We start from the raw sequence: 573,248 nt of genomic DNA on the forward strand, positions 1-573,248 counted from the left end.
CAGACAGAGAGGGTGCCAGGCAGGCACAGACAGGTCATTTCCTGTACATGCAGGCAGGCAAAGCGATGGACTCAGCAGTCCTGGATTCTAATGATAACAGTAGCTACAGATGCACGTGGCCTCTTCCTCTACAAGGCCTTTCCTTCTCATCAACCTCTCGCAAGGAGGATGTAGCTGAGTCAGCACAATGCAGATAAAAATGTCACAGTGTGACCTGTGCTGTAGGTTGATACTTTATTCTTCACTGTAGAGCAAAAGACATGGCTTCTGTCTCACAGAAACCAAATTCATGCTTTCTTCCTCTTAGCAAAAAAGTAGTATACTTGAAGTTCATTTTATTAAGTATGCTTGAGTTTAAGTATAAGTATAAGTATAGCAAGTATACTACGGACCATGTACTTGTAGTGTACTAGAAAGTATGCTAATTTAATACTTCATCGAACTAAATTGGAACATTTTTAAGTTTATAAAAGTATACTTTAAGTACACTTAATAAGGTCACTTTAAGTCTACAAAAGTACACTTTCAAGTATACCACAAGTACACTCATCTATATACAACTAGTGTACTACTTATATACTTCTAGTCCACATTTTAGTCTATTGAAAACTTAAAGTATACCACAAGTACACTCTTCTATATACTGCCATTGTACAAGGTTAAAAAAACTGAAACTGTTAACGCTGTCTGGACTAGAACTTGATCATTAAGGTCAAGTCAAATGTTTCTCTGGTTTTGTGTTTGTTTTTAAGGTACATAAAGACAATGCAATTGAGCACACATACTATTTACTGTAAACTTTTAAACTCCAGCAATATGATCTTGAACATGCAAATTTATAACAGAAAGAAGTTAAAAGTATACTACAGTACAAGTATAAGCTTTAGTATTAAAGTATAAGTGTAAGTGTAAGTATTAATGTACTTAATCTTAGACTTTTCTTTAAGTCAAGTATACTTCACTATACTATTCTTAAGCATATAAAATATAGTATACAGAAAGGAAACTTCAAGTATGCTGCTTCAGTTTTAGTATGAAATAAGTATACTCGTAGTGCACTTGAATAAACTGCTTTTTGCTAAGGGTCCTCTTTCTCCTTTCACTGAAAAAAGAAGTGCTTTGTAAAAGTACAAGACTATCTGTATCTGGGAGTCTCTCTGCAATTATATTGTGTGAACTCACAGAACAAAACCTCAGTGTGATACTGTCTCACACAGTAAGTATACTGCTAAGCATAATATGTTTTTCTGGCTCAAATGTTTCTTTGAAATACTGTTGACAAAAGAGCAGCGAATGTCGAGTTTTGTGGCTCCTGATTAATTGTGTGCACACAGAAACTATGCCTGTAGAGGAACTGTTTGGTCTACTTTGTTTGGCCAAGGCCTGAAAAAGTGCATTGGTCTAGGGTTTCTCTCCCTCCTCCTTCCATCCTCTAACCCTCTCCAAATAAGACAGATCTAATATCTGCAGATTAGATTATTCATTTCTTTTTTATTAAGGGGATATGGGCTCATTTTATGAATGACAAGAATGATAGAGGTCTGACATGATTGTTTGAGCTGAAGACAAATCTGGCCATAACACAATATTAAATGGATGAGGAACCCAGATTCAGTGCCCTGATTTGACATTTGATATGAATGAGGAGTTGATTAGCTGTCAGTGCATGAGGCTGCTGCTTCTGTGTCCTGGATCTGACTAATGAGAGGAAATTAACCATGAGGACATCAGAGGCCTCTCTTATTTCGTGATCTTAACCAACTCTTGCTCTTCTCTTTTATTCTCTTCTCTTCCCTTCTTGTCCATTTCCTTCCCATCTTCCCTCATCTCTCCACTCCTCTCCACCCCAAGGTGTTGCTCACACTCCTGGACAGACTTGCATTACACAGGAGAGTGATGAAGCAAGACACGTCTGTATTTGATCCAGCCTGATTGCCAGATTACTGCCACAGAACAGGGCATCCAGAGTGATGTTGGCTCAGTATTGACTGCACCTGTCACACAGTCTAATAACTCATGTTAAAGCACTTTCTGACTTACAGGATCTATCAAAGATATGCCACTTCAAGCGCTTTTTCATTTCTCCAGCCCTAATCGTTGGTCTCTGAATGAAAATAGTCAAACCACTATCTCCTCAAGCTTGATTTACTGGAAAGTCAACTAAAAGTTTGTGCATCAGAATTTTGCATACAACTTGAAGACAGTTTGTCAGGGAGTCTTCACGAAAGAGCTGGTCCGGGATTTGAATTGACACAGTCTCTGCAACCACATCAAGAACCACAGCCACTCGGGACTGGACACATCCCTCAGTTCAAAGGTAGATACCTGTTTGTCCACACCTGAATCACCAGTGTTGTTGAAGGGGGAAGAGGCATCACAAATGAGGTGATCCCAGCCTTTGGACTGTGGTATTTTTGGAAATATAGAGATAGTCCACCAAAGTCTAAAATGCAAAGGCATAATTTCACAATTTGCTGAATTTACAAAAGGCCCAAATAATTAAGAATTTGTCATAGATAGGGTTTTTCACAAAGTTTACAAAATTTCTCTTAACTCAATAGCTCATGATGTTTTAAGGCAGTGTGGGAAGTTTCACCATGGGCGACAAGTCATCAATATTGGTCACTCTTTATTGCATTTGTAAAATTTGACATATCAATAATATGTTGTCTTCTTTCATAAACTTGGTGCAAAGGGTGAAATTAGTTGAAACACTGTGTTAAAACAGCTGCAAAATGTTGCTAGGGAAGATGCACTTTACACACAGAACAGACAGGCTGCTGCAGTGATGCTCTTTGCAAGAAAAGAACCAACTTAATTTATTGCATTTAAGGCAGAATTTTGCAGATTTTGCAGAATTTACAACAGTGCACAGACAGAATTTACTACAGCCTTTTTATCAAAGTTTGGGCAGTTTTTCCTGATTCAACAGCTCTCAAAATTGCACAACTTTTTAAAGGAATCTGGGGGTATTACGCATGTCATTAGATCATTCAGGATGTATGTTAATACCAGGTCTAAACAGGACCACAAGGATTACATGGTGGAGGGAAAAGGGCTCTGTTTTCTGTTCTGTCAGTTTTGGTCCCAAGGTATGATCTGTATAAAAGTATAAAAAATGTCACCGATATGATTAAAAGATTTGGGGCATTTTTGTAGCTGCCAATGATCAAACAGCTATTGAATGGATGGCTAAACACTTTTGTGATCACCTGAAATTTCTTTCAGCATCCCCATGAAGTTGATATTTGTGGTTCAAAGTGAAATATCTGACAAATATTGAACTGCAGATATTGATTTCCTGCAGATATTCCACCAGGGCTATTGGCACGTTGATTGTTGGGCATAAAATGTTCAGTATGAACATTTTTGCATTGGCAATGAACACTTTGCAGATATCTTGATTATAAACTTTTCCCTTTTATGTCAAAAAGGTAATACAGGTGATTACTTCCAAAAAAAAAAAAAAAACAACTTAGCTGCTAAGACAGAGGTGTACAGTAAATGTATTTATTTTTAGGTGACAGGGTTGATACCAAGATAAGATACCAAGAAAAAGATTGAAAGTATAATGCAGGGACACAAGGTAAGAACTTGTCTTTGTAGTGTCTTAATAATCATGTTTACTCAGACAGTATAATATATGCAGTACTAAGGCAGAATCTTACAATATCTTACATCTTTATACTACACCATGTAAGGAGAGAAAACAAGCAGATGTTTTGGTATGGTCACAGGATTTTTATTTATGCATTCATTAACATGAAAAGCCCTCCAACCTTGGTTGCCATTTTGCCTAAACAGCAGGCTAATGTGCTGGAAGAGAAAGAGAATCTTGCCTACAGCTTATACGCACGTCGAGTTATTTTAAACATCTGTGTTGACCATAGATGTATAAGAGTTAATATTAGGCCAACAAGACTTGATGCCCTCTAAATGCTGCTTTTAAGCTTAAGATGAGTTTATGTGATGATGGGAGCGGGGGCTGGTGGCAATGGAATATTGCTGGTAATACAAAACAATAAATTAGTCTTTAATTGCCAGTGAGAGTACATTTACAGCCCAACTTTACATTACCTCTCTTAACATCTCTTATGGCGCTACATGAAGCACTGTGAATTTAGGTGAGTTAACAGAGATAATAAACGTGATTTGTTTTGCCCCTTTCATGTCTACAGTGCACTTCTTTAAGTGGCAGAGTAAGAGGAATGACCTCTCATAAAATCGTAATTAAGGTAATGTGTGAATGAGCAGTGAAGCCTTGTGGATGCTGAGGGTGATAAATGTCCATCCCTTCAAAGCCACGCTGAAGGTGAAAGTTACTCTCAAGTTCAGCTAGCCCACTGTTCCCTATTATTCCACAGACAATGAGAGAGACACTCAGCCGATGCTTCTCTTGTGGAAAAAAAACTGCAGTGAGCTATCCAAAATGGTTTGCTTTGCAGCCAATCTTCTTCTGCAGAGAAAGAGAATGGTCTCAAGCATTTGATGATATTCGGAGGAACACACTCCTGCAGTCACTTTGACAATTCATCCCTGTAAAGCCAAAAGTAATGTTTCCATTTGTGTCGAAGAAAGACTATCAGGTTTGACATTTAAGCTGCAATTCCCATGGAACAGCTTGTCTCCTTGCATCAAGTGCATGAAAAGGAGTGACTTTCAAAGAATGTTGCGCTTTAATTTGACAATTCCAAACATGTTTCAATGGATAAACCAAAAGTGGGACAGCATGGGGATCTGTCAGGCTTATTTCCTCTCTTCACACGTCCTGGAAAGGACTGAGTATGTGTCTTTTTCATCATGTTGAATCTGGGATTCAGCAATTTATCACTGAGTTGATATTTCAGGATGGCCTGTTTAGTACTGTCCAGATTTCAGAACATCCAGATTCATCAATATCCACATTCACACACCACTGGTGATTTAGGAATATACTCACTCATCCATGTTATCTGTGTCATTATCTTTTTCAAGATTTTAATCTTTTGATGGATTTGAGCTTGCTCATTGCCTGAATGGTCTCCATGCCGAGCAGCTTGATGGGCACGAATTTTCACTCAAAATGCTATCAAAACTCTCATTAATTATTTCTGCTGGAGCTGCAATAATTCTGGCTCCAGAAGAGGAAGAAGAGAAGGACAGAAATCTAAGACATCCTTATGACTATGAAAAAAGGAAAACAAACTCGGAGCTCATACTGTCAGAGGCCATGTGTGATTGAGGAAATGATAAAAGAAGTTGAATTTGAATCAGAGATTGCAAATATGAAGGCCAAATAACAAAATCAAGAAAATGATGAATGGCTGTCTTTGAAATAACTCTTCAAAATTGAATTGAATATGCAATAACAAATATCAAATACTATACTTCCGCTGCTGAAGTTTACTGATATATCTGTGTCCATTTCCATTAATATTCTATAAATGTCACTGCGGAACATCACATCATGCACCTTTCTATCACTTTGTGTCATCATTCGTTTTTTTTTTTTTTTTTTTCAGAACCAGCACCCACACCAGATCATTGTTTCTTCCAGGGCAAGAAAACTGCTGTCACAACGTCAGCATTCTTCCCTCACTCCCTCCTCTTTGTTCACTTCTAATTAACAGAGATTTTGCTTGGCTGAACTTCAAAAGGCCATTGGTGAAAACAGCTCTGCTTGGCTGTGAGTCACTCAATCTTTCATCTGAATTATAGCTTTTTAAAAGTCAAGGCATTATGAGATTGCCAAATGGCGAGGATAAAATACAACAATGTACCAATTATGTGAAAAATTGGAAGTTATGTGATGTGAGTTCATGGTTGTAAAGACCATTCAAGTGCAACTCAGGAGTTTAAAACCTGCTGTGATCTTAAATATGCTTTTGCATATCAGAGAAAGACAGAATAAATAAATAAATAAAATATATCTTTGTTCATTTCATTTGTTGCAACGTAAAAAAAAAAAGTAAAAACAAACTCATGTATGTTAAATTGACTTGAAAATGAATTAAAGTAAGATGGTAATATATTATTATATATTTTTTTAAAAGTAAAAAAAAAATACAAGAAATCATTCTCTTTGTATAATGTGAAAAACATCTGTCATATTATAACAACATTTTTTTCATCCTATTATGACTTATGACTACTATTTCTGGTTAATACTGTAGCCACTTTATCTGATTTTTACTTGAAACTTTTCCTGTTATATCATAAAACCAATCTGTCTTGTTAAAACAAACCTTTCTCATTATAAGATGATTAAATTGGTATGTTCTGACAACCATATGTTTTTAAAACAAGGACACTAAGAGATTATATCCTGCATTAGAGACAAAAATAGAATGACTAGCTTAATTATTATTATTATGGAACAGCTTGGGACGCAACTGATTAAAATGCCATTCATTCATTACTGTATCTATACTGCTTGTCCCATGCAGGGCAGCAGCGGGGCTGGAGCCTGTCCCAAAATGACAAGCCACTTATTTGTCACAGTGCTGACACAGACAGGCAACTAACATACTAACATTCACATCCACATGCAATGTGTGCAGAATAACTTAAAAACTCAAGCAACTTTCAGTGTCTTCTCCAAACAGAGGTGGTGTGGTAAGAGTGGATTCATATGGCCTCACGAGGCACAGTATGTGGACAGAAGTAGGGACACTGTTCTCTCTGAGAGAGGGGGGGTTGCTGAACTGAAAGCACATCTGAGTGCACCATCATCCCGAATCTCTGTTACAGTATCTGGCCTTGTGCTTAATACTCGTGCCGCTGGCACGTGGCGGTGGACAGGAGAGGTTCATACTTGTCAGATACTTTAACATTTGCAGTTCATTGAGCTAAAACTGCACAAAATGGTGGATAATCATAGCCTGGTCATAGAATCTTGATGAACCAATGAACAATGAAAATGACTCATAACAATAATGCATAAAAACACCCTGACATATATCATCATGTTAAATGTTTTTTAATCAGTTTACATGATGGATCAAGCTAATGACATGTTCCTTGTAAAAACTGGAAAATTTGATAATAAAAAAAAAGTCATAGAAACATAAAACATTTATTTTTATGAAGTGAAAAGGATTTTGTAAAAAGGACAAGAAACTGAACAAGTATTTTATTTTGTCACGAAGGTACTTCCATAGAGTAGTGGAGCTGTTAGTACTGACTAAGTTTCTGTAGAGGCTCAAATACTAAAATACAAACTATTAACTAAACCGGTAGCACAATCGAGCTGTTAACACCCAACTACTCTTACTAACAAAACTACCATGTGTTATGTTATGGTGAAAACTGTTCTTGTCACTTTTTGTTTGTATTTATTTCTCACATCAGAAGACAAGGCTAGATCACTTGTGAAATCAGCTTATCATTCACTTTATGTAATGTTTATTCAGTAAAACCAAAAATACCACACTTAACCCATCTCATTTTATTTCTTAGCCAATGCATTGCTGTTCTGCTCATTTCCAAACTGCCGTAAAGTCTTGCCGCTCCTAATTCTGTTGCATTTACGTCAAATAAGGAAACTCTCTGCCTTCCAGCACTTCAGCAGTGAGATGTTACATGCTATGTTACCTCTTTGCAGTGTAGCAAAATATGAAGTTTGTCTCAAAAGAAAGAGGGGAAGTGCAAATGCTCTACTGGCAGAGGTTGCAAAATGTGTCAGACTGGTGTTTGTTTCATAGGATAGGTAAGTACAGGTGGAGCTTGTTAAGTTTAACGATGGCTTTGTTCCATTCATAGTGAAGTAGTGCGTAAGAAGTGGACTAATAGAAGGCAAACTAGCAATGTGGAGCCTTATTTTTTTGTTTAACATAGAGGTAAGGTGGGTTTTAACAGCTATGCCTCACTGTATAGTGTTTTTGTTTGTGTTTTATGTTTTAGTGAAGCTACATAACTACAATTTTGGCTGAATGGCATTTGTGTTAACCTGCCTTAGCTTGCTCATGTAGTTCAGTCACATTTGTTCTCTCAAATTCTACCTGTTATTGTTGGAATATAAGTAGCTAATGCATTCTGAGTGTGTGTGGCTCCTCCTCCTGTCTTTTTCGGTTTGTTTGATTTTCTTTTTCTTTTTATTTACAACTGGGGCTGGCAATGAGTTTTGAATCAGAGCAGGTGGGATGATGGATGCAGCATGGACAGAGCATGTAAATGTGCCACAGTTGGCCAAAATGTTATCTTTTGCCTTTAGTTCCTGGAAACATGTTACAGAACCATGTTTCATGTTCACAGGTTGCAACAATGGAAGTCCCTGCTTCACAAGGTAGGCTATTTGCTGTTTGTGCTGTGTATATACATATATATTGCTGATAAAGCTACAAGGCTACCTATTCTGCTGGCTTTTTAAAGAGTGCAGGGACTGCTGATTGCTTATTTCTGCTCTGTAGTTTATGTGCAATGAAATGAAATTGTGAGACCACTACTTGTTATGCAGCTGAAGCAATTGTTTTTGTTTTGCACATACGATATGATGCTCTGATTGTGCTGTTTGTGGATATAGTGTTACATGTGAATACTTACATCAGTATTTAGAGTAACATGAAGGAATTTGTTTTCTGGCACATCAGGGTGGATGGTTGGATTTGAATGACTGTGTGTATATAATCATCTCATTTCACTAAATGGCATATTCTCTGAGTGGAGGTGCTTTGTTGGGGAGTGACCAGATGGTGGGTGGTACCCACACAGATTTCAGCAGTGGCTGGGCTCAGTACGTATTTGTGTTTTTATCAACACTCTTCGCTGCCCGCTGTGCTGAGCTTTGTGTTGTGCTTGTGGGAACTGATAAGGTCAGAGTCTAGGCACCAAATATCAACTGTGCATACTCTGTATTCACATAAATAAATCAGTTCCACATGGTTTGGTCGAACCAACGCGTTTTTTGACAATTAAGTGTCAGTCTGAAACTATTCAAGTGGTGCTCCCTTCTGATTTCCTGAAAGTAGAACAAAAAATTCCTATATTTTTCTATATGTATACATTTTGACTATTTTGAATTGGACTGGAGTATTTGGTGCTGATTAGGCAAAGTTATTTGACTTAATACAGGTCAGTGTCAGTTGCCTTATTTATGCCGTGGATCGCAACTTAAAGTTTTGGTATTGAAAACGAACTGAAACAGAGAACACTGGCAATAAAATATTTGTATGTCACAAAGTTTTATTGACTGTAACCAATAACTTACTGTGAATTATTAGATGTTGACACAGTGTTTCTATTTTAATTGAGAAAACATGGTGCCTGTGCATTAGTTACCATAGCTGCTGCTACTGCCATACACTTCTTGTAGCTGAAGTGGATATAGATGATGACTGATGACACATTATTCCTAATTAAGTAACACAAGCATTTCTTGTATTACTTTGTCTGTTCTTTCTTATTATAAGCTTTGTGATTTGTTGTCACTTTATTATCTTGTTTGTCTTTTGTCTCTGAGATATTTTAAAGAGAAAAGAGTGAATCCCTCAATACTGTGGGCTGGAGCCAATCATGGTTGACAGGGGGCAAGAAGAAGAGTACATATTGGACAGTTTGCCAGTCAATTACAGGTCTGATGCATAGAGAGGAACAACCATTCACACATCAAATTACTGCTACATTTTACAAACCCCACTTCCTTGCAGCTCTTAAATTAATAGTGCAGAGTGAACAATTATATTGCAGAGCAGAGATACACGGTTAAACTGTACACTGTGTGATTTCTCTTTGTCACATATATGAAGACAGTAAAAATGTCTGGATATATGGATACTATATGTGCATATAGCTGTTTACTTAGCTGTCGGAAAGAGCGAGGGGCTTGATCATAGACTTTAACTTCGGTTCTTCAAACAAAATGCTATAGATGACAACAGCAGTCCCCAGAAAGTGTTGTACACATTATTTGGCTAATATATGGCATGAGGTTAAAAGTCCTTGAAGTATCCCTTCGAATGCCTCTCTCAGCAGTTTTTGTTGACCAAGCGTTAACTGTTCACACTTCTCTGGTGTTTCGAGGATTTGAGCTGCTGACCTTCCAATCGGAACTGTGCTCTTTCAGCCTTGAGGCTACCACTGCCTGAAAATTGTATAACAAGCTGTAATTTCTCCTCCTTAGCTACAGGCATGTCCATATCCCACAGCAAGTGCTTCATCCTGCCACCACAGCTCTCTCGTCTTGCCTACAGGGCTAAATCAATGAATCAAGTGAAAGAACGACAGGCGGAGAGGTTGAGTGTGTGAGATAGACATCAGGATGAAAGCAGAGAATGAGAGGTTAATCCCCACAGCTCAGTATTATTTCATATCTGCTGCAGAGCATGGTCAAGGAAACCCAGTCGCCCTTTCTCTTAGAGCCATCTCCAGGACCATGTTGCAGCCTTAGCGGCAGCCTGTCACTGAGGGTTAAGCAGCTAATGCCTTTACACACATTTGTCCCCTGCTGTCACTGCTTCTTGCATGGTGCCATTTATCTTAAAACTCAACAGATCGCTCTCCATTCTACCGTCACCACTACCCAGAAAAACAAACCCCATGCATAAAAACGCGGATATATAGGCAAATGTGCCTGTGACTGATGTGTAAAGGCAATATTTCTTATTAATAACTAATATTTCTAGGCCTGATCAGCACATAATCATTGTAATACTGGGACTGCATTAATGTATGCTCATTTTGTAATGTATAATCAAGAATGTAAGCTGTGTATTCAGTAAAGCTGAAGATAATGTGAGTTTCCTAATTTGCTCATTTCTGCTCCTTCTATCAATTTGCACATACTGAGAAACAATTATCATGCCAGCTATTTCCACACTTCTAGATAAGTGTATATATATAAGTAAGTATAACTTTTTTTGTTTTAAACTGGTTGTTAATCACCTTGCACTGAGGCAGATTCAGCTTTATAGTGTTCTCTCTTGACTGAATAATCAACACTGTAATAATCTGCTGGCTGTGACTTACACAGTGGCCAAAGAAAAAGTGCAGAGGAACACTTTTCTACCCGTTTATTCAAAACAGGAGGAATGCATTGTGCAAAACTGGTATTACAATCTACAATCTATTTGGAGATTTCTTGACATTTTCTTGAAGTTGCAACACACCTGCTGAATGCAATTCCTTCTTTGTGAAATATGTTAAGCTGATTTTGTGCAAAATTATGACACCTCATTGCTTACATCCACATTTTAATGCTGTGTTAATGTCTGTAACAATACCAGTCCCAGTGGATCACATTTTTTCCAAGCTTTGAAAGAAAGAAAGAAAGAAAACACATAAATGACGTAGCCATACTCATAAATGAAATATAAAATATTTCCCAGGGCTGCAGTTCAGCTTCATCTAAGGAAATTGTTTGCATCTATTACCCAAATTAAATTAGTAGTGTTTATTAATAGAGAGAACTGTAAAAGCTATGTAGTGTGAGTCACTGCACAAAGTTTTGTGGAAATAAAAGAGTTGAAATAAAATGAAGACACAAGAAAATTGAAGACCTTTACAGGAAATAGACAGAGAAACCGGTTCAGCACACCTCAAATATAAATACATCCAGTTATATTGTGTTCTTTTTTCTTCTGTCTTCAATTATTTTGCCTCTTCTTCAGAAAAAAGTGAGGCCAATTTAGAGCGCACATACTTACACCTCCACCTGCTTTCTGAACAAAGCTGTCCAAACATGCGCTGCCATATGAGGTAACACGCTGTCTTGGTTTAGGTTGTGGTTAAGGTCAGGGTTACGCTGTTTGTACAGACGCAACACGCCTGTTGTTGAACACCTTTTATAAATCCAACAACTCCTTGACAGCAAAGTGAGTGCTGATTTCAACAGGTCTGTCATTCTGCGTCCAGTGAATTGCTCACCACAGGCTGAATGAAAACATTTCTTTACGCTTTAGAAACAATTTTTAGCAAAACACAAACTCCTTCATAAAAGAAAAAACTTTGCCAATCCAAGGTCTGATGACAATTGTGCTGTGTGTAGGAACAAAGCTGTTTTTTTTCTCTCTCTCTCTCTCTTGCGTGTACGTTTGGTGACATTATTGGTCCACTCCTACACACTGCGGCAGATAAACACCCTGATAAGCAACTTCACTGACTGTGGTGCAGTTCTACCTCATACTGATTCATTCAAATGATAGTATTGATTTACTGAGTGCCCACTTGTCAAAACTGACTTCTACAAGATGAGAGGAAACATTGTTGAAAAGATGTTCTGTCATCTTATTTCACTGAAGGCTCTATCTATGAAATTTTGAACAATAAAATCTCAGCAAACAACTACTTTCAATGTAAAAACATAGTGGATCATGAGAGAATGGAGTCCCTTTGTTGGGTCTGTATGTGAGGCAGTCCCTCCAAACCTTTCTAAAGACATGAATTGGGTGTTCAGTTAGAAAGTGAAGCTCATTATCACCTTGCCAAACTCATGGGAGAGTTTGTGTTTGTTTTTGATGTTTGTTTGTTTTTTTAAATATTATCAGTGATCCATTTCCATTGAGCACATCTTTTGCCTGGTTCATAGAAATGTGGATGTGGAGTTGGGGGTTTTGTGTGTCACTTTTTGTAATTGTGTAACCTGCGTAAGCAATTGAGGAAAAAAAACACTTAAAGAATAAAATGTTTATAAAGTGACCTCGTATTGTTTAGTTAAGAGGGAGTTCATTGTGACCTTGGTGTTCTCCAGCAAACCACGGCCATGTGACAAAAATCACAGCTTTGGTTTATGTACAGCAGTTAAATAACTAGCCATCACATTGATTACATAAATTGGCACTCTGCTATGCTAGAATATCCTTACCAATTTGTTCATAATGTTAGGGTTCACAGTGCATCTCTCAAAGTTGTTAGCAGCCTGGTGAAAGTGATTCCACCTGCTGCGGTGAAGATGTTTTAAAGTGTGAAATTTCCAGGCGGTGTGCTAATTTGCCCTTGTATCCTGCCCACATGAGGCAGAAAACAGTCCCCCTCTGTAATGAGTGTTCAGTTCTGTAAACAACCAGGTAGAAACATTCAAACACAAGAGAAAAACGTAAGCGAACAGAGAGGATTACTAGAAACTATCAAAAAAATCTTTTCGTTTCCACACTAACCGCACAGTATCATGACCATCTGATGTTTGTTATTTTTCTTTTTTCTTGTCAACATATTTTTTTTGTTTAGTTTTGTTTTTTGTCACTTTTCACATTTGTTTTTGGCAGGCTGTAGAGGAGCAAAAGGTGACTGATGTTTTATTGAGTCTGTTTGGCTTTTAGATTTGTCTGACTCCATCTGATGTTTCCTGTTCATCATTTCTATTTGTCCTCATACATGACACCCCCCCTCCACACACACACACACACACACACACACACACACACACACACACACACACTCCATCACTTCAGATCTGGCTGCCAGTCAGCCCTTCTGATTTTCAAAGGCTCCAGTGCATGAAACAGAGACTCTGAACATAGGCCAGATTTTCATTCTCTGATCTTCCCTTCACACTTCTAACCCTCTATTTCAGTAAGCCGCTCTGTTTTTTGTCTCTTTCTCATTTCCTGATAGAGAGGCAGACAGGCATGCAACAGGCAACTATTGAATCATGGCCCCACTGAAAACATGAAATCATCTTTAAAGGTGTATTATTCAGAAAAAAAAAGACTTATACAAAAGTAATTTCTCCCAGTCAGTCATTCTGAATAATTGTGATGGCTAACCATACGAAAACGCTTGATCTTCAACGGATGTTGTATTTCTAGTTATGATGTAGTAGGGTAAAAAGATTTGTGTGTGAAGTACTATAAATACTAAAAAAGTGCATCACATTGCACTTAAGTACACCACTTGAGTAAATGTAATCGCTTTCCACCAACTGTCTCACTCACAGTCGTAATGAAACTTTTGAGAGACAGATGAAGAAGCTCTTCACAGCGTTTTACTCGTACAACAGGTTGTCACATACTGATGCTTTATAATGCACCTTGTGTGTCTCATCCAGGTGTGCAAAACACCCTTCGTGTCTATCGCGTACACACAACACCTTCTTACCACAGAGCCTTTCTAAGCCTTGCAACATGAAATGGCACTTGAAGTGGACACAAAAAATGGGGCTATGTTGAGGAAAAGACTGGCGTTGTGTTTATTTTCAAACTCCAGCATGCTTGGTGAAAATCGTGTCTGGTAGTATATTGTTCAACTTTGTGCACAGTCATATTCAGCTGTGACAGCCTTTATGCTAGGCTGTAGTTTAAATATGCCTCTGCCTCCAGCTCTGTATTTAATGTACAAAGCACATAGATGGATAAGTGCATTTTCCAAAATGATGAACTGATCCTTTAATCTTTACACCTCCCATATTCACATGCTAAAATATTGGTTTCATACTTGCACTTTTTGCACTGTATATTCACACCACTGAGGAATTTTTCAAAATGGGTTACTACTTTAGAATATTTTTTCACAGTACAGTGTAAAAAAAAAATGAAAAGAATAAAGTTCCTGAGTGTCATGTAATATATTGAGAAGTACACCAGGCTATCACAGCAATAGTTTTATTTATATTTATATCATTAAACATTCTGTCAGAGGGGAAAGTTGATAACAGAACACTGAGAAAGAAGTTTTTAACATGAGTTATGTTGTGCATTATTAGTCAAGGTTAACTGCATGCCAATAAAGTAATCTGCTTCATTGAAAAGTCCTGGCAAGTCCTTCATGACACCTCTTTCTTTCAAAATGGATTTCCATCTTAAAACTCTTCTGCCAATCATCAGGCATTTCTCTGGGGAGCATGAAAACAGGGGTCGAAGCAGACATCAAACAGCCGGAGAGACTGCAGGCCCTATCTTCCTGTATGTTCTGCAATGAAAAAAGGCTCATACTATCATGGCAAGGCCTATCTTTGAGTGTACTGAGTGAGCTAACCTGCAGAAGGAAGATAAAGAAAAATGGGTTCAATTTCTTCCATCTGAGAAAGTGTGCTTGTTAGAGCGAAGAATCCATTCCCGTTTCCTTGGGACCTTTGATCTGGGATTACACAGGAAGCTCTAAGATGAGAGCTCTACGTTTGGCCTGGAAGAGCTCATGATAGAGCAGCCCGAGGTGGTCATGGCCTCTGAAGTGAAAACTGCTGCTGAGTCTGCTGTGAAGCAAGCTTGCATGCTCCTAAGTGGATTATTATATGATTGCCAATTTTCATCAGTCGAGAACAAGAATAGAAGAAAAAGGGCCTCATCCAAATTGCTTGTAGCAACAACCAATCCGAGACTCTGTTATCAGTTTTACCTGAAATCAACTTGATGAGACATTGTTTCTTTGGTTCTTTAGACCAGAATATACTGTATTTCTCTTATCATTTCCAGGACTTTCTCCATATTGTTGCCCTCTGCGGCAGTGTGTTGTGAATGGTTACATACCAGTCCACTGTTAATTCGAACAAACTGTTGTGTGTGTCAAAAAGTGTGGTGAGTGTCTCCTTTGTGACATTTCAACAAACCAAATTAAATATGAATAGAAATGTCAAGAGTTAATTCAAAGAATCAGGATTTCACCCAATCTGGGCACTTTCTTAGGCATTGATATTAGTCATTTAAAGCCAGAATAAAAAGAAAAGAGAGGGCAGAGCTATCTGTTGTCCTTGGACATTACAAGTAACGTGAAAATCCATCAAAAGGAAGATTAAAGAGAACATGTCACATTATGTTTGATATTTTTTTTCCCCAAAACTAATGCAAATGTTATGTTGTCATACTGGACAGAAGACCTAAGAAGGTGGGCAGGCTTCAAGCTGAGCATACAAAGTGCAGGATTATGATTATGACACTGTTTAGACTACTAAAACCACCTGGACAGGAAAAGATTGAGGCTTTGACAAATATTGCCAAAATTAACCAAGTGTTTGAGTATTTTACATAACCATAAAAATATCGGTTATGACATGTTTGCTACAGTGAAAGCACTCTGGGGAAAGCACAGCAAATACTGTACCATGTCAACGTCTAAATGTATCGACATTTTTAGTATTATTATTATTATTATTATTTTGGGGCACTGCACATACATTGGGAGAACCATTTTCTCATTGCGCTGTCAGCATTTCTGTCAAATGCATTTCAGTTATGAGATGAGAGATGAATTCAAGTCCCATCTACCGCTTGACTTCCATTCCATTTTCAAAGTTTTGGTTGTGTGGATCAGTCAGCAGACAGGACTGTCAAAGACCAACCTGCTGTGGAAGACAGAGAATGCTGCCATTGCTCGATACGAAGCAGCCTTACCTAAGAGAGAGCTGTTGTCTGCAAACAAGGTGGTGCAGAGGATGTGAGGCTGCGTTTTATAAATGGGCCAAAACCATTAGGAAATTGTAACTTCTCTGACAGCAACCCGTTAATACAAAAATGACTCTTTTTCAAAGTCCTTTTCCTCATTGCTTAACAATAGGCCAACAGAATAATGCCCCAAACGACTACATTCCAACCACAAAGTTTATACATTCATTTATTCCGTTGGTACCCTTCTACCTCTGCCGTTGTATATATCTCTCTCTTTCCTTCCCCCTTACACTCCTCTCTGTGGATTCATGCTGTGATCTTAACATTATAAATGGGTTCTCTGGCAGAGCTTAGATTAGATTTGTTTCCATGAGATTCATTCTAGCCCTAACTCTGGTCTCTGTGCTCATGTGGCTTGTTTTCTTGATGAATGCCCCCTGCCCTGTCAACAGTCATTTGCAAGATCTCTTCTCATAAACTCCTCCACAGGGGGAGGGCCAAATCCTCACTACTGAATCCATACTGCATTCGCTTTGTAAGCCTCTAGCCTTTACTAAGGTCACCCAAGCATCTACAAGCAAAATGTGCAGTACATGTCTGAATTCTAAATAATTCTAATAATACAATTAAGATTTAAAAAAATAAAAACGGTTATATCTCATGGGACAGATGGCACAGAGCCTCGAGATTAGTGTGTGTGGAGTGGGCGTGGATGATTGGGTTTTGATTGATATGTTTGCTCTTTTCTTAAGGGAGCAGAAAGAGGGGTATTTAATGCCTATTGCTTCATACAGACTGAAGTATTGATCGTCTGGGCCTCCATCTTGCCTTTGTCACACACCCTTAGGCCTGACGGCTCCCAGTGATCGAATAAGATGTCATTATTTCTCTGCCAGTGAGGGGCATTTTTAAATTTGGTGGGAGTATTTGGTCTGTGTTGTTCAGAGCTGTATAATTACCCTTAAAGGATAAAACTGGCATTATCTTGTTTCTTTTTTTCAGTGTTATCAACAAATCCCCTGAAGAGACCTAAACCAACAGTGAATTTATCCTGCTAACAAGTACGGCCTGTGTAACCACAGCTTGATGTAGCTTCTGTGCCACAGATCTCCACTACTATCCAAAAGCTATTAAAAAGACATTAAAGAGCCATACAGTTGCATTGGGTGACACAGGCTTTTATTACAATGAACACAGCCAAAGTAGTTTATTCTGAAACAACTGTGATTGCAGTTTCGGTGTCTCTAGCACAGCCCCACTGAGCATGCTCAGGGACACAGCTACTTGTTTACAAAACTGAGTGAATGTAATTGTTTGTATGTATGGAGCATTTAAGAGCACAAAGGAGTGATCTATTCCTAGGCTATCTTAAGCGGTGTAATTTGCAATGCATTTTTGGTAAATTAACTAGTTTTACACTGGGAACATGACCAACTGAGCTACCGCTTCAAGCAGTTAAGCTGTTCACTGCTGCAGAACTCTTGTGCCTGGTATAAGATTTAGTTACAAGGATGTTTTCCAGGGGAAAAAAATAAATAAATAAAAATCGAATGGCTAATGCAGTATTTCTAAGTGCCTCTTGTTTTTTTTTAGACACACATCTTTGTTCAGTGGACAGTTTTATGTACTACAGTGAAACTATCTCTCATTGCAGAAAAGCAAAACCAAAACTGGCATAAATATAGACTTTGACAATGTTTAAATAAGGCCTGTGCATACATTTTCTCCCATCGTAGCAGGAAAAGCACTGGTGTAACTAATAACATTAAACTGTTCTATTCAAGTGTCCCAGTCAGCCATGCCAGTGTGACAAGGAGCCAACATGCACAATACCAGGACCATGAAAGCAAAGCAGCAGGAACTCAGTCATTCTCAGTTTTATTATTTATGCCTGCGCTTTTTGTACTGGCAAGCCAGAATTATCAGGCGTAAAAATCACAAAATCAAAATACTTTTTCAAGAAGTCACCAAGACAGTTTAAAAACCGACTCACAACAGTGGCCCTATTCCAACCCAGATCCATTTCATATGTTGCTCTGATTTGAAAAAAAACTTTCTTCAGTATGATCTGTCTTGCGTACTGTATCCCACAATACAAAGCACTGGAACCAGCGCAAAGAGATCATCGATACTCAGTTAAATATTGCCAGTTCCACACAGGACCAGTAACAGTGACAGATGAAACCCAGACCTGCAACTGTGATATGTTAATTTTCTTACCACTTTTGTTCATTTTCATCTTGTTCAGGGTCATTAAATTATTTTTTATTGAACTTATGCAGCTGTTGCCGAGAAGAAATGTTCACAATATGACCAAACAAATATGGGAATTAACACACAAAAACCCTCCCTTGTATGAAAAGGCACCAAGGTTAATTCAAATCAGAATAACAAAATACAAGATTAGATAAGGATAAGGTTACACTTCTTAAGCAAACAGAAATACTGGGAAAACTCAATCAATCCACTCAGGTTACATTTGCCATTTGCCTCTTCTTCTTTTTTCTTTTTGTTAATAAGAAATAATGGGATGTTACCCAGTATCGGTAGTTTGCCACATTGCTGTTGTTCTCTTCCACTTTAGAAAACCATAACTGACTAAGCCTGGCCTTACATACTGCAAAATAAATCAAATCCACAGTTTCATACTGCATACTACAATGAAAATTTGTTGGTATGTGGTAGCCAGTTCCAAACACAGCCAGGGAGAGCAAATCACAAACTGAGCAAACTGTTTTCCTCTTTTTTGACAGTTGTGAGCAGGTGGGATTGATTGTCACTTGTCAGCAAGTGACATTGATTGTTCCAACAGAAACACAGCTCCTGGCTCTGAGAGGGGCAGTGTGGGAAACTTTATTAGGCCAACTTCTTATTCTTGTCTGATAGCTGAACTATGACTGGTTTAAGGTTAAATCCTTTCCTTTGTTATTGTGGCTGGTCTTTGTCCTGTCTCTGTACCTTGCTCTGTATTAAGGTCATCTTAATAGCTGATATCATCTGCTCTCTTTTCATGCCTTCAGAAAAGTATCAAGAAAGCTTTGAGATTACTGCTGTAAGAAACATATGACAGCTACAAGTAAAGGCAAAGACAGGAAAGTGGGGAATGAAGGACGAAAAGAATAGACTAGAACTACAAAAGGCTCTCAGACAGTTACACCATGGCAACTAGTAGACAATATTATTACATCTTGCTCAAACACAAATCCATTGCAAACAACAAACAGGCAATTCTATGGTCTGCCTGCTTTAATGTTCCCCCAGGACCGATAAAGAATTCAAACCTTAAGGTGAGGAATGGCATCTTTGATGAACCACATGCAGGTAAAATGATATCCCATTTCAGCAGGCTGAAAAACAGATAAGCATGTGTTTGTGGCCACGGGGGTGTGATTCAATCAAACTCACAGAGCATAACACATCTTAAAGATGACAATGTGTTTTAATTTTACAGACAATCCCATTCCAGTGTGATTCAGTGCAACATAACCTGATGTGAGGCCGTTCTGGTGAGGGGCAAGCATTCACGCATGAGCGAGACATTCCTGCACTGATTGACACTGAAAAAATTGAATTGAATTGCTGTCACAGTGGTCAACAATTGTGCAATTGTGTGACACTCTTGCAGTAGTCATGAGATCATTTTCATTACATCATTTTTTCTCAACTCATAACAGTTTTTTTTCTACTCCACTGTGCTAATGAGTTGATTACTGCCATGTGTTGGACCAGGGTCATGTGATCCTAAACATTTACTCATATTGCTTTTTGTTTGTAATAGTTTTTTTAAACTGCATGGCGTTGAGCACCAAAAAGAGATAAGTTGATTCTTTAAAAGAAGTTCACTTGCCTCATACTCCTGGTGGTATGGAAACCTGGACCTTCTCCACCTGATCAATGCTATCACCCTTGCGAGACTTGAGAAATGCCAGCTTCTTTTTTATTTTATTTTTTAGACCTTTCATGGTGTCAGATTTTTTCTTCTTTCTTGTTTTTTTTTTCTTTTTTTTTTAGCAGTTGGTTTCTTATTCTCTGTATTAGGGGAAATAGCAACGTCACCAAAATAATTCATTCTTCATTAGTAAAATAGTCACATTCAGGACATCATATGAGTAACGACTTAACCTGGAAACCGTCGGATCCGTCAATGTGAGATTATGTTCTTACCTACTGCGATGTTGCCTTTTATCTGAAAAATATGTAGTGCGTGTGTACAATATGTTTGGAATATCATTTGATCTTCCTTTCCGCTTTTGATCATTTTGAAAGACATCCAATTGATGAAAAAACTGTGTGGAATTCACATAAGAGGACACAAAAGCTGGATGTGGAAGGTGTAAAAGGATGAAACAAGAATCACTGCTTCAAGTAAGATAACATTTTGTGAATTTCTTGTAATATCTTGTAAGGAGGAACAGGATCAGATATTTTGAATACTGAGTCCAACTTAAGTTAACATGAGGCTAAACAGGGGCATTTTCAGTGCCTCTAATGATGGAGCTTGTTTAACAACAGGAACCAAACAGTCACCATTACATTCATTTTTATAGACACCCTATAGGGCTTTTGAACATCGTATAGTTACGAAAACATGAATACCATGAGGAAAATCTTTTTTATGGTCTCTCTGCCATTTGTTGCCATAATACATTGATTTCAATCCAGAAAAATTAACAAGCCATGTTAGAATTTGCATCTGGAAGGCAAAACTTTAATCATTAGTGGAAGTGTTCTTCCTCTTTTTCATAATCCTCTTGAGATGTTGATTTAAAACAGAAAAGTACAGAACACAGTGTTCCATTTAGACAATTTAGTTTCTAATCAATGCAATTTCAACAGCATGTAATTCGTCCCATGGCAAGTTAAAAGGCACTAAGGTTTTCTTTCCAAACAATCAAGAGATTTATAAAATAAAAAAAAAAGAAAGAAAGAAAGAAGGTACTATCGAGATAATCTGAGTAATTGTTCACAAACTATTGATAACGTTGCCATGACATGAGAGTGTTGCTTATAAATGAATGAAACGTGTGATTAGTGGAAGCTACATGCATATGTAGGACCATCTGTCATCATAAAGCACCAATGAGGAAGCTACTAATTCATTAAACCTGGGCATGTATTGATGTGCTGTTCAAACTGTTGGTTCTTCTGGCCATGTCTGGAAGAAAATGCATCACATGTGTGTTATCTTTTATCTTTTTTTTTGTTGTCGTTGTTTGTTTTGTTTTGTTTTTTTACCATGAAAATCATGCTCCTGCTAGGAAATTTCAGTTGTCAAATATTGCTCAGGTTTTATTACATTTCAGTGCAGAGATAATCTGAAATTGACTGTTTTGGCCAGTCACACACGTAAATTTAAACTCCATTACCTCATATTGTGAACAGTGCAGCAACGTGCTAATTGTAATGTTTACCTTGAAGTTGTGGGGACAGAGAAGAATAATGCTTCCTAGATAAGTAAAATCCAAATATCCTATACAGTATACTGTAATACCATAGACCACTGGAAAGCATTATTCATGTCTGACAAAGCTTTAAACTTCCGGATGTTTTATTCACACTGTCCATCCTGGATTGTATATCATTTTCTCACCAGTGTCTGTACCAATATGCAGTGCAGCATCTGCCCAACCCCCTGCGGCCTGAACGCAGCCTAAGATATTTGAACAAAGGTCATTTTCTCCACTCCAACCAGTCCCAGCTCTTCTCTGCTTCTCCCTTAAGTCATGATTGTATTCCAGTCACTTTGCCGCTGTTTGCCACTGCTGGTGAAGAATTGCCATTAACTACAGAACAGGACAGGATTGTGCTGGTGCCTCTAAGTGCCTTTATTAGTTTGCTCAAATAAGGAGGCCACGGAGGTCACCCATCAACACAGGGAAAGCAGACCAGACCAAGACAGTGATACTGAGGTGAAACCCTTAGAGAGTGTAGAAATCAAGGTCTAATATGGTTGCAGTGTCCCTAGGCCAAAGCCATCTGGCAGCCTGAGAGTGATAGGTTTGCTAAGGCAATCATACATCACTTTTCACCTGTATCAAACCAATTGGCTGGCCTTCTATGGACAGCTGCTCCCTAGCACAGTGTTTGACACATTGATGGATAATGGATAGACATAGTCTCCATATGGCAGATACAGAGCCGATTTAGACCATATAATCCTAAATCCTTTTTCAACACTATCCAAATGACTTGGAGAGCATGCCATGTACACAGGGTAATCCAGGAACAGACTAGTGAGGAAAAAAGTAGCTATCATAATCCTTCAAATCCAGTCTGGTACAAATTTTCTGCAACTATAAAGATGCCAACTGCCAAGTGGGCTATTATTGTCATTACCACCTGATTGCGTAGTAATGACCGCTAGTTTATGGTCATAGCACAGTTCTCAGGTGACACACGCATGGCTATAATGTTGCACTTGAGTTGTATCAGGCTTTCTCTGCCAGCTGATGATTGTGTATGGTATCAGGGAGAGTAAAAGAGTGAAAAGGGCAATTGAGCTGATTTTAAGAATCCATATGTGCTACTCCTGTGCAGCTTTGTGCATTTAAGTTAATGTTTGTTGACATGCATTTTGATTATTTTCTTGGTTAGAAATCTTTAAATTTTAATATTACTGGAATCTTCTTCAAACTGGAATTTTGACATCCTTTTGTCCTTCAGAGACCTTACAAACCAACATAGTCACTACTATTTTTCAACGTTAATGCCAGGCTTTGATATTGAAGGCATGACATCACCTAGTAGTTTTTAGTTGTATAGTTTTTTGCTAGATTGTTTGTTAGTATACAAGTCCAACAGACACAGTACGACATTGTTATCCATTGTAGTTGTTTTGTTTTTTTTTGTGGGGGGGGGGCTTCTGTTTTCATCTCTGCCAACTTCTAAGAAATATATCTGCTTCTATAGCTGCTACAACCTTCTTCGCAAGCTGATGCTAACTTTTCTAACTGTCTTTCTGAAATTTGGTGATGAACAGGCAGCACGCAGAGTCACCGTCAGATCTTTTTTCATCAGTGGTCTACTGCTACTGGAAATTAGATTGGTGAGAGAACTGAGATTGAACCATACATCAAACCAAAATCTCTGAAGCTCCACAGTTGAATGATAATTCTTTTTTTTCTTCTTAACTCTGTATGCATTTTTTAGTTTAGTCAAGCTGCGAACAGAAGAGAAACATACAGCATTGGAAGCTGTGAGCTTGGTGGGCTCTCTTAACCTCTGCCTTTTTCATACATTATAAAGTAAAGAGAGCCAGTGTAATATGTAATCACTTCTGGGAGTTGAGCTCTTGATGATCATCCTGCTCTTTCTGAAGAACCTTTGATTAGCGGGACATAAGTTGATATAATTTGTCTGATAAGCAAAATCCTCCCCCGAACTGGTACCACATTCATTATGTCATTACACATGTACACAGAAACAAATGGCTGTAATTGTTTGCCCTTTCAGAGAAGCGTTTTCCTGTTTGGTGTAGATGATGCAAAGTGAATGTTCTAAATGAAAATGAATTATTACAGAATGCTTACTGTGGTGTGTGTGCTATGGGTGTTGTGTCACTAAGGTGGGCTGTTTCTATTAACCCTTACCTGTGCCATAAACAGGTCAACTCTCTGGGGAGGTGATTATTCTCTAGCCTGGTTAATGGTCCTTACTGACAGCACTTAATGAAAATTAATGACCAACTTTAGGATGCCGTGCACAAAAAGAGAAAGGCTACTCCTTTCATCAATGTGCATTTATTTCCATCGTCTAACTGGCATTCTTTGTGAAAACGATGATGCATACTGTAATGCAAAAATGAATCACAAGGATTGGGTTGCAGCTCTGTAATGCTTTTCTGTTTTGTATGTGTTCTGTCTATAGTGATGAACATTGCTCTACCTCTGTGCAGGAGCAGCTTCTGTTTAATGTGCGGGAATCTAATATAAGGACATTTAAGACACTTCATTAGGTTTCCATTATATTTTGCTTTGGGTGATCGGCTGAAATGAACGCTCAGATTTGCCTGTTTCTGTCAGTGATATACAGACAGCAAGATGACATGATTAAGGGGTCATTTGGTTAATTGCACAATACTGCCAGTATGTTGCAGTCTTGGAAATGAAATAGGTGCCAGGGGCACAATAATCCATGCGAGTCACATCACGAAAAACAGGCTGAGCAAGTTATGATTGCTTTTACCCTGTTGTCTTTCTCCATCAGTCCCCTCTGTATGCAAATTATTATTAATGTACATGAAGAGATGTGCATTAGTTTGCATGCTATCTACTGTGTATCACACAGTGAATGAGGGGGTGGCACTGGGGAGAAAGAAAGAGGGAGAGGGTGAGGGCGTGAGATAAGGCATACACTGTAAGAATTTATCACACATTTTCAGTGACTGGTTTCGTTTTGGTAAACAATCAAGCGCACCACCTGAGCAAAGGGCACAGAGGTGGCGGGTGCACAATTGTGGACATTTGCAATGTAATCAAAAGGCATTAATAATGCAATTAAATTGAATTCCCATGTAAGCCCTTGGATAAAGTGGTCCAAGGCAGGACACACAAATATGCCCACCCACCTCTCACCTCTTCATCGTCTGTATGAAACCATCCCCGTGCCGCTATCCCCTCTGTCCCACGTGTTCCAGCCCCTTTAATCTCTGTCATTCACACACTCTGCCCTTCTGTCCGACCTCCAACCCTTATTCCCATTTCATCCCTCTAACGCCCCGTTCCATGCCTCTCATTCCACCCAATACAAGCCAGCACTGTGGCAAGACTGCCATCTCTGGTCATGAGATAATTTTGCTGTTGCCATCGTCCTTCCATATGTGTGTGTATGGAGCCCTCCGTATCCTCCGGGGTGTCTTCAGAATCAGCCATCTGAGAGTATAATGAAACTAGGCTGCCATCTACTGCCTGCTGGGATTTTACCCCTCTTTTACTGTCATGCTCAGTTGCAGGAATGGCAGAGCAACATTGCCATCTGCTGTGGATGCAGATTCAATTAACCAATTAATTTCTGTTTAGTACCAGCTTCTCTTAGTGTCACTTTTTAATGTCCTTTTCCCTCTCCGATTGACCGGAGGCTAAAATCCTGATCTTGATCTGCTCTTGTGGATATACATGATTAGGTTTGTCACTGACTATTTCTGAAGATGAGGATAAAGCACTACTTCAGACCATTCTTCTTTAGTCATATTTGTCTATAACTTTCTTCTGTTCTTTCTTCTATTAATAATTTTATGCCGTCACCAAAAAAAATGTGCCAGCCAGAGTAAAATAGATGGAGTAAATGCTGCCTCTGGCTCAGCATGGCACAGTGATGATGAAGAATACACTGCCATCAAACCACGAGGCATCAATCAATATGTTTATTGTTTATTGCAAATAAATTAGGTTTTACATGCATAATCAATTAGTCAGTCTTGCTGTTTGAGCTACAAGGTTATTTCGCTGTGCATGCCAGTCAATACTGCAATAAATCCTCCAAAATAGTGGGCACCATAACAGACTGTGAAATTCTCAGATATCCTCTGTCTCGAAGCATATCAGCTGGAATTTTTAGACATTTCTTCTCTGAACAGTTAGCCAAAGAAACTTATTGCAGCAGAACGTCTGATGCATTGCTGTGATACAAGTTTTCACTGAGTTATTTGTCTTCCGTCACAATGATAAAGTGCAGTTTTTATTGTTGTAGTTCAAAGCTCTGAGGTCAATCAACACAATACATGGGCACAACAACAACAACACAACAACCTCTTTTATTAAAAATATTTTCTTGTCTTCAGCCAGCACACGTGTCCACAACACCGCACAGCCACGCACAAACAAACACATGCTTCAGCCATTTAATGGAGGTGGCTCTCGTGACTTGAGACTGACTTTTCATTCAGGGGAGACTTCTTTCTGAGTGAGCAAATACTGAGACATATCACTCGATACATTATATTTTAAGGCAATCATATGATTAGACTGTGGACGGTCATATGTAGATCATTATGATCATACGTAGTATAGGAAAGCCAATGATGAAGAGAACGGCTAGTCGTGAGGTGTGAATTCAGATGAGCTCAACCTGAGCACTGGATACGATGAACTGGAGGTGAGTGGGGTGGAGGAGATTGTGCAGTGAAAGGACAGCTCACGGAAGCAAAGGGATAAACAGATTTATAGTTTGACATTGGTGATACGACTGACTGATTAAAATCAAAGCAGAACTTGGTCAGAATAAATGTCCATTAAGAAGAAACAGAAGAGACAGAATTGTGAATGAATGAGTATTAAAGTAGTCTTCTTGACTGAACTTAGCTGAGCTTCATTCACAACATGTCTACAGATATTTAAATGCACCACATATGTATTGTGATGTTATGATTTAGATTTTATGGTTCATACCTGGCATTAAAATGGCCCTGTCACTTGTGTCGGGCAATGACAACACCACAGGTAGCAGTGGAGGAAAAGGCAGATTTAATCAACGATTGTCAATTTTATTACAACTTCCATCAGCTCAAAATGTCAGCTTCCCCCTGGTGGGTGTGAAATAGTCTTGTGACACTTTTCTGTTTAAATGATACGTTTCATTCTGATAGCACACTACATATTTTGCACCCGCCTTTTTATACGGTTGCTGCCATTTAATGGGTGCATTTCAGTAATGACACATATTAAAACCACAGTTTTCCAAGCAGTAATCAGTTCATCGTTATGGCTGGCTGGTTGGCTTTTGCAATGTTGAACAAATCTTAAGACCTTCATTTTTTTGTTCCCATAGAATTGTTAGAAGAGGGCAGATGGCAATCCCAGTGCCCTGACATGTATATAATATCATAATAATAATAATAATAATAATAATAATACCAGCACAAGCAGACACAGATCAACATTATCTTTTTTTTTACTTACTTCACTGGGCAGTTGCCAACTTTATCTGCCATTTGTTGCTGGGTAGGTGGTGTGCCTTTTCAATATAATTTTGGTCACCCAATCATCCTCTCCAACCCCCCTCCTGATGCTTTGTTGTTCCATAACATCATCATCTCTTGTCCTCTTTTGCTCTCGGCGTGATTCCTACAGCCATTGAACTGCTTTGTCATTTGAAGAAGTCATTTTGGGGCTAATGCCATCCTTGTTGGGGGGCATAATCTCTTGATGAGAGTGGGACTGAATCATGCACTAAATGTGCCATAAACCAAAACAATGAGTTTAAACAGGATATTAAAAAAAAAAAAAAATGTTGTCAGATGGAACAAAAACACTCTTGGCCGGATCACTGCTGTGAGTGACCTTTCACAACACATGTGGTCATTTGATTCACTGTTAACAAAAAAAGATTGATACACATTCACTATTAGCCTAGATGTTATATTTTTCCAATACAACACTCCTGTATTATGATAGATTTGATTTATTACCTGCTTTGAGCAAGCATTACCTGTGCATTCATTTTGCACTTTGTCCAAAATGAGACCCAAAGCATCTCTGATCACCTCAGGAGTGTATCAGGGGACGCTAGTACAGATTGTTATGCAGTTAAGCACTGCATAACCTTACCCGATAACCCATCTGGTATTTCACAGTAATATCAGATATGCCTGGGGTTCCTTTTGTTATTTCCTCGCAAACATTATGATGCCAGCAGTGTGTGGTTACAGTATCACTTTGTATTCATGAGTGTTCAGGAAAGAATCTACATTATTATGTACAGTATGTGTTCCTATGAATGCTTTAGAATAATTATGAGCACTTCTAATGTTTGAAAAACAGATAATGAATATTTGTTTGTATTGCTTCTCTAATTATCCTTTTGAGTTTCATGATTGAAGTAATTATTTCTCTTGCCACACAACAGATTATCTTTTATGTGATGTACATGCCTTCCTTCCATTATTTCCATATCAGTTTTCTGCCCTGTGTTTAGTATCCTTCTTGCTTAATGTTTATTTCAGCCATTACAGAATTTAATGTTTATGACCCTCTTTGGATTATGATTTTTATTTCACAGGAAGAACATGATTGCATTTAGTACATTTTAGAATTGTGTACGTGAGTGTCATGCATGTAAATGGCCTGCAGGATTGCTGAATGTTCAGTGCTTCAGCTGCAGATATCCCAGACATCATCCCATATGCCATGACTGTTATTACAGCTGGGTCCCCTAATGGTACATACACAGCATTTATACTTGAGTGGTTTATTGCTGCTGGTCACAGTTAAAAAAATGAATAGATGATGGTAGTAAAATGGCAAATGGCAAAATATTTAAGGAATATATATAATAACGTTTAATAGTAACCGTTAAGATAAGATAAGATGAACTTTATTGATCCCGCAGTGGGGAAATTCACTTGTTGTGGCAGCTCACAAGGACAGAAGAGGAGTGCAAAAACAGTTACAAAAGAATGTAGAGGTTAACGTAGAAAAGTTAGTATAAGCGTAAATTATGTTTTTTTTTTTCTTTAATCATTCAAATATTTATTGTATCTACCTGCACTGTAAACAGACTTTTTTTCAGATCAGTAATTTGGATTAAAGCGATACATGGCGGTTTGGGAGTGTAGAGCCCACGCACTTATGGCTGTAGCTGGTACACAGGCTGGCAGGAAATGCTGAGTAGGCAAAGTGAAGGCAAGTGAAACCTGAGCAGTGAGGTGGCTGAACGCTACCTAGAAAACGCTCTGACAACTGACTCTGAGTTGAAAAAATGGTGAGAATAATAAACTAGATGGGGCGGATTGCATAAGTCCATAGTTTAAATTGCAAATAATGTGAGATGCCTTACAGCTCCAGCAGACCTGCAGACTGCATGTATTCCACAGCCAGATAAAAATGTAATCATGTAATAATCCTGTTTTTTGTACTGTATATGGTTTCTTGTAGCCCAGTGACATCACACACGTCTCCCACAGTTAGAGACAATAAAAAGCCACAAAGAACACACACACAGTAGAACATCATGCAACAACACGTTACTCTTCAATACATGTTTGCATGCTAATAAATATTTTTTTTAAATCCGTGTTTAAGTATAAGATGGTTCAACTTTTCCCTCAGCCTGGACATCCACTCTGCTGTACAAATCTTCCACCTGCTCAGACTGCTCAGTCTGTGTTGCTTATGTGTAGCATCCACACATCGTAGGCCTGTACACATCTTAAGACTTTTGAGCTTGTTACACTTCATAAAATACACTTCAGAATCAGAATTCCTTTATTTATCCCCGAGGGGAAATTCTTTTTCGTACAGACACTGCACTTGCAATTTCCCCGACCATGAAAGAAAGTGGAAAATAACGAACAAGCTCCTGTAGTTGATCAGCACATTGTGGAGAGGGTGAGAGGGAAAGTCCAGTACAGTCCTTATTTTGGACATGACGTACTTTATTTTACTTTATTTTCTTATTCTGAATATATGCAGTTCATTTTCTCATACTTCTGTCCATTCACGCAGGTGTTGTATGTTGAATAAACGGTAAACCTTTTACTTGATCACATTTTACCATTTTGGCACAGCCAACTCTGTTGTGTTTCCCCTTCTAATACGAATAAAACTAATGCAATGCAGACTTTGCTCACAAGAGGGTGCAAGTGTATCAGATGTTAGACCCTCAGTCCCTCTCATTGACACCTGAAGGCTTTAATGTGGAGCTCAACCCCGAGGCCTTATAACTTGGTCCAAATAAAGATGACTATTTCATGTCAAGCTGATCTTTGTGATACATATTGTCTGGGTAAACATGTCTTAATGTCCCCTGGATTCAGCTCTTAGAGAAGAGGATTGATGCAACTACAAATTAGTGATACTTGAGCTTTACTATAGTGTCTTTTCTTTTCATGCCACTTTGTACTTCCACTTCCTCCATTGTACTTTTTTTCAAAGACTTAATGGTTCCAGCTTCATTAATTTGATCATTTGTTTCTTTTAGTTTGAGGAATTTTACTTAATAATTGTTTATTGAATTCAGTTTTTTCATTAGTTAAACAAGCCTTGCAAAAGTGTCACTTTGGGCTCTTCTCACTGTTTTCGGAATGTTTACAACCAGTTGATTAATCGAGAAAATGATCAGAAAACTTTAGCATGATTACAATAACCATCAGTACTCAAAGAGCTCAACCCAATTATAACAATAATGTATTCAATGTATTTATAGGTAATTATAACCCAATGATATTATATGCAATAGTGTCACAGGGACCACAGGGGAAGAATTATTTTGCTTTTCAGACATTTTCCTGATTTTACGCTCATACTCTGTTTCCAGCATCAAATATACAGTATAGCCACTTGCAGCATCATATAAGTTTCTCACATTCTGGAGAAAAGTGTCCTTTGGTTCAAACCATGTGCTTTATGAACGTGCCCACAAGGTGGCTGTCTTTACCAATTTGACAAAAAAAAAACAACAAAAAAAAAACCAAAACTTGTAAATGAATTTAGAATATAATATAGAGTTAAAACATTTATGCCTACTAACCAGAAAACAGAGCACTAATTGCCTATGTTCAAATGTCTAAAATGACAAATTAAGGTTTACACCTTGTTGAACCTCTTATTGTCTTGAAAATTGTGACTCCTGTTTGTCACAAGCAGTGACTAAAGTGGCACAGCATGGGTATAGTCAGTGATGCCTAAATGAAGGTGCAACTTAACAACTTACTCTGGCATTTAGTTTGGAATTTTTGACAATTTCTGCCATTCTGTTCTTGGTATTTTGAATAGTGCGGAAATGTGTTATTCAGTATTCTATATATGATGTCATTTATTACCATGACAGATAAGATATAATGTGTAAATGAGTAATAGAAACCCCCTGTTCTTCCAGAGTCAGAACAGAACTGCCCTATTTTGCCTTCGAGCTCCTGCCCCGAAATGAACCTTTCATGAAACTGACGTGTGAACTCATGGCTACCAGTTGGTGGCTGTTTTCTGCACCCTGCATCGGTGATGACCTGGTGATCGTCTTCACAAATCCATTAGTCACTGCTTTCAGCTGATCAACACCACAGAAGATAACAGGGAGCTGGGGGGGGGGGCTGCTACAAGAGTGTGAGTGAGAGAAAATTTAGGAGAAAGAAGACAAAAGAAAGGAGGATCATGTTTTTTTCTTTATTTATGCAAGAGGCAAAGAGGAGTAAATTGATAGGCTGGAACTCCTCTGCCAGCTGAGAAAGTACAGAGGATTTTGGGAGACTTGCAACAGTATTATAAATCTCATGTGGGACATGTGGGAAAAGTATCAATTGAAAAGAGTGCTGTAAAAATTATGACTGACTTATTGTAAAATGTTCATGTTTCCATTCCCAGGGAGGCATAATGTGAACAGCACCATAGACTTACTGTAACACACTCACCCACAGTCTCACCACCGCCGCCCACCCCATTTCCCTCCCCTGCCCCACATTTTGGAGCCCGACTGTGTGTCTGTGGCGCCACACTTAAAACTGACAGCTTAATACTGCTGCAGAAATTGGTTTCATGAAGTGGGCAAAAAAATGAGAAATGAGATGAGATTTTAAAAGGCTTCATTTTGGGCGGGCTTTGCCGTGCTGTCTTCCTCATCATATGTCATATTTGCCTGTCTAATGATGTTTAATAACAGAGTGCTCTCAGAGCAAAACACACTGCCAACCATTGTGCTGTCGTCCTCCAGATGATGACTTGAGGTAAATATGATGACGCAGAAGAGCGTTTCCATTCACAGGCATTCACATTCTCTCCAGCCAAGTTAACTGTCTGTCAAATGGGACTCCGGCAAAAGTATAGATTTTATAGGTCACAGTTATATTTCTGTATCTGTGTGTGCGAAACTACAGGCTACCCCATAAATGCCATGTTAATATAAAAACCTTCCAGTCTGGTTAAACTCTAAAATGCAAAGTTTTCAAGCTAAAAACAGAGTTGGTTTTCTTCGAGGTTTCCCCTCCTAAGAGATTGAAACTGTTTCTATTGTAAACATGTGTGTGAGCATGCTTACGGACATGTGCATACATGTGTGATTTACAGTGGGATCTCACTGTGCGCGGGCCTGCATATATGATATTTGGATGTGTGTCAAAGAGAGAGAGAGAGAGAGAGAGAGAGAGAGAGAGTGCACATGTGAATTCATGCCGCTCAACACTCTCACAGTTGGCTCTCTCATTGTACATGGCTTGCCTTACAAAGCCTTCACTTTCCTCTCCATAATATAGCCAGCAGCCAGAGCCTTTTAATTAAAGCGAGTCACTCTGTGCTCATCCTGGATGAGGCCTGTGGGTGCATTAATCATATTACCCACATATAATTCAAGACCAGTCCTATCTTGTAAATTAAAAAAAAAAAAAAAAAACAGCTTCACGCAAGTCAGGAAATGTGCAGACAGGTAGAGCTTCGTATTCCACCATAATGTTTTTGGCAGCAGGGTAGTTCCCAACACAAATCCCTCTTTGTCTCACTCACAGAAATGTTACTTGAGTGGAAAGCGGTGTTCTCTGAGAGGTACTAATGATGCAGTATCTGTGTTTCCCATCAATGTGAGCTAATCCTGAAAGGAAGCTTGCTGCTGATTGTGAGCTTTATCATTTAACATACACTTTGTACTTTTTTGAGTTCATGTGGTGCCACAAGTCTAATTTCTTCATTTCACAATTGTTGTTTTGTGTATGTTGCACGCTGTAGGTCTGGAGGCTTTTTGACAGCAAAGGCTCTTGTGGCTGTCTCTGTTATCACATGGCTCCTCGGTCAATTGTGTCAGCATGTTTTTACAATATCTTTGCATACATACAATGCTTGTACAATAATAAGAATGAGTAATTTAGACTCAAGAGCTACTTCAAGAGCTGCTTAATTACTTTGCAGGTTACATCAAATTGAGTGACTCTATCCATCAGTGCCCACTAATTTTTATAGTTGTGAGTATCAAAAAGGAGAGACACAGAGGAGAGCCAGTTAAAAAAAAGAGTAAACACAATGTCAATTCATCCAAGTAAATTCTGGATGCTAGAGGTTTTTAAACCTTTGTGCTGATGACCCTGTACAGTGCAGCCTGTCTGTACTTCCAGTTACAGGCTGCAGGAAGACGAACAATTCAGCCAATCAATCTCTTTTCGTCTTTTATCATTGATTATGTGAGGGTCCAGAAAAGAACAAAACCTGACCATGTATTCAGTTCTTGCACACAACCTTCATTCATTGTTCATTCCCTTCTAAAAGCAGCCCAATAACTGCTTCCTTGTGATTAAATTCTAATAATTCTCTCTGTAATTTATTCCCATAACTGTCCCTGTCTGGTTGTTGTTAATGTTAATACTAATGTTAATACTGTGTTTTGACTGCTTAAAAGGCACCATTTGCCGCAATGAGGAGCAAAAATCAACGATGAGTTAAGAAAACTAATCTATGTATAATAATGCAGCTCGGTGGCCCCTTTTAGGTTTGAGATCAAAGAGAAGAATGAAAACCTAAAAAAAAAATGTACAAAAAAAAAAAAACCAACTGAAGCTTAGAAAAACAATTTCTTCTTCTCTGTTCAACTGCACAAAAGCACAACATAAGTCTGCTCTCAATTCCAGTATAATAAAACCTACTGTCAGCAGCAGGGTGTCTGGGCTCTGCGGGAGGCAGTGTGCTCTGATCATCCACATCCACATGAGTGCCAGAACCCAAGGTTTCCCTGCAGAACACTGCATTGTAAACATAGGATTAATCTTATTCACTTCATCTGTCAGTGGTGTTAATGTTGTGGCTGATAAGTGTATGTAGTTATTAGCGCCTGCATTGTTACTGTAGCAACCCATACTGATAGGCCGGTGATGCCTGAGCACGCAAATCCAATCTGATCATTTGCAAATAACAGTGTAGGCATCCTGTCTCATTTGAGAAACACATCTCATTTGCCTGTCGTCTGAACAAAGCCTTTTCTATTTGTTTTAATTATTATTTCTAAACTTCGTGCCTCTATAGAGGATGGGGGGGTTTCACAGGGGATTTTTTTTTTTTTTTTACTGACATTTGATGACTGGGGATGTACTGTCAGTGTCTGTGATGCTGTGTCATTTGAGAGGACCCATAATGTAAAGGATGCTATCACGGCAGAAAAAAAATAACTTACTTTTCTATTAACTTGGACCAGATAAAGAGGCCTGCAGAAGTCAAAACAAACCCCAAGGACATGCTGCAAAAAATCATTTTCATTTCATTTGAACTATAAATTTGAATTTAACTTAAGTTTAAATCAGAGTAGTTTCATTAAAACCACAGCTGGATTATATTGTAAGTTTTGATTTAAGCCACCATTAGCCCACTTCAGCTAAAATAATTTTTGTTTTAATTTAAATGAATCACACATCAAAATCACACACTGTCACACTGTTTTATGAATTTATATTACTCTACATTATACTGAGGGTTTTATTCCTCAGCCTTGCTTGTTCTCTGTAGATACCTTCTGAATGAAAATCCTGTTTATCTTTTAGAATAATTAAAACTGATGCAATGTCCCAGGCATTTAAAGATTGTCCTCCATCTGGTAATTTTGTTCATTTTTAGGCTACTTGAGCAGAAATCCATGTGAATCCATGTGCCCTCTAGAGAAAGAAGCCAGGAGGAGATAGAGATCGTCAAAGAGATCTGTAACCAAGGTAACTAGCTGTGGTTTCCTTGGTACCAACCTAGATCAACAGGCTTAAAGTGTTTTGTACTGTTTGTAATTTCAAGGATGGGTTCTAACTGCATTCTTGTTCACTGGCTGAGAGATATTGTAAAGAGTTTGCAATATTCCCTAAATATTTTGAAATTTTACAAATAATCCAGTGTGTTTGTCGGTAGTTTCCCATCATTAGCATTTAGCCTTTTTAGTTTGTACTAAGACCTGTGGATGGCATTTGAAGAAAAACAAAGACAAGAAGGGAGACTGGAAGGAAGCTGAATGCAACAACTATCCAGTGGGAGGACTTATCTCAGCAGTCCACGTCCGCTGAGTTAGACTGACAGGCCTGTAAGTCTTGTGGCAGGCTGCTGGCTGTGGGGTTATCCTGAGGTGGCAACTAGCCAATTCCTCTGGAGTAGATGGGTTCAAGTTTGGGCCCAGTGACCTTAAAATGATAAGGTGAGGGGTCGTGGAGAAGTCAGGAAACCATTGTTTTTAGAAATTCCAATTATTTGGTTATTTAAGTCGACTGGGGCTTGGGACCCCCCCCCCCCAAAAAAACCTACCCCACCCCGCTGCACTTACTGCACCGAGAGGTCTGCACACCATCATCCCATTAACCACATGTGTGCTGGCCAGAACTTTACACTGAGAGAGAACGTGGAATGCATTGGAGTGGTACATGTAGAGAGCAGAGAAGGTAATGAAAGGGTGTTTGAGATTTAACTTCAGCCTGGAACATAAGTTATCAATTACACAATACAACATGGAAACTGTAGGAGTAATTGAGTCACTGTTTGTGAAAGAAGTGCTGAAGTGATTTTGTCAAAATGTCATCCATGCAGGACAAAAATCTACATTTTTGTGAGGCCGTGATGTAATTTGATATTGGAGGATTTAAATTTTACAGCCTTCTACAGTCATTTTGTGTTTGGTTGGCTGAGTTGAAAGTGCGTGGTGTAAACAGACCTTGGCAAGTCCTACCACAGGCTCTGTGTTTATTCCAGTTCAGGTTATTCTACTTTTCTCTTACAGAAGACATGGTCAAGGCTAGCTTTTTTATCTAAGCATAATGTACTCTCCTATGAATCAATTATCTTCCCACATGAGCAGTTTAAGATGCTAGCCTGTGTCTGACCTCCTCCCATCCTGAGTTCCATACATACATCAGGCACACAAACAGTGAGCACTTTCAGGATCTGCAAGTTTGAAACAGGCAGTTCACCAAACAGACAAAAACAGCGAGTTTGCAGTCAAATGCCTCCATTAACATCTGACTTTTGATTGACTTCACTGACTCACATGAACACAGTCAGGCTTAGTTCATTGTGTTTCTATACTTGGCTCTCATCTGAGCAAGGATCCATTACTTTGTGTGCAGGGTGCCAATAATAGGGGGACACCGGAGCGCTACTGTCTGTGTAATCAAAAGATTTGTCTGTGTTTATGTACCTGTTGCTGCTCATCCTGTGTTTATATTAGGAGAGGCAAGGACTCATTAGCACTATAAAGAATCGAAAATCAAAAACTCAGAAGAACATCACAAATGAACAGAGGGAGGCAGTAAAGCAGAGAAAATAAAAGGTGGCACACATAAAGGGAGTCTGATGATGGGCATAAGAGTAACAGAACAAACAGCAACACAAGTCTACAGATCTACAAACAGCTGTGCTCTTCAGAGAGGCTGACCTTTCCAGAGGTTTCAGCAGTTGGCCCCATGGATGCACTGCCAATCTTGGCTTCATTATTTGCCTCCACGCCTCTTTTTCTATGTGAGTCTGGACCAAAAGCTGTCACACAGAGAGCTCAGCGCCAGGGGCTCATTTACACATAAGTCTCAAACAAAAAAGCATTAATGCAAGAGGGATGCTTTCTCATCCAAAGAACTATTTTATCTGTCCCGTATAGTGCAGCCATAATTCAAGCACTTGGTGTGTACCTTTCTTTCCTTCTTTCTTTTCACTACAACTTTTCATGTTTCACTTTACATTCCTAGGGCCACATTATGAAGTGGGCCTCTTGTTGGAAACACATGCTTTTCAGTGTCTTTTACCCCTGGCTTCTGGACAGCCAGTTCCCTTATATACTCCTTTCTTCACTGTGCCAATACCACAGAAACCTTTTCCTTCCATTTAGATGCCTGAAGTCAATACAAACCAAAGAGTAAGAAGCCAAGTGTGAGGGTTTACGAAGCAGCGTAGCATTTGACACTAGAGGAAACTATAAAAGCATGAATATTTTGATCATAGGAACGATGAACGCAGCATGACTTTATCCTCATAAATCTCTTTCTATAGCACACATTTCACTGTCATATCCCATAACGATTAAGCACATTAGTCCCATTCTTATTGTTTAATTTATCCATAAAGTCATCTATCACATTAGAACGACTGAGCAGGGGATGTGTGGCACTCTTGAGAGGTGCTTTGCCATGCTTTTTTCTCCACTGCCAGTGTGATCAATTGTGGTGTATGTGGCATTTCTCTTATCCACACCCGTGATGAATAGAAAAGTGATTCTGCCGCATATGTCATTTCAGTCAAATCAATACTGGATGAGAAGGAATAAGGGAGAAGGTGTCTTTCCTCACACTCTCCCACTTTTTCCACTCTCCTCTCACAATTACGCTTGTGGATAAGAAATGATATTAGTCAGATCAATAATAAAGGTGTCACAAATAAAACAACTCTTATGAGTTGTCACTGAACACTTCAGTGATTTAAAAAAAAAAATTAATTGATCTGCATGGTGGCATCATGACCATGGTCAGGTTAAAAACTTCATGTTGCTTCCTGTTGGGTAAGGTCAGAAGTGTGCTCTGGTGCACCTGTAATCACACCCAGCTGTGCTGTGATGTCACAGTCAAAAAAAAACATTGTTTTGATTTTTGCCTTGTTATTCTTTGGGCCATATAATTAGCTAATTTGTTGTTGATTCATTTTTGATCAGACAAAAGATTACATTTGATATAAACACACATATAAACAAGATCCAAGATTGAGCTTTAGCATTATTTATGTGTCTTACCTTAATGTTGCACAGATGAATTATACAGAATAGTAGCTTATTTACGTAAACTAGTGCGCAGAAATGAAAAATTTGAAAAATCTGAATCATATACCACACATAAAATATAAGATGGAGGAACATTTCCAGTCCCCAGAACGATTTAAAAGATATGCAGCTGTCACAATCTTTATTTGCAGAATCCTTTCTGTTTTCTGTTGAACACAGCACCATGTACAGACGATCCTGATGTTGATCTTGGTAAAGAAGCATGTTGGTCATCATCTGAGCATGCACGGGCCCTGCACTGTGGAAAAATGAAGCATTTTATCTATGTCTTTCAAGATGATGGAACCTTTAATAAAAGTAAACACAAAAATGGAAAGCGTTTCGGCAGACCTAAGCTGAACTCAAAGCCACATCCCATTTGTTTGCACAGGTTGTTTACACTGGAATAATGGACCTTTGGTCACAGCTCCCTGCACAGCTGTATGTGGCACCGCCAAACACAGACAGCTGTACATGATACGTGTATATGAGCAGAGCTTTGTACAGTACACTCAGTATTTAATGCACTTTTCTTTCACTGTGCGTGAGAGTTAATACTTACCTTCCTTCTCAATATGCTGATGTGTCATTATTAAGTAGTTTCTGACCGTAAAATTGTGTTTGATGGAAAAAAAAAATGTATGATTAGGTTTAGACAACAAAAATATTGTGTTTTGTGCAAACATTTCTTACACTTAGATTCAGAACTTTGGCACCACGCAGTTGCTTAAATGTTTCATTACAGCTTGTAGTTGCCTAAACTTGAAAGAAAGATAAATACTGAGAAGAGTCCAAACAATACAGAATGTTTCCCTTACAGAAATTGATGATACAGCTTGCTATGGGTGTGACTTCACCATACCTTGCCTCAAGCAAATCTCATATCATCTATAGACAGCAGTTCACGCCTTCTCATTTCACAAGACTAGATGGAAAGGCTAGAAAAGTTGATATTTCTGTTTACAGGTTAGTGTCTCTTGCCTGTAGTTTTTTGTGGTGGTTTGATTTCCACAGTGGAAACAAACAAGATTAAAGAAAGATTTAAATGCAACAACAATCCCAGATAACTTTTTAATGACGTGGAGGATGTGACAGTAATATGATTGGCCAACTCGTTCTCACGCCCAATGACTGCAGCCTTGTCATGACTTTTTTTTTTTAACCAAGTAGTATTTGAACCTAAAGGTAACCAAACTGCCACCTTATCACAATGTTAATAACAGTCCAAAAGTCATGTCATAATATGTTAAATGTTTGCTGCTAAGTTTTATTTTTTCCCGTCTAACTTGATATTGCGTATTCAACTTTATCTAACTTTATCTTGACAGCGAAGCTTCATAGTTGATAGTTTGTCTGGCAGTCCATTATTCAATTGTGTTCATGCTGGACAAATCTACATGTCTTGATGATCTTTCTGTGACCTCAGTCATACCATATTTGTCATGTGTGCATTGGCTTCCTGGCTGTTCTGAATTATCCTGTATTGTTCTTATTCTTGTTCTTATAAGACCAGACAAAAGTACAACAATGTACACGAGAAGTAGAAGAGATGAATTCATTCATGCAAAAAGAGAAACACACGACATCTGGGAAGCATCAGCGGCTCTTGGTGTGAGCTTTATGCTTTTCAGTATCTCAGCATCTTGATGGACACATGCACCAATTTTTTTTTTCTGCTAAAACTTCAGAAATTCACTTCAAACTTCTAACAAAATTTGAATAATTCACTCACACACAGAGCACAGTCCAGGGTTACAAGACACACATCGCAGTGCCAGACACACTCTGCATTTCTATGAATGCTAATTATCCATGCTCCTCCTTAAGAGCCTTAGCAGAATGCATACAGACACCGACCCAACCGCACCCTCCCACCTCAATAATGTTTCATGTATTTGATTTCTAGTGCTTGTAAATGCAACTCCTTAGGGGGGCGTTTGGCACCCCAGGTGGGCAGATGTCGTGTCCCCAACACTCTGCCCTACATTTGTTGAGAAAACAAATATTTACTATAGGGAGACGGGGGATGTCTGGGGTTTATTGAAGGGCGGGAGGGAAGAAGGAGAATGATGACAGCTTCATCAGCATCTAGCGGGTGGTGTGTCTGTAAGGGGATGGATGGGGGTTAAATAAAATGAAATTGTATTGTGAGGATAACAGACAGCAACAGAAATAAGAAGAAACAAAGAAGATGGGGAAGACATAGGGTTTTTAAAAAGAAAGGAAACCGCAGCAGGACATGATTAGGAAATTCCGGCATAGAACAGAAAAAAACATCATACATGTGTTTATTTTGGTAGTTATCACTTAATAACTGAATGCGCTGATCAACAGAATTTTATGTCAAATCAAGTTACTGTCTAGTAACTAGTCAAACTAGTAACTGATCCTTCATTTCAATCATTTATCAAGACAAAAGACAGAAATATCAATCAATAACAATCTGCCTAATTAGTGGTTGCAGCTTAAATTGGTTACAGATTGTCTTTGTCGCTCCCCTCATGCTTTTTTTTTTTCTACGAAATAAAAATTTTGTAGATGTCTTTGATCTGCTCTGCTCTTCTCTTTTGCTCCAATTGTTTTTGCTTCCTGCTGTGAGAAAGTGTTTCACTGATGGCTAACTCTGAAAATGTTCAAATTAAAACCATTCTGGACAAGATCGCAATTAATCTCTATTTAAAATAAAACTGCCAACTGGGGAACAATAAATACTCTGTGGTAGGGAAAAGAGCCCAAAGGTTTGTGAAAACTGATTTGTAAGATTCTACACAGATGAGAAATTTAATCAGCTCACTCCCCAGTTGCTCTTTAAGGTGGACATTCTCTCACACAGTTGTCTTTGTTATGTTAATATACTTTACGGTTCCAATATCATAGAGGAAGACAAAGAATATATATATATATATATACACACACACATATATATTATATATAAATAGTAGGGGTTTGTGTCATGTTTTGGGGATTTGTGTGTTTCTGACTTTGCATTCTTTCTGTATTTGCAGCATGTCTGCTGTTAATGTATTTGTTTTGGCTTTCTGCAGCACGTTTTTTCATTTTCAGCACGTTTCCTGTACTGTTTGGATTTCCACAAATCTTTTTGAATTGGCATCATATCCGCAGCATAGCTGCATAAAGGATGCAAAGTTTTCCCTTCCATATTTTTCTTTGTTTTATGTTTGCATGTTTTTCCAGTCTGTCTTTCTTACATTCTGCATGCTACCCTGCACCTCACCTTACAGCATTCTCCTCCTGCCTTGTAAATTTAAAGTTGAATGTTTCCCTGTGCACCTTTAGTCTTAATTGCGTGCAGCACATTTAATTAATGCCTTTTTAGCAGAAACTTAAAAAAACTGCAACAACCTTACTGTAAACTCTTTATAGTGACATGTTTCAGCAAGTCAAGTGTACTGATGGAACAGACAGTACAAAACAAGTTCGGTTGCTGTGTAACAGCAAATGAATCAATTATGTTTGCACTGAAAGCTTCACAGCAGCGTGTTGCCAGTTATTTCTTGCTGTACTTGTATAAGAAACCATTTTTGCCATTATCAGTATAGCTGAATAAAGAAGTACATGGTGCATCATTAAACTGACAAATTCAGATGAAAAATTCCACAAATGTATTATTTTCACCTTTTAAATGTGCCTGAACATCATGTTCTTATAGATTAAGCAAAGATGACAAATCAAGACAGGGATTGTTCAAGGCAGCATAAGAAGGAAGACTTCACTGTTTAATGTTTATTTTCTTAACAGAATATGAAACACCTCAACCCACCTGCATGTGATGTTCTCTTGATGGCACTTTATCAAAACTATCAACCAGAAACTGCACTGTAGAAAGAGATGCAGTAATGGTACAGTGGATGGTAGGCTGCAGGCATCAGTCCTTTGTCATCCTGGCAGATTCAGATCTGTTTTCAGGTAAGATCCTGTACAAAGGAGGTGGAGCATGAAAGGCAGAGGCGGAGAGATTTTGCACCCAAGTGAGTTAGTTCTTTATCCACATTTGCACCTCACCTCCTCAACTCCCTTTTGAATGTATTTTTTTTTTCAATCACTTGAAGGTAGTCCGTCTGTCACAGCAACAGCATGGCAGGAATGAAATTTTTCTTAGCAGCTTTTCTCATCCCTCTCATCACATCAGTCTCACCCTGCCATCACCTTCTCCAGCTTGTTGGACTTCTTTATGTCTGCCTGCCTGCCTGCCTGTCTGTCTGTCTGTCTTTCTGTCTGTTTGTCAGAGCGTCTGTCCTCTTTGTATATAAGTCAGTTTAAATCATCTCTTTTCAACGTCACACACATTTTATATCATACACTTCCAGAAGCACAGGCTGTAATACGGTTACATTAGCTCAGAGCAATATCCAGAACAGAACACTTTAAAATAAATTTACTACTTTGATCCAATGACCCGTCCATCTTCTTACTGCATTTGGCTCACTGGTTCACCACCTGTAATGTCTTGTCTCCTTCTTCATTGTTACCTCTCTCTTCATCGAATATAATACTCTCTCATTATCTATTCCATTTATTTTTCTTGACCTGTGATTGACCAACCATGCCAAAATTACAGGATGCCAAAATAATCCTATCACACTCTTGTCATCAAGAAAGGAAAATGATACTGTTACTAATATGAATGGCAATAAACACAACTAAAGGTTCACAGCCACGCTAGGAGCCATACTGAAACACAACAGCACTCACACTGATAATGCTGATCTCTTAGTTTAGTGTTATAGCATGCTAGCATTTGCACAAGCTCAGTCTGATCAGAATGTCAGTACTTTTGCAGATAGTTGGTCATAAATTACAATGTTTACCTAATTGTGGCACTAGATGATAAGACATGTGGGAATCATCCATGATGTATGAGGATCCATCCTGTGACTGTCAGGACACGGGTGATGGTGGTAGAGGAAAAGTGATTCAGATAAGGTTTAACTCTCTGGGAACCACTCCATGTTGAGGTGAAAACTTTGTCCTGCTGATGGCACTAGAAGAAAAGTGAGGGGAGCCAAGAACGTAAACCTTTTCATGGTTATAGATATTTCAATAATGAGGAGGATTTATGGAATACTAATAAAAATGAGTTAATGCAGTATACTAACTGAGAGTGATATGCTGTATCATTCATAAAGGTGATTGCCCCAATTCTACAGTCAGGTATCATTAAACCATCGCAGGCCATAAGGAGCAGAGAGGGCCAAACGTCACAAGTTTTATTCAATGGTTCTACTGTTTTTTCAACTTTCTAGTATTTCCACTTTTATTTGTAAATTGAAAATGTGTGAATTATGAGAATGGAAACACAGTTATTAAGATTAACTGGACCATTACTGATATCACAGATAAGATAGATACAGCTGGGACATATGGGCTGTGTGAGGAATTCGAGATGACTGCAGCTTGACTGCGTGTGTGTGTGTGTGTGTGTGTGTGTGTGTGTCCATGTGTTGCTGCTGCCAGCCCTATTTTTCCACGTGGAGTATGTCATTGATAATGATCAATAGTGATGATGACTTTATTATTTTTTTTTTTTGCTGTTGTGAAACACTGGTGTGATGTCAGTATGTTGAATCCCTCATCCATTACCACACTGACTGGTAACAAATCGGTCCCAAGCATTCGACACACCAACTGGGAGACTTGGATCGAGGCACATCACACTTTCTGCTTACGTCTAGCAAAGATTTGTTTGTGAGCTGTCTTCAGACATGGCAGCTAGGTGCTTGTTCCTAATGAGGTAAAGCATAGTGCTATACCACTACTAAACTGAAGACTAGCATCACACAGTTTACATTTGACTAAAACATTTATGAAAAACATCAGCTACTCATCCAAAACACATAGACTCAGCATTTAGTCACTGTTTTCTTATTAATACAACAGACAAAGAATCTAACTAGAAGTTTAAAGGAGAGACCAGATGAATTATAGCATGACGATTACCTCTTTCCTTCTGTCCTACATTTGTATTTTGCCGTCTCTCTGTCATTTTCTCCCTCTGGCCGGATCTGGAGAGAGTCCAAACCCTTTTAGAAAGCCGCCCTCCTCATATGCAGGGATGACTGTTGGAGTGTTTGGAAAACAGCTAACTGGTGACGGATTAAGAGATTTTAGAGGTAATCTTCCAAAGAGGAAGTGCCTCTAGTCATGGATATGCTGTCATCACTGTTATTAATAAAGACATAAGGGATTAAATCAGCAAAAGTATGACTGCATTTTACTGTACAAAGCAAGCAATTGTTCAGTATCCTCACCCTGAGCACAGTGTGCCATGCTTTAATTCTTTAAAAGAGAGACAGCAAAATATGGCTTATAATTTTTTGGACTTATATTTTAGTCAAAGCAGTGTGTTTGGTACCAAATTAATAATGTGTCACATATCCTGAGTATTTTTTCCATATATTTGTACCAGTGACTGGTGTGTTTTTGTTTTTTACATATCACTCTTTGGTTACAAACTAATAATGTTTAATTGTTTTGTTGAGGTTTTGTTTCCTATTTGGGATGACTGTAAGGACACAGGAAGCAGTGCAAGGATCAGACCATTTGGAGAGCTATTTGTAGCTCATTATATGTTCATTAGTGTTCACTAGACTCATCATGGTGTGCCCAGGAGGAAAATGAAAGATTCACAGAACTTTGGCAGATGTTAAATTTTAATGAGAGAGGTCTAGACGTACAACACGCAAAAGTGCCGAGCCTGAAGAGGAAGAACTTGGTCCATATGGTTTCAGTGTACAGTATGAGCATAGCAGAGACAGACCCATGGGAAATAGAGTCCCTGCACAGTTATTTTGAATGTGTATACATTATATAACACACATTTTTGCTAGATTACATCAATACCATGCTGAAGGTCATAGTTGTGTTTGGGTTTTTAAAAATAAACTGTTGCATTTGAAGCAATAGTGTTACGAGTTCACAAAGGTTGCATTGTTTGCAAAGGAAAAAAAAAGAAAGATTCAGATCAAAACAAAATAATTCAGTTATAGCACAAATAGTGTTTCAAAAACACTATTAGAAATACAATGCAGTGTCATCTATATTAAGTTGTCTAGCTACACATGCACCAGACATAGAGCAGTATAGACAGCTGATTCCTTTCTCTGGCTACCTGATGAGCCCAACATTCACTTGCTGAGCCCTGAACAATTTTTAGTGCCAGAACTCCTTCAGTGCAAGTACGGTACTCCTTGCTTCTTGGTTGCTAGATTGCTCATGTGAGCAGTGCAACCCCCTTAGTTCAGTGAATTCTTGTGTTTGAAGTAATTAACCATTAATAATGTAATGAAATAGATTGAAAGATTGAAAAAATGAGCAGCCCATTTGCATTAGAGGAATACATATGTTTAAATATTAATATAGAAATATTACAAACTTTTTAAAAATAAATTTGTTGTTTAGGTATTGTTTAATAAGGATCTGAGCAGATCAAGAAGATGAGTGAGATGCTACTGGCTCAGAAACTTTCAGAATAATATACTGTACTCTTTCAATATACTGTCTAAATATCGGAGCTATATAGTGCACATCCAGTTCCCTAATAGAAGTCCCCTACTTCCTCTTCCTTTTTGTATCTGTTCTGGCTTGTAGCATACAGTACGCACAATGAGAAAGATCTCCATCTTGAAGTCAGGATGAAGGCCATTACCCAGCTGTCCTTGGGTAGGAGACATCCATCTCCCATAAGAGGCGTGACATGGCCAAGTGAAGGTGATGATGTTATGTATGAGGCTGGCTGGCAGCACAAGGTAAGGCTGACCACTCTGTCACTCAGGGCAGGAGTTGACAGGGTCTTTGCGCAGACAAGGAGTCAGGCCTTGGGAATGCAAGCAAGGTTAGCCTGAGTGATATCTGGAACTGATAGTAAGGTGACCATACTCATAGATAAATGAGTAGAATAAAGGTGCTGCAGTATGTCCTGTATGAAGAAACTGTGTGGAATTCCTGCAGTATGTAAATATATGCAATAAATGTGCACCTGTATGACAGAGTGTCTCAGTGACAGACCAATGCTTGTTTCACATTTCATCCCCTGGCTATTAACTATTACAGATATTGTGGGAGAGACAGTAAGCAGGGAGATATCCCCTAGCAGAAAATCCTATTTTGCTTTGATGCTTCACAGGAAAGTAGATTTAGTCACAGCCAAGCTGCGTTTGATCTGCTATGTCCATTCGTTTCATTGCTTCTTCTGCCAGGGGAGCTTAGATGAGCTAAACTGGTGATGATGCCACAGCAGGCGAATGTTTTTCACCAGCCTGTCCTGCCCAACGATGGAAGCCATCTGGACAATAACAGGGTCATTCACTGCAGCAGCAGTTTAGATTTAAAACTGTATATTTAGGTCATATGGCACAAAGAATGAGATGTCAAGAGTATGTGCTGCCAAACACTCAGAAGACATGCTTTTCGATCTTTCCCATTCCCATCAGATGTTCACCAATGGGGTCCTTTGAGGTTGTGTTGCAACAACTGAATGGCTGTCACGTGGTGGGTTTGGTGGATGGAGGCTCATCTGAAGCAAAATAGGCAGACGGTGCCTGATTCTCTTTTCAGAGAGCCTGTGGCTGATGTAATTGAAGTAGGCAGAGTGAGGACGGCATGAAACCCCCCACCCCCCACCCCCACAGAGACATACTCATCTCCTTAGCTCTTCTCCCCTCCGCTGGCTTGCCAGGCAATAGAGCTGTCGAGTAGTGAGTATACTAATGGAACACCCAGCTGGCTAGAGACTTCATCATGCTGCAGTGAATTATTCAGCTTCCAGAGGGCTCTCCCCAAATTATTTAAAAGCTTACTTTGGCATTCCAAGGAACAAGGCAGGACCCATAGAAGTACTTTAAGTTTGTCTTTTAGGTTTCCATGAGTTTTATCCATCTCCTTTAGGGCCCCGAGCCTTGAAAATGCATGACTCTGCAGGTCTGCCCTCAGCGAAAAATGATCTTATTATTCATGTCTGTTTAATGAAGCTGCTTTGACTTCAGAATGCTGAGTAAACCGCCAATATGTATATTACTAGAGTGTTTACTTATGCACATGAGATTGTGTGATTGGCACTGTCTGAAAAGTTTAGCACTTAACAATTCAACAAGCACAGTTACAGAAAACAGGCAGGACATGGCAGTTAAAACCCTAATTACAGACTCACTGCTGTCTTAGCCATCATGTCATTGGATTTGAACGACATAAGACACTTTGGGTAAGGACAGAAACCAATCTGCAATTGCAAGCTTTCATGGTGAAATCACTTTCCTGAAGGATGTGCAGCATAGTTTCTGTCTGTTGCAGAACACAGCCTAGATTCATCAGTCCTTCTGGGTAGGTGTCCCTGGCAAGGATGACTGATTGGAATTCCATGTCCTTATACATCACACTCGATCCTCGTCCACTCAGCAAAGAGTGGATAAATCACTCCGTCTGGGCCGTCCCTCAGCAGGCCCCAGAAAGCCTTTAATAACAGGCTCAGGCTGCCTGCAGTGCTGGCCCCTGATTGTTTTGAGTGAAAACAGATGTGGTTTCTTGCTTCACAGTGCAGCCTGCTTGATGGAGGTTCTGAGCAGACCCTGTCACAAGACCCTCTCCGCCATATTGTCCTACTAAAACATCCGGCACCAATGGGAGGCCACCTGAATTCCCTCTCTGCTCCTTATGGCTTCCGTTATTCCAGCACCTCCCCATTGCCACACCCCATTGCAAGAAAAAAAAAACAGTATTTCAAACAAGGTGGAAACAGGCTTCCCCAGAACCCTCGTAAAGCCCACTTCAGAGCCTGGGTGAACACATTCAAGCCTGGAGGCCCTAATGAAATAAAACACCAGCACCGTGCCCTTTATGTGAGCCAAAAACACTGGCTATGTTTATTACATCTGACCATCTGGGTTTTACACGTGCATGTCTGCTGGACATAGTTCCACACAGCCGTGCACTCACACATAGGTCAGGGGTCCTGCAGACAGCCAATAGCTTATTAGTTGCACAAAACTCAAACGCCAGCGACGTGATTGCCATAATTTGCCACAATGCTTTTATGTTTGGAGCAAATGTGCAGGTACTTTGCCTTCTTCTTGCATTTAGAATCTCTCTTTCTTCCTGTCTTCCCACCGATAATAAAATGGTCTCTCGAGGGGAGACAAATGCCTCTGCAGCAGGGGAACAAACCAACAGCATCTCCCACAGGGTCCTCTGTGACTGATTTTCTTCACTGATTTGTTTAAACAGTCTCAAATGTCCCCCCAGCAGTCCCCATCCCACCCTAGTCTCCTACCTCCACCCTCCCCCAGTTGCACATGTGGTGTATGTCCCTGAGTGTTGGTTGAGTTCCCCTTCAGGCCAGAAGTTTTAAGAAGCCTGACTAACCCCAATTGCCCCTCCCCCTGGCACACATAAACCCACCAGCCAGCCAGTATTTTCCCTTTATTCTCTCCTTGTCTAATTTGTTTCTCACACCACGTCTTTCTTTCTGACTCAGCCACTGCCAGTCTGTCCCACCCACCTCAGTTTGTTCGGTTGAATCAGGAAGGAAATATTTACCCACTGCTGGTGTGATGGGGTTGTAACCTCTGGGTCAAATTGGAGGTCAGGATGTGGGCGGCATAGGTATGGAAACATTGAAACACGTCACTCGTGGCATGGCATAATGTAAGCAACAGGTTAGTGTGCGTATTTACATTCTTTGTGGTATTTGGAATCACTATACTTGTACATTTATTGATGGCAATGGTAATTTTATGGTAATTTACTTCACAGATAGATGAATAAAAACTTTATTCATCCCCATAGGCGAAATTCAATAACTTCATGGGGTGAATGGAGAACTAGCTCTTCTTAAATAAAGATTTTGTACCAGAATAAGCCAATACAATCATACAATCTATAAAACCTAAACTGGTAAGCCATGTGATGATGAGAAGAGCACAGTCCTCAAACTCCCAGGACGTGAGCTTGAGGAAGACACACACCGCGCCAGACTGGGTGAAAGGGGGATTATTTATTATTATTTATTTATGTAGATTTTTTTGTTTATTTTGTCTGATTTCTTTTTTAGCTAATTTCTGTATTCATATTTCATATGTCATATTTGAACTTGTTTCATGTTTTTAGGTTTCAAGTTTTTTCTCCCTCTGTTAAAAAGGCAGATCTTATCTGAAGTTGACTCGTACAACAGGATTGCACCACTCCTTAATTTTGGTAATACCTAAGGCTAAATGTAGGGCATAAGAAAACATTAAATGTCTCAGGTTCTGTTAAATCAATCGTACATGTTGTTTAAGAACAAAGAGACCAAGATTTTCAGTATCCATTTGCATTCACCTCTGAGCTAATCATTTCCTCTTTTCTTATGAGTACTAGGCATCTGACCAGGGACATAGGAGTTCATTTTAGCCACCCCGGGAAAACTTTTTTGCCATGGAAGATCTTGTACCACTTCAAGCTATATTTTTCCTCCACTATGTGCATTTTCACAGGCCTTTTGAATTTGTTTGGATGTCATAGATTCTAGAAGGGATATCACTGTATAAAGTATTTTGAGGCCTGTGCCATATATTTTCTGCAAATATAGATAGAAAGATACTTTATATATATAGCAAGGATTGACCTACTTCAGTGTAAGCTGAAGAAATTGTAAAAAAAGAAAAAAACAATAATTTTTAGATGTGGAGATTTGATCTCAGTATGTTTTAAAATACATTTTTTTCAGCAAATCATGTTTATGTTGTACAAAATGTTGCAGCTCATGGCTAACATAGCATGAACTTTGCAATTACAAATAAGTCACAAAACAGTCCAGGGGTGAAATTATTGCGCTCGTCCCATGTGCAGAAGGTTGAAATCCCTTCATAGCAGCAATTCTTGTTCAAGTGCGGCCAGCAGTACATGGCTGCATATCCTCTCTCTCTCTCGCTCTCTCTCAATCCCTATTTCCTGTCACTCTCTTACCGTCCTATCCATTAAAGGCATAAATGCTTAAAAAATATAGTTGAAAAAAACCAAAAAAACATTCCATGACATAGATAATTGGTCAGCAGGAAATGGTTATGACCAGGTTAGCCTGACTGAGTCAAGCTTTTTAAACCCCCACCACCGCCTCTTTGCTTAAATGAGTTGGAAACAAATTTCTGCCCCAGTAGAGAGGGAAAAAAAATTATTATAATAATTATTATAATAATATAATTACTTACATCATCATCATCAACAACAAACCGCAGCTCCAAAAGATACAGTGAACTCACTAAATTGGCCTTTTACCTTAGAAAGACTTAACTATTAACCCTGAGATGTCAAAATATCAAATAGATTCATATATGTCCATGGCCTCACGTCACAGTGTACATGATGGAATGATGTCATAGATGTCCTCCAACCTGCAAATGTACCTGACAAATGTCCTTCCCAGAGGCTCAGTGCACAGACAGCTGACTTGGTCTGTATTAACTGTGACACTTCAGGTCAGGAGAACAATAAAAAGTAGCAGAACAATATGTGAGAAGTTATATAAAAACCACAAAAACCACCACGGTGTTCATTGTTCCCTGATTCCTGCACTGCACAGTATGTGAGATTCACTGGGTCACCAATCACATTACGCATACTTATACAGTAGAGGTCATTTCATGGAAACAAATATGTCATTCTGTCCCTATCACGTGCATGAGTGAATGTCTGTGTATGTGGCTCCATAGGATACTATTCAAAAGAGAGACTGTGATGGTTCACTGATGTGTTAGGATGTGGTTGGTTGGTTTGAGTTTGTATCATATGTACGGTATGTGTTAAAATCAGTTTTGCTTTAAATTATATAAAATCTTGATTAGTTGTGTTCAATCAATAAAAAACAAAACATAAACATCGTTTGCCACACAGATTTTATTCTGTGGTCAAGCTAATTTTGTATGTGCTACCTGCATACATGCAAAACCCTGATAATATTCATGTTCCTGCTGTTGAATGGTACCCTGCAAATCCCCAGCCATGAAACAAAGTAGTGTTGAAGCCCTCAATATAAGAAAAACAGCCAGAAAACAAATGTCTACCAGCAGTGGTATTGTCTGCGAAGGTACCACTGGCATGAGAAAGTTCTGTTTAAGAGTTCAGCCGTGCACTGTTCTCTTTCGATTGCCTTAGAGCTAAAGAAAGCCAGGATTTCCTAATGCCCAGAATGGGGAGCTCTCAACAGATTGATCTCCAACAGGGGACTGTCTATTCTTTGCAAGTGAGCTGGCCAGAAAGAAGAAAAAGTGTTTGAGTTTGCTGGGAGAACAGTCTGAAATAGACCTCGACTGATGTGAGGGGCAAGTTGCACCTGACAGGGGAAGACATAAATCTGTAGATCTGTCTGTCTGCCAGAGGTAGCTCAGGATGGACCCCTTCTGCCTGGACTTTAGCATTGGTGAGTGTAAAATATATTTTTATTATGAAGTGGTATTTCATTGTATTTTGGACAGCTCTGCTGCTCTGTGTTGATGAGCCTTTTTCTTTAATTTATAATCTTTGACTTGAAGAATAAGTTTGTTATTAAAATTATCTTCACTGAATTAATGGATGGCAGCCTTCCAACACTTTACGATAAAGTGCTGCAGTATAGAGTACAAATGTATTGTTTGGAAGCTAAATTGTGATGTGAATCTGGCAATAATTCCAATACAACTAAAGGTGTCTATAATCATGCTCAGTTCAAAATACTTCATCTGTTACCAAAAATCACTCACATATTTGATTCTTGCTATAAATGAGGGAATACATTTGTTTTGGCACTCTACCATGTTTATATAGCTGAAATGTAATAGTCTGGTCATTTGCAGCCACTACAGTAACCCTCCGTCCTCCAATATTCATGTTTGTTTGAGATGGCTGAGGTTTGGTATCAGAAGGAGGCCCTGTAAGCAAGCTCTTACAATGGAACATTCTAAAAACGCATTCAGTTTTGTACCCAAGTTTCAGGCTGAGCAGGATGGAAAACCCTTGTACCACAGAGAAGCTCTGGTGTGTTTGTTTGTCCAGAAGGACCAAAGATTATTGATTTTGCAAGTGTGTGTTATCTAACTGTGTGTGTGTGTGTGTGTGTTTGAGTGGGGAGCTGGCACATACCCCTGGAATGCAAGCAGTTGCTGTTGCAACAGCAGTAGTGATTTAGAAGGCAGGCTAGACTTCACCCACAATCTTTCATGATGTACTTTAGATTTCTTCATACATATGAAGTCGCTGGAGACATTTTGTACTGTTGGTCAAAGGTCTCTTTTTTCTCACTTTTCTGCAATAGCCACCATCCAAATATGTATTGTTATAGCTGGCTCCACACAGCTGCAGTAAAAGTCAATATCTTATTTGCCATTAATTTCCATTTTTCATAAACACTAACAGCTTTAGTGTCATGATCTTACATAGTCAGAAGAAGTTTAGATTTATCCATTCAGGTTTGCACAGTTTACAACCTCTTGTTAAAAGAATCAGCAGGATGGTGAGTGTTCAGCTCTGCTCCTACGGTCCCTCCCAACAAAATAAAATGGAGGGTTGCCCTGGTAGTTCACCTGGTTGCACACATACCATATATTAAGGCTAAGTCCCTACTACAGAAACTCAGGCCACAGCATAGACTCTTTGCTGTATATCGTTGTTCTTGCCTTTCCTGTATCTCTTTCACTACCTAATTAAACAGAAATGCTTGATTGGTTGTGATAATGATTTGGTGAACTGATCCCAGATGTCACACTGCAGCTTTGTTTGGTTCTTTTCAAAGAGTGACAGAAATTTGTAACTCATGTAGACGGTTAGAGGACGGATATATTTATTGCTTTCAATACAGCTAAGTCATCATCATGGTCACATAACTGTAAAAATTCACAAAAGCACTGTCTAGTGTGTGTAGCATTATTGTATACACTTTGTGCCAGTGTTTCCTAAGTTGAGCTGTATTTCAAAACTGTTGTGAAAGCCTTAAGCTTTCAAGTTCCAAGTTATAAATCACAAACTGTGCAAGAATTGCTGCAAGAGCTTGTTACATGAAAAATATCCCTTTGAGAGAAAATGTTCCATCTATGTAGCCTCACAGCAGAAGGGCATTTTGGAAATGTGAATAGTGGGAATTTGTGAGTACTGTCGAAAATTTGTCAACCAAAAAGAAATATATAGAAATATGTATATTATCACTAAAGACACACATTTTTGCTCTTTGCTTTCTCTCTCTCTCTTTTTGGTTGAAGCTAAGAACAAAACAGGAGTGTGTTGCACTAACACACTTTGTCAGGAGGCTGTAAGGTATTGATTGCAGGAGTGTATGACGATGATGGGCTTTGACAGCCCGCTGTGTAGACCTGAGCTGAGTCAGACAGGAGCCTGCTCAGTCTTCCGTCTGTAAGGGCCCAGGGTCACGTTGGCGAAAGCCTGCATCCCTCCACGCGCATGAATGCCCTCAAACACGGGCCACGATGCTGCTAGGAAAGAATAGCAGAGGAGAAATATGCCTCCAATCTTTGAGATTTAGATAAGAGCATCAGTTAAATGTCGACCTTGCAGAGTGACTTTAAGCAAAGATAATTTATCCTCAAATACTCTTACTCTCTTAGATAAATCACTTTTTTAGTTTTGTTAATGGTGGAGTGCTGTTTACTTCCCATGTCTAATCGACTAGGTTTTGTTTCTGATTGTTTTGTTTTTTTTTGTTTGTTTGTTTTTTGTGATACGTGCTGATGAAGACTGGTTTCAAAAATAGGAAATAGGAACAAAAATGCACATCACAGTTTCCAAAATCCTTCAAATTGTGTCCTGCTTGTGTCCAATCAACAGTTTGAAACTTTAAGCTATTGCCCATGCAGTGATGTAAAACAGGCATTGGAGATGAAGAAACATTTGTTTTTCTGCTTTGGAAATTCATTGTTGCTTCTCTGGAAACATCTCAACCTGATGATTTATGGTTGTGTCTTGTTTGTTCAGTTTTTATGGGAACAAGGAGAGTGCACCGCTGAATAATGAGTGCATCTAGACTTGCCTCTGTAAATAGTTTTGATGGATTTTCAGAAAAATCAAGAGCCATCATTTTCCGGGAAATTATGAGAAACCTGGTGCTGAGTGGACGATAATGGCTTCTGACTGCATTAAATGCATTTGGTTTTAGGGTTTTCTTTATGGAATGCCATTAAGTCGGTATAAAATAAATAAATATGCTTATGAAATAAATTCTGAAATAAATAAATGAGATGATAAATACCTAGATAAATGAACATTTAAATATATAAATGAGTCAATATGGTTCAATAAATGCTTTTCAAATCACTAATTTTATTTATTTCAACACAGAGGGAGCATAAAACTGGAAAGTGGCAGCTTTTCATTATCATCAGTACCATCTATCATAAAACTTCAAAGATGGAAAATTTCTGGCGGGTGGAGAGACAGTAGGTGAAATGGTCATTGTGCATCATTCATCTGTGTTTGACATGTTCTCTCAGCGAGGCTGGCAATCACCTCAATGGGATGGTGATGTGACAGGCAACACCGGACCCTGCCAAAGTGGGAACCCACAATGGCACTATATTGTTTATCCCTTCAGGGATAAATAAAGGAATTTCTGATTCTGATTCTGGTTAAAAAAATGAGATAAAAACAACACAATCAGTTTTTTTCAACTACACTGACATTTTTATATATTATACATTTATATGTTTATTTGATATGTCATTCTACTGTTATTCATTAAGTCACCATCCCTACACTGACCATGTGTAGGCAGCAGTGGACCGTCAGGACAAAGACTCTCTTTGAGCATCTGTGTTGGCAAACATCTGCCCTGATGAGGTGTCTTTGAGCAGGACATGCAGTCTAATCTCCTGACACTCTTGGAAAGTTAAAATAAATATTCCTAGCAGGGTTTGGGTATTACTGTCACAATAATACCATCACTGTGATAAAAGGGCCAGTAGATGAAGCAGTAAACGGAATGATCTATTCTCTTGTAGCAAGAAGGCAATCATTGATGCTGGATTAGACTGTGAGTTTGAATAGAATAATATTGTAGTTTGTGAGTAAGCTCTTGTTCCTACTTTTCTGTATTTGCAGTCATTAGGATTAATTCCAGTTCTTTTAAGATCCCCATTTGGGTCCACAATGGACCACAGAGCTTTTGGAAAAAAAAACAAAGAAATATACAGCAAACAGTTTAAAGTGCTTTGAAAGTATACCACACTGTGCTTTGCCTTCAGAGCAAATTTTTTAAATTGTGTCAGTGAATTATTTTTCAAATAGAAGGCAAATGTTGTGGGCATGTGAGCTGCTTTATGGACATTATTATTATTAGCTCTCCTTTGTACTTCTACTGAGTGATTTCTGCAGAAAGAAATGGAAAGCAAAACTGCTGCCCAGCACAGGCCCACAGTGAGTAATCTCAGAATGTGTACTATCCAAGGCTCAAACTAATGAGCTGGACTGAATGAAAGCTTTCATCAAATCCACTTTAAACACTGTAAGCAGTGTTTCAGCCTGTAGGAGTCACTCAGCATGACTGGCTCTGTAATGACCTCCAAATGTGTTTTGTGTGATTGCTGCCTTGCAGCTTCAGTCCCCCTCTCGCACTCCCCCTCGTTCTCTCACACCAACCTGAGCTCATAGGAAATTTGTACTTATTTGTTTTAAGACAAGTGTTGTTGGATTTTCTGACTGATAGGTTTAAACAGAAGTGGACTCAGCCGGCGCATACTTTCCACATGTGTCCAAAACCTTACTTTAACTCTAACTAAAACAATTTAGTCCAACTTAACCTCCAAGAAATCCTGAGTTTAAACTATTAGAAAACTTAAACTATAAAGAGCAAATAGGAAAATGTAAATCTTCATAGACTATGCTAACTTTACAGAGTAGGTGTAATGTTCACAATTTTTATTTAAGCTTGGTGTCATGCTAGCTAATCAGCAATAAATACAAACTACAGCTGAGGTTAATGGGAATGCCATTGGTTTTGCAGGTATTTAGTCATGAACTTCCATCCAGTAGACGCTGATGTATTTTTCTAAAGTAAAATTTTGATCCACTGAAGCCACTAGATGAAAAGGAAGGATATTGCTAAAGTCAGTATGGATCATCCTTCACAGATCACACCTAGTTGCACAAAACTTCATGACAAGCCACCCAATTGTTGTTGAAATTAAAAAAATAATAAAAATGCACAAATATGAGTGGGTCACCAAAGTCAGTAGGATTCATCATGAATATGTGTACAAAATTTCATGGCAATTAACGGTTGTTGAGATATCTCAGTGACTAAGAATTTACTTTTCGTCTCTCTTTTAGCCCCACACCTGACTGAGGTTTATTCTTATTTAAATAACATATTACAGGTTAAACTAATGTAATAATTATCCAGAGCTGCATGCAGTTCAGCTTCATCTAATCAGGGGATTTTTTTTTCTTTTTTTTTGAGGAACACATGCTTACTTCACTGTACATGATGAGAAAAAATTAGGTTTATGAAGGACGAAATAGTAAAGGAAGTAGCAACCACGGATTAATGATTAATGGCCGCATCATCAAGGCCAGTAACATTTTTTATTCGTCAGCACTATTAAGTGGAAAACTCTTGCTCTCATCCTTTTACATACAATATCAAATAAGTAATATTATTCATGTTTCTTCTGGTTGTTTTTTTTTGTTGTTTGTTTGTTTGTTTGTTCATTTTAATTATTTCATCTGTATGTTTGTAATAATAGAAGAAGAAGAAGAAGAATCAGCTTTATTGGCAGTATATATATTTTTACATACACTCACTGAATTTGTCCTCTGCATTTAACCCATCCTTAGATGAACACACATTCACTCATTCATTCATTCAAAATATTATTTTAACATATCTGCAGTTCCACTTCAATGATCAGTTATTCAAAGTACATACAAGTACTTCAGAAAGCAGGCTTTTGAATATATCAAAGTGAAAGTCAAAGAATAAACAAAACACTACTTTCAATAAAGATGCCCACTCCAGCAAAGTGTTGTTGATAAGGCTATTGATCCATGTGAGGCCATCATAGCTGAGACGAAACATACAGTATCTAGCTCTGCTGAAACTACCACCTCAAGGCTAGAAGGCTCCTGCTCGTGCTGGAAGTGATTATACGCAGCTGTAGCAAGTCGAGCAGAGAAAAAAAACATCACTCCATACTGACAGCAATCAATAGCAATAATGACTGTGAGGGGATGTGAAGGACAGGCAGTAAATCCTCTCTATCAGCTTGATGAGGGGGATGTTTATTAGCAATTTTACAGCCTCTGACTTTTTGTCTTTTGGTATTTTTATTGGAATAGTGATAAATAATGCATTTTAGAAAATTAGACTGTGTCCTTGGTTTCTTGAATGCCACTTTTTGCCAGCTGGCAACCATGGCGACTCTTTACAACAAAGGCGAAAACAAATTCTATGTCCCTGTGCAACTACAGATAGTGACAGGGTCATTAACATAGACTTTGTCCTGGCAGTCACTGTATGTATGTTACGTATTGTTTGTTTAAATAGATTTTCTGCAGAGCCAGTGGCTTTGTGTGGAAATGTAATATTACACACCTAACCAGGGATGATACATATCTGTTAATGATAAAATCCAGAGGGTGGGCAACAGGTCTTCCTAATTTATCTCACTTCCTCATCTGCTGTGTGCTGTAAAGGTGGAGAGCTTTAAACCTTGATTAGAGAGCGAAAGAGAGAGGCACGAGAGCTGTTTGAAGAGGGAAACTTTGCATTGAGCAAGTCCCATAGAAATTCACCATATTCCCACCGAACCGTTGAGCAATTAGTCACTGCTCATTAATGACTACAAGTCCCACACGGCACACTCCAGCTGCTAAACCACCGATTCAGTCTTTATTTGGTTTAATATCCTGACACTAGAGGAACATTGAAAACAGAACTCAACAAGGTGGAGAATTTCCTATAAGAGAATAACATATGGCAGCAAGAGAAAGGAAGGGGGACATTTTTATTTATTTATTTTTTTTTTTTGTTTCTCTTCATATCAGTATATATACTGTATATTCATTATTATTTTATTATACATTTGCATTAAAGGCACAATCCATGAGACAAGTGTAAAGCATTGTGCAGCTCAAGTGAGTTTCAAGTAGGTCTTTACATGTACATGTCATATTGTATTTATGTTGAGGTCACTGTAATTACTCCTTATATCCATTAGTGATCCTTTAAGTACATTAAGAAAAATAGCCAATAAATTCACAAAATATATCAAGGTCAAAATTTACTACATTCAACGCTTGAAATGTTTATTACCTTATTTCAATTAATTCAAAAATTAAAAAATAATAATAATAATCAAGTACAGTACAAATGCAGAGTTCAGTGATCTTTATTGCGTTCTGTTCATGGTTCCAGTATCTACCAGTCTGTTCTTGAAACAGCCTACACACTGCCACTGCCAAAAACAAACAATCTTGGCTGCTTTTATCCTTTTTCCAAGTTCAGTGTGTTTTAGTTGCTTAATGCTAACCTCCTTAACCGTAGTTACATTGCTATAACCATGATCTTCTCTTGCCATATAACACAGCTGTTTTAGAAATGTTTATTTGTATCAGCAAAGGAATAAAACGGCCCTACATTTCTAACTATGCTCATTTCAGAAAGATAAAATCAGTGTGACCTGTTGTCGAGATATTATCTTTCTTCTTCCTTTTTTTTTTGTCCTTGATGATTGAGACCCTTTGACAGAGAACAACAAAAGGGAAAAATGATTAACAAAATACATGAAACAAACATCCACAGATTTTAGATCTCCTCCAACCTCTTGTTAATGAGGAGATCTCAACCAGATTCAACAAAACAGAGACACAAATTTGACGTGGCCTGATGCATAAAATCAATTCGACTAGTTTGCGAGAATACAGCATGTAGGACCACTTCTGTTAAGTAGCAGCAGTCCAAGCACTCTTAATAAATGGGTCACCTTGAAAGTTTCTCATTTTGTTACTTTTCATTAACTGCTCAGTCTCATGGGTCCTCACAACCTTTACGTTTGTGATCCTCTGTGAATGAAGCAGACACACGAGCAGCTCTCCAGGGATCTACCACCAGCACTCTTAGGTGATCTGCCTGCATGGATCCATTTACCAGCTGAACAGCTGCTGCAGGAGGTTTGAGCCCTGTTAAAAGTCTATGTGAGGCTATGGTTACAGTGCGCAAAGTCTGAGGCAGTGACGGAGAGAAGGGACAGCTTAGGGCCCGGGGGTGCTGCAGACCTCCTGCCGTGAGTTCAAAGAGAGGTCCCCGACAGCTGTGGCTCTTAGGGGAGGTTCAGAGGGCTGTCCGAGTCACACTGCAACTCAATCATACCTCAAAAAACAAGTCACTGTGTTTGTCTTGATTTCCATGTCTTTGAGAGAAATGTACACGTCTTAGATTTCATCGCAGGAGGACTACAGTTAGGCCTTTTCTCCTTTCTTCTCTCTGCATTTTTCCCCAGGATGCAGTTACTTCACAAAGGTGTGTGTGAGGTTCTATAGGGTACACATATTGCATACAACAAGTCCAACAACAAGTCCATGACAAAGTGGCTCATTGCCACCTCAATTCACTTTGGAAGGAGCTGTCATAACAATCGTGCTTGAATGCAAAGAAAACCTTGTAGATTAAGTTGAATCGAAGCCAGACTGCACAATACCTCATACTGAATTATAAATGTGTACTATTTCTTGAATCCTTTTTACAGTCTAAGGTCTGAGCAGTTATGGATTATTTGACTACTGCCCATCCTCACCAGAGAAACAGCTCTATAGAAAATTCCTCCAAGCAGAGTATTATGACCCATGTTTATGTTTTTTGGTCTGTAGTGACTTCAATTAGTCACAGTGATTATAATGGGAGCGAAGGAGGAAGTCAGGTGACACAGTATGAAGTTCAACAAAGTCTGCAAACAGAGTAGGCAGAGTGGATTAGACTTTTATGTATTTAGTGTCCCATACCAAAAGTCATCATTGACTTATTTTAACTCTGTATCATATCGTAGCTGACTTACATCACATATGTAACTTAAATTACCTGGTTAGGTTAGTTACCTATGTACATACAACTAACACACACATTTTAGCAAAAAGAATGATCTTATCCTAAAACTAACCAAGTAGTTTTGGTACCTAAACAATGACCAAACTGCAACCATCAACCATGACACAGTGTAGGCGCTGTATGATGAAGGTCCAGTACTCTTGTTTCTGGTACTAATTATCACATGTGTTGATTTAGGAGTTACTGGCAATTAACCTATTCATTATTTTAGTTATGAGAACATGTTGATGTTAAGTGTGTTAAGTGTGAGGACACTCTTTGGCATTTTTTCCAACTGATGATAGCGGAGTAAAAACATAAGGTTGTAAATGGTATACAGTGATGCAAACTTGTAGGATTCAAGGTTAGCTTAGCAGAAACAGGGACTACTATAACTATAGATGTGGTAATGTCAGCGGACCAGCGGTTGTACGAAAAACATTAATCAGAAACTGGGAACAAGACAGAGTTTAAACAGCCCAGTCATGAAGTGAAAGTTTTGCAAAATAGAAACTCACACTTCTGTATGTCATGGTGGCATTTCTGTAGCACCCACAATACTCACTCTTCTTAGTATTACTACATCAAACTGTATCAAGACCAATTTATTTCATCCTCCGATGAAAGTTGAACAGTTCTCACTTGTCTGTAACGTCCAGTTAAACTGGATTTGTATAAGACTGATAGATAGATAAGACTGGTATTCCGGGCTGTAGGAACAGAGCTTTGTCGACTACAACTGCCAACTAAACTTCAGTCACTATTCTGCAGTTTGTTTTACTGCACACTGTTTTTGTTGGATTCTAGTGTCAGCTGCAGAGACTGCCAGTGAATGTAACAAAGAGCAGCTTAAAACCTTCTTCAGTGGTAAAAGGAAAATAAATTATATTGATGCCAACCTGAATGAGACGCCTACTGCTGTGTAGAGAAGTGACAAATAAAAGGGAAAATTTGTGTTAAAAAAAAAAAACCTGTGGAAACATGACACATTCAGAAGCTTCCACGGATCAAATAAAGGCTCATTTATTGGCTTAATAAGCATATTTGCCATGAAGCACTGAAATTGTTTTTGATGTTCAACACCTTCCTAAGACTCTGTTGAACCTCCCTTTAATTTGTCCATCTTTATTTAGATATGGATGTAACAATGTCATTTTCTTAACACTTAAATTTAGCGAGTAATATTAATTAATATGTTTCACTTTCAAACAAGCCATTGTTCAGTTATTGGCAGACCTGATCATGAGCTTACATCTAGTTAAACACACCCATCCTAAGTGGGGGTTTGCTGCTGTAAACTAATGTAATGTGTACTGGTACATGCAGCGACCGTAGGACAGGCTGTCGAAACAAAAGACTGGCAACTTCTATCATTCTGAACGTGGTTTCACTTTCACCAGATTATCGTTTGGCTGAAGTTTGCACGGGTTGCTTTTGTGTCTCTCGCATCAGCGGAAAGATGCAATGTATGATGATCAAACAAAGATGGGGTGACAGGATAAAATTTACTGAATGGCAAGGTAGATGATAGTAGCTTACATTCCTAAGAAAACTGTGACATTGAAAGTCAAGAAAAAGTGGAAGGAGAGAGATCCAAAATCCAATCCAAGCCAATAAATATCCATACTTGGATACACTTTAGTCTGATTTTTCTTCAAAAAATATTCCTAAAACGTATGGTAGCCTTCCAGAATCACATTTCTCACAGCACCTGAAAAAAATAAATGCTTTTAACTTTAAGGAGCCTCTGTCAATGTTGTTCTTGAGCTTTGATCAGTGAATGATCCTACAGTTGATCCTCAGATAAAGTAGAAATGTAGTACATGTGTATCTGACTTTTCAATCACCCTACCTATTCTTGTCTCCCCTAGTTTAAATGTTCCAGTAACATGATACTGTATAAATATTTGTCTGACATAACTGCAGGCCCATTCAGCTGATCCTGTGGCTTCAGCTCCGGCACAATGGCCCCTTATCCCAACCTAGTAACTCTACACTTGCCTCCCTGGTCATTATTGATGGCCTAGTAAGTGTTACAGTTACAAACCAATTACTCTACCATTAATGTTAGATGAGCTGCCCTACAAGTACAGCTTGATGCTTATCAGCTTTCCTCTGTTACGTGCCTTTTTACTTTCACTAAATTGCACACCTTCTACTGCTCTTGGTTTCAGTGTTTAATAAGTGGGAGGTGGGACTGACAGCTGGCAGTCATAACCCTATATCAGGGGAAATTTCTTTCAGTTCAAGAGGTAAAGGAGTCAAAAGGTGAGCAACATGTCCCCTTAGTGACTCTGGGAAATCTGGTGACCCGGTAAAGTGATATCACGCCACCAAAGAGGAGAAATGGGGAGTGGAAAAGGAGCAGTGCTGAGATCAAATGATTTGTAATGCCACCTCCACTTGTGGTTCCACCGACACTCAGAAACTGTGTGACACATACACACACTCACACACATGCAGAAACAACACTTTTCCCCCCAGGTGTGCAATCGAAATGTGGCAGACAGGTTTGTGCAGAGGAGGGAGAGAAGAGACAGTTCACAGATCAAGTCAACACCTTTCACATCTCTCAGACATCTATTAACACATCTTCTCAGTAACAGTCATCCTTCTTAGAAAGAGACTGTGAATGAATGCAAGAAAACAAAGAAGAAAAAAATGTTAATTGCTTACTACTACATAATGATTGTAATTTTAAATCTTTAACATATTGTAAGCTAAAGAATTTCATTTTCTGTGCAGAAGTACAGCTTTTAAGTTAAACAAAAGGTCATCTTTGCCAACAACTTATTTTATTTATTTGGATGAGTTTTTTTCCAAACTGCATTGATTGGTTTAGGAATAACTGACACTAAAATTATCAAATTTGATAATCCATGGTTTTGATTGGACAAGAAGATTTGCTAACAAGCACTAAACGCAATAGTTGACATTAATGGGAATGTAATTATTGCACAAGTTAAAATTGTTAACAAATCAAAGTTATTACATCATCATTTTATCCTGGTGTAGAAAAGCAACTATATTTGGAAATAAAATAAATTACCAAACTTGTACTAATTGCAGAGCTAGAAACCCTCTATTGTCCCAATCTGGACAGCATCTCTTCCTCTCTTTTTCTCTGTCTTTAAAACAAATAAATGGACTAAACACACACACACACACCTATCTCTCTGTAGGTGGTGGTGCTGATGCCATACATCAGCAGCTTTGCAGAGGACTATGTCCTTAAGAATATGATAAAAAGGAAGCAGGCATTTCCTCCTCAAGAGGGATGCTTTCCGTTGCACGTCCTGTCTGATTAGTGAGACCAGTGTCTCTTCCCCTGTACTGCACCGCTTGATACCTTCACAGAGAAAAGGTTTCATGTCATACAGCATGTTGTGAAAATGTTCTCTTTTGCAGTGAGACAGAAAGCGTCTCCATAATTCATAGCTCTGCTTTAGTATTCACTCTATCATGAAACTGTCATGAGACAAATCTTTGTGGCTTTGTGTTGTTTCTCTCTCTTGCTTAAACACATTTAAGCCATTATATGCCTGTTTTTTTTAAAAAATTTGGTTTACAAAATTCCAATAGCAAATGTCTATTTCAGCACTATAAATTGGAAATGTTTCCTAAAGCACAAATACAAGGCCAGTAACCCTACCTGTCTGCATTATCAAAAATTGTTGCACCATGGAACATGACTTTGACTGCTGAAGAACTTTGAGAAAGAGCTGCTCAGTTGTGGGAAATCAGGAGACGGATTCATCTGCTCTGGAGTCCGTCTGGGGGCTGTTGAGGAGGAGATGCATTATCTGAGTGTCCAGCGAAAGTGGGGGGAGAGTGGCTAGCTGAAGTTTATGGAGATTTATGGCTTCTTCCCCAGGCCTTAATTGCCTCCTCCTCTGTGGGTAGTCCTGGGAGGCCCGTGGTGAGCTGTGACCAGCACCAGGGCTCCTGCAGGTGGGCCCACCAAAACGCTGTTTACTGAGACTTGTTATGGAGACAAATGGTGTCACAGAGCACTCCAAGACCAGACGACAAACAAAGAGAAGGAGCACAAAAGCAGAGGGATGGACAGCTGGGCACTGAAAGGGTTTAAGACTTCAACTTGGCCTTCAGAGACACAGAAAAGAGTTATGGGAGCCTTGACTTTACTGATATCCATTAAATATCTATCACTGAAGACCACTGAGATAAAATAGTGACAGAAAGAAACATTTGAACTTGATCTTAGGACATTAATTTTGTGATGACAAGTCCAAAACGAGAAATGGATCTTTATCTTTGAAGAGTAAATCTTGTCTTTCCCTTTTTTCAGTGAGGGGGCAACAGCCTGCTTTCTCTCTCGAGAGAAACCTAGCAGCACAGAAGCACTGTTAGGGCAAAAAAAAAAAATCTGATAACATAAACAGGTTAAGAAAATATTCAACTAAACCAAGTAGGTTTTGTGCCTAAACCTAACCAAAGTGTTGTCTTTTCACAGCATTAGTAACAGTCCAGGAGCCATAATATGCAAAAATGTGTTAAAAAATTTTGAAAGTAACTGGATGCTGCTTATTAATTATTGTTAGTTTGACAGTGAAGCCCTGCGTCATAGTTTGAAGCTTAGGGACACTGACCAAGCTGCTGTATATGATAACTTAGGAGTGAGAACGTGTTGGTATTTTAATAATTTTAAGGTACTGGGCTGCACAAATGGAGAACTGAAACATCATCAAGTGATATCAAAACTAGACCAGATTTGTTAACCTTGCCTGTCTTTCACAAAAAATAACTATACTACTGTGGAACAAAAATACACACATTTGTATTCATGCAGCAGCAAACTGTTTACCAAGGACAACAGCATCGCTGCCTTGCTGTTTGGCAGTTCTTCTTCAGCAGACTTGTTTATTGACATCCAGAAATATTTTATAGGCTAACTCAATAAAATGATGACATTTACCTGATTCCATTTGGTGAGTCAGTGTAAAACACAGAGTTGTACAGAGCATGTTGCTGTTGATAGATTTTCCTTTTCCTGAGAACCCATATGTTACCTCAGTCAAAATGTTCACAGGTTGTAAAATGTGAAGGTTGTCATAGCACTGTTCTCTGTTTTAAGGAACTCATGCAGAAAAGGTGATGGGTTACATGGGATGTTTTTTTGAAATAATGATCTCAACTTTTCGGTCCCATTTCACTCACAGGTTTAGGCACCAAAAATACATGATTACCTTTACGTAACAGAATTACTTGGCTACATTTTGGCGCCAAAATTATTTTAGTTAAGTTTAGGCAACAAGAAATCCTTCTAACTTCTCTCATGTACATGACAGGCTCATATTTATTGAATGGGAACACGTCTTGAGTGACTCATTCTGTGATGAGCTACACAGTGAAGGGCAGGGAAGCAGTAAGTGCACTAATGACGGCAAACAGTCTGGCCACTCAAACCATGAATATTGGATATATGTGAGCACATTTACACCCCGACACGCCACCGCCTTCCTTTTTCCTGTTGAGCTGGGGCTGTTGCTCATTGACCCGAGCTTACCTACAGAACACAGGGGACATACGTTGTCATGAGGAGGGCGTGAAGGATGGGGGAAAACTTTCATAAGTGTGACTGTGACTCTTTAAATGCTTAAACTTAAATAAATGCTTTGATTTCACCTTCTAATAGCTGATTAGGTAAATGCGCTGTGCAAATACACCATGATTTACCTTCACTTAAATATTAACAGCTGAGGCTTTTTTTCCACGATTACCATCATTAACATCATTACTTTCAGTCAGTTTTGTTCCACCGCCCACCTGTTCATTAAAGCTTTGGCTCTGCAGGAACATGAAGTTATTTTGTGTTCGGTAGTCATTAGAAGATTAACCTCTGCCATATTGTCATCATCATGCATAAAAACTCAGATGAAGTACCAAGGCAACAGACCACAATTAATATATAAAACAGGTTCTGTGAGCCATCTGGATACTGTTTTCCATGTACTCTCATCCTGAGAGAGGACTGATGCTTCTCCATTATTATTTGGCTGACTTAGATCATCATCTCTGGTCCATTTTGTCAGTTACTCTCCAGCTGAAGTCACTGTTATGCGCTTATGAGGAAAAATGCATAAACTTTAGATCTAAAATAATGGAACTCTTCATTTTCCCAAAATACCTGGTTCAGTTTCACAAATATGAAAGGACATGTGCTACTAATTTAGTATACTTTAAGACTATTTTCATGATCAGTTAAAGCTAAGAACCTCACTTTTAAATGGAAATTATAACCAAAGTGAGCAAATGCTGTGAAACACTCCTCAGTGTGATATTGATTTGACTTTAGCCAGAGTTTTTTCCAGTTGTCACTTCCAATGTGTTAACACCACATGCACTGGAATATTCTGGCAAAGCATGAAACACCAGACACACCTACATTTTTGCCAGTGTTTGTAAATGTCAAACCACTTCCGTCTTTGGTTCAGCTTGGAGCCGGACCAATGCCTCCATTGAATTGTTTAGGTACAGTTTGATTGTTGATCAGGAATATTTCCATTGTCATACCTTTCAGTCAAGTCCAGAGTCAATTCTGGGATCAGTGATAAGCAGGAAAAAAAAATAGATGATTGTGTGGTTTGGAAGGTTTGTCTTGCTTCAGAGCTAGGTGGGCTAGGTGGGCTAAGATTACATAACATTCTAAATGTGGTCACGTGCATCCCTTAACAAACCTCTCTCAATACTACCTTAATGTATTTCAAGAGTTATCACACCATAATCAGAGTTTTTCCTATTTGTGTTTATAGTAGCAAATTTGAATTCAAGACATGCCAGATAGATAACATATATATTGACTAATTGACTGATGTTGGGCTCAAATCCAAATTTGGAAAAAGTGAAGCACAAAAACGACTTTAGCAGCCGTAGGAATCATGACTTCGATCTGTCTGATCTGAGAAAATCAGGCAACGTTGTTATAACTTACAGTCAACAAAGGAGGTCGGGATGGGTGGTCAACAGAATGTAGTCAGACTACTGTTCATTTACATTTTCCCACCATCAGCCAGTACTTTTTTTGTTTTTAACTATGGCCACAGTTGTTCCCTCAAATTTGACGAATGTCTGTAATGAAGTGGTTGTTTTAACCAAAACCACAATGTTTCCTGAACCCCGACCAATTATTTATTGTAACCCAAACCAGGAGCTTTTCCTACACCTGTGTGTATATGTGGTTTTTGCTTTTTTGGCCTTCATCATTTCAGCTAAATTACTACCTGAATGTTTTGTTATATTGTTCATTTGCTACAAATCCAGATGTTTCTCCAACTCGAAAAAATGGACTTCACCACCCAAGTGTAAAGCGAGGTGTGTTGTATTTCACAAGATAAATGAAAAGCTGTAACTTTCTCAGACATTCAAACTTAAAAACACAGCAAACAGCAGTAAACTACTATGAATCAGGGGCTCTTAATATTTCAGTAATGTACACAACAGTGATGAGTAAATGCAGAGGCTGCACTCTGCCCGACCTGGTCGCTGTGAACTGGAGCTCCAAATGCTGCAGTCCCCTTGGTGAGAAACCCCCCTGCCTTCCCCCCATTCCTCCGTCTAATGAAGACCAGAGGAGAGGATATCGGGCCCTCAGTCAGCCACAGGTCCACTTCACATATGTTTTGATGAATCTCCGCTCATGTGTTGAGCCCTGCAAGCTCAGGGGATCGCGCTGCCGAGCCTTATCAGCATTCCTCTGAGGACACAGTCAACTAAACCACATGGTCTATCACTGACAGGTGACGCTTTTTGACACAGACAGGCAACACCTCAGTGTCTGATCGTGTGATATTGTGAGGAGGATTGTTTGTGCGATCATGATCACAGTCTGAAATTTGTCATGAAGCCTGTTGAACTCTGAGATGCTGCAGTGGAGTTAACTTAAGGCTTTTTGAATTGGGGTTTTTGCATGAGAAAGGCAGGAGGGGTTTATGGAGTAAAGAGTGCAGTGCGCAGGGCCTTTTATCTATCATTTCTGCTTTTGGGCATTATGTTCCTCATGATGTGATCACCCTTTGTTGTGCATATCATTATATGCTTTTGTATTTAGTTCTAGTGTGTGTATATACAAGCAGGACTGATGCTTTTCTCTGTTTTATATAATTGAATAGGAAATATCTTTGGGTTTATGACTGCTGGTCATAATAATGAAGGCTGGACAAAACAAGCAGTTTTGAAGACGTCACTTTGGGCTCTGCTGTGTGTGATGCATACATACAGTACTATATATGCATCAATAATACACTGGAAGAAGTTAACTAATAGTATATAGCCAAATATTTTAGGAAGGGAGTGAGAGAGTAGGTGTATATGTTGAGGTGGTTGTAGGGAGTATTTCTTGACTCATTGGAACATTTTTGAAGAAATATTTATAATTGAATCATCATCATTTCTCTGCAGCTTAGAAGTGCTGAAAGGTAAATATATATATATTTCATGCTATGTGAACTATTTGATCCACTGTTTCATAGCTTATAGAGAGTATCCATGTTTTAAACTTTTTAACCTTGTAAACTCATTTTTGCTTTGAAATCATGTTCCCCCACACTGCATGCCTTCACATATATATTCTGTATCGGCTCATTCAAATCCTCCACTAAAGCCAAATGGTGTTTATACATCACTGACTGAGCACTGCACCATTACATCAAATAGACACATTTTATATATCGAGGACACTCATACATATGTCCCTGTAACTGTAGTTTGTTCTCCTCTAAAAGATGAAAAGTTTTAAATTTAAAGCTAAGTAATGTATATGTAAAGTATAATATTATGGTATTAGTATTAGTGTAGAGACACACCCATCCCAGTACTGGACACTTACATGGAGCAAGAATGGAATTGCTGAAAAATGCTGAAATGATCCTTAATTTTCAGGTACTGTGTTGAAAAAGAGAAGGGGACCATCAAGCTAGAAAGAGACATGCATAATGGAAACATCAGGCAGATAACGGGAAAGACATGAAAAGGTAAAAGGGTGTGTGTGCACCCATTGCTGCTGCACTGTCAGAAAATAGGAGACAATGTGTAACTTTGGCAGAATGTGTTGTTGTTTCATCTTACTACAACACGACCTGAACTAAACCCACAAGCTTTCACATTTCCGCTGTGATTTATTCATTTCATCAGCAGCGTAGTGTAATGGAGGAGTAATGAATAGGAGAAAAGAGCTATTAAGAAAATGATTGAGGCAAAATTGGAAGGATGAGAGGAACATGTAGAAAGAGTACATCCTTGTACAGCTGCTTTCAAACTCTCCTGGAAACCAGGGCATTTTCTTTCTCGTGAAATACTCCATTTATTTTCCAGCCATGTGAAAACACAGTAACTATGAAAGCTTTTAAAGGGTCTCTGAGGTGCAATCTGCTGAAGTATTGACAGTGCAGCAGCAGTTGCCTGTATACCTTTACTGGGCAGGAATGAGACAGAAGTGGGGGTGCAGGGGAAATATACATGCTTTCACTGTTCCAAATAGCTCCAGATCTACCTGGCAAAAGTGTAATTTTCTGTCTTGTGAAATGCTCAGCTTATTTTCTAGCAATGTAATGATACACATAATAGCTTAAAAACCTCTTCTGTGGGCATTTTGTTAAATCACCCATGAAACACCAGCCAAAACAGAACATACATACTGTTTGCCTGTACTCTATAGAAGCAGACACCATGTGAGAAAACAGGAAGTTAGCCAGCTGAGTGGTTTCTTTCTTTTGTCTGCACTGCACTTTAACCCATACACGGAAATAGTGTTATGGAAAGTGTGACTTCTGCCACAGAAAAACAAAATGTTCAGGCTGAGCAAAATGAGAAAAAGGTGATAACCAGCAAGCAAGCTGAATGTCTGGTTTGTGTGACCAGTGAAAAATTAACCAGGCAGCTTTCATTTAATAAGACATATTGACAGAAAATAACAAGATTCAAAATGTTCTTCTTCATCTTTGAGCACACGGATGAGATTTTTGGACAGCCTTGCTGGATTTCCACCGAAAGAGGAGAGCTGAAGCGAAACCACTGTATCCAGCACTCTGCATGACTGCGTGATGTTGTGCAACAGACCTATACACTGTTTACTTGAGTTTCCTCTGCCAGCTTGTTGTTTTACACTTTCGGCATCCTGCTCACGGGGTGCCACGAGTGGCTGACACTGCTGTTTGACTACTGCTTCAGTTTGCAGCTTACATGCTCGTGATCAAAAAAAGTGATCAGAGGAAGTAAAACATGCTTTAATATTAGTTTTATTTTTAGAAACATATCGTGTTTTCGCTGCCACATGCAATTATTGAATGTAAGAACACTGAAAGGGCAATTTGATGACTAGGTAGCGCCGTCGTACAAATCCACCGCACACACACACACACACACACACACACACACAATGACAGATAATAGGGGTGAGAGCTTAGCAGAGCTTGAGGGTCCAGAGAAAGGTCAGAGTCCTCAGTAAACAAATGGCTATTTAACCATAAACAAATCATTGTGCCTTATAGCCACAGCACTGAGCAATGTCACCTCAGGAGATGCGACTCTTTAAGCTGTGTTTATGTTTCCTTACATAAACAAGGCATCTATTATTATCTGTAATAGAGACCCCAATTATGGACTCAGTCTTCTGTTGTGCAACTGTTCCTCTCATTTTTGAGGTTTTACACTACTTTTTTTTGTTTCTATTTGAAGTTTTTTGGCTTCTCTTACCAGATTGATCTTTCACCCACTGAGATTAGCACAATGCTGCAAATCTGTGTTCAGTCTGTGCTCTTTGGATTGTATTTTATTCGTTTATTTTGCACAAAAATCAAAAGTGAGAGAACAGAGTTATAGAGCTTCCTGTTAAGCTTTCAGAAACATTTGTGAGTCAAAAATTGTCATGATCTGAAAATATTGTACAGCAATATCTCGTGTCTGTGGGGGTCGTGGCAAACATGCATGAGTATATGCGTTCTGCTAATGATCCTGTCTCCTGGCATGATTTTTAAGCGTGTGTCTGTGGTTGGTTGTGCATGAGTGTGCTTGTGGGGGGTGGAGCGTGCATTGGACTGAGGCAGCGCTGGTGGTTTTGTGTGAATGGAGCAGTGAAAGGTTGACACTCTAAGCTGTGGTCACAGTGTATGTGTGCTGTTTATTTTGTTCTGCTTGACTTGGTGGACTCCTGGGCATTAGGGAAGCAGGGAGGGCAAGGGGTTAGGAGGTTAAACAGAAAAGCAACACCCACAAAATGTAATCCAATCCCCTCTTTGATTGTGAGGATATACAACCTAAACAAGAGCCAAACTGCATAGCCAAATGCAGTGAGCTATAAAAGTTTGTCTTACTCCTCTACACATCACATACTTGTCCTGTGTTTGTGTGTACCTGTGTGTGTCCTCATGTCATTGTCCAGTAAGTCACAGGGGCTTCACTGATTTCAGAACAGTTAATGATGCTTTGTTTAGCCTAACAGACTTACTGAAACAACAGTGGTGCAGCATTCAATTCTCAGAATGCTGATTTGCATATTGCTAGCGAACTTGCTAAAAATATGTGACATTTTCTCACTTCAGTAACTAGTATATTCCGCCATAAGAATATAATGCTGGACTTTAGGCTCTTGACAGGAAAGTCTTTTGCTAAATTTACATTTGAGGCATTTTTTTTCTAAAGTCATTTCTCATACAGATTTTCACAGAGCACAGTTAAAACAGTACAATGACACTAACGACGTGGATCTAGCAATGACAATGTCAGTCAACCAGCTGGACTGTGAAATATCTCCACAGCTCGACTGTTCTGAAATTTACTAGCGATATTAAAGATCCCCAGATCCCCGGTTAAAGTATATGGTGAACATTATGTCTGCTAAAGTTAAACATGCTAGTATTATCATTTTGAGCGTGCTAATCAATATCAGCATGCTAATATTGTTATAAGCTCTGCTGTTCCTAAGGCCTCACGGTGCTGTAGCATGGCTCCACACTGCCTTCTTTAAACATGTGTGTTTCTGGTTTTATTGTTTATTATAATTATGCATGAACAGAATAATGAATCCTTTAAAGTCTCACTGATGTGATATGAAATACATTTTATAGGTTAAAATACCGTTGATGCTATTTTTATTGTCAATTACAATCAGTTTTTTGTTTCCCAAATCACTCAGTGAATTCAAAAATTAAAAACATAATATTTGCATTATTTCAAATTTATGTTGCTTAAAGGAATGGTTCAGAGTTTCAAGTTTGTCTCAAAGCATCAGTTGGGTATAATAAGATATTCCTTCCTAAAACTCTACATTTCTTATTCTGTGCAACAAAATATAAAAACATTTAAAGCTGTGAACACATTTTGCATGTTATCACCCAATCCCAAGCACCACTTCTGTGCCATTCATATTGACGTAATCTGAACAGGAGAAGTGATTACAGCAAACCAAAACCCTTTTAATGTTCCTTGAAGCACCTGACAATCATCTTTTAACTGAAATGATACACATGTCAAAGCCTTTTTTAAATAAATTACAGGGCAAGGTAGATGCAAGAGAACGTCTAATAACATATATCTGCTCTGACTGTGTTGTGTACTCTAGCCTGCATGAGCTTGACACACTGAACCCATTATTTTGACTTTGCAGAGTACATATGCACATTGTAATGGGAAGTAGAATCTGTCAAAAAAGGAACTGCGGGTATATGCAAACTTTATTCATGGTTAAGTTTTAGGCTGGTGATGGGAGCAAACTTTTTCTCTTTTCTGAACCTTGCTTGAAGGGCAATCTGCTCATACATAACAGTCATATAATATTTATGTTCCAAAACAAAAACCAAAAAATGTAAAACAAACTCCTAGATTCCACCCCTGAGGTGTGGAATTATACAATAAACAATGAAAATACAATTACCATGCTTCCCAGTGATTTTCCTTCAGGCATTTTGCTTGGCCTGTGTCCCACATTGTCAGATGAAATGAGTGGGAAGACACCAGCGCTGATATGACCATGCATGAAGGTTTTAGACTCACACAACAACAAAATAAATCAACCACAAGAACATTGAACAGTCAGACTTGTTGTCTAAGAATCCCACTCAGCTGCAGTTGGCGTCCGTTATGTGTGAAAGCATGTGATACTCGAGTGAGTAGGAGAGGCGAATCAGTGCGACCACTGTCCAGTCCGGGGGATGGCTGTCTGTGAGGGGGTCTGTACTGCAGAGTTGTTGCCACAGCAGAGACACTTGAATTGGAATGGTAGAAAAAGTATTTTCCAATGGGCATAGAGAATTAGGTCAGAAAGATCTACACGAGCAATGAGAGAAAAATGAGAGAGAAAAATTTTTGTTACTGATAATTCAACCCACCAGAGATGTAAACTGCCAAATTGCCATATTTGCTGCTCCTGGTTCACATCATACCTGAGGTGAGGTGCTCAGATTGTACAAACAATGCAATCCACTGCACAGATAAACTCTCCATGTCAGATTTTTCCAGATCTATGACGACATCCTTTTCTATCTTAAATCAGTCTTTGTTGCCATAGCGTTGTCAAGTCAGTTTTTTTCAGCACCTATAATCGCCAGTGCATTTAACTTCCTGGCGAGGCACTCTGATTGTTGTTTGAGGCAGCAGTACCACGTGTCAGAATGAGTTTGAATCATTAAAATAGCAAAGAAGATGAATGGAGGTCAAACAAACAGGTCACTGCCTCTTAATCATTCCCTCAGAACGTAAATCTTTCCAGGAAAAGGAAGAAAATTAAAAACAAGAAGAAGAGTTTTTTACAAATGTCCAAGTGACTTTTCAGCTAGAAAATGACTTTCCCAGCTTTAAAGATGAATGAAGATGAAAACATGAATCTTTATTCATTCATGTGTGCACTTTTGTTAAATACAGCTGTTTTTCATTCTGTCTTTAGTCGTACTCGCTGCAGGAAAAACCCTTTGAGATAAGTCACAATTGCATAACCAGAGCTGGCTTAAAATCTGCTCAAACAACACTACGTATAAAGAGTTGTTTTCATAGTACCACGCTCATTTCTGGGGGAAGTGAGCTTCACATGAAGGTAATAAATGGAGTTTCCTTTTTGAAATCCACTTGGCGCTGAACTGAGAGGATGACAACCCCTGATAAGGTTAAACAAACTCCATAGCCTATCCGCTTCAACCCACAGAGCTACTGGGACATACATACAGTACACACACATACATGCATACTATACACACACACATCAAATCCAGTCTGCTCTGGGCCACCATGTGCCCTCATCTGTAACTGGTTGTATTCCCCACTACCTTCTATAAACTGCTCCAGTGCTGATAGTCATCACCGTTGCTGTAGATCTCTGTTTACATCTGCAGGTATCGTACAAATTGTGTGTAGAATAAAACAAGCAGAACCTAATACTGTGATACCCATGTGGAGAGCAGTTTAGATAAAGACTTTCTGGACGGAATCTTGTGGAATATCTTTTCAATATTAAACAAGCGAAAAAATCAGATTTGAAAAAAACAAATACAATATAGGAATTACATCTGGAAAAATACAAAGTCACAGAAGTACTTTCCCATTGGAACAGCTTGTAATGGATCATCTGTTGTTATAGAGTATCGCTGGATAGGTTTAGGCATGAGGAAGGAAACTGGTTGGTTAGGTGAGAAATATCAAGGTCGTGCATTTGCCATGCTGGGAAAAACAGTGATTTGGTTATCAACCAAAATGGCAATCCATCCAGAAGCTGTCAAGAAATGTCCTAAAAAACCCTCCTGGAGGTACTGGAGTGTAAGTTAGAGGGACATTCTGTAGGTTTCATACTCTGGCGTATGTGGATAACTGTAGAATATGACATGTCATGACAATCCATCAACTTATTATAAGATCAGCCAAGACCATAATAAATGATTTTTTTCAATTCATTTTTATGTACAGTGGCAGTAAAAAAGCAACCATTTCCTTCAAGGCAAAATGTTGCAAAGAGATTTGGCAAATTGAGGTAAATGATTAACACAGTGGCACTAGCTAGGACGGCAAGCATGAAAACGTGAGGGCTTGGCAGCTGGCAGTCCCACCTTCTTTGGTGCTGCAGGCTCATTATAGCCTATCACACCTTGTTAGGAACCACTTTGATCTGGCAAAGAGAAAGAGCCCGTTCAGACCTGGTATTACCATCTGTCCTGAGTGATCCGATCACAAGGGGACAGCTCTAAGCACAGGTGTGAATACAATCAAGAACCACTGTGGATGCATTTTGAGATCACATTCAGAAATGGTCTGGGACGCATATGACTACATTCTTTTAGCATTGTGTATATTGTGTCCTGGGCTACAATGAAGGACTACGTACTCAATTGTCTTCCTCAACAACAAGCATAATGGATTACATGCTGTCCGATATTCTTTTGGTTTACTGTAAATTAGGTGTTACGTGTTAAGATAAGCAGCAGATGTAAAATGAGTGAATTCACTGTCTCTTTTAGCTGGTTTCATTGCTGAACTCAACAACCCAATGTCCCCAGACTTCTTGAAAAATCGCTCGGTTTTGTGAGTTGATCTAGGAAACACTGTTTAATTTTGTAGAATACATTCTTAATTATTTGGGTCTTCATGTAAATTCGTTAAATCTATGTTTTCAGTTATTTCTTTCATTGTGTAAGAAATAACTGAAATTGCCTCAGTGATACACATGCTGATTTGCATATAGAGCGGGGAAATTAGATGCTATCACAAGTGGTCACACCAGACGTATGTTGAGATGTTTTATAAATGTGAATTGATGGAGTCATAGCTGCCCACTTTTGATCAGAACACCCGGGACTGATGTTAAAACCAGATCTGAACAGGCTCACTGTTAGAAAGAGGAAGGGAGGGAGGGGAAAGTGAGAGAGGGGAAGGGAGGATGGGCAGAGGCTTCCTCACAGGGCCTGGAGCTGTGACTGTGAGAAAAGACTGTTACGCTATCTTCACAGAACCCCCTAGACCAAGGAGGGATTTTATCTCTCAGTCCTCTGGGAGTGGAAAAGGCAACAGAAGGTTCCTGAGAAGTGAAGCAAAGAAGGAATGAGTGGCTAGAAAGAAATAAAAGAAGTGGGTGGGTGAGGAGACTTGCTGAGTTTTGTGGGATTCAGGGTGGGAAATGAACTGGAGGGAAGGAACAAGCGAAAGCGACGAAAACACAAAGCAACAACAAAACACAAACACAGCCCATTGCGATAACCCTCCTTCCCACCTTTTCACACTGCGATTTCCACAACAAAAACATTCGCGCAGCTTCTGAAGTACCTCTGGGTCACAGTCAGAGATACACAGAGCAAGTCTCAGTGAAAAGAAGTACAGTACATAAAACATTTCGACACTTCGATGTCCTGCCTCCTTCGTGATGCTTTTTCTTAGTCAAAGACACACAGAACAAACAGCTATCAAAGGGGAGTTGGGAGGCAAAAGCACAATTCACAATTGAATAGGAGACCACGAAGAAAGAAAAAAAACCTTCAAAGAGACCTGTGTGAGGGGACCCTGCTCTGGTTCTCAATCAGGTTCGGGTTTTCTCCTTAATCCCTCGAGTGCTCGTTTCATGGAGACACTGGATTCAAAGTATCATTCTATAAATAAAAAGAATCTGTGTAATTATTTATGATGCAGCTCAGATTAGAAGACATGTCCCAACTGTAAGCCTGACCACTGGAATGTTTTTATTGTTTGTGGTTTCTACTTCTCACAACACACACACACTGTATATAAATTACATAGACAAAAGTATTTGGACACCTACCCATGAGACCAACAGGGACTTGAATAACATCCCATTCTAAATACATAGACAACTTTGCAGCTATAACAGCTTCCACTCTTCTGGGAAGGCTTTCTACAAGATTTTGAGGTGTTTCTCTGGGAGTTTTCACCCATTCATGCAGTAGAGCATTTGTGAGATCAGCACTGATGTTGGACAGAAAGGCCTGGTTCACAATTTCCCATCACTAGAAGTAAGGGGCCAAGCTCAACCCCTAATGAGTTCCAATCCAATGCTTTTGTCTACATAGCATATGTTAGCTGCAGCATTTTAGCTAGTGGCATATGCACCAAGAGATAGGATTCAGAAACTCAAGTTCTTTGTTATTTTTCTTCTTTTTCCAGAATATTCATTTGAAAAAAGTCACTCAACTTCTGGATAAGCACAAATTATTCCAACATGTTGTCATCTCAAGTTATCAGATACCGCCACTTTGTCACCCCTCACATCTTATCCAGTTGCACAAGGTCCCTTTGAGCATCTGAGTGCAACATGCAAAGCCTTCCTGCAAGAAAGCTGGAAGAAACTCACTTTTAGGCATTTTAAGGAGAAAAACTACTTGGTTAGATTTAGGGGGAAAAAAAACCTGCCGATACTTGGTTTTGCACAAGATGCAAACTTTGGTCTCCTGGCTGAGACCACAACCCCAACCCCAACCTTTTTTGTGACTTTCTCTCTTTGCAAACTGTGCTACCATGTGCAGTTGATCAGTTCATACTGATGATATGTTAGCCATAGAATTACACTGAAGCTCAGTACATTTCATTCAGCCGCTAAAGGATGAGATCTGGAAAGTAAAAGCAATTCATCAGCTTTCTTTAACCCATTGTAAGAAGGTCAGTGTACTTCCTCCAGGGATTTATAATAGCTGAAATGCTATTACCTATTTCTAGCAGGTTAATTCCAGGACAAACATGAACAAGAAACCCTATTTTGCAAATCATCATCTATGCAAACATTTTTAAACTGTTGGCAGTTTAAAAATGTTTCTCTCACCTTTAAGAATGATGTTGAAGTGCAAAAAAAAAAAAGGCAACATCAGTTTTTCACGTCAGTTGCAATTTTCTCATTCTTTAACAACTTTATTATGAAGTGCTTTCTCCGTGTCCCAGGCCAAAACATCACAAATTCCTTTTAAATGCAGAAAAAAATAACAATAAGCTAATTCAAAGATAACTGGATTTAAAGTTCTTGCAAGTGATTGTCTCTTGAACTTAAACTGTGCCCACTTTGTGAAACACAGTGGCTTATGCTGAATGGGAAACAATTAAATACAGCCACTGAAAAGAGAACTTCAAGACATTGCCAAGAAATTTATTTTATAGCCATAGGCAACATATAATGGTGACGACATTCTCTCTCAGAGGACTTATACATCCTCTGGGGCGGTTTTGAGCCAAATTGAGCTGTTAATGCCTGCTATAACTGTCATATCTGATTCTGAGATGCTTGAAAAGTAAGAACCCAGACGTCTTTTACACCACCATCTCAATTATTCACTCAAAAACACAAGTAGCCCTGAAACACTCCACAGTGCTGTATATTCTGGTATGGTAGAATCTACAGCAGTGTAGGTTATGTGTCTATGTGTTTTTGGAGGGGCAGAGGTCATCTATCCAGTTCACAACAATCTCACTGCACACCTCCCCTTGCCATCTTGAGGAAAAGGAGGTGACTTTGAACTGGAGATTTACTGTTGCCGCCAGTAGCGACGCAGCAGATGACAGGGCGCCGTCTCTCCTCATTCATCAGGAAGAAAAATGGACGTTAGCAGTTGGGCGCAGACAGGACTGAGCCATCCATCTCAGCTGTAATAATGCACAAAGCCACTGACATTTCTTGTTGAACTTCCTACTGTGGTGGGGCCAGGCCTTGTGAGGACGAAGTTATGCCTCGCCTCTTTTCAAACAGACATGTGAAGTCCTTCCCTCTGAGTGATCAGTCTTTAATTACAAATAGAGGTGGAAAATGGACATGATGCATCTCTGTTTAAAGTACCTGTCCTCCCCTGTCTATTACAGAGTGAGTGCCGTGTCTCGTGTAGTGCATCTAGCGTTTTTTGTTTTTGTTAGAAACTGAATATTTGTTTAGTACATGAAATGTGAGAAACAGTGAATATATGCCCTACAAAATTTGCCTGAGCCCTAGAAAGAAAAGCAGCAACCCAAACATTTGAAGAGCAGGAGCAAACTTGAAGAGTTGGAGCTGGAGATGTCTTTGACATCTTTTGTTTGATAAATGACTTGAACTCACAACTGCAATTAATATAAAAAACCCCCAGAAGCAGTTAAATAATCAGTTAATTTAGAATCCATATTTCCCTACTTGGCTTTGCATTTTCTTGAAAACAAATTAGTCGAGAAAGACAATCCTAGAATGTATCTCTCTTTTTCTCCTGTGATATCTTCCTGTCTCTGTCCTTGAAAGATGATGTTTTTTCAGGAGGAGATGTATGGGGTGGCACCTTTCGCTGAACCTCCTCCCTTATGTATACTGTACTATATGTGACAAGAGGCTCTAAAGACTCCCAGACGAGCAGTTTTTACAAGGCTGAGACACTGGATTGCTTCACAAGGTCTCCACCTCTGCACACACTGTCTCATCTGTATCCTATTCATTGGTGCAGGCTTGCTGCCCGTTTATATGTCTTCTGTCACACTTTAGAGGAATTTTCCATATGTTCGATGTGTGATTTCAGTGTTGTCAGATTGCAGGAAAAAAAAAAAAAAACAGGCCGAAAGGGTCTCTCTGAGCAGCTGCTCTTCTTCTCACAAACTCAGCCTATAGGATGTTGCATGTGAACAATGAGCAGACACTGTGCACTGGCAGACAAAGGCCCAAGTCAAACTGTATAGGAATTTAAATAGAGCAATCCCATAGGGTCACACACTGAGGAACAGTGTTTGGAAGGAGTAGAGCAGGAGAAAGAAAATGAGGTAAAATTCTGTCATGTGGTTCTCTCCATCCCACTGTGGAAAACATGATTAGTTTTTGTGCAGAAGTCCTTGTCCGTACGTTATTGTTCCTCTGTATTATGGCTAAGCTCGCTTTTGCATTTCCCACCATTCTTTCAAGACATAAGAACAAAGGGAGTGTAATGTAAAAACTGCAGCTTTTTTTTCTTTCTGCACGTTGCATTTTGTGTTAGAGGAATCTTTTGATATGGGATGAAAAATATTAAAATGGCAAGGGGCCACAAAATAGGTAAAAGCAAGTGCCAGATTTAATACAGCTCATTTTCCAACTGAACGATGTGGCTAACTACTGCTCTATACCATATGTGTTGGAGGAAATGGGCAGAGATGGAGATGTAAAGGCCTCCAAAGCTTTGAGTCATCATCCATCCACAGGAAATAAATAATTTTTCCAACCAGTAAAGTGTAAATTACATGCAAAGAGTGCTGTAAATTATCCATAAATCCGACATACATTTTGCAGCACATACAGGCTACATGTGCATGCATGAGTCTCTTGGTGGCTGATTAATGTCTAGTATGCAGTTAGCCTAACAAGAAAAATGGGAAAAAATTACGCAAGCAAATACATTTGTTGGTATAGCAAAAAAGACCCCCTTCGAATATCACTAATTTCATTGTTTGCAGACAAACAAAACAAAATAAAAGAATAAGTCCGGCTCCCTCCCGTGCGCGCACAGCGGGCGAGCGCTGGAGAAACAGCAGCAAGCTGTGGCCTCCCTGACACTTTTTTTTTTTTTTCATCTTTTAAAATTAAATATTCTCTCTCATCCTTGGTGTGGAGCTATAAGCGCTTCAGGTTGGAAAGGGGGAGGAGGGGAGGGAGGGAGAAAGACTGTGCTTGTTTTATCTTACCCTCTTTAGGAAACCAGATATATTTAGAAATAGGCACATTAAAGAATAAAACCCCCAACACTAAAGACAAGAAGAGAGAGGAAAAAAAAAAACATTAAGACCGAAATCCCACCCCTGATAAATCACATTATGAGAAAAGAATAAGATGGAAGAAAACTAGGGAGGGATACTTTTACACAGATGGAACGGTTAGCCCATAACAGTTGAAATATTTACAGCAAAGTCTGTGCAGATGGTTCAATTATGACTTGTTCTGTGAGAGCCTCTGACAGACCGTTTGTCATTTATATCACCTTCCTACAGAATGAATCTGCAGATAAATATTCAACGTTTGTACTGAAATCATTTTAAGGTCACGATGCAGTTGTGTGTAATGGATACCTCTTTTTCTGCCGTCTTAAAATGACTGTTGACGATTTAAGATATTTATTTGTCTCATGCACATGCGGTTGGCTGGAAGAGTAACAACTCCATAAATACAAAACACCACAAACCCCTGAACTACCTGTAAGGGTGCAACCAGAAACCAAGGAGACAGATTACGTTTTGGCTTTAAAATTATTTTAGAGTTGACATATATTTTTACTCCACTGTGACTTTGTCCTCTGGCAGCCCTTGTTTGCTTTCTATTAAAACTGCTGCATCTGAAGTGTTGGGAATGACCTATCACATTACATAATTCATGCATGGAGCTTGTGAATAATGAATGTTTCTGGCCCAGTTGACGTGATGCCAGAGGTGGAACAGCAATGCGCTGCATCCAGCTTACCAAACACCAGTGCCACAGGTTGTCTTCATCTTCATCATCATTTTTTTCTTTTTTTTGCCCTGTCCATGCATGGGTTACCCAGTGGAAACAATAAATACTGAGACACCATCATGACAGCGTGTTGTTTTTCATTAATGTCTTCTTGTTTTTTAAAGCTCCGTTTCTCCCCATGAAGACTTTCCCCCCTTGTACTGGAAATTGTGAGAATAAAATTTGCCTAGCAAAAACTGACTCATCTGTGCTGCTCCTCCCGACTGACCAACTGTCCATGTTAATGTTTTATCAGGCCTTTAAGGCCCATTCATCACCCTCCTTTGTGTGGATGCCAATGAGGCATCATGGCCATGGGAACCCAGTGTTTCTAAAGAGCCAGCAGCGACTTGCTGCTGGTGACTGCATGAACCTGTGCTTTATTAATAAACAAAAGCTGACATGTATGTAGCCTGAAACAATACAAGTGATGAGACCCACATTAGAAACATGCCAAGGCAGGAGTTTGAGAGAACCACAGTTGGTGTCATTAGCAGTGGACCAACAGACCCCAAACCTGCCTGGGGCTGCTCATCAGTACTTGTCACCAGGCTAGCTTCATTAGTCACTGTCCAAATGACAGGGGCTGTTGTAAAGGATATCTCACCCCCTGTGGAGAGCCAAGTGTCCTCGCAAATAGGCTGCTGACCTCCAGTCCTGAGGGGGCAGAGTGAGGGGGAAGCCAAAGACGAAGACAGGCCAAAAGTGGGATGAGGGCGTGCAAACCGCAGGGCATAGCCAGGCCAGGGCCTCTCCTTTCTGGAGAATCCTGGGAGCTGACCTGCCCCTGACCCCATCCGTACAATGAAGTTAGCCGACTGGTGACTCCAGCACACTCTGACGAAATGGCAGATTCCCCATATGAAGAAAGAAAAAGAGGAGAAAAAAGGTCTGGGGCCCCTCTGAACAAGAATGGGATACCCAGCAGTGACATGCTAATCTGCTCGGTTGATGATTAGGAGTTTGAGGGGGGGTGGATCACTTGAAAAGCCAGAAATGAAATGATGAGAAAAAAATTCTTGGCAGCTTTTTGATGTCTCTGCCTTTTGATAGCGTCTCTCTGCTGTACTATGTAAATGACAGGAGCTCTGTCAGAGTGGAGGTATCTGTCCAACATGTGGACGTGTGATGGGTGATTATGCTTTGATGTTGAGCTTCTGCCTGGATCTTCAGTGAGACACGATACACAGATGCTTTTTGATATTCATTTAATGCCCTTGTTTATAAGCAAATTCATTGACATTGAAAAAGAAAAACTTTGATGATTAGATAGAATCAACAGCAGTTGAAGTCTGTTTAAGAATGTGTACTTGTGAATTATAAATCCAGCGCCAGTTCACAACATGGTCCATTTGATTTTCTTTTGCTGTGCTTTTTTAATACATTGCATTTTGACCTGTGCTGGGGGGTTTAAATATTGTGGGACCTGTTTTGTATTAGAGTTTAAATAACAATTCAGTGAAAGGAGGAACAGTAATATTAGAAAGGGCTGCATATTAAACCTCAGTTTCTTTTTGAGTACTGATCACAGCGTTTCCCCACACCCTGACCACCTCTTGACACATACTTTTTTATTTGCTCTTAGCACTACTATGCTAGATGTCCACCTCCGCAAATGACACTAGACAGATACTTACAGTGCTATAGTTTTATGCCACTGATCGAGTTGCCATATCTGATGCACCTTTTATATGACTAGATTAAAAAAGTATTCTTCAAAGGAAGGTATGTGGAATAAAGTACCATTTGTTACCAGAACTGACAACAATACAGGTCCCTGTACTCGTACAGATATTGAACAGTGATGCCCAGATCTAATGGGAAATACTAAATTGGTTGACTTTACACACAAAGAGGGAAAAAATGAAGAGGAAAATTAGTTAAACCATTCAGGAAAAAGAGGAAGTATGTGGGAGGTTGTGATTGTGGTGACTCAACAAGAATCTTGTCTTTCAGACAGTTCAGAGCTTTTTAACTGTTTGCAATGTTCAGCTTTCTCCCTGCATGCTTGGTTTATTGTACATCACAGTGTCTGTACTCATCAAAAACAAGATCAGTGTGAAGCAAACAATAGAAAATGAGAACCAGAGTGACATAACATATACAATAAATACCATGTGCTGACAGCAGTCCATTACATACACTCATACATCACTGCAGTACAAAAAGAACACCCACTGAAGACTTCCATATGGTGTGTGATGCATCCATCCACAACCCCCCGCACACACAGCAGACTGTATCCTGCCAATGGAGTAAAACATGCCTTAATGTATCTGCATGAGCCTGGAGGAGAAGAAGGCCAGCCCAGAAAGTCCTCCTGATCGTTCGCACTTTAACTGCAAACCTTCTCTTATTCATGTGCTCCTTTGTGCATGCCACAAACAGTGTGCTCAATCGCATTATCATTACAGAGGAAATCAGTCATATTAAGCCTCTGCGCTGTCACTTGCCCCGCAATCTCAGCTGTGCGCTGCCAAGGAAGCGTGGCAGGACATAAGATGCATGTGAAATGAGATTTGCATAAACAGTGTTGCTCCGTCACTTATTTATTTTCTCCCCTCAGCCAAAATAAAATAAATAAATTAAAGATGCCGACTTGCTGAGTATGTCCCTGAGGATGCGTCAAACAGGTGTTGTTACTGCGCTTGGGACTTCATTGATGACATTATTATGATATTGACATAATGACCTCATCATGCTATGAGACGTAGGTGTGAAGGAGGGGAACTGGGGGCTCCTGCACAGGGCTTTCTAGTGTACATCATTATATAGCTAATGAGCTCATGACACTGGTGTTTTTCTATTAGCAAATGGAAAGTGTTAAAGACGAGGGGAGATGAGTCTCAGCTTAATGTTTTTGGGTTTGTTTGTTTTTTTCTTAATCAAACCATGATCCTGCAGAGAAGCGTGTCTCTGTCACCCACAACACACAAACCGAGACCTGTTTACAAAGAAAACAGGACGTGAGGATTAGTCATCAGGATGTCTGTGACACTACAGGCTTTCACCTACTGTGTGGTTGTTTACGTTCTACTTTGGAATGCTATTTTTATCTTTTTTAAAACCTGGAAATTTGGATTTGCTGAAATACAGACTTGAGGGCTCTGCAGCATCTGATGCTGAAGTGCCAGCACAGACAATAGAAACACACTAGAGTCTTTATTGTATTATTTATAACGTTGTTCTGACATCAGTACATGTAACACCTATAGTACAGTATAAATATAGAGGTATAGACCTCATTGCTTGTGTGTTTTGTTTTGTTTGGAACCTTTTTGTTTTACATACAGTTTTCTATAAACCTTTCACTATAGCAACAAAACTATAAATACACTAAAGTGTTGATTCCCCGTGGGACTGGGAGCAATTCACTCACATTGTGTCTATGTATTATTGTTCAACTCTATAGTCATATGGTGAATGGTTGTGTTGTATTTGACTGCCTTATATAAAATACTGTTCCTGTCCATCCCCTCTGTAAGAATAGCAAATGCTGTGAGAGTGTTGTGTATGTACTGTATACACCCCTATGCTATCTCAAAGCATATACAGGATTTCCCTGTTGATACAGGCTGCAGATACATCATCATTTCAGCAGACATGAATACACAACTGCCATAAAAGTTGCAGTTATTTCACAGTTAGAGATTTGCAGTCCCTCGTGTTGTAGTAGTTCGATATATTTTAAGATCTTGCATTACTGTGATGTCACAGTTTATTTTGGTGCACCATCTTTGAAGATTATTTACTGACCTAGAAGTAAGCCATTACTTGAAGCCAGTATATACAGGAAACATTACCAACAATGCATCACTTATGCTCTGTTATGAAATAAAACATTTCTAGTTATTAATTTTACTCTAAACTTAACTATTAAATCTATTAACAATATCAGAACTTACGTTTTTAATAAAATAAAATATTAGAAATGATTTCTATGAAAAGTAAATGTTTCAGCAGTCTATGTTATGTTAAAGCAACTACACTATTTAAGTGCTATTTGGTAAATGAAGAAATGATGAACTGATGAGAACGGCTTGAAATAATTTATGAAAAGTCAGTGTCTTTTTTTGCTACATCACCACTCAAATTTTGACTGACTCAGCTTGATTGGGTATGTAAAAATTTTTCAAAAAATGTTACATCACTGTCCTCAAGTGGAACCCAGAATAAGAGCCTGTCTGACAAGCAAGGAGATCAAGCATCTGTGTGTGTTACTTCATGCATAATGAGTGTGTGTGTGTGTGTGCAGGCTTTTCTGTGCCCATGCATGTGTGTGCAAACATGTATTTAAATGTGCATGCTTATGCTTGTCTGACACAAGCGTGTGTGTGTGTGCGCGTGTGTGCGCATCTCTTAGTGTTCTTACGATTGATTATGCGTGCGTGTTTATGTGTGTCATGTGTGTATGTGTGTGTTTCCTCTGGGCAGGAGCAGACTATAGGCTTCAGTTCAAGGCTCATGTTATAGTCTGTGGCCACAGTTCAGTGAAGGACCCGCTCTCCACTGACAGCACACTTCCCTCCCTCCTTTTTCATCTGAAATTTCATCGATGCATTCGGGCAGCTCAATGACAACACGTCTCTATTCCTGCTCTAAACCTCCCAGCACCAAGCAAACATCTTGCTAGGCTGCAAATTGGCATGCTGGGACTATCGTTTCACTCATCTTGAACAAGTCTTTTGTGGTTTGAAAGCCTTTTGAAAACTTTTTTCTTACTTTGTCATTGGGAGGAGAGAGGCACTTTCATGAAAACTGAAAGAAAAAAAAGCATATACTTAGCATATTGTGGGGGAGGAATAGCTACTGTAACTCCTTGCATGAACTGTTTTGTTTACTTTTACACCATTTTTAATTTTTTATTCATGTACAGTCTTTATGGACCCAATATGAAGTCTACTTTATTACTTATTTCCTGTGTAGGGAAGGGATGGTAAATCTGGAACGTGTCTTGCCTCTGAGGTGTGAAGGAGGCCCTGTTTTTACCCTGCAGCACGGCCTCTTGATGGGGGGGAAGGGAGGATGAAGGTTGGAGGGTGTGCACAGGGGCTGTGGACGGAGAGGAAGAGGGTTAATCATGTTTGCAACAGCACAGGCTTCCCCTTGAAGTGGGAGACAGTGGTAGGAAGTGTCCAGATTTATGGTGCTGCATAGCCGGCCATTGTGGCCTCCTTCACCGTGGTAGTTGACCAGCAGACAGAAGGGGAGAGTGCGAGAGGAGCTGTAAATCACAGTGAGAGTGTGGCTCAGACACACACACCCACGTACACAAACACATCCAGCCCTATGTTCACAGGCAGATAATGTGTGAAGGCACTCCAGTAATCTGCTGGCAAGATAGAGCCATACGCAAAGTTTTTTGCTTGCTTGACCTTTGAAACATTACATTAGCATAAAGGCCTACAAAATCCTTCAAAAAAACATTCTTTGATTATGAAATGAATAAATAAATAAATCATGGTCACCCATTAAAATAAAAACAAACCTTACCCACAATGTGCTTACCCCTGCCAAAGCTTCCAATAGTGAGGGTTAGGAAAAGTTTAGCTTTGTTTTAGCTTAAAATATCCAGTTTTGTCGCCACAAATATGGTTGGAAAATGTCTTGATATCTTATTGAATAAACACGGTCTTGTTGTGGCAAATATATAGCTGCAAAATGTTCTGACAGCCACTAAAGTAACCCAGTTTTTTCAGGTGAAATGGGAGACAAAGTGGTCTGGAACAGACACTCATACCTGTGGGAAGAATATGAAGTTTCTGCAAGCAGCCAGACCAGTTGGCTCTGCTTAGCATAAAGACAGCTAAGCCCTGTCCAGTGATTACAGCCGCCATCTCACTACCACCATTCCAGATAAGACATGTAATCTAAATGTAATATTATATGTGTTGTAGAAATGTTGATATGATACATATGACGCGTGCCAATTTAAGCTATCTGTGGTTTGCAGAAACGCCAACAATTTATGTCAGTGTTGTGACAGAATAATTTATCAACGGTGATGTATAACAGTTTTGGAAGGTTCAATTTACTCCTCCAATGTCATTCCAGATGACAAACAAACAGTATATTTTATAGCATAACATGGAAATGTGCTTTATATACTAAATCTGGAAAAACTGAAAACATTGCCTTGAGCCAAAGACATTTTGTGTCTATGCCTTACATATTAGGAGCCATAAGTCACAAAAAAAGTGCTTTATGAACATTCACATGCACCGAAATCTCTTTTCTCTTGGCCAATGGACTAAGATTCCACCAAATTTAACTGAGATGATTATTTTTTTTATATTATTCTTTGTTATTTTTTGATGTCCTCCTAACTGAGAGATAAACCAAAGTCTAAATACTATCAAAGATGGTGTTGAATGTAGGACATCTTAACTGGCGGCAGCAGCATGAGCTCCTGTGAGGAGGGTTAATGCAGACAAATAGCGTTGCTGTTACTCCCTGGGCTAACTGGGCCTCACACACACACACACACACACACACACACACTCACGAATATCAAGTCCTGATATCTCCACAGGCCTCCTTTCAAGTACAGGAAAAATGACTTTGATTTTGGCTAAGGAAAATGTATTATCTCTATCCCATCCACCATGTCTGACTCACAGGGGTTTATTATTAGCCACGGTTTGTCACCGCTGATCTGTAGGTGTCCTGTGGGTGTCCTGTTACTCCACTTCACTCTAATGTTCCTCTCAGTGAGATGACTCTGTGTGTCTCTTCCAAACACCGTTGAGTCTATTACCTTCACAGGCGGTCTGAGGATTGCATAGCATATGAGCGTATGTGCATCTTTGCCAGCGCATGTGCATACAAGGAGGCGAGAGGTGTGGAAGTGCTACGTCCACAGCCAAAGCCAAGCTGGTATCTGTTCATCAGGACGTAATAGTTTCAGCAGATGGGGTGGTCTCTTGTCATAGTCTGACTGCTGTGCCCACATGGACTCTGGCCTGGTTAGACCATCCATCCTTGTGGCGGCTGTGAGGGCCCCTCGCTGAACGTGCGCTGTGCCCTGTGTGTACACAAGATCTCTGGCCTCAGTGGGGAATGTTTACCCAGCTGAAGTCCAACAGTGCTGCACTCTCTCCCAGCTGTACTGAACACACTGGAGAGGAAGTCACTTACAACACATAATTGACCAATATCAGATAAGTCCAGGCTTATCTGAGGTTTATAGTTGTATTAACATCATAATGTGTCATCTGAAAAGGGAATGTCTAGTTATAAAATTCAATACTTTGGAATATTCTACCTTTATTTGATTGCCATGCCTCTTGTAAAAGTTTAAATGGACAGCGTTTCCAAATCTTGGTGCACCCATTTACCCCACATGCACACATTTGAAGCTTATTAAAACACATAAGAAAATGCAACAAATACAAAAAATAGACACTTTATCCATCCTGCCACTTATCAAGCCTCCAGCCTATGGGACTCAAATAAGACTGCCGTCTTGGTTGGAGAAGCCACTTGTGACTTGTGTGTTCAACCAAGGATGGGTTAAATGCAGAGGAAAAATTCAGTGTATGTAAAAAACATATATATACTGCCAATAAAGCTGATTCTTCTTCTTCTCTTGATGCCAGTTGTGCTCTGGATTGGAAGTCACCTCGCTGCAAAGCAAAGCAGGATTAGGAACCAGGATCAGCAACAATGCAACACAAAAGCAGCTGAGCTTTGGAAGATGAAACTGCAGTGACTCAAGTGAATCAACTCACCGATGTAGGATTTCCCGCACAGTCTGGCCTCAAACGTCTACACAGAAACCAAATGTCTACACAGAAATGTGTAACATTCAGCACACACCAGACAAAACTACAAAACTGGCACTGTCATTTCAAAACAGACAGATAGCTATCCGAATGCAGGTTTGGAATAAGACAGATCTTATGTAACGTGCTGTAGACCTGCTTAAACTTAAGCCTATGGAGTGGCAGATTGCATGTAATGGCACTGCAGGAATTTGTCAATAATAATAACACGCAAACATTTTTCTTGTTCTTTCAACAGAAATTCAATGTCCATTTTTAAGATCATCTCTGTCCTCTCTCAACTCCAGACCAGAGAAAAAAAAAGAGAAAAGTGTTTGACTACACCTTCAACCCTTTGCACAGTCATAACTCACCCACTCTATCTGTCGGCTCCAGCAGCGCGGTACCTTCATCATTGTGCAATAACGCTGGACTCAATCGTAGGTAAGAAGATGATGCTCTGCAGGGACGGTGATTCTCCCATCCACGATAAAACCAGTTTCTGCCAAGTGCCGACGAGATTTATTGCCACGTCTGTTTAAATGTAGCCAATTTCACTTTAATATGATATTAAAGAATGATGCATGTCTGAGGTTCAGACGCTCCCGTTGAGGGAGTCTCATCTGCCCGTGGCAGCAGCATTCAAAACCCAGCATGGCAAGTCGGTGATACAGCTGATGTAATGTTCAATATTGATAACAGCCCTGAGCAGAATGGGCTCTGATCATTTAGGAAAATATTGTGCGTTTTTTTTTTTTTTTTTTTTCATTTCTTGGCCCTGTGCCTGGATTCATGCCACCCATCAGCTGGATGTGATGGGCAGATATCCACAAAGCTCTTATCACCTCAGATGAAATGAACTCTGTCTGTGAAAACAGTTCAGAGCAGAGTGGTGCTGTGCATATGCGGTGAAATGTGCTTCGTAGGCACATAATTCCAAACCAGAAAGTGTTTCTGATATCTTTTTTAAGAGGATGTTTTGTTTTTTTTTGTACTCCTTTATGGAATAAAAACATTCCAGAAACCATAGAGAAAGTTAAAATGTGGCTGCTGTCATTGAATTGTGCAGGACAAACCAGAGATTTTGCATGTGTTAGCCCTTTTAATAGAAATCACTTTTAAATACGTATGCATTTTTGCAATCTTCCCATAAATGAATTGGATTTGATTTATAGCAAAACAGAACAAACTCAACTTGCAGACTCTTGAGATATAAGTTACATATTCCAACATAGTGATCATCAAGTCTACATTCACTTTTGTCAAAGTTATTTGTAGATCAACTTGATCCACAAGAATCTTTTATAGCTTTTGTCTCATTTTCCTAAATTTGGTCATCATTCCTATCAGTCATAATAACATTGTACTCACCAAGCTTATTGCTGGGCTTTTGGGGTCTGGCGCAGACACTGAAAAGAAGTATTAAGAAAGTGTGATTCTATAGAAAGTTTTTGCAAAGTTATTGCAACTATCCATTGCATACAAACCTCACAGTTTCCAGACCACACATACTTGCAGTAGTCACGTCCCACAGTTTTCCTGTATAATTTCAGATCCACTCAGTTTCAGTTTTACCACTAAATAAAGTGGTTTAGATAATCAGGCTATAATCTGGGCTAAAACTGCGCAGCATGTATTTGAAAGTCGTCAGCAGAAATGTAAAGAATGAGTATGTGATTTATCCTTGGCCCGCTAAAAACATATGTTGGCACGGTGCTTTTACAGTTTTCTTGGATTTTAGACGCAATACCAGTGTTTATGACTGTGTATGTGCTCCTGCCTGTGCGGTGGTCCCTCTTCCTGCCTCTGTGTGTGTCTCCAGCGTTCAGTGTGTCAGCTCTTGCTGATTTCCGCAGGGGAAGTTGCCTCGGTGCTATCCTCAGACAAAGTCCTGACCCAGGGGTTAAGGAATGTGAACCCGGGGCTGTGACGATCAAGACCTTCCCTCGGGGTGGACAATGCTGAACACCTCAGCAAACGCCCATAATGATCTCACATGCTTTTGTGTTCCTTGTAGCACACCTTTTTCCTCAGCCCTCAATCATGCACACGTTCAAGTGAAATAACCCCCCCCCCCCCCCAAAAAAAAAACAAAAAAACAAAAAACTGAGAAATGTCAGGCATTTCCTCTTGACAAAAATCAAATCAGATATGTGCCTGACTACTTTTATTGAAGTGCTTTCCTCTCTTGCATTAAGAGGTTTGGCTTAATTTAAAATTAAGGAAAAAACTGATTCCAGTAGTGCTGAAATGGTTGATAGATTTAAGCCATTTGTCAAGCATTTTTCTATCATCTTAACACTCTGCAAAACTGTAATGAGCACTGTTCATCATTTTCTTGTTTTTTAACAATTAATTTTTAAAAAATTACTGTGTATATTTACATATGCATTCCTTAAGACTGGAAACCATTGTCATTGCCACTGAAAAAGGCCATAATCACTTTTACGGATGAACTCCCTGTGAATGGTCAAAGTACAAAGGAAACCAAAAGGCCCTTGTCTCATTTATCACCCACTTTAAGAGAGGGAGAAAGAAGACGAGCTTGGCCGCCAAAGCAACGATCTCGTAGCGTATAGTAACGCAGCTCCCCCATCCCCGGAGGCCCTAACACATTGCTTAAAGAGGAAAAAACAAGCCAAAACAGAAAGAAATTACTGAGTCAAAAGGTGTTACCATTAAATGTTAAGTATTGACTCAAGAACCTCCATGATCAGAAGTGTGAAGAGCTGAGGGCAGCCAAAATAACCGAGTGAGAATTTATAAGGATGGAGGTGAAGGGTCACACTGCTATTAATCATGGCCCAAGTTGAGGACTAAATAACTCATTCTAGCGGGCAGACGAGAGAACCCGTCCTGATCGAGGCGTTTAAAAAGACTGTGTGGTGTCTGTCTTTTATTACAGAGTGAAGGCCCCAGGCAAGACAAGCCCCCCCCCCCTGCTCCCGACGAGTGCGATGTCCAATCGCTGCTCTTCCCTCCTTCCCTCCTCCCCTCTGATGAGCATTTACCCAGCCACTTAAGTCACTTAACATCGCAGTGCTAACATGACACCATCTTATGATTGATAGTGGTTAAATAGAAAGATAGATCGAGGAGATTTTCGCACACAAAGGGAAGCGGAATAATCAGTCACTCGGCAGGACGTTCTTCTCTCTGCACACACATTTGCTCTTACGCACATGCACACAAACACACCTTGAATCAGTGCCCAGTCAGACTTAACTTTCTCTCACTCGCTCTCTCTCATTTTTTGCACAACTGGCTTTGATCTTTGATGTGCCATGCATTGCATTAATTATGTATCTCGCCTCAGTACAAACGTGGTGAACACCTTCAAGTGCTTAATAGGAGCAGGCTCATCGCAGAGGGCCTAGAGGCTGGTTGCGGGAGGTGCCTGTATATCCTACATCGCTTCTATATGCACTGCGTAAGGGATTTTACAGTATGGGGGGGACAATAAAGTCCGCATCTGCGGTAGTTTCCTTCAGTCTAGGCCAAAGACAGGACATTTTTCATATGTGTCTCCCATATGTGTGCAGGATAGAGTGTTGAAGGAGAGGAGGTGCACATGAGATGGATGTGTCTTGAATTAAGCATAAACTGTCATGGCCAGAACAGACACAGCAGCAAGAACAATGACAGAGGCCTGGATCCAGCACTGCTCTGATCCACTGAGAGTTATGCAAATTGAGCGTGGTGCCGCTTGCTGTAAAGCTGGCCGGGGGGGCTTATTTGATTCAACCCCAAACTTTAATGCATCTGCAATAAATTCATAACATTGTCTTTTTTTGTGCCATGTTGGCAGACCGCTGTATGAATTGGGTAAACATTAGCAGATGTAGAGTGGGGAGTTTTGAAAAAAATATTGATTTTTAAATTTTTTTTTAGCTTGCACAGTTTTCTTTTTGGTTAGGATTTGCTTTTTCTTGTTGCTGTTGTTTTTCCCAGTATAAACACAATATATGACCGTTAAGCATGAGTAATAATGTCCAGTTTCATTTTGGTTACCAGTTGGCAAAATATCTGGATTTGTTAAAAGACAGATTTGCATCACTTTGTGACGGGCAGAGTCTCAATTTGAATGCACAAAACATTCAGCCAGTCATTTAACTGAGTCGCAAAATATGCTGTCTGGAGGCAGAAGTTCGGTTTCAGTTCTTTGAATGTCAGTCTGGGATTTTTAGTTCTACTTCAAAAGTTTTAAATAATTTAACAGTCATCAAAGCCATTCTACTAGTTTCAGACTGAATCAAATGCTATCAAACAATGCGCTTTTACTTTATTTATTTATGTTACAGCAGCTTCTGCAGAGGGAGACAGGTTAATTGTAGATGCAGTTGAAACATCTATCTGCTGAGCCAACAGCCCTGGTTCAACAGATGTGACCAGGTTAAAATAACAGCAGATAAGCAGTGAAAAGAATAAGTAGCTGCAACTCAGCTGACAGGGGCTCCACGTGATTTAAAAAAAAAAAAAATGTGTAGACTGTTCATATACGGGATGAAATGCACCGTGCCTGTTTTTCTTTCCTTATGTGCGGTTAATTTCAAAGTTCACGATAAGTCTTCTGTTTGCATGTGTGGCGTCGCTGCAGCTCGGTGCTCGTTGGTGGGAGTACCCCCTGCTCAGGTCCCTTTTGCAGTGCAGATCCAGTAGTTGGAGTTGTTGTACACCGAGCACGAGAGGGAGAGAGAGGAGAGAGAGGAGAGAGAGCGCAGCAGCTGAGTGAGCAAACAGAGCCAGAAACATTAGGTTATCTGTCGAGACTATCGAGACGTCGACCTGTCACTTTTAACCGCTTCGACCCGAGTCTATACTTGAAGAGGACAGCAGCAGCAGCAGCGGCGGCGGCGGCGGCAGCAGCAGCAGCGACCTGGTCTGCTCTGCTTCGAGCCCGTGAAAAACTCCCAAACGCGGTCGTGTCAGCTGGCATGAGCTAACCTACCAGACAGACATGGAAACCAAACCATTCTTGTCATTGGGTAAGTTTTTGTTTCTGTCACGACAAAAAAAAAAGCCCTGCTCTGTAATAAATGTGGAAGTTTTGATAGGACTTTTATCTGCAGATTAGTGTGGGAAAAAAAAAACGTGCCCTCGCGCTGCGTGTGTGTGTGTGTGTGTGTGTGTGTGTGTTTTTGCTCCTTTTTCTTTTTTGACAGCGCGTGCAAGTTGCCAAACGCACCAACGTGTTCAGAGCTGTTCAGTCAGCGGACTCCCTCAACTGCGATTCTACCACCACGAACTGATCGTTTCTGCAGCAGTAAAACCGCACATCCTCTCTGTGTGCTTGTGTACCTAATGTTGCTGATGGCATTTCGCCTCGGTAGCTTCGGAGTGACACCTCGCTTTGGGATAAGCTTTGCGCGTACGTCGCTTGCGCTGCAGTTAAATGTAACGCTGTGCGTGTTAACTTAGCTTAAAACTTTACTTTCATTTAGCTTGAAGAAAAGTGAAAAGAAGCGAGACTTTGTACTTCGACGTTCGCCACGCGCTGGAACGAGGAGGACTGAACAAACAGAAACATACTGCAGAAACACTTTTATCTCGGATAAGCAGTTTCTTTATGACTCTTTTATAGTGTTGTCTGTCTTAAGATAGCTAGCCCGTGTGCCTTGCGTCACTTGTGTCTGTTCTCTGGTAACTCTTTGATTTCTTTATTTCTTTATTTTTTTTAAAAAAACCTTTATGTTATTTTTCACGTGACTTGGTTTAACTTGCGGCTTAATCTGCTTCCGCTTGACTTTGAATGTGTGGTTTTGCACAGGAACCAAAGCAGCGTACAAATCGGGATTTTAAACTTGGTGCCGTGCTTAGAAAACTTACTTGACTTATTAAAGTCACACACAGTCACAATTAGTGCACAAGTTAGTGATTCCTGCCAGCCACATGTCAGCTCCAAACAGGTGAAACAAGTGTGGGATGACTGCCCTTGTATCTCTGTACATTTCTGACTTTTGAACAGGATCGTAAGGCTATAGAGGACAGTTAAAGTTATACAGTTATATGGAGGGAGAGTGGCAACATTCACATTTCGTTTTTCGTGGGTTTGAATTTCCAGGAAATGTTCAGCAACAATTTTCTTTATGAATCACTCCGTTTTGAACGTCTAATATAGATTCCTTTTAATACTTGGTTTAAAAACACACGCAGTGACACACACACACACACACGCACACACACAAGCGCACTGTAAATGATTAATGCTGAACGCTACTGTAAGTTTGTCAAAGTGAACAGAGCAGACCCTTGTCCCCTGTAGCAGAGATCCAGCTTGGAGCTGTAGGCGAGCCCCCTTATTGTGTCTGCTGCTCTTTCATGAGGGGGTCATGTTTCACCTCGACACGTATCATCAGCGGCCTGGATGCACCGGGGAGATTCAGGAGGACTTCTGAGTTGCCGGGCGGCTTTCTTCTGTTACAGGCCTTGCTCGCTGACAATGTCGCCACTGCCCTTTATGTGGGTTCCCAAAAAATACATTAAATCACCAGTGTTATGCACACGCACACACACACTCTGACAGCCTGTTATTACAGGTGCACTGTATTGTGTGTCCATGCTGAAAGAGGTTCGAATTTCAGGCTGCCTAAATGTACACCAGAGTAGCCCATTCAGACACTTGACAGCGTATTCAGGCAGCCTCTCTGGTTGGCGTAAGGCTCAACGCTCAGTTGTTTAAACGAGGAGGAGCACTTTCCCTCTGCAGCGTTGGATCTTATCTTTTCCTCATGCTGTATCAGCATCTTTTTCATCGCCTGTAGTCCCGATTTGTCTGTCCTGAAATCGCCATTTCTATTTCAACTTTATCAAAGGTCCACTTGAGCGCTGATTGTTAATTGGTCACTTCAAGGACGCCGCTGTCTATGGAATCCTTGAACGTATCGATTAGCCACTTACTCAGGGCAATTATCTGTCATGGCGCGTTAGAAATTCTGACATGCAACTGTTTGAAATGACAGCTGGCACATTTCACAATTATAGATTGGTTGCTGACTGAGATGACGACACCCCCCCCCCCCAACCCGCCCTTGGCACACTTTTCTCAGTACTGCATGCTGATGTGCTCTGTGATCCCACTGTCAACCCCTCAAATGTGACATTAAGCCGCGAAGACCGAAGGGATGACATTGAAAGGAGAATGTGTGTTTTCGTCAGAGCAGTACAAGGCTGGTCATGACGATGTGTCAGTGAATTAAACAACATGGCTTTGAAAGAAAAGAGTTTTTCAAAAGTGCTGAGATGGAAAGCTTTTTTTCCCTTGTAAGTCAGGTGATCTGTAGGTATTGATTTTCTGTTTGGTTGATTGTTTCCTGGCAAGTATGTCAGCACCTGAGTAGTTCACCTTAATGTAGTTTCACCTCTTGAATGCTTCACATGTCTGGTTTTATTGAGAGTTTTTCCTTATCCATATTGGGGGTCAGGGGATAGATTATGTTGTCCACCCTAACTCTTTAAAGCAAAACTCCCTCTTTTGATAGATAGATAATTTAACACTCATTGAAAAAGCACATGTGGTTTTTCCTTAATCTGGTGGAACTAAGCTTTGCTTTTTTTTTTTTACCTGAGCGATATAAGGTAACCCCAGCACACACACATACAGACACTCACTTCCAAAATCAATGAAGTTCATGGTCTTTGATGAGAAAGCGAGATTCATGTTGGTGTGTGTATGTGGGAGAGACTGACATTCCTTTTCTGGCAATGACTTGGGAACAAAGGTAATGCAGGGAGAGAGTTTGTGTCTGCTGGGAGGTGTGTGTGTGTGTGTGTGTGGTGGGAGTGGGCTAGTGGAATTGCACAGCCAAAAGCATTTGGCCAAGTTTGTCTTTTACGGCCGTCCAGTTTTGTGTTCCTGATGTGATGCTTTTGCTCCCCTTTTGAGAAAAGGGGCTGCAGCTGTCATTTTTATTGGAGGAGTTTTATAGCGAGACTTAATGGCTTAAAGTGACAGCTCTCTCTCCCCTCTCCTCTCCTTTTTCTTTTTTCTCCCTCAATCTCACCCACGAGGCCTTTAACTCAAGCAAATCAAAGAAAATTTGCCTGCCTTGTATGTGCCCACCCTCCACTTTCCCACCCCTCACTGCTGCTGAACTGCGTCCAGTTCACGTTTTAAGAAGAGACTTACATTGCAGTTATGAACACAGCAAGAGTGTGCTTTTTTTAATTATAGCAACCCGCAATGAAGTGTAGACTATTGTTTTCTTTGTGGAATACCTCTGTTGATCAGTATAAAGCATTAAGAATTGGCTCTGGATAAAACAGTGCACATTACTGCCATCCTCTCTGCAGCCCACACTTGTTTATGCTCTAAACATAGTATGAATCAGAAACTACTGGAAGGCTTTTTGATGCACAAATCACGGAATGACGCACAGGCTTGTTAATTATTTGTGGAAGGAGCTCCTCGCTCGCAGGAGGTCTTTATTGATAAAGGCAGCGCTGAGCTTTGCGCCTCAAACCTTGACCTTTGCTCCTCAAACGCTCGATCATCTCAGGAATTTGCCTTTGGCGTTCAGTCTGTCGTTAAAAAGTGTTTAAAGACAGTAGCTTGTAAGTCTTTCATTTTTCTTTCTGTTTGTCTTTTTGTTTCTGTTTGTTTCTTTCCTTTCTTCTATCCTCTGTCAATCTTTCCTGCCTGTGATTGCACAATTTGTGATTTGTGGTGAGTAGCACTGGTGATGCTCAGTGTTGGAATCGTCCAAGCACCATTAGTGTCGGGGTTTATTGCAGGTCCTCCGAGTGTCTGAATGGCTCCTCTGCAGGCTGGCAGTATTCAGGGTGCGTACAGCCACTCTTTTGAAGTGGAAACGTAGTCTCTGTGGGGAATTGACCAGATCACACTCATAATTCGCATTGAGAGGAAGGTCAGTTTGCACTGCTCTAGCCAGAACCCCCCCTTCTCTGTGTTCTGGAGAGAGGGGCCGACAAAGACGGACGACGCTGAGATGGAAAGAAACTGCTTGAGTAAGAAAGAACTAGAAAGGAGGAACACAGTAGCAGAAGCCGTAGCCCATAAAGGCAAAAGACCCTCTCCACTCCAAGTCAGTCCTCAAGTTTGCATCTTTTCTATAATAAAAAGAAGTGTTGACTCGTCTTCTGTGATTGCTGCAATGCAAGGAAATATCCCGCCTGTTTGGCGATTATGATGTGTTTTGTAATTAAGTTATGAGGACGCAGGCTTTGATGGGTATTCGCTAGGGAGGGATGATGAATCGAGTGAATCCTAGATATGCTATGCTCCTTCATGTCATTATATTTCCTTATGCCTACATTTTTTCCACACTAATTATAATTGGCCCCAATGAGAGCCAAAGATAAAAAAAAAAAAAAGAAAGAAAATGATGTAGATTTATTTCGCTTAAATTAGCCGTGTAGAACAATGCAGCGCGAGTGAATGGAATTTTATTTTCAGACAATAGGTCACAGAAGTAAAATTAAACCACAGCGGCTCATTGCTTTACACATTGTAATAATATGTATCTGTTACACTGGTTGCGATATCATCAGTGTGTAACATGATCAAAAGCTGGAGTGGTGTGTTTGATGTTTCTGCTGTCCTCCGACTAAAGAAAGGGAAAAAGATTGTGGACTTCCAACTGTGAGCCTGTTTTTCTAAAACTGTATATTCAGGTGTATACACAGCTCTATCCATGCTTTTTCACACACATACTCAAAACACCCAGCGTGTGTCAGTGTGTATGTACATGTAAACACTCGCTGCCACAGCAGAAACAGAGCAAGGTAATTAAGACTGTGTCTCGCTGCTCCATTACAGTTTCTTTTTGAGGGCACAGGGAGCGAGAGGAGGTGTTCCAGTGCTCCTCATGCCTCCCTCCCTCCCTCCCTCCTCACCACTACCAGCAAACAGCCGCCGCCACCGTTATGTTTGTCTGTCACCTTGCCAGATGCCAAAGGGGTGGGGCTTCCATGCACTGCTGGGCACAGGGCCACGGAAATCCCACAGCATGCAAAACACCTCGGTTATGTTCTGTGTGTGCATGTGTGACTGTGGGTGAGTGGGTGGGTGTTTGGGTGTGAGCAGAGTGCAGCGTTTTGGAGAGGAAAAGGTGAAGGTCGTACATTTACACTTGCATGTCAAAAAACGCACATCTTGACTGTGATCATGTAGCTGCAGTATTCATATTTTAGCATATTAGCTATCATTTTTTTTAATACCAATATGATAAGAACACTTTTTTAAGATTAGGACCCCCCCCCTACACACACACACACACACACACACACTCACACAATTTTCCTTCACCCAGTCAGGTAGAAGAGGAAGGGAAATGAGTTCTGAGCCCAGCTCTTGCTGCCAAATTTGTTTAAATTTAATTATTTTGTCAAAGGGAAAGACCCAGCCTTTCTTGGAACACGTAGAAAGAGTTTCAAAGCTTGAAAATTAACTTAGTTGGGAATAGCAATAATTCAGACTAGATTTAGACAGAATAAGGCACAGCATCCTGTGGGCACAAAGAACTTTGTAATAGCCAGTGTTTTAGTTCTTGAAGGTTATGTTTTTACACTAACCACTTTCAAGGCTACCTACAGATATGATATGATTAAATATTAGTAAGTTCACAGTATCTTTGTGCATTTTCAAAAGCTCCATCTTAACATGCAGATGCAAGGCAATATGTGCATACTGAAAAATAAGTCTGAGGCCACCAAAATAGTATTCACAAGATTATGGTGTTGATTCATTGAATGAGTAGTGGAATTGCAGCTGTGCCGGATATCACTATCAGCTACGAATATCAATTCTGTAGCTGTACCTTCTGAAGCTGTTTTCTCCCCTGCTTAAGAAACTCCTAAGCTCCACTAATCTTAAATTTAGGGAAAACATTTGAAGAAAATGGCATTGCTCTAAAAATTTGTCAGCGTTTCCTTTAAGGACCAATCAAAGCGCCTTTAAGACTTATTAGTAGTGCTCCTCACCTCTGCAGTATGAGGCTGCACAGCAACATGCCACTGCTAATGGGGCATGGAATAATGGCTACTTTTTGTGAGAATTAATTACCCACGTATTTACGCTAGCCTCAGTTTAAAGTGACTGTACCTGCAGAAAATTTTCACATTGCTGGTAAGACTAATACAACAGCCACCTTTTTCATCGTGTTGTTGTTTCTATAGTGACTGTTGTGTTCAGTACACTTTGCACAGCTTTGAAGCCCCCCTTTTTCACAGACACCAGCTGATCATGTTTTCATTAGTTTCTATTCTATTGTTCAGTGTCCCTGAATATCTAATTAGATTAGATATTATGCTTTATATGAAAGTAAATCTTGGCATATCGTTCAGTTTTTCCTGTCTCAAAGTCAGCCCCAGTGACTGAGGACAGTTGGACCTGTTGTTCAACCAGATGTCAGCTAGTGTTTTCAGATCCTATAAGAGGAAGTTTTTGAGACGCAGTGCATTAGAAAGTTTTCTTTGACTTTCATTCGATAGGATTCGGGTCCGACTTTGGGAAAGTGGCCCTTTAAACCGGACTGTATGATTAGAGGCTGTGACTGCAATTATGATAAACAGATCCATTACAGGAGCTACCAAACCGCCTGGATTACTGATGAGATGGAGCATACCGAGGGACATTAGCAGACACAATAGTATTGACACACATCATCTCTGAAACGGATAGGAAGCATGAATATGTATGTGCGTCATGAGTTGTAACATTCACATTATTTTCACAAATTACCGTGCATGTGAAAGAGCGATGATATGTGAGATAACAGGGTTCCTGTGTGGGTTTTTTTTTCCCTCTCCCTGCTGTAAAGAAAGAGTGATTAACTCTTTGTTGACGCCTGCAGGTCTAACATGTTCATACATCCGCCTGGACTGTGGTCCCGAGGCCTCAACACATACACACCTGTACGCACGTGCGCGCGTGCACACATACACACACAGACACACACACAGGCATGCACACAAATACAGTCTTCACAGAAGTCTGAAGGGCTTTGTCACCTATGGTTAGATACCTTGCTGCAGCCGTCTGGTTTCAGGAATGTTCTCAGCAGCAGGAAGGTGGAAGTGTGTTAAGGATAAAGAAGGAGGGGCTGTCTATCTGGAAAAACAACAGTGGCAACACAGATCCTTTTGCATCATGATGTTGATAGTTGAACATGTAGATCATTCCACCATGCAGAACCCTGTTTACAGCTAAAATGAAAAGTTACATTTCAACTGCTGTTTTTAACTGAGTGATGTTTAGTTATGTGGCTGTTCCCTCCCTCGTTCTGGTCAAAACAAATCAGCCTATTCGAGTGCAACATTTTATTGGCCCAAAAGGGAAATTTGCTTTGCAGACAGGGTTTGCCGTAAAATTAAACCATGAACCATGTGATTAAAATAAACAGATAAATAAATAAACAGTGGGGCCATGTAATATTGGATAATGATGAAACACAATAAATTGCTCCAATATAAACCTATCTTGACCGTGGTAATAGCAGAGAGCAGGGTATCTTTTTTTAACTAAGCACCACTGCTTAGTCACTGACAGTAAGAAGGCCGAATGAATGCGGAAAGAGAATTAAGTGGTGACTGAGTTGAATGCTCTTTCATATTGGCTATAGAATTTGTTAACCTGCTTAATAGACTGAGAACACCCTCGCATTGTGCCACCAAGGAAAACGTTCTCAGAGTCATGTAAATGGATTACGTACATGGCTTTGTATCTCTGTTCCATGACAATGTTTGCTCTTGAACGTAAATATTGTAGAATTCAGTATAGATGTAGCCTTACCTTCTATATAAATCTGTGGTTTGTGCTTAAGAGGAGAAAGCAGTTGAGCAACCAGGTTTACTTGACAGACAGACAGGCGCTGGCCGTGTCTTTGTCATCAGCGTTCTACATACCAAAGAGCTGACAGTTGCCTGCACAAACGGCTCTGACAAGTTCAAGTGTCACATTTAGGATGCTTTCTTCTGTTTCAGTGCAGAATGGGAAACAGGAGAAGGCTGCAGATTAAACAGGACAGATCTGAGTGCTGACTTGTTTGGCGGAACAGGGCTGTTATTGGCAGAACTGTGTGCAGCTGTGTAGATTTATATTTTTGTGTGTGTGTGTGTGTGTGTGTGTGTGTGTGTGTGTGTGTGTGTGTGTGTGTGTGTGTGTAGGCCCGCACCAGCAGTTAGTTTTGTCAATATGTTTTGCGTCATATTCAGTTTCAGCATATTCCCACATTTGAGAAGCTATAACCAAACTGTGTTTGTTTTCGCATGATAAATGACTTCAACAGTTTTTCTCTCAATCAACTGAGTGATTTATAGTTTCCACACAAGTTGGCACATTTGCAGGTATTTAAGCATCCAAAGAGGTACGTACGCATGTATGAATGCTTGGGCATGCATATGTGTCAGTGTTTAGAAACCTGCAGACATATGCTTTCAATGTGCCCTGTGCGTGATTAGCAGATGCAGCGACATGTATGCTCTGAACTTGTGGTGGGGTTGGTGAGGGAAGAGTCCCAGACACACTGATTCATGAAGTGGTGTATGTGGAGCAGTGCTGCAGAGTTGAGCAGCTGAGAATCGGTGCGCTGTCTGGGAGAATGAGGGTCAGGGGTTGTGGCTGGGTCACGCTCTGTGGGAGAGGAGCAGCCTCAGCAGACATGATGCCATTTGAATGGAGGTGAGGAGAAGGAAGAAGTGATGGGGAAACAAATAGAGATTGGTGCGGAAGCTCGCAAAAGGAAGCAGGAAGCGTGTTGTTTTTATTTAGGTCTTGCCTTGTTCAGCTCATGACTTTTTTCTTTCTCCTGTCACATCAGTACAGCTATTGTTAGTAACAGAGTTAATTGTTAATTGATCCAAAGAGCGATAAAACAAGGCACCTAATCTCCCTCTCTATGACACACACACACACACACACACACACACACACACACACTCTCTTTCTCTCTCTCACGCACACGTGCTGTGGAGAATGAGAGTGGATGTTTATTACAGGATCCTAGTGGATGCTAAGGTGCCCTGGGGGCTATTAAAGCCCTCACTTAAAAGGCACTATCAGAGACCACTGATGTGGGCTGCTCAAAGGAGGGAGGGGTAGAGGGGTTGTAGAAAGAGAAAGAAAGGGTAAAAGAGAAGAAAGGGAATAAAGAGAAGTCCTTGGAACAGCGAGCCGAAGGAGAGAATAAAGAGTGAGCACATCTGGATTGCCTCAGCAGAATATTTGTGCAACATCTGGAAAAATGCCCTGGAATTTAAGGGTCCCCTCCTTTCTTTTCAGTTACTTTTCTCTGTCTTTTCACTTCTTCTTCTACGTCCTATTTTCTGCATCTTCAAAGTCTCTTACCCTGGTGCGGCAGGCACGTAAATACTCCCGTAGTAATGCATGTTGAGCCCTTGCAGACTTTATAGCGGGCCAAATTGGGCCCATGTGACCAACCCCCCTTTGTGCAGGGCTGGGCTAATTAAGCGGCACAGAAATGAGGGGGCACCCGGCTGTGGACCCAGACCTAGGCCAGTCCAAGACCAAACACAACTCCTCATAAAAAATACAGCAAAAAAAGAAAAGGAAAAAAAAAGAGTTTTATTACTTAGAGACAGTAAATTTTAAATCAAAGCATGAAAAATAATCTCTTTGTTTTGTTTTCACAAGAACCAACACAGACCTTTGTGGTATAGCATGAAAGACCAACTACATTTTATGATTATAAACAAACAGGCTGCCTTTGTGTTATTACAAAAACAAATTTTGCTTTTTCATGTATTAGTTTGCTGGCACTGAAAAGACCTACACAAAGTGTGTTCATGAGCCTCCCTTTGAGGTACGAAGTCCCAGGAGGGACAAGAAAGCCTCAGTATTGAATCAACACCTTCAGTCGATTTGTATTGCTCAACTTTCACAGAGTGCACGGTGTTGCGTTCAGCTACGGGGCCTTACAGCACATAAGAGATGCACGCTGAGGCTTTTTGTCCGTCTCTGCTGTGAGATCACATGCGTGGTTCTCTCTCCTCTCATCAGTAGTGGAGCAAGCCTGTGTTCATTAGCGATTAGGATTCAGACGAGCTCCGTGCGCCTTCTGTCTTACCTGGGCGAGGCGCCTCGTGGGTCGGCGGTGCTGACAGGCAGGTAGCTTACTCAGAGTGGAGGGGAAAGCAGGAGAGCGCTGAGGTACATGCTAATGTGGCGACTGCGCTGATCAAAAGAGATGTACCACGGCCTCCCTCTGATGGGCTCACTGATACCCCCCCTCCCGAGAGCTACAGTACGCACAGGCAGGAGTAGGGCACTGATCAGAGGGAGAAATTGAGAGGTGTGAGAGAAAGAAAGGAGGACGAGTAGAGAGAGATGGGAGGTGGGAGACATACTTAGATGACAGTGAAGGAGTGAATCAGTGAAGGATAGAGAGAGATCCAAGGAAGACAGTTTTGTTCAAGGAAAATCACAAAATGCCCAACATTCACAAGTTTCCAGTCTGTTTTCCTTCATGACATGGTTATCTGACAGAGAAGGCAAACATTTCGTTCGAGCTGGTCCGTCGTTTCTCTTTCTGTAAATACACAGAGCTGATTTTTCCTTTTTCCTCGTGTTGCTCTGCAGTTGGCCTACATCTTTCTGCATGACTGAACTGACAAGTTGCACTCCTTTCTAGGAATGCTGATGCTGATGATGCAGTCTGCTGTATGTGCATATGGTGTTAGATTTTCTATATGCAGAGTCTGGTCATCTGTATGAGGTCAGTTGACTCTGTATGGCACGTGAAAATTGGTCATTATTTGTTTTTATTCAGGCACAGATAAAACCAAATCAAAATCAGTTAAAAAAAAAAGAGAATAATAGAAAAGTTCTATTGACTTCTGAAATTTACTGCAGTTTAATCATTATCTTTTGTTGTACAACTTTTGGTGTGCCTCTAGAACTTGTGTTTTCTCCACATTTTCATTTTCTCAACAATATATGCTCTTTTATCTTTTATTTTAAGTTATTGTGTGAATGTTATTTTTTCTTGATAAATGATGCAAATGATTTGATGATTTTATTTGACGATTGAAATTGTTGATAATTAGTTGTTTGTCAACCAGTTGAATAATTGCTTTAAGCCTGTACATATCAACATAACGGGCACCATGACAGCATCCTCTTTGCATGTTAATCGGAGATGCTGACGGCCTGAACCTAAACTATCCTGGGCTGCGATGGGACGCATTTTCCCTGTGCCTTTAGGCTATTGTGAATGCAGACATGACCTTGCTCTGGATTGTCCACTTGCCTGTCCCTTGATCCAAATTAACTTTGCCGTTTAGGACCCTACAATTTGAGAGGGTGCGCCATTGTTCAGCTCTAAGCTGATCTGACGGTCTGTCTCTCTTGGTCAGTATTTGTTATATGAGATAAGAGTTTTTACCCTGGAGGCAGATTTTTGGGAGCAGGCTTATGCTTCACTGGCTCATCGCATCTTGCGGCATCTGCAGGTAGATGTGCAGTGATGTCATTGATGACATTTCAGTATGCTACAAGCCCTCAGAAAATGCTTCACCTCTTGACCTGGACCTCGCTGCGGTCTCAAAACACACCTGATTGTTATTGCTGTAGTTATTTGATTTTTATGCACCTGAAGTCTTGCGCTTTCATTCGTGGTCTGCACAGTAAAAGCTCAAATAAGCCTGTTTAGGTTAACCAAGGAGTTTCATATTCAACCTCATAAATGCCTTTCAAAAATACCACGTCTAGTTACTGTTTACATTCGAGGCAAGAAAAAGGTCATAAATCTTAAATTCAGGCTGTGCACACAGCAACATGCAGACCTGTGTAAACATAAGCAGCATCAGCCATTAAGAAAATTCCCTAAAATACTTCTTCAGTGTTGCACAGCTCTGTAGTTCTGATCTTCATTTCAGCAGCTGCTTTCTTTATCTAAATGCACTGTGATGGGCCCCGTGACCCTGAAAGCCTGGGGGTCAAACTGACTGGAGAGAAGAGCCACGTGTTGGTCTGGGTCGTCAGTGTCATTACATCACATTGATTGGCTCAATCGGGTTCACTTAGTGAAATTATGTGTAGCCAGCGACAGATTTCAATCCAATGCACATACACACACAGACACGTGTATTTTCTGTGTGTGTCTGCTGGTCTCAGCTGACCACAGATGTGAATGAATGATTGCTGTTCCTGAGGCTGGCCTCCAGAGGATTGACTGAGCTTATAACCGGCTTAGCCTGTAGTCCTGTGCTTGATTGGCAGCTATAGATTCCTTTTTCAGTAGAGCAGGCTGGGTGACAGGGAAGTGACTTTTTTTTTTTCAGGATCTCATGATATGTCATCCAGCCTTTGTAATGTATGTGCATCTCAGTCATTCATTTGATAGCCTGTTCCACTCAGACAATCCTTAAGTCACAATTTGTCACTTTTGCCTGAAGTGGGAAAGGCTACAGTCGGCATTCATTCCGAGATCAGATGACTCTGCAGTAGTCACAGGTATTTATCAGCTCTGGCCCTGATCATCAGTGATGGAAACCCGACACCTGGAGGGACAAGCTAATTTTCACTGCTTTTCTGGTGCGATGCTATGTTCTGGATGTTCTTGCTGTGTAAATACTTTAATGGTCTCTGGCCGAACAGCACTCAAAACAACATTTAGTCAGTGTTGAGTTTAAAAGAGAGACATAAAGAGAATATAAAGCAGTCAAATAAATAAATAATAAAATAAAGTAAAAAAGACAAACCTTTCTACTGGCAAGGGGAAAGAAATCATTTGGCCTTTGTATAGCAGGATTACCTGCTTAAGAAAACCTTCTTGTACAAACTAATTTTGATCTTTCAGAAAGAAAAGATATCAGCATTGGACCAGCCAGTTATTACCATTAAAAGCCTTTATAGTAAAATATAAATTTATGCCATCAACTCCTATAGCTTAAAAACACAAGACAAGAATTGCATCTGTGTCGATGGAGAGTACACTGATGCAGATTTGAGAAATGCAGTGACCTTTGTGCATGTGCTTCTTGATCCACTGTAATGTGCAATTGCAAGGCAGCCAACCTATTTATTGTCTAATGTCATCCAAAGTGCACCAGACTGCTGGTGCGACTTGTGACCTTCTGTCCCGAGTGGCAATATCATGTCAGATGAAGTTTAGCTTTAACTACAAAGCGCTTTGAGGTTTTGAAAGCCATTTAGCAAATCTGAAGACAAACTGCTGCACTGTCTGAAGCTCATTGCATTTTACATTAATTTATGAATTGTATTTTGCATACATTAGACAGTTTGTTTTATGTGCATCTCAAGACATGCAGCCCTACTTTTGAGATATTACACTTAAGCACACTTTTGCTGTCAGGTTGTAAGAAATCATGAAATGTGACATCTTTGTTCTCTAACATTTTCACTGTCTTTTGCTTTTCCTCTGGATAATGGACAGTGCTTGATAGAGCCATTACCCTGTCACAAAAGAGCTATCACATACTGGAACCATGTTCCCTCCTGTTATGATCATTTTAATGCTATCTAAGGCTCTCGCTTTGTTTCCTGTCACTGAGGGAACGGCTCGCTCGAGTTTTTAATGCTCTGTTTTTGTGTTCAAGGAAAAGCCTCGCTACCAACCAGAATACAGTGCAGCATCCACACTCGCTGCGCTGAGCCTCATCCCCCATGGAAGAGAAATAATTTATAAAATGAAAACTACATTTGTTGTGTAAATGACCACATGCTGTAGGATATTTAATCCTGCCTGCAGTCGATCCCAGTCATGTGACTTGACCTAGTTTTGTCCGCCTCCCTCTGCCTTTCTCTCTTCTGTTTCTTTCATTCTTGTTCTCACTCTCTTTTTCTCCCTCATTCTCTAAGCATTGCTCTGTTCTTCCCCTTTTCCTCTTTCACTCCTGTTTCTCCCTCTCTTTTCTCTCTCCACTCTTCCCTCTTTTGTTTGCCCCGATGCTGTCTGATGTCTTTATTTCTGTTTGCTTTTTTATGACTGATCCAAGGATTTGTCTGTCTTTTCTTGATATGTTCATATCTGTCATAACTGTCCTTGATTATGTTGTGAATACTAGCCAGTTTTATAAATGAGTGTGTCTGTCAAATGAAGGCAGTGACACTTACAGAATGACTGCAGGGTTATTACTAAAGTGAGTCATGAGTCGTTTTGTCATCCTTGACATCCTTCCTTGAGATTTTTTTCCCCACAAAACATCATTTCTGCCCAACTGAAACATCAACTGATAAATACTCAGAAAGTCAGGTTTTACTTTTGCACCACACCTTTTATTCTTATTTTCATTAAGGAGCATTGCGAAGAACCTCATAGAGATTTTCCTCTTTGGTTGATTTTGTTTGTGTGCCTTACAGTGGCCCTGACCTGTTTTTAATTATTTTTATGCAGTAAAAGATGGATACTGTTGATTTTTTTTTTTTTTTTTTTTGACATGAGGGTCAGAAATTCACAAAGTGTTTCACATTTCTTATTTACACTTCTTATTGCCCCTTTTACTTACATTGTTTGGTCTCATCAGAAACAGTAGGTCAGACAGACCTAGTGCATCCCATTCTCATCCTATTCTCTAACTGTGTTATCCAGAGACCCCAGTTGCATAGTCATAACTGCCAAAAGTGTTCTAATCTGAAAAGGGTATTTTAGGGTACTTTCTCACCCCTGTGCACTTAGGTTTCACAACTGACTTTGATATACCGTGCAGTAAGATTAGAAAAGCCATGGGGGTGTAAAATATGTAAAATTCTTTTCAAAATATCGCCTTTGGATTCGAGAAGAGGGATGATGGTAAAGTACATGGTAAAATAGTTAGTTAAATAGCTAGATAGCAGCTGCGCCCTGCTTGGCACAGACTAGAGTGTAACGATTTGGTCGCCTCTTGGAATGCATGGCATGTATCCATTCCTGAAGAGCACAACAGATCACTGAGCTTTTGGAGCAATACTGTAACCCAAAACAAGCCTCAGCCTCAACTGCTTCACTCTCCCTGTTAGCGGTGTACACTCATAAAATCTTGGTGGTTTTTACACGTTTTATATTTGTATCCGTACAAGCTATTTTCTTTGCCATCATAACAAGTGGTTTATAGGCTATTACAGGCTATTATCTTTCTGCAAATACAAATTATTAATGTAGACTGAGTGTTCAAGCTTCCCATGTCAAGGCTTTGTGGAAAAGAACCCTTTGATTTTGTTCACTGTGCAGTTGCTATTTCAGAACAAATTACAGAGAAAATGTCACTTCTTTTTTTCCTCTCCTCTTAATCCAGAATAATGAACTGTGCCACCAGTTCTGAAGCACAGAACACACAACCTGAATAGCATGGTGCTGTATGCAAGGTATTACATTCAGATCCCATGGACGATTACATTAGAGAAGTATTTTTGCACCTTGAACAGGATTCAGAGGGCAAAAAAATTATTATACAAGAGTGATAATTCTTGGTAAGACTCATTAAATTTAATGAAAGTCTTTTCTCATGAACTTTTTGCAGGAGCAATTTTTTAATGCTGTCTTTAAAGGCTCAGGAAAGCCCGGCCCCTTGCCATATTTCATAATTTTTACTTAACATGCAAAAAGAGCTAAAGAGCAAGTTGAGATCCTTTGCCAGAGCTCTTCTGGACCTTCTCAAGGCTTTGTCAGCTTTTCTAAAACTAACTCAGAATATTAGGTTTGGGAAAAATCACTGTCATCAACTAGCTTATTTTTTGAAACAACATGTTTACAGTCTAAAGTGGATTTCTTCTCACTCTGGCTAAATAAAGACAATGTGTGGTTCAAAAATGTTTACACTGAAGACAAAATGTGGCTTGCCTGCCTTCAATCTCACACAAATAGTGTAAGTGATGTCTTGCCTTGCTGAATTTCCTTCGGGAATGACTTGCTTGGACCTTAAATGCCAGGTCAAAATTGTGTTTATTTTCAAGAGTCAAGAGTAAGAATGAAAAACGGCTCATTCTGAAGATACAGTGGTCCTTAGCAGTGTCATGAATACGGCGGCTGAAACGTTGATACTTGGGGGCTCATTCAGTGAGAGAACCTTGTTTTCTCCATTTATTATTTTGGCTTAAACTCTCTATTGCAAAACTCGACTTTGCTCTGTAAGCACCGTTTTCCTGTCCAAGTCTTTCCCAGTCCAGACAGTCTCAATGTGATATAGCGATACTAGATCGTAGGTGTGCACTTAACAACCAATTTACTGTGGATTTGAAATCCTGGGCAGGATTATTTCAATATTTTTCCCTGCTGGAGTTCGCTTCCTAATGGAGCTTTACCGTCAACAGTCTGGAGTCAACACTACTTGTTTTAAAATCTGCCATTCATATTTAATGCTTCCAACTAGAGACATTTTAGCCAAAGAGTGCACTTAATCCCTGATTTTAAAACTGTCCTTCAAGTGGTGTGTCTTGTGTAATTCTTACTTGACTGTATTATGAATTTCACTGTTTTTATTGTCTGATTTTGAGCGCACACCCATGCAGGGCAGCTGTGGGTCCAGATGTTTTTGTCTCAGGTTTTAAATTATGCACCACTTCATATGAATATGTTTTACCTAACAGGCTAAACCTCACTGTTTCATATGATAAGTTTCTTTTAATATATTTTTTTAAATGCATATAATTCCGCAAAGATCATAAAGAAATGTTTCTTGAAAGTTCAGGAAAGTTACTTTTCATTTGTAGAACACTTTTTCATAATTGATGCTGAACAGCCGTCTCCATGTTCCACTATAAATTGATTGCTTCACAATTTTCTTAAAATTGAACATTTTGAAGGTATGGGTTAAGAAAAAAAAAAGCTCTGCATTTCTTCCATAAAAGGAAAAACCTAAAAAACAGTTGTGTAGTTGAGTGGATCAGGATTTGGGTGCATGCTGGCTTGAATGAGACAGTGGATGCAGAAGGCCTTATGCTGTTAATGTTAAAACTTAACTTAAGCATTCATCGACCTTGATTGGTAAATCTGGGTCAGAGTTTTAGAACAAATTGTTCCGAAGAGAAAAACAGCGGACGTGGGTGGCAGTACAAGTCCTTCCTTCTGTTGTGTCCTTGGGTGTTTGTGCATGTTTACATCCTCAGCGCGTGGATTCAAGATGTTCTAGGCTGAGGTGGCAGGAGGAGGTTAATGTGAGTCTTTGTGCTCCTGTAGAGATGGGAGTGTGGGCGTGTGGTGTCAATTTAGCAGCCTAACAGGAAGCGTGCTCTGGGACCTTCCACCAGAACTCAGGCAGGCAGTGAATGGGGCACAGGTCGCTGCACTGTACCACACCCCGCTTTGTGCCTCGGAGGGACCTCTGGACTGCTTTTGATACACTAGATTTTCCCCCACAGAATATTCATCTCCATACTGTATTCCAGGGTTTATTTTAACATCAGTTGCTGGAGGTGATTCTCTTTGATCAGTGCAAAATGTCAGCTACAATCAAGGAAAATGGAGGCCATGAACCAAAGCCAGAACTGTGTCCAATTGCATACATTAATGAAGGCTAAAATAGCAGTTTTGATGCTAGATTGAAGCAGTGCAATCTGGGGTGAATCCTACAAAATGCTGTACGAACTTCCACCCGTGATCCATTAGAGGACGCACATAAAACAAAGCTTTATCTCCAACTTTCTTCTGGTGATGTTTCACAGATGAGAAAGAGCCCGTGTGTACTGCGCCAAGGACTGCTGGTGTGGACAGATCCGTCATGTGAGCGGCTACTGTAAAGATCAGCAGAGGGATAGTAGATGTTTAAATGCTTCCTTGTGTCCTTTCCAAAGTGAAAGGAGTCTCTTAACTCCGTGGCTTTAGAATTTGATTAGAGTCATTTGCCCAAGGAGCTGCTCTGGCTGCTGGGCTGCAGTGAGGCCCTTTTTCCTGTATTTGCCCTGAAGAAACATTCTGACGTGCACAAGCAGTCTTTGAACCGGCCCCTTCTTTTCTTCCCCTCTAACCTCATTTACCACACTCTTTTAGTTTCTCCCATTATAAATTATCAGGAGCTCCTGCTTTGGTGTCATCTAAGCTTAACCCTGGAGCTGTGTAATGTTTTATACAGTGCTTAAAGAGAAGGGAGTGTGTGTGTTTCAATCAGTGATGAGTTAAATGTAGAGAAGTAATTTCCCAGCTTGGGATTAATAAAGTAACTTAAAAAAAGAAAAAAAATACTGCAAGGGAATTATGGACCTGAGAAACTGAGCCAGAGCCATTGCTTTTCAGAATAATCCAAGAGCACTTTTAATAATTCTGCTTTACAGTTATAAATGCAGATGTACTGAGTGCCCATAAGTAATTGAGTTTGGTTTTGGCGTAAAAGTGTGTCGGTGGGGGGGGGCAATCAAACCAAGATTACACGTTTCTACACCAACCAATCCAGTGACTTGTTGAGGTGGTGGGGTTGGTTACTCACACCAGAAGTTACAATAGAATTGGAAGGAAGCCTGTGGGCGGAGCTTTGTTAGTGGCGGATTTTGCCACAACCACAACCACACTTTCAGCTAGTTGTCTTCAGACGTGTTGTTTTCATAATGTGACAGAATTATGTCTGGCTCTGCGAGAGTAGTCAGTATTTCACTGCAGTGTTGCTCTGTTTGTCTCTTTTGCTGCTTCGAACAAACAAAAAAAAAAAATCTGTTTTTTCTTTTTGGTTTTAGTCAATAATTAATTTAAAAATAAATTAACGGAATCACACTGTTATTTTAAGCCCGTTGAGGTATTAATCATCATTAATCATCCATTCAGTGTTCCTCAGAGGTCTAAAAAGAGCTCCGAGAACTGCCCAAAGTAAAAGCCTGTGGTTGTAGATAGACATATGCTGCTCGATAATAAAAGTCATAAAGTTACGGTTTTTCAAAGGTCATCTTTGTCAGTTCTACCTTTTCTACAGATGCCTTGCAGCTTCAAATGCCACACCAGGGCAACTGCCACTTTCATTATTCTGAGACTGTGTGAAAGTGCAGACTCAATTTCAGACAAAGTAGGAAGGCATGTTTTTTTTTTTTTTTAAAGTGCCGTTACAGAAAGGTGCTCTTGTTCATTTCAAAAGCGCCTCAGTTTAGGTCTCGCAAAACACAGTGGCTTAATAAGTCATTCAATAAAGCTGTCCAGTTAACTTTTTATTGCCAGTCCAGACCTCAACAGCAGTTGGTTTTGTGACTCATGACTCAAGAAACAAATGCAAGTTGCCGAATTTAGTCACTTCTGTTTTCCAGTTTAGCGAGGACTACTCATTGCATCAACCTCATCATTTTGTGTGAGGAAGTTTTGCCGCAAGTGATTTGGTTTGTTGTGGCTGAATCTGAGAATTATGTCTTCCATTCAAGGTCTTCATGGGTATCTGTTTCTAGAGATTTTGTCTAACCTTCCATTAGGACCAAAAGAAGCCCTCAGGTGGCTAATGTTGCCTTAATTTGTCCAAGGCAGAGTAAATTATGGCTCCAAAGAATCTGTAGCCTCAGTGAAGAAGAGCAGATTAGCATTCAGTTTCCCTACACACAAGCCACTTGAAGCTTGGCTCAAGGGGCATCCTGTAGTGTGTTTGACACAATATACTAAATAAAATATGCAACATACTGCAGGGGCCTACAAATCCATTCAAAGGTAAAGACCTTGTTCATCTGAGGGATCACCTTATGTCCTTGGATTCAGTTCACCTGCTCCCGATGACCTGTCATGTATGCTGTTTGGCCACTCAGGGACCCTCAAGGTCTTAGTAAAGAGATCTAACTTCGAGTGGAATTTCAACCCAAAAGGCAGTGTTTCTGAAACTGAAAGATGTGTAATCAATCCAGATAGGCAGAGAAATGCATAGAAATGACAACAAAGGGATTAACACGCATGTAAAATAAGTCAAAACCTATTTTTTATCAAGTATATTAGGACGATCAGCATCTAAGTATTGCCTCCAGTAATCTTTATGAGGTTTGCTTTGTTGTCATGAAAGATCCACTCAGGCTTTGTTCTGGTTGTGATAAATAAAAGCTTAGGGGCAAATTTAAATGTTTTTTTTTCTGCAAAATGGATATCATCTTGGGGGAGGGAAGTCAGTTTGCTGATAGAGCAGATATGCTCATGAGCAGGTTGGATGTTTTCCATGCTGATGATTGGGATCAGAGAGGGATGCAGCACTCGGATTGATTATCAGCTGATGGGTCCTGAAGTGTGTTTTAGTTCCTCACAGCAAGCTCACTGAAATGAAGGAAAAATTGTTTCTACACATAAGCTTTGTCAGAATGGTAACTGTGAATGTAATAAGACAGTACTGCATGAGATTAGCTCTCTTTAGGGGAAAGCAAACATCAGAGGATAATTAAGTGTTGTTCTTAATTTCATTTCATTTATAGCAAAACAGTAAGAAGCACAAACACGGATTGTGTTACAAAGACTTGCAAAAATAACATTGTGGTGAGTTGGCCTGCAGCTAACAGTTACTTTAGTTATACACTAATCTCTCAGTGATTTTTGCAATGAATCATTTTGTCTTTAAAATGTTCAGGTTTCTGAGGGTTATGAAATTCCTGGAAAAGTTGCGAGATCAGAATTGTGTCCAGGCCTGGAAATGGTCTGGACAGAAAATTTTGGAAAAGCTTTGAATAGACATTGTTTTAGCTGTTGTTAAAAAAATACATAAAAATCCCAAAACGTGTCTAATGATATGCAAAATACTTTTGTCGTATTCCAAAAATCCAGTGTTGCACTACATGACCGTTGAAATGTTACCAGTATTATGTGATACTCATTGGTCTATGCGGTGGGTAAAGCCAACAAACACTAGCGGTTTTGTTTATTCACAAAAATAATTTTGGATAATACATGGCTCACAAGAAAGGGAAATCCTTCCGTATTGGACGTAGGCTCTGTACCTTGGAACAACAAATGGAAGACATTGTTGCTTGATAAATGGTTTTAATTGTTCATTATTTATTTAAATTGCTGATAGATGTTCTCAAATTTTAATGGACTAATAGCATCAACACATGCTGGACACAGACATAATACTGCTACAGTCTCTGAATATAAAAATTATTACACGTTCTCAGCTGTAATATTACAGTTCACAGATCATTTAAATCGCAGTCTTCTGTCCTATGAAATATCATGAGTAAATAGAAAATCCAGCAAAGCTGATATGTCAAGGCAAGCACTTGATAAAAAGAAGTCTTCAAGGCTATTGTGGAGGACAGGCGGGAGGATAGAAGGCTGTGTAGGACATCTTCACATAGGTTTTCTTTCACTCACGTGGAGCTTTGAGGCATGCTGTAGAGCGCTGCTGAAGGTGAATGGCATTCATAGTGGTAACTGTGGCGATTGATGGCTCGTCCTCCTGCACGCTTGACCAGGACCTTATCCCCTGGAGTCCCACGTGGGAAAGACTTTTTTTTTTATTGCACCTGGGAGATGCATTAAGAGCCCAATGAACTGTGACCTTGGTCTTGATCACCCCGGCAACGCAGGACATGAACAATAGCTATGCTTTAAGAGAGCTCAGCTGCAATCCGTCAGACTCTCATAAATGCTTGAATGTATTTCATTCAAAAGACTTGAGTTTGTGGAATCTTGTAAAATCTGGAAGCACTCTGACTGATGTATCTGTGATAAATGAGAATTATCTGTGAATGAAAATGCTTCAGCTGTGCCCTTATCAGTGAGCTTTGTTGCAATGGCAAATTTACACACCTTTGTTTCATTAGAACCTTGTCATTAAGCCTTTTTTTATTAGCCTTATATCAATAAAAAAGCCTGCTTTCATTAGTGGACCATCTCAAAGGCTTGCCTTCATTAGCACAAGGCTGTAAATTCTGGATGCGATTTCATTAGCAGCCTATCTTTAATGAGGAAACCCCAAGCGTGTTTACTTCGCTCTGATGCTCCATGTTGGGCAGTAAGTATAAAGCTGATTTGCTGTCAGTGGGGGGAACGTTTGAGCATGTCCCACGAAGATTGGATCATACAGTTATTAAAGCCAATGAGATTCTTGAAGCTTATAAGTCAAGAGCAAGATCAAACATTTCTGTAATAAAGATCCTGCTAAAGTATATGGGACGAGGCATATTGATGCAGTGTGATGGAGATGATTTAATGACAAGACATGCACCAACCTTACCGCTCATGACAGCAGATCCTGAACCTGCATTTACACGTCGAGGCTTATGCAGTACTTTCATCATATACTTCAAGGCCTGGAAAGTAAAGCCCTTCACTGAAAATGATTTATGATGCCAGCAGGAAAGGGACATGTACATGCCTCTCAAATGCATAGTTTTTCACAATTCCCGCAAACTGACTGTTTGAGGAGCCATCTTTGCTTAATTCAATTTTTCTGACAATGACCAAAGTTTTGTGTAATTTATAGATCTGTGTACTTACACTGAAAATATCAAAAGGGTAGTGTTTCTTTTCTGAGATGATGAGATCATGTTCAGGGTCAAACTAATTTGTTCCATTTTCTAGCTCTGTCTTCAAGCTTTAGGTGAAATTCCACATGTTTGAACACCATACTTTAACAGTACTCTGTCCCGTGGGAACCTTGCCCTGGTAGATGGCTTGCAGTGTTGGACTCATTTTGTGGGGGAGCTCCTGTCTGCTTAGTTTACTCTTGATTTTGGAAAAGCCCAACTTGACTGGGAGCCTGGCCTCATATGTTAATGACTTAATGTTCAGTGACATTGCTTAGAGCTCTATACCATGTGTCATTGTTTGCCCTTCAACCCCTTTGTACAGACAGGAGTGTACTGAATTATAGCGGATGGAGTGTGACTTTTTTGAATCAAAATTTTTCAATTCTTGCATGTTTTTTTGTTTTCTCCTCTCACCAAGAGTGCATGCACCTCATCCATGAGTACTGAAAAAAGTCCTTCTATATTGACATACACAAGTAGGAGGAGTACATTGGTAGAAAACTGTACAAGTCTTTAGTTGCTGATGAGTTTTTACGTAAAGGTTTAGTGTACTTTTATTAGCTCATCTTGTCTCAAAAGCTAGGAAAAATAAGCAGTGTGGACTGTTTGATTAGTCTCTCTTTATGTTGTATAAACTTCTGTTGTGACAGATTTTTATTTTTAAACAGTTTTTTTTGCATAATTTGAAATGTGTGCACTGCATTCTGGATCATTTTAGATTATTTGCACGCACGGCATAATATCAAACAGTGTCATCATTGCCATCTTCATCGTTGAATTCTTTTTTGGGGTGATGGCAGACAAATATTTCCAGATTTTCTATTATTTTTATCCAGATTTTTTTTATTATTACAGCGATGCTAAGTTGCAAAAACATGTTTGATTGTATTTTGGGGTGAACAAATCCCCAATCTAATAAAACTTACTCAGAACTGAATCAGACACAGTCTTGACTCAAGTCCAGTCTTCTTTTAAGCTGTTATAATGTAGTCACCAACAAATATTATCAGTTCTTTTTTACTAATGCGCTTCCAACATGCCTTAACTCTCAATGATATCCATGAAGTTGTGTTTTAGAGTCACTGTTCTCTTTCTTTTCAGTTGACATCTTCCACCTTCTGATAACAACAATAGAATTGTTGTGCTCAGCAAACAACAAGATGAAGCATTTTTACGCCTGGTTAAATGAGACAGTGAAAATGCACTCCTCCTCTGTTTTACTGAATTCGTGATCTTCAGGATGATCTTTGTCTGTCTGTTTTTGCTCTTGCTGGTCCAGACTTGCTTTGCCTTGTCAGTCCCTGCTTCATCTGTAATACTAATCAAAGCTTTGAAGAATGCATTGGACATGAATGCCCCCCTGCCACATCCACATGCACATGTAGTTGCACATGCACATGGAACACAATCATGTACACCCTTATAAGCAGAAAGTATCAGCATCCCAGACAGCTTATCATGGGGAACTAATTTAATATCCCTTTGCCTGTTTTAAATGTCATTCTGTGAGCTCATCCGGAGTGACATGTTTTTCATGGTGGCAATAAAGGGGCTTTATTTGGTTCAGAACACAGTGACGGGGGGGGTCCTTGGGCTCCTGCGCTTGAGGTTTGCTGGAAATCTAAAGGTCTTCATGAGGAATGAATAAAGTTTGGATTAGTATTGATCTGCGGACGCCAATGAGATCTGCATGAGCTAGCCAGTCAGAAAAGACCAATTGTATCCTCCCTTGAGTGAGAGAAGTAAAGTTCACAGAAGTTTCCGTGTTTGCTACTGGTTACATTGTCAAGCATGGAGTTAGCTTCCACTTGTGTGCGACTTTAAGTCTTTAGTATTCAAGAACTACTCAGGATTTTGAAAAGGTTATTGTTCGAGTTAGACTAATTTTTTGGAATTTTGCGTGTATTTGCAAGTTATTGTTTGATCTATGGTGGATTTGGTTCGAGCTTCCTCTTGTATTTAATTAATTTTTACATTATCTTCTATTTTTCAATATTAGACTGCTGAAATTCCAAAAAGCAAAAAAATCTACTGTAGATTTTACTGCTTACTTACTTCTTACTGCTTGCTGCACATTGTCAATGATCGTTGGATTCTGGTTCTGGTGGGGTATAGCCTACTCAGTTGCTTCATTGTGCCAGATAATGACTTCCCTATTGAAAATGACCTCCTTGACCCAGAGACAGACAGTAAAACGGCCTCATCCCGCCCCTCGAGGCACCTCGTCCTAATCTGGCATTTTGCCGACACAGAGCTGCTCCGTGCCCTTCTCCAGGCCAGCCTCACCCGGTATTGTGCAGGCTCTGTCCACTTTGTGAAGCCCTTGTCCTGGGTATCACCACATTGCTGACATGAGCACTTAGCTGGTGTGGTACCACCGGTGAGGAGGTGAGGGTGAGGGCCAGTCAGCCACAGTGCTGTAAATGTGAGAGGTTGGCTGGGTCTGATGGCAGCACAGTGCTGATGGGAATATATATATATATATATTTTTTTTTTTAAACTCATTCACTCCTCACCCCGTGACCATCAAACAAGGCCCTTAGAGGCAAATTTTCAACTTTGGCATTCGCCTGTATTGTATGCTCTGAAGCGTCTTCTTTCTGTTCTGTTTCTTTATTTTTTCTTTCTGTCTCTTATATTTTGTCATCTCTTTAATTACAGGGTTCCTGAAGCCCCAGTGCTCCTTGGCTCCTCCCATGCAGCGAGGTCGCTCAAGCGAGGCTTGTACCTGTTTCAGTGGCATGTGTCCTCTCCATCAGCGTCGTCTGTCCTCAGGTAACACTGGTTACATATACAGACCTGTTGCTATTTGCATATTTGTCAGTTCTAGGGTAAAATGTAGGGGAAAGCATTTGTCCTCAGTGAACTGTCAGGTAAGGAATGCATTCGGTGTTACTGTGTATTCCTGTCGAAGTTGCAGGAGTTTCGAATGGATAATCAGGCGCAGCTTGGCAAACAGCGTATTTGTTTTAGAGCTTTAGAGGAGCCTCTTATTGTTAAAGTACAGCTTGTGACCTGATGCACCTTTTGAGACTAATCATCAAAGTAATGTCTCCCCCTCATTGAATTTAATCTGTTTTTAAGACATCAAAGGGAGATCAATATGATATTCCTCAGGGACCATGATGTGGTTTTATTTTTAGTTTCATTGGATTCAACTGAGATAACAAAATTAACAATATTAACTTTAAAGAAAACCCTTTTCTAAATGCATAGACAGGCTTTTGTTTTGTATGTTGGAAAGTATTGCTTGTTTCTACTGCACACACACGCACACACACATGCTCACACCACGGCTTCGGGTCAGGAGGGGCCCTTTTGGAAGCAGCATAATGCTGTGTTTGCATGTGGAGCCCCAGTGATGGACAAGTTAACAGAAATGTTCTGAGATCCTCCACCTTCCCCCACCCCCCCATCGGCAAGCAGGGTCTGACATCAGGGGATATTCTGAACTGACTTGTTTGTGTGTATTTGGCCAATGAATAGGGGACAGAGCAGTGCAGAACATGTGGTTGTGCTGATACATTTATCACTCCATCCCCAGGGCTTGCTCCCTCTGCAGTGTCAGTGCTGTGACCAGCTGAGCTGCCTGTCATGTGAGGAGAGCATGACTCGTTTGGCAAGACAGTCACATAAACATATAAACATCTCAACGAGAGGAACAGTTTGTTATGAGAGATTTTAAGCTACTTTTAAATTTTTTTTACCTTTGAACTTGAACCTCACAGTACATGGAAGAAGAGAAAGTAGGCTTATTCAGTGTTAGTTTGGAACAGATGTTCACAAGAAAAGCTTTATTTCAAAAGCACATTTTCTGTTATGCCATTTCAGGACAAATCAGGGGATATTCTTACTGACCAAATGAAAATACTTTTGAGTTCATGCTGTATTGTATTGTAAACTCTATTTCACAGTGAAAATTACAAGATCTGTTCATTCTGTGAAATGATTGAAATTTGAATTGGACAAACAAAGAAAGAATCTATGCATGTTTGTTTCTTTCTTGGCCGCAGCTGCCTTGAGGTCTTTCTGTAATTGAAGTCATTCCATTATATCTGCAAATTGGTCATTTACATAAATAGATATAATCAAATTCACTCATGTGATCTCACTGATCAAATCCGTTACTTTTCATTTCCTTGCATTCCTTGTATTTTCTTAGCGTCTTATCATAGAGAAAGTTTTATCCCTAGGAAACAGATGCACGGTTCACTTTACTGACCTTTAAAGATTTCATTCTTTAAAAAGGAATTGAGATGGGAACAGATAGTATACTGGTAAATCATATTTGATATCCTTACAGCGTGAACAGATTTGGTTAAAGTTTCCTGGTTGTTACACACTCTAACAGGAAAGTGAAAGTTCAAAACAGGACCCTGATCCTTAGCCTGCAGCGAGGACATAATTCTCATTTATTCTAGCGCTCTGACATCTCTCGAGAAACAACAACATGTATGTCTGTCTGGCATTTATAAAGAAACATTGCTTGTTTAGTGTATTTTGTGTCCTCTTAAAAGCAAAAATGTAAGTCCAGATTTCATATTATTATCTTTGAAATAATAAGGATTTTTTTTCTCAGTGGAAGCAAGATGAGAACCCACTACCCTGTCTTTCATAGGCAAATACTTGTTCATGGACAAGTTTCAGCATGAGCGGTGAGATACACAGTTTCTTCACCAACCTCACCCCCATCTGTGTATTTTACAGAGCTAACTTGATTGATTGCAACATTTTTTTACTGCCACAGCACAGCCTCCAGTAAGGGTGGATGTGTTTCCTGAACAATTAGGAGCATCTGGATTAGAAGTGTAGTCTTGCTGAAGTATGTCAAAGGTTTTCCTTCTTTGTGTTGTGGCTATTTTAAGACCTGTAGCACACTGGGATTAGGTTATTTTGTCTACCTCAGATTCAGGGGCAAATGGAGAGAAGAGGAGGAGTGAAAGGTAAATTTTAATAACTTGCCATTTCACTCCAGGAGATGTTAAATCCATCCAGCGGAGTGTTAAATGCTCCCTGAGCAGCCAAGTGCGGAGTGAACTTCTAGAAAAAGTGAAGTAACTGTTAAGTCATAGCGGCAGAGGTTGGGCAGCCGCTCTGGAGTCTAAAGTTTATAGACCCTGTAATAATCATGGGTCTAATTATGGAACGTGTTACTATAAATCCACCAGTGTCCCCAGATCGTGTGACTGTCCTCCAATCTTGACGTTCCAGCTGCCCGACTATGGCCACAATGACAAGCTGCTGTGGGAGGTGCGAGGCGTGTAGCGGTGACCAAGCAGGAGGTTTCTGGGAAGGTTAGCGAGCCTCGCCCGGGGAGCTGTATTCAGCAGCAATCTGCTGAACTCCAGGCCGCACACTGATGTGGCCGGGCTCTGGTTTCAGCGGTTTTACATTGTTTGGGCTTCTCAAAAACAAACTCTTACTGGAAAGGGACTGTGAGAACGTAGTGTTTTCTGCAGGATCATTTCAAAAAAGCAGTCATTAGTGTTTCTTTTATGAGAAAAAGAAGTCATGATGGGAAAAAAGTTTTTTTTTTTCTTTTTTGGAATTGTGGTGTATGAGGTGAGAGAGAGGGAACGCATAAAAGAGAGACGGCATTGAAAACAGGGCTTTTTGAAAAGGCCCTCACAATGCAGGCCTTGTGCTGTGATTTGGTCTGTCCTCACCGAGCTGAGCAGAGGAATGGAAAAGATTATCCACAGGAATGTCTGGGGTGCCCTCAAACGGAGCGGGCCGCGTGACTGGCCAATGGGAGCGAGGCCTGCAGAGCGGCGGGCTAATTTTTTCCTGATGAACTCAGCCGCCTGCTCCACAATGCAGTCTGATTGCCAGGGCTGAACCCACATATGGTCTGTGTTTGGAGGCTCCAAATGACAGGACCAATTCTTCCTGCAGAGAAAAGGGGGCGGGGGTGTTGGACGTAGACGATTTTTCCTTTTTTTTTTTTTTATTTCACTAGTGTTGGATGTGGCTGAGTGGTGTTGTGCCGGAAATGCACCAACATGATGACTGCCCTGTGCTTAATTTCTCAGTACCTGCTTGGATTAACCCATGAGGCGGACTGTTATTGTTTTCTGCAAGTACCCAGTAATTATGGCCAAAGCCAAGCCACATTAACGTTCTCAGCAGTCCCCCTTCTTTACAGTTCCTACGAATTATCTCACTGCCTCACAAACCCTGCCAATTAATTTGGAACCAATTTACCATTCAGAATACTTGGAAAGAGGATCCATTGCTTCTCCACCTAGAGTGGAGTGACACAGCTCCGTGCAAGGAATGTGTGTGTGTGTGCGCTCATTGTTTTTCTGTGCGGTGCCTTTTAGCATCAGCGCGGCAGTAAAAAGCCATGTGGTGGGCCTCTGTAGAGAGGCAGCATGTGTTTGTAGACCTTGTGGTCACACAGCAGGGTTTGAGACTTGAGGTTGGTTTGGGGAGACGAAGGAGGCTAAAGAGAGAGGTTAGGGGGTGGTTGGCTTAGAGTTAAAGTGGCTCCCGGCTCCTCATATTTCCCATCGCGGGGTCCTGCAGAGGTGAGGAGGGTCACAGAGAGGGAGCTCGTTAGCCTCAGTATACTTCATGCTCCCCACGCTCTAATTGGCTGGCTGGAGTCAGTGCTCTTCTTGGCTGCTTCCTGTTAGGTCAGTAGCCAGAGGGGCCGGAGGACGCCAAGCTGCAGATTATGGGTCCCATTCATTCGGAACACACACTACAGTTTATTTTTAATACATAAACAAGACAACTATCCAGAAACATCTTAAGCATTAACCAGCAAATCTCTGCATTTTTTTGATAGGGTGTTTAGTTGAGACCGGAGGACTGGAGTTTGTCATAACTGGGATAAGAACTGCCAAACTGTTCAGTTAATTGGCTGTTTTAATTTATATTAAACTGATCTGATACTTTGAGATATATTGGCTGTGGTTCCAAAGATATACAAACTCTGCATACTGCTTTTTAAGATGATTTAGAAGTCCCTGAAATTTGAAGAAGGCTTACTGTAAAAAATTATTTACAACAAATGTCTAAAGCCTTCTTCAAATTTTCATTTTCATTTTTCATTTTCACAGTAACACAGGTTGGGAAGTGGAAATGAAGTATAGAAATTGACTTTATCAGAAGATTTTAATGCCTGTCCTGGCCCCTTGTGCTTAACATGAGAACAAATCCACCCTGATTTGTCCCTATTAAATCACACAATAGGGAGGCTCCCTGTTGAGAAATCTGACATCTAATTCAAAACAACTTTGTTGCTGCGTATTTACAAAACTTCAGGCTTGGTGTTAGATGGCAGATGCTTTAAATAAAAACAAAAAAGAAGAAAATTAATGCTTTTGTCTAATTTAAAAATAAGATAAACTCTCACAGGTCTTGATATAACATTTTAATTTAACGCAAACTAAAAGGTCACAGCAGTTTAATGTACCGTACATGTTGAAGTAATATATTTTGCATAATGTTGACTTAGTGAACTATTGAACAAAACCCAAGTATAATACAAGGTCAAAAACTAAGCCTGTGTTAATCTTAACTTTGGAGTAGCACAACACACTGTAAACATAACATCTGAAATTCTCATGCACCGTTACGTTGATATAGTGAATGCGTTGCCAGCCAGTTGCTTATTTATACATCCAGCAGACCTGCAACAACATTAGCATTCATTTGTAGGTGTATCTCTAACTAGCCATGTGATAAACTGAGGTCCCTTTAGCTCTATATTTGGTTGGGACCTACCCATGAGGGAGATATCTGGCTCTTCAGCTGCTGTCATATTCAGAAGGAAGAAGTTAAGTTAGACTGTTTTCCAATAGGGGCTGGAAGGGCTTAACAAAGCTTTTGTGCTGAAAACTTAGAAACGAGGTTCATGAAAAGCAGTGAGACTGATCTATGGGTGTAAAGTTACGGGGTGTAAAACCAGAACAATGAACTGAAAGATAAAGCTAAAGCTAAAACTAAGGTGTGATTATTGTGAACATATCAGAATACCTTTGATAGACTTAAGTGTCAGTGAGTATTAATTTCTTGATTTGTCTAACAGTAGAAGTTCTGTATCTGTATCTTTACAATTATCTTCTTTTTGTGTCTGCTTGTACTGTTTGTACCGCTTTCTGAGTACTGTTATGCCAGCCCTTTTATCTTATCACAGATTAACTGAATACCCATAATGCCTGTCCATCATGTCTGCCAATGGGATTCCCCAAAGTGACATGGCTCCTGGTGGCCAACTGCCATGCCAGCATCAGCTGGGATGCATCTGCAGAGATGGAAGTCTCCATGCTGGCACAGAGGGACAGCAGCCATCCACAGCGGGTCACTAGAAATCAGAGCGACTAAGCCTTTGATAACTCGCTGAGCCTATAATCCCCCAGCAGCAGCATCAGAGTGAAATGCTATCTCATTGTTACAGCTCAAACTCAGCAGAGAGCAGGGTGAGAAGGCAGCCAGGGACACAGGGGACAGACAGGAAGTGGTCGAATCCCTGCTGTCATGTAGTCATTGTCGTCTCCACATGGTAATTCATTGTGGTAGAGTTGAGGGTTGAGAGTTGAACTTGAATTTTTAACCAAGCTCAAATCCTCAAAGGCTATCATTATGAGTTTAAACTTGAATCGTGATAGTGCAAAGGAAACAACATTTAATTTTAAATTATCAGGAGTACAGCATAATTTAATGCCTAATGAATTTTTGAGCTGAATACAAATTTATCCATTGTTCCTTAGCCTTTTAAAATCAGAGAGAGCCCTTTGTATTATTTCAAGTCGTTTTTGTTTTAAATTCATGTTTTGTCGCATGCTTAGTTATATTTAGCTTGCAGATAATGTATTCTCTCAGAGGCAGTTTACGCAGATGAGGTGAAATTTCCCTTTGCCACAGATTCCAGCTCTCCTCGGAGTTGATCCTGACCCATCGAGTGAGATTTACAGTACAGTTTTTAAGGCTTCGCAACTGGAAAGGGGAAAAAACAGGGAAAAAATGAATTTTTTATTAACATCAATTAAACATGAATAAGCAAGTTCTCATTCTTCAGGCCCCTTGTTGCCTAACACAGAACAGTATGTTAATCACAGTGAAACACACTGGGTATGCTAAAATATATGGGGAAATTAGTGAATTGCATGAATAAAAATGAATATGTACATCTTAACCCAGATATCTCAGTCCTGATTTTATCTCTTCAACGGCCAGATGATGGACACATCAGAGACTGTTGTGGTGCTCTGGCTTTCATGATTGCTTAAGCCCCATCCTGAGTGCCATGTTTATGTCAGTGAAGCTGACTAAGTGTTGAGGGGCACTGGCCTCCTCCGACCGCAGATAAACATCAGGGGATTGGGATTTCAATGAATTGCATGTGTGTCACATTTGCAAAAGAACAGTTTGACTGGATCATGACACACTGCAGTCCACTGTACAAACAAACAGTGGGAAAATGTGTTCTTTGTGTGTGGGGAAAAGTACACAGCCGGCGGGGATAAATCATGACAATGAAATGGATAAAAAACAATTTAATCTCAATAAAACAAAAAAAAACTGCAATATGTGTTGTGATGGATGAATATGACAGAAGAACAAGAATTCACAGTAACTGACTGAGAAATGCATCAGTTATGATGTGTCTTTTGTTTTTCCTCTTTTCACTAAAATGATGGAGAATCCAAAAAATTTGTGCTGAACATCTGGATTAGCTAACAGCACCAGGGCCAGATATTTGGACAAGGGCAGACCAAAGGAAGAGGCCAATTTCTGTGGTTTATTTATCAGGTTTTATTCTCTCTTAGAACCGTGTGTTTTCTCGTTGTTATGCTTTGCTTACAACATCCGACGCTGCTTTGGTAACTATGAAGAACAACATCACAGGAATGCAGGAACATTTTGTTTGGCCGTAGTAACTTTTAATCTCACTTTTGCAGTTTGGACATGGGGTCACAATGTTTTATTACATGCCATTAGGCTTTTTTCTCCTTTTGTTATGTTATCACCCTCTGTAATGAGATATCTAAAATGTTATAGTGTAGTCTCTACGTGTCCATGCCAGCCCACTTCGTGTTTGTTCACTGGCCTGTGCGTTAAGTAGCCTTTGAGGGAGCTCAGGTGTCCTTTTAGAGTGGACTGGGAGCCTGATGCTGTTAGCGTTGGTTCTGGCTGTTCCTCTTCTCACTATGGTCAGTTGCCTCTTCAGTGGGAATTTGAAGGGCAATGGCATCATCAGTCTGTGCCCCACCCCCCCCCCCCCCCCCCCCCCCCCCCCCCACCCCCGGACACCCACCGCCTCTCGTGACTCTAGTGGAGGAGAAATGGGGGTGAGTGAGAGAGAGAGTGAAGAAATGTTTAGGGATGGAGAGGCAGGGATGAGGAGGCTGTCTGTATTTTGATGCTAAAGTGATTTGACACGCTTGGCATTATATCCAGCCTGGTGATGGGGGGGGGGGGGGCGGTAGCGTATCTGAATGTGACCAAAGCCGATCTCATGAAGTGGAAGGTCAGAAATGTAGCACCTGCCTCCCCAGCTCGCATAGGCTCCACCCTTGTGCTCCTGCAAAGGGCAAACTAAGAATTAAGGGGTACAGGGTAGAGGATGAAGGCTCAAAGAGGTCTGCAGAAGATGTGTGTGCATGGTATGGTAGGGGGAGGCAGGACAGCAAAGCCCTGACCTCACAATGTCACATGTCTGTGCTGTGCAGCAACAGGCCCACCCGAGTGTGCTAATGCAGGCCAGTACATGCTGGGATGTGAGAGGTGGAAGTGGGGGAGAAGTGTTTGCAACTCCCACATGTCTTATCCTCAGGGAGTTGCTCCTTGAGGTGCATGAAGAAAGACAGGGGGAGTGATGGTAATGTGGGGGCTAATGGAAATATCTTGTCAGGACTCGGTGTTGGTTTGAGGACCTGTCGGTCCTGGAGGAGGAAACTGTGGTCGCTGTGGCTGCACTAAAGCTTTAGTCCCTGTTTTACCAAACAAACAGGACAATGATTGAGAAGCAAGAAGTCTTGAAGTCTACATGTGGTCCAAAGTGGTGATTTTATGTAGGAGAAAAATCAGGTTGATGACAGTGTTTTGGTCATCATTTCTAGCAGTAGCAGGAGTAATTGCTGAACTCATTCTGTGATATTAGTGTGACACTACAACAAAAATCAAATCATTTTAGCTGAATTATCCAAACTATTATATTTAGGGGTGAAGCTTAATGTGAACACACCCTAAACGTCAGTAATAATCCCTGATTGCATGACAAAACTGTATGCACAACACAGGCACAGTTATGGCACATACTGTTAACTGTTATTGACTTTTATGAGGGATAGTTTGGGTAATAATTTTAGTTATTAATTTTTTCTTGCCAATAACACCTGGGATTTTTTTTTTTAAAGCCTGACCATCTGTCTGCTCAACAATAACAGTGAGGACGATATGATTTCAGAAATTATGGCAAAATCTGTCAAAAATAAGACATTGTAAGAAACTGGACTCATCCTTTATCCCAGTCATACTCTCGGGTGCAGTGAGACCTGGGGTATTGACAGGGGAACTGTTGCAGAAAGCTGACCTTTAGTGTCTGCCCATGCAGACGGCACAGTCAATGGGGCTGTGTGATAGAGTAGAGCCTGTGTGAAAGAGCGCTCCAAACGCCACAGGGGCAACATGTCCACAAGTCCATTACAGTCACTGTCATTGAGCTAATTGACTAACATGGTTGTGCCGCTGTGGTGCCATGACTTTGAAATGAGGATGGGGAAAGAGATAGAACTATGCAGAGAGGGCAGTGGAGGCAGCAGTGATTGAAGAGGGGTGTGTGTGGGTGTGTGTGTGGGGGGGGGGGTCAAAGTCGAAACCCCCGTAGCTCAACACTGACGTAGCTCTGGTTGTTATTTATCAGACTGTTTTGGTTGTGTGGTTCAGTTAGCCAGACCTTTATGAATCATGCTGATAAGATTTCCTGCTTCACAACCCTTTGAGGTGAGGACCAGCTGTGACCATCATGTGAAATAAACTAAAAACAGCATAAAAAGCTAAATAGATATATTGCTAAATTGCTTTTCTCATTGAATCATTGTAAGTTTTTACCGCTGGTCAAACAAAGACAAAACCAGCTATTTGTAGACATCACCCTGAGCTTAGCCCTGTAGCTTATATTTTGATATTTTATGTATGCCAGGCATGTGTCTTACTCACTCCACACTCTCACCTGCTTTGCCCCCCCCCCCCCGCCAATCCCACGCAAGGCCAGGAAAGAGTTAATCATTGACGTGACAGTTTTGCACTAAATATTATGAAACCACGTAGAGACCCTGGAACATTTAGTCCTTAACTGTTAATGCTTGTCAAGTAAAGATCACCTCTCCCACAGAGACAACGGCATCAGGATGAGAGCTTAATGCTAGAAAGAAAAGCTTCTGTTGCTTTTTGCAGGAGCAATCTGTCTACGCTGATGTGTGTGTGGACATGTGTTCCTGAAGTTGTGGGGACAAAAATATGTTTACACTGTTGCATTGTGACGGACCCACCTTACTAATGAAAGTCCCCACAACGTACATCATGAAATATTAGGGTGAAGACTTGCTTTAAGGTTATCTTAAGGTAACGGTTAAGATTAGCCAAGTAATGTTTATTGTTATGGTTAGGTGGTGGTTAAGCCTCCAGGAAGTGATGGGAAGTCTATGTAATGTCCCCAAAAGTGATGGAAACATGACTGTGTGTGTGTGTGTGTGTGAGAGAGAGAGAGAGCGTAGGTGGTTTAGTGTTCATGCTCAAAAATACACGTGTGCGTGCATCTTTTTATGTATCATTTTTATGTACCGTATTCAAGAGGCTGCGTGCTCTACATCTTTGTTGTGTCAGCTGTACTTTATAGCTTTTAGATTCAACATGTACCACCTAGGTGAATGATTAGTAAGAGCTGAGCCTCTGCATTGTTAAACCCCCATGATGCGTTTGGGGGTGATTTGTTTTCCACCCTTTTACGTAAAGAGTTAGTCAGGGTGTGATTTTATAGAACATCTATGTCAAAGGCAAAACGGGCAACAGCAGCTGCCTGTAACCCAAGCTGATTATGAACATGTTTTTGTGTTTATTTAACACACTCCCGCCATCTGCTCCATGTATTGTGATACACACAGGCAAGGCACGTGTGCATGAGCCTGATGATTACACAACAGCCGGGCTAGTTATGTGGTGGCAGCGTCTCACCCGACACCAATGCATCGCCAATTCCATTATTCAGTCTTTGCTCAGTGGCCGGGAGCGCAAATTGTAACACGACAAACAGACAGACAGTATCAAGTGCCAAATACACATGTATAAACACAGTCATGAATGTTGTTGATGTGTGTACAGGTGCACACCCGGCACTTAGACGGACATGATTAACACGCTAACTGCAGAGGACAGTGTCTGTTGGCATCATTAATACAACAAGAGAGTGCTGTGTTTGTCTGCACTCTTGCCAGCTGCCTGCCAAAGGTCACACAGGTTAAAAGAACATTTAGAGCTTATGGAAAAACAAACAAGTCCATTATCACTGATTGTACCTTGGTGTTGTGTGATAATTAAACATTTGTTGATTTCTTGCTCAGCCTATTAGCATAATCATCATTTGTGAACCTGACACATTTAGGGATGTGGGAGTGCAAAAATTAATACCCAAGTGGGGTAACGCTGTAGGTTACATAATGATCGTAACACTATTCTCCAAACAATTTGCTGAAAAATAGTAATAACACAGCTTTACAGTTCTTCTTTATCTGTTTGCAGGAGTTATCACTGAACATATTGATACAGTATGATCTGAAGAGGAGCGATGAGTGGTTGACTTTGGCCTGCTTTAATGGCTGGGAAGATGTCTGATCTTTTATCTCTCTGAATGTTAGCTAATGTCTAACCATGGCACTGGCGAGAACTGTTTGTATGTCAGCATAATTCAAAACAGAGATATAGATTTTCACAAAACATTGCACAACCTGTACGTGCACAGAACAAAAGATATCTTCTGTCTCTTGCATCTCTATAAATGCACATCTCAGCATTAACACAGTAGCCTAATTTTCAGCCGCAAGATACTGTATACTGGGCCTCATCTTCGTGTGTCCCATACCTTTTATATTTAAAATTAATATACTGTGAATGCTTAAGTAGATTTAGAACAAAATGCTTTGAAAAAATACACGTTTTATCTACAAAACAAACTAAATGCAATAGAGCTCATGCCTGTTGTCTATAGATCCATTCAAAGCTCCAGTTTCCTTAAAATGGTTCCCCTAAAAGTTCATTTTGTGCCTGCATGAGTTCAGCGACCCCCGAAAGACAGATTAAAAAAGAAATTGGAAAATCAACCTTGATTGATTTACACGGGAGAGATCAAATTGAGTACTTTAATTTTGTCTCCAAGTGGTTGTGGGGGGGACCACATCAAGGCGGTACCGGAGTAATGTTATCATACTCAGCATTGCCTCTGGCTTATTCTCAGATCTGATATTCAGCATTTTTCAGTTACTTGGAATCCGTTTAAAAAAAGGAAAAAAAAAAAGAATTGATTTAAAAAGGTGTTACTTTGGCTCTGATGCAGCTGCCTCTCTGTCTGTCGTCACCACTCTGTGGTCTGTCTCAGTGTCCCGTCCACAACACTGTCTGGTGATTGATTACATGTCACAAGTAATAGCCTATCAATACTGTGCCACAGGCGGGCAATGCTGAATGTATTTTTCAGGCTTGACCTTACTGCTGGATAGCTTAATCTATAATAATACATCATAGTGGCTAACATTACACAAATAAATGTAGTGGAGTAAAAAGTTTGTCTCCAAAATGTAGTGGAGTGGAAGTACGGAATAGCAGAAAACTGTAATACTATACTATGTACTGTATGTGCAGTACTTGAGTAAAGTGTGCAGACAGTCTGTCACTGGTTAATCCAAATTTTGACACCCACGTTCACAACAAAAGTATGTGTGTACCACGCATCCGTTATGGATCATGAAAAACAACATAGTGCTTGTTTTGAAGTCACAAAGATATGCACTGTATGTAAGTGAAATCTCTTGTTGTCATTAAAGGCAAGTAAAGTTAAAGTTTTTGGACATGAAAAAAACATGAAAAAAAAAAAATAATAAACCCTTGAAATGAGTGATTGACATGCAAAATGTTTCACAGGATGAATTGATCTGTTCTGTGATATGCTGAAAGCAAAAAAAAAAATAAATACACAAATTAAAAAAGTGTGTTTAATATCATTCTCCTGATACAGCCTCCTGTGATAAGCCATCTAGGCCTGCACCCTCTATCTGCTCGGGTAACGTCCCCAAGTCCCCGTGAGAAAACTCAGAACAGTAGCGTGGCTGTCAGATCTGAAACATGCTCCCACTGGCCATCAAACATCCAAAACCAAAATTTGACAGATGTCAGGACAGACACAGCATTAGCAGCATATCAGGGTTAGCAGGACCACATCATGTCTACATGACCGTCTGTCCTCAAAGTTGTTTTGCAGTGAACTGTCAATGGAGTGAGTGACATGAAAGCAGGACCTGAAACATCTCAACGTGCCGAGAAATGTACAGAATGTCCAATGGTTTTCTGGTCTGGATGACATTAACAACAGCAGGGGAGTTTTCACAGACCAGGAAGAAATTCACATACAAAAGCATGTAGGGAGGCCAAAAAAAAAAAAAAAAAACGTGGTGCAGCAAGAAACGAGACTTGTCTTTATGTAGGAACTGGAGCAGTGGCTTCATGAGGAGGTCTACATGAAAGTGACTGTAAACAACATCTCTCATGTTCTTTCTTCACCAGAGGCGTGCGCCGACGCTAATAAATCCTTCAAGATGTTTTATGTACCACTTCATACTTCATACATCAGACTGCACTTAGAGTTGAAAGGGAGGAAGCTGCTTGCATCACTCAAAATATGTCAGAGAAGGAGGCATGTGTGGCTGACTTATGTCTGGTCTCATTATTTAATGTGGATGCCAGTTTGTTCTGCAAGATGTTCCAAGGAAGTGCTCTCTGTGTCTTACAACAAGCCCTTCAATTTTTCATCTCTTGATTTACATGCGCTTACAAGATCTATTCTCCTATGTCAATTCTGTTTTATTTTTATTTTTCTATATTTTTTTTATTTTTTTTTTTTGGAGGTGAGCCTTAGTTACATGTACACTATATAGACAAAAGTATGTGGACACCAACAGGTGACGAAAAGGCCTGGCTCACAATCTCCGTTCCAGTTCATCCCAAAAGTGTTCAGTGGGGTTGAGGTAAGGGCTCTGTGCGGGCCAGTCATGCTGGAAGAGAAAAGGGCCTTCCCCAAACTGATTGTTGCCATAAAGTTGGAAGCACAGCATTGTCCAAAATGTGAGGCATGGTGAAGCATTGAGATTTTCCCTCACTGGAAGAAAAGGGCCCAGCTCAACCCCTGAAAAGCCCCATTTTGCGAAGTGAAAGACAACATTAATCTAGTTTAATAACTTGGAAAAATACTTTTTTGACAGATTGACTTTTACTGTTGCTCCCATCATATATGTGTTTGTTAGGGCACATAATTCTGCATCAAACCTTACCTGTGTACAGGATAAGACAGGGCAAGTTCCTTTGCATGTTTACTTCAATGTCCTATATTACAAGTCCCTTAGCGCAACAAACCAGGAAGACAAAGGGCCCTGCCTTCCTGTTTGTGTGCTGCCGGGAAGTCGAGGGGAAGGCATGCCTAAGAAATGAGGGGAAATTATAATCACACACAATCAGTGTGAACGTATAAACCTGCAGTCGTACATGACAAGAAACTTATTGACACAAAATGCTCAAATAGAGTGTTCACTTGCCCCCAGTGGAGCATATAGGGTTTTTGCATCTCAAAATGTCACTTTGAAGTCTGGAGTGTTTGATATTCCTTACTGGTTTTCCCTCGTTACACTGTGAATTGCAAAGCAATTTCTCAGTTGAACTAAGAGGCTGGTCAGCTGCTAATGATGCATCAATCAGACCACTTGCTACTCCTTTTTTTTTTTTTTTTTTTTTCTCTACACGTAGTTATGTTTTCATGAAAATGTTGAATACATGCAAGTAATGCTGATACTGGCTTTTTATTGTGGCTTTATACCAAATTTCTGGCATTTCCACTTTTCTTGAGCTGAAATTGTGCATGAAAAGAGGTGGATCCAACCATACTTTATGTCGCAACTCACTGCCCATCCTCCTTTTCCCTTTCCTCTCACTCCTTGACTTTTCTCCCTGTCTACCCCCCCGCCCCTCGCATCTCTTCCTCTTTTTCTCCATGCGATTAGTCCTGAATCATGTTCCAGCGGATGTAGTCCTCGGCCAACTAAGCCAATAAATACAGTCTACGTGATTGATCCTTCTGCCTGTCTTGTTTACACAGTGTGCACTCGCCTGCGCCCAAAGGAGACGTTGACCTTTCACACATGGGGCAGCCCACCCTCTTTATCTCGCATCATTGTGCAGCTGAAAAGTCAATCGGTGCCCATCATGTGGGAAGGTTTGGCTGAGGATAGCGGGGAAAAATGCTCAGGTCTGTGTGAGTGGGGATGATGAGTGGGAAAAGGGATGTTTTCCTCTGATGTTCACGTTCATATAGTTTCATTGCCCCTGGCGGAGGGCTTATTTATTGAAGGAGCTGTGTGGGGGAGACAGAGGCTGCGTTGTGCAGTCACCGTCTCATGAATCAACTGCTCTGGTGATCTTGTGACCCACCACTCCTCCCCTCCCCACCCGGCCAACTTTGGAGTTCAAAGGTTGTCACTGAAGCTTGTCTCTAATCTGTACTTCAGCGTCATCTGTGGAAAGGTGTAAATTGGCCCTCTGTAGGCAGTAGACTGGAAATGCAGGTCTAGGAAGACTGAGGATTTGCTGTTTTTATCTGCTTTTAGTCATTCACCTTTATCACTCTGGGCTCTGGCAATTTCAATAACCAGTGAAAATATTTGTTAGCTGGTGTTTCTAACTGTAAATAGTACTTGAAGTCCTATTTTTTCCCCCCTCCACTCAAGAGTGTAATCTGTGAACAGATTCATTGTATAAATTGATGGATAGTTGCAGCTCCTGCTAACATGCTGCTCACTGCATGGCCAGTGTAGAAAAATGCTTAATATCTTCTGTCATGTGATGCCTCCTGCAATGTTCTGTCCACCCTCTGCAAATGATTAATTTCATGAGTCACTTGACCTGGAGACCCCTGGCAACTTTTACCATTAACTTCCAAGCACTAATCTCACACGTTATAATGCAGTATTGTGCTTGACTTATATGAGCACAAAGATGACTTTGGATCTTGTTTGCTGCTTTGCTGTCAAATGACAGAATTGTGAAAGGGGCTGACCTCCCGCCCATGGCCTGTCCATTAGCTTGCTTGTTCAACTATATTTTCTTCCTTTTCTACCATGCTCCATCATTCTCTTCCTCTTCTCTTTTTTTTCTCCCAGCACTATCCCTGAGGTATGGGGGAAATGGAAAGAGGGAGTGGAGCAGGAAAAAAAAGGAGAGAGAGCCAAGATATTCTACAGGGGATTGTGGGAACCCACTGATAAAGGCTTGCATCTTAATCCATCCTAAGGCCTGTCTTACGGTGTACTATGAGCTTTTATGTGATCATTAAGAGTGTGTGCTCGTATTCACATCTACGTGCACACTTGAGGTATGAGTGTGTATACGTGGGTTTGCACATTTGATATGTTAATGTTTTTGTGCAATCACTGATGCAGTTCTTTGAATCGTGTGTTTCAAGGCTTCGAGAAATCTTCAGTTATTTTCAGCGGAAATGCTCCACTTTGACAACAAGGCAACTCTACTACACATAATGACTTGTTTTATGGCTCATAAGTGTATTAAAAGCACTAATTAATGCTCCACAATTCTCCCTCTAATGCAGTGCAGTAGGTAGGGATCTCTCCCTCTCTCTCTGAGCTTATGCTTTCAGCTCCCTCGCTCCTCCTTGAGCTTTAGTGGAATTTGGTTGATGTGCGCCAAGGGGAGGAGAGGAGGGAGGCGCTCATCTTGTTTCAGTGCTTTATGAGTCTGACGTGTACGTCTGTAATTGCGGTTATGGGTGATTAAACTCCCAGTGCCCCTCAGGATCCACAGCCAGCTATCAGTCAGCGTCAGGCTGAATGGCACAGTGCTGCTTTCAGAGCTCAGATTGGTTCATCGGAGTGTCTGTCCCTCATATGATGCGGCTGCAAGTGACTCTGTACCACTTTCATAATCTGCGAGTCTGCTGAATATTTTATATTTAATTGATTGATGTGTAAAATGAACAAATGCCTGTTGCCATTTGTCAGTGCCCGAGGTCTCATTTTGTCATCTGAACTGCAGTCGTAATTATGCTGAAACAGTTGATTGGTCAATACTTGATTTTTATAATCAGGTAATTGTTTAAGTCACTTAGTATGTCAAAAATGCCAAGCTTTCACTGGTTTTAGCACCTTTGATGTGGGAAGTTGCTATTTTCTGTTATTTTCTATTGTGTTCCTGTCAGTCGCCTAATTCAGCACTTTATAGCATAAGAGGCAAATCATGTTTATTATTTTAATCTAAACATGTATATTGCGTGTGGGTGGGTGGGAGTGGGTAATGGAATGAAGACTCCATTGATCATTTCATGGTATCTGTATGTTTATGCATTCATGCCTGTGTGCAATGTGCTTTCATGCATGGCATATTTGTATGATGTATTTGCATTTGTGCTCTATTTATGGCTTAAAAGGGGGGGTGGGGGGCTGGAGGCCTGCTGCTTCCTGGTCTAATTGGCATGTTAATCACGTCTCTGTGGGTAGGATATCAGTTTGTGTTTGTGAAAGATCCATGACTTATCTCCAGAGGCAACTTGTGACCGCGGGAGCCCTGTCCTCCTCACTGTCCTGCTCCAACACTCCCTGGGTGTGAAGATGGAATTTCTCTCAGCTGAAGATAGGCAGCCAGGAATCAGAGCCTCAGAACTATCACATGGGGTCGAGTCCAAATAAAACACTTCAGCATGTGTGTGGTAATGAGGAGCTGTGTTTTTGTGTGAGAGTTATCTGTCAGTGGCCTCCTCCCACTAGTTTGCTGACTTGGCTGAGCCTTTCTCCTCTGTTGATGTTTGGATGTTTTCTCTTGTTCCTGTCGCCCCCACGCAGTACCCTTGAAGGCAATACGGAAAAGAAGAGGAATCCCACACCCTCTTTACCCTGTTAGTCATGGCAGGCTGACCTCATAGAGGAGGATGCAGGGTCACAAGGGCAGCAAAAATAAGTTGTGTCAAACCACAGAAGAACAGACATGTCAGAAAAGTGGGTGAAGAGTAGAAGAGAAAAGAAGAAAAATGTGACGAAATAAGTCCCGTTGCTCCATGTTTAAAGCCCTTGCCTAGACTTGACTGAGGCCGACTGTCTGGGTCAGCTCAGGTCGACCTCACTCTGTAATGTAAAAGGCTCAGTCGGGAGGCAGGGGATGACAGAAGCTAGTGGCTGATTAATGTGTGACAGCCCACGTGGTCCATGAACAGCATGAACACATTCTGAACTCTTTCACACTGCCGCTCTTCTTTACGTGCTTTTACAAACAAACTCTGTATTGTCCCATGAGTTTTTGCTTGCTTGTTTTTTGTACTGTGAGGAGCTCCTTGCCAAGTCATCCTGATTTGTAAAACCTCTGATTTTTAGGACTCATTTTTAAACAGAAATTATGTAGGTGAAGTATGTTTTTTTCCCCAATAAAATTTAGGTTTGTAACCCCAATTGCTGTAAAAGCCCTAAAAGAACATGTTTCTATTCTTTATTTATTTTGAGCCTTCTAATGTGGGAAAAGGAGACATCCCCTTTAATTAAAAAAATATATTTTGAAAGTTTTCTGCACTATTAGGTGAGACTGATCATCGTCCACCTGCTGTTCAATCACAGAAACGTGATTTAAGAATGTATTAATAAAAGGTTCTAAATGGTGTATTTTCTCCTTGAAGTCCAGCACTGAAATCTGTTGTTGTTTTTCAGTTGTTTCAGGAGTAACTAACTACTAATATCTTTTTATAACTACAGCATTGTAGTTGTTCAAGATTAGAGTTTATTTTTTGAGTGCATCCCAGTGTTTACCTTTTGATCACACCATTTATCCTCTTACACTTAATCATGATTCTCAACTATTCTTGGTGTTTTCTCTTTTGATCTGCTTTCTCTTTTCACTGGAAGGAGTAAAAAAAAAAAAAAGCCTTAACTTTGTGGAAAAACCCGAGCTGAAGCTCCTTTTGAAAGTTTTGCTGGACGGCGTGTGTGTGTTGGAAGGCTGCCAGTGAAAATGCAAGAGAGGGGAAGTCAGCAGACTGGCTGTCTTCTGTTCACTGTTGTTCAGATTGCCTCTGTCAGGCCAGCCTTTGAGGCCCGTAATCCAGGTGGCCTGTTCTCCGCAGTGCCCTCTCCCCCCTTCAACCTCCGCTCCCTCCCCCTCGGCCATCCCCGTGCCCACAAACATGCCCGGCATCAGCAGTGTCCTCCCAGAGTGGTGGCGTCTTCCCTCCACCAATCGCGAGCCTCTGCAGCTATGGGCACATCGGTGTGAGCCAATGAACAACACCTGTTTCTCTCAAACGTGGCTGCCCATGCCAATCATAACAGCCACTTTATTTGGCCTCTGTCATGTAGCCAATCCCAACATGTAATTCACGGGCATACAGGCAATGAGAGGCTTTGGCAAAAAGAAATATGGATTTTATCGCTGGGGAATGGACCTTCCAGAAAAAGACTTTTCTCAACACAAATGTCACAGCAAATGTGCACTGCATCATTGCATCATTGGAAAAAAAAGTATCTCGCAGTAAAGCAGCCTTTGATAGGACTGAGGATCATTGTTCAGCGGTGAGACTCTGGAAAAATGACTCACTTTGTTGCCTTTTAAAAGTGTGAAAGCTTTGCTTGTGTTTGTATGTGCAGATCAGACTTGTGGACAGGATAGCATATGTTAAACTTAAATGTGCAATTATTGTACTTATCCAAGTATAATGCAGTTTATCAATCATATGAGTTTATGCAGTGTCTGCTTCTATTTGCTAATTTGGTGTTTTCCGCAAAGACAGCAAAAAAAAAAGTCCATGACATTCTCAGATATGCTTCTGAAGGTGTAATGTCATTAAGCTGCTAAGAAAATGGGAAGATAATGTTTTATAAATGATGACATATTTTTCCAGTTGGAAAGTGTGTGATTGAGCAGTGATAAAAGCCAGATGAACAGTTCTGGGTACGAATCTTTTGTATTTGGTTAGGGTTAGAAGTCGGACTGTTGCTCAGGTCAAATTTCACAATTGGTTTAGAAATTTGGTTTAGAGGCAAGCTGCTAAGCTTCATTACACAAACTTGAAAATTAAAAATGTCCTTTACTAGAACTCTTGAGTCAAAAGATTGTGGCCGCAGTGCAACTATTATGTGTGGTGATCCTCAGCACACTCCTCTGAAGCAACTTTCCTCCCGGGGCTCTACTTTACATGCATGCAGAGCATCCACAAGACAGGAGCAGCAGTTCATGCTGTTGTTTAGCTCTAAGATCTGGAGATGGATTGACTCTCAGGTGTTTGTGTTGTTGTGTTGTGTTTGTGCTGTCTAAACACAACAACACGAATTGCATCCCCTGCAGAACCGATGGGCTCCATAATGAAGGAAAACATAAACATAGGTGATATCACAAACACAGAAAGAAGAAGACAGGGGAAGGAGATGGGGGACGGGGGGTGAGAGACAGCTAGGCTGGTGAGCTGATGCAGGTATCCGTGGAGAGGAAAGGGAGCTGGCAGGACTCTCACCAGCGTGTCTTCCCAGGACATGAAAGACTCACTGCTCCGAACTGGGATTATCGTCTACCTCTGGGGAGTCCCTCTAATGAGCAGTGAAGGCAGAAAGAAAGATGTGGAGAGAAATTGAAGGAAACAGGTACAGAGGAGAGGGAGGATAGGGAAAAATTAAACGTGAGAGCACAAGCACCAGGGTGATATAAAGAGACATACATCCATAGACTCTCATCCACATTGATGCCAACTCCACTTAAGGGCCCACCAATGCTCACAATGCTTCAGATGACCACCTTTTGTGCTATGTTTTTCTTTTTTTATCAAAACGTGCCTCCAACCCCCTAAAGAACGGCCCGTGCTGGTTATTCACCAGAGACCATGTCCTTGTTTGATCTGACTCCATCCTGAAAATCATCTGTGCAGGCTCAGAGAGTTTGACTCAGTTGTGATCGTTTCCTCTCTGTAGCAGAGACCTGCTTTGCAAAAATCTTCATCTTACTGAGCACAAATCAGTGTTTTTCAAGAATTTCCTGGAAACTAGTGAGATATATTAATATTCTTCTTATTATTATTATATTTTTATTTTTTAATTTTTTTCTGCCCTGTCTTGTCTTGCTTGAATATACTGACGCTTCTTCTATGCTTCCATGCACTCATAGATTTGCCTTCTACAAGTCATTTGTATTGCAAATAATGGAAACTTTGCATATATTCAAGACATAAAAATGACCATTGTGTCCATTATCTGTGTCCAGCTTTTCAAGTGTGATGATTTTACCTTTTGTCTGTTATGGTAGAGTGAATGTCTTTCATATTTTTGACCATTGTTTGGACAAACAAGCGGACCAAAGATGTCACTTTATGCTCTGGGAACTTGTGATGGCATTTTTTCAGTATTTGGTGAAATGTTTTAGACACAAAGTTTAGTTTATTCTTTGCTTTTGTTCATTTACTTTTGATTCAAGATGTAGACACTTGATAGAGAAATGTTTATTTTTTTAATTTTTTTTTTTTTAATTTAAGAAACATATGGCTTTTCGATAACCAACCAAAACTTCATCATTATGATTTGGTTGCAGTGTGTTAGTAGGAGCTTGAAACTTGCCAGCTGAATGAAATATGTATTTGAACCAAAGCATGCAGTGGAATAAGGTTATGCTGTTGACATAAGTTGTTTGAGTTGTCCATGTGACTTATTTTGATGATAATGGGCCAACAGAGAACTGATTTTGTGTGTACTGGACAGACAGTCTATGCGCGGTCGAGCAAGAGAAGGGGCGGATGAGAGTTGGGGTGGAAGGTTGGGTTCGGGCCTCATCAGTCAATACAACTATATTTTCCTGATTTTTGTTTATTTACCTTGGCTACGGCGTTCCTCCAATCCTCCGCCTCCGCCCTACAGGATTTTGTGTTATTTGTTTGCTGTAAGTCGATGCGCTGATCCAAAGTACTCTCTTCCAGTGACAATCACACACAGAACACACACACGCACTCTCAGGACATACAACCTCCCTCCTACAAGGCGTGTGCGCCCCCCCCCTCGGCTCGCAAGGCCTCTTCCTGCAGCACGTACACACATAGTTTCCCATCACCGCCGACTCCCCCCCCACCGGACCAATCTCATCCCCCCCGACTGGCCCCCCGGGGCCTTGAGCTTTCTCTGAGACTTTGTCGCACTTTCTCTTCCTCTTTCTCTGCATTTGAATCTCTCTTATCCATCTATGATTCTCTCTATCTCTCTTTTTGTATGTCCATCTATTGATCAATCTCTCTCTCTGCCCATCCTCCTCTTTCTCTTTATCCCAGGCTGGTTCCCCAAGGGAGAAAGAGAAGGAGGGGTTGTTGGGGGGGGCTCAGGGCCAAGAGCCAGAACCTTCTCTATTTTGATTTCATTACAAACAGACCAGCACATCACACAAGAATAATAATCACAGGGAAAAAAAATGAAAGAAAGATGGGGCTCAAAGGCTTACAATATAGTCTATAAATTCTAACTTTCTGCTGAAATTTATATTATTTCTGTGTCCCAAAGCCTAAATGTGAACCAGCTTGTTTTTTTTTCTTTTTTTTTTTAAACCGACTCTAATCAAAATGATCTGTTATCCTAAATCATATGTAAACATGTTCAGCTTTGTGTAAGACGACAGTAACCATTTTTATGGGCCATGACACAACTTCTCCAAACCCAGCCAGGGTCGAGGGGTGGAGATGGGGAGCCGTGCTTACCCACATCTGCCTAGGGCCCAGTCCAGGTGTTTCACAGGGTCAAACCCCCTCCTCAAATACATTAACTTTATAAGTATTACAGCGTTTCTTTGACACAAATGGAAGCTGTCCATCACCCACTGCCTCTAAACAAGTTGTCAGATGGAAGATTCCTCATTCTGATGTTACCAGAGGGAAGGTACAGTTTGTTTTTCCTCCTTTAGTAATTGGCATAATTATTCTCTACAGAGTGATGGCTTTATGACTACTGAGTCATACCAACATACTTAGAAAGTGAGCAGATGCACCTTGTAAATCAGTTTTTCTTCCACTCCTCCACATCAGTGGCCATTTTCCCTCTTCCTCTTTTCCCTGTAAGTGTGATTGTTCCATGTTTTAAGGCCAGGCTTTACCGTGGGTTTCACTAACAGGCTAACCATGTTCTTTCTAGGCTGTGGGCAAGCAGGGGCAGGGACTGGTCTGACCTCTAAGTACAACTAAAAACTGTTCCGGGGCAATAGGACCTTAAAGCTATACCACAACAAGAAGTCACATTCAAAATGATAATATTTCATATTTCCTTACCTGTGATGCCTGACTTACAATGTTTATCTGAAATAACGAGTAATCAGTGACCAGTTTAAAATTTTGAACTTGGAATTCACTCACCTGAAATTTGCATTATGAGTAAATGTACGTTGACAATCTTGTCGAATTGGAAACTTTTTGAAATAATTTCTCCAAAATTTGTCCTCACTGTTAAGTTGCCCAGTTTCAGGACACATTGACATGACATGTTAGTTGTGTTTTCAGAAAGACAGAAAACTTTTTTTTCTTTTTTGTTACATGTCTAATGCCATTAGTATACACACTGTTTTTGACTAGTGTTTGGCACTTTGAAAATGTTTCCTTTTAATTTCCTTACATAAAGGTGATCTTGAAACTTAACGGTTGCTGTAGCTGATGCCTGGATAAGGGCTTATTAAAAATGAGAAATTAATCAGAAGTGATGATCAGATTCCTCATAGCTGCTGTTGTTTAATTACTTAGAGACTTAGATAACTTACTCAACCTTGCACTTTGAATCAGGTTATTATCTGTTTCTGTGCATATGTATATGCTTGACCATGTTCCTTCAAGTGTTTTTGGCAGTGAGCAAACTATATAAAGATGTGTGTTTTTGTTTTTTTGTTGTTTTTTTTCCTCTCTGGGTGCAGCAAAAGAGGAAGCTCTATGAATCATGACTTCCTGACTGCCTTGCGGTTTACGTGGATTCACAGAGCAGTCTCAGATCTAGGCCTTGACAGCACTGATATCCATTTATTTTATTTAGCTGAATGTGTTATCATGAAAAACGCCAACCCTTTTACTAAATGGCAGGGGTTCCACAAAGATAAGGGGACAAGCCAAGTTGAAGTTCTCAGGTGATCATCAGTCTGAGGACTTGAGGCTGTCATTCTTTGACATCTTGGAGTGTATTAACTTGGTGTTCTCTTGCTGCTTGCCAAGCTGCCATGTGGCTATAAAGGTGGCTAGTTCTCAAAAAGAGCTGTAGAGTATCAGTCACAAATATAATCTCTCTTTCCTGAAAGCAGCTCCACAGGCTGCAGTTGTAATTATCACGCCATGCCATGTCTTTGATCAATATGCTATTGTTAGTTGCTGTTCCTGTTGTAAGCTGCTGGCCAAAGGACAGTCAGCATGATGCATTCACCATGCTGGCTGTCATTCATACATCTTCATCCCAGTAATCTTTTTACTTTCTTTGTACAATAGATGCATTGAAGAAAAGATGTATATTTATAGAGCAAATAAAACAGACTAGGAAATATGTATAGTGGAGGCCACTACAGCATGCAATTTGGCCATTAAGTTTGGCCCAACTGTTCACAGCTAAATAATACTGGTGTTGTTGTAAATACCTTGTGCATACACTGTGTTAACAATGTTAACACTGACTCTTGCAAAACTGCTGCAAAGCTGCATATCAAAATCATCCATTCTTTCCATAAGAAAAAAACAAAACTATATTCCCATAATGAAAACTCTCTTGTCCATGATATATAGTAGCATTATCCATGCTAGAAGGAGCTCTTGACCCTAAAAAGATTATAAAAAGGCTGTAAAACACTGTACAGTGTTTTTCATATTTTTGCAGATGTGGTCACCAAATGATTCCTGTGTTAACTGTTTTATCTTACATGGCAGGGAAAAAAAAGTATCACAACATTCGCAGAAATAAGCAGTTTGTACTTCCCCTCTGAATGGCTGGCATGTTCCATGCCCTCATAGATTTCCCTAAACCTGATTAAATACTTCTGTCAGAGATTTCAAGCATAGAGGAGGGCAATAGCACTAGTTTTCCAAAACAGACTTTTTTGCAGGCTGCAATTATGATATCACAGTGAAGAAAATTGATGACATTAACTAGAAATGTATAAATTGATCCCTTACAGCATTGTTTTATTTTATATATAGTCCTTTCACAAGTCTTTGGTTTCCTTTAGATCTGCCCTGCCAGAAAGTTTGACTAGAACATGACAAGCACTATATCAGACACTTTAAACTGAAGTGTTTCCTGCAGCAGTTGCACAGCCTTGCGCAGCTCTGCTCGCAAGCTGGCTGGCAGCGATGGTATATCACCTCTGAGCTAAAGAGAACAATTAGACCATATCAGCAGATCAAGTGTTGGCAGTCAGGGCACAGTTAGCAATAGCGCCAGTAATCTGTGGCTTAGCTGGCACCTAGCCACAGTCAGCCGTGGCTCTGTGGCCTCTGCAGACACTTAAGAGTCACCAAGGGCACCAGCATGCCCCAGGAGCTGGCTCTTTCATCCACACGCTATCAAGGCAATGAATTGAAATAGAAGGAAAATAAAGTGAGCCTACAAAAGACAGAAAAGGCTAAAAGGGAGGCGGGAGGGAAAGAATTAAGTTTTTAATGAGGGCAGTTGTTTCAGCAGGCAAAAAGAATCAGGTTATATCAACACTGTATCAAATGATGGTTGTTAGTAGCCCACCTACTGTGAAATTATGGGTGGCCTGTTTTGGGTTTTTCTGCCTCTTATCTCACTATCTTCTCTTTTGCTCTTACATTCTCTTTTTTTAGTTAGTTTGTTCATGGCAGCAGATACGGGCCTTGACAGACGGTGAAAAAAGGGCTTAGATACTCTTGATCTGAGCTGTCACAAAGGCACAGCTACAGTTGCAGCTGCTCTGTCTGATCATATCTCGTCTTTTCCGAAATCGTTGTTGGAGCAAATACTCTCATCAATGTGTGGTTCTTGCACACAAGCACCATTTAGTGTAATGAGGTTGTAGGATTAAAAGTAATAAGTGTGTGGAAAAACCTTGTCAACAAAGTGTATTGCTTTCTCCTGTAGTTCAGCAGCACAGAGAACAAATGACTAAGAATGAAAATTCTGTGGTGTCCTTTACTTTGTTTAAAGTCTCAGAGGTGATGAATGAAAATGCTACTTTCTGCAGCTACTCAAGAATAATAATTTGTTTTCATCATTTTTTCTGATCAATTCCAGGTTTGCACAATCATTTTGAAAAGTATACTTCCATTTTGCAGTCATAAATTCTGACAAAATAAGATGAAAAAAAAAACCATCATCAAGTGCATCCCTTCAACCCACAACAACCACACAAAAACTTTAAACCGTTAAAAAACAAAAGGGGATGTGCCTATGAATTGAAGTAGATTCATGGGAATGTGCTAGAAGCCATCATCAGTGTGATCCAAAACACCAAAAATGACTTTTGAAAACGACAGGTGAGGTTTAAAGATCAATTGGCAAAGACAGTACATATTTGCATGATAGAATCCCTCTGTGTGATGTTAATAAGCAGAGCTGAAAGGAAGATATATAAAGCTGAATGCCTGAGACTTGAAACATATAGCAAGAGATTATATATAAAGAGCTGTGCAATCCAGATTAATCAGTGACGATGCACATGAATAGAAATCAGTTGTTGCAAAACATGACATGAATTTTATAATGCAAAGATTTTTCCCTTTTCTCTGTTTTACATTATTTACAAGCAAACAAAAAAATAACTTAATGTTCTGCCCCCCAAAACACACATGCGCGCACACACACATACACACTCTCCTACTGCCTCTCCCTCTCTCCTGTCTGCAGAGTAAACACATCAGACTGGGATATTTACTCTTTGGACTTTAACTGAAGGCATGAGATTAGTCTGTTTATATAGTGGAAAACACTAGTCTGACATCACCTGATTAATGAACACACATGAATACACACACACACACATGCGGCAGTCAAGACACATTGACATTGGTATTTAAATCACAGGTATACACTGTGATGCATAAAACGAAAGGCTAATGAATAAGACCCATAGAGCCTAGTGGAAGACTGAGTAAAATATCAGCCTGCTGTCGTCATGGTGATATAGACATCAGCAGCAAAAACTCTGAAAATGAAGCTGTTATACAGACTCCTGTGTTATTTTGGGCTTTGGGTGTTTTTTACACAACCGACTGATTCTCTTGGGGTTTTTTTGTTGAATCTTTTCCCTCCCTCTTCTCTCTCCATCCTCTGAATACATCCGGAGAAATGCTAATGACTAGTGTTTCATCCTGGCTGTGCTCTGGCGCTCCGTGCACTTCAAAAATGACTCACCTGCCTCTCCTAAAACGTCCCTGTGAATAATAATAAAAAAAAAAATCTGCTTGTCGCCTCAAATCAACAGAAGATGGAAAAAAAAAAAAACAGAAAAAAACACCAAAAACACGGGCTCTGTGTGTGTGTTATTGTTGACAGGCCGCAGCTTCATCCAGTTTTCTCTCTCTGAGGAACCGCAGTTTGCTAATGTGCTGTGGTGTGCTGTAGGAGCAAGTGACTCCTGACTGCTTCAAACTTAATTCATGAAATGATCTTTTTTTTTTTCCCGGCTTCTGTCTCTCCAGTGCCACCATCCCTCAGCTCATCCGTTGCCAGCTGGGTGGTATAGAAAACCCATTGTTCATCCAGTGATCTGCGTAGAGCCACTCTGTATATTTTGTTTGTACATCTGTGTGTTTGTGCAAGTCTCAGGAGAATGTGGGATTGGGCAGAAGCTATATGGTTATTAGCCTAAAACTGGCACTGCTGTATGCATCCTTCTGTATCCAAAGCATTATGATTTTAGCATATTGACCAGTCAGTTCCTCTGATTGTGAGTGACGACATTTAAAAACAAAACAGCAATTGTATATAAAATATGTGATTTACTAATATTTATGAGCTCTCCCTTCGTGTTTTTGCTGCATCCCACGCCCTCATGTTTCACTAAATCTCCACTGTGGCACTGCTAGATGAATAATAGAGGAGAGTTAGCCGCTGAGTGAGAAATGAGCATCTGTCTGCCTGTTCATAGGCACGTGCTGATGACTGGGAATGGGACGGTGAAACAGATTGGCATCCAGAAGTCAGGTGAAAGACTTGAAGAAGAGAAAAACATGATGCTACAGGAGTAAAACAGAAGAAAGAAAGAAACAGACAGACTTCGAGGTTTCATCTACTCTGGGTGGTTTAGACGATTGTCGGGGGTGTAGGGGGTGTACTTTTCATCTATAATGCATCATCCCTTGCTGGTGGCAGAGGCAACATGACCTCGTGGTCTCGTCAGGGTACGCAACCACTGGTCTTATCTCTGCAGCTTACTTGTATTCAGTCAGCGGTTCTTATTCTTTTCAGGTTGCATGTGTCTGTGAGCTGTTCGTAAGAGGACAGTGATTCTCCCTTCTAGATAGTTACATTTCAGTCCTGGACATGGTAAGTTGATCCAATATAATTCAAGAAAAGTTGCGTTTTAAAAACAAACAAAAACTACATTGAAAACTAGATTATGCTTGTAATGTTATAAAAAAGGGAAAACTTAGTTAGTTTTAAGCTAAGGAATAAAAGGTTTTCTTAACATTTTGTCACATAGAAGTCTGTATCTTCTTCTCTGTTGCATCTATCGTTGCCTGTCTTGTAATTAGCCTCCACCCCAAGTTAGAAATCACTGCTATGGGAGGAACTAGAAACCATCTTGGTTTCAGTGTTATAGCTCTACAACAATCTTCAGTCAGCAGAAATCAATTTTCAAATGATGCCATAAAGAGTTAAGCAGTATAGGTTCAGGTAGTCGGGCAGGTTTTTGTTACAGAGTGCCTCTCAACCTCCAGTCTGTCACCTTCACCAGAATGTGTTTTTCACTGACAAGTAGTGCACCGTCTGACTCTTATCTTTCTGGATAAACTCCCCCTGACCACAGTTAGAGTATCTGTCATCTGTGTAACTATAGAGACCACAGAACGTCCTCCTTTTCTACTCCACTACCTTTTCATTTAACAAGACCTACGTTTTGAAATGGATTGTTTGTCAGTGCCTCTCAAAATGACTCGCACAACTGTTTTTGGAAATAAAACCTTTTGATTAAAGTTGAGGAATGGTCATGTTCATGAGTGATATAAAACAGGTCTTTGTGTGCTCGACCACCCACACAGATTTTTTTTTTTTTTCGCAGTGGTGTGGATTTAAACCAAACTAGTGGAAGTGGATTTTTGCCTCTTATTTTATTTTATTTTATTTATTTTTTTTGTTAAACCATTTTCAGCAAGCCATAGACAGTGCCGCCTGACCAAGCTTGCACCCTCATCCATCTTTCCATTTCAATCATGACACCTCTAAAATCCCCTTCACTTTCATACCGAATAAACCTGAGTTACTTTTTGGGACCGAACAAATGGCATGTTTTTCCAGAAAAGGTGGTCATTAATCACAACGTCAAGCGAACATCTGTCAAAGAAATGTAAACACAAGTTGTTTCAAGCGTTACAAGATATTTTTCTGTTGAGAACTGTCCCTTTTCATCTCATCATTCAACCTCATCTCAATCAACCTAAAAGCCAGCACTAGCCAGAACACATTTCCTCTGTGCAATCACACCCAACAGCAGAATATAAGAGCGAGAAAGGCAAAAGCGAGGGAGGAAAGCATTGTTGAGATGCTTGCATGGAGTACAGAAGTGATAAGTGGGGAACTTTGTCTGCGCCTGCCGGTACGATGGGTCCTAATTTGCTTATTTGTAGCTGTCAGTTGTGCTTTTGTGTTCCCAGCAATCCGGGCCAATTGACAGACAGAGGCTGCAAATGACAAGGCTCAGAAGCACTTTCCATCCCCTATCTAAACAGGAGTTTGTTTGTCTGTTTGCGTATTGGCACGTAGGGAACCTCTGCAACTCATTTCTTGAACGTTTCAGTAATTTGTTCTCTACTCCCCTGGCCTGCCCTCACTTACTCGTGCTTTATACACACTGTTATCTGCAGTAATCTTGCAAGCATGTTTATCTTATGCTTTTTGTAAATAGTGCGAACTGCTGCTGGAGCTCAGCATGTTTTCTCAAGACTCCTGGTGAAACATGTTTCATTTTCCAGTTGACATAAAAGGGATATATGAAGAAACACAGGGTGTCCTTTTCCTTAACTTTCCAGTTTTGTCCAGTGTTTTCATTTCTATTCCTGTCTCCTCCTCTCCTCTCCTCTCCTCTCACCTTATTTTCCTCTTCTGTCCTTGTCTCCCCCTTTCCTTCCTCTCCTTTCATTTACTCTTACTTTCCTAGTACTTCTTTTGGGTTGGGTTTTGGATTATCTTCTTGTTTCCTATTCTCTCATTGTCTCCTCCTCTCCCCTTTTGTCCTTCTTTAATGTTTCCTGTCCTTATTCCTCTTTTCAGTTCCTTCTTCACTCTCCTATTTTCTCTTCTTTTATTGTTTCTTTTCCTCTTATATCCTTTTACATATTTTACTCCATTACACTCCTCTCCTCTCCTCTCTGGGGAGGATTAGGACAGAGTCGTTTTCATCCTGCTGTAATCCTACACTGGCAACCCAACTCCAGCAAGAACAAACATACACGCACATGCATGCAAATACGCACACAAGCACCTTTTGCTGACATCTGTATATTCACGTATAATGTGTGCTACGTATTTTGTTCAAGAAAAGGGCAAAATCAAACCGATGAACAAGAGTAGAGTAGAGACATAAACACTCTGATCTACCTCCCGGTCTGTCTCTGTCATCCCCCTTGAGGTTGGGCCTTGTTGGGACTCTGTCAGCTGAGCTCCCCCCGCTGAGACCTACAGTAGCAGATTGGCAACCCTAACACCACGGCTCACCTTATCTGCCTGAATTAGAACCCAATTGGCAAAGGGTTATGGGAATTGTTGGCTCAGGGAGAGCTTTTTATTTATTTATTTTGTTTTTCAGGAATTATGTGTGTGGGCGCATTTTAGGGAAAAAAATGTAATCAGAGGGATAGAAGCTCAGGGGGTATCAGTCAGAGGATTAAACACTGAACTAATACAGCTTGATGCAGAGCTGTTGTTAGCCCTTTATTAAGAAGGATGTGTGTTTGTTTTCAAAAGGACAGGTCCCGTGTGTGTGTATGCGTGTGTGCTTGCAGGAAGTGCTCGTGAGGCAAGCAGGATGTGCAGGAAGTGTTTGGCTTGGCTGTGCTGCCAGCTAGGTTGCCGTCCTGAGGATTGCTGATGCAGGGGATGAAGATGCAGAGATATCCCCCTCTTTTTTTCATGCATTCACAAGACATTTTACAGCAGAAAGACACCACAAAGATGAACACACGCACGTGAAATCCTGTAAAGTCAGCAGGAACAGAGACAAAGCTCTCCAGGAAATTTGCTGTGAACTGGACTCGTTACTCTCAGCTGTCAGCTAATTGAGCCATCCATCAATTTTATTCCACTGTGCGGAAACAGGGAAACCTGGTCACTTATGAAACAGGAGGGGACTGTGTTAGAAAGGCCTAATCATTACATAACTAGTCTATGTCCCCACTGCAGAGAGAGCAAAGTTTTAATGTCAAAATATAAGAGGGTATGTTAGGACAAAGGACTCATAGGAGATGAACCTAAGCTGCCTCATGTCAACTGTAGCGGTGGGCGATGTGGATACAGTATTATTAGCATAGTGTAAGTATAATTTTATGAAGTTAACTAAACATTTCTTTAAATTGAATTGGGAAACAGTTAAAAAATAAAAAAATGGGAATGGGAAATGGAAATAGCTACTTCACGTTGATACATAATATCTGTAATTTCACTGTTGCATGAGAATGTTATAGCATATATCATCCTACACAGGTCGGCTGTGGGGACTTGTGTATGATGATAAATTTAGAGCTGCAACTAAAGCGGATTTATTTTATTGATTAATCTGCAGATTATTTTTTTCAGTTAATCTTAGAATCCAAAATGACATATTTTGTTCTTGTTTTGGAAAAGCAGCGAGTTTGAAAAGCTAAAACCATCAAATGCTTAACTTAATTTTAAAATAGATTCATTTTTGTTGCATCTTTAGCAAGCAAACGTAATGAAAAAAAAGTCATGCTCAAAACACAGAAATGTAATTTGCTTTGTTTAAGAGTCAAAATAAGTTGACATGCGTCCTAAATTCACAAATTAGAAAAAGAGGAAGGACCTCACTTCCTTGACTTGTGTGGCAGAAGAGGAGAGAGAAGGGAGGGAGTTATCGGTGACATACCGCAGTACCCTCCTCCTCTGCTCGCACTCCTGCCTGTCCCATATCTTCTGTGTTGACAGCTGACAGGAAGATGGCCTGCTCAGTCAAGGTAAAGAGCGAGACTAAATCTATGAAGGAGAAGAAAGACAGAAGAGCATATGAACTCTTCTGTGTACAGTACACATGACCTTATCCTTTACACCCCCTCCGAATTCAATCTTGCTGCAGATTTCCCTTCAACTCTGGTACAAGGTTGTATATTCAGTCCTCCTGGGCCCTGTACTCTTCAACCACATACATTATAGATATACATCCTGCCCTCACAGATCCCTTCAGGAAGCAATTGTGAAGAACCTCTTCATTGAGGGGCAGAATGAGTGCACAAGAGAGTAAGAGAAGTACTGTGTGGACATTATAGGTGGCCTTCATCAACTTTGTTTTCATCAAGTTTGGTTGTTTTTTTTGTTTGTTTTTTTTTATCCTAGTTCCAGATTAATTGTCTCAAATGTTTTTGCTGAATTGTTCATTTTTCCTGGACTGCGCTCAGATTCAACAACTGTTTTCACACTTCACCAGATGTGCTGGCTCTTACTGCCTCCAACTTTGGTCAGGGAAAAACTTGAATAAGCCCAAGTGTCAGAATGTCCTTTGAAAAACAAATGTATGTGAAAAACATGGTTTTTAAAAGATTTATGTTATAAGTGCAAAGTCTTAATTTGCATCAGGTGTCCAAGTGTATGGTTTTTTTTTCTTAAAAATAATAAATGAAAGTAAAATAAAACTGCATTCAAATTTCCCTGTTTTTGTGTTTTGTTCAACCAGACTCTTCGGGCCAGGTGACCTCCTCTCCCCTGGGCTCACCCACATCCCACCGGGGAATGCACCCATCTCTGCTCAGCCCAACATCCATGGGACCCTCGGGCTCGCTTCACTCTCCTATCAGCACACTGAGTTCGCCCATGAACGGCCTGGCCTCGCCTTTCTCTGTAATCAGCTCGCCCATGGGCCCCCACTCCATGAACTCTCCCGGCATGGGATACGGCGCCAGTGTCAGCCCCCAGGTGAGGCCCGTGACAGACTCACAAGTCTGCAAATGCTTACTTATAGCATTTACATATAGCATTGCTGCATGTTCAGGCATTGGGTCTTCAAGGTTCTAGATTCTTGCAGGATTATTATGAGCAATATTTATTTCTCGAAAATAGCTACAGTCTGATGACTAATATGCGTTTTCCTTGCTTCATAAGATGTTATTTATTGTCTCATTTAACTCTTGGCCATAAAGTGAATAAACACATATCCCAAAACATTGAACTATTCTTTTAAATAACCAAGAGAATTGGGGAAAATCTTCAAGATTGTAGTGTGTTAGCTCTTATAGCCACTGATTTGTCACATTCGGAAACCATGTACTCTGCATCCGGTCCCAAATCCACACAGAAATACAGCTGCCCTATCAGCTAACCAGACAAACTGTCTCATATCATGCCTTTCAGATCGTATTCCCATGTTTCATGAGCGCAAATTACAGTCACTTACACTCACCCACCCACACACACACACACACACATATATATAATGCTCCTAAGCCAGACCCTAGTAGACAAAGGCCCTGCTTTGACCCCATGCCACAGTTAATCAAGGCCTATTCAACTGGGATTCCACAGTACTTCAGCTCTGTCACTCTGTCTTCTGTATCAAAGGCATACTAGTCACTCTCTCCCACCATATCTTGCTTTCCTCTCTTCTGAATGTCCTCTTTCCTCCTTTTTTGCTTCCTTGTTTTTTAATTTTATTCCTTGTCTCTCTCGTGTCATCTCCATTTCTTCTCTTTTCCTCTGTCTCTGTTGCTTTTGTTCCATCAATAAGCCTCAGTTTTATCGGTATTGGAAAAAAAAGTGAAACACACACACACACACACAAAATGAAGACATGAAAGCCTGCAGTGGCCCAGTTTCTGTCTGGAACCATATCTAAAATTGAAATTGTTTCCTCCCCAAAATGCAGCAGCTGCCCTTTTTTGAGTTGTGTTAAAGTGCATCGGCAATGTGACGCTATTTGGAATGGGCTCTCCTCGTTATTGTTGGGCTTATCGCAGAAGTGTCCCACATGTAATGGAGTTAAGAGTGGATTAGGGGCAGCTTCTGAGAGCGGCCAGAGCCTTTCATTGCTAGAAAGCCCCCTTTCTCCCTCCCCACCCCCCTCTTTCTGATTCTTCTACACTTTTTAATTCCAGTGCTTTCATCTGTGCTGCAGTTTCTGTCCCGGAGCGGCACACTTTGTATGCAGGTTGGATGTTGAGGTAGCAAACTTTGTCTGTCTCAGTATGTCTCATTTGAATGAATCGATTTACTTATCCTTACTGCCTTTTGGCCAATCCTGCCATTTTGAACAGGAGTATAAAGAGCAGGTATAGCAGTGGTTTCTGTTGACAGTTTTAGTACTGTATGTGTTGCATTTACAGCATGTAACTTGTGTTATCTGTCATGGCTGGTTTCCAGCATTTGTCACTGTTAACGCATTGTTTTGAATTTGTTGAAACACCTGGTACCTCAGTAAGTGGCTCCAAAACATGGTCACCACTCTGTCTTTGCTAGTTTACTTACCACATTTTATTTTTTGACTTGTCAAATACAGACACATGGATGTGACTGATGCATTACTGTAAGTGGTCAGTGGCAGCCTATGATCCTAAGGTTTTCCAAAAAAACAGTTATAGTTCTAATGCTATACCTGAATTTCAATATCAATACAGAAGCAAAATCTTCCCTCGAGACATAAAAATGTGGTTTTCTGTAAAGCCTTGTTTTCGTTGAGGTTAGAAGGTGGACTGGTGATCTTCTTTAAGATTTCCCACCCATTTGAAGATGTCAGTTTGTGGTAAACACATACAAATACAGAATCCCTCAGGGTTCAAAATCAGACTGAGGATGTAAGAAACCGTTAAACTTCCCTTATCCTGATTCCACATTCACCATGAACTTTAATGGTTTTTCAGGAATTCCTCAGTTGTGTGTCAAAATGTAAATTTATTTGGTCTGAATTTTTATATTATTTGATTTTTACGACATATATTGCCTGATTTTTATTATAAATGAAATTTTAGATACTTTTGTTTCACTGCTTGCGTTAAAACAGCAGCAACACATCTTCTTGTCTGTAGAAACAAGAATTTCCCTCCAGGGATTAATAAAGGAATTCTGATTCTGAATTCTGATTCTGATTCTGATTCTATTACTACAGCTGTGTCTATACTTATATTGTATGAATTATCTAAATGTGTATAAACTACTAAAGACAGGCACTCCAACATCCAGAATTATTAATAGTTTTGTTTAGAGTATTCTTTCAAAATTCTATTTTATAATATTTTATGGGTGGTGGTGTTGAAACGTTTCAGATGCTGCCTAGTTCTGAAGCTGACAAGAAATCAAATTTGAGAATTTGCGCTGTTAACTGTGAACGTTGCATACGTTAGACATGTGGAGGATGCTGACTGTTGCTCATTGAGGGTGGAGAACAGCAGTTTGACATGAGAGGGTAAAGACGGTGGCAGCGCCCTGTGGTTGTGGGGCGCGGCACTTCTGATGAGACGTGATTTGAGTCAGACGGCGTATGCCACTTGCTCTTAACACTCAGCTGATTCGCTGTTTTCATGAGCAGTTGACTGGAACGAGGTCACAGCTCAGCCTCTCCCCTACCCAGAGGCCAGTCCAAGACCCCCCCCGCCCCACCGCCTTTGCTAATCATGCACACACCTAAACGCGTGGGCACAGAACCAACTCACTTCACAATCACATATCATGGACCCTGAAGAGTTTGCATATACTGTAAGATATGTTCTTCCTAAAGCTCTTTCATCCATGTAGTATTTGATTAAAGAACGCAGTGCAAACACTGTTGTCCCTTTTTTTCTGTTTACTTGCTTTCTTTCTTTTGTCTGTAAAATCCAGGTGGAAATCTGATTAAAGCGCCCTGGTTCCTATTTAAATCTGTCTGATTTCCAGTGAGAATTGGTAAAAACCGATCACAATGAGCCTCGACTGTCCTGCATCAAAGACATAATTGGCAACATCATGAACAAAACCCCCTTTCTTACTGGAATCGTACATCCTCCAAAAGCCAAACCACATGTAAAGAGAGAGACAGTCCTTTATCATCAGCCAGTTCTTACATCTCAAACAATGGTTCTTCCCCTTGAGCTCTGTCCCAAACATTCAGACACTGTGACATGCTGTGGTTTTTTTTTTTTTTTTTTTTATTTCGTTCAGCAAGAGACTTTTTAGTTTGTCGCATTTGTTCTATGTTTCATATCTACTGTTGAAGATCTGAAAAGTATCTGCATTGTTCTGAGAAAGGCCACACACACTGTCAACAGACACGTCTTGACACAAAGACTTTGTCTGAAATGCATTCTTTGTCTTTCACTGAGTGGTTTTTGCAGTTATAAGGTATGTCATCCTTTTTTTTTTTCCTTCTCAAGCTGTGCAAAGGGAAAGATGGCGAGACATCTCCCTGGGTATCTGTCAGGGGTTGATGCCAGGCCACAGCCATGCCCATTAGGATCAGACCCATCAGTGGTCTTGTATGTGGGCTTGAATTCACTGACAGCACAGACCATCTCAGGATCTCACACACACCACAGCTCTCCAAGCAGCTGGAATGGATTATACGCAGGATTGGAACATATTATACACTTGCAATGACAATGGCGAGAGTTGTCTGGCTGTTGTTTTTATGCAAAAAAAAAGGGGGTTCTTTATCATCAGACCACTACCAACTCCCATTTTCAAATTTGCTGCTTGGTCTGTATCCCTTTGGCTTCCGTGTTCTCCCGCTGAAACCTCCCTGAGAATTCTAAACCAACAACAGGCCTCCAGTGTATCTTAGTGCGCCTTAAAAATGCATATAAAGCTTGAATGTTTCTGGAGTCGAACACTGGAGAAACGCTAATGTGAAAAAGGTGTGAATGCTTTACAAGAAATGGAACACAGGCTTAATAAGTTATAAATGAGCAACAGTGGTGATGTCATTCGCCAGTTTTGGGTACGTTGTGTTTAGGCGAGGGTCACTAGGAGACTGAAGCACAACATACTCTGGAGAAGAAAGAGAGTGAGAGAGAGAGTGTAGTGGACCTCAGCCCCTTCCTGTGTGGGAGTAATAAAGGTCCATTCCGCTGCTCTGGTCTTTGATGGACCTTGCTGTAGTCACTCTGCATGACATCATGGCAGCATGGCTCTAATGGCTGCACAAAGGGTCTGTGTGTAGCATCCCAGGAGAACAGTTAAGGCTCTCTAATGTCAATCAACCCTCAAATGGAGGGGGGGAAGAATTTTTTTTTTTTTTTTCGCCTGAGCTGTCTCCAGGTAGCAATTAGAAGCACTTTTAGAGAGCTCTTTTTTCTCCCAGCATTGGTAGTTCAAGAAAGTGTAACTAATGTGTAGAATTAATTTAGCCATGCTTCACTAGAAGTTTAGTACACAGTTCTTGAGTTCTAAATTTATTTGTAGACAAAACCTTGCATTACTTAGAAAAGTGCTTTTATGTCAAAGTTTTCCTGTCTCAGTAAGTAAACTAAAGCATATTTTCCCATGTCAATTTGCTGTTGCTGCTGTTAATGCTAATTTCCTGCATCTGTTTTGTATTGAAACTGTTCCAGCAGTTCAGGGAGCAAATTCCCCCTCATTCCATGGAAAGCTTTTATTGTGAAACATATGCAGGAAGCGTTGTTTTGTTAAAAGAAGCCGAAAATCACAAAAGCACAGAAAGCAGAATCAGTGAATAAGAACTTTACCATGCAGCTTTTGTGTACCCACTGGCCTTTATTTGGGACTGTCAACATTTGTTCTGACAGATTATAGACCATCTTTTGAGAACCAACATTATGTAGCATGATAGCTCTTTCGTTCCTGTTTGTGTGTGTTCTGACTTGTGTGGGGCCACACAGGAGACTAGCCATTCACGAGGTGACAGCTATAAGGACTAAAACTGTAGCTTTAGGTTTAAGTTTCAGAGAGCAGCCTCCGAATGGTGGCTCTAGACGTTGAGGTTTAAATGCCTGTGGTGCTCGCATTTATTTTAAAGCTTCAAATAATCCCTTTAGGGCTTTAATTGCACATGATGGTATGATCTTACAGCAACTTGACACTGTCTGTGGACAGACATGTACTCTGTGGCATGTCTGTGAAGCGTAATGACACTTAGTGTGTGACTCATTCCTGTACACGGGGGGGGGGGGGCATGCGCCCCCCTTGATAACCTGTCACCCCTCTCCATTCCTGCTCAGGTGAGATGTGGACCGCGGTCTGGGTCTGAACCCGGAAGACATCACATATGGACCTGCATCTATAAGTTATAAATTAGTGATTATTAAATCTTGATGGAGCATTTTTGTTTTAAGCAGCACAGCATTTCCGGCCCTTTTCCGGCACTAGCAGCTCAGAAAGCTGAGACACCAGTTTCATACATATTAAATCATCTCTTGTGAGGCTTGTCTACCAATCAACTGCATTCTGTTATGTATATCCACTCGACCTATTAGAAATGAAAGACTGCACTCTATGAAATACGAAAAGTAGTCTCACAAGGCTCTAAATAGAAGGTGTGATACAGTGGAGTGCAGACAGTGAGAACAAGAATGATCAAGAACGGACACGCTTACAGTTTCATTATGTGTTAAAACAGCATTAAAAAAATACAAGAGCAATATTGAAAGTAGCAATGTAAAGCGCCCCAACTAGACCAAGCACAGAGCATCTTTTGAGCAAAACATACGTTATGTAGACAAAAGTTTTGGGTCGCCTGACCAATACACCAGCAGGGACTTTAAAGACATTGCATTCTAAATACATGGACAGCTTCGCAGCTATAACAGCTTCCACTCTTCTGGTGAGGCTTTTCATGAGATTCTGGAGTGTTTCTGTGGGAATTTTAGCACATTCATGTAGTGGAGCATTTGTGAGGTCAGCTACTGATATTGGTGGACAAAAAAGGCCTGGCTCACAGTCACTGTTCCACTTCATCCCAAAGGTGTTGGATGTGGTTGAGTTCAGGACTCTGTGTGGACCAGTTAAGTTCTTCCACACCAAACTCATCCAGCCATGTCTTTATGGATTTTGCTTTGTGCACTGGGGCACAGTCATGCTGGAATAACACTTATTAGATCTATAAGTGAAAAAAGAGCTCTATAAAGACAGGATAAGACAGCAATGAGGTGCCAGATAATTTGAGTTTATTTTATCATATTAATTTAATCCATTTTAACCTGGTTAGTCTGTTAGTCCTGGTTAATCAACAATCTCTTTTTTAAGAGAAACCTGCCCAAGAAAGCAGCATAAAAAGGTTACAGAAAACACAACAATAATCAACAAGGAAACACAGACATAGAAGATATAAACTAAACTATAGTATAACTTAACATGCAAATGGACAAGTACCAACTTATTTATTCACCACTGTGCTTATGAGAGAGACTAGATCAATTGGTTTCGTTGTTTTTGAAGGCTATTCCAAGTGATGCAAGCACTTAAAAACTTTCTTGCCAAACCTGCACTTTGAACAGGCAGTAAAACCATATCTTGTGATCTCAGACTGTAACTACAGTCAGATCTCTGTGTCAGCAAAGTGCATTGAATTTATGGTTTTCTAAATAAACAAGTACCAATAACTGAGCCTGCAAATGAGATGTTCAGCCAGCTCTGGTCATCTAGTATCTGATGTTTGGAAATTGTTATATTGAAATTGTGTTTGGGGTCTCCTAAACGTTAAATAAATAAATAAAAGGTAAATAACAGCTAAAATAATTTCAGTGATTTTCTAAAGAAGAAGAAGAAAAAGAAGGTGCACAAGTCCAAAACTACAGAGCACTAACGACAAAGTGTTCAAATAATTGCACACCAGGCCATTATTATTGGTCTGATATTTGCATGAAAAATCCTACAAAAGACCCCAGCACCACAAGCATGTCCTTAAGGTCATGTTCAGGGACTTGAATGATGATGACATCTAGCATACAGCTAGCTGTTACTTAGTAAGTATTACTTACGCCCTTAATTATGCATAACGTTAAGCCTGAATGTAAATGAGACTGAGTTATAGAAAACTCTACCCTCTTTACTGTTGTTTTGAACAGAGATATTAGCTGTGTAGACCAAATCATTTTTTATGTCAGGCTCTTATCATATTTATTTCTGCTGTAGAGTTGTGCCATTTTGTCATGGAGTCATATGGAGATGTCTTGCTTTGGGGCAGGCCTCATGTGGCCGTTCGAGGAACTGCAATATTTAGTGGGAGGCATCACTGTTCTACCTCGGAGACTGTCGCTTGTTATACACAGGCATGCAGATAAAGTGCTCAAGAAAGGTATACATGTAGGCACACATACTCCTGATGCAAAAATTAAAAAAATATATGAATGCATGCCACAAACTCACCCCTATGTGCGCACACACACACACTATCATGGATGCTATAAACACACATGCATAATTACTGCCATACTGATTTGAAGCAGCAGCTGAAAGTCACTCTTCGTATTCCCACCTCACTGCTGTAAGGCTCACAGCTTTTCATGCTGCTGATAGTGTTAATATCTGTTTTTCACTGTAACAAAAGTTTCTGTCAAAACACACACAAACAAACACACACACACACACACAAGTGCCAGCAGTGCTTGCGATGATTCATTTTATCACAGCATGGGGTGAGTGTTGGAAACCTCTGAGCTGTCTAGAATAATGTCTGCTTCTGTGGAATTCTGTCTGCTGGGACAGAGCAGAGAAAGTGTTTTATTAGAGCTGAGTGACAACAGTCATGGAGCTGTTTTACAATAAGGAGGACTTGGAAGGACTTACGTGTCATCACTAAAGACTTATTAACAATTAACAAATTTATTTATTCACTAGATCACTAATAAGCAATTAAAATAAATGCATAATTGTGGGTTGCCAGGTTGTGAGTCCATATGTAAGAGAGGGATTCCTGTCATTTCATTATATCCTCTGCAAACAATCCTCTGTTTTCCTCCACTGTCCTGAAAGTTTGAACAAAAATGTACACAAAAGAAACAACATCTAAAACGCTATGGAATGCACACAGTCCACTTGAGTGTGACTTTAAAGTTCCAGTGACATGACAAACTTACAGAGGACCCTTAGATTCATCCGCAAACAACTGAACTGCAGTTTGAACAAATTTGTGTATTGTGTGTGTATTGTGTGCGTGCTCACACCCACGTGTCTGTTGATTTGTGTCTGTTTGCGAACCATGTGCGTTCAGACAGGTGCTGTTCAAACTTGCATCTGTGGCGTAATTGATCCCTAAGGGCGTCTTACTGTGAATATACCCCGAAGGCCCCTTGAAGGGCTGACCCATGTGTGAAACCAGATCACCCCTCTCTTGCTGATAAGTGTCCAGATAAGACTCTCACACACGCAGGGATGAGAAGAAATTTCCGACTCATTCCTCCCATTCTTTGTGGGAGTGCTGAGATACGTTTGCTTTTGGAAGGAAGTGATTGCCATGAGGTGCCAGAGGTGAAAGGTGATACCTTTCGAGTTATCATGAGGTTACATCATGACCTGATCCCTGTCCTCACCTCAGCTCAGGCAGCTGGTTAGGTGTTGTCTCTTGTCAACACAACATTTGTATCCTGTCCGCTCATCCTTTGAGCCTTTTGGCCATTTTTTGGTGTCTTGCTTTGAGGCAAAAGTGAATTAAAGATAGAAAAATTAGTTGTTCAGGGCAGGATTGTAAAGTAGAACGTTCTATTCCTGGCCTTGTTGCGCCACTGCATAATGACAAATCCTATGGAGAAATTCTTTAAGGGCATTTTGAAAGCATACTGTGAAGATAAGTTTCTGTGTCAGAAAAGGTGCCCTTGAACTGGAAAGCAACTGAAGTTCCACATGAGGGTTGTGCATTGAGGAGTGGTGCACTAGGATTTGATGTCTCCTTTTGAAGTGTCTTTATGAGCAAAGTCTGTGCTCTGACTCGCTGAATCGAGCTAAGCCTGTCTTAAGGAGAGGCCTCCACCGTCTCTTCCCTTTTCACTCCGCTCACTCGAGGGACGGCTCTTTTCATATTATTTCACCACCATGTGTGTTGTCATAGCATACTAATAGTTTATAGGACCTGTTCTGCTGCCAAGATGATTCTTTCTATTAAAGTGCGCTTAGATTGAACAGTGCACCAAAGACGAACCAACTTGGTGATTTTTATCCTATTTTTTGTGTATCGTTACAATGAGGCTGATTGCTGATTGTTGCTCTTTATCTGATGTTCCCATTGTATTCTGTTTGTTATGAGATTTGCTGATTGGCCTCTGTTTATTCATTTTAGACTAAATAACCACTTTTCAGTGGTTGTTCTAGCCTACAGGTTTAGTATAAAGTACAGATGAAATTATTTATCAGTTAGTTGATGGACAGGAAATCAAAAGACAGCACAGCTGAAAAACAGTTATTCTGATATGAGCAAATGTCACCCTGTGCTCAGGGGTCTTGGATTTTTTTGTGCCTTTTTTTTTTAGGACTTTCCGGATTAAAAGGTTAATGAAAATAGTAGTTAGATGGGCTATAATAATTAGCCGCAGCTCTTGCTCACAGTAAATGTGTGTTTTATTGTGCTGTGTGTTTTTGTGAAAGCAAAGCGACACTCCTGTACCCTCTCAGGGCACAATTTGTGTATAATTATTCCTAAATTCGTATTCTTCATATTTGCAAGCATGAATATATTCATGTAATACCGTGTCTGAAAGCTTAGAAAAAACAAGGCTTTGTTTTACATCACTACATCGTTAACTATAGACTTGCTGGCTTGCAACGGTCATGTCTCACCATAATAATAGGCAATTTTTATTGATTTATTGTACTGTGTGTTTTTATGAAATCAGACCAGAGTACCACCTCTGTCATAAATTTAAACCTGTCCATTGCCTTTAATCCCCACTATCTTTTACCTTACACCCCTCAGAGGAAATAATATTTCATCACCTTTTACATGTTTGAATATTGTGACATTATGTTGAAGCCAGCTGGTTGCACAGGACAGATAATCACATATATCAATTCTGTGCAGAATCTGACACCCACAAGCAGACAGAGACCCCCGTCTGTACTGGATGTACCAATCGAATGTCCTCCACAACATGTTATGTAACACCTGCAGCACATGAAATAGTGTTATCCAGCCGCAGCATTTCAGGCGCTCGTGTTGTACATTATACTGCAGGGAATCTTACGTCCCACATTTCCAGTCCTTGTTGTTAAATTCTACTCATTTGTTTCTCTCTGTTTGAGGCCCAAGAAATAAAATAAAAAAAAATAGAAACAGCCTGTAAAAGAGGAGATTGTCAAGGGATTTCCCATGAGGATTCAACCATACACACAGCTGCCATACCTCTCTGTGAAGGGTCACATATATGTGTTGTAGGGGAGGGCACATGTATTCTATTTCTAGAACCAGTCCTGAGCCACGTTAATCCCCTTGCCTTGCCTCCACTGCCATGGGTTGAAGAGAAAGAAAGGCCCCCCCAAGCTTGCCCACCCAACCGTGGGGAGCAATGTTGTTGAGATTGAGTTGCAGCCTTACTGAAAATAGATTGTGAGTAGAAGAGTCTTTTCTGTCCGGCAGACAGAGGGTTTGATAGAGACGATTTCAGCAAAGGAGACAGGTCTGTTAGTGCTGCGCTGCACGAAAGAGACTAGACTCAGGCATTTAACTGAGGTAAGACCTCATGTTGTGTACGTGTTTGCATGTGAGTGAACGTGCAGAGATGTGGGTGTGTCCACATGCTGCTGAAGCTGGTTCCAAGCAAAAATGATGGAGCTGTGTTGGTGCTTTTGTGTTTTGGAGGCATTCTCAAAATTACTCTTTTGTGTGTGCTGCTGATTTAAGAAGAATAATAATAAGAAGAAGAATAAATAAGTATTTATTTTGATGACGGCTTTATTATTACATCAGTATAAAATATGGTAAATTAGTTGAAAGACTTTCTTGTTTCTTTCGATATTATTAATGAAATACTGTATAAAATACCAAAAGGAAAGTTCTGTGGGATTATAACCTGAAAACAATCTTAATATTTTTTTTTTTTCCTGCACAACTTAAGCTTTGTGCGTGTTGCATTCAGTGTAAATTTGTGTAAACATGGTGTGAAAAGCAGGCCAGACGTATGGTACAGATTAAACATTATCATGTGGTGGTGTGTTATGACCTTTTCAGCCTGCTGAACCTGCCATTGGATCCATCATTCAAAAGCTCCCATACATTCGAACCCACATAAACTTTACGTTTGATATTCAAGTCATGTTCCCAAGTCAAGTTCCCGTGACACCACGTGTCACGCTGAATTAGGATGCAGAATACTTGTAGAATTTTCTGTTTGATGTGATGTTAAAACCTTGTGGTTTGGACTATTTCACTGCGTGTAAGCATACTGTAGCTTCAGGCAAAAATGTATATATGACATTTCTGACATATTTGTAACTTTGAAACTCTTTAGGAGGAATAAAATATTAGAATGGAGGGGGAATTGAGATGCCAGGAGCCACAGTGTGTATAGTGCACACAGTATGTGTGCACGACTGTGTGTGCTGTATCGCATGTTCATGTGGTATATCTGTGGTGATGTATGTTTATACTTCTGTTCTGGTGAACTTGTGCATATATTTTGTACATTTTTTAGTGTGTGTGTGCTGCATCCTCATGTCGTCGTAATAGATGTTAAACGTTAGTACTTTGGCGTCTCTGGGCAGCTTCAGAGAACTCGTACGTCTTACCTGTACGTGTTTCAGTGACAATGCTGCTGATGAGTGAAGATTTGGTTTGTTTGTGCGCAGCCCTCTATTGATCACACCACTTTAAAGTTTAGTGAAGAGAAATGGGGAAGAGTGAGAGGAAGAGATGTGCTGTGCATTATTTAAACAAAACAAGAAAGTGTTCTCATTTTGGACACATTTCATCTCCTTTTAACATTTTAACGCTTCTTTTAACATTCACAACTACACACATAGTATATATATATATATATATATTATACCAGACTGTACCAAATACAACTCTTGTATGATATGAATTGACTGTGGAATACTAATTCCTGAAAATATAAAATATCCATAGTTGAAGCCCTAGAGTTAATAGATAAATATGCGTAAATAAATATGTAAAATATGTGTTTTGGAGCAACATGCCCACTTCCATATGTCCCCTGTGGCTGTTTGATTTCTATACCGCGTGTTTGTGACAGGACACTGTTTGTCGCGGATACATCTCACTGTTCATCCAGTGCGAAGCTAATGTACTCTGTCAGAGCACTGTAAACACAACTGAGAGGCGACAAACTCTCTTAAATCGTCATGCACATCTTGTAATTATAAAAACAAAATGGTTCTTCTGTCTTGCAGACATAGACAGGGTTTCCTTTCTACATCATAAGCTAAATTTAGAGTCAACGCTGAAGGTTTGTGCTATCAATCATGTCTCATATGTGGCAACTTAATGAAACACGTCTGGCTATACCAGCCTGTGTGGCTGCTCTGCCAACTCTTTTGAACTCTGTCAACTTCTGTCTCTCACCCACACTGTAATGTTAGTGTCAGAACTAAACAAACAGACTGGAGCTTTTTTCCATTCTTTTCCCTTTTTTTAAAACAAATTATTTATATATTATTTTACACAAGGTGGTGCTAATGGTTAGTGAGCCTCTGTTCCATCGAATAATTTATATCCTGCTCCCTACTTTTTTATCTCTGCAGGAAACAGCATAACAGTTATAATAATTAATCTCCATTGGTAACTGCTTTAAGGAAGAGGCAAAGAGAGGTTGCTTGGATGTGAAATTTTTCAAAGCTCTTTTTCAGTTAGGGAACCAGCAATTGAAGTAAAACTTAAGGCTGCAGCTGCACTGCTGCTAAAACAAATGCTGTCTCTTTAGTCCCCTGTACTGTTAAATTTTGCAGCGGCGTTATGCTAGCACTGAACATTCTGGAGCCAGCGGGGCTTGTTGAGAACATGAATAAAAGAGTTCCTGGGGTGGAGTGGTGCAGGATCCTGCTGTGCCAGATTTAGATCTGAAATAGGAGGGAGGAGAAATACAGAGGGAGCAATGGGAGAGTCCGAAAAAGAGCTGCTGCCCGGAGTTCTGACCATCTGTATTGACTATCAGCAGTCATAACATCCTTTGTCACTTTCTGCATTTAGCAAATTGTTCAGGACATCTGCATGACATAACTCCGCTCAGAGTTATTTCCCCTGTTTGTATGTGTTACCAAACCCTCTCCCCTTAGCAGACCTGGCCCTCTTTCAATACTTAAAGTCATCAGCTAACTCTGCTGCACCGGTAAGATCTGTGATGGCTTGTTGAATGGAGTGTATCATATCGCCTTTTTGAGTTCATGTGGGCTGATTTTTGACCTGTTGGTGTGTATTTCTATGTGCTGATGTTTCAGCTGAACTCTCCAATGAACTCAGTCAGCAGCACGGAGGACATCAAGCCCCCGCTGGGCCTCAACGGTGTGATGAAAGTGCCTGCCCAGCCCTCAGGCACTGCCCTGTCGCTCACCAAACACATCTGCGCCATCTGTGGTGACCGCTCCTCAGGTTAGTGGCATCAGACTGTGATGAACACCCACTGAACAACCATGTGTACTGTTCTTTGCACAAAAGAATGGCACTGAAGTTAGAATCATTGAATTAAATTAAATTAAAATGAAATGACATGGCCTTACTCCAGATAAATGTCATAGGAAAGGAATCAGAGAGTTATAAGTGTACAGTACTTTCAGGAAGTTTTTCAAACTGGTTGCCTTTTTTACACTCTTTGTGGTCTTACAGCTTTTGTACAGATGAGTCACAGACATTTTACTATGTTGGTTTAAGGTCCTTACAAATAAATTCAAATTATGTGAAATGACTCAACTTAAAGTCACTGGAGACTGTTTAAAAAAATGCACATGAGTCAAGGCCTAACTAAGAAGTGTAGAGAATTGTATGTATAATTTACGCAAGATTTGTGGGGGGGTACAAAAATAATTTCTCAACAGCTGGGATTACACAAGACTCCATTATTACCAAATGAAAATAAAGTGGGACTACTCAGCATCTTACTAAAGCTAGTGTTCTGACCACACTAAGAAACCTCCAAAGAAGATCCAAAGATGAACTTTGCTCAGGGAACAGCCCCATGGACTGCTCTGGCAGATCTACATACTGCGGCTTGTTGCAGTGGGACATCTCCCTGGAAGGACAACAGTCAGTAGATTTCTTCACAAATCTGGGCTAAATGGACAGAAAGAAGCCACTCTTGACAAAAGGCATCTGAGCGCAGCGCCGTGAAGGCGCATGAAAGAAATTGAAATCATGAGGCAAAAGATTGTATGGCCTGATGAAACTAAAATTCTATTCAGCTTTGAATGAAACAGAGATCTCTGTTTCTGAGGGGAAACTAGGCACAAACTATCACTCATCCCACAACAATTCTGCTCTTTCATTTCGTTTTTTTTTTTGCTGCTTTGGGCACTGCTCATAAAAAAATGAAGACAAAAAAGCAAATAGTGGCAGATGTTGAGGGGAGCATGTTTTAGAACATTTTGACACTGAATTTTGTGTAGTGCAAGTATAAATACTGCTACATCTCTTCTGGAACAGTTTCAGATGGAGATGAAAAGATACTGGGTTTGGCTTGGAACATGATCACAGCATCACATGTCAGTATTTTTGTGAGGACTGAAAATTACATAAATTATAGGGGAAATACAATATAATAATTGTTGATGTTCAGTTCAAATTTCAGCCACTTTCTTGTCCTAAGGAGCCTCATGAGGGATGCAGACAGTAGAAATGAGCAGGATATGAAATCTTCAGAAAGCCACCACATCCGCCTGCTCTCACTACTCATTTTAGCATCACTGCACATGTTAGCTATGTGTTGTTGTTTGTTGTCACTTAGTTGTTTTCTTCCTCTGTTCTCTTTTTGGATATCCAAAGTGAGGTCTCTTACCATACTTAAAACTTTTAGTTCTCTTTGCCACTTTGAAGTGAGACCGCTTTTGTCTACACAGATTAGTGTAACCAAAATTTAAGCGGTGTACCATTACCAGTGTTAATTCTTGAGTATTTTTGGCCTTGTACACAGCACATACTCATGGCAGGGTTCTCTTGGCTACCATTTGGTCAGGAGTTAGCTTAATTACTTTAACCACAGGAGCATTTAACTCATACCAAACTGTTAGCTCAAGGCTAATGACATCAACAGCAGCCCTCTTTGCAATCATGTTGAATTCTTTATTTTAACACAGTCAACAAATAACCCTTTGTTTAAATGTTTTTTCTGGGGGATAACCATGAAAAATGTCCAGCCTCCAGATGAAGATGGATATCTAATTCATTTGAAAGTTTTAGCATCATCCTGCGTCATCGGTGCTATGTGGGCCCAATCGGGAAAATCAAACAACGTTTAATAGCAAGTCATGCTTCATGTAACTGTGCTTGTAGGCTTTATTTATCTTCTCTGGTGGTCTGACTAACAAAGAGCTAACAAAGAAACAGTTTGAGCAACACTGGAGAATGCAAATGGACTTTATCCATCATAAATAACAAAAAGAAAGAGCTGTTGGAACTGGGATGTAAGAACAGCAGCTAACCTTCAGTAGGCCCCTCTTTTCTTTCCCAGCCACCTCAGCATAAATCCCAAACTCAAAGTTTGGGATTTTTAATAGGTCTTTGATCATAATTGCTCTTTTGCTATCTCAGATGCTGGTTCCTGTGTGCTGTTTGTGTGGCTTTAACTCAGACTGTAAAGGTTTCTGTTTTCTGCTCTCCTGAAAAACCTGCAATGAAAGCTGTAGTGCTCTTCATGATTATGTTGCTGTTCTGGCAGTCACTGGTTTGCAAATGAGTTACTAAACAGAAGAATGGATGGCAATGACAGCAACTAATATGTGTATTGATCTCAGGCTGTTGTGATAAAGTGACGGCTGTGTATCAATTATACAATAACACACTTAGACCAAGGAAAAATGTGGCTCAAGAAAGATTAAACTCGATATGTGTCATCTCCGTTTCTATCTATCCTCAGGTAAACACTATGGGGTATACAGCTGCGAGGGCTGCAAAGGTTTCTTCAAAAGGACGGTGCGCAAAGACCTGACCTACACCTGTCGCGACAACAAGGACTGTGTCATTGATAAGCGCCAGAGGAACCGCTGCCAGTACTGCCGTTACCAGAAGTGTTTAGCCATGGGCATGAAGAGAGAAGGTACAGCACATACCGTAGAGGATTAAGTCCCGCTTACCTGTTCCCTCAAGTCTGCTTTAATCCACACATTCAGACGCAGATAAGGGCACTATTTTAGGAAATCAAAGAGCAGTATAGTGCTTATGATGAATATATATTTTATCAATGTGTCCAGAAACACACAGAATATCTATATAATATTTGGTAGTTGCTTTGGTTTATCAGGCCATTTCTTTTCTGTGTACTGAAAGTTTTATAAAGGACAGGAGAATCCAGACTGACTTTGCTTTTGGTGGTTGAATGTGACGTTCAGATAAAATATATAGAATATAGAAACCTTTATTATCTTCATACTACTGCACAATGAAATTTGGTTGGCTCTACCTAGTGTAATCACAACTATTACACGGGCACCATTCATCACAACATTCATATTCACACATGAAGCATGGAGTAAAAGATTAAACAGTAAATATATATTGCACTGTTAAAATTAATACATTGCACTGTCCCATGGATATAGCACATTCGGCGTGGATTTGACCTGATCAATGTTTGTGTGTATGTATTTGTGCCTGCATGTGTGAGCTGTCCTACACAATGTTTTTGTTCTGCTGAGGTAGCGGAAGGTGTAGATGTCCCTCAGGGAGGGTAGAGGGCAACCGCAGATCTTCTGTGCAGTGCTGGTGACCTTCCTGATCCCCTTCCTGTCTTCTTCAGTGCAGTTGACATACCACACTGTGATGCAGTATGTTAGCACGCTCTCAATGGAAGATCTGTAGAAGGTCACAAGCATCTTCCTGTCCAAGTGGGTCTTCCTGAGAACCTTCAGGAAGTGGAGTCGCTGCTGTGCTTTCTTGATGACTGCTGTGGTGTTTGGGGTCCAGGAGAGTTTAGTTGATTCGAAGGTGCTGAGGAATTTGAAAATGTGACTCTCTCTACACAGACTGTGCTGATGTATAGGGGGCGGGGACTGCTCTGTTTTTCCTGAAATCGATGATGATTTCCTTAGTCTTTGTCGTGTTCAGTGTCAGGTTGTTTTTTGATCATGTTGTTGGTCTCGTCTTGGATCTCGTCTCTGTAGGAGAACTAGGCTAGACTCATCTCCCCCTGAAATGAGTCCCACCATGGTTGTGTCATCAGTGAATTTGATGATGGTGTTGCTTGAGTGGGACAGACTGCAGTGTGTGTGTAGAGAGAGTACAGGAGTGGGCTTAGCACTGAGTGTGCAAATAGGGGCCAAGCTCACAGTCTGGGGTCACTGGTCAGGAAGTCTTTGACCCAGGCACGAGTGAGTGAGGGCAGGCCTAAGGCTAACAGTTTGTTAACTAGGATGTCCAGGATGATGGTGTTGAAAGAAGAGCTTTAATCGAACAGCATTCTCACATAGCTCTCCTGATGGTGCAGGTGGCTCAAGGCACTATGGAGAGCTATGGCGATGGCGTCCTCTGTGGATCTGCTTGCCTGATAGACAAATTGATGCGGGTCGAATACAAAAAAGACACTAAAGCTTCTGAGTTGCCGTAGAAATGCGCACAACTCATAAGCAGACATGGACAAAGCGCAGCACAGTTACAAAGGACACATGTATAATGCCCTAGAATGAGAATGTTGGAAGATGTCCCTTTTTACGTTCTTCCTACAGTTTAAGCAATTTTTCTTCATCTTGCCTCAGTCCAGTTTTACAGTAGCACTTGGAACTGTAATTTTGCTCTGCTACATCACACTGTGCAGCCATAGGCTCTACTGTGCTTGAAACTGCTTCAAGTGCCACTTTTGGGGAAATAATGCATTCAGCTGTTGCAGTACTGCTGGTTGTGGTAACAGTGAGGCTTTGTGAGAACAGGCAGTCCTCAGGGAGCTCACTGAGGTAGGCTTGAGGAATAAAAGAATAAAACAGTGAAGCTGCTTGAACTTCTGCCTTTTTTGCATCCTCTGGATGTCACCGTTCGTACTCTTGTGCTCCTAATTATTTGTATAAACTTGGAAGTTGTGTGGGACAGCCTGCTAAGTTATTGGGAACTATAACTTTCACAAACTTTTGTCATTATTTTACGTGGTATTCAATGCACCAGACTTGGCTAAAATACTCTAAAATAAATAATGTCTTGTAATTGCACAGCAGGGTGAAATTGTGCACCCTATTTATGGATATTGATGAAATGCACATGCTGTTTCTGCTATTTTCAAATGGATGCAGATTTAATACCTCTCACAGGGCAGAAGACGTAGTTGCAGATGACAGGCTGGTAATCACACTTAAACTCCCTTCAAAATCATATTGTCATTGTCCATGTCAGAGTGGTTAAACACTTAAATTTAAATTGAATCAGGCTGTAAACCAGTTTCATAACAGCAAACATGGCTTGTTTGGTGATTATATGTTTAGTGTTTATCGTTTAAAGTTTAAACTATCAGATAACATATCCCACTGTGGACAGGAAGGGCTTCATTTCACCATTTAAGGATTTATTCAGGACCTCTCTCAGCAGACATTGTGGCTTATAGAATAATCCACTATACCATTTGCATGGTTAAGGTTTGACTAACATGATTGTCATGGGGTTTTGAGGCCAGTGGATCAGATTTTGAATCACCTGTTTAACTATTGACCTGGACTGAGAGCGTCTAAGTGCAAATCCCAAATGCTAAAAGGCATAGATAAAGAAACTATTTTGCTTATAAAGCAATAAGCAATAATCAATAAATTGGCATGAAAACAGGGAACAATGTATTTAGAAAGACTGACACGTTTTTACACAGGCATCTCCATTTTATGGACTGCATGTTTGCTTGGATCCACTTTATTATTCTCCCAAAAAAATGTGACTGGCTCATGAAAACTGACATTGTTGAAAAAGGTGCTAGTTCTTCTTCTGAGGTTGTAATTGCTCAATATAGAATTTCATTCTTCAGTCTTTTAGAATGACTCTGACTTGTAAACACTGAGTTGGTCTGTGATTATGGTGCAGTACAGTGAAGCACCTTCGAGGACAGATAGCAGAGTCAATAAAGAAGCATTGGCTTGTCTGAGGGGGAGGGCAGTTAGGTGTGAATTTTAACACTCTATGAGAGTGTTAAGAATTAGCATCCTCAGCAATGCTGTTAAGCACTCTCACATTGAACAAATCAATCACTGCCTCTCACTGTTATGATCACCACGGTTACAGAATACAGATACAAACTACATAGATTATACTGAGCAATGTACTGTATAATCAGGGGAGCTGAAGAGCGAAGACGTCAGCAGGTGTTAATCAGGTATGCATTTGCAGTTGCGTGTGTGTTGGATGTAACTTCACTGTTTAAAGCTAAGTGAACAAAGAGAGTATGCATTTTCTTAAATGCATTTTGGCCAGTTTGTTTTGACCTTTTCTTGGCCTCCCCTCCCTCTTTCTTTTATTTCTATCATTGTTGGGCTCTTTACTCCTTTCATGGATATTATCATTTACTGCCTCTCGCCTCACTCACAGTACTGTCTAAGCCTCCCCCTACACCCTGAGGGCTGTGGTTAGAGAACAAGGCAGCAGTAGCCCAAAAGGCTAAGCGAATCCACAGAAAAACAGGATTAAATGAATTTATGCTCTCCCAGTCAGGAGAGGAGAGGAGGAGGGTCGAGGGGGGGGTGGGGGGATAAAGCTAACATGATTTCAGCCCTCCTCACCTCTCCCTGACTCCAACACAAGTATTCTACCCTTGGGCTGACCTCTACTGCCAGACAGCAGTTCCTCTAAAATGGGGCCCCTTTCCCTCTCCTCCTGTAACTACCCCCCACCCCACCTCACCAACAACACCACACTCTCTCTGATTCAGAACTTGGAAAAGAAACCAAAGTAGGGGAACCATAAGAAGACAGATCATCCTCCAAACCCTGTGTGTGTGTGTGTGTGAGAGAGAGAGAGACAGGCAGGCAGGATGATTCTCCAGGTGTGTATGTAAGCTTACATGCTGACATTGAATCTCCAAAAGTCCTTTATTTTTCAATACATTATGTCCAAAACTTTTCATTAAGGGATAAACTTGTAAAAAGCCGCAGCACTTTTTCTGTGGTGTCTTGAATTAAGTAAATTATAGCCTTTTGAAAAGACAAAGCACACACACATGTGCATCTTTTCCATTCTACTTGAGGGTGGTGGTGCGGTTTCTCTTGCCTTGGCCACAGTGAGTCTCTGTGTCTGCTCAGCACACAAACTGTTTCCTGTGTCTCCTCGCCAAGCCAATCGGATGACAGAACCAATGCAGTTTCATTTCAGCCACTTTTTTTTTTTAATACATGACGTAGAAAACTACACAAAGTCTTCATTGAGTTTTGTTCAGTGCGACCACGCGTGGGCTGAAGGAGTGACAGGTGATACATTATGTATGTGTCTATAAATGATTTGTGTATTAAAGCCGGCTGTTTGTCATTGAGCAATGCATGAAAAGCACATCTCTTTAATAAGGAAGCTAAAAGAAGTCCTTGAACATTTCTTCACTGCACTGTGCATAATGTAGGTCTAAGGTCCTAAATAAATTCCATCCGCACTGCCGAAGCAATTATTGATGATTGAACTCTCTTGGATGTGTTTACTGGCATAATACATACAGGGTCATGCACTATTTACTGGCTTACTGAGACACACTGACTGAAGCAGGCAATCACACATGCAGACACTCGACATGGGTAAGCAAATGCACACACATTGTATACACAAGTGTGTGCAGATACAAACAGGGACCAACTATGGAGTTTTCCACTGATGTGTATCAGGGTATGGAGTGTTTGTTTTCTCAAAATGCGCAAGAATGTAGAATTTAATCAAAGGGAAGATTCAGTGTTGGAAGCTGTACCATCTGCTTCTACATGTGTTGCGAAACAAAAAGAGACATCCGCCTTTCATCTCAGATTCATACAGCTTCGTTTCGTTTTGGTTTTTTTTTCTAGAGCAGAAAATATAAGAATCTATCAATGCGGTTCCCAGTGCCAGTCCCCTTATTAGAGACTGCTTCTGGAAAAGAGTTCAGTGTCTTGAACAATATTTCAATCAGTTTGTTGCACTAGAGGCAAGAACACTTGAATATAGAAAAATTTGTAAAAAAGAAAAAAGCTGATTTGGAAACAGTTGGAATATCTTCATCACATTGGCAGATTGGCATGTGTTTAGAGTTAATAGACAATTAACTCTGTCTATTATTACAAGCTAACTCTGTTATTTGATGCTGGGCTGGTAGCACTTGATCTATCAGCACTTGTTTGGCGAAAACAGCTGCCTGCTGCTGCTTGAAATGGGGCTGATAATGAAAGTGGTGAGAGTGAATCAAAATAGTTAACGTAGACTAAAAGAATCCTGAGATTGGGTGATGATTATCTGAGAGTACATTACTAATTTTCAGTTGATTTATTGTCAGTATAAAAACTATTGATTAATGCAGTTTTAATATCTTATGACTACTGGCACAGTATTGAGTCATTTTCTAAGAAACAAGCTTTTGAAACCTTAATTAGAGTCTTGCTTAAATCCTGAATCTTTTGACATAAGTGTGCTGCTGAAGACATTGTTAAAAAACAAGACAAAAAAACAGCAGTAGTGACCGGAACCAGTTTTGTTACATGCAGCTGTTCAGGAGGAGCGCCAGAGAGCCAAGGACAAAAATGAGAACGAGGTGGAGTCCACCAGCTGCGCCAATGAGGACATGCCCGTGGAGAAGATTCTGGAGGCAGAGCAGGCGGTGGAACCCAAAACCGAGACCTACATTGAGACCAACCTTAGTGTGCCATCCAGTTCGGTGAGTTGGCATTTTTTTTTTGACATTCTTTGGCACTCACATACCGTATCATTGTGCAGTAAGTCACCGCTTTATGTACTTGTTCATGCCCGCTGCCACATAATACACACATTAGCATGAATGAATGACTTGACTTGTTTAGATTAACCTGACTGCAAATAAACAATGAAAATGGACGAGAGTTTGAATATAGCTTCTCTTCTTGACTCTGATAAATGATGGACCAACATTTGTCACGTCCCTTATTTTCATATATCATTTATTCATATACTTTGCCATATATTGTTCTGCACATACCCTGCTCTTTTTCTCACTTCTGTCATTTGCTCATAGATGTGGGAACAGTTTTCCTATGTGTTCAAAACTCTGAAATATGTCATTGATCAACATTTAATGGCCGGCACATTTCAAGTAGGCTTTAAGTGTGTCCATATACAGTATATTATGTACTAGAATGATGTTGTTGTACTCGTATAAAGAACAGGGTGTAATGTGATGTCATCAGACTGTCAAAATGTGTCCAAGGCTACTGCCATTAAGAAAGCAAAATGTGTGTGTGATTTATGGCTTATGGCATATATGTTATTTGCTTTGTTTTCCAACATTGTCTACATTTTATTCTATTTTTTTTTTCAAGCTAAGCAGCTCCTACATCATTTTTTTCATAAACCACACATTACAAAAGCATTTTATTTGCTCTTTTTCCAGTAATAAAGCTTCAGTAAAACTTTCAGTTTGTTTTTATTGTGGAGTCTAAGGCTTTCTGGAAGCGTATCAACACCCTGCTGGTAAAGATGTTAACATTCTGGGAGTGATTACCGCTTGTCCTCCCTATTTTAGTCCCTTTGGAGGTGAATGCTTGTGGTGTAGAGCGCTGGTTTACCTGTTCACCTTTTATCAGCTACTACACTCAGCTGTGAGTTTCCTCATCCAGCCCCTCAGTATCAGCTGGGCACTGCGGGTTGTCTTTGACACAGAGGAGACTAAGAGTGATGAATAATGCAACAGGCAGACTGTTCCTGAAAGCATCCCACAAAGCCTCAGCTTTCTCAGGAATTCTGCTGGAACATGAGAAACAGTGGAGTTGTGCAGCAGCCTACCAAAGAGAGTGGATGAGGATTGGGGGGGGGGACTGAAGGATGGAAGGAGAGAGGGAGGGCTTCTTCTGGGATTCATCTGCTTCAGGGGAGGGAAATGTCCTGTGAAGTAAAGGTGGAAATGTGAAGGCTGTTATGTGAGTAAATGGGAGCTATTTTGGGGGCCAGATGGAAACATAGGAGATGAGCGTTGACATTAGGGAGAGGGAGAAAGAGTGGGGAGTCACAGGGGAGTGGCTAGCAGCTCAGACACACTAATGCACTGAGTGTGTTTGGGTTTAGCCATGTTGAGTCCCTCGATGCACACAGCCTGCAGAAAAGAGATGAAAACAAGACTGATATATGGATGTATGGGGACTGAGAATTTTATAGTTGATCAACTTTAAGTGGAATCATCATGTTCATTCATGTTATCCATCTCCCAAATTCCTGACCCTGTGCAAGTTGTAATACAGTGGTGTTTGTTCGTATCCATTTGTTCATGTTTTTCAAATATAGAATGAAATAAAAATGATCAAATTAAAGGTCTGTCCATGACATGGCAAAGAGGCCTGGTTTGATTCCCAGTACTGGTAAGTAAGTGTTCTAAGACGCACAGGAGGTTATGCCAAAGTCAGTGGACAGCAGTGCATAAGGGATCGGGCCTTTCAGAATTGAGGAAAAAAAAAAAGAGTAAATTAATTGAAAAAATAAAAAGACTTAAAGCTGTAGGTATCTACTAAGAGTAAGCAGGAAAATATCAAACTAGAGCCCAGAATAGAGTATCTGCATACAGAGTGCAATCCCCTCCCCGTCCCTCCACCACCACCACCACACACACACACACACACACACACACACACACACACACACACACACACACACACACACACCATCACCACTCTCACCCACACCTTGTGAGGTCTCCTTTCAGAGGCGCTGCCCCATGTTATAATTGATCACAGGGCCCAGGCCATGAGCGTACATCATGAATAGGCCACCACCACTGTCTAATGGCTGGGGTCTGGCCAACCTGAATAATGTGTGTTTATCTCATGGTGACCTAGAACAGGAGTTAAATAGGCGTTAGTAATTTGCTTTCAGTCGGGCAAGGAGAGGACCTCTCTTAAGGGGGGCTATCATCCACTAATCCTGGGAGTGTCTCTTTAAATCTATTCTATGTATTCCTCTCCTTCTCAGACTTCCTGTCTTTTGTATTATTTCTGGTTGACTGTCCTATCTACTATCTTTGCATTTAAAATATGTCTCCCTGTAGTTATGGTAGGGGGTGTTGCTGTTATTTAGGTGATAATTAGCTGATGATTTATCCCTGTTTCAACATATCAGGGAAGTTTCCTCTTTCAGTCTAAAAATGTGGGACACTTAAGTGATTCATTTTCATACGATCTTTATGAATACCCAATTTTCCCTCGGTTGTCACGCTAGTATAGTCTGGTTCAAGCAGAATAATGAAAAATTGAAAGGCAAATCTTTGACTCCCCTTCGCAAGTGATGAAAATTTCATAGGACAGTATGCAAGCCTGGCATTTCTCTAAGTTGCTAGGATGATCAACCATGGCTGTGGAGTGTTTGTGGCTCTAAATCCTTTGATTTACTGAGATCGAAGATGGTGTTGCTTGTGACAGCCTTTTAAAAAGTCTGCTAAAGGGGCTAAAACCTGTTAATTTAAAAATTCTGTTTTCGTCCAAGCATCCTCCTGCTTGTTTGTTGCTGTTTTTCGGTTGTAATCTTTGCAGTAGAAGAAGAGGAAGTGGCTTTTACAGTTGAGTGACAAGATATTCCTAGGTGGGCTTCTGTGCTTTTACACATAAAGGTTAATGTTATTCCCTACCAGGTCACAGTGGGCTTCTTCGTTTTGGCCCGATAACATCCTAAATGCTGTTCTGTGAGTGAAACAGTAAGCACAGTAATGCGATGCCTGAGGATTGTTGCAGGAGAGTGTAAGCTGCTCTCCCTTGTCACCTTTGCAGACAGAGGCAAAGAAACGAGGTCAGTGTAAACACGGCTAAGATAGCCATACAACATTCATGAGGCTTGCCATGTTTAACGAGAACCCTGGGATTTGTATTCTTATGAATGGCTCGACCGTGGCACACACTGAAGCCCCTTTTTTGTTTTTCTTTGTTTTGGCTGGGGTTGCCCTTTGGAATGAATTAGCCAAATCTGTTTATGCGTTTTTTAGAGGAAGTGCAGCTCACGAAAACTGTCGCACTGAGCTGCGCCGTCCACGTCTCCCACGGAGATCAGATGCTGAAATATTCATAGGCTGGCTGTTTTCTTTCTCCTGCTGAAGAATAAAAAGAAGACTTGCAGTTTTCAAAACAGACTAGGCTTTGTGTCTGGTTTAAGTTTTTCATATCTGTGATGCTCTGCAGTCAGTGTGAGTTTCACACCGTGGGGAGGGAACGTGGAGGAGAAGAAGGGATAGTCTTTGGCCTGCGTATTATAAGAGGAGAATGTCAGTGGAGGGATGTTTTCTCCTTCATCTTGAACTAATCTTCTCTTGAGAGCTGCAGTTGATGTTGGGATCCTCCAAGGTTTTAGCATCGATCCGTGGGATTTGGAGGAGGAAGTTTGGGGAGAAGTTTCTGACGATTATTGTTGGAGTGCGAGTTCACACAAAGATACTTAGGATTTAAGGATGTTTACTTGATTTAAAATTATGCAAAGCATGTGCACAAAGTCTTTGTTTACACACATACATATCCAGGGTATGTACTCCTGGGATAATGGTAAATTACTTGTCAGTAGTTGACAGTATTGTTTGAGACCCCCACCCAACTGGATTTACATTTGAGGGACTTAGTCGTAGTGTATTTGTGTTGCATTAGTATTCCACCATTGCTCACATACTCCCAGTTGGTAAAAGAATGATTTTTCCCAATCTGATGCATCAAGACAGTTAAGGACGAGCAGTCCTTGTCTTTGCAGTGGAGCTTTGATTGCAGACAGAAATGATCATGCTCATGTTCAGCTGTGTAGCTAGCAGTGAGGAAACAGAGATAACTATCTTGGTAACTATCTTTCTGGGGATGTGGGGATTCTGGCCACCTCAACTGCAGTTTACATCTTTCAATGTACACATCCCTACTTCTACCTTCTTTAGGATGGTACCAGTATTTCGTTAACTACTGTGCTTTGTATAGTTGACTTTTTAGGACAGAAGATACACTACATGAATAAATAAATTCAATAACTTAAGGCGTCTAAATGTAAAGTAAACTTAAACCTGCATTCTTTCTAATGGCTGGCAGGGAATGACTGGTTACAAGAAGTCCAGTCGTTTGTGAAAAGAAAATGACCAGTCAGTGAACAGTTTTTTAATCGATTTATAGTCTCAGTAGCTCAAGTCTTTCAAGTCTTCTGCAATACAGTGTGATGTTCATTTTGTAAATTATGGTCTCATTTAGAGCAAAATAGGCATTAAAGCAGGGTATGGTTTAGGGCATGGCTGCTTTGTGCTTACGTCACTACCAAACTCACGTTCTCAGTCAGATCCAGTCAGGATATCTCCAATTGCACATTTTTGTCCAAATATTGACACTTCTGGCTCCAAAATATTCAACTCTAGGCTTCAGAATGGTGGTTCACTAGAGAGATTATTTTGAAGAGGTTGCTTATTCTGCAGTTCAAGACGGTTGATACAGTACATTTGATGGAGCAGGCTTTTGCGTCAGCAGTATACTGTATGTACTATATTCACTGCAGCACTTAAGCCATTTAAATACCTAGACTGAAGAGAGGCTTTTTTAAAGCATATGATACATACGTTAGAATAATAGATATGGCCATACCTCACAGCCGTAAGATCCTTCCTCCAACATTCTTGTAGCTTTTATGTTCTTATTCTCCTCTAGGCTTAAGTAGATCTAATGAGGGGAAATTGAGAAAAGATTGCGGCGTTCATCTGGACAACCAGCCAGTTTTCCTGTTTTGGGCACTTGATGGACAATGTACAGTAGAATCCCAGTCCATTAGCAATTATCTTTTATCAATATGTTTTTTGTTTTTTTTGTTTTTCTGAGAAATTAAGATTTTAAATGGTGACAATTAATCTTTTCAAAACATGTTACTTGAAAGGTTGTTCAAGATATGAAAATAGATTAACTATGACTGGCTATGGATTTATCTTAGCTTTTGATAGATAATGAAACAAAAGTTATTTGCTTTGTCAAATTTAAGTTGTTTTAACTTTTGTCTCAGTTACATGATTGGAGAATAGGAGAATAGTCACACGGTCTTCATTATTCACTTTACTTATGATCATTCCTACTTTATGAGTAAATGAAAATAATAATACACAATCATTTGCATTTGCTGTGTGTTTAAAAGCCCTACCCAGTGTGGTAATATTGTCCCATTTGAGCTCCTAAGTGCTTATTATGTTGTGAAGTGTCAGTAAAGCACCAGAAGGGGCCTCTGGAGCTCCACTGGCTGTCCAAAAAGCTGATTTGTTTGCCGGCTGAAAGGTCCCCAAAGAAAGAGTCTGCTTGGTGAAAGTTGTTTCTTCTCCGGCAGCTCTCTGCAAGCTGGGACAGAATCACTGTTTGTTTTGTCTTCCTGTTAGCTCCTCTTTAAAGGATACTGTAGTCATGTAAGTGTGAATGTCCATGCAGTGATAGGTGGCTAGATGTGTCACAAGGATCTCGAGCAAAAGGGACACACGGACTATTAAATAAAAACATGACACCTTTCATGCATTACCTGAATTTTTAACTTCAAGATTTGTGTCTACTTGCATCTGATTCCCTGCAGCCCAACGACCCAGTGACAAACATCTGTCAGGCAGCTGACAAACAGCTCTTTACCCTGGTGGAATGGGCCAAGAGGATCCCCCACTTCTCTGAGCTGCCCCTGGACGACCAGGTCATCCTTCTACGAGCAGGTATGTCAACATTTGCATCAACAAGCAGCATCAAAATAAGCAGGCAGACTTTTTTTGTGCAAAAAACCAGACAACCAACTAATAACTAATGAAGATAATTTTATTCCATAATGTCCATAATGTCCCCTCTGTGAGACATCCGGATTTAGCTGTCACTCAGAAGTTGAGATCAAATAATGTACAAATAAGCCCGCAAATTCTGACAAATACCCACTCTAGACTTTATTATTAGAACAAACATGGCTAGATTAGTTTGATCCTTGGTTTTTAATCCTGAGCAGTTTTTTTAAGGGGTTTGCACACCTACACGCACACACAGATGTTTTCAGTTAGTCTGACTGATTAGATCACTGATAAGGTGCAAGTTTTGCAGAGCTACTGCACACGCTGTAGGTACTGTACTGTTAGAGAGTGAAGGAAAAGTCTGTCCTGCACAGACAATTGTGACAAGAGGTCCAAACTGGAGTGAATAAATGAGAATCTACTACTTTCCTAAGTAGTAAATATGAACATGTTTTCTTTACTTTTACTTTTGTTAGCATTCACTGTCCGCAGTTTCCACGAGCCTGCTAATGGCTAACTAACTAGCCTTTGTTTTATGTTGGTTAAAATGGCAAGAAAATGAAGCAAGAAACAACCCAACCCAAAAAACCCAAGCACATGTTTTAACTGTTAAAAGAAACCCTCTTGACTGAAGTAGAGCTGCTTGTGCTAGCTCTCTATTTGTGTCTGGGTAGAAAAATCTATACAAAACAGCTTGAGTAGTATAATGTGGCCATAACCCTGAATAAATCTCTTGGTTATGTGACTGAGACTGGAGTCGACCTACCAAGGTCATAACAGCTCATTGTGTGTATCTGCTCTATGTGGAAAAGAAAACCAAACACTCAGGAACACAGAAATGGCAACATGAAAACACACAGTGAATCATCTGTTACTTCTCTTACATTCACTAACATCACATGCATGAAGGTCTTTTAGGTTCTCCCAACACGTTGCCCTTGTAGCCTGCCTGTCGCACCAAATTACACCATTATATTATAAATCCACCTTGAGGGGAAAAAAAGCTATTACACACCCATGCCATACTTTAAAAAAAAAAAAATCCTCCCATCTCTCCTTATCCTGCACACATGCATTGATGGAGAGACTTCAGCAAAGCAGGGAGACATTATTCTGGAGAGTTTGTCTCTTCTTGGCTCTCAGGTTTTCTATAAATAACCGCTTTAGTTCTGCTGTATCACAGATAAAAGCATCCCAGCTTCTCTCATACCCAACTCAACTCTGGGGAGAAGAGGCGAGTGTTGCCAGGCAGAACAGTTAAAGGAGCCCTGTCACTCAGAAGGCGGCGTCTTGTGTCTTTGGTGCTCTCTGTGTCAAGCCCCAGCTTTGGCACATCAAGCCTGTTGTCTTTATTGTAATGGCAGCCGCAGTTCATCCCTTTTACACGCTTGTCTCTTCCGAAAGCATGATTCAAATGTCTTCGTAATAACCTGATGCCTGTGCTTGAGAAAGCTGCTCGCTTTTACCGCGAAGCTTAATTGATTCATTGGAATTCCCCCTTTGTTGTCACTTTCATTTTGCTTGAATGCTGTGTGAACTTTTGTCCAGGGATTTGCTCATACTTTTCCTCGATCCCTCTCCCCATCTCTGCTGCAGGTTGGAATGAACTCCTCATTGCATCATTTTCGCACCGTTCGATAGCGATTAAAGACGGGATCTTGTTGGCGACCGGGCTGCACGTCCACCGCAACAGTGCCCATAGTGCCGGAGTGGGTGCCATCTTTGACAGGTCATTATGATTCTACTGTACATTGTCCATCATATTCATTTGTAGTCATGTTTAAACTAAGTGCAGCGTGCAGCTACTGCTTTTAACATTTTACCTACCTTTTCACTAATAAAACAAACAAACATACTGGATTTTAAAGCATAATCGAGGTACTAAAAATGTTTATTATTAAATCTGATCATTGGTGCATTCTTGTGTAAATTACTGTGTCTACTATTAATCAATCAATATTGCATCTGGCAAATGTGGTGCTATTATTTACTTATTAATATATATTTTAAATATATATTTGTATCCTGTGGGGTAATTTGTGGATTTCTCTCTGGTGATCATTAAAGTCTAATTGATATTATAATGCCATCATTAATTTGTTGATTAGGTTTTGGCTTGTATCTATCTGAATCTGGAAAATAACAAGTAATTAAAGTTTTCAAGTATATGTAATTGAGTAAAAAGTATAATATTTCCAAATGGTAGCAGAGCAGAAGTATGAAGTATCATTAAGTGGTAATACTCCAATAAAGTAGAAGTTCCTCAAAATTATACTTAAGTAAGATACTTGAGTAAATGTACTTAGTTATTTTGCACTGCTGTAAGTCAGTAATAATCCATAAATAAAGATAACTTGGTTTACCAGTTTATAAAAAAATCTTGCTGACTACAAAACTTTCTTTGGGTTACATGTTTATTAATGGCTTGTTTTTGCTCTGTTGATCATTAATAAACGATTATTTTCAACTACTATATAAATGTGTACACATTTAGTAAGAAAATATTATTAAATTACTCATTACTGATCTATTAAGATTAATAAATAATTATTAACTATTAATAAAGCATTAGTTGCAACACCCATTGATAAAGATATTCTATTCGAAAGTGGGTTCATGATTTGCAGAATATGACACTGACGTTTTGAGGTTGAAATATTGACACCGGCAGTGTGTCCCAAGTGTGTTTCATGAAAACAGTGCAGGAACTATTGATTGACTCCAGTATATTAAATATGTACAGCTGTGTGCACCAGTGGTCACACAGAAACTCTGAACTGCTCAGAAAATGTCAAAAAAGAAATAGAAGAATAAAAAAAAAAAGAAAGAGAATCCATGCAAGTCACTGGCTGTGAAGTAAGGTTTGTGCAGGGACCACCTTGGTCACTGTTATTGACTTTCCAGCTGTCTGACAGAGTGAAATCTCACATGAGTCTGCGGTGTCAGTTCAGCAGCATCGCACCTTGAGTTGAACTTAGCTACATGAGTCGAAAAGTTACAAACCTTACAAGAAAAAATGTATTTTAGGTCTTTGTTGACCAGTGTTAGTCAGCCATTCCCCCGTTCAATGAATTGCTTAGATAGTTTGTCAGGTGCTTATTGAACCCAAATGAGCAGCAGTCTGTCTCTGGACATATGTCTATTCTTCTTCTCATTTCCTCGTGTCTCTGTCCTCCACACCTCCTCTGATCTCCAGCCTCTGTGCTCAGTCATCAGCGTTCACAGCCACAGGACTTATTCCATCTCTGGTCATTAACTGTGGCAAGTATTAAGATACAGACAACTGATAGTTTCTTGATCTACTCCTTTTTCTCCTCACCGTACGAATGGAGAGACTGATTGACTTGAGCACTTTTTATTTTCCCCTTTTTTTCTTTCTTTTCTGGCTCTGTTGTTCTTCCTCGGAGCAAATTGAATTAGAATGAGCTAAGAACCACAATTGACTTTACTACCCGAGTGCGAGCAGGGGGGTGGGGGCGGCGAGAGGGAAATAAAGAGCAGCTGAAGAGAGGGTGTGACCGAGTCAAAGAGGGGTGAGGAGTTCGAGTGACTCCACGCGCTGACACTCCCACCAGTGATGTCACACACAGACAGTGGGAGTGCTGGTTTTAGGTTACAACTTGTGTTTACTCTGTGGCTTTCCTTTTCTGAAAACCATGTACTAAATATAATTACTTTGCAGTATTGTAAACTTTTCCACTCATCTAACTGTGCCAATGAGGGCTGAGAGTATGCCTGTATGTATTTGTCTTTAAATAGATTTGAGCTGGATAGAGGTTAAACCATATTTTTAATGTCCCACTCTGGATTCTGGATAATTCACATGAGTGTGTCATTTACTAAAATGTTCCAATTAGACCCAAATGGTTTCCTGTGATCTTAACTTGTATGGCACTCGTTAGTTTGTCTGATATAACACAAACCAGCCAAGAAGGCTTAAACAAACTGAATTTGAATGAGCCACATGTCTGATTTATTTTTTTTTTTTTTTTTTTTGTCTCTTTTGTGCAGAGTGCTCACAGAATTGGTGTCAAAGATGAGGGACATGCAGATGGATAAGACAGAACTGGGGTGTCTTCGAGCCATAGTCCTTTTCAACCCAGGTAACTATCACTATATATACTATATATATATATGTAGAAGCTTTTATTTGTTGTGGCAGTTTAAAGAAGCAGTAAAATTACTTCTCTCAAGGATGTATAGTTTTATAAGAGCATGTACTGTTGAACACCTTGACAGACTCAATTTGACTGTGGAGCAACACAGTCAGGGAAAAAGTAATACAACTGGCTCTGATTTGAGTTTATCAGTTGTTGTTTTGAGGTTTCATACATAAAATAATAGTGCAAAGTCATTGTTGTTGACATATTTCCTGCGTGTGAATGCGCTGAGAGAACAGTCACAGCTCTTAGTCAAGTTCAAAGATGTGCTGTAGGCCTGCGAGCAACCTTAATATCGACAGAATAAAATATGACTCATTTGGAGCTTAGCGATACTCTAAGATCTCTGTTTGAGTATCAAACTCTCCCCTCCAGTATGCTTGGCAGCTGGCTGTAAAACTTATGTAGTTTCTTTGTTGACGCAGTCTAAAATTGGTTACAATCCATTTCAATGGCAACAGTTTTTCACAGCAGAAGAGGAAAGTACCAAAACATCCAAAAGAACCTCTCAAAGCACCCCTGCAGTATAATCCCCTTCTCCACCACCCAGAAGAATTCAAAGTATCTTGCAAATATTGATATTTTCACCAAAATATGGGTAAATACACCACTTCAGAGAGGTGCAGAATCAGTGTATTCAACCATATGTTTTCTACTGCGGATGGAGAAGAAGATTATGCAGAAAAAAAAATCACAATTGGGATCCACCAATCGTCAGTCATATTCATCAGTCACAAATGCAATCACAAATGCAGTACAAGGATGTTTTGTTGTTTGTTTTTGTAATATGACATCCTTTTGTGATTTTCTTGTTATTCTGTAAAAATCTGAGAGAGAAAGACTATGGCACCAGGTTTTCTTTAACCCCTGCCCATGCTCTGCCAAGACATGTGTCCCTCCTGCTATCAGTACTTTGTTCTGTATTTGAACCTGATCCACATGACACCCAAGCCTACAAAACCAACCTGTGAGTGTGACCCAGGTTTTTAATGACTCACTGTGGGAGCCCCTTTCTGTCCCTCTTGGGGCCACTGTGGATCTGTTCAGCCCAGACACACTGATCTTCTGTGTTTCACATTTTGTTCGGGCCACAGCCAGGTCCAATGGTCCCAGTTCACTTCTCAGCCTGATTCCATGTTAATTTGGGCTTCACCGGCCTGACTGAGAAAGCAGAACGCGGAGGGGGCAGGGGGGTTCAGTCCTTCCTTTCCCACACTGTGTGATTGAGTCCAGCAATTAACAACAAATGTTCATTCATTGTTGATCAATCGTGCAATGCTTTGTTCCTCAGAAATGTTAATCAATGACGTGTTTGTGTTAATCAAAGACGAGTCCTCCAGTGAGGCTTAAATTAGCGCAGCTTGGAAATTACAGTCTTAATTGGACTAACCCAGAATGTGGTGACACATGTACACGGCGAGCATGCGGGGTTAAAACTCAACTTGTAAGTTAGTAAGTCTCTGCTCTCCATCACAAACTGCTGCGAGGAGCCCATGTGGCAGCACATACAGGACTCTTAATTAGAAAAAGGCACAGGTTTGCCGCTGTTAATTTTTTTTTTTAATATTATTTTTGTGTGCATCTCCACAGACTCTAAAGGACTGTCCAACCCCGGTGAGGTAGAGGCTCTGAGAGAGAAAGTGTATGCGTCTTTAGAGGCCTACTGCAAACAGAAGTACCCTGAGCAGCCTGGCAGGTATAGATACAAACAGAAATGACTGTGCACATCCCCAGACTCTGGTGCTGAGATAAACTGTGCAATCCACAGCCAGAGAAATACAAAAAGAGTATGGCTTACACGTGTATTTATTTTAAGCTCCAATCCACACAAGCCTTTATAAGGTAAATATTACAGCTGTCACATACAACATCCACATTTTTCATCATTTTCACGCTATTATCAGACGCATTTGATTCATTGCACAGATGTATTGCGGATCTCAAAATAAGTAAAGAAATGGGGCTTCATGCAAGAACATTTTTTGCATTCTTATCCTAATTGTGTCTTCCTTATTTGGTTTGCTCTTATGAGGGTTTCACACTGGGGGGGAAAAAAAAAAGAAGAAGAAAACAAAAACAAAGTTAGTTGTGTCAGTGGTCACTTTACAGACCTGAAGCGATTAGAAAATATGAATAGAGCTGCCAAAGACATGTCATCACAGGATTAGCATACTGTGACGGTGTTATAGTTGAATGCTTACCCCTTAAAAAAAAAAAAAACTCTTAAAAAAGCAAAGCAGCTGCAAAGCACTGCTTTACTCCAAGGCAGTGGGGCAAAGGGGCAGTCTTGGGATGAGAGAAGTGACAGCTGGACAGTGAAATGTAACTGATCACCTCTTGCATGAGCCAGACATAAATTATGCCTGTGTAGTTTGTTGTGAGATTGTTTTTCTCCACATCCCTCCTTCTTGTTGTCAACTGTATAATATCTTTATGTCTAATTTTTGTTATGTTGTGACAGATTTGCCAAGTTGTTGCTGCGGTTACCGGCGCTGCGCTCCATCGGCCTTAAGTGTCTGGAGCACTTGTTCTTTTTCAAGCTCATCGGCGACACGCCCATTGACACCTTCCTTATGGAGATGCTAGAAGCCCCACATCAAATGACATAATAGCAGAGAGGGTGGAGCTCCCCTCCTCCCACCTCCCTCCTCCACCCCAATACCTCCCACTCAACCCTGGATCAGGAGCGGGACCCTTTTTAAAATCCCATCTCCAGCAAGGGACAGATCACTTTTAATGGAGAACCTCTTCTTCCCTCCTTCCCTCCCTTTTTCCTCTCCTCAGCTCCAATTGATGTGTTTCAAATTATCATGTCTATGGGTCTGTTTTATACCTTGTAAGATAAATATAAATAAGAAAAATATATATATATATGTATACAGTAAATGAAAATCACACGGCAACTCGAGTGACAACAGTGGACTGAAACAAGGTCGGACAGAGGACAAAAGAAACGTATTGAGCCATCGTTTTCATCCTTGCTGTTTGTGCACCTTGACAAGACAAAGTAGAGACGATCAGGTTTTTAACACCCACAGTTATGCTTGCAGGTATACAGTATATATGTATAAAAAAAAAAGAAAACAAAAACAGCGGTGATGTCATATTTGGACACTCAGCGTTGTGATCAGGACAATCGTGGACTGGGAGAACCTCAGGCTGAGCTCTCCCTCTCTCTTTCAGGACTGAACTTACTTCGGGGTGGGGACGGCGGGGGGAGAGCACATCTGCTCAAAAGAACTCCTGCCTGACTCGACTGAAGGCGTCAGGTCTTGCACTAGCTGTTTGTGATGTGTGAGCTTTCCTGAGTAGAACTCAGAGCTGGGTTGTCAAGACTGCAAGTGCTCAGAAAACCTCAGGTCTCTGGCCAATTCCAACAAATACAAACATGTCTTACTATATTAGCACTGTGTGACATCAGGGAGGATGTTCACTGATCGTTCACTGATCAGTCCTTCAGTTATTGTTAATCGATCGAACAAGAGTTGGGAGAACTCGTCGTGTACAATCTGTGCTGTCCTGCGAACACGGGAAGATGCAGGCTGCTGTAAATTAGCCACACGTTAGCTTTGTGCTACATGATGCTCTGAAAGGCTTCCACAGCAGGCACCAGGAACAACTTTTTGTCATCCTGTTTCAAACAATTGGGCCTCTGTTGCAACCTCACAACATAAACTTGGATGGCTGGAAAGTGAGCACACAGTCTCATCCGTGTGGTAAAACTCGCTGGCCTCTGGGCTCCTTGTCCGTCCCTTCTCCGACCTCTCTGCTTCTCCTTTCATGTGAATTTCAGCACACCTTTACACCTCCATGCTCAGAAATCCCTCTGCTCGGTGCAGCGGGTGTTAGCTTTTCTTCAGTACGCCTCATATCTACCTGTACAGAAAGTTGCAACCGTACACAGTATTGACGTTATGACGTTATGTTTTGATTTTTAACAGCAGCAGCAATGCACAATTACCTCAGTTTCCATCCCTCCGACCTTCAGTTCTTGATACTCGTTTAACCATTTTCAGGATGTGGGAGAAGTGCTTGGCGTTGCAGCAGAGCCATTATTTGTTTGTTTGTTTGTTACTTGGCACTTAACCTCATGACAGTGGAGTCGGGTTCCTAAACGGAGAGATGATGTTGATGTAATCGACCTCCGAAGTGGAATTTGGCCCAGGCCCAATCCAGAACACGCACATACACACACACGCACACACACATACACACACATTCGCTCTCTCTGCACTTCTTTGGACAACCAAGTGTCACTCAAGTTGAACTGAAATGTTAAATATCTCCATGTTGTGTATAAATATGCTTTATGCCCATGATCTGCTTTTTTTCCCTCCTCTTTTCTTTCTCTATAAGTGCTGCAGCTGCTGCAAAACTATGCATCAAGTGCATTTCCAAAGATTGTCCACAGAGCGAGTGCTTGTTAGCATGGCTTAAACAGGTCTGACTCCTTATAAAAACAAGTGTTTGTGAGGTGTGGGTCTGCTGTAATATTTTCCTGGAATGGAGTACTGTTCAGTTATTAGATTCAGTCATTCTGTCTTGGTTTATCCACCGCTGACTGACTGACTGAAAACAAGCAGCTCTCGGCCCTCGTTTGAAAGTGTTTTATGGAAGAGTGAAGCATAGCAGATTTAAAGGTCATGTTAAATAATAGCTGTTGCTGACTATGATCTGAGAACAGGACTAAAAGAAAATTAGATTAAGGATTTCCTTCTTATATCTGCATACTCACCACTGTTTCATAAGCACCTTGACACTATCTGGTCTTGAAAGAAAAAGCCCTGAGCACCATGTTTTCATTATAAACTGAGATGGTTAATCACCGAATATGGAGGCTTGAGTGTGCCACTAATCTTAATATTCTTCAATCTTAATATATAACATTAATTAGAACTGCATTGCAATGCACCAGGAAATGGGAAAATCAGATGATAAAATCTATTTAGTAATTCCATCAATATTCTTTTTAAATTACAGATTTTTGAATTAAATTGAGGGTTTTAATCTAATCTAAATTTGAATCTTTTTTGTGCCTACCATGTGCCTAGCATAATCTATCTCATAATTAATTATTCTCCTGCTTTGATATTTACAGATTTCATTTTTGTGATTTTGATTTAAAGGCAGACTGAGTGGGGTTTTTCTCAGAAACAGTGTTTAGACTCAAACAGATGACTTTTGACTGATGACCCGTTAGAAGTGTGTAGTGGTGTCTGAATCTGTGGAGACCCTGCTTCTTGCGTAAAATTTCTTATGTTGCTGTTTCTGGGTCATTTCTGGGCGTCAGCCTTTTGGTAATGGGTGTGTAGCTCTCAGCCAGTAATGATGCACAGGGTGGGAGGGTTGCAGGTGGTACGCTGGGCTGTGTTCTGGCAGTCGCGGTCAGAGGGTGTGCACTTTGGGTGTCCTTAAGATGGGGGAGGAGGGGACAATCTTGAATGTTGTGTTCACAAACCACAACTGAAAAATCCTACTCATACTGACTTTAAAGTGCTCAGCATGTCTTTTAAAGATTAAATGAATCCACAGAGCGGAAGCGGGAACTTTTATTGGCTGGGTGTTGGCTCCTGTTCCACCTTCAGCTTATTTTATTTTTGTTTTTTTTTCTGTTTTTTTTTTTTGGTGAATATATTAACTGAGAATAATTGAGCTTGAAAGTTATTCTGATGGCACCATCAGGTCTCCATAAAAACGTTGACACCAACCTAGACACAAGTGCTACATTGACCATGTGTCAGTTTTTCCATCATGATTTGGGTGTAAGTTTCACTGAAGGGCCTCCATTGAGGGGTTTTGCTCTGCAGGTTTTGTTCTACATCTGTAAAACTGATCTCCATACACCCAGTAATCTCCTTTTTTTTTTTCTTATGAAGAAAGGGCATAGAGTTGGTTCCATAGAGCTCTGAAATGTCACATACTGTACACGTGAAGCAGGACTAGAACATTTACTTTGAGTCAGAGAGCAGTTTGGCAAAGACAAGAGAGAGGGATGTGGCAGCTGTTTGAGAGATGTGAGCTCCCTCTAGTGAAAGAGAAGCAGCGCTGCAACATTACTTGAATCTTTTCTACAAGTATTTAATCAGACAAAAAGATGGCACTTTCTCGCAGCGTTATCATCATCATTTTTTCCTCTTGATCAGAAAAAACCTCAGTGTCTGTGCTTGTTAAAACTGTAAAAAGTAGCAATAACTACAGTATGGCCTATTGGCTTGTTGTATATGACTCAAAAGTTTTATTGAGGTGGCCTGTATTATTATGAACTATCCAGGTGACAGTATTGACTGCCAGTTCAAGCTCAGTTTACAGTATTTATATCCTGGAAAAATTATGGACATTTTTCATTTTCGTTTTTTTCAGCTTCAGCATTATGGCAAACTTCTCTTGTTGTAAGAGCAGGCTTGTTTTATGATTATTTCTCATTTTAATCAAGAAAAGCGGTTATTAAGCAATGAAATGTTTGTTTGATTGGGTGAAAAACAAACTACTTTAAACTGAGTATCGTCCTGTTCCCTCAAGTTTGATGTCTCCTCCTCTTAGTTTACTGATTGGTGATTGCAGGTAACTTAAGCCATAATGTAGATGATGTGCGCGCTCGCTCCCCTGCAGGAAAATAAACAGACAAGGATTTCCTTGACCAGATAAAGAAATGATCACCCATAGAATGATCACCAACATGAATGCTTTATAACATAAAGCTATATTTTGTTAATATGTACATGTGTATATATTTATAAATATATATCGACAGCTCTGTTCCTTGAGTATTTCCAACATTGAAAGAGGGAGACAAGTCTTTTAGACCAAACTGTACCACACCAGGTGTTCTTCAACTCAGAGTTTGATGGTTGTATTTTTTTCCTAAATTTGAGGGGTTTTTGCATTTTTGACTTTGACTTTATAAAAATCAATCCTGATCAACCAGCAGAAACGCAGCAGCTCTAAACCCTGCAAAAACCAGCTTCTTCTCAACAATTTATGGGACCTCAAAATAAAAAAAAAAAAATATATGAAAGAGAAAAAAAAAAAAACAAAAGGTTAAGACTTTAAACCCTCGAAAATGTATGTGTTGCTTGGCAATTGTATGTTCAAAAAGTGTAATCAGGAAAAGCTGAGCTTGTGACACAATCACTGCTTTCTTTGTTGCATAGACAGTAAAATGTTCAAGTGGAAAAAAAAGAGAAAAAAAACACTTGGAAAAAAGATATATTTTTGTACAAAGGTAATTTTATCCCTTGCTTGTGTACTCTGTTCTCTCCCTTTTCTTCTGTGGGCTGTCGTATACGTTGTGGAAAAGCTTATTCAATGAGGCAAGAGACAATTTTCAGATTGAAAATTTAAGCTGAGAGGATTAGTTGGCTTTGGCATCTTGCTAACTGTGTCGCCTTTATTTTGCCATTTTCAACCTGTCGCTGCAAGACAGGGATGTCTTCTTTCATTATATTTTTGCCTATTTTTAAGGAGATGGAATTTTGTCATCTGTTCTTTGTGGGTTGTTCTCTGATGTTCTATCTTTCATGAACAGAAAAAAAAAAAGTTATTAAAAAAACTTAAAGCAAGCTTGACTGATGCCAGCTGATTCTGTGCAATGTTTCTGATGCAGGACTCACGACCATGAAACATACAAAAACTGGTTTTATTATTAAGACGCTGGTTATAGCTGTCAAATGCAAACATATAATCCACAAAATCCAGGCTGACTACAGAGAACAGACGCTGCTGGCTTTGTGTGCAGAACTACACAAGCTAATTAAGCAAAAGAGAATTTTTTTTTTTTAAAAAAAAAAAAAAAAAAAGGCCAGCTAAAATAATCAAATCACAATAAGTGTCAATGTAGTATGTACAGAATCCTAGAACACAAAACTGCATTTGGTCACTGTTAAACTGTAAAATCACTTTTTTTTTTAATAGAATGGGGGCTTAAATTCAAAGCACCAATAGGACTATAAAGATTTTTTCCAACACTTTAAAATGTGCTTTGCTATTGTAATAATCTGCACAGAATATACAGTATTGGAAAATGCATCTCATTATGGCACAGCACTTACTCAAGATCCGGCATTTGATCGTAAGAAAACACTGACAGCGGTGCCACTTGAATAAATAAGACAAACTGATCTTTATATGTCCTTTTTTTTCTTTAACCTAAAGCCTGATGTCAGTTAGACAATGCTACACAATTACACAGACAAATTAAAAGGCAAAAGAAATTATAGAAAGGCCAATTAACCATTAGATTTATTGTAAAAGACGAGAAATGCATGAGTGTGAGTCGGTCTTGAGCAGTGATGTCAGAGCTAACGCAGTGTCACAAATACTGAAGCACCAGAACAAGAGGCGAGTAACAAAAGTCACCAACAAAACCCAGCACGTGTTAACAGACAGATGGAACATCTCAGATGGGGAACAGGTCCGCTGTAGGACCGACTCAGCTCGTACTGTGTGTAGTTGATGTGTCTCATTTGGTTCCCCTTGCTGATTTTCATTACCTGAAAGCCCTCTGCGTCCTGCAGGAGCTCTCTGTTACAAAACGAGTCCTCTTTTCTTACAACAAAAAGTAGAAAAAAAAAAATTAGATGTAAAAAAAGAACCAAGGAAAAGCCCAAAAGATCAGAAAGGGCTTAGCAGTCGCTTTTCCATAGCTTGATGGTTTTGTCATTTTCTAAAGCCGCAGATGCAATGATGTTCTCTGTCGGGTGGCAGGCAGTCGATATGACGACATCTGAAAGGAAGAAATGAGACGGGAAAATTGAAATTGAAACTTATATCGAAATAAGCCTTAAAAACACAGCATTTTCTCTAACCACTGCTCACTGAAGGACAGCTGACACTGCCTCAGAGCAAAGTGTCAGCCTGTTAAGACAAACTCTGCCCTTTCAAAACTAAAGTGAGATCCGGTGTGTCTTTACCCGTGTGGCCCTGCAGTTTCTGCACAATCTCCTTCGTCTGCAGGTTCCAGATATAAACCATGTTGTCCTCAGAGCCCGACACAATCCACTGCAAGAGAACAGTCGCCCAGTTATACTTGGCTGCACACGTCAATCATTTCGAGAGCGTAAAACAAACATAAGTACGCAAACCGTGCAAGTGAGGCATTCAGTACTGAGAAGAGGTTTAGTAAGAACATGTCTCACATGTTAACGAGTGAATCAACTGCTAAGTTCTTACCTTTCCACCCGTGACAGAGAAATTGGCGAATATGCAGTACTTCTCATTTTTATGGCCGGTGTATGTTTTCAAGCACTGAAATGAAAATGAAAAGTTTTATATCTGCAACACGTGGTAAAAAATATAACCATCAGCAATAGAAAGTATTCACCAGTAAACAAGTACCATTTTGTAATGCTCTGATGCAACTTGGCTTAAAAAAAATAGCATTACAAAAATTAGTTAACAGTAAACAGCACTCAGCAAATGTCAGCAATTTACAATCTTCCAATGAAACAAAACTGGAAACAAACAACCTGCAAGATGAATGTTGTATTTTAGAATAAAAGAAAAATTATTTAGTGTGTCAAAGTAGCTTACCTTTCCTTTGCTGTAGTCCCACAGCTTGAGCGTGCTGACAAGTGAACACAAACACAACTGTTTAACAACCAACATTAAAACAATGTGAAACTGAATCATATTCAGTCCATTAATCCATCTGTTTATATAAACCTGCAGCTGAGGAAAGCTAAGTGTAGTGTCATACTGCCATCTGCTGGTGGAAACCATGTAAAAACAGAGCTGATAAAAAGCATAACTGACTTCACTGTGCTGCAGGTGCATTACTCACTTATCCAGCGTAGCAGCCAGGATGTACTTCCCGTTAGGAGAGAACTTGACAAATGACACAGGAGGGTTGTCATCATCTAACGTGAAGACAAGAACAGGAGCACCGTCAGCACACTAAAAGGGTCAAATCATATTTAAATCCCTAATATGTAGTGGACATTTTCACAAAATTAAAACAGAGTAATCTTACCTATGAGCGTCTTTAAACACTGCCCCGATGCTGTGTCCCAGATTCGGCTGGAAATGAAATAAATAATAATAAATACATTGGCAAATAAACAAAAATCATGCAAACACAGAAGTTGCAAGTAATCCCCATCAACTACACATTTCAGATACTCTTTTGACTTCCACGTGCACTTCAAAGTATTCATCTTTAGTCTCAAAACACTGTTTGCCAGGATTTAAAATGATGGAGCGCGACAGCTCAGTGAAGAATGCTGCCAGGAAAACCAGACGAGCTTGTTTTTTTTTTTTGAAAAGCGATAACTAAATCGTGTCTGCAGAGACACAACAGCTGTTACAGGCACTGACAGCAGCGAGCTTTACTACATTTGCGCTGCAACTTGAATGGACTTAGTCGAGCTGTAGTTTGTTTTAATGTAGTGTTAATACATGAAACATATGGAAATGTGTGTCCTACATAAACCCTCACAAGCAGCATGTTTGTGCTACACTCGGTCTACTCAAATGGCCAACGTTTCCACAAACTGAGCATCCATTTATCCAACAGTCCAAGTATCAACCCCTAATGGTCAGCGCAGGACAACAAAACAGCCAATCACAGATTCCAAAACACTACAGCTAACACACAATGAAGTACTCTCAAATACAAAGCAAACATAGTGTCATGATTATAGAATGTTAACAACACCAGTGCTAATAAGCAATAGTACAATGAGAATATGGCTAATTAAATTACATCTGCTGAAATATCTCTCCACTGTGCAGGATCACTATTTGTTAAAATATGCTAATCAAACAAAACTACACACTCATTTCTATTAAGCACCCATTCGTTTTTATTCAAGCAGCTATGAGACCTCGAATTATTTTCTTTATTAAATGAAACAAAACTTCTGAGACCAGCAAAACCAATAGCACGTAATTGCATGCTGTAATATTGCAGAGAAGTTACAAGCTTCATTAGGTCTCAAAGTGACTGAGTAGTAATTTGCTAATGAGGAACACAGCTTGACATTCTCCCCTGGCATGTCCTATTACTGTGGGCAAGGATGCAACATAAGTGAAGTGGGGTGGGGGGGTGGGGATTAGTTATAATAATAAAGCTATATGTTCTCACCAAAGGCCATCATAGCTACTGGACACAATCAGGGAGCCGTCTCTGTTGAAATGAACCTGCGAGCAGAGACACACCATCACTATTGGCGCCATGTTGATGTTAAATCAACAAGATTCCTCTTATGCTGAGGGTAAAAATGAACTTACAGCGGAGACAGGGTCAGAATGAGCTGGCAACGTTTTCAAACATTTCCCGGTCTTCACGTCCCATATTCGTACACTCTCGTCAAACTGGAAGCAAAAAAACACAAAAATCATTAATTAACTCCTAATCCCTCCCCCCGTTTCACCCCAAAAGCTCCGTACTCACCGATCCTGACACGATAAGGTTGGACTGGGGGTTGAAGTTGCAGCAGAAGACGTAGTTGCTGTGACCTTTTAGGGTTTTTAGGCATTTTCCCTAGATTAAAAGAAAATGAGTTGAAGTGTCACACGCTGACCATTGACAAAAAAAACAACTAGCCAAAAGTCATTTGACAGCGAAAAGATAAAGTTAACAGTCCAAGTGACTGCAGCTTTAAAGGCTGATGTGAATTTAACACCAACACAAACCACAGGTGTGGATCTGAAGCATGTGAATGCATTCCATTTTTCTATTTGTTGAATGTGAAATGCGTGAGCCGCTGCTGCAGCCTGCGTGTCTGCACGGTCCTACAAATCTTATTCTAACCTTTATTCACAGTCGGCGCATGTTTGATTCAGCAGCATTGTGTAGTTCCTTAGAAGGCAGCATTGTCATAAAGCAGTGATCTGAATATAGTGCCAGTGATTCAAGCCCTTGAGGTAGTTGATGTGATGGTGAGAAAAAGTTCCCTTTTTACAACCAGACAACCAGATCCTTTAAAGTCACACAAACACGAGAGTAGTGCAATCGTTGGGATTCATCTGCTTTCTTACCGAGCTGACATCCCAGATCTTCAGGGTTTTGTCATCAGATGCAGACACCAGAAGGTTAGAGTCAGAGGACCACGCCACGTCAGATATACCCTGCAGATGCATGAGAATAATTAGATTTCATAGTAGTCAAGGTTCTGGTTAGGACGGCAAAGATGGATGTAGGAAAATAGATAATAAAGCTGTGGCTGACTGCAAAGTGATTTATGGCAATGACTGATGCTCGTCTAAAGACTGAACCTACATGGTACATATGCTCTGCGTTTCAACTGGCCTCTTTTTTTGGTAATCTTTCTCAAAGAGAAAATTGCAACTACTCCATATGAGTATCCCACCTTTCCAAACAAACAACAAAACAAACACTGTAGCAGTAAATAATTTGTTGCACTCACAAGTTTGTGTCCAGATATGGTTTTCTCAAACTTGCCGTCATATGCTCCCCAAATTTTGATGAGCTTATCAGCAGCTGGAAAGACAAATTAAATATGCATTCAGCGTTGCTAAAGGCTCACTATTTTAAAATAACACGGCATAATACTGATGAAGGCAAATAACAAAATATCTTGCAATATAATTTTCATACATGGATTAATCAAGAAAATAATTGGCAGATAAATGGAAAATGAAAATAATCGGTGGTAGCATCCCAATTAACTGTGGCCTAAATGCGGTTTTAATGAAATATGAAAAAGGAAATGGAGAAAAAACTCACACGAGCTGGCGAGCCATTCTCCGCTCGGGCTGAATTTGACGGAGGAGACGGCTTTAGTGTGGCCCGCTAATGTGAATTTCAGGCTGTAGTTTGGCTTGGCTGGTGCAGACTGCAAATAAAAAAACATGATATTCAAAAATCTCCCCATGATGTGCGACAAATGGGCAAACATCTATTCATCAAAATTAAATCAAAACCTCTGCATGCTCCCTCACCCAGTTCATCTTTACTATAAATAAACCCACAACAGAATGGGAGGTTGCGGCAAATACTGTAAATATTTTTAAAAATTCAAACCTTGTTTTGACTGGCAGATGCTGATGGTACGACTGGAGGTTTTGTGTCAGTCTCTGGTTTCTTATCTTCTGTTGCCATAGTGAGGAAATGAGCACGATCCTGACACGGAGAAGAAACAACAATTAAATATCTTTTTATGTTCACAGATGACCAGAAAAAAAATAAGGCTGAGGATTTGACAAGACACAGCAATGTGCAGGCTTCAAATGTTGACTAGTATTAAAAGGTGAGATGGTAAAGCATATTTATAAGGTCTGCAGGGCATCATGATAAGACAACTACAACTCTGTGTCACAATACATCTAATATAGAGTGTGTGTGTGTGTGTGTGTGTCTGTGTGAGTAAACAAGTGATTACAATAAGCATTTGCACGGTTGATCTTGATTGACATTGATTTGAAACATCATATAATCTAAGAGGTTTATTTTGTTTTGATTGGACTACATAGTATATGCCTGGTTTAACTGACCAAACTGATATTTATGCTAGTCTTGTAAGCTATGACAGCTATTTCAGACGATGCATAGCTATGCGACCATTATTTAAATCTATGACAGAAAACGATTTTTATTTTCCTGACGTCGAGTTGTTAAAGGGTGTTAAATGCGTTGCTGCTTTCTCCTAAAAATATAAACTTAGCTATTTCGGCTAGCATTTAGCTAGCTAACATTCGTTGGGCTCGTTACAGTTAAAAGAACCAAGTTACATAGAAACGTTTCATAGTCAGTCAGCTGCAGTTAGGAAACTAGCTAGTTGGTAGTAAGTACGAATACGGTAATTTGTGTTCAAATGTAATAAATATGAAACGAGGAAATATCGAACAAAGGGCCTTGGTTGAGAAATCCTTTCTGATAGAAACTGTCAAAATACTGTAGATTATTACTACATTACGAATTTGAAGCCCAATGGAACGAGATAAAAACACAACCTGGAATCCAACAGATTTGAACGCAACTGATAGAAGTGTGATCATGTAACCGTCTGATTTCAATGCACTGATGCTGTTGACAAATTGGCTGAGCTGCCACGGAGGGGCCCTCCATTCAAACAATGAGGAACCAATCAAAAAACGATACTTACAGGGATTTAATGCAGCTTCACGGTCAAGCTTGTAGTCCTCGTAAAAACTAGAATGAGAAATACACGTATTTTGATCAGACGATCATGGAAAACATATAAACCAAACGACTCGCTCATGGATGTTTGCCTTCGAGGAGAAGCGGGGAATGTGGTGCGGTGGTGCTTCTGTGCGCATGCGTATTACCCTCAGAAGCAACGGAAACTAATGAGGGACAAGAAGAGTCAAAGGCAAATTACTTATTTTGTCATCTACATTACCAAACGGTTTAAATGTAGGTCCCCATTCAGTCCTGTCATCCTTGGCTAACTGTGGAACACCCAGGAACCTATGTTAATATAATGAAAAATAACCGACAATACAAAAACATCCCTTTAAAGTGTGACTTTATGGGATATACAAACCTTTTTTCAGTTGATTATTATTGATTATTCCTTTGTTGCCACGGTCACTACTGACTATTTTATGTTATATTATTAGACGAATAAGGGGCCTAGGTTATTACACATTATGGAATGCTAATGCATAAAATCTCTCTGAGTCTCTGAAATTTAAAACCGCAATGGTGTGAACACACTGTGATAAACCGAAAAAAAACAAACAAACAAACAAAATTTAATGATTCGATGCAGCAGTTACGATGGAAAAAGAATGGAATTAATTTCGGTGTAGTTCTTAGTTCATCCCAATTAAAATGGTGAGTAGTGAGAATAATGCAAAGAATTCAATGTTGGTTTTTTTGCTGCAAATTTAGAGCAAAAGTAGCAGTAGTAGCAGAAGAAGAAGAAGGAGGAGAAGAAGAAAAGAAGGGATGAGAAGAAGCTCCAACACAGTAGGTGGCAGAGTCGAGCTTGGTTTACTAGCCAAACAGGAGGCTAATGGGGCTCCCCTAGCTGAGATTCAGCATAAGGTTTGTTTTCACAAGAGTGCTCTCACTTTCGAAGTTTGTGTTGACCGTTCATTACGGGCTGTAACCCCCTTTGAAGTTGAATAGCGTCTGAACTGTCGTCCCAGGGTGTCTTTTGTAGAAACAGAGTATACAAACGTCAGTAGTTTACCCTGTATGTTATTTTAGCAGCGACTCCCCCCGTCGTTCCCTACGAAAACAAACATATTATGCTGCCGCGACACGAACACGGCTAAAGTTAGCTGTACGGAAACATATCTCCGACAAGGCTCTGTGTGAAAACTTTGTTTGGAACCTCCTAGAAACAAAGCGAGACTATCCATGCTAAACTTTGTGTGCAAAATTCCAAAGTAACGTTAGACCTGGCTGTATGAAATTCAGCTAAAGCAGATCTGGTTCGTCATATGTCCAGCATGTTAACGTATTGCACGTATGATGGTGAAATTATTTAAGTCTAGTCAGTTTAATTTATGTTATTGCTTGTAAACTGTAATTCAGGGGACATGAGAGGCTCCGCTTAAAATGACAGTAAACCGCCCCACAGTTAACTGTATTTTACACAAACGTTAGCCTACCTCCCTACACCACCACCACCATGTACTGAGACATTTTTAATGCACGATTAATCGACCATAAAGTTTCCACAAGATAGGGAAAGCCGCAACATTTTTGTCATTTAAATGACAGTAAACAATTCATTTCATTCACCACTCACAGTCACTCTTCAACTTGTCCAAAACGTAAACATAAGTGCCTGCATCGGTCACAGCAGTTGTAAAACATGCATGCATCACTCGTTATCATGTAGCCTTAAAGGTAGACAGATCAATTCCTGTGAGCATCTTTTCAGTTAAAATGTTTTGTGTTACCAAGGTAAACTCTCAATGTCTGTGCACATTGTCTGGAGTTACATTTGTAAGCAAGCTTGTGTATTCTGCTGTGACCTTTTGCTGTCGAGAGTCCATCCAGGCTGCTTATTTTGTATGTCTTTGACTTCTGGAGCACAGGTAATGTCAGTAATGTCTGACCCATCACACTTTCATCACTCTGCTGTCTCTATGTCGACAGATCACATTGTCTGGTATGAAACTTAGAAATGAAGTGGGATGGTGTTCCCTCCGTGGCTTTGATGAGCTGTCAGACAAAAGTTACAGAAGATAACAGAGGCCAGCTGAGGTTTTGTTAATCTGTGCAAGACCAGCTATCGTCATCATGTCAGCAGACGCAGAAACAGATCCTCCACAGCTTGTAAATCCTCCACCTCCTGAGGTGACCAACCCTAACAAACCAGGCCGAAGGACCAACCAACTGCAGTACATGCAGAATGTAGTGGTCAGATCCCTGTGGCGACACCAGTTCGCCTGGCCTTTTTACCAACCTGTTGATGCAGTCGGTCTTGGATTAACAGTGAGTAGATCTCAGATGTTTTTAATTTTGACTTTTAAAGATTCTTCTAATCCAGTATCACAGCGGGTTTCTGTATATGGTTTTTATTATTTCTATTTTTATGTATGCAGTCAGAAACATATGTATATTTTTAAAGAATTTTAATGACAAGTAGGGGGAATATTCAATTCTTGTTAGCAGTTTCTGAAGTAGCAAACCACCTGCTTTGGTTTGGCAAGTCAAACACATAAGAAAATAAATCTCGAAGTAAACAGACATCTGCATCCGCAGTGGCTTCAGAAAGATGTAGATGTGTGTTACAGTGAACTTGTGAAAAATTATTCATGTTAAAGGATTATGTGTATTTGCGAACAAATATGTTTTGCCAATTGTTGTTTTTTTTGTTTGTTTGTTTTGTTTTTTTGTTTTTTGGTTTTTTTTTGTTAAATAAACCAATTGGCATATAGACTTTGAATACCTGAACTAGGTGAATCTTTCACACACCAGCATCCACTGTGTAATTGTCTGATCATTCTGAAATGTCATGATTGTGCCTTTCTAGGTGGAAAAGTGTCTGCTTTTCTCTTTTCTTTCACTGAAGTAAAACTGCTTCTAAACCCTTAAATTTCCTCTTGTTTTTTTGTTATTCTTTCGCTGCAGCTGTTGCTGTTGATGTTGTTGTCTAAGTTGTGCTCACCACTGTTTCTTGTTTCTTGCTTTGTCTTGGTTGCCCCCTAATCCTCATGCACACCCAATTTAAACAACACAGCAGAGTGAGGATATAGACACTGGAAAGTGGCATTACACTCCATCTCAATCTCATCTGGTATTTAAAGCTTTTACCCAGACAAGAATCATAATTAATAACCTTAAAATGTGTTGAAGTAGCCTTGATTCCATGTTGCTACACTTTTAATGCCTCTTTACATACTACATCAGTATTCAATTAATGACTTAATCATTTAAAGTCACTTCAAATTAGAAGCTTTAATTTCTGGAATTGAACTAAACGATTAACTAATTTAATACGGATTATTTCTCAAGTAGTCCCTTCTGTAGTTCTTAGTTCATCCCAATTAAAATGGTGGATTGTCCAGAGTAAGTGTGTGTGTGTGTTTTGAAATGAGATGTTGGTGTTGGACTGAAGTAGATTTTGAAACAAATTTTCATTCGCCACCTCTCTGAGCAAGGTATGTCAGAATCTGGATTAATTGAGACCAAAACTATGCATGCCAATGAAAAAAATAATTCCACTTTATTACAGCTTGGGTGTTATTTACATATCATTTCTATTGGTTATGATCACATCCCTGATCATACTCCCTGAAATAATTGCAGACATCTGGGAACATGGCGACATAGCCACAGCAAAATCAGACGAGGTACGAAACAACTGGTCAGACGTTCAGGTTGTAAGGTATCCTTCTAAAATACTTTTTAAGGTGCTTTAACTGAACGCTGGCACACCTAACATGTTGAAAACATTCCCACTTTGTACAGGAAAACCAGTGTGAACTGAAAACAGTAAAAATAGAAAAACAGATGGGTAATTTAACCGTTAGCTTGTGTTTTCAGTTCCTGTTCAAAATAAGTTTGGCTAACCCGAGTGCTTGGGTTTCTGGCCTCATCTGATATCATCTTAGTAATGTGGCTGTGTTCCCAGATCTCAGCATACCAACATGGTGAGTATCATGTTTTTATAACAATAGGAATTATGGACAAAATGATTATATGATCCAAACTGTAATAAACTGCGATAATCCTGGCTGCATGAAACCTTTAAAGTGCTGAAATGCAGAAATTGTGCAAATCTTTTCTTCATAAGTCAAACTCAGCATATCATTTTGAAAATGTGGGAGAGAAACAAAAAACGAGTCTACAATCATCTGACATGATGACTCTTTCTTAATCAGGATTACCATACAATAATAACCTCTCCCATGGACTTGGGAACCATTAAGAAACGACTGGAGAACAACTACTACTGGAGTGCAAGTGAATGTATGCAAGATTTCAACACAATGTTCACCAACTGCTACATCTATAACAAGGTGAGGAGCTGAAGTGCACTGTGCTGCTTTCCCTCTCAGAAAACTAAACCCTGATTAATTTCCATCTGTGCTCTAGCCCACAGATGACATAGTGCTGATGGCCCTGGCCTTGGAAAAGATTTTCTTGCAAAAAGTTGCCCAGATGCCACAGAAGGAAGTGGAGGTTTTTCCTAACGCAGGCAAAGGGAAGAGCAAAAAAAGTAGCACTTCAGGTGACAAATCAGTTCACATACACATGAACATGTGCACCCTGATTTCAGTTTCAGTGATGTGTGAGCCCGTATTCTGTTTAATGGGCAAAAGGTTACTTTTACCACATTGATTCTCATATTATTCTTGTGCTTTTTCTTTTTTTTTTTCCTCCCTCTTAATTCCTGTATACAGGGGGGCAGAATGGAGCTGTGACCGCAGGTGCTTTGGCGACAACGCCCACATCTCATTCCAGCCTCAGCAATACACCCTACAGCTCATCCTCTGTGCCCAAACAGCCATCGCAGACCTCCCTAAAAGTGAGTCATCAGTCATATTTTAAAATGGCAGACCACAAAGAGGTTTTAACCTTATTGTGATGTTTTTTTGTGTGCAAATGAAGAAGACAGGGCTGAAACGGAAGGAAGGCGCCGCTACTGATTTGTCCTTAGGAGACACAACCAATTTGAGTGACTTGTCAGAAAGCAAGAAGAGACGAAACTCGGGCCGAGCCGTCAATCACTTCGGGAAGGAAATTGGAGAGCAGGTGTTTCCACAACAAGAATGTGGGCAGGACAGACTGAGCAAACAGCTCAGGTATTGCAACGATATCCTGAAGGAAATGTGGTCGAAGAAACACGCAGCGTACGCCTGGCCTTTCTACAAGCCCGTCGACGCTGAAGCTCTGCAGCTACATGATTACCATGACATCATCAAATACCCCATGGCTCTCAGCACTGTCAAAGTATAAAGTGTATATTTACACGTTCAGTTACATTTTCTCTGTGGCTGATTTCATTTCTTTGACAGATGTTGTCCTTAATAACTTTCCTCTTTATTTTCCTTTAATTCCCAGAAAAAGATGGATCGTGCAGAGTACCAGGATGCACAAGGCTTTGCTTCAGACGTTAGGTTAATTTTTTCCAACTGCTACAAATACAACCCTCCACATCACGAAGTCGTCGCTCAGGCCAAAAAACTTCAGGTGTGTTTTGAATTCCTACACTTTAAAATCAAAGAATTTAAAATAGTTTTTTAGGCTCAGTTTTCTGTTTCACTCTATTCTCTTTTGCCTGTGTGTTTGCTTTAGGCTGTATTTGAGAAGATGTTTGCAAAGATGCCAGATGAGCCAGTGGACTTGAATTTGCCAGAGGATGCGGCGTTGGCCAAAAGTGCAGGTTTTGGTGAGATGAATGCCAGCAGCTCCTCCAGCTTTGACAAATCGGACTTAGCAGAGGAGCGCGCCACGCGGCTTGCTGAGCTGCAAGTGCAGGTGGGTTTCTAAACAGATCTGTAGCTCTTTAGAGTTCTGTTGCATGACATCACTACCTGTTTCTCAGAAAGACAGCAACACACACTCCCTGTAATAACCTTCTGCATGCTGAAAACACAATGGAAAATAAGGATTTTGTAAATGTTCAAATCTCACAACACACCCATTCAGACGATTTATTCATTTTCACATTAAAGTGTTCTCCGGGTTTGCCCATTAATTTGCTAACATGTAGCTGCCACCGTGCTGCGTACTGGATAAACATAGTGGGATCACGTGGCCGACAAACTATGCACAATTAAGAACTGGCATGTGATGACATTCGTCCTACACTCTGCCGGGACCTTATGATAACATTTGCGCAAATGTTTCTGTCGCCCTGTTTTCTGGCTTTCAAATATACAGTACAATGCTGAGAAACAGATACATGAAGTGTTTCAGATAACATGTTTTTCCCCTTTTCTGATTCCTCTGTTTGGAGAGGCCTAACATCTTGTGAATCACTTAATGAGAGTTCCTCGGGTTTATTTTTACACTTTATGTTGCATCTCCTCCAACCTGCCAACACAGAAAATATTCTCCGGCTCCCACCTCCTCTTTGATTTTTTAGCGTTGCTGTTTTTATCTTAGCACTTATTGTTTTAATACTACTGTGAGACATTTCTGTTGACACTCTACCCAGCTTAAAGCTGTCCATGAGCAGCTCACTGCCCTCTCTGAAGTCCCCGTGATTAAACCAAAGAAGAAAAAAGAGAAAGACAAGAAAGAGGACAGCAGGCAGAATAAAGACGGTGCAAATTCCAGTTCTAGGTGCGACGTTTGACATAAATTAAGATCTTTATTTTCACAGTACATTTGCCGCTCTCATACAGGGATTTTTGATTGCTCTGCCTTGAATTCCAGGCAGCAAAGCAAAGACTGGGATTCCGATGATGAATGCCTACCGATGACGTACGACGAGAAGCACCAGCTGAGCCTGGACATTAACAGGTTACCCGGCATGAAGCTGGGCCGCGTGGTGCACATCATTCAAACATTAGAGCCCTCGGTGTGTGACACCAACCCAGATGAGATCGAGATCGACTTTGAGAAACTGAAGCCGTCCACTCTGCGCAAGCTCGAGCAATACGTGAAGTCTTGTCTCTATAAGAAGTTTAAGAACTTTGGAAGTAAGTCGGAAGCCTTGCTTGCATCTTCTTTGAATCACTTGATATTAAGGTGGTGATTACCACATCAATTTAAACACCATCAGCGTATGTTGAACTCGGTGACAGTGCTTCCTTTTCCTTCCTTCATCCAGAGAAAAGCAGTCATGCTGCGTCTCATCACGCTGACTGCAGCAGTTCTTCAGGTTCTGTCACCAGCTGCTCCAGTGAATCCAGTTCTGAAAACAGTGACTTGTGACAACTGTATTCTTTTTGTTTGTTTGTTTTATTTTATTTTATTTATTTGTTTTATTTTGTGACCAAAAGAGAGTTTTCAAAACAATTAAACATGTTTTTTTTTTAATTTTGATTTGTTATGTTTCCTGTGGGGAAAATTGAAATTCCCACACATTGCCTTTGTATTCACTGTGGCTTTTCTCACTCTCACTGTTTCTTTATTAATATCTGCAATATCTGTCACTGGTGTTTCTTATCTGACACTCTGGATTGCATGCTACTGGAGCGAGGGCACAATATCCTGTGTCTGTCATTCAGTTTGTCAATATTATTTAATCGCAACGTAGGCCTTTTTTCAAATACTTCATAGAAATGCAATAGTAGAGAAAAGAAGAAGCGTACTCAGAATTGGTTTCAGGTGAGCACAGCTCCACATCCATTGCACTTCAATTCTTACCTGTGCGTAAATTATATGTGTTAATTTGTGGGAAAAAAAATACAGTTTTTCTACTCCCTAAATTTTGAAAAGTTGGAATGTGAGATTTATGAAATTACCCAAATAGTATCATATGTCTGAAAGACTGATAAAAACGTTATGGCCAAAGGTTCTATCTGCAGAGATGAACTCACACACACACACACACACACACACACAGAGTAGTCCTGGTTGGACCAGGTCTGAAAATCTGCCTTAGTGATATGACGAACTGTGTCCAGACAGTGGAAAGTGGTCCAGCTTTTGAGATCTCAGTCATAAAGCATAAATCAGGTTACCGAACATCAACATCATCACCAGAATGGTGTTTGGAATTCTTACTGTGAAGTAATTTGTATTTCTTTCATTATTGTATTTAAGATAATTATGTAACCTATATTATTAAAGTGTATTTTTGCATCACAAAACACTAGTGGATTGTTTGTGATTGTTTCATTTCAGTTGTCTTTAACTTTTGTTTAACAGTATATGATTTTGTTTGCTTGTGTTTTTTTTTTTGCCTTTACTTAAATGATGATCAATATCAAACTTCAGAAACGCTTTCCACACTCACCATTTATGAGTACGTAAACATTAGTATATAGTGCTAAATATAGTATATAGACATTTTACAAATGGTTTGACACACTGTGCTGTCTGCTGTGGGCTGGTCATGTTGGTTGTATTTCCTGTTACTTATCACAGTCACTGTGGTTTAGGACAAATGTATGTATGGTGAAGGTTTTCCGGGCTGCCTTACTCTCACAGTTGGTGTTTTGCTTAAAAGATTTGTTTTACTGCAACATAAGTTATTAAGGGGACACATTCTAAAGTGTATTTTCCTTTCAAATGTGTCTTATGGATGCAACATTCACACAGACAGGGGCTTCCATTAAGAAGTTTGCTGATCAGTTGTCGTACTTTGCAGGCTATCACGCTACCTCCCATGGACATGATATGCTGCAAATGTGTATGATTGGTTATTTCAGTGATGGAAGTTGAATGACTTTCTTTTGTGTATGGACTGTTCAACAATTAAGGCTCAAAATAGTTCAAGCTTTTATTTTTAAATTTAAAATGTTTTGTTGTACTTACCTCTGCGACCACTGTTTCCTGTGATTACAGCATACAAACTGTTTAATAATCCTCCTGAATAAACTTTGCAATGGGCCTCTCTGGTGTTTTACATGTTGGAGTCCATTAATTTTAAATTACTTACACTGAATATTTCCAGCATGATGTCGTGTCTTAATTCTCTTTTCCTTCTATCCAGGCTTCACAGCGTTGTGGAATGAACATCAGCTTGCAGAGACTCAAGGTGAGTAATTCAGCATCATGTCGTCAGTTATTTTTGTCAGCCGTAGTTTCGTTGCATGGTAACGCACAGATCTTCCAAATCTTTTTGGTCTTCCAAGTGTTACTTGACAGGGCTCCTTTATGTTATGTAGGTTTTTGTTTCCAGCTATCTTAACTGTGTGGTTGCTTTTAGTATAAAATGACTCTGTTTTCTGAAATAGTTGCATTTATCATTTTCAAGTTCCACCCATGCAGGTCTTTCTTTCTTGATTCTTTCTTTCCTTTCCTTTTGTGGTGGACAACAGGTGTGTGTAAGTAATATACAGTATAAAAATTAGTCCATCTTGCTGAGGCTTCAAGAAAAGCCATGGTCTTTTTAAAATTTTGCTTTACTTTGTCTGCATTTAATCAGTCTGCTAACCCTCCAGTTCTTTCTTTCTTTCTTTCTCTTTTATTGCATTAGCAAATTTGCAAAGAAGAATGGAGTAAATATATATATATATATATATATATATATATATATATACATATATATATATATATATATATATATATATATATATATATATACATATATATATATATATATATATATACATATATATATACATATACATTGCCTTGTGACATTAAATTGTTTGCAGTACATTTTTTGTTAAAACAAGCCTAATTATATTGACTATGATTCCTTCTAAAAAAGCATTAAAATGGGAAGCATCCAAGGGGGTGAATAGGTTTTATAGGCACTGTAATTAAAAGCTCAGAGGTGGACTGCTGGAAAAAAAAAAGAGGGTGTAAAATTACTATAATATTGCGCACTTCAATCTGAAAGAAAGTCCTCTTGCTTGAAACATTTACTACACTTTCAAGTGGCCTGCCAGCTCCTCTGCAGAAACTGGCACCCACACAAAGCCAACCAGTTCAAACAGCTGGTGCCTCCACAAGCTTAGGCCCCATCAGATCTCAGTGCTTCCCTCAGCCAAGGGGCTGGAAGTGCTGGAGATGTGTAGTCACGGTGGGCTGTATGAGAAGACTGTGGCACTAAAATACTGACTTGTGCACGGAGGGAAGATTAAACAATTTGGATATCTGTGGCTCAGGACTTTTTGCAGTTCATTAATCAACCAGGAGATGGCCATCATGTCCTACTTTCAGCCTTACTAAGACTACTTTTCATGATTTCACTTTTATAGTAAAGAGAATACTGCAGTTGCTGTGAGTATATCCTTTACTCTCTATTATTATTTGTCACTTACCTTATCAGAGAAAAAGTAAATGAAAATGATTTTTATTAAGATAGCAACTGCAACTTTCTTATACAATGTAAAGGATACATAAGCTTCAGCGTCAGTGCTGGGGGACTAAAAAGAGGAAGCCACAACTGCATGGGCATGTGGGGCCATTCATCATCATCATCATTCATCATCTTTCCCCCCTCCCAGCCCAGCTTGCTGTCCTTGTGCTGTGCATGTTGATGGGGAGACGTGATCTTTGTGACTCGCATTCCCATCATGCCACATTGAACATGCCACTCGGGGCTGACCATCAACCTCGGGGGCATGACTGATCAATGGCTCAACTTCAACGACAACTAGTCATTTCTGCCACTTCTGGCCATCACTCACGCTGACTGAATCCAACGTTAAAAAGGCCACATAGACCCAACTCTCCAGATGCATCATGGAGGACTGTGTTTGATTCATGGATCTCTGGTTTTCATTTTCTCCTCACCACCTTGTAGAAGTACACAATGTCAGTTTGAATCCAGGTATGTCGAATGAACTGCAGATATATGCACTTCTGTTCAGTGAACGATTTATGCTAATGTAACATATCAAGAATCTTAATTGCAAATTAGCTGACACTGTACTATTCAGAAAGTGAGAGCCTCTTTTTTTGATGTGCTCAATTTGGAACAAAAGATATGACACTTATTCATCTATTTTAAAACCATTCAACAAGAGAGGTTGCTGAGTATGTTCATTTACAGCACTGCAGCAGAATATACATATAGCTTATACATATGCAGAGTATACATATCACTAGGGCTGCCTGAACCCCCCAGCTTTTTATGTTTTCCTTGAATGTTATTTCTTGGTTTTCAGTAAAGTGCATGAAAGAATTACTATTGTAAAGTAAAAATCTTTAAAGAGAAAGCCATAACAGCATGTGCCAGCAGCATCAAGTTGAAAGGTTTGACCTTCAGTTATCTGTCTAGGCAGGATTTAACAAGTACATCATGGTCTTTTCTCTTCCAATCTGAGGTTAGAAACAAGCAACTCTCTTTCTCCAAGCTCTCTGCTGGTGTTCTATGCTATGCCTATGCGCTGGAAGTGCTGTGAGCATGGCAACATAGGAAAAAAAAGAAAGAAAAAAACCTGCTTAAGGATTTATAAGGCATATTTTAGGCTGATGGGGCTGTTCAAAAGGTCTTTAAAGGTTAAGTGCTCCCTTGACTCCATCAGCTATACTCAAAGATCATTTGTACATCACAGAATGTATTGTGCAAGGAACATTATCAACATCCATCCACCCAGCTTGCTCATTTATATATGCCCCAAGATTACAGAGCCAAGTCAGAGTCAGGTAATACTTCAGTTAACCATTAAGAGCCCAGACCTGGTATCATGTTAAACAAACACAGCTTCCACTCACAACGACTGCTTGTCTTCAGTTTGTGTGCTTACACACTTGGGAAGTTTGGAACAAATCAAAGAATTGGGACTGTTTTAAGATGGCAGTAACCACAAGGGATGAAACCCCTAAAATGCCCATTACATCCATGCCTGTATGTATATGTGCTGTAGATAAGGATTGTAGATTTTGAGGGGCCTCATCGTGATGTCAAACAGAATCTGTGGACACTAATCTCCAGGAGATTCTGTGATGAATTTTGCTGGTAAAGTGATGCCCAGTAGCCTGAGGTGAATTGGGTGATATACAACCAGTACTCAGAAGCTGTAGCGCAGGTGCTGCTGAAAAACTGACCACATCCACAGTCGCTGTTAACATTAGTAAAACTGCCTCAGGCTCCCTGGTGGTCTTGTCCGCTATAGTTAGTAGATGTGTGAAACTGCAGGAGATGGCAAGGAGACCCATTAGGTCCAAAGCTAAATGCAAAAACCACTGTTCAGGTATCTTGAATGGGTCTTACTGAGGCTTGAAGGGCAAAACTGTTTGGCTGTTGTATCTTTGTGCCTCTTGACAACCACTGGACTTGTGACACTTTTGTATGAGAGGGCATTTTTTGCTGACAGGTTCCCAACCGAGCAACAAAGAAGGCTGAGGAAGAGCATGCCCCGATATTCATGTCTTCCTGAGACAAATGATCCCTTAAACCACGGTATTGGTGATTTCAATCCATTTATGTAAAAATAGCTTTCTTGTACATAGTTTTCAAGTATAAAAATAGCTTTGCAATCATTACAAAAAACCTCGTTCAGACAAAACATCAGACATTGTGGTGCAGCTCTATTTTATGCCTGGTTATAAATTAGCCAAATGTATTAACGCCCCTGTGGAAATCTGAAGGTGGGAAGGGACAATGATGACTGAGTTGAGAAAGTAATGAGACATGACAAAGAGGGTTTAACAAGAAACAGGTGGCATATTTATGTCAATGACAATTAAGTGTTTAATTGACCGAGTGTGATTATTTTATTAACAAGGAGTGACATTGGGGAATCTCAGGAAGAGGAGAGAGAGATTGAGAAAGGGATATGGGAAATGCAAGATTAAATGAACAAAATAAAACCCAAAGTATCTACACTGTAAAAAAAGAAGACGAAAATGATGTTAGACAAGATGGTTGCCGGGGATTAGACTAGTATTCATGGACAACATGAAGAAGTCATAGAGGGCATAGGTGATGATTGCATCTCGAAAGAACACAGAGTGGAAAAATATCTTTAATTCCATTAGAGAAGATGAATCCCTGATGTGCTAGCTTAAAGCTGAAATGTTATCTAGATTTCATAACACTATGTGACACTTGGGAGCAACACTGACATAAACTTTTAATGTAATATGAGGAAAAAAAAGTTTATTTACCAATCAAGCAGATATGAAGCTACATTAGCATTCATTTTCTGCATTTGCATTTCCAGCCACTTGGTGATTTAAAGTCAACATTCACTTTTCTTTCAGCTCTGTTTTGGCCTCCACCAACTCCTCAGGAAAATATCTGGTTCTGTAGCTGCTAAATGCACCACTATGTTTATCAGCTACTTTGTCTCTCTGCCAAGACAGTTTGCAGAGAGTTTCTCTCACTGGGTGTCTGAATAGAACAGTGGCAGTAAACAAAACATTAAAGCGGCTGACAATGAAACCAAAACCGAAAGACACTGAAACACTCCTCAGAGCTGGGAGGAACAGCAGAGTTACTGATAATTGTGTCATTGTAAGCAACCCTATTCACATAGTCATTTGACCCATTGTTAATATAAACATACTGATTATAGTCATTTTAAATGCAACTGAGAGATTAGGGTTATTGAAGGTTGTGTGAAGGCCTTTTGCTAACTTAAACCAGCCTTTGTAGAACTTGGAAAACTGTGTGTATCAGCCGACAAAGTGTGATGGGACATTTGAAGTTGCGATAGTAGGAGACTCACAGTTGTTTGTAAGGATGGCTCTGTTCTGTTAAGTGTCCCAGTGAGCCGTGACAGCATAAAGATGAAGCAGCAGGCCCAGTACACAGAACCCGACAACAAAGCAGCTAAATGGAATTCTGCCATCATTAATTTGTTATTTACGTTATTTACGTCTGGCTCAGACATAAACACCACAGGTGACAGGTATGATGGAACAATCCATGACAGGCTAGACACAATTTCAGTAGAGGAGTATGTGTTGTGCGTATGATGTTTTTTATGATGTTTAATCATTGTGAGTGAGACGTTCAAGGGGCACTCTAATGATTCTGTATTGTAGACTTTTAATCTCCAGCAAGGAGCAAGCTCAAACAACAGTGGGGAATACATTTCAAGCAACTTTAAGGTGTCTTTTAGTTACTCTGCGTATGAAATTGTGGACTGCACTTTTAACAAAGACCCAAAATCAACAAATCATTATTTTATATGAACATATGATTGCTCGCACTCCAGTTCATTGTAAGCAGATTCACTTTTTTGAACTGCCCCTTTAGTCCCATGTGTCAGAAGTCTCTGCAGTGTGCGCCTCGTCCGTCAGAGGGCGCAGTCACAATTCCCAGTTCAAGAAATATTCCCTGAAGCTCACTTTCTTCAAGTCTGGGGCCACTTTAACAAAGTAGGGACACATTATCCAACTCTTAGCTTTGCGTCCGATAATCGGCACATGAGAGCTCGTTCAACGCCGAGCGAAAAACCCGGACGCGTCCTCCCCGGGATCTGTGCAGCTGGGCTCGGGAATTGGGACTGTAAAACATCTCCGTTCGAAAGGGAAACGAGGAGAAGGAGACACAAGCGAGGACATGAACGGAAGGGAGGCAGAAATCACTGAAACGCAAAGCTGTATGCACGCGTAACGCTGTTTCTGGCGTGCGCAAAGGCGCCAAACAAAGTAACGTTAACCGGATAAATTACACCGATATGTTTTTTTCCCTGGACATGTTTCCGCTGCCGGACAGCGTTGTTTAGGCTCTGTGGAAAGAGGCTGATCCTGTCGCTGTGTGGAGAGACTGTGTATTATGTCTTTTTTTCCCTTTATTCTTTACTCTGGAAATTACGGGAAGTTGTTTTTGGACGTTTAACTTCTGAGGTGACGCTAAATGCAAATGCGGTAGGTGACTCCGGCCAGCGACTCAGCTACTAAACAGACCTGAAACGCTGTTTTTCCTCCCACATTGTATACGAGGCTGTGCTGTTTGGTTCACTGAAACGTGAGACCCCAGTGAACTAACAACAAATAACAAACCGCTGCATCCAGCTGTTTTATCAGCCGCTACTGTAAACCTTCATTCACGCCTTTTTGGATTGGATATGCTAAGAAAAGTTTGTAAGAATGAAGAGAAGAAAATTCCCGTAGCACGCCTCTGTTTTCTGTTCACATCGCCGCCGCCTGCTGAAGTGGATCTGTTGAAACGCTGTTATTTTACTCTTTTTTTTCTCAAGCCTTCATCGTTTCCATGTTGTGGCGACAGCAGAGCTGACATGCGTCTGGAATGGGCATATAGTGCGGTGACCTACTGCTTTTAACATACAGTTGCGAAACTGACTGATTGTTTTCGAGTTGACAGTGAATGAGTAAGACATCCGGGCGCAGGTAGGGAACCGGGTAGTGCGTGCTTGTGCGCTGTGAGTAGCCGCTTTTAGCCCACCCTGAACCAGTTCGTGCTCTCGGTTACTTCGTGAGGAGAGTCTCTGCAGCCGATATGGAGGAGTGGAGACAGTGCGGGCGGTGGTTGATAGACTGCAAGGTCCTGCCCCCGAACCACCGGGTCGTGTGGCCCTCGGCGGCCGTGTTCGACTTGGCACAGGCCCTGAGAGACGGGGTGCTCTTGTGCCAGATGTTGCACAACCTCTCGCCGGGATCAGTGGACCTGAAGGAAATCAATTTCAGACCCCAGATGTCACAGGTGAGTCGGTCTCTGTGTAAACCCGCAGATGATGGGTTGATTTACACCCTCAGGATATGTCTTGTGGCTGTGTGCACGCTCTTATTCATGCATTTGCTCTGCTCGCTCTTTCACACCTTGGGGAGTGCCAGGGCAGCCACCGGCCTCATGCTTTGCTTTGTTTTTGTTTTTGTTTTTAGTTTTTCTTTTCTTTTTAGAAACCTCAGTGACATTTTACAGCATCACATTTCTAGATTTTCCCACTTGGTCCACAGATTTCAACAGTAAACCTTCCTTTCACAACAAGTCCAGTGCAGGGCGCCCATCAGAATACCTGTGATAACACATCAGTTTAACAGATGTTCACAGCACATAGTGCTTCAGCGCATGCAGGGTCCATTCAGGTTTGTGCAGGTGAAGGAACACGGCCCCCCCCCTACACCCCCACCCATCCCTGCACGTAAGCTGTGGGTGCCTGCTGCAAGACATCAAGCTGATCATATTCCCGACGCTGTGTTTTGTCTGCTTGTTGTTGCACTTTCTACAAACAAGTGTTGAAAAGTGTTGAAAGTCTGAATTCTTTATTTACTTCTGCATATTTACAGTGCACCCTTTGTAAGACTGGTCATTGTGTGGTTGTATGAAATGAGTCAGTGAAATGACTTTGTGGATGTTCTCCAATGGCAGCTGTAACAACTTCATTTGCTCTTGATTAAGGGCTGTCCAGTTTGTGTTATCCTGTCAGTTTAGCTCTGAGTGGAAGAGACCAAAGAGAAATAATCTGCTGAAAGAGAAGAAAGTAAAACATTTAACAATCCTATATGAGAAAATTTGAAACAGTTTTCTTTTGCTTTTGTTGCTCTTTGGAGTAGCAGGTGGGTGTGGCTGTTGATTTGGGCAAATACTTGAAAGTAGTCGTGTTTGTTGGAAGGTTTAGCTGCCACATAAGTCTACATAGTGGTCCGATTAGAGGTTTGGATCGTCACACCAGTCAGTTTCTATAAAGCTCACTCGCCACCTCAGCTCAATCATGTGTGAAAGTCATCATGCTTGTTGGAAAGTTTATCTGCCAACCTTCTTGTTTTAGTGAACACAGCATTTATAATGGTAGCAGTTCAAAATTCAGAGCTGAGGATTATTTGCTTTGATCTGCCTGAGGACTTAAATCTTATAGATGAATAACCATTTTGATCTGCAGTTATGCTCAAAATGAGACATAAGTCTAGATGGCGGTACGATTAGAGGTTTGGATCACCACACAAATCAGATTATATGAAGCTCACTCACCACCTCAGCTCATTCATGTTCCCAAAGCCAGTATGAGGAAGTGCCACAGGAAGTTTACATGACCACAGCAGAGTAAAAGTGGAGTGCTGTGGCAGACATTCCAATTGACTTCTATTCTCTCTTTAGTCAGGTCTTAAGTACCACTGAGCCTCCATTACTGTGTGGCGAGAAGTCTGTGGACAGGTGCTGTGAGTGCATCACGGTTTCCTGCATGCATGATGTGTGCCGATATTCTCATTGTCATGCCCACAGAGGCCGAAATAGCTATCATCCCAGAGCGATTGCCCTCTGACAGTACATTTGTCTGATATTCTTGGCACACCTTCCGTGACCTGTTTCTGTCATAATAATGTCTGACAGTGAGTGTGTGTATTGGATCTGTCTGGCTTTCAGTCTGTTGTTAGTTTCCTCCTTCCTGTAAAGACTCTTTTGCTTTTACTTCATGTAGTTATAAATGCAGTGGTCGATGAAGATAACGTGATTGGCAGCAATTTTGATTAAAGATTAGCCCTGAACGAGCAGCAGAATGCATGTTCAGAGAGGGAGTTTGTAACATTGAAATGGCATCCGTACTCACACAATCCTGAGAAATTATACATTGTTTAAAGTCTTAAAGCTTCAGGATTGTATCTCCATAAAGCACAAGACTAAAATAAAAATATGTGCTTATTAAAACATGTTGTTTGTGCTTCTGGACTTGTGCTTCTGTCTCATTTGGACTATCTGTGACTTTCTGATATTAAACTTGAGAGGTAACCTTTAAACTTTTAACCTTTAACCAGGATTAAAAAGGATCAAAAACCAGAAACATTTACCAAGCAAAACTGCAAAAATTCTCTAGTTCCTGGCTGTTTTACTCAGTTTTGTTTAGTTATATATGTTACATTTTGATTATGATAATATGTTGGATATTTTTATTATGATATATTGGACATTTTTTGGTTTTTGCATGGTTTGTCAGACAAAATATGCAAGTTAATTTTAGGCTCTGCTTGTGATGGACATTTCTTTCCTGTTTTTATAGACTAAATGCTTAAAAATTATAGATGAATCACTGAATATAAATGTTATTTGCAGCTCTGGTCTCAAGCCTTTCTCTCTTTTTGCCTAGTAACCTCCAGTTACCTCCACTTATCAGCTCCAGAAGCTACTGACTTTCATGATTACAAGGCGAGAGAGAGAGAGGTCTGGATGGCATGCTTTGATCCGCCCACTAATCCCATGCTCCCAGTCCCACTGTGTGAATCTGCAGTGAGGATGGAAGAGGGGTGTCCTCAGTGACAAATTGGGTTAAACAAAATCCTGGCAGCAGAACAGTAGTATGTGATTTATGATAAGGAAAAGGTCAGGGCGCGTGTGCTTTAACACTCAGAACACACCAAGTCAGTGGCTTAGCTAAATGAGGAGGAGGTGAAACCGAACGATTACGTTACTTGCTTAGAACGACGTTTCACTTCGAAATTAATAGTTTTCGGAATTGAGTTTTGCCTCTGATTGACTCGCAGTCAAACAGTCGACCCTCATTTGTGTTTTACGCAGGGAGTAAATGTTAACAGAGGTCTTAATGTTTTTGGTGAAAGAGTCCCATTCAGCCAAAAGTGATGTGCTTCTCCTTTTTTTCTGGCGACCTGCTAATTGCATTCAGTTGCTGCTGTTAACAGGTTCCAGTCACAGTGAGACTTTTAGCTTTGGCCTTCATCCCAGTTTGTGCGCCAGTGCAATGCCATTGTTCATGTCTTTGTGCATTTTGAGTTCCAAGGGTAAGTCATTGTGGCAACACTGAGGTCATACTCTATTGTTACATTATTTCTGAAGAGCGAGAGTGCGTCCATAAAGTGGCATCTGTGATTATAATGTCACCAACCATAGCGTGAGACTTTTCTGCTCTAAATTATTTGTGTCTGTGGTTGGTGAGCACAGGAGGCTCAAGGAGGTCATGGCTTCAAACCCAGCCACCTAGCCATTTCTGTTTTGAGTTTGCATGTTCTCCTTTTGGGTCCAACTGCTTAACAGCTGAGTGAATAAATCAATTAGTCAGCAGAAAGTTAAGTGAACCTTAGTTTTGATAACTAGTTAAGTGTTTAAATTATTTATTAAGTAAAAATGGCAAACATCTGGTAGTTCCTGCTTCTGAAATTTGAGGATCTGCTGTTTGTCTCTCTTTTATATCCTTTGTTATTGAATATTTTTGTGTTTCATACTTTTAATGGACCAAAACAAGTAATTTGAAGGCATAATCCCCAGTGTACTGTGGGAACTTAATATAGAAAATAATCAATTGAAAATGATCATTTACCTGATTGGCTTTGCTCCAGTGGTTCAAGGTTCCCAATGCATCAAAAGGCATGTAGATAAGGTGAACTAGCCCGCGAAGTGCTGATAAATGCGTGTTTGTCTATCTAAATGAATCTGCTGTGATATGTTAAACAGTGAATACACCACAGGTTCACAACTGGCAATATAAATAAATTCATAAGCATTTAACATTATTAACAAGTGACTACTGGGCTGCTTATTGTCATCGTACCCTTGAACATGAAGCAAACTTAATTAGCACCTCCTTAATGCAAGCTGAAAGGTGACTTACTGAAGTCTGTGCCTGACTTGCAGGTGTGACTCTGTCTACCGGCATAAAAATGAGGAAGGGCACTGCAAAATCAACACTCAGCAGAGTGTGACGGAATAAATAACCGTTAAAAATGTGCACACAAGTGGCTGAAAAGGGAAATGTCCATTCATGCATCTTTTCAGTTCACATTGAGGAAGTCACACAGTTTATTGTGATATTCATGAAGTAAATTATAAAGCAGTGAACTGTACATACATGTGAATAAGTAAACCAAACGTGTCTGACATCTGAATTAACCGCAGGGCTGTGTTGTGCAAAAACGGTTTCAGTAGTGAGATTGTTGAAACAAATAGTAACACGTTTGCTGGGGTGAGTTTCACACCAAGCAGGCTAAATTTAAAAATATTTGTCTGAGCTTTTTGAAACCAAACATCTTAACACATGTAGCCAGGTACATATGAATGTAATGTATTTATGCTGCTGGAATCCTTAGCAAGCATATCATTTCTGACCAACATAGGGAGAAGATGAGGATATTTAGCCATTTTCAGATTTCAGTGGATGTTTTGAAATTTGTTGATCTCTTGTAAACTGTTTGGATTTTTTGCCTTACTGTGGGAGAGAGGAGGCAACGTCCTTCTTGCCGAAAAACTGTCAATATAACCTTCATTTAGGTGGTCAAATAACTCATATTTTTAAAAGACAGCAAGGCTCTCCTCTATATCTCAAGGTCTTAAATGGATGCTTAATGAGCACTGGTGTTTGGAAATGCTCACAGTGTACATATCAAGAATCCAGCACCTCAGGCTGTGTCTGAAAGACAAGACTGTGCTGTGCTCTCTGAAGCCTTTTGTGTGTTCTGCATTTGTTTTTTTTTTCCACAGCCTTTCTTATTCTTTTTTCCTGTTAGTGAGGTAGTTGTGAATGCCTTTGGGATGACTCAGGCAGATATGTGTGTGTGTGTATGTGTGCGCTGCTGTGCTTTGTGTATGCACTTGCTTGTAATGGTGTATGTGTGTAAGTGTGTGTGTGAGATGTTACAGTAGCATACCTGTGTTCAGACTGAATCACTGTTGGCTGAGCCTGAAGCTCTCCTTGAGCTCCTCAGTGCTCCGCAGGGCTCCTGATCTCACACAGAGCCTGCCGCTTCCACTCACAGTAATTGAGGTTCTTCCTCTTTGTCCAGCTCCCTCCTGAAATATTGGCTGCTGCTGACAGGTAACAGGAGCTGATATATACATGGTTCTTCTTTTTTTGGTTTGTTTTTTAATTCTACTATTTTTACTTAGAGAATGGCTATACACACATATACATGACAATACATAGTGCTTATTGATATTGCAGTACTTGTTCTTCAAAGCTTGACCACAGTCTCATTCAAAGATGTTGGGTCCAAGTCTTGCATGATGTCCGTGGAATAACCATCCCTGCTTATATGTGACACTGAAAGCCCCGTCTCAAAGAGCGCCACAGGGTTAGAAATGAGATCACAGAGAGTGTAGGAACTAGAAAATGACATGGTAAATGCCCACCCACCTACTATTCTGAAATCTCTCTTTGTGACCAGTGTAGGTTCGGGGGTGGTGACTACTGTAGATAACTGCCCACCCATGCCTCCCTCATGGGTAATTTAATTTCAGCGTTTGGTCTACTTTTTGACTCTGTAACCCCAGCAGTGCCGGATGCAGGTAATACTGCTAATGGAGCTCGTTAGGGACACATCCTGGGTTGCACAGCTGGGATGGTGCCACTGGAAGCTAATTGGATTGACATGGAGGGAATGGGTCGAGACAAAGGTTTTCTGTCCTTTTGTGTGAACTAATCTCAGTCCTAAGGTCATGAAAACCATTTTAACTGTATTTTGTGATATTTATGTGGCTTGGGTGTTGACATTTCCACAACTGGCATAAAAACAGTGTGTCATTTCTTGAGGAAATGGCAGTAGCCTTTGCCTCATCATAGTTATAGTAATTTTTCTTGACAGTATACTTCACCTCCAAATATGTGGTTTTGAAAATATAACTAAATCGGAGGTTTGTTGACAACCTGTGTGGCTATATGTCCTTGTTTTTCTAGTGATGTTGCCCCATATGCAGATGAGCAATAATTAACCCGGTGAGCAAAATTATATCATAATCAACAGGAATACTGAATAAAGCTATGAAATTATGACCCAGGTTGTAAAGAAAAACAATAATCAATGCACAATATTTGAATCCCAGGAAGTAGCTGTCTATCTATCTGTCTGTCTGTCTTTCTGTCTGTATCTAATATATATGATGTGTATGTATCTTTGTGGGTATATGCTATGCTAATTCTTTTTACTGCGTCTTTAGTTGTGTCTTTTCCTCATGTCTTAGTTCCTCCCACTGAAAACGCAAGAAGACAGGAATTAAGCAAACTGTTTTTTTTCCTGTGAACTGTATTCCGAGACTGTTTGTGATGATGGAGGCATGGCTGGATCAGGTGATAGTCAGTTGTTTTTGAGAAACCTCCCTCGATACTCACTTCTCTGACCAGAAGTGAGAGTACTAGAATGGCTTTCATAATGGCAAACTGGAATGATTATTTAACCTGAGGAATGATCAACTCAGGGAAGTGGCATGTACCCCCATGTGTGAGCTAGCTGTACAAGAACATCTGAGTGCGTTAATGTCACAAAGGAACTTCTCTAGAGCTCTCCTGAACGCTGCTGGGACAGCTGAGAGGTGCTAAAGGGTTGTTTATACTTCCCTTTCTCCAGCACTGCTTTCACAGTGTACTGGTTGTATGACATTCAGCCTATGGAAGGATCTGAACTTTGACAGCCAGAAAAGTTTGAAAAGACACTTTCAAAGAAATGCCATCGAATCCCGTTAGAAAAACAGAAAGATGTGTTAAAAAGCGAATGAGAATTTGAGATGAGTGCTTGTATAAAAGTGCTCTCCAAAAAAGAGTTAATTTACTTGCCTAGAGATGACAGGTCAAGATATGGTTTACAAAATTCAGCCTTCTTACTTCACAGTCCCTGATAATTTTCTTTTGTTTGTTCCTTTCTGCAAAGAGTCAAGGAAATGTAACTTGAGTAAATGTCTGAGCATGCACAATGTGTGCTATAACACTTTTCATTTCAAATTTAGCAAAAAGAGACACGATGTAAAAGAAATATCTCATTTAGATTAACAGGTTTGCTCCGAATGCAGCAGAAGGTTGCAAGTTTCAGCTTTTCTACACATTCAATAGTGGGATAACACTTCACAGTCTGCCATGGGCTCTCGTAGAGTAAAGAAGTACAAGGGCGTACAGGTCGTGTTATTATGTGAGAGGAAGAATGCATAGCACAGATGTAAATTGGAAAACAGCTAAATACTTGTTGTATAATGCAGCAGTTGAATGAATCACATAGTTCAGGTTGATATTCATTAAGTAGAAATGAATGGTCTCTCTCTCACACACGCACACACATTACTGCAGTTCGCAGGCCTGCTCCCTGTGCAGAGGGATAGAAAAAATAAAATAAAAACAGGAAGTGAATTTGGAATTCAAATAAACCCTTTAATTTTTGACTTTCTGCATACTGTAAATCACTGGCACATCTGCACAAGCTGCATGTAATTCAAACCACAGCTATTATAAGATGTGGTGCTGAAGCAAATTTTAGACACAGGACACACACTTAATTTCCCTTTAAGCGTTTGTGTTGTGAATGACCCAACGTTCAAGGAAAGAATTTTAATTTAGTTTTAAGTGTGGATTATTAAACACCTAATACAATAAATGATTAAATAATAAGTAATGATGAATTTTATGCAATATTGTTTTTACAATTTATAGTGAATTCTGTTATACTCAGTCCTGTCCCTACTTGATTGGTGCACGGTTTACCCAAGTCCAAATGGTCTCCATCCAAAAGCCAGCAGTGAGCACTCAGCCACATGGACCCCAGTCTGGATGTGGTCCATGTGGGTGATGATGTGACAATTTATGGAAAAGCTGCTGTAGAACAGTGAACATATTTCAAGGATGTGACCATATTGTATTCATACTTGACTTGACTCACAAGAGGATGGGAAACTTCAGCATTGTGTTTGGGCGTGTGGCAAAATTTTATTTCAGTTCCATATTATAATCTGGTATTCTTGTAGTATGCCTTAGCACGATGCTGTGATGCCCAACAAAACTCAAGGAAGCCAGTAATACAAAGGCCTGTCTGTTTATTTGGACTTTTGTCTTTTTTAATTTGATCAGTTTACTGTTAGAAATAGTTGCCTTGCCTTTTATTTACTCTGTTAGAGACAATGGCAAGGACATTTTGAAGTTATCTTGTTTGCTTTCTGTCTTGTAAGCTCATCCTAGCGTGCACCAAAGGCCAAGCCTCAAAGAATTGTAGAAAATTGTGTGTCTTACTTTCTTTCTAATAAAGATGTTTGTGGACAATATGAGCCGTGCAAACAAAAAGAAAGACTAATTAGCTTGTTCAATGGGTAGGTACATCAAAAAAAGGTGATTTTGTGTCAGTTTCCTGTAAATCATCTAACATATTGGCCAGTATTTGATATATTTGTATTTTGGGTCAGATATATTGGTGCCAGCATACATGTTGGCTGATAATTGACAAGAATTTACAAATGTTGTGCCCTGACATTTTTTTTATGAATAATTAGATAAATAGATAAGTGAACTAAATTAAAACTGTTTATTTCTGTGACTGATTATAGAAAGAAAATGAATTAATTAACTTGGCCTATACTGTATATCATTATCAGATTTTGTAACCTCTCAAATATCAATACTGATATCGTCCTTTATATCGTCCTTTTACTGAGACAGGACTGGTCTTGGTAAATGACAAAATTTACCACAGCAGCATGCAAGTTGAAGGAATTAATTTGGGAGTAGACAAGGAAAATGTCACTCCTGTGTTACTGGCAGTGATGAGTTTTGATTTATTTAGCATTAAAAAGCTTTGGTAACAGTACCATCAGACGTCTCATCCAGAGTAATTACAGCTACAGTGGATATAGAAAAGTGTTTCTGCCCAGTGATGCAAGCTTTTAAACCATCATATCATTATATATCATCTCACCAGCTTTTTTTATTTGTTATTTTGCAGTAGTTTGAACATGACTCAGACAATTTGTGCAGAATACCAGAGCCATGCAGTTTCTCATGTGTGTTTAAAACAATCCCCCACCTAAAGACTGTGGAACATGCATCTGCCTCTTCCTTCTTTCTCTTCTCTGCATTCCTCAGGGAACACTGTTAGTCTGAAATGAGAGCACAGTGTTTATGCGGGGAACTCCAAGTTGACCTAATCTTGCAGACTGAGAGGGAGAATTTAGGTGATGTCATGTTAAGGCAGTTTACAGTGAATCTGGTAAAGAGGATTTCATTGTCAAAGGGAAGAGCTTTCTTTTAGAACTGTACTAGAACTGGAACTGTACTTTTAGAACTGTTGAACAGTAGAATCAACTCAAACTGTTGCATGTGTGAGACCATCCAGCGGAGACTAAGTTCATTCTGTTAGTATGCTCTCATAATTATCTTACCTAACTAACCTCTGGGGACACGTTACACTTCGAGGAAACCGATCCACCATGACAATGAGCTTCCAGTTTTGCCATTCCACTACAGATGGACCAAGAGATCACTGAGCCTTATGGACACCGTCTGATTTCTAAAGAGGCTCCATCTGCATGGTGGTTGTTGGGGGTGATTTGCATGGGCATGCAGTGGAATGGCGCCTGAATTCTCCCAAAGCCAGCTATGCTCTGCTGGGCGCCATCGCTCCAGAGAGAAATGAAAAAAAGAGGACTTCACAATTCCATCCCTGTAGTGGTGAGCCAGATGGCTGAATCTCTTCACTGTTGTTCTTCTCAAACCAGACCACACATCTTTTTCTCTTCCTTTTTAATTAATTTTGACTGTTTAGTCGTTAATCAGTAGTCAGTTTTCCTTTCCAGGGCTTGACTGGCATCTGTCTTCATCCATGACTGTCAGCGATGACACTGTCATTGTCAGAACTGTACTGTTGCCTGGAGTCTAATTCAAGTTATGCTGGCGCTAGACTCATTGTGGCTGTTTCCTGCGCAAAAGAGCAGATTAGGATCTGGATTGTGCTCCGGGGAGAGGCAAAACAGTTTTCCAACCCTTCCCCCCATAGGCAACTCCAACCCCAGCTACACACACACACACACACACACACAAACACACACTGTAATACATTAACAGCCTCTTTCTGGGGGGAAGATAAACAGCTTTATATTTTCTCTATCTCTTTGCCAAATGAAACAGATAATATGCATCCCTGTGACGCACTGCCTGGTGGCAGGAAGAGTGTTTATATGTTGCACAGGCCATGGATTTTTTTTAGGCCTTTGCCACAAGAAGCCCTGATATCCAATTACTGATGTGTATTGATCATATCACGTAATTGGCTGTGGAAGAGGAAGGGCACAAAGGTAGGGTTACAACGTTAAACTCAGTCCCATAAAAGGCCGGTACCTATTGATTTTCACCACAGCTCGGCCTCTTGTTAATCATGCAAACAAAGTGGAACAGTGTGTTGCGGGTTATAAAGAGGGGAAGAGATCATTTCCTCATGCTCCACCTTTAGCTCAGGGTCCTCTGCATTGTGATTTGTAATTTAAAAAGTATAGGCTTTATGTATTGTGGTAGTATCTTTCTAACATATTGTTTTTTCAACAGATATGTCATAAAATGCGTTAACTATTTCAATTATGAAAGAATTTGTTGTTATACAATGTAAGGCTTAATTCATCAGTCAGTCAGTTTTTTTTGTATTTAAGTATTTTCTTTTAGTATCTCATTTAACACATGATGATAAATGAAATGAAAGCAACCTAATGACAGTATTTCTAAAGCTCTAACCAGCAGGCTATTTCCATGTGACTGTTAACTGAAACAGTTGATCAGCATCACAGTCAATCAGTTTTCCTTTAAACCACCCTAACAAACTGTACAGTATGAACTTGGGCCTGTGGTTTCTGTTGTTGTGTATAATCCAGGTTCCTACAAACCAAATGAGATCACTGATTATAGGCTCAGAGAAATAATCTCATCGCAGTGTGATGCATTACTTGTTGCCCAACCACCAGCAACAAGAGCAGCAGCCCCAGTGTCTCGCTCAAGGACACTTTGGCAGGGACAAAAACCCAAGTTGCTCAGTTGAAGGTCGACCTCTTTAACTGCCGGACTATCCTGATACAGAGAAAACAAAGCCGCCCTGTCAGTCTTCAGCAGACATTGATTAGTATTCTGTGGTTTTCAGACCCTCCAAGTCCTTAAAATTCTACATTGTATTTTTTCCCTCTTTCCCCATTAATGTTTCTGAAATAAGCTGCCATCTTGCATACTAACAAAGTCGTAATTGTCTTCATTCTATTATCTGCTTTCGATTTTATCTTGCAGAATTTTCATAGCAATTTAAGAAATCCTTTCTGGTCAACAGGAAAGATGAGACAGAAAGAAAGAATAATAATAAAAAAAAAACCCGCGGGAAACAGAAATCAGACAATAGACAGCTGTGAGACTGTATCTCTTATATTGTGACTCTGAAGGGTGTTGCAACACTGAAGCAAATTCCTCAGGACTGTGTAGTTTTGTTTATATTTAGTCTAGTGTAATACAGCACTGTGTGAGGATCTGTTGTCTTCATCATACTGTCTCCCTTTTGTACGATGTGAGCTTTTGTGATAATCTTGATTGGATTCCTTCAATGGAGTCAATAAGATATATGATATATTTTAACACATTTGATGAATGTTGTTTCAGTGTTAGCAGTTTCTTTTGGACTATTGGAATTGCAGCTTGGTTGTGTTATCAGTTTATGTGCAAGATTATCAGCTGATCTGTTGCTGATCAGTCTTTTAATTCAGTGTCCATCTCATTTAGCGTCCGTACAAAACTTCAATTGTACTTGAATTGTACTGTACAGATATATGATTCAGCTGGTGAGAAAAGGAAAGTGAGGTTTTTTTTTCCTTTAAGACAAAATTGACTATCTCTATGGTTTTGCTGTCATGCAGACAAGTTGTCCTGCCCGTCTGTGATTGATGACGTTTCTAAAAAACCAATTTCTCATAAGTGCCAGCTAGATGAAGGCAGGTGAGCTTCCTCAATCCCATTTCCCGTCTAAAAAGGTGAAGAAAAACATTAAACCTGCCACCAGTTTGGTGTTAGCATAATGAAAGCAACAGAGTGTGAAGACGGGAAAAGCTAAACAATTTAGAATTAATGGCGGAAGCTCCTGGGGAAAACAAAGAGAGAGGAAAAAATCCACAGAAGGTGGAGTCACAGACGATCTGATTGAGAGGAAGCTTTGAGTGGCTTTTTCCTGTGAAATTGAGCATGTCCCTCACACCGACGTTCACTGCTCATCTGGTTCTCTGCAACTAACGCTCCATTAGCAGATGGAGATTTGCATTAACTGCAAAAGACGAAGACATAAAGCAGGATTTTCAGATGTGGTGGTGGTCCTTAGGCCGGCAAACATGTCCACAAACTGGTGCAAACAAAAGTAGAAAGTGGACATCTGGTTGGATTTTCTTTTTGCTAACAAAAACATTCTTTCTTGGAGAAAGGGCCTGACGTTCCGTTTGGGGAAAAAAGAAGAAAACCCAAAAAACAGACTTTGATCAGGTTGGAAGTGAGAGTTAATAATTAATACATGTTAATGCACTATTTTCCTTCTTACTTTTGCGTGGTTTCCAGAAATTCTTCCCACATTAACTTCGCTCTGTAGATTATTAAAATGATCTCATTCTTTCCTTTGGAATTTAAATCAAAGCACTATTACAAAACTTAAAGTGAACCTAGGCAGCCTCTCAGTGTATATTCATCTGCATTCACATGAATAGGTGAAATTCAAAATACCAAAACTTCTTTTTCCCGATCTGATGCTTGCTTTCATTATGCAAAGCCAGTAAGTACACGCCAGTCAGGGCAACAAGAAACATTACTTTTCTCCTGTTTTTGATTCATACAGTATGTTTGAAAATGGTGGATAGCCAGGAAGTTGCTTATCCAGCACATCACTGCCAAAAAGTTATTTCTCTTCCTTGTTGATCTCTGCCTACACATCCCGGTTAGTGTCTTTTTCCATGGTCCTGCGTACCACAGAGTTCACACATAGAGGTAGCTTTTATTTTTCTCGAAATGTTTTACAAATGTTGACTCATTATACTTTAATAATTAACAATATAAAGAGAAATAATTGACATGCGGTTCAAAGCATACTGTGAATAGTTTTATGTTATGAAAGCAGCCAATGGGTAAAATTGCTCAGTTGCCAGTTTATTAGGTACGCCTAGCTTAAACCAATGCACTCTAACACAACAAGCCTGAACTAAATTCAGCCTTCATCAATGTTAGAATGTTTTAGAAAAATGTTGATTTTATAACTGTGTCATGATAAAACAGAACTGAAAAGAATGTCCCTTGTTAGGCAACTGTAAAATGGAAATGACAGCTTGATTCATCTCTCTGTGTCTGTTTATCTGAGTTTTCCTTTTCCTTTTCTGAGGATATTCACAGCTTCCCACTTCCTTCTTAGCATAAGCACTTGGTGGGTTAGCGAATGAATGACTGAAAGAGAGTTGTGTAACCCCCCCCCCCACTCCTTTCCCCTCAGCCAGACAACAAGAAACATCTGGACGGAGAACAGAGAGTTCAGAACGCACCCATCCCCACCTTGGATGAGTCCAACAATGGTTGGCTCTAATTTTGCATTTGAACACTGGACACCCTACTGTTATCCTACCAAACCCTGTGCAAGTGTTGCATTCTTATCGTGACTTTGCTGATTTCTGAGAAGAATGTGTGGGTGTATTCTGTTGCTGAGTACTTGCTGTGTTGTGCAAAGTGTGTAATTTTCTTACTCTGAGTGGGGTAAAAGGTGTTATTTTCCTCTCTACATTTCGATCCTGACAAGCAGAAACTATTTTTTCCAGTGGTTTTAATGTTGTGTGTCTTCAAGTTGTCAGGTCTGTTTTCTCACTGATTTTTACATCTCAAGCAGCATTTCACTTTAGTCCTCTATCATTTAAAGGATAAATTCCCTTTTTTTTGTCCTTGGATCAGTGTAAAAGTGCAGTCCCCATCAGATTCTGCACTGCTCTTATTTTATGAATCTGAGCTCTAATTGTCAGAGAGTAAGCTCCCAATAGTTATGTCACACACGCATTTTTCTACATCTTTGATCCCATGTGAGTGTGCAGTGCAGGTGCTGTGGCCAGAATTAGAATTGTGGAAATTAGCGGGCAAACTTCTGCTTTTACAAGACTTTTATATTTGCCTTTTCACTCAGCTGTGTCTGTTTCAGTTTCCCTTCGTTCATGCTTGTGTTTGTGCTGTACACTGGAACAGACGAAGCCCATCTGCCGTGTTTAAGAACCACTGGTTAATGCTGAGGGTACGTTAACCCCAAACTCATGCAAAATTATTTAACATTTCTGCTTTACTGGAGAAATGAAGCAGTAAATAGTGGTAATGTTGGTACTTGTGGCTGAGACTGGTATTTATAGAAACACACTTTATTTACATAGTTATATGAAGGATATCCTCTTTCTGTTACATAACTGAAAGATTATGTCGAGAGGGCAGATTTCAAATTGCAAGAGACAGTTTTAATTATGATGTACATTATTGAGAGTAAAAGATTGTTTGGTTGAAGAAGACTATATAAAATATATTAGAACTTTGATGTGTGAACAACCTGTCTGGTGAATATTTGGCTCAGCTTACTTTCAGACCTTAATATGTCCACCTTTTTAGGTAGTGTTAGCCAATGCAAGCTGAGAAGCTGTTGATTGAAGGTTATCAGAATCTCCCAGTTAAACATTTAAAGCAACTTTTTCAATATTTTTATAACAATGTTTAAAAAGTTTATATTGAAACAAAATAAGTTTGTGATAATGCTTGGAACATATCCTGTTTACTCTGTAAACCACACAGGCCAGTGGTTTAATCCAATGAATAACTGCAATTCATGAATCACAATTCATTATTTCTTTTCAAATATTTAATCCCCAGCTCAACGGATGGCAGAACCTGCAAATTGTAGAATCTGGGTGTCACTCAATGTTTTTTTATCAGGAATTTACAAGGTTGACCAATATTTCTAGACACTGTTTTAACTCTCTGTATTGAGATTGTCTCACAGTGAAACTGGGTCGTTACCTCCCTTGTGCTTTTAACTGTGTATTCATTAACTCATTGACAATAGCTTTCTCTCACAAGAGAAATGTCCTTTTAATTTATGAAACTCTCTCCTGTCTCCACGGCCAAGGCTTTCCCTGCTAAGGTTGTAACTTTCCATAACCAGCAAATGGAGGCTTGTGACTGACCACTTTACTGGCTAACATTTAGCTGAGTGGCTGACTGTTTGGTGAGTTTGACCTGCTCGTCTTTGCCCCTGGCAGTGCTGTTTCATTTCTCTCACCCTTACCTTGTTTTTCCAATATGACTTGACCTTGACAGAGGAGTATAGGGGGAATACGGGATTGCATTTTCTCTGACCGCCACCCTCAGATGATCTGAGATGATGAACTGCAGGGCCTGGTGACATCAATCTTTGCCACATGCACCTCCTCTTCTCTTACTAGCTCGCCACTCTCCCCCTTTCTCTTGGTCATCTTTGTTCCAGTTAAGATGGGCAGGAAATGAAAACCTTAGTCGGTAAATAATGGAATTCTTAAGAGATAGAGAGATTATTGGTCAAATGTATTATATTGTTCCAAATCCCTTAAAGTACTTGTAAGCAAGTTTTCCACAAAGAAACTAGATCTTCTTCAAACAGTGCAGTAGCGCTTGATAACAAATGATGATATACCCTATTAGACATATGATTAATCCAGACATTGTATTGGTTTAGAGGCAGAGCACAGACATATTGCATCTCTTAGGTATTTAATTGTCTTTAAATGTCAGCACCAGTGATGATCCTACTGGGAGATCATTACAGGCCTCACTAACTGAAGAAACTTACTTCTAACCAGACAGCTGAATGGCACCAGTGATTGGCTGTTTGACTGGCAAGAACTGATGTGTTTTCTCCTGCTGGAGTTTAATTTGGCTAATCATGGAAGCAACCTTTTAGAAATTCGCACCGTCGTTGAATACTGAGTGATAACTGCAAACCTGCTTTGGCCTTTGGTCTGTCAGTCATGCTCCTGTCTTATATGTGGGAAACAAAACATTTGATAATGACACCTTATTTTCTTTCACTATTGCAATTCATGATCTTTATTAAAAATGATAAAGTTGATTATTACTTAATTATGGCAGTTAGAACATCAGAACATCTCAGTGCTCTGGTACATCTTAATCTCATTTATTTAAGCGTCTGTTAATTTACATGTCTGGACCACTTGGCCATGTAAATAATGATATTATCACATACTGGAAATCCTTTCGTGCATGTGGTTTTATCAGCCTTGTATGGTTTTCTCCTCACCACATACAGGGTGCTATGGTGTTCTTGAGACACAATAGATTGTTTGAAACATTTGAAATGTTTGAAATGTCAGCTACTGCTTTCCGGTGGAAACCTTTGAATTCCAGGTTTTTGATCAAGTACCTGCAAATCTAATAATATTCTTTTCAGCACAGCTGTGGCAAATTTTCCCATGCTAACTCACTATAAGCTAAGATAGTGAGCACTGAGTGCTCTGCACCTACAAGATTCACTCTACAAGATTCAGCTAATTTGTTGTTCTTATTTGATGGATTAAACAAAACAACAACAGCAACAAAACAGATGAATGAGTGATTTAATAACATGAAAATTATATGTTTCTTGTTATTCATTTTTACTTCACCCTGCAATCATTTTCATCTGTAAAAGGAGTTACTTGTTTTACTTTGATACAAGTGTCAGTGTCATTGACTGTTTAGTCACCATTAATACAATTTTAATACGTGGCAGCAGTGGAAGTGGTTCTAGTGCAACAAACAACTTGTCTCTTTGTGACAGGTGTACTTTTATCAGGGTTGTAAGACAGCAGAATATATTGCTTGCCCTACTTTGCACATTATTGATGTACAGAGGATAAAACACACTGAGAAAAGTGTGAGAACACAAACACTTTTAAGCCTCCGCAACCTTGAAGTGCTTACTGCTAATTAAAACCTCACTCGGTGAGGTTTTGCGAACAAACGAGATCCTGCACGCAACTTTGTCTTCAGAAGCACAATCAAACCAGCGGAACAAACAGAAGACATTTCCATTTTCTCTTCTACTTAATGACAGTTTCCTAACGCCTCAGGACAAACAAGAGCACGGTAATGAGAAAAACAATGGGATGGCTTGCTAGACAACTAAATTTGATGGGAACACAGGATTTCCTGCCATTTGTTTTATACCGACTTTAACGATGCACTTGATGTATTGGCTATTTTGTTTTAATGCAGCACCTCTACTGCAATGCCCTGTGGCAAAGCAGCTTAAAACTTTAAGCCAACATCTTTGGGATAGCTATAAAGGCATGTTTTTCGACAGTCGTATCCCCAAATAGTTGATTGAGCCGGAATGGATTGGAAAATTGTCTTCTGCATGACTTCATTCCTGCCTACAGTATCTGCTTCTTGAATTATTTAACTGCCTGAGATCATTAGGCCCGTTTCTTGTTTGCACAGCAGCAATCACAACTGTCATTACAGCTGTATAAGACTCACTGAATGTGCTGAGGAAAACGTATCTTTAAGACAGCCAAGATTGTACCTTTATTCATGACTACACACAAACACATCACTCCTGGTTTACGGGACAGTTGTGTTATGGGCATGGAGTATAGTGGCAATAAAATGTCGATAAAATTAAGCTATTTATTGTCGAATATATCATGGCAACAGAAAATACTCTTTCTGATTTCCTGACAGTTTTACCATTACAATTAATTTTTATTGACTGCAAATAAATTCATAGGTTTCAGAGGTGATGTTGAATGTTTTGTCAACTTTTCGAACTGAGGAATGAGTGGTGATTTTAGAAACAAATATAAAATAAAAAAAAAAACAAAATTCTGATGTGGTCACACAGCCAAGCTCGCCCAAGGCTTCAAAACGAGCTACACAGTGCGACTCTGACCCCATCAAACAGCCATGTTGTTTTACCTTGTTAAAAAGGCTCCACTCAGAGGTGGGGAGAGATGCGGTTTGTCAGTCAGAACAGTGGAATTTCAAATAGAAGTTGGCACAGGCATGCGTCATGGAGGAGAAAAAAGACATTTTTTGTACAAAGTGCATTACTGTCATTGATTGACTACTCTCTGACAGGTAATGATTAATGTTTAGTTAATGGTCTGTGCTGATGTGATATCATTTGCTCTGTCTTAAGAAACCTGATTGTTGGCAGGATGCAAGATTTATTTTGAATCACTGTTAGAGTTTGAACTCTGTCATCTCTAATGAAACCTCCAAGTTATTTACTTATATTTGGAAAGATATGCTTTATAAACATTGAGAATTCCATAAGGTGAGTGAATCCACTGGTAAGACATGCTTCTTGAAAAGGAAGTTGGAGATAAATATGCACACTGTCAGACTGTGTGGTTGAGCAGTCAGAAGACACTGTCGTGGAAGTAGTTGTGGAAAGAACACGCTTGAAACTCAGCCTTTTTTCACACCTGAACTTATCTGTCATGAAGGCACAGAGTGATGGATTGTCCGAGTAGGAAACTTCCTAAAACTGCATCCTCTTCCCTTCTTCATGATGTCCACCTCTGTACTTTGTTAAATGTGGCCTTTAGCAAATCAAAGAGCGTGGGGTGTTTGTCTAGTTTGCATTTCTATCTCATTTGGCTCATCTGGAGTGCCTGTGTGAAAGACCTGACTGTTCATTTGCTGAATATTAAAGCCATCTGTTGCCGTTTGCTTCCTCCTCAGGACATCCCCCTGATGTGTTGTGTGTTTGCCATTCGTTACAAGCCACGTAAAAGCACCCCAACAGTCCAATTAGATTAGCGCTGCAGACTGATAGGACAATGAGCTCACACACGTTCCACAGATCCACAAAGGAGGGTGGGAGGCCAGGCCTTTGACGTGCTCAGCCATGCACAGAGAGTTGTGCACTTATGCAAATTCACATGCACGTGCCATCTGTAAATCTCCAGTTAACAAGTTCACAGTTTTTAACCCCTCACTTACCAATTTTTGTGCGGTTTATCTTACTTTTGTAAACGCAGCTGCAGCAACTTTAAAAATAGCTGTAATGCAAGCTACACCCCGACATTCTTTAACATAAGCCTTTTTCAACAGTATGTCATATTTACTGACTATTCTTCTCACAACCATCTGCGCACGTTGCCAGGTTGTGATGGATAGTTTCCAAGTCGAAAGCAAACACGATGATTGGTTGCTGCTTGTGGAAGGAGTGAAAGCGTGAGCAGGCTCATCGCTGCACTGCTGCCCAGAGTAATTGATCAGGAAGCTTGAGCAGGCAGGTCTGGCTCAAGATTTAATGAATAATTTAAATGTAATGTAGATGTAGATGATGACTCAGCATTTGTGTTTGCCCGCCTGGAAACGTATACAACAGAATCTTGTATAGTGTGTTTTGTTTAAGGGGTGAAATGTCAAAAAGGAAGGGAGAGCAGTGTTGATTCCATTGATTTTCTTGTGTCATACTTCTGCAAAATGTATACTAACTTCCAGTAAGCATAGAAGCAAGGAAGTTAAATTGCAAATATGTTGTGCAACTTCCCCAGATTGTCCCTCGACTGATATGAGTTTTCTGACCACAGCAAACATTTGGCAGAGAGAGCTGTTTTATCACCGTTCATTCGGACAACCGGATGTTTTCTCCAGCCTACAAAAGTGTTATTTATCTTCCCTGGGCCAGACGCCTTAGGAATGTCCGTATGTCAAAATATAACCATTGGACTTGCTGTGTCACATCCAGAAATAAATCACCAGCTTTCATCATGTCTCCTGATGGTCATCAGCCAAAGCAACTTGCCCAATACTATCAGAAATGTCCAAAGTAGAACGAAAACTCATTAACAACTAAAAATATCATTCTGGCAGCTTTTTGGCCTGCAACGATGCCTTTTAATGATTGCGTCTGTGTGCAAGTGAGTACTGAATACAAGAAAGGGCTGAAATGTTAAGATGATTGGTAGAAACTGAATCGGCGACAATTTTGATAATGTATTAATTTTCTCTGTTTTATGTCACTGTAAATATCTAGCTGATGGAAATTTTAGCAACTCAGCAGTTATTCAGTTAATCAAAAACAATCAACTGATCAATAGCTAATGGAAATAATCATTAGTTGCAGTCCTTTAAAGCATCATTCTGTTGTTGATGTGCACAGGCCTAAAAACATATCTGAGTAATTAGAGAGGGAACTTTAACCATCCATTAGTGCTGCTTGTCCCAAGTGTAACCTCACTCGACGTCTGATACGACTCACATCCTCACAGTCAAATGCGTCGCCCCAGATCCCTTCATTTCTATTTAGAAGCCCCTTTATTCTATTATGAGCTATAAATTATGGAGTTCCCACTGTGCGTCTCTCTCCGTGTGGCAGAGTGGCTGCTCTGATTTTAATGCTTGGAGCTGTTAGTCCCTCATTGCCCACCCTGTCCACCACTGCAGGCCCTTAATGGATGTGGAGGGGAAACAAGTTCGTCTATCTAATGGCCAGCCTTCTAATGTAATGCTAAAATAATCAAGAACAGGGGAGGCGGGGTGGGAGGTTTCCGGATTGTGGGGTTGAAGGGGTTGACGTGCGGGACCAGGGGCTTGGAATCTGGGAGGGACGGCCTCCTGAGTGACCAAAGGGACTGTTGACCCCACTGGGAGGAAGTTGTGATGTAACTCCTCTGGGATGAGTGCTAACAGATTGGAAGTAACATTTATATGAACAAGCACTTGATGTTTTATCTGGGGACAAAAGAGGGTGGGAAGTTTTCAGCTACAAAGGGAAGATGAACAGATTAAAACAGACAAAAGGATGAAAAACAAGATTTTAGATTACTGCTATTTGTAGATACATGAAAATATAACACATAGTTTCAAACATTTTTTTGAAAGTATGTCTCTTGTTTTTTCTTGCTGTTTCTATCGTTAGCTGTAAAAGAGCTGAAACAATTAGCTGATCAACCAGCAGCTATTCATAATTTGAGTCATTTCACTGAGTCAAAAATTCTCCAAAAATGTGCTTGTTTTTGCTTTTCTGTCTTCTTGCTTGTATATCAGAAGAAACTGAATTAAGATTTTGGACTGTTGATCAAACAAAATAAGACATTTAAAGACATCACCCTGTGGTCTGGGAAACCATAATGGACATTTTTTTGACATTATTTAGACCAAAAAATGCATTGATTATTCGAGAAAATGATTGGAAAGCTAATCAAGAGTTGCAGCCCCGAACTGTGATGTCTTTTGGCATTAGGAAAAAAAACATTTGAGATATCAGGTTCAAACAAACTCTGTTCCTTTTAAAAATGTTTGCATTTTGAACAGCGGCGCAAGCCCATCTTAAGGAAGTGTTTAAGGAAAAAGTCAACCCTGACTTTTTAATTTTTTTGACCTCATAATTAGTGCAATAGCACCTGGGCCATGTTTCTTTACAGCCTCTTTTTGAGGGGTTGAGGACATATTAGCCCTATTACTCATTATCAACAGTACATCATGTGCTGTGCTTTGCTCCTAAATCTTAACTTTCAGACATGATTAACCAAGCTTGTCCCCAACGTTATGTAAGTTTATTGGTTAGCTGTGAGTTTCAGTGGTGCAGACAGCTCTTTGTAATGCTCCTGTTGCATGTGTGCAGAGGAAGTCGGGACAGAGCGCTGTTTATTTATAGGGCAGAGAGGTCTTTCCCTTCTCTGTGTAACTCAACCAAGCAGCCAGAGGAAGCCTCAAGAATGATTTCATGTCTAGGCCTGTGACTCATTTTATAGATTCTAATGTAGCTAGTCTTCTTGAATCATGACTGTAAAAGTTTACATTGCTTCCTTGCTTTGGGAAAACCCCTTCAGCAGCTGAGGTCATCAGCACGGGCTGGACTTTCATTTGTGTTTTGTGATGACACTGCTACTAGCTGCCCCGGAACTGCTCCCGTGTTTTCATGTTTTTAATGATGATGAACTTTGCTCGGTGTTTGCCATCACACATAATGAAGGTATTCAGGATTGAAAACGTCATGTAATTCTTATTAAAATATGTCCGTCTGCAGTAATGTGTCCCGACTTGGATGGAAAATTCTGAAAGAGCTTCACGGCAAGCGAGTGGACTCTATTCTCTTGTGTGTGTGTGTGTGTGTTATGAGATCAGGGAGTTCTTTCTGGCAGGTCTTTATGTTTAAACTGAGGTTAACACATAGGCTGCCCAGGCTCCTGCGACCATCACCGTGACAACATCACACACTGTGTTTACAATTAGCATTCAGCCTGTCGTTGATTAGCAACATGGTGGGCAGTGGACTGCAGAGACCCCTCAAAAAAAGACGGACAGACAAACAGAAACAAACACTGAAAAGGTTTTTCGGTTGTGATTTATTTCCCTCCAGGACATTCCAGATGATGTGAGCTTCACTGTATATTAACGATAATGCAGGTGTGTATCATCTGAGCCTATAAACCAAATCAGGTGGAAACGATTTGAACCACGGTGGCCTTTATGAAACCATTTGCTGCGCTTTAATGCTCTGCTTTATTGTGCAAACAGAGAGACAAATACTGTGATAGTAACACACATATAGATTCATGCGCACACCAAGATACACACACTTTGTTGGCGCTCCTTGCCTATGGGCTATAACGAATGATATTTACATAGCAGTTTGGATAAGAGAGTGGTACCATTAGCAAGATGGATCGTCACAAAGTGGATGGGGATTTATCACAAAGCCAAAGCCCTGTGTGAAAAATGAGGGATGTCTCTTTTCCCGTCTTCTCGTTTCCATTCATCCCCTTTCAGTTTTGCATATGCTCGCTCTTCCTGGGCGTGGCCCGTGCCGCTCTGTCACGCCTCGGCTCTGCGCCCTTCCTCCAGCACATGGAAAAGCTCTTCTATTATCACAGCTCTCCACCGCACCTCTGAGACTTCATCATCCTCATATCTCCGGCTCTCACTGAGGCCTCGCATGGCCCCGTGTTGTGCCGCTGCCAGGCTCTTTGCATCTCTAAGACCCTGCGTGTGTGTGTGTGTGTGTGTGGGTGTGAGAGAGTGAGTGAGTGAGTGAGGTTATCACTCTAATGCTTATCTGGTCTTTTGCATTATCTGGGCACAGTGACTGTATTGTGTTGGATTTGCTGATTGCTGGTAGTGAGATGTTACCGTTGTTATTCCACATGGATGAGTACAGTGCAAAGGCACACGGGGGAGGAGGAGGAGGAGGTGGAGGTGGAGGCACAGGGAAAGGGCAAACTATTGTCATGGATCAAAGATCAAAGATTGTCTATGCGATGATGGAGAAGCAGTTAAAGCAAAGAGGCGCATGAAATCTCACTGGGCAGTTTTGCCTTGCCTCAGGCTTTGAGACAATTTGTGTTTGGCTGAGTGTGTGTGTGTGTGTGTGTGAGTGTGAGATTATTGTTTCCTTTTTTTTTTTAAATGTTGCTGTATCTGACATTTGGTTTATTCATTGTCCAAATCCTATTTACAAGCAGTGAATGGTTGATTTGAGAATGAGCAGTATAAAAATGGCACATTCATACCCATTAAACTTGAATCAATTTATGCAGTTACTTTTTATTTAGCCTCTTCAACATCTTCACAGAAAAAAGGGGAAAAAAAACCTACATGTGCATTATCCTTAGCCATTTAATGATGTTGACTCTTAGGCCTGAATTGGCTGCTGACGCTGATCCACCATCTTGTCAATATGTGCACTGATAACAGTGAAAGCAGCTCTAGGGTTAGATCTATTGCTATTGATCAGTGGGTTGAATAGAGACACAGCTGTTTCGGCCAGCGGGAGCAATGATAATATGGAAGTGTTGAATATCTCTGTTGTCCTCAAGATCCTGTATTACCCAGCCAAAAACAACAGGTGAGGTTTGTCTCACAGCTTCCCACTAACTGGCCAAGTTTTGATCAGGGTAGGAGGTATTTCTTTAATAATGAGTCATTAAATGATTTGTTCATCTTGCAGGAAAAAATTACAGTCATTCACTGGCTCCAGTTTTCATATTTAAATGTTTGCGGTTTTTCTCTATCATATGTAGTTTACAGCATGTTTTGACTGTTTCTCTGAAAAAAAAACCAAATCATGTTGTGTGTTTTTTTTTAAACAAAAATAACTAATTGATCAATTAAGGAAATTGTCATCAGATTAAAGTTAGCAGTGAGGGATTCTGGAGAAAGATAGTTGATTATTTAATCTCTTTCTCAGGTCATCAAATACAGATGGTTTGGATTAGTGGCTCAAACCGAGCACAGCACCAATACTAACCCAAAATGTCTGTATTTGATGAGCTGGGAATGTTTGCTGGTTTCTTTTTTCTGTTGGTTTTGGTAGTTTGGACTGAGAGCAAAGCAAGTTGAGGACATGGTTTTGAGTTGTTGCAACACAGGCGTGGGCAGATGTCATTAATTCTGGCCTTCTCAGACCAAATGATTCATTTAAAAAGATAATTACAAACATCAGTCCCAACAAGACATGCTGATTTTATTTATAAAGCTGAACAACAGAAAATGATTAGAGGGTTTTTTCCATCCTGCAGAACTTATGACATTGTATCCCTAGCTCTAGTGCTGTCATGTGGGTCTCCTTTCTTCCTTGGCTCAGACTGTCATCTTTACTCCCGTCCCCTTTTCTAGGAGCATATTTGGGATTGACTTGTCCTATCATTTACACACCACTAAGGAGCACTTGTCACATGGGGCTCCTTTCCAAGTTATTAAAGACTTCCCACCTTCACCCTCCTCTTGTCTGCTGGTCACCTCTCCAATCATGTGGTGTAGTCTGACACATCAGAGGGGAAAGGTATTGCACCGATGTTACTCAAGGTGCTGAATTACCCTACATGTGATTGCTGTTTTCACCCTTCTACTCCTGTGAGTGTTTCTGAAGAGAAACGAGAACTGGCTGCCGGCCTATGTGGGGAAACTACTCCATTAGGTTGTCTGAAGAGTCTCGTAGGAATTCTTTGTAAAAGTTGTCTGGGGTGAATTGTACAAACTCCCCTCGCCTCCAGAGCATCTTTGATCAAAAAATTTGTTATACGAAAGGGTTGATATTGGAAAAAGAGAAACCAAGGACCTACTAGACCAGCTGTCCAAGTTCCAAAGGTATTCAGTTTACAAACCTATACAGAAAAGCAGCAGATTCTCACATTTGAGCCAATTTGACATTTTGCTTGATTAATGACTGAAGTGATTAATGATTTATCAAATTATTGTCAGTTATTGATATCAGATATACTAATAATTTCAGCACTGACTCAAGAAACATTTCCACTTAGTTAGTTTTGGGTTCCTTGTTCTTGGATATTTTGGCTGTATTTATTGCATGCAGCTCATTAACTTTCCCCAGCCATAAAAATCTCATCTTATCGACAGATTCAGTTTGATAACCTTCTCATCATACTGCCACTGATGGAAAAAAAAAACCATACAGAGACAATTAGGTGAGATGCACAAGAACTTAAACCACTGGTAGAGCAGATGTAATGCCAACAGAAGTCATGCTCGGGTATGTATCTGTGTTTGACAAGGATGTTTTCCATCCCAGCATGCCTTTCTTTTCTCCTGACATAGGACTTGAAGCAGTCCAGTCAGGTGCCAGAGAGAGATATGTGGAGACACACGGAAAGAGGGAAGTCACGGCAGTGCACACGGCAATTTAAATTTTAATTGCCTAGATTTATCTTCCCCATACACTGTGACGGGCTGATAAGTAGGGCTGATAGCACATAGAGCCTGTTTGTTAAAGCTTGGCAACTTCCAGATCTCCGGGCAGGAGCCTCCAGAAAAAGTAGTATGGATTTACTGCAACATTTCCGACAAACTCCGACAAACACCCCCATTCACAGCACAATGCACAGTTCAGCCAAGGCTTAAGTGCTGGGTTTACCCTGAAAGCCTAGCAAATTGGCTGATTTCTGTCTGTCTGTAACACTACATCACCTACACTCAGGAACACAGTATACACACAGCATCAACACTGAACCGCTGCAGTGTGCTAAGGTAATATTTCCTCAGGTTGTCCAGTTGAAATTTTGATTTAGCTGGGGTCAGCAAGAGTAAAAATTGTTCTGTTGGTTTGTTGGTCTTTCCCATACCTTTTCAGTGTTGTTGAAGTTGATGTATTACAAACTGCAGTTATTGCCTGAATTTGGCTGTCATAGTGGTGGATGACTGCGCAGCTTCTCATGCAGTCGTGCAGGGACATAAGTCAGGGACAAGATCATTTTTATTTAAATTAACGCTATCTATATGTAAGGCAGCTGTACTCATAATTTATAAGCATAAGCTTGCTGGTCATTTTATGACATTAATAATGTATTAGAATAAAGTTAACTGTGTCTGTGCTGAAAGGATACTGTCTCTGTTTTGCTTGTGTAAGTTATCAGTTATTAATTGGCTGTTGGCTTTTCCTTCTCTAAGCTATTGTGATGATATCAGCCATACAAAAATCCACTATTGGCTGATGTGTAATCTTAACAATTGGCCGAGTTGCCTAAACGTTGTCCCTGCCATTTATAACTCTTATCTCAGTCTGTTAGATTTTTGAGTTTTTCAGCTAATTTTTAACCTGCAATCCAACAGTGGGATACCTTCAAAGATATTTTGTGAGGCAGTTAACATCTGGTATCTGCCCAGTATGATAAATCATTTGCCTGGGGGAAACCAATTTTTAAATAAATACATTTTCATGATGAAATGTTCATGATGAAATATTTCTCAATTAGTGTTTTTGTGGTGAAATCACACAGTGCTCTCAGCCATAACCTTCATGTTTCACTCGTGTCTGTCACATTGATGTTCAAAACAGCTACTTTTTTTAAAATCTACATCGCCTACATCTTCTCAGATGAAGTCTGATTAAACATTAAAACTTTAAAAGTTCTGAGAGTTCTCCAAGTGCATACTGGCTCCACTGGCCTACTTAAATGCATGAAGCTAATAATTCAGTGATTCTTTCCCAAAGCCCTGAAAGCTGGTGAAGATGCTGATGCCAGTGCAGATGCAGTTCATATTTAAGAGGATGTTGCAATGAAATACTGAGAACAGGAGGTCCATGTCTTGTCACACAGAGCAAACTTCATCGTTTAGACCTAACCCCCCCCCCCTCCAATTTCCCTGCCTCTTTCACAGCTGTCTCCCTCTGACATCTCATCCATCCATCTTTCCATATCATCCTCTCACCCCTTCTGCAAGTGTATGCTTGAGTTATTTTTCCACATCCTTCACCATACAGTGAATTTCTATGCCGTCCACATTTTATAATTTTGCATCAAAATAAAGATGCTTGACCTCCATCTGTTGTTTTTTTTCTTTCTTCTTTCTTTCCATCTGTTAATGCTCTATTCCCAATAGCCATTAAGATTCATTTTCAGACAAACTCACATCAACAAATGCAATGAAAGTGTAATTGAAATATTTTCTTATGGGACACAGCGCCATAATGTGTAATTTCCTCAGTAAACACTGTGCCACCATGCTGTTTTGTAATATGCTTACACTCAATAGTCATCGTGCCCTGGAGTTGGATCTCAAATTGCTCTGTATGAAATAACATCCCAAGTGGGCGATGGTGAGGAATATGAACAATCACATCTTTGTTTTCGTCGTGTTTCTTTTCCTCTTGCCAGAATCCCACCAATTAAAACCATACAAATGTACTTAATTAACTACAATAACATGCATTTAACTGTCTGTTATTGGATGTGTAACAAACCTTATCTCTGGCCCCAAGCAGATTCATGTTTAAAGTTTCAGTTGTGTCCACTTTTTGGTCCTGGGCAGCTGAGGAAAAGTGGGGCAGGAGGAGGGAAAGGAGTGAGGGATTGTGGTTCATTTAGATGACAGCTGCATGAGCTCGTCGGGTGATTGAAGATTCATCAGGTAGTTAATTTGGTAGTGAACATCGGTCGGGACTTCTATGAGCGATGCCTTTTGGATGACAGCACAATCCTGAGTGGAATAACGACTGTGGCTTCTGCGGGAAAATGTATAAATAGATTAATAATAAAAGTTATCTTTCACTACATAGATAGACCCAATTTGTAATTAGCATCAGGATAGGAATTTACAAGACTTATTAAAAAAAATATGAGCTCAAAGTGCTAGTTGTTGTATGTTAATGAATTCAGCTTGCTCATTTGTTGGAAGGAGTTTTACTTGCAGAGAAGGAGAGAGGTCGACAGGATTGACTTTATGAGTTCAGCACAAATCTATGGAAAACATTAAATCTCAGTCATCAAAGGATGTTAACTGGCTGCGTGTGTCTTTATAGTACACATCAGCAGCAGAGTCCCAGGATCGCTGTAGGAGTGTAATCATCAAAATTTGTTGCTTTGATCCAAGCATAATCCTCCTCCTGCTCTCCCTCAGCACAGACTCTACAACCATTTAAATCACTTTATGAGATTTTGTGTTTGTGTGTATATTAAAGAAGGAGAGCAGACTCATACAGCAATAGGCTCTGTGTGTCACACTCCCTGCCGTGTGATGGATGGCAGGACAGTAGTAGGTTTCTAATTATCATTACCCCCCTGGAGAGAAAAGCTTGTTGTAATGGAGGATCTTAATACTGTAATACCTTTATCAACCTTTATCAAGCAGCTGTTCTCCTGGTGTGGAGATGACCAACCGTCGTTCACGGAAGTCCCGATATGAACTTGGCAATGCCGTCATTGCAGTGGCACTTCACCTGTAACTAGAGGTGTAAAATACACTTGGGTATTACATCATTTTTTTAAGTTTTGGGATACAGTACTGAATTTCAAACGCACTGCATCATTTTTTAATTAATAGTTCACATGCAAAAATATGCAGCAGCAGTTCATTTAGTGTTTAAACCCCTGACAGCTAGATAGCGGTGTTGTAATCTGTCTTCAGCCTTTTGACTTTTCCGCTCCAATGTGGCCCATGAAGCACTTTATTGCTTTGTTTACGATACTGCATTATAATGAACTGTATTGAATCGGAACCCCTGTATTGCATCACTAGATTCTTGCCAATACACAGCCCTGCTAGCAACACTACAAGGTTTACTTCAGTGCTTTTGTCATAAAATCATGTAGACCCTTTTACATTTGGAAACTCTAGTAATCAAATGCTGTTAAAATAAAAGGTTAAACTCTATCAACCAAATTACCCACAAACTCTGTTATGTGATGTCGTTTAACTACACAAAACATATTTACCACAGCCTCAGGCCACATGTACAAAAGTTATTATGGATTGAGGACGGACGTAAGGACGAGAACATAAATATCCATGTCCTCTAGTCTAACAGTCATAGTCAAAGTCATAGCCTCTAGTGATAGTGATAATAGGATGGGTTCAAAGCAATCAAAACCCGGCCGTAAAAAGACAGAAAGCACTTTCTTTGCCAGTATTGAGCATGTTGGAAAGTGTAGTGCAGAGAATGCTTGGAGGTATGCACGTTCTCATGGCATATTCTTTATAAATAGCTTTCTTTCTCCAGCGTGGTGCATGCAGTCTTTTTATGTAGACACGTAGGCTACATCTGGCCTGTGGCTGGTCTGTGTTGCTTTGTACCAAAAGGATTTCAAAGGCAGGAGAAACAAAAGATCCTGCTCTGGATGCAGCTCCTACGTTCTGCTGTTAAAAAGTCTGTTTATTTTTCTGCAGTTTTATACTCTTTGTCAGAGATGCGCCGATGCCTGGTGCTGTACTCTCATTTGGGAAAACATACAGAATGTAAAACACTCTTCACTGTCACTGCCTCACTTTCGGTTGTGTATTTGCATTAAACAGTTCAACTCTTAAAATTTGCTGATTTAAACATGGCCTGATAATATGTAGAGTCAGAGTTTGCACTTCAGTTCTGAATGATAAAGAACTTTTTTGCAGTATTTTGCCTCAGGTTTCGCCCCATTAACTATCGCAGTGAGAGCTATAAACCAAGCTCTGTGTTCAGCATGCCAGCTCAGCTCACCTGAGTGTACATGTGCCTGCTATATCGACCATCCTATTGAGTGATTAAAGAGTGGAGTCGCCTCGAGGGCTGTGCCTGCACTGTGAGTGTAGAGGGGATAAAAGTTTGTGTAGCTATATTGCGATAGTATCTGGGGTTTATTTGCCTTTATATGTTTTCTCTTAGTCAGCGCGATAACTTCTTCGATAAGGCTAAATGGACTGTTTGTCTCTCATGTTATCTCAGTCACATCAGAGGGGACACACATAACTGTGCACACATGTGCAGATGGGCACGCGTATACGCACTTGCAACAAAGGCAGACAAAACACAGACGCTCACATACACACATTCAAAGCATTGATTCCAGATAGTGAATATTTGGGCAGCCAGCCCAGGGAAATAATCTGCTACACAAGTCAAATTTGAGTTTGATTAGACCAAGATACTGTAATGCATGAAGCCAAGCCATTCTCGTCAAATTAATTGAGTAATACATGTACAAGATGTTGACAGTTTGTTATTTTGGAAAGGATGCCTGTTTGTTTTACCCTGTCTTCTGAACATTACCATCTTTTTTGTCTAATCTGTGATCATCTCTGCAATGTGCAGCTTGTTTTTAGCCTGCATTGTATTTTCAAAAAAAGATGCCTTGGGTAAAGATTGATAAAGTTAGTGCTAAAGTTAGTGTTGAAGCATGACATCGGACACAATGACCTTTTCAGAACTAAACCAGAACCATGATATTTCCTTGACTTCAAAAAAGAAAAGTGTTTTAGTAGCATTGCATCCTATGGGACGCAGGATGCACTTGCCACTCTCCAGTGTTACAGTCCTGCCTGGTTACTCATCCGTTTACCTCTCCTCCTGTCCCGTACAATACCTCAATAACTCAGTCTCTTACACAGCTTCCAGGTGTGATGCAGCCAACCATCTCCAGTCTTGTGTAAATCACTGCACACTTGCAGAAAATACACAGAGTAATGCTTTTTGTCGGGAAGTTCAGCTGTGTTTTCACATGAGGGCTGAACGGATAGGACGATGTTGGAAAGAAGAAACATTTCAGATGGAATCAGACACCCTTTTTATTCTGAGTAACCCCACTTAAGGGTGAGATTGCTCTTTTGATTAGCCCAGTGACTTCATCTGGATGGCCCTCGTGTTACATATGTCAGTGTGTCGGTCTGTGTGTGTGGTCTGTGAACCATTGTGCCAGAATTAATGCTAGATGGTAAAACACCCCCATTCTTCAAGTGAATGATTCTGCGCAATTAAAAACTAAAAATGAGTCTATGAAGACAGAGTGGTGACAGTGGAACATAAATGTAACTATTTTACAGGTCCCTTTTAGCATTCATTTATCACCTTTTGTGTGTTGGAATCGGAAATTGGGATTTCAGAGCTGTTCATGCACTCCAAGTTGCAATGGGTGGATCTCAGACAATATAAGTGTAATTGAAGCCAACATCTTAGGAGCCAAGAGCACAGTTCAGATGTTTTTGGACTGATGTTATTCTGTCACATATCTGCAAGCAAAAATCAGAAACAACTTAACTAGCTTTTTTCCAGTCTGCTGTTCAAAAGAGTCCCATGGGTCTTGAAGAGGCTCCCAGCAGTTGTAGTTGTAGCAGTTGACATTATTCAAAACTTGCTTGTTATTTGGCCTGTGCTGTGAATCTGACCTGGGGAAAGGTGTTATTTTTCTCTGTGCCAGGATAATAAAAAAAATGACAGTTGACTTGTCGGACATCCAGATATAAGCCCGGCAGTGTTTGAGCTGCGTCTGCGCTGATCAAATATTCCATTACTCTGACAGCTCCCCTCTGCATGTAATAGAGTGGACCAGATCCATGTCCAAATAGTATTAGACTCTCAACACTCCCACTCTCTCACAACAGTATCCAAATAATTACCTCTCCCCACATCTGCTCGCAGCAGCCAGCCACAGTCTCGGCCGGTCTTCTGACACCTAATGTGTACACAACGCTGATAGAAATGATTATTCCACTGCGGTACATTCATCCATCAGTCAGAGCTTCAATAACAATGTTGCTTTGCGTCGGTTGTTGATCGTGTGTTGATATTGTGCAGCTTTGTTTCGAGGTAGACAAGACAGATTTCATGGGAAGCTGTTGTTTCTTGCCAGAACAAACCTGATGTGCATTTGTTGTGTGCTTGGATGCAAGGAGGGTGATGTAAATAGCGGTGTTTCATGGCAGTGTTTTCCCAGAAGTCTCCATCTCCTCATTGATGATTTGCTAGTCGAACTCTGGTATCAGTATTTAAAGATGTGAAGAATGAGAAGAAAAAAGAAAGCAGAACACAATACACACATTTTGTAGGATGAAAGAGAAAGAAATTGTAAGGTGTCTTTTTGTGGCCTTTCCTGTTTATTTCGTTAACAATGGCCCTCATGACAAGTACAATAATTCAACCGTGGACAGCAGGTTGGTTTCTGTAAACAGCATATAAAGTGAGCTTTGTTCTGAGAATAAAACGATTGTTGCTGTGACAACATTCCAGAACTCCTGTCTCATGATGTTAAAAACTGCTCTGTGTTTTGGCTTCTGATTGCCCTTTAAAGTTATGATTGCATTACTAAGAAGAATAAGTGGACTTCCTGGATCATGTTTCATTTTTTCATTGGCTCCTGCAGTCAGATGCTCTCTTTGGTTACACTGCTAAGGTGAGTTGGGGAGGATTTTCTTTGTTGCACTTTGGATCCTGATGTCTTTCCCCCTAATTATAATCATAATTAATAATTCAAATTATTTTAATTAGAACTGAGAGACAGTGTGGCCCTGAAAGGCAACATGTCACAGCTGTCAATCATTTATAACAAGTTACACAAACCTGTCAACAGCAGCTACATTCAGGCACTATAAAACACAGTACTGATACACAAACAAAAAATGCACCTTAAAAACTAGACACTCCACAAGTGTTCCTCTATGAAGCTGATGTGTTTGAGGGTCTTCTTCAGTCAGGAAACATAAAAACTTTTGTGTGAGATGGGGCCTAAAATCTGCTCACAAATCTGTTTGAGCTGATTTTCTTCCACATAGGGTGCTTGAACGTGGGTCTTCTAATCTCAGTGTTACCCTGTCGACTGTACTGGCCTGCAGGTTTACACGAGTGCACATGACAATATATTTTTGGCACTCCAGTTGTCAAAGATGGTTTCATTTACTGCCTGTTGGCCTCCTGCCTCATTCAGCCGGGTTTCTCCCATTTAATGAGGATGACTGGTGTCCTGGCGTGTTAGCTTGTGGCATCATTTCACAGGCGTGTTTGATTAATTCAGGGGTGGGGTGGGGGGACTCTGTCGGTTGTCCGTTGGTCTTTTGTTTGGCTCCGTTGGTCTTCCTAAAGACAAATGGATAGATTCCCCCTCCCCTCCTACTCTTCTTCCCTTGCAAGAGCTTTTCATCCATCCATCTCCTCCCCTCTCTCCTTACTCTTCCCTCTTAGCCAGACACATCATCTCTCCGCAGTGTCTGACAGTGCAACCGACATGCTTTAGTGGTTTTCAAAAATGAATACATGAGGAAATCCCCATATGGGTGTTGGTGTTGATACCACCACATGGAAACCTTCAGAGCAGCTAGTAAGCCTGTAATTCTTGGCTTACAAAAACGCCTCAAGGACGCTTGTCATGATGGCTGATCTCGTGATTAATGGTTGTCCTTGAGGATGTCTTGTTTGTGATATGATTTACCAAACTTACTGTGCATTAAGTGAACTCGCACTGGGCTTAGATGTTAATTAATTACAGATAGACTGATTGCAGTTGAGTTGATTGCTTCACCTTGCTCCTTGTGTGCAGCTTTATCAGCGCTATGTGGGGTTGTAAGGTCTTTATGGCATTGTTGTTTACAGCCGGCAATTCCTTCTATTCTGCAGGGAATGTTTACATCATGGTATAGAGATGTAGGCGCCCTCAGGCCTATTTCTCCATCTCTGCCTCCTTTTATTTCATTTCAGAAAATATCTTTGATTTATACTTTCCACCTCTCACCTCGTAAATCCCCCAGACAGGCTTAGATGATAAGTGCCTACAAGGGAAGTGTGGATACACAGATCGATAAAAGTTTGTGCAGAGTAACACTTCCCAGAGAGTACCTTGCTTCACGTGATATCAACCTTTGATGCTGCTGACCTGGGCTGCATGTACCAACATCTAATAGTAGTAAATACAAAATGATGAGGCTCTAATTTTCTTTGAAATAACTGCTAAATGCTCCCAGTGTTCTTGGGTCACCACACTCTCCGCTTCCTCTTCCATCTGAAGCTCTCCACTGTTATTCAGCAGCTTTAGTAGATGCCCCTCCTTCCAACCTGCTCTCCTCTTCTTTTTTTTTGCCATCTGCTTTGAAATTAATGGGCATGTTGGAAAGTAGGCTAAATCCAGAGTGACAGCTTTTTCTCCCTCCTATTTTTAAAGAGGTGCTGCAGGCAGTGTCCAACTGCGTGGGAGATGGAGAAGGGAGAGCTGGTTTATCAAGCTGCTTCTGCCTCTTAGATTTTCTCACCTCTGCCTTCTGGGATCCTCCTGAAACCATAGCTCATAGCATCACCTAGCTGTTGGTGATGGACTCTGTTACTCTTTGGCTGATCCTTCAAGTTCTCGGCCATGTCGCTCTCATGGCTCGGTCATTATATGAGAATAAACTGTTCCGCTTTCTTTCCCACCCACCAGGTTCTTGTATTAGTACTATTTTTTGTTGTTGTTGTTGTTGCTGTTGTTGTTGTGTATGTGTGTGTGGTTTATAAATTTGCTGAACATTTTCTTGGAAATTGCTCTCGCATTTGCACCCATTTGCTGTTTTGCAGTAAATCGTGGAGGGTATGTCAAAATGGTAAGTTAGCCATAAACACTTCATCTCAATATTAAATCACAATATGTAATGAGTTCCAGGAGGAGGAAATTTTTAGTATCTTGATAATTCCCTGTTGGCAGACTGTTGTGTGTGTAGATTCAAGCCTGTGTTTGCTGGCCAGGAAGTTGAATGTGCTCTTATATTTTTTCTTTCCTCTCCCTGAATTGGGTCTGTAGGGTAACCAGGTTAGACTTGGCTGGTTAGACCGATACCTCAGAGGATTGCCTGAGAAGACAAATTCATGGTGAAAGACACACCCAATTCCTCTGTAGTCTCTTAATGTGCAGTAATAATGACTTGGCTGGAAAAAACTGATATATTTTTAGAAATAATGTTGAATTTTTAATGCTGTTTCACAAGGAGCCCTGATGATACACTATGTGACATATCTGTTGAGTTTCTAAATACAGTACACATGTTCTTGGTCTTATCTTTGAGGCATAAAAAGGGATAACCCTGTGCTTTTGTGGGTTTCTGTGCACTGCTGCCATGTTGTGGATTTCAGACATCGTATGTGGGCTAAAACCTCCAATTATAGAACAGACACAGTGTTAAGGCATAAACAGCTACATATGGAGCACGCACACACACACACACGCGCACATACTCTCTCTCACACAGAATACACACATACTCTTTCCATGCTTGAGGCTGGGGGCTCTGATCTTTCCAAAGGTTTCCTCCTGTGGCCCGTGTGCCAGACTGTCTGGAGAGCTGTGGAGGGGCTGGCGTCACCTCGCCTGCTGCATGAAAAAGCCAGTAACATGCACTTTCTGTGGCACAGCAACCAGCCTCTCCTCTCCTCCACTCAACGACTCCCCCTGCCTCCACATCCCACGTCCCCCTCCTTCTCCTCTCAAGGAGGATTACCGGCAGAAACTGGACGTTTGATCCTGCCTTGCTCTCCACTGCTGCTATATCCGTCTGACAAGGCTCTTTGTATCTCTTTCTCTTGCTGACTTCTCTCACTGTCTTAAAAAAAAAAAAAAAAAAAAAAAAAGTTAAGCCCTTTTTTTCTTTTGCTGTCTGCTATTTGGTGTCTCATATTTAGCTCTAGCTACCTGGGAGCAGGCAGGACAGCTGGGTCACAGATATGTGAGAAGTTAATTCAATTTTACCACAAGTGGTGCAGGGAAGATCATAGAGACAGGTGTGGATAATTTATGAGCGTTTTCTCGGATAATATAGGAGAATAGATAATTAACTGTCATGGTGATGAGAGGTTTTCACAACCAATACTCCCCCGACATCTTTGTATAATGCTCATAAATACACAAACACACAAAAAATGTACTGTGCCTCCTCCACTTAAGCTTTTCCTCTTTCCACTGTGACAATGCTTTTATCTCAGCAGTGATTAATTACCAGAGACAGTGCCAACAAGCTTTCCAATGTAATTTACACGGGAAGCATAAACAGGAAGTATGCTCCCAGTGCATAATATTGTTGAACATGTCTACGGAGGGTGACAAGGGCCAAAAAGAAAAAAAAAAAGTTGTGACATTATGATGCAATGTGACAGAGGACAGTGTTCACTGACCTTAAGCTGTCATGCTAAATAGTAAACATAGTTGCTTTATTTAGTTGACGTGTTCAAGTTGAGGAAAGCCACCCAAAAAATTCCGCCCCCTCAGTATAAGACCTAATTACACAGGCAGTGGACGGCTGTGGAAAGACCATTTGTGTGTGTGTGTGTGAAATGTGATTCATTTGTAATGACACAGGTCTCGTCACTTTGTAGTACGTCTAACGGTTGCTCTGTTAAAATAACCAGCTGTTAATTGCTCTCTTTAGATCACAGAATACCATGCTGTATGTTGTGCTGTTTAGATTTCAGAAAATGATTAAAACAAAAACAGGGGGACTGTGGGTATTTTATGGAATTGGAATATGCAGGTGCAAGTTGACCATTCTCAAGCACTGTCTGTCATACAAGAACTGCCTAAATGAAATCAAGTTTAAAATTGGCAAAACTTTTGACTGAAATCAGTAACTGTTTGATCAAAGAATAAGCACTGCAAATTTGGCCAGACAGCTCATAGTACCGGTAGTCATTTCTATAGTTTTCCATTATCTTAATATATGGGTGGGAGCAATATTTTATTTGTCAGCCTTGTCTTGTTGTCTAATTTGTTATATTAGTTTTCTACCAGGCCTGTTGTGCTATGTGTAGTGTGAGGGACCTCTGTGGGACGTGAAGGTGTGCTCCAAGCTACAGGAAATTGCTTTGGAGTGACACACTAATATGACACAAGAATATTGAACTTTGGCGTAGTTTGGCGTACAACATAATCATCCTTTAACATGTCTATCATTTTGTAATGCAGCGTTTAAACAAAATATTTGCATGGTTTTAGTGAATCCATTTATATTTTTGTTGGGACACTGAAGATCCAGTTTATTGCAAAAGATGACTAAGAAGAATTCACAAACAAATTTCTGTCGTTTTCTTCTCAGTCCCATGCGGACCACAGCTTTCATTATGTTTACAGTGCCAAGCATAAAACATGTTGCTAGTCTTCCATTTATCTTCCATTTATCAAAATTCCCCAGTCCAACAGTTTAAAGGGTATAAAATGACCAGTGGAATACTTTGAACAGATTGTGCAATCTGAACACAGGAGAATGTGCAGCTTTCTTTCATGTAATAAGAGATGGAGACACACTATATGTTTTAGCAGGAAGACTCTTGCACGCCACAGTTAATCAATCCACCGCACGAACTGCACACCTCCTGCGGTTTATAGCCTCTGTTCACCAAGAAGCTCTTCGTCGTGTCGAGTCAAGGCTCAGATGTGCCTCCAACTAAAACGGTGTAACATTCACAAAATTAAAGTCCTCATGAAAAGAGGGTGGAGTGCTATTTGCTTTCACATATTTACATGTTTCCTGTAAAAACAGTCAGGTAGGGAGGAAATTCTTGCAGATAATAATTGGAATTTATAGGAGCCAATAGCGTTAGTTCTGATTGCGTCATGTCCAACCAGCTAACTCTGTCCCACTGGGAGCTCCCAGTGAACACAGCTGATAAAATGTCAAAGTGGCTTGCCAAACATGGCTGAGTCACTTAATAGGATTGCTAACGTTGGCTGCATGGCTAACAGCAGCTACAGCAAGTAAAATTAAAGCTACGTGTCCATTAGGTGGTACTGGAGCGTAGCAGATACTGGCACACCAGCCTAGAGCGCCCCCTCGCGACTGTCAGCGTGAACATGTGAAATTACCGTATATTTTATTATATAAGTCGCACCTGAGTATAAGTCGCAGGACCAGCCAAACCATGAAAAAAAGTGCGACTTATAGTCCGGAAAATACGGTATTTATTTTTGGAATTTGTGTGAACTTCAAAGCCAATGACAAATCAGAACACATCAAAGCCACATGATGTCATAACTCACCTTTTGTGCACACTATGCTTGCGATATTACCATTCTAGTTTAGTTCAGCTACGACACACAGTGTTCAGTACACATTGCAAGCATCTAAGAAGCCAGCTTTTAACCCAGCTAAATTTTCAGGAAGGTGAAATACTTTGTTCAGGATAGGAGAAAAATGCCTAGAAAACGATCTGACAAATTTTCATCCCTGAAGTCCTTGGACTCTCAAATTCGCAATCTCATCGGCATGGACGACGATGAGATGATTGTCGAGGAAATCATAGAGAAAGTAGAGGTGAACAAGAATAAGAAAATGAAGCAGTCTGAGAAACGCTCTGAAAAAGTTAGAGAGGGCAAGGATCGTACACTGTCACCTGAGGGTCACATGTTACCAGAGCCTGAGGAACACTTTGTGGAGTACAGTGAGAGTTTTTCATACGAGGAGTACGACGATCGGTCCTCTGCCGACATCAAAGAATACGACGACAGTTTCTTTGAAGAGGTAAGAAATTAGTTACTATATTTACACACACACACACACACACCAACAACAGTAAGAAATTAAAATGATGCAACTTATACTGTTGGAAACAAGGTTTTGTTTATCCCTGTCCTCATCTTAACAACTTTCGATTTTAAAATAACATTACTTTATTCATGATGAAAGATCTAAGCAAACATAACGAATATCTTTATACTACGCACATACTGGTTAAATGATTATTTTTTATCAGTGATAAAAGCATAAAAAAAGCATAAAAAGAATTAAAACTGGTGAAGTTAAATAAATATAATCATTTAATTTATTTTTTCATTTTACATTTTTTTTCTTTCCGTGATGACAGGTGAGGCATGGCCTCCCCTGACTGCACGTCACTGTTTTTTATGATTAATGAAAAAACCTGCATGTGGACACAAACTTAATGCCCTTACTTTATGTTTCACAGCATGGAGAAGACAGTCTTTCGGAGGCTGTAGAGGAACAAGAAGACAACACTTCTCTTGAAGAGGACTTGAAGGAGGAAAGAAGAAAAAAATCTGTCATATTTACACCCCTGATATCCACGAACTCTCAAATTATTAATCTCATCGAGACTGTGGAAGATGAGATGATTGACGAGGAAATCATAGAGGAAGTAGAGGTGATCGAAAATGAGAATGAGAAAATGGAGCAGTCTGAGGAACGCTCTGAAAAAGTTAGAGAGGGCAAGGATCGTACACTGTCACGTGAGGGTCACATGTTACCAGAGCCTGAGGAACACATTGTGGAGTACAGTCAGTGGTTTTCATACGATGAGTACGACGATCGGGCCTCTGTCTACATCAAAGAATACAACTACAGTTCCTTTGAAGAGGTAAGAAATTAGTTACTATATTTACACACACACACACACACACCAAAAACAGTAAGAAATTAAAATGATGCAACTTATACTGTTGGAAACAAGGTTTTGTTTATCCCTGTCCTCATCTTAACAACTTTCGATTTTAAAATAACATTACTTTATTCATGATGAAAGATCTAAGCAAACATAACGAATATCTTTATACTACGCACATACTGGTTAAATGATTACTTTTTATCAGTGATAAAAGCATAAAAAAGCATAAAAAGAATTAAAACTGGTGAAGTTAAATAAATATAATCATTTAATTTATTTTTTTCATTTTACATTTTTTTTCTTTCCGTGATGACAGGTGAGGCATGGCCTCCCCTGACTGCACGTCACTGTTTTTTATGATTAATTAAAAAACCTGCATGTGGACACAAACTTAATGCCCTTACTTTATGTTTCACAGCATGGAGAACACGGTCTTTCAGAGGCTGTAGAGGAACGAAAAGACAACACTGCTCTTGAAGAGGACTTGAAGGAGGAAAGAAGAAAAAAATCTGTCAAAGTTACACCCCTGCTATCCATGAACTCTCAAATTATTAATCTCATCGAGACTGAGGAAGATGAGATGATTGTCGAGGAAATCATAGAGGAAGTAGAGGTGATCGAAAATGAGAATGAGAAAATGGAGCAGTCTGAGGAACGCTCTGAAAAAGTTAGAGAGGGCAAGGATCGTACACTGTCACGTGAGGGTCACATGTTACCAGAGCCTGAGGAACACATTGTGGAGTACAGTCAGTGGTTTTCAGACGATGAGTACGACGATCGGGCCTCTGTCGACATCAAAGAATACAACTACAGTTCCTTTGAAGAGGTAAGAAATTAGTTATTATATTTACACACACACACATACACACACACCAAAAACAGTAAGAAATTAAAATGATGCAACTTATACTGTTGGAAACAAGGTTTTGTTTATCCCTGTCCTCATCTTAACAACTTTTGATTTTAAAATAACATTACTTTATTCATGATGAAAGATCTAAGCAAACATAACGAATATCTTTATACTACGCACATACTGGTTAAATGATTATTTTTTATTATTATTATTTATTATATTTTTATCAGTGATAAAAGCATAAAAAAGCATAAAAAGAATTAAAACTGGTGAAGTTAAATAAATATAATCATTTAATTTATTTTTTCATTTTACATTTTTTTTCTTTCCGTGATGACAGGTGAGGCATGGCCTCCCCTGACTGCACGTCACTGTTTTTTATGATTAATGAAAAAACCTGCATGTGGACACAAACTTAATGCCCTTACTTTATGTTTTACAGCATGAAGAACACGGTCTTTCGGAGGTTGTAGAGGAACGAAAAGACAACACTGCTCTTGAAGAGGACTTGAAGGAGGAAAGAAGAAACAAAACTGCTCTAGAAGAGGCCTTGGAGGAGGAAAGAAGAGCCAAAACTGCTCTAGAAGAGGTCTTGGAGGAGGAAAGAAGAAACAAAACTGCTCTTGAAGAGGCCTTGGAGGAGGAAAGAAGAGCTAAAACTGCTCTAGAAGAGGCCTTGGAGGAGGAAAGAAGAAACAAAACTGCTCTTGAAGAGGCCTTGGAGGAGGAAAGAAGAAACAAAACTGCTCTAGAAGAGGTCGTGGAAGAGGGAAGAAGAACCAAAACTGCTCTTGAAAAGTCCCTGAAGGACAAAAGAAAAGCTGAAGTTGCTCTGAAAGAGACCCTGGAGAAGGAAGTACGGGCTAAAGCTGCTTTGGAAGAAGCTTTGGCGAATGCAGAAAAAGCTACAGCTGAACAGAAAAAATTTTGGGAGCAGGAGCGAAAATTAAAAGACAGTCTCTGTGTTGAAATGGAGTTTATGAAGGCACAGGTGGCTGATCTTCAGGAGTCACAGAAAGAGTATCAGCAGCAAAAAGCAAAACTGAAGAACACCATCACTAAAAGGACAGTGGATCTTGAAGAGGGCAAGAAGGTGATTGAGAAGCTAAAGAATGACCTGGAGGAGTCCTCTAACCGACACAAGAAAGAAGCAGCACAGCGTGAGGAGGTGCTTTATGTCAAAATCAAGGAACTAGAGGAATGCCTCCATGAGAAGCAGGAGGAAAGTCAGGAGAAAGAAAATAAAATTCAGTCTCTCTACTCGAATATTCAGACTCTTCAAAGTGACAGTAAAGCCAAGGATGACACTATTTCCTCACTGCAGGAGACAGCTGACCAGAGGGCTTTAGACCTAAAAGAAGAGAAAACCAAAAACTGTCTACTCCAGAGGGACTATGAGGCTGCTGTCTCCCAGCAGAATAAGGATGCAGGACAACTGAACCATCTGACTCAGGAAAACCAACAACTGATATCTGAGAACAAAAGGCAGCAAGATCTTCACGACTCATCCCTGAAAAAGAGGGAATTTGATCAAAAACAGGTCCAGGAAGAAAAAAATGTTTGTACCCAACTTGAGAATGACCTTACAAAGGAGAAGGATCGGATGTTGAGAGCACATAAAAAGATACAGATGCAAAAGGAGGAGCTCTTTGAGAAGACACTGGCTTTAGAAAAGAGTCTGCTCACGGAAAAATATTTAAGGTCTACCCTCAAAAAAGAGAGGCGTCGCTATGAGGAGGTGGTTTTACAAAAGCAGACTGCAGTCGATCCTCTGACAATCCTCAGCAACCAACTGAAAGAAGCATCTGCATCCTCAGAGCGTCTGATGTATGACCTACAGACATTAAAGATGGAGAACGCAGATATCAGAGCTAAATTTAACGCCACCCAAACAGACTATGAGAGAATAAAAGCAAAATACCGTGCTCTCTCTGAGAGCCATGAAGAGATGATGTCAAGGAAGAGTGGAACCATCAGTAAGCTCCAGTGTGTTGTAGATGAACTCAAAGCACGACAGTCAGAGAACAAGACAAGACAGACAGAACTTGAAGCTGCTCTAAAACATGAAAAGACAAGAAACTCCGACGTGCAGCAGAGAGTTAAGGAAATTTCCTCTGCTCTTGACAGAGAAAAGGCTGCATCTGAGAAACACCGTGTTGAACTCAAGGAAGCTCAGCACAACTGCTCTCTGCTTCAGGAACAGCAGCTGGCGGGGTCAAACTCTCAGCTTAGACGCATCAATGGCACTGAGTTCAACCACCAGCAAACTGCCCTGGATGAGACCTCCAAGGCTCTATACCACCTACAAAAGGAGTACACTGAACTAGGGAGAAGGCACAGTGACGTTTATTCTAACTATTGTGAGCTGCTTAAAAGTTACGCTGACCTCCAAATCAGATATGAGAGGCACAGCAAAGCATAAGAAACCCAACTGGAGCGGGGCTTGGGGCCTGCTTTGGGCCTTAGTTCCTGCACCAGTTGAGATTTGAAATCAAGTGGGCCTTGCTGGGGGAGGCCAACTTGATCTGGGGCTCCCCCAGCAAGGCCCAGATCAAGTGGATCTGGGCCTTGCTGGGGGAAGTTTGAATGTTCTCCCCATGCAAGTACAGGTTTTCTCCGGGTGCTCCGGTTAGCCAATTCATAAAACATGTACGTTAGGTTAATTCTGCGGCCATGTTTTTGAATAAAAAAAAATTAAAAAAAAAAAAATCTGCATCCTCAGAGCGTCTGATGTATGACCTACAGACATTAAAGATGGAGAACGCAGATATCAGAGCTAAATAGACAGACTATGAGAGAATAAAAGCTAAATACCGTGCTCTCTCTGAGAGCCATGAAGAGATGATGTCAAGGAAGAGTGAAACCATCACTAAACTCCAGTGTGTTGTAGATGAACTCAAAGCACGACAGTCAGAGAACAAGACAAGACAGACAGAACTTGAAGACGTCCTAAAACATGAAAAGACAAGAAACTCTGACGTGCAGCAGAGAGTTGAGGAAATTTCCTCTGCTCTTGACAGAGAAAAGGCTGCACCTCAGAAACACCGTGTCGAACTCAAGGAAGCTTTGACCAAATTGATCGAAACCTTGGAAGAAAAGCAGAAACTTGCCGTGGATCTCCAGAGAGCTCAGGACAACTGCTCTCTGCTTCAGGAACAGCAACTGGCGGGGTCAAACTCTCAGCTTAGACGCATCAATGGCACTTGGGAAATGAAACCCAACTGGAGCGGGGCCTGGGGCCTGGTTTGGGCCTTAGTCCCTGCACCAGTTGGATCAAGTGGATCTGGGCCTTGCTGTGTAAGTACGGGTTTCCTCCGGGTGCCCGGGTTAGCCCATTCATAAACCATGTATGTTAAATTAATTCTGCAGCGACTTTTTTGAATTAAAAAAAATCTATAAATTAAAAAAAATAGGTCTCTTCTTTTATTGGACAGTAGTTACAATAAGAAGAAAAGAGTTCCAGTAGTGTAGCCACATAATTGTGAAAACAATGTATGGTTGATTGAGTAAATGTACGTTGATGTTGATTGTAAGTTTGGTTGAATAAATAAACATACCACACTGTACCTTTGATAGCTCGTGTGGAGCTAGTTTTATGTCTTCTTCAATGCAGCATAAAGCTGGGAATCCTTTGGGCGGGGTTTGTCGCTACCCCAGCCATGTGCTTATGTGGGTTCTCAGTCAGATCCAGTTAGGATAGAAGTGTAGCAATACTGGTTTTAAGACACTTAACTGTCCCCTCTATCCGACAGGCTACAGCCTGACCGTGTCTATAGGTTGTGGCTCATTTGAAGGTTATAAAACCACTAAACAAACACGTAGCTATGATCTATTAAGCTATCTCGTGTAGTGAAGTGAAACATCCATTGTGACGAAGAGTTGTAGTGCAGGCCGAAGTCAAACTCATGTAATATTCCAGACCACGAAACTTTAGCTACGCTAATTTTGACCTGGCCAAGTTTAACAGGCTGTCTTCAAATGTGTCACAAGTGAAGAAACCATCAGAGGAGTAAATGATGAATGAAGGGATGCTGCCTTTTCACCAAAATGTTGGCTAACTACACATTGGAAAAAAAAAAAAAACATTTCTCAAATGCAGCTTCAACTTTTAAGGAGGCAGGATTACTTGCATGTTACTGAATGCATAAGTTGATGTCATGAATCAATCAACACATCTTAAATGTTAAAAAGAACTTTGACCATTTCCAGAATCAGAATCAGAATCAGAATTCTTTATTTGTCACATGTGGATGTGCATCCACAGTGAAATGAAAAAACAACACTCCTTTTAACAACTGTGCAAAAATACAATTGACATTTACAAATATACACAAATAATAAGATAAAAGTTAAAAAAAAAATAGAATAGAATAGAATAGAATAAAAAATTAAAAAATAAAGATAGAGATCTAACCTCAGTGGCAGAGGGAATGTAAATATACATAAATATACATATCGTATACATAGTATACAAGTATGCATGTGTGTGTATGGGGGGGTGAGTTAAGTGGGGGAAAGAGAGTTCAGTGTCCTGATGGCCTGGGGGAAGAAACTCTTCCTCAGTCTTTCAGTTTTGGCCATGCAGGACCGGAGACGTTTCCCCGATGGCAGCCACTGAAAGAGTCTATTGTGCGGGTGGTTTGTGTCTTTTAAAATCCTCTGTGCACTGGATGTACACCTGCTGGCATACACCTCTTGCATGGAGGGCAATGCTGTCCTGGTGGTCCGTTCAGCACAGCGGATCACTCTGTGCAGAGCTTTCCTGTCCTGTACCGTACAGTTGCCATACCAGGCAGTGATGCTCCCAGTGAGCACAGACTGTATGGCTGCAGTGAAGAAGGTTCTCTGCAGCGCTGTGGAGACCCTGAATTTCCTCAGTCGCCTGAGGTAATACAGCCGCTGCCTCGCCTTCTTCACCAGGGTGGAAATGTGGGTGGTCCATGTCAGGTCCTCGGAGATGTGGACGCCGAGGTACCTGTAGCTCCTGACTCTCTCCACCAGTGTCCCATAAATCCTGAGAGGGGTATGATGGCTCCTCTGCTTCTCCCTCCTGAAGTCCACAATCAACTCCTTGGTTTTGTGGACGTTCATGTCTAGATTGTTCGTGCGACACCATGATGCCAGAGCATCCACCTCCTCCGTGTAGGCCGTTATCCTGTTATTGGAGATCAGACCTACCACCACTGTATCGTCGGCGAACTTTACAATGATGTTGGAGGGGTACATGGCTTTACAGTCATGGGTGTAGAGGACGCAGCCTTGGGGGGCGCCGATGTTGAGGGTGCGTGGGCTGGAGGTGTGTTTACCAATCCTCACTACCTGTGTCAGTCAAAAAGCTCTGGACCCAGGAGCAGAGTGAGGAGTTCAGCCCCAGGTCCCTGAGCTTAGAGACCAGTCTGTCTTTGGCTGTCTTGCATGACAGATGATTTAGTGACGACTGGATTGGAACCTGAATATTATGATTCCTTCATTGCTCCAGCAGCACTACACCCATACTAATTACAGTCCAGAGGCTTCAGTGCTGAAATATGTTCTGCACTTCATTCATTATCAGGAGCTCAGAGTAGCAGACTTAATGATTCCATTAGCCGTTACTTACCATTGTTACTATAAATTTAGTCAGACCCAGAAGTATCTGGGTTAGATGCCTAACCCTAATGCTATGTATGATTATACTGATCCAGACTGATTGTTGATCAATTGAAGTGATCTTTGATCGTTGTTCTTTCAGACAGGTTTAACAGATGCCCGCCTGCCAATCGGCAGCTAGTATTTTCTTTCTGAGCGTGTCTGTTGGCACATGTACAGATCTGCAGCTGTTGTATTTATTATCAGAATGTGCACAGTGTGCACTCGTGTTGTTGACTACCCCCAGTGTGTTTATCATTCACACAGTTTCACATGAAATCAAACTGTACAGCACATTTACAAGTATTGCTGAGGTTTCATATTGCATTCGCTCTGGTTGAGTGACCATTGGAAAGCTCTCCGCTGTCCATTGTGCCACTGTGGGGATGTAAACTGTATCTCACAGTATCCACCCGTTCACTCATTTAATCTGTAAATTGGCTGATTGCTGTATTGTGTGTCGCTGGCAAAGCTGTGTGATGATTGAATGATTGTTTATCCAAGCTGTGGGTATGATGATTAAAGCGGGCTGAGCTCGGCTCCAGGGCCACTTGGGTAATTAACAGGCTGTTCTCCATGTTAATGGCATTAGTCACCTTGGAGATAATCGCAGCCATCAAGAGCCCAGAGCTGCAGCCCCCTGCGTACCTGATAGCCTCCTTAAACAAAGGACCGACAGACATCCGGCACTAACAATGCTTTCAGGTTTTGGCCTTTTGAATTTCTGCTGCAATAATTTCAGAGAACCTTTAGAAAGGTAATTTCTTGCCTGCTGCTGTGAATACAAGGTAGCAGTGGTGGAACATATAATCAGATCTTACTGGGAGCAATTAAGGCTGTGACTAAAGTGTATTTATTTATAATCAATTAACCTTGCAATTATCTCTTCAATTGTTTCTTTGTCCTGTGAAATGTCAGAAAATAGCAAAAAATGTTTCCCAGACCCGATGTGACATCTTCAGATTTCTTGTTTTGTCTGACCAACAGTCCAAAACCAAAAGACACTCAATTATTTATAGTAGCAGAGTATGTAAAGCAGCATGTATTCACACTAACAATCCAAGTACTCCTACATACATAAATCTGTGGGAGCATTAGCAACAATATGTACTTAAGCAGCAGTAGCCGTATGGAGGATACTCTTTTCAGTATGTCAAATTATTGATCAGCATGTGTTAATCTTGTAGCTGCCTTGTATGCACTGTTGGGTAGTTTAATTTTTATAAATATATATATAATAAAAACATTTCCCTCTGATTCACTGTGAAGTGGAAATACAGTTGCACAACATAATTTAATAATTCATAATTCATTATTTCTTCGACCGTGCATCTATCAGTCCCTAACACCACTCCGCCACAGGTTATTTAAAACCGTGAGACTTAATGTGCTGTAAATGCAGCCCTGCTCCCTACAGGTAGGATCTTTACTTAAATAATGCTCAACTTACTTGTATCTAACTAGCATTTGTTTTGACTGGGGAGGAAAAATAGTGAAGGGTAACGAATCTTATGGGGCATTTAGATCACCACAGTAAGCCTTATGTTGTGAGGGAAACTCACTGGGGAAAAAGATAAATGTAGTCTTCCTCTCCCTAGTCTGATGTCATAAATTACCTGGCCATTGATCCATGGGTGTCTGGGATTCTCTCCGGGCCTCCTCCTCACATTCATCAAGCCTAGAGTCTGTAGCTAAACCAGGGAGAAAACACACACTTAGCAGCATGGCCTGTTGCTTAGATACAACACAGATTCGTATTTACATGAAGAGTGGATTGAACCTGGAGCGACCGCATTATGCTGATTTTTGTATTGTCCGAATGCTTTTTTGGACCTGACGTGTTTGCAGTAAGAACAAAATTTTCAAATTTTCTCTGTCTGGCTGATAAGGTTTGAGACTGCCCCAGCAACTGCCTGGGAAAGAAACACAGGACAGGCACGAGGGCATCCAGGCAGATGGTGATGATATTTATTATAGGCTGCTGTGAAATCCAGTGCAAACAGAGATGGAGGCGGTCATACAAAGGTGAAGCCTCTCTTGCACAAAACAAAAACAAAAGTAGAATTTCTTTTCTTTTTTTTTTTTGCATGTTTTACACATCAGAAGAAAAAAAGCTTTATGAATTATTACTGGTCCACAGAGAAAGGAGAGAAAAAAAAAACATTAAGGGTCAGAGGAAATAGAAAAATCAGGTCAGGCAGAATTAAGGTGTTGATAGTGAAAGCTTTTATTTTGTTTTATTTTTTGTTGTTTGTTTCATGTTTCTCCGTGCTACCCTCTCTTTCTCCTTAATGTCTGAAGGTAACATGTACACAAACCCTTCTCCAGACAGGTTTCACATGACTGATGCACTCAGCAGCAAAGTAGTGTCATAAATGAGTGGAACGGTCAAATAACAGATGAAAAATTGTAAGTAGGAATTCTTCTTAGAACTGCTGACCTCCTGCATCTTAAAGCAACCCCACATGTTGAAGAAGTAGCCCCTTCTCCACTGACTCTCTATTATCCAGGAGAACAGATTCTTTGTTCCTAGCTGTGGTCTTTTCCGCTTCACTAAAGAGAGGAAAGAACAGTACCTTGAAGACATATTGCCTCTCTTTCTTTTCACCATTCTGTTGCACTCTCTCTTATACAAAAAGCTTTTCTCTCCATGGAGGGGAGGAGGGGCGGGGGTCCTCCTCCTTTTTAGTTGGCTTCAGGTTCATTGCTTCTTTATTCTCACGAATGACCTAATATGTGTCCATGTGGGGAGCATGTTACTGATGGCATGTTGCAACTCATGCTTTCCTCCTCATGCCCTGTGTTTCTTATCTCAAGACCTACATGCCCTATGTGCAATTAAGAGTGCGTGTTTTTGTGAGTAGCCAGTGTAAAGGTGAAGGTGGACTCGATTTAATTATGTAGTCATGCTCTTGAAACGTGGTGGCGTTCTCCCTTCAGAGTCTATGCACTGAGCTGAATTATCTTCTTTTGTAATGGAGATTAACCTCACTAAAAACCGTACTTAGCCTATTTAGCTTCCATATTTTAACATGAGGCCACGTGGGCCGCACTAACTAAGCAGTTCTGCCTCGTCTGCTGAGGGTTGTACAGGATTTAAAACTGTGGTCAATCCATGCCTTCTTACAGGCTTTTCAGGGTAATAGGATAAGATTATCACATTTGCATACTATGGCAATGCATTATTCATGCGGTGTTCCTCATCTCTAATTTGCAGGAGCGGGGCCTTTCTCCTCACTGACTTTAACATCTGGGTGACCTGGAAGTGGGGCAGGAGAGCCCCAGCACTCATTAATCCCCTGAGGGTGTCACCCGGCACATGCCACCTAAACATTGGGAAACTTCATACATGAGGGGTGTGCATGCGCCTACGCTTTCATTTTTCATTTTAAGCTCTTAAACTCCAAGTTATATTCAAGACAACAAATTGTGCAGCCTTGTTCTGACTTTTCTTTTTCCAACCCTTGTAAGTTTGTAGCTGCGGAAATTTCGAGGAATCATTTGCTGGTTTAAAGTATTAATCAAAGCAGATATTGATTTCAAATAAGGGATTTCACAAATCTGTGCTCTTGAAACCCTATTTAAAATCAGGCTTCCTTGATAGAAAATGATGGGTGATGTATGTGCATCTTTACGTGGAGCCGCAGATTAAATTATATTTTAAGCTGCATACAGCCTGCATACAACCTCCAGGGCACGGCAGCCCGTACGTTGCCTGAGAAGGGAAACTCAGGGCAAAAAACGGCAGAAAAGCACTTGCTGCATCACTCTCAGCTGGTGATTAAAGACGATTGATGAGTGTATCTACTTTTTTCTAAAGGTTCCAGGTGGATACACTGCATTGCATTGCATCTGGATTATCTTCACAGGCCATTCTTTTTGGAATAGAACCCCTATGACCAAAAGAGGAGAGTTTAATATATGGATGCTTATACTACATGTGTACATGTGATTTAACTTTTTATAGTGACAGACTTCTGTGAAAACAGAGTGCTAACATCTTGCAGGCAGCAGATGTTGTTCAAGAGTGGATTTTAATTTTCTTTGCCATTTGTAGCTGTTTAACAAATGTAAGCATTCCCCTCTGAATGAGATATTACTGGGCTAGTATAATGGACATTTTGTGCGCTGTAGAGCCAAGCCATTTGGATGAGGTTTACTTGGAAAGGTTGAGTTCTGGTCACTGCCAGGCATAAATCTCTCTTCACTAGAAAGCAATCAACACCCTGGCTGTGGGATCATTAACCATACCCAAAGTTTACGGGATCCATCATCGCCTTTACCTGGCATTTGTATGTGTGTGTGTGCATGTACCTTTGCCAAGGCGTGTGTGTGTGTAGATTGTCGGAAACAACTCAGCCAGCCTTTTTCTTGTGGTCCTGTGAGCTCGTTGTTGCTCCTCTCTCACCTGCTGAGCACTCCCTTCCTGTTGTTCTGAGGCTGGCGAGTGATTCACTGCCCTAGACACAACATGAGGAGATTTTATATGCGTGTGTGTGTGTCTGTGTGTGAATGAGTATTTGGCTGCCACACAGTTCCCAGACAGGCATCAGTCTCTTCCACTGACTACAATTCCCTGACTGGCTGTCTGAGTATCTGATCATCCGTCTGACTCACCTCAGTCTGTCGGTTACAAATCTCTTTCCTTTCCTTTCCTTTCCTTTCCTTTCCTTTCCTTTCCTTTCCTTTCCTTTCCTTTCCTTTCCTTTCCTTTCCTCTCCTTTCCTCTTCTATCCTATCCTCTAGGGGGATAGAGTGTTGAGAGCAACTTTTTAGCTCACAATTTCTTCCACTTTGGCTTATAAATCTGAAATTATGAGGTATTTTGACCTGTTCTGTATAATAATTTATATATATATAAAATTCTGTATAATGAGATTTACTTTGGTCATGGAGAGGAATGTCAGATTACTGTACACTTGTTTCAGTAGCTTGATACCAGCAGGCATCGGAAGCAAGCAGTAATTACTCTTCTTGCTAATTATTTCTCCACTTCCAAAAGCACCTGTAAGAGTGGCCTTATGTTTCTTCAGGGACTGATAGAATGACTCTGAAACTCTGAACTCTTCTTTTGATGATTTAGTAAATTTGATTAAATCAACAGCTTATTTCCCAAGATAATGAAAGTATATCTCTACCATGGGAAATAAGATGAGCTGGAACCAAGCTGATGTGTATCTGCAACTTTATTTACAAGCCACGCATTATTATCTGTGTTCGTGTTTGGACTTGAGGAATTGTTTTGTTTGATCAGCTTTCTGCGTGTGTTTGTTTGTCATGTGATTGAATTAGTGGTGGCAGAGGTAGACATAGCTGAAATAGTTTTCCTGTACTGTCCTTATCTGTCTGGCTTCTAAAAACATTTTCATACTATCCCTTACGACTCAACCTGCTCTTTTCTCTGTGTTTGCTTTGTGTGCCCTTCTTGTTTTATCATTGTTAAAATAACTTTAAACGAAATGTCGCTCATTTTATGTATTCTTATACTTTTGTACTTTTGAATCATAAATTGTGATTTTAGTTACCCTCACACAAACTCAACATGCATTGTTATCGTTTTTATTGTTTTCAAAAATGCATCCTGTCTATGAATCGATAACAGGTAGTTGCTGTCTCTCCCCCCGATAGGTTGTTTTTCTCTCTTTGTTTACCCCTCCTCATTCTCTCTCTTCCCTGACACCAAAGAGCTTCAGTTTTTGGCAAAACAACCCACCTTTTCCTCCCCCTTCTCCTTCTCCGATCACCCATATCCTCGCACTTTTCCTGCATCCCAGTTCTTCAATGTGCTGTTCTTTTGTTTTTTTTGTTTTTTTTTTATGAGGAAGCTCTAATTTGTACCTGCTCAGATATGAGCATGTAGGATGTGTGTGCAGATAAGGGCCACCCTTCCAAAGGATCAATGCATTATTCTCTGTGTGATGTAGCGTAGTGATATGGTAGAAGGGCTTGTCAGGGAAGTGACGGGTCTTTGTTACCTGACTCTTTCCTCGTTGCTGCTCTTCTGCCTCCTGTTTCCTTCCCCCTCTGCACTATCTCCTCTTCCCCGCCCTCCTGACAACAAGTCTGCCTCTTTCAGGAGTTGTTTGCTCTTGAGTGAGAAGTCAAAATCAGAGCTGTCGCTTCAGTGGAGCACACAAGCCACCTGGTAAAGTGTCTTCTGCTGCACTACAGCTGAGACAACCAGCAAGAATTCTTTCTTCTCTTCAGTATTTTTTTTCCCCTTTAACTCTTTCATACCTTCCACTCCTTTTTCTCATTCACTTTCAATCTATCCCTGACCATCTCTTTATTAATTTCTAAAGAGCTACATTTGGTGCAGATACTTGCAAAGAGGGTTGGATCTGATGAATACTGGACTTGAAGGATGATTTTAGCAGCCAGTCGAAGCACTAAGTGAGCCATGAGTAGCACAGTTGGTGCAATGGTAGCTTTAAATGGCAGATGTTGAAACAAGGAGTAAATTCTCAGTTGCTTGCTCAGATATGTGCACAAAGACTTGTTTACTGAATGTGTCCACATACATGTTGTTTATATTTATACACATGTTATATTTTCTATAGAAAATATAAAAGCCCTTCTTTCGTATCATTGTCTGGTTTGTCTGTTCTGGGTTACTGTAGAAACATGCCAATGCCTCATGAACTCTGTGCATATAAAAGGCTCATTCCAAGGTAACCAAAACACAACAATTCTCAGTTTCAGGTTATTATCCACTGATGAAAACATAAATATGAATGTTAGATTGCTTTTCGGAAATTAATCAATCCTACAGACTGAACCTTGAAGAGTCTTAGTCGACAGGTGCGCAAACAAAGAACCGATAATTTAATTGCCAAAAGGGAACAAACAGCTGCACTCTGTCTTCACTTGCAGTCAACTTTAATTGCAGCATTTTTTGCCGTAAAACCATATGTGGGAGTAATTTCTTTTTGTTGCTTGAAGCAGCAGTCGCAGGATTCTGAAGTAATGAAATAGATTAAAACAGTATTGCAGTAATGATCCAATCTGCAATCCAGAAGAAGAAAGGTTTAAATTGTTGAAGTTACTGAATTAAATTTAATGAATCATTGGAGTTCCTGGAGAACAAGGTGACATCTGATATGAAAAGTTCAAAATTCACAAGCTGAAGCCAGGCATTCTCACTTCCTTGCTTAATTGTTAAAACTGTTGTCAAATGATTTTTTTTTTGGTCGGTTTTTTTGTCAGTTGACAACTTAATCATGTGATTGTTTAAAGTTAAAAATATGTTTTCATGTTTTGTGTATCCATGCAAATATGAGAATTCTATCAGCATTGTAGCCACCTTTTTGCAGTTTGTGCGTCTGAGAGTGTGTACATGATGCACTCAGAACACAGTGAAAAATGGAGGAATATTGCAGACCACAGTGAGGTAATTCCAGATGGATTGTGCTAAGGCCAACCTCAGCCTAAGGAGGTGACTGTAGCCTGTTTATTCCCAGGTGCACTCACACTCTCCACTCCACAAGAAATGGTGTATTTTTCATCAAGCTCTTAGCAATTCTTCTTGCCCATACCCTGGCTCTCTTATCACCGAACATACATTAGAATGTCTGACACATCTTCCCAGTCCTGATCCATATCTGTGGAGTCTCTCTCTCTCTCTCTCTCTCTCTCTTCTCCAAACCACTCCAGCAAATGTTACCATTTCATATCTGTGCTTGGAAAATAAGCTTTTTTTCCCCCCACACTGCACGTGAGGATCAGCACACACGATAACCTTAGCTGCTGAACTGCAAATGTCACCTCGGCTATAGCCAACCAATCACATTTCTTTTCTCTGGCCGGTGTACCTCTGTTATGGGGTTCACACCCATGACACTGGGACTGAGACAGATGTGCACACATGAATGAGAATGAGTCAGCAAGGCTCTCAGGTGTGGCCAAGAGAGGCAGACTGAAATGCCACAGAATACCAGGAAACCATATCAGATGAAACTGTAATTTTTATCAGAAAGAAATTACTGGGATGGTAACAGTGAGTTGATTTTTGTAGTGCTCTTTCTAACTGTGAAAACTAATGCGTACAGGTTGATACAGATGGTGTTCTAATGTGGAAATAGGAAACACTGTGGCTCTTCAAGCTGCAGCAAGTTTTAAAAAAGAGCATTGTGCTCTTGTCTCGGGGCGGGGGCTGTGCTCTGCAACATATTACTGTACCTAAAAACTCACTGCTGCTGTCATGGCTGCCTTAAAGGCCTGCTAACATTAACCAAACGTGAATTGTGACTTGCAACGGTGATGATTGCTTTACTAGTTTTTTTTCATCAGCCATTACAAGGCTGATGGATGTTGTCAAAGCTTTCAGTAGAATAGGCAATCAAGCATTTTGTTCCACGCAGGCTCTCTCGCTCAAATCTCTTTGAGTGTACATTCTGCTTTCACGGCCATCGGTTCCTATCGCTCACACTCAGAGAAATGAAAGTGCATATCTGAGCAGCATCTGGATTTACATGCTAGGTAATGTGTTCTTCACACACACACAAAGATGGGAGATGGGGAAGCAGTTAGGCTTATCATTAATATTTCAATACTCCTGGGCTGTTATTGGCCTGTTCCCCAGCCCTCAAGGTTTATCTGTGTAATGGCATATTTTAAGTTCTGGGACCATCAATATTCGTGACCAGAGAGTATTTATTATGCAGTTTATTATGAGTATTCTTGGCTGCTGCAGGGTCCCTATGAAGCCCTCTCATATTAGCTATCAGTCCCAGTTATGCTTTGTTTACATAACTGGGTAGTTGCTGTTATTGAAAAATAACATACCAATTTGCAGTAAGCTAATAATGTCCAGTATATTAGCCTGCCCATTTTATCTGCAAAGCTCTAGTTAATAGATTCTCTCCATCAGGTCTGGTTTGCAAACACTGCAGATTAGATATATTTGTTTTAATCTTTGTAATGTGCAAATATAACATTTTTTTTCTCAGAATAGTAAATAGAGACTTCAAAGTTGAGATTAATAGAGGAAATGCTGCACACTTTGTGGATTTCATGAGTTGTTAAAACAGATATGTATCTCTACATACTTGAAATCTCTAAATAGTGATGGTCTTTGTTCCCCTTCTTGAATATCTGACTGTGAGTATAAACCCAGTTTTACTTATTTAAGTAAAATTTCCATGGGACACAGGGTTTTTGTTCTTGTTTGTCAGATTTTTGGCCTGTGACCTTTCACTGTGAGGCCAGTGTCTCGGTCCAACAGGCCACCTTTAACCTGTAGAAGCATCTTGCCGGTGGGCTTGTCTGTGCTCTGATGTCAGGAGACAGGCTCCTCTGTGGCTCTCCTTATCTGGATCAGAGAAGCAGCCCATCAGCCTCAGGAGCAGCAATCAGTAGACTCACCTTCTGGTGCTGAATAATCACACATTCGCCAGGAGAGGATGAAATGGAGAGCCTGCCAATCATCAACCAGGAAATTAAATATTTGCAAAATTGCTGCTGGATTGACGGTGGATATTAAACAGATCAGTGGAATGTGTTTTCTGAGGTCAAATATTCTTCTTGGTTAATAATGCTGTAACAACATGGGTATGGATGCAATATGCTGTAAACTGTCGCTGGTATCATCTCTGCAAGATTCAGCTTGAGCATGCATTTATGTCTTTTTTGTATTGTCTTTCTTACAGTTCCTGTGTCTGAAGAACATCCGGACATTTCTCAAGGTTTGCCACGACAAGTTCGGCCTGCGCAACAGTGAACTGTTTGACCCTTTTGACCTCTTTGATGTCAGGGACTTCGGCAAGGTGAGTTAAACATTAAACAATGGCTGCTTTACTTCATGGCCTCCAAAACGCTCTGCATTTGAACTGTCACGACTAAAATGTGCTGCCCATAGGCTATATTCTAACTACAGCAGACACTTAAATACGTGATGCTGCTTGTGTCACTGATAATATCATTTATAGCAAGAGTTGTGTCCTTCTGTGGTCAGGTGAAAACCTGCAGTGTGCTGTGTGGTAGTTTTATGATTAGTTTGTTTCAAATCGGCTGATGCACTGTGGTTTTATGACTTGCCAGTGAAATACATGGTAACATAGTCTTTAGTCTTTACTGCACCGTGTCTGTGGTGGAAGAGTCCAGGCATGTGTCAGTGTGAACTTGTGTGAGAGACTATGTTTTGCGTGTGCAAGTTATTTGCGTTTGAAGGTAGTTCAAAGTCAAATCTGTCAGTTATATTAAGCTCAATGTAGAGCAGGGAGCTTAGGGTGAGCATTTGGTGCAACACTTGAGGGTCAGCAATCTCATCTTATGTCACTGAGTGACTGAAGATGAACTCGACTCTGTTGCCTTACCAGGCTGCTGTTGGAATGCAGTGTGAATGTGTGTGTTGGCTCAGATGTAAAGGTGGCTGACTCACTCGCGCATTATATTCGCTTTATGGGCAACTTCTATAAGGGTATTCAAGTGGATTTCTGTGTTCATTAAATGAGAAGTCATAAGGCCACTATACGTGCAAGGTCCTCCCCCCCCCCCCCCCTTGTGCTCAGGGGGGTTAGGGACATGGAATCTGACTGAGTGTTTTTGGAGCACAGGTATCAGAATCAGAAATACTTTATTGATCCCTGGGGGAAACTGGGTAACATTCAGAGGGAGATAGCTAAATTGAAAGGTGGTTTAGCATTTGACCCAGATGCCTTTCTCTGGAAATGGTCTGGACATGTTTTTGCTCTGCCCAACACAGACCCAGAAAACTCAGGAAAGACCCATCCCTCCTGTCTTGGGAATATCTCAAGGGGGTTTGCCTTGTAGTCCAAGATCAATGTACCCTGTTGGCCTCAGCATTTGAAAGTGAATTGTTTCTCTCTACTTTTTAATCCTTTTGACTGTGGTGTGTGTTTGTGTGGGGTTGCAGACAGAGGAGGGTGGAGCTGAGAGGGGTAGTAGCTTCTGTCTAGGTTCGTAGGCTGTTAAAACAAGCAGCACTGATAGTATGAAGTCATTAACTTGATGATGGCAGCTGATGCCATTGTGTCAGGGCTGCTGCAGTGGTATTATTAATACTGTAGCTTTTTAGTTGATTGAAGGAACATGTAGAATTTGTACTCTGCAGAGCTGAGATCTGAATAAACAATATTACACCTCACCTCACATCTCATCGTAATCGATTACAGAGAGGATTTATAGTATTTGCGGAAAGTCATCTGCACATTAGCCCAACATATCTAATTCAATATCTACTCTCCCTGCTTTGGGATGAGAAGAAGGGCAGAAGAAAGACAGAGAGGGACGAGATGAGAGGAAAGAAAAAGGAGACAAGGACTCATTTGGCAGTTTGCAGATAAACCACAAGACGATGTCTGTGAGTCAATGAGCTCACAGCGAACGGTATTAAAATCCAACAGCAGTCACAATCAATCACACAGGCCCTCCATATGTCAATTTGGAAATTGCTTTTGTATGGTCTCAGCAGTGGCGGGCTTGTCTCATCATTGATTTTCCATTAAGGCCAAACATCACATTATAATATATTGAATTGACTATATCCCTACTAATGTGGCATACATTTAAATGGTTAGAATGCCTCATAAATGGACGGCAGAAGGGGGCTGTTTTATCCCCTTCTTTTTTTCGTCACTGGATGTGTACTTTCTTCTTTTGCTACCTTGACACAAAAGTTTCTTTCTGTACATCCGAAAGCAAAGAAGTGCGTACGCTTGGTGAAAGACATTTGACAGTTATGTTTTGTCGATCCCCTTTGCTGCTTATGCACATTATGACAAAATGATCCACCCTTTCAGACCAAGAGCCAAAACCTTTCAAATACATTCATTTTGTTTCTATGAACTGCTAAAGCAAATTTATTGATAGATCTTTTCACTTCAATATCTACATGTTAATATTCTCAGTTCTGGTTGGATGTTCTGTTGAATGATGCTAGAATATTTCCATTAAGCTTCCTGAGTCTATGTAAATTGTGGAGACTGGTGCAGTCATACAGTAGATGACAGTCACACTGGATACCACTCGCCCAACCTATCGCTTCCAAAGATACACCAGCTGACAGTTTTTGCTTGAGTGCGTCTCAAGTTTCTCTTCTCCTGCACTGTGATTGGAATACCAAATTTCCTGCCACAGCAATTTTTTTTTTAAACGATGTGAAATTGAAATAGCACAGCAATCATACACAATGTGTGTGTGTTTTATCCAATTTCTCGCTCTTTTCAGGTGTATGAACATCACAATATACTGTATGGTCTCTCAGCCATGGCTGTTCCTTCAGCTTTACCTCTTGTGAAACAGATGAAGACAAAGACAGTTAAAAAAAAGTAGAAGGAGGAGATTTTTTTTTTAGTCAAAGAAAAACAAGTGGGATGTTTTCAGAGATAGACCCTAAACCGTATATTTCTAATCTCCTCTGGAAGGCTAGAATTAAAACAGAGGACATTGGGGAGAGGAGGGAAGAGAGAAGGTTTTTCTAGCTGCTGCCTCCATAAACATTAATCAGCCCCTGTTCACCTTTCATACCTCCACAGTGGCTGCCAGGAGGCCCAGAGTTCATCTCCCCTGGCCTCTGATCGCCATCTCTCCCTCTAATGATGCCTTTTCCCGGATCACATGCAAATGGAGACTTGGGGCCAACGGTGCCCAATGCTGGAAAAAAAGTAATTGCCCCTTAAAAAACCTTCCCTTGCCCTTTCCAGTGGGACTAGTATTTGAACAGATGGAGCACACACCCTGCTGGATGTCCTTCACTGATTTTCATTGCTTAATTCATTTCAACCGGGAAAACCCTCTGCTACACACAACATGAGCTAGGGCTCCCTTGTTGCATTCTCTTTGCGTAGGGAGACAAAGTAGCTGCATTGGTTCGTGCACATATCACCACGCTTCTCTTCTTTGGACCCTAACCCATCCCCCATCATTAGAAATTCATTATGACATCATTAAACCAATGAAATACAGCTTATTACAGTAGACCCCAGAGAACGCTTTTATTTAAACACCTCTCTCTATCCAAACCCAACCGCCTCGTTTCCCTTCTCTAAACCTATTTTAATTAGCCACCGAAGGAACATTGCTGTCATTTAAATGAACATGGCAATCAGTTTATTTGGCTGTTGCCATGATTAGCATAATTAGCTTGCACCTGTTAACCATCGATCAACAGTTTGGTAATTTTCCGTCTGTGACTGGAGAGCAGTGAAGAAAGGCAGCTTTCTGACAGATTTGCCATCTTCATTAAAGGGAACAGCATCATTTATTTGAAATGCAGTGTTGCTTGCATCAATTTCGATCTCATTTAAATAGCCTTGGAGGCATGACTGACTGACTTGTCAGAGCCATCCAAGGTCTCTTCATCACCTTGATAGTATAGTGTCAAGATATTCTGACTCACTCGATGCAGACTTTTGGTATACTGTCAGCCTGCGTTGCTATGGGAAACAACAACAGCGACCTCTGAGCTAGCAGGAAGCCCACTTTAAAAGGCAAGTTACCTAACTCTAACCTAGTCACTAAAAAACTAGCAGCTGTTACCTTTTCTTTTGCAGGGATTAAACCATTTTAAAGCCAGGGCTCCCCTCCCCTGCATGTTGGGCTTGGTGACACTCAAGATGATTATGATTTAAAGAAATACAGAATAGCTAGAGCATTTTTTTCCCCCTCATGTCTGAAGGATAATGAGAATAGTCAGACCCTTTATCCAGCTCTGTGGAGATACTTCTGGCTATGCAAGACTATGGTGTCAAGGTAGTTGGATTTTATTTTTGTGCTGCGTAAAATTTGAAATGAGCTTCAGTGTGAGCTCGTTCTCTTCATATGTGGTTCACATGACAATGGGCAGATTTTCCTGCAACCTCACAGTCATAATTGGTATTTGTGAACTTTTCGACTCTGCAGCTGAGTCATCCACCTTACAACAGAGAAATCACACTGACCATTTTTGCTTTTGCTACCTTAAGTGAGTAAATGCTTTTTTTTTTTCTTTGGATGAAATAAAGACATTTGATTGAAGGATATTTTAGAAATGTGTTGTAGCGTGTTGTGTTGTCATAGCCCAGGCATGTCAAACTGGTCCACAGGAGGGCCGGTGTGGCTGCAGGTTTTCTTTCCAACCACCAACTTTCACTAAGTAGCAGCACACCAGACTTGACTCATTTAATCAACTGATCTCCGTCTTCAGACAGTTGATTGGTCAAATTGTGTGCTCTTGGTTGGTTGGCACAAAAACTTGCAGCCACACCGGCCCTCCTGTGGACCAGTTTGACATGCCTGTCATAGCCTATAATCAGTTTACAATGACATTCAATAAACAAAACACACAATAACAGTTGTAATGTGCAAGAAACGCACCGATCCAATGATTTAATTTGTACCAACTGCTCTCATTTCTCTTCCTCTCACTTCCCCCATCCATCTCTTCCTTTCCCTCACTGCCCTCCTCTCCCCACCCATTCATCTCACACCCACTCTCAGTGGCGAGTATGTTGTGATAAGACTAAGCCAGCGGCAGGCGAACCACCATTGTGTCAGGACGGCGTGATTGCCATTGGTCGGCGGTGTTTGATTACCCTCTCTGCTGCTCTGAATCCTGCGCACACTGAACTCTGCTCCTTTCATTTCCTTCCTGTGTGCTGTGGCTAAAAATAGCTAGTTGCTTAGCATCCACACCCAGTAGTAACATCTGGAACGTGCCTCAGCCACTGTTGGCCCGCTTGCCTGAATACTATTTACTGAAGTAGCTTTTAACCTCAGTCACAAGCCCTCAGCCCAGCCCTGTTGCTCATTTGTTCTTACTACAAGAACAGTTTCAAACATGCAAAGTTCATTGAACCTTTGAAATCTTTGTTTTCTTCACTTGTTTTTTTGGGGTATTTATAGGGTTATGGATCATCAGCTGTGTGTTTTAGTCCAGCTTGCCTTTCAGGGTAAGTTAGGTTCCTGAAAAATACCATCTATTTCACATTTGAATACTCAAATGAAAGTGGCTAGAACACGTGACACAGGAACAATTCACTGGAACAAGTCCTGTTAGACATGTATTGATGAGGGTCTCTTTATTATTGATATTATAGTATTTGGACTAAAATTTCCATCTTGCTTTGTAATTTCACCTTGGAGTCATTGAGTTGGCTGTGAGATACACCTGAGGCCTATTTTGTTGTGCAAAGTTGCTGTAACATTTTCAGTGTAGAACATCATACTGTAACCATTCAGGCAACAGTCAACTGGATTATTTTTTTTTTCCATATAGCAGAAAAAAGCCTTGTTTAGATTACTGGGAGGCAAGATCTGATGTTGTAATGAACTGATAGACGTTCATTCTCAGTGGACTTTGAGGAAGGTGTGTTCCTGTTTGAAAAGACAAATTATGTAAGGGGACTGAACAATGTCCGTGCACTGGTCGGGGGGTTAAGTGCATTTTATGTTTTCTGTTGTTATTGATTCACACTGTGATTTTTGGAATGGAAAAGAATAGCTGCAGAATAGGTAGTGATTCATGCCTGATGGGCTCAGCCTGGAGAAGCTACAGTAAATGATAGAGGGAGATGTAAGGGTCAAGTAGCCAGGGTCACTGACTCAGCTGGCACCTCCTCATTGACAGTTCTTTACTTTCAAGGCCCAAGTAGATTTTTTAAGTTATGGTTACCTTGCCCTTCTGGAGAGGATGAATGGTTTGAAGTCATTTATTTCAAAATGATTGCAGAGCTTTTATTTTAGTTTAATTTGAAGAACATGAAGTTCAGTGTGGATCTCCGTGTTCTTCATTATGACTAGAGGTGGAAAATAAGTGATTACATTAACTGAAAAACTGTATTTTTGTACAGTGGTCGACAAAGAAGGAACGCCTTCGCTATAAGAAACTGTCGCATTTTATCTGACATAACATAACAACTTTCACTGAAAATGAGTACCGCACACACTTACAGCACGTTATTTTCCTAACCTCACTCTATTTAATTGGGGAATATTGCACTTTCCATACACAACATCTTTTTATACATATTGTATGAGCATTGTTGAGGGGAGTCTGAGAACAAGGATTTCATTGCTGACTGCTTCAGTGTCATTGTTGTGCACATGACAAATACAGAACATCTCGGAACATTTGACACCTCCTCAATTGTGTATAATTATTTCATAAACTGTAAAGCATCGCAGATTAATTTGGCAAGCAGTATACTGTATGAAGTTGTTAAAAATTGTTCCATCCTAGTCAGCTGCAACTTTAAAATGCTGCTTACATGTAATGCATCAATAATGTAATGCAGGAACTTTATTAGGAGTCTTATTACATTGTGGTAGTGTTATTTTTGCTTACATAAATGATCTGAATACCTCCACTACCGTATATCCCCCAACACCAATTCCCTTGATCCAAGATTACACCCACTTCTCCCCTCAGAGAGAATTTATCTCTATTACTTTCTCTGAAAACATATTCTCCTGCCTCAACAGACGGTTTTGTGGCTGCTTCTTCCTTCCCTGTGCCCTCTTGCTTCATGCCCTGTCCATCAGGACCCCCCCAACTGCAAGTTTTTATATAAAGCTTCCAAGACATGATCAATAATTCATTCCAAATGCCACGGTGCTGATGATAATTCTCCTGACATGAATTATAAATGGGAACTTCCTCTCCTTTCCTGTGTTTAGACCCCCTTCCATCTCTCCCTTGCATGCTTCACTCCCACGACCTCATTACTCCTGCAGCCCACTGCCGTGATACCCACACAAACAGGTGGTTGCTGAGCGATCGGCTGTTGTCCGGCATAGTATGCGTTGGTGCTCGGCTCGGGGATAGTTACTGTTTGAGGGCATTCAGCGAGACTACCAGGTGTTTGAGTTCACACTTACAGTAACAGTACTGACAAGATGTGATAGATTGATGATGGTGTCTACTCTCATTCATCCAAAACAGTCCACAGCATAGTACACAGTGTGCGTGACAAATAAAGAAAAAGCTTGAGGGCAGATGACCCAAAATGTGTCATTTGAATGAAATGTTAGTGCCATCTGGATTCCCTCCAGCTGTTCCTTACCCACCTGCTCCTTAGTTAGGCTTTGATATTGCACACGAATATCCCGTCGTGTGGAAGCACGTTACAGTCAAAAAGAGGAAAACAAACTGTGTTCTGTAACTTTGACTTTGCATCACATAATTACAGGAGAACCATCTCATATTTACTATATCATTGTAACATTACCATAAGATCTGTGCCTCCTCATTACAAAATCAGTACAATGTTCTCAAATGGCAATGATAGTTAACCTTTTTTATACTTGCAAGGTAAAGTTGTTGAGGATATGGTATAGTTTTATTAGATGCTAAATCATGATTACTCAATACTGAAATCAGATTTTGTGCGAAATTCTTGGTGATATGGTTCTGTTCTTTACTGTACTAAAACTGTACCTTCCAACACCAGCAGAGACGTTTTACTCCCAATAACCACTCTGGCTTCATGTCTTTTTTTCCCTCTCCACTTTATTTTGGTTCTGTTTTCCCTTGATAGCATTGCACAACCATGTCATTTATATCACCAGAATTGAGAGAAGAGAAGTGAATAGCTGTATAAAAATCATTCATTGAACTTGCATGCTGCACTCTCAGTCCTACTGTGGAAATAATTGGCCTCTTTTGTTTAGAGTGTCAGTGAATATTACTATGTGCTACAAGACTGATAGTCAGAGACAATGTGATTTGGCCCAAGCTTAGTGCTCAGCTTGGCTCTTTGAAGTTGCTCGGCTCACTGTTATGCTGTGCCGAGTATCCAAAAGGCTGCCAAGGTGCAATCACAACCGTCTCTTGCCTTGTGGGACAGTGGTCACTGGAGGGCGTGTCCCTGTTGTTAGGGTGGTGTCTTTGGAACGCTGCAGGACTAAACGTATGTGTGGGGGTACAGAGAAAGAGCCCCCACAGAGTTGGAGTCTCTGAATTCCTTGCAGCCGGTGTGAGCTCTCATTATTTCTCCTCCTCTGATTCCTCCCTCCAAGGCCCCACAGGCACGACTATGATAGACAGGTACATTCTCTGAGGGATCACTGGCATGAAAAAGGAAGAAAATCACCAAAGAGGGAGTCCATCCTCAATCATCTTTTCATTGCACACGGATTTCCCTCATATGGAGCTGAAAGGCAAATCTACTTGGCTCATAAATCACACACTCAGTGTGCATAAATTTGATTGTGCATTTCGGTGTACACTTTGGGTTATGCAGTGACACCCTCTTTGCCCCCAAATCGGAGATAATATCCCTGTAAACAGTGGCAGAAGATTTTCTTTTAGGAGACAGTTGGGACACAGAGCACATGATGTCAAGGTAGCTTTGCGAGATCATGAGAATAAGCTGCTTTTCAAAAAACATGATTAAATCATGAGAGTTACCAAATGCCAGACTGTGTCACATTTAAAAAAAAAAAAAAAAGAATTCTCTGTGTTCACTGACAATGATGCTTTGCTGGCAAAATATTTTGGAACAAACCAAAACAGACAGATTGCAGACACTGCTCTCCGAATTAAATCAGGCTTTTGTCTTCATATTTTAGATTTGTATTATTGTGTTTATCATTAATGTCATTAGTGGTGCGCAGTCAACATTGGTATTAAGTGGGAAGAGCAGATAGATTTGTAGCATTAGACAGCATGGACGTGAAGTAATGCTGTGCCAGGTAGTCGGGCTAATCGACCATGTGTTCACTGAATGTCGTTAAGGTTTGGCTTGGATCTGAAGAGAAACCTCCCAGAATGACACACAGAGGTGTTTCCTGATATGACAGTACTATCAGCAGCACATCATCATGTATCGGTGCGTTCTCAAAACCATTTCAAATCTCTGTTGGAAAAATTAATCAGTTTAATGACATCACTGTGGTTACGATTTGGTTCTGTTCAGGCACAAACATTCTCTGCCTGCGTTATTGAATACTACACAGCTCAGTTTCCATTTTCATCACCAGATGTTTACTTTGTTGAAGTGTCCTTGAGCAATAAATTGAAACTCTACCAGCTGCGGGGAAGCTGTGCTGAGACGGACCCTGACCTCTGATCTCTGGGGACAAAAGTGTAAATGTACCCCTCAGAGATCCCTAGAGAATCAAAACAGAAAGAAAATGAGACTGAGAACCTAAGTCCTCTGCGAGATTTAAACTGCAGATGAGTACAAAGACCCTGACCAACCTTTTTCCATATCCGCCCAGCAGATTCAGTCGGGGACATAAACGCAGGATTATCACATGCTCTGACCAAAAATTACTGTGTCAGATAAGCATGACTGTAGAAGTGGAAATAACCACTTTCCTCTATTGGAACATTGACTGTCTATGGCAGCCATTAAATTTGTCATTGCTTTTTATATGGTCCAGTTCATCAACAGGAGCACATTGGAGTGCTAGATGACACACTCAAGCACAGGCAGACACGGACACACACATACAGTGAAGCACAGGGCCATAAAGTCTCTGTAGGAGCCAGGGCTCTCTGATTTCTCCTATCAAAGGGCTATGAAATGGAAATGAGACTAAATGAATGACATGGTAACTCATTATCCACAGCATGTATTATAGAAAGTTGTAGCCACACATTCAAATTTGATCGCAATAAACTGATATTGGCAAGATGCTCTGGCCCACTTACCCTTTTACAGGTTTCATTAATCCATCCTCTTCCTCCTGCTGCACCACGTTTCTCTGCCAGATTCTGCGTCATATGGTTCCCCACTGCTTCATTTTCTCACCCTTTCCTGCCATCGTGCTCTCATTATTTATCTCTTCCTCCACCACATTTCATGTTCTCACTTCTCTTTTAAACCTCTGGTCCTTTTCTGTTGCTATTGTTGTGTTTTTACTCGTGGCTGTGGCTTGTGTTCAGCATGACACATGGTAATTTGATACGGCCGATAAAAATTTAGCAGCCAGGCTCCTTATTGTGCGGTGTTGGGGAGCTTGCCAGGTGTTATAAATGTCCCCTACAGCGGCCACTAAACCAATGCCCTCCTCTGTGCTGCTATTCATTTATTTCCCTGCAGGTGCCTCATAGCAGGTAGTAATGATGCACAGACTTGTGTGGCCAATAGGGAAGGCTGCCTGATCTGTAGGTAAAGGGAAAACTTTGCCCACATAAATTGAGTTTATTGTCTCAAAATTCAATAAGTAGAACAAAAAGATATACGAGAAAGAAAATGGAAGATGGACGAATTTAGATGAGTAGTCCAAAAATAAACAAAAATATGCATAGAATAGTTTTTGATTAATAAGTATCTTTATTTTAGATTTTTTTAAAAAATCAGTTTTCAACATAGATAGATAGATAGATATAGATTTTTATTAAGAGAAGAGCTTGTCCAGGGCAGCACATTGGTGCAGTGGTTAGCGCTTTCGCCTCACAGCAAGAAGTCTGGGCCCTTCTGTACAGAGTTTGCATGTTCTTTTTGTGTCTGTGTGGGTTTTCGGTGGCTTCCTCCCACAATCGCAAAAACATGCACATTAGGTTAACTGGTTACTCTACATTGCCCCTAGGTGTGAGTGTGTGAGCGTGTGTGGTTGTCTGTCTTTGTGTGTCAGCCCTGTGATTAACTGACGACCAGTCCAGGGTGAACCCCGCCTCTCGCCCGTAGTCAGCTGGGATAGGCTCCAGCTCCCCTGCAACCCTCATGGATAAGTTGTATAGAAAATGGATGGATGAATGGAACTTGTCCAGTACTGGACTTCTTTAGGTCACCTCTTATTGAGAAGTTTAATAGTAATCAGTGGTAAAACATCATGAAATATGAGAGTAATGGAAGGCCTCTATATAAAAGCAAGTGTTACAGGAAATGTCACTGAAAAAAAAAAAGACTAATTAAATGAAAGCTGCTTTGCTGGAGTTTTCAGCTAAACAAACAGGTTGTCTACTTAATTGCCGCATTGCCTGTTTTGTTGCCGCGTTACCACCACCAACTATCGATCAGTGCAATAGTGTGAAACCAAAGGCAGGATGTGACTTCACCCCTGCCTGCTTGCGTGTGTGTGTGTGTGTGAGATACAAACACAATGCTCCTCCCTAGTGCTAATAGTGGTCAAAAACCACAGGGTGTCTTTAAAGTTAAATATACATAGGAACGGTGCCAGTAATCCATTTATTGCTTCAGTTTACTGCTCTCTCGATCATCTGTACTTTTTGCAAATGTGCCCTGCACACACACTGACGAAATATATTTGTGACAGCCTGACATTGGCCTCTTATTTTACCAAGCCCGTGCTCTACTAATTAATATTCTGCTACATCCGAAAAGCTGTTCAGTAACTTGCTGCATGAGTTCACAACAGTTTACAGTAAACGTGGTCAGAATATGCTTTCAGTACCAGAAAGTACCGGATAACAAAATGGTGAGAATACAGAACCAGAGTTATGACAATTGTAAAATAAACAAATAAATGAACAAACAAAGAATGAAAGGGCAGATTATCTGTGCTGCAAACATTCCCTTACGATTCCCAAACACTCCGCCCCTTTCTGACCGTTGACCGCTATCTCAGGGCTTGTTTCAAGATTGGGTGTGTGTATGCAAATAAAGAACCATTTTCTCTTACATCTGACTGGAGACAGTCTCCTGAATACAACACTTGTGCTGTGCTACCTGCATGTCTCTGTGAATATGTGTGTGTGTGTGTGTGTGTGTGTATGTGCATGCACATGCATGTCTTGCCCCCATGCTGTGCCCAGTCTGCCTCAACTGCAATTACCAGTAGAGAGACTGCCCGCAGCTACCTGCTCATCATCCTGGAGCCGGAGCCCAGTGCTGGACAAAGCACATACAGCTCACTCCTGCCAGAGACTGCATTATGGAGATAGGGTGAAAGATTGACAAAGAGGTGGAGGGAGGAGGAGGAGGAGGAGGAGGAGGAGGGTGGGCAGGCTCGGTGAGAGCAGCGAGGCTTTGGGGAAAGGAAATTAGTTTGCTTCTGGATGATCCCCCGAAGGCTCAAGGAGAAGAGGAGAGAAAGAGAGAGGGATTAGAAGAGGGAACGATAGAGGAAGAAGGACGGGGAGACAGAAACAGACTAATCTTGCTAAGTCAGAGTCGTCCAGAGGGGTACTGAAACGATTAGAAAACTAATCAGGAACAATTCTGATAATCAATTCAGTACTTCAGACATTTATTAAGCAAATAAGCCAAACATGTTTCATCTTCTTGGAAGAGAAGATTTCCTGCTCTTTTTTAATCACTGCAAATTGAATATAGTTCACATTTGAAGATGTCACATCATGAAGATGTCTCGACATTTTCCTCAATAATTTGGGTAAGATCATAGGTGGATTAATTGTAAAATCAAATGAGAATGACTGATGAATAATTATAATGATTTTCTACAGTCAATTCTGATGAATTCTACTCTTTGAAGTTGTCTGTATCTCTTTCTTTCTATCTTGATTGTTCGAGATAGAAAGAAAGAGATGCAGACAGCGATAGACAAGTTAATTGCAGAAGATTTAAATAAGAGCACGAGAAAGACGGATGAAAAGATGCTTGAGGACATAATGGAGACGAAGAAGAGACGGAGAGAATGAAGAGTGACATTGCTGTCACTCCTGTCTTAGTGGGAGCCTTTTCACGCAGCCGGCCACCTTAGTGCCCTTTGTGATGAAGGAGAGTGGTTTCACTGCAGACAATGGCTGAGAGGATAGCAAGCTTATGGCCAGACTGGGCCTGTGTCAGCCTAAATGGCAACAATCAATAATCCCCTCAGTCAGTTTCATCCTGAGAGGGCTGGAGCCTGAGCTGCAGTGATGCGCATGATGCTGTGATGTATGTGTCTGTATGTGGCAGTGGTCTGCTGTTTGTTCAGATTTCCTTTGTGCACACCATAAATATATCCTCAAGTTTCAGGGCAGTGCTTCCCAGCATGAGGGTCAGGGTCCCCCCTCTCAGGTCACAAGAAGGTTCGGAAAGAAAAAAAGAGATTTTCTGCTACATAAAATGTGGTTTATTTAACAGTTTCTTAGAGCCTACAGTTGCATCGTTAAATTATTTGTATTGTCCAGCCAACAGTTTCAATCCCAACTATATTCAACTATGAAACACAATAGCAGCTAAATCTCAAATTTGATAAGTTGTAAGAAATAAATATTTGTAATGTAATTAATAGGTTTACTTTCAAACTTACCAACTTATTGTCTCAGAGTTTGAGCCCTGGAAAACATTGCTTTGCTTTAAAGGATCACTGGGCCAAAAGACTCCTCCAAAGATAGCTGCCAGTGCAGTTTTAGCTCTGCAGTCTGACCTTCACTGGTGTAGAAATATTTCTTGCCCGGGTTGTTTATGCAATCCAATTTCCTCTCTGAAAGAGAAGCATTTGTTGTTAAGTTCAGCTCAGTGGGATTTGCACTATGCAGCAAAAGGTGCCAAGCTGTGCACAACATTAAAGGCCAAAGTAAAATCGCCGTCTGCCCACACCTGCAACTCGGCTCCAGCGTGGACTGGAGTGTTTTTAGACGTCCATCACACTCATAGACTCAAACACACACACACACACACACACAGTGGAGACTTTGTTAGACTGCTGGCACAGTCATCCTTCCCGGTACGGCATGTTTCCACCCTGACTAGAACAGTGTAGCCGTTGTGTGTGTGGTTGCAGCATTGTGTGGACACATGCATGCAGCCAGTAGTCACACTGGATTGTATTCATTACACATGGATGGTTGTAGACCATCACTGTGCATAGTTCATTTCAATAGAGAAGTTATGTTCTCTGCCATTGGACTAAAGTCACAGTTTCATTCAAATAAATGACAAATTAAATTATTGGTTGCTTTACTGATTCACATGGATCAGGATATTATTTGAATCAACACGAATAGTTAATTGAAGCTGTAAAAAGAGAAAAGAATCAGTTGTTGTGACCGGTGAATATTTTTGTTGTTTCTAATGCTTGGCAAGCCACATTTCCTTCAGGAAAATAACGAAGTTAAACAAGGCTAATCCATAATGCCTTTGAAGTCGTGCAAGAAAGGAGAAGAAATCGGGAACACCACCCAAACCCTGAACATTTAGTGTGATGTGGAAACAAAGGAAACTTTGCTCCACTGAATCTTGCAGCAGTAGTGAGCACATTATAAAGCAACTGAAAGAACTATGGAGCTTCCCTAAAGCCAAGTTTCTGCCACGCACACACACACACACACACACACTTTTTATTTTTATTTTTTTCCAGAAAGAGAACAGGCGGCTGTGCTACACTCTTATGCTGGCAGTCTAATATATCACCTCCTCCTTCTGGCTTTTCCAATATCATTTGGCTCTCTTGTTTTCAAAAAGGGTTCCGGAGCTCATTCTGTACTGCACTCGGCATCTGCAATGCCTGGATATTTCTTTTTTTTTTTTTTTTTTTTTTCAGTCTGTTGTGTGTTGAGCCTCACTCCCAGAAATGGAAAATCATTCTAGTGCAGAAAGTCTTGTGGACCATAGAGAGTTGTTTCCTCTTTCTCCCAGTGTGAAAGCTCCGGCATTGATCTTGCTCCCCGGGTGTCCGCACTGCACAAGTTGTATCCAGAGCTGAGGCAGGGGGTGATGCTATGGCTCATGAACACACGGCTGACACAGACACATACGCACACATATGGACAGCACAGTGACGCACACACACACACAGAGAAACATATTGCATACACATATTTGGTTGGTCTCATTTAATTGCATTCATATGTTCCCAGAGAAACACACACAGGCATGAACTCACACATTCACATTCTTACATGACTTTATTTGATTGAATTCAAGTGACTCAGCTAAAGAGAACATGATGTCTTTAGCTTGAAGTGTGTGTGTATATATGTATCTTCGAAGCCCGGGAAAGGACTCTTTTTCTGGTGTATAGTGAGCGTGTGGACACAGTAACAGAATGATTTGTAATTTGACTCCATGTGGCAGTTTGTACGAGGAAGCTGAAACAAAAGATGAAGAATGAGTTGACAGTGATGTTATCTACTGACTGAAATAATCTGAAAGAGACATTTGATTACTGATAGCAAACGGGGCAGTAACACTTCTTTTGTTTCTGTTTTTACAAATTATAATGTAACAAAGCCTTCAATCTCCACACACAACTGTCCCCTTTTTGAGGGTTATTATTGATAATATAAGTTGAATTCAGCTTTAGGTGCCAAACTGAGCCCAAACTTCCCACCATTCTCAAAATTATAGTAAGAAAACAAAACAGGTAAAAAAAGGAAACAGACTCTGTGGAGTTCTGTGTAGTCTTGGTGTTTATAAGCCCTTTAAAATAGCTCACATATCATTCTGCTCGACTAAACATTTTAATTTGCCCCAAACAACTTCTTGGATACCTTTGTATTGCTCAGCACTTTGATATAAAATGCACTGATATTCACCTTAAATGCTGAGGTAGTGCTGGGAAAAGTAATGATATTTGTGTAGTCCTGGGAAATGAATTGCTTTCAGCTTTTTCTTATCATCTTGTTTTTGAGTGTATTGCTGTTCTCCCTTCTCTGTGTTTCCTGTATGTTCTCCATAGCTCCCCACTGTGCTCTTCCATAATGTCTCCACCTCTACTAAAAAACAGTCGAGTGAGGATTTATTCATGAAGGGTCTTTGAGGCAGGATGAGACTCTTTGTCCTTGACAGATGGTTTATTATATTTCTATTTAACAACTTCAGCAGTTGAGTATAGATTCTTCCTTGTTTTTCTCTTGATCTCGAAATTGTGACAGTGTTTGTCAGTGTTGATGATGGAGATGGATCAATCATATCAGATGTCTATTACAGCTGTTTCAGTATACTGTAGCCTGCGAATCATCAGATGTTGCTGCAAAGTCTTTATGCATATGGATGGACAGGGAGCTGACCAGTGTCAGCTAAGCCAAGATAATCTGTGTGCATGTTGAGGCAGGAGAGGAGGTAGGGCTTTATAAGGAGGTCAGGACCCACTGCAGCTCCACCCATGTGGGGTGATGTGTGTTTGAAGAAGCCCAGACGGGTGTCTCTGTGCCCCACATGTGACTTTGACACACTTTCTGACTCACCTTCATATCAAAGTTGCTGCTTTGGTCTCAACATAACAGGCCAGCTGTCTGATACTGATGCATGCTGAAATACACACTACATGTACAAAAATATTGGGACACTCCTTTTTATGATTGAATTCAGGTGTGGTATGTGGCTGTTTTTCAGGGGTGGAGCTTGGTCCCTTACCTCCAGTGAAGGGAAATCTTAATGCCTCAGCATACCAAGACATTTTGGAGCATTTGATCAATGCTATGCTTCCAACTTTGTGGCAACAGTTTGTTGAAGGCCCTTTTCTATTCCAGCATGACTGTGCACCAGTGCACAAAGCAAAGTCCATAAAGACATGGTTGGATGAGTTTGGTGTGGAAGAACTTGTGACTGGCCCACACAGAGCCCTGACCTCAACCCTATCGAACACCTTTGGGATGAATTGGAACAGAGATTAGGAGCCAGGCCTTTTCGTCCAACATCAGTGTCTAACCTTACAAATGCTCTACTGCGTGAATGAGCAATGAAATCTTGTAGAAAGCCTTCCAAGAACAGTGGAAGCTGTTACAGCTGCAAAGCTGACTATGTATTAAGAATGGGATGTCTTTAAAGTCCGTCTTGTTGACATGGTCATGTGTCCCAATACTTTTTCTATATAGTGTATGTGGAGTGGTTCTTCACATTGAAAATGACACAGTCAGTATTTCACCCTGGTGACCAAAGTCTCTTAATTTAGCTGTAATGATTTTAAAATGGATGTTGTGCATAAAACACACGATGTTTACCGATGCAGGATAGAAAAAAATAAACAAATTGTCATTCATTGTAGGAAGGAGCGCGACTGTAGGTCCTTCATTCCCACTGCTGTTAGACTACATAATTCAGTGTTCTAGTCTTCTTTTCCTCCCTTATGAGAACTTGTATATAGCTGTATATTGTACTGTGTTTACTGTACTTGTAAATTGTTAATTTGTTAATTTAATTTATTTATTTATTTATTTTTTTGTAACTGTTTTTGCACACTTTTTGCACTCTTTTTCTGTTCTTGTGAGCTGCCACGACAAGTAAATTTCCCCACTGCAGGATCAATAAAGTTCATCTTATCTTATCTTATGTTATTATTTTAAAAGGGCAGTTCAGACCAGTAGCACTGAGATGTATTTTCTCGCTACTCTCAGTACTCTCAGTATAGTCATGCAGATAGTTTTTATGTTGCATTGTGCAATTCTGTCTGCCACCGGGGATGGAATCTCCCACGAAAATGAAGACAGCTGGCAGTCCAGTCATTCTGGCAACCTGGCACCATTTCTGTCTGCATTCATACCCCCCGGTTCATTTTTATCCTGTGTTATTGGTAGTTGCTACTCTGACGAAAACGGGAAGCTGAATATCCATATTCTCCATAATCATCAGGAAGAACGCTCTAATGGCCAATCACGGAAAAGGCATACGCAAACTCAGGAGCACTCTTGATTAAATCTCAACCGTCTGGGTGTTAAAACAATTTGAATACTGTTACCTGAAACTCACAGGTCAGATCACAAGAAGACTCTGACTGTGATGTGAAGTATCACTCACATGTTTCTCCTTATGAAGCGTTCTGCAGTGCGATTATAGTTTCTAAAGAACTGAAAACCGTCTGGAAATGAAAAGCTGTTTGGTATTGATATGAGACAGGAGAAAAATGGAAATTGCACCTCTCTGGCCTGTGTTATTCACTGTATGTTGTGATGTGAGGAAGGAGTCACAATGTAGTGATCATTTTTCACTTTGTGGAGTTTCTATACTGAACAACTCAGTTGATCATTGAACATCAGTTGAACATTTTTTATGTGTGAAATGCAGAGATAAAAAAGAGAGAGTATATTCAGCCCAACTTTAATGTAATGTTTGAAATTTCTGTAATGTTATGAAGCATTTTTCTTTTCATCCCAGCTAATATGCTCTTACAGTAGCTTGACATTTTCCCTTTCCTCCCAAAAAATGTATCAAACACTCAGAATGAGGCACATATTAAGCTGAGAATTATGTTAACCTCAAACACCCCCATCACTCAGTCCGAGTGTTTTCTAATTATGACAGCACTTTAACATTGGGAAATGGATTGGTTACATTTGCATGCTGATATGCTGTAGAGTCATGATGTTAATAATGTCAGTTGCTATCAGCTGTTGCAGGGTGAGGACGCTGGGTGCTGCGGCTACTGTGACGAGAGACAAAGAGACAGCACATGTCTCAGACATCAACAGATTTACAGTGCAGTTCCCTCTTCTTCTCCTTCTTTTAACCTCTCCATCTTCTCTACCCCAGGCTCCTGACCTTAATAGCAGCCTCTTCCGTTTATGACTGGGAGATATATAATCTAATAAGCCCGCCAACACCACCACCATGCACAGACACATATACATAAACACATGCTCAAACACAATCCGGAGTGGGTGCGCAGCCACTTTTTTAGCCGTGTGTGCATGTCTTCTCATGTGAAAAACTCTGCAAGGAGATGTTTTGGGGCCGCTTAATTGCAAATCTTTGGACATTTTAACTCGTGCGAGGAGCTGAACAGGATGTTACTTCCTGCCTAGGAAGGAGGGCTTGCTATTTATACAACCTCTGGCCTCTGCTGGTGTGTATTTGCCTTCTTCTTGGTCAAGGAAATTCTTAACATTGCACAGCCCATGACCATCTCTATACTTTCAGGCCCACCATTTCTCACAGCTTGTCAGACCCTTTTGGCATCATCTGGGGATGGATAAGGCTCCATCCTCTGCAGCAGATAGATAATAAGTCTTCTCTTTTTTCATTTCTCTTTTCCCTTATGAAAATGTCACGTGTGAAATTTGCTTCATCACATGTGAAAATCATAGTTTCACAATGTGTTTCAGTGAGAGGATTTTGAATATTTTCACATACGCATGGAAATTTCCACATGTGAAAATTTACATTTTCAAATGCGAATTATCGATATTTAGATGTGATTGGCGTTTTTTTTCACATGTGGATTAGAATTTCCACATGTGGATTAGAATTTCCACATGTGGAAACACTGAAATTCGACATATGAGACATTTTCACATACAAAAAAAGCAATTCATAAGCAATTTGAGTAATATAAGTAATTTATGTTTTCACATGTGAATTACACACATTCATGCTTTTTTCACATGGTTTTCTGAAAACAAATTAAAAGGAAGATTAAAAGTTTTTAAGCACATATGCACAGGTCACAGTGGATCATCTCACCAGGTGCGAAAGCTTCTTCTCTTTCTGACCTGCCAGAACTGTAGTAATGTCAGATGTCATGCACCCTCTGCTTAATGTCAGTTGTGTGAATGAGAATATACCTTCAGAGCCGGAGAGGAGCGGGAGCAGAGGAAAGTGTAGACAAGACCAGACGAGGCTAAAAGAGAGCAGAAGAAACAAGAAGAAGAACCCACATGTTCTCAGTCTGTCTCACACTCGTACATGTGTTTTGTCCCAGATGCACAAAGCTCGCACACTGATAAAATCTCCACTGGGTTTTTCTTGACACAAATGAATTCAAAATCAACAAAAGCTGTGGATTGTTTTCTAAGGATGCTGGTTGTGGAGGTGGTGTGTGTGCTCTTTTCTTCTTCTTTCTGACAACATCTTTCCTTTAGTGAACAGGAGGCAGCAGACGCAAACACCTCGTCAAAAGACAGGCTTGACTGATATTTATTTTTTTTTTTTCCACCAAGCTGAAAAACAAGATTGAGGTTTTTAGGCTTTTTGGAACAAATTGCTGAGCCCATTTCAACAATGTTAGCCTTGGGTTCTTATTGAAAGCGTTTCTGTAAGGGTAATTTTCTCTATCTACAATGCTGACATAACAGGATCAGTAGGAGCTGAGAGCTTTAAATCTGTTGTGCCCTGCAAACAGCACAAACAATAAAAGAAAAGAAAATGCACAGTGGGACATGGGTTTACAAGCTACAAGAAAGGTGTGTGAAATGAGGTGCAAGCCAAAGATATCTCAAAGCTGCAGTAATCATCAGACGCATTATTAAAACCTTCCCTGCCTAATTTCAGCTAATCTGGCCTGAATTGGCCAAGTGCACTTGGGAATTGGTTTGTTGAGCCTGAGAGATGTCCCATAAATTGCAATGCTAATGGCGGGGCTGAATGGGCTTCTTCCCCTGATAAAGGCAGATTTAATGGAGATATTTCACATGGAATCATTTATCAGGGACTGACAGGCAGGCAGGAGACTCCCAACCCCCCAAATAAGCTACACAGACATGCACACAAGCACCTTGATAGGCCACATCCTCTCTGTCGGTGCTTGATCCGTGACGATACAACTTTGTCTGGCCATAGCAGATTAACTTGATTCGGTTTGTTGTGAAATTAGATCAAGAAGGAAAAGAAAATAAAAAACACTGTAGCGCATTTTCATATCAGGGTGGATCGGAACTCATTTTTAGCACTAGTGGTCCGTGACTTTGGACAGATAGCGAGGAAAACAGGCTGTGAGATTTTTGAAATGCTAGAGAGGATGCATCTGAAGTAAGCCATAGATCACCGATAAAATCTGACAATACAATACAAATATGACTGGAGCTGAACACAGAAAGGCATCGTCATGCAGGGAGCACACATGTGCACGTCCCCAGCTCAGCAATACAGCTTCTAATGATGTTGAATGTTCTAATTTTATTTATTTATTTATTTTTTAATATTCATGTTGGCTTGTACAAGATAGCAGTTTAACTTTTACAGGCGCTACAATAAACATGTAATACGACAAAGCATACACAGAAGCGCTGGTCACATATTATAACTCCGGTTCCGTGATTACATTCTGTAATCTCAGCCGTTCATATTCATGTAACCACACACTAACATTTTGCTCACATGTATGCTCAGTTCATCATCCAAAGTTCACCTTGGCATCTGATTCGCATTAGGTGATTTATTCCTATCCTAGTCTTTTTATCATAAATTTTAGTCATTTGATTTTTGTCATTTTTAAACAATTTATTCAATGAAACTTTAAAATAATTGTCATCATATGTTTTATTTTTTTATGTCTTCTCTGCACTACTTGTTTAATGTGAGGATGGTCTAGAAGGCACTTGGAATATTTGAAGAGATTACCTGTTTCTCCTTCATTCCTCGAACTGAATTACCAGAGATACCTTCTCTCCCCTCTGCAGATCAGTGAATAATTCAGAAGACAGATTCACTCACTTCTTCACTAAAATCCTGCTTCCTTAAGTGAATATTGACAAGAAAATTTAGATGTTTGACCACCAACGTTAACCCTGATCTTATAGTTTTCCTTCCTATAGCAAACCAAAAGATCTCATTAGCTGGCTGAAAGTAGTGTGAACGTGTTCTGTGTACTGGATGTAGGTTTTTACAGTTTGTTGCAAAGGTTTGGTTTGTTTCTTGTCTAACTCTCAGTTGGCAGCAGACGCTGCTTTACAAATCTACAGTGTACGATTCCACAGATCCAGGCAGTCCATGTGTTGGTATTGCACATTACTGGTTTTTATTCGCTGATGAAAAAAATGTACTGTGTGACAGTATAGATGTTGTTATCAAGGATTATTTCCATAGAGTTTAAATCTTGTTTTTGTCACGGGGAAGAAATTTGTGGTGTCCATCGTTCGTCAAAGCAGAGCCGTCTGAACATGCCTTACACTTCTGCATTACAAGGGTAGATATAATAGTCTAAGAGGAGGACAAGGGACTAAAGAATAATACAAATGCATACAACAACTCCTGGGATGACAGCTGAGACTCACTGCACGGAGCTGTCAGGGTTTGGATTTTTAAATTTCCCAATGTGCAGTAACTAATAACCACATTTCAACTATTACACACTGACTGCCAATAAAGTATAAATAGCTTTACTTGCTTAGATAGCTTAGGGTTAGAATTTAAATCTCTCAAATAATAATAATGTGCCAAAGCTAAATAAGTTTTACCACTAACTTTGACTCAACTGCTGTAAGATGTGCTTCCAAGGAAAAAAAAATAAAAAAATGAGTGAAGTGTTCTATAACATCTGGCTGAGAAAGAGACAATAGAATGTTTTTTTCACAACTTACTATACTTAATGAATTAAAAACATATATTTAAAAAATTAAAAAGAAAACAAAAATTGACCTGAATAAAATTATGGGTTTAAGAACAACGATTTAAAAGCTTGAAGGCAAAACCAAACTGAGTGAAAGCCAAAATGACATGTAACCTCCCTTTAACTCATCACGTGGGCTGTTCCAGGCTTTGGGGTACATGGGGCAAAGGTTAGATTACAGTCAGCCTTGAAGATAGACTTTGAAATGGGCAGCAGTGTCACGCCTGAGGATGTCTTTGTTATCCTCATCATGACCTCACCTGACCAGAGCTGCCATGTTCTTCTTTGTTCATCTCATCTGTCTGTTAATACCGCTCCCAGGGGACATGACTACTCTATGTCTCTCCGTCTCCTCTCTGCCTCGACCTCCCCTCTTTGTTCACCCCCCACACACTTCCTCTGTTCCTGGAACTAGTGATTTAATGCAGAGCTTTGTCACTATGAATGACCTCTCTCATCATTTGTATCCTCTCTTTTCTTCTGTGTGTTTGTGTGTTCACCTATGGCCAGATTTTAATTCAGTAAGCTGCAAAACGTGTTTGCTTGCTTTTGTAGTTACTCTTGCTGCAGTCAAGCATGGTTTTTGTCTGTGAAGCCCCAGCACTACTGGAAGCAAACACGAGGCTCATTAGAAGAATGCATCCTAGGCTTGTTTCTCTCCCTCTCTTCCCCATCAAAGGGAACTACTGTTAAGATATCAATAGCTGTCATATTGCAGGAGAGCTAATTTACCGAGCCCACAAATAGTCCTTCCATCAGTTAAAACATTCGACAATGTAACTGCGTGCTTAACAATTCTAATGGGTTAGGGCAATCTAACTAATACCATCTATCTACTCTCCTTTGTGTGTACTTTGAAGCTGTCTGGGTGGTAGTTTTATGTGTAATCTAACAGTAGAGGGGATTTGGCTATCCTAGTGTCAAGGTAATGCCCTGTAATTGGCCTTCTAATTCTGTGGGATAATGAGACTAGAAGCAGATGGCAAAGGCTACGCTGCTGTATCTACCTGCACCACCAGACAATTAGTAGCCTACACACAATACTAATCACAGGCTGGAAGGTGGTGGGCCCAATAAGGATTTGTTCTCTCTGTCTACTTTCACATTGTTAGTTGTGTTGTTATGATGACTATTATAGTTAGTTAGACATTTTTGAAAGGAGTTATTTCAGGTAATTCCTTATATATATATATATATATATATATATATATATATATATATATATATATATATATATATATATATATATATATATATATATATATATATATTAGATAAGTATACTTCTGTATTTAAGCATGACCTTGCACTAAAACACCATTAAGCTTGTGTTTATTTGTACAAACAGAATCAAAGTCTAGCCAATGCAATTTTATCTATATAGCCTAATATTACAAAACAGCTTGAAGGGGCTTTGCAATCAGTACAACATATGACACCCTCTGTCCTCAGGCCCTCCACTGAGATAAGGAAAAAAAAAAAAAGACTCCTTTGATGAGAGAAAAAAGAAACCTCAGGAAGTGCTACAGAGGAGAGATCTCTCTCCCAGGATGGCAAGATGTGCAATAGCAAAGAAAGACATGCAATAGCTGACAAGTGTACAGGATAAATTGTAAACATATAGGAAAAATATTAATTTGAGAGGACATCAAGCAACTCCCTGGTGTCGGCAAACAGAAAGAAACTGAGCAAAGTGACCTCATCTCCACCATGGAGAGGAAAGAGGACAGACGACACAAACACGCAATAGGGAGAGACAGATGAAGACGACATGCACAGATGAGAGAGAGAAGAAGAAACAAAAACGAGATCTTCTTCCCCCCAAAAGATGTTGACTGAGGCATAGTTGTGCTAAAAATGAAACTTATAGTACACAAAAGAAAAGGTTTTTGACATCAGTACATGTGTTGGTGCTGATTTCCATAATCCTTGGCTTCAAATCCTGTATACGTTTAAGACACCAGAAATAGGCGCCCCCCACACACAGCCTGTCAGTCTTCCTTGAGCAGGCCGCACATGATAAACCTTTAGGGATTCTCAGAGCCACCCACCCTCCGCGGGTGCAAGTCTCCGAGGTCGTTCAGCACAAGGATAGACGGGTGCTGATTAAAGCAAGGCCTTCTCAGGCTGACGGTGAGCTGTCAGATATGTCAGCTAGCACCAGCCCCTGTAAATTGCCAGTTACAGATCCTAATTTAGCTGTCTTTAACATTTCCAACAATTCATCAGCTGGGACCTTTGTCTCTCTCTCTCTCGGGTTCTCTGCTCTGAGGAAGGTCAAAGCAGGGTGGCGGGGTTTGGAAGAGTTCTGACCGTAGCCTAAAGCCGAGAGACACATATTTTGAGAGGTGAAGACAATAGTGGGAAGTTGTGCATCTGTCGGGCTCATTCTCACAGCAGAAGCAAAGAGGACAGAGTGGAGTGACCTGTGTCTCGGTGGTGTCCCGCCCTCTGGAGAGCATGTGCTCCGTCTGATGGGACTCTCCATGCAGGCTCACGGTTTTACATAAAGACATGCACATGTGCTGCACACATGTGTACAGTGAAGTACAGATGTGTACATTTGCATATTGAAGACAAAAGACGTGTACACACTTGTTTGCACATGTTCATTCTGGTTCACTCACACAAAATATTCATGTAAACAAGCATGCACATCCTCTTGCCTGTGTGCTCTCTCCCCTCTCTCTTCTTATGTGTGTGTGTGTGTGTGTGTGTGTGTGTGTGTGTGTGTGTCTCTCTCTCTCTCTCTCTCACTCACTCATCACATATGTGCAGCTGTGCATTTGTCTAGTGATTCCAGACAGATAATCAGAGATCAGGATGCAGTCACAGTCTCACGAAAAGGAAAATGAAATGAAATGAGTTGCCAGACTATCATGTTATTCTTGCTTATATTTTCTAAACGTGAAGCCACTGAAAGGTCATGCCTGATTTTTATTTATTTATTTATTTTTTTACATATCCACATCGTAACTTTTTTTTTTTCTAATTGTGAAATGTTGCAGAAAAATAACAACAAAAACAAACTAAAACAAAAAAATCAACACATCTAAGAAGCAGTAGCAGTAGGTATTTATCCTTATTTTCTGACATTTAATAGAGAAGTTTTTTTTGATTATTCAAAAGAACTCAGTAGAGAAAACAATAATGGAAATACTTGTAAGTTGCCTAAAATGTGACTTTGCTCTAGCTCTTTGTATAAAAACATATCTTAAAAACTGTTGTTAACAGTGGCATACTTTTGGTTTCCTCAGTAATAGCTCTGCTCAGACTCTGAGGTTTGAAATGGGAAGCCTTTTGTGAATGGAGTCGTTTTGGTTCAGTCTCCTATAACCCCAAATGTCTTTTGAGCAAAACCCTTAATCCCTCACCTTTTCTGCGACTGCACTCTCGCTGAGATGTGTGATTTACTTCAAAATGTCACATCAAACAGTGCTGGGCTCAGACAGCTTTGGTTTTCACTGCTCTGTTCCAGACGCCTTAGTCTTTCATGGAATCGTCAGCTCTGGTGGGCTTCAGAGCCATGTTTATTAAGTCCATCACTTAAATACTGATTAGATTGGACACCCTGGGATCTTGGTGATTATGAGGACATGGAGCAGGTCTCCTATCTGTGAGCGTGTGTATGAATGAATTTGTGTTGGCCCTTTATTAGATAGCATGTGTGAGATTGTGATTTGTGATGCTCTTCTCGGGTGAGGATGAATAGAAATATCTCGCTGTGAAGTAATAACCTCAGGCTTAAATGCAACACAGTGGCAGCATTTGTTTTCGTTTATCATATATATATATATTTCGTTTGTCCCTGAGAAAGGAGGACATTGTCTGCACAGGACCATAGAGTGGAAATCAATGACAGGCTATAATCCACCAAGAAAAGACCTGCTGGATTAATCTTCTCTGTTGCCATCAGGACATTATTCAAAGACTTTATCACTGGTTTGATGTTTTTTTCTTTATTTTTATGTACTGTTTTACTTTCTTCTCACAGCTACTGATTGTTTAACACGTTTCTTAAAAAGTGTTAAAATTCATTAACAATGCACGAAACGTGCTTCTTGTTACAGTTGCTAGACAAAACGAACGCAAGAGAAAACTAAATTTCTCAGGCTTTCTTGGAACGGTGGTTTTAACTCCTCCTTCCTACGTTACATGTTCATCTTCTCCATCCTTTGTGTGTCACATTTTCCCCCATTGAATTCCTATACATCCATAGCCATTCTTTTGCATCTTTTCCAGGTGTTACTATGAACACACAGTACATGCCCTAGTTGTGTCTGAGAAAATGGCCCCCCAGGCATATTGAAGGTTATTACCCCACTTGGGGCATGTCCTTGTCAGGGAGCAAGTACTGAGGTCAACTGCACTTAGTCTGTTATCTCCAGGGGAGCAAGCTGGCACGTTTGGGCTGTAGGAACCAACGTGCACTTGTCGCCCCTGTTGGCCCCATCACAGTGACGGTCATCTCTCATCTTGCCTTTTCCCAGAAGCCCTAATGTGCCATCATCATGCCAAGTGCAGTGATGGCTGTTTGTTGACAGCTGGTTTCTAATGGTTGTGCTCACATGGGAGCCAAAATTGTGTTTTCTCCTCAGGACGCCCTCTTTCTAACGAAGCTGACAGTACCATGATTGCAGACTGGGTGATTCACAATGGGCCTCGGGCCTCATCAGTTCTTAACCTACTTGCTGGAAGACTAAATGGGCCTCCTTCGTCACACATGGGGAATGCATTTAAACCTGACGGTTATCTGCTGTGGCGCTAGTTTCTAAGCTGCTCCGAAGAAGGCGTGTATTCCTGCTGAGAGCCATGAGAGCTTGTTATTCACAGGGATCTCATTTTTCAGAAGTTGTCACATCTGTGATCTTAAAGGAAATGCTCTTAGAAAACTGGCTCTGAAAAGTTTGCGTCTCACTCCTTAAAGCCGGCTGCTGCTTAAACCTGTGGTCACAGTGAACTCCACGTGCAATCCAAACACACAGCCACATCGTAGAGATGATTCTTGACCCACTCTTGTGACAGACTCCTCTACTATGCTGTCCATCTACAAGACACATAGCCAGAACTGTCAGCTACTGCACACGTTTGTCCACATTGAACATAAATAACAAATATTAAGAGACGTCCATGTAAGTGGGAAACATAGCCTGTGGGTGTACATCTATATGGGGTGAAAATGTGATCGTGCTGCTCATCCAGATGGACAGCAAAGGAGTGCAGTGTGATGCAGAGCAGCAAGGTAGAGACAAAGTACAAGCAACATACAAACTTTCCAAAGCTAAACATCAATTTTCTATGGCAATAATCCTTTAAACTGTTGACACAAAGCTAATTCTTTGTCATGGCTTGTTCAAAAATCAGACTATAGTCTATCTAAAAGCTAAGCTTCCCCACTGTGTGTTAGTAGAGTAACAAACGCTTGCAGCATTTCTATCTGCAGCCTCTGTGAAACTAGCCAGCCACTGCATTCATCCTCCACTGCCTCCTGCCCACAGACTGCCTCTCTACTCTCGTGTTGACTCAGGATTAACACATAAATGACCACCTAAATGAGCTGTAATAGCGGAATAATCTCCGTGACCTATTAGAGTAACACAACAGTAAAACAAACATGTACAACCAAACACTCACACACACACACACACACACAAACACACACACACAGTTACATACTTGGAACACTTTAATTGATTTTCTGGGGTTATTTGCTTTGTTGCACGCTTATTTCTAAGGGGAGGATGTTTTGTTTGCATGCAATGTTGATAACAGACCATTCAGCTTGTTAGTGTGTCAGTGAATGTCTCGATAACTGTGTAATGACATGGTGTGTTTCTGTATATGACCAAGAGAGTAAAAAACAAACAAACGAAAAAAATAAAAACCCACAAAAACTAAAGATTAAACTGTGAGCCATGAAAGTGTCACATAGTAACACTAATGGCCTTAGCCAATAGCTTGTTTTGTGAGACGATGCTGAATGCATTCAGGGCTTAATCTCTACAGCACGAAGCCATTGCTTCCAAGATTAGCGGAACAGCACAACAGTAAGTCACAAATAACCAAAGACAATCACATCAGAGTTTTGAATAGAAAAGCAATGTAATGTTGCATTTGCCATGAGACAAAAGAAATCAACATTTGAGTGTTTTTACGGCCCTGTGAAAGTACATGTTTTTATTTTGGAATCTTGAAAGGAATCCATAAAGTGTTGCAGCCTACTGTGAGCCACATAACATTCGGTATTCTGCAAAATGTTTTTGTACTAATGGAAACAGATGATCGCAGCGTCAGATCGATTTGAAGGGGAAGTCAGAGGTAAAAACAAGATGTTTGAAGGTAAAAAAAACAAACAACAAAAACAAAAAACAAAGAAACTGTGAGCTGCACCTCTTCCTGTCTTTCTTGTTTGTAAAGGAGGTTTGACTTGGTGTTTAGTGGAGGCAATAAGCATAATGTGACTTGTTTTTTTGGTTTTTTTTTTGGTTTTTATTGGAGGGCTGGATTGTCTATCATTAACCATAAAGAAAAGCTAACCAGCCATTATAAAGCAGATTATGTCAAACTAAGAGGCTCTCTGCTGGACCCACTCAGCTCTGGCATGGATTTTGACTGTTTATGTTGTCCTGATAATCAGGAAGATTCAATCAGCCGCTGTGCAAACTCCAAATCACATGGCTTTCCTAGAATTTCTTTCTTATTTCTCTTTGGCTCTTATCCTTTCTCCAATTTCACCCCAGACAAATCACCACAAGTTTCCTTTCCTAACAAATCCATAATAGTGAGTGACTGGACTCTGTTGAACACAGCCAGTAAGTACAATTCGATCGGTGATATAAACCTGATCCTGATTGAATGACGAGTCTTTTCAGTGTAGTAAGATGAGTAAGTGCAGTTAGCAGGAAACTTTGAGCGAAGCCAAGTTGTCCCTAGCTCTGATTTTTGTGACAGGCTGGGGATTCACTTTTTTCGTTGTTTCCTGACCTGAGATTTAATACCATATCAGAAATGGCAACCACAAATCCCTTCTATGACTGACACATGACCTATGAGTAAAAAAAAAAAAAAAAAAAAAAAGGAAAAAAGATACTCTGTATGCCTCAGACGCACACGCACAGACACACCTGCAAGGCTCTTCCGAAAACAAATAGCCCATTGGTGCATTTTTCAGCTTTTTAGTCATGCACCACCGTGGTTTAAAGCAAATTTATTTTAAAATGCATCATTTAAATTGGCTGTCTGGGGAATGCATTTATGCAAAATAATGGGTGTAGTAGGACACTCTTAGTTTAGGCTCATTAATTAAGACACTAGTCATACACAAAGTCAGATGATCATGTTCCGCCGATGTTAATCACGATGGTGACTGGAAGTGAGTACAAGCCGCTGCAGAGAGAACTATCTTCTAAAATATTGACTCCATTAATTACCGTGCAATGCTGTTGCACAACGCTGCTCTCTCCGCACAGCGTTAATTGAGTGCACCTAAAATGGATTTACAACAAAGTGGAAATGCGACAACTGCTCTCTGAGCTGTCTGTCTCGCGCCTGTCGCGTTCGCCTCCATCAAGTCAGATCAAGTGTCAAGACACTGTTTTGCTGAGATGTCAAGGGATGAGAGAGAGGAAGAGAGTGGGTGCAAAGATGGAGGGGAGCAAAGTCAAACTAAGATGGAGCATAGCGCAGGCCATCTATGTTTGATGAATGTTGGCTGAGAGACGGGAAAGTGAGATGAAACAAAGATGAAAAGGGGGGAGTCTGAGGAGTGTAGTTACACAGAGAGAACGTGGTGATTAAGCAGCTAAGATAACAGCATAGACACACAAGAGCAGAGAGTTCAGACAGACAAGACAGTCGTCCCTCCCTCCCAGCATTTGATGTTTGCCAGCCATTCATTAAACATGTAAACATCTGCTTTATTACTCGACTTTATTCGCACTTGTTTTTCCACTATTTTGTGATAGTTTAAAGACTTTTATCACTTAACTGGGAAATTATGTAACAGATTAATTAATATAATGCTATAAGAGTTTTGCATATGCTTTAAGAGTGTCCATTCTTCTCGGAGGAGGATGTGTACAATATTTGGAACACAGGATGCAGGGATTTGATCCCAGTCACAAAAACTTTAATGAGGTTGGCAATAAAACCTTCCCACTCTTGGAACTGTGTCGGTGTCAGACAATTTCTGCAACTTTCCAGAACTTCCACTTTGAAATCTACACCCACTTCCAAGCTTAGCATTATAAGGTAACACATTTTGTGATGGTGGGTTTTTCACTCTGCCCTTCTACCAATTCTGTCAACCAGGGTACCCTGACATTGAAGGTGTCATGGCGTTCAGGTCAAGCAAATCCTCAAGCAGACAAGTTCAGCAAACACTGAAAACCTTATGAGACCTGACAGTCTATAAATTATAACACCGTATGCTGTAGCATTACTATTTCATTGGAACTCAGGGTTCTAGAGCAAAGAATAAAAAATGTAAAAAAAATTTAAGAATAAAGACAGACAAACAAGAGAGCAGCCGTGTAATAGCTCCAACCTGCCGATATAAGCGTCGGTCTTTAGGCTTAAAGGTGATGCTGGGCTTAGTTCTGTGCTGATGTTGCTCTCTGTTTTGAATCCACCATCTGCAAAGTGAATTCTGTAATTGTCCTGACACAGCTTGTTCAGTGGCACATTTCGCCTGGTGTGAAGGTGTGCTAGATGCCATCTTCATAGTCATTAGTGCCTCAGTACAGGCGCTAATGCAGTGGCTAACCTGCTGCGTCCCTGCAGTCCTGGTTAAAAGCTTTTCCAACATTTTAATTTCATGTAGTTTTTTTCTTTCACCTCTCTCCGTCTCTGTCTTTTTTTTTTTTATTTTACTACAGTTGGCTTGCTATATTCTCTGTCATCCTCTCAGCAGTTTGAGCCAACTTGTGTTTTGTTTTGTTTTTTTTTCCCTCCCATGCGTCAGTGAATGGCCAGATCGATCACTGATTCAGTGAGATGCAGTGCAAGCTGCCTGCTGTCTCCACACACTCACACAGAGATGAATGTTAATCAATGCAACGTGAAAGAAACGCATCAGAGCCTGTCGTGTCATCCTCATTCGGCATGTGTATTATTCTTTTTTCAATGCACACCTGAACGTGCCCATTCAGTGATGTTATTGCAGCTTCACATTTAAGTGAAGTCAGCTTCTGTTTAATGCCATCTCTACTCTTAGCTAAATGAGTTTTCTGCTTTTGATACACATTATGTCATATCATGTCATCAATATCATGTCATTTGCATTCAGGAAGTGAAGGACATGACGTCTGTTCTTTCAAAAATATATAATTGCTGCACAAGTAGGGAGTGTTTTAGAAGCTGTCCCTCTCAATGCATTCAAGGACGCTCCAGCACACAAGGTTTCACTTGGCACAAGTGACAAGATTTTTGAAAACTGAGTCATCGTTGCAGTCATTTATTGAGCCAAATTTACTGTTTCAAACTTGTTAACTAACCCAGCTTTTAGCTTTACTCTTTTTTACACCATTTTAAATAGTTTTAAACTGATCAGAAACAATGTGACTACTTTTTCACAATTTTCTAACATGCTATGTACAAAAATAATTAATAAAGTACAAAAAAGGAATACTCCAAACAAGCTAAACAAGCTAAACAAGCTTTTCTTCTCAGAAGTCAGGCAAGAACACCTTAACCCAAAATCACATTTATGTAACTTGTCTAACAGTTGATTTGGATGAGTCCATTTCTGCAGAGAGGATGTCAAAGATGACTGTCTATCTACAGTAACAGACGGACCAGTAACAAGCTTTGCTAGCTTAAACAATGCAGCACTCTCTTACAGTCTCCATTTAGAGTATCCGCTGTTCTAAATGTGTAAATGTTTAGTCTGATGTTCCAAGGAAATGGTATAATGGTTACAGATGAAAGTTTCCAGTGTGATCCTTGTTTGCAACTGCTTCACCATGCTGCAATAAGACACTATAAAAAATGAAAGAAGATGAAACAGTGCCCACTTATGCTCGACCAGCCTGCAAGTTGATTTGCTAGGGTATTAAAACGGGTGGCAGTGAATAACTTCCCAGATGTTTGGTTACCAATCTAAAGAATTTACAGTAAGTCTTGAGGGCAGGATTTGCAATTTGTACTGCATTGGCAGAGACATGTAAAATCACTGTATGGTCCCTTAAATCTGAGAGACGGACAATTTGATAATCTCTTTCAATCATCATGCCCCGTTTTCTGTTTTCTTTGTCTCTCTTTCTTGCCTTCACTGTCTATGTCTGGCACATTTTGTATCTTTATACCCTGTCTCGCCCCCTTTTCTCCTTCTTCAGGGGTTTGATCCATTATAGATATCAGTCCCAATACCAGTCCAAGTCTTACCTGCTCTTCTGTTTCTAAGTATCAGTCTGAAGATCAATCTCCATGAGTCAAACAGCCCTCCAGGGTATCTTTCTATGTTCTGTGTTCCACCAAAGACACTTGAAGCTCGGAGACATTTCAGCCCGCCGTCTCTGTCGCATTTAGCAGCTCTCATTTGTCTGACTTCGTCTTCCCTCACAGGCGAAGACAATATTTTCACTCAGTGGGAATTTATTGAAGAGGCTCGTTTTTGATTTGATCTTTAATCAAAGCAAAGGTGAGAACATGGATGTCATCACACAGTGGGAACAAAGGAGGCCCTGACTGCTGCACTATGGTGCGGGTCATTAACGGATGCTAATATAATCTAAAAGGTAGAAGACACAAAGTGAAATTGCAGAGAAATGAGTTGGAGTTCTGTTTGATGCACGCTCCTTTCAGCTTCATTAGCTGCCGCTATTACAACTCATGCTCATGTGGATCAGTGCTCATGTCTCCGGGCCATCATTAATATCACACAGTACAGGTTTTACAAAGGTATTAAGAGATTACTGTGGCAGAATAGATCACATTTTACAAGTGCTTGGGGAAAATGGATTGTTTTTTCCCACTTCCATTTATCCCTTCATGCTCCTCCTTCAGTCAGTGTCATTAGGATAAATTGTTAAACTGAAACGGTTGCTAAATCTAGAGAATATTAACCACAACTCGATGGAAATATATTGTTTTAGTCATTTAGATTGATTTAAAATGAACATAGTTAGATCTTAAACTGATGGCCTTGCAGGATTGTAGTAACCTGTCATATCCACGTGTTAAATATGAAGATTGAGACCAAACCTGGCCGTTCTTAAATTTCTATCTTGTTCTATGTGGCAAATTATTTTGAATATTTTCAAATGGAGCACCCCAAGTTTTTGACCCGGAACTGATGAGAGAAATCTGATGAGCATTATTCCACATCTTGGTTGTGATTGCTAGAAACGATTTTAATGAGGGCTGACAGTGAATCACAGGTGTGAAACAGGCCGCTGCAGATACAGAGAGATAGTAATGTGCACTCCTAGATTCACATTAGATATAATGTGAGCCCCAGTAAGACCTAATGGACCGCTGCAGAGTCAGATGTAATGCAGCATAGAGGACAGGACGTGACATCAACCAAATACAGCAGTGAGGCTTAATACAGCATCACATCATCTCATCACAGACACATCAGAGGGACAGGATGAGTCATGAGACAGCTGAAGGGTCAGCAGACTAGAAGGAGACAGACAGAAAAGCTATTGCAATGCTAACGACTACACTGAATTATTAACATTAGATATGTATTTGTAATGCTGATCCACTCACTCATACTGTACTGCAAAAAGACACATCATTTGCCATGCATCTTTCGATATTTTCGGTATTTGTGTCTGTAAAATCAAAAAGACAAAAAGGTGTAGAGGATGAAGCGGAAAAGGTACAAAGAAGCAGCAGAATAGATGAGAAGTGTAAGGCATTGCACAACTTTTTTACACACTGGATGGCAATTTTTTTTTGGTAAGAAAATGCCTTCCACACACTGTTGTACCCTGAGGGTTGGACTGTGCATCTGTGGCGAAACGCCAGCATGCAGCAAAATGATGCCATCTCCACCCTGCTGCCCTCTTGATGTACGTTGATGCAGGATGGCAATGTGCTAAATTCTCTGAAAAAACAAATCAATCAACACCCGCTTGGATTGTTTCTTCCCTTCTCTTTTCCTTCTCTTTGCTCTCTCTTCCTCTTTTGTCAATGCTACACTGTGCCACTCTCTCGTAATCTTCCCAGCATTATCTTTCCTTTGTGTCTGAGCCAGAGTTTGGATGCTGAGCAGAAACCACGGACCTCACAATGTCTCTATTTTAATGACTTGCTTTCACAGTTGCTAATTGAGCCCTGCAGTATGTGGGCAAATCTGCAGACCAAAATAACACAAAGATCAGGCCTTACAGGGACAAAAGACCAGGAACAAAACACTAACCCTTTAATAGACAGGTTTTCACTTTGTGATCCTGGGCAGCCATTTTCTTTTGTTTCTTGTTCAAGGATGTGTTTATTTTTTAAAAGAAGTTTGTTGAATAGTTTAAGCTTTTCAAACTTTTGTTCTACATGCTGCTTACACGTTCTATATACTGCACTAGGCATCTTCTCTAAATCAAGTGAGAGTTTTCCAGGTGAACACCTGACATCTCTGGGCAGCAGAAAACAGAGCTGTGAAGGTGGAGCACCCTGTCCCAAGTGGACTCGTGTCACTTTGAAAGTTCCAGTGCCTGAGGCTGTTTCCCTCTGGGATTTACCACACATGCTAAAACTTCCTGGGAACTGTCAGAGCCCAGAAATGTTGACTTCTGTCTCCAACCTTTGCACTGTAATACACAGTGTGCACATGTGTCTTCCATATAAATGTTAAGTTCCAGTTAGAGCTTACCGAAACACAACATCAGTAATATGTTTTAGCCTCATGTCAGCATCTAAACAACTTCTCCTGAGAATGAATAATTCCACTTCCATTTCTTGCTTTTCTTGTCACATGGTACTTCAGTTTAACATACAGCAACAGCTCTCGTGCCACTGACAACTGGGCAGGTGACTGGAGTATGAGGTTTTGTCTTCTAAAAGGCAGTTTTTGCTCCCCACTATCGCCAAGTGCTCGCTCATGGAGGAATGTTGGGTTCTCTGTATTAGAAAATTGAATTAAAGAGTTTGGTCTAGACCTGCTCTAATTGGAAAGTGTCATGAGATAACTTCTGCTGTGAATTGGTGCTATATAAATAAACTGAATTGACTTGAATTGAAACAGTTTAACTGTTTACACAAAACACCTTGAAAATGGATCCCATTTGGGAATATTTTGAGTTGAATGAAATGTGTTTTATGGTAGCAGTCTGTAGTTGAGAATGTGTTGGAAAAGACCATGTCTATTGCAAATAAATGTAAGGCATGGCGAAAATTTGGTATTTTTTCAGTCGGGACCAAAGTGGTGCCTTCACTGACTATTATTAATATCAGTTTCAACAACTGCAAGGGGACAGAAAGTCCATTCTGTGCACATAAAAGCACTTCACATCCATCCATCACCCTGACCTCAATACATACATTATTTATCCAATATTGACACTAACACAATATTAATTTTCAAAAGCTTACTTACTCACGTCTTACTTACATGTGGATATTGCAACAGACGATACCTGCCCGTGCATTGCGTGTAGAGATGTGTTTATTGGGTCACACTTCTTCTGTTTTTCGCCTCATCTGTTCCATGCAGTTTTTTTTTTTTTTTGTTTGTTTTTGTTTTTTTGACACCATGTCCTAGCAACATGTACTCATCCATAGCGAGCATTATGAGGGCTCGAAGCTGTCTACACTCTAACTGTCAAAGTCATAACATAAACAAACCACGGAGATCATGTGTGATGATCGTCTCAATGTCAAGTCAGAGGGCATAAATAACTGACGCTCGTCTCTTAAATAGATACATGGTGCTCACGAACACTCCTCACACTCTCTGACGCTTGCGGCTGATTAAGATGGCTTCATTAATTGTAACTGCTGCATTATGTGTTTTGTAACTCGCTCCACTTGTTGCTAAGACAAAGTGTGGATTCACTTGTAGGAGAATTAGTGCTTCAAGCAAGCGGCATGTATAGTAGTCACGTCATACTCAATGCAGGAGTCCAGAAATTGGTTGAAATAGGATGTACACTCATGAAATTTAGAGAAGACATGAGATGATTATGTCCTAAAGGGCCGGCCAGAGAAGCTGACTTTTCAACAGAATGTCTGGGTCTGAACCTTTACTGTCAAGAGACATTTTTGCCCCCTCTTCAACTAAATAAAATTTGTCTGGAGCCATAAAACATATTTGACCTGTAAAATGAAGATAACACAACTTAGCAAAGTTTTATGTGCTACATGCATCATACATGTTCACACAGTATACCTGTATGTATGTGACAGAAGGGAGAAGGAACGGCTGGAGCAATAAGATAAAGTCTTCAGAGAGTAGAAGTAGATAAAGTGGTTGTTAGAATGACTAATTTCCCTCATGAAATCCGTCCTGCAAGACTTCCCAGAATAGAGGTTTTATTGCACGGTGGGTTATCATTACACACTCACTATAGATAGCCCTGGAATCCCTTAGAGGCCTCGTCAGCCTACTTTCAGCTCATCAGAAAATGTGATTTTTCGGATTCGAGCGGATTCTAGCTGTCCCCTGATGTTTTGACCTTTGACCTGCTTGTTTATACCTGCGAAGGACATGCCTGACTTTCCCATTGGATTACTGCTCCATAGGTTTGTCTGAATGGGACCTTGAAGCACAGCAATGTATTGTTATCCCCTGCAGGGGAGAAAAATGGCATTGTGGATTTATGCTGTTTTCACGTTTAATCCTGACTGCATTCCATACTCTGCCGATGTCCTCTAATCTGTAGTGTTTGTGTGTTTAAATCTGTAAAGTTGTTGTTTTGGGTTTTTTCTTTTTTTTTCTTTTCTTTTGTACTGCATTTCAGCAGGAATCCTAGCACTCCCCTACTGTGGCAGGACTAGTTCAGTCTGCACTTCCCATGAGTCTCTCTTCTTCCCGCCGCTTAACGATCAGTTCCTCCTACACCATCCCAAAAGACTGACAGAAGAGAGGAAAAGTGTGTGTGTGTGGTTTGGGGGGAGGGTCAACGAAACAAAGAGATATGCATGTAAACAAAGAGATTGAGGAATTATGAGGGATGGAAATTGGAAAAAATAACACGCCAGAAATCAATGCATGTGTATAATGTATGTACAATGCAAATGTACTGGTAGGCGGCGATGAATCATTTATTAATTTGATGATAAGGATGAAATACAAGATTGAACAATAAACATAACAATAATTTGATAAATACAAAGACATTTTGATTAAAAGTTGTGTTTGAAAAATAAAGAAAACAAACAGTCATTCAATATTTATCATTTCACATTCTGATTAGCCTTAACAGTGCTGATCAAAGTCGGGGTGTCAGTGATGAATGTTGTTTGATTTGATTAAAGAGTTCATTGACACCACCTTCCACTTCCAATTCTTGTTCATCACCTCAGCTTTTCCGATGATATGCTGTAATGTGTATAAGGTTATTATTATTATTGAGGCATTGGGTTGAACTGTATCCCGTCAGTCCCAAAAACCCCGCTCGATAAGCAAACTGATGGAGACTGATGAAAAACAAAATGCACATTGCGTTACACATTACATGAATAAACTAAACTCAGCATTAAGCAGTGCTGAAATGATTAATCAATGTGTGGATCCCCAGAACATAAGTATTTACAACTCTAACCTAACAACATTTATTTCTAGCATTTAGTTAATGTGATTTCCATCTATCATGAGAAGAGTGTGCAGCAGCAAGAGAAACACTGGAGTGTTTACAGAGACAATGCAGACCGCTGAATCACTCTTTTTTGTTTTCTCATTCTAATCACCTGCAAACTCCAGAGAGTCCAAATGCTGCTGGTATACCCCCCCCCCACACACACACACCATGCCTTCCTATCAGTAGCATCTCTCTCCCTCCACACACACCTGCCCTCTGACACACTCTCGTTCTTCCTGTGCATCCTCCCTTACCTTAATGAGGAAGCTCATTATGGACAAACAAGCCGCTGCTCCTCAGAATAAGCAACTAAGACGGCTGTGGTGTTCAGCTGAGTGTGGAGCCGCCGGCAGAATATTTTATTGATTTTGCAAGTCCAGCTGTTGATCTGTCTCGTGTACTCATGTCATTAATATAGTGTGTGCAGAACAAAGCCCTGTGTACTATGAGTTCATCATGTTGCAGTAATTGTAAAGTGGCTGCTTGCGAGTCTAGACCATGTGTTCTCATTTAAAGTAAGTTTATGATCTCTGCTAACGTGTCATATTGTTGTATGTGTGTGTCTTGGATCTGATCAGGCGAAGCACGCGGCGGCGCCCATGTGGATGTGTTATGGGTGTGCAGAGGCCCTAAGGATGGTCTAACATGTTGTCATTTAGGTTCTGTAGCTTTTTTCTCCATTGTTTAGCTGTAACAGTTAGTTGATGAACCAGTTAGCCAATCAACATGTAATTAATCTCTGTGGCTATTTTCAGTCATTTTTCAAGCAAAGAAGCAAATATCTGACAGTATGTCAAACAGGGGACGCTTATTTATAATGTTTAGTTGACTGAGGTATTAATCAAGATCATTTCTAGATTAATGTGTAAAGAAAACAATCCTTAGAAAGAAAGTATATCTTGTAGGCCTGACATCATTGGTACATTTTTCTCTGTATACACTGTGTTTTTATTGCAGCCTGTCAAATTATGTATCTTTTATTGGACAACTTCGTATCAACAGTCCCCCAAGCCAAATGACTCAAAACAGTTGGAAGAGAAACTGCAAGAACCTCAGGATACAAAAGCAGTCTGAGACAGAGGTAATAGTTCCCACAACTGCAGAAATAATTTGGGGTTTTAAACCACTTGAATTCCTGGTTTAAAACCCAGTTGGTCTTATTTTATGCTTTTTAAGGTCAAAATATTTGCTATTTCATTAAGTTTAAATTTTAACTCACTGCATTAGACAAACAGTCCTTTGGGAAACATAAACATGTGAATCAACAATGACGTGAACTTAATTACCCAAGAGTGTGTGTATTATTTCTGCAGTTACTCTTACTAGCTGCTTCTACACGAGTTTCTCAGGCTGAGGTGTGCTGAAGCTGAGGTCCAGGCAGCGAATGAAGCTTCCTCGCCCCCCAAATATAATTAATTACAACACTTATCTGACCAGACAAAACCCAGCTCGATGGATTATATTAGGATGCAGCATCTCAGCCCCGGATGGCCAGCTGGGAAATGGGTCATGATTATCTCTCAGTTAGAACAACAGAGACACACACGGGCCCATCACCTCATATCAGATCAATTAGTGACAAGGCTCTCTCCCCTGCAATACTCAATATCACAATGGCTGCACCATCCAGACTGCACTAAATAGAGTTTTGTGTTTGTAAAGGAGCCATATATAGTGTGTACTTTGTCTTTATTTAGATTTTACATAATGGGAGAAATTTCAAGCCACAGCTAAATATCTAGTCCGAAAATCAATTGTGTGACTTGTACAGTATAGAGCCTGTAAATCCTACTTCACTGTCTTTAATTTTACACAAAGTCAGAGAGACATGAGTAAACATGAACAGAAGGCCTAGAAAGTTTGCATATTTGTTAAATTATTTGTTCACATAATCCAAAAACACAAATTCTGTCTCATTTTTGTTGTCAAACTAAGTCTATAGATGATTACAAATTGCATTAATCTAGGTGAAAATTAGATTTACTTTCTGTCAGAATGCACCTTAATACACTTGTACGTCTTAACTTGCCTTCTAACTTAAAGTGGATTGCTTTTCCTGTCATTGTCAGCTAGCTTGCAAAGTATGAACTGACTGTGTGACAGCACAGTGTGAGTCATATATCAGTTTTTCCTCCAGTCCCTCTCCCTTTTATCCTTTTTTTTCTGTGTCCTTGTGAAGTTAAAGGCATAATATGTAGCATTTTTTTTTTTTGGTTGCTGTGTGTAAACACGCAATTCAGAGTTTAACCACAACTCGAGAGAAAGATAAAGAGAGCAGCCGTTAGTACAAACAGAGCAGTGAATCAGAGAAGTAAAATGTTATTTTCTGATTGTTTCACAGCGATTTCTTTCTGAAGCACAAATAAACACGGCCACTCCCCCCTCATTCTATGTGAATACAAGTGCAAGTTTTATTATTTCCCAGTGTGTGTCTGCTCACACTGCCTGCTTGTGTGTAGCTCACACAGACAGACCTGCCTAACTTTGACAGACAGAGGGCTGTATGGGGTTGTTATATCTTTGAGACCTGACCTTGTGCCTTTTATGACTCGGGGGGGGGGGGGCACACAGTGCTGCACAAAGGCTTACGCCAAGGAACATCCCAACACAACAAAGTACAAAGAAAATCATGAAATAAATTGCTTTTGTATGAGTTTATAGTTAGGACATGCCGCATGTTATGCCTTTACAGCGTTGGGCTCAGTAAGTAACTTGTAGGTTCCATGGGTTCACGTCTTCTTGCATCTTTACTTTAACTTTGTACTTAACCCTGTAAAATTTGATTCTTCCTTAAAGCAGTAGCTGTCCACCAGTGTTTCAGTCTCATCCCATCACTCACACATCCTTTGACAGTTAGTTTGTTGAAACCCTCTTGCATAGTCTCTATAACACCCACCAAGCTCTGATAGGACAGCTTGTGAGGTGCCATATTTGGAGGTTTAATGCTTCTAACAGTGCACTGCTTAGCAACCAGCAGCTTCTCATGGTTGTAAGCAGAGTCTGTCTGTGAAAACGCAATGCCGTCCTCTTCTCGCCCAGGGGAAGAGGCACCGGTATCTTTATCTCCCACTGGCCGACACTCTCCATATTCCGTCACTAAATTACTTCCTCTGCCTCTGTGATGGAGAAATAAAAGAAAACGATAAGTCTTAAGGCGTGAATATGGAATTCATATACTGCATAAATGGCAGTTTCTTACGGTTTCTTATTTCAAACCAATCCTTCTGACAGACTAGAGAAATGACTCTTTATAGTCCTGTGAGAGTTGATAGGAGGAGATGGAGCCGCACAGGAGAGAAATGAACGCGAGTGTAGCATATACCTTCTCTTTTCATCATCTGTTATTTCTCTCACAGCTCACTTTAACTTCTGTGCATTGGTTCAGTAAGTAAATAAAGTACAGTATGCTTACATAAGGGTTAAAAGAACAGTAAACAGAATATTCCCAACAGCACATCATTTGACCAAAGCTACCATAGGAGAGAAAAACACAGTACCACAGTGACATGTGTTTCATTTACACTCTCTCTTTTAGTGCATATCCTCTGCATAACACAGTACAGTTCAGCAGCAGTGTATGCAGTCCCAAAATTGACCATACAGTTGAATCAAACCTCTCTAAAACAGTTTCAAGGTAGGGATTATATAGTGGGGATTGTTGTATTAGACAGTAGTTAGGGTTAGGTGTAACTTATAAATTTGCAGCTGAGTATATAATCATATACCAAAGCAGATAGAGGAACTGGGTCTTTACTGAAAGAAATGGCATGAAGTCAGACTAGATCTATGGATCTATCCAATCAAATGAGTTTATTACAAAATAAATGTTTGGCTAAAGGTAGGATTAAATAGATGGACGGAATCACCAACCTTATCTTGTTCATCTAATAAATGCTTATATATTTACCATGTCACAGGTGATGCAATTGTTGCAGTTGATTGACAACTTCACCAGTTACTAGGTTGAGCCTTTCAGATAGGTTTCTGCAAACAAAAATTTGCTGTCAGAATTCAGCAGAATTCAGTTTAGTAATGATGTTCCGTGAAACACACAGGAACAACTTTTTGGATCAGAATCCACACCATTTTTTTCTCCCTGCCTTCACATTTCCATATTCCATGTTGTTTGGTTTCTTGAGGCCATTACATACACTTGGGCATAATTTCTCTCCAGCTTCCCACACAAATACCACAATGCCTGGAAAGCAATGCATTTTGAGAAAGTTACTTTAATAAAGAACAGTCATGGTGTCATTTTTCTCTGTTACATTCTTCCTCATACTCATTTTCATTCTGCTGCCTGTAGTGACTTTGGATTCACAAGTTGTTGCTTCTTGGTTTGTTGCAGCTCGCTTGAAATCATCCAAGTGTGTGCAATAAAAGGCAGTATTTTCTGGACATGCACAGAGCGTCTGTGTGTGACTCACCATGGCCCCATTTCTTTGCACATCAGGTCTTTTGCTCTTTTTGTGGTTTATATGTAATAAATTGAGCTAATCAGCTTGATGTCACAACAAAAATCAGATTCATCATTTTAAGTGTAATGATTTTAGTGACACAATCAGCATATAAACAAACCAGTTAAAAAGATGAACTATGAGCAGGAAGTCTCAGTGTGAGACATTTTGTCAAACTGTATTGTATTACCTAGCAAGAATGATTTTGTGCTGCTACAAGAAATATGTAGAGTATCTCTTGGTCTGTGTTATGGACCAAATGATACAAGAGAAACATGATGCTTCCCTCATCTTTTTGTTGTTGTTGTTGTTAGTGGGACAAACTGATGACTTTCTCTTTGGCTTCCTTTAACTTTCTCAAAAGAAGACAGAGGGTATCGTGTAAAGCCACTCTTTCCCAGTAAAGCCATTTTCACACTCAGACCGACATAGAGAGGTGGCGATGATGAGGAGCAGCTGCCTCATTGTGATCTCGCAGCTCTGCTGCCCTGAGCTGGTTACTGCTGGTCGCCACCTTCCTGCAGATGCACACACACACACAGTGATGTGAGGTGCAGCATGCTGTGACATACTGACCTCACACACTCACATAAATACCAGCCCATGTGACCTGACAGGCTTCACCTCAGGCTTGAGGAAAGCAGAGTCATCAGGAAGATGGTGTTTAAACATCCTCTGACTTGTGTGCATGTCTGAGACAGACAGGAAGTCTGCTGCGGTCAGTAATACCTTGTTCAGCTGTCTTCACTCCTTGATTCGCTTGTTTTCTGCTGGATGAATTTCTAGGAAACCAGTCACTTAGGAGAGAGGTCAGGCTGCAGTTTGCAGTAAAAACTGTAATTGTAAGCCGCCTTGATATTGCTAACCTGGAAGGAACGGAGCTCCAGTGGGTCCTCCTCTTACTCTGTAGCTTCTTATGTTGTAACTTTGTACTTTTGTATAATATTTCTGTTTCATTCTGCTGCTCCAATTCTAATTTTTCAACATGCAGTTTATAAATAATAAGCATATTTTTATACAAATTGAAGATTTAAGAATAGGTTGTCTCGTGTTGTACAGATTGGAAGATTTTTGAAGACTTTATACATAAACTGGACTTGACCAGAAAACAGCAGAGTGATGCACCTCATACTGCCATACAGGCATAGATGACCTCATGAAAGTAGGTGCTTGGAGACACAGGCAGCTTTTTTTTTTTTTTTTTTGCTGAGCTCTACCATAATAAGCCAATGCCTTGTCCTTCACACCACCCCTCACCACCCAGCCAATGTCACCTCATCCCCTCTGTGAATGCCTGACCTACTGGAGGCGTCTGTGTGTGTGTCTGCGTGTTTATCTACAGGGACAAGGCATCACATGAACATGGCTGCTTCCCCCTTTGCTTCATTTGAGTGGTTAAATCCCATAGAGCCTCTGATGTAAACCTCCTTTTGCCTCACAGATGGCTCACTACTTGCATGTTAATACAACATGACCCTCGAACACTTGAGGGAATAGCTATGTCGCCATACTTCTCTGACACTGGATATACCAACGAATATATACCAACTATTCTAATCTCCCTTTATTTGCCTTCAATTAAGCCCAGTTACCTCCCGCAGAGAGCCACTTCAGGCTTGTTCTGGAGGTGTGTGCGTGGATGTGTGTGTGTGTGCGTATGTTTCTTTGCAGCTCCTTAGCATGTGAGAGTCAATCTGAGATGATGTTTGATAATGCTCTGATTAATATTGCATGGTTCATCTCACTTGACTATTAATGTATTCCTGCTCGCTTGTATGCTATCTCTGTGGCCCATCTCTCAGGCGGTTCTGCTTGTTATGTTGGTCCTGTGTGTGTTTATATGTGTGTGTGTCTATGCGTGTGCTCAGAGCCCACACGCGGCAGATAAGAACTCATTCTCAGGCCCCGTGTGAGTGGCAGCGAGGAGACAGTGGAGGGATAAAAGAAAACGACAGGCCACCCCTTTCTTTCTTATCACACACTCAAGAAGAGCAGCTGGATTAAGTAGACACAATGGCACAGGTACAGACGCAGTCAGTTCTAACCTACTTTTTACTTTTTTTTTTTTTTTTCTTGTTGCTTTGTTGTTTAAAAACACACTTTTTTTATAATCAGTCAATTCTTGATGTACTGATTGCAGGTATGCTTTTATTTCTGGAGGTAGGAAAGAAATAGATGCAAACACAGTTACAACGTAATATACTTTAATTGCTTAATAATACTTTCTGTGTCAAGTTGCGTCAAAAACTAGAACTGGAAAAAATAACCCTCACAGTTGTCAATTATAATGTTATTACATTTTGCATTTATTAAGTTAATGGTCTAGATTATTACAAAACATACAGTACATTATTTACAATCATATCCACATTAGTTACTGTTATAGAAGCGGTTGCTATTCCCTGGAGGGGGGAAAACTGAAGCCATTGTTCAGCTGGAAACAGTTGTGTCTTAATTGTGTTCTTTCTACTGGAAGTGATGGCTTACTGCAGAGCTAGCAGTCTGTACGAGAACACATCAGTCCTGAGGGAATTGTTCCATGTTGACACCCCCTGTAGAGCAGCTGGGCATGAGCGAAGAGAATGCAGAAGCACTGAGACAGACAGAAACAAACACAGAGATGGACGTAGGCCAGACACCCCTTACGGCTGTTTGGGTTTCCTGCCACTCAAACGTTGGTCATAAACCACTGACCCACACATCAGATTGGATCACCAAGTTTGAAAAGTTTTGTATGTCATTTTACATGGTGCTTTCATTACTCCCTCTAAGACATAACTCCTTTTCACCCATCTTTGGCAGGTCTAACAAGTTCCCCATTATTGCAAAGCAATGGAGGAATGTTGGGTGAAGGGATGGTTTTAATTATGGATATCCAGAGCCAATCTGTTGTATCTGGATTTGGACCAATCCAGGCATTTTTGATGGGTCTGTATCAGCTCAATCCATCAATCATGTCATTTTGTGTAGTCACTGAAATTAATGGTTTACTGCACAGTGTCAACAGCTGAAAAGGATTTTAATCTCTGAGGATGACCCATTCCTCTAAAATTTCTATTTCAATTTATTATATTTACGCATTTGTGTCTGTATGTGAGTTTGAGTTATAGTGGAATGGAGTGTCTTGTGAGATGTTAAACTGTCAAAAGTCAAACTTAAACAAAAGCAAGACCATTTTTTTCAGTAAGTTCAATATTCCTTATACCTTGGTCTGAAATGGAGTCTTTTTCTGAATAAAATACTTTGCTTGAAACCCAGCTGCTTCCGAGGCTCTCCAGCGAGTTACTGTCCTCCTCCAGTGGGGAGGCCACTACTCCTATTAGTGCTTTAGATGGCCTTGGATATATTGCCTTCAGAATGATATCCTCCTCCAATGAATAAGTTAGAAAGCTAATAACCCAGTGTGGAGGTCACTCCACTCCACTTTCTCTGTCCTCTCCCTTCTCTCTTGTCAGCTTTTGGTGGTAGATATAACAATTTACTATGATCACAGCTTGGTCAGATCGAGGCTTTTATTCCAGACAGCAGTACAGCTATTGATACAGCTTGCAGCTCAGAAAGAGCTCAAGATAAGAATGATTTATTTTTTAAGTTAAAAACAGACTAAACTTGGCCCATGTGACATTGTAGGAGTGACAAATGTAGATTGACAAGTTGCACGTCTCAGAATATGTTGTGGCACATATTTCAAGGATAACAGGAAGTGACATACAGTGCATTGGACCTGTGAGGGATGGTGGTAGTACAGTAATTGACAGTCAACATCTTACTGTGTGTCCTTGTGCATAAATAAATTTTATAGATGTGAGATGATATAATTTCCTTTTCTGTATGTGTGAAGAATGATTGCAAATGACAACCTGTGCAGCTTTTACTTTGCAATCCATGAGGGTGGATACTGTAGGACAGTTTTTCTGAACTGAAAGATTTTATTTCTTTTTCAAAATCAAAAATTCACTCAGATCAACGAAACAAAGCCCCCGTGTTTCCATTGCAACGCCACAAGTTATTTCCACATGAGAATAAATTGTCATTGAGCATTTTACCCTCCCTTCTGACCGCCCTCCTTTTCTCAGCAAACTGTTTGATCAGTTTGATTCGTTCAAACAGAATACTGTTCTCTGTGTTTTCCGGGCAAACTTTCTACTCCACAGGTGGCATATCTCAGTGTACTTTTCATTTATTTTTAATGGCAAGCCCCTCAGGCATTAGACTCATGAGCCCTCTTCCTCTCGTTGCAATCTCCTCCTCTGAGGGTTCCCCCGATAGCGAGGGTAAACAACTTGAGGTTGAGGTCGTCCTTTCGTTGAGCATGATTCTCTGACTGCTAAAGCTGCCGTCATTGCTCTGAGGGCAGGATCTCTCGTTGTGTTCTCTGCCTGTGGAACAGCAGGGCTCTTTTTCTGAACTAATACCGAATGAATACGAGCAACCAGGATTGAGGCTCATAGAGCGCTAACCTTCCAATATCTCACATTATAGCAGGTCAAGATGACAAAGACCCCACTGATAAATAAATGGAATAAAATAGAACTTGATTGACCTCTAAGGTGAACATTAACAATATTAACTAAATGCCGCGTCTACTTAAGAAGTCAGATAAGATACCTTTTGTGATCATACAATTAACGACGGTACCCTTTCAGAAGCAAAGGCTGATGTGATGCCATGTTATACCCACACAAATCCCTTTATGAAAGAAGTCTGCATGGGTTGTTTGATGTGAATTTTCACTTATCCAATGTAACACTTCAGCATCTACTGGGTGGATTGACATTAGTGGCTGACAGTGTATCCTAATGACCTTTTCTCTAGAACCACCATGAGTTTGACATTTGTGATTTTCAGTGACATGACAGCTAATGGATGGATTGCCATGAAATTTGTTACAGACATGCACATTGTTTCTAGGTACCTGTCAGTAAGACTTCTGTGATGTGCATGAACCTTTTCATATCAAATTGTCGTATCAAATGAAAACATAATTTTGAACGTGCTATAGTTCTGCAACATTTGTAATACCAGAGAGAAAATGCGCTCTGATTTGTTTGTGATGTCTCAGTTTTATGTGGAAAGCACAAAATACAAATGACTAAATTAGTCTGCAAGCAGCCAAGTCATCAAAATAAAATGTTGGCAGGAGACCACTTTATCTGAAAAACAGGTGTATATATATATATATGTGTGTGTGTGTGTATAGACAGAGGGTGAGAGAGAGAGAGAGAGTGAAAGTTTCAAAAGTGAATACAAATGTCTCCTGTCCTCATTAGCTGCGTTTGATAAGCCCTTGTGTGTGACACTGACACACAGGCACAGAGGTCCATCTTTTTCAATACGGTGCCCCAGTGGAAATGCCAGCTGGTGCAGCTGCCTCCAGTACATGGAGTCTACATAAAGTCAATACTTCAACCATACACACATGCACAAAGCCTCATCTGTCCACTGCATTCTCTCTGCCAGCACCAGCTCCCCGAGGGAGATTTAGTGGCTATAGAGATGTCATACACACATGCTTGCACATGCACACACGATGCATGTGTATACAGTGGTCATTCACATACATAGCATCACAGCAGCTCTTAAGCGCACTAACTGACATGCACTCTATGCACATAACAGGAAGCCAGGACCCTCCCGGGTGTTAAATCCTTGTGTATTTGCCAAGCTTGCAGTCAGAGGTAGAGGCATGTGAGGTTGGAACTGAGACAGGTTCCTTTGCTGCACAGCCCATCCACAGCCTGCTGCATGCTTGCTGCCTGCCTGCCTTGAAATAAGCTTTTCCTAAGGAAGAAGCCGGGCTGTGTGAGTACACTGCTGAGCGCACCGACTTGCCAATTAGGCCAAGCCTCTCGTACCTATCCACTCCGCAGCACTGCTGTTATTACAGAGCGTAGGATTCCCAGCAAGCCTTTACACATTCACAGACATGAGCGTTTGCTCCAGCTCTATTGCATCTTGAGGGCCAGGGAGTTAGAAACTGGTAAGGGAGTTAGAAACAGGTAATAAGCAATATAGAGGGTTGTCAGGCAGCAGAGATTTATGTATGCATCAGACTTTAAAGAAAAGGAACTTTATTAAGTAGTCACAATATGAATGTCTGAATAAGACACTGTCAATGTAGCAATTACATATCTGCATATAAGCTGCATTTGAATGTGTACAACACTATTGAGCCAGCTGAATATCAAATCCCACTGGCCTTTTTCTACTGTAATCCCTAAAACAAACAATATTTCACTAGAATATAGAATAAATAGAAAGATTTCGAGCTGGGCAACAAAAGCCGCATTCGAAAATTATCTTTGAGCCAATTTGAAAACTTCACAATCTGCTCTTTGTTTGTGTGTAGATAGCCAACCTGACTGTTCCTCAACCTTACTGCCAAAACAAATGGAAAAAAAAAAAATCTTAATATTCCATTTTTTTTCTTTTGTGCAGATTTCACAAGTGATTTCCCATTAAATTATGTAAGATTAAGTGTGCTAAAGCTGTCATCAAGCTCTCATCATCTGCTCACAAAAGCTCTAATGGGTTTTAGGCATATTTTTTTTCTTTTTATGTGTGAGTTTTTAGAGTTTAGAGAATATTTTAGAAATCTCCAGAAGCTGTTGGCTAGTTTTAGAAAGCATTTTGTAACAGTCCTAAAGCCTTTGATTGTTGTTTTTTTTTTCCTTATATCAAAGTTATTCCGATGAGCTTCTAATAGGAGCACTTGGGTATATTATCTGAACAAAGCCTCTGTGCTTTGCTCCCTTAATAAAGTGGCTTATGGCTTGGAGAAATTGAACAGTAGGGAAATGGCCTCATGAATGAATTAGTCGCCTGCAACAGATTACTGCTGTAATAAAATAGCATGTATCTCATTTGGACCTTAGCAACTATGGAAAAGCCTTGTTGTCACCTTCACAGCCAGGAAGGCTTATCTCAAACTGGATTAATTCTGATGTGTTGCATTTAATCCTTTACATGGCAAAGTTGGTCAATATTAAGTATTGCGATAATGTTTACTTAAGTCACTTGACGAGCAGTTAAATGCTGCTGTTTTAGGAGTTACTTCGTATATAACCATCTAATGCATTTTGTCACAACTGCTAATATTTTATAGAAAGAATTTTAATATTTTACTGTTCATGTTAAAAGGTTTTCTGACTAAATTATTTTACTTTGTATTGTACCAAAAGGAAAGTGTGAAGTTTTGAAAAAGGACCTTTTTCTTCAACAACAAATCTGTGGTACAAAGACTGATGCATTACCTTGAAGAATATCTTATAGATATAGATTTTTTAGCTTTGGTGTTGTGGGCATGTGAGATTAAAACTTTGTAGAATCGAGGACTGTGAAGAGAGGTTGACTCCTACCTCCTACCTTTCCTACTTCATATGCGAAAAACATGCAAAGTATGCCAGAATTTTTGACTCCCGGTGCCCATGGTAACACAAGCATGAAGGATGGAAGTTACCTAAACAAAATGATTGCTTTGATAGTGTCTCCTCTAGCTAAACCATGTATCGTTCACCCTTCATATGTGACTGTGTGAGACCAGAAGGGCTGCAGATATTATCTCATTAGAATGTATGTCTACAGGAGACTGAGATCTAGTTTGGGTTGTTTATGTTATTGTCATCTGAATAAAGCCACCCATCGTTCCCCTTTACGAGTTGTCTCCAAAGCCTTCACCGCCATAAAGTGTCACCGGCACTCAAGTGTCTCCTATTAAAGCCCAAACTCTAACCATGTGAGTAGCTTGCTTTGAGCACTTGGCTGTGTGCTGTATGTTTCTCTAAGGAACAGCAATGTCACCAAGCAAGAAAAACAGTTATCATCTTCCCTCGCACTGTTTCTCTGTGGTTTTTCCAATACTCTGTGAGGTCCAGGAAACAATGAATAAACAATAGGGGAAGCAAGTATTACATGCACAGTCCAGAGCCTAAACACGTAGGACAGCGTGCTTCCACATGTCTGGCTCTGTCACGTCCCTCCTTCCTCGTGTCTAGCTGACAAACCCCAGTTTCTGAACTGGGTGGGCTCTGCCTGATCAAGATGCACCATCCTCCATTTTCAAAAGGGTACAAAACAAACAAAACCCTACCAACTGATCTGATCTTTTCTTTTGGGAAGAGGGAAGGGAGGATATGACAGACAGAGGAAAATAGAATGAGAAAAAAGTAATTGAAGCCGCATGTAGCCCAGTGATCTGGAAACGCTATATTATTGGTTTTATGTTTCTTTCCATCTGCTGTTCCACCTATGGCGCTTCCTCTGCTTCCTCAAGCACGTCCCAGCCCCTGTCATCCTCATCCTGCTGCCCTTCCTCTCAGGTACATTTAAGCTAATGTACCATTTAATGAAATGAAAAACAAGAGAGAGAGTGAGAAGAAGAAAATGTCATGCGTTGTCATCATGTTTTAGACTGTTGCAGCTATGCAAGCCATTCAAACACTTCATCAGTAGTCAAGGCAGGAATCCCGTGTGAAACAACTGTAACAAAACATCCCCTGGTGGTGTCACATGTCATGTAAATGAATTTAACCTTTTTTCGATACAAAAGATTTCAGGTCTCCGTTCTTGCTGTGTTTGTGTGGGAATCTATGGGTGCACTCCTGGGACAATAACAGGAGAAAACACATTATTGTAATAGCTCTTCCTGCCTTTAAGCCTTGTTGGTGCCCCTTCAGACATTAAACAAATTACCCCTTATTTCAATAAGGTAAAGCTTGGAACAGATGCTTTTTAGAAGACGAAATCAGCTGTCATAGAGGCTTAATGTGTTCCAATAATGGGAGGTGGGGGGGAACAAGTGGACTTTTATGGCAGAAGAAGCATGCAGACAAGGGATGTGATATAATGGGATGCAGTAATCTGCAGGAAAAAACTGCACAGAAAGCAGTCATAAGAATCAGTTGTGATTTTATAATCCCATGAAAACCTTTTATTCCCCAGACACGAAACACTGTAGTTTTCTGGAGTAACCGAGGACCTCTTGTTTAAAGCACAGTTAACAAAATCACAAGCCCTTCCTATAGGGTAGTGGAGTGTGACAAGTAACCTTTCAAACAACTGATTTCAAGCTTATTTTGATCAGCTGGTATATAACTGTGAAGGAGTGTAGGGTTGACTGCTTCAACTTGTAGCTCTTGTCAAGCAAACTTAGAGAAACACACATTTCAGACCCATCACTGAAAGTACATTTACACCGAAATGCTTTACGTCTGACTGAATGAGGAACAGTGCACATATTGCGTCTCACATTATTCATTTCATAGTGATTGGTTTTGTCACAGCCTAGACCTTGGTCCTCCTCACTGTAGACCAGAAGGTTCATGAGAAAAGTATGGACTGTGGTGATAGTTCAGGCTCATGAAACAGTCTGGCTAAGATTTTGGGAGCAAAAACGGTTGCTTAAGCGCATACATAAAGTTAGATTTGCAATGCAAGAGCTTTGCTGAGCTTTTTTGGTTCTTTTAGCTCACTGTTTTACTGCACACTTACTCCGTGGCTCCACAAGTTTATAATATAACCTGCTGCACTTCACCTGTCCTGTACTGAATGTCTGGAGAACATTTGACAGCTAAAGGACTACTTATTTTGTAGGAGTTTGTAAAGAACAAAAGAGAATTAAAACCAAAATTCATCAGGTGGACAAAAACATGACCATACCCTAATGCTAATGATAAAAGTAGATTACGGTCAGCTGGCTGGTTAAACAGGCAGCTGTTTTATCAACAAATATTTTAGATTTGTGTGCTGTCAGCCTGTTTTGGAGTTCCTCTCTTAAATGATTTAGGCTTTAGTTTAAATCTGCCATTATTGCACATGAAAGCCACCAATGTGCTTCCTATAGTCTTTAAATGTAAGTGTTGTTCAGACATGTGATGATGATAACAGGAGTTTCACCAGTCCCCAAATGGTAATCATCTAATAAAACTATTTTTACTCACAAAATGCTATTGGCAGGTGTTGTTTTGGGCGCACCATGACATTTTTACAGAATTGCATCAGGTTAGGCTTGAATTTTCAATCAAGACTGAGAGTTACTTCCATTACCTTGCTGACCTCTCCATGGTCTTCTGTGGTTTCCGTCATCATTCATCTCAGTTCCACTTTTGTTTTAGTAGTGGTTTTGGCGCACTTGGATAGTGCGTCTAGGCTGCTTTGTGCTACACTAACGGCGGTTGTGGTTGCCAGATCTGTCCAGTGGTGTCACGTCAGTCGTCTAATGGTCAGATTACATCATCCTGAGTGCTTTAAGAGACGACCCTTCCCCTGCAGCGGTGATATTGCCTGAAGAAAACATGTATAGACGGAATACAACCCATAACAGAAGCACACATTTATACATGCACATGAGTGTGCATAGTAACACAAAGCAATCCATTAGGAAGGACCTGCTCTGATGTAAGAATGAATGGGTAAAAAGTACATTTGTGTTTGCTGTGATGTTGCAGCTTTCTCCATGAATTCAGTGAAAAGACTGGTGGATCCAAGTAGCCTCCAACACCCCCATAGATGACAGGACTGCTTGTCAGATTCTTCAAGCCCCCAAGATTCAGGGTTATTGAGAGTGTCACTGTCTCTTTCAATTTGCGCTCAGGGGTCTATGTTTGCTTCTGTGCTTTTTTTTGTGTGTGTATTTGTATGGTTATTTACTTGACAACTTTTTGTGTTTCTGTATGAACTGTGTGTATATAGCTGTCCCGTCCACTTTAGGTTATTTTGATCTGGGTCACTATCTGAGTGACAGACAGGTCATTGCTGTCCTCAGAGGGATAAGCTGTCACATTAATAATAAAACCAGCTGTCAAACTGAATTGTTTGGCGTGTGAGAGCAAACCACTCGATGAAATTTTTGACACCAGCAACACCATTAATGTGGCAACACTGAAGTGCAGGATATTGCCCTGATATTGCTCGGTGTCCTAGTGTGGGCTTGATTTATTGTTTGGGATTTTGAGAATGATTCTGAATGACAAGCTCAGATGGCAGTGAGCAGGTGTGTTCAATAAAATGGCATCAAGTGGACATCAAGAGCTTGTGTGTGTATCCCAGAGACACGCCAGTAAAATCTGTGTCAACCACTTTTATCATCCTTACATGCACAAATCGAAGTAGAAATTGACAGATCAAACAAACAAAGTTTTGTTTTTTTATGAGATGGCTTTCTAGCCAGTGTGAGGAAGAGGGACATAGGGCTTTAGCCTTTTCTTTCGGTGGCACTGCTGCAGATTGTCGTTCATTATTAAGATCTGTGATGGATGGAGGTTGTGAAAATGACCTTCTGCAGCAGTAGTGATTCCTTAGCCTCTAATGTCCTCTAATCACACTGGCTTTATGGAAAAGAGCGTGGTTTTGCAATAAAATTAGACAGGTGAGATGTGTATAGCACTTTCCAAGCTCTTTGCCACAACTGACAACTTAATGGATTTTCCTGCTTTGAAAGCCCTGTTTATAATCCCTCCAGTGTCACTGTGGAAGAAAATTCAAAGCCGGTGACTGTGCTGTGAACCTGCATTTCTGTTTGCGTTTCTGTCAAGATACAAAACTCCAAAATTGTTCATGAGGAAAAATGGTATTTCTCCTTTTCAGATGTGACCGGACTGAAGGGATATTGCCATTTTGCGACAGGGACAGTTTCTTGCATTCTGACAGAGGAGTGAGAGTCTGAGACAGTGGGTCCCATAAAGAGACATTCACTCTCATGAGGTCCCGTGAGGGAGAAAATGTTCAGAGAAAAACCCAGAGTCTGTCATCAGCCTGACATTTCATTGTCCATTTGAGAAAGGGAGTTTACTTGTTCCACTGTCGTGTATGAACAGTGCCAAATGAATAATTGAGAACTCCTTTGGGCTCCTGACCACAACAACAGCCTCGCTGGAAGCCTCCTCTAGTTTTTGGCTTTGTGATTATTTTATGATAATCAGGTGTATATCCTTTAACTTAAAAGCATCCTGTGGGATTTTCATTGTAAAATAATGAGGTGTTTACATTCAGTATTTCTCAGTGAAACATAGCGTGCGTATTTGTTTTGGCAAAGCCTTGTATTACATGCTTTCAGTCTACTTTTATCGTTGCCTCCCTGGCAGATCCACTTTTTTTGATTTTGATTGTTTGTTACATAGTGGCTTTGGGTACCAACTTGAAACTTTGCTGTAGGCTGTTATCTTTGGCATCTTTGTTCTCGTTGTACATAATGGCATACTTGCCTTTTTATTGACAGTAGGTAGTAGAAAGTGACAGGAAATGTGATTGATGGATTTTGACCCTGGTACATTGCACTCATGTATATAACAAAAGACCTCTGTTAGCTTTTTTTTTTTCACTAGTTTATATTGTGAACATGGTCAGGTACACAATGCCAGATGAATGCTGCGTATTTGCCACATTTTTGAACTGGCAAGTGTATGCCATCACGTTCGCTATATCAACTTAAATTTTGATATGTCAGTACATGTTCACAGCTTCTCTCTGCTGCCACCAAGTGGCCGAAAGAACCACAAAATATTCGTTTTTTTTAAATCCAGTGTGAGAATTGTGTTTTCTTATTTTCTCTCTGCACAAATGTTGCTTAAGTTACCTGTCAGAAATGTTTGAGAAAAAGAACAAAAGAGGTATAGCAGGACAATTATTGCAGCTGGGCTTTATAGTTTCTTTTTTGCTCAAAATCTTAATTATTAATCCAAATCATTCATATACAAAACATAAGGCATCTTCTCTCTTCTGACTTTTGCACCAGCCTTTACTCATTGTCTTTGATCTACCAAGAAATCCTTTGTGTGCATTTTTTTTTTTTTTTTGAAAGTAAGAAAAAAATTCCTGAGTGTGGGTCCCCTTTCGTGGATCTTCTCCCCTCCCCCAGCCTCTTCCATGCTGTCCCTGGTGAGGCACGCTGAATGGAGACCCATAATGAGCCTCTGTCTGTTCCAGCTGACACAGTGAGCTGTCTGAGGCTGTGATGTGTCACTCGCACAGGGTCTCGCTCTCTCTCCCCAGACGTCTGTGTACAGAATAAAGGGATTCCTCCCTAGAAATGCTTCCAACAGCCGCGAGGGGATGGAGGAGATTCAGACCTCCTTCAGTGAGGTCCTGTGGCCCAGACTTCAGTTACACACTTCATCACATCTTCACAAAAGTTAAGAAAATTGATTTTTTTTTTAATCCACAAAGCCTAACCTTGCTTCTTATTTGTTTTTTTTGTTTTTTTTTATCTTCATTTAGTTTGGGAAAGCTTGTTTTACGTCGCTCCTATTGCTGCTGTACATTACTGTAGGGATTGCATGATGATCTTTCATACTCTTCAAACAATTCAGTTTGTTGTATCTCTGTCACTTAGTGAAGGTATGTCTTTCTTTGTCATTAAGTGCTTAATTCACCTTCTCCTCGATGCGTGGTCCCTCTGGTGCAAAGCAGAGTGTGTTTTTCATTAGGATAAGTGAGGCAGCTGGTGAGAACACTTGTGTCTGGCAGCAGCAACAGGATCTACAGCCGGACAGCTCCTGTCTGGAAGTACAACGTCTGTCTCCACATCTGAGGGAGCATACTGATGAATTCAGCTGCTTATAGCTGAAGTCACTCAACATTTCACAACATTCACTGATATTGCGAAATGTTTAAAGCAGTGGTGATATCGTACAGGCTAATGATGTGTGGTTGGTTGTGAAAAACTCCCTGAAAGTGGAATAAGTGAGATGAAAAAAAACATTGTTAACTAACAGGCCCATTGGAGACCCAAGGCCGTTTTCTCAGTGAAACTGATGTTTTTTTTGACTTGTTAAAGCTGCTGTTTAACGAGTGTGTGGTCTGGAAAACTGGTTTCAGTCACACCACAAAACGTCAGCCAGACAACCTCTAGTGCTCTCTCATGAAGTTTGCACCAAAGCCAGCGCTCTGGTAACTCAACTGGTACATGACACATTAATGTGACCTGTAATTACTTCACATCACACTGAGTTATATATGTTATTTGGGAAAAAGAATGGTGTTGTGAGAACACCTTGTAGTCCAGATACCAACACTAAGAGCACATGAGCACATTTGACACACCATCACAGATCATTCAAGAAACTAACTGGGATAAAGGCTCAAATATCAAGTGGAAAAAACGCCATGAGCATCAAAAACAGCTCATAGGTTTGAGTGTATATATTTCTGTTTGCATGGACGTGTTTAGAATACCTGCTAAGACCATGGTAGAAATGTCAGCATTTATTTTCTTTGATGAGCTCAGAAGGAAGGAAGGAATTTTTGCACCTGTAAGGCATTTGCTTTGTTCAGTTATTGATAAGTTGTTATCAATAATCTATTGACAAGGAGGAGTGTGCTTGCTGTATGTCTTGAACAGCATTCATTGATCTTACACCAAGTGAATGGTACTGAATATGGGGAATGTACGTTTGAACAGCATGCCACTATGCCTTGGACCTTTTGTATCTGCTCAAGTGTCTTCCATGACATAGCAGCACTGTCCAAGGCTTATTATGTCCATGGCTGAGATCGACTGACAGTGTCAAACATTTTGTGTCTTAAAAGTCTTTTCATCTTGGGTGAAGATTTGTGTCTTTCTGACATGTACAGTGGCATTTTTTCCATAAACATAAATGTTGTCTATAGCAAACCTATACCTTCCTCTCTTGTTATAGCTGATGGACAGTCAGCCTGTGGCGAATCCCCTCAGAAATGTTTTTTTTTTTTTTTTTTTTTACAGGCTCAAAAAGTCAAGACACACACACACACTGACACGCTCATATGGAAATTTGCAAGCAGACGCACTGTCACACATGCTTGAGAGCACACATATACAAAAAATATTCCGTCCTGCTTAGGGAGCTTCCTCCAAACCATAATGAGTGTTTGCATTGCAACCACAGAAGCTGTATAAAGCCTCAGATTCCTGCAGTTATCTCACCGCACTCTGCTTGACCTGTCTGCCTGTGTCTAAAAACATTCCCTTGATGCAACACCACCACTCCCCAGAGCTCTGTTCCACAGCAAACAGGGATCAAGTACAGTGTGACAGATAGATGTTTTTCAGAGGCAAAATGGATGTTGATCTCAAGGTACAGTCAGTTCATGACAGAAACTAGTGAACATCATTCATTCTACCAGTTATTGTGATGAGTGAGTAATTGGCTGAGAAAAGAGCTGTTATGTATGTCATGTAGGACTGTTTTAAAATGATTAGGTTTTCTTGTACTAAGTGAATCATAAGTGCATAATGTTTACAGTAAATGCAACGAAAGCCATTGTAAAAATCCCATTAAATTGTTGCGCTAATAGCATTAATCATATCTGCGTGGTTGCTAAGCTGGCGCTGCTCAAGCTAAGCCAAGTTAAACTGAGTACTGTTCACATAAAACATTTATATATTCAAAATATAATCAACCAACTTTGTAGTTAACACTCAAAGTTATTAATTCAGTGTTCAAATTACGTTCATTCTGTCACGTTATTGTGTTAGCAGGTAGTTTGCTATTTATTTATTTACTAGTTTTACTTTTGATATGATTTTCAGAGTTCTGGCTAACTCTGGAACAGCAATAAAGCTGCCATCTTTTATTGTCTAATGACATGAACACTCAACAATGCCTCGTCAGGGCTCAACATAAAGGATTCTCCAGGGCAAGTAAAATGTCACCTCGGGCCGGTACATCAAGCAACAAGATAAAAAAGAATTTAGCACATTGTTTTTTTTTTTCCTGGAGATGATGGTGGAGGATGTTGGAGGTACTGAAGGTGTGAGCCATCATGCTTCCTTCTCTCTTTTCTGTTTAGAATTGTACATGCACATTACCAATGGGGCACTAAGAGAGTAGTAGCAGTTATCAAATAATGGCAAGGATGATAGTTAATTTAGTTAATTGTCATGTTCAGTTTTCCACATTTCTCTCTAATGTATATGTATATATATATATATATATACATATATATATAGGGGCAAGTAGAAACTGACAATGGGCAAGTGGATTTTTGTCCAGGCAAGCAATATTAAAAAAAATCAAAAAAACATGAACAAAACAATCAGTCCTTTAGCCAGCACTGTTGCACTTGCTGTTCTTCAATTGCTAACATTTTGCAGAAGCCAGTGCATCTGCTTTCAAATGGAAATGTTCCAGGAACTTTTAACTGAGATGAAACAAAAAAAACGGATAGAGATCTAAATTCTACTGTGGCAACAACAAAATGTCACGGTGTTCCTGACTGACACGCTGGCAGTGGTAGAGGCATTAAATAGCCTCATAAGAGAGAATTATTCACCATACAATGGTGGCCACCTAACTTTCAAGCCTCAGCCCAGTCCCTATGCGCCCCCTCATCAGCATGCATTATTCTTTTTTTTTTTTTTGTATGCATGTGTGTGTGTGTAAGTGTGTGTGTGTGTGTGTGTGTGTGTGTGTGTGTGCGTGTTCACTTTGAATGATGAATGCAGTCTGGTTGGCGTAGCCTGGAGCTCATAAAGCACATCACACATAGAGCGCGTACATTTTCCTCACTCTGACGCTCTCTCGCTGTCACAAGGGCTGTTAACAGTGTTTTCAGAGTCAGGGAATGTGAAAATATTCAGTGAGAAGTGGGGGTAGGGGGGTAAGACTAAAGAAAAGAGAGTGGGAGGTGGAGGGGAAGCTCCGAAGTGCGACTCTACACAGACTGCCAGTGTTGGCTGATGTATGTCTGGCCATCGTGAAAGGTTAACAGGCACCAACCTCCCCTCCGTCCGATGTGACATGACACTCTCCGCTCTCGTCGCCCAGTTTGATGTGTCGTTCTTTCACGGTTCGCGGGAGGGATCTCTCACTTTCTGTTTTGTAGGACATCATAAAGAGTGGCAGCACAAACGGGAAGCCAATTTATTATTTTCTGAATTTTTGCCCCCTTTTGATCTGTCACATACAGACACATGCATGCAGTAAGGAACACACACACACACACACACACATACATACATACACGTGCAACATACAGCATAATGCATTTGGTCAACCCCCCTCCCTCCCTGCAACAGAAATGCACTGTCTCCCCTCAGAGAGGACATTAATAAGAAATGAGTCCTTTTGAAGTGTGGCTATGGGCTGTCAGATCTGAACTGACATAATCATCTAGAAGAATAACACCTCCCTCCCACCTTTTAACATATACTCCCACACATTCAGACCCCTTCTGTGTTTGTGAAGCACTGTAAGAAGACTCAATACCCAAAGGTGTCCCTTAACATGTAATCCAAATGCCCTTTGTCCAGTAGCTGAAAACACACTGCACCCCCCACATTCATGTCACCCTGTGGAGTTATTTATTTATTATCCAAGTGCATGTACTTCAGCTGAAATACAAGGTCGCCACACTTTTATTTCTCCCTGCACCCACTGCTCCCTTCACTTTGAACTGCTTGATGCATTCACGCTATGTCAGCGGAAGAGGGAGAACAAGAAAGCACCCCATTGTTACGGGTTCAGTAGCATTTACACATTGTTCCATGTTGAATTGGATGTTATCAAACCATGTAAGCTAACCAACAATTTTATTATTTATTATTACTGTTAATGAAACGATGAGTAAAAAGACTACACTGCACTGAGGCGTGGCTCATTCCATTCAAAACACAGCTAAAACACATCCTACACTGCTGTGATCTTTGTTTACGTATAATACATAATACAATACAAAAAGTGTTACATGTTGAACAATAAAGTTTCAGGGCTTTACTAAAAACATTTTGGTTTTAAACCCCATAAGCCTGCAAGGTTTCCCTCTGCCAACACACACACAAATACATTCACATATATCACAGATTTGATCCTTAGTAGTATGCTGTGAATCCCCCACCCCCAGTGTGATACGGTTATTTCTGCCCCCCCTCCGCCATCCAAGAAAACAGTGACACTTAAAAACCCCCCAAAAAACCCAAACTCTGCTTGTAATGGACATAAGACACATAAACATGCAGTTCTACATCTTAATAAGATTGATATATATAACTATCTTCAGAACACAGTGGCTTCAGAGAACCACCTCTAAGCTGTGCAAACTGTGTCTATAGTATGTCACACTGATAGATGAAGTCAGACTTGGCATCTCCTCACACCCGCGGCTCCTTTCACACATTTCCAACTTTATCGCCTCTCTGCCAGGCACGTGTCAGACTGGAAGTGAAAGATGCCCCTCCTTCTCCCTGTACTGTAGCTTTTAGATTCACTTCCACTCGTTGCCCTGAATGTGAGGATGTTGCAGTCCTTTGCTCTGTATTCAGTAAACCTGTACATTCTGTTGCAGTTTGTTGACTTTATTTACTAAATTACTTCTCATTGTAATGCAGGTTTCTTAATCTCCTAGATGAGTTTAGATGCATTTGAACATCCTTTTGGCCATATGCATGTTTTGTTCAAGTACACTAACACAGAACATGTGAACATGCCCATCTGTAGGCGCAGATGGGAACACAGTCTCTTGTCACACGTACCGTATGGACCATACAACCCACACACACACGTCAGAAAAGCCTACTTCTGAAGTTGATTTATTCCTTTGAGCCTTTATTAAACTTAAACCAAAATAAATGTATAAACAATTTTAACCTAACCTTAACATATTTAAACTGCACTTGAAACACTAATTATTTCACTGTACCGTGCGCAAAAGTGTATGTGACAAATAAATATTTATATTTTTTTTACAGTGTGCTCAAAACAGCCACAGTAAAGAGAGCATATTCATCTTCAGTAAGACAAACAAGTGCTTTAAAATCAAATATTTGCTTCTGTTAAGAAGCCACGGAGACACTAAAAAACCAAATGCTAATTTTCTAATCCTCTTTGGCCTATACACAGTAGAAAGGCGGTATATTTAATGGTTTACAAAATTCCGCAGGTGATAATAGGTGCTAATCTGCTTGTGAGCTCAGTAGGTCAAAAGCAAAGGTTTACGTTTTACAAAGTCCCGACTTTTTGGAATTATGGTTGTGCATTAGTACTGTGATGACGCGTAGAAGTGGGTTTCAGTTGAACGCTTGAACAAATCAAAACAATCTACGCCTAACTGACTCACCTGACTGAAGGAACAGATTAAGTTTCAAATAATTTTTGGATTTGCTGTCCCACATATCCAAAATGGTTCCACCTTTAACATGCACATGTACCCCCATTGTAATATAGGTTACACCCTGTGTCATTTACTTCCCCTCTGAAGGCCCCTCGGCTTGTGTTTTCTGAGGAAGAAACAGCTCCCAGTCAGATAGGATATATAACCCTGCTCCTATCGACTTCCTGTGCCCAGCGGCTCGATCAGGGTCTGACTGTGATTGACGCATGCTTTATACTTGTGGACAGTCCATGTTGATCCTGTTATACTTGGCATATACAGGACTTTTACACAAATATGTTCACATGTGAAGAATTCACATACCGACATTCACTGACAGTGAAGATGCGTGTAACCCACGTGATTTGTGTATGTGCTGAGGGAACATGCCTTCATGTGGAGTGTATATGCAGAATGCAGGGGCAGGAAGCAGCCATGAGACTCATTGTACTGTTGGAGTCGTCCTAATGTTGAAGATCCCCTGATCTCATGAATAATGCAAAGGTGACGTAAAGCATATTATTTGTGTGGATATCAGATGATGTCTAAAGCTTTGAGCTGCATTAAGTCAGATTAAATATTCAGTCTCCCTTTTTCATTACATTCAATGTGCTGCAAACAGTAAATCTTATTCAGGATTCACAACCAGGATACATTTATGACTTGATGTTTGTATATGAAAGCATTTTTGTAGACTCACCCAATGTTTCCTATAAATATCCAATTTATTATGTCTAAACTCAGAGACAGTTCTGAAGTTGTCTATTAATTTCGCTTTTACAGATGAAATTGAATGTCACTTTAACGATCTTTTGTCATTTGTTCTGCAATTGAAGACTAACAGTGGCTGAAATGGCAGATGCACAGCAGACTTAATGTTTTCCTCAGATTTCTTCGCCTTGTGTTAATGATGGTCTCTTGTCTGGCTGTGATGTTTTTATTTAGCATTTGTGAATCGAACCACATTCTTTTAAGTTCTTGCACAGTCCTCCTCTCAGATACTGCTGATAATTGTATGCCCCTGATCTTATTGCATTTGTCTGCTCTTTGTGAGCCCATAATTGGATTCACTCTTGGTGCAGAACTGAAGGCGTCACCAATGATTATTTCAGTTCCACATTGCTTAAATCCCCATTTTTAGTTGCCTCTTCGGCAAAGTCATTAAAGTCCAGAGGACTGTGATTATGTTCTCTGTTCAGTAATATGGCATAATTCATGATAATTAAGTTCAAGTGAAAGAGTTTTGACTGAAAATGCCTGAAAAATGTGTTTTTGAAAAATCTGTGTGCCTGTTGAATAACGTTACTGCTTACTACACTAAATGCATGGCGACATCATATTCAAGTGAAAACTGGTTTCACTCGTTCTACTTCTTTGAAAAAAATGTTGTTGTTTTTTTAATTTGAATATTGGCATTATCTTTGGATTTAATGAAAAAAGAAAATGCAATGCTGATGCAGTTTTCACACAGCAACAACCACTGTCTCTGCTACCTATTTTAGCTCCTGATATTATTTGAACAGATAGGTGCAGCAGTGAATACAACCTGTCCTGATTGCTCCCTGTTGTCTTGTGCTTCTCTTCATCTGTCAGCAGCATTAGGTGTCCCACAGACAGGGTCTTAATAGTAGCAGAGCGAAGGGGACAGAGCCTCTAATGGAAGCCCTTTGTCACTTTCACTGCTCCCTTGGAAACATCATGCTGGCCAGTCAGACAAGCCCTCTAGGAAGTGGCCACTGTGCCTGTGTCACTGCTCGACTAAAGGCATCTATCACACAGAACTATCTTAAGTTTGCCTTTTTCCTTCTCTCTCTAAGGACTTGTTTTAGGCAGTAATGATATTTGTTGAATGTAGATTTGTGCATTGACAAGCCAGGAGCTTTTGTATCATGTCAAAACCTATGGAAGGGGACATGGTATTAACGCTGTTACACCCTGTGTATTCAAAAGCAAAACCAAAGCTGTATTGTCCCAGTGTCAAGATATGCTTTGGTGAAGTGTGGAATAAATGCTTTATTCTTTTAAAATTCCTTCATGTGGATGCCAGATTTCCTAGTTTATCCTGTCCCTAAAGTAGATCTGAATACCTCCCACTTGACTTTCTATGAGGTGAGTATAATATTAGCCCCAGCTACATGCATCTCCCCCACCGGGTAAACACTGTGGTGTGTGATAAGGGTTTTAGAGAGAAGTGAGTATTGGCAGAGTTGAAGGGAAGCAGAGGGGGGAAAAAAGAGATCATCTGTATCTCTGTGCTCAGCTGCAGCCATTTGGAATATAAAGCTCCAGTGGGTCTCTGTAGGATTCATCTTCCAGAAATACTACTTCTCTAAAGACCGGGGAGCAGGACTTGGATTCAGACGAAGGAAAGAAACCCGCTTGTCTATGAAAAAACACACTAGTAAGCTCTACACTCTGGAGGGACTTTAGTGCTAAGAATTTGGGGTGTAATTGTGCTGGAGCACCTACTGCAGGCATGTGTGTATATAAGTGTTACAGCCTGATTGTCCAAATTATCGTGGTCAATATTATACTGATTACTGAAACATCAATGATGATAATAAAAAAAATTTACAGAGAGGAATTAGTTTGTTTTTTTTATTCTGACCAGACCATACTTCTGATCTGACACTTTGTCTTTGGTTACGTGCATGGATGCACATGTATGCTGGCATGTGCATGTGATCGTGTTCTTATGTTTGTGTGAAACAAGACATGCTCGTGGGCACATTAATACATGCATTTCTATGTGTACACTCACATGTTAAACTGTTTCGACAGCATATGTGGTATATTGGTGTCCGGGCACATGTTGCTTTAGAGTTTAATATTATAAATAGAATGAAAGATTGCATGGCTGCTCACCACATTCTTCATTACATGAAATGATCAGCTGTGCAATAGCTTTCACTATCTAGAAGAACACCCCTTCTATTAGAAATTCAACCACGAAAGAGAAACTGATCTCCGCTTAAGCAGTCCAGTGCGCTATAATACAAGGGACTTTAAGATGTAGAGATGTAGAAAAAATTCCACAGCACCAAGAATACAATTTTATCTCTTTACTTATAAGACTTTGTAGACTTAAATCAATACATTCTGAAATATTCCTCAGATTTTAATCATTCAGTCTTTATAAAAGTGTATTATAATAGTACCCTAAGAAAATAACGATAAACACCTCCAGTTTTTTTACAATTTAATATGGTACCTCCATAAAGTTTACTGACCTGCAAGAGACATAATTAAGAACAGAGAGACACTGGCTGAGACAAACTGATTTATTGTGTCTGAACTCTAAAAAGCTGGATTCTGCATTTCCCATCATGAACCAGCAGATCCATGATGTGATGGTTTATACCCCCTACAGACACAGCCCAGCTTTCTTATCTCCTGCAGCAGAGGGGGGATGGGCAGATGCCCCCACACACAAGACAGCTGGATTATGTGTGTTGGTCTAATCCCATTCATTCACTCAGAGCTCTCCGTTAGACCAATATGTACTGGACCATCATGTGCCCGATGCACATACAGGCTCAGGTGCTTTTGTCTGATAAGGACTACATGGAAGTATTAGCCACATCAGCCCTGCCTCACCACATCATGGGAAATCCCATTTCCTTCCATGATCCTCACTTTGCCCTTATCACCACAACCTGCTCCAAAGCCTTAAACCCTTGTGTCACCACACGCCCCCAGCAGCTTTGTGTCAGGGATCATCATGTGATGTACATACTAGGGTGAATAAGTCAGAAACAATTTGAAAAAGTTCTCTGGCCCCTTCTCTTATGCCCCTGTGCACATTACAGCTACACCATGTGACACACATGCATCATTCTGCTTCTCATATATGTACATTAAGCATGATTTCAGTACTTTTATTCCAGAACAGTTTGTGAGTTAGACTGAACCCATGGAACACCATTTATTCCGGTCCGCAATCCTGATCCTAGGACGAAGTGTGTATTCCGCTGACAAGACACTGTCTTTGTAGAAAAGAGATGAGATGGGCAATAGTTTGTTGATTTTCTCCCAACTATCACTTTAGCCTGTAGCGTGAGATGTACTGCCAAAAATACTATTTTCAATTGGTTACTTTTCATTATTGCATTGCTCTCTCTGAATTTCTTTTGGACTTGTGCATACTTGTTGTCTACTGGGAGATGAGCTAAATCACTGTGGGTTGTATTTTCACATTTTTTTTGGTTGTGGTAAGAGCAGTTTTGCTGTGTTAGCCCACCACAGCTGAAAAATGAGAAACAAAGGCTTTGTAATAACTAATGGATTGGCTCAAGGCAGCAGCTGTTTGCTGTCGAGATGTGAGCCAGACAGTGTTGTATGGCAGCCTCACCGGAACTGCTCTGCAAACAGCTTGCAGACAAAACAAATTATAGGTTTGACAAGCCTAAAAAAACACGGTAACGTCAGGAGATGCACGCACAGACATGATGCAAGGCATGCACTCACATTTGGACAAATATTCATATGCCAGGGCGTACATGCATACATCTGTAGAAACCAGAGAACAAGAGGGTGTACAGTTTAATTTTTTCTTCTTCTGTTCCTCTCAAGCTAAAGAAACAAACTCAGTTTCAGCTGGTTTGGCTTCCTCTACATGATTCATTTTTTGGTGCAGTATTTTCCCTCTGGCCTCTCAGCAGTGAATGACAATTATAATAGTTGACCTAGCATTGAATTTGATGTAAATGAAACTGAATATAAACTTCTGAATGCTTGCAATTAGAGATCTGTTCAATATGCAACCTTTTGATACAGACCTGCACACAAAAAAGAAAAAAAAAAAACCTGGACTGAAAAAAAGTATTGGAGTGTATATTTGCATCTACTCTCTGTGTCACAGTGATCCACAGTATAACCGATGTAACCTGAAAGTACCTTTGTGAACTTTGTGTAATTAACATTCTTAACATTCTAATTTGCAAATGCTGCTAGTATGGAGACAAGAATGTGTGTGCCACATGATAATCCATCCAGTGCTTTTCAAGACATTTCAGACCATAAGAACCTCTGCAGAACTGTGTGACAGTCCATCAAGGGGATGTTGAAATATTTCACACAGTAAGTGAAAACTTGCTTTATATAAAAAAAAGAGGACAGCCAAGTCAATTGGACTCATCCTCTGGAGACCATGAATGTCCTAGCAACCCATTCATAAACTGTTCAAGTTTTACAGTTTGTACTAAAATGGTGGACTGATTGACAAACCAACCCACAGATACATATTGTTGTTTCTGTAAATGCTGTGCAAGTTGGTTTTTGCATATATCTCAATGTATACGCTGATGTATCTCATTATAATATCAGTTTACATTGTATTGGTTGGGCTCTAATCCACAGATCCAGGTTTCACTTTAGAGCAATACAGCATTATTACATATGCACTAGACATTTTGGATTTCACCTGCACAGGTTTTGTCTGTGGTTGACCTAATTGACACACTTTGCTTCACTGTGCAAAAATTGCCTCTTAGCATTTTTATTGCAGCTGTTTACATTGCAAGGCTTAACTTAGCCATGAGTGACATTAAAGCATTATTCTTAATGACACGTTTTTGTCACAGATTGCCCCGTATGCGCCTTTGCACGTGGCGCTGATTAAAACGTCAATGATGGCGCTGTAAGTTGAACGCTTTCTAACAGCTGATGAAAGGTTTTTAAAACATGGCATGACACTCTGGAAATTTTCATTTCAGCAGGGGGTTCAGTCAACCTAGCATGCAAATGTCAAACACATGTTTGGTAAGAGGCAGAAAACTGGGCCAACCAAAACATGCAGGCAGTCACAGACAGATACACTCATGCTTTTGAACACATACACATTTTCTGATTTCCTTCACTACTTTTTGTTTTAGTGGAGCCTGTTACAGCACATTGAGGAGGGGTGTGATTTGTCTCAGCAGTGTGTTGGAGATCATGAGTAACAGTGCAAAGACCTGCTGCTTTGCTGGAGAGGCAGCAGTGGACAGATTGCATGTCTGATGTCGGCTCATTTTTAACTGTAGCCAAACCTGCAGCCAAAGAGCAGAGATGTTCCTGAATTGATAACCCTCCATGTGTAATGGAGTTATCACGAAAATGTGCGTAACACATGAATTTTACTCATCAGCTTACTTTTTTTTTTTCTTCTTCCTTGTGTTGGCTCAGCTCTCACTTACAATCACGGCTGCATTTTCAGCTCATTGTGAGATAATTACATCCACTGTGTTCTGTTCTTTTTGTGAAGGCATCAGCTCAGTTTGGCTTAAGAATTCATGTTCATGGGAGGGGTTGTTCTACATCACTCATTCACTGTGTTTACTCTTTTGTCAGCTGCCACCATGTCTCTAAAGAGCTGTTTTGTTAAAACACGTGTAATTTCAGGCGTCATCCATGAATTGCTGAGTGCAAACTTGTCCCCTTGCCATCATGCTCACCACGACGCCCCTCTAGGCAGGTCAGGCGTTGTATGCCTGCAGGATGAGATGAGGAGACAGACTAAAATGTGAGAGGGAGGAGAGGGGGTTTTTTATTCGCCTCCTTGATTGAACCCTTTGGGCTTCAAGTGGTCCAGGCTGACTCCAGCCACACGTTTATCACATCTTAGCCACACCCATCAACGTTTTATTGACATTTAATTGAACTCTCACCTCAAGAATCTTCAGGAAATTATTTTGGCATCCATCCAGAGGGTGCAAGCACACACAAACATCAGCACTTGGTTTTGAATCCCAGCATAGACATTTAGCCAACTGTAAAACATCTAAGTGCAAGAGGTGACTCAATTCATGTCGGGATTAATTGTTTGCTTTATAAAAAGTTATAAATGACTAAGGCAATGTCTTCAGGTTGTTTTGGGAGACCAACAGTCCAAGACCCAAAGATCCTTTATTTACAATGACAAAAACAGATAAAAGCAGCAAATTCTCCCATTTGATAAGCTTCACACATTTGACAAATCTTATCAGAACTGCTTATTAATTGACTGGTTGTTTCAAAGCCAAACTCTGCTAAAACCAAACACATCCCCACTGTTGCATTAGCAGGAATTTTGTGTTATGTTTGTTCAGCAGAGCTCTCCAGTGGAAAGAGCTTTGGCCAGCTCTTGCTACTGAGTCACCAGATGCCTGTGAGTTCCTTTCACCGCTCTCTCTCTCTCTCTCTCTCTCTCTCCCAAAATCTCCCACCTACTTGTGACACTCTCAGCATGTTGCCTTCTCATTCCTTACTGATGAACTGGCTTTGCAACAAATAAACTGTAGGCATAACAACTGTAAGCGATCAGAGCGTTCTGCTGTTGAGAGCAGCATCTTTTTCTACTATTGTTGTTTGGGCAGGGCTAATTTTATCAGACTTATTAATACTTCTTGGCTCAGACAGCTTAAATATAGATTTACTCAACAGTAATGCAGGGTTGTGTCAACCTTTTAACTAGAGCTTTTAAGCTTGGTTTATGGTGAAAAGAAAGAGAGTAAATCCACAGCATCTCATGGTGTTGCACATTTTGTCGAGCAGTCAGACAGTCTTTTAATACATATAATGAGATTTTTGGTTGTATTGACTCTGAACTCTAGCACGTTGGATGTGAAATCAAATAAAGACTCTGAAGCTGAAGTGCTGAGTTTGAGGGTGTTTACCAATGTCAGATGATTTTTAGGAATTTCGAGTAATGAACTCTTTGGACTGGTCTACATATGAAGAATTTCCTGTCACATCCTAAAGTCTCCAACCCAGTCACCACCAGTCACCACCAAACACTTGGTATCTTCTTTGACGATGCTTTGACAAGCCTATGCTGTATCTGACTTCACTTTTTGCTTCTTTTAGGGGCTTTTTGCTTTCAATCTTCAGTCATGAAGCAGAACATTTCGGTTTTGCCATTAAACACCTTGCCTGGCCTGTCTCCTGCATTTTTCTAAACTTTGGGGAATGGCAGGGCTGAGTCATCCAACACTGCCCATCAAATAATGGTTGCAAAAACCATCAAATACCACTACAGCTTGAATTCAGCTCTTGATCCTCATATTGATAGCCAAAACTAAGAAAAAGACAAAAACAAAATCATTGACCTAATATTTGTCCTCCTTTTTCTGTCACTCCCTTCCCTCAACCCTAGACACATGGATCACCTTTTAAGCCCCATCACTACCAGGTCCTGTTTCTTTACCAGTTATTACATGCTCCACAGGCTAGTACATCATTGATCTGTGTGTGTGTGTGTCGTGTCTCTGTGTGTGTGTATACACTCTTGCACAACACGATGATGCTGATACAAGCATGTACAAACATGCTGTGACACACAGGCGTAGTCACGCATAGGCGAGCACGCCCATGTACAGTGATTTGGCGTGAAATGGGACAGGTCATGGACATGGCTGGAGCGCATTGCCAGGTGCTGACCAGGCTATTGCGATCTATGGAGTACAATTTGCACATATTAGCCACTGTTGCCCTTTTTCCTTTTGCTTTTTTTTCCCAAGCAGCACAGGTTCAGATCAAATCAATGTTCAAGGTCCTAAAGCTAAGTAACCTCTTTAATTGATCTATAGGCACATGTTCACATCAATAAGTCATATTGATATTCGTAGGAAATGCATGAAAATCTCCACAACTTTTCCAAAAGGGTTTAAAACCTTAAGCACTATCTGCATTATGCTAAGCTAACCTATATTTTCGATCAGTGACATAAATAGCAACTCTGTGCATTTTGTATGTGTGCTGAATGCCCTCCGTAGGCTCACAGCCATTCTGTCTGGCACTGATGGTAAATAGGGTCTTTGGGTCAGCAGCAGCACTCTTTCTTCTTCCTCAGGCCAACACGGAGGCTTTTCTTGCTTAGACATACACAGCGAAATCCCCTGTAATCAAGCAGCTGGAAGGTCTGCTTTGAAGGGATTTAGTGCAGTGTGGCAGGTGCCAATCTGACTGCAATCAGGATTTACACAGGCCCAGCTTCTGATGGAATCTAGTAACTTTAACGTGAGCTCATGCTCGGAGACTCTCAGACTCATTCATGCGTTTTCTTGCACAGTACTCACGGTGACACATGCACACAGACAATGTCCACAAGAATCCATTGGACATGTACTATGTGCGCTCTAAACACATGCTATGAAATTTGGATTTGTGCTGCCCTTAAACTTCCATTTTTATCCAAGACGGTGCTTTGTTATGTTTTTATTTACTATCATTTTAAAACATTTTAGAACTCATATATTCTGCATCACTCTATACTCACTTTATAACTATAAACTTACGTGCAGCTGCTTTGACTTTTTTTCCCCCTTTAGCACCTCATACAGAGAACCTGTGCTAAAATAAATCTGTGGTACAACCTTGTAAAAATAATAATCAAATAGCAAAAGTCTGAATAATTTAAACATCTCTCTGCGTGTACACTAATCTGTTTAAACTGTGTCCATGTACATGCAGCTTTTTACAGAGGAGGCATCTTTGTTATATTGTATGTGAAATTATTTTGGACATTTCTGTGTGTGAATTATGTGTGTAATACAAAAAAAGAAATTGTGAAAGGAAGAGAAGAAAGAGTCCTGAGCCAAATGGGAAAAAAAGGACAGAGAATAAGAGACGGTTTGTAAAAGACAGAAACTCCTGGAGGCAGTGGGACAGTGGGGCACACACACACACACACACACACACACACACACACACACACACACACACACACACACACACACACACAGGCTCAGCCGTCCTTCCTATGTCTGTCTATTATTGATGTTGGGCACGCAGGGTTCCCACTCAGCCATCTGTTCGTAGTTCTCCCACTTCGTGTCCCTTTTGCTTCGTGCCTCACACTTTGGCAGTCTGGCATAAGCAGAGCATTGCTGTCTTATCAAAGTGTGAATACTTCATAAATATCTCACACTATCAGGGAGTTATCCGTTAGAAGAGAGATGGAGAGTCCAGAGAGCGAAATGAGGAAAAAAAACCAAAACATAACAGTAGTGTGATGAATTTTTTATTAATTCTGCCTTTTTGTTGGATGACTTCCAACACACGCATTGATTTGTGGTGAGGGATCTAATTATGTCACGACTGCATGTCATATAAGCAGAATTGGCAGTAGGGTGTGTTTTATGATGGACTGTCAATAGTCCTCTGCTGCATGTTTTCGGATGTTAATCAAATCACAGCCCCGCCCTCCTGCTGATAATAACATATGGCTGGAATTTTGATTTCATTTGACTCGCAACTGATGACCATGCATATTCAGTCAAGCCAGGTTGCCAGGGGTAACGAAGTCCTGTAGGTCTTCTGATTGGCTGCAGGGTGGCCTCAGATGGGACAGAGGCCACGTGTGGTGAGTCTGGAAATGTGTAAGGGTGGTGTGTGTTTGCAAACACTTGGCTTCGCCTCCCAGTTAATCCATGGATGTGATTCTTATCCCGGCTCACCCGTCCCCCACCCTGTCCTACACACAAACAAACTGAATTTTGCATGTCAGTCTCATGCAGAAACTGCATCAGCATGGTGGCCTGATTTAACATGTGCCTTCAGTTATGTTCAACTCACTGAAAGAAAGGGTCAGATGTGGGTAAGGGAATGCCAGGGGCTTGGGTATGGTGATTAAGGTAAGATATTGGCTTGGGGTTTGAGAAATCTAAGCTATCACTCCTTCGTGTGACTTGTCTTTTCCGTATTCCTAGAGGGGTGAAAGAGGCTTTATTCTCTGGCTAACCCCAGAGTTAAGACCCCCTGGGGAGTACGAGATGTGACGGAAATTAATAATGCGTGGAGACTCAAAGGCTTTGACTGTACCAAAGGATCAGAAGAGGGTGAAGAGCATGTATTAGAGGCAGAAAACCAAACAGAAACACAGGCAGAGAGAACAAAGCACAGTCAGGAAGATTGGCCACCTTTGAGGAGAGTCTGGAAAGAAAGAGGACAGGCACAATGTGACAGATAAAAAAATATTCCTTTAAGTGGTTAAATAAAATCACAAAGTACCCTGTATTCACATCAGCTTTGTCTGCAGCAAAACTCTATCTAAATAGATAAATAAGAAATGTAATATTCATTTCATGTGCAATGGGACATTTTTTTTTTTTTTTTTACCTCTTCAGCTTCCCTGAAAACAAATTTCCAATTAGCATCTTTACCAGAGCCAGAGGAAGTAACAGACTGCCAGCTTTCCCCATCAAGAGACAGAGTGTGAGTCCAACATGAATTAGAAAAATGAGAACAGACTTAATGTAAAGGAAACTTAGGATTTAATACAAACATACTTTACTCAATGATGTGTGGAAGTCACGCTAGTATACACAACGTTGGCACACTCACGCCTTGTCGCCCCGGGCCAGGCAGGCCTTACCCCTGCTGTGACCTCTCTGGCTCAAAGCCAACAGCCCCGCTATCTTTTGAACCTGGACAGACCTAGCTGAAACCAGCTGTGTTAAACCGGATCTCACCGCAGCTGATCACACTCCCCAACATTAAATATGAATCAGTAGTAAATGCCGAATCACATCATCCAATCATTGAGCTGTTATGTTCACGTTTGGCATTTTTATGTTGGATTTTCTTTTCTTTTTTTGTTTTACTTATCCTTTCTGTCACCCTTCCACAAAGACACTGTAGGCTAATAAGATGAGAAAAACAGAGCTAATAATGATGCTGGGGCTGTATGCCATATGTGATCCCTCCCTGCAGCATGGGCAGGTGGGCAGCTTGCCACCCAGCAGCACAATGGGTTTATGCACAGTGATTTATTAAACAACCTAACCGCTGGCTAAATTAGCAAGCTATTCTTTTCCACTCTCCTCTCTCTGTTTCTCTGTCTTTGTCTGCCTCTCTTTCCTTTTTTTAGTCTCTATCTGCAGAGTCTGCGTTAAGGGGCTGTGTAATGGTGGAAGGGTCCAGTATTAGAACCATTAAGCATGAACATGACTGCCTGTTACACGGGTCTTTAACAACACAGAGAAATAACCTCTTATCATCCTGTCAAGCAGTAGTCCCCATCGAGGTTTCCCTCAATGCAGTGGTTAGGTGTAAATGAATGAGATGTACTGCACATACTTCATAACAGTGCTCCATGTAATCTCTCCACTCTCTATGACTGATTGTGTTAAATGTGAGAACTCGAACGCAAACATTAAAAGGTTTTGGTCAAGAGTACTCCAATGCAAGTGCTTTGTTGTCCCAAAGTGGTGGTTTTTGTCTTTACAACAGCCATTAGCATCGGCCCATCTTGAATGTTAAATACCGTAAGTGACAAGATGTTGCATTGTGTTTTTAGACAAGAGGGAGTTTGATGAGAGGCTGTCGATGACACACCTGCCGAGGAAGAGGGGTTGTGATAACAATTTTCTCCTCCCTGTCGAGGAGACATCTGGTATTGCCATGGCGGTGCATGCCGAAATTTACCCAGGAGTGGGTAATGAGGCGTAGTAGACAGCTTTTGTGATTTTGTGTGTGTGTGTGTGTGTGTGTATTTTGGGATGGTGGTTCCCTCATCTCCCTGATCTAGCCTCTGTAGGCCATGCAAGCACGCCATCTGTAGTCCTCAGCCATAAACCCACTTGCATGTGGCCCATAAGCAGCATTAAATCAGCTTAAATACAGGCACACATTTAACCTTCTTCTACTCAAAAAAAATCAAAACAAAACAAAAAACGAATGGCAGAAAGAGAAAGTATGGAGGTTTAAAAATCAAGCAGGATGGAGGCAAAATGTGGGGGGGTGCCCAACTGCGTGACTGCACGTCTGTGTCTAATCTAACCACCCACCCATCCGTGACTGTGAAGCATCTGTCTTTGGATGGCACCATTAACATGGTGGTCTGCATTATGTTTACACACAGTCCTGTATGGGGCTTCAGACGCCTGAGAGGGTTTGCTAAGAAGCATGCGAGTACAGTTTGATAATCACCCTTGAATTCTGAACTAAAATGAACAGGTTTTCTCACTCACTGGTGGTAACATGTACAATGCACTTGGAATTTATTACTTGATGATGATTGCGGCCTCAGACTGTTTATCTTTCAGTTACTGTTATAGTTGTTTGTTGACTCTGGTGATTTGTTTTTAGATACTTTTGCAATACAATAAAGAATTTGATTAAATTATTATTATATTATATTATTGTCGTTGATAGCTTTTTGTGAATATTTATCTCTTGTTTATTCCAGGTAATCTCCGCTCTGTCGAGGATCTCCCACCACAGCATTGCACAAATCAAAGGCATCAGGTAAGTGTCTCATTTGTATCACTCTCTCTCATTTATTATTTGAACAGCCAAAGCACTCAACAGTATCAGTGTCCGAGAAACCCTTCGGATGAATGCATTCCACATGTAGTTCTATATTGAGACAGAGGTGGCTATTAACATCTGCTGCTCATTTAAAAGTCGATTTACATTTCTCAGCAATTAGCTGGAGCTTTTAGCCTCTGTTATCTTGCAGGGCACAAAATAATCCTGAGCACATTTCCATCTGTCACTCAAACAGTACCATGTTTAGGTAGACACTTAGCAGCACTGCTGTCTGAGTCATAAATACTACATTGCACATTTTTTTTGCAGATAATGTGAATGTTGGGAAAATGCTTCAAACTGCTTTAGCAGGCCTGGACTGGGCTTCTGATTTCTCTTCATTTGCTCAATCTGCTTGGAGCTTGGTGGCTCACCGGCGCCACATAAAAAGCCATTTTATCCGTCTAAGTAATGAGTTGATGGAGCGTGCCCATTAGGAGCCATGCCAAGAAATGAAGGGAGAGGAAAGGGAGAGGAAAGGGAGAGGGGGAGAGTGACAGAGAGAGCAGGTCCCTTGCCTTTAATAAAGACAACAAACCCGCTGACTGCTGGCCAGTTCACTGCCTGTCCTTATTGGCCATTTTGCTGTGGGGTGTCAAGGCTCATTTGAACTCGGTGTAAATGACACTCTGACTTTCTGATCCTGAGTTACTTTAATCTCAGCAATCAAGATATTGATTCAATAATATACTATTATATTGGATTCTCAAACAGTTTTTGAGAGGGGAGAGCCCAGATGGTTATCTATCTGGCTTTACCACAAAACAAATATGAAGCTTTCACAAGCCTGAAAAACAGTTTCCCTTTCAGCCTTGAGGCTTACCCTGACCTCATACCCTGCTTTGGAACTGGATATGAAAATACAAGACCTTAAATAAAGTCAAATTTGGCTCTTGGCCTGATCACAAACGGTGATGAAGATGATTAAATTGAATTGTCTGGTTTTACAGCTTGTATATAACTTGAAATATAAAGTGTCTTCAGAACAACAATTTAAAAGTTTCTATTATTGTCTGTTCCACTTTTGTTTGATAAATGTGTTTTTATTATTAGTTTTCCTGTTGTGTCTGGATTTGGTGTAGTCATACCCCCTCTTTGACATAAAATAAATTCTAAAACTATTCTCTCTGCTGAATGCATATCCAATATTCACTTACCTTCTCACTGTGTGTTTTTCTTCCAGCTTGCTGGGACAGTGTTTCTAATTAAGGTTGTCTTTATATGGTCTTCAGCAGTTCATGTGTAACTGCTTTGTTTGAGTTAGTATCCTTTGAGTGGCTTCCCTTGGTTTGTAGGGTTGGACACATTTGTAAGCAGTAGTCTATACAAGAGGAATTTGGTGTTGATTCCAAGTGGAGTCAACAATGGTAAATTTAGAAGTTGATTCTCAGTGGTATTGGTATTGTGCATAATCAGTGTTGATATATATTCAGTTCTTAATGGAGCTTTAAGCAATCGTCTCTGTCTTGCTTTCACTACAGGAATTGTAGATGTGTACGGGGTATATGGCAGATGTGTAATGATGTCCAAGGCCACGTAGTGTATGATATAACCTGAACAGAGGGCTGTCATCGAGCAGAACACTTAGACAAAATGGATGTTCGGTGACCCAAGTTGGCCTTTGACAAGGGTCTTCTCATGTGTTTCACTGTAATTCTGCTTAGGGTAAGGTCAGTTGCATTGAAAGGTCCAAGGATCCGTCAGACCTCTGTCTCGTTTCACAGCCCCTGTCAACTATACACAGGCCTGACAACAGCTATAACTCAGTCCAACACATACATTACATGTAAGTACTGTAACATATAGACAGAATGCCTTTGCCCTCCAACTAAGACGAGATAAAAAGGCATCAACACATAAAGTAGAGTTTAATGAAATTGAATAGAAAAGACCGACAAAAACAGGCACATTACTTTTGTTTGTAATTAATTCCTTTTTTATTTGTGAAAGCAAATTTTTAGAGGTCATTTTAAAAGATTCTCAGATTTATAAAAACCCGAACAGGAGAATTATCATGTAGTTCAATATCCTAATATTGATTTTAATGTCTTTTAATCAAACAGAAACTCAACAGTTCTGATAATTTACATTTCCTGTTTTTTTGTTTTTTTTTTCCTGATTCAATTTGATAGCCGCTTAAACTAATCAGATGTGGCAAATCTTGCATATGGCAGCAGTGATGTCAGGTGTCAAGTGTTTTCTTAACTTTTATGTCCCTTCTGAGACTACAGAAAAAAGATTCGGTTCGGTTGGCGTAGACTGAGACCAAATTTGAGATGAGTGCTTCATTATTCTTTTCCAAGAGCAATTAGGAAAAAATAGGAAGCACCTCTTTTATTTTCCAACAGCAACCAATAAATCCTACTATGTTCCTGGTTTGGTTTAAATTCCATTGTATTTGAATTGAATTGTTTCGATTTGCCTCCATGTCTCACATGATGTGTGATTTGTCTATACACCTTTAATGGGGCACTTGCGCACTTTAGTATCACACAAAACTGTGACACATCAAAAAAAGGCAGATATCAAATTTGAATAAGCATAGACAAAGATGAATAACTGAAATGAATGTGGAAAAATAGTATTTTAAAGGATGTATTGCAGCTTTCGGGCAGAGGTGTTGATGCTCTGATGATAACCCAATGGCTATCTCAAATCATTGTAGTCTGACTGTTTGTTGAGTTTTCACTGTTTAATCTCTGGATTATATTGCCACAGGCATGTCTGTGGACATTCTGTTGAAGCTCATTGATCTTGTCTTTGCTGTCTGTTCACTGTAATTGGGCAGTGATAGTTCATGTCTCTGTCACTGTGTCAGCATTCCAACCCCAGACTGACACTGAGCCTTTATTTTGCCTGGCCGTCTGCACATTCAGAGATACACTGGACACACAATCAAATACTGATATGTAAAAAGTACACTCTGTTCTCCTTCGTCCTGTTGTTTCTGACTTCTGTCACCATCTTCATGTGAACTCTGCAGCAAGCTGGAATTATTCTATTATATTCAAGGCCATAGTTTCTGCTGGCAACAGGGGGACATGTTGTCTTCTTTTTTCTTCTTCTTTCAGCATTCCAATAATTGTTTCCTCATTATAACTTTAAAACTGTTAGAGTTTAAGTGAAAAAGTGCTCTCTTTCTGTCCAGCTAATGCAATACACGTGAATCGCAGTTGATGAAGCAAGTGAAGATAAGCTTCATCTTCTGCTTCTACCTATGAAACGCATCCTTGATGTCATCTCTCTGTCTTTAAACAATGTATCACAAAAACTGTCGGTCAGAAATGGAAGTTGATCTGAGTTCTGTCCTGAGTTCCTGTCTAAAACCCTAAATCCTCTTTGTGTTGAACCCTCATGTTCCCGTCTCTTTGTGTGCTCTGGGAGTTGACATTGTATTTCTCACAGCTTATCTACAGTGTAAGCCTGTGTCATCCTCCCTCCGGCCCCCCTGTCCCTCTTCTTCTCGTCTTTGCTGTCCTCAGCTAACCCCACTCTGACCTTCAACCCACCCGTGATTCACTGTCCTAGTTCATCATTGATTCTCGCCGCTGTAGTGGTCATCACAGGTTTCTAGGATTAGGGTTGTAAAGTGCAAGAGACGTCAGCATTTAGACAGGGGGCAGATGAGGAGGACCTTTGTGTAGGGCTTTAAATTCCTATACATACTGGGGAAATAAGGAATTTCCCCTCAGGGATAAATAAAGGAATTCTGATTCTGATTCTGATTCTAATACATACATACAGTTGTCATGTGTACTTGAATGTACTTGAATATGATGTTTGTTTCTTTAATAAAACTTTTATTTGTTAGACTAGTGGTCGTGAATGAGTCCTCAGATAAGATTATGATAAATTCTGACTATATTTAAGCATGAATAGACTCGATCCTTTAAAATCACGCATATGGGTGGGTTGTTGATTGTTGTATGCTTGCTCATTTAGATTAATGAAAACTTTAAAACTTGAGTTACAAATAATTACAACAAATTGCAATGTTTTAACAATACATATGTTAAATTGCCGCCTTAGAGGCAGAAAACAATGTTAGAAACAATAAGAATTTATGTGAGAAGAAATTAAAGTAAAAGTGAAGAATATAAAAAGAAAAGAAATTGTAAAGAAACAAGCCACACTTGTAGTTAGAGACCAATTACTGATTACTTAAATGACAGACAACAGAACTTGGCTGCAACTGTTTTACTTATTTTATTTTCATTACCCTTCAATCTGCTGGCACATAGTTATTTAGCTAATGAAAATGTCCAAATATAGAGAAAATGATCCAGAGCTGATGTTTTTTATTTCAAGTTGCTTCTGATCACATGTTGCAGTATACAGCAGGAGCAGGCCAACCATCACTGTGTGCTCTTTTCCCCACCCTCCCCTTTCCTCATCCTGTCGGCACAGCCCTGCCTGCTGAATTATATCCCACACGTTAGTATGCATTTATCACATTGCACACCCACTCCTCATTTTTCACTTATTTTGTTGCAGTGCATTGCATGTCCTTTAACAAGTAAACGTTTAGAAAAAAAAAAAGACTGACTCATATGTTATTTCACACACACACGCAAACAGCCCACCCAGACGAGAGCAGCTTAGGAAATGAAACTGCATTTCCAGGTTTAAAGGAGGGCTGGGAAGGTTTATGGACAGGCACGGTACAATAAGTGGCAAAGTGCACTAGCTTGCTAGAGTTGCAGCGATTTATCGACCCCAGCAGAAGCAAAGCCGTGTCCTGGGACATGAAACTGCTTCCCAGGTCGGCCATTTGAGCTGCGTTCACACCTAACTGCTACACTGTTGTTCTGCTGTTTGACAGTAGTTTATCAATGAGGCCAGCTCACTGCGGCTTTGTCCAACACACATGTGCCAACAATTCCCTTTACACCAGGCTTCAAGGACAGTGAAAAAGAAATTATACATGATACAATGAAATTAGCCAAGAAAAGGCAGAACAATAACGAGGGGCAGAGTGAGTTAAGGGTTGGGTCAGAGAAGAGGAGGATGGTAAACATGGGACCTCATTTATAACATTACTGAGTGCAAAAGAAACTCTTTTGTTCTGCCAGTGCTCTGTTATTGTTAACTTTTAATTAATTGGCAGAGTCTTGATGAGATTAAGAATGTGGTTAATCGAATCAAACAACAAAGAGAACACAAATGCACAACCCCACACATTCTGCCCCCCTAAAAGCCCTTCTCAACTGCTGTTTGCATGTGAATGATAGGCTGAAAAGCAGGAAAAAAAAATATTTTGCTAGCCGTATATCTATGAACAAGTTTATAGACTGAAGTTTGGAACAGATACTTCAATCTAACTAAAACTCATTTTGACTTGCTGAATGCACAGATGTGGATGGACAAATCTCTGGACTGTGTCCAAACCAAGAAAGAAAGAAATATTGTCCTTATTTTACCTTAAAGAATAAGTTCAGACAATACAGATAAAATACAAAGCAATATGTGGTTCAACCAAATCTGGAGTGCTTATGGAGAACTTTCAGGGTTTCAGGGGGATAATCAGAGGTTTAAAACATAAACAGATGTGTTACATGTTCTCTGAATAGACAACGAATCATTTAGAAAAACCTCTTCAAGTACCACAGCATCCACTCCACTCGGCTTACTACACTGCATATAGAGCTAGCTACAAGAAGCAAAGACAATAGAGCAGTGCTGAATAGCCAAGAGACGGCTCATCATTGGAGTTCTGATGAAATTATAAACATAGTTCAACTACACCTGGTTGTCCCATTTAAGCAAAATGAAAACGGCAGCATTGGACAGTGCTGGGCTTCGCAAAACAACACTGAGGTGATAGATATGAGTGCATATCTCCACAAACTACTGTGTAATTAAATTTTGCCCTGCGGGACTCCATTAATAACTTATAATATAATGCACATTTCATTGTAGGGGGCCATCAGATGTGGGTGTGTTATTGCGCTCTGGAGGGAGTGCCTTCTGTGCTGTGTTTCTCTTCATAACAGCAATTGAGATGGTAACATAAATCAGATGAGGCAGTTTTTGTGTTATCATGTCTTAATAATGCTACTTGCAATTAGCGCTCCAAAAATACAGTGCTTTTAATGAAGCCAACTACGTAAACATGGAAGCATTTGCAAAATTAATGAATCAAAGAAGACTATACGGGCTGAGTTTGCAGGATTTTTTGCATGTAAATGTGTGTGTGTGTGTGTGCATGCTTGAGGGTGACCATCTGACCTTTGACTATCTAGCTGAGCATTCATTAACTTGATGACTGACACACTGCTTCAGTGTGACCACTGCTTTAATTACGCAAAGGCTAATTGCCGGTGTCACACAGATACACGCAGCTTGACACAAACACACACACAGTCACACACGCACACACCTGCATATATTCAGATCTAAAATGCTTTTTAGTTTTTAACGTTTTTATTGTTTTTACACACCAACTGTTTGCTGTTGCCTTTTTATGAAGACAGGATGTCACAATAAAGTGTCTCAGTCATCTGATCATATCTTGGGATTAAATGGAGTCAGGATTTCAAAGCTGAGTGCTTACACATAGTAGAGCGCTTTTATGAGACCTTTGAATGTCTGCTCTCTGACACTGAACTGTCCATATCATCTGAGCTCGCTTCAGAGTCAGCTACAATGCAGATATACGTTCTTTTTCTCTTTGTTCTCTTTTTTCCGCCATGGTAACATCCATTCATTTCTAGTGAGATTCAGGATCAGGATTCAGGTTATGAGATTCAGGATATCAATCTCCAGCAACCAGCTCCACATATTATTCAACAAATGTATTCATGGCTTTATTTATTTATGTTGCACAAAAAGTTTTCCCAGACGGCTTTACAATCTCTATAACCTTTGACACCTCAATCCTTAGAATGTTGATTCAGACAACGGAAAAACTCCAGACTCACGCACACACATGCACGCACAGCCACCTCCCTGTGACCTACAAGTGGTATACAAATGTCTTGTGTTCTCTCAGCACACACTGCTGTTGCATATAGTCCAGTAAGAAACAACAATTTCTCGCTCAACATAATCACCAAACAAAGTAATCCTACATAATCATAGTTTTAGCTCATTTCTTGCATGTTAGCTCTTGCAGGTTTGGCAGCACTGGCATTTGTCATTGAGCACTGAATGTGGTACGTTCCACTCTCCACAATATGTGTGTCTGGTTGTATAAATTGGTTTTACATGCCTTCCAAACATGGTTTGGCTTCTATGGTGACATTTCCGGTAAACACAGGCCAAACAATAACCTTTTTTTTTTTTTGACTTGGGGATTACTTTGGCAGATCAGCCACATTGTTCTATATTGAATCATATAATCCTTGTGTGACTTCAGAGTAATTGTGACAGATCCTAAAATTGTTTAAATAATAATTAGGTGCATGTGGAACAACCCGCTTAAGAAACTCTTACATGTTTAAGTGATGCTAATTTCACACACAAAGAGATTGATCATATTATAGCCCAGAAGATGTTGTGAACTGCTGGTCAAACTTATAAATGCCCTTTATAAGCCATTTATAATGCCTCACTGTCCACATAAACCTGAAAACCTCAGTCCCATCTCGCGCTGTTCGTCATCTCTGTCTTGAATAATGGTGCAGTTATTTGTACACGCGTGTTCAGTGACTCTTTGACAATAGGAAAACAAATCGTGTGTTCAGTAGTTACATTATAGAGAGGGAGTCAAGGTTAACCGTACCAGAGCAGAAACCACCGCTGGCTGCTGCTTTGTGGGGGATTTATTGTCGTAGGAGAGGATGCTATCAGCATCATCATGATGAAAAACAATGAATAGGCCTTTAAACTAACAACAAACACCTTAAACTTAAAAGTGCTTTGGTATTAAGGCATTTGAGTAATTTGAAAGCCGGTAATGACCAATAAATTCTACAGTACGTGTTTTATTCTCCAAGTGTTCTGAGGTTAATGGAGATAGCCTGAGAGTCTTTCTTATAAGAGACGTGCCGAATTCATTTTAATAATGCAGGCTATTTCCGTTAGCGTGGTTGATTATTAGCGCTGATCATGACCTCACTGATTTTAATGAGCTTCACTTGTGCAAAACATTAAGCTAATGGGCTATAATTTGTAGCAATCAGCTCTTGTGAAAGAAAAATCACACACCATGAACACGCCTGAGCAGTCGAGATCTAACCACACACTTCAGTGTAATGCAGAAAGCAGCTATCTTTTAAAAGTCAAAATAAATCCTCTCTGTTTAATGAGCTAATTGATTAGTCATCCATTTTTATGCTTTGCCACTTCCCAGGAATATTATGTTTGTTGACACTGCGTGTCCAGGAATGAGAGATTTAAGAAGATGATAAATTATTCATTTTGCACAACAGACTAACAGAAAGTGTACATATAAGTAGATAAGGTCAGATTTGCTGTAAACAACAAATCAACAGCTCTATACTTGTTATTTTCAATATTTTATATTGGTCCGCATTATCCCCAAGTGTCCTTGAAAGCAGCTCAAACCCCCTGAGAGGATATATAAAACACCTGGCCATCCATCGGGAAAAAAAAATAAAAATGCTGTTTTCTTCCTAGGGTTCCTGACAAAGTTGAAGGTGCCATGTTTTTTTAATCTGTCAGCAGCAGTGTGTTGATGTGTTTTGACAATGTTGTTTGTGACTGATGGGATCCTCTTTTGAATACATCTTGCTGCTGTGCTGCTGAAATGATGGATTTAAGAGTGACAACCTGGCATATAGAACAGACAGCTTCCAACTTGTTATTTTTCAACTTGAGACACTATGGTGTGCAGTAATAAAGTATTTTGTACTCCCTCTCACTTTTTGTCTTTTTCTGTGTATGTGTGTGTACGTACCAGGCCTTTTCCATCAGAGGACACAGCTCTGAATGAGGATGATGTGTACCGGAGCCTTGAGGAGCTGGCAGAGTAAGTACACAACAAACATTCATGCATACTTGTTTTCTCTTGTGAGGACTTTGATGAACTTAAACCCAATCCCTCAAGCCACATGCCTTACCCCAACCCTAACCTTTACTTAACCCTTAAACCTAACTCTGAGTCAAGTCTGAATGCTAAAATCCAGTGGTTTACTTTGTGGGGACCAGCTTTTTCTTTCCAAAAAGGGGGTGAGTCCTTGCTATGTGACTGTGTAAATATATGTTTGTCCTCACAGCTTTAGGAATACAATTAGAAACACACACACACACACAAACCATCAAGACTGATCGTCGAGGAATTTTAGTTCTTGTCAGGACACTTTCAGATTTTTAAAACATTAAATTGCTTTAAACATATTTCAATCTGTGCTATGTTTCAACTGATGAAGAGTTATTCTTTACTGCTGGAAAATAATATCCCTATTGCATTTCACAGTAAACAGGCTCCTATCAGGATGGCAATGGCCCAGAAAATGCTCAGAAAAATCTATCAAAGTCTGCACTTTTCACGTTATTGACACTTTATTAAGTGTGCACATCAGGATACATAATGAATCTCCACCCATCATGAATATAGCATACATCTTGTGATATTTCAGAGTGAATTGTGATGGTCACTTATACCAATTTACTCTGGCTTTTTTAACTGGCTAATGACGTACGTCCACTGTCACTCTGCCCATTGCCATGGTGACACAAGCTCTCCTCTGGCTTCTGGTGTGGCTGCCTCCCTGACTGCCTCGATGGCTGCTTCCTGGCTTGGTGTGTGTTAGCTGGATGGGTGGGTTTTTCTGGGTGTGAAAGAGAGTCGTAGGTGTTGAAGTTGGCGGCGGTTCCAGTGGTGACAGCAGCCGCTCGACTCAGATTAATGGAGAATAATTAGTTAACTGCTCTGAGATGGGCGTCATTCATCACAGGAAGATAGGAGGGAGGAGAGCGTGTGATAGAGAGATGAGCATGGGGCCTATAGATATATGCTTGCTGAATACATGATTGTGACATTCTTTAGGGCATGAGGAATGTGTTCTTGCTAGAGGAAAGGAGTTCCAGCCAAGCAGACTAATACTGGATTAGAGTACAGCTTAGCCAAACATGTAGACCTGCAAGCTTTGAACATGGCTCTTACCTTGACACTAAAATGAATCTTGTATAAAAAAAAAAAGATCCTGAAGAGAGCAGAGGAATTGCCAAAAAAAAAATGTTGATTAAATTTAACTGAATTAAAAAAAAAAAAATGGACTCAAAAATGTGCTGAGAAAGAAAGAAACAGACATACGGTTGGACAGAAGACTTGTCTTGCTGGTTCCTGTATTTCCTGACTTGGCCCTAAATGTATCAGGAAATACTAAAGTGGCTAAAGTTAGCTTCCCTGTTCCTTATTTTATTCTAAATCCATCATAAGGAAATGTGAGCTGCATAGAGTAGTACTTACTTAAATGTGTGTATTTTTATTGAAAGATCCAGTGGGTGTAGCAGGGTGCATGGTATCTATAGCAACAAGGGCCAAATCCAAACAAGGCAAACCAAATGATGACAGAAGTATGGTTTTGATTTGATGCCTGTTATATACTGTGTCATTTCTTGAGCTTGTGGTCTTTAATTTGCCTCAGAGCTGCAAAAGCTTTGTTTTCCATGGGTTTCTGCGCCTGTAACCTTCAATGAGCCTGAAATCTTTTTTTTTTTTTTTTTTGAAATGTGTTGCTGTAACATGGTGCTCTTTGTGTAACCTGTAGGTGCTGAAGCCTGGCTCTTGTTGAATTAATCATGCCCCTCTGTCACATGGCTGCTCTTGACCTTTTACAGAGAATATGTACGCATTTTGTTTCATCAGTGGACAGATGCATAATTGATTCATCAGCAGGTCCTCCACTTAATGCAGTTGGACACACTTGGCACACAAGCCACACTAGCAATAACCCTGCTCTCAAAGACTTATTAATTAACCTGAAATATTGATGCATTTATAATTTACTATGAGTGCTTGACTGAACTGCAAGAGTGAGCAAGAGCCCAATGATGATCTTACTGCAGTCATGACAGGGATTTTCTTTTTTTTTTTTATGGATGGAGTACCATTCAAGAGCATCCCAGAGAAAGATAATAATACATTGACAGGACATGTGGTGTCATAAAAACAGCAACATGTAAGGAATAAAGCAGTAATATTGTCACCAAAAACGTGAGAAAATGAAGAATCATGGAAGAATACAAAAAGAGTAAAAATCAATAAAATGGCATCATTAAGTTCAGTGATAAGATAACAAAGGATACTAACTGAAATGGAAGGCAATCTATACAAATGGATTTTGAGGTGAGATTTAAAAACCAAGATCATGCCAGCAGACCAAACATTAAATGTAGGACCAGCCCGTCCAGCAGACCATGCAGCAAACGATCGATCGACGATTCATTTTCCAAAGAGTTGAACTGGTGCACCCTCAGAGGTCTCTGGGGAAGCTGGAAGTTCAATCTTCATTAATGTAATGATGTTACACTGTATTTATTGGTATTACACGTTTGGCTTAAAATATATGCGAAGATGTTTGCGGTTGACTATCATTTTAGAGATTTAGTAGAGGTTGTTTACAATCTCGGATGATTTCCATATTTACAATATCATGTCAGTAGTATTCATGTCCGGTGTGGTGGATTGAGGCTTTTGATTCTGTGCTAGGATGCTCTGTTTGCGTTCTGCTGGACCGACCATATCTGTTTGCAGGAGTGTCTGAGTCAGGTGGAAGCCACCTTCTACCTAATTGAGGTCTCCTGGGTTAATGTGGTATACCTGATCCGTACTTCCCTCCCTCTGGCTTTGTGATGTCAAGTCTTCACGTTGCTTAAGTCTGAGCCCTCCCTGTCTGTAATGACTCCATCCAGGAGTTGACAAAGCATGAAATGGGCGGTGGTGTGTGTGCGTGTGTGTGTCTACAGTCTCCAAGGGACTTTTTTTCCTCTGCGAAAGGCACACATAGATTTCCATTCCGAAGCAAACAGTGTCACAAGCCCTTTGTGTCACTCTTTTGCAGTTTATTTTGCTCCAGTAATCCCTCGGGCAGGTTGACATGAAAAGTCGATAGCTTGAGAATGGATAGAGCTTACTAAGGTATTATTTACTGCAGGGTATTAAGTCATAGATTTTTTAAATTAAACTTTATATTACCTCACAACCATAACCATAAACATTTGCTTGTAAATGGGATGACCAGTAAGAATATAGATATTTATATATATATATATATATATACATACGGTAGATACAATTCTTGTATGGAAAGCAGTGTAGGTAAGTAGAACAAGTGCAAATATATATATATATATAATATATAATATACAGTATCTAAATATACGTGAAATTATTGGTGCTCTGCATTAATATGTCAAAGATATTTTGTCAACTACTTTGCTTGTGTTTTTATTTTATTTTTGACACGATATTACTCTACAGACTGTGTGGTCAAAGAGTATGTCGGAGTTGCAATATGTAACATACGTGTGACATAAATTAAAAGATGTTATTGCTATCCTCCTGATATTTTCTGTTTTGCCACCACGTTTTTCATATGTACACGCACCACCCTCAGGAAAAAAGTCACAATTTAGCCTTACTGGTTATGAGGACAACAATTATTTTCTTAATCCCCTTGGGGGAAATTCATTTTTTCATTCCGTTGTCTCGAAATAAACACATGCACACACAGGATATATGGACATGTGGTTGTTAGGGAGTGATGGTAAAATTATGAGGCTCCCACATAGTCAGGTGCCCCAAACAATTAAGGGAGTTTGGTTTGGTCTTGGTTTGCTAAAAGGCGCCTTGGAAATGAACTGGCACCCCTCCAGCTACCAGTACATACAGCCTGGTACGTGTTGGACTTGAACTGGTCACCTTCTCATTTCACCAGTCACCATGGATTGATCCACTCCAGATTTGGGGATTTGACTCTGACTCCCTTACGATTATTCTTAATTTTGCCCTTCAAAGCACTTGTTTGAGCAAGCTATATATTAAGGATTTGTGCACCATGTTTTCAATATGAGGTATAGTCATGCAAACTACGGGGATCTTAGACACTAAACTCGTTTGGTGTTGTTTTTGTTGGCTTATTTTTTATTTTGTGTCTGTGTGTGTGTTTTTTTGTTTGTTTGTTTGTTTGTTTGTTTTTTGTTTTGTTTTTTTGCTTGTTTGTTTTTTCATTTTATCAGCTTTATAGGTGCAGAGTTGAAGTATCACCATGCTGACAAGGGCTAATGTCAGAGCTCCCCCACAGTATATCACAACTTGAACAAAAACAACTTCCTGTATAAAAAAAATTATATATTATTTTTTTATAGAGACCTGTAAGGCAGCCCTGCCTTTGGGCACATATGCTCAGTAGTTCTGATATTATGAGTCATACTCTGTCCCTGCTCTCCACTGATGTAACTCATGGCACTGGGGCCCGCTAGCAGAGGCTAGTGGGCCGATTGCGTGCAAACGCACTGGACACCCTCTGGCCTGTCACTGTGTAATCAGACAGAAAATAAGACCTAATTCATGAGTCCTTTGGACTCTACTCCCACTCTCTATCTCACTGATGTATTGTGATGCATACACATGCACAAGCACACACAAACGCGTACACACATAAATGCATTTGAAGGATTTATTAATGTCCCTTTATTAAAGCTGGAGACAAAGGGATGCAAAGGAAGGGATGAAGTTGTGGTTTGACAGATTTACTACACTGACAAGAAGTATGTCCCTCTCTTTTCTCACTCTCTGTCTGACGCAAACACACTCACTACTTACGCAAGCTCTGGCACCCTGAAACATTAACCTTTACTATCAATGCTACATGTCTAAACCCCAACCTAACATTAAACTTTAACCTAATCAAACACAAGTCACACTTTTGAGTGTTTTATATCGATTTTACTTACTGTGTTCCTGTTTAAGTTCTGACTTTGTTTTTTACTTTTTGTATTTTTCATTAGCCACAACCTCTTTGGTTCTGCTGAACTCAATACAACCTGTCAATTAGACTTACAGGTTACTACATTAAGATCGTTTCTGGGGTTCATTACAATTGTGTGACTTAAGGATCAATGCATATTGACAAGAAGTTAATTAATGACATCACTTACTGGAAATCTGAAGGAGGTTTCAGAATGTAGAGACTCTGCATGGCCAAATCACAGGAAAAGTGAATAGAGAATACAAAGTCAGACTACTGATTCTTTTGGCTAATATTTGGAGAAATCAGTTCAGTCAATATGAAGCCTTTTCTCTCAACCTGTTGATCTCTCAGCCACGTCAGTGTAACGTAGCAATCAATATGTGATCACTGATTAAAAGCAATACAAATAACTTGAACTGACTGACTGGACCAAAGGGGCCCTGAGCAACCCCCTGGGAAAGAAGCTTAAATGTTATCGTTAATCAATAGAATATTGCCCTTTGACAAGTTCTCACCATTGTCAGTCAGGTTTGGAATCAATAGATATTTATGATAAAAAAAACAGCACAAAATAGTTATATCCAGTTTTGCAGTTTTCTAGTGTTTTTAATAGCTTTCTATTTTTACTGTATGAGAAGACCCCACTCAGACTGCCGTCCAAGTCCTCTTCTAGGCTCTCCCTGGAGATCCTGTTTCTCTTAGATCTCTCCATAGATCATATTCATATGACTGCTCTAGACCTCCCCTGAATAATGCTGTCTCTGAGGGATTAGAGCAAAATGATGTACATCTGCACGCTGAAAAAAAGCAAAACAAACAACAACAAAAAAAACTTCCCTGCCATGTAACACATCAGTCTCTGTGGAGCCTACTGTAGTCTCAGAGTTCAGAGAGGAGACACTGATGGGACAGCGTCAGCAGGCCATTGTCCTCCCACATAGCCCTCTCAGTATTCAACACAAGCCACTTTAACTTAATGATGAGAGAAGAAGCACAGTGCTGAGAATGAACCAGGCCACCTCAATTAAAACTTCAAACAACACCTGCACGAGCATGACGACAAAGCTGAATATTTAACTGAGGGCAGTTCTATCTTCTCTGATTTTTTTTCACCTATTCACACAGACAGTGGAAGGAGGAATATTTTAGAAATGATGGTGCATATGGATTGCCACATGTAACCAAATCCCAGTGGAGAAAATCTGACAATCTGTTTTTTTTTTCTTTCCTCTCTAGACACGTGCCCTTAAATGTTAGTATAGAACATTCATGAATTAGTAATGCATGTAAAATCCTGACAAAACATCCAATTTTGGAGGTTTTAAAGTGAAATTAAATTTCCTAATCTGGATACAGTTGGTTTGGTGCTAGGACAGACAGGTTACAGCCCACATCTGGCAGGTGTGGGTGAAGTATCTTCTTCAAGAATGCTCAAATGGGAAGATTTACGTGCTGGAGATAACATACTGATACATTTGGATGAGGCAGTATTCATCAAAGAAGAGAAATCGTCTTTTCACCTGCCCCCACTCAGGCCGGGTCAGAGCACAAAACAGCATCCCTTGAGCCAGTAGGCATCAAGTGTATCACTCAAGGACAGTCAAGCACTTGACCACTTGTAGAGTTGAACCCTGGTCCTCCTTTTCTGGGCATGTTGAGGCAGTACAGATTGGAAACTCGGTCAAACCTGAACACACTCACATGGCACACATATTGTTAGATTCAGTGTGACCTACCCTTTCTGAAGACATTATTGTCTCCATGTCCATTGCTAATATATGACCATAGATCTGCATAGAAATTATAGAAGACACTTAAGGTTTAAAAATCATTGTGGTTTTGAGTTTTCTGCAGTAGTTGTCTTACTGCTGTCGTTCTGCAGACAACCATCACTGGTAATTGTCTGTATTTTGATCTATGCTGTGTACCCATGGATACTAAATTTATTTATACTAAAATACCAAGGTAAATGGGGTTTAGTGGAAATAAGCAAGCAGTTGGCAAAGTTAAACCCATGTCCTCCGTTATTTAGCGGTCAACTTTTACTGTCTTTGTTAATTTACAGCATTTAATCATTTACTTCCTTTTTGGTGACCTAAAGCTCTCTGTTTGTTAGCTACATCGATTAGGAATACCCATTGCCAATGTGTATTCCTGCTGAGGCTTCTCCGCCGCCTCAATAAGTTTCCCAAACAGTAATTGCTTTCCCCGAACAGACAGAGAAACAGTGTGGTCTCCCAGAGCTTGAGGATCTTTCCCAGAAGACGCTCTTCTCCACAGTAACTGTCTGTGCTCTGCTGGCTGCTTGCCTAATTAAAGGTCAGTTAGCTAGCTGGGTGCCAAAGCAACATAAACACATTATAGGGAAATGCCACTCAATAACGGAACTGGTGGAGGTCTGTGAACATTGGGCAATGCGTCCCCTTGTCTGGAACACTGATATCACTCTTCAGACAAGGCTCATGAAAGATCGAGTACGACTGCTCAGTGCCCTTGAGCTGGCAGCGCGGTTTAAAGTGGACACATGAGCCTTTCTGGGCAGAGTGAAAAGATTGAACCTCTGACTTCAGGTTGTTCTCTGTTTCAGCTGTTCATCGTACTTGTGTGCATGTGTTTTTCCGCAGTGAGCATGACTTGGGTGAGGATGACATCTACGACTGTGTGCCGTGTGAGGACGATGGGGATGACATCTACGAGGACATCATTAAGGTGGAAGTACGACAACCCATGGTGAGAACTTTGTGTCACAATATCTGCGCTTTTAGTGTTAGGGATGTTTTTAGCGATTCTTATTGATGTAATTGTCTCAGTTGATTTTTGTATTGTAAATCTGAAGCCTGTTGAAGGTTTCTGAAGCATTGCATTTTTAATTTCACCTTGGATTTAGATGCCTGCAGCTATTAGACAACATTTAAATCATTATGAAATGTAAAAACTATTAATGCTTTAATTTTTTTTATTAATTACCCGAAAGGATGCAATGGTTATTTCTGTGATGTGCACTGTCAAGGTATTTGGGGTGATGGTATAGTGTTTACATGACATTTCGTCTCTAAACACCCTCAAATGTCACTTACATAACTGGTGATAAATTTGACTTCTGACTTGCACTGCTTTGCTTTTCGCATGCTGCAGATCAGATACATGCAGGTGAGTTTTGCTGTGCTTGTGACTCACCCCACCCTGTCAGCAACACCCTTCCACCATCTTATTTAAAAGACACTCTTAGCTACCCAAGAGGATGACCTGCCAGTTAGATTACTGACTGGTTCATGGGGGAGATCGGAGGACCCATCTGGGTTCTGACTCAGGGCCCACTGGAGACTGTTGTGACTTCATCTCAGTGACTGCAGTGTTGACTGACGTCAGTGAGGACCACCAGCTGCCACCCAGAACCCTCAAATCATGTGGCAAATAAACATTATCATGCTGGCTTTGAGCCATGCTTCTGATTGGTTGATTAAATGCTGAATTTAGGCCTGGACTGGTCTTGCATTTCTGCATTGTTAGCCCCACTTTTTGTATTATCAGACCTGGTTATCAACAGCCAAATGTGTCCCAGATGGCTTAGAAAGTTGCTGCACATTCAGGTTGCTCATATTACCACCATAGCATAGAAAATCTGAGTCACTGACAATATTCATAGTGTATTCTTCTTTGAAAGAAGCACATGTATACTAATATGCACATGTTCACACATGGAGGCCTACTAAGACATCAGGTCACATGAGCATCACACTGTGTAAATGAGTTTATATCTTTTCCCTTTCCTCCACACCCCCTCACAGTGGGCTTGCTTGCATGGTTATAAATTCAGAATCATTGAGTCATCCACATATATGTACATATGCTTTCTGCAGCCAGCCTGCCCACACATAGAGTGACACACAAAAGCTCACCAGCTCACACGCCTCTCTTTCTCGCTTTACTCTTGCCCATGGCAGCAAATGCTGTCAGTGCGTGTGGGTGAACATTTTGATCTGGTTCTGCTTTAATTAAACATTCCTTTAAAAAAAACAAAAATAATAAAAAAGGGTTGTTGGGCACAGTCCAACCTAAAATACAGCACTGTAGTTCCTTAAATGCACTTAACTGTGTTAATTTCTTTTTTCAGCTGGCCATGTTTGAACACAGACTTTACAGTTGTACATTTTCAAACTGTGTGAAATTTAATTAGCAAAACCCAGTCATTAATATGCTCATGACTCCCTGGAAAACAGTATTGCTATATAGTGGATCATCCTGGGAATCAAAGTTGAACAGACTCTTGATGGCAGCTTCAGTTGTGTAACACGTCACAGTGAACATCAGGTCTGCCTTGATTTTTTTTTTGTCAGTGGTGCATAACATTATAACATATTAGTCTAGATTGACTGGCAAGTAGTCACCACATTATCTCATACAGATTCAATTCGATATGATGCATTAACCAACTCAAGCAATTGTCAAGAGTGTTCAATTAGACTTCATACTGCTTGGAAATCAATAGAAACCAATGGCCACCCAGAATGGTAGAAAATATGTTAAGATTTCTAAAGCATAGCTGCATGATTTGAAAAAGGCTTAGATCTGACAAAACACTGATATTGTCCTAAATGTTGTTTGTATGTCCCAAATGTAGATGCTGACACTGGGACATTTAGCTTGAGCTCCAATTTTATATAATTTACATAGACAATAATCACTGACTAAACAAGGAACCTAATCTTTATATAATGCTAAAAATGGTAAATAGTAAATAAAGGAAATCTGGACTATGGTGAAAGTGAAAAGATAATCCCAAAAAATGCAATTGTGTAAATGTCCTGACTCATAATTGTCCTGTTCTCACCATAGAAAATGGGTATGACAGAAGATGACAAGAGAAACTGCTGCTTAGTGGAGATCCAGGAAACTGAAGCAAAGTACTACAAGACTTTAGAGGACATCGAGAAGGTGAGTGTCACCGTATGTGTGTGTGTGTGTGCTGTATATGTGCATACATTTGAGTGCGCTGGTATATGTGCACTTTTATCCTAGCACAAGCAATGTCGCCTTAGAGTTCCCCTTTGTACCTTCTTTTTTGTTGGTGTCTCAGGCCTGTGGGCCGGGTCGCAGCATGGAAATGTCAGCTATTGGCAGATTCATTGGGGAGCACAAATGTCACAGGAGCTGATCAATACGGTTATTATTGGCTCAGCTCCCACAGGAGACGCTCACCCCTGGGGCTTTAAGTATAGACCCAGACATCACAGGCATAAGGACATATATGTGAACACACGCATACACACACACACACACACACACAAGGGATTTGGAAGTTATCCAAAAAACAGGAATCTATCACTGATGACTTACTTAAAGTTCTAAGCATCTTTACCCCTCACTGGTATGTTGTTCCCCTGTCCAACACACTTTCTTTATTTCATCCTGTGTTACTGACACTTAACAGTAGTTAGTGATTACACTGGATGTCATTTCTCTCAACAAAACTGGTTGACAAATGTCAACAAACTCAATTTACATTCCTGTAAAACCGCAAATTCCATGCGCTGAAAGGGTCATAAACCCACACACACCATCTCTCTCGGTGTGATAATGAACCATTGTTGAGATCAGCGTTGCTAACACATCACTTTCCTCGTTGACAGATTTCATTCTCGATTTGATGGAGCGCCACAAATCAACTGCTCCGCTAATTTCATTAAACGAAATGTGTATCCTGTGTTTCCTGCGTCAGACCAACATGAGACTAAATGAGAATAAACAACCTCCTTATGATCAGAGGACTCGTTAAGCTTAATTGAGTTGGGGTTAATAAAGCCTGTCATCTCTCCATTGCTTCCTAGTTGATTTATTTGTTATTATTATGATGATGGAATGTGACAACCATAAAACAACATTAGAGGAACAATAGGCATGGTTTTCTTCTGTAAGCATAAGTGCAGCATAGAGCACAGCTGTACAGTGTGTATAATTATATTCTGACATAACTTCACACACTCTGAGCAACACTAGTGTGGCTCCATTTTTCACAATGTTAACCTTGAGTCGTGCTGTCCTTCAAATATGTTCTTTTAGATTCGCTGAAAGCCTGCCAAGGGCTCTTTTTTTTTACTGTAATAATACATTTTGAAAGAAAAAGTAACAACTCTGAGGTTCAATATTTATTTTTATACTTCAGTTATATTTGCACACATTTTCACTGATTTCTCTCTGGTTTCTCTTTAGAATTACATGATCCCGTTGAAGCAAGTCTTGAGTCCACAGGACATGGAGGCTATCTTTGTCAATCTTGAGGTGAGCAGCTGCTCAAGCAAAGCAAATGGTGTCTATACAGCACGCCTGGATGTGTCGCACGCCAAGTGAATAATTCAATATGTGTACGGATGGCTGAATGAGCGACAGGATGTGTTGTATATATGCATATTAGCGGTGTAACGGTATGGAGAGTTCATGGGTTGATGTGCACTGAGATGTTGGTGTCATGAATGAGTGTTTTCATCCCTCATCATTGGAGGAACAAAAAAAATCATCTTTCTGAAAAGCCTAACAGTGAATCACAGCTCTGATTACTGCTGTAGAACTTGGTTTTAGCAAGGCCACTCCACACCTTCCATCAAGTCTACAACTTTGTCCAGTGTGTCTCTGATTTACTGTGAACATACCCCTCTCAAATAAAGGATGGAAATGATGCGTGATCTTTGACAGCCTAGTTTGACTGTAGCCTGATATGAATTATTCTTCTGTGCATTAGAGTCCCACTGTTCTCTCATCGCTGTAAAGTTGGCACAGGGTGACATGTTCATTCAGTATGAACACTGCATCTGTTCGCCTTCATTTTCATTTCATTCTTCTCCAATCACGCTTGTCCTCCACAACCTCGTTCCCTCAGAGGAAACACATGAACATTTAGCACTCATTCACTCACTAAACACTGCATCTGCTACACTCCTCCCTGCTTTCAGAAATGTAACTCGCACCACCGCCACAGCCTCCTCCTTTATTAGCATGTGTCACACATGAATTTTCTATGCGAGTTCACGTTCATCTAATGAGCATATATTGCGCAGTAAAAGGTTTTGAACCCTAACATGTATTAGTAAGTCATCTTTAAAGATGACAATGGACTTGGCATTGATGGACACAGTCAGTAATTTCCAGGGAAGTCAGAAATACTTCAGAATCATAGGGGTTACAGTAAACATATGGTAAAATGCAAAAACTGCACACCTACTTTATTGTGCATTGTAGGAAATAGCAACTTACAGAACGTATGAACGTATCCAGTTATGCAGCGTGTGTTATGAAAGGAATATGCATCAGGGTAGATGGACGTTAATGTTTCTTGTTATGTTTGCTCAGGATGTAATCAAAGTCCACTTTGCCCTTCTGAGAGCCATCGACCTGAGTATGATTAGTGGAGGAAGCGGCCTGGGCAAGATTTTTCTGGACTTCAAGGAAAGGTTAGTGAACTGAAGTTTGTATGTGTTGTTGGATTATGCACATGCACACATTATTGTTTTCTGGGTTATGTTATATACAAACAGTGTTAAAATCTGCTTGCAACTGAGGAGAAGCTGCATTTTTTTTCCCACCCTTTCAAATGTCTTCACAGATCAGTGGGAGGATTGCTAGGATTAGTGTTCAAAGAACAAGTCAATTAAAACAAAACATGTTAGAGGAAAAGGCTGAGACAGCATGCAGCCAGTTGTTCCCCTTTCAACCAAAACAATGAGAATAAATCCACTTTAGACTGCACTGGCTTGTCACAGTTGTATTGCTGTACAGTCTTGCCACTTGCACCACCATATCATTCTTTGCATTCACCGTCTTGAATCCGACCTCAGGTTCTCCAACATTTTGGATTCCATTTTGTCTCTAAAATGCTTTCTTCTTCTTCTGCATTGAGTAAATTTTAAGTTTTATTATTAAATATGTAAGAAAAAAAATCTCTAAGTACACTAATAACAAATCAACATTTTTCCAGTACTTGCTTAAATCAAGTTTCGTTTTACTTGAACTCTGGTGCAGCCAACTGCTGTATCTCAAGAGTAAAAAATTCTTGAAACAAGTACAATTTGTTGTAAACATTTTTAAATATTCTTACTGCACAGACAGATTGTTTTACCAGTTTTAAGAAAATAACATCTTGACACTATTATTGACCGAAATGACTTCATAGGAAGATTTCTAAAATACCCTGAACAGATAAAGCTGAGGTTTATTTGGGAACAGGCTTTTCTCTCCGATGAATCTCCATCATGCCCAGCTGCTGCGCAACGTGTGGATAATTTGCATCCCTGAGGGGAGCAGTGATTTGCCTCCCTGCTGTGCAGAGTGGGGCTGATTCATAGGTAATGGTAATGATGGTGATGATAGGTTCTGGCCCCAGTCATGATTCCATACACAGCCATGGATGTGCCACTCTCCTCGGATGATACAGCCATTACTGCAAGAGTGAGTCATACTTCAACATGTGTGTGGGTGGTGGTAATACATACTTACATACTTGCATATGTAAGTGTCTATTATATTCCTCTGCACAGTATCCAGATAGCACACTTTTTTCACTTTGAACCCGAAACATTCATAGTATTTGTTTGGGCGACAGTCAGTTTGCATAGGTAATAGGCTCATCGCAGGCCTTTTCCTTAAGCCTAGAGGGCCATGTAACACAAAGCTAGTGTGACATTAGAGACTCTATTCCTGCTCATAGATCGAGGCAGGCACATATTCTCTCTCTCTATCTCACATATGCACGCACACACTTCTGCTGGATCTCCTTCCTGGTTTAGCTCATCGTGACTCCCTGATCTGATTGAGCAGTGGTTGGAAATCTTTATTCGCACGCAATCCCAGATAAGGTCCAGCCGGCCAGAGGTCCCAATAAAAGACTTGTCTCATGAAGCTCAGAATACGCACATGAAAACGGAGAAACGGGTAAACAGAGGAAAAGTGCAAAGCAGAAACAGTAGCTTCTGCAGTTCCATCATTCACATTGCTGAGTAGATTCAACTTTTTGTACTGATGACTGAGATTTTAGCTGTGTTTTTTGGGTTTTTCTACAAGGAATGGTAAATCTGGTTTAGAATAATTGTCTTGTTAAGAATAATGATATAATATGTAACAATTCTGCATCAAAATGTCCGAAAAGGACTAGACCTTCGTTTTATATTTTGTCGACTTGTATACATATATTGTATAGGCTCTGTGAGGACTGACAAACTGGGAAAACCATTACTTTTTGGACTTTGTACACAGAGACATAGTCATACTAGAAACAAGACTTTTAAACAGTCGGCACAGAATTGGAAGCACACTAAACTGAAATGTAAAGATTTTTATTCACTGGAGCAAAGGAACTACTTGGTTGTTTTGTTCTGGGTTTTTTTTTTTTTTATCTCTGACAGACTTAGTTTCTGTTCATAAGCAAATTTGCATGGTGACATACCATTCATTGTCAATATTTACCTTTAGCGACATTCTCCAAAATGCAACACAGGGTTATTTTAAGAAATCGCTTCATTAGATTTGCAGATTCTGTGCGTCACAAGCTTTGACTGTCTTCATGTGATTGACGTGTATACCTGCCTCATTATGATCCACCGGTGTCTTGTCGCGCTGTGGCAATAATAACAGTGACCAGGGGATTTGGGCTCAGGCAGCACTGCTCTCATCAGACATCTTGGCGTTTTTCCTGAGGACCCAGCTTGGCATAATTAATTTGGTTATCTATGCTTGTAAGTCCCTGTGACCTTTACAACAATGTGCTTGTATCCTTTTTTGCATACGTCTGTGCAAGAGATGAAAAGCTTTTTTTTTTTTGTTCTATTTGTCATTGAACTGAATGCCACACTGAAAATGTCACTGGTTTATCTCGACTACTTCTCAATTCTTAAACAGCCAGAGCCTGGCTGAATGGAAAGTACACTCAGAGGAAGCTCTATAAACTAAATGGGCACCTAAGTACCCTCTTGTTGATATCCTCATTTGCAACATTCCTCAACTCATTTCCGGAGTAATCTGGCTCCCTGAAATCCTTTCGGTGCCTAATCATGGCCGCACTATGAGCCTCTTTATTGGAGGTCTTTGCTCTATGTTCTCCTCCATTTGCTGTGTGCAGGATATGTTGAGTGGAGGTGAGGGGGTCCCAATGCCATGTGTCAGAGAATATTAGCTGGCTCCACAGCCTGTCACTTCTGGTTTGCTTGGAGATTTCCTATGTCGGCTGGCTCGGCTCATAGTGCTCCACAAGGGTGGGGGTGAAGGCCCAGGGCGCAGTTACTCAAAATTGCATTTTCTGTGAAATAACATGCACGACAGCATCCTCATTATGAAACAGGCCAGCACAGCAGGGCAATATCACCGTCGTTGAAAAGAATATAAACAGCAAGTTTTCACTGCACCAGCAAACTCCCCGACCCAAAGCGAAACAAACAACTGTGCTGTTCAGAGGTTCCTGTGTTCCTCCTTATTCTCATACTCACACCTGTTTGCAAGCTTCCTTTGCAGTTTTGAGCTACTGTAGGTTTTATAATGGCACATGTGAAAATCTTTCAGTTGGGAAAAAAAATGTCGGTTTTTATTTGCCAGTTGGTAGTTCAAACTAAAGAGTGCACAAGACTCGCAAAAGCACAGAAGACGAAGAGTGCAAGCTACTGAATTCGGATGTAAACAATATAGGATTTAAAACTGCAAATATTTTACAAGAAAGCAAATGCATTCAACCCCTTTTTTGGAAAAGTATAAGCTCAATACATTTTGGTGAGTAACACACAATGTAAACACGTATATATACAGTATGCTCAAAGAAAGTGTAGGTGCTGTGTTGGTGAGCATTACCCTCAATAATGTTTCATTGTAAATATTGGAGCTTGCAGTTTAGCTTTATAACTGTCTGAATACTCTACATGAGATGTTTAAATCAGTGACTATTTTATCCTCAGTTGAAGTTCTTAAGATTTCCAAGGTTACTTTAGTTGTGTAGGAGCTAAAGGAGGACATGGGATTGCTTCAAGAGCTATCCAAATGATTATTTTCCAATGTATCCAAATTTAGACTCAAGAGTTACATTTTTCATACATGCAAAACAGTATTCAAATATTCAAGCAGAGATGCAATGAGAAAACAGGAAATGAAGAGTTGTTGCCTCCCACAGTGATGTGTCCAGAAGTGGTTGTAGGGAGTGCACTCATCATCGTGTCACAGAGTAATTATGGATGACTGGAGAAGATGCATGCTGCAGTGTGCTTGTGTGTCATAAGCACTTTTGTTCTGCTGCCTGTCTCGATGAAGACTGACTAGCATCTCAAGTCTCAAATGAAAGGCTGTTATTAAATTGTAAATATATAACTTGTTTCCTCACAACATGCCATCAAAAGATCCAGTTATTATTTGACTACCTACTACTATTAAGTACAAACTATTATGCTGACCTAGATCAAAGATGATGTGCCCTAGCTTGGACCCGGTCTGCAGTTTTTCGGCTAGGCCTGACCCAGTCGGAAATGGACACCAACTATAAATTCTCTTTGATGGATGCAAAAATGCATGACGCGTGCGCACACATACACACACACACACACACAAATGATCATAACCTTAAATATATCAGTAAAGGAATAACAATAAGCTGGGATTCTTTCACATTTGAATATATGTTACACATTACACTCTATTACAAATAATTCAATGAGAAAACAGCAGGAATACAGTTGTGCTAAACTGATCCTTTTTTGTGTTGCATGTCAGCAGCAGAATTCCCTGAGCAAAATAATTTCTTTTCATATGTTCAGTTTTTTTAGTTCCATAACTTAAAGTCTTGAATGAGTGGTACTTGCCTACCATGTGTTGAAAGGCTCAGGCCCATCCCAAATCCAAGATTTGGTGAAACTGTACGCCACAGCCCATCCATCCATCAAGTCCAATAAGTAAGTCCAATATACACTCATGTTTTATATCTGGTTTGTCTGGCAACAACTCTTTCAGCGGCGCCACTTCTGTCACCAGCTGGTCGCTAACTTTTTATGTCTGCCATTGAGTGCTGAACAGATCTTTGGTGAAAACAGCTGCCTCCTGCTCCTTGAAGCAAGGCTAATGCTACTATACAATAAATATGTCATAAAAATTAAATTAAATCATATTAGGTTTGTTTGGAAATTGGACTTCCTGAGTGAGGGTGGGCAGCTGCCCCTCGTCCTCCCTCAACACCCTGCGTTCTGAGCCGTATCCTAAGCTCCCTTTACAAAAGTGAAAGATCCATCACTGATCTCTCAAATCTAACACTTGTGCCTCTCACTGAATGTTTTGTTGTATACATTTTATTTTTTGGTATTATATAGGCCTAGCACAGTAAAAAACTTGAAACACTTTCATTTTGTTCATCTTAACCACATTCTTTCTTTTTAAATATCTCTTGTTGTTATTCTGCCGTGTCATGTACTCATGACTTCCAGTAAAAACTTACATCACTTAAACTCCCACACTGCTATGATTCTCACATTCCCAGCAGAAGTTTGATCCTTTTACATTCCTGTCACAGAGCAGCTTCTTCAAAGAAGACCTTTATGTCACATTTTGTCCCGAAAACTTACAATATGATGGGTGCCTCTGAATCCTCACTGCGCTGCACAGCCCGCCTGCTGTCTCATCATTGATCAAGGACCCATTAATCTCAATCACTTTGTCGTCCTGAAGGGGCGAGAGCTGAAAGGAGCTGTCTCTCCAAGTGTGGATCAAGTCTTAATCACGCGCTTGTTTGCCAAGGGCCAGTTTGCAGAGCAGGAGCCTCACTGCAGGGGGGCTGTAGTCAAAACTCCTCCTGGACCCAAGTGAAGCTCCACTGATTATCAGTGGCGGAAATCTTTGGAGCAGATGGCGATTAACCCATGAACGGATCTGACAGAAATTCTGCTTTCTGCTTTTCGGCTCAGTGTTCATCTTTCCACCTCTGGAAAAAGTGAAACCGAATGAAGTCATCAAAAGTTTATGACGCCACAGTTTTACAGCCTCAACATTTTAGAAACAACATTTTACTCTTACAACAGGAAACAACTTCTGGATACATGAAGCCATAAAGTAAAGTACTGCTTGAAACAGATGGGTATTTTTCTAGGGGGTGGGGGGGGTCTAGCCATATAACAACCATGCCAATGTCCTACTTTGACTCAGTGAATGAGCAGTGGGCCACGTGCAGTGGTATCCTCCAGGCAAGATGACTTTGAACTTCCTCCCAGCTGAACCCGCAGATCTGTGTCAGGGTCCCATTGTAATATCTAATGAACTCAGCTCTCATATCCTCACTGCTTGAAATTAAGAGATTTTTTTTTTCTTCACACGCTGATAAGAGGATCTCTGCAAGTAGCTGATCTAAAGCAGTGTCTTTCATTAGTGCTCTGTGATTGTGGAGTATTAGCAAGATGATGCCAACCCTCCAAATATTGCCCTGGGAACAAAATCCAGACATTACTTATTCATGGTATTCGCATATATTCCTAATCATGATACATGTATTCACATATTAATTTATCTGTCCAGCATACTGCCAAATGACTCCGAGGCTGACCTCTGAAATTGTGTTATCAATCTTAAAATTAATGCACAGCACATTGCCTCAAGGCCCTAAGATACCAGTTCATAGCTAATTGTGGGCTGAAAAAGGAATCTCCTTTGTCTTTATGTTTTTACAAAGATATGATCTATTTCCAACATTTTGACAATTAGAAAGAGCCTCATTAGTCTTTATTAAGTCTCGATTTTAGATTTGTACCATACCCTAGGCTTTGAACAACTTTTATGAGCACACAGGTCTTCAAAAGAGAAGAAGCAGGAAATATCTGCATCAAAATCTCAGCCACGGATTTCTCTTAACAGACGTGAACGTTTTATCGTTTGAAGCTGGAGCATTTGTCAGATACAGAAAGCCTCGTGGGAGTGAATGTAGTTAACAGCTTAAAAATGAAATGTAATCAGCAAGAGTGTGACTGCAGTTATACTTGTCTTTTCAATACTTTATATTTATAGACATACTTGAGACTTCAGTCAGGTTGCTTTTATAGCTTTCTTGACTTTTAAAAAAAAAATGTGTTTGGTGTCATAGAGAGCCTTCAGAAAATGATTGGAGTTCTTTAGGGGCACAATGTGAACAGACCTAGCAGAGGGACTCATGTATAACCATTAATCTACTATTATTTGTAATGTCTACTTTGTCAAAATATGTCACGTCGTCGTTACGTCCTTGTTTTTTTTTCCTCGCTGCATCCTTACATAAGGATGACAAGCTGTGACAGAGCAAGTAGACTGATGTTTGTTGTTGAACTGTGTCCTTCACCAGGTTGTTGATCTATGGTCAGTACTGCAGCCACATGGAGAACGCCCAGAAGACACTGGATGAGTTAATAGCGACACGAGAGGATGTGAAGATTAAAGTGGAGGTGATGTCCTTCACCACTCACCCCAAACAGATGATAGCCCACTGATTTAATGCATAAAGTTTTTTTTTTTAAAAAAATAGCTATTTATGGACCTACTTGAGTAAAACCCTGTGACGTATGAGTAACGGTCTTTACTGGCAAAATAACACCCGATAAGCAATGCAAAAACATCTTCTACATCTGCTTGGACACCAATGTAGTAACAGAATAGAGCATGCCATTATGAAGCACTATACTAAGCAAAATAATATTCACCAGATGTCAGGTAAACAGCAGCTGAACATCAAGCCATCAGCCTGTTCAGGTACAGCTACAATCTAAAATAATGGAATCATGTTCAGATTGTAATTAATTACATTTCAGTAATTTACTAATGAAATACAAGTATCTGGCATCTCTTTCAAAATCGTTGCACAAGTATGAAAATGAACTTAACTGTTGAATAAAGAATGGAAGTAAATAAAAAAAATTCTTAAATGAACAATAAATTTGCTATGAATTTGCTCTTGTCATAGCCAAGCTGAGATGAAATCAGAAAGGCAAATAATGTAATTTTCAAATATGCCCTCAGAGTTGTTTAATCCATAATATTCTGTTCAAATGAACATGATTCAACATTGCCCCATTTCTATATGTGACTGTATTGTCAAGGGTAGAATGGATAACCAGTAACTGCCTTCAAAAGGGTTTGTTTGGGTAGCTTCTTGTTTGTTGTGTTACATTTATGATATAAATATTGATCATATTCAAGTATGTTTCAGCTGCAAAACCCCCCTTTGTGTGCAACTATATATCTGATCTTCTCTGCTCTAGGATGTTTTAGAAGAATCTGAACTGATTATAGAACAAAGCCAGCACTCCTGTTATAGTGGGTATAATGGCCAGAGAAATGACACTTGGAACTGTTGGCAAAAAAATAAAGAAAAAGAAAAAATGTGATTGCAGCCTAGGTAGTTAACACTGAGATACTCTGTCAAAAGAAGAGCTTTGTAACAGGGTAAAACAACTTCCAATTCTCTTTTCACACAGGAACGTTGTTTTTAAAGAGGGATAAGCTGTCCCTGTTACTGCTCGGGTATAGAAACTGAAGAAAGACAGGCCTATGCAAACCACTTTAGGGAAACTTATAGGATACCCCTAACAAAAGACATTTTCTTATGGAGCCAGAGCAGAGTTTATAGAAATGTATTCATTGGTCAGAAGAATTTCCCAGTCAGCATGCAGACTAACTGCATCGCTAATAGCTGGTACGACCAGAGCTTTTGTGCCCTGAAAGAATAAACTGGCCTCTTTGTCGTTAATGGAATACCCCATGAATGTGTGGAAGCCATAATGGCAATGCAACAAGACACAATGAATTATTCAGCTATGAATGAATGCTTGTTAGTGGGAAATATGCAATGCTGCATTATAAAACTTGTAATAATTGCCGTGCTGCTTGGCTTGTTGTTCCACAGGAATGTACTATGAAGGTGCAGGAAGGGAAGTTCAAGCTGCAGGATCTTCTGGTGGTTCCCATGCAGAGGGTGCTGAAGTATCACCTACTACTGAAGGTAGGAGAAATCTCACAATGCGGAACCTGCAGTGCCATCATTTTTCAGAACAGTCATCGTAAATGAATGAGGCAGCTGGAATCTAAACTGCTTTAGATCCTTTAGACATCAAACAATCATCAACTTGAGGCTTAAAAGGCGACTGTGAAATGTTTTATGCTTCTTCGTGGTGGAAGCTGTAGTCAGCTTGGGTTCACAGCATGTATGTACAGTATGTACAGTGTCCCTGAACAGTACCAGTTTTACTGTGACAAAATATCCAAACATTGATAGAAACCTCTCCTGCAGCAGTATCTACTTTGCAGCACACCTTGTAGCATATTTATCAATTTGTTGATAAAGGAATGATTTTCAACCATATTTTTATAGACTCCTGCACTTCTGGGGTACATATACCACTCCTCAGGCCATAATGTACAATTTCTGTCATAATTTTCCAGACTCACCTCATGAAATTGTGTTTCCTGTGTTTGCAACCAGCAACTTGGGCACAGATTATTTTTCCCTTTTTTGTACTTTGTTTTGTTTTGTTTTTTTTGTTTTTTTTGTATTTAAACTAATACTTGTCTTGTGTATCTGCCTTTGTACTTGAACTTTGGTTTAGATTTGGTTTTCATCTTTGGTTTCCATTATTGTTACTCTGTCCTTGGTTCAAATATGTATGCTGAGATATTTTTTTTTCTTTTTTTGTAATCACAAATAGCAACTAAAAGACAACAAAGACAGTCAGAAGACTTTGTGCAAGTGGTTCAATACAGGACAATATATACATTTGGTCTATATCTCATTGTCGAGGTTGTAAAGTATTTTGCAAGTTAAGTTTTTAGTTTCTTCATTTATTTTATAGGCTACTGTATGTCATTTCATCAGGTCAAGTGCTAAAATTGTCTGTTATGCAGTTAGTTGACTGAAATTTCTGTCTTTCTCAGATTTGGTTTAGCTAATTTCATAATAAACAGAATTCCTTTGTCTGTTTATTTTATTCCATCCTGTCTCATTAAATAATAATAATAATGATCATTAATTGCAGACCTGCATTGATGTAGCTTCTCCTGATATGCAAATGTATTTAAGCAAAATGTCTGACCACTGTCACTGCAGCCAACGTTTCTCCCTGGAGCTCTCTCTCTCTCTCCTGGCGTTCACATATAAAACAAGCTGGCCAATATTATATTCCCCATGATTAATTGACTGCATCTCAATTATGGATGAGCATATGAGTTTATGATGAAGTGCGTAATGGACTGGGGTGGAGGCGAGTGTTTGCGTCAGGTGACTGCAGGACTGCACAGATACTGCTGTGACTTCTCTGTTAGTTTGAATCGGACCGCTGCAGGAGTCTCAGCAAGGCACTGAGGTCAAATCAACCATGCACTAATCAGATTAAACGCAACCCATTTCACTCCTTCCCACAGCTTTGCAGTAACACTGTTGTATGCTTTGGCCTTGGGGCATGTCAGACTGACAGGCCCTTTTTTCTGTGTGTGTGTGTGCGTGTCCAGTCATGCCTAAGGGCACATCTTGAGTTGATTTTCTATAGATATCATCACAGTAGTGTTTCCCTATTAGGTCATAGTGTGAATACTATGCTCCTTTCATCTTTTATGTACTACAGCTGCACTCTCACTCAGCTGAATTCAGCACAGTCATCTCAGAGGTAATTCTCCTCAAGCAGAGTTTTAATATTTGATGAATTTGCAATGTTTTTCATATCTTTCATCTAAAGTTCAGTTTATGAGTTTTACAGCAGCATGTTGTCAGCGAACGCTCTCCACCATGGTACTGAAAAGACTTACTGAGTCAGCAGGTCACTTGGACCAAAATATATTTAATTCATGTAAAATGGGGCTCAGTAGCAGTACTTTCCTCTTGGTTGTGTTGGTAGTGCTGCTGGTGGGAAGCCAGTGTGGGATAATGTCTTGTCTCTTGTCACTGTCCTAATGACTGTTCATGGTGACTGCACAGTGGGGGTGGAGCTGCTGCACCCTCTGATGAAGCTAGCATGTGAAAGAGTTAGCAGTGACAGGAACTACAGTGCAGGAGATTAGACCTTTTATGAAGGCAGATATTTTGATTTGTAATGTGTATTGTTGAGAGGCTGTATTCCTTTTAGGTTTTCCAGCTCCATTGCCCTGGTATGTGCATTTTATTGCAATAATATCTGTCCTATAACTGCTATGACAAGTCAAAATCTGCCATGACGGGCTATTGCACGCTCCACATTGATAAAAATGGGAAAATATTAGAGAAATGAATATAACTGAAAAAGATAATTAATTGTTTTGTGGCTGCCATAAGCCTAAAGATATGAGTCACAGCAAACACAAGTGAATCATGTCAAGTGATAATATTTTCACATTTGGATGCAAATATTAACCTATTATTAGAAGCATTCAGGCACATCACTACCAAGATGTCCCATGTAGTCTAAATATGTGCTTCAAATGGGAATTCCAACTAGGTTGTGGCAATAAAACACACTGTGTCCCATCAGACTTTGAGGACCCTGGTGATTGGATTGATTTTGATTTTTATTTAGAAAACCATAAAATGTTTGTTAAGGCTTCTTTACACAAAACCCACTGTGGTTATAGAGCATTTTCTAAATTACCGCCATAAGCCAGTGGAGGATGCAGACAATCACAGATCAAAACAGATCAACATATCATTATTTCATTACCATAACAAACAGTCAGGCCTGGAGGCTAGTTAACCTCTACAGCTTCCTCTTCCATTTTGTTTTCATCTATATTGCTGTTGATGGTTGTTGTTGTTCTTCTTCTCCCTCTTCATCTCCTCCTCCTCCTTCTTCTTCTTCTTCTCATCATCATCATCATCATCATCATCATTATTATAATTACTATATTCTTCTTCTACAGGAACTTTTGAGTCACTCAACTGACCGACCAGAGAGACAGCAACTCAAGGAGGCTCTGGAGGCTATGCAGGTCTGTGTTCCCCAGACCTGTGTATGTGTGTTCATGAGTTCGCTTTAAAAAATATTACATAATAAATCAACAGTGCTCGAAGCCAAAGCTCTGTAAATTGTTTCATACAGCCACTGTGGCTTAAAAGACTGTAAATCTACCATGATATGACAGATGTCAGAAAGATTTTCAGTTGAAGACTGAAAGGATCTTTGCTTCTCTCTGTCAGGACCTTGCCATGTACATCAATGAAGTCAAAAGGGACAATGAGACACTGAAGAAAATCAGCGAATTCCAAAGTTCAATAGAAAATCTTGTAAGTACTCTTTGGTTACTTCTTTTTCCATCTAGAGGAGAATGTTTTTTAGTTTTTTTTTTCCAAGATTTTTTTGACTAAATTGATGTTTAAAGTTTTTGAAAACATTTGTCTTGATCACTCTATGTGTTGGTATAATAATATAAAATATATACTATGGCCAAAGTTATTCATTATTTTGTATAAGCAATTTCTGTATTGTGTTTTTTTATGTCTCTTTTTGTTGGTTTGGAAAGGGAGGGGTTGGAAATGGTGATGTCAGATATTTCCTGGAAAAACAAAATTTCACATGCCCACAAACAAACATAATAAATGCTAGGTGCTGGATAGAAACAGACAGTGCTTACATGAACATATATCTGAGCCCCATGTGACGTTTCAGGCACAAGCCCTTCTACAGACATGCCTGACGAAGAGCTATAGTTGCTTTCTTGACAAGTTAGATGAGAAGTTTGATACCACTCTTGTGCGGATCTCTGTACGCTAAAATATAGCCGGTGATTCGTCACCGTGAGGTTTCTAGGACAGACTGGAGAGTGGTATGGTTTTCTCATCTCTCCCTGAAATGTCAACCTGCTGCTTTAGTGTTACACTAAAAGGTCTAAAATCACATTTTCAGGTGCTTTCAACATTTCCTTTTTGGATTAGGAATCGTCTTCCTGCATTAGCATCTTCCCACAGAGAAATTTAACATCGTCAAATTACCATTCAGTAAATAAACTGAAGTGCTTTCTCTTGTATCATTTAAAATCCAATTTATTATGCTAGATTTTGCGTATTTGTATAAGTCATTTTTTGACACTGTTATCACTAGGCTGGAATTTAACTTTTGTCAGTGTGATTAGTCACTGAGGGTCACAACGCAGTAACTCATTCTTAAAAATGTCCTTGTTCTTTTTCCACTGCTGAGAACCCTGGCATCATGTATTCACCACCTGTCAAGATCTTGCACATTTGTAATGTCCCAATAAATCATCTGGTCTTGCAAATCATGTACAAGTTATGAACACTCCAGGCTGACGTTCACTTTCTATATTTCTAGCTCTCTTGTTTTACCTTTCTTGTCTTTCTGTCGCTTATTTCTTCTCACCTCTCTTCATCTGCTGTTTCCTACTGAGGTGCAAATATTCACAGAGTTAATTTTAGATTTGTATGTGTGACTTTAGATAAAGTAAACAATGTGAAATTTGGATTGGGTAGATAGAAAAATAACTGAGCATGGACTGTGTAGCGTCCAGATCGCAACATCCGTTTTACGTTTATTTGGATCAGTTTGAAATTCCAGTGTAGCTGAACTATTTATAATTTCTCATTTAATTTTGAAATGACTGTATACAGTGGTTTGACATTTTGTGTGTCCTTGTGACCGAAGCAGCAGGTGAAACTGGAGGAGTATGGGAGGCCAAAGATAGACGGAGAGCTGAAGGTGTGCTCCATTGTCAACCGAACGAAACAGGACCGGTTAGTCCAAACTCTACAGAAATGCATCCAAAGGGTTTAAGAAATTAATGCCAATGCCACAAATGAAATATTGTAAGTGTGAAATATATATAAGTGTTAGCAGTGAATACATGTGTGTGTTTGTGTGTCTTTAGGTATATTTTCCTGTTTGATAAAGTGGTCATTGTCTGCAAGAGGAAAGGCTATAACTATGAACTCAAAGAGATCATTGAACTGCAGTCTTATAAAATGTCGGACGACCCCATGAACAACAGAGACATGAAAAAGGTAAGTATCATCCTTTTAGTTTGAAAGGGCATGAGGCAGTATCATCTCTTACACACTGAGATCTTTGTAAAGGCAGTCTTGCTAGTCATCCAGGTGATGAAACATCCGGTGTAATCATTGCAAATGTTGCCCTTGAGATGAAGGACCTTGTTGATGGTAATTTCAGATATGGATTGAGGTGTCATATATGCATTTTGCTCGTCCATGCTTGAAAGACCATGTAAATGCAATGAAGGTCATTTAGGATTCATGAAAATGTACCGCAGTGCATTGCACCACCGGTCTAACATTGCTTTTTTGTTTCGAATCTGCATGTGTCTGTCCATGTTTGCATGTGTAACTGGGTCTTTCTCTGGTGTCTTTCTTTTTGCATGCTTACCAGTCGAGTGGAAAAATGGTAAGCTCAAGTGAACTCTCATCCTCTCATACTTGGCAATGGTGTTTTTGGGTGTCATGCCGTGATTGCACGTGCACCCACCGGCTCTGTGACTGGCCCTCCGGCTTTTGATCAGCTGCATCGCAAAAGCATGCGGAGCTTAATTGGTTAAATGTGATTATATTTGCTATGTGTTTTTGTATGTTAATTCGAAAAGCAAAGATATCACAAGGTTCTTTGCCTATCTCTGTCATTGCCATCCACATATCTTTCTGCCATTTGTTCCTCACTCACTTTTTCTCTCCAGTGGTCTTATGGTTTCTACCTGATCCACCTGCAAGGGAAGCAGGGCTTTCAGTTCTTTTGTAAAACTGAGGAGACTAAGAGGAAGTGGATGGAACAGTTTGACATGGCCATGTGAGTATTATTACGTAGTAACGCTAGCCACATTGATAACATGGATAACATCAGTGACAGTATGTTGCATTTTAATTTGTGAGATGTGAATTGTGATATAGTAATTTGTCTGGAAATTAAATTGAGAAACTGTCTCTAGATATACTCACCAGATGGAAATGTCCATTTACCTCCAGTTCAGTGAATTAAAAAGAAAAGTCAAGCTAATTAATCACAAATACAGCCTGCTTTGTCCAATCAGTTCCTCTGATTCCTTATTGTTTACTTTCAGGTCCAACATCAAGCCAGAGAGAGCCACAGCCAATCAGCATAATTTCCAAATGCACACATTTGATAAGAATACCAACTGTCGAGCCTGCAAGATGCTTCTGAGGTAACCGCCCTGATAACTCCAGTACTGATGGTTTGGTACCTGCTTCATACCCAAAAAATAACATTCAGGCTGTGTAAAGTGTATTTGTGTGCAGTAAGTGACTTTATAGGACTGTTTTTATGTAACAGTAATGCAGTATAATATTGTACATTATTATGGAAAGTGAAGTATGAAGTGCTAAACTCAAGAGAAACTCAGCCACATTTGGTGAGCAACAAACAAACAAACAGACTTAAATCACAGAGGGAAAATGTTTTTGGCTAACATAGCCCCTCATTAGTGTAAAAGCACTCATTGGAAAAATTATTCTACCAAGTGCGACTGAGGCTAACGGATGATATTTTTAAACATTCCCCTTCCCAGCGCTGTCCACAGTATCCCTGGCTGCACCTCCTCCCATGTGAGGGTGGCGCTTGACTACAGTAGGGATAACCCGTGTCACTGAATCACCACTTTCACCTCTATTACAGTCAGCAGGCTAAACTCCACTCTATGTATTGACCCACAAATTTCATGGCTTGACTGACCTAAATTCACAGCGCCAGTAGAACCAGGGACCAACACTCTCACTCCCTGCTAAATGCTAATTACTGCCACAGCCCCAGCAGATCTCATTGTGATTTATGGAACTTGCTATTCAACATGGCAGTGTGCGATGCATGCAGCGTTATAGTATCCGTAACAAATACGGTTCAGGAGTGCATGGTCTTAAATGGAGCGTGTAGATTTTTATAATTTCAAAAGATTAGAGAGTGGAAATGATGGAGCATGTGTTACCACAGTCTCAGGCGTATAGTAACAAGTAGCAGGTCTCCTTGTCTATTGTATTCACAAGAAGTTAATTTGTGTCTGGGACATTTCCTGTTTGCAATCCTGCTGTGTGTGTGTGTGTGTGTGTGTGTGTGTGTGTGTGTGTGTGTGTGTGTGTGTGTGTGTGTGTGTGTGTGTGTGTGTGTGTCCCCTAGGGGAATCTTCTATCAGGGCTACTACTGCTCTCGCTGTGGAACAGGAGCACACAAAGAGTGTCTGGAAATCATCACCATCTGTAAAATCAGTAGGTGTTTCCTCGAATTTTCTCAAAGAAAGCCTGATTCTGATTTACTTTTGAAGAGTCAGTGTTACAGTATATTACGTACGTATGATATCATTAGGATTACACATTCAATCAGTGTTGTGTGAATGATATTATGACATTGATATGCTTTCAAGGAATTTATTATGAATTGTGAATTGTGTAAACCTGCTGTCCTGCTTGCAGACTACTTTATTCAGCAGGAAAACAGGGTGGGTTGTGTGGGATTGTGTCTGTGGGTTTGGAACCAAAGAGGAAAACCACAGCTTGGGAGTCAGACAGAATTATCTGACCTTCAAGCTTTTCAGCAGATATACCACTGATAATTTAGACCAGTGGTTCCTAACCTTTTTGTCTTGCTTAAAATGAAGCAATTCCTTCATGACAAAGGAATGCTATTACTTATCTCTTATTCAGGTGATTTACCTCAGGTTTACCTTGCAATGTCTTGAAGTTAATTCAACTCCCAGCTTGGGAACTACAGATTTACAACATAACTTAAAAAAAAAAAATCATAAGCTGACTTTGCAGATTTTCTACATCTGCGTACGGGTCAGTGCATTAGCCTACATCTCATGTTTTTTTCTTCAGGTTAAATAATAACTCTTCAGTTAGTTAGTGTGAAAAATAATTTCTCTGGACTGAACAGAACTGGTAACAAAAGTGAAGTTGGTTGTGAATGGGAAGAATTATAATGGCTGTGCAGCAGGAAGAAACACATTATTTCTTGCATGATACCAAAATGCAGCCAAACAAATGAACCTGCCTTTGTGATTTTTATTGTACATTAAAAAGAGCCACATCAAGCCTAATGTGTAGTATGGGAGTTGATATTCTCAAATGTTTAGTTTAATTCAAGTGAGTATAATTATGGTGGCCAATTCTGTTGAGAATCTTTCATGAATGTCAGTGTTTGTTTTGTCTCGTTTCAGATCCTCATGACCAGGTGAGTAAAGCTTCTAATAGTCAGCATACTTTAGCAGTATTACCACTAGCATCATCATCATCATCATCATCTCATTATCATCCCCAAAGTGCCATTTTGCACTCTAAGAAATTTTCTGAGTAATTTGGTCATAATAATATTGTTGTTTCTCTTCTACAGGAACCTGGAATATCATCAGGTAAGATCACAGTCTGTCACTCCAACATGATGGAGAATAATTTGAGATGAAGCTGGATATTCTGTCAGCTGTCATGTAACAAGTTTGTTATTGATACAACTGCTATTGAACACCACAGCTCTCTTCTGCCATCTCGTGGCAATATCGACAACACATGAAGCAGCAACTATCAGCCATGTAGATACATACGTATGGAGCTACTACATGTTTAAATTAGTCAAAAACTTTCAGACCTTTCAGATGAGATTTAAAAAAAAAAAAAACAGAAAAAGCTGTGGAGAATGAGCCCCAGTTTGAAAAAAGTTGCTCTTGGTAAAATATTCTTTGTAATTTTTTTTTTTTAGCATTTTTGCCTTGTAAGATGCTTCAAAGTGGACAGTGTAAAGGATACCAAACAAACATCATGGACCAGATTTGAAGTCAGGATGTTGTGGTTTGATAGTGTGTATCTTAGACCACTGCAAAAACAACAAAATACAGCCCTGCCTTTATCAGCCTCAATCACCAACTTGCATGTGAGACTTAAGAGGGAAAGCCAAACTGCACTGAGCGGTACTCTGTTAAGACAAAGTGTGCGATGCATCCTCTTTTATCCCTCATCACCAACCCAACTGTTGCTCCCACTTAGCTCTGTTAATACTTACTGCACACATTTGCTTGTGTTTCCAGGTCCGAAGATGGTTGCAGTGAGGAACTACCACGGCACACCAGCCCCTCCGGGAAAGACACCACTCTGTTTTCAGACGGGAGACTTTATTGAGCTGCTGAAGGGAGATCCTGACACCACATGGTGGGAGGTACAGCATCCCACTTTAAAACTCACAAAATATCTACTCACCCTCCATGCCAACGGACAGTTGGGTACACAAAACATTTCTGGAGCTTTACGGCATAACAGTGTTTACTCCATTCTCCATTCTTTTTAAAATGCCCATGCAGCTCATCCAGCATAGTCCAAGTCTCCAGAAGCCCCAGACTGTTTGGAAAAGATGTCATTTTCTTTTTTCCTCTTATCTAAATATAAAATAATAACAATGAAAAGTATTGCCACTTCAAAAATAGTCATGAGAAATAAGTTAAGATTATTTCGGTTCACGTTAATTTCATATAATATAGCTAAGTGCAAGTTCTGGCTCAAGAACAGTGTATTTAGTTCTTGATTCAAGGCTGCTGAAAATAACAAATTATAGTGCACTGCATCCTGTGCATGAAAGCGCTACGCCTATGGTATCAAGGCATTAGAGTGGCATGGAATTGCATAAAGCTACCAGAAAACGCCTGCCATGCCACAATATTGTACTGTTCGTACATGCAGAGCATCACTAAAGGTCGTCTCCAGTGACCTACAACACTAACAACATTAACACATTAACACTTGTAGCTTCAGTAACATGAAATAGGTCGAAAAATTGTGCTATTAATGGTGTTAAAAATGTTTTAAATTTTTCTCATTGAAACTAACAGAAACACTGGTTTGACTGTCAGACTACCAGCACACACAACATGACTTGACATGTCACATAATGGAAAACTGACTGGTTATCTTCATGTAGGAGTGAAGGCCCGTTATGTGTCAGCATATTTTGCCAACAAACTTACAATTCCTCTGATTCTGAAATAAAAGAAAATAAATAATAAAAATTCCAGCTTCTAGTACTCGTTTGGCACCGGTGTAAATTACCCACGGGAGTCCTTTCATTTTTATTCATGCAGGTTTCCTGAATATTACTTTTTAAGGCTTCTAAATCTGAAATTTGCAGACACTGCTGAAACAAAGAAGGCGAAAACTTCTATGCTTCTTTATCAATCTTAGTTGAACTTCAGTGAAGCTGTACCTGCAAATCTGGAGGATCTTCTCCAGTGAATTAGACTGGATGACATGAGCTGTAATACTACTGGCTCTGGGCAATTTTAACTCTCACTGCTGAATCACTGTCTCATGCACTTTCAGCTTCTTGTATCAGGCTAGCTTTTCCCAAAGTAACTCAGGGCAACTTTCTGAAGCCATTAATTTAAACTCATCTATTACTTTACCCCTCTATGGCATGACAGCTGAATCCCTCCATGCAATGTCAATGCGCGAGTCATGTTTAAGAATGAATTGCTTCAGTTAGCAGGCAGTGAATGTCTGACAGTGATGGGTGAACTGTAGGTGCAACTCCTAGCGTCGATGTGTAATTTCTTTCATTTCCAGAAGTTTTTCTTTCTGAAAGACTAAGCTATTCCTGCTGAATAGTGTTGTAGTGTGTGTTCTTTTCAGTCCATTTATCTCAGAGTCATGTCATGTACTGCTGGGTGCCAAAACTTATTTTTTTGTCTTTGTTATTTTTCCCTCTATGCAAAGTGAATTCTCCTATATACCCCTTTGAATTTTGCCCATTGAATTTTGTCATATGTATTCTGCGTGCAATTGATTACTGAACTCTAACTACGTTGATGCTATTTAATCAAATTCATTTTCCTTTTCATTTTGTTTGAAAGCTTCTCATGCATCTGTTTGCCTTATGTGAAGCACTTACTTGCTACAATATTTGATGTGCAATACACATAATCTTACGTTGCTTTCATTTTACAGGGGAAGCTGATACAAACACAAAAGAGTGGCTTCTTCCCCAGTTCATGTGTCAAACCTTATTTGGACCCAAAGGTACGTCACCCATATACATGCACAGTAGGTATAGATTTGAAGAGAATCACAGCAGTTTGTGAATCTCAAATTCAAGGAAGGTTAAAACTAAGACAGATGTTTTGGAACAGATTGAAAAGGTCTTCTCTTTAATGCATAGTACGTCATCTGCAGTATCTTCCCTTTGCTCTTGTTAACCGTTTTTAAAAAGATCAGCAAAGCATTGTGCACGCAGATGACAGTTGGTGGCGCTAACACTCCGCCACGTTACAGTTTAGTAATAAAAGGAGTAAAAAGACAAGAAGAAACACGTACTTATGATTGTGGGTAATTTCAGCACACCTAGGATGCAAAGAGGTGAGGTATCCTTAAAAAATCTCTGTGTGAAGGACTCCTCCTTTGTGGAGAAAGCACATCTAAACAGACATTCGACAACATAGCATTCATAGCATTCTTGAAATTCAGCCATTTGAGGAGCCTTTCATGACTCGGCTGAGATGCACACAGTATGTGTGAATTCACACACTCGAGCACTCCCTGTTGCAGTACACTTAAGTACTTGTGTTGGATGCACATATAAATGATTTACCTCTGCACCATGGTTTTGATCGGATAATAAGTTGTTTAATGTGCATTATCTGTTATTTGTGACAGCCCTTCCAGTCGTTATCCAGCCGGCAGTCCTCTAGGGAAGCAGACTACTATGGATATCCTTGGTAAGATCCTTAATTTCTGAAGGTTGTGGATTTAGGATTATTTCATCCTCATACTCTTAAGGCCCCTGTACACAATATACTAACATTACCCTAAGGTCACTATCCTTTAATTACTGCACACATCATTGTTAATGCTTTATACTGTTAACTTTGTGGACTATTTAAATTTATAGCTAACTCCCAAGCATGACTGCTACCAAAAGATTAATTACTACATTGTTGTTTGATGTTGAATGATTTGTAAAGCCTTTACAATGTCATTGCTCATATAACTTTGTATTTGGAGGTCACAACATTAATTCTTCGTTCCTCTGTAGGTTTGCAGGAAACATGGAGCGCCAGCAGGCAGACAACCTTTTGAAATCCCACAGCAGTGGGACCTACCTTATCAGAGAGAGGACAGCTGAGGCAGAGAGGTTTGCCATCAGCATCAAGTGAGTGTTTCACATCTTACAGGAGAGCAAAATCTCAATGGAAGGTTTTTATCCACATCTCAGGGGAAATAAAAATTCTCACGGGATGCCCCAGTCAGCTTTTTCCTTGCATCTTTTTGCTCCGGCTAATTACCAGTCTGTAATTGCTTTTTTTTTTTTAATCCTGTTTTTTGCGAGCATTTCCTCTGTGCGAATGCATCCCGAGCTGGAGCTTCATCCTGAGCTGGAGCTGTCATACAGTGATTTACTGGGAGAATTGCATTTGCGCACTTGTCTTTACATCTTTAAGACGGGTGCAAAAGGAATATAGGGACCGTCCTTTAGACTAATAATTAAACAAGTTCCATCATTGGCTTTGACTTGTGAAAGTTCTAATTTATTTTGGTTTATTAGACCTTTGGTTAAACAGCAAAATACTCCATACTGACAGCAGCTAAACACATCACCCAAAAGGCACATGAGATTAAAAGCATGATGATAAGTAACTGTAACATATAAAATCTTTTTTACATAAATTATTAAGAAGAATTTAATCAAATACAGATGTAAACAATTTCTGTCCTTGTGGGTGATCTCTCTGTGGTGTTTATTTTCACAGATTTAATGATGAAGTAAAACACATCAAAGTCATTGAAAAAGACAGCTGGATTCACATCACTGAGGCCAAGAAGTTTGAGAGTCTTTTGGTAAGTCGTATATTTAACTTCTAACAAAAAATACCCACATTATCATGATGTCAGTTGGGAAAAGAAAAAAGCCCAACACATCAGATGGTCACATTTTTTTAAAATAATCCATCTGTGCTGTTTACTATAACAGGAGCTGGTGGAGTACTATCAGTCCCATTCACTGAAAGAAAGCTTCAAGTTATTAGATACTACATTGCGTTACCCCTACAAGTCTAGAGAACGATCGCTAACTCGTGCCAGTACCCGCTCACCAGGTAAACCTTCCAAATGATCTTCTTTATGCTCACAAGTTAGCAAATATTGTCATGACGTTAAATGTGGTATCAAATAGCCATGCCAAAACAATGACCCTACAGCAATGCTGCAACATGCATATGTTGCTTGATGACCTACAGATTTATAGACTAAATAAGGACAGTATCAGAATACTAGATGCTAATATGTGGACATACAGTGATGATGAACTGACTGTAACACTGGTCTGTCTGGTTGGGGTAGAAAAGAGTCTACAAAAAGTCTCTACAGAAATGGTCTGTGTTCAGCTAGTTTTGTGTAGAGTGTTTTGGCCCAAATGGAACCCAACCCTCAGGTTTCGCCCTGAGTGTTGGGCCCAAACGTGGCAGCCCCATTTTGTTCCATTGTAGTGAAACAGATCAGTGTGTTTTACAACACTTACCTATGGTCATGAACTTTAAAAAGAATCAGATAGAATGGATATACTCAGTTTACTTTGCAGTTTTGTTGAGGTTTACCCTGAAGACAGAGTGAGGAGCTCACACATCTGGGTTAGGAACTTTGAGCTGAAATTGCTTCTGTTTTGCGTCAAAATGAGTCAGGATCAGACATCTGATTTGGATGGACACATCTTTGTGGATAGTACTCAAGGCACATCCAACTGGGAAGAGACAACTGGGTAAATCCAAAGCATGCCACAGGAATTACATATCCAGTGTGGCCTGGCAACACCTGTGATTACCCCAGGAAGAGGTGGAAGACATGGCTAAGTAGAAAGATGTATGGCCTTACTCAGTTACCTTACTGTCATCAGAAGCCAAACTGACTAATTGGAAATTGGGTGGATGTGTCACTGGCTCTTTGTAGGTCAACTTACAGTATATATCTGCTTGCTCCTATGAATTATTGTGACTGAATACTAATTTGACTGTAGAGACATTATAATATGAAGGTCCAACTTATACAGTTAATCCCTTGCCATCTTGGCTGTGGATATAGCAAGGAAGGCTAAAATAAATGAGACAGACTGCCGCCCACTCTCTTTGTCTTCACTCTTCCCCAAGCCAGTGACTCTCCTGATTCACACTAAGACAAATGGAGGATGTCCAGAGGGGAACAGGGTTAGAAAAGGAGACTAGCCTTGCAAAATAGATAAAGAGAGAAAGACACAGAGGAAGAGTTTGTCAGCTGACTCGGAGTTCCGTGGACTGAATTGGCAGCCCTCTCTGTCCATTAGACTATATCAATACTGGCTCTGGACCTGCTCTGGCTCCTGTACTACATTGGCCTGCCTTTGTTGAATCTGCAGGAGGAACTGGCCACTACAGCAAGATTGTTTCCCTCCTGTTCTTGCTGGATTTGGAAATGAATGCAGACAAATAAGTCTTTGCTGATGATTATATGCTCTTGTTCTTTCTGTGTTTTTAACCACACTTTGTTTTTCTTTTTGTTTGTTTTGTTTCTTCTTCCGTGGTTGCAGGCATGTCATATGGTCTGCAGGTGTGCATGAAATCAGTGATAGGATTAGGAAGGATCTGTTATGATTAGAAAGCATCCGTGTTCATATCAGGGGGGTTGTTCAAGAGCTGGTAAAAGCCATGAGCAATTACATCTGCTTCTCTCTTTCTTTTTATAATGCTTTCTGCATTGCTGTGAAAGGGAAAGACAGTTTGCTAATGTCCAGATGGACATTGTCTGGGAAGCAGTACAGAGCTGTGCACATGAAATATGATGTGAAGAGTTGACGATTGATGTCACTTTTTATTCATGTTTGCATTCAATACAGTCTGATTGTCACTAAATTAACTACTACCGAACATTTACATCAGGGCATGAACTGACAATTCCCGCAGTGATCACACCCTTAGAGCAGCCAAATCATGACAACATAATTGTCAAGATTAACGATCATGAAAACAGAATCCTGTCTTTGAGGTTAAAAAAGAAAAAAAACAACTTCAAACTCTGCTGCTTTTTTTAGCTCTGCTTCTCTGGCTCCAGCTCTGCATGCACGCTCCAGCTTTATTTACTCCTCCTTCTCTTACTCTTCTCCTCCCAGCAGCCACCTGCGCCTCCTACAACTTTTCCTTCCTCAGTCCACAGGGACTCAACTTCTCGTCTTCTCAGAGCTCAGCTCCCTTTTGGTCAGGTACTCTTTTTTTTCCATCTCTTGCTCTTGTTGTTGCCCTGCGCCTCGTTGCAAGTAATTTCATAACAAGCGTCTGTGCTCTTGACCTTGTTACTTCTTTGCTGTGGTGCTCTTTTCATTAACAAGAACATTTTAGTTCTTCCCCGGATGACACTCCCTCATTAAATCAAGAAAAGGAAACCAATTTCTTCTACCATGATGAAATGACTTGTCCTTTCCCATCATGCTCATTTGTCATTGTGTGTCTGCACTGCGTCTCTCTGAACACTGAACTGACCATGTTCCCTCTGATAATTCTTCACTAGCTAATTATTACCACTATGTCCAGTATGACCTTTCCCCTCTCAATGATGAATAACTTTGGTTATTTTAATCCAATGTACAAAGCTGTCCGTGTACGCTGTTAAATTCTTCCTATTTTCACAGTGTTTACTCCTCGGGTGGTCAGTACAGCAGTGGCCAGGTACAACTTTGCAGCACGAGACATGAGAGAGCTGTCATTGCGAGAAGGAGACATTGTCAAAATCTACAGCAAGATCGGTGGAGACCAGGGCTGGTGGAAAGGCGAGGCCAACGGACGAGTGAGTTTATCATGAAAATGTGTTCATTTGTGGGTGTTTGAGATGATCAGGCTGATACTGGACTGATTGGAAAGCCCACATGCCTTCATCTGGCATTTGATAAGACATCCCAGTAACAAAAATGACACAGTCATTTAAAAACATGTTTCTCCAAAGGTCCTTAATGAAGTAAAAGCCATAATAACATCAACATGTGACAGCTACAGTACCTCAGCACCAGACTGCACATCAGAATACAACCCAGTTTAGCTGTGCAACAGTACAATAGTTAAGTGGATACACTCACTCTGGCTCTACAGCAACACATTAACACCATCAAATTTACAACCCAATGGGGAACATCTCTAGAATAAAAAGCTGACATCACATTCAATATTACTACAAGCCTATTAAACTGGCACATTTCCCAGCAGCCAGGGTTTTATTTGTCTCTTTTAACCACCTGGTTTAGAAGTGTTTTTGAATATCAGTGGTTTAATTGTGAAATTCTGTACTTTTGAGGTAGAATGCCTAATAATTTTTTTTTCTCATGTACTACCCTTCATTATTAAATTGATAATGATATTATTTTTCTACAACCTAGACCAAAAATACTAAAAATTCGGACGCTGTGTTAAACCTTTACAAAGTGTTCTGGAGCCCATGTTGTAATATTCTTTATACAAATGTGTTTCACGCAGTGGTGAACCTCATCTCATTCTTGCTTATAAACAACTGAGCCTTTTGTGGATGAACCTTTCATAACCCAGCCATGATACTATTGTCTTTTTACTGTTTTCCAGGAAAGAAAAAAAATTATAATAGGTGTAATAATCCCTGATCAAAAGTCATTATCCAGATCATCCATCTATGTATCCGGATCCAAACCTCACTAGATATAAATGAAAGTTTCAGTGTTATTTTGTGGTGACACTGCAGTGTTAGTCTCTAAGATTTAATTTATGTACTTCAGTGCTTAGCCAAGCTGGTACTGTAAACAGCTATAAACAACATGCACACTTTAGTGAGTGTGTTATTTTTCACATTTATGTGATTGAGAGTGCATTACCTTACCAGTGACAAGATAAGATTGTTATGCATTTAGTTCTTTGAAATTATGCACCTTGCCCAGTGCTTTGGTTGTGGTGCTAAACCAAGGTCATATAGTTCCAATGCTGAACAGCAACAACAATAGTAAAAAAAATAGCGCTCAAACACACAAACCTTCAAAAAGAGTGTCATGTCATGTCAATTTCACCAGTTTACTCTGACCACATATCCCAACATGCTATCATTACAGCATTGTGGTCTTCATCAGAGCAAGAAACATTGTTTGCATGTTTGGAGCCACAATCCGAATGAATTGGTGAAATTGAGATTAGACAATCTGCATAAATATAATTTTGCCTGGTCTATAAATACATAGGCCCTTTCAGTACTTTGTGTTGGTGCATCGTTACTCACTTACCCAACAAGGAGGAGAAACTGTTGCATGGCAACAGCCGAAGTTGTATCTCAAGTAGCTCTCAAGTATTTTCAGGGACGAGGTTGTTATATCTTAGCTGTGCAGTTTTCTGAAAAAAATGCACATCTTCTGGACAATGAGGGCAGAGTCCCTACCTTGATCTAATGCATTCATAGAATGACTTCAGTTTAGATTTAACAACATTTGTTTACATTTGCTACTATAAAGGAGTTCATAAATCTGATACATTAATGACTGCTTTATGTTTCAGATTGGATGGTTTCCTTCAACCTACGTGGATGAAGAAGGAGTGCAGTAAAGGTATGAAAGCTTGCTGGCCTGGCTCCCTTTTAAATCAGGAACCATCTTCTATCTACTGTTCTCAGAGAAAATTTCATTCTCTCCAGGAAAATAACGCAAAGAAAAAAGAACCTTTTTTTGTTGTTGTTTTTGCTGGATACTCATTTTTCAGCGAGTGTTTCTACCCCATTTCTCTATCTTCAATTATGCATCAGCTTTGCTTTTGTTTGGATTTGTTGTCGGATTTCTTTTTTTTTTTGGAAGATGTCCTGTTTAATTTCTGTACAGGAAAGACGACAAAAAAACTGGCTTGCTGTCTGTCAGTCTCTGTGTGCTCTGCAGAGGCTTTATTGAACTGAGGACACAGCAGAAACTGACTGTGGATAGCTTTACTTTGAAAAAGGCTCCCCTTTGTTGCAGGTCTATCGAGGTGAAATAATTGTACAGTATAGATAATTTATTGAATAGAGATTATTATCATTACTAATGATTATTGTGGGGAAGTTGATTTTAGTAAAAGCAAGGAATCAGACGAGAAAACCTAAAATAAGATGAAAAAAAATATGCTCCGTTTTCATGTTGAGAGATTTTGCCTTAGTTGTCATGGTGATGCCTTGTGGGCTGAAGCCAGTGGAGGGAATCGACTCTGTTGACTGTTTTTCCTTCTCCATGTATGCATGTGCCCATGTGCAGCCCACACAAACACACACACAGACCAATGTACAGTACGGTGCCTTTGAAGAATGGTCTCTTACTGAACCTCTACATCAGCCAGTAAAGAACATTGCCATCCCCAAAAAAAGACGTTTGTCCAGATCCAGAGGATTTTGCTAAAGGAGGGGAGAGGCCCTTATACAACGCGCAGGGGCCGGCTCACCTTCTGAGACCCTGAAACCAAGATGGTGAAGCATTTAACTTTTCCTAACTGGTGACTGGATGGACTCACAGAGACAGTTGGAGGGTTTTTATAGCCAACAACAATCACGTACACAGTTCACGTCAGTCTTGGTGCCACAAGTCCATGGGTGCAATCAGCTGGATTCAAAAGGGAAACATCAAGACATTCCACCTGACTACCACTTCACACATTTAAATCTCTGCGTTCATTGTTTCATTTTTGCACAGAATTATTTTTTAAGTCATAAGAACTGGAGCAACTTTTTTTATTTTTATTTGAAGCCAAATGTTTTACTGTCTGCATGGAGTTTGATCAATTATTATGATTTTTGTACCTAGCCTTATTTTTACAGATCATCAGGTGACGGATTACCCCCCCCCAAAAAAAAAAAAAAAATATTAACCATTTTTCATGTGTGGAATCCATGTTGATGCTGTGCAGACTGGTGAAAATGAAATCGTGTCAGAATCGTATTTTGAATCTGAAGGAAAACCGTATGCTGATTAACCTGAATCCACAGAAGGAGCCCTTAATCATTTTGTGATTGTCTAGGGGTGCAGTGCTCAGTGTTTCCTGTAATTTCCTAATGCTAGAAATACTGTATTAATAAAACAGATTTGCAGACATTTTGATCACAATCTGTCTGTCAGACATTTCATTGGTTTTCCACTGACAGCACTCAGGAGATGTATGCCAGACAACTTTCTAATTCTAGTTATACAGATATTGAGAAGTTTATTGACCCTTTCAGCACAGCTTTCTATAAAAGGTTAGTTCAGATTTTCTATGCATTTAATTTGATAAAGATATATATTTAATAACTCGGTGTATATGGCCTTACTTTTAACATTCTGCCACCTACACATTTCAGTATTGATATATTGCTCGGAGCTTATGCCGACTTGTCTTTTCATACGTGTGAATTTTTCACAGTAGACTAAAACGGGTCAATAAATGGGTCGATACAAATCAGTTTTAAGTAACTCTCAAAGCATCCACAAACCTCACCGAGAAGTGAAGCGCAAACACTGAGCACCTCAGCTCTGGCCGGTTCACAAAGACTTATGGAGCAGAAGATGCCGATTTGTTTAGTTTCTAAACTTTGACTGTCTACGGTGTGTGTTATTGCAATGGCTGACCACCCCAGAAAAGTCCTACTGCTGTGTGAGGGAGACTCACAGGAGGCCTCCACATTATCTAAAAAGAGGGGAGGATCTAGTCGCTGTTATGTAGTGGACAAAAACCCATTGCATGTGGCTATTGATATTTCAGCTCCTGTCAATACATCCTGGAAAAGAGAAGTACTTAAATGTGTACATTTTTTTGAATGGTTGAGTATTTCCAAATGAGGTCTATCATGAAATAAATATTTCTCCTTTGATTTAAATCTGAGACTAAATCAGTTTGGATTTATAGTTGCATTTTATTGAGTTTTCAGTGTTCAGCTGCAAATGATAAAACCCAATCTTCCATTTAAAAATTCCAGAAAATAGATAATTTAATTGTTATTCAAAGTGAAAATACAAACAGCAAGAATAAGGCCTTTGTCTTTGTTTTTGTAATTTGAATTTTTTTTATTATCGTTACTTTTGCATTTTCCATTTGTTTACAGGCACTGACATTCACCTGCGTGGTGAATGAAAGATGCTACATATGAAAGAAGAAAACTTCTTATGTGACTAAGATCAACTGAAAGTAATTAACATGAACAATAATCACAGCTTTCGATTCAGCTCATGAGACCCTGTGCAAGACTCCAAGTCCAAATTGTCAGTTTCAATATCCAAACTGTGTTGAATCTTCTGCTCAAACTTTACGATCTCAGTTCAGCTCTGCTATGTTGATGGTCAGACTGCGTATCCATACTTGCTATCATATTTGACCGGTGTGCTGGAGGGAGCCTGTGTGAATCCTTCAGTGAAAGAGTTCTCTTCAGTCCCACCCACCTGACAGTAAGTAACCTGTGGGTGCTGACTGGTGCTCTGACTCGTATGGCGACTGACCGGCCGGCTCTCAGGAGGTGGGGCGTCCTCCCTGTCCGATATTGGAGCAGAACAGAAGAAGAAAAGCAGCAAGGTAAAAGAAATTATTTCAATTCACTTAGAGTATTTTAATTCAGAGAATTGGTGCTTGATTTATTTCATGAAAAAGGTTTTAAGAGCTATTTTGAATCTCTGTTAAATGGACCAAGCTTTCACAATATAAAATCAGAGCTGTGGAACTTATTTATGAAAGCTTTGTGGTAGAGCTGCATTGACTGTCATGTACTAAGGTTGAGATTGACAATAAAACAAACAAAACATTGTTTAGTCTGACACAGAACAGTGATAGCATCAAGATGAAAAGAAAAAGTCATTCCATTTGCCGGAATAAAAAAGAGAAGCCAAAACCTGCAAAAAACAAAAAGGTGTACATTCATGAAGCTGCTGTTTCTGATAACTGCAACAGAAACAGGTTGCCTTCTGTGTGCTTGTATCCAAATTTAACACAGTGAATGTACAGTATGTATTAAGCAAAATAACACTGCCTTGTAGGAGAAGAGCATAAATCTTTGCTGTTGCCTATTTGGAGGCTCATCCCAGGAGTGCCTACCCTCACCGAGACCCTGCTTTCACATCTTCTCAGCTACTGAAGGAAAAAAATTCACTCTGCTGGTTTTCAACCAGCAAACACCGTCAAGAAGCGCATAATACAATCTTCCCTCGTCGACACCGCTGCCAACGTTCAAGCTTAGAAGCTACTTTGCATTTTGCGTTTATGTAACTTTGCAGTACCAGCTAGGATCCGCTCTTCTGTCAAAGAAAACACCCGCACAACTGATCGACTTTGGCATTTTCTGCTCCCGTGGACGCCAAAGACTCAGGTTTCTGCTGGTAAAGGGAATAAATTTGCTTTTGTTAAAGTTAAGTGGGAAATAATGTGCATTAAGTCTTAACTGTGATTCTGGTGTGTGTGTGTGTGTGTGTGTGTGTGTGTGTGTGTTGCCATAAAAAAACTGCTGTGAACAAGAATTTGTCCAAGCCAAATACACAAAATTAGATTTACCATTTAATTTGTAGGCTATTACCACAGTTGTTTTGATCTGCCGGTTATTTTATGTATCTGTTTATATAAGATTGTTCAGAAAACAATTATGCAAAGAAAATGCAAGTCTTTTTAAAAGGCATGGCTTCATACATAATTTTATTTCATTTTGATATTTATTCATTTACATCCTGACAGGCAGTTTGTTTGTTGTCTATTGACATAAAGATGGATGATACGTCTGTGTTTCCTCCAACTGTACAAAAATGAAGCCAACATCTTCATCTTTATTTTACGGTCAGTGGTTCGCTTTCACTGTTTTCATTAATTTTTCAAGAAATGTTTAATGAAAAGACGACTGATAAACCCGCTGTGTGCTGCATGCCCCACATCAAACAGGAGATAAAGTAAGTGATCCCCTTGTGAACTGGTAGTAAGAGCCAGCGATTCCCCCTACAGAAGTTATAATGAAACCCAAAATCAGAGCACATATTGGATTAATTCTTTGGATGAACAGAGACCTTATTCCAATAAATGCTAAATGTTGCTAGATGTACAACTGCTCAGATGTTAGTTCAGCTTTGCCATTTTAATTGTGTAAAGTGTAATGTGTTAATGTTTACAGCTGGCTGCCACTGTCCCTGACCGTGGCAACAACCTCTGTAATAGTGTCACTGTACTCAAAACCATGTGTCCAATAAGCAGCCCAGCTGGTGGTCAGAGCTGGTGTGGATTGTGACATTTGTATAAACTGAAGTGTATCTGTTTGGTGTTAAGGATATGTGCGACAGATGGAATGCTTCAGAGACGCTTCAATAAACATCACCCGTGTAGACTGTCCTTTGTACTAACATGAAAGCTGTCAATAATGTTTTGATTTATGAGTTTGTCCATCCGCCTGCCTTGCAGTGTAGTTTTACGTACAAATTTGCACTTACACCTCTGCTATTTCACAGCTGGATTCTCTTCTTCTCTCACTGTATTAATGTAGTTTTTTAGATGCAGAGGATACAGTATTTGAACTGATTAGATACTCTGCATGACTCATGCCTGAACCCCCCCCCCCATCCTCCCACACACACGCACACACACAAGCTGCAGAGTTTACTTTTTACCCTGAACACTTCTGTAACTGACAGAAATGAGAGGAACCATTGTTATCATGGGCTCAAAAGATTATTGCTTTGCCATCTCTCTTGTATTAGCTGTCAGTAAGATGCCACATTTCATGTGAAGTGAAGTGAGTTGAACTCCTGTATGCCACAGATATGGAGAAGCCCATGACAGCATAGTGGCTTGAAGTGCTTCTCAGTCTCCTGTACACAGCAATGTCCTCCCACACTGACACTGCTCCCATTTCAACCATCAACTTTGAAAGCATGTGGGCTATTTTCAACTCCATCTGAACCTTTTTTTTGGAGGAGAGACACTATTTATTTGCTAAAGGAGAAATCCTATCAGAAATGTCAGGATTGGAGGTCGACTGCAGGACATCAGCCCTGGAGAAGCTCTGCATTCTGCATCCCGCTCACTTATTTACATCATCATAAGCCCAAAAAGAGCCTGAGAGGGGACCTTCTGTTTGAGACAGTTTCCCACGCTGCCCTTTAAAACTAGCTACACAGTTTCAGTTTGTTCCAGATCTCAGCTAGAATAAGATCAGCGCACAGAAATGTGAAAATTAAATACTTGCACATGGATTGTGCTGGAGTTTTGTCACCCAAAGTAGATGTCACTTCCAGAAATCCAGTTGTCCCTATACTTTTTCCCCCTTATATAAAGCACTTTCTGTAGTCTTGCTGGCTTTGATGTAAGCTGTGTTTTGTTTTCTTTTTTCATAGAAAAATGACCTGAACTAACCTTTCCTGAGACAAAAGGTGCATTGAAACTGGAGTGCATTTACGCATGAAAAATTTTGTGTTGAGAGGTATATACATTTGGAGTTGGTCTTGCCTGACACTGATATGTACTCCTCAGATGTTTTCTTTTTGTGAAAAGCCTGCATATATTTACATACATATATTTACAGGTGAGAGGGCCAACTGTGCTTTCTGTCTCAAATGGAAAATCAGAATTTTTCTCTTGCCATATATGTGCTTGGTGGTATGGCAGAACCTTGTTGAAATAGTTTCAAAATGTGCAAGATGGGCGATCAATGACCACAGTAAAGGTGCAACAAGATCAATGAACCTCACCATCATTTTTGGAAATACACTTAGGCCTAGGCTTTCTTAGGCTTTCTGGAGAAAAATCATTTGACAAGACTGACATCACCTTTTTTTTTTCTTTTTTTCTTTTTTTCATCAAATAGCAGCTGCTTATCTTAGCTTAACACAAAAACTAGAAACTAGGCCTGTGCAGTGGTAACAAAATGCACCCACTAGCCAACAGCTTTAAAGCTCTCTAATCATTTATTCATTTTGAAACAAAGCATAAAACAATAATTTTCTCTTTTACTGAGGTATATGCATCAGACACTTCTGGAGCTTGAGTTCATTGCCTGCTGGTTGCTCAGAGCCAGAAACAGTCTGGCACATAAGCCACATGAAACAGTTGTTTACTTCATTTTTTCGGTGCGGATTAAACAAATGAGATAACACAATGACTCTTGAACTTTAGATATGCTGGTAGGCGGATTGTGTTGCCAATTCTGAAACATCACTTTCTAGTATTTTTCCAAGATTTAATAAACCGGATATCAGTGCTGCAGGTCCAAGACAAGAACTACTACGAGTGCGTGTTGATACTAAATCTTCTCATGTTTCCAACTGAAAAGCAAGACAGAGAAGATCAACAAGACGGAAGAATTGACAACTTTTAATGAATCCTAGTCAGGGTTTCAGATTAAGTTTACATGCAGCAGAAGTGATGTTATTTATAATATGACACATCAATGTTTCTGCACTTAAAACATGCATGAAACTGTGGAGTCAAAAAGGATTGTTGATCAAATTGTTGTGCCAAGTGTGAGGCTTCGTATGAGATCAGGTCTTGTCTAGAGCAGACTGTATTTTTGTTGCACCATATTCATGTTTCTTTCCCCATTTTAATTCGAGCGGCATGCAGTTTTGTTTCTATTTTTATCTGAATGATTTCAGTGTATGTTGTTTATTTTATAGTTGTCACCTTTATAATTGCCTCTGTCTTTTAAAGTTCAGTTTCTGATGTCTTTTCTCTCTCACTTTTTATAATTCTTTGTGTTATGAAGCCAAAAACCTCCTATTATTACTAATTTATGCAGACTTAAAAAGATATAGAAGCGCTCAAAATAATGTTTTATCCAAACATTCATACCCTTTAATGTAAACTTGCAGGCTGGCAATACTTTTCGGCACTAACAGGGGCAGAAGTTTCCTTTTGGTGATAAATGAGTGCTAGGAGAAATGCGCCAGACTATGTGTGGATTTGTTCCCTTCGTGCAGCAGCTCAGCTATCTAGCCGTCAAGCTGCCAACACCTTTAACTATGCACTGCTGTCTCTGCTGGAGCTGCCGTGCTGTACAGTACCTGATCTCATTGGAAAACTCCTTCTCATAGCGATGTCTGTTGCTCAGCTTCCAGTATAGGATGGCAATGAAGACCAGCAGGATGAAGATGAGGAGCAGGGAACCCACAATGGTGCCGACTATCACCGCAGCTCTGTTTGGGGCTGTGAAATTCGTATGAATAACAATGAATTATTCACTTGGCAGCTTTGTGACAGAAAAGAACAAAGTGTGAAGAGTCCATTATTATTCTCATTCCCTAGTGTAGTGGTTGTGGACTTTTTTTTTTGTTCCTCCCTTTAAAGTCATCTGTAAGCTAAATATGAAGTTATTGCCAGCAACCAGTTTGCTTAATTTAGCACAAAAAACATGAATCATGGGCAATACTTAGCCTGGCTCTCCTCTTAGACTTGCTGCTAAATGTCTTACATTGTGTTAGTTTAAACTGTACAAAGTATAAAGTGTGGTTTTTCGAATGATGTGCTGAACCTCACAGTGATGATAAGACTTCAGACCGGACTATTTCTTGGTCGCTAAAAATATGAGCAGTAAGGCTGGAAGTTATACACTCAACAAAATGTAATATGGGGGGTCGGCTCCACAGATCACAAGGCACACGAAGACAAACTCATTTTATGGATCCACAAAATGGAGAGGGACAGTTGGAGTCCAAAGCCAGAGGTGATTAGTTCCATGCCGAATCTCCCTGCTGGTGCACTTAGAGTCACCAGATTCATTTGATGTGAAATGACTCTGGTATTTCTTTAGCGTTTGTCTTGTTCAGAGCTGTTCAGAGATGCTTTTAATGAGTACTTATTGTCGGTTGCTGCTTTCGTCTAGATTCATTTGCACTTTATAAAGCTAACAAGGGACTATTGACATAAAAGGCAATGGGATCATTTCAGTGTTACTCATTTGACTTTGTGACTCAACAGCAGGAAGTCAGTGATGAAGAGCAGATGGCTCAAAAGATTTTTGTCTTCAGTGGGAATTTTGTGTGACCTCCTGTCATCATTAGACAAGTTAATCAGGATAGCACACTGATGTTTTTGAACGCTGTGGTTAAAACCCTGTGAGTGAGAAGTGGAGCAACGGGGAGATTGTGGCACAACTACAAAGAGAGAAGACTTAAGAGGATGAAATCTAGGTCTTTCATGATTGCGTGTGAGCGTCAGGCGTGATGAATGTGGACAGGCACATTCTGTAGTGGGGATGCATTCCCTTACGTTTGTTGGCTCTTAGGGTGATCCTGCAGCGTTCAGCTCCGACAGCATTGTTCACCTCACAAAGGTAGATTCCTGCAAAGCTCTTTGAGTGGTTGCTGATTTTCAGCTCCCCAGTCACACTGTCTGAGAGAACACACACACACACACACCAGAAAACGTGATGATCACATGTACTGTACATGTGCTGTACATAGAGTCTAAAATGAAGATAGGAATTCTAGAAGGTTTCCCTACAAGTAGTGACACATACACTATAAAGACAAAAGTTCATCCCAAATGTCTTCGATGTGGTTAAGGTCAGGGCTCTGTGTGGGCCAGTCAAGTTCTCCCACACCAAACTCATCCAATCATGTGTTTAGGGACTTTGCTTTGAGCACTGGGGCTCAGTCTTACTGGAATAGAGAAGGGTCTTCCCCAACCTGTTGCCAGAAAGCTGGAAGCATAGCATTGTCCAAAATGTCTTGGTATGCTGAAGCATTAAGATTTCCCTTCATTAGAAGTAAGGGGCCGAGCTCAACCCCTGAAAAACAGCCCTGTAGAGACGTGTCTGATTACTTTTGTCTGTATAGTGTACCTGAGGCTCATGATTTGACACGGTTTTTTGCAAAGTATCACTTAAAACGTGAGGATTTTTAAAAAGGCAAAGACCTGCTCACACAGACTCTCACTCATTAAGCACTGTTCTGCATTCAGCCACGATTTGCTGTGTCGCCAGCTTGACACTGATCAGTGTGCTTTACAGTCAACAACGTTGAGAACATTTCAGGGAATGTTTGTGTTACAATCGTAGTCAGAGGAAAATGGAGAGAAATTGCAAATGATCTGCTGATTATGTACCTAAAAGAGTCCCTAAAATTAAGCAAACTGTTTAACCTCATTAATTCTTCCTTTTTTTCAAGTTTTCACTTGAATGTTTTACAATTTTAAAACTGTGGGAAAAAAAAAAAAACATTCTGGATTCTTTTAATAAAAAAGCAGCCAAAATAATAATTTCTCGCACAGAATTATATATTAAATTATCACCTGACCTCAGCCCAACACACACACACACACACACACACACACACACACACACACACACACAGCCTTTGATGTGTAGTAGCATCATGACGTCAGCAGAGGTCACGCTTACTCTGTGTGGCTGCAGCAGGGATGCGGTCTGCATATTCTCTCCTCCACGTGTAAGTTAAAGGAGTGGAGCCTTTTGCAGACTTGCAGTGCAGAGAAACAGCCTCACTGACCAGCTCCTTTCCTTCCACCCAGCATTTAGGCACAGATGGCTTCGCTGAAATTACAAAACAAATGGATAATATCACACTGCCATTTCCACTCCTTTATTTATGTATTTAAAAGCAATACATCTTTATCGCTTTAAGAAGAAATGAGAGGAGCCATTTTCATTCAGGCTTTAACGACACAGATTTACTCCATATAAATGGATTTTATTAACAATGTGATGCATTTTATAGCTTAAAAATCCTATTGAATGTGTATGAGTTACGGAAACAAACATGTTTTGAATGTGTGCTATATTTGAACATCATAATCAATACGGAATGTAAGTATAAATGTGACGGGGTGAGAGTGGAGTCTTGTATTGTTTTGAGAAAGAGAAGGAGGATAGAAATTGGCAACAAATAAGGTGAAACTGATTATGCTGCAGTGATACTCATGGAGAAAAGACCTGAACGTCCATTTCAGCCACAGCTTTTCACACATTTAAATGTGTTCTTCGACATTTACATAATTAAAGGAAGGATTTTCTAATAATATATTTACGCATTATGTTATTAATAATATTATCATACACATAAGTAATCCTGCATGCCCATATTTCCTCCTACAGAAAAACAATGCTTTTCTAGATCAGTTTTAATGGGAAATGCAAAATTACTGTGACGCAATGATGTTTTCCATTTCCTTCCTTTCATTTCACCTCAGATTTAGGTTCTGTAATTATAGTCATTGTTCACATTTCAAGCTGGCCCATATATATGAACTTTAAAGGTTGGCAGGTTGGATGCTTAGTGTTATATAAATTAAACTAACATATTCCGACCAACCTTGTATTCCAACATTCTACAAGGCCTCCTCCTCCTGCAAGAAGTTTTTAAAAAACAAACCAAAAAAACTTGAGCTATTGTTTTCTTGGCAATGACACATACATTATTCATTCTTAAAATCATAATAAATAAACCTGCCAAGAAGGTGACCTCCTCCTCCTGAACCCCACTTCTTTCTGCTTACACACAGAGCAAACACGATGAGCTGGACCAGAATCAACTAAATTACTTTACCCTCCTGGCAAATGACTACACCGACAAATGGCTTTATGTGTCATTTCAAATTACTGTCGCCTTTTTTCAGTCTCACATCAACTACTCAATCTGTATTGATCAGTTCAACATAGACCTTGCCAAAGCATCTTCCCTCACTGAATTCCTTCAATCTTGGTGGTCAAAACTGTGACCGCAGCTCTATCAACAGAGCTACTATCTCTCTTTGCTCCATCAGCAGGTGAAGCAAACCCCTGAAAGTACCAGATCAGAAAAGATCTGTAGAGACCCAAATTTAACAATAAACAATTTTTCATTGAATAAAAATAGTCTCTTTAATAAAATAAAACCTGACTCCTAGAAGCCTTTTAGTTTCATATCTTAATATCTTAGTTTCACTGATGGCCACAAAACTAAACTGCAATAATGACACCATCAGTGTTTACATCAGCTCCCTGTAAGCGCTGCTTTCACTATGCAATTCTGTCTGCCCCCAGGTACAAAATCCCAAGTAAATGAATTTGTCTGCCATTGCCGTCCTCTGTACCTGTTGATGCCTATCCCTACATGATTGTGGAAAAAGAGTCCCTTTGACAACAGGCAAAGACGGATAGTGATGGACACCCAGAATGAAAACAAGAGTGAACCTCACACTTGCATTCAGTCAGTGGAGAGAACTCTGCTGTTGTTCCCCTGTCAGTGAGTTGTCACTTACCACCACGACTTCAAAGGTGCACAGAGGGAGAAAGATAAATGATTGCTTAGATCCGTAGTAGACGACCTGGGAATGTTGCTCAGTAATCAACTGTTAATGCTTGGAAATCTTTTGAACAAAGCAAAATAGTCAGGGAATAAAGGAACTACAGACAGAGGGCAGGAGCTCTGCAGATACAGACACAACACACTTGAAGTGAGTTATAAGTGATGACTGAGAGGGCATATTTTTGTACTGTGATTCTTATTATTTTGGATAGTACCTAAGCTGCTAGGGGTAACCATGTTGCTAATGCATTCGCATGCTAATACAGGGCCAGTCAGAAACAGTAGGCTTTTATTTCGGGCTGCTAGTGTTAATGATGTGGTTTTACTCTTTTGACAGTGGCACCAATGAAAACCACTCAGAAATGCGGGGGAGAAAGTTGAGAAGTCGTCTGTTTCCACTTTAAATACATTTTTAATCTTAAGTATTGCACTTTTAAGTCAAAACAGTTACAGTTAGTAAAAAGAAAAAAGTCATATAAATTCATAATAGATTTCCGAAAACGAAACAAAAGAGATCACATCACCCGCTCTAACAGCAGAGAAGCTGCTGGTTTGGTTGTCCCTGCTGAGTGCTCATTTAGCTCCAAAGTTTTCAAAAACTTGGGGGAGCACAGTGGGACAAGAGAGGCTGAGAGAGGTTATATCATGAATAGTGCGAATGAACTGAAAGAGCAGACAAGTTTAAGCTAGAGAATAGTCTAGAAGACTTTTTGGTGCACAAGACTGGATGTTCAGACAGGTGAGTACAATAACAAACTCACTGACAGATGTAGCTCAGTCTCCAGAGGAGAACATCAACAGCCACTCTGTAGCTGCATGACACTGTGTGTGTGTGTGTGTGTGTGGTCTGTGCAGTGTGATGTGTGCCGGCTGTGTTTCTGCTTAGATGTGTTTGTTTGTGGGCGGCTGTAGAGTTTATATTGTCTATTCATCTCTGCGTAGTCTGCCTCAGTGATTCTTTTATCCGTTTTTAAAGTGGCAGATTATTTCATTTATGAAGCTTAATATTGCTTTGCACCACAGATTATGTTCATAGATTTTTTTTTATTATTATTATTGTTGACAACTTTTTGTTAACTGTCTGAGTTTTGTCCTCTTTTCTGCTCAATTTTAGTAAGGCTACACTGAGGCAGTTGTATATTTATAATTGATAATCAGCTGTTAGGCGCAGGCTGCAAAGTGGCTCTTAATAGAAAAAGGAATTTATTGTTGGTTTGGGGATAAGCACTCTGTGATCCCACATGTCGACATGCTAATGCACTTTATTTTGTAGGTACAAGTGTTCTTTAATTTAATAGCTCCATCATATAACATCATCATCACTGGAACCCCCCTACCCCTTTTAAAAATGCATGGCAGTATTCATTCATACTATATTTTAAGTAACCTACTTATTACTCTTGTCTGAGTACATTTTAATAGCAGTTATTTTACCTTTACAACACACTTAAGAAAAAATCAATTAAAGCAGTAGTGCTTTGACTAGAGTAACAAAGTCTACTAGACTACTCTTTCCATCTCTTCCACTCACTGGTACAGAGTACGAATCGATGTAGTAATGAAGCATTAGTCTTAAAAAATAAAAGTACCTAAAATCATCTTTGTGGCCCTGTGTAACGCATCAGGAAACATCGAACAATTAAAAGAGAATAAACGCAGCTGCTTTCCCCTTAAACCAAACAGTACCGTGGTTGTCAAAGGTGATGCATATAAATAATGTAGCCAAATGACATGTGTTAACCCCAGGGTGCAACCCAATGCCCGGTCTTACCCATTACTACCAGTGTCACCTTGCGTGTGTCCACTCCAGGTGATTTCTTCACTTTGCACTGGTAGGTAGCACTTTGAGCTAAGGACAGTAGAGGAATAGAGAGCGAAGCGTCGCCCACTGAGGGGTCACGAGCAGCAAAGCTGAGCCCTTTTGCAAAAGGGTGGTTACTGTGGACGTATTTAGTACCGCCGGTATAGGACACGAGCTGATGGAAAACCAAACACACAACAGAGTCAAGAAAGAACAAATTCCTCTGAATCACATTTTTAATTGATGCTAATCAATTTAGTATGTTAATGTGGGCACTATATTTTTCCATCAATAATTCCTGTGAAGTTAAAAGGGTGGCAGGAGTTCATCCATACTACAGTCTTTTGAACTGAATTCTGATTTAGACTCGAGGATGAGAAATAATAATGAAAAGGTGAAATTGTAAAAGATTGTATGTATCAAAGGTGTTCCTCCTGCCATTATGACACATGACATATTTATAATAACTACATATCAGATCCTACATATGCATTTTTAAAATAATTTGCACCATTGTCATCCAGCTTCTTACCATCTGATCTTTCTGTGTGGTGTCTGGACTGATCACAGACCATTCAATGTCAAGTTCTCCGGTATCTAAGGGGCTCGTTGTGTACCTGCAGCCCAAAGTCACATTCTCTCCCTCGGCCTTCTGGATAGTCTGCAGTCCTGTGGACATCACCTGCATCCCTTGCGTGCATTTCAGTTCTTTAGAAATTAAGACAAGTCTTGAAATTAATCCCACATTAGCTGTTTCTTAATCCCTTATTGTAATGCTCAGGGATAAATATTATGAATTCTCATTCAACAAAGCCCCTTTGCACAGGCACTGAGCCACAGTTTACAGTTTCCATGCACACATTTTTATGGATGCATAATATTCATTAAGATTGTTTTCTCAAAGGAGATCTGAGTAAAAAGGCAACAGAAACACAAACATAAGAGTTGCAGCCAAATGCCACACAAAATTACTTCTTGAGACTAATTTTATACAGTCGCTCAAAAAGCAACACTCCAGAGAAAAAGTGTAGCTGTGGTATGTATGTAACTCTTGCCAAAATGAATTCTGTACAGCTTCTCACTGGTTCTTGTACAAGTTGTTCACAATATGTTAAAGCTCAACAAAAGAAAATAGATTTGGTAGTTTGCAAACATCTTCAAGAAGTACAATTTGCCTGACTATGTTTGGACTATAAAGAGTCATTAAAAATGTAGAGGCAAAGGACAAAAAAATCATTTTCAGTGAACAGTTCTCTTAATTTTTCTAAATATAAATACATAATAAAGGCTATCCTGAAAAGACAATGTGAGCAGACTAATACTGTATTTTTAAGAAAATGGAGCTCAGGAGAAATGTGCTCCTTTATTTTGCGTTTCAGGGATTCAAGTCCAGTTTAGTTTAAGTTTTAAGTATTATATTGTAAAATCGAAGATTATTCGTGTGTTTAATTCACTGTATGCTTTACATATTGTAGATATGTCTATTCTTCAGAGCACCACCATGAAGGGAAAAAAAATAAGCATACGAGCTCAATTCCCTAGAGCACTGGGGAGTCAAGCAGTTGTCTGGGAGCATAATCCTACAGTCTGATTGGACAAACAAGGAGCGCCCCGGTAACACACTGGGAAGCTGAAACCTCTGAGGGTTACAGCTCAGTAGTGTTCATCAGAGAACTGACATGAAGGTCTTACTTATCGTTTTTATAACAGATGTTTACCATCTCATATAAATACAGCGTAGCAGATAACACAAGTCACTGTACCTGTGTCAGTATGTGCTAGTGTGCCTGTTTTCTTACCTGTGCTCAGGAGACTTGCAGTGCATAACAAGACGACAGATAACCAGGGCGGGCACTGGAGGACAAAAGTACGACTGCAGCTTTGTCTGAACATAGTGATCCTGTTTAAAATTTTTAAGAGCATTTGGTCTCGGTCACAGTGAGCACATGTATAACACCTGACAGCACAAGAACTGTGCTCTTAAATAAAAAACTAGGAGGAATGATTAAGGTAATAGATGTAGAACGACAAGTGTGTATCGATATTACCTGCAGATACTATGTCCAAATGTCTGCCAGTGGGATGTAATGGATCGAGTAGCAGTGTGCTGCCTGGTGCGCTTGCTGTACAGGGAGCCCCTCCTTTACTTCCTCCTCATCACCATAAAGACTTTGAATTGTGTGGTTGCTCCACCCGTTTTACCTGTTCACCAGGAGCTTTCCTTGGCATTGCCATTCAGCTGTTAGTGTTAGTTATAACACCCTACGACTTATCCAAGTGATTTAGAATTATGTAATCACAACCAAAGGAAACAAAATGGTGTAAAATAAGATTTTAATCAAATTACATTTAACCAATTGAAATGTTCTTCAGAAAATCAGTGCCCCAGCAGCTTAATAATAACACAAAGCAATCCACTGGAAAACAAGTGAAACTGGACGAACCACCATGCAGTTTGATGGGTTTTCTGATTGGGGTGGGGGTTGGATGGTGGGTGGGGTAGGGTTCAGGAGTTCATGAGAACTGCACTTTACTGAAACTAAAACATCTGCAACACAATGCTGCTTTGTCTATAATAATATGTACTTGCTTGTTTGTAGGACCAATTACACGTTCCTATCATAATCATGGGTGGGTCAGTCATTAACTTAACATTTGGATAAAGGCAAACAAAAAAGGATAATAAAAACAAAAACATCAAACTTGAAATTAAATGCATCACCTCCACCTGCACAACAAAGCACACATCAACTGTACAGTACATTTTAGATGTTGCATGCACAATGCACCACACACCACTTTAACACATCTCATTTATCAGATGTTTGCAGTTTCAAATGATACGGAAGACAAAGGGAGAACATGAGGTCTCAAGTGACAGGAAACCGGTTCAGCCAAAAGCACAAGCCAGAAAGGTTTGTATACATTACCAATATGTCTGAAAAAGACTACAAAGCTTATTTCAGTCTACAGGGAAACAGCTTTTATAAATAAGAAACGGGGTGGGGTGTCCTTCAGTAGAAACATGCAGAAAATGGATTAATCATAAAGGATAAAAAGCTTTATCTCAAGTTATATCAAACACTTTTTTAATTTTATGCAAATTGAACACTTTTTTTTTGCAAGCTTTTGGGATTTGTTTTCAAAAACTCTTTTATTTATAGCAGCCAGCTGTTAAAGTAGAGTCACAGACAGAGTCAGATCAATCCAAAAATCAGCCAAAATTCTACTTGACTCCAATCACCCACTCTTTTCAAAATCTGAGCAATCCTGTTCATCTGGGCAACTGCTTTAAAGACATTTTTATCGACAGCAACATTTGTCTATGAATAGGGTAGCTTTTGCAGAAGGAAATTACATTTAAGTGTTTTAAAAACATGAAAATGGCATTTCTCACTTTTTCCTAATTACCTGACTAAAATATGAAGAAAAAGAACAATTTGAACAATGTTCAAGACTTCCTCTTGTGCTGTATCTACCTGCCAAACATCAGGAAAGCAAAGTTAGATTAGATTCAACTTTACTATCATTCCACGTGGTAGGTAACAAAACACAATTCATGCCACTATGTTATTTTCAATAAATAATGAGTCAGTATTTAATCTGCAATAATCAGAAGCACGATTGAAAATGCAAGCTAATATTACTCCATGTCTGCTGCATATGAAAATAAGCAGTTGATTGTTCAGGGTATCTTTTACCAACCAAATAAAAAACAGAACAGGTCATTGGAACACAATCCCCCTCACTGTTGAAAATGTTACTGTTAATTACTTGATACTGAGTTTGCAAGCTCACAAGCTGCAAATTCTAATAAGGAAAAAAGAAGACAAAAATACATAATAGCACACAATTATCATCCCAGTTCCCATTACAATAAGAATAAAAATGTGAATAACTATTGCGCAACATGAGTTTTTGGCCTTGTTTAAGAAGTTGGCCACTACATACGCACAAATGCCAAGTTTGGCTTCTCTGGGATTAATGTTTCTTCAGCCAGAAAACGGCTTCATCGGAGAAAAATAAACAAAGACTTAAGGAAACAAGCAATACAGCAGGGAGTTTCACTGCTTGGATTAATTCATTAATACATTAGTCCTAGTGAGCAAACATATGTTTTCCTTGTTGGCATTCTTTTTTGTAACTGTTAAAATAGCTCATAACCCCTCCCCCCCCCCAAAAAAAAAAACCCACACACGCGGCCACACCAGTAATATGTACATCCACAGGTAAACAGGTAATACAGTAAGACTTTATGTCCGACAGTCTCTCCAATGTTCTCAAATCAAAACATTACTGCTGGCTTGTTTGCTGGAATTTATACAGCCGCTTCTCTGCCAAGTAGGTCACAAGCTCAGTTGTTCACAGTTCCAAAGTGCACTATTATGAAAGCAGCCCAGTAAGATAACCTAATTGATAGGGAAAAGAAAAGAGAATACAAGCAGGATTTCAGTATCTGACTCCACTGGTTAACAGCACACGCTAAGCCGGCAGAAAAAACACAAAACAAACAAACAAAAAAACACTTGAGCCTGACTATGACTGCAGAAATTTGGGATGTTATTATTGTTGGTGCTGGACTATCTGGACTGAGTGCAGCTCATTTGCTCAGAAAAAGGAATGCCGACTTGAAAATACTGATAGTGGAAGGAAAAGGTTTGTACTAGTGTATCATGATTGAAAGCAATTGTTAACCTGAAGCGGTAAATTGTTTTATACTGGATGTTAAAAAGAGGCATTTCCCTGACTATGTCATATCTGGTCTTCTATGCAGATCGGGTGGGAGGTCGCACATTGTCCACTGAAGTACCGGCAGCCAAAGGTTTTGATCACTGGGACTTTGGAGGGCAGTGGGTTGGAAGGTAATGTTGATCAAAAACTATAAATAAAGAGGAAAAAAGAGGAAGCCAAGACTGTTCACGTTAAAGTGACATTTTAAGAGTCACTGAGAGGTTGCAGAGGAGGTCATGTTTTAGTATGGTTTGTTAGTGTGTTTGTTTGCCTGTTCGTCAGTGTTATTAAAAATTACTGGTCTCATTTTCGTGAAATTTTGTTCAAAGGTGTATAATGAGCCAACCCACTGAATTCTGGAACAAGTCCAAATCATAGAGTGGATACACTGATTTTTTTTTTCACTTTCCCAAAGTGAGTAAGATTTGGCCGCAGGTTGGCCCCTCCTCCCCGGCTCGAGAGCACCATGGTGGTCACGCGAGCTAGACAGTGAATGAAGAGAGCTAGCAGTATTGGTGACTACAGAACTAGTGAAAAGAAATGTTATTTTCTGATTGATGACATTCTAAAGCACAAATAAACGTACTCCTCTGACTCCTCTGTGGAAGACTGATTAATCAGTAACGCGAAGGTCTTGTTCAGACAAGGTTATTTATAAGAAATTTCACTCTCAGCAGAGATTCTGTTCAAAGTAACAAACTCTCACAACTTGTCTAGGCTACAACATATAACTGAAGTGGTGAACTGTAGAAGTTGTGAAGTGTACTGGTCAAGACCACTTTGATGACAGTTTAAATTCAAGAGGAGAGACTAACTCTCAGGAGCTTCATTGCTCTGTTGTACCAGTTTTCAAAGATGTTTTTGTGTGGCTGTTTAAGGGCTCAGCCAAGCAATGTTTTACTCTCAAGCTGTCTTTTCAGAACAAATGCGTTGATGATTATTTGTAAGTGTGTTAACCCTGTAGTAAATCCCGAAACACTGTAAACATTAGCATCTTAAAAATGTTTTTCTTTCTCTTTCAGCACCCAGACACACATCTTGGAGCTCATAAAAGAGCTGGGCTTAGAGACCTATCCTCAGTTCAGTTTTGGCAAGAAGGTGCACCACATGGGTGGGCCAAGTGCCAAAATTCGCACCTACAGAACCAGTATTCCTGCTCTATCCCCAGTGGTGCTAATGGACCTTACCCAGCTCCTGTGGAGGGTGAGGCAACAGACTTACACAACATTATTCTGCACTTAGACCTACATTCAGGTAGAGCAGTCAGTCAAATTACCACAACTCTCAGTAGCCAAATATGTTACTTACAATGCTGAGGAGTGGTTTTCATTCATTTATTGTTGAGTGATACATGTGCACTAAGAACACAATGATACAAATTATATATCTATCAGCAGATAAACAATATTTCTTTAGAGGTCACTTTTTAACAGCCATATATTTTTATAATCAGCTTTCCTGTCTAATATCTTGACTATGCCTAGAGGCACTAAGAAGATCAAAATGAACGCGATAACGGTATCACTCATTTAGAATGCAATTTCCTTTAGGATTGATAGGGCAAGAGTATATTTATCACACTCTTTCCTGCCCAGGATAAATTGTTATTGTAGCAGTGGGAAGTAGAAATATGAAGGGGACAAAGCCCGAGTAGCTATTATTATTCTTTTGTGGGATGCTTTTGGATCACAGTGGTAAATCATTATGTGTGAGCATGTTGTGTGACTGAATTTTCGCTCAGATTGACAGATTGTGTGCCACAGTATGTGTCCAGGATCCTTCAAAGACTCCCAATGCTGTTCAACTGGACAGTATGACCCTGCACTCGTACATTGAGCAGCATGCATGGACTGCAGGTCAGAGTTAAGGGTAGTTTTGAAAAACATGTTGACTTCCCTCCGTTTTGTGTTGGTGTTGGTGATTTTTGGTGATTTTCATTAATACTTTTGGTCCAGTATAACAAAAGAAAGAAATGATTGGAGTACAATTTTTTCCACTGTAAAGTAGATGATTTCAGTAGTTAGTGAAAATTAGTCGGTGTCGGTATTTTACAAAAACACTTTGAGACTGTAAGGCTCATATTAAATGAATAATAGTAAAATCAATAAAAGTTGCAGCCCAAAGTTTGTCACTGATTCTCATCAGTCATGGTAGCCATATAGTAGTAGTTGCAGCGCTAACGACAACAACAGTGCAGCTGGTATATTGTCGGTCACCACTGTAGCTTACAGTGTTAGCGTGCATTATCAATTTTTTTTTTCAGTAGTTTGATCATAAAATCAAATATCGGATACACTGGAATTCTGACCTAGTGATGGTACTAGGTGAAACGTAATGAGGTCAATAAGATCATAAACATTCATCGTTTGGAAATGTTGAAAGTCTGTACCAAATTTCATGACAGTCCATGCAGTATTAGTATGGATCAAAGTGCTGTAGTCAGTACATAAAATGTCTACATGTCTACTGTATTCATACATGAATTGTTACAGCAGATCAGAAGAATACATCATGCAGTATCAGATTTATTGACTACAGGCTAAGATGGCCTCTTTGAAAACAGACTTCATTTGATGAAGGAAACTATCCTCATTATTGTCTCAGGTGTCTCTTTGCTAACTATACTCTGTGGTTTAGACCTCTGTGTAGCAGAATAAATTGCATTTATTTGACATTGCACTCCATAACGATTAGCAAACTTTGCTAGGACACAGTCATTTCAGAGAAAATTATATTATTACTGTGCAAGTGAGAGCTGAAGTATGTATTTAATCATCCCTTTCTGCCAGAGCTAAAAGAGGAGATGGGGCTGTGTAGCAGGTCTGTCTTTGGCATAGAGCCATCCCAGATGTCCTTCCTATTCTTCCTCATGTATGCCACAGCAGCTGGGGGGCTGCTGCCGCTGCTGGAAAGCTCTTCAGGTTCCGCTCAAGAGCTCAAGATAAAGGTATGCAGCTGGACCCAGTCTCTCAAAACAGTTTGCGTATCTGAGTCAAGCCCTTCCCCGAAAAGCCACTATTCCTTCAGTTGGGTGTGTTTTCTGTTTTTTTCTTTAGTTTTTTATGATTGCTTTTCTTCACATATTGTTTCTGGAGTAAAAAAGTTTTTCTAACCTTTGGAAGAAAATTATCACTGAAAAGCATTCACAGTTGGTTCTGTGGCTTATGCAGGATATCCAGAACATTCTTCCAGAAAGGCACATTGGTGATAAGTTTTTTTAAATGTCATTTTTAATTTCCTGATGATAACACACAAAATGTTTTATTGCATTTGGGTGTCGGCAGAAGGCTCAGAGACACATACATCAAAATCTTAGATAGAAATAAATAGAAATGAATCATATGCATGGCTGGCGAGACACCACCAGGGGTTTGTGTTTTTATAATTTGGGTGAAGTGACCCTTTAAGTTGAAGCACTCTGCCTGCCATGGGGAGGAGGTCATCTGTGGGTTTTACCTTGACGTGTAATATCTGGCTCTCCACAGGGAGGCACCCAGCAGCTTTCAGAGTGTCTGGCAGAACGTATTGGGTGGAAGAATGTCCGACTGGGTTCTGCTGTGACGACCATATGGCAGGTAGAGTACAGTAACAGCTCACTCAGGGATTGATGAGGCGCGACATAGAGATAACAGCTTCCTTGGTGGGGAAACAGGCCGTCTCCTGTGAAGGCACTGTCTGTTCCGCCTGACTGTCCTCCTTATCCACAGATGAGAAACCAAGACGGCTCCATGCACCCTAAAATGCAGGGCTTTACCTTGATTTAGATACTTTTTATGTATGTTGACTGTTAGATAGGTCCAATAATAAATTTTGAATGTCTGGATGACAGAGTAAATTATTGGATTATAGACTGTAAAATACTGAATTGAATACCAAATCCAATCAGTGACGATACTCCCATTTGATTCCATTAGCATTTCCTAATATGTTCCACAGCAAAAATGTCAAGAATGAACTAATTGTAGCTTCTGAAAAGAGAGAATTTGCATTTGAATATGTTTGGGTTTTGGATATTCGGTGAGACAAAATAATAAAAAATAGATGTCACCATGGAGGAGGAATTTTTCTCAGTATTTACACACATTATTAGTGCAGCTGATTGATCAATGAGAAAAATAAACAAAACACTTATCTTTCAAGTTTGAATTCTTGCTGGTTTTCTTAGTCATTTGTAATAGTAAAGTTAATATCTTTGGATACCTATTGGTTTAAACAAAACAGGTGATCTCAAGAAAAAAGCTGAACGGGCATTTCTGCTATGTTTACAGCCAAAACAATTAATGAATTTGCACAGAAAGTAACTGGAAAATTAATCAGTTTTTTAAAAATATTTGTTAGCTGCAGCCTTATATTTTATACACTTAAAAATGAAATCACTTGAAAAATAATCCAGTGAATCACAATCGAAAACAATCACCAGTTGTGGTGCTACACCCAAACACACAAGAATAAGAATAAGGAGGCATGTGTTTTCTATGGTCGCATTAGCTTTACAGGGTCACGGGAGGTAGCCTATCCGGGCATGCACTGGGTGACAGGCAGGGCATACCCTTGACATTTTGCGAGTCTATCACGGGGCTAACACATATTGACAGGCAAACACATTCACACTCACATTCACATTCACAGCTACAGGCAACTTAAAGTTTTTAGTTCACCTTAACTGAACCGGAAGACCCAAAGGGAATCCACACAGACACGGGCAGAAAAGTGCCATCTTCACGCAGAAAGGCCCCTGGACAGCCTAGTTGACTTCACACCCGGGATCTTCCTTCTGCAAAGCAACAGTACCAGGCACACACACGCAAAAAAATATAAAACCATCATTTTATGAATATGTCAGGGAAAATAAATAAATTGGCTTCCTTGAAACTTTTATGAAAGTTTGAAGTTTGAGCTGGGAACCCTTTCATTTTCTGCTCTGACCCTCAAAAAGCCAAAGAGCTAAGGGTCGTTACATTGGTGCTAGAAGATATGAACTCCTAATTACAGAGGGCCTTCACTATGTTTGAAACATACATATATATATATATATATATATATATATATATATATATCCTACATCCTAAAGTTTCTAGGGACTCAGTCTAGACATCTAAAAATATAATACAATTAATTCCTAATTCCCCCCACCAAAAATTTTTTTTTTACTGTTTTACAGTCTCAGAAGAAAAAGAGCTTTCTTTGTTGCACAGTGACATTCTGTGGTGGGTGAGTTTTAATTATCACCAGAGGCTTAGGTTTAGTTGAAATAGATGTGAGACCAAGGGAGCTGGCATATAAGTGCTCTGCAACTGTAAGAGCAATACTGTCTGCAATGATTCTAATCTCCTCCTTAGAATCTCCCAGGAATCAGTCTTGTCTATATTAATGCTGAAATGCATGGTTTGGCTCCAAAAAGGTATTAATTTAGCAGTTGCATACAAAAACATGGGGTCATACTTATTAACAACTCCACCACACCAAAGAGGATGTAACATGCAAATCTGTGCAACTTGCTTACAAATAAACTTGTATTTCTGTTTCAACAGGATGCTGAGTGGGCCAGGGTGACGACCGCCACCAACACCTTCTTGTGCAGAGCTGTAATTGTCACTTGCCCCCCTCATTTGGCAGGTCAGTTGCATGTCTCCTGCCTCTGTCGACTCGCTAAATGAAATTCTCACTGATGCAGGAGGCAAATATCCTCCTCTCTCACCATGTCTGTCAAATGTGAAAAAATGTGCACCCATGCAGATAAATCATTGATTTTTCTAAATCTTTTTGGCTGTGGGGTGTGGCAGTCACTTTGGCTGAAGTAAAGTCTGTCTGCGGTCAGGCCCTGGGCTGAGGAATTGCCTGGATTGGATTTTGAACCAGAGCAAGAGTTGAGGCCAAAACTTTAACTGGGGGCTAATGTGACATTCGTTATGGTCGGCAGTGGGAAGTTGAAAGTGACAAACACGTCAGTACCGTCCTCTCTCAAACCACCAGGGAGGGAGGGATATGGCCCCCCGCAGCAGTGTGTTTTCGAGCTGTTCACAAGAACCAGAAAGTTTTTAATTGAACCAAACTTCATTAAAAACATGCCATGTTGATCACTGAAAAAATAATGTGTGGCCTGGCATGTGCATTTGCCATCTTGTTGTGCAAATGCATTTGAGAAAACATACCCAGCCTTTCTTGGTCAGGTTAAACTAGTGGTCACTTGGAGCTGTGATTCATTTAATTTTTGCAGTTTGGCTGGTGCTGTGCAAAACCTATGGCAAGACTGGAGTTGGTGCTGGTTGATGTTGAGGCCGGGAGCCGAGGGTAGTTTTTGTGAGGCTTGGAAGGGGCCGAAGCTGAAGCTCGGGCTTACTCTGGGTCTGTGCCTGTTTGTACTAAGCTGGCAACAGATCTGTCACTCAAAGCCTCATACTCAGAGCCATGGACCATCGCCAGGATCTTTAATGAGACAGGTTTGAGAGCAGTGTTGAATTATGCAGCATGGATTGCTCTGGCTCGGGTGCCACAGTGCCACGTTTTGGCCTTAACACAGTGTGGGGAGATTGACGGGGACTTTCAAAAGCCAAAGTCAGGCCGGTGATTGAGACGTCACCTCTCCCAAAAGGAGTCTGGGATAAATTAAAGAGAGGATTGCTGTTTGAAGTCATCTATGTGACGTGTTTCATTTGAATTTTATGGCAGTGAGCAAACCTGAGAAGCTTTCCGGTGAGTGGGGGAGGGAAGAGGAGAGCTTCACACAGACATTGGGAATAATAATTCTGACTCTAGATGATTCTAAGCCCTCCTTGGACAGTAAAGTGTAAAGTATCCATAACCTCTCATGTTTGGCCCTTTATTTTCTCTGTTTTTCACCTGATGTTCATAATCAATTCTCAAGTCAACTGCTTTTGAATTAGTTAGTAGATGGATGAATGAAAAAAAAGTAAAAAAAACCAAAAAAAAACAGAATACTTTCAGGGGGTTCAAGAGGTACTCAACGTTAAAAGACACCACTACATCCACAAACCAAGCAGTTATGCTGGATATAAGCTGCATGTTCCTTTATATATCACACTTCCTGTTCTTGGCTCCCACATTTGTCTCCTCTTTCATCCATCCATCTTTTAAAATGAGTCCTGTCAGTTTTTTCACCACTTTTTGGTTACCACTTCTCTCACTCACCTCAGTGATTTATGAACCATTTGGTTTCTCTGCATATGAAATATGCATGGAAAGGATGAGCTTGGAAATTTTGTCCATGTGTTGACTTTAGAAAATGTAATTAAAGTATTTGCATGTTTCAGTTAGCGAGTAGGTTCATTGTGAGACTGCACGATTTAAAAAAAAAAAAAAATCCCAATTGAGCTTTCACAGCATGCGCTTGGAATATAATGCAATTAGGCGCTCTGTCTAACATTCAGTGATAGTTACAGAGACAGCTCTGCAGTCACCAAATTAACATTTCGTTTCAACAAGTTTTTCCTGTCTCCCTTTATCAAGTAGGAAGTCTCTGGGGAAGCACAACTGTTAAACGATGTGTGCATGTATGTGTCTGTGCGGGCACTTATTTTTATTGCAAGGTGTCTGAAGTTAAAGCTCTTGACGTCACTTTCAAAAGTCATCATACCTGACTAAAAGTGCGCTTTACCTAAAACCCAACTCGACATACAGCCAAGCAACACCCTATCTGATGTTGCCACTTATCTTCTCATGGAGGAGGATCTGCTGTATATGGCAGCAGACTTGAGCAGTGGTGAGGAAACTATTGCATCTGTCACTCACGGTTTAGACCAGATCCTCGTTTATACTAGTGAAAAACAGGTGAGCAGTGCATTAGCGTTGATTTGTCAACTGACACTCTGAGGCAGGATTCTAAGTCGGTACCCACTGAGCTGTGAATGAAACTAATGGAGCCTAATTTATGGATTAAACACAAAGTGGGAGCTGAAGTGATTATGATGATAACTAATGCAATCTGATTTTTATCTGGCTGAGTTTAAAGTCATATCAGTGTTTATTTTGAATTTCTACAGATGAGCAATATAGCAAGTGTCAATGAGTAGGCAGGGTTGGGAAAGTTACTTTGAAGTGTAATAAGTTACAGATCACTAGTTACTCTTTTATGGATTGATTAACTATTTTAATTACTTCATTAAAGTAAAGAAGCCGATTACATTCAATGAATGTTTTAAAGTGGGCAAAGTCGCTGAAAAGACCTAAAAACTTTTAAACCTGTCACTTTAATTTACCTGTGGATGTTTCCTGAAGTTTGGATATCTGGAAGTGTTTTGATGTTGGCAGCATTTTCACTGCTGGTAAACAAGCTTTGCACTACACAGTAATGTCACAGCCCTTTTCTTATTTCATAAGGAAAAAAACATAGTGAATTTCCATCTCTGAAAGGTGTTTTTGTTCAACACCATGGTTACCCTCGTTGAAGGGGCTGTCTGGTGGCAGGCGTGGTAGCCTCACGTTGACTAGCTGACTTGCTCACTGATTTCAGTGGCAGATGAGAGGCAATGCAAAATCAAACATTTTTTTTTTTAACTCTAGTTACCATTATTAACACTATGCAACCATGAAACTAGTTACTCCTCAACAGGTTCGTATGTCTTTGCAAAGCTTAGCTCACTATAGAAGAAATGTTAATATCATGGGCAATGCTCGCTTCGTTGTTGTCGTTTCGGTGTGACAGTAATGTTTTTTTTTTTGGTTTTTTTGGGGTTTTTTTTACCATTGAAACAAAAAAATTAACAGTCCATTGTGCAGCATTTAAAGATAATTAAGAACAGAAATGGAATATAATATTCATAATTATATTTTTGTTAGTGTATAATCACCTGACACAGAATTGTTGTGTTTATCACCTCGAAATGAGTCTTTGGTTCATTTCCAGCAACCAACACGGGGAACAGTGAGATAATTGGTGTGTAATTGGCTGCAATCTGCAACCCAATCACTAGATGCCACCTTTAAAAAATATTTTTGATAAAGATCCTTAAAATTTTGGCAGTCAGTTACTTGTAACCAGATTTTGCACTCTTAGTGACTTTTTACAAAGATTTCATATATATATATATATATATATATATATATATACCTTGTTTTCCTCCCCAAGCATTTTTGGCTGTCCTACCTTTATCAACATGGTAAATGTTTCAGTAATAAAATAGGGCAGCTCAACTTGTACTTTGTTGGTCGATTTTTTGAAATGCCGTCTTTGATGCCTTTCCTGTGTAGAAAATGTGATGAGTTGCCATATAGACGGTTGTACATGCTTAAAAAAATACTTGTTGGCCTATTTATTATACAGATGTAGTAGTTTTATGTTAAACCTGAGTCACAGACTAAAACAGTTTTAAACCAGGCTTTGGAAATATTTCACCATAAAAGCACTTTGGCTTTCTGTGACCTGATGGCCCACCACAAGCAGCTGGTGCCCTTTTTATTTCTTTCGCCTCTGTCCACCACTGGTTTGGCCAATAGTGCTATAAGCAGCCCAGCAGGAGAGACGCTCCATGGTGCAAGCACATGACAAATTACTGCACTGAAGATAAGCTATAATTGAAGTGCTGACATTGACTTTATTTTTTGACTTCTGATTCAGGAACAGACCTTGAATAAAGAATGATCTGTTGGAGTAGAGTTGTGCATCGTGTTTTCATCTGGATGACTGCACTTTACTGTAATTCTGTAATATTATGTTCATATACAGTAGGATCCCATCACTTTCAGTAAGAGGCTGATGGAGAAAAAAGGTATTCCGACAGCCTTTAAATGAGTAGTCGAAATGAAAGGCGTTCTTCTGTCTTACGGTTACGGAGCTGCATTTAGTCAGCTATTTATTCAAAGCAGAATGAAAGTCATCCAATAACAAGCCACAGTTAAATGAATTCCTTAACTAATGAGGGAAAGTTTAGCCAAAATGATCATCCTCCTTTAGTTTGTTCTTGTCAAGATCAAGGGGAGAAATTATTAATTATTAATTAATGTTAGAGCTACAGTGTGTGTATGGAGAGATGGGGGAGGACGTCTGCTGCTATTATGCTTTCATTTTCAAAAAGTGTCATCGTATAATTCAACGAAAGATGTTTGATATAACATGCCTGTAGATATAAGATTCCAGCTTTAACAGTTGGATTAAGCGGTTAGTGAATTGTGCGATATATTTCTGATAGCCTTACAGATTTATGACATTGTGTATTATTTATTTCTTTTTTTTGAATCTGTTTTGTTGTTAGTGCCTCATTCTTTTGAAATGACCTGCCCAGAGTTATGGTTCTTCTTCGACTTCTCCATAACAGGTTGTTGCATCACATGCTGTGCACTGCTCTTTTGGCTTTTCAGGATGAAAGAGATGATCCAATTTCACAGCATACACAGGCACAGCCATGAACTAAACCTCAGCTCTAGCTAGCTTAAGCTATTTTCATACATTTTTAAGTTTTTTTTTTTTGGCATCACTCTTAAAAAAATTGCCATTCGAAAACTGCATCTGTATCTTCGACCCTTTGATGTTCTTGATTTGAGTGGCTTTTCATGTTTCCCTTCCCTCATCTTTCTGACAGTCAAAGATGCTGAAAGTGCCCATGCGCTATGTTAAAAGTGAGAAAATAATGGAAACCTGGTGTCACTTGCTGAAGGCTACCAGAGATGTGACTCATAGGTCAGTGAGACAAAAACTTGGGAAAGCAAGGTCACCATTGTCCACTTGTGCATTCACAAAAATGAAAAGGGAGAAGATCAAATGCCACAATATGTTAAAAAGAGAAAGTAAGATCCAGAAAGACGAAGAAAAGACTGAAATCACTCGGGGGGGGGGAAGCAACATCCTCAGATGTCAGAGTAGTAGAGGTCAGGAACCAGAGATTGTGCAGGGTACTCCAGAGCCATGGGATGCTCTTGAACTTGCAGCTGTTTTCCAAAGATGACAGAGTGATGGAAAAAAAGCTTTCTGATGAACTGTCAAATAAGAGAACTTCAGAGAACGGTGCAGATGAGGGTTGTGTCAGCATTTTTAGTGAGACCTTGACTTTCTCCTTTCATCCTGTGGTCAAACTATAAAGCAGGGAGTCTATGACTCAGATGGTTGAGGACACATAAAATTCATAGAATTCTAAATAAAACTGGCAATGTTTTCAAGAACAATATGTCTATTAATGAATAGGCTGTGAGTCGAAATGTGTGTAGTTCTGAATATTAAAGGTCCAAGTGGCAGAACCATATCATTTATATAAACATAAATTATATAATCATTTTTTTCTGCTGATCATGCATATTGGCCTTGGTCAATAAATGTTACTGAAGGAAAAGATGACTAATTATGCCAACAAACCAATGTATAACAGATGTAAAAGAAGAAAATGGCAAATTACATTTCATTTGCAGCGTCCTGAGGGGAACATGAATGTGTGTAATCTATCCAGTAGTTTGCCGAGACATTTTACAAATGTCAGCCTCACGGTGACTCTCAAAGAAAAGTCAAAGGATTCTGTGGATAACATCATGGCAATCCATCCAGCAGTCGTTGACATATTTCAGTGTGTACCAAAGTGGCAGGCCAACCAATCGACCGACCAACACTGTCTTCCAAGCAATGCCGTGTCTAGAATTGTCATTATGTTACTCTCCAACTCATCAACTTGTGAGTAAATATAATAATACACTCAGATTTTCTCTAGTTACCAGCAGCAGATAAATCCACGTGTGCCTCCATATTTGTGTGAGCAGTTTGAAGCGACCAGCAGCAAACACTCACTGTTGTAAGAGTATTTTATCATTTTTCAAGAACCTCTTTCTTTTCAATTGACAGAGAGTAAATTGTCAGTATTTGTCCTGTGGAGATTGCAAGCCCTGTGCTGCATAAGGTTTGCAATTTTGAATGCTTTTTCAGAAGGTGCCAAAAATGTAAAAGTCTGGAAATTGCAGAATGCCAGAAAGAGTGCCTGACAATAGTCTGATTGTGTCACTGCTGCAAATGGCTGAGGTCTGTTTACAAGCAGCCCCCCCACCTTTTGAGCACATAGAACCCAATTTATGCACTTAATCTCATGTTACTTAGTTATATAAACTGCCATCCCCTTTGCCATCCCTGTTTATTCGTCATCACGTCATCTTGTTTTAACTGTGATGCTGAGTTGTGATGAAGTTCCACAAAAGTGCCACAGCAGATTTGCGCATGTAAGAGGGGATGACAGTGTTGTCACCGTGGAGCACTTCAGTGTTCAAAAGAATGAGATGCCGGAATACGTCCTGTTTAGCCGCAGACAATCTCACAGCCGCCTGACAAATAACGAGGGAGAAGACATCCCCTGTTGTCAACATAGATGGTTTTGGTGTCAAAACAAGTAGCATTATGGATATGACAAAACTTGACAGGTCTTATGTCATGTGTACAGTGCTGTCATTTGAACGTCTAAGTGACCATGTCAAATTAGCTCGGAGCTACTTATCATGTCACTGTTTTTCAATTTTATTGCTTCGGGCTCATCAATTTTGTTTAGCATTAAGGGCATTATTTTGAGGTTGCTGACAGGCTCTTGACAGTTTCTAAATAATGTTTCACATCTTCCCCTGGTTCATTCGTTAAAAGCCTGGCTTTTGTCCAGATGACGCTTCGCTTTGCCAAAGCAAGCACACAAGCAGCCTGGCCTCTCTGCATGTGTACCTCTAACGGTACTGATGAAGTTACATGACTGCTCTCCCATCAGTGAGATGGAGATGTAAGTGCTGTGATTAGAGCAAAGCAACAGCCAAACTACTATTAGGTCATGAGGATTTCTTTTGCAAGGCCTTTAAAGCTAGTCCATGATTCAAGATAAAACCATCCTGATTAACTCAAGGGTGCTATCTGTTTTCACTGATTTTTTTTTATTTATTTACTCATTTACATTTATTAGTGTTTTTTTTTATCTTGTCTCATATATGTAAACTGTGCCAGGTAAGATCAGGGAAGGTGGATTAAATGGAGCATACAGTTTTGGGGATTCATGGTGTACTGTTGCTTTCCCAACAGCAAAGATCCACTACCAGCCAGCCCTGCCCAGCCAGAGAGAATTCCTTACCCAGAACATGCCTGTGGGCCACATGATAAAATTCATTATTACCTACCAGACGGTGAGTAGCTAAGGATGAAACAATTGAACAGATGTTTATGTGAATAGGGTTGTGATCATACCCCAATTTCCCAAGTTAATACAGCAGAAAATAAATAAATGAATAAACTACATACTTACAGGACTCTTGCATGCTCATGCATGAGTAGCAAGTATGCCATATGTTTTGATGTGATGATGGTGATTGCAAATTGCAGCTTGCATGTGATAATTTTGGTGAAATGACTTTAAGTAACCCACAGACAAGACTGGGTCAAAATATTAAATTAAGTTATGGTTTTCAACCATCCATGACCAGGCATACATTTGAGGTCATTCTGTATATAGCCTTTTTCCCACAAAAATTCAAGAATGTTTCTAAGCAATAGTTTTCAGAGTGATGGAAAATCATTTTCAGATATGTAGGCTTACTCGTTTCCCTGTTATACAAAATAGAAAAGCTATTTAGCAGACAGCTGTAAACTCATTTGGCACAAGTTCTTTGTAGGTCTCAATCCAAAAGAGGTTCTAGCACATGCAGTTTGATTTGTTTAATCTTTTCCATTTTGCACTCTACAACCACACAATTAATTAACCAAATGCTTGTGCACCTTGTTAGTAGATTAAATTTGTCCACTGTAATGAACACAAAATCATTGGTGCTCATGCAAACACTTATTAGATTTGTGTTTTGGTATTTTGCCAAGATGCATTTAGAACGTGATAAACACATGACAATATTGGTCACTGATCTAGAATATGTTTCATTTGATGCTCTCCTTCTCTTGCTTTGTCTACACGGAGCCAGATATGTTTATGCATACACATGTTTTATATATATTAGAGAGCTTGCTTTTTCCATGCGTGAACTCTGACTCCTTGCGTGGACTTTGACAAACTTGCAGACTCACATACTATTCGAGCATAGCGATGTAATATTATGAAAATGTTGATATAGTTGAGTATTGTAATACCGTGTTTAGGAATACTGGATCAAATCTCAAAACCACTGCACAGATTTTTTTTCTTTCATGCAAAGAATCATGGCTGTGATTCTTTCCGCTCTAATGTTACAACAAATGCTTGTAGGTGTTGTACCACACTAATGTGCATGTCACAAAGCTCTCTCATGAGTAAGAGAGCCAGAAAGCAGTGTTGTCTTCCCTCTGATACTTCTGTCTTAGTCTTACTGAGAATCTGATCTCTTCTGTTCTTGACTTCTAAAACCTCATTTGATTTTTGTATTCAATGTTAGCACGTTTGTAAATTTAAATCTGGCCTCATCATTTTTGATAAGCTCTCTCATTTACTTTCATTTACAAAACCACTGAATGTGCAATCGTAGTGTGAGAGAAAGCGACTCAATTGTCTCTCAGCTGAGTTAGGGCTACCTGTTTGAATACAATGATTAATAATCAGACCTGATTTCAGCCAGTTTTTCCTGAAGTATACCATAAAACTCTGGCCTGTGCAATTAATTGGATCTGTCAGTATTCTGGGTAAAAAGTTTTTTGTAAAAAGAAATGTGTTTGAGCAGAACAAAGTTCAGTCGTCTGTGGGCCTCTCACCCATGCCAAAGTCCTGTGACACTTTCAGGACCAGTTAAAAGCTGTTCAACCATTTCTCAATTAAGGTTCAAATATCTCCTCGTCTGGTTGAAGTTATTTCAGATCTTAAAATACTGTTATCTGCTGTTATGTATATGTATATGTAAGAAAGGCCGCAAACCAGGTGACGATGTGTCCTTCGTCACAGTATATATATATATATATAATAATTGTTGATGAAATATGATGATACACTCTATAGCACATCCAAGGCTTAACACCTACTAAATGTCAAGAGAGCAGAGTAAGCTGTCCCAGACAACTCAGAATCTGCACAATGCAACGTTGTTTCACTGCCGCTGTTCATCATCTCTCCCTTGTTTAATTACACAATTTATTGAGCTAGCGTGAAAGAACAAACTAAAATTTTTCAACCATCATTCTAGTATAAATTATAAAAGGTTAGATGTCCTCAAAACAACATTCAGGTAAAATTAACATTCAGGTAAAATTAACTGTTCATATCACCCTTGTCCTTTTAGCTGAAGTTAAAGCTATCAGAATTATTGTTTGGACTGAAAACAGCTGAGGAGAGAAATGCAAGCAACAACTTCTTTTAAAAGACCCATCAGCAGTCCCCATTGAAGCAAGAAGAAGAGGGAGTTTCGTACTGGACACTGCTGTTACTTCCTGTTGGAAACATGTCAGAGGACAGTGAATTAAAAATGTCCATGACCTGAGGAAATTAGTCACTTTGTTAGCATATGGCAGCAGATGTCTCTTTAGTAAAAGATGCAAAAAAAAACCCCCAAAAAAACAAAAAAACACTGAACTGACTGAATTCACTGGAATTGTGCAAGCCCAAGGATTTTGCATTTTCAGCATAAATAGTTAAGTCTGCGTTCCTGCTTTGGATAATCTTCTCCACAGTAAGGGGACAACCCTAGAAGCACCAGCTTGTCCTTCTCAGGATCCAAGTCCTTAGAGGCAGCCTCAGGCTGGGCATCACATCTGTCTCTTCAATTACCTGTGGCACCTCTCCCCAGTGTTGTTTAATTTGCTAGAGAAACACCCATAGCAGTTAAATGACTTTCTTACTGTTTGGAGTTTACGTGGGGTCAATGTAAAAGACTGAGCATCAGTGAATTATATAGCCTAGAGGAAAGTATTTGTGCATGACATGTGGACAAACCCATCCAACCATAAAAGCAGCTTCTTGTGGGGTGACAGTTCAAGTAGCAGATAGCAGCAGGTGTCCTGGTATGAGGTCAAAAGATCCATGTATGTCTACCTGAATAAGGTCCAACAAATTGCAGTTATAAGATAAGATATATGATAAGATGAGACTTTATTGATCCCAGAAGGGAAATTTGGTCGTTACAGCAGCCAGTAGGACAAGACAGTTCAAAAAGCACAGAAAAGGTATTAAAAAAAACATATAAAAGATTATATAAAATAATAATAAAAGAAAAATAAAGAAGTACAAGGTTATATTTACTTTACAGCAAATATACAGTTGTGTAGAAAGGAGTTATACATGTATACAACTGAGGTATTGCACAGGTAAAAAGTAAGTAAAAATGGTGGTTTATTAGCGGTGACCTGAGAATTTAGGCCATAGAGGAAGAGTCACAGCAGCAGCCTGAGGATACACAGCTGTTGTAGACTCTGACTGCTGTCGGGACAAAGGACCTTTGGTAGCGTTCCTTCCTACACTACTTAGCTAATTAGGGTCCCCACTGTGTAATACAGAGGATGAGAGGGGTTGACAGCTAGGCCAACATCATCCTCTCTGCCACCACCTCCACTGAGTCCAGAGGACAGCCCAGAACAGAGCTTGCCCTCCTTATCAGCTTGTTCAGTCAGTGCCTCTCAGCAATACCTCCGCTCCAGCAGACCACTTCGTAGAAAGTTGCTGATGCAGCCACAGTGTCATAGAAGGACCTCAGCCTCCTCAGCAGGTGTAGGCGACTTTGTCCCTTCTTGTGCAGGACACTAGTGCTGTTTGACCAGTCTAGTTTGATGTTAATGTGCACTCCCAGGTAACTGTATGCTCCCAGTTATGGAAGTGAGGTAGCTGAGGCAGTCTTCACTTGTACAGGATCCTCACCAATGTCATGTGTTTGCAGAGCTACAACCTTGTCCAACATGCTGTGCACTGTATACTCACTGTGTGTTGCCAGGAACTGCCTCTTCTCATCAGAATGTCTCCTGAGGTCTAGAATTGGATGAAGGTATATGCCATCATGCTTCACGCTTCACCGAAATTAGCTTCCCTGACAGTGCTCTTTGGCAGGACATAGATGTTCTGTGCAAAAAATGGATCGGACTGGCCCTGAAAAAAAAAACTGTTTGAAAGAAACTTTGTCTTTTGGTGTGTCGCCATAACTAAGGTTACTAAATCTCACATGATTTTGAGTGCTTTAGCTACATCAAATAATTTATAATACAAGAATGTTGTACCTTATTTATTCTTAAGGTAATACTTTGGAGAGTCCAAGCACAGTGCCATGTAAATAAGTTTTGTTTTAACTCTGTTTTTGTACTGCTATTCTAACTGTACTTTTGTGGTCTCAGCAAAATATCTTCAAACTAATAATTAGGAAGGGTAATACAAGACAGCACGAATAATGAATTCATTTCTTCAGTAAACATTTATCAAATCGAGTCTGTGTTTATTTATGGTTAAAAAACAAAGTGCATAACAAGAAGCAAAAGCAACACGCATAAATAAATATGCAACAGTTAGAGTTTCACACTCACAGACAGCCCAGTCTCTGTGTCACGGAGATACAGAGTACATATGCATTTATGGATTAATGAAAACAGTTTGATGTAAGCATACCTATGTATACATATGAGGGCTGCAAGGTGAAATATGACTTTCATGCAACGATTCACTGTGGTTCATTCTGTGCTGTATTTCAACCCACAACTTTTTGTTTTGTATTTTGTAATCCGTCTTCAGCCATTTGATTCTTCCACTTCAACTTATCAACGTCAACCAAGACAAGAAGCGGCCAGCACGTTACTAGTGTAAACAGAAAGAACGCAGGTTAATGAAAAATAATATATTGCCTCACTTAGAGTTTCACAATATATCACTATATACTGAATTAGAACCTATGTATTATGATGTGCATTGTATAGCCAGAATCTGCAATCTGCAGTGCACAGCCCTGAAGCACATGCAAAGGTAAGGGCATAAAACCATCAAACTTACAAAGATACAAAGATTATTTTAATTTTAACATCAAAGTAACTCACAAAATTAATATATGCATAAAAAAGAAATGTCAAAGTACATGTCATTTGATGCACACTCAAAACAGTTCGTCCCTCCCAAAAGCCTCGGTTGCAGGTACATCAGACTCACTTATTATTACATGAGACTGCAAGTTTGCCAGCAGGCTACACACAGCATGTGCAAGAGAGCCAAATACTTACTATTTTATGAGACATTTGATTTCCATTTGTAGGTCTCATGCTATCTTAGGAAGTACCCAAATTATAAAAAAACTGGCACATTAATTTGGACCCTTTTTATGCAGATCTCATCCAGGATCATACTTTTTTTTTTGGTGCTGTGTGTTTTGTATATGGTATTTCAAGGCAATTCAAGAAAGCGAAATGCATTTGTATCACTATTGCCTTCAGTTCTTATATTGTATAGCAGTGATAGATAGAATTAAGCCTGTGAATATTCTCATTCATCCAGGTCATGGTTATCTCAAGGAAATTCAATCGAATGCAACTGGACTTAACTAAGTCCAGTTGCATTCGATTGAATTAACTAAGTCCAGTTGCATTCGATTGAATTTCCTTGAGATGATAGATAGAATTATATATTTTTAATTAATTAATGCTTTTCTGCTGCATTGGCACATCATTTAAACTTTGTAAATACTGTCTGTTTATCATATTCATATATATTTTACTTTCACCTGTTCTCACAGTATATGCAGTAGGTTAGGAAAGGGGAAACATATCCAGAAAGCTGTACACTCTTCATAGAATTAGCCCTGAGTGAAAAATCTTTTGTTGATAAGCATTGATAAGCATCTATTTAGTTTTGAAGTGCAAAACTCATTAGACAAAAGCCTGGACTGACAGAGATGGCACTTTATAAAAATTGTGGGTAAATGATTTCTAAATGTGTTTTGTGTATAATGACTGAAATGGCTGATATAATGAAATTGTGAATGGCTTCTGTTTGCACAGGCTTTCTGGAAGGACAAGGGCTTCTCTGGAGAAATAGTGACAGGATCTTCCACTGACTGTCCATTCTGTGTTACCTTTGATGCCACTAGTCCCAGTGGTAATGCTGCTTTGGTCGGGTTCATTGCTGGCCAGCAGGCTTCTGTGTGGAGCTCCAAGGAGGTAACTGATCATCAGTGCTGAGACAGATATAGTGATTCATATTTATCTATAATTTAAATGTGCCAGTTTTCTCTGCTTGAAATACAGCTATATGTTATTCCATCAGTTTGAATTTCCATTGTGATTTATTGAAATCTCATGCAAATTCATAATATATATAAAAGGTGGGGGAGACTGATGCATATTGTTTCCTCTGTCAGGAAGATTGCAGGGTGTTGCAATTATATCTTAGCTGTCAGTAGATATAAACCTTTGTTTGTTTGAAAGATATTCATGAGCTATTCCTTATCTCCCAGTGTATATGTTTATACACTATATTTAAATGTTATTGTATCTTAATTTATGCCTCTGAGAACTGCCTTAGTTTCTTATGAGAATTTTTATTGGAATGTAGGGAACCACTTGATCATTAGTGGTTACCCTCTACCTAAACAAGCGATGCCATGAGCAATGGCCTTAAGAATACCTGACTGAATTATTACAGAATCAACACAATGTAAGTGTTGAAGAATTTTTTTTCTGCATCAAATATGGTATTGGATTCAAGCAGGCTTATACCTTCATGCCTATGCTGACGATAGGATTACATTTCATATATTCTGCCAGGAAGTGATTCTGACAGCTGCAATCCTCTTGCTCTCCCATACACACCTTTCACACATTCAGCCCACATTCTCTCCTCTTTCTTTTCCTCGCTTTCCTTCTGGGTTGACATTTTCATTTAGCCCCAGTGCTTTCCCTTTACATGAAAAAAAAAAGAAAAACCTTGTCTCTCATGTTGTTTTGGCATTACAGTCATTAGCCCGACTTGCAACAAAGCTGGAGAGTAGCTGCCTTCCCGCTGTGCCATGCTGCACAGGGTGCTAAATAATTAACCCCCGCTTAGTACTTCACTGCTACACAGTGTTGGTGTATAAGAGGGAAGTGGACACCAAGGTTACAATTGTACACAGTTTGTGCTTTTAAAATGTAAATACTATTATAATACATTTTTTAGATATAGTAAACTTAATTAGATTCTCTCTGTTGGATTTTTAGTTCATTGATGGTTTGCACAGGTGGAGTTAACTTGAACAGCATTATATAGTTTTACAGATTTTTCAGCTGACATTATTAGCAGCAAATTAAGTGTTTTTTTTTTCTTTTTTAAAGAAATAGATATACTTATCTACAGCAGTTTGGCACCATGCTTCCTCGCCTCTCTTTGTTCTTCTGTAAGGAGTGTATTAAGAGAGTTTCAGCTCCAAATTATTGCACGAGGTTGTGCTGAGAGCAAAAGGTAAAGCGACATGCAGATGAGGAATCTTAGACAATCTTGCAGCATCTGACAGCATGTTTTATGGTGGTCTGTCCTCTTGGTCCTCGGGCCTCAGCTGCTCTGAACATAACTCACAATATGAACTAATACAACCAGGACATGTGCTGACCATGCCTGAGTTTTTCAAATTGACTGCTGCTTCCCATGTCCATTAGCCTGGATTTGTTTCTGTATTATGCATTCATATTTTAGCAGGCTGCTGTAATAGTTCTGAGCGATGAGCAAGTGTAATGTCAGTATTGTGTTTTCCTTGTGTTTGCAGGACGGAGAGAGAAGAAAAGCTGTGGTTTCCAGTCTGGTCAGATACCTAGGTCCTGAGGCAGCATCTTTCATCCACTATGAAGAGAAAGTAAGCAGTTCAGTGGCAGATGTCTGATGTAATAAAACAATATTGTTTTGGTTAGAGGCAGAATTTTGTTTTGCCAAAATTCAGTCATTTTTTTTTTACCCTGAATTACAGAGAGTAAATCTTATTTAGAATGTTTTTTAGCCTATATCTACAAGTCTACATTTCTGCCATTTATTTAAAGACTATTTTGAATAGTTTAATGCATAAAAGAGCACAAAAGAAGTGTTTTCAAGTTAGCTTTAGTTTGATTGTAGTTACAGTCTTACTGGTCTGATATTTTAACACAAAAGAGTAATACAAATGGAAGGCACAACACGGGTCACTCATACAGCTGTGATAATCAAATTCAATTTCAGCAATTAAACTGTTCATCCACAAATAGTGTGCTGATGTGGACCACAGATGTTTAGAACATGATCCCCCATGGAAGCACACAAGCAAATCTTACAGATCTGATTATTACCACAGCTGAATACTCCCGTATTAACAATGACATTGTCTAAGTGTGAAAGCGGCAAGTCAACATGTGGTCACAAAGTGTTCTGAATAGTTTTGAAATGGCTCAGGGACAGAAGGCAGTTTGCTTTGTCGGGTATAGGGGAGGCCATTCAGAGATACACCAGACGAAAAGGTGAAATTATTCCTTCACTGTGCCTTTTATGAGGAGCTGCAGCAGTGGACCTATATGGCTGCTGACAAGAATAGAAGCTTATTTCTTGTCTAACTGTTTTCAAGTCAAAACATACATACAAATGAAATGCATTATAGTGAAACTGGTATGTGGACATGGAAAACCTGCTGCAGGAAGGCAGAGCCAGGAATTTCCAAAGGGTGCAAAAGCACCCATTGCGGACACACATGGACTTTTAACAGTACAGTTATTGAGCAAGAACACATTATTACATGCAGTAAATATCCTGCTTGCTTAAATCGTGTGGCTACTTATCAGCTACATTACTTGCTGTACAGCATACACTGTTAGACTGTGAAAGAGCACATTAGTCATGCAGGTATGTGATATTAGTCCCTCATCTGCTTTTTTCTCGCTTCACTGTTTAATGGCAAGATAGAAAGTTGCCCTGAGGAAACTTGAGGCAGCGTCGTTAAGGGAGACATCATGATGATGCTTTGTGGAGACTCAGTAGGAATATGCAATAATTATAGAATACAATAACAGCATCTCAGAACTTAGTGAAGTGAATAAAACTGATAAACTCATATTTGGCCTGATATGTTCATCCAGTGGGTATCATTGTTTCTAGGCATTTCATTCTAAATGATTTTTGCATTTGCTATTTATTTAAATAGAGAATATACTGTGCTGATGAGTCAACTTACAAGTTCCAAACGTAACTTTCATATCTGTTGGGTATAATTCCACTAGTATGCATTTCCATTTTAGAAGAAATGTACTGAGTTAACATTCATTTATTTAACATTTGATAAATAATTTTTAGAATAAAATCCTGTTATACAAATTCTATAATGGAGTAATGGTATATGATGTGATCTTATTCTACTGAGCAAACCAGAGTTACCATACATTCATTCAAAATATCATGAGTAATGTCTGCTTCTACAATTTAAGTAAAATTACAATGTCTGTGCACACATGCTGTTTAATAGCAGCACTTCCAAACGTGTTCAGTAAGTTAATTGTGCCAAAACACATTTAGTCCACCTGAGTGTGGAAGCTCTGAGACATGAATGCCACACAGTCTCACGTTTCCGCATCAGTCTTGTGCTGTGAGAGAATGGAGACTGGCAGAAAGGAAATGTAGTGAAGTGAAGTGCTTTCCACCTGTCCATAAAACTACAGCAAGATGCACCATTTGTGACATGAAAGTGCCACGTAGCAGGAACACACTTAACCTCTTCAGATATTTGCAAACAACACATCCTGAAAGTTAGGAGGCTGAACAAAAACAGCAAGATACCCAAAGATCCACATGTCCTGCACCGTCGCTGTCTGGAGGAATTTTCAGATTGGCACACAAAGGTGCAGGTATCAAATGGATGAAGAAGTGCCATTTTGGGAAGATTCAGGAAGAAGTGCCATTTTTCTGAAACAAAGCCATGGTTTTGTACTGTGCCATGAAGTACTACGATATCATTTGACTTTTCTATTTTACAGGACTGGGCTAAGGAGTGCTACAGTGGGGGCTGCCCTGTTAATGTCATGGCACCAGGTCTGCTGACATATTACCACCCTAGCCTAAGGAAGCCTTGTGGCAGGTAATAACACCACTGATGACAAATACACCACAGCATCAGACCTTGACTTCTCCCTGTAGTCACCTTTACTCTGTTTTCACTAGAACAGATGTTTATGTAGAGAGATGTAGTGGAGTAAAGTGGTATGACAGTTTCTAAATCCTTCATATAAATCTTTTCAAGAGCTAAATTTAGAGTTTATAGTTCAGTAAGTAGTATCATTGTACACTAGATGACAGTATGAGAGATATTGACTGTAGCTGGTGGGTGCTCATGCTATTTTTATACTGCAGAAACAATATCTGCACAACACCCTGCCAACAACATATTACTCACTAGCACCCAGTACCTACAGATCACTGACATGAGTTGTGGGAGTGATTATGCCTTCACTGATACATATTAGTCCAATTCTAACGAAATGGCAAGAGGTCGTCAGGAGGGGTGTTGTCATAGGAAAATGTCATAATCCATTTCTAATAGGCCTGTTAGGAGACGCACAAAGCTGAACGAATGAGAGCGAGAGGTAGGGAGGGGGAGATCCAGGTAATGTATTTCCATAATGACATTAAGTCTGTGGGGAACAGAGTAGGCTCATTACATAACTTAAGTCAAACAGCAGCCTGAAGCTGTAGCCCTCATCCACATTCCTGGACCATATAGGATATGGATCCTCAAGGACAAGCTGTGACCTTGACACAAATCCAGCACATGTAATGATGCGAAGGCCGTGCTTGATTGACCGAAATGCTGCTGGTGCTTCAAAGATGCTATATCTAACAGCACACTCAATTCTAGTAGTGTCTGGTGGATTATGGGATTTTATTAGGGATGGCATGAATATCAATACTGACCACAGTGTGGATTTTATAATTAATTATCCTAGCTGGATACTATGCCTGAACGGTCAGTATGTGAGATTTTTACAGAGAGGCCTACCACACTCAGTTCTAGATGTAGTGAGAGGAAATAGAGAAGAGAACAAGTAAGAAGAAAGAAAGGTTGCCAATAACTACAAATTGGTCTCAGTGGGTTAATTTGTTACTAAGTTAACAGCTCCAAAATGCCAAACACTGTTACACAGGGTGTGACAGAACACATTTAGAATCTTTTAAAACTGCGTATTTATACTTTAGTATTTTAAAGGTTGCTGCTGAGAATACTTAAAATCATTTATCCAATGCCAATGATAATACCTGATCTTTGCCCCAAAGACCCCTGAAGTAGACTCTTAAAGAAACACCTAAACAGATCCAACAGGTTCAATGTGTTGTACAGCTAATAACCACAGAAGTGCTACACAAATCTCCTCCACACATCCTACACTGAAAGTGCAGCACAACACTGCTTGTAGAATTTGCATGAAACAGCCCTGGGAGGATTTCATCCTGCCAACACAACAGTATGACTGTGATATGCCAACACAAAGGGCAAAAGCAAAGCATCTGTTTATACAAGGACAATCCAGCAAAACTAATGTGTGATGGAAAAGTAAGCAAGCAGCAAACGGTATGATGCTTCTGGATTGACAAGTGGGTAAAAGAACAAGCCTTTCTTGTCTTCTAATATAACCCATTCCTACTGTATTGTCCAACATGGGAAAATGGCTTCACTAAGTATTTACCAAAACAACACTATCCTACCTGCACCTCCAACTCCAACTGAAATCTGGGAGATTGTACAAGGACTCACAAACAGAAAGGCTTATTTATTTCTTTCAATTACTGGGAAAACAGGAAATTCTGAATCGCAGTCTGTACCAGAGGTCAGTGGTCCAAGGGTCACACTGAACATAAATATCTAAATATCTATCCTGGATTCTTGCACAAAAAGTTAGTAACACTACCCCCGTCACAGACCCGTCCAACGACTTTGTCAGCACATTTCAGGGAAATATACTTAAAGCAAAGGGGATGACTGTGTCACTTGGCCTGCATAAAAGAGGCAATTCGGAACCAGTCTGAAGTCAACCAAACACTGAACATGAAAACAGATCTCAGTTCAGAAAATCTGTTAGATCTGTGTTGAGACACCATATAATCAAACACAGATGTGCTTTCTGTGAAGTGAAGTTAATTAGTTTCTGACATCATTGTAGTCCATTAGGTCAGTCATTCTCATTCAGTGGATGTCAGAGTGCCATCAAGGGGTTGGATTAAAAGGACAATTTTTATTTTTGCAATTAATATTGCATATTTAACTAGGTCTACTTGATAGACCTAGTTAGACTATTTTATACCTGAATGTGCTCCAGAATTCACATAAATGAAAAACATAAACAACTGTGTCATTTTGGTGACAAATTACATTTGAATATCATCACACCAGTCACAACAAATCATCAGAGAGGGACAGTCATGTTCTGCCACTATTAGCTATAGCTAAAAGTGATGTGTGAGACAACTATGTGCCTGTAAAAACATCAAATGGTGTGGTGATCATAATGGCAGGAAGTGATGCTGAGCCAAAGCACAGTATCCTGAATGTGGTGAAATTTTGTCACAGTGCAGTTTATTTTTGTCATTTTTCTCTTTTTTCTGTCGTGTTAGGGGTTTTTTTTCTCCTCATTTATTTCGGAATGTCGCTCTCCTTTTCAACAATCAAAAGTAGGCCTTCAGTTACAAAAGGTTAAGAATCCTGCATTAGGTGATCATGTGGACAGATATGCGCCCACCTTGTACATCTGTCCTCAAAGTTTTTTGTTTGACAGATACACTTCAATATTGTACATTTTAAAAGTGGGAAAGGAATACAGTGAAGCTTGTCCCTCTGAAGTGTTAACTTCAGTTCAATCTGTAAGACAGTTAATGCACTTCAGATTTTCATATGCAGACATAAAGCACTTCATTAGGAAAAGTAACACCAGCTTGTCCCAGAGGGAAAAATGCTTCACTCGATGTGAGCATGTGCTGAAGAAAGGTCAGTGACGGAACAGAAAGAAAGCTTCACACTTCATAGAGTCTGTATTCGTGCTTAATTTGGCAATGGGGACCAGTGTATCACTAAATCCATTTCATTCACCAGTTTGTATACAGTGGAGGTCAAAATGCTAACCCACAATCTCAGAGGGATTCTTTCATATTTACTCCCACAGTTACAGATGGGATTAATCTCATATTTGTGCATTAATGGAATTATCCTCAGTGGACCACCATATTCACATGCTTTGCTTTTCTCAATAATTTGCAAAAATAGAGCATTGCATTTGTTTTGATGGAGCACTAAAATCGTGTTTCATGACAGCTGATCAGTTTCATTCTAATCTTGTAAATCACCTATTAAAACAAAACACCAATCAACTTTGATCAAGACCACAAGCAAGCCTTTTTAATCTGTCAAGCTCTCACTCTTCTCATCATAATACTGCTACTCATTATACTGTTTACTGCCACCTGCTATGCATGCCACTGTAATAGTTATGTTGATTGATTTCTCTCCACTCCAGCCTGTTTTATTTTTTATTACCATACTTGGTGAATGCATTGCTTTCCTTTTTCATTATTATGTGTATATAGTACATCTCAGCTATCCTTGGATTTGTCAATTGCTAAGTCACAGCCCTCCAACCACATGACGAAATGGTCCTATATTTGGGGTGATCGTCAGGTGACTTCAACATCATCCAACAGCAAGATCATTTTTTAAGACTTCAAAATGTAGTCTTTATCAGATAGAGGAGAAAATTCAGCCTCCAAGACCTCTCAGTGGATAGGCAGCTGGTGTGCATTACCAACTCCAAAATTTTTTGACATGTTGCCAAAAGGTCTTGCCTCAAGCTTTTGAATACTCTGCTGAAGAACTCTCCCATGGCATCTTTTACTAAACTGGACTGAACAGTCAAAATGCTTCAAAACATTTTTCATTGCAGCTTTGGCACGCAGTGATCCTCTGTTTATTCCTGACCACTCCATTTTCGTAGTCATCTATTTTCTTGTTAGCACCCTCACTGAACAGTAACATGCTTTTGAATTCATTATCATATCGTGCTTTGCAATATCAGAGAAGTGTGCATATGGAGTCCAGCCTGTTTGCTGTTGAGGCTTTCAAGTCTGCTAGTCAGGTAACATAAATTACTCATCAGGGATACTGGCTTGATTAAAGGTGTTAAAAGGGAGCTATTCTGTTCTCCGCTGATTGGTAGACAGGGGGATATAGTAAGGGAGCAAGTATGATGGACTATGAATACATGAATACATGAGTAATCGTCTGTTATATTTATACACTGCCCTTTTAGTGGTGAATTAGTCTTGTGTTTTGTTTCCTCAGCCAGACCAGGATTATGGTTCTCACAGTATAGTACTATAAGGCCAGTACTATGATAAGATAATAACATAGTGTGTCTTTACACTCAAAAAATATTATCTATAGACATATCTTGCAGGGGCTCACAGGGGAGCCAGAGTGCACAATTCTCAAATCTCAATGCAGTGATGTGCAGACTTGTGTGTAAAGCAAGCTGTTTAGTTGATGCAGCTTCTTTCAGGGACAGGTAGTAAAGAAAACATATGTGTTGAATTCCACATCTGCAAAAGAATGAAAAAAATCAAAGGTTGGGTTATGGGTGAGTATATCGTCTGTAACTGGCTGAGGTCATCACATGTTTGTTTTTCTGGGTGGATGGGGGCACTTTTTGTCCTTTTATTTTGACTGTAGACTCTCCTGCCTCATGCGCACACCGGCACGAATATATAAGCAGTAGATTGTCAGGATGATTGGAATATTTTATCCTATCCCCCAATTATATTTTGCATACAACATGCAGAATAACAAGCATTCAGTGAGTGCAGATCACTTTTTTTGTTTTTTTTGTGGGAAGTAAATAATTGCACTATTACACACTTACTTAATAACAGACTTGAAGAAACTGCTACTTTCTACAGAGTACTTCAACCCCCTTGAAGAGAGTCTCTCTTTCAGTGAGTGACTCCTTCAGCTCACCTCACAAGAAAACTGAACTGAAGAATATCACCCAATCAAAGTGTAGGAATATGCTGCTAAATGCTCTTTGCCATTCTCCTCACTCATATCCCAGTGCGGTGGGGCATTTAGAAAAGTAGCTAAGCCGCTAAGGTGCCTCCGTTTATTAGTGGGTAGTTTTATGTTTTCACAATGCCACTGGTAAAAAGAGACTGTAATGCATCATCTTAAGTTCTGCAGCCATTGCCTTCAACCTCTTGGGAGGCTGGCAGTTGGCAGCATCCATTGCTACATTTTTTACATTCCAATGCTTGGTTTTGCCTTTTATTCCATCGCAGTAGTCTGTTACGCAATCAAACCCACAACACTACCATCTTGCCAATGACAAAGCCAGGCCGTCTGCATACTCCAGCTGCCATTTAATTGTGTCAGCAGTATGTTCATCTCCACATGATGTAGACTTATATTGACAACAAACCTGTGCACAACAGGCAGTAATGTTAGTAATTTTAGGTTTATAAGACATCCTGGACTTTGCTGTCATTACAAGGAGATGAAAAGTGGATGAGGAGTAGCATTGTTATTGTGCTTTTCTGGTCATCAACCCCTACATGCTTGAATAGGCTCAACATAATTTTCTGAGCATGTACTTGCAAATTTCAGTGCACAGAGACACGGAGTGTCTCAGCCGACAGAGAATTGTTAAAAGCCGAAACTAAACATTCGTCAGAGCAGAAATCTCACCTGTCAACAATATGTATTCTTCATAAAACTGATAATGTGTTAAAAGCTCAACACATTATTTAAATGTGCAAAAGGGATATAATTATTCCAGTAGAGAATAAAATAAATGCCTTTTTCAAGATCCTAGTATTCTTCTATTTGCAGCTCACTGATTTTCTTTATTTCCAAGGATCCATTGGGCCGGCACAGAAACAGCCACTCAGTGGTGTGGGTACATGAGTGGTGCAGTACAGGCTGGTAGGAGAGCAGCTCTGGAAGTACTGGCTGAGCTTTGTCCAATGAGCCTGACCCAGGAGGAGCAGGAAGCAGTGCAGTACAGTGAAACTGACAAGGTTCCTCTCGCACAATCATTCAGTCTCACATACCTGTCTACAGGAAAGGTTATGCTCATAGCAACACTGACAGTCAGTACAGTTCTCTTGCTGATGCAGCATCAAAATGCATTGTTAAAGGTCAAAACTTACTTGACAAATGTGTTTTCAGGGATCAGGCATAATATATTCCTATTGTAACAGAAGCATGTAAAACATTTCACCTGTTTGGTTTTTGCTGGGGCTTCAGAGGAGTGTTGCCTACTGATATCTGATGTTTTCGTATTCCTTTCTTTTACTGCACATACTGCAAATTTCATAACAAACAAAGAGAGAAAGTTGAACTCAGATTAATTTTAATTATAGTGTGTTGTATCAAATTATAATATAGATTGGCTAAATTGTGGCATTACTTAATATGCTATATAAAAAGGATATATTCTCTTGAAACATTTGAGGCTTGTTCTCTGTCTTCTCTGTCATGACGTTTCTTTTTCATTACGGTGTTATTAGTTTGTGGCATAACATGTTTCTCATCATAAAATGCTAACTGATAACATTTAATTTCATTTTAATAGACTTTATTAATGGCTCCAGGACCCCTGCTTGCATGTTTGCTGTAAACTTTGTTGATATTATTTGCTGATGAAATCAGAAATCAACTGAAGCTATTCTAAATCTAACCAGAATTTTATCTCATCTGCTTTTGTAAATTTAAAAAACTGTGACCATAAATGTTGCTCTTGTAAGCCTCGAGCTAGCGATCATGATGTCTTTAAATCAGTGAGAAAAGCTTCTGTAGAGCATTCCTTGCTTTGTTTCCTAGAGAACCATAAAAACTTGCTTGAGAGGCTTGGAGCAGAGCCACACACGCGTTTGTTCGCCCACAAAACCACCAACAGACATTCGAATAACCGTAAGATGGATGAACCAGTCACACAATGATAACGTCCCAGAGAAAGTGATTTAATCGCTATCACTTGATTGCACAGTTGATTGAAAGGATTTTTGTCGGTCCCCATGTCTCTACTAGAGAGTATCTCAAATGCCCACTGATCATTGAATGGTAGTCCATTGGCACCATGGCTTGCTATTTGTCTTTGTTATCACTAGCTTGCACTGAATCATCTGCCTGGTCTCCATGGTTTCATTTTAAGCCTGTCCAGACTGAATGAAGACCAACAGCTCAACATCTTCAAACGAGTGAGTTTCTTTGCACCGTTTGGCCACTGATGTGGTCATTTTTTGTTTGACACAAAAGTAATGGTTCTCATGTGAAGCTGAGTTTCAAATTCAATGTAAAGAAAAACAGATCTATGCTTTGTCTGAGCTGACCTCACTATGAGCAAGGATAATGTGATGAGCACACTGTTTCAAGAACACAGTGCTGCTGCTCAGGGGTTACTTCTTACATTATATCACTAGCTTTAGGCATGAATGCGGTAATCAATGGAAACATTTGTGGGATTGGCAGCTTGTCTTGTTGCGGTTTTGTCGTTGTTTGATGTAAACCAGGTCTAGGGTTTGATAGTGAATGTATTATCATTGTGAAGCAAGGTTAGAACAACTCCACTGAACGAACGAAGTATGGTCATAAATGTCTCACCTTTTCAAAACCTGCACTGGTAAAAGGAGAAAGATTTTTGAAAAAAATGGACAAAAATCAGCAGTCATTTTTATTAAACAGGCCACAGTCAGGTTTGTGCTCCTTACAGTCAGGCTTCATTTTAATTTCACATCAATACACATAGTAGCCAGTAGCCTGTCATAAAATGCAAATTCACATCATAATACAGAAGAAATATTGTGTTTCACAACAACTTAGGAAGGAAGAAACTTTTCTCAATATATTTACACTCCCAAGACAAGGGTGAAATGTAATAATGAGTCTTTCAGCCCCAAAAAGTTTGAAAGTCCAAAACATGGTGCATAGCTTAAAAAAAAGAATAATAATAATAGAAGAGATACATCAGCATCTTTTGTTATCACATCATTATTGTGTGCATTTTGTGCCTCTCTCTCTTTTTTCTTTCTTTTTTTATTTTTTTTACCTATCCTATACAACTTTTCCAGTGAAGGCTCTATGTAAGTAGCTGTAATTACTGTAGCTTCTGTAAACACCTGTCATAGAACCGGCCTTAATGTTTGCCTTCAGGCAATTGCACCAACTTTAAAAATTCATACACTGCAGTGTGGTATAATCAATATTTGTGACTATAAACAACTCTGTTCTCAGAACTAAACCCACAGCCAGCATTTGTTTAACCACATATGCTTGCTATCGCATTATAGGTTATGCTAATTCTATCTTGTCATACTTGTCAAGACACTGTGGTAACAAGAATGCTGTTGTAATACAATTCAGCAACCCTGGAATAAATGCTGCTTTGGTGAAGCTCATAATGTTCATTTATTTTAAATTATGTCAGCAAGGGGTTGATTCAACTCTCTCAATTGTGTTTAGACTGCATTCTGTTTCATTGTTATGCAAATATCTCATCAAGTGTCTTTCTGTTAATGCTGTCAAGGGTTTACTTATGGTGCCAAAGCGGAGTTTAACATACATCATGATTTTTGAGGGTGTTTTTGAAAATGTAATGAGTCATTTCAGAAGCTGCATTTGCAGCTGTGATTAAGTTGTTTCAAAGTTAAAGGTCCGTTTTCTTTGAATTTATGTTCATACTCCACAATTGTGCCGCATCAATTTGTTCAACAATGTTCTTTATCACAGTGATCCACCATTTCTCTTTTGTCAGGCTCACAATGGACTGTTTAAAAAAGTGGATCAAGATCATCAGAACCAGAACCAGAATCAGAACCAGATATTATCTTTTAAATTCCATGCATTCTTCTTCTTTGTCAAAACCTGTTGCTTGCAATACCACTCCGTCACCAACATTTCGTTCTGGGAAACAGGTATGTTGTGCTAGTAGCAGCTAATATAGCCTTGAGCCACAAGCTTCAAGCAGAGATGAGGTGCAGGATGTGGAGGTCTGGTAAACTCACTTCTTTTTAATGGCAGCTTCCTTAGAATTTTGAATTTAGAGGTTGTAGCCTTCATCCCTATGTGACATTGACACCTGGAGCAATTTATAAAATTTTGAAAAGCTCCCTCAATAGCCTCAAAAGATTTTATACAGGCTTTAAACACATGCAGCAACCCAACACCTTCAAGCAGACTTTGATCTATGATCTGCAGACTCAGTGCTGGCTTCTTTTAAACCACGATGACAATCATATCATTTCCCATAATCTTAATCCAGTATTTTAGCTGTCTAACTGTAACCATAGTTGCAATTCACATTATTATTTGGCATTTAACTTTTTTTTTTTTATGAAATATGAAGCGCAATATCAACAACCATCAAAAAAGAACGATTTTATTGTTATCACTTGATTGCACAGTTGTTTGAAGGGATTTTTGTCTGTCCCTATTTCCCTCCTGGAGAGTATCTCCAACACGTGCTGATCCCTGAACAGTCGTGTGGTGTCATGGTTTCCTATTTGTCTTTGTTATCACTAGCTTGCACTGGATGAACCGCCTGTTCTCCCTGGTTTCATTTAAGCCTGCCCAGACTGAATCAAGGCCAGCAACCCAACATCTCTATACGCTCTACAGTGTCTACACCACAACAAATCTGACAGGCAGATTTCCACTCAGATTTCCACATGAAGGGACATGCATAAAACAACTGCATGAACAACAAGGTGTATAAATAACCTCAGAGACTATTGAACAAGAAGAAATGACCAAGCTGCCAGGCATTCAAAGGCATTCAGACAAAACCAACACTAACATTCATGACATGCACAACAAAATTGAGCACCAAAACACCATAGCCAGAAACACACATATTTATAGTATTTTTCTAACACAGCACTACTTTATTACATCCACAATTAAGCACCAAGGACAGTGACAGTGTTGTCTAAACACAGGAAAGCAGGTAGATGCAAATGGAGTCAATGTAACTGAATCTGTTTTTTCATTATAAATAATGAACAGCAGTACAAAGACACCAAGGGTTAAGATAATCTTCATTCATCATCGATAATAGCAAAAAGCAGTGCTTGTGTTGAGCTATGTAAGGATGACATTTTTTGTCTTTAACATGCTTCTTTAAGTTCTCTCTCTAAGACCAGCTGCACTAACTAGACCTTTTGTGAGTCAAATATGGCTTGATGATGTCCCATGGTAATGGAAATCTTTTTCACATGTGGCAGTCAATTTTTGCATGTTTGAATGTAGTGAAGAATCACATGAGCCCAGCAGTTCTATCACAACTGAAGGAAGAGTCGTGTGTGCTGGCATCTGTCTTGACAACTCCCAACGAGTTTCCATCCTTACAGTCTTCATTTTATAAATGGGCAGATTATGTTGGTAGGAAGACTTGGTAAAGCTGCAATAATCTTGGTTTAGTTTGTAAATGCCAAGACTATCACTGACTGTAATCCAAACAGAGGCAGCCTGTGGGAGTGGAGGAAGGGAGTTTATAAGCTGCACCTGTCCAAAACTAGCTGCTGAGGTGTTAGCTTAGCTGGAACTAAATGGCTGATTTTCAGGTCCAACCTGTTCCTTCAAGTGCTGCAGCATCTTGCACTGAATGATGAGGTGGAGATGAAATAAAATTGAGAGATATAACCTTGGAGTAAAACATTGTTTATTTAGGTTGTTCGCTAATGTCATTGACTGCTATTGTTTAGAAGTCTACAGAGCATTCTGCAAATTATTACTCAGAGGCACATTTCTAACTTAATTTGTGAGTGATGAGTTTTATCATTCTTTTCATTTACAATGGAGCTATTGCTTCCCTGATGCAGATCTTTGCATTTCATCCTGTATTGCGAAGCACTTTGTAAAATCTTTTTCAACAGGATCTCTTTAGATTGTCAACATTATTCTGATGTTTAATAATGCCGACTGAGATATTACTGTAATGACAGTTTACAGGTAGACTAAATGTGATGAGTTAGTGGTACAGAAGTTTGCATAACAATCATGCATAATGACAGCTGTTGCTGTTGGAGATTCTCACTGATAGATAACAGTCAGTTGACAGGTGGAACAGGCACAAGTATCAATATGCAAAATGATGTTTAAGAGCGTTTTTGCATCTATTTATGAAACATTGTGGGAGTGGAGATGAGGCTCATCCACATGACCCATTTCCACCATGGCTGAGAATTATAAGTTGGAATCAGGCATATGCACAGCTTTATAAAGCCTCATGCTGTAGTATTCTATGCTTTAGAAAATGGACTTAAAACAGCTTGTGGAGTATTGCAGTGGTAATTTTGAACTCTTGAATGCCTTTCTCGGCCTGATTTCTTTAAATTTATCTGATTACTGTTGATTCAAGGAAAAACGTACTTATTCCCCTTTTCTGGACATATTACACTAGCTTCATAAAATGTTTTATTGAATGCAATTAGTTACCTTATACTGTATATTTTGCACTATTGACCAAACTCCTTTCTTGGCTTAGCAGTTGCTTGCATTCATTGAAATTCACTTGTTCTGCATTTTCATGTGAATATATATGTGAACTATATAAACTTATAGTATATATAGTATGATGAACATAAATGCAAAGTTTCCTCTGTGGGGTGGCTTGGCTTAGCCTTGGAGATAGGCTGTAGAGCTGAGACAACTGGACAGGGCTCAGTGTGGAGGTGCTGCTACTTCATGTTGAAAGGAGTGGGCTGTTCAGGTATCTGATCAGAATGCCTCCTGGGCACCTCCCTTTTTTCAGGGCACATCTAACTGAGGCCCCAGAGTCACACACAGAACTCCCTGGAAGGATTACATTTCTCTTATGGCCTGGGAATGCCTTAGGACTCCACAGGAAGAGCTGGAAAACATTGGGGAGAGGGACTTTTGAAATACCCTGCTTATCTTGCTTAATTTTTAAGATTCTGTGTATGTAAGTGATGTATGTAACCCTTAATCTTCTCAAGGTAAACTTTAAAAGTTACAGACAGAAGAAAACTTTCTCTCTTCTGATTGAAGTGAAACATATGTATGTGCATATGCATATGTTTTACCTGTGCATACAAAATATGCATAATTGATGGAAGGGATGTTATTCGGGTTTCTGTCTGTAGCCCCTCTAAGTGCTCCAAATCTTATCTTCAGTTGCCAAAGTATGTCAAGCCAAAGTACTGTTTGAGTCTCTTACTAGCCTTTCTTACGTTCATGCTCCTTAATCTGTTTTTCATTCCCAAGCTTGATGACTCCCTTTGCTTGGACGATATTTTCCTTCACTCTTATCTGCTGGACCTCTGCCTCATGTGTCGTTACTTCACAGTCCCAATATGCAACACTATGTTCACATTGCTGGCACATCTCTCTTTGGAGACTTTGAGAAACAAGTACAGGCTATGCATACATCACATTAAAAGAACATTGTCTTTAAAATAGGATATAATTGGTAAGCATGACCGGCTGCTCATGAACCTGTCAGTTAATCTGAACTGACATAATTGGCTCTCCAGTAAAACATGTAGAGTTATACTGGATCACATTGTAGTTTGATGCAGGGAGAAAATAAATAACAGAAACAGACATTTAGCTTAATATCTTTTTGATCGGTGTCTGTTTCTTTTGCATGTGATGTGGCATCAGTAATGCTAGGGAAGAGATCTGACTTTGGCAAGTACATGGAGGTCAGTTAATCCGAAGTTTGGCATACAGCGTTAGTCCTAGATGCTGGTTGTTTGCTGAAAGAGGAGTTAGCTAGACAGTATGGGGATGTTGAGGATCCAGAAGAAGAGAGTGACTGTGCATGGGTTTCATGAACCCACAGTTATCAAGACATCCTATACACCTGCTAACTTACAGCCTCTGCTAAAAGCTGTCAGGACTGACTGCTTTGTGCATTAATGAGAGTGAAGGAACATAAAATACCATTAAAGACATCCTTACTGAAAAAAGTAATGTCCTTTTTGTTAGCTGACTGTCCAGTCTTATTCTTTTTTCTTTTCTTTATCTTTTTTGGAAGTGAAGAATGAACCACTGGAACAGTTCAATCAAAATGCACAGAGACACATGAAGTCCAGCTTGTCAGTGTAAGACATTGTAGTAAAACAATATATTATTGTGCTAAAATGTACAGTATTGTTAAAAAGTGTAAATGAAAATCTTAATCTTACTTCACACTTGACACTATCCCTCTATCAAAACATTACGGCTGTTGATGTGAATGAGTTTCACTTATCGGTTCACTGAAAATCACAATCTCAGAGGAGGAAAAATATTATAACTTGGGTGAAGAACTGAATATTTCATTGAATAGTTTATTGAGCTGACAAAAATCAGGAAATAAAGCATGCTAATGCACAACAGTGAATCTTATGTTGTGTACTTGAGGAGCATGTTTATAACCTTTGTGGATTCTCTATTTAAGTCCAGCCACTGCAGATCCTGAGCAGGGGACCAGTGAAGCTGTGCAATGTGGAAAAGAAATGCTTATTTTATTGATGAAATTGGCAAAGAAATCAGTCACAAGCAATCACAAGCAAGTTGCTTCCAAAAACAGTGACCTGTGTCAAGCTTTTAGCAGCAAATTACACTGGCTACATTGACACCATGTCTAAACAAGGCTGTAAAATTTATATCCTCAAATGGACTAAAACTGAGCTTTTAGGTTGTTGATCACCTACAATAAGATAAGATCTACTTACAATTGCAATTTTGAATGTCAACTAAAGTATGACAACAAACCGCTGAAAACTCTGCCTTGCACCGATACAACAATGTAAAGCAGTTAAATACTACTCTCATGTTTTCTCTATTTTTCTGCAAGGGAGGGGGGTGTGTGGATTTACCAGAAGATTAAATACATAAATGAATGATAAATAAATACATAAATAAATTACCAGTTATTGCTAAATTTATGCTAATTTCAGACATTGTACCTCAAGGTGGCTAAATTTGATGTGACTGAGATTAAGAAATGCAGTCCTACTCATTCATTCCGGACTTCCCTTTAGTATTCTTTCACGTTATCCAAAAGATATTATATTTTAGTTGGTTTTATTGAGCATACATTTTCATCAGCATATATATATATATATATATATATATATATAAAAGTTGGTGTTTTCTATTAAAGATAGAAGGTGTCCACATTAAAATATCTTCATATATATCGATCACAACATTAACATCACTGACAGGTGAGGTGAGTAACATTAATCTATTTGCAGCGCATTGCTCTGCAGAGAAAGCGTTAGGTTCTGGTAATCATGTGGGCGTTCTTTGACACATACCACCCTCCATTGCAGGCCTAATACCTCCCACCTGGAGGCCCCACTTTCAATGCACAGGATCCAAATTATCCAACATTCTGATGCCATAAAACACCACCAAAATTTTCTCCAATATCCTTTTTCTCAACTCCTCTTGTCACTTTTCTAGTACTCTTAACTGCAGTCTTGCATACTTGCAAGTTTTTAGAAACTTCTCTTATGTTTTTCTCTTAGGTATTTCAGAAGTCACCCCTTTGCAGCTATTCAGTCTCTGCTTCCCTGCTTTTTCTGCTTTGTTCACTTTGATTTTTCCTTTTTTGATTACCTTCTTTGCCTTCTCTTTCTGTACTACATTATTACACCCAAATATCAGGTTTCCATTTTCCAGAATTCTACCATATCTCATTTCTCCAACTTGTGCTGTGGTGACTTTTGGCAGCTTTAAAAGGTTCAGTTTCTTTACGCCTCCCTCTCCCTGAAATCTTACTACATTTAGTAACCAGGCCTTCTTTACTTTTCCTTCAACCACCCTTCCTTTACTTTCCATTCCTCCCAGCTAGTTTTAATGTGTTTCTTTCTCTTATCGTCAGTCAATTTCTTGTATCTATTCCCTCTCATTGACTTTCTCTCCTACCTTCACTCCTCCTCCTCCTCCTCCTCCTCCTACTCTTCATGAAACTCCATGCTGTTGCTGCTATTACAGTTGGCTTCCTTCTTTGTTATCCTTTTACAATCTGTAAAGAATCCATAGAAGAATATCTCTGGGACCTTTACAGGCCATTTTTTCTATATTCTCACACAATATATACTACACTACCTCCTTCTACATTCAAGTCCAATTGTCCATAAATCCAAAATTGTCCACAGACCAAAATCAACGCAGTAACATGTAGTCCCTGAGTTCTGCCTCTACAACAGCACAAACAGTTAGGTTTATCATTTTATTATTGTTATTCACTATTTATTAAACTAAAAGAAACATGAAAGATGACACAGACAGCCATACTGTTCACTCATTCTATCGATAAGAATGACTATGATTGCAGTGGTTGCTTTACAGATCTGATGATCTCAACGCAATACTGACTAAAACAAAATCAGCTACAGTAGTGAATCTTATTATGGTCAGTACCAAATGTATCAGCTTTAATTGGGGCCTGGTTATCTTTTTCATGTTTATAATTTTAAGGCACTATAGCACAACATAGACTGTTCAGCAAGAGCCGAATGTTCCTGCTTGAATTTCTGGTGCATCATTCACAAATTCTAAAAATTCTAAAATTGCTGCTTTTAGTGTTACAGGAGAAAAGCTCTTTAAAAAAAAAAAAAAAAAAAAAATCAAGGAGGACACATTCCAAACACAATCAACCTGAACTGGAAAAGAGAGGCAGTGATCGCAAGTGGAACATAATAAAAATAGAGTCACGGGTACAAAGGATTTTTTTTCCTTAGCAACACCAAGGTTGTATAAAAGGTTGGATTTATTTATTTATTTTTATACTAGATTAATAGAATGGGACAAAATTATTGATGAAAGATGAACAGGATTATTAAATTAATAAATTATTGTTATTATTATTATTATTATTATTATTATTATTATTATTGTTATTATTATTATTATTATTATAAATTGTTAAATTTTAATGGGTATGGAATGCTCAAACATGCCTGGGCAATATCAAATTGTACAGTATTTACATTCATTGCAAATGATCAAACAATTTGGATTCAAAAAAGCATCATGATTTCATGTTGACTTTTTAAGATATTTTTGGATATTCAAAAAGTGCATCTAGCATTTACAAATAGGACAACTACATAATACAATTTGCAATGGTGCCACAATAATTGGACATGAAAGTGAAATTGATGAAAGGGATGGAATGTGGAGGATTATGCCATATGATGCCATTTTAACAACCGCTCTTTAAATGTCAATAAGACAACATTTGTGACTTTAGAAAGAGAAGAAATCATATTCCTATTTTCAACAAGGGGTCATCTGGTTTGCCCATCACAGACACATGATCTCTCAAGACCATTTGCATTCTCAAGAAGGCGTAGCATAGAATGTATTTTCTGAAGCATGACTACCAAAACTCTTGTGAACTTTTATCACATCATTGAGAGGATCTTGACAGGCTATATCACAGTGTGCTTTGGCAACCCGACTGCTCAGGACTGCAGACTGCTTCAAAGAACTGTAAATACATCAGCAAAAATCACTGACCAGGAAGTATTGCAACTTCATAACACTTACAATAACTACTGCAAAAAAGACAGCTCTGAAGATTGTTAATGACACCAGCCACACTGCTTGTGTCTGGTTCTCACCCCTTCCAGCAGAAACTATTCACAGATCTCACACCACCTCTATCAGTAACAGTTCCTTTCCACAAGCAGTCAGGTTGCTGAACTCATTGTGGGCATATTTTATGTAGTTCTGCAATGTGTATCCTCTGTGTCAAGGCAAAGGCAGTCAGAGCACAAGACTTTCTGCACATTTCTAATACACAGGATGATTCCACAACTTGGATGTTGTTAATAACTTGCTCAGTACTGAATAAAAAAAGAAAAAGAAAAAAACAGTGAAATACAAGAAATGCAGATGTTTCCACTGCATGACACAATGGAGAAATTAACATCATGGGCCTTATTTCACATCCAGTGTCCACATGTTGTAGTACTCATGCTTTCACCCAAGGTTGTGTTTTTTTAAAACGAGGTGCGGTCAGGAGCATTGTTGGTGCATTGTAGCTTAGTATTTCCGTGTTGTAAATGATAGTAAGGTGCAGCAACATAGGCAGCTTCACTAAGTGTATATATTGTGCTTGTTATACACAGAGAGACATGCAGTAGCTGTCCCCCTCCTCAGTTAAATATCTACGCATTTGCCCATATGCAGACAAATGTAGTTGTTAATGGGACATCTTGTGCACAAACAGATCTGTTTCCTCAGCAGAAAACTGGCCATTACCATTTGCCAAATCCACAATTTAAATATGTTTAAAAGGAATGTGAGAAGAGATTCATTGAAATTAATTTGGACTCTAAATAAAACTTTTTTGCCCTTTGCAGGTTATGAGCTCTTTAACTAGGAAAAGTGGGAAAAGTACAGTTCAATATATATGTATATATATATATATATGTGTGTGTATATATTTTGATTTGCAATAGGCTGGCGAACACATGAGCACATGAAAGAGAAAGCGAGAGAGAGAAGCATTTTTTACTTTGGGGAAAAGTTTGCTTAACTAGAGTTGGTAAAATTATCTACAGTAATTTTGCCAAATTTTCGTGCTCAATCTGTTCTCTGGTTGTATAAATAAAACAAATCACATTTTTCTGGTAAGACACAATAAATGCCCACACAAAGTCTAATCCAAGCTTACACTAGGTAGCCCTTTTCCCAACACTTTATTGGAGCTAGGTTTCATTCTTGACCTTGGGAACAGCATGCGTATCACTGGTCTGCCTTGCTTCGTCAGAGCTTTTGAACACATGCAGCACATTCTTCATTGTCTAACGTAGTTGGCATCTCCTGACCTATACGTGGGACTTCTGTTGATAACAAGCGGTCCTGTATAAGGCTCAGATGGCGATTGTAACCCCTGTCACAGGAATGCTCCTTGTTGTTGGATGTGAATGGGGGTCGTGATCTTTCCCCAGTCATCCACTGCAGGCTTTCCAGCATGCGCACAACATGTATGAAAGTAAGAGGGAAGAAAAAGTATGAACTGAGACAGAGCCTGTGTGAGTTATTGTGCACTGATAACTCTTCTCTCTCTCTCTTCTCTCACTCTCTCTTATGTCAAAACATTTGTGTAATACACTTTTAAACTCTTAAACACACTTTCAAACACCCTGATCGTATCCTCTGTGGTACCTAGGTGCATTTTTTAGGCTTCCTTGGTTCTTCATTCACAGGAATCAATTCAAGGTTTCATTTATCCTTAAAATGTTTTTCTTCTCCCCGTGACCCTGACGGATAAGCGGTATAGAAAATGGATGGATGGATGTTTTTCTTCTGAGACACAACCAATTGATTTGTGTTTGGTAACTTATCGTGGCTGTTTGAAGAGTACCCTGCTCTCTCTTTCCTTAAACTTTGAACAATATTGACGTGATCCTTGATTGAGCCCTCAAGTTTTACAGAAAGATTGAATTCAGGATTGTAATAGACATGTTTTTTTTTTTCCTGAAATATTTGGATAAAATCACCCACACTTGTACCATCTCATATTTGAAGATAACTTGCTTTTAATCGTTATTCGTCAACCATCCTGAGGTCTTGTCAGGTGCTGTAGAACATTCCTTCTCAGCTCTTGCTGACATGACTCAACCTCAACCCTGAATTTATCTCCCCTTGCTGACCTCCAGGTCAACTCTTCATTGCATGTAGGTTTCCTGCTGCTTGTTTTGAAAGCTTTGAACCTTGTAAGTTAGTTCACAGAAAGCTCTAAGTGATTCCACAGAGAGCTTTGACTCTTGAGGTTGCGAGGTCTAGACTGTGAAAGAACCGTCAATGAAGTAAATCTGCAAATCTCATTTTATTCTTTAGCATTCTTATGCAAGTCAGGATGGCTGTGAATGTGTTTGTGTTTACAATGTGCATGTATGATCAGTTGTGAAATTCTGCAGGATATTGTTTGGTTTATTATTTTAAGCATCTTCATGGCCTGTGGTTGAACTTGACTTCATTTGAACCATTCTTTTGTCTTCATCATGTGGAATTAATAATGTCATGTTTTTATGAAAAGTTTCCATTGGTTTTTCATGCATATTTTAATAATTTTATTCACATTTTAAACATCCCAGTCACCCTGAAGACGTTTAGTACAAAAGTTAATTGAGTCAACATTTAAATCATTTTGTTATGGAGAATTGCTGAAGTCAGTTGTTACTCTAAAGAGCAGCAAGGATGTCAGAGGTTACATAGGCAGTGCTTAGCAAAATATATTTCCAACGTGAACGCTAATCTCAACCACTCATAGCCAAGGAATTTCAGCAACAGTCATTTTCCAGGTATCATATCAGGAAGTGATTAATTTGGTCGATAAATCACTTATATATTTGCACTACTTTGATCTAATGAGGCCTTTAATGATCCAGTTAAGCTAATACAAAAAATCAATATGATAAAATCACAGTTGTGAACCTCTACACAAAATAAGCTTCATGACACAAATAAGTACATAGAAATTGTATGAATAACATATTCAACAACTACTGTCTTTAATGTGATGGTATGTGACTCATATGACTCACTCTACAGGCTGCACTGTACATCAAGTTGCTGTTCCCATAGCACGTATCAACACTTAGCTCGTACAGAATTTACAAACTGTTGGACTGTTTTGCAACATAACAACTTTGTGGAGAAAGATCTTCTGCTAGGTAACCCCGCTGAGCGCTGTTGGCCACATCAGCTCTTGGCGACAAATGCAACTTCAAGTGAAAAGCTGCGTTTTCCTTGTCCTGTTGTCAACACATCAAGTTTCTCAAAGAGGGATTTAGCATGGATGCCAGATGATCACTGTCTCAGTTCAACACGTGTAGCTTCTGCTAACATGTGTAATATCAGATGCTGTGGTTCTGTTTGGTGGGTGTGTGTGTCTTATCAGCTTGTAGTTGATATTTATATTATTATATTATTGCTTACTATATACATTAAGATGCTTTTATACAGTAGAAGTAGATGTTTGAATGTCACAGAAAACCTCGATCTTACTGATTGTAGTTTATCACTGGCTAAATGCAAACTCTGATTTATATTAGAGAGTATTTTATATCATTTATTCCATCTAAACTGCTGCACAACTGTTCAGTGGTATACTATGCTGCTCCACTCAGCTGCATTCAGGGCCAATCTTCTGTTCAAACCCATGTACTGATGGTCATCTGCTGCTTGTCAACGCCACATGGCATTTCATAAAATGAATCTCCTCCAAGGCATGGATTTCTGATGTTAATATCCGTTAAACTGATAATCATCTGCTGCTGACGTGTCTTAGCCTGCTGCTGCATATCAGGTGGATTATTCGGTTTAGCTTTATTCATCTTTGTTCATGATGAGATAGTGTACTCAATGAAATGGCTGGACATTTGTCAGGGGGTGTATTTGGGGCAGGGGTGGGGGAGTGGGGGCACTCAGAGATAGTAAATACTGTATCATAACTTTATATAGCTGTATCTTGTGCAGTTATAGTTTATTGTCTGCACTGATTTTGTTACTCTGTATCCACTTAAACACATCACTTTATGATCAGCTCATACTGATTGCTTTTCTTTAGTTTCTTCCCAGATTTTCACTGTGTTCAGTTTGGAATAGCTTTTAAAAAACATTGTGGAGGGACTTTAATTATTTTATCTCACCATGGATCAGAGAGCTCACAGTTGCTGGGTTTGAAGAAGGCTGTAGTTGTGTACTTCGATGAAAACTGAGGACTGGTATGTGCTCCACAGGCTGCATTCTCAGAAGTTATGATACATGAGCAAAAAACAAACATTTTCTTAGTTTCCATGGTACTGTTTGCTCATCCTGTCTAGAGAATGAAAAAAAAGGAGGTGGAAACAGGAGAAAGCATCAGACCAGCAGTTGGTGATGATGGCATCAGAGATGATCTCAACGAGAACCCTGCAGTCCCCCAGTCAGGAGCAGATGGCTGCAGCACATGATCTGTTGAACTACTCCTGGTGTGGGTTGCAAAAGCAGTGATGCGACTGTTTTGAGATAGCTGGTACTTACATAAAAGATCCTCATTCATTCGATGATGGAGTTTGATATTTTAGTGTCTTAACTCACTTCTCCAGAGCAGTCACTGACTAATTGCTTTGACAGTCATTAAAGTGAAAGCCACCCAGCGAGCTGCACTCCAAGTTGGAGATTATATGAGGTTATGAGTGATTAGGGATCATTCCTAGAGAGTCAGACATTGCTGTTAAAAAATTGGCTTCACACTGGAATGTCAAATCAAATTAACATGCCTAACATTAAAAAAATGATTCATTGGTGAGTCAGCCACTGTCAGGTTAGGTGAAGTTATTAGTGGCACATTTGTTTGAAGCGAAGAGGGGGAGGAACATAGGAATCAAAGGAGTTGTTTTGCCGTTTTCTTTCACATCTTTGCCAATCAAAAGAAAAAAAATCCTCTAAGGCATGAAACAAATACATCAAGACTGAAAAGGGTTGTTGATGTTTGCTATTTTTTATTGCTCTGAAATGGATATCCTCTTTAGTCCTCTTTATAGTCTGGATATCCTCTTTCACAAAAACTGGTCTTTTGTATGCTCCCTCAGCTTTGATAGAAGTTTGAAATTTTCCTCTACCATTTATTGTCTTCTTTATAGTGTGCCTTTGAATCTAGTCATCTCTTAAGTCATCTTAGATAATCTGTTATGAAATCTTCTTTGCCTTAATTTTAGCTTTTCTCAGCTCTAACATTGTAATCCATTGTCTTGCTTGGCATGCGCTTGCATGTCTTTGCTTCAAAGGTTTTTACACACATTAAGACACCCTACCCTATCTTTAAAGCTGAGATGGTAGATAAAGACAATATCTGAAAATTATGTCTATACCGTCATGCGAGTGGTGTACTGCATCAGTGTATGTTGCTTAAGCTTAACAGCGTCTTCTTGGGACCTTTCTGTGGAAGCTTTATAGACTGCCAACTGTTTGGACTCAGGTCAAAAGGGAGACTAAGCCCCATGAATTATGCATGTTGTCTGCTTGCAGGCATACAGCCCTGTCTGTGCTGCCACTGCACATGTAGCACCAGAGAGTGAGACCGAGTTACTGAAATCATAGAGAACAGTGGCAGATAAGACAGAAACACAGAAAGGAGAGAGTGAGATTTCGAAATACAGACGAAGCACAGAGATGGGCAACATGCATGACAGGGGGGAGGGGAGGGATACAAAAATACAGTTCATTTAAATTCTGAAAAAATACTTCTCATGCAACATTCCTAGGACTGCAGGTAAATATTACTTTAATTATCTGTTTTTCTGTAAATTATTTGTTTTCAACAAATTCAATTGACCCTCACAATTATCCAGCGCTCAAGGTGATGTCTTTGTCTGTGCTGTTTTACTCTAGCAGCAGTCCAAGACCCAAATGTATTCAGTGGACAGTCCTCACACTCAAGAGACTGGAACCAAGATATTTTTTAGAATTTTTGATTTAAAGAAGACTTAGGTGATTAAGGGATGATGAAAATAGTTAATTTATGTGGCTGTGAATCAGGTTATTTTGGGGATCTTCAAGCAGAAATCCCTCCAAAATACTGTTTTTAGACATGAGTGTTTTCAAATATGAATGCATCTCTCAACATGAATGATTAATTTATAATCACCAACAACAACAACAACAACAACAAAAATAATAATAAGACATGGATTAATTGAAGATAATTATCAGTTGAAGACATTTAGGTACGTGTCATCTCCTCTTGTTTTTGCATGTTTACTGCATGTTGGTCTGTAATGTCTGCCATCAGAAACAGTGCGTTGATTAATTGCACAGATATTTTCGGATTTATGTGCCCAGGGGTTCCTCTTGCCACCCAAATACAATGGAGGTGAATGGACTCACATCTGTGTATTAGATAGCCCACAGACTTTACTACCAGCACTCTCACAGGGACTAAATGTTGTTTTTCATTACTTTGACAACCACAACCAAAATTTCATTCACTCTCAGAGTGCAAGTGAAATTGTAATCAAATTTGCCATTTTATTAGGTAGTTCTTGCTGAAACCGGTGTAGTCAAATACAACACTCTGGCCATAAATAATATGATCATTATTTTGTTGGTCCACAATTTTGTTCATCCCATTTATCAGCAAATGGGTGTAAAACTGAAACAATCTGCAATTCTAGATACCACTACGGATAAGAGGAAAAATCTCTGCAATTTGAATGAACTGATGCTTCTAGATAGATGGGAAGGAAGCAGCGAAGAAAGTGAAACTGAAATACAGAAGACCAAAGACGTCATAAATAATGGGAAGAAACTGAGAATGAGTAAGATGTGGGCACCCATAGAGAGGAGGATGAGATGAGCAAGGGGAGAAATGTAGTAGCAGGGGGAGGTAGGTAAAGACGAGTGTGTGAAAATACCACAGGGAGTGCCGGGCAGATTGGCCATCTGGATCTATGAGCTGACAGCTTGACATGTTCCAAGTGCAGCGAACATGGAGCAAATTCACTAAGCAGGACTCCCTCCTGAGATATGCAACACATTACACAAGAAGCGTAATTAGAGGGCTGGTGGGGCTCACACTGAGCATCACCGTGAACAGCACAGTCGAAGGGAGATCGATGTTCTGCTCTCTAAATTAATGAGGCTAATGTTGACATGACAGCCTTGTCACGGTAGGGAATAGGACAGACTCCATCGCGAGTGAAAGGAAACTTGGAGCAAGGTACAAGCTTATTAATTTACAGTGGAAAGCAAGTGCACACACAGAAAAAAAAAAAAATGCTTTATAGACACACACAGAACTTGAGCACAAAAAATGAATGATGAATGTTTTAATTTGACCGATTCATATTTGTCACCAATAAAGTCATTATTTTCATTATAAAACATACTGTTGAAAGTGAACAAAGAATACAGCGGCTTACTAAATATCAACAAATTCAAGGGGGGAAAGCAGAAATTTACAATAGAAAAATTATCGTTTTCTGGCGTAGAAAGATTACTGTATGTTTGATGGTTGAAACAAACAATTCACAAGTCAATGCGTATCAAATATAATTAAGAACTCATAACAAATGAAACACAAGCACACATGAATCCACACACAGCAACATCTGCAGTCTCTTCGAGGGAAGAGACAGGCTGATTATTTTGAGGAAGGTGAAGCGGGTATTCAACATGAGTCATAAAATGTAAGCAGTGCTCAGAATTGTCTTTCAGACGGGATCTTCCTCCTGAAGACTGTCATTGTAAGATTGATTGTTCACAAAGACGTAACACATTACACACATGAAAAAAGCCAAATTCGGTAATGGAGCACTGCTTGAACGTGAGGGAAGTTGAGGCTTCTTTTGTTTTGTTTTTTTTTTTTTTTGTTTTTTTCTTTTCTTTTAAGAGAGTAAGTCCTAGATCTGTTATAGCTCCATTGTTGGGAGAGCCTTAAGCCAAAAATGCTCCATTTGGCTCTTTGGTATTTGGTGTTGAAAATGGCAGAAACACATATTCATAAAGTACAACATTAACAACATTATAATTTCAGAAAATTACATTTTACCCTTGATAGGAGCTTTTTTTTTTTTTTTTTTCCTTCTCCTGCTTCTGATTATTGGCCTTTCTGTCCTCCAAATCAAACTAGATAGTCAAAGTTTGATTGCAATTAGAAACAAATTAGGAAAACAAAATTAAAATAAAACAAACAAAAACTTAACTAAGAGTCACTGGCTGGGAGATGGTTTTCTTTCCTCTGGCAGCTTTTCTCAGACTTCAAACAATCTTCCAGCTGCTGACTCGAAATCCACCTGATTCGTCTTTACTGACGGTGCACAGAAGTTCAGTGACTCCTTTCACAATTTTCTGCTCCAGTGAGGCACATTTACACCATCCTAGCCTTTGATTAGTCTTTAAAAAAGTATTGAAAGATGATAATATGATGCTTCATATGGAATAAAAATATGGAAACTCACTTTACATTATACACAGCTGTGTTAGCAGAGAAGTCAAAGCCACTTGTTCGGTGCATTTTCATCAGTGATTCATTGCTCAGTTTATACTTTTTAAAGCCTCTTACATGTGTACAGTCTTTTTCTTTTGTTTAAAACAGTGCCACGTTGTCCTCATGGAGACAATAAGCTATTGTAGTTTATACAATAAGCCTCCCATGTTGGTAATAACCATCCATTAATGCTCATGAGTCTTCTAAGGCTCTGCTTTTCACCATAGGACTGCATTGCTGCAACCATCTGTCTCAGTGCTTGTGTAGTGATAAAGCGTGATGGAATGCAGAGAAGCTGATGACCAAAGACCACTGGCCAAAAAGTAAAGACATTAGAAAATCTTAAAAGAAAAAAAAGGATGGTGTTATCTCCTCTTCCTCTTGTCCTTGATAGCATGGAGGACCATTTTGAATGTATCCATGAATGAGAATTATGGGAGTAGGATCCTGATGGGTTGTCTGCATATGTCTTTCTTCTGTATCCCTGTTTCAACATGGTTGGCTGCACCAGCCAAAGCAGTTCCTTTTTTTGGGATTAATGGATGGTAGGCAAATCTCCCAGCCAGGCACCAGGTAGGGGACGTGGACACGTATATTCATTCTGAAAGAAGAGAAAAGGGGTAGAAAAAAAAAGAAAACAATAAAGTTAGGACCATTTAACAGCTGGTCTGTGGCAATCACCGAGGTGGTGGTTACAATGTAAAGTTAATTACAGTGCCCAGTGATTTGATAACAGTACAATGGGGCTGTGACAGTGCCAGCAAAGAAAATTAGGGTAAGCAATTAAGCAAATGATGGAATCCCGTGTGCTTAGATAGCTTAGAAGGCTGGAGTGACTTCCCCTAATGTCGTACAGAGATTTAATGAAAGCCCAGCACAGAGAACTCTCACAAGTGTTCGTTTTGAAAATGTCAGTCAAAGCTGAAATAATCAAATATAAAAATGTGTTAAATTGAACCTGCGTACCTCAGCATTTTGGTACCTTATGTCATGTTGCTTGCAACAACAGATATTTCAATTAACCTTTAGTCAAGGACGGTGCGGCACATGACCAATGACTGGAATAAGTATTTCAGTGTAGGTAACTTAATTACACATCACATGCCAACAAGAGATGGCACATTTTTTCATGGATATTGTACATTTACTTCATGCTGTACTTGTAGATGTTTAAATTCATTTTATGTAGTAGATAGATAGATATTTTCAGATTACTTCAAAGGGACCAGATTTATAGTATGGAGCATTTTCTTAAGTTAGGCAACAGCCATACTGACAGACTGGGCTGTTGGAAGAGTGACCAGATTTGCTCTTAATTTCCAAATGCTGTAAAAGGATGCAAAGAATCTGACTATGCAGCCATATGTAAATGTAAGGTGATGAATTAAACATTGTGTTATGTTTTGGTATGTTTTTAATGATGCAAACATAGCATGGCTCAATGTGAATTGAATTTGCTCAGTTTACTTTCATGAGATAAACAGGCTTGTTCCTGTCACATAGTCTATTTGTATCACTAGAAACAGTAAATTTGCAACCATGACAGTGAATGATTCAGGACCTTTAAATGTCAGTCCTTTCCCACAGGTCAACTCCAGCTTGTTGAGATGTTGTAAATTAGTAAGAAATTTTGACATTTTACTCCCATTTAAGAGCCACAAGCTTTGGATTGATCTCCACACTGAATGAGGCAGAGGCACTCTCAGACCACATATTTTGTTTGCCTCTGAGCATTTTGCGCTGTAAAAAAAGTCTCCAACTTAACCTTTTAAAGGTAAATCCACATTGCCTTAATAAAAAAAAAAACACTGTGAATTTTGCCAGGCTGAGCGAGCTCTAAAGCTTTCAGAACCTGGTCACAATTTTCCCGCCTCACTTTATGCTGCTCATGCTAAGATTGTTGTTGGTGTGAAGCATATCTCTGTAACATAGGGCTCAGATGAGTACGCCCTGAGCAGAAGTTTTATTTAAATGTTATCAAACAGGCTGATAAGCCCTCCCTCAATTCTTTATCTACGTCTCAGGTGGATGTGAGTGAAGTGAAGACAGCTGCACAAATCGTCATCCCTCAGACAATTCCAACAGAGCACAAAAACAGAAACAACTCACAGCAAAAGCTCAGGAAGTGCTGTGAACACGTGCATTACATTACTGTGAAGCAAGGAACACACACACACACAGAAGCAGACACAAGCCTCTGAACAGGCAGACATACACCCCTAAACAGAAACACTTCATCCTATGATGTGGGGGGGGGGGGATAAATGATGAAATCAGTGGATCATCTCCCCACTTAAATTTGTCATTACTCAGTATAATTAGTGTTATAAACATGCTTTGCCCCAATACAACTACTAATGGTTTGTGCCCTGGCATTAAGACTCTTGTTTATATGGTATGTCTGGCAATTTTAACTAATGACTATAATGTTTAAGTGTCCACTAGCTCGCTTCCTTGATGCCAGTCAAGAAGATGTGCTGCTGCACAGTCTTGAGGATGTTTTTCCATGTGTCATAAGGGACACGTGCTTCTCTTCTGAACACAATACTACTGGCCTTTTACAATCTAGCAGCGTTCCCTATGCATCTGAAGGAGAAATTATCCTCCACCTGCCTGTGGCAGTCTTTGAAAACTCTCAAAGTAGGGGAGTGTTATCATCTCTAAAAGCAAGGCCAAGGTTTTAGCCAAAGTGGGAGTTATGACAAGCTGGCAAAAGCCCAGGATAAACTTGGAAAATATTAAGATCAGGGGTCCTTCCCTCCCATCAATGCAGTGTGGTCACATGTGGTAGAAGTGAAGCTGTTGGCTTTTAATACTGGCCAAGACCTCAGAGAACTTATGCCACTTGGCTACAAGGAAGCTCCTCTGCCCCAGTCAGCAGAAACACCAGGACTAATAGCGACAAGCCAACAGTTGTCAAGATGCATACTGAAATTCAGATTTATCTTCACTCTGAGTGTGCTTTATCATATCATAGAGAAAAAGGATGTTTACCATCCACTTTCTGTTGTGAATCGTGTGCCGCCCCACAGGCAGTGTTGTGTTTACACATGCACTATGGCATGGATTTGGAGACAATGACATGGCTGTATAGCTTGATAGTCTTGTTTTTAAACACACTATCAATTTATATTTACTTTTTGTCAACCTGACATAATATATTGGCTTTGATTCTTATTAGCATAACATTAGCTTTCTGGCTCATAGTTGAGCTCATAGCTGAGCCAGAGCTTAGCAGACTAGAAATATCTTCCATTACCAAGTCGAATCTAAATTTTCATCCTGTTTAGTGAGGTATTGAAGAATGTTTTTATTGCAAAGGAACCTTGAGGGATTTGAAGGATCGTTCCAAGTAGAAGTCAAAACCTCAGGTGATACCAAGATAGATTCTGAAAGCAAAATGGACGAAAAACACTGATTAAGTTATCTTCCTCAAGTTGTGCATAAACTCCTGGTAATGGACACATTATTTGGCATTGCGCCCTTTAAGTAGGCATCAGAACAAAGTACCAAATCCCTTTGCCATTTAGTCACCGAGGACACCCGAGAAAATAAATGATGGACTCGAAGCAGTGAAGATCACAACAAGACCAACCAGTGTTTTAGAGGGCATAAAATCAACCAATATTGCTAATGAAAACCTATTTGGCTCAGGCAGAAATGTTTAAAGATGAGGTAATGTTTTGAATGTTATTTGAGTTATGCTTAGTCACATTCACTGTCTTCCTTCCTCACTCTCTAACTCTCTCCTCAAAGTTGCGACAGTCGATCGAAAAGCACTGCTAGTTTAAATAAAATGACAGGTTTCTCTGGGTTTGAACATTGTTGGAAACATTCTGGATAATAGAAAAAAGCACCTAACTCAACAAAATATATTAAGGAAGTCTATCCGTTTTTCGACATTTTATTGCAGAGATGTTCCAGATCATATATTTAAAGGGTACAAATTATAAATACCATTCTCAGAGTCTAAATTCTGCTGTTTTAAAGAACACATGTTACATGTCCAGGACTGTCCTGACTTTCATCCACCCCCTCTGATTCCTTTATGTGTTTTTAATTAGGCTTCTAATTAGCAGGATGCAAACATGATGTAATTAGCTTGCTCTCAGTCAGGACAGCTGGAAGTAACACAGACATATGCCAGCCACTCTCAAAGGGATCACAAGCCTCTTTCTCCACTCAGGGCTCCAATTACCCTGTTCCTTCTCCCCACCCCATTGCCTATATGTTCGTGTGAAGTTTCCTGTTGTCTTCTTTCCCTAAAGACCAAGAAAAGAGAAGCAGACGACAGGAAATAGGCTGAATTTATCATGTCTTTGTGAATAGCAAATTCATTGAGACAATTAAAATATTCTATACAGTATATCTATACGTGTGCGTGTGTGCGTGCATAGGTATGTTTTTATATCTGTGTTACATTCTGTGTGTAAGAGTCTGTGTGTTCATGTCAGACATGGATCAGGTCCAATCTCCACATATGATGCAGACAAATTGCGGCAAATTATATCACCGCATCCGAGCTTATTTCCGCTTCAGGAAAACCAACAATTATGCAAGAAAACTCTTTCTGGGGAGCTGGTGCCTGTATAAGCTTTCTTGATCTTTGCAAACACAGACACTTATATTCTCTCTCTCTGTCTGCAACACAAACACATATTCAATCCTCTGATTAATCAAAACCAAGGGATATTTCTTTCATGATGTTGGTGTTTCACTAGCTGGTAGAAGAACATAACAGTGAAAAGGCAACTTTGAATAAAAACGTCTAAACATCAGCAGAAGTTGGTCTGCAGTAATGGGATCATGTCTTAATAATAGAAATAAAAGACAAATGAATGGACTTCCTCCTATACAAAAAGACATTCATTAAATGCTTCTAATTTTGTTGTCAGCAGTGTCACAACAATCAGGCCTGGCTATTAACACAACAAAGAATATTGCAATACATGTGTCATGGAAAAATTAAAACTTAAATTATTAAAATTATAATTATTTCTACAAACATCTGGGAGGATATGTCATGTATAAATTAAAAAGTATAGAGTCATATGCTTATACTATTGTGTGCAAAATATTTGTTTCTGTTAAAATGCATCCCACCCATCTCTTTTTAAATACATAAATAATATGTACTCAGATTAATATCAGTGCTGAGAGCTTGAATGTATGAATACATAAATCTTGACAGCAAGTGCAATATTTTGCCTCCAGCCTTACTTTATGACTTAGATTTAAAATGCAGGCATTGCAGTGACAGCATTACAAAATTTGGAGACTAACAATAACTGAGATGGTGAGCACGCTGTATGGATATAATACTACAGATACATCATTTACATGTAATCAATGGATGTGCAGTGAATATAACCTTTTTGTTTAATTCTAAACACCTCATTGTGATAACTTCATCAACTATTTTGTACTGTGAGAATCACTACAAGACAGCAAATGCTTATATGAGTATACTACCTGTATATTTTTAAGTAGGTCTAATTTATTTTTAAATGTTATTATGGAAATGTGTATGTGTTGGGTGACTCCCTGCCTCTGACAACACAAAGTGTATTTCATTAGAAGTGAGGATATAGTAACCTACATATAAGTGGGCTATAGTGAGAGTAGGCTGCTGTAAAAGAGCATCACTGAAGTTAAACAGATAGCGATATTGTGTGTGTGTGTGTGTGTGTGTGTGTGCATGTGTGCATGAAGCTAGAGATACAAACTGTAGTTTAAAGGTAGAGCTCAGAGATCTCCCCTAAGAAATGTGCTCTGGTGAGTAGTGGCGGAAGCAAAATGAGTATGTCCCTGATGAAATCTCGTAGTGTGTGCATATTTATGTAAGTTCACGAACATGCATGTTCATCTGTGCTTGAAGAATATGATTTATGATGATTGTGATTTATGCAGGTGATGGATGACCACATTAGTGGCAAAAGGTTTTTTTTCCCCCCATTTTCCCAAAGCGTCTCTCTGTATATATCATGTGCAGTGCAATAAATTCTGTTTTACATGTCTGGAACAAAAAAAAAAAAATCCCTAATTCATGTTATCCCACTAATGTATTGTATGAATGAACTAAATCTTTTCATGAATGTTGTTTATGGGAGGGTTTTTTTCTCTTTTGTTATAGCTAGTTATAGTTATAATAAAATTAATAGTTCCTGTGCTTTAAAGTCCCTGCTGCTTGTGTTGCTAGACCACATGTAGACTTGCTAAACATCAAAGGGTTTATATCAGCTTTTTTTTTTTTTAAGTTTTGACAATTTTTGAAATAGGTTTCATCACACAAAGCTTCAGTGATTATCTGGTCTGAAATCATGAACACACTTGAACTACAAGAATAGAAGACAGCATTGCATCATACACAACAGGATATTAAAAGGATATTTCCAACTTAGATACCAGTATTCATTACCTCACTTTTCCTCTTCCTCTGCTTTTTCCATTACAACACATAAAAGAGCACACACACTTTAGCTGTCTCTCTTTCAAACTTAGGAACTCTCTCCATCTCTTCATCATCTGTGCAGGTCAGGACATTTTAGCCTCAGCAGTTTTGGCTGCATCTTCCTTTGCTTTTCCCTTTCCCGTCTCCTGGAAAGTCTATATATATATACAACTTATTTGCAAAAGCAAATACTTTTATAAGGGAAATGTAATGTAAATCAATTACACATTTTTATTTATATGTTTACGTATATGTCCCTAACCTTAACCATATGTCCCTAACCTTAACTTTGTCCAGCATAGATACAGTCTATTCTCTGGTGCTGTCAGGAGGGTTTTCAGGAATCTTAAAGGAATATTTCAATTTTTGTTACCTAAATTTTGCCTAAAACTGGAGTTTTGACTCGAACTGTGGTTTCAGGTGTCAGAGGTCTGCAGTTTGTAGTCTGGTGTGACACATAAATGCAGTGAGCATTAAATGTAGACCAAAGAGAGCGTTCAATAATTTCTCATGCCTTATTGGCTAGAAATTTGTTGGATTTTCATAAGGAGAAAGAAAAAGATTTTTATTCTTCAAGCTCCACTCTCTCACCACAGGAAGTACAGACTCTACATATGTTCCTCAGTGTTGTGGGCAGGACATTGAGTGAGAACAGCACATTCTTCCCCTTTTTTCAAGTCTTTTCATAAAGCCTGAAGAATATACAACATTACATTTCACTACACACATTGTTACATTGTGTGTGACAAATCCTTGAATTCAAAGGTTTATATAATAATTTTACCTGGAAATTCAATTAAGAAAGTTTCAAAATTTAAAAGAGAGGTGAATGTTATACCTGAAACATCAAGGTACTAGATTTTTAAAAAGCTTCAAATTCTGATAGAGCTGTCCTGTTCATTGTGAAGTCCTGCACAACGTCAGGGATCTAGCTTTCCTAGAAATGCCGTAGAAAAACCTCTAACAGCTGACAACTTCTGTCTTCATATATTATCATTATTATTATACCGTACACTGCGGTACAATAAGACTGTATCTATGTTCAAATCAAAATCTCTGTCTTTTCCCACATGTCCTTAAGGGCCCAGTTGGAAACTGAGCAACACAGGGGTTCCACTTTTTGTCATGTTGGCTCCCTGCAGGTCCTCTCATCTCAGCTCAGTACATTTCCTCAGCTTTTTTCAGCAAGGAGCAGTCAGCTTCCACAACTGACTTTCTATGCTTCTTTAGATTAAAAAAGAAAAAAAAGTTTGTCGAGCCCATTGGCCATCTCAGCCGAATTTGGAAATTGAGGGTCATGTCTGAGTAGCAGGTAAAAGGCCTCATTATGCTGTCAATCACAGGTGCAAAGGTGCCACAAAATGTGTCTAATTTTCTATTGTTGACCATCATTTTTTACACGGGAAATTAAACTGTTAAGAATTTGACAGTCCCTAATGACTTGCTGCATGAAATAACACAATAATAGGTTGTTGCAGAAAGGAAAAGTCACCCTATATGAGAGTCCATGTGTATAATTTTTGTGGTCAGAGATGGTTCAATTAATCATGTTAATAGAATAACTCATTACCAAAACCACACAAGGAAATCAGTCAGACAGTCTGTTTTGGTTTTTTTCATAAAATATTGTGTAAAAGTGTGCAGTAGTATGTCTTATTACTTTGTGCTCAGTCTTACCTAACATTTTTAATGCCAGTGATGTGAGAAAATGTCATGTATGTTTGGGGATGTACATTTGCTTCCAACATTGACTCAGTAAGCATATTTATATGGAATTCAAATCTTTACTTATTGGCTTATTGAAATTCAGTTCAGGCCTGTCTTGATGCAATACAATACTATGCATTTTAATATGATAAAGTATGATAGAATTGTTGTAAACACTTTTATTATTCCATTATTTCTACTGGACAGAATTTTGGCCACTAGTTGCAGAAGGGTTTTTTGGCATCAGTAAGAAAGAAAGATGTAAATTAAAATGGACTCAATGTAATGATCATGATAAAAACCTTTTTAGATGATGAATTATATTCTGTTAGGGCAGATATTGGTGCAGCTTTATTTCATTAAAGTTAAAATACAAATTAGTCAACTCAAATTAGGCCTTTCAAAGAGGCCACTGTTTATTCCTAATAATGCTGCTGTAGTTTATATGATGCTATGCAGTAACTTAAGTAATTAATTCTGACCATGCAGAGATGTTGGTGAGTGGAAATATTGTAGGGCTGTACTGATAGCTTTTTGATAGCAGCTGGCTGAAGATAAAGAAAAACCAGATATGGTAGAAAAAGGGTTAGCTGAAAGGGCAACATTTGAAATCAATCCATTCATTCATCCATTTGCTATACCGCCTATCTGCTGTGCAGGGTCATGGGGAGCTGACAATGGGCAAGAGGTTGGCTACCTCCTGGACTGGACGCCAGTCAATCACAAGGCTGATACAAAGACAGACAATCACACATGCTCACACACTCAGTGTAGAGCAGTCAATTATCCTAATGTGCATGTTTTTGGGACTGTGGGAAGAAGCCAGAGTAACATTAAAATATTATTATGAATGTCTAATTTGGTAGAAACATTGTGGAAAATGTGAATTTGTATTTCACTGGAGAAGACAGGGTTTTCCAGTTCACTTCAACATATTGAGAGCAGCTAATACAAACAGTAAAAAAAAAACAAACAAAAAAAAACATTGGTTGACATGCACACTAAATTGATGTAGTTATAACAAATATATTTTACTCACGTGTTGGCATTGAGATTTAAGCTGCTTTAAATGTGGCCGAAGTTATGGTTAAGTTTAGAGAACCAAACAACTTGGATAAATCAGTTAAATTTTACAGGACTTTAACTTACGTCATCAGTGTTACTGAGCCCATTTACTCTGAGTCACTTTGCATTTTGGGTGAAATGGATAATTGTCCAATTTCAAAAAGCCATATTTAAATGCACCACGGAAGCATTTGGGACATACTGAAATCCAGCCAAACTGTTATTGCTTAAATAAATTGCTAAAGGACAGATATTCTTCCTCGGACAGTTTTGGCAGCTATCAAACATGAAGAACCAAGGTGGTTTGTGTATATTACGTCTGGCCAACAGAGACACATACATGCGACTCAGTGTGCTAAATATAATCTGTATTTTAATCTTAATATGAGACAGTTGAAATGACTCGTGTAATGGGGTCAAAATGTCAAAATTGTGCCTGTTCACGCCGCAGTTTCAGTTCCAAACAGGAAATCTGCATCTATTCATCTCATTCATGCAATCCACTCTGGATAAAACAATTTTCTCACATAGTGTGAACACAGCATTTGCATTTGAATACAATGGTGCAAATTATCTGAAATCACAGGAGACCAAACTCACTGAATGGTGCTGCATTCAGTTGTGTTTTTGGCACTTGTTGAAAGAGGGGGAAGTGTTACTCAAACGCTTCCCCACCCCCAAATCTGAAACGGCTCTGACCTTTTAATCAAAAGGCTGCTTGTCAAAGATTTCAATCAGTCTTATAAGGATCAGGGTTGGATTCTATCAATTATGTCATGAAACTGTCTCCCTATTTGATGATGTATAATTTTTATCCCAAAACTGGAAAAATAGATGTGTCACTTAATGTTTTGTGCAACTGTGAGGGCCAAATGTTCATGATCTCTCATTAGTTTAAGTTTTCCGGCTTAGATATGAGTGGATAGAATGTGACATCATAAAACTCACATTATACAAAATTAGAAGGGGTGGTGGTGACATGCTATGAAATTTAAATGTATCCAAATAAAACACAACTCTGGCTGAGCACTGTTATTAATCCAACAAAACACAAACATAATTTTGTATTTAGGCTACTAGGCCTCTAGTTTTTAGTTCCCTAGCCAAAAGGACAATTTAATTTAATCAGGTTTTATTTTTTTCAATTTTGTTTAGCTTAATTAATTCATTTGCTTAATTTCAAATGGAAACCTGCCATCTTGAAGCAGTGCCAGTAACAAAAACGTGTTTTCCAGAGTTTAATGTCATTGGACGCCAGTGGAAACTACATGGCATGTGACTGTTGTCTTCTTATTCTTTTGTTAAAATTTCTTCATGCAAATCCTGTTTGCATGTTCCAAATCAACTGTGACTTTCTGAAATAATATAACATGATCCTGAAGAACTGCCAAATAGCTGTAAGAGACGTGTTCATTTTCTTCCCTCCTGTTTGAGTGGCTGTTGACACTTGCCAGAGGGTGCAGTTGTGCAATTAGCACTGTGCTGCAACTACTAGTAACATTGTCATGAAGCCCTTTCACACACTGAAACCCTGAACTTGTTTATATTACCTGGAGGAGCTGTACGTGAGAATGCAAATGTCCAACTCAACTGGAGCACACATCAGACAGACATGCCAGCTGCCAAGTGCCGTTGTCAGACAACAGGTTATAGTGTTGATGTTCATGCTATCATGCAACTAGTGCAAACCCGGAAACATCTGCAGGTGAAGAATAAGGGTCATTTACAGAAATTAAAAATGCAAGAGCCGAATCAACAAAACACTACAATTTCCATAGCATACTTTTTGCATCACCAGATTGTGGATACTGTCCACAATTCATATGAGAAAACGACTACACGCAGACAGAAAATGGGATGCAAATGATATAATGATAATGAAAGAGATACTTTGAACTTTTCAATACATGTTGTAAAAACACTATTATGATGTTAGCTAGGACTGAAAGGGTACTGTGAAGTTAACCATCTATATTCATTACAAGCCTTGGGATAAACCTAAAACCACACAAAGTTCTGTGTCTAGTGAGTAGACCTGTTCCAAAAAATACAATGATAAAATCCTCACTGACTTATTGTTAAGCATTCAAAAAAACAAAAAAACATGAGAAACAGGAGAAGGAAAAGCACCAACTCCACAACGAACTATAACAAATGTATAAACTGAGGAAAACTTTTGTTATGACATAAATAACAACATTAATTGCATTTCTGTTGTCACAGCACAATACTGCCTTCCCTCCCACTGCAATTTACAACTTCAGACTGGCATTTAAGTGAACAGCTTCTGAGTGGTGCTCTGTTAATATCTACATGTATGAAATAACAGGCTGTTAAGTTCACGATGGGTAACCTCTTAAAGGGCTTCTCGCATCATTACCTTTTACAAAAACTGGTGAAAGGAAAGGGAACTCAATTTGGTGGAATATGTGAAAAAAGAAAAATTTAATCAGGAACTCATGCAGAAAGACTAATAAACAATGGTAAAATAGCCTGTGCTAGATAGTACTGCATATTTTGGAACCTCAAGTCTGAACCAAGAATTTGTCACCACAGAAACACTGAATATCATACATTTTGATAAGAGTCATGTGAAATATATCCAGCCACTAGAGTATACATGTAACACAACACGACCAGATATAAATAATTTAGTAGATTCTTTTTGTACTGTACATATCGTAGTCACATACTGGCACATCATATCTGCATTTCATTTTGTGTTTTCTGTATTGTGCATATCACAGTTCCTTCTGTCACTACATCCACTAGTTTACTATTCTTTCCCTATATTGGTTCATCTTTATATATCTCTCTGTGTACTTTTGGCACTGTGGGGTTGTGTATTTCACGGTACTTGTAGCTACTATGTACAATGAACTCTAACACTGATTACACAAACCTGATTTTTTTTTTTTTTAGCATTTTTAAAAAGTATATAAACAATTGGACATTAACCTTAAAATCAGACTGAATTGTGGTTTCACCTTTTTCATCTTTTTTGAATCTGACCATTCATGTTGTATTCATGTTTGTCACTTTCTGTTTGAGAGAAGCTGTTGTAGCAAGTGGCGTATCCATCGTGCACACCATCCTTTGCTGATACAGGAGTTGCAGTAATGGTTGCTATAGGAACAGACAAAACTTTTCTCCCTGAGCAAATGTAAATGTATTTATGAGCTGATAAGTTAATTCTGAAAGTCAGCTTATAAAAAAACTGTTTGTGTGGTGTGCTGTTTCGTGGCTGAGATGTGATCTAGCTGACAATCAGAACTTTAGAAAAGAAAAAAAATCTTTCTCTACATGTTTCCCTCTTTTACCATGGCTTGTTACAAAGGCAAGTTAAGTTTTCGAACTAAGAGGGGTCACTCTAAGTAGAACAGCAACTTAAGGCAGCATTGTTCTGTTGTACAAAAAGGAGTGGCCTCTGTGGGTGGCAGTGGCTGCTGCCTGATTTCAGCAAGTGAACATTATGCCTATAGGGCACCATTCAAAAATATGTGATCTCCAAAAATGTCTCTGCTCCCTACTGGAAACTGCAGTTTAATAATTCAAACATGTGTAGAGAAAGAGCCAGAGCCTTGTGAAATTAAAATTAATGACAAGAGGAAAAAAAACATACTGCAAATACAATACATCTTCAGCAAAGGAAAAAATCTACTTAGAACAAAAACATAAATGCAAGACCAGGCCATAAAATATAATCAGCACATTTCTTCTAATTCTGATAATTACAGTATAAACTACTAAAGAGGGGCTCTTACTGTTAAATTTATGAAAAGCACAAGAGAATAATTAAGCATTCAAGGACTCCTCAGTTTCAAAGCTTGTGAAGAACAATATGTCAGGCACAGACAGCTTTATCTCTGTCTCAAATAGTTAGGATAAACTGGTCATTGCTGTAAACCTTAAAGAACTGAAGCCCTGCTCTCTCCGTATAGAGGTGATTTCATGGCACTTTGAGCCTGACTGCACATTAGCCACAACCTCATCATGACATGAATAGCACTTGGAGTGGCATTAGGCCTCCTTCTTTCCTCTCTTTTTTTCCCCCACTGATTTCCTAAAGGCTTTTATTTCACTATTACATTGTTCAGACTGTGTTGGCTCTCAGTTGGAAACAAAAGTTAAAAGTAAGCACTTAGTTCAAAACACTGCTGTGCTTATGCAGAGACTTACAGAGCCACTGGCATGACCACAGACTTACTTATGTTTTAAAACAACACATACGAAAGATGAATTTTGACTGGGAGGGGACTTTAAAGGATAGGTTTTGGGTGATTTATGCAACATGTGACAAAGTGTCTCAAGGTGTCATGCCATCCTTTTAAGTGGTCAAAAGACAAAAAAAACAATTTGCCTAGTTAGAGTAATGTACACCTGGGACATCCTGGTGCTGATCATGTAATGTAATTCCCCCAGTTTGAGTTCAGCCAGAGAGGTTTGTTGCATGATATTCCAAATCTTCTTCTTTTTCAGTAATTTTCTGTCAGGGCTGGAAGTTTCGTGAAATGGTGTGTGTTGGTTGATCAAAACTTTTGACATTTTTGCTACTTCCTATGTGTAAAGTTTGCAAAAATACACTTACACTGTAAAGAGTCTCTGTGAGTTTGTCTTTAGGCAAGTGTGTTGTTCATGTTAATTACACGTACACTGTGCAATGTTGTAATATCACAGCAGTGCTAGATACACTTATTCCCATTCAGAATGTGCATGGTCGTATTGGTGCCAGCTTTGGCAGAATATGATGTTTGTGTGTCTTTGACAGAACAAGAGAAGGTGGGCTGATGCTACTGTTATCTGAGGATGAAGTACACAGAGGCTGCCAAAGCCACTGACAAGACGAGGAGGGGGGCAGGTTGAAGATTATAAAATTTAATTTAGGGCAATAGAGGGGGTGGATCTTTTATATAAGGTGCCACTGAGCTGCTTCTCCCCTTCAGTCTAAGACACAAACAAAGATGCATACACAAATTCAAAAATCTGCTACAGAATCTTCTATCTCTGTGTTTTTTGTTATCCACTGAAACAGTGGATCCCTATTTGTTTTAGCTGCAGGGCCAAGCCAAGCTCCAGATGCTGCTAATAATACCCTACTCATTGGGGTTTGTGTTGAGTATGTATGACTATATTTCTGCATGTATGATAGGGAGGAAAGCCTGGGGTAAAAAAGCCACATTTACAACATTTCGGCACATCATCATCTAGCACAGCGTCTGCAGGGAGGAGTTCTTTTGAGGATGACCCAGCAATTGTGGGAAGAGGGCATGAAATTGCCCCTCTGAGATGGTTAAGAGGTTGTTGCACTGAATAAGTAGAAAAGCTCCCCAAGAGGTTTGCTGGCATTGTTGTCTGAGCAGCTGTTCTCACCGTCCATATTTTTAAATGATCACAAATTAAGATGTTTTCAGCTTTTCTCTATTTTGTCAAGCAGAAAAACACTTGAGCCAGGCAATGAATAACATATATCTTTCCCTCATTATCCCTCGGTTGCCATTATAGTGGTTCATTTATTGGCTGACAGGAGCAGCATGATATTGCGCCCACTTGAGTATAGCATACTGGAATTTTATTAACTGTGCTGAACAGAAAGAAAAAGCTTTCAATAAGCTATCTTTAAAAAATCTTAATAATTCGATCTTTTAAAACTCTTTCTTGATCACAGAAATTATGAATTTAATAATTTAAGGCCAGAGTGGTTTCATGATGTGCAAATTAAAAGCTGCTTTTTCAGTGCCTGGAAGGAAAAATTTGGGGGAAAGAGCAAAGAACTTAACTGGAATCGGGAATATGAGAGCTACTGTATATTCATTGAGATATTTCTCTGCAGTGAATGCCTGCTTGCACTTAAGCTCTTGATGGTTTCTTAAAACTGATGAGGTAAAGGGGAGAGGGAGCGGAAAATGAAAGTGTTCTTTTAAATGTTTTTTGGAGGAACGCCTGTCAAGTGGAACGGAACTGGAGGGGAAAATTAGCCAGGGGACATGCGTAGTGAGTGCTGTGGCTGGCTGTGTGACATCCTTCTCTCTTCAAAGCTGTCTGAGGGGAAAAGAGAGGTACAGGCACAGTATCTCCAAGAGGCAGAGAGTGCTTGAGGAAAAGACCAGAGAGGGACGTGAACTGGCAAATCTGCTGTTTCAGTCTCTGACAGCAGACAATCACAATCTCAGTCATCTACGGCTGATTTCTTAGACCATTTTTTTCTTGATTGTTGATGTCATGAGTATGAAAACACAAGTTTTACACGTTTCAATTCAATTTGAAACACATGTATCATAAATGTATCATAGGATCTTGATAGTACTACTTTAGGGCTATAACTATCAATTATTTTTATTATTAATGAATCTGCTGATCACAATTAATTGTTTAGTCTATAACATGTCAACACTGCATGACATGATAGTTCCATGTTTCTTATATAGATTTATATTTATAACCACATCTTAGTATGATATGACCTTTTCCCAAATTTATTTTCCTATGCATGGCATCACATACATTATACACGACACACATTTGTACATAAATGTATTTTCAGTTAGTATGTTTGGAAAGTGTTTCTTTGCATCCACTGATTTTTTTTCCCTTGAGGTTTAACTATTGTTTGTATGTATCAGGGCCAAATTGATTCACTACACACTCACCCCATTCAGGCAACATTTTCAGGCCCCATCCATAGTTTACTCCCAAAGATTTAACCTCGCTACAAATCTGGCATTCAAGCTTCATTTCATTTCATTTTGTTTTAGATCCATTTGAACAAGGACTTTTTCAGTGCTGTTTTCTTAGCATTAAACTAACATGTTTGCACAGAGATGCAGTTACACATTATTCTATCGTGCCAGATGGTTCTCGTGAATCCAGCTGCCTTAAATAGTAGTTCATGTGGGTGTTCAGTTGTTCAGTAGTGAGTACGTAGACTGAATTGCAGGTAGTCTGTATCGTATGTCAGGGTCTGGTGATACTACATGTAGCAGACATGTCATTCCTTGAAAAATGACATGGAAATAATGGCAACTGGCCAAAAACTAATCTAAGTGACAAAGCCCTCCAGTGGCCATAGTGATTATGAATCTTGTCGATGAAGAAGGAAGTCAGGTGAAGTTGTTGTGGGGCCTTAGTCCGTGTAGGGAGTTAAGGTGGGACTTTTCCCCCCTCGTTCTCTAACCGTAACCAAGTGGTTATTATTGTAACCATGACTATGAAGAACCTATTCTTTATGAAGGAGTCATTTTAACGCAAAACATGAGTTTGCAACTGTCATGGAAGATAATGTCAAATAATTTCACTACATCCTACATTCTGATGCCGGTCACCACAAAATACCCCCTGAGGTCCTCTGTCCCTTCACCTGACAGGTCAGCTCAAGGGGGACCCACAAAATATCAAACAGGTGGTTTTAATGTTGTGGCAGATTGGTGTATGTCATTCTGCCTTGTAAGTGTTGATCTGGAGAGCAGTAACAGATTATGTATTTTGCTGTTTAACTTGGAAGACCATTTTTCTCTGACTCGGACATGGTCATTCCACTCTTCAGAGCTTCCGCAAAATGCAAACACAATTATGGTGTAGTTGCATGGGTCCAAGAAATAAAAATAAAGTTAAACAGTCTTTAAACTAAAAATGCAGAATGATAAAGAAAGACGTTCTAATACTGACAGTAGTACTAACTGCTGCTGTTGCTTTTCAGTTGTTACAGTTTTCACCAATCAGGAACTGATAGTAATTTAAGATTTGTCATCACTGCCAATACCTAAAACAATATTTAAGAAATGTATTTCCAGTTGTTTTAATTTTTATTTCTTCCGAGGTATAATCCCAATTACCACAGTCTGAAACACATTTTCATTCACAACTCAAGATCAAGTCATTATGGGCCACATATACAGTATGACACTAAAAGACAGCAGATTTATGTTAATTATATTGCATTGAACTGATCTGTTTAAAACCTGGGCCATATATTTACATATTTTGGTGTGTAAGTGAGTCACAACTAAAATGGTTCCAATTCAACCTCTGCCCTGGAGAATTATATTGGAGCCATGTTGCAGCTGACGGCAGTGACCGACTGGAACAATTCCAACACTTCTATTAAGTGTGAATCATTTACACACAGTTTTAAAAATACTGGAATTTCCCTTAACATTTACTAATGTTGTTCTTTTATTATGGAAAACTGTACTGTCCAAAATATACATATACAACCATTCCAGAAACCGATAGTGAGAATGCAGTCTTAAATTAAAACTCATACACTAATCTCCATTTGCAAGAGGGAAATGTGCCATTTGGGCTTTGAACATGATGCAGATGTTGTACTGGAAGCAATGACACCAAACAGTGGTCTTCAGTGTAACTGTTGTTGAGATACAGTCAGACATCATAGAAGAACTCAATATGTCAACAACACAATGCCATGAATTGTTTTCTTTTTTTTTTCTGCACAGCTCCCAATGCAGCCGCTACTTTCTAGAGACATTTTTGTCTGAAACAAACAGTTATTTTTAACTATTAACCTAGTTTATCAGTTCATAAAGCACACCCACTGTGTTTTATCAGCTCATCAAAGGGGACTATACAGCATATGAATAGCATTGTTTTAAAAGAAAAAAAAACAACTTTGTAGAAGGGAAAAACAGAACGCTGTAATACAATCGCAAGAACCTAAAACAGTCTAGTGACAGGTCATAGTCAATTAAAAGAAGGATGAGTAGTAGACTATAAAAGCAGCTAATGTTCATATTTAATCACACTGTATACTGTACCATTAATAGTGTATTTGACATATCTGATAGCCACTAAGTATGGGTTACCCAAATGTACAGTCCATACTTTGATACTATACTATACTATGTCAAACCACTAGTAAGTTGTGTCTGACAATCTTATAATATCAAACTGATGACCTTGTGATACAGTTGACACTTTTGCACTGTAACTGCTTGATAAGCATAAAAGAATGATATTATCATGTTTTTAGTTCACTGAAATGCATAATGTAGCAGAACCTGCAGTTAGCACATTGCAGTTTTTTGGGGCAGCTGTGGCCTTGAGATCTGAGAAGCAGCTCGTGACTTGAGGGTCGCTGGTTCAATTCCACCCCAGACTGAAAGGAAAAAAAATTGACTTATTAACTGGCTGATGTGCCCTTGAGCAAGGTATTTAACCCCCCCCCCCCCCAATTTGCTCCCCAGGTGCATGAAATGGCAGCCCACTGCTCCTGTGTGTTTCACCGCATGTTGCATATGTCTGTTTCAATCAGTGATGTGTTAAATGCAGAGAAGTAATTTCCCAGTTTGGGATTAATAAAGTATAATAAAAATAAAGAAAAAGTTTTCTACCTGCATCCAAATTATTAATGAATGAATAATGGACTGTTATGTTAATTTATTGGCTTAATTAATGTTGATCTGTTACTCCTTTGAACCGATTTGAAATAATAGAAGACAAGAATGTCAGTTCTTATTGGATTCAACTTTCCTCCAACCCATTTTTAAGGAGCTATGTTTAAGTTAAAATTACATCTACAGCTCTGGCAATCTGAATGTTGCACTCATAAAAATTGTAATTTGACATTAAATTAATTAATTGCTCAGGCTTTTATGTAGGCAACCTTTTCATTCTCTGATTGCGTTAGTGTTTTTTTGTTTATTTTTTTTTTCAGCAGATATTGTAGGTTTTCAGTCAATTCCAGTAACTACCACTGAAGATGACATGAACTGTATTTCCCATTCAACTGCTCACATTCAACTGTATTAGTGAATGAATTTTGGTGATCTCAGCAAACTGCCAGCACAGCTGCATCCATCATCAGCCTGGCAGAAGTCTAATCAAGCAGAGTAAATGATAACACTTGTCTGAGGCTTTCAAGTTTGGGGTTTCCAGCCCCAGAACCTTAAAGTGTAAAAGACAGTCGACTATATCCCGCTGAGCTCTGACACCATTCTGTGCCAGGCTTGACAAGACCTCAACGAATCCTCACCACAGCAGGGTTTGTGTTGTGTTGGCTTTTGTTTTTCCACATTGAGAGCCACATGAACTGCGCTGGTGCTGAGCAGAGTCATAAAGAAAGGCACAGCCAGCTGTGCTGGCCAGGAAGATGGCATTTTCATCAAACTCAATGAGGCTTACGCCACCTTCTCGGTTATTAAATACTTGAAATAAGCAACAGTGTAGAGTTTCCCCCAAGAAACTACTGTAGACACCCGTCAGTGAAATTGAAAAGGAGAGACTGTTTTTTGAGGTGATGAGATTTGGATTCCTGTGATGTTGAGAGGGACAATACACTGACCCTGATTGCTCCAGAAATACTTGCAATGGTAGAAGAGAAAATCAGAACATTGCTTTGTTTTGTAGCGAACTGCAGTCAAGCTGCATCTCGGTGCCAGATGTATGACTAACACAGCAACCACTGCCTGAGCCTGGATCTCCCAACCTTTTCTGGGAGTCTTTTCAGGTCCCAAAATAAATTGACATGTCATGATGTGAATCTGAATTTATGACATACTGTATTATATTTAGCATGGTGCATGGCAGCAGCTTCAAATCAGTTAGACATGGATGCTTTCTGAATGGATTCTGCATGAATAGCATCCTTATTGGCTTTAAATTTAACATTGGGTTGGCACTGTTAATTATGTAAGTTTCAATTACAATTGCAATTCCGGCAATTTGAATATTGAACTTTTAAAATCACAATGTCAAAATCAAAATACTTGTTCAGCACTACTGGTTACACAAAATTACCTGCCTTCTAATTAGTTGAATGTATTAGTGGTAGTACCATATTTGTCAGAGCTGACGACTTTGCAGTCATTTCAGCACTGCTTTGGTCAGATTGTGTAGATGTAGATGATTGTGTCTTTTCTCATGTAGGAGATCTTGTTGTTGTCGACCAATTTCCAGCGTCTCCTACTCTAAACAACCATAATCACAAACAATCTGAAAATACTCTCAGAAAACCCCTTCTTCACTTCACTTCAGAGTGATTTAGGAAAATTCACAGAGTAAGGAAGGAAGCAAGCAAGGCATTTTTATCTTCAGGAGGAGGTGTGGTTGATCCCATTGCTAGGTATGACACATGATGAAATGATGTTACGTATTTCCATGTAAGAACATCTCCACTGAGTAAATTGTAAGCCATACTGTCTGAAAGGCCTACTGCAGTAGCCTGTTCACATGCTGATAGTTGTTATACTTATTTGCTAACATTTATTTAACATGTTGATAATTTTAGTACTTATTTAATACCTATTTTAGCACCTACTTAATATTAACAAGTGTAAAACCATTTTAAGAGGAAAATCTGTCTTACAGAGCAAGCCAGGTACGTGTGAACATAGTGTAGCAGATATGCTTCATTCCCTCTGGCTGTTTGGATTAGTAAGGAGTGTAATAAACAGTGGTATGTGTTGTAGTCTAACGTCAGAGGTCAGAGGGGGACGATGAAAGTGCTGTAATTGTTAGTGTGATCATTCTGCTGGTGAAAGGTTGTGACAGACTCTGGTCACCGCTGCACTCTTGCATTTCCATCCAGTTGCTAAATATCTTATTGTTGTGATCACTTTCATTTCTGGCTGTATAGAGTTATTTTGTAACGCATCGCTAATGAGACTGAACGCAAACATTACCCATGCACAGTCTAATCTGTAGTGTGTCAATACCTCAGTGTCATTCAGCATTTGGAGAATATATTACCTTCTCCCAAATGTCTCCAACAATGTTCAAACCCAGAGAAATCCATAATCACATTCACTGCAATGGTGCATTCCATTTGCTTGCCTGTCACTTTAACTTCCAGGAGAGAGTCAGTGAGTGGTTAAGGAATTCCACAAAAGTGACTAAACATTAAGTGAGTAAAACTTAAACATTACCTCAACCAACTTCAGATACATTTTCATCTGCAATGGTGCTTGTTGAACAGTGAAGACAACAGTGAACATTATTTTACGCTACTTGCGTCTTTTGTTTTGTTTTTATTGAGAGACCCCTAGCAGCAGAAACAACATACTACAGATAATTACTGGACACTTGCCTATACATTAGAAGTTCTCCCTCACTCAGAGAGAGTGCACAGATGAATCCCAGACAGCCCCAGTCACTGATTAGATGCTACCTTACTAAATTATATGCATACACACTATGGGCACAAACTGATTGCAGCTATATGTTTGGAGATCTGTGAGGCAGAATAAAACGAATAGCTTTTTTAGAGCTAATAGCTAATTTACTATACTTTCACCATAATGAGATGATGAAATTTCAAACCCTCAGGATTTAAAGTTTTGCACATTGAGTTTCAATTGTTATTTCAAAGGTATCATAATTTACCATAACTACTGGGAGTGAATACAGTTTGATGTTTTTTTTATTTAGTACTTCTTTCAACAAGCTTTTCAACAAACTATCTTGCAGATAGAATATTTTAGTTAATTTTTAAAACGTTGCTGTAGTGCCTCGCCTCTGTGCTAGTTAATGTAAATCTCCCCACATGACTGCAGAAGTCTTCTCTGTTCCAAAAAAATAACATCAGCAAGATTAAAGGTGAAGGGCAGTTACACTATACATCCATACATGAGGCCATGCAGATCACAAACCTCAGTCACCTGATGGCCAACCTTTTAATGAGCAAGTTGACTTGCTCATTGCTTGATAATCCACACTTAAGGTCTCTCAAGGAATTCCTTTGACTTGCCACCACCAATATGTGAGAGCAAAACGGTCAAATCATGATCATTAATAACCCCCCAACCCCCAAACATCCACCCACCCACACACACACACACACACACACACACACACACACACACACACACGTTCAATAGAGTACAAACAAATGTACAACTGGCAAATTGTGTAAAACATGTATGAGCCATGCTGATGCAGAATAGTTAGTGTCCAATTATTCATGGTTCCTTTAAGTAGATATAATATAATGAGAATTTAGATAACAAATAAGAGATTAGAGATTTTGTCGCAGAACAGTAATTAAGGCCAAACACAATTAACCTCAGAGAGCACAAAATTCAGTATTGCATTTCTTTTCTAATGTGGGCCTATGTAGCCATGTTGTCGATTGCTTTCCCTGGATAAAATTAGTTGTTTTCTTTTTTCCACATTAAGGTTTTAAATGGAAAACCTGAATAATTGGAGACATCTAACATTTGAATTTTAGCAACTTATGAACATGGTGTCAAGGGTGCTTAACTGTGATTCAACAGTGTCTTTTTACAGGGCATATTTGATAAAGGATTTACCTCTCTGTTGAGCCTTTGTATTTTGATTTTGAGTTTTTATTTTTAGGCTGATGCGATGGATCATACCTCACACTCCCTGGAGCCAGAAATTGTGCAAGTGCAGGAACCAGTGCCATTGCCTAGCACCTCCAATGCCTCTGGTGTGGCAGCAGGGTTGTAGCTCATGTAATATTCTTGCAGCTGGGAGCTCAGGTTTTGCTCTGGCTCTGGACTCTTTTTGCGACGCTTCCGCCCCACCATGGATCGCTGCTGTAGCAACCTGGTTGCACCTGGATAACGCCGCCATAGCACATAGATAATTGTTAAGAGTAGAGACATGCTGAAGAAAAGTGCCACACTGCCCACCACCACTTTGTGCAGAGTCATGTGCTCCATTTCTGCAGGTGGTACAAGAGTGGGTCGCGTACGAGCAACTGAGTCTCTTGGGTCTTTGCTCATATGCCCTGGAAATGTAGGATGAGGAATAGGTCGAGGTCTATATGGTGGGGGAGGACCAAAGGTGCTGGTTGGTGGGACAGGTGGAGAGCCACTAGTAGGGGCATAAGTTGGTTCAGCAGTGGCTTCAGAAATTAACTCAGACATTGGTGAGGGTGTTTCAGTCAGAACATAATCAGTTTCCTCACAAATACCATGGCTCCTTGTGGCCTCCATAATTTTTTCTCCCTGGAGATACTTTGGGCTGCTGCAGATCATTGTGGTGTCTTTACTTCCCCGAAAATTTCTCAACCAAGCCACAAGTGGGCATATGCCAGTTCCGCAGTCCCACATGTTCCCAGCTAAGCTGATGGAGGTGAGTGAGATCCATGCAGACACTGCCTCCTGAGTTACATTGGACAGTTTGTTGGATTCCAGATTGAGAACTTGAAGGTTGGGCAAGCAGTGGAACACAGCAGGGTCCAGGGTCTGGATTTCATTTCCAGACAGATCAAGTTTCTGCAGTGTATACCAAGTCCATGGAAGGCCCTGGTTGACCACTCTGATGCGGTTCCACTGCAGATAGAGTGATCTTAGGTTGGCTAAGCGTGGAAAAAGAAAAAAGTTGATCCGTGAGAACTGATTGTGTTCCAGATGCAACTCCATCAACCTCTGTAGCCCCAGAAAGGTAGTGCGAGTAAGGGCCTTGATTCGATTGTAGCCCAAATCCAAAAACTCCAAACTTCGGCATTCCAGGAATGCTCGAATTGGGATGTTGGAGAGACCATTTGAGCGCAGGTGTAGGTTTTGTAGTTTTCGTAAGCCATGGAATTGACCTGGCTGCAGGATTTCCAATTTGTTATAGGACAAGTCCAGACTGCGAAGATTGGGAATTCCATGGAATGTTGAATTGTGCAGGGAAGTGATCTTATTAGAGCTCAGTATTAATTCTTTAAGCCTGCGTACCCCCTGGAATGCTCGACTGTCAACAGCTGAAATCTGATTGTGGTCCAAGTATATCCAGAGAAGCTGACCAAGGTGAGCAAATTGATATGGTAACAGGGTATGCAGTTCATTGTAGCGCAAGGAGAGGCCTTGGCAGCCTGCTGAGACATTTTCTGGGACATCTAAGAAGCCAGCGGAATCACAATGGACAGTTTTCCCCTCACAACGGCAGCTGTTTGGGCAGGTGCGCTCACCAAAGCTGAGCAACAGAGGAGCCCGCAAGAGGAGGAGGAGAGGAAAGAGAAGGTGTGTCAGTCGTCCATCACAGAACATTGAACCTATAAGATAATAAAAGAGAAAAACACAGAAAAGAGAGGTATTTAATGACTTTGCTGAAGATCAGTCACAATTTTCAAATGTTGTGTGCAAATAAGCTGAGGACAAATCAAAATTCTGCGTTCTCTTTCAAGCAATGAGGATTTACAACTTTTCCAACAGATTTACCATGTGAGAAGTAATTTAAAGTTCTTTGATAAAATAGTACCAGAGGAACTTAATCATATAAATAGAAAAACTGGAATTAAATTAAAGAGTTATTATCAGAAGAACAACATGAAAGCTGTCTTTTCTGAAAATTACTTTTGAAGTAATATGAATGGAATAATGGCTTTAACATAAGATTTGTTTTCTGGTTTCTTTAATACTGATACTTATTTGTAAAGCAACAAATCATCAATGAATCACAAACTAAAATTTGCATATCATGAACTCGACACTGTATTGTACATCTTCTGTATTGTAAGTCTATAAACCAGACCATAGAACAACTGCCGCTTGCTGTTTACATTGTCCAAAGAGTACTTAATTTAAACTTGTTTTAAAAATTAGCACTCTCCTTCCAAAAGAAGGACAACTGATGATCTAGAGCTTAATTTTGATTTGTCACTATTGATGTAAACTGTATTGCAACTCTGTGAATATATAAATATTTTGTCATCTGTGTCAGCAACAAACCTAAACTTCACAATCCTGCTTTATGCATGAATACTCTAGGACAATTGGCCCCCAGCTGGACAATACAGCTGGGGGCCTGTTGTAAGCTCTTTCAAATTAAAACTGAGAATTGGACCTTTAACCATATACTTTTGTTTCCAGAGGTACAGAACCAATATATTAAAAGATGTGTCATTGCTCTAATGCACTAAATGTCAAGGGAGACATCTTTGACCCAGGGCTCTCCTCTGGTCTCACTCTGAGTGATGCTCATCTATCTATTGATGTTCATATCTCAAGACAATGGTTCTTCCAGATGAATTTCACCTACCCTCAGGAACCTGTCTGTTCTCATGTTTGGCTTTTCAGCAACTGTTCTGCTGACAGCAGCATCAGATTTGACAATTAACAGTGAGGAGCTACTTTACAAAGGCATAAAGGGAGGAATGGCGTTAATCTTGTTTGGACAGACCGAAACAGCAGTGTTTCTGAATAGAAAGCTGGTGAAGGCAGGGATAACAAACGGCATTGTAGAGATGTACAAAGCAGTAGTTAGAATAGATTTGATTTTCTTTTTTATATTACAAAGTGTTTCAAGGTCTAGTGACTTTTAATAATAAATGCTGCCACATGTATTGCGTTTATAATTTGAGTGGTGGGAGTATTATCATTTATTGGATTGGGAAGATTACAAGTGTGTGTGTCTGCAAGAGAGACAGGAAGAGAGAGAGAGAGAGAGAGAGATTATCTTCCTAAGAGGGGGTTTGAAAATACAATGAAAAATAAAACAGTTGTTCTGTACAATAGTATTAATCATGATATATGTAATTACATTATGGGGCAGTTTTAGTGGTTGACTTTTCAGGCCATTTAGTTATTACATTTGATTTTTGTTTTAAAAGTACTGTTACCGCACAGGACTTTTGGCTGTAATTCTCTACATTTATTATACATTGAAAGAAATAAAAATAAAGAATACCCTTACCTATCTTTTCTCTTACACAAGGGTTGCCAATATGAGAAAACACATATTTCCATAGCAGGGAAATCATATTCCTAATGATTATTTAGCTTTAATTCATGCATACTTAAATATAACTTATGAACACTTGACCTGATGTTAGCCACCCACAGATCCGTATCTAAGTTGACTACTCTACTTATACAACACACACATACTACTACACTTGTAAGGACCTTCACAATACACTCAGCGGCTTGTGATCAGAAGGTTGCTGGTTCGATTCGCCCACCAGACGGGCAGGAAAAATTTGAGTGTGGTGGAGTGATAATGTCCCCACCCTCCTTAGCCGGCGGATGTGCCTTTGAGCAAGGCACTTAACCCCCAATATATGCTCCCCGGGCGCTTGGTGCAGCCCACTGCTCAAAGTCTAACATTTGGTCCTCAAAAAATAGTACTAAAAAAGGACTAGAGCACTCACACCACACCAAATGTTTTTTGTATTTTGACTTTGGACAAGGCTCGTAAAATAACAGAAAGATGTTATTAAAGAGAAAAAGCAGATATTATGGGATACTGCAGGAATTTATGCTCATGAGTAAATTTATAAATCATTTGCATTGTAGTGACTTTATTTTCACAATGACAAGTCATCATAAAGATGTAAATGAAGGATGAGTAAAGTGTTTAGCAATTCCTCTTGGAAATGTTCATTACAATTGTTAATATATTGCTTTAATATACTGTATGGCTCATCTCCAGGACAGACATGTTTTATGTACAGAAAATCCCTTGTCATTTCCGTGTGATGCACTGTCTGTCTACAATCTGCTGTAGTAGGCTGTAACAGAGTGCAGGCCACATTATTATGCATCATTATACCACAACTTGGGGAGTGTCATACAGCACTGTGACAATTTCATGCTAAAACGAGTAGCAGTACAGTACAGCCAGGTTTGTTTCCAAATAAGAACAAGCAAAAAAAAATACTTTTACCTTACCTTCTGATAATTATATTTTACTAGTGACTGAATTAAAAAAAAAATGAAATCCTTAGTTTTAAAATTTGTACACAGTGTTCAGCAGTCCTTACCACTGAATTTTTTCATGCTGTAATGAGTTGAAACAGTGAGCAAATTCACAGTTTGATATATAACTTGGTAATTGACTTTCAGTTCATGTCTATTGGAAATGCGTGGATGTAAGTGGTATATCGTGTGCTAATTGTAAATTCCTTACTACTGTGCAACAAGAATTGGGGTACATGCTCTAGTGCACAATCTCGATAGATATAATGGATCTGTTCTTATCAAAGTCACAATCTTTTAAGTTTACTATTTAATAATATGTAATGGCAAGAAATGATTTATGTGCATAACTATCCTTCTGTGTAGTAGTTTAGTAGTAGTAGTAGGTGAGCAACTCTGGTGTTCGGCAATGTAAAATTACTGGTTTTGTTTGGGTCTGATAGCTTTGAGGAGAAGCTTAACTTCCTTGTCAGAAAGAACTGTCTGACAGCAAGGTAAATTGTGAAAATATTAAAAATAAAATTTTAAGTATATACCTATTGTGATAATTTTAGGGGACTAAAATCCATTTTGCTGATGCCCCTTCCACAATTAATTCATACGCTGGCCTGCATTTTCCAAACTGGGGGCGTGCTGACTGCCATCTACTGTAGTGACTACACTATAAATAAGTACCCTTATACAACCCTCCTTCAAAAAATTCAAAGTAACTAACCTTTTGTATTTATAAAAATAACATATAGGAGCCACAAGGAGCAAAAAAAAAAAAAAAAGTCAAATATGGCTGGATTTTTTTGAATATGCAAAAGAAAGAAAGCTCTAGTGAGCGTTTATGAGAATGAGTGGAGATACATGTCATACAAAATGTGTGCTATAAATAAGAGTCCTCCAAGCAATAGATGCACCGCCACTTCCATCACCTCCATTAGGTACTCTGTGAAGCGGCCAAGCATTCACAGCACTATACACAGTCATCAGTTTTCCCTAAATGATAATCCCATCGGAACATTTAGAAGGATCTTTTGTGAAGCCCTCAGGGAAACCTTACCATGTCGTATCACTTAAACTGCATTTGGGCTCTTGCATGCTTGTGCCCCTAATAAAAACTGAGAAGGGGATTTATATATATTTTAGATGGTAAAAAAAAAAGCCACAACATCCAGCCTCTGGCTCACTGATGCTGCCGCATGACAGCACCTTTAATTAACAGACACTAGTTCAGCATGGATTTCTGTGGAAACAGACAACTAATAAAAAGCGGGTTCCTATGGGAGGCTTTACAGAGCAGGATGTAAAGCATTAATGATTATTCAGTTATTAAATGTGGTGTTTTGCTTAGACATTACTCATATTTTTTCTCTTTTATCATGGATCAGATGGTCTAAGAATCTAAGGGTCTAAGGGTCTATTGATCATGCTAACTTTGCACATGCCACCAAGAAATTCAGAGAATGGATGATCCTAAACAGCATATATCACGGGGCGCTCTGGGGGCTTCCTGCAGCTGTCAAAATAAACATGTTTGCGTGAATAATTTCAAAAACTCGTATCTGAGTCTGACCAGAAGTCCACACAGAATGCTTCTTCCTAATATGGCTAGTATGGCTAACTGCATATGGATCTACTTCCAGCTCAACTTGCACACTGTTTGTTTACCTGTTTGAGGCTGTGAATTATGTAGCATGTCTTCATGCCAAAGAAGTAGTAGAAAACAAAATACATGTGGTGCAGTTTTCATGAAGTAACACTATCTGTGGGTCATAGAGACTGAAGTTGTGCCCCACTACTCAAGTTGTGGGCAACACGTTGTCAATTTGACAGCAACACTAAACCTTGTTTTTATTTTTGCAACCTCTTTTCCTAATCATATGGAGAGCTTCTGCCTTAGAGTTGATTTTGGGGAGCTGAAACAAATTCTTTGGGATGACAGTGTTGATAAGTGCTCCTGATAAATCACTCTCATGCATGGACACACCTGTTTTCCATGTGGCATGAACAGGTCCCACTCTCAGCACTTACTGCAGGAACATCTCCAGTTTCTCTGCAGTCCTACCACCTTTTTGTTTCTGCCTCCAGACTCAATGTCTGCTCTTAAATTTGTTTTAAGTCCTTTTCAAATATGAATATGCAGGGTGATCAGACAGTCAGCAAGTTGCATCAGATGTATCCCTATACAGTTAGTTATAATAAATATTCTAAGTGGTAATCATTTTAAATATTGTTTGGTCAAACTCAGGGTAAAGTGAAATGATTTGTGTAGAAATCATGTTCATCTGGAGAGGTGTAAGATTCCCGCACACCTTATATATTTGAATATACTAATATACTTTATTTTCGGCGATTCCTCATTTCCTTTAATCACAGTGGGGGTGATGAGTGCTAGTACAACCAACACAGCCGTAATTGCCACATCTATACATACAAATAAATATATCAGGTTGACAGTAACCAGGATTATTCTTTCAGACTTCGCTGGAGGGTTACTTGTGATTTTTACAACAGTGCATCATGATCTCACACACTAAACACACACATAAAGATGCCTGATTGCATGCACTTTTATACATTAAACTACACAACACACTACAAATGCTATACTGTTCAGTAACAGGTGTCATTAGAAAGCTGAAATGTTATATTAGAAAGAACTGCAAAATATGTAACATAAATCATCAAAACATGAAAACAAATGAAAACAAATCATGAAAACAGATTTAGCAAAATCAAACAAAATCAAAAAATATATCACAGTGGGAAGAAAACACTTGAAGTTAGAGGCTTTAAAATAAATCAAATGCTGCAGCCATGGTTCATACAGCATTGCTATCTGTTCCCCCTCAGAGGAGATTTGATCTCATGTGGTAAGCTGCACACATCTGTTTACTGGCTCTCCCTTCTTACTAGAGCATGACCAATCAGCACCAGAGGTGAGATTTCATATCTGGTGGAATTTATATCTTGGAGATGTGAACAACTTGTACTACAGAAATATAGAAGTATACTTTCATGTAACTGCCACAAAGATAAATCCATCACTTCCCATCTTCTCCTGAAATACAGCTGTATAGGTCATCTGCATTGGTTTCAAAAGTGGTCACTCCACTGAAACGGTCCTGCTGTCTGTACATAATTTTCTCCTGAAGGTCAGTCCTCGGTCCTCATCCTACGTGAACTATCAGCTGCCTTCGACACTGTTAACCACAGCATCTTGCTAACTATACTCTCAAACATGGGCATCTCAGGCAAAGCACATATGTGTTTCAAATCTTACCTCTCTGGGCACTGCTTCAATGTGTCATGGCTGGGGCACACCCCACTTGCTATCCACAGGGGTCCCCAGGGCTCAGTGATGGGGCCCCTTCTCTTTGCATTATACTCCACTTACATAGAGCCTATAATCAACTCACATGGGTTCTCATATCACTGCTATGCTGATGACACCCAGGTCTACCTGCCGTTCCCACCAGGGGACTCTGCTATTTCAGCTCCAATCTCTTCATGTCTCTCTGACATCTCTACCTGGATGAAGGCTCTACACTTACACTTTTCTAAGACTGAACTCCTGGTTATTCCGGCCAAACACTGTATCCGGAACGATATCAACATAATAACTGCCTCCACCACTCTTGCCCCTACTAAGGTGGCAGAAAACTTGGGTGTCATGATTGATGACCAATTGTCCTTCTCTGACTCCTGTTACTATGCGCTCTACAACATATGAAAAATCCGACCTCATTTATCTCAGTATGCCACTTAGCTTCTTGTACAGGCCCTAGTTATCTCCCGCCTTGACTACTGCAAAGCCCTTCTGATGGACCTCCCAGCATGTGCAGTCAAACCTTTACAAATGCGCAGCACATCTGGTTTTTAATGAACCCAAACGGGATCATGTCACTCCATTACTCATCCAACTACACTGGTTACCTATGGTAGTCCGGGAGGTCTCTGTCTATGTCTCATAAGAAACAAAAAGTCAAGTGAGTTATTTTACATAACATCATGTACGTAATGTAACTTTTGCATGATACCCTTATTTTAACCAAAGCCATGATCTTTTCCTAAATCTAATCAAACAGTTTTTTGCTACCTCAATCCAACCAAACCACAACAGTTTCACAACACAGAACTTGTATGTCTGTCCCATGCTCTTTTCAGTCATTTTATAAAGACGTGTTGTTTGTCCCAAGTCTTTTTCCCACTTTTTGAATGGCAATTGATGATGTCTGTGTGGTAGGCCATGAATCTCTCTAATACTGTAAAATTGTTGTTATCATAGAACATGAGTACCTCTATTTTTTCTATACAGAACACTCAACCAACAAAGGTTTGGTACCATCTTCAAAAACCTCAGAGCCAATGCAATGTAGCAGAACCAGAGCAGTTTTTATTTTTATTCCATAAATTCTTCTTCCATCACTTGAGGCAGTTTATCAAATTTGCACATTTCCTTCTGTGAAGAATTTAAACAACTTTTTGCAGTTGAATTTCCCAAGACCCGTAAACAGACTTTGAAGTATGAAAAAGGGGCAGAGCCCGTTTAACTTCTATCTGTTTTGGGTTTTATCTATTCAAAATATTGCAATGGTAAAATCTTGACTTTAAGTTGATTTAAATTGTAATTCTTCTTGTTAAACTTGAACAGTGCTCTTAGTGAAGGACAAGATGGGTAGTTATGCCTCAAAGCAAACTGGAGCATATTGCTTTTTCTTTTATTGTGTGGAATGAATATTGCCGCAACACAATTTACGTCTGATAAAGATGCAATTGGAGCCCATAAATATCAATTAAAGAGTAGACTCTGTTCTCTAGTGTCCCTCTGGGCTCAACTACTGACTGACTGGAAGTAGATTGCTGAAGTTAGGCTCAAATATTCATACTAAATGTCAACTATAATGGGCTTGCGAATGCACAAAGCAGCAAAAGTTAAATAATTTAATTTCCTAAAATATATCTTCCCCCCAATTACCTCACCTACGGTCACGTTCCAATGGCAGCCTCTGTGAAATCCCATAAAAGTAAGACAGCCCCCCCTGAGGACAGAGTGTACTCTGGCAGGCCCAGAGTCGCTGTTGTCTTCCTTGGCTGTGCGACAAGTTGATATTTCATTGGAATGTACGTTGCTTTGAGCACTGATGCAAAGGCTATTACCCAGAGTGCCCAAGTGGGGTGGCCAGAAGTGCTAAGGCCGCACACTGGGGCACTTCAAAGAAATGAAAACTGTGCAAGAAAACAAAATATATCTACTATTCCTTATTAAATGCTCTACTGTATCACAGGTTATACACATTAAAAGGAACAATTTCTTTATATCAGCTTTTCAAGGTTACAGACAAGCAGGAATGTAATCAGCATTTTAGGTATTGGTTTATTTGAATACATGCTACACTTTTTCTTTACTTTTAATTCTAATATTATGTACAACATTAGAATATACTTTACATATTACATATTTGCCACTCCACCCCTCCCATCGCCACCATCCCGTTTTTCTTCTCTTTGCCACCTCTCCTTAAAAAATATATAAAACATATACAGGGTATACTCGATGGGAAAGGCTAAGAGGCCATATATAATGTCTTTTTTACAGAGCTTAAAGCTTCATATATAGACTTATTTCCTCCATCCCCACCTTCCTTTCCTTCCCTGACTGTCTTCCTCTCTGAAACGGGGAACCAAGGGTTTTTAAAGAGTGTGATGTGTGATTGAGCTTAGGCAAGCAAAATTCTAGGGCGCTACAGCATGTGTGATGTATTACATTATTGAGTGTGTTCACTCAGATTTAAGGCACCTAAAATTAAAAATACTTTCAGGGCACAGAAGTATGTGACTTATTACCAGTCCTGGGGCCCATCATGCAAAGGTGATTAATTGGACAGAGTGGCATTACAATATTGAAATGAAGTACCTTTTACACACTTAAAACCCATTATTTTACATCCATTAATTTGAAAATTGGAGTCAGCTATAATTTCAGCTCACAGCAAAAGCATGAAGCAGTATAAAACATCTGATTTATGATAAAAGCTTACTTTACTACTACTGAAGATGCACACACATGCAGAGATAGAAGGAGGAGTCACCGATACGCACTATTTGGTACAACAAAAATTAGATATATGGAAAAGTAGAGCATGGTTAGTGAATATCACACCAGAAATGGCAAAAATACAGCTTAAATGGGGCAGCACCCATTCAATAGTTAATTGAAATGAACAATCAATTTTGTTAGCTCAGTTATTCTGTCGGGATTTGTGAGGGATGTAATAATTGAGATCTGGTGAGTCCATGACCTATTCAAGTACAACAATCAAAGAGGGAATGAAGACAGACAGGTTACTCTAGCTTTGCCTGTTGGCCACTTTATAAGATAGAGAAAAAGGCTTGAATTCTTACCACTTAAAGACCTAATGCCATGATTAGGTGTATTGATTTTCTAAGTCAAAGCATTAACATTCCAGATCAATAGGATTAGAAACATACGACACATAGAACTCTCCACAAGAGAAACTGGCTGTAACATATGTTGATTTCTCAAATTAAGTGTAGTGCAGCCTTGCTGGTCACTATATCTGTTGATTAATGTTTATCATAAGCATCAATTCTCAATAATGATTGGCTGGCAGATGTGGACAAACTTTTAGAAACCACCTAAGATACCTAAGACGATTGTGTTTGTTTGCAGTTCTAAATTAATGCGCCAGAGAGTTTTCAACTGGAACTTTGTGTATAAAATCTAAAAACAGCTGCTCCTACTGTTAATTAATCAATTAATGGTAAGAGGAGGAAACAAAACACATTTGTAATTAGTGATCTTAGCTACAGTGAAACTAGAAGCCTGGGAGTCTGAGAGACAGCTGGGGGAATAAATGACAGGAAATGTAACTAAACCCCCACAGGAAATAATGAAATTTGTCATATTAAGAGTGTGGCAGGAAAGCTAACTTTTCCTAATGCATATGTGAGAGATAGGAGGGAGAAGAATACTCCATCCTGTGGGTGAGAGAGACAGCGCAATTTTAAATTGTTTTGCTAAGTGATTAATCAGCTAATTATTTTGACCTTTAGGCTCCCCAATAAATAATACATAAATAACAAAACAAATAAACAAAAAAAATTATAGAAGTCAATAACAAAGAGTTCACAGAAATCACTGTCTTTTGCAGCTTATTTGTAGAAACCATTTAGTCTACTTGCCCAAGGTGTAAAACATAATTTGCTAAGAGGGGACCTTTAAAAAGGCTAATTGGTTATTTTGAATGCTGACATTTTTACACCAGTAGGTTTTGTGTGTCCATGAAAGCTGCCCGCTGTAGAAAAAGACAGCCCTAATGAGACATGTTGGATGGAAGTCCACTTGGAAAAGTGAATTCAGCCAAACCATTCTGGTCCAGTGCCTACAGTTTCTCTCAGCCATAGTGCTGCCTGATATTTTAGTGACTCTGGGCCTTACCAATATCCAGTAATCATACACCGGTTTGAGCATATTTGTGAAGCCTACTGGCTATTAAAAACAAAACAACAACAACAAATCTTTTAACAAACAAAACAACAAAAAACAGCATATGCACTGTTTGAAAAGTGAAAGGGGAACAGGAGAAAATGTGGTACTTAATAGATGTCAAGGCAGAAGTGGTATCTGCAGACTGCTTTGTAGTCCCATTAAAACTTTAATTATGTGTTGCTGCAATGTTTTGATCTGACGGGATGTTAGTAACTGATGAGGATCCATGGAAGAGAAAAAGTGCTGCAATAGATAACTGAAGTTAGTAAAGAGGGTAAAGAATTTATTTTTGCCTCGATATCTGCTTTTTTTTGCTGCACTGCACTCCTTATCTTATCTGTCGTAGACACTGGCAGTTGTTTAATGCTTTCTCTAAAAGAAAAAACTTAATGATAAAAATAATTAATGCCCAGTGGAAACTGTTTGATATTTAGGAATTATATTTATATTAAAGATTCAGACATTTAAGAAATCTGATTGGATTAATTTATCTTGAATAATCACCTCATATTGAAACACCTTATTACATCATACTTTCTGCCTCAAACAGCAATGAACTGTATAAGTTTCACAGTTGTTTACACTGACAATGACATTTTACAAGAAAAAATATTTGATCATCACGCTCAGTATCGGTAGAGTTTATACTTTGATCTATAACATTAGGGTTGGGAGGCACCACTTAAGTATGGCTATCTGGCCTCACTGGTTGAGCTTTCGCTGCAGGGCCCATTTTGGTCTAATCACTCTTATGGTTGTCCACATTAGAGGTGCTGTTTCCAAATGCTGCCCCTTCATCAGACAAATTTACTGATTACCTCACTGACATTACAGGTTCCCTATTAGCACCAGATTTAAAACCAAAATATTGCCAGAAAGGTGCTTTTGCTTTGACACCAAATTCTCTGTCGTCATCTTGGCGGTCAACTATCCTTAGTCTTGTCATTTGATGGGTGAAATCTGACTCATACTAGTCCATGCTGTGACCCTGCTGCTGCTGCTGCAGCAGACATTTTCAGTTTATAATTATAATCTTCTATCTTTTGTCGAAATATTGACAATATGCTTAATACCATACAGTATTTTTTTATTTGATGACTGTGGGCAGTGATATGCAAAAGAGCTGACTGGGTTTTATTTCTATTAAAAAGGTACGGCTGTGTATCGGTACTCAATACCTTTAAGTTATCAGTTGAAATAACCTAGTACCAAGTAGTATATAAAACTATAAGTCTTAAACCCTGACACCCACAACACTTAATTTCTGGACTTAGCCTGTCATAAAGTGGTAGCTGGAACTTCACAGGTCCATTGTATCACACATATCAGGAAAGTGACTGACAATGGCTTTCCTGTAGACCTATATACTTACACACACAGAGAGACATACACAGAAAAGTTATTGGTTTAAAAATGTGTGCCGAGAGGCAAAGAGCTGCGTTGATCGATATGAGTGCTGATGGCAAAAGATGTGCACAAAACAAGACATTTAAGCTGGCTACTGTCAGGTAAGCCTGTTTTAGAGGATGAAGAATTCACAGCGCAGATGATGTGTGTATGTGGTGCGGTACGCTCGTAGTCACTGAAGGTCAGAAGAGAACCCATTCAGAAGTGTGAAAAGCAATATTTAGTTTTAAACAAAATTTCTGCACTTTATGCAAATGCAGTGTGCATCAGGTTCAGTTTAATTATTTCTTCTGTATATTCTGTCTCATTTGCCTTAAGAAATCTACGACACTATGTTTGACATATATCATAATAATTACTTGACCTATGGAAGGTATGTGGAACATTACAAATGTAAGGAAAAAAAATAGCTACTTTTGCATTTTTCGACCAATCTGACATGAATCCTTCAGAATAAAAGCACCAGCTTCACAAATAGTAACTGGATAAAAAAATACATTTGGCACAAAGAACACAGATCATGCATTCAAATATTGCTCCTGACCTGAATGTTCACACTATCAGAGATGCACACTAAAACTGTTACTGTTGCTGGCACTTTTTTTTAATATCCTAGTGGCCTGGAACAACATTAACCCGTTTCTTTAAAGGTGTGTGAGAGGATACAAAAATAGACTCCCACCCCCTTTCCTATCTGTATTTTTCTCCATGTGCCTTCTGGGGCTTCATTATTCACACAAAGAGGTTGTCCTCATCAGAAAAATTAAACCAATTGTCATTTGTTTAAAGGCCCCGAAGACCTAATTTCTAAATCAGCTTTTTATTATGAGCTACATGAATTCATTTCTTTCTGTCAACTAGGTTATATTTCATAAGAGATTATTATATGTGTGTTTTTGTCTCCGCTCTCTCACTGGTTTGAAGAGAGCGGGGATTCTGCTGGAGAATGTTAGGATTCAGCCTTATATGATGACAGTTGCTGGGTTGTTTTCTTATGTTGCCAGGCCACTTTCAATCAGATCTAATCAAACCACACCCACACAGTCCTGACAAAGCAGATTAGCTCAGCTTTAGAGGGTCATAATAACTAAGGATCTTATTTTTTTTAAACTTTGAACTCTGGTTGTTGGTTATATAGTCAGATAAATAGAAACTGGACTGAAAGACTGGAAATACTTAACATAACCCATGTTTGTTTTTTGACTAGTGGCCTCTTGCGGTTGTGCAAAAAAGTGGAAGTAGTGTCGCGTTGTTATAATGGGACTGTGACACCGGAAACAACAGTTAACACCTCAGCTCAGGGTTGGTTACTTTTAACCATGACCATGATCTGTCCTCAACCTGAACTGATTGGCCTAAACTTAACCAAATCTTATCCACACTGGTGGCAGATCAGAAAGCAGTAGATGCTGCTTTGGATGGCACTGATATATGAACTGTTTTGTTATTTAGGCCAGAGGAGTATGAAAATAAAAAAAAGGCCAACATAATCAGATGTATAAAACTATGACAACCACACGTAGGCTGTGTTGTGCTTTAATAACATACAAAATACACAATACATTATCACGTGCCTCTTGTTACCATCTTTTTCTCGTTTTTTCTTGTCTCCCACTGCTCACTGCCACACTTTGTTCTCAGTTTTGTGTCTAAGCGCATATTTCATTGCATGACTTCAGTGCTGACAGAAATACCATGAAAAGACAAATAAAAAAAGAGAAATACAAACTTGAAATAAGCGTTGCCATTCCAGCACTCAAAATTAAAATGAATGACCTAAAGGTACAATGAAAGAGTTCTGCGTGATATGCTGTGTTTTGACGGTTTGATGGCGTGTGTGGGTAGTGGGGAAATGACTATTACTAAACTGCTGCAAAAAAGTGGCTGATGGGGACTTTCAGTCAGACTCGGTATAAGGATACATGCCTCAGACTGACAGAATAATCATTATTGATGGCTTCAGCCATTTTAAAAAGAGCTACAGTTGCAGCCATTTAAACTGTTCAAGGTTAGTTTATTTATCTTATATTTATTATATAATCTTTTATTTAAAAAAAATAATAAAAATGCAGAATTCTTTCTTAGTCATATACAGTGCATGGCTCTCAAAGAAGCACTGCAAAACCAATTTCCAGACTTTGCCTTTCAGTTAAAGGTGGTTATTTGATCCCATTAAAACCTGGCACTTTGACTATGATAATGAATTTATAGAGCTGAGAAACTAAAGCCACATCTGCTGTCTAAGACTGTTTAATGTTCTTACAGCTGCAGGGAAAGTTAATGGATTTATGGCAATGTCAAAATTGTAAACTACACTAATCTTCTAATTATCTGCACTTTAATAAGCTTGGAGAAGTGGAATTGAACTGAGTGAACTGAGTCCACAGGTTATTGTTTTGTTTTGTTTTTTCAAAGAAGTTTTGTTTAGGCTTTCCAGATATGTCCTCCTTGGACCGATTTCTGCTTCAGGAAACTGATGGATTATGAAATAAACTGAAGATTATTTGAGTGTAATTGCGAGGTTGCTTTTGCCTAAGAAGTTCTACCACAGCAGCCGAGTGTATTCAGTCGGACTGGAGACCATTGGGCCCCTGTGTTCGTTCACATTACTTTTCCCTGCCCTTTCTTTCTGTCAGCTGAAAATGTAGTTTCTTTGTGCAGTTCTGTTGTTGTGGGAGGCAGGTCTGAATATAAATTTCACAGCTTGGACCACAAATAGGTGATTCAAATTTATCAGTGTTGAGCTTGTTAGTCAAAAATATTTCCCTTCTTAACTTTTATTCATTTAAATAAATATTACATAACTTGAGGCTAGTTTTGGAACAACTGTCAACCAGCAGAGAATTTGTTAGCAACAGCTGGTGATCACTTAAGTCATTTATCAAGCAGTTTCTGCTTCTCAAACGTGACAATTTGCTGCTTTTCTTTGTTCAACACAATTTGAATGTAATACTTTGGTGTTGTGAATTAAAGATTGTGCAACAGGTATAACTTACTTGCTAGCTGGAAAAATATTTAGCCCAGAAAGCAATACAAACTTTTAGTTCCCATTTAATTTGTCCCTGTATGAGGAAAAGGAGATGCTGGATGAAGAAAGGATATTGTGAGAGTCAGAAGTACCCTAACAAATGTAACCACTGATTCTGGCCAATAGTAATTGTGATGACATAATTAAAACTGTAATAGTATGCACTCATTAGTTGCACTAAGCTGCTCATTACTTAAAAATGCCACATTTCTACACAGATGTGTGGGCAGCATGCATCCCTCCAGCCTGTGTCAGCTTTTCAGTCAATCTGGGACTAGACAATAAAAATGAAACAAAACAGCAGCATAAATCCAACAAGTGAGGAGCCGAGACCAAATTAATAATAAGAAGAATAACAACACAGTGGTGCAGTTTAAAAACAAATCAAGCTGCTCTCTCTGCACTTATCCTGTTCCCTGTATACGTGCGCGTGTGCGAGCGCACGCGCTTGAATAATAGGCTAGTCCTTCACTGAGATATTCGACAATAGAAGTTGCACTGAAAGAAAGGACTTTAAACATCGTGAGACTTGGCACTGAAACAGCTCCAGACTGTTTGAAAGTCACATCATCACATAGTGAGTGACAATTCCGAACATCTTCAGTTCCTTTGAGCACCCCACACACACACACACACCCAACGCCGTCACCCCATTTTCTCCCCCACACACACACAAAAAAAATATTAAAAAAAGGAAACCCAAAGCTGAAACACTGAAGAGAAGTGTGGGTTTGAGGGGTTCATGAGGCTGAGCGGTAATTTAGCCTTAGAGCACCCACAGTCGGTAAAATGGAGGAGGTGATAGGCAGTGTGGGATGAGACAGTAGGTGCCCAGAGCTGTCAGGAGAAGAGAGGAGGTAGAAGAAATAGGAGTCAAAACGTGTCAAGGCTTTGAAGGGGGAGACTGGGGGGAAGATGAGGGAGAGGCCACAGAAAACAGACACATCTCACCAAATTTGGGCCATTTAAAGTCAGGTTGGTCAGATTTAGTGAATAAACTTGTCGCTGCAGCATATCAAGAACGCCATCTGACAGATAATGGTCTATTATTGAGTCTCAACTCATTGTGCACTCGCATTTAGACCCACGACGACTGATTACGATTTTGGACCACTTCACTTGCACATCATAAAGGTGAGAGAATTATTGTCTCTCCTCCTTTTCATATTCGGAAGCACCAACACTCCCGCATGCAGTAAATGCTTTTTAAAATTCATGAATAGAGAAGGAAAACCTCTCAGCGCTGATGTTGGACTTAAATGCATAAACCCTCGGGAGATATTTGCAGAAATATTAGGCAAAAGTACTGCTACTGAAACACTCGAGATGCTTGCTGCGCAGGAATAAGCCGCGAAAGGCTTGGGGAAATTTTCTGAACATCCACACATTCACAGATGCGCCAGAGGAGAAAAATCAAGCCCTATTTCTTATAAGGACCACAAGTGCGCTCAACTAATAATAGTGGCGATTTGCAGACTTCCAGGGCTCTTCATCCTCTGGCGGCAATCGTTTCAAATGAGGCAGCCCTCCACTTACTTACCCATGATGGATCATCGGTCCGTTTCTTTCGTCCTCCGTGGCGCAATCCGCCGCACAGATCACGATTTCCTCAGTGCTTTTCCTTTCCAGTACTTGGAGAGCCCCGGAGCTCTGCGCGCCTCTCACGCGAGGGGTGACTCACCTGCCTTCATTCTAAAAACTGTCTCTTGATTATGAAAAGCTTTTAAAGTTTACGCCCATGCTACCTGACGCAACACAACTTTCCAGACCTGCCACAGATAACCGTGCCATCAAGCCCTAAGTTGGAAGTCAAATGCCTGGCTTCTACAGGGGTTTTCTTTCAGCTGAGAGAAAAACAGTCTAGAGCAGGTTCCTATAATAAAAAAAAAACAAACAAAGCAAACAAACATCAGAAAAGCAACAGTCATACGTCGCAAAAGTTATATGAGGTGGAAACGCGCTGGATCGTTCCGTGAAGATCGGCGCAATCACCGACGCAGGCAGGTGTCCTCTGCGCAAACAATCCAGTGGAGCAGCGAAGGAACGCGGGCACTGTCAGGGACTCCTGTGCAGTGCATTGGCTAGCAGGTTCGCGAGTGCGCGCCAGGCTGCGTGGGGGACGTGTGTGCCCGCGCACGTGTGAGAAAGAAAAGGAGAGAGAGGGACAGAGAGAGAGAGAGAGAGAGAGCATTTAGGTGCAGTGTTGAACAGCTGCGGGCAGATATTTGGTCAAGTAGGAGATTTGCCTTTTTATTGTCTGTTTTGTTTTCGTTGATCTGCTTTCCTCATCGTCATCAACACCAACACAAACAAACCGAGGCAGGCTCCGTCTCGCGCTCTGCCATGCTTTCTCTCCTTTAAATCAATTATGCAGTTGTTGTGGAGGCTATACTGTATGTGGTCATCGTTATAGAATGTGTGGGTAGCCTAGCGGATCCCACCTCTGCTTGTATAATTATTGCGGTGGGAAGGCTAAATGCAAAAGGTTTGTAGGAATAAGGACACTGCTGAACAGACTTTACAAGACATGTTTTTGTATTATTCTTCCCGTTGTGAAGCCCTCTCTTTTTTTTTTGATTGTTGTATTGTTTAAAAAGCTGAGCCTTTTCTGGCAGTGGCAGAACTGCACTGTGTTTCTCTCTGATTAGAACTATAACCATTTGAAGTTATATCCACACTCCATAACACTTTCAAATATTTGATTTAGTCCCACCTTCCTTAATCTCTTCATATTGTGATTAATTCCTCAGTACTGGTTCCGGATGATTCAGACACAAGAGATGAAAAAAGATAATAAATTATAAGAAATTTGCCCATTACAAGGAATAGCTCCAGACTGATCTGTCTTTCCGTTTAGCCTTGTCACTCTATGTGGTGACTCATTATAACATTTGAAGTGTGAGCTTAAAAGTGAGCAAGAACAGAAAAAAAAAACTCCTCTGTCTTCAGGTGTCTTTTTTTAATTACATCTGACTGACTAACTGACTAACACAGAGACGATTTTAATTGTGTAATCATATACGTATGATCTTATGTTGATTTTCAAAAGGAGTGTGCATGTATGATAGAAAACCATAAAGCAAGAACAACTGGAAAGAGATTAGTACAAGCGGAGCAACAGAGAAACAAACCAGCATGTTTTCCAACCTAACTAGTTGTTTTATCCTGCTGTGGGCAAAACAGCTTTAGTATCTGGCTTTGTGATATCGTCAGTTTGACCACATAGTTATGCTTTATGGGTCAGAGCTCCATTGAATGTGAGATCTATTCAGTTTCTTTGAGCCATTCACCTACTAACAACTCCATTTCTTTATCTTTGGATGGACTTCACCTAACAAGCTGGACATTTCACCTTCAGGTGTGTGCAGGATTTTGCCCTTCAGCTTTTTACCTATCATACGGTGCTACTGTACAGCATTGAGCTGCTGCAATTTCTCAAAATTGAATCAAGCTGAATTTAGTGAAGTGTAGCTCAGTCAGGAAAGACACTCGAGACAAGGAGTGACAAGAGCCATAAAATGAATTTAACAAGCACAGGGAGCTGCCCGATGGAGGTTTGACATTGGCCCCGTCGCCTGGAGCTGTCACAAGGAGGTGGAGCTGTAAATCAGCAGGGCTTAGAGCCCTCCCCCTCCCCCTCCTCCTCCTCCACCTTGACCACAGATGGGGCCTTGATGCTGACGGTGAGGAGGAGTAGGGTCAAACTGCAACAAATTGCAGAATCAGCAAAGAGGAGTCGGATAAGTGCATGAGGAAGGCCAGCATGACAGAGGGAAACAGTGGCCATGGGGGGTGAGGGGTACCATACAGGTGAACCGGTGACGGATGTCTTTAATGTGACACATGGGGTCTGTAAGAAAAAACAAATGATATATTCTCTCACTTATCAGTGGTGGGATGTTGCGTTCAAGTGACACAGCTTTCTCACAGCTGTAGAAATTATGATGCTTGTGACCACTGAGTGCAGAAGTACATATTTCCTATGTAATATTTGGATATATGCATGAGTGTTAAAAAAAAATGAAAGAGTTCAAAAATACCTTCGCAGTCCACACACTGAGCTCTGTATGATGAAATCCTCTTATTGCATATGGCTACAAGCTTGACTATGAGTTCTGCCTGATATTGGCTGCACTTGTAAATTTTCTCTGAGGTAGTGTGAGAAGAATGACTTTCTCTCATGATATTTCTGCACTTATTTCTATTAAATTGTTTTTCAGATTTCGCTGCATTTTTTTTAAGCCTCCGTAGTTTTGATGTGATTAGGATAAGGATCTGTGCGTGATTCTGTGGTTGAATCAGTTGCAAGACGCAAGTCAGCGGTGAAAACTTTTTTGTCATATCTGGGACAACAAAATCTTGCAGTGTGAATAGCAAATGTTAAATGTCTCAACTCGGCAGCCATCTTTCTGCATCACATCATCCCTGCTGTTGTGAGCCATTACTGTCTAAAAATGATCATTGGAGTCACTCTGAGGAAGAGAAGAATAAGAGACGTTTTGATTTTTAATGCAGAATGCAAACTTAGAAGTGTTAAATTTGATTGGTGATGTAAAGTGCACTTCAAGGTCATGGTTGGGAGAAGAAGAGAAATGACTTCATTAATTAGTTTGGCATTTCTCCAAATAATGCAAAAAAAAAAAATGTAGATTAAGTGAAATAACATCGTTATATGTTTAGCTCAGCTATACAACAGCGTTTGAATGATATTGAAAGAATGATATTTTCCAGCACTGAAACATCAAACGCTGGCTTTGTGGTGTCAGTCTGTCACAATCAAAGAGCAAACGCTTGTTTCCAGACCGAATATTTTCCACTAACATTCAACAGGGAGAGACTCTTTGTTCAAGAGCCAGAGATAACAGCGTCTCTACCAGGCGCTTGCACTGCTGCGTGAGCCACTGTACATGGTGTGATCACTGACATTCCCCCACCTTCATTAACGAGTTGACTCACTATGTGTTTTATATTCCCACTCTCCTATCAGAATCACTTTATATCAGTTTCCTGCAGGAACGGTCGGAAGTCAATCACTGAAGTAGAGGTGGAAGTGGGAGACAGGGAAGTAAAGGCTGCAGTAAAAATGAAAAGACTTCTTATCTAGATTAAAATGAATCCATGAATCGATTAGTAGCTTAGTCTATAAAATGTCTTTAAATATGATATGGGATTGACTAAAACAGCTGGTCTTTACAATCAAAAAGCCAGAACGAGCAAATGATTGCTCGACCGAGTGCAGTGACTTACTGATGACTTAAAGTACGAGCGTAATTCACACATCAACATTGTCAAACTGTTGTTTTTGTCATGAATACTTCTGTGAAAAAAAACCTAACTGCTTTTCACAACAAGGTCAATATTCATGTGTTTTCGAGCCACAGATAAAGTCATCAGTCAATTCCCGTGTGCAGCACAGACATTATGTCACAACTCCTAATGACATTGGTAGGCCTGTTGGTTAGTGGTTCTCATAACGTAATATTATATGACAAATGACACAGTTACTTCTTTCTGCGCTAACCTGTCTGTCTCTAGCCAAAATATCCTCCTCTTCTGTCGAATGGGGAAGATCACAAGTTTCTGGTCATGACAATGATTTCTTATGGCCAAAGTCACTGACTTTCTGCAGTTAAATTAAACAACACAAACCAATTGAAACAAATACCTCAAAACCCACTGTATGTAACTAAGTAAAGAAACTGTTTCAATTAGGCCTTGAGGATATTTCAGCTTACCAAAAGATAATAAATATTTCTTTATATAGAAGGACAAAAGCAAATTTTCTCTACATGACCTTAAACTGTCACTGCTTGCACCTTTATAAAAGCACTTCTAATTGACTGCTGGAAATGTCATGAATCATGACATCAGTTGATACGACAACTCAAACTGCAGCAAAAATCAATAGTAGTTCATATCAAAGCTTATTGGAGTTCTTCTAGGAGAGAATACAGAGAACATAAGCAATATCTGAGGGTAGCCTCACTGTTTAAGGATTTACAACAGAGAAAGAATTCTAATTTGCCAGCGCACTGACCAGGTATTTATTTTTTTTAATTTTGTACAAGCTTGCAAACATGATGCATCCTGTTTTCTATTTCTTTAACCTATTCTGTCATTCATTCATTTTCATTAATTGTTCAGCAGGTGCTAAAGAAGATAAAGAAAATAAAACTGCACAGATGATGGTTAGAAAATACAGCGGATGGTGGTGATGTTTGGAAAAATAATATAATATGGAAGTCAGCATGAAAGAGTGATGTAGATGGTGTTGTACAAAATACAAAGAGGGTGAATCAAAAATATACAGCTCATTTATAAATAAATAAATGAGTCAGTCATTTATTTATGAACCTAAATGGTAGAATGCTTTCTCCTAGCCAAACAGAAATTGAAAACCAACTCTTATAACTGAAGCAAACGCAGTATACACTATACTTGCTGTTCATTCCAATTGGCTGGAATCGTAAAAAGCGAGGATTTATGTGTAGAGAGCAACAAATACAGTATGATGTAGAGACAATAGATGCTATCTGGTATACAATATTAAAGAGCAGTTTGGTAGCAAATGTTGAAAAGACAAGACAGATTGCGGTCACGTAATCTTGGACACATGGAATGTCTAACCTAAGCAGGCTTAGTAGGCCGATGTCATTTTTTGTTAAACCAGTTTAGAAATACAAGCTGAGGCTTCAGGGCTAATCTTTTTCTTATCCAGGCTAAATGTTGCATGTTAAATTTGACATGAATTGTGAACATGCATATCAATTATTCAGTACTATTAACAGAGGTCAGTCAAGCAGATAAGGTCACATTATCATAATAAGCCACCACTCATCCTGCGCAGTGAGGTTTCATCGATATGCAACACTGACAGGAAAAAAATAATCTCAGTGCATGATCTCAAATGATTGTGTAATGTAATTTCTCAACTCAACCACACGGATACAAATGTTACTGTGGCTCTGTGGGTCTCTTCTGGCTCACTACCACAAGCTGTGCTTTGCAGCTGGATGTCCCATCACATTCACATGCAAATTAGGTATCTAAATCAACAAAGTCACCTGTGAGCTTAGTGATTACTTCACCACAAGCCCATCTATAACAAACCTCAGGACCAAGGTAGCGTTTCTTTTGGAATCACTGAATCAGAAGGCAAGCAGCACAGCACACAGCTCAAATAGATTTGGAGTATATTCCAGTGTTAACCTTGGCTGCAGGGAAAATGAGACATTGAACCATAACCTTTCTAGCCTCTAGCCCAGGCCACTTAACTAGATCTCAAGAGGCAAAAGTGACTGAAGATCCAGTAACAGTGAGGAGTGTGGAGTCAGCTGTAAACATATCTTTTTACAACTTAATAATGATTAAAATGCAATTTCCACATATCCGGGGGCTGAACATAGGCATGACAAGCAGTTATATCTGATATTAGCTCACTGCAGACACTTTGCAGGAATTGTCTGTACAGAAATCTCAGGGGTGTACTGGCAAATCCATGTTGGCCAGGCGATCCTACCAGCAAAGAAGCCAGAAACCTTATTTAGCAGGAGCCAGGGCACTACAGGAGCAATGCAATTATGTGGTTAGTGAAGGAGAGACCTGCAGGGCTGACCAACTTGGGGCCTGGCCTCAACAAAAGGACATGATCAACATTAAAGGGAATACGTGAAGAAACAATTACTGGTCTGGGACTGCTATTTCACGTGTCAAGTCCAGGTTTAGATACACCAGGGATATTTGGATATTCTCTCAAGAATCACAAATGGTTCCCTGTGAGTTAACAGTAGACTCTTTAGAGATGTTCTCAAAATCTTCCTCCTTTTTTCCACATATTGGTCATAAAAGATGTTCTCTGAGACTCCACCTGATAAAACATCTTCCACAGCTGCTGGCTGAAACCAAGGCAATCTAAACCAGCCACCCTCAAACTGTTTAAATTGCAACAGATGCACTGTGTAACCAGATGTTTAGAGTTAGCCACTGAGTGTGAACTGCAACCACAAAGCCAAAAATTGGCAGTGAAACTCCGCACCACTGGCATAGAGTGATTAGTGTCTGCTGTTAGCTAATCCAGTTTATAGATTGGATCTGAAAGTAGTTCATTTAGTTGAGAACAGGAGCAGCTATGAATTGCCATCTTATTCTATCATCCATCTTTCCATCACGACCATCTTGCTAATGTCTGCTTGATAGGCCATGTGAACAAATCCTCTCAACTGGGACTGTTGTAGTTGGAGCATATTTCACAAATATCAGACTTTTGGTTCTTTTGTTGGAGTTAGTTGATTTCTTGGGTCTGGAAGAGGCCAGATGGATCACATTGCCTTTTCTCTTGTGGTTATGTTTTTTTTTTAAGGCTTCCTCTGGCTTATCCCTTCTTTTTCAGTCCATTCTGATTTTATTGTGTCGCAAGTTAGTTGCTTGTTACTTATTCCAAGAATGATGAAACAATAATAAAAGAAGAAACTAATATAAAGTCTGTAGCAGTGTTGTGAGAATATCCAAATCTGTCTGGGTCTTATTAATGTCATAATTTCAATCTGTAAATTCAGAGGCCATTGTTTTCTTCCCTAAATAAGCTTAGAATAGATGGACACTTTTGCTCAGGAATGATAACATTTTCTCTCCCATACTCTCCACAACCCACACAGCCACCCGTGGACATTGGTTAGAAAATTGGCCTGGCTACTAGAGCTCTGTAAGGCAGAGACTCTGGCATTCAAAAGGTATGGAAGCTTTTGGGACTCAAACAAGTATGTGCCGATTTATAATTAGTAGTAAAATACAGTTTTAATGCAGGAGGGCGGTTGATGTGTAGTATAGTGAAAAATACCTGTAGCTTGCAGACTGTAATACTCAGATTCTTGCATAAAGCGCCACCTCTGACACTCAGAAACAGCAGAAGAGGACTGACATCTGAAAATGGAGAGGCAGTGTAAGAAGAAAGAAGAAGAAGAAGAAAGAAAACATTAGCTTGATGGCACTGCAGAGAAAATAAAAAGGTTAAGGTCCTGCACTCAGAGATGGAAACTTGTCAGGTTAAAAACTCTAGACTGTGCTAAATATGACTTTTTTCTATGACTCTTTTACTGTGAGCTTTTTGAGGGTTTTTAATCAGGTTTTTAAACATTAACACTGTTTCATCTTTCTGTTTGACATATGCAACTGTGACACCTTGTTGATCACATAATGATGCAAAGTTTAAGGATATCCACACCCCTTACTCTGCCAGGGGTACACTTTAATTACTTGGCCTTTGGGAAGACAAACTACGAGGATAATAAATAACATGCAGCTTGCCCAAAATTAAGGTTCTTCATTTATCCACATTAAGGAATGTTAATTGCAGCAATAGCAATGAGAAGGTTTCCAGTGAAATTTTTTACAGTTTGAGAAATTGTACACGAAGAATACACTTGACAACAAAATTAATATCAGAACCAAATCACACTAATGACATCTATGTACTGAATATATACACCCTTGTGATAATCAGTATGGCTTACAAAAGGTAACTGTAATGCTTGGCTAAAAGATTCTAAAAGGCTTTCCTAATGTCAAACTAAGTTGTCAAATCACCCCACTCCCTTGAGCTCAGTGGACCGGAGGTATTCAAAGTTAAATTAATCAATGACATCCACATTCATAGTTGGTTGGCAAGAATTCAAAGACTGCTGAGGTAATTTTTTTGTTGTTTTTAATCTGTTGGGTGTTGGGGATAAAGAATCAGAGTCTTCCTCTTCAACAAACTGATAAAAGGAGAACCTCTCGCTGGGGTACTTTATTTGGTGCTGAAGATGAAGTTTCAGTTTTTCAATTTGTACCATTTCATACAGGTTAATCTTAATAGAATCTTCTGTGTGTGTGTGTGTATGTGTGTGTGTGTGTGTACGTGTGTGCGTGTTTGAGAGAGCTGGGGCACAGAGAACACAATGAAAGACAAAGAGAAAAGAAGCTAGTTCTCATCAGTCTAACAGGCAGTCGTCAGTGTTCATTTGTACGGCTCTCCTGTGGCAAAGGGTTTAAGTGTACTTTAGCTATAAAGAAAACACAGCTGAACAGATTGGCTGCTTTTGCTGTTTATATGGAGGTCAGAAAAAAAAATACATTTATTTATTTAGCTGTGTGTCAAAAAACCTGCACATTGTGTTGAGGAAGGAGCAATGACAGAAATGTCATTGAGCAATTCAGAATATCTGAGCCTAAAATATTGATAACAGGATACATGACAGTATTTCCATTAACTGCACCACGTCAGAAAGCATACGTGCAGAGGACCCATGTTGCTTGGTGCAGACCGTCTCTAAATGGGTGTCCTGCTCCTGATGTAAAGGCATAAGCTGCAGGTTTGGTTGCTAGGTTGCAGTCATGAGCGTGTACAGTACTACACATAGAAGGGAATCAGCAGGGGTGAATTAAGCAGCAGCAGCAGCAGCATCAAGGATTGTTAAGCAGTGCTGTTTTTCCTCAGTCCTCACAATACCACAGTCCACCCTCAGGTTAAAGACACCAACTGTCTGCATTGTGTTTATTTCAGGCCATTGTGTGCTTTACCTTGAATGTCTCATTACTGTTCTTGTAATACATGATGAATACTATTATACATTATGGCATGGCATTAGCGGCACATGCAGATGCAGTTGACAGTTGTAGTTGACTCCTTTAAACTACATTTTTATTTTGAATTTTTTCTTCAACAAGACCAGCTGGACCATCTGGGGGAGAGGAAACAGATCCAGGATGGGAGCCATGCTAGCCCACCTTGGACTTAAACTTACTGTCAAGCCCACATCTTTACAGAAACCCATCTTTACCACTACATTCCAAATCAAACTGGGAGCAGAAACCTGTTCTGAGCTGAGTAAGTGCAGGATTCAGTCAAAGTCAAGGGACAATGTATCCCAGATGTTGAACAATTTTTCATTTATTTAATTTATTCTCAGTTTAATCACCCATGTATGCATTTAAAGGAACTACAAACATTTCATTGTGCAACCATGTGATGCACAAGGTCAAATAAATTAGACTTCACCGGATCCTTTGCAAGAGAAACTATAAAAAATCTGCCAGTACATAAAACAAAGCTTTTTGATTTTAAAGAAGGCTCAATTTTGTTTTCATGCAGATGTAAACCAGAATACACTCTCAGCTTATGCTTCTTACGGTACACGCTGTTTTTATGGGTAGTTTTGAGAGCAATAATAAATTAACCAGCTTAAGACAGGCCAAACTTTTATGCACATAACCTCTGTCTGCAATCAACAATCAGGTCCACAGGGTGTCTGCAGGCAGAAACCATACTGTTCCCCCATGCCTGCACCACACCTCAACCCCCTACTGCTTGTCAGCACCACAGCTTTGTCAAAAGTGAATGCCAGGAGAGGAACTTTTGCATGGTTCAAAGGGTGGGTAATCCCACTGTCCTTATCTGTGCCCCTTTTCTTCATAGAGTCTAGCATTTAACAATGGTAAGTCATTTAATTAAACAAAGTAAATCACATATCAAACTCCTGGCCTGACCTTTTTTCCCAGGTAGCAAGATGGTTTAGATTTTCAAGGTTACCGGCCGTCTCCATATTGTCCTAAAGCACTTCAGTCTCCATTAACATTCTGTGCTCTAAACTACCTTGGTCTCCTGCTGAAAATCTAACAGGGTTACACAACAGCAGAACAAGCAGGTTTTGTGTGAGCCATTGCCATGGTCATGGTCATCGTTTTAAAAAATGCTTGATCACTCAATCAGTCACTCACTTAAAAAAAATTGCAGTCAATAGAAGTGCAGGCAGATGAAGAATAAATGAAAATGAGCATTTACAAGGTAGAAGGCTATTTTAAAAAAAATCACATGAACTAGTTTGTTCATGAGCTCCCATTTGGCAACTGTGAAGTCTCACGAAACTGTACATCTGCTTTAAGTGAACTGTGTTTAAATGCAGCTCATTTGTATCATATAATTTATTAACAATGACTGCTGATGTTCAGAAGCAAGAAAAATTATTAGCAGTCAGTGCATTCAAAACACACCAAGTCTTTACACTTAAAAAACAAAATGTGTGTTGACTAAGTGAAGATAATAGTGTAAATGTTTGTTTTGTTGCCTTCTGTTATTGTAATACAGTTCTTATACTCTTGAGGTAGCCCAGTAGGATAACTCAGCTGGTGAGTTTTGCAGCTCATACCTCCACATTCTGTTCAAAATGTTTAGAGCCATTATAGTATTTCATCTCAAAACTCAAAATGGCCACTGCAAATTAATCACACTGGTCTTGTCCTATGTATATAGAACTAATACTATACTCAGTTTTTACAGTCAACCTTTATATTGGCTTTGATGCCATGACATCTTACACATTATTTTGAGCCTGAGCTTCAACCTTCCACAGTAGCACCTGCTACCTTCGACAACTCTAAGATGACAACTGAGGGGATGTACCACATGGATGAAATTGTATGCACAATGAACACTTTTAGTTTTTCTTTTTCATCACTGCAATTTTTCAGTTCGCCTGAGTATGTACTAAGATGATTGATGTGAATGAATGTTTTGGCATGTGCTTCATAATGTATGGAAAGTAAGCACAAAACAAACACAAAAGTTCAATTGCTGCAGTGCTTCTGAGAAAACACTAAACTGAAAGCTCGGATCTATTTTGCTGGCTTCGTTCGTGGAAACATAAAAAAGGCTGATGTTGCTGGCATATTCAAAAGACCAGACCTGTAATAGGCATGATATGATTGGAGAGACTAATTGTCTGTCTACCAACGTAACTGACTGAATCCTAGGTGACTAGATTAGGTGGATATATTGCTAAAGCTATTAGCAAGCTGTTGAGCTTATTTCTGCAAAGAGAAGAAAAATAGAGGCAATTGTAAGAAATCGGAAGGCGGTCTTGTGAAAAATGAGTGGTTGTATCATTGCTTTTTTTTTTTTTTTTTTTTTTGTCTTGTACTGTGGTGCTGAGCGGAGAGTTCCAGCAAAGTTAAAATGCATCTTTTCAATGTGTTCCTTATTTTGTGTGCATTATTTCATAATGCTTGTTGTTTCAACAAATCAGCAATCTGTTGGTTCAACAAAATATATACGGGGTATGACCAGACCAGAACATTTATTAACGCAAAAATAAGGCCAAGAATTATTAAGTAAACATTTAATATCTAATGGCTAACTAGGAGACAATGATTTGAAATGTCATTTTGAACTGTCTGTGAAATATAAATGTGTTTTCATTTCTGTAGGGGACCACGTGTGCTTCAAATGTAACCTATGATAGGTTACATTTGAAGCACACGTGTATCCATGTAAAAAGTCCACAGAGGCTGCAAAGAGATCCCTTTCCAACATGTCAATGTAGGAGGTGGAGGACAAAATCCACAATCTTCTTTCTGTTGATAATGAAATTTCAAAGTTTAGATAAAGCTACTATAAGGCTTCAGCCATCTGAGTTTGGCAAATGAAATGGGCATCTTCCGACAATTTTTTAATACAAAATGTCTTCTTTGTGTTTCCCCTTGCTGAGATGTAGAGGAGGGATGGTAACAAAAAGAGGTCGATATGCGCTAAAACTATAACTGTGAAAGATGCACACTTCATTTGTCCAACATAGTCTGCTGAAACCTCATTTTATCTTCAGCTGGACTTATTCAGCTGGAAATATTTCTTACACAGAATGAGGGCTGTGGATTTTTTTTCCTGCATTTTTTACACTGAAAGTGAAAACTGAAAAAGAAGACCTTTTCACAGACAGAATGATTAAGGGGAAACATTAGAGAAACCAGCTGTGCTTTTAGTCTAACTTATCCATTAAACATACCTCTGTTGCCATGTTCAGATATTAGGTAATAAAATTGATAAATGTTGACAATGACAATAATCTGTGGATATGAACAAATTAAAAAAAAAAAAAAAAAATGAATCATCATAAACTTAACAATATTGTGTTATAAAAATTCCATTTAGCATGATATACCAACCTCTAAGTAATGGATGGTTATGCGTGAACCTCCCCTTGTCATAGATCTTAAGATTTTAGGTCTTGTAGTATAATCAGCCATGTCAGGCCCTCCTTGCTTCACCCCCCCCCATTGTTCAGTAAAGCCAGTATTGATTGATTGGAATTCCCCCTTTTTTTTGGAGGGGGTTGGATTCCTGTTGGCTCCATATGATTGTTGTTCAATGGAGTCCATCAGTGGCGGGACAGAGCAGGACCCCTGCAGACTCTATCAAACACATTTCATTCTGCATCAGCAGCCCACTGACCAGATTTTCACCACTTGCTGGATGTTGAAGACTCTAAGTTACTGCTCAAAAGAGGTGTGTAAATGAATAAAAAGCATTGCTTTGACAGGGACCAGAACAGTGCTGTTTTCTCAAACGTAGATGTTACAGTTTTGAAAGCAAATTACTTAGAGAAGGACCCAGCAATCTGGGCTATTTTCAACCTTGATCTCTTAAAAGTCTGTGTTGCTGCTGAAATCTAAATGATTGAAATACACTGCAAGCATGCATATAATGTAACACAACTGAAAGATAATGTATGTCATTGTTCCAAAGGGGATGTTGCATTTGTCTGCAATTCTTTTTAATAACTTTTAATGGTATATCAGCTCACATGGGAACATCTTGAGTAAGACACTTGAGTGTTTCCTCACCATCCCAAAGCCTTTCGTGTTATTCAGAATCATTTCTCACCACTTTTGTATGAATTTTAATTGGCTTCAGCTGTAGAAGTCACTTTTTGGAACATACTTTGGGAAAATACTTTTCATCTTTGTCTGCTTTGAAAACGTCTCCTCCTCAGATCTTGGTATATCCAAATAACAACTACTTTACACAACAAGCACACCAAATTCAAGGTGATAAACAACTGCATAAATATGAGTTCTGCTACATAGAGGTTGGACAGATGTTTTACAGATGCCACTGATGATAACTGTTTGTCTGGTCTGTAGCACTGTGTGATTTGACACCGTGCTGAGATCACACTCTGTGTGGGCGGAAGCACGAGTGGGTTTCTGATTATAACCGGAGGAAAGACAGCTTGCATAGATGATGCTCATTATGCTAAATATCCCCATTTTTGCGGAATGTCTGGTGGATGGCACACCAGCGAAACGGCAGTTAATTGTCAAGTTGCGAACCCCCTGTAGGCACACTTCCAGTCCACTGTGCCCACAACATTTCAACTGTCACCCCAACCTGGATTGCCTTTTCTCGCCACCCTCAGTGTGATTCATTCATGTTTGCCCGACAGCAATCGCTCATCTTTTTCTGAATCTGAGAACGAGCAGGAATGACAGTGTTGCCTCTGGCTCCTAAACCATTAATGCCCTCACATATTGAGGGGGTAAGTGAATCCATTGACCGGACACCCAGCCGAATAATACTCTGAGACTGCTCATGCATCAGCGTCTGTGTAGAAAAGCACACTACTAACAGCTGTTCCAGTGGTGTGACAGCAGACAAGATAAGCAGGCATTGATTTTTTGCCTCCCTTGACATTGGCTGAAAGGAGAAACCTGCCCTGATATAATTGTGTTGAGTCCTTGCTTTGCAGCTGTTGAATAGGCTGTGAGCCAGCAGATGGGTGTAAGCAGTGAATGACTAATGTGACACGTACTACATAGACTGAACTGACCCTTTAAACTATGTTCACGTTTGTTTGCCAGCGCTTCAAGGAAAACTCATCTCTCATCTCTGAAATCTGGAAGTGAGTTTCAGCTTATATTCAATGCAGACTGTACTGTGCTGAACGGACCCGAGCTCCTGTACATTTCCATTATTCAGCTGATGCTCACGGTTCATTTTGAGCAAAATACAACCATACTTTTCAATCTGCATCACAAATTTGAGGATTTATCCAGTATTGTTCCTCATACATCATACATGCACACACTGTGCTGGAAACAAGCTCACTGTAATGTCTGCTGTTAATCTGGATAAACATATTTCTATAAACACCTTTGAGACATACTTAGAAATAAATGAATTGAAAGTTATTTCTGAGAGGAGGAAATCCCTGCAGTGAAACAGATCAAGCACATGGCAATTTCATGGAATGCATTAATTTATTCATAGACCTGCTTTAGTGTTTCATGTTTTGTTTTTATGCCTGCCAGAAAATGGATGTACATACACATACTGTACATGTGATGATATGTCTCAAAGAGCCTATAATATTTTCAGCACAACTGAAATGCAGCCTGTGGCAGCGACTTTATAGCCAAGCTGATGGACCATAACTTAGTCCCTTAAGGATTTCACAGAGGTTTTCTACAGCAGCTTATGGCAGAAGGTCTGATGCAATTGAAAGAGGTTTAGACATTTAACTGTTGACAACTGGAAATATGTCCATAACGTTCTCTCACTTATGGGTTTCTGAAGAGAAAAATCCAGAGGATGTCTTTGAAAATGAACCTTTATATACACTGTTGCCCATAAAGTTGGAATAATTTTGTTTTCAGACACAATCCTCTGTTTATTCCTATTTAAATGCATCAGTAATCACTTTTGACCAGGTGCAATGATTACATCATGTGTCCCAATTACCCAGGTGAAATGAATTCATGCATAGCATTTGTTTGGCACTATAAAAGACAAGACATTTGCGGTGTTGTCCGTTTCCTGCTTAAAGCCTGTATGCAATAGGTCCACATTTTCAGAATTGTCTGAAATAATTTTCAACCAGATTTGACACAGAACTTCCCTCGGCTATGCCTATGGAAATACGTCAAAGAGTGTTTGCACTCCGACAGGATGGACACAAACAGGCCGATATTGCTGATTTGCTTGGGATATCCCAGGGCACGGTCTGTAAAATCCTCAAAGTTCTGACTACCAGAAGAGATGATCGGCAACTGCTTAATGCCGTAGAAACCGGGTGTGTACAGGGACATCCTGGAGAACCATTGCCTCCCATATGCAAGACAGGTCTATGGGAACAACTTTCGTTTGCAAGACAATAATGCTAGAGCACATAGGGCAGCTGCAGTGAGAGAGTATCTTGATGCAGAGGGGGTGCAGCAGATGCCATGGCCCGCTTGCTCCCCTGATATGAACCCTATTGAGCATGCCTGGGATGCCTTAGGCCGAGCCATCAATGAGAGGGACAATATTTCTGAAACTCTACAGGAGTTGGCCCAGGCTCTGAGCGAAGAGTGGGACGCCCTGCCCAATGACAACTTGTGGACAGTATGCCACGACGTCTTAATGCACTGATCCATGTCAGGGGTGGCCATACTCGATGTTAGTGACTGTATGACATTTGAAAGAGTAATACTGGATATTCATATGCATGAAATCGCCTCAAATATGTGTTTCCTGTTAAACTGACCAAGGCTGAAGAATTTAAACAAAGCCTTAATCCTATTGTTTCAATACTCCCAATTTTGTTGTGATATGTTTGAGATTGATTAATAAAGTTTTGAGAAGATATGTACTTTATAAGTCACATTGTCACAATCATTTCATGGAAAGAGGTAAAAACCATTTTATTCCAACTTTATGAGGAACAGTGTATTAGTATGTCAATGCAATTGCACTATATTCCCTGCTACTATGAAGCTATGTAACAGATTGTCCTTTATGTGTCAGACTTTGTGTCATGCTGTCATTTGCTTTTGCAAGGATCAAATTGTATTCCCAGATGTACAAGGAAAACATTTGTGGTCTGAATTATTCTTCACATTCCACCTCTGTAAAGCTCCACATTTTTAAGTATTTTACAAAGGCTTCACTCAAAGCTAACCTATAATCAGAGAGTGGTGTAACCTCTCAGTTCTGGCTTTATCACAGTGATTCTGGATGGATGCTGAATCCTAGATGTAGTGAGGAGGATGCTGGTCAGATGTTGGCATCAGCGTTAGAGGCCTGAGGCGGTGAACTACAGGAGCAGCTGATTGGGTTAATAAAGAGCATGCTGATTAGTGATTGGCTCCCGTGTGTAAGTGGGGGAAAAAGGAAAGCTTGAGGCTTCGTTGGGTGATGTGAACCAAAATGGCATTGGCTCATGAGAAAATGGCAAGTTTTCATAAATTGAACAGGGACTAGGAGGATTTGTATTAATATGGCTCCTGCTGTGGCTGTTTAACAATTAAAGTCACGTTAGAAATAATAATACGTTTTTCTGAATGTGATGGCCAACAAGTTTAAGGAGTAAACCTTGTAATTTTTTCAGGGATGTATATTTTTTTCCAGGCTGAATCCCACTTTACCTCAGGGTTCCATGTTAACTCTTGCTCAGTCCTGAAAAGTCATATCATGTCCTTAATGCCATCAATTTTTTAAAGCAAAAATGACACTTGCATCAGATTGGTACTCAGGGTTAGCAGAATCAGGCAATAAAAATATTCTTTGTCTGGCATGTGCTATTCAAATCAATGGGGCCATCAAATTCAAACCAGGAAGATAAGTTGAGAAAACAGATCTGTAGAGGTTTTATGAGGAAGAATTTACAACTCTGAAAAGGCTTGTTTGGAAAGTATTAGACTGGCCAATGCACTGTCTTACTGGATGAGGCTGCATTACATTGCAGCCAAACTTGAGCCAGGTTCAGCTTGCAGGATCCTTCTGTGTTGGCACTTTAACTGTGTCAAAATACTGGCTCCCAGTAGTGGAAAGGAACTAGGTAAAATAAAATGTAGTTTTAGTTAAAATCAGCTCAACCTACTTTTACATGTCATACATAAGTATGATAATACTTTGTAGACTTGTCTAGCCTGAATCTCAAGGATGCCAGTAGACACATTCAGCTGATACCTTGACTTCACTCTAGACTTATGTAAAGAAAATAACTCAGAACATTAACTTATATCAACACTGGACAAACAAGCAGCAAAAACTCTATTGCTTATATAACATAGTGCATTCAATTCACACCTACACCTCAGCCAGTACCATATCAATGAGGGTCCATATATTCCCTCTATACAAGGGAACCACATAACATTGTCAGATTCATTTCCAAGCACATGACATTACTCAGTGACTTTATACAGGAAAGTAATCTTAACACATTCTTCAGGCAATACTTCATATAAACCAAACTAAACATTCCTACTAAAGAGAAAACCCCTCCAATTGGTTTAGCTCAGTGATGTCAGCATGACACCATAAAAACCAGAAAATGTTGGGCGGCCCCTCCCCAAACAATAGTCCTGCATGGTGGACCTAAACAAAGGAACAATGGTAAGTCTGAACAAAGTAACAAACAACTGAGCAATATTCAAACTTGCAACAAAATACAAGTAAATTAAACTCATTTTTGATTTTGTTTGCTTTAACTTATGCATATGTTTTTATATAAACTGTAACACAATGCAAACACAAACAAAACTGGGATAGTAACTGAAGAAATGTTTGACAAGGGTAAATCAAACAAAATTACAAATGTGTCGTAATGTGTGACAAAACTGGTGAGTAAAGAAAAGATCTCACCCACTTAGTCATATACCTATATACATTTACTGAAGTAACATTTAAAATACAGGACTTTGGCTTGCAGTGGACTATTTTCATAATGTGGTATTAGTAGTTTTACTGAAGAAAAGGATCACACAACAAGAATTCAACAACAATTTGCAGCTTTTTACAATGGAAACAACAGAGGAATCAGTTATGAAGTAATTTCCTGATTTATACCAGATTAAAGGCCATCTGCTTCATGACATTATACATTAGCTATCATATGGTGCATAATACTCTCAAGAACCATAATACTGCGAACTCGTGCTGCATTCACTGTTACTAGTAAGCACTGCTTTAATCAAGTAGTAATCTTTAAATACTCAGCTTACTTATGCAGATAAAGTTTCTTGCAGATTCAAGTTTCTCTTTCTTGTGTTATGTCTTCATGAAAATGTCATCAATAATTGTGATGAAGCTCTGAATATGATTGCTTGTAATGAGTGAACAGTGTACGTCATTTCTGATCCCTCATGCTCTAAGCAGGTTAAGATGAAGACATGAATGTTGATGGTATTCAAATGATTGCCTTTGGACATGAACACATCAGAAAACAAGTAGCCTGCCTTCTAATTAAATGTTTTAGTTGAGCAACCTTCACCGCTGTAGCTCGGGATATATGGCTGACGTTTTTACCAGGCCACTTAGGAATATTTGTGCCCCTGGCAGCTTGGCTTTTTAGCAGTGAAGCTGTTTATACTCCAGCATCTAACTGGGTGTGCTGCTCCTTGGCAGCGATTAAATTTCTGCTAGGCTCTGACATTAAGATTCACACTGACACTGTTAGTCTTATTGTCATATTTATGATGAAAAGATTATATATATTATAGGATGTCCTACCTGTTGTTTTATGTGGACTTGGACTTATCACACTTTGTGTTGTGTTGTATTGCATTTTATTAATACTTTTACACTGTGAGGGAAAATGTTTTCCAAGTGTCCTCTGATCTATTTAAAAAATATACTAATAATTTTGAACATTAACTACTTTTTGTGAACAATGGAGTGAGAACCCGATTTCTTGAAAAAAAAAAAATCTTATCTTGCAATAAGTGCTGCCTTGCTCAGATAAGAACAAGCTTACATGTCCTTTCCGTTTCTCAGTGCAGGACCCGAGTGTGCCTGAGCTGAGCACACAAAAAGATTTTCATAATTTTGATATTCTGGAGATTGTTATCTTCTGTTCAGCATATTACACAATCTGATGTGTTATCTGATTAGCAGCCCATAGCTGTTTTACAAAATTAGATATTTAAATCATTTTTTACACATCAGAGATATTCGGTGGACTTTTGCTGCCTGTAATTCTAAATTATATATGGTTTGTGATGCTTCAGGTTTAGTGCTGAACAATTCTTAAACATTTCAATACAATTTTTATGTTTATTTGATCTCATAAGTGCACGTTGACCTTCAGTGTTTCTTTTCCTCATATTGTTGTTCAGAGATGACTCCTCTGCTCTATCGCTGTTTAAAAAGTATGAACAAATTATTCTCATTGGAAAAACTTCAAAACATGGTTTAACAGAATGTCATTGATATCAGATGACATTAGCGATTGCATGACATTCGTAGAAGTTAATAATTTGTTCCTTTTGGTGCTATGCAAATTTTGTTTCAGCTGACAGGTGCAATTAAGGCAGAGTTATTGTAAAAGTCAGTTAGTGGTGCTGCCTTGTTCGTGAACCAAGGCGACACACGTCAGACCTTTTCTTCAGTGAGACTGTGTGAACCCAGCTGTGACAAGCTTCCTTAATAACTCTCCCACTGCACCTCCATATATATGTCCACCCTGGCATCGTCTCCAAATCTTCTGAAAGTAAACACAATCTATCAGACTCTAGAAAAGAACAACAACTGTATTTACCTCACTTTGTCTTTTTGTTTTTTTCTCACCTACTATAACAGTCACCAGAAAAAGAACCAAAGTTCCTGTGTATCTTCAACAATTTATAGTTTAAGTTACACACTGAACTTGCAATATGTGTATCGACATGCCCCAGGCACATTAATAAAACATTCCCTTTCATAAAATAATCAACATTTACAACAAGTAAATCTTTGGGAATCCTGATAACATCCAGAAACATAAACACTTAATTAAGGTGAAATTTAGGCAATGAAAACTTTTCAGTCAGGAGAGGCTTCATTCTGAGTGAATTAATAATTTGTGTGTGTGTGCATAATAAAGATGAAAATCTGAATCTGGTGATTAGACTTAATCTACACACTGTGGTGGTGGTGGTAGTGGAAAGAGAGAGGCTGAAGATCTGGATGTGATGAGTGGTCTGATGAGATCAACCTGGGCACTGATATGATGACCTAAGAGTGAATGGGGTGGAGGAGGGTTGCAGTGATTTTTCCAGTGAAGTGAGCACTGACACAAGGAGATAGGAGAACAGTCTCACAGCAACTGGCTGATTGCACTTGCGGCAAAATCTGGTTGGTTTAACCGAAAGTGTAACCATCTCTTTGTGGGTGAAAACAGCCCCTGTAATTTAACTGGCCACAAATGCAAATTCAGAGGCCTTTGACAGTTTAATGGCATAAAATAGGTATACCATACTCTTTTTATTTTTATTTTTCCCAAATCCTATGGACAGTGAGGCAAACAGTTGTTCATGTCATTGCCAATCTCCATTTTATATGGAAAAATAATTAAGAACGTGGGTTTGCTACAAGCCAAAAGAAGTCCAAAACAGGTCATTTTAGCCCCACTTCCTGCTTTCCTTTGATATTTACAAGGTTCATTATTAGAAGTTGGATCAGCTCAGTTAATATGTGTCATTAATGCTAAAATATCCTCTGCTCGTGGGGGGTCTTTTGAGTGCACAGACTGTTAAACCAAACTACATTCCAAAAGAAGGTGTTTTATGGTAGGGACATAAATTTTCACAGTAAAAAGTTGAGTTACACCATCACTAAGACTCTTTTCTAATTCGCTCAGATGTACAGGCTCAGTCGGCATCTGTGATGAAGTGTTTACCGCAGACGTACACGCATTGACTAAATGCAACCCACAGCGGGTTTTTGGCACAGTGCCTCTGACAGACACTGGCACTTTTATAGCATTTGTTTTCACCCAAACAGAGAAGTAGTCGTTCTCATGGCCGGGAACTGACTTATGCCTGCTGTCATGTATAGTCAGCTGATCAAGAAATGAGCTAAGTTAAACTAAACTAAAACATTAAATTAAGTTAGGATTAAACAACAAAAACATAACCAATAACACTTTGAAGTTGAAGTTAAGGTGTTGTGTTTGAATAAATTCAAAAAAAAAAAAAAAAAAAAAAAGACAGCCCTAGTCCTCACCAATCAGCACTATAACACAACACCCAAACATAATACTGTATACCTGTATTATGGAATGACAAGGCATCAGGGTTCTTCAGGCACATTGTGTAATTCACATGGTATCGAGTTCTGTGTGCAGGCCACTGCAACTCAGAACATTTTTGTTTTACATAAAGATTAATAGTCTCATCAATATTATATCAGAAATGTTTGTCACATTTTCAGGTTTCTCAGGTAGCCCAACTACTGTTATCAATCATGGATGGCATTTACTGTTGCATATTAATATCCTGAAGTTTCATCTCTGTGTTCCCCACATTGATTGATGCAGCAGATTGTCCCCATATCTCCCTTACTACAGCCATGCAGAATGCAAGATGAACAGAAGATCTTCTCTCAGACTCACAGTGATACACAGTTGTATCAATGGACAGTACTGTGTAATGTACTGTGCCTTAATGACGAGCAGCGATAAGCCTGTTTACACATTCACGCTAAATGCACTTTGTCTTCTGCAATCCTCTCCAGGTCTAGCTGCAGTAACAGTTTTTGTGTCACTCGCTTGCTGAGTCATTACATAGTTTGTTCTTCTTGAGAGAACACTCTTTTTTTGCTTTATTTTTTCACCGTCTGCTTTATCTGTTGAAATTGTCTGCAGCAAACCTTAACATAATCCCACAATAATTCAGTAATATAAAGTATATAGCTTAGTTTATTTTACAACATTGTATTTCTGACAATTTTTCATATTTTAGTCATTTATTTATGTTATTTGTCATTTTCCCTGCCCTGTCATATTAACTTTGCAACTGGAAAGTATCATATACAAGTCAAATATGGCCCTTCCAGTTTTTGAGTTTTCTTTTGTCTTACCAACAGTCAAACACTGATTTTCATTTAATCCAAAACAGGAAATTGTCACATTTAAAGGCACAATAGAGAAATGTTTGACATTTTAACTATATAACAGAATTGAATGATGACTTATTAAAATTTCCTGTGAAGCAACTCATTAACAAACCACTTAGATCGTCTCAAATATTCTGCGCTGAATCTGTCAGTGCTGCCATAAGTTGTTTATTTTCATATGTCTGATGTCACTCCTGGGGTTTCTGTCCTTGAGGTTGGTTCATTCAAATTTGCCATTGTTCAACTTTGTGAAAACTGCTATAGGGGATGCCCTGATGTTCCACTTGCCTTGTGAGACAGGTCCCTGGCCTTCTGGACTGATAAAAAATTCACTTTCAAATTCTAAAGAAGAAATCTAGTGAACAGCTGCAAACACACAGGGCCAGCTTTCCTACAGTTGGTAGACAGAAGGTGGCTTTTATTTATTTCGTATCTTTATGTTCTAATATATAGCATACAGACACACAGCACATTGATTATGCAACCCGCAGTCATATAGTACATACAACTGCACATTAAATGTAATGCACTACCTTTCTTTCCATGCAGAAACAAAAATCAGTGTTTAGCTATGAAGCCTTCCTCTAAAAAGAGTATTTTTTAACTGTGGTTGTGCTTTTTTGTTTAAAATAGTGCAGCTTAAAATTTTCATTATATTACTTTGAATGCTTATAAAGGCATCGGCCTCAGGTAGCACTATGTTCTGCACTATGGCCTTGCTATCTTTGTAGTTATGCTCAAACTTTTTTTTGCCTTTAATGTTTCTCTACTGCTGGTTGTGACTTGTGATTTGAGTAAAACACAATCTCACAGAGCTGCTTTTTATTTGCTCAATATTATATGTCACCTTATGCTAGCGCTATGTTGATCAAGTGAACACAAACACCACTGTGAGTGAAGAAGCCAACATGCAGACTTAATGCCTCATGAATTCTTGAAACTCAAGCACATCATTTAGCATGGATAGTCTCAAAACAATATTCTTTGTGTGTGTGTGTGTGTGTGTGTACTTGTAAGATATTTGTTTGTGTTTATGTTTTCTTTGCTTCTCCCTCAGGATCTCACTTCCTTGCTGGATCAGCGTTTATTGTCTGACTGTGCATCCTCATCCTTCCTGTACTTCACATCCACCAGCAGTTGTGTCTCAAGGTAATAAAGAACGAAGCACAGTGTAAGTAAGACTGACAGTGACAGAACTTGTGGAATATATTATTGTGTGTTTCAGTGTAGCAATTTTTCCCCCAGAAATTTTTGCCAAAGGCATGAGAAAAATTAAATAATAACCAAAAATACTCAGTGTCTGAACAGTGGAAAAAAAATGTTGGTGTTTTTGTGTGTGTGCCACATAGGCATTAGGCTTTGAACTTCACGCTAAAGCCTAAATGTTTTTAATGCCAATGTATTTTATGATTAAAAACAAAGCATTTCTGTCATTAAGTACTCCAAATCTAACTCGATTTTCTAGATTTTTTTTCTTGTGCATCTACGTATATGGACAGAGAACTTCTTTACAATATCCATTTCATTTAAAACTGTGTTTGCATAAAGCAACAGCAGTCACCTTCCTACCATACGCAACACAGTTTGTGACCACAAACTGTACAACACATTGTCAACTGCAGCACACATTAGCTTTTTAAATTCTAGCTAATGTCTCAATCAAAAAAGCAAAACTGGAACCCAACATATAATGACTATGACTTCTGGGAAACAATGTGCTAATGTCAGTATGGGTCAGTTTGGATCGGTGGTTCCCAATCTGGGGGTTGCGATGGGGCTATAAGAAAAATCTGAGGGGGTCGCAAGAAAATCTAAAAATGTAATGCATTTTTTTTTGGTAACCACTGGTGGAATGGTGTGCTTCGTTTAAGCCATACTAGCTCTTAGGATGGTCATTGTTTTGATTGATTGGTCCACCAATACTTTTTTGGGGTGCTTTAGCCACTTAATAATAGATATATTTTTTAATATTACAATATATAATATCTTTCTTATCTTATATTTTTTATGCTACTTACCTAATTTATGAACACTATATTCATTTTAGCTCAGCACGAGTCTGTTCTGTGTTTTGCTGTCGTCTACGATCCCACTATATTTCTCCCCTCTCCACCGTGGCTGGAGGCTTAAAGTTAAGATTCCACACACAGAAAGCGTAGCAAAGGAGACAGTGGTGAATATGTCATTACTTGAGATGGCAACTCATTTCATTATATCTTGTCCCCTGCACAACGATTCTGCATTGCTAATCAGTGTAATGATATGCTGTTGTCAAATTATTATTATTTATTATTATTATTAATAGTTTCATTTTATTATCTCATTATATGTAATTTTCTGGTTGCATGCAAAATGTATGTGTTTGTCAGTGCAAAGAGGAGCATATATAAGGATATATGTGTGTGTGTGTGTGTGTGTGTGTCCTTACAGGATGTATCACTCAATTCACTGATGCTTCAAAAGTGCAAAAATCAAAAGGTTAAAAAGGCTTGAAAAAATGACATGCCACAGCTTTGAACGTTACATTTCATCTGTCTTTGTGTTCATCTCATGCTCTTCACACATTTTTTTAATACTCCTCTGAGGCGTCAATGAATTTTTCATTGGTTGCTTCCAATCTTTCCAACTTGAAATCATACACTTAGAAACAAAAGCTGACACAGACTGCATAAAATGAAATTTATCAAGTATTCATAGCAGTTTTGTTGCATTTGTCTATTTCAGACCCTTTTTTTTATTATTATTATTAGAATAGAATAACCATACATGACGCAGTGACGAACCCCATTTCACCCCAGCGCATCAAATCAATAGCATACATGGCACTGGAATAAGTTCAGGTGTTCCCACTCATTAATGTGTGATAACGATATGTCATAGGTGTCCAAGCTTTCATCCAGTGTCTAATAATAGCCTGTGTAGTGGGGCATAGAGGACCGATGGAAGCTACAGTGACAGAGTTGTTTTTCTATAGCAAGCTGTTCTCATTACACCTAATGAGACAGGAGATCATCAGACCTGTCATTCCTAATATATCGCTGGCATGTTGATACAGTCTCGCACACACACACCTCAGTCTGGTACATGTTGGCATTTAAGCAAAGAAGAACTGAATGCATGAGATGTCAAACATGTCAATGCTGTGAACAATGTATCACACAGTGATTTGAATCTAAAATGTAGATGTGAAGTAATATTAGTACTGGAAAGGCCATACATGCTCAATTGCTGCCTATGCCAATGTCTGTAAAATCATGATTGCTTTATTTGATTCAGATAACATTCAATAGTTGAGCCAAAATAGCCTAACATTGATTCAGACTAACTTCAGATGACATCGAACAATAATTAATGCCTTTGCATTTATTAGTTTCTGACTATGGGAATGTAGGAGGTACAATCCCCAAACCTGCTTTAGTCTGCCTCTGAAGTATCTCTTTACCAAACAAGCGTAGGCTCCTCTGTGTGATCTCCTTTTGATAACTAATGTAGTATTTTTTTCATACCCTTTTCTTGAGCCTCTCCTGAAACTTTTTGCCTGGTTTAAAGTGATTCTTATCCACTTCTTAATTTCAGGCTTTGCTCAACAAAAACTTTGATTAGCAAAGGGGAGAAAGTCCTCTTACAAAATAAAATAGAAGGCAAAATTGAAATTGAAAAAAAAAAATGTAAATGAGTGAATAATCTAGCCATTCTAATTGTAGGGATACAGGGATGGCTTGGTTGGTCTGTTGATCGGTAAACAATGTTAGTCCAAAGAGATGACTAATGTCCCACACGGAAAGGAACATATATCCAAATATATGCAGAATGTTGCATTTATACCATTTAGGGTCATGTGGATATACAGGAAATATGTGTCATATATGACTTATATATATCCACATATATTCCACAGTCAGGTGCACATATGTCATACATAATGCCTTACATATAGCTCATATATGAGCATTATGATTGTACTTATTTTAATTCAATGCAGATTGAGGTTTGCAGAAGAAAATTCAACGTATAAGACAATAGCTTTTGATTGTGTGAGTGGCCTCACACTCTATCATCAACTCGATCCATATTACGGAGAGGGCAAACTACCGGCTCATAAAGCCAAAGCGAGACAGAAGGCTATAGGGCTCGAAAGCATGATATAGCGGAGTGGGAAAACCGCAATGCATTGTGGGCTTGGATGAGCAACTTAAAAGTGTATTTACGCCGGCTGTATGTGTGACGCTGCTCTTGTGTTCTGTTGTTTTGTTTAAACAAGTTAAAACATGGTGCAAATGTGCTGCCACAGTCGTTCACAAGGCACTTAACCCCCCAATATGCTCCCCGGGCGCTTGATGCTGCCCACTGCTCCTGTGTGTGTTTCACTGCATGTAATTTGCTGGGTGTTGCATGTGTGTGTTCAACTAAGGATGGGATAAATGCAGTAGTAAAATTCAGTATGTGTGTATGTAAAAATATATATATCCTTCCAATAAAAGCTGATAATAGTTGATTAACTGCCACAGTCGTTCACATGACTGCTTTGGTAGAACAAAACAATGGGGTGAGATTTCCAACATGCAAGCGAAGCCAAGGACCTCGGCTGATACTGGCATCTCCATGCAGCTGGCCACTGTTCACATTCAGAAAAGTTTTTCCTCTTTTTTGCTGGAATTTTGCTACATCATAACAAAATGAGTTCATTACAGTGGACTTTAGAATATTTTATGCAACCTAAGATCGTAGTGTTGTCATATATTCCCACCATGATAAAGAACATTTTTAAAACAGAAGTTTGTTGTTCAGTAAGGACGTTCATTCTAGACCTTAAAAACACTCTGTATAACATAACAGATTTAAAGGTACAATTGCTACATTTTTTGAGCTTTCAACTACATCTCATATCTGTAACAGAAAGTGGAATAAGATTAACTAATCAAACAACCTAATGTCTGTATCTTATTCAGTCCCCTGAAAATGGAAACTTAGTCTTCCAGCTTATCAGACTGGATGAATATATGTACATGATGCAACAGCAGAGCAGCACTGTTGTTGCATCATGCTGTTTACACCTTTTTCACTATACAGTCCCACGTGGAGAAAAAATATATGAACATATGTATTTTTTATCTATGCCACATATATTTTCCAAAATATGTGCACATATTCGAAATTGCCCCCCTACATATATGTCTTTCAACTATATGTACATATATATCCATATATGCACACATATGTTTACTTATATATGCATAGCATATATATACTTAACCACAACCTAACCATGCATATGTACACATGCATGACCATTATAGGTGTGTGTCATTACAACAATACAAGGAACAGTACTACAGTACTACTACTCTGCTTAGAACCCCTCACTCATAAACTGTTAGAAAACTTCTTTTGAATGTGCATGTGTAAACTTAATTGCTCATGTTTTAAAATGACAAGCTCACTCAAGCCTTTTCCTTGTTCTTGATATTTTCATCATTCACTTTTCTGCTTTTTAATTCTCCCACTGACACAGTGAACGATAGCAACCCCCCCTTATTCTTTGCGCACACACATACACACATCTCTGTCATCACTCTGTCCCCTCAGCAGGCAGCTGATGACTGTTGGTGAAGTGTACCATATTCACCACATCAATTTACTGCAGCTCAAACTCCACAATGGCACTTTCTGTGGAGGGGAGGGCATGTAGGAGGGGATGATAGTGTGTGTAGGTGTGTGTGCGCACTTGCATGCATTAATGTGCTTGTATTAGTGAGGATTGAGGACATCTTCTTGGATTTAGGAAAAAAAAAAGAAATCCACATACAGGGGCTGAAAGGCGCTGACAGGAAGCGTGTTGTTGCAGCATCTTTTTCTGTTTTGGCAATGCTGTATTCTGGGCTGCTGCTCTGCATCAGCCAAAATCTGCACAATGCATCCATGGAAACTGTCAAAATCACATTTTCTGTCTGGCAGCTCAAAGAACATGCAGCGTCCAAAGCAATTATTTCATTCAATTTGTAGAGTGGTATGAAGGTTAGACAGCGCACCTTGGTAACTGCAAAAGGAGAAGCCTACTGGCTTAGGTAAGGATCTAAAGACAAAAAAAATCTCATATCTACAATGGGCATAGATGGATAAATGCATGGGTGAAATGGATGGAAAAAGAAAATGCATGACAGACAGGTGCAGGTGCTGTCTGTTTAATCCAACTATTTCTGCATTCTTTTTTGGTGTACAGAGTTGCTACAGTACTAACCTTCCTGGTTAAACTGTTGCATTGCATACTGTATGCTGCTCAGCTGCTCTCAGCCATCCCCTGCACCCATGAATATCCTAATGAATACAGCTGTCTGTTCTCTGGAGAAAGCACCCACTGTTTCCCTCCGTCTCAGAGGAGGAGGCAAGGTGCTGCTGGCTCTCTAATACCCGCCATTGAATATAGAGTACTAAAAAGCTATCTTAGGGATTAATGCACTTCAAGAACCAATTAATGGAAGGTACAAGTTTAAACTGAGGAAAGCAAATAGCTGAGAGGCAAACAAGACACAAATTCCTATTCATTCTTTGTACCATTCTTTTTGCTTTAATTAAATCATACATTTTAAGGGAAGGATTAATGTAGCACTTCAGGCCAGAAAATGGAAAACAGAAGGAGAAACAGACACCTTGTGAGGTGAAAGTCATTATATAAAAACCACTACTGAGTAACAAAAATGTGAAGAAGGATACAGGTGATCAGAATATAAAGGAAAAGTGGCCTTTTAAACCACTGTGATCTGGGAGTGGGGTGTTACCCCAAGTGAAGGATCTTGGTGAGAATATGATGGAGCTTGAGGTCAATGGGCAGACCAGTGCTGCATCTTCAGTCATGCAGATGCAGGACTGTCATGTTAAATGAGAAGCTGTGGCTGAAGCTCTTAATTTACCAGTCCATCTCTGTTCCAACCCTCAATTATAGTGGCAAGCTTGGGGAGTGACCAGTAGAAGGAGGCCATAGATGCAAGTCACCGAAATGAGGTGGTGGTGCCGGGTGTCTTGGCTCAGATATTCAGAAGGAGCTCAGAGTCCTTCATGTTGCAGCGTCAAAAATTATATTGTTGAGCTTTTTTGTATTGTATTGTTTGTTGTTTTTGGGTTTTAATGCATCACTTGAAAACCCCCAAAAGGCATCACTTTTTGAAAGGTCTCAGTCAGGCTTTTAAACTCAATATAGCACAGACACAGAACAGAACAACAGAAAGGTTGTCAGTGTTACTCATCTGATTAAGATGCTGGTTGTTCAATAGTTTGTGATACCTTTGATACAGTTGATCAGTGCATACCAAGTGTTCAACTACAAAAAAAAAAAGTGGATTTAACAAGCACCACCTGAGTGAAGGACCTTTATGTCTCTATATCTGCAGGAAGTGCTGAAGGTCAAATCAAGATGTCTTGGTTACAGTTTGGTTGGAAAGTGAAAGATGTCTACAGTAGGTTGCCTCCAGGTTTTGTTTAAGTGATGTTCCAGTGACTGTATGTTATGTAAAACAGATCTCACTAGATAGTGAAATGTAGTCAATCAAACAGTGCTGAAAAACAGTTGCAGTATCACCTTGACATCTTAAAAAAAAAAAAAAAAAAAACAACAAAAACAACCATTCCTTTCAGTAAAATTTCACCGAAATTTTAGATGTCTAGAAATCCTTTGACCTATCATCATGCATGTCCATCCATGAGGAGTCCCTGGGGCAGACCCAGGACATGATGGAGGGACTATGTCTCTCTCCTGGCCTGGTAACGCCTTGGGGTCCCCTTTTGGAAGAGGCTGAGGAGAGGACAGCCTGGACTTCCCTGCTGAGACTGTTGCCCCCACAACCTGGATCCAGATAAGTCTTAGAAAACAAGACGAAATGAGATGAGTTTAAGGTTGTATTCAGTTCTTTTTTTTTCTTACAGTTTTTGACCCAAATAACTGCTTAGAAGCACAAAGGCAAGCTAAACCCAGAAGATAGTGGAGGATAATACATCCTCTCTTTCTTGGCAATGTCTCCTCCCACAGGAGGAGCTGAAGAATGTGACTTGAAAACGTAAACTCTTGCTATTGTAAGTGAATGGCAGTCACGCAATGGCAGCAGATTACACTGTCGAAAAAGTGGCAGAATATATATCAACAAGATAGATGAATGTAGTGGTGGAAAGCTTTGAAAGAAAATAATTTGATAATAAATTCAGAAATGTATCAATTACAAATGAGGAATGGTTACCTCTTCTTATAAATGGAGATTTGTTGCCGTTCCGTGTTTCATTACAAGAGCCCGACCCCCTTCCAGGGCAGAAATATGCCGCATCTGATCCAGACACAGAAAGTAATCATTAACATCTGGATGAGACGCACTGGACTTGGATGTATCTCAAATGCAAACAATTAGAGCAATTGTACAACACAACATAGTTCATGGGGTGGAATGGTGAATCACACAAAAACACACAGCTTTCACCCAGGAGCAGAATCTGGGTCCTGTTTGAAACCTAAAGTCATTGATCTTTCCAACCAAGCGTGTTTTGTGCCTGAACTTAACCAAAGTGCGGTTTGATGTTAACCACGTGTTAGAAAGGCTTTATGGCAGGAAGGCTTTGTGCACTGCACACATACGCTAAACGGTGCCATGTGATAAAACAGAAGTATCTGAAGACACGGCATGAGAACCGATTGAAATTGAAAAATTTTGTATATTTTATTATCTTAGATGTCACCTCAAGCTTTCAAAATTTGTGATGAGCATTTTTCATTTTATTTGACGATTTGTACACTAAGATGGTCAGTCAATTAATAAGTTTCATGATGAGAAGTACTTAACATAAATTAACATAATTTTGATAAAAGCAAAAAAAACTGAATTACCAATAATTAAGAAAACATCAGTGACATGTATAGATAGATACACTGTAATCACTAAAATTATGTATCATAATTATTAACATTGCAGCGGCAAACTGGCAGAACTTGCCCTCTGTACAAACAATCCATAGATTCAGGGAAAATACATATTTTCTTAATATGAGCTGAACTGGGTGCCCACCAGATATTGCAGGCAGTCCAAGAAGGAGGTCAAAGCAGGGAGCTTAGGCTACAGGGTGCCAGCTGAGCAGAGGACACAGTGCACAGTTGCTTTCAGGGCCTTCCCATCCACTCAGCCAGAAGAGGTATCACAAGCCTGAGACATGGAGTTGCTCTAGCAGCGTTAATATCACCACTTGAGCAAAACATGTTCTAAGGCTTGTTTTAGAATTTGTGTTTATGTACGTAAACACTCCTTTTCATGCACATTTCTTTAAGTATGTTTCCCTTTATTTCTGTGGCAATTTTAGCAGATACTCTTATCCAAGGCAAATTGAGAAAACACTTAATCTTTTTGTTGTCTAACCAAAAGGCTGCAATGGTGCAATGCAAATTGTTTATTGAAGGCTTGTATCTGACACAGGGGTATTAAGGGACTGTTTATTGGGTTGAAACCCACTTTTGCTTAATTCTTTTTGGTTGACTCAACCAGTCAGCAGCACAGTTTGTTTTAACTGGACTAATGTTTAGATGCAGTGGCCTGGATATGTGTATGCATGTGTGTTTTCTTGCTCCAAGCTGACTGAGTGGGAGGTGTAGGGAAGTCTTATTAATCCTGACAGCGTACTTCATTTTCTATGGTATTATTTGTGCCTTTTGTTACATGAATGGGCTGATAGTATTAGCTGGGAGCATGTTTTTTGGTGACATTAGGTAGTTATGGAAAATGACACTCAAGTCTAATTGGCTTTTATGGAATGAGCACAATGCAGAGGAGATATCTTTCTGTAAGGAGTTCATTAAAGAAGAGCACGGTTCCAAAACACAGCATGCTGAGCTGAATTTACATAGGCAAAGTTTCTTGTCTATTCATGACAGGTTTAGATATACATACGGATACACCAGAAACAGCTGACAAACTTTGCATTGTGTGCAGTACTTGGTGGGGAGGAAACAGATTAAAATGTAGGCTGGTTTGCAGGAGGAATGCATTTTTAACATCGTTCCATGTTTTTACCCTCATTTAACATGAGTAATTATAGCACAGGATGAAGTCACAAACAATTTGTCTATGAGATACTTCATCTTCAAATTCAATTACCATTACCCAAAGCCTGTGAGCTTGTTTCCACACTTGACTCACTGCATTATGCATGACGATTAGCTGTTTGTATAAATTAAATGTGAAAGCATCACATGCTGCACTCTTGCACCAAACTTGCTGGGGAATTGAGATTTGAAATTATTAAAAGTGGTGACAATAAGTGATAACAAAGCTGATGGAAGAAGGTAACATCAGCAGGTTACACAACTTAATTCAAGAGCAAAAAATAATATGATATGGCTATGTATAACTTTCAGAACAAAAAAAATACCCAACAAAAATGTAAAATATTTAAAGAATACATACATAAGAATTTTATAATCTCTTCAACTTCACCTTTGTATGCAAATGAGGCTGTGAACATTTTTGAAAAATTATATGTAGATTAATTAACAACAAAAAAAATAAATTCCTCAACAAAAAAGAAAGAAAAGGAAAGGAAAAAAGCCATCATATTTTGTTTTGAGGTTGGTGGTGGATTGAGCGGTTATTTTCCAAAGGTGCTTAGTTAGTTTTGGGTCCTATGACAGCAAAAGACATAGAATATGATTCACAGCATACACAACAAATCATTCAGTGACACTTCATGTAAGCCTCTGAATGTAAGGGTCTCCTCTCATTTGTTTAACTATTTACTCATCCGTATGTGTGAGTGGTACATAAACTGTTGTCACATACGCCCATCAGCTGATACTGAGCATTTCTCAGCATCAAAATATCGATCCTTTTGATGTGCATATAAATAACCTATTAACCAAGAATACATTTCAGCTCAGTTTATTTTTACACACACTAATAAGTACAGCAATGCCTAAATTCAATGTCTGTGCTTTGCAACACTCCTCTTTACAGCTTACAACACAACCAAATGTACAAACAAATAAATTAAACTTTGCATATATAGTGCATTAAAAAGAACTGAACTGATCATAAAAAGAGATACACCCCCCCACACAACTTTTTTAAATTGTAACATAAGTAAAGAATGAACACAATCCACTAATTCTATCAATGAATAATCAGTAAAGAGTATCTCATTCATGTGGGCTGACTGTTGATGTGTCGTTCGTGGATAAAAGCTCTTTCTAAAGCAGGTGGTGTGAGCAATGATAGTGCACCAACAGCCCTCAAATGATAATATAAATAGATCATGCCTTGGATGAACTGATAACACTGCATGCTGCATATTTTTCAAGGACTTTGTTAATCATACTTATTGTTGTTAAAACCAGGGCAAGATTTTTATGAGATGCTTCAGATATTTTACAGGTGAGATACATTATGACACTAAGCATTTGGTTACAATATTGTAATTGTTCATTAAGTGAAGTTAACATTTTTATTAGCATCTTACTTTTAAAGGCATCCAGGCAATAAATCTTTTGTTGTTCTTGTTGGTGCCATACCTAGTGCCAGAAAAAGACATCAGACATCTTTCTAAAAATTCAAAACTGTATCAGAAAAGCACCACAGATGTGAGGCGCTTGTGAGGTGAAGGTAAAATAAAGTTTTCTAAAATCAATGATAGCGTTGCTTTGAAAGACAAGCTATTTTCTTCACACCACAGGTAAAGCTCCCACACCTCTATCCTATAGGCCTCCTTGTTGTTTTCATGGATCAAACAAATCACTGTGGGTTGTTGGGATGTTGGCCACACAGTCGGTGTCAGGCTTTTTCTCCATGCTGTTTCATCCTACCTTGTCTTTTTTAGCTTCCTCATCCACTCCATCAAGTGACTCGGTGGCTGCAACTGATTGGTAGAACATTTAGCATTGCTTTTTGCATCAGTTAAAAGACCTAAAGTCACCCTCCTAAGTGAAGGATAGCTGGTTTTGCAAAGGAACTCAGCATTGACTCACCAGTCCAGTTTTTATGCTGCCATGCTTTTCCAACTACTTGTAGCAGTGCATCAGCTTCACCTCATCACCCTGCATAGTGATCATTTTGTCCACCTCCACAACGTGTGATATGTACTGCAGGAAGAGCAAGAAGACACATCACCAAATGGTACTTTAACACTTTGCATTCACACTGTTTCAGCAGTGTTTCTGCACTGGTGTGACAGTCCTTTCAGAAATCCCTAAATGAGTCCCATTAACTTTTTGAACCCAAGGCTGTCTGTCACTCCCATTATTTTTAGGCTAATCATGTAGTCGGTACGGTTTATTCATGCATGCTATATATCGCTATTTTCATGACAGCTTTAGGCAAAGGTGGGACTAGGTCATGTGCAAATCATAAGCAAGTCCCAAGTTAGTCTGATGAGAATCAAGCAAGTCGAGTCCCTGCTATAAGTAAAGCTAGACAAGTCATAAAATTCTAAGTTTCAGTTTTCATTTTCTATTCAAATCAGTTTAAAGGCAATGGTCATGAAAAACTGAGTTTGTCTTCGTGGAACTTCGTGGTGTTTGTGGAACTTTCCAATATTTAGAAAAATTCAAATGTTTAATACCAAAGTAATTTAAAAATGTCCTTTACCCCATCTCTGGCTTAAGGTACTCAGAAATTGCATATATTGGCATATCAGTGGTATTATTCATACTTCTGATTGAAAAAGACTTTATGTCCACAAGAGAATAATACACTCTTTTGGGCAAATGTATAATTTTCTAAACTCATACAGTGCTTCAATTTGATGCAAGATGTAAACACATCAGTCATACTTGGGGTGTGAAGTCCAAAATCTTTTAGTAGAACTGGTCACAAATAAGGGAAAATGAACTTTGGAGTGATTTGATTGTGGTAGGAATGTGGTCCAATTTGATCTAACCCAACCCATCCACAAGGTATACTTTGAGCGAAACTGCTCACTTAGCCAAGTGTGCTCTGCACAATGGTACAACAATGAGCAACATCAACAGTTAGCATTAAACAACCACCCTGTGAGTGAACTGAGGTCTGACCTGTTCTTGCAATTCTTGATATGTGGGTAGATTGCTACATCTGCCAGACAAATAACACAAGAAAACACTCATTGTATGAAATTGTATGAACCTGCATGGCAGGGGATGTAGGTGTGACCCACTTCCAAAGCAGTCCATATCCCTTTTCAAGTTGCCATGCTTTTGCAAAGCCTCCCAACTGTGGCATCACTGGGGTGGCAGTGACAAGGAGGGCACAGACTGAGAGGAGGATACTTGAAATCTAGAGACAGGGGGACAGCGATGGCTTTGACCCCTAGTGTGATGGACATGATGGACTTGATAATCCGACTGACTATGGGCACCTTTGCTTTACCTTCTTTCTTACAATTTAGTGCATCAGTGTGCTGTCAGTCTTAACTCTCCAGGTGTTCTGTATGTACTTCAGCCTGTTCTTCAGCTACCTACGTTTCCTCTGTGATCTCGAGGTTGTGTTGCTTGGAAAACTGTGAGCTGGATCACATCATATCGTAAATATACTGACATTAAAGTTTAAAGTAAGTCAAAGCAATGACAGAGATATATTTGTGTGACAATGACAATGTAGAGTAATACTGACATACTGTAGTAAAGCAAATATTGTGACATTGTGCTTGCCATTAACCCTTTTATCAATAGCAGTCTGGAAGCTTCTAAAGAACTATTACTAATCATTTTCAATAATCCTCTAATTTAATTGATTATTTGTTTATTTTTTTTATAAAATTGGAGGAAAATATTAAAAAATGCCCATCAAGTATACTTGAGATTGCTTGTTTTGCAAATATTTTTAATTTACTATATACTGTAAAGCAAAACAGCAAACTTCACATTTGAGGGCTAAAACCTGGAAATAATTTATTATCAAAACTGACTGCCTTTTTTGGTCAATCCATTAATGATTGATGAAGTGTCGCAGTGCCATAAAGTTGTGTTATTTGCTGTGAGTGCTAAGTGCTGATTTGTGTGTATACACAGTACATTTATATACACGTACTGTATATCAACCTAACAAGCCCCTGTTTAGGTCTCTGACATCAGAAAGATTGATGCTACCGAGCAATCATCTGGCACACCTGAGTTACAGTGGAATATTCTTATTTGCTTGGGAAGGTCCCTAACTGAGTGAAATGACACAGAATTATCTAAGTGTATCCTTGATAAGAGTTTTTTTTTTTAAAATACAAAGGAAAGGCACTTCAGTGCTCCCTTTCAAATCTCAATCTTCAAATCAGTGCACAAGATGCACTGGACCATGGGGTTCTCAACCTTTTGTAACTTAAGGTGCACTTCTGATTATTAAAAAAGTCCAGACAACTTCCAAAAACTAAATGAGAAAAAAAGAACACAACATAACATAAAAAGTAGAAAAATAAACTGGATAGTAAATATGCGTTAGGCCGCTGTCGACTGTCATATTTGGCTTACCCTCAGTGATGCACTTGGGCTTGCTTCTTGGGTGCCCCTGGTATCCCGCTCAGCACTCTGCACCACTGGCGAACTGCCCAGTACTCTGTGCCCCTGGTAGTCCCCGCCCTTAGCGGTCCACTCAGTGCTTTGTGCCCCTGGTAGTCCACTCTACACTTTGCAACCCTGGCAGACCGCCCAGGAATCTGTGCCCCTGGTAGCCCCCTTAAGGATTCGTTCCCCTGTTAATTAAGTTGTGTTGTGATGCGTGAGAGGCTGATGTGTAGACTAGCATTTAAAGTTACTTTTAAGTTGTTCTTTGCATTTGCTTTTGTGACAGTCACAATGGTTTGTAGTAGGTTCAAAAAACAGTCCATGTTGTGTCATCAACATGTCACATTACACGTTCACAGCTTATATCAGCCATGCAAGTTTATGATTGAATCACAATCAATCATAACACAGAAATCTGTCTTTTAAGAAAAAGGGACATGTGATGTGATGCTGAAACTTAAAAATTATAATATGGATAGAAGTAAATTTGATGGCTTAACACGCCATACCTGTCTTGCATAAATTTAACAATTATTTTCATACAATCATCAGAACTTTTTACACTACAGCAGACAGCAAACTTGAACAGCAAAATCCAGTACATCAAAGCAGCCACAGCAAATACACAGTCAGCAACGTGGAACCACTTCCTCATAGCTTTTAATAACATGCACAGTGACAATACACAGGTTTCATAGAGGAAACAAGCAAACACCAAATGGGCTTCTGTTTGTCACTATTAACCATTATCCAGTCTGCAGTGGCTGCAGTGTAGTTCATACACTTCCCTGATAAACCACAACACTGCAGAGTAACTTTAGGCCTGATGATCAAATTAAGTTTTTAAATCACGGCAAGCTCTCTCTCTCTCTCTCTCTCTCTCTCTCTCTCTCTCTCTCTCTCTCTCTCTCTCTCTCTCTCTCTCTCACTGCATTGAACTTCCTTATCAGCTGATGATTTTTACAATGCCTGGTTTTACACTGCATTCTCCTCAACACCCCTAATTCCCACATTCAAATCTGTATTCCTTTTTTTTTTTATTTCAATTCCATCCTTGGTAATAAAGTAATGTTTTTCATCTGGTTAGTTTATACAACCTACATGAACCAACATTGTAAGCCTGCATCACACAAACTATCTAAACTGCACTAAGTAGTCCTCCTTGGAACACTGCAGTTTCACCAGAGCAGGCCCACGTCAATAACATGCACCGTCACATAATTAGGTAGCCTAGTGTTAGTGCAGCCAGGTACTATTAGCATCTCAGTTGTCTTTGGGTAAGTCTTTATGAACTCTACTTCATGTCTTTCCCTGACTCTATGACTAAATGTGTTCAGGAAAAAAACTGAAACCCTGATATACAGTAAATCAGCTGTTTTGCCCAGTACCAGTAATTGTCTAGTCATTTCAGTAAAACTGAAAGCTTGAAGCAGTCATTGTTTGAAATTTACTCTTGAACTCCATTCTTTAAAATGACATGTGAGCAATGTCTTTTTCAGCCTCCTCATCCTTCCACCTTATGTGCGTTTAGTCACCTACTCAAGTGATGTCCAATCAATATCCACAGAGGGCAGAGAGTGTGCGCGTTTTTCCTTCCAGCCAATCAGTGGCACGCCTGCTGAGGTCAATGACTGACTGACTTTCACTAATGAAGCCTTTTGCACTCTTATCGTTTCACCTTTCCCCAGCATTTCACACATCTGATGAATGCACAGAAGTACAGAAAACAAATTGCTGTACTGATTGATCCTGTACAGCTATGTTCTCAGCTAATGAAAGCTTTTACATTTCTGCCGGTTTTTAAGTACGTCTTTCCCAGGAAGGAAAATCTCCGCAGGGAAAGAGATTTGTTTTATAGATTATTACTTAAACAGAAAGAGCCCCTCCTTTGTTTTTACTGCTCTGATTCCCTGTGTCTGCTTGCATCAAACCCTTGAGTGTGATCATAGTCAAGTGTATTCCCCTGTAGCAAAGACCCTCTGAAGCAGATAACTCTGAATTTACAATATTCCCAGTGGGTCCTGACCAAGTCAGGGTGCTCATCAATCTTTTTTTTTTTTTTTAACCAGAGATATCACTTTCCCCATCCACATAGATGGAAGGAAGGGTTTAAATCTCCTTTCGCTTTCTCCAACCCCCTGCCCCCCTTCCCGTCCCCTCACCCACCTCACTTCTCTCCTCTCTCCATCACGCAAGCAGCTCAGTCAGTAGATTCGTTTCTGGGCCAGCTGCCGACATCATTGGGATCAGGTGCTACCAAGTGTGAGGCTAAGGACACAACTGGAAAACAAGTAACTCCTCAGTTAGTCTTATCAGTTGTTACTGCTGTTCTATAAACTTGCTTGGGAGCTTACACCTTTATTAGCAGGAAATTTTTTTGTTCTTCAGCAGAAGGCTACATACTAGCTTTGCTTTGCTTGTATAATTCAAGTAAGAAATTTTACGTCTGCAAATTTCCATTCATATTTTGAGAGGCAGAAATTGGAGTCAACATGATCATTCAACATACTTTTATTTTCTTTTAAGGATTTTTATCAGTTACTTTTAGAAAATTATTTGAAACTGTTTATTTATTGCTTCTGTTCTTTTACCTGGTTTAAACCATATGTCTATTACTTTTAGCTATCTGTTTCAACTTCTCTGTTTGTTTTCCAAATAGATTTCATACACGCTCAACAGCAACACACAGCTTCAGAGTGTTAAAACTGACTTAGTATGGTGGGAGGTGTATACTGTGCAGCCTATTGTAGAGCATTGTCTTTCCAGTTGGGTATTTATTTTGCTCCTTAACAAAAAAATGGTCATATATGTCATAATTTATATGTATTTTTTCTCCTTTAGTTGAGCTGCCGCACACAGTCTGGTCTCACCAAATGGTGTATGAATAACACATCAGCTCTTTTTTGTGAGTCATTTTGTGAGTTATCGCAATGCACGTGCTGTCATCTAACTCTGTCCGCATTAAGCTTTTCTCATTTGAGAGGCAAAGGTCATAAAGAAAAACCATGTCAGGTGACATAGTATGAGGAGTGAGAAAGCACACACAGCACACACAGAGGAGGCTATGACAACAAAGGCCATGTGATGGGAGTCACCTGACTTCATCCTTTCCTCTGTGTCCAAAACTCATAAAATTCAGATTGCATTAAATAACACGTGAAAAGCTTAATGTTCAGGGTGTTAAATAACACTCAGAAAGGTTAAAATGTGTGCCATGACACTTAAAATGTTCTTTAAAGTGGTGTGTTATTTATGTGCCATCCCACAGGCTTTCCACATACCCGCTAGCAAATGCAAAAGAACTCCCTGGGGTACAGTATGCCTCACTGAGAATTACTCTTCTAAAGGTTTACGAGGTTGGCTGATTAATGTATAAGTCAGTGCAGTTATCAACTGGGCAGCTTCCTTCACTGATACATCACTGAATTACGCCCACAACATCACAAGTAGGCTCCACAAGGAGTGTCTAGTGTCCCTGCTTACTCACTTCCAACCACAGGGCACAACCTGCCTTAGCCTTCCCTTTTTCCCTCCTCTAAGCTGTGACCGTAGACAACATCAGCTTCCTCTACTGAATGCTCAAATGATGCTGTGAGCACTACAGCAAACACAGTGTGCTGTCACTCTGACCGCTGCACCAACATTTGAGATCACTATCTTCTAAGAGATTACAATTTTGCTCCTGAAATCCCAGACCGTTTGAAGACCTCATCCTGTCCGTGTGGCCCCTACCTGCTCCTTTAGAAAGGCTGTTCAGACATCCTGAAAGCTTTTAAAGGCTTTGAAAAGAACAAATAAGAACAGTCTGCGATTCTCATTTTATTTTCTTTCTAAAACTGACAGAAGCAATAAATATACTTCAAAATCTTTTGGTTTTCAGTATACCGGAAGAAAATTCGGTCCTGGACTTGGCCCATTGTGTGTTACCTCATCGACTTTATTGATTTTTGTAAATATATGCTTATTCTGAATTTGATGCCAGCAACGTGTTTCAAAAAAGTTGCCACAGTGAAACAAAAGACTGGAAAGTTGTGTACTGCTACATATTAAAAACTATGAAAAGTAATGTAGCTGAATTAAAAAAAAAAAAGAAAAAGAAAAAGAGAAAACATCCTTTTCGGCAAAATTCGGAAATTGTAACATTGTGGTTTGATCGTTTCTCTTATACAGACAGCACTTGTTGACAGAGCTGAGCAATAATCGTCAATCTTCCCACTGTGCCAGCTGAACAATCTCTATTGACTCTCAATTTGAGAGCAGATTCGGTTAGTCTGAGTAATATGACAAGATGGATAAGTGAAAGTCTGTTGTGGGCACAGCAGTGTTGAATGTTGCAATCCTCAAACAGGAAGATGCTTTGAAGTGACAGGATGTTTGGATGAAGAATCCAATGCTGCTGTCAGAAGCAGTTTATCAAACCCAGTTACCACTGTAGTCAAGTGAATTGAGTATGTTGTGTAATTCTGCAAACGCAGCAGCTGTGGTGGTTTAAAGCTGAAGTGTTACAGTTTGCTATTATTTATAACTGTTGAAAGACCAGGGAGATAGTCCATTTATACATAGATTGATAGACAGCTTGCTCAGTCTTGACTAACCCCTGGCAAACAGTAATTCCAAAATCTGACAGTTTGTATACATGGCCAGTGTAAATTATGCTTTAAATCACAAGCTGCATTTTCATCTAATTGTGTAGCGAGTCTGAAGCTTACTTTAAAAAAGGAATGCAAATTAGGCCCATTTCAGTCATCTGGTTTGGAAAGAATAAACTAGGCCACACAAAGTATAGTTTTATCAGCGGTTAGCAGTTTGGCGTGGCTGTAATATAGAGAGAAGAAGAAGCAGAGGGAGCAAGCTGGAAACAAAACAAGCTGGTTGCTAATAAACCTCAGAGAAAAAGAGAAAACAAAATCAGTCACCTTTGCCATCTAAGAGAGAATGTGGGAATTTATCATTTATCTGGGAGTGGGGATCTTATGGAAATATTTAGAAAGACGCTAACAGTGGAAACACCTTCTTTTTCTTTTTCTCTTGGAGCAGAAACAGTCGATCAGTCATGGGAGTTAAGCGTTTGCAGCGTCAGAACTGTTTCCACTTTCCATTAAGCACGTTCCCTGTTTTTCAAACAAGGCAACAAAAACTACCTTGAGCAAGCTTAAATTGAATATTTCCATTTCCACCAATCTTTTCTAATGTGATACTTTAAAATCGTGGTTACAGATGCATTTTTCTCTTCTTTATGCATTTTTCTCCTGCCAAGTATAAAGATACAGTAATAATGACAAAAGCTTTTGTCGACTTAATTTAAAAAAAACACACACACACAGTTATAATAATAGAACCCAAGTTGTTTTAATCAGTTTGTAGAAATAAAAGTAAATAATCGTAACGCATCATGAATCGTGAATGAAAAAAAATATGTATACCATACTGCTTGATTCATTTACTCATAAACAACAGCCATCTGTTAACAATAACATCAGCTATCCCACTGCTGTCCTAGAAACTGTTGTCTGTGTGACTGGGTCTGTGTCTCCTGGTTGCTCTTCCCAGAAATTACAGACATACAACTAATATGCAGCAGGAAATACTTTTATGAGGAGTTGAGTTATGTGAGTTGATGATGGGAGTGCAAAGCGTAGAACTCTGACACCAATAGCCATGCTCTGAGCCCACACTGCGGTCTGTGGTTAGATTTAGGTGACAAAAGCATTTAAGTTTAGGGAAAGATCTATTTTTGGTTATTTTCAGGCAGCAAAAATATTTTTTGTTAAATATTCAAGGAAACAAATGAAATATGTCATTAGTGAAAATTTTAGCATTATGCCAAATGTAATTGGTTACCATTGCATCTCCTTTATAAATATTTTTTTGCTGTTGCAAATGTAATGTGTGAGAAAAGGCTGAGATTTTCAAGTATAGCAGAAAATGTAAAATCCCCCAAAACTCACAGTCACATGAGTGTTGGCTTGCCAACCCTCCTTGTATGTTAGACGTGAACTTTACAAAGCCTGGATGTATGGCTACTATTTTGTTATACCTGAACAAAACAGAGGCAAAACATTAAGAGTTGAGAGGCTAAAGTAAAAACACAAGCTCAAAATCCAGTATCCGTCCATAACAACAAAAGCAGCCGTCTGATGCTGCTCTTTCTTCTCTCCTATCAGGCAACCCAGTATGTCTTAAAGGTACATTTCTCAGTTTTAACCATTTCACCCTAGCATTTCATCTGCTTGCTATAATATAATTACCAAACCAGAACAACTAGCCTTGTACTCTTTAAAAATCCTGTTTGCTGCTGTTGTTGCTTGATAGTTCACGCATCACCAAATACAAGAATGATTTAATTATAACTTCCTCAGTTTTTCCCCTTGTTTAGCCGCAGCAACCACATGATCATCAATATCTCTGCTGTGGTTGTGTCACTTGATCTCAACTCTTCTTCAGCTCATCTGAAATGAATTTTTCTTGTCTTACATAATTTACCTAGCTTCATTTTAGGTGGTTTGGTCCATTGTCCTGTTTTCTCACTGCAGATACAAACGTCAGATGTTATCCACAAAAGATGACACTGTCATGTTTACTTAAGTCACAGTGCCAACACCAGATAATGACTTTTGAGTGGAGACAGTGCTTGTTTTTGCTTTCGATATGACAAATACAGCTATACAGCAACAGCTGCCTGACATCTGCTGCCAAGGCCTTTTACAGAGCAGATCTGCTCTGCAAATAAATGGACATATTCAAACCCATTTATTTTGTTTGTCTGGATAAGACAACTTGGGAAATTAAGCTGTCCAACCCAAACTTGAGCCCTGCTCTGCCAGATGAGAGATGAACCAAAGCTGACTGAGTGTTCTGCTCTGCTGATTGTTTACCCAGTTGTTCTACGGGATGCAACCAATACATAAATACATTTAAAAAGATGAGTAAACCTCTAAAGAACCTTCCTGGCTTTGATAGAACAAGATTTTTAGAATACACTGTGAGCTGTCTGCCTAAATACTATTTCAGCTGCATGGCTAGAGAGATGGCAATATTTGTCTGTCTGCTCTTGTGTCGACCAACCACTTTAGTCCAGACAATTTCAGTGGTTGAAATATCCCAATTATTCATTTAGTACCATCAGTTCAAAATTTCTCTTTGCCTGACACTTTGGGCAATGATCAAATGCCCCTAATCACACTCCATCAGCCTGAGCTGTACTTTGTGTCTTGTGTCAGCCTTACACCTCAGGTTAAATCTGTCAATGTATGGACACATGATAACCCTGATACACTTGCAGGCTGTTTTGTACAAAGTGGGACACGTTCTCTGACAGGAAAAGTGGAGAGGTCACTACAGACTGCATCAAATTATACACTGATGCAGGTTTTCACGAATTGCAAGCTATTCATTAACAAGGAGGTCAGGAACTGTATCAGTACAGGAAAAAATAATGCATTCAAGAATAATGACCAGCTACAATTAAGAACTGTACAGATGGAGTCAAACTAGAGACTGAAAAAGGGAAAACAGCATAAGGTGAAACTTGAGAAAAACGTGTAAAATATGAACACTAAGAAACTGTGAAACTGTGACTAACATGAAATACTTGAAGAAACCTTAACATGTTGTGGATAAACTATCCAAAGCAAACAAACTGAGCAGATTTTATAAAAGCTTTGATACACATGACTTCTTGGCTGAATGTGCAGTGTTTTGGAAAACATTTCCACCCAAGATGCTCTTAATCAATGCCAAAGAGGTGGAGACTGTTTTTTAAAAAAATGCCACTATTAACAAGGACACTGGACGAGATAGGATTTTTGCATTTGTTTTAAAAATGTGTGCAGAGGATTTAACACCTGATTGGTGCCCCAACTTTCAGAGGTCTGTGGACTCTAACATTATACCAGCGATGTGGAAATAGCTAGTCATCACACCACTCCCCCCAAAAGCTGTCTTGAAGAATATAATGACCATCCTACAGTGCAGGTGGACTGTAGTGTGGAAGGTCCAAGCAGAGGATATTTGTTCCGAGGTGCAGCAGAGGTTGCACTTTCTGAGAAGGCACAAAACCTTTGGTGTGAACCAGGAAGTACAGCTTGTATTCTATTATGCAGTAGTGGGGGAGCCTCTTGTGCTCTGTTGTCTCTACATGTTTTGGTAATCTGCTGACAGTACAGTCGAAAGCCAAGACCATTCAGCTTATACAGACAGCCATGAAGATTGTGGGAGTCCAACATCCTGGTTTTCAGGCCATTTTCAACAAACCTTAATCAGACAGGCCCAACTCATGTTCTCCAATATGAATATCAGCTCCTTCCCCCAACAGATGGTACACTGTGTCAAACATTCCTTGGCCCCGCTCCATTCAAAGCCCTTCATACCAACTAGGTGGCAATATGTAAATGCCATAGCTGTCCCTTTTGTTGTTGATCATTGTTATGTGTTTATTTATATTACCATGTGTGCTCTTATTCCAGTACAGATGTGTGTGCAATTGATGCATGAATGTAATTACATAATATCCAAGGCAAATTTCCCATTAGGACAATAATAAAGTCAATCTTATGTTATTAAGAGAGCCGCTGTGTGCATTTACACATAAGGCATGGCCACTTAACTTGACTGATCATTTAAAACTCTGGTCAGGATTAGTGATGCCTACCATTCACTTTTGATCTGGTAGCAGTACGTGGAATTCAGTGCCAGTACTTTGTCAGCATTATCAAAACAGATGGTTACTAGTGAAGTAGAGACCAGCAATATACCTTTGCAGTGTCTAATCTGCCCAGTTCTACCAGGCTGTAATATTTCCCCTTAAATAGTGTGCAGTTCACATATTATATAGTATATATATATACTATATATAGTATATTATTACTATACTCAGGCTTCATACTGAAAATATGATATACTGTTTTAGTGTACAAAAAAGCATGCTGATAAAGAATTTCATATGGAGGTGGCTGGCTGTGTGTTGAGGCTGAGGGTTGGCTAGTACTAGTAAAAATGTTAATTTTCAGTGTCTTCCAAGACAAAAGCGCAGTTATCTCCAATAATAACTTATCCAGCTAGCTATTTAATTGTAAGGTGCTGTCGATGATGTTGTCATTGCCTTACCTGAAGTTTTGTGGTTCACAGAGGGTTCCAGGATCCACCATAGAATGTAGCGCAGACTGCAATAATGCTGATGTTGCAGAGGACTTGGCTTTCATGTTATTAAACCCTTGAGCTTTGAGATATATTTTTTTCTCTTTTACCCGGTGTTTCTACACATCTGACGTGTTTCCCTGGATAAGCTACAGGTATTGTTGTCTGTGTTGAGTTTGAAAAGTGTAACTGTTAGTGACGCTCACTGTTGTGATGTAGTTGCGTTCTCTCTTTTTCTGTATATTCTCTAAGTTCCTCTGGTAGTATGAACATTATTTGGTTGGTGCCTTTAAAAGTACAAAGTTCAAAATGGAGCCTTAGTCAGAATCAAAAACTAGCAGCCACACCTGTGCTGGACTGTGTGCTGTTTGGTGCTGGGCTTAAGATAGGGTCCTTTGTTTACTGACTCAACCATTTTATCTTAACATGAACATAAAAATGGGACTTACTGAAAGCAGTCACTCTATTTGTGTTTTACCCTATCTTGACTTCAGGTGCATCCCAAATGTAATTATTGTATACCCATGTTATAAACACAAAGACGCACAGTGAAATAGGTATGAGAAAATTGAATTTGGAATATACTGAATGAGCAGTCAGGCGTGAAGCACTGTATAAAATTCTTGTCGAGACAAAGCCAAAACTCAGTGTCAATGACAGTGCAAGTGACAATGAAATATTTAATACCATTTAATGTTGAATTGAGTCCTGTGAGGGTTGGAAGATGATGAGACATCAAATATAGCTCTCAAAAGATGCTTTTGCACAGTGGAAAATTCCCAGTGCAGGCGTAGAAGTAGTGGATGAAAGGATGGAAACATAAACACTGCATGTTTCCAAGGATGGCTCAGTATATGAGAAAACAGCTCTAAACTCAGACATCAGTGTTAGATGCTGTCAAGACAGGAAGAAATTGGCACAGGGAGAAGCGCTGATGAGCCTTTTCCATTGGATGCTAGATATAGCACTGTCTAGTTGCTGAAAGCGTTTGACTGCTGTTATGGATGCTATACGATGTACTGCATTATATGGTTAGAAAACCGGATTTTGTTCGTAACATGAACAATAAAGCCCAGGCTTCACAATGATGGGACTGGGTTGCTGCTTTGTGGAAAATGTGAAACTGCACAAAACCCAAGCTAGCATTGAATGCAATTACTATCTGAAATAAGCTTGCATTCATTTTTAAAATCAAATCAATTCATTGCTTTATTGAAGGTAATGGTAAGATTGAGTCAAATGTAATAGCAGGCCTAGTACTGAAATTTACATTTTGTTTACTGGACAGATATCATTTAATTAGCCCTGTTAACAGCAGCAGACAGCTTTCACAAAACAAACTGTGAAAAATCAACTGTACCTGCTTAGTGACAAGTAAGCTAATAATAGCTGCTAAGGACAATGGAACATTTAGCTGCCAAAGAGCCACACATGTTTTCTTAGGAGTTTGTGGAGACTAGTTAAAACAAAAAGGAAGTTTTGTGCTTGTGCTTTCATCAGCTGACTAGCAAAACGATTTTTTTTAAAAAAAAAAAAAAAAAAAAAAGAATGACAATGCTATTCTCTGCCAGATGCAAAAGCAGGCAAATGGTTTCTAACATGATAGCAATAATAAGCATGGAGTAAAGCCAAGTACTGTATCTTTTAGCTTGTTTTTATGCTTTTCCAGGCCCTGCTTCCAAAATTCACATTGCAAATTCAGCAGTAAATCTTGACAAAACTGTTATTAAGCTAACAGTCCTGATGTAAAATACCTGAGCGATCACCTAAGTGACATAGCGCCATGATCACAGGGGAATTAAGCCAAATGTAAAATATTCAAATATCAAGAACACTATGAGAAATGATATTGATACTGATTTACTTTAAGTGCTACAGTGTTAATCCATGACAAAATAACAATGGCTTCCTCTTGAAGCAGCTTGATCTTTTATAAATAATCTAAGCATTGGAGACTTGACTTGACTCTTATTTATTTAACTTATTTATTTTCAACAAAAACACAGACAAACTCTGCCAAAAAATACCCCAGCAACTATATTTCCTAAGAAGCTTAAATGTTGTTAATACTGAAAGAAAACTGATGGCCTATTTTTACAAATCTTTCAAGTTTGTTTTAAATTCAAAATAAAAGAAAAATGATGGACTCATAAAAAACTCAATTAATTCATGTATGACCTGCCAGATCTTATTATATAAAAACTCACACTCATATTTTCTTGTTTTTGAACTGGTTTTTGTTTCCTGCTTTCAATTTTTATCTATTTGCCTTAAAAAAATCATTTACAGTCACATTTCCATGTAATCCATTCCAAATATTGAATATATTAATACGAATATGAATGGTCAAAGTTGCCATATTGACATTTCAAGGCATACAATGCAGGATTTGTTTGTTACAGTTTTTAAACACACCGGTACATGATTGTGGACAATGATTCTTGATTGCTGAGCCTTATTTCCTGGTCGTCAAATGGCCACCAACCTTTAACTTTGGTATGTGACAACCTGGGAATGAGACTGAACAATCAGCTACCTTTCTCCAGAATTGTTGATGCCCAGAAATATCCTGAACACATCAGCACAAGATAATGAGAAAAGGCAGAGATCGGGGTCTCTGTAGTTTCAGGCACCATCAGACATCCTTCATAAGTGATGATTAAGACATTACTTTTTAAATCTTTTCTTTATTTTAGTAGAAAATTTTGCATTGTGTACCTTTGAGGTATGTTAAATTATTTACAATATTAACTCATCTATTTCATAACATGCAAGAAAAAACATCTTCAATTTGCTGGTAGCTCCAAGTAGCCTTTGAGTGGCAAAGTGAACTGAATTATTTGTTCTCTGGTCTATAGCTAGCAAATGTTAATGTTAGTGAACTCTGTGATGTTGACCAATAGGGCTCGAGAGTGTGACGTAGCCGAGTGGGAAAACTGCAATGCATTGTGGGCTTTGCGGGCAGCTGAAAAGTGTGTTTACACCTCCATGCATGACGCTGCTCTTGTGTTCTGTTGTTTTGTTTTAACAAGTTGAAACGTGCTGTGTCATTAACTGCCACAATCGTTTGCATGATCGCTTTGGTAAAGAAAAAACAATGGGGTGAGATTTTTCTCATTTCCAACGTGGAAGCAAAGCCAAGGACCTTGTATCTGTGAGCTAACGCCGAAGGGCCTGGATAGCAGCAGTGAGACAACCAAACATCATTTTCAACGCCATCAACAGATAAAATACAATGCGGAAACCCAGATAAATATCACTGCTCATGCTCATATGGATCAATTCCACCAATTTTACTAACAGGCTCCAGCTTGTCTCGGTATGGTCCATTGTCTTTCTCTTTGGTAGGGTCCATTTTTTCATGGTGTGTCTCTCTCTCTTGCAGCACCTTATCTAACGCGAAGTGATGTAAGCAAAAAACTTTTGCCCGCAAAAATGGCAACCCTGGCACATCATGCATTGCGAGATCATGTGCCCTTTCGAGCCCTATTGCAAACCACCTTTAAAGTGTTGGAGGAAGTGACAAAACTAGCTACGCTGTCACAATGTCAACTCTTCCAACACCATCTCTTTCACTAGGATTATATATGAACGCCTTTCTGTCTGGTGTGTCTGGGCAATGAGCGACTTTAATCCCAGTCCTACGATACTTTTTACTTTCACACACTGGAGGCAATTTCTGGATTTTAAGAATGGACGCACTTAAGGCAAAACATCATTTAGTGCCACTTAAAGAATAACTAGTAGAACATGATATTTCAAGCAAAGCAGAGAGGAATCTGCTGATGAATCCATTAACCAATGTTTTCTTTTGTTTTGTTTAAGCAATTCTTCAAGTTGCAACAGAACTTTGGTGAACTAACTACATCTATGGCACTTTTGCCCTGAATCAGCGCAGGATCTCACAGCTGCTCAAAAATTAATGAAGCTTGAGTGCACTGTCTTGTTGTGCCTCTGGTAAATTGATGCTCTTAATCATTCATTTTAAAAAAATCCTGTCCCTTGTTTGTTTCTCTCAAGCGGCAGCAACAACAACATTTACACGATGACAGAATACACATCTCTAAGCCTACTACCACTACTTTTTTATGTCTGCGTCTAATTCCTTTCAACAGAATTATCATTATCACTCCTCCTTCTCTCCAATTCCCACAGACATCCTTTCAAATCAAATCCATTACCATAATCAAGTACTAAATTGTAAATTACAGCTGAAGTTATTGTATCATTAGAAGGTGGTTTTCTTGTATTGTACAGCACTGTGAGTACTATGGAGAAAACCTTGACAACAGAATGTACTCACCCTGTCAGTCCCTCTTCATTAACATACTTTTCAATCTTGATTAGAATTTCCCCTGTGGTGGATGGGCCCTCAAAATTCAGTGATTCAGTTTTCACAACTTGAGCATGCACTGAAATGCTCTGCCTGAAATACATCCCATGAGACTGATGTCTCTAATTAGGGAAGGAAATGTGCTTTTCAAAATAGCTCTTCAAAAAAACCTTTTGAGTGTGTACATGAAATTCTATTCAAAGTAAAATTTAAAAAATTAAGCTCAATAATTCAACAAAGGGAATACCGTATTACATGTTATAAACCATAAAGATATAATTTCTTGCTTTTGCAATATCCTCAGTAAATTAGTCAGTAAACATCAGTAAACTGTAAATATTTTTTATCAACATAACATTAATGCAGTATATTACTTTTGAAACTTCCAACATGAATTAATATTTCTGTCTTCTTTTTTTTTTTTTTTTTTTGGTCCAGAATGGCCCATTCATTCAGTTTTTCTTTTTCATCATATTTGCCTCAAGGTTAGGAGACAAGTCTATACAAACCTTTCAGATATTTCCTTGACATGTTTAGCAATTCACAAAAAATGTTAAAAAAAAATCAAAACAGAAAACATAGAATAAAATAGAAATAATAAAAACTCTTAGTGCAAAAAATAGGGCTTACGTTTATGGGCAATAATGTGTATTTTGAAATGAACTGGCTTCTGGCTGTCACCTCATCTGCTTGCTCTTCTGGCCAGAGAGCATGAAGCAGTCCCCAGGGGTCCTTTGTTCTCTTGGATGTTAGTCCTGTATGAACATTAGGCTTTCATTTCTGGATTTCAAAGGTGCCACAAGCTTTTTAGACAAAATAACGGCAAGAACCTCTTTGTATGCAGAAATCATATTTATGTGAAAACCGCAGAGTAGAACAACGCACAAACAAAGAGAAAGAGATGCACACACACACACACATTTGAGATGACATGACACATGAGCAAATACTTCTAAACAAAAGCAGATGCACATGCGTACAGTTAGCTCACACTGTGTGCTTGTTCTTCAGGGGATGGAGGAACTCCTGGTAGCCGGGAGGCAATGGTGGGCACAGCTTAACACAACGGATTTCTTGGCTGAGGAAGACTGCCTCCTGCCAAAATAGCGATGTATTTCAAGCTAAGGGACACCACAGGAAGCATTTCATGTTCTGATCTCTCTGTTGTTGTAATCCGCTTGTGTGCAAAAAGGCTGAAACTAACTCAGTGACTCATGCCTTAATGAAGCTGTCAGTGCTGGCATGAATGTAAACTCCAGCACAGTTTTGTATGTTAACTGAACCCCTCATAAATTTGGCAGTCCTTCTTAGAATGTGTGATTACCTCCGTCAGCTGTCACTGCAGCTTTTTCTTGCAAAACTAATTTGGACAATTTCAAACTGATCCTGAGGTGGCTGATGTAGTTCAGTAACTATATATTATCACTTCTGCTATCTTTGTAGAAGATGGATGATCCCACAGAGAATTATCAACTTAGCTTTGAGAATAGCAAGTGACTGGGTGGTAAAGGAAGATGAAAACTATGTTGGGAAAAAGCTGAAGCTACAGTTGGCAAGCTAGATGCATTTGAATTATTGTTGGGGAATTATTTATTGGAAATGCTAATTGGGTATACTTACCTGCCAGGTTAGATTAAAGCAATAAGCAAAGAGAGAAACTGTGTTTACTTTGATTTTCGCAAAGTTTAAAGGCATTGAAAAATCCATACAAAGCGGCTTTCATGAAATATCCCACAGTGAACGAGAGAAAACACATATTGTCGTTGTTTCTTTGAAATTTATTTAATGAATAGAGAGCCCTCTTGTGAAGTGGTGACCTGTCCAGAGAGGTTTTCATGCCTTCTCGGTTGTGCATGCTGGGAGTAGCCACAAGCATTTTTTTTTTCAGACCCTTTACATTGTTCAAAATTACAAATTGCAAAAATGCATAGTCTTGTTAAGCACTCAAGACCATGTCTGTTTTTGTTGGACACATCACTCCTAGCACTTTGGCGATTTCACCACAAAGAACAAAGTAAATATGTGGTTAACAGTAATAAAGAAATAATTATTGAAGTGCAAATAAGCTATTATAAATAACCTCAATCTTATCTGTTGATGCATTTAAATTGGCTGAGGAGGTAAAGCAGGTTGTTTACTAATCTGAAGGGCAGAGGTTCAGTTCCCAGGATCAGCTGTGTGTCATAGTGGACTTGGACAAGATAGTGATCCCCAAATTGCTCCCGATGAATGCCTGTGTTTAGAAATATTGTAAGGATGGAAAGCAGTGTTTCACTTCTGACAAGCAGGTTGGTAGCATGCATGGCGGCTTTTTCCATCAGTGTATGAATGTGGCACGTGTTGAAAAGTCCTTTAAGTGATTGGCAGACTAGAAAAATGCAATGCATTTTCATCATGATCATTTCTATCTATGAGTGTTGAGTGTTCATATTGCACCACTCACAAAGCAACATCCAGAAAGCAGGACTTCAGAAGTGTCTATCTATCCTGTATTGAAAGTCTTGTGTAGGATACTTGGCAAGACTGTCTAAAACTAAGTACACTGTCTTTGTCAAGGCAAAATGCATATAAATCCAAGTATAGCAATGTCGGCCAAATTAATATTCCTGTCACCTGTAGCTGCACCTATGCCAACACAGTTCACTTCAATATCTTTTAATTGGTCAGCATCTTATTTCTCTGCTGATAATCTCTCGTAATTACCAGAGGGTTATGAACAAAACATGTGAATTTGGCCCTGAATACTGCAGAAATATCATTTCCAGATGCAGATCAGATCGTGCAGTAGTTCAGGAATTATTAGTATTGGGTTTTTTTTAATAGCCAGATGTGAGGAAAAATCCCACAGCTAAACAGTTTGGCATCTGCCTTTCACAGTGGGCCAGTGTGTGGTAAATGAAGCACAACCATTTTCCTCTCCATCCTATTACACGTTCACTGCCAAAAGAGTGGGCAGCTAATCGGTTGTCATTGTTGTGGATTGGAAATACCTGTCATGTTGTGTCTGTGAAAGCAATAACATAAAAATAGCAGTGGAAGCGAAACTGCCGTGTGGTTGGTTCAAGTCACTGGACAGCTTCTGAAAGAAGGCAGATGCTAAAATATTGAGCTGTAGGCAATCTTGTTTGCTCCAAGCTTGACTTGGTCACTTTACCTTTGAGTGGATAAGTGGGAGTTCATGAAAATAGCTATGAATTTTCGGTTAGTTTTCTTAGTCCTTGGCATGACCCCATCTTTTCTGTGTGTACACTGCCAAATTTGAAAACTTTTTTAATAAAAGAATAATCTCAACTACTTTCATTTGGTGACATTGTGCAGAACCCATTCTTAAAGACATCCATTTTCTCAGAAAGCTTTAAAAAGCCAGTAAATTGTGAACTGTGATGGCAGCTTGTGAGCTACTAAGTAATGTGTCTTGAATAGAAGTGTCATCTGCTAGTTTAATAATCTTAAAGATTCTGTAGAAAAATAGCTTATTGTTTAGTGCTATTCCTAAATACCAAGGGTTCTGAGTTGTTAGTGTTCTTCACACACCCTCCTTTAAAATAATGGCTTCAAAACTAACTGAAAAGGAAAACAGCTCACTCATTTTACTATAGGTAAAATCAGGGTGTGAATTTGCACGTTGATCGTGTGTTTTCCAGAGTTTTAGCCAAGTGCAAAGTGCCACCTATGTGGACATAGAGGTCTCTGGAGCACATACACCAGCAGCTTCTTTTAATCTGTAAGTACAGTCACAGCAACATAACACCTGAGGCAAATTCTTTGGCTTGCGATTTCCTTTACAAAACCAAAGGCATTTCCAAGACATTTCCATAAATAGGTTGCAATAAAAATTTAATAGAATGAAGGAAGTTAGATGTTCGGTGTTCAGTACACCACAAAACCAAAGAACTCAAGACAGGAGACAAAGAGTTCAAAAGACAAGACAAGGACTTTGGGCAATGGTTTGACCTTAGAAAAATTTGAACCTTAAGGCTAATTTACCATCTGAATCTGAGCCACCAGTCCACTTGTCCTTTCAATATATCGTGCTCTTTCATGTGTATGAACTATGTATGGAGGCAAATACCCTTTTATCCTTGATGCTCCAGCTCTGTGTGAACATGGACATAATGACAAAAACAAATGGGCAAATCAATGTGGTAGTTGTACCACAAAGCATCCATGCATTGTTTTCATATTTCGTCGATATATCTTTAGGCCTACAGTGTCACTGGCTATTGTTATTGCTATTGTTAGTTCATGAATTATTTGGAAGAATTTGACCTCTTCTCAGAATAGAAACGTGTGTTTATGAGATTACACTTTGTTGTCTTTGACAGTTGCATTACAGAAATCCAACTGATACAGATGATTATTAATTATTCCCTTTTTGCCTGAACATGTTTTTTTGGTTACTGATAATTGAGACTCCTCTTTAGGGGGATATATGGGGTTCAAGCACAAACTTAATGTGCGTGAGAAAGCACCTGCTCCATGTATACTTTCAGATGAATGATTAAAAGACAAACATCTACTGACCTTTTGAAAGAAAACAACCGGAAACCTAGGTGTTACATTTGACTCAAACCTCAGCTTTGATCCCCAAGTCAAACAAATTGTCCAATTATGTTTCATCCAACTGTGTATGATCTCAAAACCAGTCCACCCACAGTTTGACCTCGAAAAGGTGATCCATACCTTAATTTTCTCCAGGTTAGACTACTGTAGCTGTCTTCCGTCCGGCATCTCGCACAAGTCAACCAAAAGTGATCAACAAAACTAAACAGTAACACTGTACTTTTTGTCTTCCCTTCCCTACATGCTGAAAAGAAACAACCACTGACTTTCAAAAACAGGAAATTGACTGCAGTCCTGCACCGGATCTTAATGTTTTGCTTCTGTTTGTTTCTTGAACATCACCCAACTATAATATACACAGGGCTGCTAGCCAAATCCATAAATAAAATTAAAAGTTAAAGTTAAATATTCTTCACAATTGACTTGATGTTGCCATAATTTGATCTAATCTGTGTATGCTGAGCAGAAAGGTGGGTAGAGAGAGGAGGAAAAGTTCCTGTTTCTTTCCTACAGGTGCAGGCATTTTATATGTAAATTTGTCTAAATGCGACAATATTGACTAAAATTGAGATTACAACATAATATATAATTACATTAGACAAGAAATACTCTTGCATAATGTTACAAGCTAACTATGAAAGTTATGTCTATGTGTGCAGTATGTTGTAGACGTCTGTGAAAGAGTAACCAGCAATGTACAACCAGCAACCAGTGCATGTGTGAAGTCCTGTAGATGGGGATGGGATGTGAGTGTTTCACTGCAGAGAGGCTATTGCTTTTACAGCTCTGGGGAAGAAGCTGTCCCTGAATCTGTTTGTGCTTGTTTTAATGCTCCTGTACCGCTTTCCTGATGGAAGCGGTACAAACAGTTCGTTGCCCGAGTGGGTGGGATCTGTTGCAATGCGTCTGGCCTTTTTCTGGACTCAGGCAGTGTAAACTGAGTCCAGATCTGTTAGACTGCAGGCCACAATCCCCTGTGCTGTCCTCACCACCCGGGCTAAGTCCTTCCTGTCCTGTGCTGTGCAACTGCCATACCACACAGTCACACTGAGACACAGGATGCTTTCAATTGTGGGCCTGTAAAAGTTTGTGAGCAGCTGAGAAGAAAGTCCAGTCCGCTTCAGTTTCCTGAGAAAGAAAAGCCGTTGTTGGGTCTTTTTCACCAGGTGTGAAGTGTTCACTGACCAGGAGAGGAAATGTGGATGACCAGGAACTTAATGCTGTCCACCGGCTCCACCGCCTCCCCAGGTATACAGATGGGAGTGTGTTCAGTCTTCCTGGACCTCCTGTAATCCACTATGACCTCCTTGGTCTTGCTAATGTTCAGGACAAGGTTGTTCCTGGAACACCACTGTGTCAGGTTCTGGACCTGACACTAATTGCTGAAACAGGCTCAAAGCCTGCCTTGATGATACAGAAAAGCATCCTGAATGTTTTTTATTGCCCAGGTGAAGCACGCAATTATTATTGCAGTATTCATTCATACACACACCAATCCTGAGCTATTATTTCAGATTTGTTTTTTATTGGATGTTTACTCTTAAAAGTATCACAGGTTACTTTGATGTGTTTGAGAGCTTTGGCTGCAACTGTTGCCATCTGTTGCATCTATTGCCAACCCCCAGGCAATGAAAGACATGCTCTGTGGTGATGACAGATGTGTCACCTCTGAAAGTTCAGTATTGTATGTGCTGAAAGTACAGGGTGAATGGCCCTGACCTGCTAATTGTTCATTTTCTCCAGGATCGAGAGCATCTCTCAGCCTCTCATACCTGAAGAATAAAAAGAAAAATGCCTAATGCTGTGTCAGCAGATCCTGGAGTGGGTGACAATGTGATAAGCCCAGGGCTTTGCTTTCACTGTCATTAGCAAAAACATGTACCCTCATTCATGGATGAATGATATGCTGTGAGATCTATCTCTTTGCTCCAATGTCATGCTGAATAGAAAATACTGAAAAACATTTTTGCCTTAATGAATGGTTTGATGTCAACATAGGGGTCACGACTGTTAGTAAAAGCCTGCATCTCAAGTCACAATAATAACGGTCTCGTCAAATACTTCCAGGATAAAGAAAGGGACTGTGGAGGGCATTTCAAAGACATCAATATATACCTTTAAAGGGCCGGGGTGGGGGAGGGGTCCTGCTCTGAATCTCCCCCAGGGAAGCACACAATCATGTGATCTCACCACACACTGTCATATGCAAAAGAGACAAGGATTACATAAATGTTTCTAAATTCGAAAGCATTTCCCTCAGAAAAACAATTTTACAGTATCGCCCAACAACACAGAGCCTGACAGCTTGCAAGCTGCAGGAGAATACAAGAGCTGTTGTTTAAGCGTGTGCCTATCTGAGGGCATGCTAATTTAATTTTAATGCATCCATCTGTGCATTAATGAGATATAAAGATGCAAACAAATAAGTTGTGGACGATCAGACTTTATGGTTGGATGTTTATGGAAATGTTTTTCTGTAATTTTAAAATTCGTTAACTGCAAAACAAGAATACGATAAAGGGAAATTATATATCAAGATGTATAACCTGAGGTATGTAAGAAACAAAACAAAAACAAAATATTTTTTCTCTACTCTGAAAGCAATAATTACTCCTTACTTCTCTATTCTATTTCATCCAGCCTGCAGTAGGTACTGTAGTTTGTCAAGTCCCGCACTATATTGACTTTTATGAATACAAAAGTTCCTTTTTAGCAACACACACACGCACAAAAACAATCATTATAAAGATAAACCCGTCAGCCCTGCATGGATGAAAAGAGGCAAACAAGAACCCAGAGGAAACGTTTAAACATCGCTCCAGTTAACTTTCACAAGCAAAATTTTGGTTGTATATATGATAGAAAAAATAAATAGCCCAACCAATTACAGTAGTTATTTAAGGTGGACTGATGATTGCACCAGGGGAAAAGAGCTCAACAATAAAGCTGGCTTCTTTCTGTTAGGAATATGAAAAGGTAACAAGAATTTATACATTCGGTCAGGCAATAAAGAAATGCCTCTTCACCATCATGTACCATTCAAATAAATGTCTGAAATATTCGGAATGAAGCCAAACATTGAAGAAAAAAACACATCAGCTTAACATTTCCAACAAATCCTGTGAGCAGACTAAAGGATTGGGATGGTCACTGTGGATTTGGAATAATCAAAAACATATATAAAAAAAAAAAAAAGAGCCACAGTTTTGCACCTGGTGACAAATTCTTTGATAGACATGACCCATCAGCAAAATCAAACTGTATCCCTTAAAGTTTCAGGTTTGCATATGTTAAGGTGTCAACATTTATTCCAAAATATACTGAGCAAACGTAAAATAGTTAAATGTGATTTTCCCAGGAAAATGAGGTGTGCATGTAAGGTACGACAATGAACTAGAGGTAATTTTTCAAAAATGCATTTGTATTTGTAAAGGCACAATGGGCCGACCACAGCTTGTGGTGGTTTGGTTGACAGAAAAAAACAATAGAGAAACTGAAAATGACAAAGTGACTTTTATCACCTTCCATGACCTAATTGGACTGTTGCACAGCAAACCTTCGCCACAACTTGAACATTCGAGTAAACAGAGTTTCCATGCCTGGCAATAAAGAAAGACAATTATTATGTGTAGGCAGCAGTGTTATTCACAGAGGACCATTAACAAGTATGACTGCATCTACACATCATTGCTCAGATTTCCTGTATCAACTTCTTGCTCACCAAGCGTCACTGTTGCCAACTTTGCAAGTTTTTCACCAGATTTAGTGACTTGTCAGACCCCTTTTAGTGACTAAACATCACATAAGAGCCAAGAAACAAATCCAGTGACATTTTTAGTTGGCATCAGCTATTTTCTTGCCCTTTCTCACAGATCTCCAGCTCACATAAGTGCCTGCTGGCTCACATAACATGTTGGTTATGTGCGTTGCTAGGGATGCCAGATTGGGTCGACCAGTCAGCAGCATGGCTTAAACATGAATGAGCTGCTCAGGAGGTGTGGAAAACACTGACTGAGGTTAGATATCTTGAGGAGGAATGATAGAGAACAGTACATGATTCCAGCCTCATGGGTGAGTAAAACAAGCAAGAGTCACCATTTTCTGAAATTCTATAAACCATAAAAAATCATCTAAATCAATTAATGCAAACAATAATCAGGAGATTAATCATCAAGGAACATAATTAGTTGTAGCCCTGCATAAAATAGCTCAAAATTAGCCTCATCTACAGCTGTAAAATGCTGCTTACATATTAATGAATGAGTAATGATAACCTACAGTAATAGTCACTCACACACACATATTTTTCTACATTCATTCTAATCCTTTTATTTAAAAAATGAATTTATATAGAACATATACAGAAATGTTGCTCCCAGCAGTAATCAATATATTTTAATGTGAAACATATACTACATTTGGAAATATAGTCCATGACATGATGAGGCAGTTATAGCAAGAAGTTTTAACTCCAATGTCTAAAAATCATTTCAGCTATGAATCACCATATTAGTGCTTGCTGCAAACATTACATAATCCATCCATCCATTTTCTATAGCGCTTATCCGTCAGGGTCGAGGGGGAGCTGGAGCCTATCCCAGCTGACTACGGGCGAGAGGCGGGGTTCACCATGGACTGGTCGCCAGTCAATCGCAGGGCCAACACACAAATACAGACAACCATACACTCTCACACACACACACACTCACACCTAGGGGCAATGTAGAGTAGCCAATTAACCTAATGTGCATGTTTTTGGTATTGTGGGAGGAAGCCGGAGTACCCGGAGAAAACCCACGCAGGCACAGGGAGAACATGCAAACTCCACATAGAAGGACCCAGACCGGGATTCGAACCTGGAACTCTCTTGCTACGAGGTGCTAGTGCTACCCTGATATAAACTTATAATAACAAAATAAATTCCAGACTGCTATATTATACACCATTGCATTAAAAAAATGCGCTTTTGAAGGTATTAGATTTGGTTGTGTATTAAAACTGCCCCTCTTACCCTAAAACAAAAGAAAAAAAAATTGCTCGCTGTTGTGCTCTCCTTTCAGTTTCCACCTGGTGAGTAAACTGTACGTGTAAATCCTCACTGGGTTGCATCAGTGCAATGAAAGAGCTGCACTTGAGTATGAAACCTTATCAGAACTGTCTTAGGATGATGTGATCCTCTGTTGAGCTCTGGAAATCCTTTTATCGCTTGCCCTCCACAGATGGGTCAGTGCTGCTGCAACTGGGAGGAATTCAGTGATTTCAAGGACAGCACCGCTTCCCCATTGCCTGCTAATATAGTAAATAAATTAAATATGTTTCAGCTTTTACTTGGTGACATTCGCTTGGTGCATCCCTGAGTATCTCTGAATTCATTTGCATTATAAACAGCAATGGCACACACATACACACACACACATATTGTACAGTTGAAGGTAATTAGAATATCGTGCACTGAAACACTGAAATGGTACTAGTAGTGGTAGATTGTTTAGGTCCCCCCACCTCCCCACCTGTAGGTCCCCACCAATGACCAGTTACCTTTCACATGCAAGTAGTCACGTGATTCTGCAAATAGGAAACAAGTGTGGTGTTATGTGTTATACAACTACAGAACATGTTAATTTGAATTTGAAATTCAAATTTACAGGTGAATGCAAACAAAAGTGCATTTCTTCTGGAAAACATGATAAAGATTCTCTTTATAAGCAAAGACTCCACACAAACAGCTGGTGCTAGCACTCCTAACCATGAGCTAATATCTAAACAGTTTTTAGGGCATATAAAGCCTGTGATGTCTTAATCACAGTCTGCGATTCGTGGTCTATCTGCTACCTTCAGTCCTTTGGTTTCTTTGCTCTGTGAAGATGATCCCCCTCTAACCTTAACCAAGTATAGCAGCTGTGTAAAAGCCTTCAAAACAGACACGGCAAGTGAACAAAATGTCATTTTTCATGAGTTATATGGGAGTGGTTTAATTGAAATATTGAGCATGAGTGTGCTGGTGATGGACATTTCTGTCCATCAAAGAAAAATACAACAAATTCAGACACTCACACCTGCTAAAAAATGTAAAAAAAAATTTCTTGAATTGAATTGGTATGGGTGTTCCAAGGTTGCAGTTTGATAGACGAGCACTGGCACACGACAAGAACTGCGTCATTTTGGTAGAGATAGAAGAGATAGAATAAGATAGAAAGAAACATTGATTTCTTAACTGAAAACATATAATCTATTAGAAAGCCATGTGATGAAGCTACATGTAATACAACCATTAGGTAGAAATAACATTTGCCTCTAACACAACACACTGTAGCCAGGGATAGCAGAGCCCTTATTAACAAAAAGGGTCTAAGTGTCTTGCTCAAGGACACTTTAACAAGAATATAACACTGATTGATTGTTGTTGTGTAAAGCAGACCTGTGACTTGCCAGAAATGACTCCTCATCTCCAATTGTTATTGCTACATGGTAGAAAGTCTTTAGTTAGCACTTTTATTACTGTTTGTATCCAACACACAAATTTACCTCTACATCACATTCAAATTCATCTCACATTCACATTGTATGCATTCGGTATCGTACGCATGAATTCACATTCATACATTCTTGTCCACTGTACGCCAGCACATTTTGAATGTCAGATTTCACCTTGTATGTCAGAGTTTGCCTCTTTGTAGTAGATGGACATATAGTAGGCAGACAGCATTGTCGAGTCAATGTAGTACATGCAGTGAAAGAAAGTAGCATCAGGGAGCAAGCCTGGAGAGCAAAAAAACTTCACTTTCAACAAAAAGGAGACAAAAAGAGAGAAAAATAATTTACAATTTATGTATTTATTTATTTTGGTGTTGTTTGCTTCTATCTCCAGGGCATAAGCAGTGCTGGCAGTACCAAGGAAAAGTGGCAGAAACAGATTTAAACTGGCAGCACTGGAGGACTTCAAATTCAACTTCTCTTGCAGTGTCAGTTAAATCAAATCCAAATCTAAAGTACTTTTAAAATATGGTTTTACAACAAAACAGTGTTTAAAACTGTACTTTATTATATGAAGCAGCAACATAAAAGGACTCTATTCCTCTAATGTTATAGGACTCCCTCTGAAAGCATTTTCAAATTAGGACAAACCAGAATGTTTTATGGGTAATGCAAAGGCAAATATACCTACTGTTATCTTCCACTGAAAGCTCTTCTCGCTAAGATTTCCTTGGACTGCAATGTGCTTGGTCTGCATTTTTCTTGATTTAGGCCCGGCTTATCTTAAGCTTATAGAGATGTCAGCAAAACCCCCTTTTAATAGCACACGGCTCTTAATTCATTACCAAATGTAAACTTTGCTGCAGAGGAGAGCAGGATGGGCTGAGGGTAAATTAGAGGGTGTATTCTACTCAACTAATTACTCTGTAAATTCAAGCCCCCCTTGGGAGAAGAAAAAAAAAATCAAAACACTCAAGACGTTTCTGCCCGCATTTATTAAATCTATCTACCCAAGGGGTGTACTTTCTCTTATTCTAAATGCCATTTAATTTCTCTTTTCTTCAGAACTTAATGGCATATCTTTTAGTTTAAGTAGTATCCAAGTTTCTGCGGTTGATAAGAACCATAAAAGAAAAGAAATTATAATCATAATAATGAGCTTGCAGCAAGAAAAGCCTCTGCCTAAACCAATCCAGTCATGATCCAACCATGAGACAGAAAAAGACCTCAGTGTGGTTGGCACAAAATTCCAGCGTTGTGCATATGCATCCAATCAAACATTAGATATCAAAAGATGTCTCACGCTGACATGTTTATTGCTTAATGATGCTACTACAGTCACAAAAGGGAAATATTCAGCTACCTGCCTGAGATAACTGTGACGATTAAACACTTTGATGCAGAGCTGTCACCCTGTCAGGCTAAAGGCTGATGTAGGCGAGGACAAAAATCCTGGCAAACTGGTCATTTAACAGCAGACATCACAGAGCAGAGGATAAGCCAGACCAAGTGCTGCTCCTGTCTCCCATCCACCCTCTTATCTTGTCTGAAGAGAAGGATTTCAAGGTCAGCCAGTGACCCCTCAACTGTCTCAGCTGTCACTCGGCATGCCCCTCTCTCACACCCACACCCACAAGCACACCCACATCCAACCACATACACACACACACAGATACAATCCCCTAACAAGGATATATTTTGTTCTCATTGTCACCAATTGTGTAATGCAAGGTTTGTGGGTGGCCCTTAAAGACTCTCTGAAATTAAGATTCGACTTCTCAAAGAAATGGTCAATCTTATATGCACTACTAAAATAAAAAATCTATACTTTTATTGAGGTTGTTCTGATACCAGAACAATAAAATATCACCAAAGCAAACGACATGTCGATGAAACAAGCAAAAAATAAATAAGTAAATAAAATAAATAAATAAATAAAAATCCTCAGGGGCTACAGCCACAAAGAGAGTTGCACACACACACACACACCACCATGTATGTTGCAATGCAGGGGACTTGTGGTTGTTGATGTGTCTGCATGGGATGTACTCACCTGTATGAATGTCACTGTATGAGCCTTGTGTCATAACTAGTGCAGTTTTCAAACATTTTGACTGGAAAGAGTCTAAAGGCACAACCTGAAACGGTTAAAAAAAAAAAAAAACACCTTATTGACAGTAGAATTTTAAAAGCAGAAATTAAAAATGAATATAAATATTTATAAATCACTGCAAGATGATCCCAAGTGGATGATCCCATTTTAGCATTTAGCATTTAGAACTTAGCCAAACTTAATGGAACCTGTTGATCACACAGCATCCTGGGTGTGTTTGCTTTGTGATACATAGCATGCTCACCAGGTGGTTCACTAAATCACTGAATGATTAAGGTAGATGCAACTTTTTGTTTTGTTTTTTTTTTCTCCTTTTTTTTTTAACTATACTGAGACCTAAAACCTTCATAGATCTATTTTCACATATCCTTGCACATTTTTAAGTGGGTAAAAGGAAATCTTTTTGATTGTCTATCACATAGACTACATCACTGGAACAAAGACTAATGCAGTAAGTATGATGTTTTGAAAAGTCTCCTCCAGCACTGAATTAGGCTTAATATTCAGCAGTTAAGGTTACAGCCATGGTCTCTCTCCTCTGCTTCTGCCTGTCTCTGTGCAGCTCACACAGACAGCTGCAGCTCTTTAGGACAGACCAAGAGAGCAGAGAGACAAGAGTACAATACGGTATACACAGAGAATCCAGAGGGCTGTGCAGAGGTCTGAGTGTGTTTGTTTGAGTTTTAGAAAGCATCTGCTGTGAAGCATTGAAAAAAATCACATTTTATTGCTCGAATTCACTGCTCTGTTTACACTGACTGATGCTTTCTTTCTCCTCACTCACTGTGTAGTCCTCTAGACCACAGCTGCTCTCTCTCTCTGAACTGTTAAGCTGCGTCGGAGCTGCAAACTTTGAAAAGGTTGAAATACAAAATAAGAAAAGCCTTAATTTTATCGATGCGCAGCATGACTCTCAATTATTTCTGAGGTTTCTGTAGTGCCATTTGTTAAAAAAAAAAAAAAGAAAAGAAAAAAAAGGTACATATGAAAGCCTGACTGCGTGTCTCACTGTGCTCATCTGTAGGTTAGGATCTCAACAGGGACTGCTCTGCAGTGTATTTTTGGTCTGCTTGTCGTGGGTGGGATGAGAAGTTTGTGTTCACTGTATTTTGCCCTTAAATTTTTATTGCATAGTGGGATGGTAAAAAGACAGACTATGCTTATACACTTAAAAAGGATGAACTTGACATTCAAGCTTAAATCTCTTGTAATTCAGTCTTTTTATACAGCCAAATTCAAATAAAATAAAATGAACAACAATAAAATACAGCGTAATGGAAGGGATGGATTCATGATCAGAACTTTGAAAATGGTGGTTTTGCTGTTAGTGTGCATTTACCCTTGCACCCGCATGTGATGTGTGTATGATTACACTCCTCCGTGCATGGGATGCAAGGCCTTGTTGACTAAGTCCATATTTCACATGTTGGTGACTGTGGTATGTCACTACAGATTCAGGTAACAAAAGAGATTATTGCACATTCCTTGTTCTGGCCAGAAACTACATTCCATATATGAATTTTACTTTCTGTGTATGATCTCACATTTTGCCGTGGAGGTAAATGGTAGTCTTGAGCAAACTGACTGTTAACTATTTTTCAAACATAGATGCAAAGACACCAACAACAGGCACGTACTGCTGATGGAAAACACACACGTAACTCTGAAGTATGGAAAATCTGGCAAATAAATGAATGAAAGTGCGCTATAGTCTGTGGTTCTTTCCAAAAACACAAAGCCTTACAACATAATTATTCTTTAGTTAAATAATAAGCTGATATAATTTGACATTTTAATTTAGATTTTAATTAAGATTTGTGTTTAATTAAAATGTATGTTGATTGTGCTGAAAACATTCAATCACTCTCGAAAAAAAAAACCTTCAGTCGCAGTTAAAAAATGGTCTGGTCAAACTTCCTTGGTTTACAGTTACTCTCTTGAATGTAACACAAAATTCACTGATTTATAAATCAATAGCATGAGGAACAATCACTTGAAATGTCATGCTGCTCTTGTATCTATGCTTGTAGAACAGCCTGCTAACTTCATACTGGTATTTTTTGTGACTTGGCACCCTTACAGTTTCAGAGCGCAGTTCTCTTTTACACCACAGTGACTCTGACAGCCCCACACACGCTTTTTTCTTAACCAGCTGAAGGATTTAGGACTGGCAAAAATGACAGAAGAAGCCAATAACCATGTCGACTGACAGAGTAACAATACAAGATATTACACAAACATGGCTCTGCATGGTTTTATTTATTGCAACATCAGAATGACTGAAAGTTACAGTTTTCCTTGTATCATTTTCAACCCATATACTTTATTGGCTAGGCATGTAAATGTGAAGTTTGTGTGCAATCACATAAAATGTTGTTGCCCACATGATATAGGCTATACAGTAGTTAGTCCAAGATTTATCTTTTGGCATCTTGCTAGGTTGTGTTCTCCTTTCTTTCCTTAGCTTCCTCCATCAATGTCCTCTTTGCATTGGTCATGATGTCCATACTGAGACACCAACCTAGCTCGCTAGCTGAGAACCCATAGGTGACATCTGCCATAAGTCATTCCACGCTACTCACTGGAGATCATATCCACTCAGCCCAAGTTATATGGAGTGCAGAGTAGGAATGTAAGAGCTACATTTCTCCCTATTATAAGTAAGTGTACTATCAAAATAATTTTGAGGCTGTCATTTAAAATAATTGCAAAAATGTTGCTTTAAATCAAACATTAGTTCTTGACAGTATTCCTTATTGTAATGCAGGTCTGCCATAGCATATTACTTACAACAACACAAATGAAAGTGCTACACATTATAAAAATATACAGTATGTATATGATATGTTTATGGAGTGGAATCCTAAATATTTTCAGTTTGTACTGATGTGATGCATGGCCGTCGAAGCAGTGAGTGGATTAGACATAGTGACATAGTGTTTGCATTGATGATCCACATTAAACAACACCAAGTGAGAGCTTATTAATCCAATATGAAGTGGAACTAAAAGTAACCTTTAAATGATTAGCATGCACAGCCATTAGTACTGATTGGGTTTCTCATCCTGAATAACAAAGACTTCAATGCTTTGTCATGACAGCAGAAAGACTCCATTTAATTGTCTTCCTTGAAGCAAAATTTCTCAGTGCATGCAAACACTGAAAAGAATAGACCAATATGGCTGACAAAATAGTTATATCTCCTTTGAAAGGCACAGGAGAGGTTAAATGAATGTGAGTGATTTTTATTTAAATTGTCAATAGACAAGTTTTTACTTTAACATATCATTATGAGTAATTGTTGATTACAAAATGTAATTGCTATAGAATAATGAAACCATCGGTTCTGTACAACGCCTTGTTTTCACTATGCAACTTTGTCTCACTGGGCACATATTCTCTCAGGAAAATGAAGGCTGAATGAATGTGTGCTATACACTATTCTGTGGTTCTTTCCAAAAACACAAAGCCTGACAACAAACAAAAATGCTTTTGTCCTGTGTAGTTAGTAGTTGCTAGTCTGAGGAAAATGGAAATCTTTGCCACAAATGTACCAACAGTAATAACACTTGAAAATACTGGAGGAGGTTTGGGGGATGGTGTCTTGCCCAGGTGGAAATACAACTTTCAAGGAAAGAATAGGGCCATTTAGAGGTACATGGAAGCCAAGTAAGTTTCATCATGTCATCATGTTTTTTCCAATGGAACACCTTAGATGGCACTTAATCACATTTGGTGGCTGAAAAAGCACCTTAGGAACCTAGAGGGCACTTGATGATAACACCCCTGCAAGATCTCTGGAACACCTTGAGCAAGGATAAACACAATGAATTTTGGTGGTCAAAAATCAAGGTCGCTGTGACCTCAATCAAACACTGAAACTTTGACGTAAATTAAAGTAGTAGTACTGATCATAGAGCCTGACAAATGTTTCCACAGTTCATTAAAGAGCCAGAAACACATAGGAACAGCATGAGATGTCGTACCTTAAAATGAGTGTTGCTAATACCGGCACGTTAGCTTTGTCATTCTGAGCAGAATGCACAGTAGCTACTATCATGGATGTAGACTTGATTTTTGTTTTCTTGTGGCACATTGAATGAATTTATTTCTCAAAGGCATCCAAAGATATTATTTTGTATTGGTATCAAAATTAAGGTATCATATCTGTATAGTACAGTATATATTATTAAACCTTCTGGCCCTAAGTAATAATATTTCAAACTGTCAAATGTCTGCCTTATCCTTTCTAGAACGTGTTGATTTCTATTGGAAACCAGTCACAATATTCTTACCGAACCGTAAACTTTTTCACTCATAAGTTTTTTAAGGAGTCAGTTATCAAAACAAAAAGGATTTGACAAGATGATGATATTGCTGTGAGGATTCAGAACTAATTGGAGTAAGGAGTCTCAGCACTGAGGTGGAGAACAGGAGGAAACGTCGGGTAGAAAATAGAGGTTATTTGCTGAACCATATCATGGTGACATCACGTGTTCATAGTCGGTGTTTGTCCTGTTGCAACCACCTTTTAGCTTCATTAATTCTGCTCCTTTACAGTGTCTGCATTGACTTGAAAGCAAACAGGGATTTCAGTTCTCATGGCTCTCTGTTTTGTACAAAATGTGCTATTATTCAGTGCAACTGTAAGGATTTCAGAGTTGTAGGGAGCACACTGTGAAGCTGACACAAGAAGAAAGATACCTGATGGCTAATGTTGACTTTTAATTACACGTTGCTTGTGAAGAGTAAATACATCATGCAATATGTGGCTTTATTTAATGCCATATTATCGCTACCTTTCACAATGAGCCATACTGTATGAGGAGCATGTAAAGCTGCTGTAAAGAAGGGAAAAAGAGAAACAGGAGAAGGGAGAAGAGGTCGAAAAAGAAGAACAAAGCATTTTCTCTCTGATAGGAGCAAAGATACCTTGTCTGGAGTAAATCACCAGCTGCTACGGGGGTAGTAGTGTGTGTAGATGGGGCCTGTGATGTGAAATCACTCCAGTGGTTTGTTGCCTACAGGGCACCACGTGGGGACAGGAGCGGGGCAGTGAGCAATGAGTGGCAAACAAACAGTTCACTGAGTGACACGCAGCGTACGCAGCGTGGACAACCCGGGCTGAAGGTTAAAACAGCAAGAGCAGTGAACTCTCGGGGGAGGCAGGGGAGTGAGATAGTGAGAGGGAGTATGGGTATGTTTCAGACATCTGTGTGTTTGTGTGAGTGCATACTCCAGAGAGAAAGAAAAGAGAGGCAGAAAAACAAATCATTGAGTTATTTTCTTAATTACAAATGACACTTTTTTTTTTAAATTAGGTGACATCATTACAATTTTAATTTTTTAATATTTTAATCATACAGAAAGTTTTGAAAATAAAATATCAAATTTAAACAATAAAGAGTACTTAGTAAGTATTGTATGTATGACATCACATATAAGTGTATAATTAATCTATAATGATTTAGAAACTTGCACAGTGTCCAATTTCTCTGTAGTAAAAGAAACAAGCGTCCTCTGTCATCCTATCATGGGTAGTTAGCCACAGTGGAGCTTTGACCTAGAGGTGTATGAGTCCTGAGTCAGCCGGTTATTTCACTCAGCTCCTAAAAATAATCGAGATTCACAAATCCTCCTCTTCTTTAACCCAAATTGGTTGAGTCCTTGGCTACACTTGCTGCCAACAATCCATATAAATACAAAATTATAAATTGTACAGTTTATAATCTCTTTATAATCTACCCCATCTGTTCTAAGTAATTGTTAGCCAGAAACTTTTGCAACAAATACCATAAATTGCATGGACTAGCTGTGGTTGCTATCTTATTCATTATCAGGGGATTCAGGGAGCTGACAAAGTCAGGTTAGAAAAACTTCCTGTATGGCTGGAAACATAACTGATCCGGCTCAGTTGACTGTAACCGAGTGAGTGATTTGTGTGAGTGTGCAAGACTCATTGTGCCAAACAGCCCGAGCTCCACAGGACTGTACCCGAGAGCCAGTAAAATCTTGGTTACAGTTACAAGTTACAGCCTGGTCCAACTGAGCGGGATGACTGGCACAACTTAAAGTTTGAATTTACATGGGTTAACTTTTTTTATCCCAAAGACATGACACCACATAGCAAACTAATGTGTAGCTAATATCTTTTGGTGTTTTGTTGGAAGCAAATATTCTATAGTACTATGCTTTGCTCCAGTCTTTAGTTGGAAGTGAAACATCATTTGCTACGTGTTTTATAGTGAAGGAGATATTGCCTGCACCCTTAATTGTGCACAGTCAGATTTGCATGACCCAAGAATACTTTGGAGTTGAGTTTCACAGTTAGGTTCTTGGTGATACTCACTCAATTGACTCAAAGGACTCAAGGCCGTACACAGAGCCAGATTTGCCATGACTAATTTGAGCTAAAAGGGAACAACAACATGTTAACATTGAATCACATGCTGATCTTTAGCACTTATTGTTATCTAAGTTTGTCAGTAAGCTAATATTTGCCACTTAGCTGTGAACAAAACACTACAGGGCAAATTGAAATTTTGAGATAGATAACCCTTGGAAAAACTACGCTTACTGAAAAGTTCTACTAAATCTAAACACTAAATGAAATAGTTTGTGAGGATTTTTATGATGTTGCTGCAAATAAGTGACCAAATGGGTGAAATGATCTTGTTGGTCTAGCTCCAGTTCAGCGAGCTTTTATGTTTGAAAGGTTCCTGAGGTGAATAGAAAAATGTTGATACATTAAATGTGCATTTGGCTGCCAAACTGTGCTCTTTAAGGCTCCTATGACATTCTGCTCAAAAACACTAAAAAGTGGAGAGTGAACTGAAGAGCTCAGAAGTGGATAAATGGAGTGACTGAAATTGACTACTGGACTAAAGAAAAATAGGTAGTCAAGCATTAACATGGGTCAGAGATTCATATTTGCATTTAAGGTGGTTCACTTTGAAGAATTTAGCTTAAAATGTTAGACTGATCACTCATTTTTATCCATTTGTAGTTTATGACAACATCAGTCATTGCTTGACAGTATATCAGCATAAAAAATGTAATTTTTCTGAAGCAATATCCTGTCATGCACTCAAACCATGATGAATTGATCATTGATCTTATGTACTTAGTATATTCTACTCTGACCGAACAGAAACATTTCTCCTTTGTTAGCACATCTAACAATGAATAAAGCACAGATTTTATCAGTTTGCATCACAGATTTAACTTCCAGATACAACTTTCCAGAGATCTTAGTTGTGTTTGGATAAATAACTATACTGTAGTCACGTGTTCAGTCTGTGTGGGAGTCAAAGTCTCATTCAAAATATGATGAAATACTGAAATAAGTCAGCCATCGATTGGTGGCTTTATTATGACGATAGTTGATGAAATGGCAATGTAATTCTCAGTGCAAAGTTAAGAAAGACACCTTATGTTGAATAGATACTAAAAACACACTCATCAGTGAAAAAAGTGACACCCTCTGCCCACATCTACTTTTCTCTTCTTGTGCAGATTGCCAGACTGTCATTCACATGTCCACTTTGATGCTGAAAATGCTACTCCTTCACATGGTGTGTCTCAATGTGACTGATTAGTGGATTCACTTCACCTCATGTAACTCCTGAGTTCAATTTCAGTGAAGTTGAGGCTTGAACTTCTGACATAAGTCAAAAGTTGTAGGCTACTGTTACACTGTTTCTGTTTTCTTTTTTGTTTTGTTTTGTTTTGTTTTGTTTTGTTTTGTTTAACTATGCAAACCAAAATCTTTACCAGAAGCCACCTCAAGGCTCAGGCTTTCTTACAGTAGGCACTCTGAAAACAAGCTGAAAATTAAGGTTTCACATATTACATATTTCAGAATTAACCTTAAAACATGAAGGGCACACTCTTCCAGTTTAGCATGGCCCTTCCAATAGGTCAGGCGCACAATTTTTTAAAAGGAATAATGAAAATGAAAAGCAGCAGAGACCAAAATGAGTCCAAAATTTGAAGTCTTAAGCCTAATTCTAAAATGAAAACTCGAAAACTCCCTCCAAAGCTACAGAAGACCCAATACAACTGTTATCTACAACTGTAAATGCCTCTTTAAAAACACACAAGACACACAATACTATCATAACAACAGCCTCCAAAATAAGTAGAATCAACATCTGTTTAACAGGGTCACAAAAAAATTATTATAAAATAAATTTATTAAACTATTACACATTTTACAGCAGGGCTGTAGTATTTCTTTCAAGGCTAAATACAATTACATGGTACAGGGTTTTATTTTTAGCTGGTCAGGGAATGTATGGTAGGTGTAAAGAACTGAATCAGAACAAATGCTAAATCAGATAAATCAGAAACCTTTTTCCTCACCTATGTAAGAATAAAGGCATGATGGCAAGTTGGAGATTACAATGGATGAGTTCCCCCTGAGCCTTGAAAGTAGCTTTTTAGCTTCTTCCAACACTCAAACAAGATATTATGCCTGTCCTCTGTCTGCAAACAAGGTGCATGATTTTCGTGGTAAGCAGATAGTGGAGAAAACAGTATCTCATTATTAATGCCAGGCCTGTCATACCCAAAGGCATGCAGTGAATGTCATCCTCCAAAGCTCCAAATCACTTGATTTCTTACCTTATGAGTGTCTGTGTTTAGTTCACTGAGGTTTACAAGATCTGTATGAAGTATGCTAGTCTGGCCAGCCACAGCTTGTCACAGACCAGGTCAAATAAATGTATGATGTTCTTCTCTGAGGGGTCCTCACGTCCAGCCTCATTCCTGACAGTGTATCCATGACCTTCCTGCTGAATAACCACTTAAGCAAACAGTAGCTGCCTCCCGTCTTCTTGCATCAGTCTCAGAAAAGTTCAATGGAGTCCCATGGAGGTCTCCATTTTTGATCATATTCTCTACCTTTGTATCCCATTTGTCTTTCCTCGCCTAGCAGTTGATGTGCTGCAAATAATAAATATCTCATTCAGTTTAGCATTTTACCTTAATAAGTTAAAAAAAAAAAGCAGACAACACAGCATTATGAAAAATAATTATAATACGATTTCAAACCTCGCTTTTATCCAGAAATCAGGCTTGTGACGACATCCAAGCACTATAATAGCTCTTATGAAGGTAAAGGTAAATAATATTTGTCTTAAATTTCAAACACATTTTGTCATGTTGCTTCAGAAATTAAACACAGCCACTGATACAGCTGCATTACTGTATTGTTTTCAAAAATGCAAAAGGCTAAGTTAAGTTGTACCTAAAGAAATGGGCTCTATTGTTGAGTAAATCACCATGGAGCCCCTCAGGATTCAGTTCTTGGATTCAGTTCCTCTGGTTTTTATCTTTAATAACATCCAAAAATTCTTGCGATGTCCCACTGGTCCCTGATGTCCTGTGACTGCTGTTATTTTTCTCCACTTTACCTACTGAGTTTTTAATTATTTCAACTACAACTATGCATAACGATCCATGATGACTGACTAAATTTAGTATGCATTCCAGTGTTGATTTCCTGGTGCACAGCAGTCAACAATTCAGAGCTCAAGGGATTGCACTTCTGATTCCCTGTTTCTGGCCTTGTCAGTCATTGCCATGACAGATGACAGATCTCTATATACAACCAAATTATTAAGGGCTCTAAAATATAAGGCTTTTTTGCAGGTTAATTTTCCTTGTCATGTTTGTTCATTATCAACAGTAAGAACACTTTTTGTGTAAGGAGAGTTTCTAATAAAGGCATTTTATTAGAAACTCAGACTCAGCTTCTTCCCCATCACGTTATAATTGTGACTGCGATTGGTCAAGGACATTCTTGAAAATAGCCCTGAAGAAGCTTTGTGCTTAATTTCATTAGTGGTTCCTGGTTTAATCCTGTAGCACTATACCATATGAATTATCTGCAAGTGGTGCCAAATGGCTTTTGTCCCTGTTTCAGCCAACAGAGCCGTGCCAACTATAGTGCAGTGATAAAGTTAACTGTGACGTAATGCAAACTGACATCTTGAGTCTTTTCTATTTGACATAAGTTATGGAGAGTGCAAATGCTCCAAGTGCTGTGCAGTCTGAAAGGCAGAAATGATAGACAAATGTGAGGAATGTTGGATGAACTCAAACGAGTGTCTTAGTTTGTCCATCACGAACTCAGACAACTGAAGAGATGAATAGCAGGAAACAATAAAAACCCATCAGTGAAGGAAAACAGACATCAGTACTCGGTAAACAGTACGTCAGACAGTACACCAATGAAAGGTAACAGTACAGGCATTACCAATCAATGGCAAATATCAAACAACAAGAAAATTAACTAAAATATGGTATAAAATAAAAAAAAGTACACAACAACACTGCTGGCACAAAGTAAACTCAATAGATCTCGGAACACCAGACTTATTGCTTTCACTTTTTATCTAATTTGCTGTTTGGCCAACACAGTCAACCCCATCAACCCATTTGTAATCTATCTGACTAATGGTATAATCTATTTGCATGAAACTCCGAACATTCATAATGTAAAATAGCCCATTGACAGCTGTATGTGAAGGTGAAAACAGAAAATTTGCATTGTAGACATTGTAGTCTATACTTCAGGCCTTAGGCTAAAGATCAGAGAGTCTCATGAAATCATAAAATGTTAAATTATGATGCATTTTCTTCCCTAGACTAGCAATTATAAAGTATGAGGCAACAAGCAAGCTGTGTCTTTGTGCATTCCTACAGGACATTTTGCTTGTTGTCTTTATGACAGCTCACACTGACAGCACTGGGCCACTATTTTTCTGTCACATTTGGTATCACTTAGTTTACATCTGGCATTCTCATCTTTTAAGTGTTTTGTCTGCGGAAAATATAAGCGTGCTGTTGTGAGAGTGCCGCCAGCACAGTTTCCATTTCATTACACAATATGGCTATCATAGGCAAGGTCAAACTACATGTCAAGGACAATCTCTTTATGGTCCCTGTTTGCTGTCTGAGGCATTTTGAGGAATCTGTAAGACAGAGCAAATCAACAGGTGTGATATGGAGATTGTGTAGACATGTGATGTAGTGCATCTGCTGGATGAAATGAACAGCTGCAGGCAGCATCAATCTCATCTGATTAAGGGCAAACTGTCATGGGAGTGACAAGTCTCATGGGATCACAGTAACACCTCAAGGTGGGAACAGACTCGAGGATTATTGAAACCTGTGAATACCTAACACAATATATGAGTTTTTAGTTGTGACAGGCGGACAGCTCCCATTGACCAAATAATATATATATATATATATATATATATATATATATTTATTTTTTGAGTAAAAATGGACATTTATCAAACCTTGCCTTGTTAATTTCTACTGAAATTTATTGAGGAAAAAAAAATTTGATTTGTTGGATGTTGTCAGTGGGATGTCCAATTGTTTATCCACAGTAGTTATACCAATAGATATACAGTAGACACACAGAACAACACTTCCATCCATACAAGCATGACACTAACATGGCTACAAATATTAAACGTGCTTTAGCTGCTCGTAGTGGATGTTCTAGTAAAAAGAATTAAGTAAGACTTTTGCAGATACCCCATGGCACATGAGGGTTGAATAGAGATTTATGGTAGCACCAATTTTATTATGTTCAACAGTTAGCGGTCACTTAATGTTTAAGAGCCCGTAAGAGCAACTTCTTCGAGCTGTGGCTCAGCATCGAAAGCTGAATGAAAATGTTATTAATTGATGACCATCAGCACGTGTGGGTTAGGAAAGTCTCATTTCCACACATTCCTCAAATCATCTCAGGGAGAATGACAGGCAGTGGCTGGATCAGCAGCAAACTATCAGATCTTTAAACAACAGGCAAGGTGAGAGCTTATGTCTTGAAGGTCCATCCCAACTGCTCAGACTGGAATGGACCTTGTCACAACTGGTTCATTCGATGTCATAATTAATTAAACAGACACGTTGCTTATTTGCCTGCTGTAAATACTGAGGTGTGAAAATGCCCACTCAACTCCACTGGTAGTGAAGGTATTTATGAGTAATTCAATTTGCTCTTTGTTTGTTTTTATTTTGTTGCTATGTGTTGTTGTTTGTTGGGGGGGGGTCCATG

General features: G+C 39.7%; 8 protein-coding genes and 1 long non-coding RNA gene across 24 annotated transcripts; 6 read left to right on the top strand and 3 right to left on the bottom strand.

Moving 5' to 3' along the window:
* The first annotated feature begins 7,710 nt into the window (after nt 1-7,710).
* rxraa (retinoid X receptor, alpha a) lies at nt 7,711-190,199 on the top strand. 5 transcript variants are annotated; one of them, XM_046375620.1, is made up of 12 exons: nt 7,711-7,817; nt 8,233-8,263; nt 119,078-119,191; nt 151,733-151,971; nt 165,349-165,508; nt 167,985-168,164; nt 173,725-173,909; nt 179,762-179,891; nt 181,551-181,683; nt 183,966-184,057; nt 185,705-185,810; nt 186,576-190,199. In XM_046375620.1, exons 1-12 carry the CDS (start codon nt 7,785-7,787, stop codon nt 186,721-186,723), a joined length of 1,551 nt encoding a protein of 516 aa, XP_046231576.1. In that variant the 5' UTR covers nt 7,711-7,784; the 3' UTR covers nt 186,724-190,199. The 5 variants fall into 5 exon arrangements, with proteins under 5 accessions (XP_046231576.1, XP_046231577.1, XP_046231578.1 ...); XM_046375621.1 differs by having other exon boundaries at nt 165,358-165,508; XM_046375622.1 differs by having other exon boundaries at nt 7,712-7,817; nt 173,740-173,909.
* A 1,700-nt stretch (nt 190,200-191,899) lies between these two features.
* LOC124051867 (WD repeat-containing protein 5) lies at nt 191,900-198,369 on the bottom strand. Its single transcript, XM_046375625.1, has 14 exons — nt 198,178-198,369; nt 197,097-197,195; nt 196,800-196,908; nt 196,480-196,553; nt 196,091-196,180; nt 195,504-195,593; nt 195,341-195,424; nt 195,195-195,250; nt 194,082-194,128; nt 193,893-193,968; nt 193,643-193,676; nt 193,283-193,357; nt 193,024-193,111; nt 191,900-192,836 (listed from the first exon to the last, which is right to left on the bottom strand). The coding sequence occupies exons 2-14, from the start codon at nt 197,172-197,174 to the stop codon at nt 192,736-192,738; spliced, it is 1,002 nt and encodes a 333-aa protein (XP_046231581.1). The 5' UTR covers nt 197,175-197,195; nt 198,178-198,369; the 3' UTR covers nt 191,900-192,735.
* Nucleotides 198,370-198,944: 575 nt separating this feature from the next.
* On the top strand, nt 198,945-209,099 carry LOC124051908 (bromodomain-containing protein 3-like). 2 transcript variants are annotated; one of them, XM_046375691.1, is made up of 13 exons: nt 198,945-199,085; nt 200,151-200,489; nt 201,238-201,294; nt 202,382-202,519; nt 202,596-202,731; nt 202,904-203,028; nt 203,112-203,453; nt 203,565-203,693; nt 203,799-203,981; nt 204,664-204,791; nt 204,885-205,150; nt 205,282-207,156; nt 208,577-209,099. In XM_046375691.1, exons 2-12 carry the CDS (start codon nt 200,295-200,297, stop codon nt 205,383-205,385), a joined length of 1,803 nt encoding a protein of 600 aa, XP_046231647.1. In that variant the 5' UTR covers nt 198,945-199,085; nt 200,151-200,294; the 3' UTR covers nt 205,386-207,156; nt 208,577-209,099. The 2 variants fall into 2 exon arrangements, with proteins under 2 accessions (XP_046231647.1, XP_046231648.1); XM_046375692.1 differs by lacking the exon at nt 201,238-201,294.
* A 3,301-nt stretch (nt 209,100-212,400) lies between these two features.
* vav2 (vav 2 guanine nucleotide exchange factor) lies at nt 212,401-393,931 on the top strand. Of its 9 annotated transcripts, none has more exons than XM_046374968.1 (29): nt 212,401-213,690; nt 269,355-269,471; nt 344,172-344,230; nt 353,157-353,225; nt 360,798-360,903; nt 363,010-363,108; nt 364,384-364,452; nt 365,518-365,618; nt 372,488-372,587; nt 374,045-374,140; nt 377,020-377,088; nt 377,297-377,383; nt 378,756-378,844; nt 378,979-379,111; nt 379,494-379,508; nt 379,795-379,904; nt 380,176-380,277; nt 381,243-381,331; nt 382,282-382,295; nt 382,455-382,473; nt 383,143-383,270; nt 385,049-385,120; nt 385,754-385,815; nt 386,133-386,249; nt 386,848-386,935; nt 387,069-387,192; nt 389,232-389,321; nt 389,748-389,902; nt 391,618-393,931. In XM_046374968.1, exons 1-29 carry the CDS (start codon nt 213,487-213,489, stop codon nt 391,663-391,665), a joined length of 2,631 nt encoding a protein of 876 aa, XP_046230924.1. In that variant the 5' UTR covers nt 212,401-213,486; the 3' UTR covers nt 391,666-393,931. The 9 variants fall into 9 exon arrangements, with proteins under 9 accessions (XP_046230924.1, XP_046230926.1, XP_046230925.1 ...); XM_046374970.1 differs by having other exon boundaries at nt 389,235-389,321; XM_046374969.1 differs by having other exon boundaries at nt 378,759-378,844.
* On the top strand, nt 248,282-258,196 carry LOC124051527 (myosin-2 heavy chain, non muscle-like). Its single transcript, XM_046374967.1, has 4 exons — nt 248,282-253,196; nt 253,642-254,049; nt 254,522-256,246; nt 257,140-258,196. Exons 1-4 carry the CDS (start codon nt 252,765-252,767, stop codon nt 257,419-257,421), a joined length of 2,847 nt encoding a protein of 948 aa, XP_046230923.1. The 5' UTR covers nt 248,282-252,764; the 3' UTR covers nt 257,422-258,196.
* Nucleotides 393,932-394,114: 183 nt separating the features above from the next.
* LOC124051529 (coxsackievirus and adenovirus receptor homolog) lies at nt 394,115-407,370 on the bottom strand. Of its 2 annotated transcripts, XM_046374979.1 has the most exons (8): nt 407,166-407,370; nt 406,917-407,017; nt 405,650-405,825; nt 405,088-405,292; nt 401,411-401,563; nt 400,279-400,401; nt 399,075-399,216; nt 394,116-394,578 (listed from the first exon to the last, which is right to left on the bottom strand). In XM_046374979.1, the coding sequence occupies exons 2-8, from the start codon at nt 407,008-407,010 to the stop codon at nt 394,392-394,394; spliced, it is 1,080 nt and encodes a 359-aa protein (XP_046230935.1). In that variant the 5' UTR covers nt 407,011-407,017; nt 407,166-407,370; the 3' UTR covers nt 394,116-394,391. The 2 variants fall into 2 exon arrangements, with proteins under 2 accessions (XP_046230934.1, XP_046230935.1); XM_046374978.1 differs by having other exon boundaries at nt 394,115-394,578; nt 406,917-407,370.
* A 2,152-nt stretch (nt 407,371-409,522) lies between these two features.
* Nucleotides 409,523-439,139, top strand: si:ch211-127i16.2 (probable flavin-containing monoamine oxidase A). Its single transcript, XM_046375811.1, has 12 exons — nt 409,523-409,773; nt 409,892-409,979; nt 410,871-411,051; nt 411,590-411,704; nt 412,638-412,795; nt 413,334-413,423; nt 415,380-415,464; nt 422,831-422,931; nt 428,678-428,836; nt 430,417-430,503; nt 432,638-432,738; nt 438,548-439,139. The coding sequence occupies exons 1-12, from the start codon at nt 409,656-409,658 to the stop codon at nt 438,888-438,890; spliced, it is 1,626 nt and encodes a 541-aa protein (XP_046231767.1). The 5' UTR covers nt 409,523-409,655; the 3' UTR covers nt 438,891-439,139.
* Nucleotides 439,140-457,230: 18,091 nt separating this feature from the next.
* On the bottom strand, nt 457,231-498,438 carry lrrtm4l1 (leucine rich repeat transmembrane neuronal 4 like 1). The gene is made up of 3 exons (XM_046375682.1): nt 497,939-498,438; nt 480,188-481,818; nt 457,231-458,237 (listed from the first exon to the last, which is right to left on the bottom strand). Exons 1-3 carry the CDS (start codon nt 497,940-497,942, stop codon nt 458,172-458,174), a joined length of 1,701 nt encoding a protein of 566 aa, XP_046231638.1. The 5' UTR covers nt 497,943-498,438; the 3' UTR covers nt 457,231-458,171.
* A 17,055-nt stretch (nt 498,439-515,493) lies between these two features.
* Nucleotides 515,494-549,902, top strand: LOC124051468. 2 transcript variants are annotated; one of them, XR_006841833.1, is made up of 3 exons: nt 515,494-515,584; nt 521,121-521,234; nt 549,028-549,902. It is a non-coding gene; the product is annotated as an uncharacterized LOC124051468 (long non-coding RNA). The 2 variants fall into 2 exon arrangements; XR_006841834.1 differs by lacking the exon at nt 549,028-549,902 and adding an exon at nt 527,004-527,234.
* The last annotated feature ends 23,346 nt before the right edge of the window (nt 549,903-573,248 follow it).

This window comes from Scatophagus argus, chromosome 20 (genome assembly GCF_020382885.2).
Source record: "Scatophagus argus isolate fScaArg1 chromosome 20, fScaArg1.pri, whole genome shotgun sequence".
In the NCBI taxonomy this organism is placed as follows: domain Eukaryota; kingdom Metazoa; phylum Chordata; class Actinopteri; family Scatophagidae; genus Scatophagus; species Scatophagus argus.

Bases quoted from the DNA above. Each gene is read 5' to 3' on its own strand.
- rxraa (XM_046375620.1), top strand. From the start codon at position 7,785: ATGTGGAGCCTTATTTTTTTGTTTAACATAGAG. The intron at 173,910-179,761 runs GTGAGTTGGCAT...GATTCCCTGCAG, and splicing joins TTAGTGTGCCATCCAGTTCG to CCCAACGACCCAGTGACAAA. The intron at 181,684-183,965 runs GTCATTATGATT...TCTTTTGTGCAG, and splicing joins GTGGGTGCCATCTTTGACAG to AGTGCTCACAGAATTGGTGT.
- LOC124051867 (XM_046375625.1), bottom strand. From the start codon at position 197,174: ATGGCAACAGAAGATAAGAAACCAGAGACTGACACAAAACCTCCAGTC. The intron at 196,181-196,479 runs GTGAGTGCAACA...ATGCATCTGCAG, and splicing joins CCATATCTGGACACAAACTT to GGTATATCTGACGTGGCGTG. The intron at 193,677-193,892 runs GTGAGTAATGCA...TTCACTTGTCAG, and splicing joins CTGGCTGCTACGCTGGATAA to CACGCTCAAGCTGTGGGACT.
- LOC124051908 (XM_046375691.1), top strand. From the start codon at position 200,295: ATGTCAGCAGACGCAGAAACAGATCCTCCACAGCTTGTAAATCCTCCA. The intron at 203,454-203,564 runs GTATAAAGTGTA...TTTAATTCCCAG, and splicing joins TGGCTCTCAGCACTGTCAAA to AAAAAGATGGATCGTGCAGA. The intron at 204,792-204,884 runs GTGCGACGTTTG...CTTGAATTCCAG, and splicing joins GGTGCAAATTCCAGTTCTAG to GCAGCAAAGCAAAGACTGGG.
- vav2 (XM_046374968.1), top strand. From the start codon at position 213,487: ATGGAGGAGTGGAGACAGTGCGGGCGGTGGTTGATAGACTGCAAGGTC. The intron at 365,619-372,487 runs GTTAGTGAACTG...GTCCTTCACCAG, and splicing joins TTTCTGGACTTCAAGGAAAG to GTTGTTGATCTATGGTCAGT. The intron at 377,384-378,755 runs GTAAGTACTCTT...TTGTGACCGAAG, and splicing joins AAAGTTCAATAGAAAATCTT to CAGCAGGTGAAACTGGAGGA.
- LOC124051527 (XM_046374967.1), top strand. From the start codon at position 252,765: ATGCCCTTACTTTATGTTTCACAGCATGGAGAAGACAGTCTTTCGGAG. The intron at 253,197-253,641 runs GTAAGAAATTAG...TATGTTTCACAG, and splicing joins ACTACAGTTCCTTTGAAGAG to CATGGAGAACACGGTCTTTC. The intron at 256,247-257,139 runs GAAGCTCAGCAC...GTCGAACTCAAG, and splicing joins AACACCGTGTTGAACTCAAG to GAAGCTTTGACCAAATTGAT.
- LOC124051529 (XM_046374978.1), bottom strand. From the start codon at position 407,040: ATGCTCTTAAAAATTTTAAACAGGATCACTATGTTCAGACAAAGCTGC. The intron at 405,826-406,916 runs GTAAGAAAACAG...TAATTTCTAAAG, and splicing joins TGCAAGTCTCCTGAGCACAG to AACTGAAATGCACGCAAGGG. The intron at 400,402-401,410 runs GTAAGCGTGACC...GTGTTCTCTCAG, and splicing joins CCCTGCTGCAGCCACACAGA to ACAGTGTGACTGGGGAGCTG.
- si:ch211-127i16.2 (XM_046375811.1), top strand. From the start codon at position 409,656: ATGACTGCAGAAATTTGGGATGTTATTATTGTTGGTGCTGGACTATCT. The intron at 411,052-411,589 runs GTGAGGCAACAG...ATTTTCGCTCAG, and splicing joins TTACCCAGCTCCTGTGGAGG to ATTGACAGATTGTGTGCCAC. The intron at 413,424-415,379 runs GTAGAGTACAGT...CTGTTTCAACAG, and splicing joins CTGTGACGACCATATGGCAG to GATGCTGAGTGGGCCAGGGT.
- lrrtm4l1 (XM_046375682.1), bottom strand. The intron at 458,238-480,187 runs GTATGATCCATC...CTCTTCTTTCAG, and splicing joins CTGGCTCCAGGGAGTGTGAG to AATGAATATACGTGTCCACG.